General features: G+C 38.3%; 25 protein-coding genes, 2 long non-coding RNA genes and 1 pseudogene across 68 annotated transcripts; 14 read left to right on the plus strand and 14 right to left on the minus strand.

Annotated features, from left to right (window-relative positions):
• Positions 1 to 352: 352 nt before the first annotated feature.
• On the minus strand, positions 353 to 36412 carry LOC117407406 (T-cell surface glycoprotein CD3 zeta chain-like). Its single transcript, XM_059029249.1, has 8 exons — positions 36131 to 36412; positions 11635 to 11735; positions 10598 to 10642; positions 8204 to 8284; positions 4969 to 4998; positions 4143 to 4208; positions 2581 to 2619; positions 353 to 998 (listed from the first exon to the last, which is right to left on the minus strand). Exons 1-8 carry the CDS (start codon positions 36186 to 36188, stop codon positions 933 to 935), a joined length of 486 nt encoding a protein of 161 aa, XP_058885232.1. The 5' UTR covers positions 36189 to 36412; the 3' UTR covers positions 353 to 932.
• Positions 36413 to 44484: 8072 nt separating this feature from the next.
• Positions 44485 to 48684, minus strand: LOC117406692 (protein CREG1-like). The gene is made up of 4 exons (XM_034010961.3): positions 48291 to 48684; positions 46772 to 46891; positions 45691 to 45903; positions 44485 to 45516 (listed from the first exon to the last, which is right to left on the minus strand). Exons 1-3 carry the CDS (start codon positions 48555 to 48557, stop codon positions 45694 to 45696), a joined length of 597 nt encoding a protein of 198 aa, XP_033866852.3. The 5' UTR covers positions 48558 to 48684; the 3' UTR covers positions 44485 to 45516; positions 45691 to 45693.
• Positions 48685 to 48766: 82 nt separating this feature from the next.
• Positions 48767 to 64942, minus strand: LOC117406650 (histone-lysine N-methyltransferase SETDB2-like). Of its 3 annotated transcripts, none has more exons than XM_034922351.2 (15): positions 64743 to 64942; positions 63256 to 63370; positions 62323 to 62392; positions 61756 to 61881; positions 61418 to 61480; positions 60404 to 60506; positions 59557 to 60138; positions 58462 to 58581; positions 58108 to 58277; positions 57537 to 57768; positions 53755 to 53869; positions 53063 to 53195; positions 52624 to 52874; positions 51755 to 51843; positions 48767 to 51503 (listed from the first exon to the last, which is right to left on the minus strand). In XM_034922351.2, exons 1-15 carry the CDS (start codon positions 64793 to 64795, stop codon positions 51386 to 51388), a joined length of 2340 nt encoding a protein of 779 aa, XP_034778242.2. In that variant the 5' UTR covers positions 64796 to 64942; the 3' UTR covers positions 48767 to 51385. The 3 variants fall into 3 exon arrangements, with proteins under 3 accessions (XP_034778242.2, XP_033866735.3, XP_058885233.1); XM_034010844.3 differs by lacking the exon at positions 64743 to 64942 and adding an exon at positions 64459 to 64616; XM_059029250.1 differs by lacking the exon at positions 64743 to 64942 and adding an exon at positions 62859 to 62906.
• Positions 64689 to 80032, plus strand: LOC117406651 (uncharacterized). Of its 10 annotated transcripts, XM_034010850.3 has the most exons (10): positions 64951 to 65318; positions 67161 to 67229; positions 67400 to 67604; positions 68400 to 68519; positions 68968 to 69200; positions 69912 to 70049; positions 72555 to 72748; positions 75589 to 75668; positions 78323 to 78406; positions 78819 to 80032. In XM_034010850.3, the coding sequence occupies exons 3-10, from the start codon at positions 67418 to 67420 to the stop codon at positions 78962 to 78964; spliced, it is 1182 nt and encodes a 393-aa protein (XP_033866741.3). In that variant the 5' UTR covers positions 64951 to 65318; positions 67161 to 67229; positions 67400 to 67417; the 3' UTR covers positions 78965 to 80032. The 10 variants fall into 10 exon arrangements, 9 of the variants coding, with proteins under 9 accessions (XP_033866737.3, XP_033866741.3, XP_033866740.3 ...); XM_034010846.3 differs by lacking the exons at positions 64951 to 65318; positions 67161 to 67229 and adding an exon at positions 64689 to 64757; XR_009329416.1 differs by lacking the exon at positions 67161 to 67229 and having other exon boundaries at positions 76187 to 78406; positions 78819 to 78882.
• A 1262-nt stretch (positions 80033 to 81294) lies between these two features.
• Positions 81295 to 86557, plus strand: LOC117406890 (coagulation factor VII-like). 2 transcript variants are annotated; one of them, XM_059029253.1, is made up of 8 exons: positions 81295 to 81524; positions 82183 to 82343; positions 82803 to 82827; positions 83422 to 83595; positions 83801 to 83941; positions 84597 to 84709; positions 85067 to 85187; positions 85721 to 86557. In XM_059029253.1, exons 1-8 carry the CDS (start codon positions 81440 to 81442, stop codon positions 86260 to 86262), a joined length of 1362 nt encoding a protein of 453 aa, XP_058885236.1. In that variant the 5' UTR covers positions 81295 to 81439; the 3' UTR covers positions 86263 to 86557. The 2 variants fall into 2 exon arrangements, with proteins under 2 accessions (XP_058885236.1, XP_033867167.3); XM_034011276.3 differs by having other exon boundaries at positions 81301 to 81524; positions 83422 to 83535.
• A 2108-nt stretch (positions 86558 to 88665) lies between these two features.
• LOC117407265 (coagulation factor VII-like) lies at positions 88666 to 95165 on the plus strand. The gene is made up of 8 exons (XM_034012062.2): positions 88666 to 88770; positions 89606 to 89766; positions 91010 to 91034; positions 91151 to 91264; positions 91668 to 91805; positions 92515 to 92639; positions 93255 to 93375; positions 94285 to 95165. Exons 1-8 carry the CDS (start codon positions 88713 to 88715, stop codon positions 94851 to 94853), a joined length of 1311 nt encoding a protein of 436 aa, XP_033867953.1. The 5' UTR covers positions 88666 to 88712; the 3' UTR covers positions 94854 to 95165.
• A 4698-nt stretch (positions 95166 to 99863) lies between these two features.
• f10 (coagulation factor X) lies at positions 99864 to 110731 on the plus strand. Its single transcript, XM_034012061.3, has 8 exons — positions 99864 to 100023; positions 103296 to 103456; positions 104007 to 104031; positions 104642 to 104755; positions 105084 to 105212; positions 106574 to 106818; positions 108796 to 108913; positions 109516 to 110731. Exons 1-8 carry the CDS (start codon positions 99960 to 99962, stop codon positions 110058 to 110060), a joined length of 1401 nt encoding a protein of 466 aa, XP_033867952.1. The 5' UTR covers positions 99864 to 99959; the 3' UTR covers positions 110061 to 110731.
• A 4424-nt stretch (positions 110732 to 115155) lies between these two features.
• Positions 115156 to 126074, plus strand: LOC117407291 (coagulation factor IX-like). The gene is made up of 12 exons (XM_034012126.3): positions 115156 to 115353; positions 115717 to 115877; positions 116425 to 116449; positions 117233 to 117361; positions 118985 to 119145; positions 119697 to 119721; positions 120659 to 120787; positions 122308 to 122421; positions 123007 to 123141; positions 123364 to 123410; positions 124237 to 124354; positions 124924 to 126074. The coding sequence occupies exons 1-12, from the start codon at positions 115290 to 115292 to the stop codon at positions 125454 to 125456; spliced, it is 1641 nt and encodes a 546-aa protein (XP_033868017.3). The 5' UTR covers positions 115156 to 115289; the 3' UTR covers positions 125457 to 126074.
• A 1192-nt stretch (positions 126075 to 127266) lies between these two features.
• On the minus strand, positions 127267 to 127914 carry LOC131737797 (uncharacterized). The gene is made up of 2 exons (XR_009329418.1): positions 127688 to 127914; positions 127267 to 127491 (listed from the first exon to the last, which is right to left on the minus strand). It is a non-coding gene; the product is annotated as an uncharacterized LOC131737797 (long non-coding RNA).
• Positions 127915 to 128713: 799 nt separating this feature from the next.
• On the plus strand, positions 128714 to 132522 carry LOC131737887 (coagulation factor X-like; the record flags this gene model as incomplete). Its single annotated transcript, XM_059029668.1, has 5 exons — positions 128714 to 128870; positions 129456 to 129590; positions 129813 to 129859; positions 130686 to 130803; positions 131372 to 132522. Coding segments are annotated over 5 exons (990 nt in total), but the record flags the coding sequence as incomplete, so codon positions are not given.
• Positions 132523 to 133714: 1192 nt separating this feature from the next.
• Positions 133715 to 134365, minus strand: LOC131737796 (uncharacterized). Its single transcript, XR_009329417.1, has 2 exons — positions 134136 to 134365; positions 133715 to 133939 (listed from the first exon to the last, which is right to left on the minus strand). It is a non-coding gene; the product is annotated as an uncharacterized LOC131737796 (long non-coding RNA).
• Positions 134366 to 135163: 798 nt separating this feature from the next.
• Positions 135164 to 138971, plus strand: LOC131737795 (coagulation factor X-like). Its single transcript, XM_059029260.1, has 5 exons — positions 135164 to 135318; positions 135904 to 136038; positions 136261 to 136307; positions 137134 to 137251; positions 137821 to 138971. Exons 4-5 carry the CDS (start codon positions 137224 to 137226, stop codon positions 138351 to 138353), a joined length of 561 nt encoding a protein of 186 aa, XP_058885243.1. The 5' UTR covers positions 135164 to 135318; positions 135904 to 136038; positions 136261 to 136307; positions 137134 to 137223; the 3' UTR covers positions 138354 to 138971.
• Positions 138972 to 140164: 1193 nt separating this feature from the next.
• On the minus strand, positions 140165 to 152361 carry LOC117407293 (PCI domain-containing protein 2). Of its 5 annotated transcripts, none has more exons than XM_059029258.1 (16): positions 152245 to 152361; positions 150787 to 150850; positions 149544 to 149649; positions 149185 to 149274; positions 148813 to 148886; positions 148009 to 148076; positions 147561 to 147600; positions 146841 to 146895; positions 146484 to 146587; positions 145898 to 145973; positions 145627 to 145768; positions 145246 to 145346; positions 143205 to 143278; positions 142713 to 142838; positions 140586 to 140709; positions 140165 to 140389 (listed from the first exon to the last, which is right to left on the minus strand). In XM_059029258.1, exons 3-16 carry the CDS (start codon positions 149577 to 149579, stop codon positions 140300 to 140302), a joined length of 1200 nt encoding a protein of 399 aa, XP_058885241.1. In that variant the 5' UTR covers positions 149580 to 149649; positions 150787 to 150850; positions 152245 to 152361; the 3' UTR covers positions 140165 to 140299. The 5 variants fall into 5 exon arrangements, with proteins under 5 accessions (XP_058885241.1, XP_058885240.1, XP_058885242.1 ...); XM_059029257.1 differs by lacking the exon at positions 152245 to 152361 and adding an exon at positions 151840 to 151948; XM_059029259.1 differs by lacking the exon at positions 152245 to 152361 and adding an exon at positions 151840 to 151938 and having other exon boundaries at positions 150787 to 150860.
• Positions 151878 to 173337, plus strand: LOC117407290 (cullin-4A-like). Its single transcript, XM_034012125.3, has 20 exons — positions 151878 to 152019; positions 157063 to 157178; positions 157814 to 157917; positions 159331 to 159400; positions 160513 to 160586; positions 160717 to 160879; positions 161132 to 161221; positions 162044 to 162126; positions 162808 to 162875; positions 163203 to 163321; positions 163954 to 164146; positions 164633 to 164737; positions 165123 to 165233; positions 165657 to 165742; positions 166616 to 166723; positions 167306 to 167419; positions 168549 to 168654; positions 169988 to 170160; positions 170512 to 170664; positions 171493 to 173337. Exons 1-20 carry the CDS (start codon positions 151878 to 151880, stop codon positions 171586 to 171588), a joined length of 2274 nt encoding a protein of 757 aa, XP_033868016.1. The 3' UTR covers positions 171589 to 173337.
• Positions 173338 to 174880: 1543 nt separating this feature from the next.
• On the plus strand, positions 174881 to 191061 carry LOC117407302 (lysosome-associated membrane glycoprotein 1-like). The gene is made up of 9 exons (XM_034012159.3): positions 174881 to 175403; positions 180318 to 180436; positions 182083 to 182299; positions 183351 to 183512; positions 185367 to 185560; positions 185950 to 186072; positions 186655 to 186700; positions 186801 to 186971; positions 188238 to 191061. Exons 1-9 carry the CDS (start codon positions 175331 to 175333, stop codon positions 188375 to 188377), a joined length of 1245 nt encoding a protein of 414 aa, XP_033868050.2. The 5' UTR covers positions 174881 to 175330; the 3' UTR covers positions 188378 to 191061.
• A 2001-nt stretch (positions 191062 to 193062) lies between these two features.
• On the minus strand, positions 193063 to 219470 carry LOC117406646 (growth hormone-regulated TBC protein 1-like). Of its 6 annotated transcripts, none has more exons than XM_034010841.3 (9): positions 219325 to 219470; positions 218611 to 218711; positions 217073 to 217224; positions 213956 to 214114; positions 208598 to 208722; positions 203453 to 203549; positions 195936 to 196108; positions 194507 to 194692; positions 193063 to 193537 (listed from the first exon to the last, which is right to left on the minus strand). In XM_034010841.3, exons 2-9 carry the CDS (start codon positions 218691 to 218693, stop codon positions 193445 to 193447), a joined length of 1068 nt encoding a protein of 355 aa, XP_033866732.1. In that variant the 5' UTR covers positions 218694 to 218711; positions 219325 to 219470; the 3' UTR covers positions 193063 to 193444. The 6 variants fall into 6 exon arrangements, with proteins under 6 accessions (XP_033866732.1, XP_033866731.1, XP_033866730.1 ...); XM_034010840.3 differs by having other exon boundaries at positions 219286 to 219470; XM_034010839.3 differs by having other exon boundaries at positions 219186 to 219470.
• An 11150-nt stretch (positions 219471 to 230620) lies between these two features.
• adprhl1 (ADP-ribosylhydrolase like 1) lies at positions 230621 to 242248 on the minus strand. Its single transcript, XM_034011538.3, has 7 exons — positions 241861 to 242248; positions 237259 to 237423; positions 236157 to 236282; positions 235276 to 235416; positions 235011 to 235138; positions 234185 to 234317; positions 230621 to 233319 (listed from the first exon to the last, which is right to left on the minus strand). Exons 1-7 carry the CDS (start codon positions 242072 to 242074, stop codon positions 233162 to 233164), a joined length of 1065 nt encoding a protein of 354 aa, XP_033867429.1. The 5' UTR covers positions 242075 to 242248; the 3' UTR covers positions 230621 to 233161.
• A 3342-nt stretch (positions 242249 to 245590) lies between these two features.
• Positions 245591 to 259093, minus strand: LOC117407116 (DCN1-like protein 1). 7 transcript variants are annotated; one of them, XM_034011766.3, is made up of 8 exons: positions 258977 to 259093; positions 258634 to 258708; positions 255592 to 255808; positions 253399 to 253567; positions 252887 to 253017; positions 248501 to 248583; positions 246468 to 246564; positions 245591 to 246306 (listed from the first exon to the last, which is right to left on the minus strand). In XM_034011766.3, the coding sequence occupies exons 1-8, from the start codon at positions 258977 to 258979 to the stop codon at positions 246221 to 246223; spliced, it is 861 nt and encodes a 286-aa protein (XP_033867657.3). In that variant the 5' UTR covers positions 258980 to 259093; the 3' UTR covers positions 245591 to 246220. The 7 variants fall into 7 exon arrangements, with proteins under 7 accessions (XP_033867657.3, XP_058885246.1, XP_034778557.1 ...); XM_059029263.1 differs by having other exon boundaries at positions 258893 to 258990; XM_034922666.2 differs by lacking the exon at positions 258634 to 258708 and having other exon boundaries at positions 258977 to 259092.
• A 438-nt stretch (positions 259094 to 259531) lies between these two features.
• Positions 259532 to 277076, plus strand: tmco3 (transmembrane and coiled-coil domains 3). 2 transcript variants are annotated; one of them, XM_034011763.3, is made up of 13 exons: positions 259537 to 259734; positions 261000 to 261483; positions 262365 to 262544; positions 263913 to 264104; positions 265879 to 266007; positions 267462 to 267554; positions 268360 to 268546; positions 271626 to 271743; positions 272170 to 272365; positions 273153 to 273303; positions 273923 to 274002; positions 275123 to 275272; positions 276871 to 277076. In XM_034011763.3, the coding sequence occupies exons 2-13, from the start codon at positions 261037 to 261039 to the stop codon at positions 276982 to 276984; spliced, it is 2037 nt and encodes a 678-aa protein (XP_033867654.3). In that variant the 5' UTR covers positions 259537 to 259734; positions 261000 to 261036; the 3' UTR covers positions 276985 to 277076. The 2 variants fall into 2 exon arrangements, 1 of the variants encoding a protein (XP_033867654.3); XR_004545029.3 differs by lacking the exons at positions 273923 to 274002; positions 275123 to 275272; positions 276871 to 277076 and adding an exon at positions 272616 to 272748 and having other exon boundaries at positions 259532 to 259734; positions 273153 to 273285.
• A 6217-nt stretch (positions 277077 to 283293) lies between these two features.
• Positions 283294 to 313121, plus strand: LOC117406482 (transcription factor Dp-1-like). 6 transcript variants are annotated; one of them, XM_034010551.3, is made up of 13 exons: positions 283294 to 283546; positions 284437 to 284541; positions 285808 to 285901; positions 295769 to 295835; positions 300035 to 300138; positions 301432 to 301553; positions 304553 to 304718; positions 305489 to 305635; positions 305812 to 305880; positions 308204 to 308355; positions 308486 to 308652; positions 309629 to 309704; positions 312115 to 313121. In XM_034010551.3, exons 3-13 carry the CDS (start codon positions 285890 to 285892, stop codon positions 312254 to 312256), a joined length of 1224 nt encoding a protein of 407 aa, XP_033866442.2. In that variant the 5' UTR covers positions 283294 to 283546; positions 284437 to 284541; positions 285808 to 285889; the 3' UTR covers positions 312257 to 313121. The 6 variants fall into 6 exon arrangements, with proteins under 6 accessions (XP_033866442.2, XP_033866443.2, XP_058885252.1 ...); XM_034010552.3 differs by lacking the exon at positions 284437 to 284541; XM_059029269.1 differs by lacking the exons at positions 284437 to 284541; positions 285808 to 285901 and having other exon boundaries at positions 283296 to 283546.
• Positions 313122 to 315740: 2619 nt separating this feature from the next.
• On the minus strand, positions 315741 to 324362 carry LOC117407214 (potassium-transporting ATPase subunit beta-like). Its single transcript, XM_034011928.3, has 7 exons — positions 324147 to 324362; positions 321393 to 321521; positions 320317 to 320430; positions 319464 to 319666; positions 319089 to 319148; positions 318403 to 318498; positions 315741 to 316957 (listed from the first exon to the last, which is right to left on the minus strand). The coding sequence occupies exons 1-7, from the start codon at positions 324256 to 324258 to the stop codon at positions 316796 to 316798; spliced, it is 876 nt and encodes a 291-aa protein (XP_033867819.1). The 5' UTR covers positions 324259 to 324362; the 3' UTR covers positions 315741 to 316795.
• Positions 324363 to 327707: 3345 nt separating this feature from the next.
• LOC117407213 (rhodopsin kinase GRK1-like) lies at positions 327708 to 337189 on the plus strand. Its single transcript, XM_034011926.3, has 7 exons — positions 327708 to 328746; positions 330530 to 330657; positions 331268 to 331425; positions 332972 to 333055; positions 333778 to 333902; positions 334655 to 334856; positions 335344 to 337189. Exons 1-7 carry the CDS (start codon positions 328045 to 328047, stop codon positions 335637 to 335639), a joined length of 1695 nt encoding a protein of 564 aa, XP_033867817.3. The 5' UTR covers positions 327708 to 328044; the 3' UTR covers positions 335640 to 337189.
• A 4310-nt stretch (positions 337190 to 341499) lies between these two features.
• Positions 341500 to 377204, plus strand: LOC117407021 (transmembrane protein 255B-like). 3 transcript variants are annotated; one of them, XM_034011553.3, is made up of 9 exons: positions 341501 to 341915; positions 349247 to 349389; positions 352085 to 352147; positions 361966 to 362055; positions 367379 to 367459; positions 369827 to 369912; positions 370702 to 370861; positions 374172 to 374312; positions 375308 to 377204. In XM_034011553.3, the coding sequence occupies exons 1-9, from the start codon at positions 341867 to 341869 to the stop codon at positions 375458 to 375460; spliced, it is 966 nt and encodes a 321-aa protein (XP_033867444.1). In that variant the 5' UTR covers positions 341501 to 341866; the 3' UTR covers positions 375461 to 377204. The 3 variants fall into 3 exon arrangements, with proteins under 3 accessions (XP_058885258.1, XP_033867444.1, XP_058885257.1); XM_059029274.1 differs by having other exon boundaries at positions 349252 to 349389; XM_059029275.1 differs by lacking the exon at positions 352085 to 352147 and having other exon boundaries at positions 341500 to 341915.
• On the minus strand, positions 377028 to 397355 carry LOC117406664 (growth arrest-specific protein 6-like). Of its 3 annotated transcripts, none has more exons than XM_059029272.1 (15): positions 396978 to 397355; positions 396628 to 396788; positions 394431 to 394455; positions 394072 to 394134; positions 392286 to 392408; positions 390958 to 391077; positions 389875 to 390000; positions 389320 to 389441; positions 386685 to 386803; positions 385732 to 385921; positions 385170 to 385334; positions 383991 to 384159; positions 383089 to 383240; positions 380939 to 381167; positions 377028 to 378424 (listed from the first exon to the last, which is right to left on the minus strand). In XM_059029272.1, the coding sequence occupies exons 1-15, from the start codon at positions 397042 to 397044 to the stop codon at positions 378267 to 378269; spliced, it is 1989 nt and encodes a 662-aa protein (XP_058885255.1). In that variant the 5' UTR covers positions 397045 to 397355; the 3' UTR covers positions 377028 to 378266. The 3 variants fall into 3 exon arrangements, with proteins under 3 accessions (XP_058885255.1, XP_058885254.1, XP_058885256.1); XM_059029271.1 differs by having other exon boundaries at positions 377028 to 378427; positions 396978 to 397354; XM_059029273.1 differs by lacking the exons at positions 377028 to 378424; positions 380939 to 381167 and adding an exon at positions 381892 to 382096.
• Positions 397356 to 399141: 1786 nt separating this feature from the next.
• Positions 399142 to 425047, minus strand: LOC117406986 (vitamin K-dependent protein S-like; annotated as a pseudogene).
• Positions 425048 to 427955: 2908 nt separating this feature from the next.
• Positions 427956 to 497599, minus strand: LOC117407386 (ras GTPase-activating protein 3). 3 transcript variants are annotated; one of them, XM_034012360.3, is made up of 24 exons: positions 497325 to 497599; positions 477201 to 477318; positions 472183 to 472286; positions 463894 to 463988; positions 460575 to 460651; positions 451839 to 451919; positions 451039 to 451111; positions 446396 to 446472; positions 444596 to 444700; positions 443354 to 443510; positions 442478 to 442626; positions 440907 to 441021; positions 439420 to 439494; positions 438711 to 438834; positions 437549 to 437655; positions 437157 to 437234; positions 436419 to 436496; positions 435926 to 435999; positions 434865 to 434971; positions 434134 to 434216; positions 432071 to 432279; positions 430806 to 430909; positions 429498 to 429681; positions 427956 to 428693 (listed from the first exon to the last, which is right to left on the minus strand). In XM_034012360.3, exons 1-24 carry the CDS (start codon positions 497377 to 497379, stop codon positions 428627 to 428629), a joined length of 2496 nt encoding a protein of 831 aa, XP_033868251.3. In that variant the 5' UTR covers positions 497380 to 497599; the 3' UTR covers positions 427956 to 428626. The 3 variants fall into 3 exon arrangements, with proteins under 3 accessions (XP_033868251.3, XP_058885261.1, XP_058885260.1); XM_059029278.1 differs by lacking the exon at positions 497325 to 497599 and adding an exon at positions 496343 to 496448; XM_059029277.1 differs by lacking the exon at positions 497325 to 497599 and adding an exon at positions 495179 to 495197.
• A 6994-nt stretch (positions 497600 to 504593) lies between these two features.
• On the plus strand, positions 504594 to 532837 carry LOC117407311 (tripeptidyl-peptidase 2-like). 3 transcript variants are annotated; one of them, XM_059029281.1, is made up of 31 exons: positions 504594 to 504657; positions 505003 to 505170; positions 506409 to 506537; positions 507467 to 507562; positions 508930 to 509034; positions 509992 to 510116; positions 511234 to 511397; positions 511845 to 511999; positions 512279 to 512355; positions 512642 to 512769; positions 514049 to 514148; positions 516285 to 516433; positions 516554 to 516669; positions 516994 to 517165; positions 518182 to 518339; positions 518594 to 518670; positions 519390 to 519496; positions 519986 to 520140; positions 520755 to 520871; positions 521593 to 521693; positions 521936 to 522032; positions 522471 to 522608; positions 522786 to 523030; positions 523656 to 523734; positions 524805 to 524843; positions 527402 to 527553; positions 527763 to 527859; positions 528575 to 528705; positions 529405 to 529612; positions 531667 to 531786; positions 532142 to 532837. In XM_059029281.1, exons 2-31 carry the CDS (start codon positions 505006 to 505008, stop codon positions 532229 to 532231), a joined length of 3792 nt encoding a protein of 1263 aa, XP_058885264.1. In that variant the 5' UTR covers positions 504594 to 504657; positions 505003 to 505005; the 3' UTR covers positions 532232 to 532837. The 3 variants fall into 3 exon arrangements, with proteins under 3 accessions (XP_058885264.1, XP_058885262.1, XP_058885263.1); XM_059029279.1 differs by lacking the exon at positions 504594 to 504657 and adding an exon at positions 504727 to 504828; XM_059029280.1 differs by lacking the exons at positions 504594 to 504657; positions 524805 to 524843 and adding an exon at positions 504727 to 504828.
• A 1116-nt stretch (positions 532838 to 533953) lies between these two features.
• Positions 533954 to 537060, minus strand: LOC117406480 (protein-lysine methyltransferase METTL21C-like). The gene is made up of 3 exons (XM_034010548.3): positions 536812 to 537060; positions 535924 to 536041; positions 533954 to 535317 (listed from the first exon to the last, which is right to left on the minus strand). The coding sequence occupies exons 1-3, from the start codon at positions 537016 to 537018 to the stop codon at positions 534920 to 534922; spliced, it is 723 nt and encodes a 240-aa protein (XP_033866439.3). The 5' UTR covers positions 537019 to 537060; the 3' UTR covers positions 533954 to 534919.
• Positions 537061 to 546259: the final 9199 nt, after the last annotated feature.

Here is a 546259-nt window from a genome sequence, read left to right on the forward strand (position 1 = left end):
ATGAGTCTGCTTTGTTTTCATCAGTAACTGAATAAAGCAAAAGCGATCTGAATTGGGATCCTGTCAGCCTGTTAGCATTGTCGGCTGGCAGAAATCAGTTTCTCCAAATCATTGACTGTATGCAAATGACGCATAGCGTCTGGCATTGTCTCTGATGAGCTCAATGTTGAACTTTGACCTTTGTTGTTTCAATCTCATTGACTCGATTGTAGACTGTATATTGGCACAGATTTGTTTTCTAATACATATTGAAATGTAGCAGATACACTTTTTATATACAGTACAGTTTTTCTAATGTCTCATAGCCTTACAGCAATAATTATATACAGCAATAATTTAAAAACAGCCTGAGTATAGACACATGTATTTTTTATTATTATATTGATAAATTGGTGCATTAAACTAAAAGGTAACCCTATATTAACCCTTATTTTACCCAATAATTAGATTGTCAAAGGGAAGGCAAGTTCAAACCTGTGGGGCAGTGCAATATTGTGCAAGTATACGGACTGGATGGAAGGTACAGTATAATTGCCTCCTCCCTTTCCCAATGGCATGTTGTATAAGTGCTGCTCTTATTTTGATTAGGTAAGTGAATGTCTGGGAAGGAAAGAGATGTGTGATTCACTCTTAAGAGTTACTGTAACACCTAGAATATTGTAAAAAGAAATACAAAATGTATTCCTTAAAGTAATTAGTTGTATTCTAAAACAAAAACAAACAAGCAAATAAAATAATATTTTTTAAAATTGTTTAGCAAATAACCAAATTCAGCCATCAATCAACTTTTTAAAACCTTAAAGCATTTCAGTTGCTAAACTGGTTTAAAAAAAAAAAAAAAAAAACTGAAATGCTCAATAATTATTTAAATATTGCACCTTCAAGTCATGGCATGGTGCGGTGTCATTAAAATAGGGTGATGTCTGCATTTCTTAGCGCGGAGGAAGAGGCTGCATCTGGAGAGAATCGTAAGTATCCTTGGTTGCCGCACTGAGTCCCTGAAAATATCAAGATAAAAAACAAGATTAAAAATGTAGTAAAGACAGATATCCGAAGATGTGCCGTTAGATAATCGACCAAGGTTCTTTGAGCTGCTCGGTCATAAATCAGCATTATTGATATGTATTAAAGCAGTGCAATTTCTTACTAGGATTATCAATATTATCATTATGTTTTCTACTGTTGAATAACAGGGATTTCTTTGCTTGCATTTCATACTTCAGTTTGCAATACGCAGATATCAGAAGACAACACTAGATGCAAGAGTTTCTGCTGCTTCCTGGTACCTACTCACTTCCTGTGTCCTCAAAGACTGTTAAATTCAGTTATAATTCACCATTGGCAGAGGTAAGGTTTAATAGCCAGTCAGCACCGTGTTCACTTGTTGCTGGCTCCAACAACTACAGTATGTCACTTTGCTGATCTAGCTGTTTTTGAAAGAAAGTAACTGACAACTGGAGCTGGAGAGCTGCTCTCGAATTCAGGTCAAAGCACACTTGGGGAGGGCAAGTTTTTCTACTTGTGCTCCCTCCCTCTGGAATTGCCTGCCTCCAGTTATCAGAAACTCTGAATTTACACAGGAATTTAAGTCTCTAGTAAAACCCTTTTTTTTTCCTCTCAAAGCTTATTGAAAATAGACATTTTAAATTTTAATTGTTAGTATTTTTATTTGTTGTAATTAATGTTTGATATTAGTTACATTTTTGCTTGTTTTGTAAAGCGCTTTGGGATGGCTTGCCTTGAAAGGCGCTATATAAAAATACATTGATTGATATATGCAATAACATGTCACACAGATAATATTATCAATATTACAGAGTGTTGGGATCCCGAGTGGCGCATCCAGTAAAGGCGCTCCACGTGAGTGCAGAATGCGCTCTATAGTCTGCAAGTCGCGAGTTCGAATCCAGGCTATTCCTTTGCCGATCAAGGACGGGAGCTTCCTAGGGGCGGCGCACAATTGGCCGAGTGTCGCCCGGGGGGAGGGAGGGTTAGGTCGGTCAGGGTGTCCTCGGCTCACCGCGCACCAGCGACCCCTGTAGTCTGGCCGGGCGCCTGCGGGCTTGCCTGTAAGCTGCCCGAGAGCTGCGTTGTCCTCCGACGCTGTAGCTCTTGGATGGCTGCATGGTGAGTCTGCAGTGTGAAAAAAAGCCGTCGGCTTGACGGCACACGCTTTGGAGGACTGTGTGTGTTCATCTTCGCCCTCCCGAGTCAGCGCAGGGGTGGTAGCTGTGAGCCGACCGTAATAAAATAATTGGCCATTCCAAATTGGGAGAAAATAATAAAAAATAATTGGCAACGACTAAATTTATATATATAAAAAAAAAAAATATTACAGAGTGTTTTTGGTTTACTTCAGACTTATTTGCCATACCGGTGTGTAATTCAGGCAATTTCAAATGTGCAGGGCATTTTTGACATTTTTATAAAGTATCACCCCTTTGTGGTGAATACTAATCGATGGGCTATTTCTTTCACAGAATCTGTAGGACACCTGGTAACATGCTTAACCTGCTGCTCAGATATTTATAAATCCTGTATAAATGGAACAGGCCAGTGAAGACATTGCTGTTTTCTTACCTGGTAAACTTGTTCACTTCCTTTTCCTCTGCGTCTCTTCTAGCAAGACAAAATACATCGTGTTAAATGTCACACTCAATTGCAATCGTCCCAGCGCTGAATAGATTACTTTCCATGCTTAAGGACTGAAGTAACCTTCCTGATGGGAACTGCCTTCTCTCGCCAACAGACACAATTGGTGTAAAAGCCAAGTCCAGATATTCAATTAAAGCTTCCCCCAGAGACATTTCAATTCAGTGCTCCTGGCCCCAGGAAACAGTAATATTAAACAGTGACCTGAACACTCATTTACTATGGGGAGGATAATGAGCATGATACGCACAGCCTTAGCAATAATAGAAGTAAATGTTAGAATTTTTAACTGGTAAGGAGGGGGAACCATTCAAGCTGCAGTACCCAACAATCATGTTAAGTGTAATAAAAACAAAAACATGATTCCTGGGAGTCTGTTTTCTCATTGTTCTACAATGTACCCTTCTGTCCAAAGCAGACACGGTTGACTTTCCAGTTTGTTTACACTGCGTAAAGGTAGTCTCTCTCCGAGGTTTGGATGTATTTTAAAATCACATACTTGCTACCACCTACAGTAGCACGGTGTTATTAATAGCATGTCCTTTATTTGTAAATATTGTTTTTGTAATACAGAAACAACTGTGTAGGAAACATATACTGTACAATTTAAAATGTTCCATAAACAGTCAATTAAAACTTTTTTTTTATAATTTTTTTTTTTTTTTTTTTTTTTAGACTGCCCAATTATTTTAACTCAGATTTTCTCCCCAATTTCGAATGCCCAATTATTTTTCCCATCACTGCAATTTCTAACACAGCTCAGGAGAACTGAAGGTTCAGTGGTTGTCCTCCAATCCCACAACCGAGCCAGCTTCCTCTTCATACACCCAGGAACTCAAGAGTAGATGTCAGCGATCTACTGACCTCTGGAGGACAAAGGCCAGCCCTGCAGGTGTCTGAGCTCAGTGTGCCTGGCCAGCAGGGTTCGCTGTAGAGCGATGAGGAGAAGCAGTCCCTGCCGGTTTTGCCTCCCTAACCCGCAGAAGCACTAAAGCCAATGCAACTCCCCCTCCGGGATCCCCAGCGAAGACTGTCGGCTTTGCACAGCCAGGACCCGCACCTGCACTGCGCTGACTGTATGACTCGCCCTGCACACCACGCAGCTGTGCTTTTACAAGGTGAGCAACTCGGGGGGGACCCCATTAAAACTATTTACCTGTATGAGGTGCTACACTTGTACAACAACATGCATACCCCACCACAGCTTCAAATAAAACTTAGAGGTACCATAATTATGAAAAAGTACATTATCATGCCCTACATTCAATGTATGACGTACATGAAGACAGACAGGCACCTCTTTATATCCCCTCATATTATAATACTCTCATTAGCTTGTGCTAAAATATTTCGCACCAAGCTTTCCCAGACAGCAAATTATTATACCCTAACCCTTGGTAAAGTAATCTGGGAAAACAGTATGCATATGTGTTTTTTTTTCCCAGTGAGTAGCAAATTGTAACAGTGCAAAAAGTTCTAAAAGTCTTTACCTCTTGGTTTTGCTTCTGCAGTCCAATTTCACTGTACGCATCAACAGGACGGTCCTTTTTGAGTGACTAAAAGTAAATAAAAATGGTACAATGCAAAAAAAAACCCTGATAATCTGCACAGGAACATGAACACAATTCCCTAGAGCAAATGTGGTCCCGGGGGGCCATGTTGCAACAGGTTTAACATGCATAATGGAATAATCAGATGCCTTTGGGACCTGGAGGCTTAACTGATTGAGGAACATGATCGCCACAAATCCCTGATTCTGAAGAGGCCAAGGCTGACAATCCCTGCTCTGTATCTTTGTGTATCGTTGTATACAGATTTTTTTTTAATTGGTGCTAATAATTGATCTATTTTCATATTATATAGTTTTAGACACCTGTATTATTTACTGTACCTTAATCCACATTCATAAAGTGTGTGTGTGTGTGTATATATATATATATATATATATATATAATGTGTGTGTGTGAACTCTAGGGAGAATGTGTTGTTGGCAGTGGTGTTGGTGCCAGGTGATGAGCAACAGTGAGAACTTGAAGACAATCCATTTGAAGTGAATTCCACAGAAAGGGAAAGGGTTGGGGTTGGGGTTGGGGTTGGGGTTGGGGTTAGGGTTGGAGATGTTGGTGACCCCAGTCAATTTCACTTTAGTGAATTTACAGGTCTAGGTTTTCTCTCCTAACTGCCTAACATTAACACTCCAGCCACACAGGGGCGCCCATGCTGTACACACTTTAACACCTGTTTAACAGGGTGCAGGATTTGTTTCATTAACACAACAAAGGAAAAAAAGAGTCCTTTGTGTTCTACAATACTTACCGTATATAGAGCATCACCCCTTTTGCCTCTCTAAAAACAAAAGGACAGGATATTGCATTAGTTTAGGAAGTAGAATGCCTCACACCAAAACACTACAATATTCAAAATTGGCATTTACAGGGTGGGTTTTTTTCACTTATACTTTAGTCACACAAGTATTATTCCACAGTTACTTACGGAGCCATTAGCTAACATCAAAGGCTCTAGCAGTTGCTCAGTAATGGGCTTTGCTTTGCAGTGCAGGAAGTAAGGTTTTAAAATACATTTCCTTTCCCAATTGTAACGGTTGGCTATCTGAGGTGCCAAGTAAATATTTAAAATGTTCATTTTCACCAAAACTGTCACTAGGACATAGTAGTAAACCCACATAACACAAGTTAGGGAAACAAACATGACAACTGGATACCGGGTCCCTGCTCTTCTTATAGCTGTTGAATAACACAGCACCCAGCCTGAGGATCTGAAACAGTACTGTCCAGTAGAGGTGTGCAGAAACTCGTCACTCATACTCGTTGTTATTGTCTAGGGGTGTGCAGAAACTCGTCACTCATACTCGTTATTGTCTAGGGGTGTGCAGAAACTCGTCACTCATACTCGTTGTTATTGTCTAGGGTGTGCAGAAACTCGTCACTCATACTCGTTGTTATTGTCTAGGGGTGTGCAGAAACTCGTCACTCATACTCGTTGTTATTGTCTAGGGTGTGCAGAAACTCATCACTCATACTCGTTGTTATTGTCTAGGGGTGTGCAGAAACTCGTCACTCATACTCGTTGTTATTGTCTAGGGTGTGCAGAAACTCGTCACTCATACTCGTTGTTATTGTCTAGGGGTGTGCAGAAACTCATCACTCATACTCGTTGTTATTGTCTAGGGTGTGCAGAAACTCGTCACTCATACTCGTTGTTATTGTCTAGGGTGTGCAGAAACTCGTCACTCATACTCGTTGTTATTGTCTAGGGGTGTGCAGAAACTCGTCACTCATACTCGTTGTTATTGTCTAGGGGTGTGCAGAAACTCGTCACTCATACTCGTTGTTATTGTCTAGGGGTGTGCAGAAACTCATCACTCGATACAGACCCCTAACGTGCAGTCCTACCCACACATGATGTCAGTATGCGAGTAAGATAAGCTGAAGAGTTTGTAAGCTACACCCGGCACCTAGCTGTAGAGCACACGTATAACTTCCTGCTCAGTGTGGTTAGGTGGGGGCGGGACCCCAGCTATTACACGATAATCTTTGCACATCACATCTCAGCGATTCATCTCTACACATTTTCCACTCTGACATGGTTTCTGTGTGAAATAATACCTGCCCCCACCAACACCACCACTACCAAACAGCCAACCCAAACACTTAGGTGTGCATGAGAGCAGTTTCACAAGGAAAAGGCTCAGGAAGCAGGTGTGGTTTAAGCGTATTTATACCTGCAGATCTGAACTAGAAGCACAGCGTTTACAAAACAAAGTATGAGAAAGCTTCGGGGGCCTCCTGGGGTGCCAACTCTGTGCTTTCTAGTGCTGTGAAACAGGACCCCGTCGAGGCGCTCCTTAAGTGCAGAATCCAGGGACCCCCTCTCAGAATCCTTTAACACGTGCCAGGAACTAAGAGGGAGATGGGTTTGTGCGCACAGCCCTCTACACCTTGTTCAGCACCAATGTGCTCTATTGAGACTTGATACAACGTGGTATCAAGACCATAGAGTTCTCTACATTACATACTGTACAGTACTGTAGCCTACCTTGAACAGCAGAAGCAGCAGCATTTCAAGTATTGATGAAACAAACATGGGTTTTTCATTAGAATATTCTTTTTAAAATGTACACAAATTTTATATTGTCATTTTGAAGCAGCTATACTGTACATTATTACAGTTAAAAAAAGCTCTCTGGAGTAAAAGAAACCCAGTTAAATGACCTATTTAAGAAAGGAGAACAACACTCTTCTGTGCAGTGGAATATATGTTAGTACATATTTCAAAAGTCTTATTGCACTGGTTTCTTTGCATGATGGTCATTTTTAAATTCCGTTATATGAACAAATATTTTGTGGTCCTTTTGCCACCGACTACATTCCAAGCTGTGTTTGTTTGAATATTGAAATATTAGACCCTGCACTAATTTAAAGTATTACGAATGAACAGCATGCAATATGTGAGTTAGCAATGCAGAGAATAGTAGGACAATGCCAGTTGCCTGTTCCATGATTGCTAAGATTGGGGCAGGGGGGCCAGTGGGTATCTGAAAGGGAGACTAGAAGGATATAATAGAGGGGTTTCCCCCGTATCTGAACAGCACCCTAACCCTAACCTGTTAATTAAGGGGACCCTCTCATGTAGCTATCACAGAATCATTTCCAGGGACTTTGCAATCTAGACCTGCTCCCCTGAGACTTCACACCTAGTTCGTTTGACCATTTGGTGCGAATTGAAGTGCAGTTTGGTTAGTTTAGAGCTATATGTGAAACCTCTGACAGTGACTTAATCACACCAGGATGCAAATCAAACCAAACGAACCAAGATCACTTGAAAAGGTGGTCTTGGTACGTTTGAAAGCGGACTCAGTACGTTTGCCACGTTGCTCCCTCTTAACTTTCTGCAATGTGAAAGCAAACAAATTCTGAGTCACTTGTAAACAAACCGCTTTAAAAAGCGAAGCAAATGGTGGAAGTGATGTTTTTTTTCTGCTGTGTACTGTAGTACTATTGTATGAAAAACGACATATAAATTCAATAAATACATTAACAAATAATATATCCAATTGAGTGAAGCTAACAGAAGTGTTGTAGCTTTAAACATAATAGCAAGACTGTCACAAAGGCAAAGAAGTAAGTAATAACTAAGAATAGTAAGAAAATATAGGTCAATAGTGGTCAATAGCCTTTATAATACAGTTGCCTCTGTTTTAAACATCTTCTTTTAAACACATGTCGCTTTTTCCCCCAAAAAATAAATAAGTAAAAGTTTTAAAGATAGATACAACATTTTTGGTTTCTATGGCAATGAAAGGTCCAGATAAACCAATAGAGCATGGAAAAGAGTGCAGCCTGTAAAATATTACCCATGTTGGTATGAAAAAAAAAATTGAGAGAGAACTTCCACTCTAGTAATCAGCACGAGAGCCGAGTGCGTTTGGAAAAGTGCGATGTGAAAGTGCAATGTGAAACCAATGGAATTCAGCAGCTTCCAAGAGGGAAAGGGGTTTATAAAATGAAACAAAATGAAGTCACACCATTACCTTTCCACCACCACCTGCCTCGGGATCACGTGGCCGGGAATTGGCTTGGTCATATACCTCAACACGGCTCCTATCCAAGTCCTGTTTTAAGGAAATAGAGTTAAGAAGTACTGATACTCTTTGCCCAATGTGCAACCATTTATAATGCATAGGATAAACAATGAACAGTTTCAAGGAATGCCAGTTAAAAAGTAGATCAATGTATATTAAGTCATCAATGACTTCAAAACAAATGACTCCAAAACATCTTTGCAAACAAGTTTGTGAATAGGATCTACTGGTATTGTGTTATAGGCCAAATGAAGCCTGCTTCGGGGTGTTGGGGGACATCTTTCATACCATACAGGTGATAACCACAGTGATGCCGTGCTTTCTGTAAATGTACTTGTGTTGCTGTGAGGGAGGAGAGCGTTTAGGTAATATACCAAAAAAAAAAAAAAAAGGTTATAAAGCCACCAATTGTCCAGTTTGTCAATAAGAAAGACTGTCAGGTCAGAGCTGGAAACAACACAAGCCTCTCTCATAGTCATTTATCACTACAGTGTGTTCTGCAACTCCAGGTTACAGAATTCGCTCATTAAATATAACTTTTAAAAACATGTTATTGTAAGGTTAGAGTGTGTTTTTAAACACAACTATTCCAATATTTACAAAACACACACACCCACGCAACTGACGGGCAATGGCAGCTTCATGCTTTGTAGTTATTTTTGATAGATTTAATAAAAAATTAAAATCAACATTTAGCATTTCAGCACCAGCAAAAACTGTTATGTCATTAAAAAAGTAAAGCACGGTAGGCTATATAAATCAAATACATTTCCTGATATTCTTACAATTTATATTTCTTAACATTTGCTCATAAGTTCATATTTACATCTCAAGTGCTTACAGGATGCCACTACTCATTTCCTTTCTCTACTCTTACTTTTATGCTGTTAGGGAGAAAAGGCAGAAAAATAAATGGATGGTGAACAAACTGATAATTCATGAAGCAGCTGTGGTAACCCAAGAACAAAGCCAATGACCGGGACTCAAAACCACCTCCCGGCAAGTCCTCCACCCCAGCCACCTGGCAACGACAGCTAAAAAGCATCCCTGCTTTGCAAACCCACAGCTGGTGTGCCTTCTTGTGTTGGACCTAATTACCCTGCAGCTGCATTTGGTGAAGAGGCAGCTCTAGTGCACAACCTGTAGGATTGAGAGCCCACTTGGTTTCAACCACTACATCTTTTCAGAATATACACATCTGTTGCGATGGAAAAAACACCCACTGAACATAAATATGAATAGCAATGAAGCTTGGCAGATGGAGGCGCCCAACAATAGAAAACAGGAATTCATTCTCTTAGTGTTACCTCAGACCGTACTGTATGTTTACATTTTCACAGGGATGCGGAGTGCCTTTTGACAGACAGGGGCTTTTAATCTGGTTAGAAAACTGCAGCACAATGTGGTGAATTAAATAACAAAGTATTCTTCTTATAGCAGTGCTCTGAAAAATCTCTGAAAATGCGGTTTACATGAGTGCCATTTTTATTCTGACTGTTGAGGGACATTTATACAAAGCATTTACAGTAGCACTTTACAATAAGGCCCAGTAATAAACACTTCATTAACCCTTTATAGATGATGAATACATAGTATATAAACTATGAACAATATATTTATAAAGAACCCTATTAGTACAATTATTAATGCTTTATAAGGTCTGCTAATAAACACTGTATTAATCATTTATTAATGATTCATATATATATATATATATATATATATATATATATATATATATATATATATATATATAAATCCATTTAAAAATGAGGGTTAATAAAGTGTTTATTAGTAGACCTTATAAAGCGTTAATAATGACATTTATGTGCTTGAATAATCTCATTTTCCTATGCTGATTTGTCCTCAATAACCTCATTTAGAAATTGCTTTATAGATATTTATACCTTGCTCTTTCATATGTATGTAGCATATATTAAGCATTAATAGATGGTTAATAAAGTGTTTATTAGCGGATCTTCTAAAGCATTAATAATGGTGCTAATAAGGTACTTTATATATATTTATAACCTGTTTGTTCATAGTTAATATGCTATGTATATTAATATAGTGTTTATTATTGGATCTTATTATTATAAAGTGATTCCACATTGACCACTGTTTTAACACAATAATGCTGTTACAATACACTTAAAACACACTAGGTTAATTAAGGAGATGTTATATGCACCTTGCTTGTGTTTCATGTTGCTTCATAGTAACTGCAGTGCAGCTGTTTTTTTGTTAGTTTTTTGTCACATGTTGTTACATGAATATTATCAAGCATGTAAAATTCTTGACTGGATTGTGCCAATACTATGTTAAAGCAGCGCTGATACTTACTGCATACAGGCTTTCCTTTTGGGGTTCGTCTTTTGCCTTACTGAACTGCAATACAAAAGGTGAAAAGGTGAGAAACGTTTTATTGTTGGTTATGTTGCATGATACCAGTGCGATTAACTGCCCTATATGGTCAGTTATCATTCTTTTTGTTATCAACTTTGTACAGCCTCAATAGTCGCAATATTGGGATGTTAAACCATAACGTGACTATCCAATTGTCCAGAAGCATTTCATAAATGGCCATTACTTCCTGTTTAAAACTCACACTCGACCACACACTGTTATAAACTAGCAGTCAAACTAAACCACCGTCACCACACCACTCAGGCGATATCAACACCATGGGGTCTGTGTTAATGATCCAAAGAGTGATACATCTAAATATTGTGACTCATAAACTTCCTAGGCCACTCGAACACAGACCATTCCCACTGTATTTTTTATTGAACTCAATCATGCTAACAAGGCAGTAAATAAGCCCTGGGGTAAAACACCAGCAAAAAAATAACGTGTAAAGAACACCCCCGGGGACACCCTTGCCTTCACTCCCCCCCCCCCCCCCCCCTCATTTCCGCCACCCCCGTGTTCTGTTTAGACCTGCAGATCTTACCTTTCTCTGTCTCTTTATTTCATGCAATCTCCTCCAGCACCTTGCAGCAATGAGGAGCTTGGGCGTTGCTTCAGTATCAAGGGGAGAGACCAGTCTCCCAGAGAAAGAGGACTGAAGCCAAAGCGTCTGGGCTAAATTATTTTCCTTTCTATTTCAACTGGTCTGTGTTTAATGTTTAAAAAAAAAACATATAACCAATGTCTTTGTCACTGAGCCACTCTTAATCTAGAGTTAAAGGCATATTTGGTCCACCACTTGTCCGACCACTAAATACAATGTTTGTCTGAAAATAAAAATATAACCAAACCTCCATTTTCAAAAGCATTATCAGTCTTCTGTTTTTGAATCGGATGAATGACACCTTCTGTGTTTACACCGGCATGTATGTGTGTGCTCTGATTTCGAGCAGGGAACTGCAGCTTCTCACCTTGTTTTTGAAGTACAGAGCCGTGATGATTACTCCGTAGAGGAGGAGCACACCATCAAGAATGTAGCACAGTTTGGGGTCCGTCAGCCCAAGAACTGCCTCTGTGGATAACAAAAGCATTGGAACAGCATCAGAAACCATGAAAGTTATTTTAAACAGGAGAAATGGAGAAACATAAATATAACGTATTTGAGAGCCCAGAATCCTACAGAATGCATTTTATTTTGGACTGCATACTGAACAGGGTAGATACTTCTATAGTCTTACTTAGCACATAATGACATGCAAGTCTTAACTGTCCAGACTGCACTTATCTAGTAAACAGTAAAATGTGCATACATATGTACAATAGCAGCTCAAAGCGTCTCAAATAGACAGTATTACATTGCGTTTTGAGGTACTGTGGTATGAAAGGTGCTATATAAATACAATCATTTGAATTGAATTGCATTAAAGTGTGTACATGGTAATGGTAGACTAGGGTAAATGCATGCTGAATCTTAAGACCCTGCCAATTAAATGTCAGCCTAACCTATTGAATGTTCTGTGAACATTCAGATATTGAAAGGCTCAAAGTGAGACAAACCACATCCGGCAAAAGGAATTGCCTATCTGATAGGGGGTTTCAATTATATTACTTTCAGTGTCACAGTGTTAAAGGGGTAGGCTTCCTTTTTTTCATATTTAACTGGATTCTATCATTGTTTTTAAAGGAACATGAACTTACAGTTACAATGTAGTAATTACTTTATTGTGCAGTGGATTTTTTACTAATATTACAATTTCCTTCCAGGTATAATTCTATTAAGATTTATTTATATTTAGTATTTATTTTTAGTCATGGCCTTTACTAAACACTGATACTGACTTTATGTCCTAAGAAACAGACATTAAAAATACAAATATCTAAGCAGTTCCCAGTACCCAGTATGTTTCCAAGGCTATTAAAGTAAACATTTCCAGTTAATCCTTTTTTCAGTTTGAATGAATCGTATCAGTTACTGAAAATGTATTCCATGGAGGGTTGAACTGCGAGGGGAACCCAAACACAGTATTATTATTATTATTATTATTATTTATTTCTTAGCAGACACCCTTATCCAGGGCGACTTACAATTGTTACAAGATATCACATTATTTCACATTATACAGATATCACATTATTTTTACATACAATTACCCATTTATACAGTTGGGTTTTTACTGGAGCAATCTAGGTAAAGTACCTTGCTCAAAGGTACAACAGCAGTGTCCCCCACTGGGGATTGAACCCACAACCCTCCGGTCAAGAGTCCAGAGCCCTAACCACTACTCCACACTGCTGCCCCAACAATAGCTAGCAATTGTATAGAACAGCTCTGTGCATCGTCTCAATTGTATAGAATAGCGCTGTGTATCGTCTCAATTGCTTGCTTAAGAAATGATATCCCATCCACTTACATAACTTTTAATTTCATGTAACATTATGTGAACAGCACGGATTCCATCTATAAATACACACACTACACAATAGTATTGTGCTGTTGCTATTGCTGATAATGTTGTGTTTTTTATGATAATGCACAGTAATAAAACAGTAACCCAGTAACTTTTCTCTAAAGGGTTGCGTGACTGAAAATAAACCTTGAATCCGTCCATATATATGGCAGAGGAAACAGCCCCACCTGGCAGCTAAATCTGATGTCTTTGCAGCACGTTGCTATCTAATATACTGTACGGTGGTGCACGCATCACAACAACAGACAACCAGGTGTAAATATGAAGGAACACACACACACACACACACATACACACATGCACGCACAGAGGCAAAGAGCAAAACACACTGGAAAGCAACGGCTGCTCAAGTGGTCTTTTCAGTTAGGGTAGTTCTTTTGTTATCTGCCATCTTCAGGTTTTTTTTTTTTTTTTTTCCAATCGCATAAAACGTCCAGACTATCATTGGTAAGAACTAGTTTGCTACAAATTGTTTGGTTTAGAACCTTATCTCTGTACAGGTTTGTAGTCTTGAATTCAAAAGACACTGCACAACAACGCACACATGTGTAAGATCTTCACCCACACATCACATTTAAACAACGGAGCAAGATTGCGTATTCTTCAGATTGCTGCATAGTGTTGCGTTATACCTGTTCTGATAACCCTTAAATCAAGCCAAAGGAACAAACAGCTCGGATAAAAAGCCCATTTGATAAACTTCACTCTGTCCTCCCACTTTCTAAACTTCCTCATTGCATGTCATGTTAGACAGCATGCTATTTAAAGTATTTTAGGCGCATAATAACATGTTATCATTGTATCAGTGGTCTGAAGAAAGAAAACACTGCAGCACACTATAGCCTTCATTTTTCAAAGTGTGTGTGGCAGGCTTGCCTACACTGTTCTTCGTAATGTATTGTGTTTATAAGTTAACTACTATACTTATCTACAGCTGACCCTGTCTCCTATGGCATACACAGCTGTAAACATTCTTGCCACAGTATTACTTTATCTACAATGCCTTATCAATATATTTTCCAGCATATTGTAATAAGTATCTACAGTTTTCAGTTCTGTAGCATCACATTATTGTAAGTAGGCTGCACACAGAAATTGCAGTCAAATACAAATGTTTTTTGTTGACCTATAGAAATCTATATTGAGTCATAGAATTTAATGGAGTGTTTACGACTTATAATTGTGAGGTAATGTAAAAAGCTGGCTTCACCTTCACCATCAAAAGAAGAACTACTCATAGCGGGTCAGCTTCTCTCTCTCTCTCTCTCTCTCTCTCTCTCTCTGAGCATTTCACCCTGTGTTAGCATTTTGTTCCACATTTTCCATTCAAAAATGTTCTTTACCTTGAGATAAGCCTGGGAAAATAAGATTAAAATGTGCTAACATTTTAGATCACAAGGATAAGCTGTAACTTCAGCATGGTTTTATCTAGTTTGGTGGCGAGTACCCTTATAAAGGTTTACTGCGGTATTTTGGCACAGTATTTTGACAGTTTTATCATGCTTTTCCCATGGTTATACTATGCATTTAATATAGTTTGCCGTGTTTATTAATACACAGTGATTGGACACCTCTGGTTTAGGTATTCAAATCATAGGCATTCAGTATGTTACATTAAAATGAGGAGCATGCGGTGAACTTAAAATGGAGGGATAAAAAAGGCTGAGCAATACATTTCCTCCGGTATTCATTAAAGATTAACTCCCTTGTACAGTACATTAATCACTTTCAAATTAAAAAGAAAAAAAACTTTTTGAAATGACAGCTGAAATGCATTTTGTATGAGTGTAAACTGAGATTTAAGCTCTCCCAGAGGGATGAGTTTCATACAAATTCAAACAAAACTAAGCTACTGTACACAAACTTACAGTGCATACTCAAAACAGGAAACCACAGGCTTGGAACCACAGAATTATTGCCATACAGGATGCTGTACCTGTTAATAACAGCAAACAAGGGCTGGCTCAGCCTGGTATGCTGTGTGGCCTACAGCTCCTAGTACTAAATTCATGGATTCACTTCAGAATACAGGCATGTTAACTACATGTACATGCAGTAACCCTCATAAGGTCCAAAAGTAAGGGAACAGCGAACATATATTATAAAATTGAGATTACATAGAGCGCAGTTCATTTAACTAAAGAATGATTAAATCAGTTAGAACACATGTAACATATTTAAAAACAACCTCTAATGAGCCTGGTTATTAAGGGAAGTTGTGGGTTGTGTTGGAGATACCGTGGGCATGAACATCCATTTCGATTGCCCAAACAGCAACACAAAGAAAGGGTCATAGCTAGGGGTCTACTTAAATCATGGAGAATTTACATATTTTTCCCAGGTAGGTTATGGAATAAAATTAGGATTTCCCAGACCTGTTTAAACATTAAATAAACCTAAGTAGATAATATTTCAGAGCACTATAAAGTCTAAAAATAGTGGTACTTGCTTCCTTACTAAAACGGAGCGCTATCATTTGTTAAAGAATAGTATGCAACATCCCCCAGCAGTTGCTGCCAACATATTCTCTGTCTTTGTGTTGTGAAAATTCCCCCGTACATTGAAACTGCATGTTCTGCATCCACTGAATTGGTTGGAAGTGTAAGGCAAAGCTTTTCCAAACAGATTAGAAACAGTACCATCGGGCATTCTGCCCTGTCCACACTATGCCTTTAAACCGTATTAGTTGCATTTAAGCCGGTTTAAAAGTGCTAAATACGGTTTGCGTCCACACTACGCAGCATTTAATACCGTACTTGAGAACCGGACTCGAGACCACCAAAGATTGTTTAGTAATTAACAGCTTTTTCTGAGTTTAATTATAAAACAGAATCGTCTCAATTTGTTTAAAGGGACTTCACTGGATTAAAAATAAAACCTGAAAACTTCAAGCCCTACTTGTGTGTGTGTGTTCGGATTTACTTTTTCCACAATACTTGTTATATTTCTTTTTAGCACTATGGACCTCTGTTAATATGGGGCATAACACATTATTTTAAAATAAAATACAGTGCATGGTGGGATACTATCGTATTAATTTCCACGGTTCGTTTGCTGGGAATTGTAACTCAACTATTCTATGGTGTGTGGACGCATTAAGCCTGACTAAAAACGGTACTTCAGTGTGGACGCTTTGAGCTGTAATTAGAGCGGTTTCGAGTACGGTTCTCGAGATCGGTTATGTAGTGTGGACAGGGAAAGGCCATATATGCAGCACCTTCGTTGTTTGTCCCATCCAGGAATTTGTTTTATTAGTACAGTCAAAAGAAAGAAAACGTGCCTAATTCGGGTCTAAAATTCTAACTGCGTTTAAAAAGAAAGCAGCAGGTTGTTTGAAGCGAGGTGGCTGTGCTAGATCGTACCTGTAGTGCTGATTTAACTTGACTACAAACCAACAGGGATACTTTTTGTCTGCGCTGACTTTCAAGTTTGTTTGCTGAAAGCTGTTGCTTGTTCTGTTTAGCAGCCTCTGTAGCCTTTCGTTTAATGTGTGATTCTAAAGCTGAACAGCGATAGGTCGTATTGTGGCGAACCTCGGTTCCAGCAAGCAGGGGCGTCTCACAGGCGGTCGGACGCGAACCCGCGACCTCCCGCTTTGAAGCACAACGCCGATACCTCTGTACAAAAGATCATTGTCATGTAAACCGTGAACAAGAAAGTTAACTGCTTGGGGGTATTTTTTTAAAATGTTATTCGTCTAATTAAGCTTTTTTTTTCTCCCCAAGTGCAATGCATACAGGATTGCAAAGGAATAATACAAAAATATTGCCTATCTACAGAATTAAGATATGTAGTTAGCGTCAATAGCGGTGTGCAGTCGTTAATTTAAATTATGTTTGTTTTATTTTCTTTCTCTCCATATTGGTCAGGCATGCATTGGCTCCTAAAGAGGTGAATTTCACGGTGACACTTCAATTTCCCGATTTTCACGCAATCGCGATTTAGGTAGATCCTTAGTTATAGCAGATCTACACACTGCTGGCAGAAATAGAAATGAAAAGGGCGTTTTATTTTGTAAAATAAATAGGTTTAAATTGACTGAAACTGCAAATAGAATGAGCTCTGCAAGCAAACCGAGGGTCATAACATGAGAGCAAGCAACATTTACCTGTATTTAATTAACCAGATTTTCAATTAAATTAATTTAAAGAAAATGTCAACCCACTATAAATTTCAAACTTAATTTTACCAAGCCTTATTCGTCATGAAAAGAACACTGCAACTGGAGATGCAACACACACACACACACATATATATATATATATATAGATAATCTAAAAGAAGATGTCAGGTCATATCCGCTGTTAGATACTGAGTTTAAGAAACACCTCGGGGCACTCCAGGCCATAGGTTAAACCCACCCAGGGCCATAGATTGTTATCTGTATCCTCAAGTCAAGAAGTGATCTTCAGTTTAGCACCCTGCTACCTACATACATTCTATGTCCGAGCTGTCACCTGAATGCTCCAGCAACACCTTTTTAAGGCTGGTCTAAGAAACAGACCTCTGTTAGTGCTTAAACTGTATAGAAATATGCCATTGAGGTCAATAAATAAGTAAATGACATTACATTGAAGTCTACAGAACATATTGAATCCATGTCTCTTGTGTGAATAGGCTACTGAAATATATCAGTGTAAAGGTGTGTGGTGAAGGGTTGCATCACGACACCCAGAACAGTTTTTACTGTGAATGGACCCTAAAGGGTTTTTCGAGTAGCTAGAGAGGCTAGAAAGGTTAAGAGGTATTATGAAGCTTTCAGGGGTCTCACAACAACTGTGAATAATCAGACTAAAACTCCTGTAGTTTATATAGATGTAAACATTGACGACTGCAATTGCATAAGCCAGCGTAAACTGTGCTTTCTAAACATAAAAAGCAACCCGTTTTTAGATAAGAAAAAGTTGTTCACAACATGATTAGTTTTCCATAACTTCAAACACATCAAATCTTGAGAGATACAAAATAAAAAAAATAAAAAACATTTCAAGAAAACTTTGAGAACACAGAAGTTCCCCCCATATATTCACAGGCATATTTTCAGTCTGTTGGAATATGTCTGGTGAAAACACAGCGATTCTGCAGGCAGACCTGGCAGGTCAAACCGAGAAGTCCTATCAGCTCTCTATTAGCTCATTCTATAACACGCACACACACACATATTTGGTTCAGCTCTCAGTGTGGTTTTTCAGGCTGTTTCAAGCCCTCTCTTTAGCGGTCTACGTCTGAGTTCAATTCGAGCAAGGTTCGAGTTTAGTGGTTTCCTGTGCAGTTTACTTTTCCCTGAGCGCTTATCTACTTGCATCTTAACCGTCTGAACGAAAGAGGCCTTGTGCATAAGGTAAGCTCACCAGCTTTGTCTGTACCTTTCTCATCAAGACTCCATGCCCCACTCTTTTAACTATGTTGCAATTTGTTTAGACTTCCTTCCCCCTCCCCATCTCTCTCAAACCCACAACCTGACGCCATCCTCCCTCATCCAGCCTCAGTGGTATACATGCTCGCAGACAGACCCCCACCTCAGTGGAATCCCTGCCTCCATCCCACCCAAATGTGATGCACACGAAACTCAGAAATTCAATGACTCAAGCAACCTTTAAGGATTCCCTCATCAGAAAATGTGATTATGCTTTGCTTCCTTCAATCATTAAAAACTGAACCCATTTGAACCTCCTGCCTCTTGTGACAGCTATAGCAGCTGCATTTGTACTAGTTTTTTTTTTTTTTTAAACTACAGTATACGTTTGCTATGGTGCTTTTTTGTCAATAGGATTTACTCTGGTTGCAGTCGCGGATCAAATATCTGAACTGCATGCTTGCCTTATAGCAGTCCACATGGTCTGAGTGCTGTGCTGCAGGTACCCAGCTCCCATATCACACTCAAAATGACATTTCAGTGAGATAGAAACCAGGATGGCTCCATTGAAAACCAGTGTGGACGCTTGAACTGTGGCCAAACCAACTCGTCTCATCTAATTGAGTTCCCTTCTCATGAATTCAGCCGATGTTAAGCCCGAAAACCCAAGGTAGCACAACATATAGATAAATATGGTTTGAATCAGACTTTTAAGTAGTAGTCTACAGATGTAGATGTGCAGTAAGCTATAGGGCTATACAGGCAATTAAAGATTTTTTGTTTTCCTGAAAATGTACAATAAATCTTAAATTTTCAACTCTTACTCCTTAAGTCCTGGAATCCTCTCTAACCCTTATGGATTTGCTTAAATAAGCTCTTGTAACTCGTGCACTGTACTGCTCTAAAGATGGTTTAGTGGCATCACGTTTTATTTTAATGTTCTCAGGCGTCCTCTGTCAGTGCTGCGGCCTGGCTGCCAGCAGGAAGTGGTAGTAAAGAAACCCTCTGAAAGCATCTCTTGTGTAAATGCATTCATTCTAATACATAAATACCACTTTTGGAAGGTTGCCTACTTTGCCTGCTGTCCAATGCCATTGGTTTTAGCTTCCAGACGTTTTCTATTCAGGTAAAGAGAAAGGGCAGGATTCTGTAAACGGGAACATTGTGCAGAAAGACAGCAGTGCCACTGTTACTATAAACCTAATTTACAATAACATTATGGACACTGCTGATGCACCAGACAGTAGCAATACACCTGAAACCGAGTACTGTGGAATCTTGGTTAACTTGTGCTTGTCTGAAATATTTTGTTGAATTATGTATACACTGTTGTATACTGAAAAGGTGTGTGTCTGTGGATGTTTCAAAAGTTTGGTAAACCAAAACTGAATTGAGGTTTTACTTTTGCGTATTTTGCAGGTGTGACCTGAATCGTTGCCATTGTCTTTTGTCATTACAAACACTGCTCTAGATCTTTTTGATGTGTCTAACTATGAAATACCATTTACCACTCAGATTGGAACATTTTAGAACGAGTAAGGGGATCTCACCCTCACAACTCACATGCCCTTAAAGCCTTCAAGAGAAACCTGAGTGGCACAGCTCTGTCAGGGACAGTTGTGTTTGAACTTTTATCTGTTTAACAAGCCTAGGCTGGGGTATTTCAGCCTTTCGTAATGCTGGGATCACTAGCAATCCATAACAAAAAAATAATAATAATTTATGAACGGGGAGGGAGGCAACACAAATAAGATATGGTCTAATTCTCCAGATCAAAGACCTTGCAAAATCTAAAAGTACACAAGCCTGTCTCCTTTTCGTTTCATATGCTAATTTTGCGTGCACACACTGTGACACCTTCAAACAGAATCCAGCAGTCGATGCAGTTAAAAGGTTTATTATAACTGCAGCTTTGAAGTTTCACACGTGCCCTGTGAGCCAGCTCTGATTGGCTCAGATGAATCTTACCCTGAACCTGAAAGTAGGCACTAACTAAACGTCAGCCAGACTCAAAGCATGAATAAGGATATTGTCTTGGGGTCCCCAGCCTCTTTAATGCTTACACGTTTCTAGGTTTCCTATTCGGGGGGGGGGGGGTACCATGACTTACTTGTGATATGTGAAGGGAAATAGATAATGTTGATTCTAATATTTCCTTTCATGTTAATGCTTCATGAGTATTCCAATTATGGTTACACATACTTTTTCTTAGTCAAGGTACCTGTACAAATTTAAATAATATGCTATTTTAAAAACCAATAATCCATGTATTGTATCAATAAGAACACATTTCTAGGAGTGGAAGTCCCATCACTTGGAGATGCTGTTTTATTCATTAATTCTGGGATCCAGAGAGATGCATGCTGAGGTCCCTGATCAGATGTGATGTGCCTCTGTCTGTGTATCAGGTTAGCTGATACCACCTGTATAAGTGCCCTTATAAAGGTTTCCCTACAGTAAAAGCATAGCAAAGTGTAATAAAGCACAGTGAATGCATGGGTAAAAGCACAGGTAAGCATTGTAAAACAGAAGTATGGGAAAGCATTTAAAAACATGATAAAATCGAGTAAACTATGGCAAATGCACAGTATAGCCATAGGAAAAGTGTTAATTTGGTGTGTACCACACTCGCCAACCATTTATTTCCAGACCTGGAAGATTTCTGATGAACCCAGTGGCTGAGAGATATGAGGCCCCCTGCAATTCTGTGAATTGATAAGTTTCGACTTATCAACTAAAAAAGGCACTTACCATTTTTCAAAGGGAGGTAGAAGAAAAATGTGAATCAAATACAACTTAAAATTGCTAATATACTGTACTATATATAAAAATGTATGTCTAGTGTATAAGAAGACTCTCATATCATCAGAGAAAGAGACATTATCATTTATAGCAGAACAGTTACTGGAAATGGAACAAGATTAGTCTTATTCCACACAGGTCTGTAAAGAAAAACAGTTTAGAACTTAATATCTATTAACAATACATTTAGTACTGTATCTATCTCAGTGTGGTACAGATTATGATCAGTACTCCGAACAAACTACTGACCTGAACAGGGTCTGGTCTAAACTGGTTCAGATTAGCGTAGAGTCAGGCACAGTCAGTATACATTTTGAACAGTTCTGAACCACAGGCTTCAAAGATGGTTTCCGACAGCCCTTGTAATCAACAATTATTTATTGGGCTTCTTTTATGATGAAGTTCTAAGACAAACAAGATATTTTCAACTTCTTCCAAAGGACTTCAGCATGAAGGTCTTTTTGAACTACTGAATTTCAATCATATATCAGGTCTAACGGCAGTAAAAGCTTTCTGTCGTATATTTGTAACGACTCTGAAACGCCAGTCCATCAATCTCTTATTAGCCCATTCAATGTTAGCATCATCAAGGCCAGTATGAACATCCTAACCTATTTGACTCAAATGGATGGTAGGAGAAGTCAACGCACATACTTTTAGTATCAGAACAAAGTCTTACAATCCCATGATAACTGTAAACACACTGGGCGAGTTAAGTGGGTCTTACTGCTTGGTAAACCTAATCTCTTTGAATAAAATCGAATGCATTAGTCCAGCAAAACCGTAGCCTAAATGTTGTTGGATAAGAACCAGAGTCCTGCAAAAGGACACCATTTTAGTACTGTACGGTTTTACTGGTATTTTAAAGGTACTGGAGTTGTATTTATTTAGGCTCCTTGATTGGGACTGTCATATTATTTATAAATCATGTATGGAGTACCCTGGGGTATATATTTCCTACCTGGGGTTACTTTAAGACTGGATAAAAGTCCAAACAAAATTCAATAAGGTTGCCTTTTACAGTAGTACCTAGGCTAGTACTCTAAGGCAAATATCTGCCGCTGGTATTTTAGTAAACAAGGTACTATCTATTGCCTGATGGGGATGCATAGTCCTGGAAGAACAATGAAGACAGCCCTACTTTACATTCATCGAGATTGTCCAAGTCGTGGATGGGGATGTATGTCACTGATATTTGTCCTGAACATTTTCTGCTAGTGCACCTGTGAGGAATGGTATTACATGGTTTTGCCTGCATGTTTCCCATCAAGTTCTCTTTCTCTGGAAGCAATGGGAAACGCATTATGGGAAATGCAAGCGATCGCCCCACGTTAGTTTATCCTGTGAAATACATGATTCATCATGATTATATCTTCAGCATTGATAAACTGCATGCTGCTGTAAGAGTGTCAGTAATCTCAACATCACTAAACCGCTATCATGCTTCATATATTACAGTAGGAAAAAGCAACCATATGGCACTGTATTTAAGGTGTGTTTTATTGTATTTCAATGAAAGTTCATGTTTACTATAATTAATTTTTAATTTCTCAATTCACTGAAGAAAAAAAAAACATGATGGGTTTTTTTTATAAAAATGACTGTCCTCATATAATGTTCAATTACTAAATGCTCTGCATAATGTTTTCAGCATTATTTACGGATCCACTGATAAGCAAGTTAATAAAGATAATGACATTTAATAACAGGTACAATGTAATAATGATCATACAGTATGACCAGAAGGCTGCATCATTGGTTAGGGTTAAAGTTAAGGATTATTTAGTTTTATTTATTTTTTATTCTTTTTATTACACTATAATTCTTGTTATATTTCTATAGTCTGGTAATGTTATTAATAGTCAAAATAATGTATTACTGCGTATATATCATCCCTTATAGTATATTTAAATATGTATTTTTATTATGTTTAAAATATACTGAAAATAATAGAGTTATGCTTACTGATCAGTCATGACTCAAATTGAACTCATTTAATGTGTTGAGAGTCATTGTCATGCTCTAAAGACGAAAAGTATCCCAACTATATTATCTCTTACTATTATTAAATGCAATGATGTTTGATGAAAGTATTTCTAAAGCAATGTTAATTACAATGTATATTAATGCATATGTACGGAAAATGGGTGTGCTTTTTTTCAACAAAACCATCTACTGTATGAACCATGGGTTTGCTTGATCCTTTACCATTTTTAAAGACACGCTATAAATAAAACACACTACTTACTTACATATACAAAGCTTAAAGCTAACCTTTCATCTGCAGCAACACTTTCAGTCACGCTTAATTTAATAAGCATTTTTGTTTATGAACTGTTTATAACTACATTACTAATAAATTATCAAGAGTCTTTGTTAATAGTTCATTAATATATAGAAATCTTTGTAACCAATTAAAGTACTGTTGTCTTGTTAACATGCTAGTAAGCTGCTTATTAATTGTTAATAAACAAAACACTGACCATTAAAGTAAGTTATTATTACCGACTTTTCAATAGATATACGCAAATGCGCTAAAACGCATTTACTTTGTATTTTATTTTTTATTTTCAAACCATAAAAAGGATATTTAAATATATCCCCTTTGGGCACCATTTTTTAGATTGCGTTTTAGAATTTTCTATTCACTATGGGGTACGAGAAATTTCCCTAGCAAGGCTTTGAAAAACATGTACACTGATTATAAAGTATAGCACACTGTAGCTAGGACATTTAACATGTTACAAACGTATACACAATGACCTAAGGGTCACAGTATGCACATCATGGCTAATTTACAGCAAAAGAACATGCATTTGTGATCAGCAAATTATGTCGGTGCATTCAAACCATCTTTAGTCCATCTGCTTCACTTTATTTAAGTTTTTGTTTTACAATTTGTTTTGCTTCATCAGTGTGACAACTACACCCCCCGAACAGATAGACCCTATTTACACTTTCAAACATCGCCCGCAAATTAATTAAATACACTTAATTATCCATTCCACTATTGGTAGGCAATCCTTTGTATAGCTGTTTTAGGCATCGCTAACTTTAAGGGGTCTAATCAGATAAGGTAACAGGTATCTGTGCCACAAGCGTCACAAGCAGTGAATAGCTTAGCTCATTCTGATAACTTTACATCAAAATCTAACATTGAAGAAAACTAGAAAGAAACATTGCACAACATTTGCAAGTGGCTTCCTCATTCTATATTATACATTTTATACACAGAAAAATACTTTTTAACATTACGAGACATTCTTTTTTTAAATAATCACTTTTCATCTAAAAATAACCTGTCGTCATTTTTTTTTTTTTTTGACGGCTCTTTTATATTGTCTGCGGAAAATTAAATATTCTGTTACCATATGAATACCGCTTTTTTCTTTTTTTTAATAATACAATTTTTTTATTTTATATAGATACCCAGTGTTTAATGTAAAAATAATGCATGATACGGCTACAGTGTATACTTAAGGGAATTAGGCGATCTCACGTCCTCATCTAAAGTATTGCAATGCTTCTGCATAATTAGGTCTACAAACAATCATATTAGTAAAATCAGAAAACACTTTGTACCCATAAATAATCACAAAAGTCTTACTCAGCTACGTAATTAATAACTAGATTTTATTTTTAATACCTATTAATAAGTCACAGGGACCTCAAATGTACTGTCCATATAGAAATAACTAAAGTGGTAAATTAAAATGGTAATCCTGAAATGTAACTTAAAAAGACTACTGCCTTCTTCAGTGAAGATACTGTATTATTAATCTTAATAAAAAGAAATAGGCTGAACCTATTTGTCTACCTGCCTTACTATAGTTCTTGTCGTTTAAGCTGGTGTATATGTCATAGAAGGGCTTTTAAAAAATAACATGTTGGTTGAATTCACTTAGTGTATCAAATCACTGTATCTTAAAACTTGAAATATTCCAAAACAGTAGTGCTTTAAATGAACCAGCCTACACAGTATTTGCTGGCATAATTATTGTTCTCCAAAACATTTCCAGACTCCTACTAATCTGTTTTGTAATAGCCACAAAGAGAAATGAAAATTAAAAGTGATACGTGGCATAAATATACATGACATTAATCTACAGTAATGCAGTGGAAACTAGTAGAAATGTTTGTTTGTGTAACAAACCATCATATCAACTGTTCACTGTTGGGTTTTAGTTGTGAAAATGTCTTAAAACGTCAACACACACACATTAGGGCCTACATACATAAATACGGTACTTGTTTGCACTACCTACACACATAAAGGCATTAGTATGAATATTGCCAATTAAATCATTAACATTTGGTTTCCACACCAAACATGCTATTTCTCATTCAGATGAAAGGATGGAGTTTTATTAAATAAAATACATTTACATAAACCCCTTTCCCAGAGTCAGAAGTATTCGATCATTTGGAATATCTTTGAAATCCAATTTTAAAATTCTCATCTTGTCGCAGCCTAAAACTGCACATTTGGAATTGTTTATAATGTATGTACTGGTTATTTTTTTTTTTTTATAAGTTTGAAAAAACAATAAATGAACTCAAATTCCTCTGTTATGCTTTGCTTATTGTACTAACATTATTATACTAATATTGTAAATTCAATATGCAAAACAATATTCCCCTCCATTTTAAACAGTTATCAATAAAAAGCTGAAAGAAAATCTTTTTTTTTGTAAACGCTGTGGCTTGTTCTAGTCAGGATGACAGTAAGGGAAAAGGCAGCTGGATTACTGTACACTTACAAGACCTGAAATCTCATACACTGGCCTTGTTTATTTGAATGTAGCAAGCAGGACAATATAAAAGTGCTCCATTACACGTACACCTTCGAATACTGTTTATGACAGAAAGAAGAGTGAATGCTTTGTGGTGCCTCTTTATTTGTCACGTAAGTTCTACTTCAACCTATACCTTAAACCTCCCCTGCTGACAAACTCTTTGGCATTGAGTTTTTTCTCATGACATTTATATATCTTTATAGGTGTCACAGGGCTACCTGCACATATTGGAGATGGGGCCATTTGGAAAGGAAGTAAGAGTGACACATTCACATTTCAAATCTACCATCCTGTGTCCTTCCACTACACTGTAACTATCACAACCACATTTCATTTGCAAACTTTTAAAATGATTTTTTTTATTGTACAGATATTAGATCGGCCTCACTGCAATGGTCTTTCTTTATTAGCTTTGTGCTAAAAAAATCATTGATAAAAAAAAATAATCCTCTTAATTCCCCAGCACATATAAGAGGCTGTGTGGTCCAGTGGTTAAAGAAACAGGCTTGTAACCAGAAGGTCCCCGGTTCAAATCCCACCTCAGCCACTGACTCAAGTCACTTAACCTCCTTCTGCTCCGTCTTTCGGGTGAGACGTAATTGTAAGTGACTCTGCAGCTGATGCATAGTTCACACACCCTAGTCTCTGTAAGTCGCCTTGGATAAAGGCGTCTGCTAAATAAACTAATAATAATAATAACATTCTTTGTATTGTACGAAGGATGCTAGCGACAGCACTCTTTATAAGCTAACGATATTATAAGTGTTGTTACATGCAAACAAATACAGTCAAGACTGTCATGTCCGTCCTTCGGAGTATGTGACTCTGGATAAAAGCCTCTGCTAAATGACTAATTTATAATAATAATAATAATAATAATAATAATAATAATAATGTGCATATATGTTAATATACAGTTTGTTCAGGAGGTTTCTTGAGTAAAATACATGAAAATCAGCAAGTATAATCCCCTATACTGTACTAGCTTATTAGCCCCCCTAAACTGGTAGATCAGGACTTTTCAACACCGCTCTCAAACCAGAAGCACACTGCTCACTGTGGGGCATGCAGTTTGTGTTGTGCTGTGCTGTGTTGCTCCTCAGTGTGAATTCCCCTCTACAATATGGTGTTTTGGTCAGTGGGTGAAAATCCAGTTTGTATCTTCAACCATATACTGTATTTTTTATAACACACAATGAAATAAGAATACTGAAATAGTATAGCTTATCCTAATGTGACATGCTTTCCAGCCATCTGATACAAACTGTCAGATTATACTGAAGTGAATGTTTTTAGCAGCACCAATCCTGTTGATTAATTGCATTCACTTGTGCTTATAATGATTCTTGAAATTTGTTTTGCCTTGTGACGTTGTTGCTGCTCTTTTGGAATATATTGTGTATTATTATTACTATTTATGCCAAAATATGTTATCAAGATGACCAAAAACTGACAAATGACAGACATTAGCGTTGTGCAATGCCATTTTTTAAATTCTATTTTAACTATAAATAACAGAATATGGGTACCTTAGGGCTTCTGTTTTTCGGGTTTTATTTTTTAGCTATTTTCGTGTTTTATGTAAATCGGTTTTTTTTTTCGGGGCTTTCGTTTTTTATATACTGTATTAAATTAGTGTTTTTGGTTACTTTCCAAAATGCTTGAGCGTTTTTTTTTGTTTGTTTTTTTCTTTCAAAATATGTATAGTAGTAACTCGACAGTACTTGCACACTTAAGTTGTACCTTCTTTCCTTTGCTGTCTTCCACAACGAAATCCCTATGGTCAAGGGCACATTCTTCTGGGGTTTTTGTGTGTACGCATATTTGTACATTTCGCCACAATTCTGTTTTAAATCCTTTTAATTTTAACTGTAATACAGCTTTATATCCGGCTAACAAGCCTCCACCCTGATTGTAATCTCGTTTTAAATCTTGCAAGCGGAGTCTCCAATAGAAATGTAGTAATGCGCTGTCACTCGGTAGTTGGGTCGGGTTTAAAGTATTCAGAACAAATCAATGATGATAGATGCAACTAGTCAGGAAGGCGGGACGTTGCCGAGCAGTACTGTGAAATGTATTTATTATTATTTTTGTAATAGGTTTTATTTTTTAATGGAAAAAGTGTATTCAACGTGAATTGATTAACCATTTCCACAGTTTTTCCGGTGTTTATTGGCTATCCACCGATTTTTTTGTACCGTGGATGTTTTATCATGGTTTTATCGGTTAAAACCGAAAATCTGAAGCCCTACTTATATCCAACAGTAACGTCACATCGTAGTATTCATATAATCTCATACATTCCAACTTTAATCACTTATGATCTCTCATCTGTAAGCCTGAAAGTAAAGTATACCTCTATGTAGATTTTTGTACTGTAATTTGAAAACAGGCTTCAACTATGTATATTTTCTTATCTGCTAAGTAAATCTGATGTTATTGCCTAATATCACGTGGCTAAATATCATTTACTCAAAGGCTTTTTTTGTCTCAGACATTTAAAGCTAATTGTTGCACTATTTCCGTCCTTTGCTACAGATTTGTTAATGAGGCCCACCACAGTAGCCCACAACAATACAAAACAGAATGCAGAGAAGTGTTTTGGCCTTCCGTCATGTGACTGTACATGAATATGAAGCTGGTGGCTTTTTTAGATGAAGGCTGTTATGACGCAAACTTCAGAGGGACCAGGGAGACTGAATTCATTACAGAGTGTATCAAACTTCCCAGGGTGTGTCGCTGAGGCACCTAATAATTGCTGCTGGTGTAAACCAGACATTTGATTTCTTATAAACACCATATACTTAAACGTGAGAAATAGCAAGTAAATAAGTAAACAGCTTTTTTGAGGTCGACAACTCACACATATTTTCATTGTGACAGATTTTTTTAATGATTATAGAAAAAGCAAATTGTTGCCATTGAAATATTACATTCCAAATTTAACTTGACTGTAAAAATATGTATTGTTAAATAGCTTATTTATATTTCTGTTCCAAAAACAACTGAGATTTTATGAATGAAATGTGTGTTAAATACATGAAATACACATGAGTTTACCTCAGGGAGATGAGTACAGAAACACATAGGCTCTACGATGCAGCACTCCCATAATATACCTAATATAATGATGTTATGAACTTGGAATTGGCTGCACATTTTTATTTTGGTAGCCCCATCCAATCAGCCTATAGGTGACCACATGAACCAGCCCCCTAGAGTAGACGCTAATGTGAAAAGACTTCATTAAAGTCCTTAACTTAACTGCCATTTAAATACATGTCACCATGAAATACAATTGCCCAGTTCAAACGCATTAACAAGCTGATGCAGGGGGAAAAAAGAATGATGCTGAGTTATGGAAACACTCACACTGTGACAAATAACATTGTTTGTACCAGACCATGGCAAGAATGTGTAACTTCTGTGAAAGACAGTGGCTTATTTTTACTTGAGCACAGGCAGAAATTCCATTTATCAGTATAAACACAGCATCATTTCAGCTGAAATCACTGACATCATAACACAAAAAGATAACTAACTGTTATTCAGAGATTTCAGCCTTGGGGATTTGATGATTAGCTATGCAAAGCTGGGTTTCCACTGCATGGGTTTTCTCAGATGCTTAACCTCAATAATTGTTGAGCAGGCGTAAGCAAACAGTTAAAATAAATGGTAGTCAGATAGCTGTTATATGATCGCTACAGAGGCGTGTAGATAGATATTTTTTATATAACTTGCTTTTAGGCGTATTTTTCTCAGAAATAACTTTTCTAAATATAGAAATGTACATATTCTAATAATATACACAAGCACCCTAAACCACTATGGGGCACAGGTTCAGCCTAATACTTGTGGAATGATAGTGTATCTCATAAACACCATGTACAACTACTATAGATTGTGAACATGCCCTAAATAATATGGGTTTGTCCTAATAATTACAAATATTAATTGAACTTACAATATGGTGTCAACCTCCAGGATATTTAATGCAAATTCAGTTTCCAGTATTCACGTTAATGTTAATTGCAATACATTTTTTAAATTATACTTTACTGGTATTATTTTCATGCAAATAATAATACATAAGAGCAAGTCCGGTTGTAGTAAGATATACATTTAAGATATTTCAGAACTACAAACCCTGACGTGCTATTATACAATACCATTTCATTAAAAGTGCTTAGTGCTGTGCGAGCTGTATTGTATTATAATATGGCTTAATAAAGGGAAAATAATAGCAGGTACTAAACACACCAGCATTATCTAATCAGATGACTATACTGTTTCAAGTTAGTTCCTTTAAAAAAATAATTAAAGAAAAGCAAACTAGCAAATATGAACTCAATTAAAATTAATATTCAAGTGTTATTATGAACAAAGGGAGTTGCTATGGGAACCGCCCCAGGTGTTCTTTTAGAGGTTTTCTATAGGAGCCTGAGATGTGACTTGAGGTGGACCTGGGTTTGGTTCCTGCCAACAAAAAAAGCCCAATTCTGCAAACACTCACACATATGTTGTTGCAGACAATGGAAGCATGCTTGGTTTATACAGCAAATAATAAATTATATACAAAACAGTACCAAGGCAGCCGGGATGAAAAATTAAAGGCAGTTTGCATTCTTATCAGACTATGCAATTGGTGATTACTGAAAAAATAAAACATTAATTATAAATAATTGAAGTCTTCCTCTTATCAGAGCGAAATTCTCCTATGTTACCCTACCCTAATCAGCTAATTGTCCATTACAAACTTGCGTCCAGCATTACAAAATATTGCTGAAAACAGCACAGCAGTTTCAGCTGCACCTTAACCTGCCACTTACCAACAACAGCTAGACATTGAAAATAAAGTGCTCTACTTTCTGTTTGGTTTTCAATTGCTAAACATTCAGATATTCCATTTCCCCTGAACACAGAATAACTGCTACCAGGGCCATTACATTACTCAAATAAAGGTCATTTATTGCCTAAATTGAATAAACACAAATTACACTGCCTGTTTTGATATTTTCTAAAGGTACTTTCCATGTTCTTATTTTAAGTAACTGTAATTTCCTTCTTATTTGTTTGATATTTTCTAACTGAAGCCACTAGTTACAAGTATCTCCAAAACTGAAATATAGACATATTCCTTTCATTATTAAAGTTTACAACGGTAGTTTGTAATGGTATTTTTGCAGTTTTAAAAGGCTTTTCCCGTGGTTATACTGTGCATTTACCAGGTCTGCCATGTGTATTAATATGATTTACCATATCTCGCTATTTGTTCTTTACAATGCTTCCCTATGTATTACCATGCTTTCACTGTGCTTTATTACAATTGGCTTTGCTTTTACCACGGAAACTTTTATAAGGGTACTCTCTCCTACTGGATTCTTCTAGCATGAACTAATACAAACATTTAGCCTCTTCACTAACTTCAGGGTCTTCATTAGAATTCACAGTCAAACAAGACACTTAGAATACATTTACATTGGCATGAAGCTATTGGCACGTCATGAAATTTTGCACGATTCGGTCAATTAAAAACAACGTGAACAGGAACATCCTTCACAATTACATGGCAGCAGATACGAATGTCTGTTGAAATCTTTCACTAACCGCTCTATGATTTGTATAAATTCAATATAATTTGTAGAAAAAAAAGTTTGAATTAATATGTAAAGCCATTGCATTGCTGTTCATAGGATTTGAAATATGGGTTGATCAAAGACTTCAGCTTTTCACATTCAATTCTCTTTTTTGTTCGTGCAGTATTAGTGCACCAGCCAGTGCACTGAAAACAGGCCTATGCATTGAAGGACTGTCTTACAGCCCGTGGCCCTGAGTGGATGCAGATTTGAAAGTGAATAGTATTCCAATAGGAGATTGATGTTGTTCATGGTTGGAAGCCTACCCTCACAAAGAAGCATTCAATAAGGCTGGGAATGCTAATTGGTTGCAAGTGGCTATGTTTTAATTAGCGCTCCAATGAACTCGACGACCAGCGAATGGGACTGGAGAGACATTCTTGATGTTCATCTTTAGACCTCTCGATGGTGGCTTTACATAAATGTGAATGCAATTAAGGTTTTGCATGCAGCCGTAGTACAGAGGGGAACATGTGTGAATGTGTCCGTTGAGTTCTCTCAGTGCTTGGATAGATCCCGCAGGCCCATATTCCCTGAGCTGTATTGAGAGATTAGTGACCCTTCTCTTTGAAATGTAGCTTTCATCATTTTTATAATGCTTTAAGGTGGCCCATGATTATTTCAGTACTGCCGTCGCCCTTTTAACTAAAATATCCATAGTGTTAAACAACAAATAGCATATAAAACGTTCCATGGCTGGTTACGTGTTCATTGTAAAAGGCCTGTATATATAATGTATTTAAAAAAAAAAAAAAAATAATAATAATAATAATAATAATAATAATAATAATAATAATAATAATAATAATAATAAATAATATATTCAAATAAAAATATACACAAATCTCAACGCAGAGGTTGCCAAGGGGATCTAGGAATAGTTCTGGAAACTTCTCTTTTGTAAAACACATATCGGTATATTTTATGTACGTTCTGTCTCACTGTTGTGATGAAAGACAGGCCTTGTGATAAAACAGACAATATATCAACAAAATGACTTGCACTGCAGTACAGTTTTTCTCTCCTGTTTGCGTTTTTTTTTTCACTTTTCAGTCGGGGATCCCTGTTCAAAACGTTTTTTAAAAAAGGAGTCCCCCTGAACATAAAAGTTGTTTTATAAGGGTATTAAAAAACAAACAAACAAAAAAAACAAACATTCGGACTGATGGCGACATTCTATTGTCCAAATGTGTTCATACAGGACAGCTACATGACTTTTATCTTTTATCTAAGCATTCCTACAGAAAGACAAGGTGAACTACAGGTAGCTGTGGGTAGTATTAATGCTATCATAATTGTCAGCTCTTCTTTTTCCTTTTTCTGCTGGATAAACCCAAATGTGTACTGTAGTCTGTTTAAAAACATACTTTGTAGCAAACGTGATGTTTTCTGCAAGTATGATTGAGTTCCCTTAGGTACTGCAGTTCTGCTTTAATAAAAGATTCAGTGAGAACTACAAAAAGAATTGTAGCCCTGAAAAAATACCCAAAATCTTGGTGATCTAGCATAAAAGGGGCTAAAATTTAGTCCCTTTTAAAGTCAGTAGTTTTGAAGTCATGTTAGTTAAGATATTGACATCTGTTAAGCTATACTTTTTAAGGTAATTCACACTATTTAACAAGGCCCATAATACTTTAAGGAATCTTTACAGAGGGTGTCACTACATAATTCTAACTTCAAAACTACAAATAAATCACAATTATACAGAATCCCACCATAAAGGTACTTTTAGCATTAATGCTGGTAAAAATGGTAATTCATACTGTACACCCAGCAAGACCTTGCAAGGGATACATAATGTTAAATATGTGTTTGGAAAATACATTACTGATTCCTGTCAGTAACACAACAAGCATTTTATTAAGCCCATGTGTTGCGTACTTAAAATATAAAGACCTATAAAGAATAAAACCTATATGCATTTAAACGTTCCAGAGAAAGAAACCCCTAAAAAACTGAAGATCGCCTGAGCTGACAGACACTACAGTCCTCTTTTCAGTGACATTGTAACTCTGACTTTTCCGAGTATGGTTAAACACAGCCTTGATATGCGATGGGGCAATAGAATGAACAAACCTGGGGCAACTGAAAACCAAGTGCAGAATTTTACTAGGCCAGCCATTTTTACTTGTCAGTAGTCGCATTGGTGCTGTGGTGACTTAATAGGTCCCTCAAGTAAAAAAGGTTAGAGTAATAAGATCTAACAGTACATGGGCCAGATATTTAAAAGCATTTACCGTTTGTGTTCTAAAAAAAAAGGTAATGCTAATAAGCATGGAATAAATAACTTGGTTGATTCGTCAAAGAGCTCCTAACATGCATTTGTTTGGCTAGTTCTGTAATAGTCTGTATTGTCAATAAGTTGCTTTACATTGCATAGGAGATTTCTGTTGGTCTTGCAAGAAAGGCCAGTTTCCCAATAATAACTCGATATCCATGATCAAACAAATTAGTAGTCACCAGTTGCTCAACCTATACGTATATATATATATATATATATATATATATATATATATATATATATATATATATATATATATATATATATAACAAAATACCATTGAAATGCATGGTTTTCATTACACAATGTGAGAAACACTTTTTTGTTTAGATTAGTAGTATTAACTAGTATTACCCAATTCTTTAACAGAAGGATTAGTATTTTCAGATTAACTTTATATTGTAGGTTACGATAAGAGGGGTGCGTTATGGGTTATGAGGGTCATTCAAAAGTAGTAGTAAATGTTTAAGCAGATCGACTCTGCTGCATTCGATGAAACGTTAAACATTACACATGATGGTTTGCAGTCTATCATGTTTTTTTTTTTTTTTAAGGTTTGTTTATCTGACTTGTTTCTGTGCAGGCATATCAGACCAACTTCGGGCAAAATGGAGGCAAAAACAGTTTTAAACAAGATGGTCTTGTATCTGCATACCAGAAAATCACTGATCGCAGGTTAGCTAATTGTTGAGCGTTTGAGGGAGAACCCAATGCAAAAGAACAGTCACGGACAGCGGTGGTGTTGTTTTTTTGTTTTCATGTTCGTCCTCATCAGTCATCAGTCATATTACAGCTTGTTTTTTAGTTCATACTTTTTTTCAGATCAGCTTTTACTTAATGTAAAATAAACTTACAAACTACAGTATTACAATTCTGATATGAATTTCTGGATTTGATAAGCAACAAAAGGCCTGTCCTACGAACATTAGCGTCAGTGGATTTTATAGAGAACTGGAGACCCAATGCAAAAAAGAGAAGAGATTTTTAAAAGCCAATCTAAACTTGTGTGCATAGTGTGCTTAAGGCACAATTCTTGTATTTTATCCATAACTGGGCAGGGTATTTGGTTCACAGCTGACATCTACTTTTCACATTTTTCTGAATGGCTTTTGAAAACTGCCATGTACTGTACATCTCATTTTTCTGGTTTCTTGGTTAATAAGGTTGAATCGGACAACAGGGGGGTATATACCGTTTCAATTGATGTGACAGCTAAATTTTACAGCAAGAAACCTTCAACTGACAGTTGGTGTACGTTTAAAATTTCTGTGGCTGCACGGAGTTGCCTAGAGTAATTTAATGAAACGTGTGTGTTTTAGAGTGTAGTAATTCAACCTATAGAACAAATGTGCACCATTGCTGTCTTTACAAAAGCAGCAACTGTTTAATTTTTCTGAGCAGAAAAGCTGGTTGTGAACAGGATACAAAATGCACAATTCTTTTTTTTTAAAGATGATAATAACTGCAACCCAAACGCGGTCCATGTGGCTTTAGCTTCTAGTCAAGGCCAACACCCTAGTCATAAAAAAACAAAAGTAAGAGCTAGTAATGACTCCTGCAGAATTATTCTTTTTGAATACACAGTACAAATCACTTGCTAAAACACTACAGAAGTACCAAAAATACACTTGGAAATACATTTATATAAACGTTTCAATGAGAAGGGTTAATCCATGTCTTTATTCATCAAACCGTTTTCCAAAATGTGAGTTTATTTCTGATACTTGTACATATGTTCTGCTTTTGTGTTTCATAATGTGTATGCTTTACTTCAGTAAACATGGAAGTAGAGAACTGTTCATTTGTAAGGGTATCACTAGTACATGTACAATATATACAATCCTAGATTAAAATGGCTAACATCAATGTCATGTTAGAAATTATTTCTGCTTCAGGCTGTCAAGTTTGCAACTCTCATTGCTTCCTAGGCATATATTCTTTCACAAAATGAAAAATATCATCATGCTTTATAATTACCTTGGCATTTAGGAAATGTATGTTGAACTAAAAATATCAAATGTTCTTTTGTTCAAATAATCTTAGCAGAAGGTGAAGAAAGTTTTAAAAAACAAACAGCCCCAAGCAAGGCTATCAAGTGTTTGAAAAAGAGTATTCAAAATAGGCTTACCTGTGATGGGAAGCACAGTGGCCAGGTATGCCAGGGTGCAAGTCCGGTGTAAATTCATTTTCTTTAAAATCAATTTTAAAAAGTCTGAAGTCTTTCTTGGTACAGCAACTGCATCAAGTGGATGACACTTTCAGTCCCTTTGTTCTGTGTCGATAGATTCAGGAAGTGGGTTTATCTTAAAGACTGAGCACTCCACCTGCGCCAGTACTACGCTCTTCCCTTACCCCAGCTCATCTGGACACATGTTCCCTCTCGTTATGCAAATGACTGGCCACATTGTCAGCTTTCTGGGAAAAAAAAGATACCATTTGAACATTATTTTGACAAATGTGTGCCAGTCAGCTAAATATGTACAGCACTGTAGATGTTATTGGCAGTTTATATGTTCAAGTTATACATATATTAAATGGTGAGATAAACATTATTTCAATGTTTGTGTTAAGTTTGTAAATGTAAACAGATGTTCTCAAGTGCTGTGTTTAAGTTGGAAGACTTACTGTAAGCATTTTGCATGGCTTTGTTTCACATTTCAGTGATATGTTAAAACCATAATGCAATGATAATTCAGTTCAAAGTAGTTTAGCTATGAATCATGTAAACCCATCACATCTATAAAATATGTTAACATTGTGTAAATACTGTAGAAGCTGAACTTTAACATGATTTTTAAAGTGGATGTAGTAATATAACCCAGTGAGAAACTACAACTCACATGTGAAGGTCAATTAAAGACAATAAATGAGTACATATATTGAAAAAATATATTTACATGAGATAAAAAGATTAATTATTAAAGGCAGTGCAGACTATAAACTAAAATGTTGTTGAAAAATATTGGTCAACTTGTGCTTTAGTTACATTTGGTATAGCACACCATTGCTATAGCCTGGTATTACATTTTGTCCAACATAGTTTTTAACATCCCTTATAACACATGTATAGATACATTACAAACTATTTATAATGCGTGTATAGATACATTAACTATTGTAACGCATGTATATATACACATTAACTGTTTATAACACATGTATAGCTACATTATTAACTATTTATAACACATGTATAGCAGATAACAAATACATTCCTCCCATATGTGGTTATTAAAGTTTAAATAACTGACCTGGAGTTACAAATGACACAAATGTGTCGAAATAATGATTAAATGATTTATTTTTGTAGGAAAATACTTCAGCGTAAAAAGTTAACTTGAGGGAAACCTGTGGGCTTCAAACAGATCTGCAGTTAACATCAGTCTCAGATACATAAATGCTTAAATAAATAATAGAGTTCATTATAAGCAGGGGGGAAAACACTCTGTGTCAGTACATACCCCTTTGCTGCATTGTTTTGAACAAAAGAATGTGTCTCTTTCTTGTTTTGTTTTTTTTAAATAGCGGCTTCTTCTTCTCCTTTTCTACATGCAAGTCAACTGATATATTCACTTGGATAAATACAGAATATTATATAACATTAAAGCATTTTAAAAACACAATAAACCAGTCAGGCAAGCTGCGGCTGAAAACCGATTGAGTTCACAAACAGAGCCTTGTTTGTTTCTTTGAAAGGAGTTTGGTAAGGACAAACCTTACATAACGCAAACTGTTGCATGAAAACCTAGGAGAAAGCCCCCCATTTCAAAAGAGGCGAATATGATTTTAAACTCAGTTAGACCATTAAAAGAACATTAAAAAGAGACACATTAAAATATTGTTGGCTAAAATTTTTGATCAGTTGTCCACCGTACTGTCTGCAGCTCGATAAAAACACAAAAAAGGGGTATGTGCACTTAAGATTCCTTCAATTCAATTCACTTGACGTGTTTGTTTTATAGTATAAAAACAGTGTAGAACTAGACAAAAAGTGTTGACCCTTGGGGCATAGACCAGTGCAGTAACTTATGTTGCACTTTCTAGTGTATCTGGCAAGCGTCTTTGAAAAAATGTTTATCATGGCATCTAAAGTAGAATTGAATAGAATTCTGCTCCAATATCAAAGCTCTGTTTTTTATTTAATGTTCTTAAATGCAGCACACAGGTGCATTAACTACAATAAACACAGTACTGCATTACAATAGCCTACATTACCTTCATTTCCTTTGGCTTGAGTTGGAATCTTTTTAACATTCAGTTTTATTTTATTTTTAGAAAAAAAATAGTGTTCACTTAGCAAGGGGATAAATGCTTTGTTTTAAAATACATTAAAAAAAAAAAAAAAAAAAAAAAAAAAAATATATATATATATATATATATATATATATATATATATATATATATATATATATAAAATGACTCCTGAGCAGCATTTTTCTGTTTGGTCTGAGAGTACTTACAACATTAATGATCCCACGCATAATGTACAGTAGCAGGTCTCTTCTTTCAAACATACTAAAAGGTCATAAATATTAAAGCACTCTTTTTTTCCGTGCCAGATACATGATAGATTTTTTTTTCCTTCAGAAATGGAGAGTCGATAATAATTTAGCCATTGACCTTTAATTGGAAAAAATGAGGCAGCCTTTTTTATTTTTAATATGCAGACACAATAAACATCTGGCTTCCAGTAGTAGTCTACTCCAACAAGAAAAACAACATCTTAAACAATTAGTTCTGTTAATTCTAATGCATAATGGTACCCTGACCCGTTTGCATGATTCTGAGCCAACTAATAAATACACTTCAGAGGCTCAGTTTTAGCCTCTCTCCTTGTGTTCATGATTTAAACAACAATGGTATTTACATCCGGAACCAATCTGATCAATTTAATAGAAACAGAAATGTCTCTTTCTCACTCATTAACATGGAAGATTTGTTTTTTTCTTTGGAGTTTTAAACAGTACATGTTCCTTTTACTACATAAAAGTGATGTGATCTTTGTAAAAATGCATTCTACAATACCAACATTTGAATCAGCGTTATAGATTTGGAAGAAAACATTCTAAGGGTATTATACAGTATGTACTGTATGTTGATATCAAAACAAAAATTCACAATGACACCCAATTGCTTGGTATTAAAATTCAAGTGTTATAGAAGCTGCAGTGTGGGTCACAACTCCTGGTTTTGCTGTATGCAGTATACTGTAAGCAAGGAAAGGATCTGATGAGAACTTTGTGTGAAATCACAAATGAAGACAACTTTATTTTGAAAGTTTATGTAGGGTTTCTAAGAAAAGCCTCTTCAATTCACTCCCCTTCAAGCATCTGAAAAACGGTTTACTTAAATTTGAAAATACAAATCTGTCTTACTACGAAACCGTAAAGAACTTTCTAAAATGTGTGCAATTATTTTGGGGGATTGAAAAAGCAGAACTTAATTTAAAAGAGACCTACGGAAGATGATTCCTGTGGCCCTCAAATGTGTTCCACCTCACAAGGTACAAACCTCCCAACAAGATGAATCGGGACCCCACATGGCCAGCTGACAGAAGTGTTTTTTGTAGGTTGCACACTTTAACCTTTGCGTTTAATAGTATAACTGTGATGAGAGCACTCATCATTTTCACATTGGGAGTGACAGTAAAGTAACGAAACCTCTCCTCACATATATGCTGCTAAACATAACGGCTTGTAAATGTATACCAAAAAAGAAAAAACACGTCCGAAATCATCTTTATGACAATGGAATGTGCTGTATCAGAGTGATAGGTGCTGTGAAGGTTAAACTGTGGCATGTTAGGGATGTGAGCCCCTGGCGATTGAACAGAGCAGTAGAACAGGGCAATAACTTGGGTCTTGAAGAGCTGCTGTATGTTTTGATTGTGCAGCGTTACCGATAACGCTGAACCCCACCGCTGAGACAAGATGAAAAGATACAAACTTGTAAAAAACACACCGGTCCACAGGGGTTGATGCTTTTGTACAGTGATGATGACACTCGCCTGGGCACGGCAAGACAGAAACCAAGTTCTGAGAAGCGTGGCTCCGTGTCTGTAAGACGGGAACTGTGCCTGCAAGGGACAGCCAAAAATGAAATATTTACTATGTCTATTTGCAGAAACAAACTTGTGTATCAAATCTTGTGTGTGCAATTTTGTTACATTTGTGCATGTTTCCTACTTTGTACCCATTTGCAATGAATTGTCAGCACCATCTTTAAATAATGTAATCTCTTGATATTTATCACATCTAATAAAGGGAAACAACATACTGAAGACTGAAGTTGTTTTAAGACAATGGATGCAAAAAATGGACGCAAAAAATCTGCAAAAAAATGCAGAAGTGGTCCTGTGTAGAATTCAGTGCACACTGAAGAAACAAAGACTGGGGCAGCAGATTAGTTAATTTCTGCAAATGTATACTATGGTAGTTCCATTAAAGGAGAAACAAAGCTGTCCCTCTCTTTTGCTTATACGGAAACAATATGTTCTGTGGTTTACAGTCTAGTAAGAGCAGGGATGGCTATGCATGCGGTTCAAATGGCTATACATGCATTTTTTTTTTTTTTTACTGTAGTAAATTATTTGTTAGCAGCAGGTAAGTCTGACAGCACCATAGAAGGACATGTGGATTCTCTGACTGAAAGTATACCAAACCTGAGGGGTCAAATCCCAGTGTAAATCCACATAGCTTATTCAAGTAAGAAAAATCTGCCATATATATGGGTTATGAAAGTCATTATTTGTGACACATATATGTAAAAGACTGGTCTCACCCAGCCATCCACTCATTTTCTTCACCAAACAAGCTGGATGTGAAACTGAAACACAGATGCACCACTCATCTGAAGACAGCACATTAAAGAAAAACAACTTTCAACAATTCTCTAGCTTCTGCTACCTCAAAACAAAACCAGCAAGAGCTGACATTTCCACAGCGGAGTTCCCGTACAGCTCTCAGCTTATGAGGAAAGACCAGTGTATCTGAATTAGTCACTAACCTCAGCTGACTCCTAATGTTCCATACATTTATATTTGACTTTATTTGATCTTTATGAATACAATTTTCTTAATACAGTACCATGCACAACATGGCTGTTTGTTCTTGGTTTCTCTTACCAGTAATATTAAAGTAATTGAGTTACACAGTACTTTGTCAAGCTTGATTTTAACAGGAACTGTTTAGTTTATTAAGTTAACAGCTAGTGAACATGTTAATAAATGTTGTTCATGTTTTGTGAATGGTTAATTAATATACTGCATAGCAACCTATACAAAGGTAACATACAGACGTGCTCAAATTTGTTGGTACCCCTCCACAAAAAACGAAGAATGCACAATTTTCTCTGAAATAACTTGAAACTGACAAAAGTAATTGGCATCCACCATTGTTTATTCCATATTTAATAGAAATCAGACTTTGCTTTTGATTTTTGATTCAACATAATATTGTAAATAATAAAACAAATGAAAATGGCATGGACAAAAATGATGGGACCGCTAACCTAATATTTTGTTGCACAACCTTTAGAGGCAATCACTGCAATCAAACATTTTCTGTAGCTCTCAATGAGACTTCTGCACCTGTTAACAGGTAGTTTGGCCCACTCTTCCTGAGCAAACTGCTCCAGCTGTCTCAGGTTTGATGGGTGCCTTCTCCAGACTGCAAGTTTCAGCTCTTTCCATAGATGTTCGATAGGATTCAGATCAGGACTCATAGAAGGCCACTTCAGAATGGTCGAATGTTTTGTTCTTATCCATTCTTGGGTGCTTTTAGCTGTGTGTTTTGGGTCATTATCCTGTTGGAGGACCCATGAGCTGCGACTGAGACAGAGCTTTCTGACACTGGGCAGTACGTTTCGCTCCAGAATGCCTTGATAGTCTTGAGATTTCATTGTGCCCTGCACAGATTCAAGACACCCTGTGCCAGGCGCAGCAAAGCAGCCCCAAAACATAACCGAGCCTCCTCCATGTTTCACTGTAGGTATGGTGTTCTTTTCTTTGAAAGCTTCATTTTTTCATCTGTGAACATAGAGCTGATGTGACTTGCCGAAAAGCTCCAGTTTTGACTCATCTGTCCAAAGGACATTCTCCCAGAAGGATTGTGGCTTGTCAATATGCATTTTAGCAAATTCCAGTCTGGCTTTTTTATATTTTTCTTTCAAAAGTGGAGTCCTCCTGGGTCTTCTTCCATGGAGCCCACTTTCGCTCAAAAAGTGACAGATGGTGCGATCAGAAACTGACGTACCTTCACCTTGGAGTTCAGCTTGTATCTCTTTGGCAGTTATCCTTGGTTCTTTTTCTACCATTCACACTATCCTTCTGTTCAATCTGGGGTCAATTTTCCTCTTGCGGCCGCGCCCAGGGAGGTTGGCTACAGTTCCATGGACCTTAAACTTCTTAATAATATTTGCAACTGTTGTCACAGGAACATCAAGCTGCTTGGAGATGGTCTTGTAGCCTTTACCTTTACCATGCTTGTCTATTATTTTCTTTCTGATCTCCTCAGACAACTCTCTCCTTTGCTTTCTCTGGTCCATGTTCAGTGTGGTGCACACAATGATACCAAACAGCACAGTGACTACTTTTCTCCATTTAAATAGGCTGAATGACTGATTACAAGATTGGAGACATGTGTGATACTAATTAAAGAAACTAATTAGTTTGAAATCTCACTATAATCCAATTATTTATTATCTTTTCTAAGGGGTACCAACAAATGTGTCCAGGCCATTTTAGAATATCTTTGTAGAATAAGCAATAATTAATCTCTTTTCACAGCTTCTTTGCTTTATTCTATGACATACCAAAGGCATGCAAGTATACATGATAAAATAGCTTTTAATTTCATCACTTTTCAGGAGGAATGAAGCATTATTTCAATGAGCTGTAAGGGTACCAACAAATTTGAGCACGTCTGTACATCTTGCCAACCGTTACAAAAGGACAATCTTTAGAATAACCCTTAAACAAATGTAAACCCATTTAAATGAGACGAATGACCTGGAGTTGATAGTAATCCCTGTGTATGGGGATGGGAGCGACGATAAGTTATAAGCAAAACTACTGTTTAAAAAGACTAAGGGTTTGATCAACTTAACCCCCTAGGATTGCATTAACCACCAGTCTGGTGCTATCCTGTCTCTGGTACTGTAAAATAAAACACAGCTGGGACTTCTTGCCTGTAAATGATTTTTCAGTAGATAGGTGTGGAGTGCCACCTACTGTTTATGTGTATTTTAAAATCAAAGCCCCTCATCAATGGACCCTCTCCAACTTACAAAATAAAGCTTAAAATAAATCTTACTTACACAATAGTGGGTGACTAACTAATAGCAGTCACAACCACTGCAAGTATCAAATCAAAGACTACTGTGTCTGTGTTGTGGTGTTTTGACCAGAGCTCAGGAGCTGCTCTTCATTTTCTAGAGACATATCTAACACAGGCTAGATCTGCCAAAGTGTGTTTATAGAAAAAGAGACAGCGCCATCTAGTAATCAGCTGCTTTGGATCAAGTTCCCTTTTTTCTGGCACTACACTACTTTACACTAGATGGCGATAGTGCTTGGTAATAGAAAGACACTTTGACTGATCAAACCGATGGCAACTTCAACTTCAACTTCAACTCACAGTCAAAGCACCGTCATGAAGATCTCAAATAAAACCCCAGAATTTTGAGCAAATGTCTGTTTGTTACATATTACGTGTGTTGGGACATGTGGTGTTTCTGTTGGCGGTCATGTATTATACACTTTGACATTTCTTTAAATAATCTTTAAATGGGTGAAAAATAACTTGCCGGTCATCAAATTATTTGCAATATGTTTTCCATACAGTTGCCATCAACACTGAAATGAGTCGTATGTGAGACACTACACAGTGACCTATATTTTAATCTTGTCAAGCACTGTACAATCTCTGTATAAAATCGTGGTAAAGGTGTGCTATGGGTTCTGCCCTGGTTATATATTTGAAAATCCCTTTTATGGTAATATATTATGCCTCCTACCTGTTAACTGTTACAGTAATAGCTAGCAGTACAATGTTATAGAAGACCAACACAAGCAGTGATGTAGGCTTTCCTGTGCCTTTTAGTCATGACATAATGTGTAAGAGAGACACAGAAATAAAAAGACCACAGAGGTAAATGCTTATTACTCAGTCTTTCCAATGAATGTTGATCTCCCAGGGCTTATCACATCATATTCATTATTATTATCATTATCATGGGTGGTGAAGACAATCAGTTTCCATAATAAAATGTTTAAAAAAAAAAAAAAAAAAAACACTGAAGGTTTACCGGGGTAATTTTGCACAGTAATCTTTGCAGGGTTTTCCCATGGTTTGCCATGTTTCTCTGTCTCTGTGCTTTACAAATGCTTACCTATGATTTTACTGTTTTATTACACTTTGCTATGCTTTTACTATGGGAAACTTTTATAAGTGTATCTTATAGCTCAACAAAACCTCATGCAAATACAGTCGAAATCAAGCCTTTATTTTATTTTAAGCAAGCAAAGTGTTACCATAGAAATGTAATACAACTATACTTAAAACAGAAAGCATTTGCTGTTTCTTCTTTTTTTTTTTTTTTTTTTTACAAAAATACATTTAGAAAAATCTCAATTGCCTTACTGCTAATAAAACTGACGTTGTGGCACATTAACCTGTTCACTCTTGTGTACCGGGCTCACTACATCCTCAAGGGTGCAATACAAATGCAATTCTGTTTTATTTCTCAAAAACTGACAATGGCCAGAAAACCCCTTTTGGGTCTTTTTACCACACACTTCATAAAAATGAAATAAAGTGCGTGACAAAAAAGTGCATTATGGGAAGATAATGTACCACTCTGGCTCACTGAAAATCTTTGTAAACATGCCAGTGTCTACCTATTTTATATATAGAATGTTGTTCTTTTTATTTTTTATAGAGTTCTCCGCACTCCAATTTGAAAACCACTGGGCTAGATTATGATACAGGGTACCACACTATACTGAAATACTGGAGTTAAAAATGTGGGGATAGGCGCCACTCACTGGTAATCAGATGTAACTGCAACAAACAGTATTTTGAAGCAAATGCAAAAGTAAAAGCAAATGATCAGATTTTCACAAAATAAAGCCAGCAAGAAACTACTCAGAACAACACTTCCACTGCTCATTCTTGGAATTAGAGTATTCTTGCAAGTTTGTACAATCCCTACTGTTTAATTCCTCTCTAAACATGCTTCAGTAGGACCCTGAGCGTGACAGTTCTCAGAACTAGCTACTATTTGTAACGCAGTACAGTATATATACTGAATTTATTTCTTACAAATGACTAAGCTGCTTACAGACTTACTTGCTGACTGGCTGATGGTTAGTTGTGCAAAAGACAACATGCATCATTTTCTACATTAATAAAATATATAAGGTGTATAACTATTACAAGGCACATACACACACACAGAATAATGGATCTTCGTTCTTCTGCCCCTTTAATCATCTTTTCAAAACAATATCTTGAACTAATAAAAGAAGAAAAATTGGATTATTAACAGGATTTTTTTTGTTTACACATAACATAACATGACACACACACAATACAATTTTTAAATTGATACCTCCAGTATTTAATGTATTGTTCCAAAACGAAAAACAAAACAACTTAAGAATGTTTTAAGAGACAAACTTGTACTTACAGTTTATTCAAAGTCTGTTGTTGTGCTAAAAGGCTCAGCACTGAAGTATTGCTCAGGTGTGACAGTTTTGATCCCTCCAAAGTAATCCAGGACCCATACTTGAGTGATATTCATCTTGGCAAAGAACCACCCATGATCTGAGGGCCAGTCTACCATTTCAGGATGCCGACTGAACAGGGATTGCTTTGCAAAACTGGCTTCTGTGTCGTTCACCTGCAACAGGAGTGCAACATCATTGCAACAATTTCTATAAAAACAGATTAAGTATGTTAATGTCAGATTTTTGTCTGTTTATTTAAATTCAGTGACCTATAATATGTTTATAAATGTTCGATGGCTACCTCCAATAAAGTTGAGAGTTTATTTTCTCTTGCACTCTTTGTATGACAGACCCGACACAGCAAAGTGTGTGAGAGAAACACTCTTAACTTGATCAGAGGTAGCCACCGAACACTTACTAACATACATTATATATAATATTTTTTATGATGCCCGATTTACAAGACACCCTGTATAATATTTATGCTAGGAAGACACATTTGAAAAACAGAGAATCTAGAAATGAGGTCTATGTAATACAATATTCTTAATCTAAAAAGAGTTAATGTCTATTAACTGGACCCTGTAGACAGATTGGACCACAGTTCAACATATGACAACAAAAACTACCACAATATCTATGTCGGGGAAAGACAGCTCCAGTCCTGGAGTGCCATTCCATTTCAGGATTATTAGGTGAAATTAAACATTTAGCTGCTTTGGAACCCTTTCCAGTATTTAATTAGTTAAACAAACAAAAAATAAGGATACGATTGAATGACAAATACTTAGACTAGAAATGCTGATCATAGACGCTGAAAAAGACTTCTAGTGGAAACGTTTGTCACTGAATTTAGGTTTCTTTTAGTATTTCCAAATTCAGCACGATTGAGTGTTTAATAGTTGTGGATGAAGGATATGGTTGGAACAAAGATTTCCAAAGATCAGGACTGGAAGTGCGGACGTTGCCTAGCCCTGATCGAGATCATTCCTGTTGGAGTTCGGTCTTGAGCTTCGAGGGTGCATCGTTCTGTTTCTTTACCTTCACTACAGAGCCTGACAAGATGATGTGAACGCAGAGGGGGCTTTGTGGGTCATAGCTGTGCTTCTTGCAGTACTTTGTCTGCGCCAGTGACATCGCAAGAGAGGCTGTGGGGTTCACCTGAAAGGAAACAAGATGCGTTAGGCAGTGTCTGTTGGCTTTGTTTGAGAGATACAGCATGTACAACAATACAAGAGAAGTGGGTTATTTTTCTTGCACACTTGGTACTAAACAAAGCTTTAAATTACATTTCTAAGGTTTTTTTTTGTTTGTTTTGTTTTTTAAACTGTTCCTTCAACATATGATGTTTGTAATCATTCTAAAAGTTTTTGTTTTTTATTTTTTTGAGGAGTACGTGTTAAGGTTCTTTGACTCAGGAAAGGCTCTTCTGTTCTAGCTGGTTAGATCAATCAAGAACCATTTAGTGCACAACAGTGTATTGCCAGGAAAGGGAAACAGGACCCAAAGTGGCAGATCAGTACATTGCACAGAATCTTACTTCTATAAAAGACACCTTGGCTAATCTTACCTATGTTACATATTTGTAATGTAGACAAGTACAACTGAAAGACAATCATAAATACTAAGAATGACTACAAACTGCATAACAGGTGGATGTCAGTTGCCAGCAGCATGGTATGTGGGCTGGAATAGCTCAACCACTTGTACTTCAGGAACGCCTAACGTGGGAATGGGATATATACTGGAAACAAAGATGTTACAAAGTGACCTTAAACAGGCTGTTATGGATATGTTGTTTTTTTCCCCTAGTAAATTTGCTTACTCATCAAAAATCAGTTACCAAAATATAGCTGACTCATTAGCGACATCTGCACAGTTCCCCTATCTGAACTTGTCAGGAGACTTTCGTTTTTGGTGACTGATACATAACAGGTTATACAAGTTTAAGAAAGCAAACGCATATAGCCAGGGGTGGCAATAGACTGTCATTGTTAGCAATTTGAGCCATACATGAACTTAGTTAACCAAATCACACAGTACTGTTGATGGGACATGTCGATGGCTAAAACTGCAATGCTTAGATACTTATTTGCATTCCATTAGCGTATTTTTTGACATTGTAAATGCTTAGGTCAATTAAAGGAAAATATATCAAAATATATCTATATCTCTATCTCTATTTCTATCGAGTAGTGGTTAGGGCTCTGGACTCTTGACCGGAGGGTCGTGGGTTCAATCCCCGATGTGGGACACTCCTGCTGTACCCTTGATACTTTACCTAGATTGCTCCAGTAAAAACCCAACTGTATAAATGGGTAATTGTATGTAAAAAATAATGTGATATCTTGTAACAATTGTAAGTCACCCTGGATAAGGGCGTCTGCTAAGAAATAAATTATATATATATATATATATATATATATATATATATATATATATATATATATATATATATATATATATACACACACTGTTTAATTAAATGTTTTTAATCACATTCACTATCACATAATACCCGCACACTAGTAATGCTTCAATAAAAGTTGTTTTTAATTACCTGTAGATCTTGCACAGAGATCTCCATAGCTGTCAGGTACATGTATGGTACTCCGGTACCTTTCCCCTTCGGACCGTCGCTTACAGAAAACACATTGGCAAAAGGCTGACCTTTCACGGGGTCGTGGGTAGAAATGGTGGACATTGAAGCCCAGTCGCACTTATGTGCTACAAACCTGGCCACCTTGGCTGCTTCGTCGTGAGGAGGGATGCAATAAAAAGCGCACGGCAAAAGAAAGAAAATCACCCCGATTCTACTGAGACCCATTGTGTTTGTTCTCGTAGTGCAAATACAGTGCCTACTAGAACTATACCTCGGACTCTTCTACTGCTCTCGCTGTGCTGCGTACTTGTACTGTGCGAATGTACGACGGTCATGTGACCACTCTCCTCAAAGTCACATGACAGTGAAAAGCCTTGCTGTTAGAGAGGATAGGAGGATGAATGTGTGAACAAAAAAAGAGTAACAATTTAAAACAATGGGGGAAAACTAAAGTTTATTTGTTTTAGAAACATTGTATAAGTTTAAACTGTATTTTTCCAATGCGAATATAAAACAATTTATATATACATTGTCATTTTTTGTTAAATTACTTTTGAGAGAAACAGCGCATTTACACACAGTATAATCCAATTACAGCAGTAAATTGCTGTGGGTTGGACAGAATGGTTTTTAATGCAGTACCCATACATACCGTTAACGGATTATTTTGATCACTACACTTAGTAATGAAAGGGGGTCAGGGAGGTAAAGAAATAAATGCTAAATATGAATTTACTGCATACTGGTTTTTCAAATATGCAAATGGTTATGACCAAGACTTTTGAGTGGTAAACCTGCCCATTTTACCTGCCAGATGCCATTAAATTAGTTACGGTTCAAAGACGACTGTCTTACCATTCAACTAAAGAGCAACCTCTGTAGTCGACAGAGAAGTACAGGTCTTATGCTGATGTCAGTATTATTACCTCATCAGCCGCTAGGAGGAGATCCATTACAAGAACATGAAATTGTGTGTGTTTTATTACAGTGAGAAACACGTTTCCGCCTGGCCTGCTAGCGTTCATTAGAAGCCTTTGAACTTTCAACCACCAACCAGGGAGCTCAATTGCATGGCACTACCTCAGGGTAGATGGCAGTACCTTGGTCTGTCCTTTACTGTCCCCTCACCTATGACTCGGACTCTGACCTTCCCAAGCCCATACTGACAGGTCATGTTAAAGGAACTCTTTGATCCATTTTCTACTAGACAGCAATGTCCTGCAATCAGGGTTTTGTTGCTTAAGTCTCATTTTAGGCCAATATTCCTGAAAAACTTACTTGACTGGAGACACACAAACCACTGAGCCAGAAATCGTAAAACAAACCCCCCCAAAAAAGTTTATATATATAAAAAAGTTAAAAAAAAAAATAAAAAAAAAAAGATAAAACCAAAACACACATAAGAAACAGGTTACAAAATACAGAACAACAAATATAGCAGCTGCTTGTATGTTGATCTGTCCCACCAGATGAAAAGATCCCAGGGTCTCACTGCTTTAATCTATAACAGCCACATGGTCCTTGATAAAGAAAGACAATCCAACATTATACAAGTGAGGATTGTTGGTCACGTGGAACACGGGGCCTTCCCTCGAACTGTTATCAGGTCACAACAACTAAAGAGCTAAATATCCTCTAAAACAAAACATTAACAGCACCTATTATTTACATCCCTTTATAAAACGGACAATAGCACAGTCATTTAATACATGAAATACCCTGCAGATGAGACATTAGTTCAAAAACCAATATAGTGGCACTTGTGGAGTTACAAATACTATACATAGAAACACACTCTCAAATATGCAATATACATTTGTTTTAGCAAATAGGGGCAATTACCCTACAACCATATTCAGTACATATGGCTGCTCAACAGCTATGCTGATCCAAATACTGACAATCTGTGCACTTCACCAACCTCCTGTTCAGAAAAATACATATACAAATATATATATATCTTCTTCCATATTTAAAACCAGTTAAACAATCATGTGCTTGGGTAAGATAAAGGCATACTATATACCCTCTGAATTTTCATTAAATATATATATTTATCTGTTGATCGTTCCATGATATGTGTTCTTAATCATCATCTATTATTTTGTTTCTATCTTCTACCCTGTAAAAAAGTGAGTTAGCCAGAGGGGAAGAAATTACCCCCGACCCACCCCAAGGATCATTTTTTTTTTACAGCCCTCATAACAGAAATTCTATCTTTCTTCTGGCTTGCTCAGAGACAGTCGGCAGTAGAATATGCTGCAGACTTTAATAAACATGCCAAATACCCCTGAGTGCAGAGACTGTAATCAATGACATATTGGGGTAAAGGGACAAAGAAAAGTCTCTGCAGCTATTAATCAAGACTTCTTTAACATCATTTTCTCCCGAGTCTTAACGAGATGCAGGATCCCACATTTATATTAAATGTTATACTCCTGATAAAAAGGATTCCTTAATATATTTTGTTCCATAGTCTCCCCTGTCATGCACTCTACTTACAGTATAAATGTATAAAGCATATCTTTACTATAACGTAGTTTGTAATATTATACTTATTTGCTGCAATTGAGATTTGACAGCATTGTTTCCAAAACTGAAATTGCAACATATACAAAGGGAGTAAAAAAACTTTTGCTGTCCTCAGCAATCAATATTATTTTCTTTAAGCTTATGTCAATTCGTGAAACACCAGGCACTTACTGCCATGGCAGCAACATTTTTAATGTCAATTTATGAAAAACTAATCATATTAATAAGCTTTATAATTGTTTGCCCCCTTGCAATTTAACTGTTGATGGCTTTTAATCAAGATGAAAAAAAGACTTCAATAACTTAAGTACAGTAGTATTGAATCTGGTAAGGCTATACCAAAAGAAAACAAAAAGACAAATACAGTACCTTGACCACACAATAAATAAGGGACACCAAATATTCAATAACTCTTATTGCATTAGGTTCAGGTTCTTCGGTGGGCATCATTTCAGTTATTTTCTTACACTTCAGACAAGTGTACTGTCACTTAATGTCAAAAGTAAATGTTGTGGTTTATATCAAAGCAGTTTGGTCTTGCATGTCTCTTTTTCGCATTGGCATTCAATTTCCTTCTCAGGTGTGCTTCCAGCCTTGTACTTATAATTCCAGGTTAGCTCTGTACCTGACTTTACATGCCTACAAGCACAAAACAAATATGTTAAAAGACACACAATTACCTATTGCAGAGCAGACTGTGCTGCACTTCCTCCTCCAACTATCGGATGGCATATAAGCAGTAATCACTGCCCATGGTGGCCCAGGATCTATTTTACTGTGTAATGAAATGGCTGCCTATTTTCTCTAAACTCACAATTAATCCGCTCTTCTCCAGTAAGGGGCTGGCTATGAAATTCAAGTGAGACAGGACTGACAGTTTATTTTCTCACCTGTTTGTGAAGAACGTCACCAAGGGAAAATTCCTGTTGTGCGAGTCAACAAATACATTCTGCACAAAGAGATTTGGATAACAGCTGTGCTGGAAAAAAAAAAGTTCAAACAGAGTAAAGAGTTAACTCACAGCATACATAAACAATACAACCCCAGAATGAGGTTGCATTTTACACTAGAATATCACTTGCTAGTTTCTGTTTACTGCAATCTTCCGTCATTCTGTTTTGGTAGACCAGTCTGTTTATGTTCCCTAACCAAAGATTGTTTTAGCAATAGGGAGAGAAGCCCCACTCCTTGAAACCTGCTTCTTGTTATGTCACTGTGTTAGAATTAGGATTGCTGCTGCTCTTTTACATATCCCACAGGATCCAGATGTATTTTGAGAGAGGGTTTTTCACTGCCCTGTTTATATAATTACACTGCCAGGACCTGGACATGATATCAGGTTTGACCACCGTTTGCCCTGATCCAAGTCTTGTTCTACATAGCACTCCACAATTGCCTGAAGGTGTTGTAAGGGATTGTAATCCCTTCCATCATATTTCACACAAATATTGGTGCAGAGAGGTAGGCAGGACATTGTGATGACGAACGTGCCATACAAGTCCCAAACATGCTCAATTGGACTGCGGTCTAGGGATTTTGGTGGCCATCGAAGACACCTGAAGTCTCTGCCGTGCTCCTCAAATCGTTCAATTTAAACTCTGGCCATCGCTATCAGTGTAGATCACCCCAGGAGAATATGCCTCACAGGAGGGTGATGCCATATCCAAGTGGCCAGGCACATATAAAGTATATAAGTGCTACACCTAACACCGTGGGTTGTGCTATACCTGATCTCAGACAAGCGGCATTAAATACTTACATTAAGAAAACGGGCTACATTTCCCTCCTCTGTTGCATCCAAGTAATAATGATACTCTGGGTCATGATCTATTGACTTCTGGTGGCTCGCTGCACTTTCTTCTAATTCAGCTTCGCACCTCTCTTCAGCTAGGGATTTTAAATCTTCTTTTCTTGCATGGACAGAGTGGTTTGTTACATTTTGTCTGCTGGCAGCCGATTCCACGACTGGCTGGACTACATCCGGGTCTGCCACGGCCTCTGCTACAAGACCTGGTAAACATCAAGCAACCAAGCATCTCATCAAACAACACTTCACTTGATTGAAACGTATTGCGGAGTGGCAAAACTAGTGTTTGGCAAGCTCCTTTTCACACTTCTCTTAGGAGTCTCTTATTTCCTAGATATGAGGAGTAACCACAGCAATACAAGACAAAATACAAGTAAAAAAAGTTACTAACCCGATCTACTTCTGGTCTTGGGTGAATTTGATTTCAATGGACCATTTTTTTTATGAATTTTGGTTCTGGGAGAGAAATGCACTTTGTCATCTTCTTCATCCTCGGAACTGCTGGGATGGCATTTGATTGCACCCTAGAATTCAGGTATTTCAAAAAGAGATCTCTGAATTTCTTCATAAAGGTGACCTTTAATTAGCTACCTAATTACTGATTCCCAAAAAAGGTTTTCAGACCTAGTAAGAATGGTTGAAGTGTTACAGAACACACTGCAAAGTTTACAAGAAAGGCGTTATGTTACCGTTGCTAGGTCCAGTGTTGTTCATATCCAGCGTTATATTTTAAACATATTACCAACTCTTTTTAACATTTAAATCAACTAGGCAATACATTTCTCAACATTTACTCTGGAGCATTTGCCAGCAGAATAAAAGCTTTCTATATATATATATATAAAACATTCAATATAAATATGTATAGCATACTAAAAGATATATAGTACATACTGTAGAAATGTATTAGTTTTACTCTGTTTCTTCTAGTCTGTCAATTTAATGTATGAAGAATACATAAAGACACTGAAAAAGCCTTCTCACTGTCAAAAAACATTTCTTTTAGTACCCAATTCATGTTGCAGGGCAGTGTATGTGGACATTGCTAAAGCTACTCATGAAACACTATCATCAGCATTTCACCTCCTCCCTCAGCTTTTCCAGCCTGGCCTGGAGCACTGCCGTCCTGCTTTGGGGTCTCTTTATCACAGAGACGCGTGGCGACATATTTCCACAATTTATCCCCGTAGTATCTTTTCTGTGAGAATTAAAAACAACATTTTGAGAGTAGTTTGGCATACTTTTGAAGACTACATTGCATGCTAAAATGATTCTTTTATTTTTTAAATCTGTTTTCAGTGAGCAGGTTTAAAACGAATGAACCACTATTGTCCCCCTTTCTCTTTTATAGAGACTGTAAGGAATCTTGCTGACACATACCTGCTAAACTATAAAAGGAAACTGAGGAAGTGGCAAAAGTATTTTGATTATGGTGCACTCCTTTCTTTTTTAGGTTGTGCCACCATTGTTTATACGTTTATGTTTGAACACTGAAAGATGCCCCCATCAGATGATCTGTACTTTATTACTCTGAGGCTGTCTGTCTTATGTCACACCTACGAACTTGAAAAACAATTTTGAATACTTAGAAGCATAAATAAAAATGAGCAGTTCATTAAAAATAGTTTTAACAAAATTAATAACACTTGGTTAGTTTTGGAGACTGAAGGTGAGACTGGAAACGACTCTGACTTTATAAATGCGCCTGATCCATGTGACGTTTCAGTGACACAGCATGACAGTGCAACTGTATGTGTAGAAGGACTTGAGAAGGTACATACAGATGACAGGCAGGAAGTGAGTGGGGACTGGGCAACTGTTAGAAAAAGTAAGAAGAGGAGGACGACATAGAGAGGAGATTGATCTAGCTAATAGATTCCAAGCACGGAGCACTGATGACTTGACAGTGACGTGTTGTTAGTAGGTGATTCAATTGTCGACAGTGATTTTAGCCATAAAGATCCCTTAAGATCCCTTAAACAGGGTAAGGGATCTTAAGGGTTGTTACCTGCCTCCCTGGAGCAAAAGTAAAGGATATTGAATCAATAGTGCACAGATTATTAAATCACAAAAAAGAATATGTGGTCACTGTACATGCTTGTACAAAAGATATAAGGAACAGAAAATCTGAGGTTCTGAAAGAGGACTTTAAGTCATTAACAAGACAGCTCCCCACCTGGAATTGACCCCTCGACCCTCCGGTCAAGAGTCCAGAGCCCTAACCACTACTCCACACTGCTGCCCTACTACTCCACACTGCTGTTAAGAACGTCATAACCCAAGATCTTACTATTTCTGATCATCTTGCCATTCTTTTTGAGGTAAATCTGCCAGTATCTACAAAGACTGTGGACTGTACATTTAAATATCAGGTAATTAATTATTCAAGTGCTGTTAAGCTTTCTGATGTCTTGAGCTCATTACCACTCCTTATCAGTAGATGAGCTGGTTAATACCTACAACACCACCTTGACTGGCATCTGAGATACTGTAGCGCCAATCAAAACTCAGAGAGTGTCTTTTAAAAAAAGCTTACCGTGGTTTAATGATAAAATATGAAACTAGAACGGAGATGGCGGGAATCTAAACTGCACGTTCATGACATCGCATGGAAGGGTCACCTGGTTAAATATAGGAAGGCTCTGGCATTGGCTAGATCACCATATTATTCTAATTTAATTGAAACAAATAAAAATAATCCCAGATTTCCTTTTTGCTACCCTAGATAAATTAATTAATCCTTCCCCTAATAGTCTTAACCTTGATATCGAAGCCTCTCACAGCTGCAATGACTTCTTACATTTCTTTAAAATTAAAATACTAGACATCAGAAATGAGATTCCACAGACACCTTCTATTAAGACTCCAGCACAATTTTACCAACTACACCTATTAAGGCTACTATGGGGGCTTTTTCTTTGATTACCTTGCAGGAACTGACAGAGCTAGTTCAACATATGAGAGCTACTACATACTCTCTTGATCCTATTCCTACAAAACTACTGAAAGATGTTCTTGGTGTTATTAATACCCACATGTTTTTTTTGGTTTTTTTTTTAGTCGTCGCCAATGGTTTTGTACCTCGGTTTTCTCCCCAATTTGGAATGCCCAATTATTATTTTTTATCCCGGTTCACCACTGCAACCCCCAGGCGACTCAGGAAATGGAGGCTGAAACACACTTCCTCCGAAACGTGTTCCTGCCAATCCTTCATTTTTCGCACTGCGGATCCACAGCGAAGCCACCAGACCTATAGTGCCGGAGGACAACACAGATCTGAATTGCTCCACTGCAGACCAGCAGGCACCCTATCAGCCACAGGGGTCGCTGGTACACGGTGAACACCGTGGATTGCCCTGTCGACCTAAGCCCTCCCTACCCGGGTGGCGCTCGGCCAATTGTGCACCACCCCCTAGGAACCTCCGGTAACGGTCGGCAATGACATAGCCTGGATTCAAACCCGCAATCTCTTTCCTCCGGTATTCGAACCTGCAATCTCCAGGCTATAGGGCGCATCCTGCACTCCACGTGGAGCGCCTTTACTGAATGCGCCACTTGGGAGCCCCCCAATACCCACATTTTAAAAATTATAAATGGTTCTCTTTCCTCTGGTATAGTTCCCTCAGCACTTAAGGTAGCTGTGGTAAAGCCTATGCTTAAGAAGCACAATTTGGACCCTAAAGTCCACACTCTGAGATCACAGGATGTGGGGCTGCTGGTTATTCCGAGGGTCAACAACAGCAACACAGGAGGTAGGGCTTTTTCTTGTAGCACGCCTAAATTATGGAATGCTCTGCCTTCGTTTGTCAGAGAAGCTGGGGCCGTTACTGTTTTCAAGTCAAGACTAAAAATGCACTTTTATAAAATGGCTTTCTTATCTTAGTTACTTTTAATGTAACTTTAAAATTGATGCTTTTGTATTGTCTAAACCGTGGTAGTCATTTTGGCGGTTTTTGGTTTTAAAATGTAATTTTCTCCAGTCGTGTAACACATATGGGGCTGTGCGTTCATGTACCTTTCTGTCCGTATGTATTAAATATTCTCACAAAGCATGAAACGCAGGAGTGCAGAAATAAAGGAGATATATTACATTATACCTAAAAAAAACCCGGAGCAATCACATTGAAGGACTCACAGAAAACAATTGTATTGTGATTATACAGGTATTCTACTTTATTATTTTTATTTACCAGTCCGCAATGTGTTTAGCTGTAATTAGATTATTCTCTACTCTCTGCCTGAGTGAATGACTGACAGTCTATTGTTTTTCAATCAGCCTTTTGAAGGCTGGCACCTGCTTGCCAGCTGTGCTGTTTTGGTGAGTCAATTAGCATCTGACTGTTTCTCCTTTCGTTATACTACTTACAGTGTTTTGAATACAGCTGTCAGAAAGACTGCTGTGGGGCTTCTAGGTATGAGTATATCTCCGGTCCTTCTAGCGTTAAGTATTTAAATGGGCTGAGTGTGGCAGTCATATGTGTGACATGCTATACAAATGTATTGTGGTGTGTTCTTTTTTCTGCTATGTACTGTACAGTGCTTTGCAATACTTTTGTATAAAAAGCACTATATAAATGCAATAGATAAATACATACATTTTCATTTATTTTTCTCTTACATTCTGGTTTCCCCCCGTAGATTTTCATCTATATACCCTGGGTTATGCAGAAGTCTTACTATTGGTGCTGTGAACAAGATATATAAAATAGTCCTGACAGAATATTTAGTACAACTACCACACAAGAAGCAAAATAGCTCTCTGAAACACAGAAAAGGGAAACTGACCTCACGGATTCCCATCCTTTTACTTTCACAAAATCTAACACAATATGCAAAGTACTCCTCAGATGGTGCAGGTAACTCACTCCGAGTCCTTGTTGCTGTCAGTGGATTGCTGGGGAGCTGTGAGATCCTCAAGCACACTGCATTCCCGAGCCTCTTGTGTCTCTTCAATCACCTCGATGTCATCGTCTGAAGATGCTGCTTCTCGTTTTCTCTTTGTTGCCTCTCCTGCTGGATCTGCATCCCCATGGCCAGCCTCCAGCTCTGCACCATTAGTTTTGAATCCATCTTCTGTACCCTCTATTAAAATTTTACCTGTAGAAAAAAAAAGAAAGCACAATAGTGCCATTTTAAATTTCTTAACTAAAATCATAAACCTCATGACATCTTAAAGCCATAAAGAACAGACACCATTTTCCTTTGTTCACCATGTGGTCATTGATTTGTTCATCTGGCCTGGAATATACTGTGACAGTGTGCACCTGGCCTTCAGGTTTTGCACGTTTATGCTTTTGCTCCTTGAACGAACCTCTTGTATAAGATACTTTACATTTTTATATGTTTTGCTAATACATTGGGTCACAAAAACACGCTATTATGCAATTGCTTGTTGAAGTAGCAGAAGACAATGTGAAATCTAGAGAACAGCATTACCTGCATATGTGCATACAAATGTCCCTTCATCAATGTCATCCAGACAGCGAACTCCCCAGCCGGTCTCCTCCGTTTTAAACACCTGGAGTCGGACTCGAAGGCCATGCTGTACCACTCGGTTTTGGCACAATTTTAAGTCGCATTTGCACCACGCGCTGCACTCGTAAATCCTGTCAACACACACTTTGAGGATTGCAGCAACAAGCACATTTTGTTCACAGCAGTGTATAGTTAACCCATATAATATAAACCCAAGTGGTCCTTTTTGTACCACACAGTGGTTTGAGCGAAGTTCTGCAGTTTCTAAATCAGAGACAATACATGCAAGTCAAGCGACCTTATACCCTTACTTACCCAGAAGGCACTGGCTTCAATAGCCTTTTGTATTTATATGATGGTGGGCCACTTCTTTTACTCTTCTTGCGCTTCAAGACACTGGCTTTCGCAGTTAGTTTCAGGCAGGCACATTTTGTCCTATATGTGAAACAGCATCATGTTAATGATTATTTTGTAACAACTGACTTACGGGTATACTGTCTACATGCATAGAAATTATAGAAAGGGTTAATGTTTATGTTCCACATTCTGTGCTAAATACAGGAAAACTGACTTCTGACTTGATGTCATCATATAATTAACTTAAAAGATGGACATTGAAAGATTACACGTCCCCACGTGTTGCTACAACTGTTTAAATAACGTACCTGTAATTTTTCTTTTCATTGCTAACATCCTGACAACTTTTTACACTTTAAAGTCTGTTTCAAAGCTGTTTTCAAAATGTCTGCTCTAGTGCACTGATAGTGTAAGGATTATTACCTGTCAAACAGGTAACACAGCAATAACGATCCATGATGTGGTACAGAACTTAAAAGTCAGCGCACTTGCTGTTCTGTTTTTTCTTTCTTTTTCTTAAATCTCTCTTCCTCCAGTGATTTAGAGGACAGATCTCAAACCCCAGTGCACTAGAGCGGACATTTTGAAAAGAGCTTTGAAACAGAGTTTAAAATTGTAAGTGTAAAAAGTTGTCAGGATGTTACAATGAAAAGAAAAATTACAGGTACGTTATTTAAACAGTTGTAGCAACACGGGGCAAGGTATAACATTATATTTTTCGGAACCCTGCTACTTACTCTTTAACTTAAATATCATCTGAAATTTCACACCTATGACACAAACTTGTAACACATTAGCATATATCTATCTATCTATCTCTATAGATAGATAGATAGATAGATAGATAGATAGATAGATAGATAGATAGATAGATAGACATACACATACACTGTATAACATAAATCTCCCACCCAAGCATGTACTTTAAAATGCAATCTTGGTGCACGACTTTAATATTTTTTCAACATTAGCAGAGCTGGATAAGTCAGAGAGTAGCATTATTAGACACTTGCAATCATTATTATGAATACTGTTCAGTTCCTGATTACTTACTCGTCCACACATCCGTCTGTACAATCGCAACAGTCCGCAAACAAGCTGTCTGAGCCGTTTATAAAACACCCGTGGGGCCACCTGTCCTTCCTGTACCTGAACGTGTCCGGCTTGGTCTCATCCACATCGTTACGGAACTCAACAGCCACCAGCTCCTCACCTCTACTCAGGTCCTGCTCAAAAGCAAGGGGCTGCGTTAAAGCAGGACTCCTGTAGACTTGCACGTACGTGTTGAACGAGAAGTACTCGAGAGGCAGGAAGTCGCACTCCGTTTCGAGCACATACTGACAAAGCTCTTGAAAATCACGTAGGCTCCTGCCGCACGGGGCCTTGTAGAAGACATTCAGAGACATATTCTGGGAGCTCCTCCAGTCGGCCTTGGCGTGTGCTCTCTGAAAGTGGCAGAGGAGGGGGATTTTCAGGGGGTTCTGACCTCTGAACTGCTCTGCCGTCTCCGGCCTGACTGGGAGGCACGTCCGACTGCAAGCATGGGGTTGGAAAGAAATGCCCGACGGAAAGCGTGGAGCTTTAGGATCCTCCGAGGGAGTTGTGACTGTGCCGGGAGGCTCATTTTCCTTAATTCTGTTCAAATACAGGATAGGATTAATATGCTTACAAAACATAGGGCTACATTTTAGTTCACATATAGAGAGTAGATCTTCCTCAATAAATCCCTAGTGTAGTAGTATGATAATTGGCCTAAATTGCTACCTGTTGATCGATCATCGCAGGAAGGTTGTGAAACTAATGTTAAAGTAGCATGTCATGTTTTAAACCGCTGGTCTGACCCTTAACACGTTTAACTTTATGAACCAGCTCTAAATGAGAAAAGGCTTTTAATACTCACCCAACAAGGCCCTCTTCTAACATAGGCTCTTCTGTTGTTTCATTAGGCAATGCATTTTCAGCACCGATCTCTTTGTCAGCCTCCGTTTTTGTAACAGCATTTTCTTGATCAGAAAACAGTAAATAAGACATCAAATTGGAAGCGATAGTGTGGGGGGGAAACATTACTGATGAATTAATACCCGCATAACAAGTAATTCTATATTTATAGGCACAATTTTCAATTTTTTTTTTTTTTTTTTACTCCAAATCGTTATCAGCGTGTTTTCTGTTGTTGTTTTTCTGAAAGCATAAAAACACCAATTACAATTATAAAATGAATAAGAAGCAACTTAAGACCCTAAATTAAACTGTCAGAGCTTTTTATTTTCTGGTTTGGTGTGTTTTTATTTTCTAAAAAACAAAAAACAAAAAAATTGCTTAGCTGGATGATTTGGGGTAACAAGAATCTTGTCTAATCTAGTTTACTTTCATTTATTAGACAATTTTAGGTCATGAATGCAATCATATTCTGATAGTTTCCAATAAACTTTTTCATGACTTTACTTTCAAGATCATCTTTAAACTGAATTGCTTTGTGACAATGAAAGCAGACAAGATTTAGACTTTTAAAGTTGTAATATTAACTAATAGATGTTTTCCAGACTATTTGTTTTTTTTCCCAGAGGCTTCACTTCCTGTGTTCTAGTTATAATAGGATCCTACCCAAGTCCTACATCTGTGTTCTACTGTACCTAATATATCATTGAATCATACAGTGGTATAAAATTGTATAAAAATAGCAAGAAACTACTTTAGTTTACCTGCTCTTCCATGAAACAAAAATGTTTCTTGCTGGTGTTATAAAATTAAAACAGGAAGCTAGTTGAGACAGAAAAATCAATGGGGAAACAGCAGACGTCTTGTGAGATGTTAATCTCACAAGGAAATGTTGCTGGAATGCAACCACTGTATAAACAACAAGGCTTTTATCAAACATTACCATTTCTAATTGTGTTTTGTGTACAGTCCTTACCTTCACTATTTAAACCAGTTATAATGTCAGCTTCAAGCATGAGGTTCATGGCCTTCACATACTCTGCAAAAGAAATAGTTGGGATAGTATGTAAACAAGGCACTACACAACCATTGGTAGGGTTACCTTCCAATTATAACACTGTCCTTATAGGAGCTTTTAATATAATTTCGTATTTTTTAAAAGCCACTATAAGGATAGCAGTGCTGTTACAAAATGTAACCCTAGGCCCAGGGCAAGTATGGCTATGGCAGGGCCATAAGCTTGGTTTTCATTCAGGGTTATAATTTTTTCACAGCAACACACTAACAGTATTGCATGTAATATTGTGTTCTTACCTTGATCTGTTGCAGATCCATCCTTGATGCATTGATTGAGAGCGTTTAAAAAAGCATACAACTTTTTAAATGCAAAGTCCACATTCGCATTATGAATTAGGTTGTTCCAAAATCGCACTGCTTTATCTAAAATGTTGGAAAAATAAATAAGCAGCCAGTTATAGTGCACATAACAGATCATTAATCTAAGGGCACATTTCCCTCTGCCAAAGGGACTGACTGACTGCGATTTGAAATCAGACTTGTTTATTTCCTCACCAGCAGATCGAAATCAAAATTTGTCACTTTTATTTCAAATACTCAGCATTTGTTAATGTGTTTACACATTTCCTTTAACAGATTAACAAAAACACAAAAGCAGTTCATTTTTAAGCATATGTCATGTGTTTGTATTATGTACAAATATCCAGCAGCTGGGAAAACAAAGGAAACCAGCAATTGCTACTTTTTTCATGGCCTTGTATAGTTTGTATTTACCTGGCATGAGGTATTTTTTTAGATGTGCCAGAAAACTGCTCTACAAAATATTTTCTTTGCATTATTAATTACAGATGAGATATGTCTTACCAACTTGAGTTTTCTCTGTGCATTCAAACTCCTGATCTTGTGAAGACACTGTCAAAGAATCGCCCTTTACCTATTTGAGATAGGGAATAGCTAAAATATTACTAATATTAAGGCCACAACTATCTACCATTGTAATGCTGCCCCAAATATCTGTATGCAGTCTTGTGGGTAGTTCTTAATTTTACACGTTTTTTTTTTTATTTTAATCAAAGGTGTATACAACTTATTCTGTCAATCAGTTTCTTCCTGTGCAATTTTCAATACATAAACCGGGGAACCCAAAAATGAGAAAACAAAAAAGTGAACACATTTCCTTTCCTGAAGGAGTCACTGCAAACACGTCAATAATAAACTCCTCATTCATTGCTGTTTTCCTGACTGGTTGGTTCCAAATTGATTGGGGCGAGCAAAACTAAAAACTAAGTAAAACCAATCTGCTTTGCGCTGCAAGGAAACAAGAACGCTAATGTGTATTTTGCATGCTCTACTTTTAGGTACTGTAGTCTGTTACATTTCAACTTCCTAGAACATTTCACCTAAGAATTGTCTTCGGGGTCAATGCATGTCGCTGGCTGCAAAAATACCTGAAAGTAAGGAAATCACACTGAGCTGTCTTGGTTATATAGTCAACAAAACTACGTCATAAATGTTACCTGTTGTGCAATTTAATTGACAATCTAGGTCTCAAATAAATATGTTGTTTTAAAAGAAACACATGCTATAGCAAACTTTCATTTTAAAACATGACATAGGGTAGGACACTAGGTAACGTTTTCAGTTTGTTTGCCTTTGCTTTACTTCCTTGGTCAACACATCTTACTGGCTGAAAATAATTTTATTCATAATGGGACGTTCTTGTGGGTTACTGATAATTTACAGTGTCAAGCTAGGATAAACAAATATTTGATATCAAGCTGCAAACCCCAGGCTTACTGTAAGTTCAGGAGGGGGAGGCAACTGATATTTTGAGTGTAGAATCTCCCCACAGCCTTTCGGTTCCTCCGTTTTTTGGGGTGATGTATGTGTTAAAGACATCTTCATTGATACACTAGGAAAGAAGAACAGATCTAATTATGCACAATTGTCATTGTGTATGCTACAGCATCTCCTAGACCAGGGATGGAAATAAGGCTCCCAGTGCACAGCAGTTTGATCCATTCCTGGTTTTACTATGAGTTTAAGAAGACACACTTGAGCTTGTTATATATATATATATATATATATATATATATATATATATATATATATATATATATATATCTATCTATCTATCTATCTATCTATCTATCTATATATATATATATATATATATATATATATATATATATATATATACTGTGGCTAATGAACTATGAACTTGCAGTAAAACCTGTAATGAGTGAAGCTGCTATGCTATAGGAGTCCTATTTCCATCCCTGTAGACACATTTAAACATACAATCATTGGGTATAGTGTAGTACTTAGTAATATGATTAAACAAAGTGTTTTATAAGTGGCTTCTTATCAAAATGTTTTTCTTTAGGTAATCTGACATACAGTACGGATGTTAAAGTAATTGTGTACAGCACCTCAAATAGATCAAAATTTAGGGTATAGCATTCTGATGTTGGTTGCAATCTGCACTGAAACCCAAAATACTAAGGGCAATCTCTCTAGAATGCTTTACATTTTGGATTTTGAGTTGTTGCAATTGCATGAGCAGGTGCTGGTGGCAACTGGTTTCACGTGAGGAGAAGCCTGTTCTTGGGAAATGGAACCGCAAACACACTGGACAGTCAAGCTAATAATGGTTTTTGCAGCATAAATTGACGAAATGCGTCTGCAGGAACAGGAAGCTTAGTTTTACTAACGTATGTTTTTTTTTTTTTGGTTTGTTTTTTTTTTTTCTGCGAATTAACACCTGTTTGAAAATAATAGTAAAAAAAAAACACAAAACATTGTCGCGCACAGATGACGTATTCATATTTAAAGATTTCCCAAATGATAAAGCATTGCACTGAAGCCGCTTGCAGATGTGTCTCTTATTCAGTACAAATGTGCCTGCTGTTCAAAAGATGCAGTATTTGCAAAGAAATGGCTAGAATGCGAAATTGATTTTCATTTCACGTTAGCATGATTAGGAGAAGGTATACTTACAGTGGACGAAACATCTGTAAAAGTAATGAGTCACCCATCACCGGAGTAAAAAACGGAAATATCTGACTGTTTATGATGACACTAGTACAACAGGAAGCAGAATAAATGTGCACATTGAATAAGGAAGGACAGATTCAGACCAGGCTAATGGACCCAGATGCAATGTTAGGATCACAGCAAAGTCTTGTTCTGTGTGCGAAACGCAGCAGGGTCAATGCAATGCTATATTATCTACGTTACGTCAGCATCACTGTTCGTTGTCTGGCGTTTTAAGAGCGCCTTACCGTGTATATTTGCAGGTTTGTTTTCTTTGCTCTAAGTTCGTAGCTGCCATCATCAAAACAGAACAAGCACGCCTACAAAAGCATATAGTTTGTGATGTACTCGGCAGGGACTGACAATACAGTAATGTTTCACCGCGAGCGTACAAACGTCTAACTGGGTGCAGCACCAACTTATTTTGTCATATTGGTTATTACACACACACACACACACACACACACACGTAAACTACGACTACGACTACTAATACTAATAATAATACTTAAAAAAAAAAAAAAAAACGAAATCTCGCTACACAGGGCATGCAAACAAATCCAGTCCCATACTCGATAGTCCCTAGTAAAGTGTAGTAGTGAGCCGCGGTGCTGGTAGATTAGTCCTTTAATGCTAGTAACTTTGGGTGTATCCAGTCAACCAGTTGTGTGTATACTTCCTGGTTTGTTTTGTAACATCGAAGGTGAAAGTTATATAAGGTGTTTTTTTAATGCAACCCTTGAGAGGTCTGTCTGTGTGTATCCAGTGAACACGGGCAGGTTTGGTGCAATGCATACCAGGAAGGGTTCACTGCTTTAAGTAAGGTAAGAAGATGTTTTGTTACATAGTGGCACGTGCTTATTATTTATTTTTAATTATAACAATAATAAATGTCAACAGCAGTTTGTTTGGAACCAATGATATATACAGTTGTGTGTTTTAATCTTGTCATACACACACATCATAAAGTTTAAATGTAGACAGGGCTTAAATTCAGCCGGAGCTGAGCTCAGGTAACTATTTCTGCATTTTGACTTGCCGGAGGCTGTTCTGTAGTGAAAACAGTACAACATACAACGTTACTATAAGTAATTATGAACATTTTATTTTCACGACAACTAACTGTAGCAATTTATTTTCATGGCAATTATTACAAGTGAAAATATTTAGGTACAGACAGTATACGGAGAACAGTGCCGTGTGCTTGTATCACGTGCAACTGTAGCGTTAACTGCTGTGTAAACGATTCAATGTATTTGCTTTGCCGTGATTGAAAAAACTCATTACTATCAACAGATCTGAAATAAGATAGGTTTGGAACACTGTCAGCAATAGTTTATGAAAACTTTTTTTTCCGTTATCTAAAAATGGGAATGTAAATTACACTAAAACAATATGCCCAACAAAACATCATGCCGTTGTGTTCTGAATATTCTAGTCAAGAAGCAGCTTTATTTTATACCACACTGCATTTATGAGCGTACTTCCAAACATTTAATTTGTCGCAGATACCTATTCATACCGTTGGTGTGGTGGTCCGTCTTACTTTAATACACACAATCTCGATTTCATTATAGATTAATAGTAGCCTACTCACTTAAGGAAAGTCTCCAGTAAAGCTTTAAAAGATGATGCTGCACTGTCCTGCGCCGTGTCTTGGTTTTCTTCGGTGTAGTGTAAAGAGGGACCGGCTATTGATTAGCCTATCGGACAGCTAACACTCAGATGTTGCATTTTTAAAAATACATTTCTTATGATCGGGTACACTCACACGAGGAAATACGTCAACTTTGTCAGTCAGAAAGTGCAATTGTGGTAACGTTACATGCATGGTTTGCAGAAATCAATATTTTGTAGATGATTATTGTGAAGAGTGTGAATCGGATTAATTTGCTTCCGGAAGGAGTTTTTTATTTGGCGGTTTGTCTAGATACGGCAGCAGAGCGCCTTATTGCCGCTTGACTTAAATTACTTCATATTTTTTATTTTTCTTTTACAATGGCCCGACTCGTACTTGCGAGGGGCCGACATAATACTCGCGAAACTGTTTGTTTCGACTCATACCATTTTTGAGGCGTGCGGGGCCCCCTTAGGTGTGGGCCCCCTAGGCGGCCGCCTTGCTCGCCTTGTCTACGGTATTACTGTACTTTTATGTAATTTCCTAGTTGGCTAAGGAAACAGATAAGCAAAACATGTAAGAAATGCTTATAAAACCCGTTGAACAAATTGGTTTTGTATAAAATAAAATATATGTAATTGCTCTAAATTTTCCCATTTTGGGGGGGCGGGTGGATACTCCATGATAATTTAAGCCCTGGCAGTGCTATTTAACTTGTGTCGCTGCATTCCTATTTAATAACCTTTAGTAATACAATGTGCACCGTATGTGTATTTAATTCAGTTATGAAATGGAAATGTAGGCTAGATTTAGTCGCACGGCTAACCACTGTGATAACTGTGGCTCTTTTGCCACTGCCAGTGTGAAACAGGTACTGCTTTAATGAGCAGCGACTTTTGCGCTGACTAAAAGGCAAGTGGTGCTGTTGGTCTACAGTACCACCCCCTGCAGGCTCTCAAAATAGACAGGTATATTTGTTATAAAATCTAAAAGGGGTAGGTTGCCTCATATTTGCTTAAACACATTGCAAATGCAAGTTTTTGTCCAGATTGTCTTGCAGTACCCATGGGAAACACTTTTCAAATAGCAACTGAAGCAAATCAACCACAAATGATAAGTGAGTGTAACATATCTGAAATTACAGCAGACCTTTCTGTAAATGTGTTTATTATTATTATTATTATTATTATTATTATTATTATTATTATTATTATTATTATTATTATTATTTTCCTGGTTTTGCATTACTTCATAATTGTGGACTGTTTATCCTGGTTTTCTTGCAAGGTTACCAAACATTTGAAGATGGTTGAACTGAGGAAGGCTGCAGGAGAGGCCCTCTGGGGTATGTTCATAGCTGATGCCATGTCGATGCCTGTACATTGGTATTACGTGGTAAACAACATTAAGGAAGACTTCAATGGCTGGATAACCGGGTACCAGGCCCCTAAAAGCAGACACCCCTCCAGCATCATGAGCCTTTCCAGTTCAGGTACCACCTCTGTGGTCTCTAGTGTCACATTTGCAGTTGATATAATATACATCTGAGTATTTAAAGGATAAACTTCAAAATCTGGCTGTGATGACAGTTGAGACAACAGGAAGCAGAATAAATGTGCACATTGAATAAGGAAGGCCAGGCTAATGGACCCAGATACAATGTTATGATCTGAGTAGTAACAAAAATTGGGTGCTAGAAGGCACCGGTGGCTAACTCGACAGTCATATCTTTCCTATATGGCTCAATGGAGTTTGGTATCCGCAGGTCAGCCCAACTTTAATCTTTATGTTATGCCGTGGTGCCTGCCTGACTGTAGGCAGTGGAATTGCCCCTTGCTGTCTTTCACAAGCACCCACGTTAAAAATAAATAAATGCAATAATACAGGGGGACACTTGCTGTGGGGAGAGCTTTGATTTCCACCTTCGTAGAATTGAATTCCGAATCGATTCGATCAGAGCTGACGTAAAGTGGTTTATCATTAAACCTGAATCCACGGGGGTTCGAACTACAGAAGCAACCTGGAGAAAATGAATCCTCAGAGCACCACTAGACACAGTGTGCATGCAACCGAAGTGCTGAGGGAAAAAAAATAAAAATTAAAAGCACAGTGCTTCTTTGTTAAAGCGCTTAGCCACATTTCTGAGAAATTTGGTGTGGTCCACCTTGCCATGCAATTAAGGAGACAACAAGGTATTTTGTGAGTGTTTTCATCAGTTAAAATGATTGTTGCAGAAGTGTAATGTTTTTTAGTTAAAGGACTCATTTTTCTCTTATTTGTTGTTAAGCTGGTAGTGGTCGAACAAGCCTGTCCCAAGGTAGCCAGGCACCAGTAGTTGGAAACATCATTCTTCATGACAAATTGAAGTTCTGGAAAAGGTCTGGGGAATGTGTTCATTACCATCAAGGTATGTTTGAGCAGATAACTGGTTTATTGTAGAGCAGTGGCCTTTATCAAATGTTGGGTTCTAGTGTCACTGAAATGGATCATTTGAATGAAGAGTTATACACAGTAGACACAACACACAGCAGCTCTTTTTAATAGAGGTATTGAAATTTGATCTCAATGTAAATTTAATTTTCATTAATTTTGTTTAAAAAAATAAATAAAATCAACCTTATTGACACCTTTAACCCTACACTTTTTGTTGATAAATATAATTATTATTTTGTCTTAAAGCTATAGTAAGTAATCAGGATCAACAATCGCAAATACATTGCCATACATTAGACCTACATTTGGATACTAATAACTTGCTGAACTACAATGCAAGGTTTAAAACCTTGCAGAAGACACACCTATTCCAGCACCAGTACTGATGTCTTTTACAGTGCCAGAATATTCTTTTTTTAAAGGTATGCAGCCTGGAGACAATACTTTGAATGCTCTTTGTGGTTTAAGAGCAGCACGGACTCTCATAGATGGCAAATTCTCGAATGTAAGCGAAGGTGGCGCTAGAGCTACTGTTCTTGCTGAGTATGTCCGCTTTATGACAACACCAGGCACTCATAAGGACACCTATGCTGAATCCTTCCATAGGTCCTTTTTTGCTGATTGGCGTGAAAGTTGCCCAGTCTCAGCTAACATGGTAAAATATTTAATTTGTAAATGTTCGTAATGTCAAGGGAACATGCTTGTGTTGCATCCAAAATAATTTGTGTTTGCATGTGAAATGGAATGTGTGTGCATCTCCATAGCAAGAATACCCCAGGCAAGATGTCTGACTTAATTATTCAAAAAATATGCAGGAAAAACATGCAAAGATGGAACTCGATCGCACAAACGATCACATTGCAGTAAACAGCTAAAAACAGTTCAAACAGTTTTTTTGGTTAATGCAAAAATTATTTAGCATTTAAATAGAACATGCATATGTTGAGATCTTGCATATATATAAATTTGACATTTAGGGCAAGATTGTAATATTTTAGTCTAGCTATTTTTAAGATGAAAGGACCTGTTTCTCATTCTTTTGGGGGCAGGGGAGTACCCCTTAATCTCATTGGTCTCAGTGAACCAAGTACATTTTTTCAGACATGTGACACCATTGGGAGCTAGCCATACCATTGTTTTATATGTAACCAAGCAGTGCCATGTTTGCTAGTGATGTACTGTGGTCAAGGATTATTGATCTGTGCAGGTGATAAGAAATATATACAAATGAGCTTGGCTGTATTGTGCAGAGGTTATTGCCCTTGACTGGGGAGTGTATGGTTGCCAGTTCATGACCAACATCAAGCTGTTGCATTTACATGAATAAAACTTCAGTCCCATTGTCTGCCCTAAAATTTTGTTTCAGATTCTAGAGTTTGCTGAAGAGCGTTACCGACAGAAGATGAATTTGTCGTACGCCGATAGCCAGCTTGATACAATAGGCTGTCTTCCCATGGGAATACCTTTTATTCTCCTGTCTGCTCGATCAAATGAGGGCGAGGCTGTAAGTACTCTTATGACTTTGGGGATGGACATAAGACTCCCAATGCATAGCAGTTTCGTCCATTCCAGGTTTTGATATGTGCTTGATTAGCCCCAGTGTACAGAATAGGAAACAAGCTCAGATATGTGTTATTAAACTCATAGTAAAATCAGGAATGTGTTATTATACTGCTATGCGATGGGTGTCTTATTTCCATCCCTGGACTTTTTGGATAAACAAAGGGGGAACCCACTTAGTTTTACTACTAGGTATTGTAATAGCTTTAATAATAATAATACAAAAATCCAATGTTCTCATAAGTACTGTGTTATTGCTATTGCTATCACATTCTGTGCTGCACACAGGAAACTATTATCTGTTACACAGAAGTGAATGGGCAGATGACACTGTTGTGTAGTAGGCTTCAAATCAATCAAAGTGAAAATAAAGTCTGCAAAACAGAAACTCGCTGCTGAACAATAACAGATGTGCTATATAAAATAAATCAAATCATAAAGTTTTTTTACTAAAATTAGAAGTTTTTTTGAGTAGGCTAAAGCAAAGTCACATGCCAGTAGCTGCAAATCACCTTGTGTTGTGTTATGTCAGGACAATGGTGGACCTCAATCGGAACATTTTCTTTAGTAATGTGTTTATATATATATACACTACCGGTCAAAAGTTTTAGAACACCCCCATTTTTCCAGTTTTTATTGAAATTTAAGCAGTACTAGTCCAGTGAATAACCTGAAATGGTACAAAGGTAAGCGGTAAACTGCCAGAGGTTAAAAATAAAAGTTTAGGTTACCAAAAACTGAAACATAATGTACATTTCAGAGTTATACAAAAAGGCCTTTTTCAGGGAACAAGTAATGGGTTAACAACTTACAGCTGTTCTGCAGCAATGGAAGTAAATTAAGCCTTGAAAGTTGATGCTAAACAGTTCCTACAGGTGTCCCAACTTTTGTTGATTATTTACAAACCCTCTGTCTGTATAAAAGCAGTGTTGGAACAGACTGTGTTACTACACCCTCTTAAGCATTATTTGGACAGTATTGTACTGCAGGAAGTAGTATATTGCTCTCATAATGGCGAGAAAAAGGCAATTAACAAAGGAAGACAGACAGACCATTATAACCCTTAAAAGTGTAGGTCTTTCCTTTAGAGAAATTGCAAAGAAAGCCAAGGTGTCAGTGAGTACAGTTTCCTACACCATCAAAAGGCACTTGGAAACTGGAGGAAACTGAGGAAGAGGTCTGGCAGACCCAAAGCCACAACAGAATCAGAAGACAAGTTTCTGAGAGTCAACAGCTTGCGTGATAGGCGGCTCACAGGACAACAGCTTCAAGCACAGCTTAACACTGGTCGAAGTAAGCAAGTCTCAGTTTCAACTGTGAAGAGAAGACTTCGAGCTGCAGGTTTGACAGGTCGAGTGGCAGTAAGAAAGCCATTGCTAAGATGGCAAAATAAGAAAAAGAGGCTTACCTGGGCCATGAAGCACTGCCAGTTGACTACTGAAGACTGGAAGAAGGTCTTATGGACCGATGAATCAAAATTTGAAATCTTCGGTTCATCACGCAGGATTTTTGTACGCCGTCAAGTAGGCGAAAGGATGGTTCCTCAGTGTGTGACACCAACTGTCAAACATGGAGGAGGAAGCGTGATGGTCTGGGGCTCTTTTGCTGGATCCAGAGTCGGCGACTTGCACAGAGTGAGTGGCACCCTGAACCAAAACTGCTACCACAGCATTTTGCAGCACCATGCAATACCCTCTGGTATACGCCTAGTTGGTCAGGGGTTCGTCCTACAGCAAGATAATGACCCAAAACACACCTCTAGGCTATGTCAGAACTACCTTAGAAGAAAAGAACAAGACGGTAGGCTTCAAATCATGGAATGGCCAGCACAGTCTCCAGACTTAAACCCCATCGAGCTGGTTTGGGATGAACTGGACAGAATTGTGAAAGCAAAGCAACCTACAAGTGCAACACATTTGTGGGAACTTCTGCAACAGTGTTGGGAAGAACTTTCCGAACAATATTTGATTTCCATTGTAGAAAGAATGCCACGAATGTGTTCGGCTGTTATATCTGCAAAAGGTGGCTACTTTGATGAGTCAAAAATTTAGATTAAATTTTGTTAAAAAAACGATTCCATGATTTCTTTTTTATCTCCAATTGTTTATTTGTTCTATGCTTTAATTTCAGAGTACATTGAGAAATTAAACTGCGTAAATTTCAATAAAAACTGGAAAAATGGAGGTGTTCTAAAACTTTTGACCGGTAGTGTGTGTGTGTGTATATATATATATATATATATATATATATATATATATATATATATATATGGTACCTAGTTTATTAATCACCCTGTCTATTTTGTTTGCGATATGGATTTTCATTAGGGGCACTGGAGCAATCCCCTCATCTGGATTTATTCCTGCATGTGCCTGCAGCAGTGAACCTAAAAGCAGACTGAGCGAGATCTAAAATGACTGTTGAATTGTTTCTTCCCATGTTTCTCCAGGTAAAAGCAGCAGTGGAGGTCGTCAGGCTCACACACCCACACCCAAATGTGGATAAGTACGTGGCTCTGTATGCAAGGGCCCTGCACAGTGTGTTGAACGGAGCCTGTCTGAAGCAGCAGTGTGAGGCAGCCCTGAGATCATCGGTGCTTGATGCCTGGGATGTGTGTCGTCCATACATGGAGAAGGCAGCCAGGTGTGTTGTATTTGCGCCTCAGTTACTGTGTGCTGGCTTTTGCAGTAATAATGTGAGCTTTGAACAGGCAGTACCGTTTCTGTGCCTTTCTTTGCCTTTTTAATTGTGTAAGATTGTATATTGGTTTGCTATTCGAGTTAAAAAAAATAAAAATAAATAAATAAGTCCACCAAAGCAAATTGAAAATTTGAACTGACTACATTGCCGGCTTTAAAAATAATAATAATAATAATAATTAATCATCAAATTTAACTTCAATTTCCGATTTTGTATTGGATCACTTTGGGCCAATAAACATGTCTAAATTCTACCAACATCCCACCTGAAAAAATGTCAGTTTGACATCCAGTAGTAACCTGTGGAGAACCTTGTTCTGGTGATATTAGCAAATCCAATATGAGTTTTATAAGGTGTGGGTGAGCGTTTCATTTGTTCAATTCTTATTTACTGTTGTATGTTTTAGGCATAACATAAACCCAGGTTTTTGGTTACGGGCGCAGTGTACAATTTAGTGTTGCTTTCTTTTGTTTGCAAAACATATTGTGACAAAGCACAACTCACTCGGGTTCGTGCCCCTTTAAAAATACGACCCAGAACAATGAAATGGAGTTTTAAGCGCTAGTGCGCTATTTTTAATAAACACAAAAGTAAACAAAAACACACAAAATACAAAAGCAAAATAAACACCTAGCTCCTCTTGGAGCACTAACTCAACTTCCAGGAACACCCTTCCTAACATGGGACAGCTAAGCTGTTTTCCCGTCCTTACAAAAACACACTGGTGTCACACCGCACTTACTTCTTCTCTGGCTACTCGGAGACAGAGCACATCTCCTGCCTCCTTCTACTCAGCAGCCTAGAGCAGACTGACTGCTCTCCTTATAAACCCTGCACCTGGCTCTAATTTACAATCATAGCCAGGTGCAGGTGATAATTAACAATAAAACAATTAACAGAAAACATTCCGCACATGTTTTTACTGCAGAGAGGTTTTAACCCCCTCCCTGCTGTCTCACACATCCCCCCCCCATGTCTTTTCAAGACACCGGCCATGCCACGGCCACCTCCCTCCACCCTTAAAAGACCACCCAGCCTCAAGTCCAGCAATGTCCATTGCCGCCCTCTTCCACGGGCGGGCTTGAGGATGGGTCGGTCCTTCCGGCGCTGCCAGGAAGGGACCGCAAACCGGCGACACGGGACCCCACCTGGCTAACAGGGCCGACCGAAGCGTAGGCCGGGGCACTGGAGGATGCCGCAGTGGACACAGGTCTTCCCCTGGGAACTGGCGCAGTGATGTCCGATCACCCAGGGGGAGCGAAGCAGCTAACAGGGGGAGCATCAGCGACGTCTGGCAGCAGCCCAGCGACGTCTGGGTGCTCGGGGAGAGCGGAGCAGGTAACCAGGGGCAGAGCTGTGGCCAGTGCTGCAGACTCCTGGGCTCCAGGTCCAGCACAGGGAGGTCCAGGAAGACCGGCAGGGTGTCCAGGAGCAAGGGGTGAGGGACTGGACGCAGCGGCGCCGAACTGGACTGTAGGGGTGGTGGTCGGGGCTGTGGTGGAGGTATGCTTTTCACCTCCTCCCCTCTGGGCTCCGGAAGCGGCGGCTCCTCCCCTCTGGGCTCCGGAAGCGGCGGCTCCTCCCCTCTGGGCTCCGGAAGCGGCGGCTCCTCCCCTCTGGGCTCCGGAAGCGGCGGCTCCTCCCCTCTGGGCTCCGGAAGCGGCGGCTCCTCCCCTCTGGGCTCCGGAAGCGGCGGCTCCTCCCCTCTGGGCTCCGGAAGCGGCGGCTCCTCCCCTCTGGGCTCTGGAAGCGGCGGCTCCTCCCCTCTGGGCTCCGGAAGTGGCGGCTCCTCCCCTCTGGGCTCCGGAAGCGGCGGCTCCTCCCCTCTGGGCTCCGGAAGCGGCGGCTCCTCCCCTCTGGGCTCCGGAAGCGGCGGCTCCTCCCCTCTGGGCTCCGGAAGCGGCGGCTCCTCCTCTCTGGGCTCTGGAGCTGGAGTCAGCAGGGTACCTCTTGCTTGCTCCCACTTTTGGAGTAGCAGGTCTAGCTCTGTCGGCTCCGGATCCGGTAGCCCCCACTCCTGTCTCCACTTCTTTGTCTGCTCTTTCTGAGCAGCGGTGTTACGATTGATCATTACGATCAATTCTTTAAAATCCATTTTCTGGGTCGTAGGGGTGCCCACACACTCTGCCCGCATTCTCCACCAAATGTGACAAAGCACAACTCACTCGGGTTCGTGCCCCTTTAAAAATACGACCCAGAACAATGAAATGGAGTTTTAAGCGCTAGTGCGCTATTTTTAATAAACACAAAAGTAAACAAAAACACACAAAATACAAAAGCAAAATAAACACCTAGCTCCTCTTGGAGCACTAACTCAACTTCCAGGAACACCCTTCCTAACATGGGACAGCTAAGCTGTTTTCCCGTCCTTACAAAAACACACTGGTGTCACACCGCACTTACTTCTTCTCTGGCTACTCGGAGACAGAGCACCTCTCCTGCCTCCTTCTACTCAGCAGCCTAGAGCAGACTGACTGCTCTCCTTATAAACCCTGCACCTGGCTCTAATTTACAATCATAGCCAGGTGCAGGTGATAATTAACAATAAAACAATTAACAGAAAACATTCCGCACATGTTTTTACTGCAGAGAGGTTTTAACCCCCTCCCTGCTGTCTCACAATATATAGAGTGTGTTTTGAAGCACCCACAAACTGTGATATAGACCCAGAGTCTTCTGTATCACATTAGTTTTATAACGTAACAGGCTAAGCTGCCTCCCCAGTGGGAATGTTGTTGCCGTGGACGGTACCTGTAGAAATGTTGTTGTTTTTCTTGTTGTAGATATCCTAAGTCATCAGAAGAGAGATTAAAAGTCTATCAGATTGCCACTGCATACCTTGGCCTGGCATGTTATACAAAAGGTAAGACATTGTTTTATAAAAATGAAAAGTCAACATATAAATCATGAGCAAGGTTAACATTAAACACCAGACTGCTGTGCTGACAACCAGCATTCAGCGCACACATGGATAATTTACATATTAAATGTAACATTTAAATTAGCCCTGTTGTTTACATATGTCATATTTAAACAGCTGGGCAGTTACTGCAGTTTATAAAATTATGACAAAGCTTTGTCTTTAATTTAATTTCGTTACTACTTTTAACAGCAGGTTTTCATACAGTACCGTACTTGGCTTAACTCTAGTCCCTCCTCTTTTCCTGTGTGCTTTCGTGCCAGCCAATTGAGATGTTTTTTTTTTTTTCCAATGACCCGATTTAAAGTTTATTGTATCTTGAAGTAGGCTACTATTGGTTCATATGTAACATATGGCCAATCAGAAACCAAAGTGTTACCTTGCGGTCTACTTTGCCTCATTTTTACAAACCGTTACGCACTCTGGTGTGAAAGTTAAGAGTATTTGTTTTCAATTCGAAGAAAAAATATGGATCGTTGGCTCAAGACTGGTAAATTAGCAAAGGGTGGAACACATAGGGATCAGCAGGAGCCCAGTGCAACCACAGTTTCAGCTGATTCAACTACAACTGCTGGCTGTAGCGGTGCGAATGCAGAGGAGGCCTTGCATGATTTACAAGTTCAACCTGGGAAGTGTGCGACAGAGCAGGACAAAGAAAGAGCGTCAAGAAAACGCAAGTATGATGACAGTTACATTGAAGTTGGATTTACATGGACTGGGGACGCTGGATATCCCCAGTGTGTCCTATGCTGTGAAGTTTGATCAAATAACAGTCTTAAACCGTCTCTTCTTCATCGGCATCTAGAGACTAAACACAATCAATTTAAAGACAAATCGGTTCAGGTTTTCAAACACAAATTGAAAGAGCTAAAAATCAGTAAAAAAACAATCGAATTCTTGCATGGGAAATATAAATGCAGTTCGAGTTTCATACCTCGTGAGTTACCGAGTGGCTAAAACAGGGAAACCACACACTGTTGAGAAGATTTAATTATACCTGCTGCGAAAGATGATATAGCTGAAAATGTTCTTTCTCAGCTTGTGAATCGTGTTAGAAACTATTATTCTCTGCAACTAGACTGGTCCCACTCTGTAGGGATTTGCACCGATGGGGCAAAATCAGTGACGGGTAAACACAGTGGAGTCGTGGTACGCATCCAGGCCGTAGCAACAGAAGCCACCTGGGTGCACTGCAGCATCCACAGAGAGGCCCGACGACTTAACATCAGTGTTAAACAATTCAGTAAAAATAGTTAACTTCGTCAAGGCTTGGCCTCTAAATTCAAGGATCTTTGCTACCCTGTGTGATGATATGGGAAGTGACTATTCAACGCTACTACTGCACACTGAGGTTCGCTGGCTGTCACGTGGCAAAGTGCTGACATGACTTTTTGAGCTGCACAGCGAGCTTCAAGTTTTTTTCACTGACCATCCCTTTATGCTGTCTTCTTGCTTGTTAGATGCTACCTGGCTTCATTAGCCTACTTAGCAGACATTTTTTCTTCCCTGAATGAGCTTAATTTAGGCTTACAGGGCTTAAGCGCCACTAATTTTAAAACCCATGACAAAATTGAATCTTTGATCAAGAAACTGCTGTTTTGGGATAGCTGCTTACAGAGAAATATAATTGACTGCTTTCGAACACTGCAGGAATTTCTCACAACAAATGAGATACAGTTACATGAGGGTGTGAAAGCTGACATTGTGGAGCACTAAAAAAAACATGGCCAGCAACGTAGAAAATACTTTCCCAAAATGGATAATACAAACGCCTGGATACGCAATCCATTTTAAATGTCTGAATGTCTCCCAGTTCCTCATGTGTCAGTGCGTGAGGAGGAGAAACTTTTAGATCTCTCTTCTCACGGTGGCCTTAAATTAGAGTTTGCAGACAAACCCTTGGCAGACTTTTGGGCGCAAAGGATGGAAGATTACCTGGACCTGTCAAAACGAGCTGTCAAGTTTCTGATGTCCTTCTCCACAACGTACCTCTGTGAGACTGGATTTTCTGTCCTCACGGCGATCAAGACAAGTACCGTCGGAGATTGAACGCCGAAAATGACTTGAGACTAAAGCTCTCTCCAATTTTCCCTGCCGTCAGTTCTTTGTGTGATAACAAGCAGGGACATCCATCACACTGAAGGCGAGCATTTTATTATTATTTTTAATTAGCATCAGTAGGCCTACTGTACTGTACGTTACTCACCAAGAATTTAAAAATGCCAATAGTGTATTTTCATATTACAAATGTCAGCTGTAGAAATGCATGGATAGTAAACTTTTCTTTGCATCCTTTTCTGTACGTATCTTTTTATTATCAACAAAAATACATGTTTGCCATTTTTAAACTAGGTTGTGTGTGTAGTGATTGAGACCAGCACGGAGGCTTCAATTTAATGTAATAATTGTATCCAGGACAACACACTCCAGAGCTTGTGCGTTTTGTTGTAAAGTGTTATTGTATTGTGTTATATGACCCTATCTCAGATGGGGGTACAGGGTGTACTACATTATTTGGAAAGGGGGACACAGCTTAAAATGTTTGAAAACCCCTGTTCTAGATACACAATCCGTAAGCCTTTTCTCACTTTCTGTAGGGGCCCTTAGCTGCATGTTCTTCCTGGCCCATCAATATGCTGATGATTTTACTGGGGGAGTCCTTGCAAATACAAACTGCGGAGGTAAGTGCGATATTTGATTACAAAACCAAAAAATCTGTTTTTGGAGATCTTTTGGTCATTCATCAGTCATTACCACTTGTGGAAATCTGGAGCAGCCTATTCTCGAGAATGACCCATAGAGAAACACCAGTCATTTGGGCAGACGTGAAAGCAATGCTAACAGAACACCTGCAGGAGATTTGCAGTCCTCCTTCACCTTTTGCGAGGGACAGCCTGTTTACATTCAAGTGGGTGCTGGGTATGACAGGTGTTCATTATTTTGGCTTTTTTAATAGGTAAGCTTACCTATAACACTTTTTTTACAGCATCGATATATTTCCTGTGGAGCACCTTTGTTTTCCTCTGAAATCCAGGTCTTCTTATACCTGGTGGGTGGTGCCTAGCTGATGCATTTCTTGTTCTCGTTGTTCAGGAGAAAACTGCCACCGCGGTGCTGCTCTGGGGGCTCTTCTAGGAGCAGCTGCTCTTCACCAGGGGAGTGCCCTGCCTCTGCACTGGAAGCACGGCCTGGCTACCACTGCCAAAGATCTGCAGCGCATAACCCAGGAAATGCTTTGAATACTACTGCTAGAGAAATCTAATTACATGAAGAAGAGGATGGAGGGTGTTGGAGAAACATGCACTTTAAGAAATTATAGTTTAAAAGATTAACTGTTTAGTTTTAGATTGTTAGTATTTGGGTTTTAGTTAGTTAGTTAGTTAAAAGACAGCTTGGGTTAATTACTGGAGCAGGAAAGCTTTGAAGTGCACCACATGGCAATTTAAAAGGGGACCCTGTGCTTCGTCAGAGATAACACTTTGGAGGCTAAAACCTTCAAAAGCTTAAACAATCTCCTTCCTTCCTTATCTTTTGTAACATCAGGGTTTCCTGAGTGGAACATCAAACAGGCTTTGATGTTACAATCACTTAAGGTAATAAAACAAAAGGGAACCCACGTGGTTAATGATATTCTGATAGGTTAAGAAATAAGGGGTGATGTCTAAGAGAAGCTATATTAAATCCCAACATTGTATTGTCTTGTTGATTATGTTATGACCTGTGCTTAGGGAAAGTGGAATACCCAGCTGTTTGACTGTACTGAATAAAATATCTTTGTTGAAATCTACAACGGAGTTCGGAATCACAATAATTATTTATACTGACGGATGCATAAAGGAAAAAAGAACACTAACTTCTTACTAATCTTTTATTTGAAATCATCAGAGGAGTCCCTGAGTGGCTCACCTGGTAATGGCGTCCTGGCTGTGCGAAGTAGCTGGTCTCTGCTGGGGATTCCGTAGGGAGCGTCGCATTGGCTGAGGTGCTCCTGTGGGTTAGGGAGGCAAAACCAGCAGGGACTGTTTCTCCTCATCATGCTACAGCGAACTCTGCTGGCTAGGCGTCCAGTGAGCTGGCCTTTGTCCTTCAGAGGCCAATAGCTCACTGTCATCCGCTCTCAAGTTCCTGGGTGTAGAAGAGGAAGTTGGCTCGGTCGTGGGATTGGAGGACACCCACTGAACCTTCAGTTCTCCTGAGCTGTGTGGGGAATTACTGCAGTGAGGGGGAAAATGATTGGACATTTCAAATTGGAGTGAAATTCAGGGGTAAAATAATTGGGCACACTTAATAAAAAAAACAAAACAAAACAATAACAGGATGAACAGATAAATTGTAAAGCTGCTTTATAGCATGAACAAACAAGACTCGTGTTAAAAATGTTTAGGAACAAAGGGTGGGACTTTACCAATCTTCCGATCTGAACAATCTTCCTCTGAAAAAGTACAAATGTAAAGCTTGGGCATCTGATTCAAAAGAAATTCATAGTCTTCCATGTCTGAACACACAGGGAACACTACTGTGGTAATAAGTGGCATTGTGTCATATCAGTGGTATCCTCATATTCTGTGGTATTGCTATTCATCAGGGCAAACTATGATACATGCAAAGAATAACCATGGAAAAGCATGGCAGAACTGCAAAAATACTATGGGAAAACTTGTATAAGGGAACAAAAAAAACAAATGTTTGATTTATGCTTTGAATGCATTACAGTTCACATTTTTTTTGCAGTACAATAGTGTGGTTTAAATCAGGTTTTCTGTTTTTTGTTATTTAATATCAGTTATTATTTAAATGGCCTGATGTAATGGCTGTATGATTGAAGAGCATAAGGAATGCCTTCTGTTCTCTCTCTCTCTCTCTCTCTCTCTCTCTCTCTCTCTCTCTCTCTCTCTCTATATGTATATATACTTTTCTACTTTACTCAATAAAATGTATAAAATAAGAACCATACTGCTAGAGTTTTTTTTTCTTGTATTGTTTTATTAGGAATACAGATACTGTAAAGTGTTATGCTTGTATAATAAAGCTTTTTTGGCATCACACTTTACATGGTCTGATTCTTAATATAGTTCAGTAATATAAAAATGTTCACAATCCCTTTGTTCTTTTGCTTTTTTTCCCCCCTTGAAGATTTCATAGATTTAAAACGTTTAGACTTTGGCGTACCAGCAGTTTATCACTTCCTGTGCTGCAGGTTATACTCACTTCCATGGCTTACCAGAGTGAGGCTGAGACGGTGTGAGTGTGGGAGTGATGCCATACCATGGTACTGAGCTTGACCTATAGTACAGGAAATGTACTGTGGTGAAACATGATGAGAGAGCAGTAGTAAACCATAGTAAAGGCAAGCATGGTGAACCCCTATGAACTAAGGTAAAACTAAGGTACTATATGGCAATGCATATAGTAGAATCAGAATGGGAAACTTCAAGATACAAGAACCGTCTGCCTAGCAGATATAAAATTTAGCTTTAATGAAGGAAACAAGACGAGATCTGGAGGTCAGAAGTGAAGGCAGCACCTAATAACAAACCTCTTCACCCACTAACTCATTACCCAGTAAGGGTTATGCTCTTACATTGATTTGCTATTGAACAGCACAAAGCACAAACAGTGACTATCACTGATCTTGCCCTGCCTGTATTTGAGTGCATGTTAAGAACTTTGATCACAGCGATTGGGACAACAAATTCTGCCATTTCGAAATCATCATGTCTCCTAATTGCTGGAAAGCACAGTTCCTAAGCCTTGTCCTGCTGTTTTTTGTCAACAACTCTCTGTGTCGCTTTCTAGATGGTAAGTTTCATTTTTCTGTTTTCCTTTTGTAAAGCAACAGTAAAATTCACATGCATTATTACCATTCAGATATAAAAAGGTGGAAATAATTGACAGACACGTTACACGAAAGACGCAGAAAGAGGCGTTCTTCAAAGACTTGTATCAAATAAACATAAATGAATTGCCTTTATGGAAAAACAAATACAATTATTGTAAACCATAATCTTTTTTAAACTGTACTGCTTATTTTTTATTGTATGGTATTTTAGTACATTGCTAATCCGATCTGACAATAACTTATGTGCGGTGCCAGTAATTAGAGCTGACATTTTCATTATCTTCTGTGTGGTGGGATGGGATGGATATACAGTATGTTGTCAGTGATTGTTTGTTTTTGACAAAAAGCTGGCTGAGTAACACCTATAAGCCTGTGACCACACACTCATGCAACAGAAAGAATATTGTCTTCTCTTGCATAAAAACAACTGTCATGTTGTTTTATGAACAGTGAATACACATCGTTCTAAATGTGTGTGTTCAAATTTTACCAACCAACCGTTGTAGAATATTATTTATGAGATCTGATCTGAAATGGCAAACGCTAAATTCCATCAAAGACACATTTCTTTTGAAATCCATTGCTTTCACATGGATTGCATACACAAATTCTTCCCAGTTTTTTTGCAGAGAAAGGAAGCGAGCAGTATCCTGCAAAGAGTAAAGCGTGAAAACGCTGGTTTAGAAGAACTCAAACTGGGGGATCTGGAACGGGAGTGTCTGGAAGAAAAGTGCTCTTATGAAGAAGCTTCGGAGATATTTAGGGTATCGGATAACTTAGTAAGTGTGGTGAAAAAATAAAAGGACACTGAAATGCCTTAGATAAAGGGAACCATTTTCAATGCTAAGTAAATGCTGTGGCAGCTTGCACCAAAGCTACATGCAGTAAATTCTAAATGAACATTTAGCATTAAAAAAGTTCCCAACATTTACCATGTGGTTTATCAGTGAAGTATAACATAATGTAAAGCATTATACTGGTTTAACAATATACTCTAGATTGTACAGCACTGTGTGTTATAGATGTATATTTAGATCTGGCATAGTTCAACAGCCTCATTCTAATTTGACAATTTCATTGCATACATCTTGAAAGTAAATGTTTTTATTCAGACAAATAATAGTTTCATAGCACTAGCACAGTCAGATCCTAGACTTCTAGTGTGAAGTTAATCTTTTGATGCTATGTAAATCCACAAAGGAAGATGTTTTCTGCTACTGTTGCCCTTTCTTTTTTAGGAATCATTCTGGAGGATTTATAGCGGTACGTTTTCAATCTATATTTTTAGACACATGTTTCCTGATATCAGATTGTTTGTTTATTTAATATGAAGATTGTTCTGAGGTGGAATCACCATTTAAATGGTGGGTCTAGATATCACTGTTGTTCAGATTACTAAAATATGACCCTTTTCCTCTTGCCGTGCCACAGAAAACCATAGCAATGAATAATAAAGCATTGTAAAGAATAGCGAGGTATGTTAATAAACATGACAAACCAGGGAAAACTGCAAAAATACAGTGCAAAAATACCATGGTCAATTGTGCAAGGGTGCTTGGGAGGCCCTGGAGTATTTTTGCCTTTTAAAGTATATTAAACCTAATGGGAGGGCACTAATTTAAATAATGTGTATGTATATTATTTGAATGGAAGTGGTGTGAGATTAATTGCCATTTCAGTTGACTTAATAGATACCTTAAATTTCAATTTCCATATTTCATTTATATTATTTTTTGATGGTGTGCATTGACATTTCTATCTACACTCCGATTTTTAAATTGCTCTGATTGAAGCAGTTGTCTTTTTTTCAGTGTTCAAACAGGATTTGTATCTTCATTTGTCTTCTTGCTCATTCAGATGGGAACCAGTGTGATTCTGGGCCTTGTCAAAATGGGGCTGCATGTGTAGACCAGGTGCAGTCCTATATATGCTACTGTCGAGAAGGGTATGAAGGAAGAAACTGCCAGTCAGGTGAAAGCTCTGTTGTTCTTCTTCTTAATGTCATACAAGACATGTTCTTCATTACAGAAGGTAACATGTTAAGGCCTGTGAGCTACACGTTACATTTTGTTACCTGAAAGCACATACTTTTAAAAACACAAAAAATAAAACTGGGTATGACACAACCAATATGAAGCCACATGAAATGTATATAATACTGTATATATGGTTTTGAACTTGACATGAAATTACCCCGTGGTAATCTTTTAAAATGGCACCCTTTTCTTTCTTCTAGAAACTAAAGACCCTGGAAGCTGTATTATCAACAATGGGGGATGTGAGCATTTCTGTAATGATACGGAGGGTTCTCTTCAGAAATGTGGATGTGTGGAAGGCTATGTCCTAGACAAGGACAACACCTCCTGTATTTCACAAGGTTTGACTCTCTTCTTTTCAGCTGTGGCCCTTTGGTCTGCAATTTTCTTCTATTGTGGTTGTCTGTATAAAATAAACCCTGTCTTCCACCAACATGCACTTTCACAATTATAGTTGACACAGTCTTCCTAAATTATAGTCAGGTTAAGGTTGAGCTATATTTGTTGTTATAGGCGGCTGAGTATCTTTCAGCCAATCAGAACACACATTTTCCTGCTGTGTGACACAATACATCGCAGAGAAACCCTGTTCATGACATCACCAATTCAAAACGGTGACATCACAATCAGTAACCTACCTCTGCCACTTAACGGTATTCTCTTCATCAACCTTTTCCCTTTCTTCAATGAAAATGACAAAGAACTCAATTAAGGCTGGTCATGAATAGAACAACAAATATAGCTGTATTTTCTAACTTGTATATTAATAATAAAGCACTATATATGAGTTATAGGACTCCATATGCATCTGTGTATGGGTTATATCAATACTCAGGGTGTATAAACAGACCTCATCTTTTCAGCCTTGCCCTGATATTCCACCTCATAATAACGTGGAATAATAATAATAATAATAATAATAATAATGTATTATGATGACTGCATTTGGTGTCTTGTGTTATCAACATTAGAAAGCTGCCATTTCTTTTAACACAGTGCCATACCCCTGTGGAAGAATACCCGTTTTGGAAAAGAAAATCCTGGATGTTCTTCCCTACCCGAGGATAGTGCGAGGATCCGTGTGTCTCAAAGGAGAGTGTCCCTGGCAGGTACAGACTGATTCATCTTTCATCTAACCTGGCTGCTGCATGCACCTGTGGGCTCTTTAATTCAAGGACATTTCTTATTACTGTAAGCAGGTTTGACAGTAAATGTATTAACAGGACTGCATATGCAAAATATAGAGTAGAATTCGGAATATTTTAAGATAAAATATGCATCTATCATGTGCAAGCGTAATTCCAAAGTTGATGTACATTTTATTATGATGCTTTTTCTAGAATGTTTTTATTTTAGAGGAATAAAAGTATTGCACAAGGTGACGCACCAAGTGGAATAGTAGATACCCCAAAGCTTCAATCTCTCTCTCTCTCTCTCTCTCTCTCTCTCTCTCTCTCTCTCTCTAGGCTTATCTACAGTATTTGGATACTTTCATATGTGGCGGTATTATTGTAAGCCCCATCTGGGTTTTGACTGCTGCTCATTGTGTGCATAATGCCTCTATCTCAAAGCTACAAGTTGTGTTGGGTAAGTGTTAAATGAGTCCAAACAAGGAAAGACTAGAACTAAAGGACAGAGCAGGTGAATGGTGCTGAGCAATACACTGTAATGTGAGACGTAAAGTTGTAATGAAGGAACGTATCCTTTTCACTGTGAATGCTCTCTGTCCAGCATGCTTGTGATTGCCTGGCCACTGCACTGTTCTCGGGAAAATGGAACAGTGGGTATGGTTATGTTACCCATAAACAGCATACTGACTGTTCACTCAAACGGTACCGTAACCTGGGTAAGGATTCACTGCAAGACAGCTCAATGTGTTCCTCAAGTAGTTTTTTGAGGGTCAAAAGCCATGTATTTTTAGTGGTAATGGTCTAATTTACCTGGTTGACACTTGCTGCAGACTTGAAACAAACTGTTACATTCATAGCAGTTACATTCATACTCAATATGTGCAAATATTAATTAAACAACTACTTTAAAAAGTAGCTAGTCCTTTTCTGGTTAAAAGTACAGTTGAATTAAAATGGCTGTAATTGTATCTCCTTTTTTGTTTCTCAAAGGTGAGCACATAAGAACTGTGATTGAAGGGAATGAGCAGGTGAAGCACGTTGCTGAAAAGATTGTTCATGAGGACTACAGTGTCAACATCATAGACAATGACATAGCACTGCTGAAGCTGAAAACGGCCATTACTTACAACGATTACGTGATGCCCATCTGCCTGCCGGACTGGCACCTGGCGGTCCACAAACTGACGTCCATCAAGTTCTCTACAGTCAGCGGTTGGGGCCAGTATTCAGATAATGGGCCGACAGCCGATTATCTACAGAGACTTGAGGTTCCACGAATCAAAACACAGGACTGCATAGCCAGGTCCAACATGATCATTACTGACAATATGTTCTGTGCGGGTTACACTGAGGGACGGAGGGATTCTTGTAAAGGAGACAGCGGTGGGCCACATGTCACAAAGTACAAGAACACCTGGTTTCTGACTGGGATTGTGAGCTGGGGGAAGGGATGTGCACAGCCAGGCTTCTATGGGATCTACACAAGAGTGTCCAGGTATCTGGATTGGTTAAAGGAACACATGTCTTCATAATGAGTGTCTGTTAAACTGTTCCAGTTTAATTCATTCTGTTAGCAAATATAATTGTAAACAAAATTCACAAATGTTTGACATAGTTGTTGTCAAATCCCCAAATATCTTTCCTATTCTTATATTTGACCCTGTGATGATTGCATTGTTCTTTCACAGAACAAAGTCAGCCACCAGCACTGCTTGTCATTCCCCTGTGTCCACATGGTATCTTCAAGTGTGTCAATTTGTTATTATGGATGTTGTTGGCTTTTTTGTTTTAACGTTGTAATCAAAATAAAGCAAATGGTTAACAAGACTAGAGTTTGTAAAAGCTGTTTATTATTTTTGGAAAAGCAGTTACTGTTTTACATATACTGACTGTACAATACCAACATTGGAAAATATGTAAGGAACCCGAGAACGCTATACTATTGGTATGTAAAGTTTTCAACAATACAAAAAAAGAAACAAGCAAAATCAAGTCAACACAATTCTCAACAAAGTTCCTTGTCATTTTTCTGTAGGACCTATTATACACATTGACTGAAGCCAATTTATCCTGCAGCATCTGAAGAGAACATACATGCATGGTGTGGTGGCAGGATAACATTCCTTCACCAAGTGAAGATAAAGTCTGAAAGAGTATAGCAACATGGCAAGGGACTTGTTAAACTAGTAAGAGATTTAAAAAATAAAGAAAAAAGTTTAAAAGTTGATTGATCAGTTTGTGCTACTCAGTTAAATCATGAAGTTAGTACAAATGAGTCATCAGCTGGTGGGAAAGCAGCAGACTTTGAAACGCAATAAAACTGGAAGATATGTTTCAGGCATTAGTTGAGAAATAGTGCCCCATAGCTGCAGGTCTCATCACAGCTTCCTGCATGTAGCATCTGATTATCCTCGGAGGTCAGTCATTCACATAATTATCAACCTGGCGTACTGTATATTCTGAGAGCTTAAAGGATAGGACTCCAAGGTGGATCATTTTCCCATGTCATGTCAATCTTCTCTATTCTATGATTGTGGCTAATGTATTTTAGTCTGTGTTAAAATACATTTAGATACAACATATCATATGGGGTGCTGTAGAATACAAGCTGATGCTTTACCAGGAGTGGGCTTTCTGGTCGCTTGAAGTGGAGCAGAATATCAGCATTTTACAGCATATCATACTGCTAATAAGTAAATCAGAAGAAATAACGTGTATCGCTAATCTAAGATGTGATTTCCCGTCTAATACAAATACGTGTCTGTATCCGTCTACTATATATTATTCTAGACAGATCCTAGAGTCCCTAGGGCCTAGACTAAAGGGCATTGTCCTGAACTCATTGCAAATAGACCTCTATATATACAGAGCATCAAAAGAAACTTATCACTATTATAACACATTTATTTTTGAAAAAAAATAAGGTATATAAATGATGGACATTGACAAAATGTTTTTGGTTTCTTTTTAATCACGCGATCATTCATCCTTGACCATGACACACTTGAGTGTCTGTGACTGAAGTATGCATTTACACCTAATTAGTGAGACAGTTGATTGGACACTGGATATGGAGTGATTTCAGCTGTAATTGCAAGCTTGAATAAAAGCAATAAAGAAAATCACAGGAAAAAAAAACAATATGCCACGTCTGTCAAGAGAGCAGTGCCTTCGTTCAATCGGCATGTTAGAGGCTGGACTAGGTCAGCGTACTGTGGCTCACTGTCTTAGATGCTCACAGCCAGAAATTTCAAACCTGGCGCGACGGTATAACCAGACACACTCTGTCAATGACAGGCCATGAACTGGGAGACCAAGAGTCACAACATCTGCCCAAGATCGACAGATCATTTTGCAGCATCTTCATGATGTCAATTGTTAATCAGCATAATAAAAAGTCACTGCACCTGCTCTAAAACAGAGTTTGTCATTTTTTGATCACATCTAGTGAATTTTATCCAAATGTAAGTGCTTAGTTTCTTTTGATGCTCAAATATAAGTGATATGTTTCTTTTGATGCTCAGTATACTACAACTGAACAGACACAGGGCAACAGATTAGACCAGGATAAACCAAAATCATTGTCCTGGAGACCCAGGTAGAACCAGACCAATGGACACATCACTGTGGTAACCACTGTAAAGTCTTTCAGTTGTCCCAGCAACAAATGTTTTGTTTTTGTTTTTTTCTTTTTCTTTAGAGCCTGGTGAAACCAGGCTCTCTAATACTTTAACATATAAAGTTCTTACCGTAACCCTGGAACCCCCCGTAAATAGAACTACAAGTTACTACAATTTTAACATCAGACAGTTCTGCAAATATTATTCCAGTCCTGTCTCCACAGTAATTAACCCTTGTCACACACACGCCAGAGATGGTCATTCTAATTGGTTGCAGCAATTGTTGTTTTTAACACCACAGAGGTCTGGCTGGACTTCGGACATGTGGGTAGAGATTGTGATTTACAAAAACAGTGATCACCATGCTGCTGCGACTTCTCCACTTGGTTTTGCTGTCCTCTTACTCTCTTTCGGCAACAGGTAGGGCCCATAAAATATATTTATGTAGACTTCTGCTGATAAACATTTGAATTCAAAAAGTAATGATTAATGTAAAAGCTTCAATTGAAATGATTCAATGGTATAGCTTTATTGCAGCAATGTACCTGGATTCTGGTGTCACAGGCAACCAACATTGTCATATTCCAATAAAAAAATATATGTACTGTATTTAAATAATGAACTGATTTGTTTGTCATTTGGGGCACCCCTGAAAGAACAACTAAAGATGTATTTTTGTGCTTGGTTTATAATGGCATCAAAAGGCTGATACCTGCCAATCGGCTTCCAGTGCAGATAGATACCCATTTGTAAAAAGTACCATTGGGACACTTGATCAGTCAATAAGACCATTTATTCAATTATGTATGTATCTGTTTTGTCATTTCCAAATCCATTTGCTAACAGAGGGATGTTACAGCTGAATATCGCTAATCCAAACCTGCTGGGAACAGACCCTTTTCAGATTAGTGGTTTGCTTGGAGCTTTACTGCACAATGTCTAGTCTTTGTTTCATGTTTTTATATGTGTACTTCAGCAAGAATCCAATAACCCTGTAAATAAAACCCACAGAGACTGTAATATTTACACAGCGTGTATTTCAACATGGTTTGGACAACAGGTCAATCTGGATTACCAGGGTTAGCTTCAGCAATTCTGATGTCTGGAAATAAAGACAATTACATCTTTATTTATTTGAACCCCATTATTTTGTAGATAAAGATGTCATGTTACGGTAAACTGAAACATTTTACAGGTGGCAGTTTTAGTTTTTAAGTATAGATTACAGAGAGATTTGAATATATTGACTCCTCAGTGTTCATGAAGAAGGATGTCGCTAACAGTGTGTTGCAAAGACACAAACGAGCCAACTGGTGGCTTGAAGAGCTGAAGACAGGGTCGCTCGAGCGGGAATGCAAAGAAGAGACATGCTCCTACGAAGAAGCCAGGGAAATATTCCAAGATAACAAGAGAACGGTAAGGGGAAGGGTTGAAATACAGTGATACAGAGAACAAGACACATTACGAAATACTCCCTGCTGGACTTACAGTGCCATGACAGCAGTCCACACACTGTATTGTTTTAGCTCACATGGGGAACTAATTGAGATCCTAATAATTACCATGTTATTCATGTATGTATGTGTATTAGGTAAATGTGTAGGCTATATCAGTATGATGAAAAAGTTGATGAGCATGATGTATATTCATAGTTTGATGAAAACTGTATATTCAAAACCTTGATAGGTAAGAAAATGTGTTTAATATTATTGCAAAGTATATTAAAATGACTGATTTACAGTATTGTGTTCTCAAGATACTAAGTAAGTTTGACATACAAACCCTTCTAAAAGTTTACTGCAGTATTTCTGCACAGTATTTTTGCAGTTTCCCCATGCCTTTCCTCTGATTATAATATGCCATGGTTTGCCATGTTTATTAATAGGCAACTATACCTTGCCTCGCTATTCTTTACAAATCTGCTTTACCATGCTTTTACTGTGCTTTATTACACTTTGCTATGTTTTTACTGTGGGGAAACTTTTATAGGCCTAAGGGGGACGGACAGATATAGTTTCATAACAATTGGATAAGGGGTTTTCCAGATACAAGGTGAGGCCTGGACATTCTTTAACACAATCTATTGAGAGTCAGAGTTCTGGGAGTATGTGAAGGTAGCGGTGTGTATGTTATATTGTATCATGTTGAGATATATGATGGTGGTGGAAAAAGAATATCACCGATATAATAAAAGTGAGGAAATGTATTCAAAACCCATTACTCATAACTTTAAGACCTAAACTTTGAAGAGGATAATCTTTAAAGAGGAATTACCTTTTAACAATGCCTCACTGATCACCAGCTATGTACTACGGGCCCCCAATTCAGGCAAATACTGCGGGTCATCAATAAGATACACTGGGGTCATGGTAAATATTTCTTGCTGTTCGGGAATGTCGTAAACAATTTTACAGCAATACCCAGCCACTGAGATTATGAGGAACTGCTAGGGCAATTAAAACAATCATGAACAATATTTCACCAGCACAGCAGAAGCTGTGGTACTGCTGCCCCAGCACTCTACTCTCTGCAAGGATGGAGATCTGACTGACTGCATGCATGCAAGCGGCTGATTAAGAAAGCATGATAGACAGGGAAGACAACCCTGGTTGTTTATGTTGATGAATTGATGTTAAAAAAACAACATTTATGTCCACAGGAGGATTTTTGGGAGGTTTATAATGGTAAGAAGTTTTTGTTTTTTGTTCTCCATTGTTGATTTTATGGTCATTTCAGTACACCAGTGTACCGTTTCATTAAATCTGTGCTTTTTTTGTGCTCTTGTTTCCTGTCCTGTAAGATGATGATCAGTGCCTTTCCAACCCATGTCACAACAATGGAATGTGTATCGATGGGATCAAGTCCTACAACTGTCAATGTTCAATAGGCTATGAAGGCAGAAACTGTGAATCAGGTAACCCTGTTACTTACTATGTTAAACACCCCCACCAATGATCCTCAGTGGAAATGCATTGGTTCTGCACTCAGGGGCAGTGTAAGCACAAAATATGCTAAAACGGTACCAATATAAAACATAACCCAATATAAACCATTGCATTGTACAATGAATAAAGAACCTGTGATAAGCTTGCATCGCCATAATAAGGAGTAGGGAATGGATGTTAAAGATCACCACTCTTTTAAGAAAAGTGTATCATTTGATTACGAATTGCAGAATCGTGCATTTAGATAAAGTATGGAACTAAAGCCCTTTTGTTTATGAGTTTATTTGGTTTACCACGCTTTCTGAATGCCTTTTATCCCATCTAAAAGTTCTACTATGCATTTCTAAACAATGTTTCCTTTTGTATGCATAGCCTTAGAGGATGCTCAAAAATGCATTTATCTGAATGGAGGGTGTGAGCATTTCTGCAATGATACAGCGTCCCATCTCCAATGCTCCTGTGCAGACGGTCATGAGCTGGCAGAAGATAAGCAAACCTGTGTTTCGAAAGGTGAGAAAGCTTTTCAGAACAGCATGAAAGAGCAATGAATAATCATTGCCATGGCATTTGTACCATTATTATACTATACATGCATTTACCATAGTTTGCCATGGTTCTTAATAACTTGTCTATGCTTTAAAATTTTGTTATTATTATTATTATTATTATTATTATTATTATTATTATTATTATTGTACATGGAGAACGTTAATTTTCCTATAAATATCGGTGTTTTACAGTCTGATTATACACTGTGGTGTTGTGAGACCCGTGTATAATGAGGTTGCCTGTGTATAATAAGATTTCCTGTGTATAATGAGGTTGATGATAAAACTGCTAACCTCAATTTTTAAAAACAAACTTAACCACCACTACGTTAACACAATAAAACATTGTCAACACCAAAACAAACAACAATGGTCTGCATATTTAAAGTAATATGCTCCAAAACTGTACATATAAGGCTGTCATTCTATCGAGGTGTTCTGATTTATATGTCACTAGATACCCTAGATAGAATCACAGCCTTTTGTACAGCTGGGTGTACATCAATCCCTATATTATATTTTATTATTACTGTTGTTGTTATGGTTCATTTCCATTATACTGTCTGTGGCATTGCTTTGAGAGAAGTAGGGAACTAAACCCATTTTGTATTTGTGTTTATTTAGTTGGCCAAGCTTTCTGAATTACTTTATTTTACGCTTCTGTTTAACAGTGAAGTATCCCTGTGGAAAGATACCAGTTTTGGAAAGAAGGCTGTCCGACATGATGGACTATCCTGACTCGCGTTCCCGGATTGTTGGTGGAAATGTGTGTCCTAAAGGAGAATGCCCTTGGCAGGTAAAGCATTCAGTCATTGTGAAGCTACTGTATGGGAAGAAGGAGGAGGATGCAGAGCTGAATGAAATCTGCTTAACCAAGAAGCTACAATACTATGGCAGGCCAGTTCATCATTTAGATTCCTCTTGCTGCGTCGCAGTGAGACACTTATGCATGCGTAATAAAGAATGGAACCATTTCTTATTTGTCAGGTTGTATTGGAATATTTAGGCAATCCGATGCTCCCTGTAGTTTTATCCTAAATTATGTTTGTACCAAGTTTTCTCACAATTGGATAGCGGGTTTCCAGATATTAGGAACAATGTAAAGTGTGACGCATGTAAGTGCAACCTGGGCATACTTACATCAGAGTATGGGAGCATATGAATGCAGCTGTTTGTATGTTAGACTGACATTTTTGTATTGTATCCTGTGGATGGAAGTGACGGGAATCAGCTTTTTCAGATTATTGATGGCTCTAGTTTTGAATATACAAAAATAACTTTTAAACATCATTATCTTGCTATGTGCCCGCTAACGCTAGCTGTTCATGATTTATTTAAAGGTACTCCCGTTTGTACAGTGTAAATATTTCTTGATGTTCAGGATTTACCACTTCTTTTCTTTTTTTTTCAGGTTCTTCTGGAATATTCAGGCCTATTCTTGTGTGGTGGAGTCATACTACATCCAAACTGGGTTGTTACTGCGGCTCATTGTGTGCATAACAAAGATGCCAAGAAACTAAAAGTAGTTGCTGGTATGTACTTTTTTACTCTGAAACTTTAAACTCCCCTTCTGTTGTTTTTGTTTTCAGAATTCCACTAATAAGTTTTATTATGAGATGAGAATGTGTTGGGATATACAGTAACAATTCTAATATTAGACAAGCTTGAGAACTTGCATTTATAAATACAATACATTAAGAACGGTACAGAAACCAGGACCAGAGGACACAGCTGGAAATTACGTGGAAATATACTTAGGAGAAAGAGAAGGAGACACTTCTACACACAAAGAGTAGGTGAGGGTATGGTATGGACTACCTAGTTATGTTGTTGAGACAGAATCACTTGGATCCTTTAAGACCCGACTTTTATTATTATTATTTATTTCTTAGCAGACGCCCTTATCCAGGGCGACTTACAGTCGTAAACAAATACATTTCAAGAATCACAGTGCAAGTAATAATACAATTAAGAGCAAGATAAATACAATGATAAATACAATGACTTTGGTTCAAGCAAGTACAAGTGTGACAAAATACAATTCAATAATACAGCAGATAACAGTGTCAGTGATAGTTCCATCAGGATATGATTAAATACAAAATACTACAGATTAAACACTTGGCACATTACAGTACTCTGAAGTACAGGATTAAATGCAGTAAAATAGGGGGCAGATAAGAGCAAGTAAAGCGCATTTAAGGAAGGGTGATAAGTGTCCCAGGGGAAAAACAGAGGAGTTCTACGGGTGCTTTCTGAAGAGGTGAGTCTTGAGGAGGCACCAGAATGTGGTCAGGGACTGGGCAGTCCTGACATCTATAGGAAGGTCATTCCACCACTGCGGGGTGAGGGTGGAGAAGGAGCGGGCTCTGGAGACATTTCTTTCACTACTTACTGCATTGTAATATCAAATTTTCATTTAATTCAATTTTTGTTTTAAGGTGAACACAAAACCAAAGAACATGAAGGCACTGAGCAATCGATTCCTGTAGCTGAAATGATAATCCACAAGGAATATGTTGAGTTATCGGCTGACAATGACATTGCCTTGCTTAGGCTGGAGAAGCCAATCATAAACAGCGATTATGCCGTCCCAATTTGCCTGCCAGAGAAGTGGCTTGCGGTGCACGAACTGGCAGCCATTCGGTACTCCACTGTGAGTGGGTGGGGAAAGCTGAGTGAAGGAGGCCCGACCTCCTCCATTCTCCGCAGACTGGAGATGCCGCGGCTTAAAACCCAGGACTGCATAGAGAACAGCAAGCTCAATATCACCGACAACATGTTCTGTGCAGGATATTTTGAAGGAAACCAGGATTCTTGTAAAGGAGACAGCGGTGGGCCTCATGCTACAAAGTACAAGAACACCTGGTTTCTGACTGGGATTGTGAGCTGGGGGAAGGGATGTGCGCGGCCAGGCCAATATGGGATCTACACGAGAGTGTCCAGGTATCTGGACTGGTTAAAGGAACACATGTCTGCACAAACAGCTGTTAATGTTACCGTCATCTAAATACCTATAGTATTTGTCTGCAGTACTGCTTAGTTGTGTATAGTGAGGCTGCATCTCTGTGACCACCACAAATGGAGATTTAAATTCTGTTCCAGTGTAAATGTGTGTATTTGTAAACAAGACATTCCCAGTGAAATATGTAAAACAAAAATATATATAGTGTATTAATTGTACCTGTTCTAAAATATAACTGCTTAAACTGTATGTTTATACACTAATTTGTGGCTGGTATTTATCATGTTATAAATTCTTTATTATGCTAATTTCTGGAAACCTCTTTAATAAACACTTAGCATGAGCATGTACGGTAAATGATGAGCCATTCTTTTTTTTCTGCTGACGGTAATTGAAATCATTAGCTTTCATTAGCACTACAGTCCTAGGTTGTTCTGCACACAATCTGCTTTAGGTTAGTGCTAACCTGAGACCACGCCTCCCCCCTTGAGCTCAGTCCAAGGAAATACTCAATGGGACATGAGAAACACTGTTAAGATAATGTACTTCATTAACAAAATAGTCTTCGTCAATTCATGGGGTCTTGGTGGGACAGGTGTTAATGGGTCACTGGGAGGCTGTGTGGTCTGGTGGTTAAAGAAAAGGGCTTGTAACCAGAAGGTCCTCGGTTCAAATCCCGGCTTATTCACTGACTTACTATGTGACCGTCTTTCAGGTGAGATGTTGTTGTAAGTGACTCTGCAGCTGATGCATCGTTCACACACCCTAGTCTCTGTAAGTTGCTTTGGATAAGGGTGTCTGCTAAATAAACAAATAATAAATGTGTACATGAACGGTTGTGGTGGTCCATGTTTTCTGGGTCCAAACTTCAACTCAAATGAAGAAATTATTTTCCTGCCACAACACCATGAGCTTCTGTTTTTTTGTGTTGATTTATTCAATTTTCAGGGTTCTTACATTATATTCCATCCAAAAAGTGTTCTGACGGTTTCTTTCTGCTGTAACCAGAAGTAATATGGATGAACGCATTAAGGATTCAAGGAAATGCATGCACATAGATTAGGGAGTGGTTAACATGTAGAAAACAGAAAGTACTGATTAGCAGAGAAACCTCAAAATGGAGTGAGGTAACCAGTGGTTTACTACAGGGATCAGTATTAGGTCCTCTGCTATTCCTAATCTACATTAATGATTTAGATTCTGGTATAGTAAGCAAACTTGTTAAATTTGCAGACAACGCAGAAATAGGAGGAGTGGCAAAAACTGTTGCAGCAGCAAAGGTCATTCAAAATGATCTAGACAGCATTCAGAACTGGGCAGACACATGGCAAATTACATTTAATAGAGAAAAGTGTAAGGTACTGCACGCAGGCAATAAAAAATGCACATTATAAATATCATATGGAAGATACTGAAATTGAAGAAGGAATCTATGAAAAAGACCTAGGAGTTTATGTTGACTCAGAAATATCTTCATCTAGACAATGTGGGGAAGCTATAAAAAAAGGCCAACAAGATGCTCGGATATATTGTGAAAAGTGTTGAATTTAAATCAAGGGAAGTAATGTTAAAACTTTACAATGCATTAGTAAGACCTCACCTAGAATATTGTGTTCAGTTCTGGTCACCTCGTTACAAAAAGGATATTGCTGCTCTAGAAAGAGTGCAAAGAAGAGCAACCAGAATTATCCCAGGTTTAAAAGGCATGTCGTATGCAGACAGGCTAAAATAATTTAATCTATTCAGTCTTGAACAAAGAAGACTACGCGGTGATCTGATTCAAGCATTTAAAATTCTAAAAGGTATTGACAATGTCGACCCAGGGGACTTTTTTGACCTGAAAAAAGAAACAAGGACCAGGGGTCACAAATGGAGATTAGATCAAGGGCCATTCAGAACAGAAAATAGGAGGCACTTTTTTACACAGAGAATTGTGAGGGTCTGGAACCAACTCCCCAGTAATGTTGTTGAAGCTGACACCCTGGGATCCTTCAAGAAGCTGCTTGATGAGATTCTGGGATCAATAAGCTACTAACAACCAAACGAGCAAGATGGGCCAAATGGCCTCCTCTCGTTTGTAAACTTTCTTATGTTCTTATGTTCTTATGTAATCTTCAAGATTTATGAAGTGTTAAGGCAGGGGTTTTCATCTTTCGACTCGGTATAACTTTCTGTGGCTTTGCACTTTGTTTTTCTTTTGCAAGTAAGAAATATATCAGTTTTTGACTCAATAAACTATACACAGTATACTCTGAATATACTGTATTCTACCAAATACCAAAAACAAATTCAATCATCCATCACTGCTGTTACTAGAATGCAGCCGTGCCTAATAAATAAAACCATATTAACCTGTAAACATATTATTTATGTTTACAGGAGCATTTCTACTTCTAAAAAAAGCAGATACTCGCTGATTAGTATTCGATAAGTTTAAAACTGCAAATGTCATGAGCAGCACAGAGCACTCTGAACAGAACTCTCCATACAAGGCAGAATTGGCAGGCGCCTGCTTCACCTGTAAGCATAATGCTTACAGGTGGATGATCATTTTGTAACTATAGTCAGACTGTAAAATGAAATATTTATGCACATTTGTTTAGAGATAATATAGTTTGTACACACCGCCCTCTGTCAGCATGTGGGGCAACAGTATTTGAGATTCACATAATTTCAAAGCAACTGTGAAGGCTTCTTGTCAGTCATGAAGAGCACATTGTACATCAGTGCAGTACCACACTGAATATCCTGCTCCTGGCTTTGCCTGTCTAACAATAGATTACAGGGCGCTTCGATTTAACTCCTCGATTCAAAACCTTATCTTGGCCTTTCACAACTTTATCTATGCGTCCTGGTTCAAAATTAATCGTTAACATTTCAAATAGCTAGCATATGTGTTTAATTATCCGCTTCTAAATTCAACATCACATGTTTGTTCTTTTTGAAAGCAGAGGTGCCCAGGAGATTGACCCCTCTGAACAAACATGTCTGCGCTGCAGCAGTCCGGATAAACCTTACAAAGGTTACTCCTAGTTAAACATTTGCAGACGCTGCCTACCTGCTGTGCTTTTTTTCCTTCGCGACTGTTTTCATGAATACGGACTGGTGCTTCCCCAGACTCAATCAAACAAATCTTTATTTAATATAGCGCCCTTTGCAACAAGTTGCCACAGAGCGCTTCACACGGACAAAACAATAAAACATACATATCAGTAAGCAATAAAAGCAGACCAACAAATTAGTAAGTATAATAAAATACTTAAGAACGATAAAATATGGTAATAAAAACAATAAAACATACAGTAAAAAGGCAATTGTAGTAGTTATGTATATGATAGACTATAAAAATATGTCTTCAGCTTGGTTTTAAAAGCTGCCATAGTTGGTGCCTCCCTTACAATTTGTTCCACAATTTAGGGGCCCTATAGCTGAAGGCTCTACCACCTGTGCTCTTTTTTAAAATGTTTGGAACGGTGAGATACCCAGCATCCTGAGATCGGATCGGTCAACCTGGAACATATGGGACCAGTAAATCACAGGTAGGATGGCGCTAACCCATTCAAAGCTTTATAGGTTATAAGCAGGACTATTAAATCGATCCTGTATCGTATTGGGAGCCAGTGTGGGGATGCCAATACCGGTGTAATATGATCAGAATTTCTTGTTTTCGTTAGGATCCTGGCAGCAGCGTTTTGCACGAGCTGCAATCTGGACAAAACACAATTTGGAAAACCAGAAAATATGGCATTGCAGTAATCTATTCTAGAAGTTACAAAGACATGCATCTGTCTCTCTGCGTCCTTTGCTGAGAGAAAGCGTCTTAATTTAGCAAAACTTCTTAGATGAAAAAAAAAACAAGTGTTACGTTCCTAATGTGGGATTCAAATGAAAGATCAGGGTCAAAAATGACACCGAGATTTCTGTCTTTGGCTCAATGGGGTAGCTGTCCACTGTACAGGCACATTGATTTACCCTCTCTCGTTGATTTCTTGACCACAAAATCAGTAATTAGGAAGAACCAGGATTAAATAAATGCCTTTCTTGTCATTAGCGTAAATACAGTCTCTCAAGCCCCTGTTGTTTTGTTTTTTAAATTAAATTTTCATTACATTATGTTCACTTTATCTCAACTGAAGCCGTCTTTCTCTTGACCCTACATCATCCCTCCTGAACTGTATACCCGTTTTGCACATGCTGTAAAATGTTCTACAAAAATCTCACTGAGGATTGGTGTCTCCTTGTTTGACAGCAGGGCAGGTGACAGCTCGGTGGCATATTGAAAATAACCCTTTCTCCAGGGAGCATGTATCAAACATTGGAGAATGCTAACATGTGCAAGGCATTCCAGCATTGGAGATCTCTTTATAACCCTGACCCCCCTCTGGCCTCCCAAAACACAAACACACAAAGTTAATTATTATTATATTATTTATTTCTTAGCAGACACCCTTATCCAGGGCGACTTACAATTGTTACAAGATATCACAATTTTTACATACAATTACCCATTTTATACAGTTGGGTTTTTACTGGAGCAATCTAGGTAAAGTACCTTGCTCAAGGGTACAACAGCAGTGTCCCCACCAGGGATTGAACCCACGACCCTCCGGTCAAGAGTCCAGAGCCCTAACCACTACTCCACGCTGCTTAATGACACATTATTAGAGTCTTGCTTCGAATTTTCAGTCTGACAAAGTTTAAACATCCTTGGCTTTTAAGTGGGTCTCTTCTCTGAGAGACCCTATCTCTGTCTCTCCTTTTCATCCTTATATGGATAAATCTGACACTTAACCAATCTCTGGCTAATGCTGGTTGACTTTTTTGTCATTACTTTGCAGTTGACGCTATTAAAGCTCTAAAGGTCTCTGAAACGTAAAAAATGAAAGCTCCTTTACACAACACCTGTTTTTATCAAAATGTATATTTTTTATAATAATAATAATAATGATGATAATAAACAACGGTGGGTATCTGTTTCTTCCCCTATGGGTGGGTGACAGTGTCTCCTCCGTCCAGTACTCACTCTCCTAAATTCTGTGAGGGGCCTGTTTAGGCGTTGCTTTCTTTTCCAAGCTGGTCATTGAACTTTTGTCCATTTCGTTTTATACACAATCTGTCAGCTGGTGGAGGGGACTGCTTACCAGCAAAACCATGAAGGCTCAGCTTTTGTGGATATGTCTTTCCTTCTTTTCTCTAACTTTTATCGAAGCAAACGGTATGTATTATGTGCTTTTTTTCTTTCCAAAGTAGGGTGACCAGATAGCAAGAGTGAACAATCGGGACAGTTTCAGTTGGTAAGGGGAAGAAAGAAACCTCGTGAACTACTGCACAACGCAAGCGACGCAAACTACGTATCTTCTGTAGATAGGCTTTTTTTCAATCCTTCGCCTTCCTGTGTGCATTGCACTTAGGCAAAAACCAAAACTTACAGAAATATAATTAAAAAAAAAAAAAAATACTCCAAAGCGGTTAACTTTCTTGTTTACTGTTCAGATGACAACGATGTTTTAATCAGCCTATCAGTGCGTCTGTACTGGCTTTTCTGTGACCTGCTGTACTGTGCGTAGCATGTGGAACAAAGTCAGTAATGCATTGTTTTGATTTAGGTTGCTAAAATCTAGTTTTCAGCATTAGACGTAAAATACCAAAAATGGACGACAAAGCAAAACAAGCAATGTATGTTTCGGCTGAGGATCGTGTCAAGATTTTTCCCAAATAAACTGTACATGCAGATGGAGGTAATTTGTTTTGCACATCTTGTAATGTGACTTAAAGAAAATGCGATCGATCGCTAGAACTTCAGAATCACACATTAAACAAAAGGCTACTACAAGAGGCTGCTGAACAGAACGTAAAACGAACAAAAGCTTTCAGAAAACAAACTGGAAAGTCAGCGCAGACAAAAAGTATTCCTGTGTTGGTTGTACCCAAGTTAAATCAGCACTACAGGTACAATCAAGCACAGCTACCTCGGTTCAAACAACCTGCTGTTTACTTTTTAAACGCAGTTAGAATTTCAGACCCGAATAGGCACGTTTTCTTTGTTTTGACTCGGTACTAATAAAATAAATTCCTGGATGGGACAGAAATCATAACAGCGAACGTGCTGCATATATGGACTTTATTAAAGAATGCCAGATACCTTTGGGTAACCGAGTTTTGGGACTGTTTCTATGATGTCCACATCTGTGTAACTTGGCTTTGCCTTACACTTCCAACCAATTCAGTGGATGCAGACGTGCAGTCTCAATGTATGGGCAAATCGACACCAGACAGGGAATGCCGGCAGCAACTGTTGGGAGATGTTGCATGCTTGCCTTTTAACACATGACATCACTCTGTTTTAGTAAGGAAGCAAGTACCACTATTTTTAGGCTTTTATAGTGCTCTGAAATATTAGGTGTATTTAATGTTTAAACAAGTCTGCGAAATGTCCGTGAAATCATAATTAGAATCCTAATTCTAATTGGATGACTTGACCATGGGCATATGATTGAATCCATTTTTCCCGCACTGCGTTCGGTACTTGCACTTTTTTGATTTTTATTGACAGCCTCGTCAACAACAGCAGCCATCATGACACTTAGGCAGTAAAACCGGACGCACCAAGAAAAACACATGACGCAATCCTGCTTGATTTTTTTGAGGATGCAACATCTACAATGGATAATTGCAAAGCATACAACATGGTTTATTTAGATTTCCAGAAAGCTTTTGACAAAGTCCTGCATAAAAGTTTAATTCTCAAACTGAACGCAGTAGGGATTCAAGGAAATGCATGCACATGGATTAGGGAGTGGGTAACATGTAGAAAACAGAAAGTACTGATTAGAGGAGAAACCTCAAAATGGAATGAGGTAACCAGTGGTGTACCACAGGGATCAGTATTAGGTCCTCTGCTATTCCTAATCTACATTAATGATTTAGATTCTGGTATAGTAAGCAAACTTGTTAAATTTGCAGAGGACACAAAAATAGGAGGAGTGGCAAACACTGTTGCAGCAGCAAAGGTCATTCAAAATGATCTAGACAGCATTCAGAACTGGGCAGACACATGGCAAATTACACTTAATAGAGAAAAGTGTAAAGCACTGGACGCAGGCAATAAAAATGTGCATTATAAATATTATATGGGAGATACTGAAATTGAAGAAGGAATCTATGAAAAAGACCTAGGAGTTTATGTTGACTCAGAAATGTCTTCATCTAGACAATGTGGGGAAGCTATAAAAAAGGCCAACAAGATGCTCGGATATATTGTGAGAAGTGTTGAATTTAAATCAAGGGAAGTAATGTTAAAACTTTACAATGCATTAGTAAGACCTCACCTAGAATATTGTGTTCAGTTCTGGTCACCTCGTTACAAAAAGGATATTGCTGCTCTAGAAAGAGTGCAAAGAAGAGCAACCAGAATTATCCCAGGTTTAAAAGGCATGTCGTATGCAGACAGGCTAAAATAATTGAATCTATTCAGTCTTGAACAAAGATTACGCGGTGATCTGATTCAAGCATTTAAAATTCTAAAAGGTATTGACAATGTCGACCCAGGGGACTTTTTTGACCTGAAAAAAGAAACAAGGACCAGGGGTCACAAATGGAGATTAGATCAAGGGCCATTCAGAACAGAAAATAGGAGGCACTTTTTGACACAGAGAATTGTGAGGGTCTGGAACCAACTCCCCAGTAATGTTGTTGAAGCTGACACCCTGGGATCCTTCAAGAAGCTGCTTGATGAGATTCTGGGATCAATAAGCTACTAACAACCAAAAGAGCAAGATGGGCTGAATGGCCTCCTCTCGTTTGTAAACTTTCTTATGTTCTTATGTTCTTATATACCACATTATATGACTGCAGGTTTTGGATAGCCGCATAGATGCAATGCAAACAGCTCAGTCAAACAACATGCCCTAAACCAGTAGAGTATGCTGTTGCACCGCAAGAGGGTACAGCAGCCACATATATGAAATTTCCTAACGAGAAAATAAAAAATGCACATTTACGCCTGGGTTTTCAACGTTTACTCTGAAAATCGGGACAAATGGCGTCCCGACAGTACCTTGAACGGGACGCGGGACAAAGCCCCCAATATCGGGACGATCCCGATTTTATCAGGACGTCTGGTCACCCTATTCCAAAGTGCCATTTTAAAAAGATACTTTTATTTTATCCAGGTGAAATCAGTAATGTGGCTTTAAATCTGAGATTAAACCTTCTTTTGCTGAGGGTCATTGTATTTTTGAGGTGTTTAGTAACTGTTTAAAGTGTGTTTGGCGACTACATATCTCTGTAAACTTTAAGAATGTTACTGTGTGATATTGACGTGGGGGTGGGGGGGTTTATTTATAACCACATTACACAAGTTAAAGCGTTTCTGTATATATATATATATATATATATATATATATATATATATATATATATATATATATATAAAAGCAGCCCCCCACCTCCAAACTTGTATACCAGCGTCTTACTGTATGTTTTTAGTGTTTCTGTCACAAGAGAGTGCAAGTCAAGTTTTCAGAAGACATAAGCGTGCCAATAGCTTTTTTGAAGAGCTAAAACAAGGTAACTTGGAAAGAGAATGCAATGAGGAGCAGTGCAGCTATGAAGAAGCGAGGGAAGTGTTTGAGAAGGAAGAACCAACTGTGAGTACTGGCCCTTCTTTCTCACTTTACAAGCATTGCCAGGATCCTGCTGAACAATGTTAGCCTGGTCATTGTTTGTATTACTGTGTGCTAGTATTAACCAGACACAGACTTACTTCAATATGTAAGAGAGTCTACTGAAATAAAATCTGGATCCAAATGAGCTGTAGTTATTTTTCACTGTGTTGTTGTTATTATGATTGATTCCCCTTCAGTGGGTACACTTTGGTATAGGTATAGGGTATAGGTTTGGTCAGAGCTATGAAATAGATCCAGTTCAACACACAGTAAAACCTTTGGGAGGGGGAAGGAATGGTTTAATAGAATGCACTGTCAAACACCCTCCAATAATCACTGGTATATACTGTATATACCACTTTATGAACAGCAAGGGTGGAGAAGATCTACTGGTCACACAGTATGTATTTGATTTTGGTACAATAGTCCAGGTCCACTGATAACCCATATTCTTAATTAAAAAAAAACAAACATGAAATCAAAGTAATCCAGAAACTATTTTGTTTTAACAACTGTCATCTTTTTTTTCTAGAATGAATTCTGGAACAAACATGTAGGTAAGACTCTATTATATACATATACATGTATAGAAGTGTGAAATTATTTATATGATAAACATGTCAATAACTAACCAGAACAGTCATTTACAGCATTTCTTCCACTCTGAATAATAAACCTCCCATACACAATGGAGAGAAATCCTGCTTCCTGATTGGCTGACGGGATATATGTAAATGGTAATCACCAATAGCAATTTGAGCACATCTCTGGAACTACTGTCAGCGGCCTGCTCACCTGCTACAGTAGAACCATATCACTCCACAAACCTAACAAACACTTACTGGCTTTAGATATTGAGGTTACACGCCATGAAAGGAGCAATTACTTTGCTTTCTGAATATAGTCCATACTTGTTATTATCCCTCAACTGCTTACTTCTTAGCAATACCCCACAATCCCACAATCCTTTTTCGCAACCCACAAATCGCATGTAATGTACACCCCAGTGTTCTTTATTGCTTAATTAATGCATTACAACCCATCTATTAAGCACTGTGTTTTTAAACTATTTAAAAATGACATCCTAATATAAAGTGCTACTTCTTTCATTTAAATTCCCTATATGTTTAATACTAAGACTTTACTAATGTGTTTGTGTTTATGCAGACGGAGACCAATGTGAGAAAAAACCTTGTCAAAACAATGCTGGTTGCAAGGATGGTATTGGAGCATACACCTGCCTCTGCAATGAAGGCTTTCAGGGGAAAAACTGTGAAATTGGTAGGTTCAAGAGAGCAATCATTTCACAAGTACAACAGAAGCCTGGAAAACCCTCAGACAAATATTCTAAGTCCATCAGTAGTTGTATTTATTGGAGACGTTTTCCAGTGTATAAGGCTCAGTTCACTGGCGTTTTGCTCCTGGTTAATGTGTCTTTGTTTACAGAGATATACTGTAATACTACTGAAAAGTTACTCTGAAAAGATGCACTGGAATTGTAAGAAATCCATAACTGTGATTGGTTGATTTCTTATACATGTACATGATCTATAATGCATAGCTAGTAACCACCTGTCTGTTTCTTTAATCTTCATTAAACAACCTTCAGAAATTCCAAAGCTGTGTGAAACCAACAATGGGGATTGTGACCACTTCTGCAAGGTGGATAAGGACGTCAAGTGTTCATGTGTTGAGGGGTATAAACTTGGAGAAGACGGAAAATCATGCATATCTGATGGTAAGTAGTTTCTTGGGGGTACTACATTTACAACTTCAAAGTAATCAGTTCTGTGCAAAACTAAAGAAACTGGTAGAAAAGCATTTAAACAGGTGCCTTTTGTAATGTATACCAAGTTTATAGTCATAGAATCTATTGTAAGACTTGTGTTCCTGATTTTAGGTCATATTGGGGTCTATCTGAAAGCACTGAGCATAGTCACATGGTCACATATTTCCGGCTTTAGCACCTGTCAAGTAAGAACCAAAACAACTAAGCAGTTTAAGACAGGGATGCCTGTTACATGACCAGATTCTGTTTAGAGACTGATATCATGTACAGTAGGCCCGGGGGCTCAACCCTTGTTGCCTAGTGATTAACACGCTCGCTTTTTTTTTTTAATTCTTTTGAGATTGCATTGAGTAAATCTTACATGCATTTCAATTACCAGATTCTGCAGAGTCAACGCCTAGGGGGGCCTAAAGCTCTCGTTAAGGCAAAGGTGTGTGTGCTTGGGGGGGGGGGGGGGGGCGTTGACAGGCAGGGGCGAAATTACAGCCAATAAAACATTAGGTAGATCCTTTCCAAACAAAGGATTTTTCTCTCCTGTGGCTGGAACCTAATTATCATCAGTTATTCAATTTAGCTCCAGCCACATTCTCACATGTATTTTGGCAGGGATAGGAAATTAGCCCCATCCCTGCCAACCACTACCAAAACATCACAAAACAATATTATTTACAGACAGGGCCCTGCGCTGCCACAGTAAGAAATTGAGAGTGTCCAGTGTGAAAACACAACACGAAATAACACATTAACTTAGCATCCAAAGTAGCACTATAGCATTGAAATGTTAAATTCCAAAAAAGGCCTGAGTACAAGCTCTTGCAGTGTCTTAAAAAAAAAAAATTAATCCAAACTATGGATTGCAGCTTTTTTCCTTACACTAGAATTGTAGTGATTCAAAATGGGTTCTTTTTGTTAAAGTTCTGATGCCACCTTTGAATGTAAACATCAATCTCTTTCCTACTTTCACCTGAAGAAGAGACCTTGAGGTCTTGAAAGCTTGTGATTAATTACTACTTAGTTAGTCCAATAAAAGGTATCACACCTCCTTCTCGTTGTCTATCATCTCTTGATTAATACAGCTACCATTTCATCTATCAGTGTCACAACAGGAAAGCATAATCAATCAGACTGCAGAGTCTGTGTCATCTGATCTGAAACCGCTGAACTCCTTGTCATCTGGAACCTTCATCTCTTTGCACTGTGAAAATATCTAGACCTTTTATGCATTTCATACTTCTCTTTATTTAAAAGCGATCATTTAATGCATGTTTATCGACTAGATTCGATGTATTCTGCTTTGTCTCTCAATACAGCCCAGTTCCCTTGTGGATTGCTACAGACTTCTAAAACCCGGTCAATATTTGAAGTGGTTGAACCGCTTCCAACTAAAGAATTGGTTTTGCATCAGAATATGAGCCACTCCCTCCAGTCTGCTCCAGAAAGCAATTTGACAGCAGCAGAGGACAGCACTGACCTGGACCCTACATATACACCTGAAAATGAAAACATCAGAGTTGTGGGTGGGAAAGAATGCCCTTTAGGGCATTGTCCATGGCAGGTAGGCAATGGTCACATTGAAGAGCAACTTGGTATGATTATGAAATACATCTTTTCTATTAGGGTTTGGTGTGGCCCTTATCTAGGTGCAGTTATCTTAACCAATGTAATACAGTAACTAATGTAAAACAAATGCTCTATAAGGGCCTGTGACAAGCTGGCTTTAGTGGTGACGTCAGACCAGAAATGAACACACAGCGCTGCAAGTGAAATAGTGAATGAAAACACTGCTGCACAGTTTATTAATTACAGAAAAAATAAAAGGTTTGAACAAACACAAAAACACTTTGTAAAATAAAGTGGCACAGTAGCCAAAACTAACAGACAATAAACAGACAGACAAACGAGTGAAACCAGACACAAACAAGTACCGTGCTGGTTCTCCAGCACGTAGTAGTAATTGTTATTTTAAGTACACTCTCCTTTCTCTCTCACCCGTTCTGCACACATGAACACACAACCCCCGAGTGAATGAAACGTGCATCTATATATACAGTTGTGCTGGGATTCAATTACCAATTAATTATTCACTTGAATCCCAGCACATGAACTAAATCTGTGCAACCCCGTGCTCACATATTAAATACTTTAAATGCACGTGAAGTGAAGTGCAATCCCCGTGCCTAAATACAATTATACATTTTAAATAACTCGTGCTGCACACACCCACTTATATCCCGTGCAGCCATATCTATACACCAGCATTAACACACCACACGCAACATATAACACAGAAATGCAAACGGGCGGGGCACATTGCCACAGGGCCTCACACATGTCTTCTCTTGAAGTTCAGCTGGTTTAGGAAGCCTACGCGATCATGTACCATGGCAGTTCATAGAAAACAACTTATTGTAGCATTTATATTTTTTGTTGTGTGCGGAGATTAGGTATGTTGTGAATCTCGTACCTTTTTTTATCTTAGCTACAACTTATCCCAAACACTATTAGGAAATGAGAGACGGAGACAGTGGGTATTAGGTTGAATCACTCTATTAACAATAGTGAAGCAGGCCATACAACAACAGAGCACAGGAATGGTGATCTGCCTAGTCTTCCTTCTCCTCCTCCTTCTCTTTCATACACACAGTCTCACTCAACAATCATGCAAGGTTAACTATGAACTATTCCAGAGCTTACACTATTATAAAAGACATCACTGCGTTTGTTAGTTAAAAAAGATATTTTTTAAAAAAGTGTGTTATTTACAAGAAGTCTTACAGTATTTAACAAATATATATGTACCAATTAGCTGCCAGCTCTTTTTGGGGAAAAATAGTAATATGTCTACAGAATGCCCTAACATTTTAAAATACAAGGCCCAAAAAACACTCCTTATAAACAGTCCTTATATCTAAACAGTCCTTATATCTAAACACTCCTTATATCTAAACAGGCCTTATATCTAAATTATACACGGCACAAGTATATACAGTTTCAATATTAGCAATTTGTGATCAACTGTATTTATTATGTTCATAAAAAAAGAACTCAAAGGTAAGCATCCCATGCTGTTTGAGAATGAGCGTATCCATCTGTATAGTTCAGGGAAAACATATATTAATAATGTCACGTCCCCTTATGCCACCAAGAGGCTCCCCAGCCCCTGCGCGGTGGCAGAACATCTTTTGAGGATGAGCTAGCCGCCTCAAGGCCTCTTAAACAGTTTGTTAACAGCCACAACCCCTTCCACGTTGCAGATGACTTTTGACAACAGAAACCAAAGCAGTTACATTGGTTTTTATCAATGTCCTTTTCACGGTTCCATAGATAATCAGAGTATAGATATCCAAAACATTTGAATCATAGATGAATACAGAGTGTTTCTGTGATTGTTTTTTTTGTTGTTGTTGCAAGAATAGATACCTGAATATATAATGCTTCTACAGTCAATGGGTGACCATTTTGATCACTTTGATTTAGGAGTAGTTGGCCATTTCAGATTGCCTAAAGCTCAAATTAGATTTTTTTTTTCCAGGCTCTCTTAGTAAACGAGGATGGTATGGGATTCTGTGGAGGAACAATTCTAAATAACAGAATTGTGTTGACTGCTGCACACTGCATGAACCAAACCAAATATTTCACAGTCGTTCTTGGTATGTCCTGTAGCTCCTCTTACTCTAAATTAACATTTCACAAGATGTAGAATACTTTCCTTTCCCAGTGAAAGAATATTCATGTCCCGCTCCCAATTGCTCTTGTTCATGGGTCTCCTGTCCAGGGATTCAGCCAGGCCCTCGTGAAAGTGATTAACCAGATGCTTCATTACAAACCATGTTAGTTCAGAGGATTACAATTTACATTTAATACAATTGGAAGGAAAATGTAGATGTAGCAATAATTATTCATCCATGCCCAGATTTTACTAGACTAGATATGTTTCTGCTTTTGACCATGTAGGTATTGTATTCTAGCATTTAATGTGCTGTATATACATTTGGGATAAACAGTAACTGTATAAATAAGAAACAGTTCAGTATACAATACATACATTTGATAGATTTGGTATGGTTGTCCATCCATTTCAGTAGAAAAATGCAGGGCTCCTGCCTAAAGTTAAGAGAACCCTGTTATCTGTGTTCCACATTATATGAGCCTGCAAGTGCAAGTAGAAAGGCTTTAAGGGTTAATAGGAGCAATGAAAATGTGGGGTAGTTCCCATTTTAATACTGGAATGTTTTTTTGATTTTTTTTTTAGGGGAGTTTGACACCCTGAAGGAAGAAGGCCGAGAAATGACTCACCACGTCGAAAAAGTGCTTATTCATAACAGGTACGTCCAAAAAACCTACAACAACGACATAGCCCTTGTGAAACTGAAGGTTCCAATAAAGTTCAGCCAGTACATCATCCCCGCATGCCTACCCAACCGAGAGTTTGCCGAGAAAGTCCTTATGAATCAGCCATTTGCTCAAATCAGCGGCTTCGGGCGCGTTCATGAGCGAGGAAGACAGTCCACCAAGCTCCAAAAACTGAATGTCCCGTACGTGGACAGGCACATCTGCATCGAGTCCAGTCAGTTCAAGATCACTGCCAATATGTTCTGTGCTGGCTATGAAAATGAGGAAATGGACGCCTGCCAAGGCGATAGTGGAGGCCCCCATGTCACGGATCACAAAGGCACTTGGTTTGTAACAGGAATTGTCAGCTGGGGAGAGGGGTGTGCCAGGAAAGGAAAATATGGCATCTATACCCAAGTCTCCAGGTACCTGGGGTGGATTCAACAGGCTATGAATAATATCTAACCAATACACAGTACACAGTATGCTAACTTTTCAGTCTGTATGTCTTGAATTGTTTTCCGAGCCGTACAAGACAGCTCTTAATGATGGTGAATGAACAGTAATAACAACAATTATTATATAATTATGAGGTAATACATAAGTTATGGAGTTTCTCCTGATCTTGATGGCCTCATCAAGCAGTACTCAATTGTGGCTTTTATACCTTCTTAATTACCTGAAATCCTTGATTATCCAGAGGAATTTCATCTAGCCCTATACTGTTAATACACCACAAATTCAACCTTGATTACAAGAACAGGGTTGCTTTAAGGGTTTAGATACTTTAATTTATCCTGTTCGCTACAGTTTGATACAGCTGTCATTGAAGTGGTGATTTTAAACATCAGAATACTGTACCAACATGCATGACGTGTGCTAAGCTTTCAAACCATTTAATTTGTGTCTTATAAAAGCAATCTACTAAAGGTAAAATTCTATGGAGACTTTCAAGAGCGAATCATCCCTGGACACAACAGAAATGGTGCTTTCTTGAAGTGTCTGTATGGCAGGTTAAAATGTATTCTTTGTTTGATATTACATGGGTCATGTTTAATTCTTGTTAACCAGACACCTAAATACTTTTCTTGTACTGTTTTCGACCCAGTCAGTAATAAATGTATTCTCTTTGTTAATTGTGTTTACTGTATAGGCATATTATTTGGGTTTATGAAAAAGTAAAACTGAACTCCAACTGCAGTCAACAAAACATTTTGCTCCAAATCATATTTTTTTTTTTTTTTCAAAAATGAAGAATGCAGCCAATAAAGTTACCAACTCAGAAATAAAGAGCTTTTATTTTAGCTTCTTGAAAGTAATTTGAAGTTGTTTAGTTATCTGTATTTTTTTTCCTTTCAGAAAAAAGTGTGTTGTAATAATGATTTAATCAGCTAAGGTAGACACTGAAATACATAACTGTACAGTCTAAAATTTTAAAGAAAAATAAGTATGCATTTCATGGGAAAACCAATCTTTTTCTGGATCAAGTTATGAGTTTACTGCATTGTGTCCCAAAACAAACTTTATTTAGAGCACAGACACAAAAAACCCTACAAAACATAAGCATGGACGATCGTTCACAAGATTTTTATTTTTCAAGTAACACATTTAAAGCTAGCCCAGGGAAACTAAGCAGGATTTTAACAGGGATTAATAAAGGTATGTATTTATTCCATTTGGAAACAAGTCATTTATAAGGGGAAGTCATATAAATTGCCTAAGAAAAGCCTGAAAGAAATTGTAAGGTACACTATGAAAAACGATTCAACTCCCTCATAAACACTTTGACTTTGGCTGTGAAGGGAGGACTTGGATCAAATGAACCGAACCCAACATTTGTTACATGCAGGCTATAACAGATCAGATTAATACTGTAGGTTCAGAATTACAGCTACCCACAGCACGGCTCGGAATTGGGTTCAGGGCTAGGTGAATGAACCCAGGCATATTCACACACTGTTTGCTTTTGCATGTTTATGTCCCTGAGAGATAACTTGTGAAAAGGAACATGAGCAAAATGAATCAACAAAACAAGGTGTCCCATTGAACCGCAGCACAGAAATACAGTCAAGCTGATCACAGCATTCCAAAAGCAATACACTGATATAGAGCCCGCTGCTGACATCTTTGTATTGTCTGCTTGTGCTGTTTCCAGTGAAGAAGCACTATCATGGCTGGAATAACAAGACACACATGGCGTACTGTATGCTGTCTATCATGTGCACCTGGAAGCTTCTCAGATACAGGCCAGATTAAAACCTTGTTCTGTAGGTGGTTATCAAATCAATGTTCACTTTTTTCTTTTTCTTCAAAAATAGTCCCACATGCAAGCACATATCTTGCATACAAGCAGACCACCCATATTTAAGTTCATGAACCTTTTGCATGATTTTACATTTTTACAGTTCAAGGTCTCTTAGGCAACTCAAGTTGTTTGCATGTGGGTTAATTAAACCCTCATACCTCAGATCACGTGTTTCTGTTTTTTTTTGTTTTTTCTTTCATAAATCAAACTATGAAATTGAAACTGGATTGTAAGACTTTATCTACACATGTAAAAATGCTTATAAGAGACAAAAGCAAATTAGACAATAAGCAATTTAACATCATTCTCACTGGTCCACCAGGCCAATAAAGTTACAGAAATAGTATTCAAACACCTGAAAGAACACTTGATTGAAACCCTGATAGTAAGTTAGCATCATTAATGATCTTTGAAAGGGCATTCCAAAGGGTTGGTGCAAGATGGCTCAAATAGAGACCAACCAAAGAAGCACACTTGGACACTGCTGAAACCGGAAGTAAAGTATCAGTTGAACAATAGGAGTAAAATAAACATCATTACTGTACATACAGTATGCTAACAAAGCCTAGCACAAGTTGAAAAATGATCTTGACACTGAGCCACATTTTTGGCTCTCATATTACTATGCCTGCTCTATTTACAACACCATTTAGATGTTGCTTCATTCAAGGCCTGATTCAAATTTTAGTGAGGTAAATTATTTACTACATATGACTTTATATTTTGTGATCGTGTTTTTTTTAAAATTGTTATTATTGTACACAATAAATATTGTGTGCACACTGACCTCCACTGGAGAGAAGCGGTAAAGCAACTTTCCAGATGGAAATTTTGAATTTTGGGATGGAGCAGTGTTTCCCAACCTTGTTCCTGGCGGCACACCGTGTCTGCTGGTTTGCATTCCAACGCAGCACTCAATTGCTTAATTGAACCGTTAATCACTTTATTAGTTCAATGAAGGGTTCAATTAAGCAACTGAGCGCTGTGTTGGAAGGAAAACCAGCAGACATGGTGTGCCACCAGGAACAGGGCTGGGAAGCAATGGGATAGAGGATGACCTATGAATTCCGGTATTGTACTCATTATACAAATCTTTGTTTCTTTCAACATAAATGTGAAAGCAGATAGTGATGGTGACATCAATAGGATGTGAAGTTAACCACCACTCTTTGACCCAGCCCTTTCTTAGATAGCTTTCACTCACTGTCTGTTGCTAATTTGCTATTTGCTAATTGCTGAGAGCTTTCATCATAATCATTTCTGGCAGGTACCTGATATTATTTTTGAACAGTTTTCTACAGAATCAGCTTGCTTTATTTCTTTGCAGTCAGTTTAGCTCTTTTTCTTGCTTTTCCCCAAGTTTTCAAAGAAACAATTTTGTAATGAGAAAAAGCCATAATCCTAAAATGAGTCACTTACATCACAAACATGTTAATCACTCATCAGGCTTTTCATGACCTTTTAAAATGAATACATTTGATATAACACATGCTTCTTTGAAAACTGTATATCAGACCTACATACTGTAGCAAAGGGAAATACACAACCCTAATCCTAGCTCTACCCTTACCCCTAACCCCTAACCCCTAACCCCTAACCCTTCATGAGCAAACACAGACATCCGTGCCAGCTGGTCTCTCATCTTAAGCATGTAGGACAGCACACTCACTCACAGCACACTTTTTCTGGTCGCTCGCTTTCCCAAGACTCATTTAGCACCTGAGAGGGCCTCTCATCTGGCATCCATAGAGCAGCTTGAACCCAGTAAGTATTTGGGGCAGCTCTCAGTAGGCAACTAGCAGGTAGGGCAGCCACTTGTCCCAATCTTTTCCTGTTTCATATACAAACTTCTTCAACATGCTTGTCAATGTTTGGGTAGCTGATCGAGTAAGCCATTCCTGTCAACTCGGTTAGAGCAGAATCACTTCCCCTGGGTAGTCTGGTCACTAGACTTTGCTGGCAGATTTATGGCTTCTGCTGCTGGGCCCACAGCTGCTACTTGATCCTCGACTCTTTCAGGTCTTTCCTCTCTGGATTGTGAGCGGCCGGTGGACATGATGTTGCGATGGGAGGAGGAAGAGATGACACAGGAGAATTTTTAAAAACCAAGGTGGCTGGTTTTTATTAGCAAGCTTGCAGGGACAGGCAGGAACAGTGCATGAAAATAAAAGTAACTAAACAAACAACTTTGGTTAAAATTCTCCTGTGTCATCGCTTCCTCCTTGCACCGCAACGTCCTGTGCAGTGGTCACTTACAATTGGTGGCAGCGGTGGGATCCAGTGGCCGTTGAGTCAATTATCAACCAGGAGAAACGCAACTATATCATTGTCAAGGAGATTGCTCAGCAACAACCTGTGCACCGGTCGCTCACAAATCGTTAACATTTCAAATAGCTGACATATTTGTTTAATTATCCGCTTCTAAATTCAACATCACATGTTTGTTCTTTTTTAAAGCAGAGGTGCCCAGGAGATTGACCCCTCTGAACAAACATGTCTGCGCTGCAGCAGTCCGGATAAACCTTACAAAGGTTACTCCTAGTTAAACATTCGCTGACGCTGCCTTCCTGATGTGCTTTTCTCCTTGATGACTGGTGCTTCCCTGAAATCAGTAATTAGGGAAAACCAGGATTTGAAACACACGTTTTTCTTGTCATTAGCATAAACACAGTCTCACAAGTCCCTGTTGTTTTGCTTTTTGAATTTAAATTTCAGGACTTTTTTTTCATTTTAACTCAACTAAAGCCATTCTTCTCTTGCCACTACATTATCCTTCCTGAGCCTTATACCTGTTTTGCACATGTTATAAAATATTATACAAAAATCAAACTAATTGCTGTCTACCTGTTTGACAGCAGAGCAGGTGACACCCCCGTGGGATCACGAGAGGACAGCTCGAGTGGCACTTTCAATAGTAGCCTTTCTCCAGGGAGTGTGTATCAAATATTTGAGAATGCTAATATGTGTACGGCATTCCAGCACAACTTCCTTTACACAACTTTTTATTTTAGTTGTGTTTAATATATTGTGTGTGTATAACATGCCTATGTGTGTGTGTATATATATATATATATATATATATATATATATATATATATATATATATATATATGCATGTTATGATTGTATAATAATAATAATAATAATAATAATAATAATAATAATAATTATAACGGATATCTGGTTCTATCTGTAGAATAAATACAATAGTCGCTTTTCCCCTATGGGTGGGTGACAGTGTCTCCTCCGTCCAGTACTCACTCTCCTAAATTCTGTGAGGGGCCTGGTTAGGCTTTGTTTTCTTTTCCAAGCTGGTCATTGAACTTTTGTCCATTTTGTTTTATACACAATCTGTCAGCTGGTGGAGGGGACTGCTTACCAGCAAAACCATGAAGGCTCAGCTTTTGTGGATATGTCTTTCCTTCTTTTCTCTGACCTTTATCGAAGCAAACGGTATGTATTATGTGCTTTTTTTTCTTTCCAAAGTACCAATTTAAAAAGGTACTTGTATTGTATCCAGGTGAAATCAGTAATGTGGCTTTAAATCTGAGATTAAACCTTCTTTTGCTGAGGGTCATTGTATTTTGAGGTGTTTAGTAACTGTTTAAAGTGTGTTTGGCGACTACATATCTCTGTAAACTTTAAGAATGTTACTGTGTGATATTGACGTGGGGAGAGGATGGTGCTGTATTTTTATAACCACATTACACAAGGCAAAGCATTATTTCTTTTTATAAGAGCAGCCACCCTCCCCCTCCAAACCCGTACAGAGCTGTTACTTGTGTACCAGCATCTTACTGTAGATTTTTATTTTAGTATTTCTGCCTCAAGAGAGTGCAAGTCAAGTTTTCAGAAGACATAAGCGTGCCAATAGCATTTTTGAAGAGCTAAAACAAGGTAACTTGGAAAGAGAATGCAATGAGGAGCAGTGCAGCTATGAAGAAGTGAGGGAAGTGTTTCAGAAGGAAGAACCAACTGTGAGTACTGGCCCTTCTTTCACACTTTACAAGCATTGCCAAGATCCTGCTGAACAATGTTAGCCTGGTCATTGTTTGTATTACTGTGTGCTAGTATTAACCAGACACAGACTTACTTCAATATGTAAGAGAGTCTACTGAAATAAAATCTGGATCCAAATGAGCTGTAGTTATTTTTCACTGTGTTGTTGTTATTATGATTGATTCCCCTTCAGTGGGTACACTTTGGTATAGGTATAGGGAATAGGTTTGGTCAGAGCTATGAAATAGATCCAGTATAACACACAGTAAAACCTTTGGGAGGGGGACGTATAGGAATGGTTTAATAGAATGCACTGTCAAACACACTCCAATAATCACTGGTATATACTGTAAATACCACTTTATGAACAGCAAGGGTGGAGACGGTGTACTGGTCATACAGTATGTATTTGATGTTGGTACAATCATCCACTGATATCCCATATACTTAATAAAAAAAAAATGAAATCAAAGCAATCCAGAAACTATTTTGTTTTAACTATAACTATAATTTTTGTTTTTCTAGAAGGAATTCTGGAACACATATGTAGGTAGGAAACTTCACTATATATTAATATATTAGATATATTATAAATTAATACCACTTTGAAAATAAATTAGATAGCTGTGAACTGATAACATGTAGAAACCTGCCATAATAATGTCAAATGTAAGTGATGTGTGCTGTCTTAAACACTGAAGCTCCTGTCACTGAGTACTATTGCAACCCCCAAACTAAAGTGTGAAACTATTAATATGATAAGCATGTCAATAACCAACCAGAACAGGCATTTACAGCATTTATTCCACTCTGAATAACAAACCTCCCATACACAATGGAGAGAAATCCTGCTTCCTGATTGGCTGACAAGGTATATATAAAAGGTAATCACCAACAGCAATTTGAGCACATCTCTGGAACTACTGTCAGCGGCCTGCTCACCTGCTATAGTAGAACCATATCACTCCACAAACCTAACAAACACTTACTGGCTTTAGGTATTGAGGTTACACTCCATGAAGGGAGCTGTTACTTTGCTTTCTGAATATAGTCCATACTTTGGGGTGCCTTATTGTTATTATCCCTCAATTATCCCTCAACTGTTTACTTCATGAATTGTCCTCTTAGCAGTAACCCACAATCCGACAATCCTTTTCGCAATCCACAAATCATATGTAATGTACACCCCAGTGTTCCTTATTGCTTAATTAATGCATCACAGCCAATCTATTAAGCAGTCTGTGTTAATAAACAATTTGAACATTACATGATTTATAATGCATAGCTGGTAACGACCTGTTTGTTTATTAAATCTTGATTAAACACCCTTTAGAAATTCCAAAGCTGTGCCAAACCAACAATGGGGGTTGTGAGCACTTATGCAAGGTGGAAAGGGTCGTCACGTGTTCATGTGTTGAGGGGTATAAACTTGGACAAGACAGGAAATCATGCATTACTGATGGTAGGTTACCTAAGTTTATCCACAACTTCAAAGTAATCAATTCTAAGAAGAAATGTTTCAATGGGTGACTTTTTCAATGTCTAGCAAGTTGAGAAAATGAATAAATGAAGCCTTAGATTCAGGTTTTATGCTGACAACAAAGTCATTAAAGCTATTGTAAGACTTGTATTTCTGATTTTAGGTCATATTGGGGTCTATCTGAAAGCGTTGAGCATGGTCACATGGTCACATATTTCAGGCTTTAGCACCTGTAAAGTAAGAACCAAAACAGCTAAGCAGTTTAAGACAGGGATGCCTGTATTATGACCAGATTCTGTTTAGAGACTGAAATCATGTACAGTAGGCCCGGGAGCTCAACCCCTGTTGCCTAGCGATTAGCATGCTCACTTGCAGTACCCAAGGTTGAGAATTCACTTCCAGCAGTCCCAAGTTTTTATTTCTTCATTGTTATGTACATATTTTATTAAGACTGGAATTTGACTTGTTTTAGAGATTGTATTGAGTAAATCTTAGTGCTGTTAGCATGCATTTATTAATTTGAACCTGAGATCTTTCTAGGCTTAGAGTAAATAGCGGGATTCCAAAAAATATAGCGTTGCACATCCCCAGGTGTTGCTACAACTGTTTAAATAACATACCTGTAGTTTTTCTTTTCATTGTTAACACCCTGACAACTTTTTAGACTTATAACTTTAAAGTGTGTTTCAAAGCTCTTTTCAAAATGGCTGCTCTAGTGCACTGACAGTGTAAGGATTATTGCCCACATTGTAAAACAGGTAACACAGGAATAACAATCCATGATGTGGTACAGAACAGAAAAACCAGAGCACCTGCTGTTATGTTTTTTCATTTTTTTTTTAAATCGCTCTTCCTGCCTGCAGTGATTTAGAGGAGAGATCTCAAAACCCAGTGCACTAGAGTGGCCAATTTGAAAATAAATTACAGGTACGATATTTAAACAGTTGTAGCAACACCTGGGGACGTGCAACACTAAATGTTTCAGAACCGCGCTACTTAGCTACTCTTTAAGGCCCCCCGTGACATCAGGCGTCCTGACTAAGGACTTAACTCTGTGTTAGGTAGTTATTTCCAAAAATGTTATCCTTTGTTTTTAAATTTCATTAGTCAAATGTTTTTTTCACTGTCAACTACCAGATGGTAATGCCCTCAAAACAGGTTATATAGCTTAATTTAAACATTAAGGCATGAGCACATTCTAAAATATTTGATTAAAGAAATGTTTATATATACTATATATACTATGTTTATATATGTCTTTACTTCTTTTCTCTGACCTTTATCGAAGCAAACGGTATGTATTGTGTGTGTGAAATCAGTAATGTGGCTTTAAATCTGAGATTAAACCTTCTTTTGCTGAGGGTCATTGTATTTTTGAGGTGTTAGTAACTGTTTAAAGTGTGTTTGGCGACTACATATCTCTGTAAACTTTAAGAATGTTACTGTGTGATATTGACGTGGGGAGAGGATGGTGCTGTATTTTTATAACCACATTACACAAGGCAAAGCATTATTTTTTTTTATAAAAGCAGCCACCCTCCCCCTCCAAACCCGTACAGAGCTGTTACTTGTGTACCAGCATCTTACTGTAGATTTTTATTTTAGTATTTCTGTCGCAAGAGAGTGCAAGTCAAGTTTTCAGAAGACATAAGCGTGCCAACAGCTTTTTTGAAGAGCTAAAACAAGGTAACTTGGAAAGAGAATGCAAGGAGGAGCAGTGCAGCTATGAAGAAGCGAGGGAAGTGTTTGAGAAGGAAGAACCAACTGTGAGTACTGGCCCTTCTTTCTCACTTTACAAGCATTGCCAGGATCCTGCTGAACAATGTTAGCCTGGTCATTGTTTGTATTACTGTGTGCTAGTATTAACCAGACACAGACTTACTTCAATATGTAAGAGAGTCTACTGAAATAAAATCTGGATCCAAATGAGCTGTAGTTATTTTTCCTGTGTTGTTGTTATTATGATTGATTCCCCTTCAGTGGGTACACTTTGGTATAGGTATAGGGTATAGGTCTGGTCAGAGCTATGAAATAGATCCAGTATAACACACAGTAAAACCTTTGGGAGGGGGGACGTATAGGAATGGTATAGAATGCACTGTCAAACACACTCCAATAATCACTGGTATATACTGTAAATACCACTTTATGAACAGCAAGGGTGGAGACGGTGTACTGGTCACACAGTATGTATTTGATTTTGGTACAATAGTCCAGGCCCACTGATAACCCATATCCTTAATTTAAAAAAAAAAACATGAAATCAAAGTAATCCAGAAACTATTTTGTTTTAACAACTGTCATCTTTTTTTTCTAGAATGAATTCTGGAACAAACATGTAGGTAGGAAACTCCATTATATATTAATATATTAGATATGTTATAAATGAATACCACTTTGAAAATAAATAACTGTGAACTTATAACATGTAGAAACCTGCCATAATAATGTCAAATGTAAGTGATGTGTGCTGTCTTAAACACTGAGGCTCCTGTCACTGAGTACTATTGCAACCCCCAAACTAAAGTGTGAAACTATTAATATGATAAGCATATCAATAACCAACCAGAACAGGCATTTACAGCATTTCTTCCACTCTGAATAACAAACCTCCCATCTACTTTTGAAAAACTGCTTACTAAATTCAGAACAAAGAAGCAGGCCACAAAACTGCAAATTCAAACATTTTAGATTTTATAATTAATTAAAATTATACCTTAATACGGCTGTGGCCTCATGATTGCCTTACATCTATTATATTTTTAAATCATTTGTTACTACCATTTGTTACTGTTCTACCATGCCTATTCAGTCACAATGCAGATAAATCCTGCTATCTGATTGGCTGACAGGGTATATGTAAATGATAAATCATCAATAGCAATTTTAGCATATCTCCGGAACTACTGTCAGCAGTCTGATCACCTGCTGCAGTAGAACCATATCACTCCACTAACAAACACTTACTGGCTTTAGGTATTGAGGTTACAAAATCCCACAATCCTTTTCGCAACCCACAAATCGCATGTAATGTACACCCCAGTGTTCTTTATTGCTTAATTAATGCATTACAGCCCATCTATTTATTAAGCACTGTGTTTTTGAACTATTTATTTATTTATTACATTTATATAGTGCTTTTCATACAAAGTATCACAAAGCACTGTACAGTACATAAACAAAGTATTTAAATTTACACAACACAATTTGAAAATTACATGATTTATAATGCATAGCTGGTAACGTCTGTTTATTAAATCTTGATTAAACACCCTTTAGAAATTCCAAAGCTGTGCCAAACCAACAATGGGGGTTGTGAGCACTTATGCAAGGTGGAAAGGGTCGTCACGTGTTCATGTGTTGAGGGGTATAAACTTGGACAAGACAGGAAATCATGCATTACTGACGGTAGGTTACTTCTTTTGGTACTAAGTTTATCTAAAATGAATCAATTCTGAGCAAAACTAAAGAAACTGGTGGAAAGCATTAAAGCAAGTGTCTTTTTCAATGTCTACCAAGTTTACAGTTTTTTGAGAAAATTAATAAACGAAACCTTAGATACAAAGCCATCATATAAAGCTATTGCAAGACTTGTATTCCTGATTTTAGGTCGCATATTTACGTAAGATCCAAAAAAGCTAAGCAGTTTAAGACAGGGATGCCTGTTACATGACCACATTCTGTTTAGAGACTGATATCATGTACAGTAGGCCCAGGAGCTCAACTCCTGTTGCCTAGCGATTAACACGCTCGTTTGCAGTCCCCAAGGTTGAGAATTCACTTCCAACAGTCCCAAATTTTAATTCTTCATTTTTATTATTGAGTAAAACTTAGTGTTATTTGCATGCATTTCAATTCATTTGAACCTGAGATCAGCATTCAGGGGGAGTAATCAATCTAAACTGGACCAGATTCTCAAAGCTTTTCATAACATCCTAGGATTTGTACTCTACACTTTTGGCTATAATTGCAAAGGACAAAATAAGTGAGTGCAGATATGGCCCTATTTGTTTCTTTCTAGGCTCAAGGCCCTCTGTGACCCTTAGGCATCCTGACTAAGGACTTAACTCTCTGTTAGGTAGTTATTTCCAAACATTTTATCCTTATTTTTAAATGTAATTAGTGTTTAAATGGTTTTTTCAGTGCCTCAAAACAGGGTTCTACTGTATAGCTTAATTAAATATGAAGGCAGTAGCACATTCTAAAACATTAGATTAAAGAAATGTAAAGTAAGTGTCCCCGTGGCTCACCAGGTAGAAGCGCAGGGTGAGTCATACAGTGCAGGTTCGCGTCCTGGCTGTGCGAAGTAGGCCGGTCTTCGCTGAGGACTCCGAATGAAGCATCGCATTGGCCAGGCGTTCCCGTGAGTTAGGGAGGTAAAACCAGCAGGGACTGTTTCTCTTCACCGCTCTACAGCGAACCCTGCTGGTCAGGCGCCCAGTGAGCTCAGAGCAGACACCTGCGGGACTGGCCTTTGTCCTCCAGAGGTCGGTAGCTCGCTGACATCCGCTCTCGAGTTCCTGGGGGAAAAAGGAAGCTGGCTTGGTCAGGGGACTGGAGGACGCCCACTGAATCTTCAGGTCTCCTGAGCCATGTGGGGAATTGCTACGGTGAGCAGAAAACTATTGGGCATTCCAAATTGGGAGAAAATCAGGGAGGAAAATTTTAATTGGACAAAAAATAAAAAATAAATACAAAACAAAGGATAACATGTTTATATATAACATATTTACTTCCTGTATCAATAATTATCCTGCACCAGCAATCCTCTGCCAATCTGTGTTGTTGCTAGGTAACCTGTACTTGATCACAACCCATCCCAGTCCTTTAGTTCTTGCTACAAATATTTAAATCAAATCTAATGTTCCTTTAACAACCCCATACATGCTTCACTGCAATATGTCATTGTTTTAAGTTTCTCTTCCCAGATGGTGATCAGTGTCGTCAAGCCCCTTGTCAGAATGGGGGTGTCTGCACTGATGGTATTGGAGCTTATGTGTGTGACTGCAAGGACGGCTACCAAGGTCAAAACTGTGAAATTGGTAAGCACACTCTGCATTATACCTGATGAACAATGCAAGTGTTAAATCAAAATGTGATCCCTAACTGGACTGGAGAAAAGGGATTTGGCAGTATAAATCAATGTTAAAACCATCAGCTAATACATGGATGCAGTGAAAAGTTTTGTGTGGTACGAGGTTGCAGTGGTAGAAGGAACAATATAAACATCTGAACCCTTCTATTCCAGCAATAAACCATTCATTCTGCCGTTAAAGGTAGAATAAATAGGGTGTGCAAAATGAAACAATTCTCTCAGCTACTTATCTCATTTGTGTTCTTTGGTTTGCAATTCTTATGTTGTTTCCGTTTTCAGTTATTTCCTTGAAACTTCCTTTTTTTTTTTTACGTTTGGTCTCAGCATGGTTCATAGCAATATTTTCTCTATGTTTTTCCACTACCCATTTCAAGATGCATCTGGTTATCTCCCCATTGCTAATGTGAGACTAAAGGTAAGAGAGTCTCACCTTCAACACCTGTGCAAGCTTCACTGTAATAAAAACACGACTGTCACTTGGGAAGCTTGGAAAGGTTGTGAATCTTCTTTTCATGTCTGTTTTGGTTTCCAGATACAGCCGAGTGTCTTCCCGCTGTGCACTTTGGGTGTGATCAATTTTGCCATCCTGGCTCCGATAACTCTTATGTTTGCTCCTGCACAAAGGGTTACACACTTGGTGCAAATAAAAAGACTTGTATTCCTCAAGGTAGGATTAACGACTACTGTTACTATTTAATTTTTTTTTTTTTAGGTTTTAGTGTGGTTCAGGGGGCGGAGTGAGGGCTGCAGCCTAGTAAATTAAATGAAGGCCCTGAGCATTCAGATATCCCCAAATCCCCAAAACACTCCAGACCCCCGACACAATCACTGCTCCAGTCTAGTGATTTAAAATGTATACAATAGTACTTAATCTTTTCTATATTGACAGTGAAGTTTCCCTGTGGAAAACAGACGACTTTCCAATTCCCTTGGCAGGTAAGCGTCAAACATAACTTCTTATTTTCAGTATGATTTTTTTCCCTAGTAATTTTTTTTATTTATCCTGCCCAATTATTTTCTTCCCAGTCTAAACTGACCTAAATTTTGCACACTCGTTCAGCAGGTTCTCAGACACAAACTTCCGGGCAATCAACCTCTTACCACTTGCTATCATGCCTTTTTCCAAAATTTTGCAATAATAATCACTCTCCACAAAGCCGTCAATAAAGTGTAATTGACCAGGGTCACTAGATGCCATGCACCCCCATACCATAATGCTGCCCCCACTGTGCTTTACAGTACAAATCACACAGGTTTCCTTGTATTCTCCCTTCAGCCGCCACACATAACCTTCCCATCAGAACCACTGAAAACATTCATTTTAGTCTCAGCAGACCTTCACACAGAATTCCAGGAGCCAGAGTCCATATGTAATGGTCAGTAGTTCATGAGTACAAAGGACAGCCAATGGTTATTTGTTCATTTGTCCAGTACAGGAAATACAGCCAACACAGCCTGTCAGTTATCTGACTTGCACATGAAAAATGATGCTATGTTCTTGTGCATGTTCTCTTTAAGGAGGCAGAGTTACTGACGTGGTTTGAGGGGCGTGCAAGGCACACTTAACATTCTCTATAATCTTCTGACCATAAAGAGCGAAAAATGAAGATAAATACTAGAAATAAAGGTGATAATGTAGGTCCTGACCACAATATGATGTCAACCCTGGTGTCATGGGAAAGTTCGTCCCAGCATTGGTTCATTTAATTTGCTATTTTTTAAAAGGATGACATTTAATGTCTTTCTCATTTCTGTAAAAAAGGTTCAGTTAGTAAACGAAGACACCACAGGCTTTTGTAGCGGTGCAATCCTGGGGCAGTATTTGGTGCTAACTGCAGCTAAATGTGTTTCCATGGTCAGCACATTTCAAGTTGTTGTAGGTAAGTTTTAAACACACTAATGTATGCTACATGAGACAAAATGACCTAGTTATATCCAACACAGAGTTTAGATACAATAAAAAATATATTAATTATGTGAATAAATGTATACTCTTCTTTTTACAAATAGTTAGCAATTGGGTAATTTAGAATTAGAATTTTACAATTAATAGGTTAACCCTAAATCATTACTCCCAATGAAATCACGATGGAGGACCACTGACCCACACAAGATGCAGTTGAAAAGAAGCCACTGGTAAGCGCATAGGGGAAAGACTTTCCTCAGAACATTTTGGTAAAGGTGGGATCGTCTTTTTAAAACTGGTCAACCAATAACATTTAATGAAGGGGGCTTTCCTCATCTCTATAATTATGAAAAGCCTCTGTCTGCACTGATCAATTAGACTCAAAAGAACCAGACCCAAGTGCATCTCTGGCTGTACTGCTCTGGAAAGTTTAATGGGTTGAGTCAGCTTGAACAGCACTGTTGAAATAAATCCTGTAACTACATGATGTCAGCCATAGTGGTTTACATACAATTCTTTTTTGTATGTTAATTCTTTTACTAGGAAATCAATCAACGGGTCATGATAATAACATCATGCAAATACTGCACGTCGACAGTCTTCACATACATCCCAGATACAAGAACGGAACAGAGAACGATATAGCTTTAATAACACTAAGGGAACCAATCCAGTTCAATAAAAATGTCATTCCCATCTGCATTCCCGAAAAAGACTTTGCGGAACACATTCTGATGCAGAGGAAGCCAGGTGTGGTGAGCAGATGGGGAAGTGGCTGGAATGAAACCAAGGGTCCCGTGCCTACTGTGGAGCTGCCATACCTGCCTCTGGAGACCTGCCAGGAGAAACACAACTTCACCATCTCAAACAAGATGTTTTGCACAGAGGAACTCAGCCATGCCAGCTGCCAGTTGGCCAGCGGAAGCCCTATCGTCTCATCACATAAAGGCATCTGGTTTTTAACTGGCATTCTGATATCTGGGCCGGCAGAATACGACTGCAACCAAGGATATATTTTTATAAAGATAACTAGATACCTGTCATGGCTCAAGCCTTTCTTATACGATCACAATTAACTGAGACCTGTAAGATATGTAATAGAAAGGTTTTTACTGTATCTAGCCAGCTAAATCATGTGCTGGAAAAAGGCATACCAAATGTATTGTACAACCCTTTTGTTTGTAACTTTTTTCCAAATGTAAAACATTCTAACCATATTCCTTTGCAGGCATGATCTTACCAAGAGCATCTTATCATATGCTTTTAAAATGCCCTTTCTAACATTGGGCTTTTTATTTGCTTAATTATTTTCAGAAATTGCTTTAGCACAGCTTGGTACATTTTCAACATGTGTCTGAAACTGCTTTCAACTACCTCTTCCATTATGTTTTGGGTTGTTAATTGTTCTACAGTTCACACTGTTTAGAAGAATCATATCTGGATGATTTGATTCTTATAAGTGGTTGATTCTTAAAAGTGGACCGATACTGTGGTGCAGAGTCGGTATGTTAGTTTGAGAATGAAAGCTTTGTTCCCTGCAGTGTTATGAGTTACCGCATGTATGCACAGGGACCATACGTTTAGTTAGTGTGCCAACTGAAACCGAGGTTTATTTTGTTTGTTTGTTTTATTAGCGGTTGTTTCCCCACCGCACTGTAAGAAAAATAAAACCAACACCGGTTTTAAACTGTAAATTAAGACACCAGCCTGATCATTTACACTGCCCTCAGCCACTCTGTCACATTACAATGAACAAAAGTGCCTCACCGTGTTAGCAGTTTAAATACAGTATACAAATGTCAATGGTGCTCAATCACTGAGGGCAATACATCAAAACAAATCCTCGTGGGTAAGAAACTTGTTATATGATCACAATTATGGTTACTCAAGGCTGCAGAGTCCTATTTCACTACAGTATACTTGAGAAGTGATTGTGTCTAGGGGGTGCCAAGTTTAACTGCCGTGCGATGTGTTGTAACTTTAGGTTTGGTTAAGTTCGAGTTTACTGAATGACTACAATGACCAAAAGCTTTTGCGTTAAAGGAAAAAGACAGGAAATAAAACAGACAGGAAGAATATAACAATAATGAGAGAAAGAATTCAACGTGTTTTTTTTCTGCACAAACTAAGAGCTCAGTTTCACTCAATTTTTTTTTTGGTTTGAAAATTAACAGTTAAAATAAAACCAAGTTTTCATTAAGAAAATAAACTTTGTAGTCGGTTATTATTTGGACTTTAGCTATGCTATACGGTGTTCTGTGTAATTGCCTTTAAATTAAAATGACATTACAGTACAGTATTTTACTGTCAGGACTACCACTGCATTTAAGCATCTGTGGCTTACTTATTTTTCGTTGCGATACAAATCTCAGTTTTTTCATTAAGCGGAGATGTAAAGCTCTGCAATCCCCCCCTCCCCCTCCTCTTCACTGCGCCGCAATCCCACTCCCTCTACATGCATATCACACGGTAACAGTGCTGTACTCCGTATGTATTCAATGAATGTGTATTCACTTTATTGAAACACATTTTCATTTAGAGAGAACACAAGAAAACATACCTGCATTAATGCAGTGGCAGAGTCGCTGTCTGATTACAAACAATGCAGCGTTTCCTGCATCATTGCATTATCCACTCTGTGTACGTGCCTAATCACGCGAGATGTGACCAAACTCAAATTCAAAAACAGCTTATTGGCTGTACACGTCATTGCACTTGATACAGAACCATATTACATGTAGTCAGTTTGTCCCGAAATGATTCTTACAAGCAGATTATTTTAGCATGGTTAGTACAGGAATGATTTTGTCCCAATGGTTTTGATCACTGTATGCAGTTGATTTTTATATCAGTGATTCTTATAAACAGAGTGCACTGTATTAACAATAACAATAACATATATGTTTATTCACATACAATTAAAAATATCACTCAACAATACAAGGTCATTCTGAAAAACTGTTTTTTCACAACGGTCTTTCACATGACAATAAAAATGCAGTAAAAGTCTGATTTCTTGCACTAGGACACAGTGGACAGTGGGGGGAATGGATTCTGTTTGCTGACAACAAGCTTCTGATGTTGGTGAGAAATGTACCCCTTGATGTGTCCCTGGTAGGAAAAAAAAAAAAACACAGGTTAAGTTAGAGGAGGGGAAAAAATACACACAAACCTCTTATGAACAGACAATTTAAATTTAACAATGTCAATATTTCATAGAATACATGACTGTGGGACACAGGGACTTTAAACAGAAGAAAGAAACATGATGTCCAAATGGCTCAATGGCAGACAACGCTGTACTTACCATGTAGATCAGATTAGCTAAAATGCACTGAACTTCATCAGTGTCCACATCGTCCACCTGCATGAATTTGAGGGCAACGAGAAAAGCATCTAGTGGCAACTGGTGGGTTTTAAGCAACTGATACCTGAAAAAAAAAAAAAAAAATATATGATTACTTATTTCATTATATTTGAAAAGGGCAAACAGTTCAAACAGATATACAGTGCCCTCCATTGGGACAGTGAAGTCACAATTGCTATTTTTGCTGTACACTCAAGCAATTAGTGTTTAAATGGTTTTTTCAGTGCCTCAAAACAGGGTTCTACTGTATAGCTTAATTAAATATGAAGGCAGTAGCACATTCTAAAACATTAGATTAAAGAAATGTAAAGTAAGTGTCCCCGTGGCTCACCAGGTAGAAGCGCAGGGTGAGTCATACAGTGCAGGTTCGCGTCCTGGCTGTGCGAAGTAGGCCGGTCTTCGCTGAGGACTCCGAATGAAGCATCGCATTGGCCAGGCGTTCCCGTGAGTTAGGGAGGTAAAACCAGCAGGGACTGTTTCTCTTCACCGCTCTACAGCGAACCCTGCTGGTCAGGCGCCCAGTGAGCTCAGAGCAGACACCTGCGGGACTGGCCTTTGTCCTCCAGAGGTCGGTAGCTCGCTGACATCCGCTCTCGAGTTCCTGGGGGAAAAAGGAAGCTGGCTTGGTCAGGGGACTGGAGGACGCCCACTGAATCTTCAGGTCTCCTGAGCCATGTGGGGAATTGCTACGGTGAGCAGAAAACTATTGGGCATTCCAAATTGGGAGAAAATCAGGGAGGAAAATTTTAATTGGACAAAAAATAAAAAATAAATACAAAACAAAGGATAACATGTTTATATATAACATATTTACTTCCTGTATCAATAATTATCCTGCACCAGCAATCCTCTGCCAATCTGTGTTGTTGCTAGGTAACCTGTACTTGATCACAACCCATCCCAGTCCTTTAGTTCTTGCTACAAATATTTAAATCAAATCTAATGTTCCTTTAACAACCCCATACATGCTTCACTGCAATATGTCATTGTTTTAAGTTTCTCTTCCCAGATGGTGATCAGTGTCGTCAAGCCCCTTGTCAGAATGGGGGTGTCTGCACTGATGGTATTGGAGCTTATGTGTGTGACTGCAAGGACGGCTACCAAGGTCAAAACTGTGAAATTGGTAAGCACACTCTGCATTATACCTGATGAACAATGCAAGTGTTAAATCAAAATGTGATCCCTAACTGGACTGGAGAAAAGGGATTTGGCAGTATAAATCAATGTTAAAACCATCAGCTAATACATGGATGCAGTGAAAAGTTTTGTGTGGTACGAGGTTGCAGTGGTAGAAGGAACAATATAAACATCTGAACCCTTCTATTCCAGCAATAAACCATTCATTCTGCCGTTAAAGGTAGAATAAATAGGGTGTGCAAAATGAAACAATTCTCTCAGCTACTTATCTCATTTGTGTTCTTTGGTTTGCAATTCTTATGTTGTTTCCGTTTTCAGTTATTTCCTTGAAACTTCCTTTTTTTTTTTTACGTTTGGTCTCAGCATGGTTCATAGCAATATTTTCTCTATGTTTTTCCACTACCCATTTCAAGATGCATCTGGTTATCTCCCCATTGCTAATGTGAGACTAAAGGTAAGAGAGTCTCACCTTCAACACCTGTGCAAGCTTCACTGTAATAAAAACACGACTGTCACTTGGGAAGCTTGGAAAGGTTGTGAATCTTCTTTTCATGTCTGTTTTGGTTTCCAGATACAGCCGAGTGTCTTCCCGCTGTGCACTTTGGGTGTGATCAATTTTGCCATCCTGGCTCCGATAACTCTTATGTTTGCTCCTGCACAAAGGGTTACACACTTGGTGCAAATAAAAAGACTTGTATTCCTCAAGGTAGGATTAACGACTACTGTTACTATTTAATTTTTTTTTTTTTAGGTTTTAGTGTGGTTCAGGGGGCGGAGTGAGGGCTGCAGCCTAGTAAATTAAATGAAGGCCCTGAGCATTCAGATATCCCCAAATCCCCAAAACACTCCAGACCCCCGACACAATCACTGCTCCAGTCTAGTGATTTAAAATGTATACAATAGTACTTAATCTTTTCTATATTGACAGTGAAGTTTCCCTGTGGAAAACAGACGACTTTCCAATTCCCTTGGCAGGTAAGCGTCAAACATAACTTCTTATTTTCAGTATGATTTTTTTCCCTAGTAATTTTTTTTATTTATCCTGCCCAATTATTTTCTTCCCAGTCTAAACTGACCTAAATTTTGCACACTCGTTCAGCAGGTTCTCAGACACAAACTTCCGGGCAATCAACCTCTTACCACTTGCTATCATGCCTTTTTCCAAAATTTTGCAATAATAATCACTCTCCACAAAGCCGTCAATAAAGTGTAATTGACCAGGGTCACTAGATGCCATGCACCCCCATACCATAATGCTGCCCCCACTGTGCTTTACAGTACAAATCACACAGGTTTCCTTGTATTCTCCCTTCAGCCGCCACACATAACCTTCCCATCAGAACCACTGAAAACATTCATTTTAGTCTCAGCAGACCTTCACACAGAATTCCAGGAGCCAGAGTCCATATGTAATGGTCAGTAGTTCATGAGTACAAAGGACAGCCAATGGTTATTTGTTCATTTGTCCAGTACAGGAAATACAGCCAACACAGCCTGTCAGTTATCTGACTTGCACATGAAAAATGATGCTATGTTCTTGTGCATGTTCTCTTTAAGGAGGCAGAGTTACTGACGTGGTTTGAGGGGCGTGCAAGGCACACTTAACATTCTCTATAATCTTCTGACCATAAAGAGCGAAAAATGAAGATAAATACTAGAAATAAAGGTGATAATGTAGGTCCTGACCACAATATGATGTCAACCCTGGTGTCATGGGAAAGTTCGTCCCAGCATTGGTTCATTTAATTTGCTATTTTTTAAAAGGATGACATTTAATGTCTTTCTCATTTCTGTAAAAAAGGTTCAGTTAGTAAACGAAGACACCACAGGCTTTTGTAGCGGTGCAATCCTGGGGCAGTATTTGGTGCTAACTGCAGCTAAATGTGTTTCCATGGTCAGCACATTTCAAGTTGTTGTAGGTAAGTTTTAAACACACTAATGTATGCTACATGAGACAAAATGACCTAGTTATATCCAACACAGAGTTTAGATACAATAAAAAATATATTAATTATGTGAATAAATGTATACTCTTCTTTTTACAAATAGTTAGCAATTGGGTAATTTAGAATTAGAATTTTACAATTAATAGGTTAACCCTAAATCATTACTCCCAATGAAATCACGATGGAGGACCACTGACCCACACAAATGCAGTTGAAAAGAAGCCACTGGTAAGCGCATAGGGGAAAGACTTTCCTCAGAACATTTTGGTAAAGGTGGGATCGTCTTTTTAAAACTGGTCAACCAATAACATTTAATGAAGGGGGCTTTCCTCATCTCTATAATTATGAAAAGCCTCTGTCTGCACTGATCAATTAGACTCAAAAGAACCAGACCCAAGTGCATCTCTGGCTGTACTGCTCTGGAAAGTTTAATGGGTTGAGTCAGCTTGAACAGCACTGTTGAAATAAATCCTGTAACTACATGATGTCAGCCATAGTGGTTTACATACAATTCTTTTTTGTATGTTAATTCTTTTACTAGGAAATCAATCAACGGGTCATGATAATAACATCATGCAAATACTGCACGTCGACAGTCTTCACATACATCCCAGATACAAGAACGGAACAGAGAACGATATAGCTTTAATAACACTAAGGGAACCAATCCAGTTCAATAAAAATGTCATTCCCATCTGCATTCCCGAAAAAGACTTTGCGGAACACATTCTGATGCAGAGGAAGCCAGGTGTGGTGAGCAGATGGGGAAGTGGCTGGAATGAAACCAAGGGTCCCGTGCCTACTGTGGAGCTGCCATACCTGCCTCTGGAGACCTGCCAGGAGAAACACAACTTCACCATCTCAAACAAGATGTTTTGCACAGAGGAACTCAGCCATGCCAGCTGCCAGTTGGCCAGCGGAAGCCCTATCGTCTCATCACATAAAGGCATCTGGTTTTTAACTGGCATTCTGATATCTGGGCCGGCAGAATACGACTGCAACCAAGGATATATTTTTATAAAGATAACTAGATACCTGTCATGGCTCAAGCCTTTCTTATACGATCACAATTAACTGAGACCTGTAAGATATGTAATAGAAAGGTTTTTACTGTATCTAGCCAGCTAAATCATGTGCTGGAAAAAGGCATACCAAATGTATTGTACAACCCTTTTGTTTGTAACTTTTTTCCAAATGTAAAACATTCTAACCATATTCCTTTGCAGGCATGATCTTACCAAGAGCATCTTATCATATGCTTTTAAAATGCCCTTTCTAACATTGGGCTTTTTATTTGCTTAATTATTTTCAGAAATTGCTTTAGCACAGCTTGGTACATTTTCAACATGTGTCTGAAACTGCTTTCAACTACCTCTTCCATTATGTTTTGGGTTGTTAATTGTTCTACAGTTCACACTGTTTAGAAGAATCATATCTGGATGATTTGATTCTTATAAGTGGTTGATTCTTAAAAGTGGACCGATACTGTGGTGCAGAGTCGGTATGTTAGTTTGAGAATGAAAGCTTTGTTCCCTGCAGTGTTATGAGTTACCGCATGTATGCACAGGGACCATACGTTTAGTTAGTGTGCCAACTGAAACCGAGGTTTATTTTGTTTGTTTGTTTTATTAGCGGTTGTTTCCCCACCGCACTGTAAGAAAAATAAAACCAACACCGGTTTTAAACTGTAAATTAAGACACCAGCCTGATCATTTACACTGCCCTCAGCCACTCTGTCACATTACAATGAACAAAAGTGCCTCACCGTGTTAGCAGTTTAAATACAGTATACAAATGTCAATGGTGCTCAATCACTGAGGGCAATACATCAAAACAAATCCTCGTGGGTAAGAAACTTGTTATATGATCACAATTATGGTTACTCAAGGCTGCAGAGTCCTATTTCACTACAGTATACTTGAGAAGTGATCGTGTCTAGGGGGTGCCAAGTTTAACTGCCGTGCGATGTGTTGTAACTTTAGGTTTGGTTAAGTTCGAGTTTACTGAATGACTACAATGACCAAAAGCTTTTGCGTTAAAGGAAAAAGACAGGAAATAAAACAGACAGGAAGAATATAACAATAATGAGAGAAAGAATTCAACGTGTTTTTTTTCTGCACAAACTAAGAGCTCAGTTTCACTCAATTTTTTTTTTGGTTTGAAAATTAACAGTTAAAATAAAACCAAGTTTTCATTAAGAAAATAAACTTTGTAGTCGGTTATTATTTGGACTTTAGCTATGCTATACGGTGTTCTGTGTAATTGCCTTTAAATTAAAATGACATTACAGTACAGTATTTTACTGTCAGGACTACCACTGCATTTAAGCATCTGTGGCTTACTTATTTTTCGTTGCGATACAAATCTCAGTTTTTTCATTAAGCGGAGATGTAAAGCTCTGCAATCCCCCCCTCCCCCTCCTCTTCACTGCGCCGCAATCCCACTCCCTCTACATGCATATCACACGGTAACAGTGCTGTACTCCGTATGTATTCAATGAATGTGTATTCACTTTATTGAAACACATTTTCATTTAGAGAGAACACAAGAAAACATACCTGCATTAATGCAGTGGCAGAGTCGCTGTCTGATTACAAACAATGCAGCGTTTCCTGCATCATTGCATTATCCACTCTGTGTACGTGCCTAATCACGCGAGATGTGACCAAACTCAAATTCAAAAACAGCTTATTGGCTGTACACGTCATTGCACTTGATACAGAACCATATTACATGTAGTCAGTTTGTCCCGAAATGATTCTTACAAGCAGATTATTTTAGCATGGTTAGTACAGGAATGATTTTGTCCCAATGGTTTTGATCACTGTATGCAGTTGATTTTTATATCAGTGATTCTTATAAACAGAGTGCACTGTATTAACAATAACAATAACATATATGTTTATTCACATACAATTAAAAATATCACTCAACAATACAAGGTCATTCTGAAAAACTGTTTTTTCACAACGGTCTTTCACATGACAATAAAAATGCAGTAAAAGTCTGATTTCTTGCACTAGGACACAGTGGACAGTGGGGGGAATGGATTCTGTTTGCTGACAACAAGCTTCTGATGTTGGTGAGAAATGTACCCCTTGATGTGTCCCTGGTAGGAAAAAAAAAAAAACACAGGTTAAGTTAGAGGAGGGGAAAAAATACACACAAACCTCTTATGAACAGACAATTTAAATTTAACAATGTCAATATTTCATAGAATACATGACTGTGGGACACAGGGACTTTAAACAGAAGAAAGAAACATGATGTCCAAATGGCTCAATGGCAGACAACGCTGTACTTACCATGTAGATCAGATTAGCTAAAATGCACTGAACTTCATCAGTGTCCACATCGTCCACCTGCATGAATTTGAGGGCAACGAGAAAAGCATCTAGTGGCAACTGGTGGGTTTTAAGCAACTGATACCTGAAAAAAAAAAAAAATAATATATGATTACTTATTTCATTATATTTGAAAAGGGCAAACAGTTCAAACAGATATACAGTGCCCTCCATTGGGACAGTGAAGTCACAATTGCTATTTTTGCTGTACACTCAAGCAATTAGTGTTTAAATGGTTTTTTCAGTGCCTCAAAACAGGGTTCTACTGTATAGCTTAATTAAATATGAAGGCAGTAGCACATTCTAAAACATTAGATTAAAGAAATGTAAAGTAAGTGTCCCCGTGGCTCACCAGGTAGAAGCGCAGGGTGAGTCATACAGTGCAGGTTCGCGTCCTGGCTGTGCGAAGTAGGCCGGTCTTCGCTGAGGACTCCGAATGAAGCATCGCATTGGCCAGGCGTTCCCGTGAGTTAGGGAGGTAAAACCAGCAGGGACTGTTTCTCTTCACCGCTCTACAGCGAACCCTGCTGGTCAGGCGCCCAGTGAGCTCAGAGCAGACACCTGCGGGACTGGCCTTTGTCCTCCAGAGGTCGGTAGCTCGCTGACATCCGCTCTCGAGTTCCTGGGGGAAAAAGGAAGCTGGCTTGGTCAGGGGACTGGAGGACGCCCACTGAATCTTCAGGTCTCCTGAGCCATGTGGGGAATTGCTACGGTGAGCAGAAAACTATTGGGCATTCCAAATTGGGAGAAAATCAGGGAGGAAAATTTTAATTGGACAAAAAATAAAAAATAAATACAAAACAAAGGATAACATGTTTATATATAACATATTTACTTCCTGTATCAATAATTATCCTGCACCAGCAATCCTCTGCCAATCTGTGTTGTTGCTAGGTAACCTGTACTTGATCACAACCCATCCCAGTCCTTTAGTTCTTGCTACAAATATTTAAATCAAATCTAATGTTCCTTTAACAACCCCATACATGCTTCACTGCAATATGTCATTGTTTTAAGTTTCTCTTCCCAGATGGTGATCAGTGTCGTCAAGCCCCTTGTCAGAATGGGGGTGTCTGCACTGATGGTATTGGAGCTTATGTGTGTGACTGCAAGGACGGCTACCAAGGTCAAAACTGTGAAATTGGTAAGCACACTCTGCATTATACCTGATGAACAATGCAAGTGTTAAATCAAAATGTGATCCCTAACTGGACTGGAGAAAAGGGATTTGGCAGTATAAATCAATGTTAAAACCATCAGCTAATACATGGATGCAGTGAAAAGTTTTGTGTGGTACGAGGTTGCAGTGGTAGAAGGAACAATATAAACATCTGAACCCTTCTATTCCAGCAATAAACCATTCATTCTGCCGTTAAAGGTAGAATAAATAGGGTGTGCAAAATGAAACAATTCTCTCAGCTACTTATCTCATTTGTGTTCTTTGGTTTGCAATTCTTATGTTGTTTCCGTTTTCAGTTATTTCCTTGAAACTTCCTTTTTTTTTTTTACGTTTGGTCTCAGCATGGTTCATAGCAATATTTTCTCTATGTTTTTCCACTACCCATTTCAAGATGCATCTGGTTATCTCCCCATTGCTAATGTGAGACTAAAGGTAAGAGAGTCTCACCTTCAACACCTGTGCAAGCTTCACTGTAATAAAAACACGACTGTCACTTGGGAAGCTTGGAAAGGTTGTGAATCTTCTTTTCATGTCTGTTTTGGTTTCCAGATACAGCCGAGTGTCTTCCCGCTGTGCACTTTGGGTGTGATCAATTTTGCCATCCTGGCTCCGATAACTCTTATGTTTGCTCCTGCACAAAGGGTTACACACTTGGTGCAAATAAAAAGACTTGTATTCCTCAAGGTAGGATTAACGACTACTGTTACTATTTAATTTTTTTTTTTTTAGGTTTTAGTGTGGTTCAGGGGGCGGAGTGAGGGCTGCAGCCTAGTAAATTAAATGAAGGCCCTGAGCATTCAGATATCCCCAAATCCCCAAAACACTCCAGACCCCCGACACAATCACTGCTCCAGTCTAGTGATTTAAAATGTATACAATAGTACTTAATCTTTTCTATATTGACAGTGAAGTTTCCCTGTGGAAAACAGACGACTTTCCAATTCCCTTGGCAGGTAAGCGTCAAACATAACTTCTTATTTTCAGTATGATTTTTTTCCCTAGTAATTTTTTTTATTTATCCTGCCCAATTATTTTCTTCCCAGTCTAAACTGACCTAAATTTTGCACACTCGTTCAGCAGGTTCTCAGACACAAACTTCCGGGCAATCAACCTCTTACCACTTGCTATCATGCCTTTTTCCAAAATTTTGCAATAATAATCACTCTCCACAAAGCCGTCAATAAAGTGTAATTGACCAGGGTCACTAGATGCCATGCACCCCCATACCATAATGCTGCCCCCACTGTGCTTTACAGTACAAATCACACAGGTTTCCTTGTATTCTCCCTTCAGCCGCCACACATAACCTTCCCATCAGAACCACTGAAAACATTCATTTTAGTCTCAGCAGACCTTCACACAGAATTCCAGGAGCCAGAGTCCATATGTAATGGTCAGTAGTTCATGAGTACAAAGGACAGCCAATGGTTATTTGTTCATTTGTCCAGTACAGGAAATACAGCCAACACAGCCTGTCAGTTATCTGACTTGCACATGAAAAATGATGCTATGTTCTTGTGCATGTTCTCTTTAAGGAGGCAGAGTTACTGACGTGGTTTGAGGGGCGTGCAAGGCACACTTAACATTCTCTATAATCTTCTGACCATAAAGAGCGAAAAATGAAGATAAATACTAGAAATAAAGGTGATAATGTAGGTCCTGACCACAATATGATGTCAACCCTGGTGTCATGGGAAAGTTCGTCCCAGCATTGGTTCATTTAATTTGCTATTTTTTAAAAGGATGACATTTAATGTCTTTCTCATTTCTGTAAAAAAGGTTCAGTTAGTAAACGAAGACACCACAGGCTTTTGTAGCGGTGCAATCCTGGGGCAGTATTTGGTGCTAACTGCAGCTAAATGTGTTTCCATGGTCAGCACATTTCAAGTTGTTGTAGGTAAGTTTTAAACACACTAATGTATGCTACATGAGACAAAATGACCTAGTTATATCCAACACAGAGTTTAGATACAATAAAAAATATATTAATTATGTGAATAAATGTATACTCTTCTTTTTACAAATAGTTAGCAATTGGGTAATTTAGAATTAGAATTTTACAATTAATAGGTTAACCCTAAATCATTACTCCCAATGAAATCACGATGGAGGACCACTGACCCACACAAGATGCAGTTGAAAAGAAGCCACTGGTAAGCGCATAGGGGAAAGACTTTCCTCAGAACATTTTGGTAAAGGTGGGATCGTCTTTTTAAAACTGGTCAACCAATAACATTTAATGAAGGGGGCTTTCCTCATCTCTATAATTATGAAAAGCCTCTGTCTGCACTGATCAATTAGACTCAAAAGAACCAGACCCAAGTGCATCTCTGGCTGTACTGCTCTGGAAAGTTTAATGGGTTGAGTCAGCTTGAACAGCACTGTTGAAATAAATCCTGTAACTACATGATGTCAGCCATAGTGGTTTACATACAATTCTTTTTTGTATGTTAATTCTTTTACTAGGAAATCAATCAACGGGTCATGATAATAACATCATGCAAATACTGCACGTCGACAGTCTTCACATACATCCCAGATACAAGAACGGAACAGAGAACGATATAGCTTTAATAACACTAAGGGAACCAATCCAGTTCAATAAAAATGTCATTCCCATCTGCATTCCCGAAAAAGACTTTGCGGAACACATTCTGATGCAGAGGAAGCCAGGTGTGGTGAGCAGATGGGGAAGTGGCTGGAATGAAACCAAGGGTCCCGTGCCTACTGTGGAGCTGCCATACCTGCCTCTGGAGACCTGCCAGGAGAAACACAACTTCACCATCTCAAACAAGATGTTTTGCACAGAGGAACTCAGCCATGCCAGCTGCCAGTTGGCCAGCGGAAGCCCTATCGTCTCATCACATAAAGGCATCTGGTTTTTAACTGGCATTCTGATATCTGGGCCGGCAGAATACGACTGCAACCAAGGATATATTTTTATAAAGATAACTAGATACCTGTCATGGCTCAAGCCTTTCTTATACGATCACAATTAACTGAGACCTGTAAGATATGTAATAGAAAGGTTTTTACTGTATCTAGCCAGCTAAATCATGTGCTGGAAAAAGGCATACCAAATGTATTGTACAACCCTTTTGTTTGTAACTTTTTTCCAAATGTAAAACATTCTAACCATATTCCTTTGCAGGCATGATCTTACCAAGAGCATCTTATCATATGCTTTTAAAATGCCCTTTCTAACATTGGGCTTTTTATTTGCTTAATTATTTTCAGAAATTGCTTTAGCACAGCTTGGTACATTTTCAACATGTGTCTGAAACTGCTTTCAACTACCTCTTCCATTATGTTTTGGGTTGTTAATTGTTCTACAGTTCACACTGTTTAGAAGAATCATATCTGGATGATTTGATTCTTATAAGTGGTTGATTCTTAAAAGTGGACCGATACTGTGGTGCAGAGTCGGTATGTTAGTTTGAGAATGAAAGCTTTGTTCCCTGCAGTGTTATGAGTTACCGCATGTATGCACAGGGACCATACGTTTAGTTAGTGTGCCAACTGAAACCGAGGTTTATTTTGTTTGTTTGTTTTATTAGCGGTTGTTTCCCCACCGCACTGTAAGAAAAATAAAACCAACACCGGTTTTAAACTGTAAATTAAGACACCAGCCTGATCATTTACACTGCCCTCAGCCACTCTGTCACATTACAATGAACAAAAGTGCCTCACCGTGTTAGCAGTTTAAATACAGTATACAAATGTCAATGGTGCTCAATCACTGAGGGCAATACATCAAAACAAATCCTCGTGGGTAAGAAACTTGTTATATGATCACAATTATGGTTACTCAAGGCTGCAGAGTCCTATTTCACTACAGTATACTTGAGAAGTGATCGTGTCTAGGGGGTGCCAAGTTTAACTGCCGTGCGATGTGTTGTAACTTTAGGTTTGGTTAAGTTCGAGTTTACTGAATGACTACAATGACCAAAAGCTTTTGCGTTAAAGGAAAAAGACAGGAAATAAAACAGACAGGAAGAATATAACAATAATGAGAGAAAGAATTCAACGTGTTTTTTTTCTGCACAAACTAAGAGCTCAGTTTCACTCAATTTTTTTTTTGGTTTGAAAATTAACAGTTAAAATAAAACCAAGTTTTCATTAAGAAAATAAACTTTGTAGTCGGTTATTATTTGGACTTTAGCTATGCTATACGGTGTTATGTGTAATTGCCTTTAAATTAAAATGACATTACAGTACAGTATTTTACTGTCAGGACTACCACTGCATTTAAGCATCTGTGGCTTACTTATTTTTCGTTGCGATACAAATCTCAGTTTTTTCATTAAGCGGAGATGTAAAGCTCTGCAATCCCCCCCTCCCCCTCCTCTTCACTGCGCCGCAATCCCACTCCCTCTACATGCATATCACACGGTAACAGTGCTGTACTCCGTATGTATTCAATGAATGTGTATTCACTTTATTGAAACACATTTTCATTTAGAGAGAACACAAGAAAACATACCTGCATTAATGCAGTGGCAGAGTCGCTGTCTGATTACAAACAATGCAGCGTTTCCTGCATCATTGCATTATCCACTCTGTGTACGTGCCTAATCACGCGAGATGTGACCAAACTCAAATTCAAAAACAGCTTATTGGCTGTACACGTCATTGCACTTGATACAGAACCATATTACATGTAGTCAGTTTGTCCCGAAAATGATTCTTACAAGCAGATTATTTTAGCATGGTTAGTACAGGAATGATTTTGTCTCAATGGTTTTGATCACTGTATGCAGTTGATTTTTATATCAGTGATTCTTATAAACAGAGTGCACTGTATTAACAATAACAATAACATATATGTTTATTCACATACAATTAAAAATATCACTCAACAATACAAGGTCATTCTGAAAAACTGTTTTTTCACAACGGTCTTTCACATGACAATAAAAATGCAGTAAAAGTCTGATTTCTTGCACTAGGACACAGTGGACAGTGGGGGGAATGGATTCTGTTTGCTGACAACAAGCTTCTGATGTTGGTGAGAAATGTACCCCTTGATGTGTCCCTGGTAGGAAAAAAAAAAAAACACAGGTTAAGTTAGAGGAGGGGAAAAAATACACACAAACCTCTTATGAACAGACAATTTAAATTTAACAATGTCAATATTTCATAGAATACATGACTGTGGGACACAGGGACTTTAAACAGAAGAAAGAAACATGATGTCCAAATGGCTCAATGGCAGACAACGCTGTACTTACCATGTAGATCAGATTAGCTAAAATGCACTGAACTTCATCAGTGTCCACATCGTCCACCTGCATGAATTTGAGGGCAACGAGAAAAGCATCTAGTGGCAACTGGTGGGTTTTAAGCAACTGATACCTGAAAAAAAAAAATAATAATATATGATTACTTATTTCATTATATTTGAAAAGGGCAAACAGTTCAAACAGATATACAGTGCCCTCCATTGGGACAGTGAAGTCACAATTGCTATTTTTGCTGTACACTCAAGCAATATGAAAATATGATTAAAAGATGAATGAAGCAAAAGTACAGAATGTCACCATTTATTTCTGGCTGTTTCAACACATATATGTTTTACCAACTAAGAATTGCAGCACTTTCAGAGTTCCCCCCCCCCCCCCCAATTTTATGTGAGCATAAGTATTGGGACATTTGGCTCACAGGTGTTTCTAATTGATCAGGTGTTTCCTGTTGCATTGATTGTTCACACATAAGAGCTGTGAATGTGTAGTCTCAGTTCTATTCTTTGCTTTTGCCTTTGGAATCTGTGTTTGGTGTCAGTAGGCATAATCCAACATGAAGACTAGGGAGCTGTCTATAAAAGAAAAGCAAGCGATTTTCGATGCTAAAAGAAAAGAGGAACTCAATTAGAACCATAGCACAAAAGTTGGGCATAGCCAAATCAACAGTTTAGAATGTCCTGAAAAAGAAAGAAACCACTGGTGTCTTTAGCAATCAGCAACGACCAGGTCGGCAAAGGAAAACAACAGCAGTTGATGACAGAAAAATGACCAGAGCTGTGAAAAACAACCCTAAAATAAGTTTCAGTGGAATCACCAACAACCTCCAGAATGCTGGGGTGAAAGTGTCACAATCTACTGTTCGCAGAAGACTTTGGCAGCAGAATTACAAAGGCTACACTGCAAGATGCAAACCTCTGATCAGCACCAAAAACAGAAAGGCCAGATTAGAATCTGCTAAAAAGTACAGAGATGAGCCAGTAGAGTTTTGGAACAGAGTTTTATGGACAGATGAGACGAAGATTAACCTTTATCAAAGTGATGGGAAGGCAAAAGTGTGGAGAGAAAAAGGAACTGCAGATGATCCAAAGCATACCACCTCATCTGTGAAGCATGGTGGAGGTAGTGTCATGGCATGGGCATGCATGGCTGCCTCCGGAACGGGCTCACTCATCTTTATTGATGATGTAACGAATGATGGCAGCAGCAGAATGACTTCAGAAGTGCACAGAAGCATCTTGGCTACCAATGTACAAGAAAATGCCACCAGGCTCATTGCGCGGCGCTTCACAATGCAACAGGACAATGACCCAAAACACACTGCCAACGCAACCAAGGAGTTCATCAGGGGAAAAAAGTGGTAAGTTTTACAATGGCCAAGTCAATTTCCTGATTTAAATCCGATTGAACATGCATTTCACTTGCTGAAGAGGAGACTGAAGTCAGAAACTCCCCAAAACAAGCAACAGCTGAAAATGGCTGCAGTAAAGGCTTGGCAAAGCATCTCAAAGGACGATACCAAGAGTTTGGTGATGTCAATGGGTCGCAGACTCACTGCTGTTATTGCATGCAAGGGATTTGCGACTAAATACTAACTTTTATACTTCTTATATTTGCTTTAAGTTGAATTGTCCCAATACTTATGCTCACATAAAATGGGGGGATGGAACTCTTTAAGTGCTGTTATTCTTAGTTGGTAAAACATGTATGTCCTGAATCCACCAGAAATAAAAGGTGACATTCTGTACTTTTGCCTCATATTAATCTTTTACACGTATTTTCATATTGCTTGAGTGTACAGCAAAAATAGCAATTTTGACTTCATTGACCCAATACTTATGGAGGGCACTGTAGATCTGTATTCATTTAACATATCAGGTGTTGCACACATCCAAACCCACCGACATCAAAATGTAAATAAATCCACTCAATGTGCTGAATAGACCTGTGTAACGCTCCATTTAAATATAGTTCTATTCTGCTTGACACAACAACATGAGCTGTGCTAGGGAAATACCATAAACATTTATGGGGTAGTCACTACAGTATATGTAGACAGAAGCTCAAAGACAACCCAAATTTGATAGTTTGAGCAACCAAACCATTTTTTTTACTCACACTTTCTTAAAGAAGTTCCTGTAGGTGATGATTTTTAGCTTCTCGAGAATGAGAAAGATGCCACAGCGAATGAAGAAGGCCTCATGTTTTGCCAGGGCATCATTCAGGAGCATTAGATTTCCTTCACTATTGATAAAGCACAAGCATGTAGGAGAAATCACATTTACTGGTAATACTAGCTCAAACCCAGAACCCAATGCACTTAAATGATTTTATTCAGAAACATTTTCTGTTGCATGTGATGATCCCTGATAAAGTACACATAGCTAACACAATGACCCTAGTAAACAGTATCTAATGTGTATTTCCACCACGTTGTAGATACCATATTATGTAAAACATGTATTTGATTTTTAATGGCATTTATAACAATAAAATCTACAAATATACTGTATCTTGCACTCTTCAGTGCTGTACTTTCTATTGAAAAAAAAAATAGGTGTTTCTTAAATAGCAGGACACCAACAGATTCAAAAGCTTAAATACAAATACCTAACAGCTTTAGTGACATCTGAAAACTGTAGAAGGTCATATTTTCTCAAAAGCTGGTTTGTTGGCATATGGCCCTGTTAAATAGAAACAACACAAATCAAGACAAACAAAACCAAATACATAAAATTCTTCATGTTGATTAAATTCACTTTCCTAAACGCAGAGATATTTAGTAGTGGCACACATACTGTATTATACATTTCAATTACTATCAGTTTCACAGACAAAGCTGCCCTTTCACATCAGTCATATCAGGATACACATTTCACACAACAATTAGCACAGTAACACAATGATTAAACATGTTATTATCCCCCCAGAGACAGAGGAGAACTACTTATCCACTTTAGATAAAACTTGGTTAGGACGTTCCGTACCACAAGTGATTGAATATATGCAACCTAACTGGTTTCTCTATGTAGGTAGTGGATGTAGGACATGGTAATCTTTTTCAAGGTACTGATAGGTCTGATTTTGTGTTTACAGCATGGCAGGCATGTAATTGAAATTTAAATTCTGCTATTTGGCTTTTTGTAGACTTCGAAACATTTGTTTTCTTTTGAATATTCATATATTGATTTACGTTTTCTCCCCATTCCTCATTGTGGAACGGTGGTGGGCAATTCACTGACACACACGGGAGACAGAAGGTTAAATTTAAATTATTTTATATATTTTCTTTTAGCTCGCAGAGGGCGCTGTTGTCCCTGGCCTGAATACCAACAACGGTAAACAGGACAACAGAAAAATCAATACTGGTAAAGTTAAATGCTGGTGCACTCACAGGTGCTCTGAAATAATAAATAACAAAAGCCAAAAGAAAAGGGAAAATAAAACACAGTAATAAAACTACAAAATAAAGGTGCTGCTTACGCAGTGCCTCCACTGCCGCTAAGCCGGTCAACTCGGGTCGCCGTCCTACGCTGTTATGCACTGTACACTGGGGTGGCCAAGGTTCCCCTTCTACTCATACACGTTCCCTCAGATACGTAACAATTTATTTTATATATTATTTTCTTTCTCTAGGCTGGCTGTCTTCCTCAGCCGTGCTTGCCTATTTTGTTTTCTCACTCCAACCACTGCCGTTCCTGCCTGGTCTGTGTTTACACTGGCCTTTTCAGCCAGCGTCTCTGTGTATTCCCAACTATGGCTACCCGAATGCATAACCAAGCGCAGTACTTACGGGCCGTGCAATCCCCCAAGGCCCGCCTCTCAGCCACTCAAGAGAGAGGGAAAGCCAACACACCCTCTTCCCCATCTCTCATCGCCATGACTGACAGGCGGATCTTACGAGGTTGCTGTCCTCTTCCTGCAGAACCACGCATGCGCCAGACAGTCAGCACAGATCTCCCGTTACATTCATCCAGTCAAAGTATTATATTTTCATGTACGTATTTCAATTTAGTTTTTGATCAAGCTAGATACTACGCCCAGCAGTTGCCACAATAATCAGACTGATTGGCCAACAGAATCAGTTGATAGTGTGCTTGTGAACAGAGAACCAATGTGCGACGTTTGCACACCATTTCATCCTCCGACGTCGAAACGTACTTACTATATACTAGGATGCAATGCAAGGCTGATTGTTGCAATGTCCGAGTCAAAATAAAACAGCATTTTAATAAAAATATTGTGCATTTCCTAGAAAATAGTACCGGGAAAATATTGAATAGTAGACAAAAAAGGGTATAAATCAGTAAAAACCCAGAGGTTCAGTTAAAAAAAAAAAAAAAACACCCTGCAATTTCAGTCAAATCTGGTATAAGCCGGAAATGCAGAATACTAAATATATTCTATCAAACTCCCAGCTACGGGCCATATACAGTTCAGTAAATGAAACCAAAAAGTATTTCTGCCAGTTTAACATTGCAAAGAAACAAAATAATTACATAGTAACTTCTACAGTACATGTCTCTGTACATTACAAAACCTTATTGAAACCCTCAGGTTTCAATAAGACTCAATAAACAGATTTTTATGGCAGAGAACCAAAATGTAAAACCTGTGACAGACCTTGAATGGTTTTGTCTTTTCTACTCACCAGAAGCATTTTCACGGGCAAAAGGTAAATGAGAATCATCCGTTTGTTCTTTTGACTGGATCTGTGACAGTGTTGAAAGGAAAAGGACAGGTACTCCTCCGCTGTAGTGTAAGGGCACCAATTAAAGACTCAGCAAACACAGTGAGAAGGGAAACGAAACAAAACTGGGCAGAGTAATGGGGATTTAAAAGCCTTATATTCTCTAGACAAGACTTAAAATAGAGAAATGCCCAGCATTCCAAACTTTTTTTTTTTTTTTTTTTTAATCTAAAAATGTATAATTCAATATTTTTGCTGTACAGAGGATGACGTTAATATATATATATATATATATATATATATATATATATATCATAATTGTTTTTTAACTTGTTGAGTCACCTTGTTTGAAATCGCTGTCAAACATTGCTTTCCTGCCCACATAGTATTTGTAGGTCACCCTCTGTGCCATACTGTATTCATCCTTCAGGTTCGAGCTGTCAATAGCCCTGATGAGAGGTTTGCATAAGTGCAGCTTGTTAATCTGTAACCAAATAAAAAAAAAAAAACCCAGTAAAAGCCAGATCTGTACAGACACAACTTGTAGGATTACATGTGCTATTAACAGAGGGTATGAGTAACATAATATAAAATATTAACAAAGCATTCTTACCTTGAAGTAAATTTTGAAGAGCTGGTTGATGAGAAACAACATCCCCCACTTTTTAGAGTCATCAATGCCGGCACGGCTGTAATAAAACAAGATCACTTTTTTATTATTATTATTTTTTTTAACCAACTTCACTAATATTTAACATCAACTGGGCACCACTACGCTCTCCTCTACCCCCCTCCCACTGTTCAGAGTTACAGTGCAAACTTACATTTAGTTTCTTAAGAACATTTATTCATATTCAAACAGTTTGTGGTGAAGAAATAGAAAGCAACAAGAAGGAAAAAAGGTTTAAGTGAACACAAGCTAAATGAAAAGGGTTGTGCACTTGTGATTTTTTGGTAGATTTAGTATAAATGTACAAAGTAATAGTGTTAATGTATGGCCCAAAGACCCAGCATATAAAGTGTACACTGTGTGGTCAACTTCAGAAGTGATGTTGCTATAGAAAACAATTCACACTGAGAAGTTAGTAATTCAAGGACTCAATATGCACTGTATTTCTGTGCTTTACTGAGAAATGGTAAACAGTAACTCCTGCTGGAGAAAAAAGAGTAACTGTATTTAAGATCTAAGGCATTCTCACTTGTCACTGGCACAGATTCTGAAGCAGCTCATCAACTGTTCAGCTGCCTTTTCAAGCATGTCTCCCACTTTGCCTTTTCCTTTTTTGGATAGCTGCTGGTCTGCCTGTCACAAAACAAAACATCTTGTTTAAATGAAAAACAATCTATCATTAAAGTTCTGTCACTGCATGACTCATTCCCATTGGTGGGGATTTAAAACGATTACATGCAGAACCGGGGTCTAGAGAAATGGCAACATCTGAAAGTCATGCCTCTGCCTCTGCCTCTCTCTCTCCAAGAAAAGGAATCCTGTCTCAGCATGGCAGATAAACTATAAACAAAGATTCAAGATTCTTATGGTTTAGTTGAACACTTACATTATTGGCAAAAATCCGAAGATCTAGGGCTACAGAATACATCATTGGCAATGCCCTAGAAAAATAAAATGCACAAAATACAGTGGAACTGTTTAAGAACCGAACAAACGCTTGGTAAGTGTGACATTAATAATGTTATAATTAATGAATCTATATTTAGGAATATATATATTCTCTCTCTCTCTCTAAAAAGCTTACAATCATAAAATAGCACCACATTATAAAAGCCATTGTAATTTACATGTTTATCTGTTTAATAGACAGTACAAGTAGTTTTGAGTTAAGGTACATGTCATGTATTACAATTAGTTTACTGTATTATGATTGATAAAATAAAAAAATAAATAAAAAGTATTTACAGATCCAGACACTACATCAAACGCAAATCAAAAGGAGAAATAAGCATTCAAAAAGTGACAGAAAAACTCCTCCTAAAATGAAGACGGACCTTATTGATACTTTGTTACCCGAGATGAACTGGGGAATTTGTAGCACTTAGTAGGGATGTGTTACAAAAAAACCTTGCAAATGTAAAAGCCATGTAAAAACAAAGTGATCAGCCAACAAACATTTTATAACACGGCCCCTTTTGTAGAAATCACATCTTTATATGGACGATTCTTACTTGGCTGTTTCTGCATGTTAAAAGTTTTTGGTAAGACATGTAATAACAATACAACACATTACTTCTGTCAGTTTTATGCTTTTCTTCACACTTACCAATTCTCTTCTTTGTGAGCTTGGAAAGCCTTTAAAAATGATGTAAAATGTTAAGGGCAATAAGAACTCATTTACATGAACACACAAAACAGCTACACAGCATCCAGTATGCAATTGACATTGAAAGGAGACAGAGGCAACTGTGATTGTAGTTTCTTTAATAGGTTGATTAAGTATAGAAACCTGACTAAAATTGACAAGAGCAATGTTCTCATTTTCCTGGGAATGGGACACCTTTAGCCATTAAGCCCCCACTCAGATTCCTTGTGATTTATAAAAAAGCAATGAAGATAAAGTATAGTAAAGTTCTGTATGACTTCCTTTAGAAATCCAAGAATGGATCAGCTTGGTCTTTTTCAAAACATTACAAGATTACCATGCTCAATTTAAAATGGCTTGTTGACTCATCTGAAAACACACAGCCTTCATTGACTGCTACTCAAAGGATATTGAACCACAACAGTTTGGCACTTGTATGCTTCTGCAAAGTCATGATTTGACACTGCGTATGTACACCTGCAAAGATAAAAAAAAGAATAAGTTTACAGGTTTACAGTAAAACAAAGTGGAGGTGTGTGGAAGGGTAGCTTGGTGGTTGAGGTAGGCAAACAGAGGGAATAGCAGAAGCATTTCTTAGGTTGAGGAGATGCCGAGAAGCACTTTTATTTTAAAAAATAAAACAAATGACAAAACAAGCAGGGTCGGGAGTTTGCAATACCCACAGCACAGGCACTTTCCCTGAGTGCTAAGCTGAACTGAGAAGCTGTTTTCCTGGTCCTCTTTTTGTAGCCATGTTAAATTTGAAATCAATTATCCAGTTTAGCCAGACCACATTCTCATTTGTTATTGATCCAGGGATAGGGAGTTTGGTCACAACATAAACATTCACATTTCCAGGTTGTCTTCCCTGTCAAAATGTACTAGATTGGTCATGTCCTGAAACTGCTTGTTAGTGTGTTACAAATACAATTATTAATGGGAACTGCAGTTGATGGAACAAATATTGAGGCAATACCTTCACAATATGTTGCCACAGAAATAAGAGTGACACAAAACACAGGCTTGGGACTTCTTTGCATTTCTATGCACACAAAAAATACAACAGCAGAGATATGGAAATGTAAAATACCAATCAAATTCCACTCTGAATACAAAATAAATACTCATTTACTTTGAAGCCTTGCACCAGTTTTAACATGAAGGCAATCAAAATTAAGAGTTACCCGAATCAGGTCCAAACTAAATGCTTTACCTTAAATGAGCAGCAACCATTTCATCATAAGGAGGCTCTAGTACTTGCTGGCACTTTTCTTCTGGGTTTGCTAGCTGTTTATAAAAAAAATAAATTATATATATATATATATATATATAAACAACATTTTGAGGTCACTGCAGAAAACAAACCAAATGTCAAGTAGCATTTGTTTTTACCTCAATTACCTTTCCTATAAAAAACACACACACATTTGTTTTGAGTTTACATAAGCCAAATACAAATAATTAAAGGATTAATTTATTTTATTTTTTAAAACAATGTTACATAAAAACCTAATAAAATACTTCTATTTTTTTATTTTGTATTATGTGGACACTGCGTATTAATGTGTGGAGGTGTGCAGATTACCTGTAACCTTGGGTTTGCTACGTGAGGGTGCTTGAATGACAGCAACTCTGCACAGAAAGTGCCATCTCTTGTATCAATGGCCTCAAGTACCTAAAATAATTCAAACAAATCATAATGTTTTACAACTGACGAAAGAAAACACAACCATCCTAAGGAGTCACAACCAAGGCTTTAAAAAAATTAATTTATATTAAATATGGACTATGGTATTTTATAGTGAAATTAATACATTTTTCATTTCCATTTGTCACAAGCTCAATAATAATAATAATAAAGAACACACAACAAATTATTATTCTTTCAGACCAAAACAAAGTGAATTAATACGACAATCGATAGTGAACTGTGTAGAGTCTTACCTGTTGCAGGTACTGGTTTATTGTGATATGCGCCATTTTATGAATGGAACCGTACTGGTGTTTGGAATACAATGCAGTGGTTCTCTCTGCTTTTCATCAACTATCCCTGTAAAAAGTTAATAATATGATAGATTAGGCTTAATAGTGAATACAGAAAAAACCTAAAGCTCTTTTTAATATAATTTTTTCACAATTCAGCAAATTTATTTGACTAACTGATGAGCAACACATTGGGTTGTCTAAAATTTAAACATATACGATGTTGTGGGTGAACTACAGTACGTCTTGTTCCTAGTGATTTGTGCAGTCACCAATCACAGCACTTCTGATTCAATGTGCCCTTAATTAGAGCCTTGTATGGCTGGAGATCTCATTTTAAAATTTGCTAATATAACTTTTTAAATTACTATCATAAAGGATTTGTATTTTAAGTGCAATTGGCTTTAAAGGTATGGTGCTATACATGTCTTGGATGGTATCAACAAAGGTGTTCATAGTTTTATTGTTTATTTATTTGACTTACAACTATACTGAAAAATAACTGCATTTTACAAATGCAATGTGCTCCGAGTGTACTGAACCAAACACTGTTTAAATCATTCTACAGTGTACTCAACAGTACACTGTAGTTGTGCAAACGTTTTAATATTTTGTTTATTTTATTTTCTGACCTTACACGGGTCACGTTTTGGTACGCGTACCACATTCTGACGATGTACTGTCGTGCTGAATTAAATGTATATTTAATTTGTAATACCGAAAGTTCACGGTAAACCACCGAGATGAATACATTAATAGCAAATGTAGTCACGTACAAACGTCAACGAAACACTCACGCATGCGTATATCTCAAAGTAGTGCAAAATTCGGCACGACAGTACCACTTCTGTCCCCAGCAACTAGTAATACGACTTGTGCCTATGTTATTTGCCCGAACTAACGTTTTTTGTTTGCCTGGTATTATTTGTTATAATCATAATACAATTTCACAATAAAACAGATTGTAATTGCCGATTTAGCGCATTCCGTTCAATGTTATATGAGTATATTTGCTAACGTATGATCTAAACTGCATCTTGCAGTCAATTCTACCTCAGCTACATATATAACCCCTGAAATGCGTCCATAGAATTGACAGTTTTGACCACCCACAGCTAGCAGTAGTAGGAACTTTTACAAAACGAATACCAGACTAACAGTTGTTTTAAAATCATTGATTCAGAGTCATAATGCACACACTTACCTCTTTGTTTTTAGTTGGAGAACAGGAAGTCGCTGTGTAAAGGTCACGGAGCAGGTTGTACTTCCTGTTGAAAACTAAATTATCATTGTTGTTGCTAGCAGTATGTTCACAACAAATAGGGCAACTTTTTACAGAAGAAAATTAATATATTCAGTGTATGCAATATAAATCAATTACGACGTAAGCCTCAAACAAAACAATGTGCAGAGACATTTATGTATTATATAAATTAGTCAAATTCAGTTTTTTTTTTTTTTTTTTTTTACTTTATCAACGCATTGCATTGTCTTACTCGAGTATTACAGGTACATAAGTATGTTTATACGGCTTCCTCCAAAAAATGTTATTTTTATTTTGACTTACAGGAATAACGTTCCCATGGGATTTCTGTCGGTTGACTAATGTCATTCACAAAAAAATGGCTTAAATAAAAGATCCGAAGCCACAGAAATGTAATACATATTTGTCATGCTTGATACAAATCACTCTAACTGCACTTATAACACCGCCAAACTCAAGTGCACTTTTGGAAAAAAAAAATATCCTCTCCCAAGATGCATCGGCTGGAGGTGGAGAAAGGGGCCATTTTGTTGGGTTTTGTTCCTTGTATGAAGCGGTTCACTGTTTTATTGGACTTTATGTAGTTATTATTATTATTATTATTATATATATATAAATAACTAGTAGGACATTGTATATGGAAGGGTTTTCGTTGACATAAAAACGGGCTGTCATGGATTATTATCCCCAAACACACTGTAGTTAGTTTTCATGCTTCGCTCAAGTACGAATACTTTTCTTCAGGGACAAAACTAGTTCATTACCCGAGTTGCTTTCAAGAAACTGATGTCGCTGGTGGAATACAGAACAAACAGTTTTGGAGGCATTGAATTAATTCATAAGAAAAGGGTCGGGTTACTGGTAGATTGGTAAGGACCGTTGGGTTTACAATAAGCCAGGGTATATATCAGCAGTTACTGATCAGTCAACAGAAAATCATTAAGCAACAGCCTTAACCATATCGAGAAGAATCTGAGGAAGGACAGCACCTACCTGTCGTGTATGTCATACAACAAGCCGTGCCACCAGCAATGATGTCGGAAGAGACTGGGCAGAAAAACAATAAAGCTAACTGCACTGCTTTAGCAGAGCACACGAACGGGCTTACAAAACCATCTGCACTAGTCACCAAACCTGGGGCATCTAAGAAATTAGTTATAAAAAATTTTAAAGGTAAGTTGGCTCTGAAATTAATTCCTCCACTGTGCCTAATTATATTAATGTTATGTCATGTTCCTCTGTCAGAACACAAACAGTGTAATATGTTAGGATCTATTTCTGAAAACATACTGCAGATTGTTTTTAACTTTATACTTCACAAAGCTAAATGAGGGATGTGGTCTAATCAATATTAACTTCTTTGCAACCCATAGATTTGGATACTGTAACGTTACTTACTGTAGGAAGAATTTGTTTAAAAAAAGTTTCTATTCCCACAGTACGTAGGCTATGTCGACGTTATCTGTTTTGGACACTTGTGTAAGGAAGACACGCGTTCACCGCACCACGGCATCCTGCTCATAATAAATCACACCACATTATGTTTCTAGAAGAACGGGGAGGACCAGTAAATACCTCTTTTGAGTGATGTCATTTGCAACCAATCATAGTTAACCGCAGCTGTACACGACTTTTACCCTTTACATACAGATACATTACTTGTTTGTTTAAAAGTGTTTATACATACAAACATGACAACATTTAATTAACTGTGCTTATGTAACCAACTTGGATATGTTGAATTTAGAACATTAATTCAGTTTGAGTAACATTAATGGGACATGGCAAAACATTATGGATAAAATGTGTACTCTTTCACTGTATTTTAACAGTTTGATGTCCTCCACTTTTTTTCTCAGTAGGCAATGGAAGGCCTATATCACCAAATTACCACTCCATTACAATTTACGACACACATTTGAATTAGAGGGCCTGAAACTGAACAGCAAGTGGAGCTCTGTGGGAAATTTCACATGGAGCAAAACAAATTTTAAAACTCCCATTGTGTTTCAGTTTGTGCCATTACAGGCATTCCCATGAGCCTTGATGGTGGGAGACGTAACCGTGTGATTTACAGTCTTCAGCGCACAATACTTACGGGCCTCAGGGCTTAGTGCAGCAGTAATATACTTCCCCATAATCAGCCACAAGGAGTCTTTTTAGAAATAGGTACCAAGCCTTAGATTGGATTTAAGAATTAAGAATTCAAGAACAGACATGACAAAACTTTAGGCCCCTACAGTATAGTATGTACTCATACATGAGCTGTATGCGCATTGGTTATCCTGTAGTGTTGCTAGATTTAGAACCTGTGTCATTCCAGCTCAAGATGATCCCATTATGGGGAGGTGGTGGCTGGACTCCCTGAGAACGTTCTGTGAAAAGTAATTCAGATTGCAGAGGTGTGTAGCCCTGATGGTTCCTCGAAATACTGCTTTCACAATTACTGTGGGCCTGTGAGCTTAAAATGACTTTGACATTTTTAAATGTCAAATTCCCTAATGATACACGAAGCACATGCGATTGAGAAAAGGGTGGACAGTGTGCATGCAGAAGATCATGACCCACATTGTGACAATATGTTATGGAAATTGCAAAAATGCCATTTTTGATAACCACCTTTTCTCCATGGGGGGTGGGTGGGGGAGGGGGGGGGTGTTAGTATAATTTCCATTAAGCTCGATTCAGCCTATAATCTCCATGCTGATAGAACGTTGTCTCTAATAAAAAACTGACACCACTTTTGACCACCACAACAGACATATTATGAAAGCTAAGATATTCAGCTTTAATTTGAGGTATGATATGCCTTTGTATATCAAAGTCATTAACTCAGTCATGGACCTCTTGTTGCTGCATGCCTAATATATGTAATCACAGGCGGACTGACAATATATTGGTAAAAGTAGCGAGCGGCTGGAGAGTTTTAATTTTTTTGTGCATTGCATACAGCATACAGCAAGAAGTGATATTGTAAAAAAGGTGATTTGTAAAATGTTATCAGTGCTGGGTTTACTGCCATCCTTTTTTTCCGAAGCACGCTGCTGAAAAACACAATGGGGGTGCGCGCTCCCTTTGTGCATCAAAACCACTTCCCAACGGAATCGAAATGGAAGCACATGTGACCAGAAAGAGGCCCTGTATCTTTCAAGAGATCACACTTTGTTTAGGTTGCACATTGTGACAATCTTCATTTTTAAAATGGATGAGATCTCTCTTCAAAGGCACATAAGGAGTTGACAGTAAAGTGAGGAGACTTCTCACCCAGGGGGTGCTGAAAAGGTTAAAGGTTTGAATATTACACGTACGAATGGGATCTGGACGTGGAGTTTGTTGATCAAACCCCAATTGCTGCTAGCAGCTTTCAAAAATACTTTAACAGGACCTTGCTTCAGAGATACTCATAAATGTAAGACTAAGGTTTTCGGTATCAGTTTCAGGAACAGAGATTTTATTCACTATAATGAAAGAAAAAAAGCTGATTTCAGGATTCTTCCTTTGACTTGCCATTGTCATATTGTGGCTGTCTGTTATTACTAAATTCATTTTATTTAGGCTACATTTACCTCTAATGCTGTTTTTCATGAATCTTTTTTTTAAATTATTGTGATTTTAAATTACCACACAGTACCAACTGGTGGCCAGTCATTGTATGGTAAATATCTGTGTCAACTGTGTCAAGGTCTTTATGACATCTTTGGAGGAAAGATCGTGGTACATTTGCCAGGCCTAAATTGTCTTACTTTAAAGGGAAAGTCAAATCAGAACTTTGAGTATCCAATAGTGCTGCTTTTGGATTGTTTAGTCCAGAATTCTAATAGTCCTGCCCCATTAACATAATATTGGGTTGTAGGGGATATGGCTGAACCCTTTATTCTAAATGGGCTGCTTTGTGAAAAGTTCAGATGGTACTGACATGTGTTTGGCATAGCTTATAGATGGCTCTGCAGTGTCATTTGGCAGGTACGATTGAGCATGGGCACTTACTGTCAGATTTCCTTTTACAGTTTGGTGCTTTAATGATTATGAAAGGTGACAGGTACATTCTCTGCAGTCTGGTCTGGAGCCAGCAGACATCATGAGAGCTCCCCCTCACAACTCTGTGTCACCTCTGCCATTCAGTCCTGGGCCTGTTGTCTAGCATAGACCAGGGATGGAAATAAGATGCCTATTGCATAGCAGTTTCACCCATTTCAGGTTTTACTATGTGCATGATTAGCCCCAGTGTATAGGTAACAAGCTCAGATGTGTCTTATTAAACTCCTACTAAAACCAGGAATGGATCAAACTGCTGTGCAATAGGAGTCTATTTCCATCCCTGCAGACTGCCAGTTATGTTGAATTGGGTATTATTTTGTTGTGAACTTATGCTGACTGGGGGGCCTAGCTCAGAACCCCCTAAGCAATTTTGTATTTCAATACCAGAGTATGTACATTTCCTTTCTATCCTCTCTGTCTAATCTGAGCACACTAAAACTTCTCAATGATAAGTGTACCCATCGATTCTCACTATTTGGGAGTATTTTTTTTCTGCATTTGTCATAGAGAGACAATAGGCTTGCTGTGTGGATCAAAGTAGCCCGGTGAATGGAAAGGCAGGCAGTGTGCTGAACCCTTTGTTCCTGCATTAATCTGGGTTTGAAAGCAATGTAAACAGCTTACCGGGTTTTATACATCCATTGTTACTTTGTTTATGTCAAATCAACTGGTGCAAAGTTGGCTAGAAAACAAAGTCACTTGTTGCCCAGGACCAGCAGCTTTCATTTCATGCCACTGGTTCCTGCAATTACGAGAAAAAGGACAGTTTTATTATATGTGCACAAATCAAAGGTAAATGGCTAATTAAAAGCAGTTTGTCTTTTCTGTTCAGTGTTTTCACTATACCTAAAATTGACCCACAAATACACATTTTACACTATAATGTATTATTGTCTGTTTAGCTTCATTGACTATACCCGGAGGCAGGCAGCCATAGCTTGTGGTGTAGGCATTCAAGATAGGTCTGTTACACTTGCATGTTTAGGGTAAATCTAACTATTACAGTAAAATCCAATTGTGGTGAAGCTTGGTACTGTATGGACATTCATTGGTGTCAGAATGTAGCTGATGACTTGCTTAGTATTTCTTTTTATGGTTTGTTACTCTAATAAACTGCTTGAGTTTGATTGAACTCTACATGGTTGTATTGTTACAAGTTATTGTATGAGCGTGCTGTCCATGTAGAATAGTGCTTCTCCGCCTATTTCAAGGCAGTGACCATCTTGGTATCTGGGATTCTCCCAAGGACCTCTACCAGGTTGGGGACCAAGAACTGGAATGTATTTAACTACAGTTATGCAGAGTGTCATACAGCTATGGTACAAAAGTTTTGTATTACCTAGAATTTTAGGATTGATTAATAATAATAATAATAATAATAATAATAATAATAATAATAATAATAATAATAATAATAAAAACTATATTAACATAATTTCTGTATTTTATTTAACATCATGTAATCAGAGAAACTACAAAATGATATCGCAAACGTCTATCGGAAGCCGTACTAGTAGTACAATATTTCATGTTAGATTCCGAAATGTCAAATGTATATGGAAAATTAAAAAGCGGTATGCAATTCAATATGTTAACGTAACATTATTCAGCAGGTTTCATTCGACTTTAAAGTGAAATTAGTTAATTCTAAAACCTTTGGCCATAGCTGTATATTCTGTTTAAACTACAAAATGGGACTACAAATGTAGTGAGATGTTGAACAGTATGCTGAGACTGATGCACTTCACTAAACACATGCAAACAAATATGTTCTCAGTTATTTGTAAAGGGTCTTTCAAATGTATCATCCTTGTGGTAGTCTTTCAAATGTATCATCCTTGTGGTAGATTTCAGCATCGGTATGCTCTTGCAGTGGTCTGTAAGTGACCCAGTCTTCAAAGCTGACACTACTCCAGGAATGTTAAGACGTATTCTTTCTTCAAACAGGTTTCAGTAGAAAAAGAAATTGGGTTAAACTCTTTTGAATTCATAGAGTATTCCAGTGTCTCTGTTTGTTTTATGACCTATGGAGATGCATTTGTTTATTATAATAAGTACTTTATGTTTGTGTACTGGTGATATTTGTATCAGCAGTACACATATTAAACAATATGGATATTAGTACATTCATTTTACTGTTTGCACCATTTATTCATAATTCCCGTTTTAATTTCACAGATAGACCAAAGCTGTCAGATAATTACACTCAGGATACATGGAAAAAACTCCAGGAAGCAGTCGGAGCCATACAGAATAGCACCTCAATTAAATACAACCTGGAAGAGCTGTATCAGGTAAGCCAGGGGGTTATGAATCTGCTAATTCGCTTACATACAGTACACAAAACAAATGATTAAAAACCAAAGTAGCGCAAATTAGCTAAATAAATCCATACTATACTACTTAGTCATACATTGTCATTAAAATAGATCTATCAGAATTTTAAAAGAATATTATTATTTTACCAAAATCCATGCCTGTCCAGACACTTTTTTTAAGGTCTTCATTGAAAATGTGGCCCCTTATTCAATGATTTTGTATGTTTGTCACACCTGCAGTGGTGAACATGACACCTGCCTTCAGTTTTCACAAATCTTCTCCAAACTTGTATCATAGGCTCCTCTAGACCTTTCGGATTACATTTGAGTACAATCTACAAATATGTGATACCAACATTCAATTTATAGCTGCATGATTATGCTGATTCCATACGTGTGTGTGTGTGTGTGTGTGTGTGCACTGGTTTATGATGCAGTGAATGAGGAGTCTTCGAAAAGGCAGCCATGAATATTCAGTCCTCTTGCGGACCTGTTAATTCTGATTTCTGTGCTTATCGTTTGGTGGGCACTTGCTTCATCTTAAACAGGTAAAAAGAGACGTACACTTGTTACAGTCCAGGCTTCTTCAATGTTTTCTCTTTCTCTCCTAGGCAGTGGAAAACCTTTGTTCCTATAAGGTATCTGCTACACTGTACAAACAGCTCCGACAGGTCTGTGAAGAGCATGTCAAAGCGCAGATGCATCAGTTCAGAGAATATCCTTTTGAGATAAGACTAAGGGTTTTGAAGCAATCTGAAGCTAATTTTGGATGACGGTAACAGTATAAAACTACTGTAGTAAGAAAGAACGTCCTGGAAGGTGCAGTTAAATTATTGTTGTGAGTAGTTTCTGTTGTACCATTACAATTATAAAGGTATTTGCCGAAATGTCTGCTATATTAAAAAATCCCTTCACTGTTGATGAAGTTTACAGTCATTCATGTTGCCATTACCCAGACATCGTTCTTTGGAGTTCCGGAGCTGCTGTTCTGTTCTAGATTTCAAGCCAAGGGCATATTACAGAGGCTGGACTTTATAAAAATGAAAGCCAGTGTCGCACAACATTTCTTTACATTTTTCCAGCAGTACACAGCTGTGCACTATATGGCGCTGGCTCTTACTTCAGTTGAAACACTCTGGCTGATCTAGCCTGGGGTTTATGTCTGGGTCAGGCAGCTAGAACTCAACTTGAAGCACTTACAATTAAAAGGAGAATAATGCAATATGAACCACCCAGAACAATTGCAGAAACCTAAAAAAAAGACAAGGGATAGTTATGCTATGCTGTTTCAGCTACTGTTCATCAAGGTTGTCCCTAGCAAGCCAGTATTCCATCCTAGAAGGATAACCCACCTTGAAATATTGGTCTGGTAGAGAGAATCATGCAGTCCCTGCTGACAGTCCCTGTTTAACCTTTTAGCTTTCCAAGCATTGGCCTGGCTCCTTTCAGAACTGGAGGAAAGCTAGGGGCCAGCTCTCCAGGTCAGCCAGCTGTTAGCCAGGATAACATTGCTGATTGTGTGATTGGGGGAGAGAAGGGTGGAGCTGGGGTTAAAAGTTCAAAGAAGATATGAAAACGTATAAACAAACATCGTGAGACTTGTCTTGCTGAACTGTAGGTGGCAGTGTTAGTTTAAAGCAGCCCCCAGCTTCCACTAGCACAGTGAGCTTTAAATGAGTCTTGTTTTCCTCGGTTCCTGTTTTGTGAGCGACTCATACCAGGCTTAAAGCTGCAGTGTCCCAGGAACTGAAATTGTATTCCTGGGCAATCTTGTTTATTAGCTTATTCTGTAGTTTGGCACTTGCCACTATATGCAGGGGGTTATAAATGAGCACAAGCTGGGCTGTAGATCACAGGAACAAAACAAACATGTGAAGGAAATTGGTGTTTTTGTTATCCTCATAACATTTATAGAAATTACATTTTTAACATTTTTGCAATAAAGTAAGGGAACAACTTTCTTAATGTGTCACAATGTCATTTTATTTTTCTTAATTTTACTGATGGCTCTAATTTGAATTTAGAGTTGTGGCGAGGCACTGTCGCTGACATGCATGTTTTGTATTATTATTATTATTATTATTATTATTATTATTATTATTATTATTTTTCCTTTACAATGGTTCACAGATTCTTTGGACAATGTTTTATTTCTTAAAAAGATGAATAAATGTTGGCAGGATCACTGTAGACAAATGGTAAGCATGTAAACCCTCTTGATTACTCAAGTAGTGATTACAATGTTGTTAAAGTTAACAGAGGGAAAAAATGGCATAACTGTGTTAAAGCTAGGTTCAAGGTTGGGGTCAATTCCTGTTTTTCAATTCCAATTCCTTTATTAAAATGAGTTCCAAATTCTAATTCCAGTTCCCATTCCCTTTTAATCAATTCCAACACATAATTGATGAAAATTGCAATTAGCAGTCTTCTGTTAAAATGAGCTTCTCACAATGGCAACACATTACTTAAATCAATGAAGTCACTGTTATTTAATTAAATTGGCTTCAAATCAAAGCAGTCGAACAGTCACAATAATTATGTCTCTAAAATAAAAACAATTGCAATTTCAATTTCTTCAAAGGAATGGGAATTGCATTTGGAATTGGGAATTGATTTTAAAAAGGAATTTGAAATTGAATTGACTGGGTGTAGAGTAGCATCTAATGATTATTTTCTAATTTCATTTTACAAGCCAGCCGTGGGCCAAAAAGAGCCTTACTGACATTCCCCCTTTCCTAGGTATATCTTCAAATGTGAAGTGTAAGGGCAACTTGGACCCTCTATTTCAAGTCAATGCAGAGGCTGTCTGGCAGCCGCAGTGTTACATTTTTATTGTCAATTTTTTTTTTTTATTATTATTTATTTCTTAGCTGACGCCCTTATCCAGGGCGACTTACAATTATTACAAGTTATCACATTATTTTTACATACAATTACCCATTTATACAGTTGGGTTTTTACTGGAGCAATCTAGGTAAAGTACCTTGCTCAAGGGTACAGCAGCAGTGTCCCCACCTGGGATTGAACCCACGACCCTCAGGTCAAGAGTCCAGAGCCCTAACCACTACTCCACACTGCTGCCCAAATCTTAAGTAAACCAAGAACATTTAGAAATGCCATTACTTCTTACTTAGGAAATATGTATACCTCGTATAACAATGAGAATTTCAGAATAATAAGAACAGGTTGCTGCATTGTTCATGCAGCCACATTCTCTTGTGTGTTACTACAGCAGGTATCGAGACTGCAGTTCATTTGCAGTCATGTTGTGCTTTATCATGTTTTCTATATTCCGATTTTTCTTTGTTAGATAATGATCAGAAGCATTTTCTTATTTTTGGATCGAACATACGTCCTGCAGAATTCAATGCTGCCCTCTATTTGGTAAGTGTTTTTTTTTTTTTTTAACCCAATGTCCCATATTACTTTCTGATATACAGAGCTGCTTGTTTGTCAGATCTCCATTGTTTAGCATGCATTGTCTCATGGGTGCACCCCGGTGTCATTTTAACAGGGACACAGGTCTGGAGTTGTTCAGAAGCCATATAATCAGTGATAAGATGGTCCAGAGTAAAACAGTTGACGGCATTCTTCAGCTGATTGAAAGAGAACGGAACGGGGAGGCTGTAGACAGAAGCTTATTACGCAGCTTGCTAAATATGCTTTCAGACCTGCAGGTAAGTATTTAGAGTCTCCTGTACAGCACAGTACACTTTCTCTCACCCCCTCTAAATTTTTTACCTGAACACATTTTTATGCAACTGGTAGCTTTTGACGTTGGATTAGCCTTCCACGATAAACAGTAAAACTGATGTCCTGCATAGCTTACCGTACAATGCACAATTAACAGCCATTTAAGTTTAAGGGGTATATGTGTCTGGGTGTTTTGACATGTCAAATATTTTTAATTATTCCTTCCCCTTGATTAGGTGTATAAGGATTCCTTTGAACAGAAATTTTTGAAAGAGACTCATCGTTTATATGCAGCTGAGGGTCAAAGCCTGATGCAAGAGAGAGAGGTAAATGTAACTTAGTCTAATTCTGATTCATTTGCTCTCGATCTGTGGACACTTAGTCCCACATTCCTAATTTCTGCAGCAAATCGATGGCATCCTCAAGCTCATCCATCAGGTCTATATGATGATTATGTTAAATTCCTAGGTTTGGTCAATGGTTCAACACAGCAATGTTAGGGTTAAACCTAAAAAAAAGAAATTCTCTACTCTTGCTCTTGTGGTTTATCTTGTCTGCAGAACCTGTCTATGAAATGTAAGCCTTATTATATGCAGTTTGGTGAACATTATACTCTAAATAAATTGCTAGAAAACACAATTCTCACTCATTCTAACCAATAACACCTTAAAGGGGACAATATTGCTAGTGAACCACTTGATACATAAATTAAACTGAAACTGCAGTGTTCTGTAAATACCAAAAGACAGGGCTGAATAGCACTTTATCTATGAGCTGTGTGATGCGCATAAGCACCTTATCATTTTGCTAAAATGTATTTTGTGTTTGCTAGAGAAAGCCAGTTAATCCTGCCACCACACTATAAATGCACTTCCTGTGACTATTTATTATTTTAGGAGGTTTTAGGCTTTAATGCTCATTTGTGGATTCGGCTCAGGTTATGTTGAATACACTCAATGTTAAATAAACAAGCATACAATCCAGCTATCATTACCCAGATATACAGTAGTACTGACTCGAGGTATAGTACAGTATAGCAATGTCATTCGACTAAAACCCTAATGCATACTGCATGGTGTCTGGAATACTTGCATTGCGTGTGTGAAAAAAACAACATCTCAATATTGGTTTGTGTCTTGCGTGTTCAGGTACCAGAATATCTTCACCATGTCAACAAACGACTGGAGGAGGAGACGGATAGAGTAATAACATACTTGGATCAGAGCACACAGTAAGTACAGCAGAAGCCTTTGTTCTGTGTAGAATTGCTTTAGCCAGCTCTCGTGTGACGTTTCTGCCTGGCATGCCAAGCATGACTTCAATCTGGAGGGTTTTGGGACGGGTTTCGTTTTAGTTCTGAAACGAATGCCAGCCAATGCTTTTAAAATCCATCGTTTTACCTTCTTAGCTGTATTAACATTATCACTGTTCGTCCTTTTATTGTGCTGAGATTATTTTAGTTATTAATCATCAGTATGTCTTTTATTGAGAGGAATGCCATTCCCCAGCACTCTTGATGGTTGGGAAACCTTGGAGTCAAAGCAAGGGGTTGGAGCAGGCTGATTCAGTAGCCTTTCATACCTTTCAGCTGCACCACAATAATGTTACTGGTGATCTCATGTGTCTCGGCAGCTCAAAGACTTAAAACTACTGGTAGAAGGAAGTATGGCTTTGCAACAGTAGATGAAGTGCTATATTCTCGCAGGATCTGGTCATCTTACTGCCACATTCAGATGTCAGTTACAGTAGTCAGTCCAGTATGTATTTAACCAGGAAACTGTGCTGATAAATGTAATGCAATGTACACTGTAACTTTCAGAACCTGTTTGTATTAGCATATTTAAATCTGTTGTGTTTGCCTTTTTCCCTAAATTCTTAATCCTTTGTTTTTTCTTGGTGTGTGTTTTAAAAGGAAACAGCTAATACTCACTGTGGAGAAGCAGTTACTCGGAGAACACCTAACAGCCATCCTTCAAAAAGGTAACTTTGTGTTTGTCACGCAGGTGTGGTTTCCATTTCAATTGAATTATTGAATTTGAAATGTTTAATATCACAGTACTAAATTCAGTACTGTTTAAAGTTGATTTTGTTGTGTTGCTGCCTCCCTACCTGATCTGTCAAAGTTCCCAATATTAACTTCAACCATTTTTTTGGCGCCTCCACCTGCCAAGTTTCATTGCTTTGATATGATTTTCTTTCCCCCACAGCAGCTCAAAAGGGGCTGCGTGACTTTCTCATTTTTGTGTGTGCGTGGGTGTATGCCACATACTGTTTGTATACCAGTATGTTTTTTGTGGTTCCTTGCAGGGCTTCATCACCTGCTGGATGGAAACAGGATAACTGAGCTCACCCTCCTGTACCAGCTCTTCAGCAGGCTCAAAGGAGGACTGCAGGTGCTTTTGCAACACTGGAGCGAATACATTAAGGTACAGCTCAGGGACATGCCACATTTCAAAGTCTTCATGTTTCAGTTTACTTCACCTTATTCCTTTACTTAACTTAGAAACATCAACTACAAAATTAACGTTGTACGTTTTAATTGAATGGCTTAATTCTTACTTGGAAAAGTACATTTTAATACGGCTACAGGATAGTATATTAACCTATACGCTGTCAAATGTTGCTTTCAGGCACCATTCTATTTTGTAACACTTTGCATTATGTAACGTGCCCCTTCAGTTGATATCTGACTCCTCTGGTAAAGTGGATTGCCTGAAAAGCGCTGCATACTAAATACAGTGTCTTTGCAACACAGTTTAGTCACAAAAAAATTGTTGCATGTTCCCATTCATTACTTAGTCTGAGTGACTTTCTTCGTGATAAAGACTCACCCTTGAGACTTCATTCTTTGTAATACTCTTTGATATAATGTGTTGCAGTCATTTTCAGAACCCAACGTGCTTTGTGTGTCTTGTGTTGTATTAAGAAGCACCTCCTGTGTACTACCCTAGCAGTACTACAGAATACTATAACCGCGGGTACACAGCGCTAATCTCAAAACTCCAACGTACTATTGGTTTGTGATCTGGTGTCATATCTTGCCTCCTTTTGTTGCCAGACCTTTGGAAGTGCACTAGTGATGATGCCTGAGAAAGATAAAGACATGGTTCAGGAGCTATTAGACTTCAAGGATAAAACAGACCAGATCACTGAGGCATGCTTCCAGAAAAATGAAAAGTTTGTCAATTCTATGAAGGAATCCTTTGAGACGTATATAAACAAGAGGCCCAACAAGCCTGCAGAACTAATAGGTACTTATTTGATTTGAAATACATTGTGCTACAAATGTTACAGCAGCGTCTGGTTTCGCAGACCCCAATGGTAACTCATCTTGGATATTGTTGTCCATAATTAGTACCAGTGTGAAACCAGCAGTAGGGCATTTTACATGCAGTTTATCATACAATATACTAATATACATGATTCAAGTAGCACTTTCTAGAGAATATAAATGTAATAAATAACCTGTATTTTAATTGCTTGATCATTGAAAGTGTGTTTTAAAAATTGAAGGAAAGTGTTTGCAATAACTGATTTCTAAGGATATCAGGGATGAAAATAAGACTATTGCATAGCAGTTTCACCCATCTCAGGTTTTACTATGAGCTTGATCAGCCAGTGTATAGGTAACAAGCTCAAGTTTGTCATGTAAAACCAGAAATGGATCAGACAGCTATGCAATGGGAGTCTTATTTCCATCCCTGGATGAATACATTTGTTTTTGTTGACCTCTTTAGCAAAGTATGTTGATTCAAAACTACGTGCTGGAAATAAAGAAGCAACAGATGAAGAGCTGGAGAGAATACTGGATAAGATAATGATCATCTTCAGGTTCATCCACGGCAAGTGCACATTCTAGATAATATTAAATGAACCATGTAAATTAGTTCCTGAGCACCCAATTCACAGACCTGCCATTCTGTCTCTATTTCTTAAGGTTGCACGCATTTGAAAAGTGTACAAAGCAAGCAAAGAACCTATCGAGCTTTAGAACAACATAGGGGTGAAGGGGAAAGCATTACATTCTACTCCTTTAAATCCACTGATTACTAACCTCTGAAACAGGAGACACTTCAGCTGGGATTCTCATTGGATTTATTATTTTAAAAAACGAATCAGTGAATGAATTACCGGTAACACACCTGCCAGGGCTTTAACTGTGGCATATCTCTTTGATTCATATTGCTTGCTTGTTTAGATTTCTATGCTAAAATTTTTTTTTTACAGGTAAAGATGTGTTTGAGGCATTTTACAAGAAAGATCTTGCCAAGAGGCTGCTGGTTGGGAAGAGTGCTTCAGTAGATGCTGAGAAATCAATGCTGTCCAAACTGAAACATGGTAAGTAGCAACACACTGGAGACATTCCCCTATGAGAGATGGATGTTTGGCCAAAAAAAAAACCCACTTCTAATTGTGACTTGGTGCGGGCATTCCTTAGAACAATTCTTTTGGGTTTTAGAATCTTGTGCTACCTTCGCAGGGATTCTGACATTATTGAGCTAAAGGAGGTTTTGTTTTTAGAACAGAGTTTAATGGAACTTAGACATGAAGATTTGTCTTCATTGTTGATAAACTTGATTCCCTGTCCAGTTCCATTATCATCTCGGCGATATTGAAGGATCCATTGCGCTGACGTTCATTCACAAAGTGAGTTTGTGTAAACACTGTAGGTCGCCTTTGGTTTTTGTCACAGGAACACTAGTTTGTGGCAGAAGCCGAGTCATGTGAGAGGTTCTATGATGATTCTTCTTTATTCTTTAGAATGCGGAGCTGCATTTACCAGCAAACTAGAGGGGATGTTTAAAGACATGGAGCTGTCGAAAGACGTCATGATTCAATTCAAACAGGTATTTATTATTTAATGGCATTGTTTTCTGTTGCATGCCTTTTTATTGTAGGACCTGTTGTAGTGTAATACAAATAATAAGAGCTATTGAGAACAAGGACAGTGTAGTCTTGGTTCTTTACATAGTTTAGTTACAGAAGTTTATTTTTATTTTCTAACGAAGGTTTTTGGTTAATGCCTTTGTGTTCTAAAACCTTGGGCTTGTGTATAACTAAGTCCTTCATTGCTTGAAGATAAAGGAAGGCTGAATTATTTTAATAAACAATGGGTTACTGGGAAGACAGAACCTGAAGGGAATGGTAAATATGAATGCTTGTTTTGTATACAGTTCAGTATTCCATTAAAAGTACTTGCATTCAAATACAGATTGTGTACTGCATACTATTGGGTAATGTGAGTTCAATCATGTAAACACAGATAAATATAGGAAATGTGGTATACTTTTATTGGTAGTTTTTTTCTGAAAATGTGATCAAAATAATTGCTTCAGCATTTTTTTTTACTATTAATAAAAGGATACCCTGTTCTGAAATACTGTTCACAAAAACAGAGATTATACTCAACTATTATTATAAACATTTTACTGTACTAAATATTGAAATCCCGCATCCGACCAGATTTACAAAGCTTTTTTTCCAATGCTCCAGTATTGAAATTTAGGTTTATGTTCTAAAAAGAGTGAGACCCAAATTAGATGCACACTGAAACCTTTGTTGCTTGAAGATAATGGAAGGCTGAATAATTTTATTAAAACTAAGGGGATCTTTTGTGGAAACATATATATATATATACTGTCTACAGCACCGGCCTGACCTATTATGTTTAAAGTTTTAAATGTGGTTGTTTTTTTTAATTGAAATTATTTATTTTTCAGTTTATGCAGAATCAAAGTGACCCAGGCAACATAGAACTCACAGTTAATATCCTCACGATGGGATACTGGCCTACGTATATACCTATGGAGGTGCACCTTCCTCCTGAGGTATGGGAGCTCTGAAACCACCCACAAAACAACTACTTGTTCCATTTCTTCCTTAACGTGTGTGTGGAAATGCTGGACTGAACTAGTGTCGTTACTGTAGATAAAACCATTACAGATTACACAATACAGGTGGATACAAGGTTACTGGTGCAGTTTGATGGTCTTCCAAGAATGTCCACCTCCCTAATTACCTCATTATAGGAGGGCTGACTAGAGGATGTTTGGAAACAAGGGTACATGCTCAAAAGATCATCCTGCATTAAATCTTCAAATTAAGGAATTTGAAATGCATGCTTTTATTCTTGCAGTCACATAATTGCTGTGTGAAGATGCATTTTGGATAACCCTGTGCATGGAACACACACATTGGTGTCGGTCTACTTACCTAAGTTTAAAGTTGCAGTGTCTTGTACAGTTTTATATGAAGGCGGCGGTTCCCTTAAAAGCCCATTTTGAAAATATCAATTCAGTAGGTGTTTCTCATGAAGTATACTGTAGTATAGCGAAATACCATAGAAGAAGATACATGCATCAGCTGTTCATTCATGTGCCAATTAGCTGACACTGTTTTTACACTAACAGATGGTGAAACTTCAAGAAGTATTCAAGATGTTTTACCTTGGCAAGCACAGTGGCAGAAAGCTGCAGTGGCAACCCACACTTGGACATGCTGTTCTCAAATCCGAGTTTAAGGAGGTAGGGGTATATACTTACTGTATGTTTCTTTGACCTTGTTTTTCTTATTGTATTCCACATGCTTTAGATGCAATTCATTATAACCTGATTTTACATAGTACTGACATGCTTATAATCCAGCATTCTTTTATTAATCACATGAGTGATGCTTATCCCATACATTCATTCATATTTGATCCAGAGGAACGGTCCTCGATGTGATGACCATGGCTTCCAGATTCAATTGAACATTCTTTCAAGCTCACACCTATATATTTTGTTACTGCGTGTACTGTTGTCGATTTATTACCCTGGTGATATTCGAGATATGATCTGTCTTTCTAGAACTCTGTCAGCAGCAAAAGTAGCGTAGCTTGACGGACACGGAAATATTTATAGATGCAGCATATTAAATGACTTAGTCTTTCACAAAAAGTAAATTATTCCATTAGGAACTGAAGATGCTCTGTGACAGTCTGCAATTGGTTGGAGGCGCACTACTTGATTCTCCTGTGTGTCTGATATAATCAGCTAATGATCTTTCCTGTGGTGTGTTCTGGTCATTAACTTAAAGAGCAATTGGCTTGTGAAAGAATTCTCAACAAATGTATTCACGTTGTTTAGATTCACTTTGTATAATTTTCTGTTTCAGCCGTCACATCCTTGTGACCTTTTTAAAACTTTTAAAACATACCTTTCTGGTCAGAATCATGACTAAGCTCTGATTTAAATCTGATACACCCACACTCTACGCCTGTTGGATGAAACCAATACATTCAGATGAAATACTATGATGTGGAACACCAGTAATGGTGGGGGTGTTGCAAGGGGACAGGTTAATGGTAACGCTGGTGTACCAGATGCATTCACATGTTTGACATGATTCTGAGAGTCCACACGGCTGATTTAAACCTATGGTTTTAAAAAGTCCCCAGGATGTTATGCCTGAATTAGAAATGATACATAGTGAAGAAGAACAAAGCATTTGATAAGATATCTGATATTTCAATACCAATGTTATACCCTGTTGATCATAAATGTAACCATATTAAATTAATTCTTCAAATTCTTCAGTATATTCTTTATGTTGTAACTTGTAATTCTGTTGGTCAGAGTCACTGATTCCTGGGTTTGGGGATTTTGTTTGCAGGGTAAGAAGGAGCTTCAGGTGTCCCTCTTCCAGACACTTGTCCTTCTCATGTTCAACGAAGGAGAGGAGTTCACCTTCGATGAGATTAAAACAGCTACTGGAATAGGTATGGAGGAAAGCGATTCACATCATTGAAATACAGTACATTCTTGCCAATGTAGACTTGGCGCCAGCACTACACACACACACACACACACACAACGATGCAGTGCTACAGATGGGAGGATTTATTTCTTGGTATGAGCAGCAGAAGGGTGCTGAGTCTATTTTTAACTAATTCTTCTTAGTAAACGCTAATTTGATTTACATTATCGGTTTCTGTATTTTATCATGCATTCTAGTCACACGCAATGACACCTCATTTACAGTGCCTTGCAAAAGTATTCAGACCCCTGACCAATTCTCTCATAATACTGAATTACAAATGGTACATTGAAATTTCGTTCTGTTTGATATTTTATTTTAAAACACTGAAACTCAAAATCCATTATTTTAAGGTGACGTTGGTTTTATGTTGGGAAATATTTTTAAGAAAAATAAAAAAACTGAAGTATCTTGCTTGCATAAGTATTCAACCCCGGTGCTGTGGAAGCTCCCAGTTTACACCGATGAAAGAAATTGCCCTAATGAGGACACAATTATCTTACCATTGGCCTCCACCTGTGAACCATTAAAGTTGCTGTCACATTTTCTGGATAAAAACCCCACTGTTGAAGGATCATTTCACACATCCGTGGACCTACATTTCCCCAAGTGCGAATAAATGGAGTTCCACTGTACCATCAACTTAAATACAGTAATTTTTAACATTGCTAAATGGCAGTTTTACTTGAATATTTATATAAGATAAAGTAACACTGTACAAAGTGGCATTTTTAATTATAGCAACATGTCAACTTGAAACTGCTGGCAACTTTCTTAAAACAGCTTGTCGTAGGGGATGTTTTAAGGAATTTTCCAGAACTACAGTACCTAAAATCAAGAATGTTTCGAAACTGTCCTCTACAGTTACAGGCATGGCCAACTGTACACCCACGCAGGCCTGCTGCAGTACAGCTACGCAATGCTGCAACCGTGTACTTTCTGAGCAGCTTCCAATTCAGCTGCACATCACTGGCAAATAAAAATAGAAAAAAGAACACAGCCAGTCACATTAAATTAGATTTATTTATAGCTTCTCCACGGTCATGTTGCAAAGTGAATTTAGTTGCAAGTTTGTATTCTACCCATCTTTTTAATATTGCCTGTACTGTACAATAATTGCTTCGAAAGTCGAGTTCAAGTTGACTTGATTTTTAAATTATTTAAATGCCAAATTTGGCACAAAATTGCCAGCACTAGCCTAGTATGGGATCATTCCTGTAAGAAAGGCATCGTACGTGGCATGGTACCTGTTATCCTAACTGTCCAATTGCCTGACCATTTTGTTTTTCTCTCAGAGGACGGTGAGCTGAGAAGAACTCTACAATCTCTTGCCTGTGGAAAAGCTCGAGTTCTCATTAAAAACCCCAAGGGAAAAGATGTGGAAGATGGTGATAAATTCATATTTCATGCTGACTTCAGGCACAAGTTATTCAGGATAAAGATAAACCAGATACAGATGAAAGAAACGGTATTTGTTTTATTTTTTGTCAGTATTTGTACCATGGCAAAATAATTACATTTTCAACACTCACGTTTAAGGAAATAAATGAATCTACATGCGTTAGACAAAGAGACAATACAAGGGCTTTGGGTTAAAAGAAGCTGCAGAATACATTTGCATGCTGTCCGGTTCATAGGCACGCTATGCTTTTACTGAAACAGTAACTGACCCGCAAAGTACCTGTTTAGGTTTAATGACACTAATTACTAATGGAAAGCTGCATGCTGTTGAATATTGTAAATAACCTTACTGCTTTTATTTTATTTTTAAAACCGTAGATAGTCATTTATTCTCTGTCCCTTCCCTCTTGTCTGTTAGATCGAGGAGCAAGTGAACACCACGGAGAGAGTGTTTCAAGACAGACAGTACCAGATAGACGCTGCCATTGTCCGCATCATGAAGATGAGGAAGACTCTGAGCCACAACCTTCTTGTGTCTGAGCTCTACAATCAACTCAAATTCCCAGTCAAGGTCTGTACAGCTTAGTGCTGTTTAATGCACAGTTATATTTTGCCCCTAAGGCTACACAGGTACATTTATGCTGCGTCAACCCTTGCACCCACCACCCCACCACCCTAAGCCATAATGCTGGAATTCTAGATAGAGAAAACTAAAATTAGTCCAATGTTGTAATGCTGTCAACAAGGCCTCTGGCCACCATGGGCAGACGTCCCTGGTTCCACATGACCGCTTTGTGCTTATTTCTCAGCACTGCAGGTCAAGGAGTGATAACTGCACTCAAAACCAGTAAACTAAACATGTATATAGATAACTTGGGAAAATGTGACCTCAACTTGTACAGGTTCTGCTTCATTATACATGGCAAAATTTGCCAGAGACATTAAACATAATCAGAAACCAAAACTACATTTTTTATTTTATGTTTCCACACAAATAAAAAATTGTTCACAAAAAAAAGAAACCAGAATTGCTAAGCTTCATATTCCACATGCAAAGTGTGTATACTTGTATAAGTGTGTACAATAAACTCCAAAAAATTCCCAGGAAAAATGTGTATACATAAAAACTAAAAATGTGCATGAGTCAATTTGACAGATAAAATAAAATTAATAAAAATTTGACTACTGTTAAAGAAACAGCTTTAGTCAAGGCATTACAAAAGATAAGGCAAGTCTGATAAAATGGTGAATACCAGTATTTTTCCATATCATAGAATAAATGGATGAGCTGTCCTGTATGAAAAAAGAAAAACCTTTTATATGCTTTAATTGTCTTGCATTTTTATTAGGAAATGATTGTTTTAACAACATTTTTTTTTTTGTATTCCAAATTCTGCAGCCTGGAGACTTGAAGAAGAGAATTGAATCCCTCATTGACAGAGACTACATGGAGAGAGATAAGGACAACCCCAACCAGTACCATTATGTGGCATAAATCTCCCTCCGGTGGCAATTCTCACCTCGCCTGCAGAGCATTGGCAAAACAAAAAGGACTGAGCTGCTTCCAGCTTTGCTGCCAGCACATGTCAAAGCGCGGGATAACTCAAGCAGTGGCATGCACTGCGGGGAAGACAACACACCGGTTTAGCTCACCGTCACTGTTTTGAGTTTTTATATAATTTCTTTTTCTGAAATACTTTTTTCAGTTTTGCTTTTAGTTTCTTTTGTTACTGAGATGCCCCCCATTTGGCTCCCCCTGTTGTTAACATAGTCCAACAGATGCAGGGGAAGCAGAAAATAATGCTTGTGTTTGCATATAGAATCCGTACCCTTCACGCTCTTCCAGGCCCTGCCACGATTACTGGGTTGTTTGTCAACAAATAATCGAGGCACCAAATTGCGAGGCACAGATGTTATTTTTGTAGAGCTTGCCATTGTTAAACATAATTGGGTCTGTGCACAAAATGCATCATCTTTATTCTCTTAGCGGTTGATCTCCTGCTCTGTGAAGAAAGGAGTCTTATTACAAAGTGCCAAGCAGAGCAGGCTTCAAGTTCTACCGATTTTTTTTCTCAGTTTTGTTATCTAGCACAATCGGAAGTGTGTCTATTTCGAGTAAAGTATAGCACTTGTTTAGCCAAAGCGTTTCTTGTTTAGCCTGATTAACACTTCATTTCATTTTACTCACCTGAGTAGATTGTTTTGATGCATTGCAGTTTGCCTGGGGGTGGGGGATAAAAATGTACAGGGAGAAATGTAAAGTGCAATTTACTGTTTCAATTAATAATTGCCAGAATTTGGGCTTTGTAAAGGAAACTGTTAATGTTAATGAAACAGGGAAGGTCTGTTTTGTGGAAACGACACCTTGGTTCACATTGTAAATATGTTGTTCGGTATGTGAAACAGAAAAGAGAAAAAAAGATTTGAGAATTGTATGGGTTATGTAACGGCGATGTGGCGTGAGTTGTACACTTGTAGATGGATTATGTTAATAAAAACTGCTGTATTTGCTAAGTACTGTAAAATAGCTTGTCTGATTTTATTGTATTACTGGGTTATATAATGTGCATTCTTTGTAATCGTAGTGGTCCTACCTGTTTAAAATCAATTCAGCTTCAGTATTATTGTCACTGCTCCCCTTGTCTTTCTCTTTGTTAACATTTCATGTTTGATACCATGTTGAAAATGTTCCGATTCATATCTGATTCAGGATCTTATCACCTGTTGATTGAGTTCAGTATATTTCAGTATATTTATCTAGTTTTTTTCAGGAGGCTCTTGACAATCTTGTGTTACATTCTTGAGACCCAACCAAAAACACACCATTTACATTATCTGACAAATTGGTTTTAGCTGTCAGGCATTGGGTCTAGAGGACCCTGAATGACTTGAATGCATTATAAAAGTACTAAACATGCTGATAGCTGAATGAACTAACAGTATACTGTAAATCTTCACTATTTAGGTCTCCTGTTAATCCAAACATGTATTTTCATTTTTAACAAATGATGGGCGTGTCTACTCCTTTGTAGTATATTCCGTTTGGAATATAACTAGAGAAGTGTTCATTCAATTGTAATGGAACTTGGGATAGCGCAGGTTATTGACAGTGTCAGGCATCTTCATGCATGTAGTGCACATGCAACCCTGTGGAGTTAATGTGTAATTTGTTTTGAACAAAAAAAAAATGTGCAGATCAATTTATTCTGTTGTCAAAAAGTAGTAAAACTGTTTTGAAATCTCATGTTACTCCAGATTTATATGTTATATATTTTGTATGTGAAATGTTTTACTTCACAAGTAGCATTTAAACAAGTGCTAACCAAAACATAGTTTTACTTGCATCTTATTAGCTTTATAAACATTATTGCTGGTCCCCTTATTGTGCCAAGAATATTTGAGTTCTTCACTTTTTTAAAGTTGTTAATTCATGAAATGCAAATATTTCAGATACACGGTGCTGTAGGTCACATGGCAGCAAGGCTATTGGAGTAAGTTTGTACTATTATTATTATTATTATTTATTTCTTAGCTGGCACCTTTATCCACGGCAACTTACAATTGTTACAAGATATCACATTATACATTATTTCACATCATACAGATAACACTTTTGTTTGTTTTTTTTTAAACATACAATTACCCATTTATACAGTTGGGTTTTTACTGGAGCAATCTAGGTAAAGTACCTTGCTCAAGGGTACAGCAGCAGTGTCCACCACCTGGGATTGAACCCACGACCCTCCGGTCGAGTCCAGAGACCTAACCACTACTCCACACTGCTGCCCTGGTACCTAATCATGAAGTGATTAGGTACCAGGAAGCAGCATCCACTGTCTAAATGATGTGCATATTGCAATATGGAGTGAAAATATAACAAACTAGATAAGTCCAAACGATATACTGCAGATGGTATGCAGTAAATTTTGAAATCCATAGTTAAATGTACAGAATTGAACCATACTCTATACAACTATGGATAATAAACATCTCAATTTACTTGAAGTCACGAAGGGAGATTGTGTGCCTTTAGACAATGTAAACAAACTGGTAAGCAAACTTTATGGTTTCTGAAGAAGTATATTGCACAGAAGTGTAAACTATAAAACAACGTTCTAGTCACTTGGGAATCTTATTTTGGTAACACTGAACAGTATTGGGGGCCATGCAAATTACAAAAATGCATTTTTAAATTAGCGCGCACACCAGTTTTATTTAGGTATTTTGTTTATTTGTTATTGTTGTATACATGGATTACACATTATATTCTAAAATCACTTGTTAGACGTTTCGGTTAGGCTTTTGTGTAATTGTTTTTGGCTACATTTTGGGGTTTTTTTCTACTACCTATGTCTACTGTCTGAGTATACTAATATTCCGATTTTTTTTTTCTTTCAGCTACCATATGGCTCCAGATTAACCGGACGCTTTGAGACAGACCGGGATTTCAAAATTCCCCCTAAATTGAAAGTAATGCACGTATAAATGAGCTCCACCTTTGCTGAGATTAATCCTGCTGTGGTGGAATTGCTTGGGCGCAGCAAACAATTCACACTGATCAACTGCTTCTGATCAGATCTTAATGAACGAATAGCTAATTTATCGATAGAGCAACGAGATGATGATGCGATTGTATTTGCAGAATAATATGGGCGATTGAATTTTAACAAACAGAAAAAAATAGCGACTGGCTGCAATTCATTCTTAGTATAATGCGGGTATTTAAGCACCATTCTTAATTGTAGCTAAGGATGGTTCATTTACACCTTCATTTATTTCAATTTAGGGGCAAATTTGAAATCCCGTTGTGTCTCACAGCGTCCGGTTAATCTGGAGCCACATGGTAACCTACAGTAATTTAAATTTATTAACAATGCACGTTTTATGAGCACTGGCAGTCTCGCGAGGGCAGTCAGCTTTGTTGTTTTAACTCACGTGATTAGAAGGAGGTGTAAGGCTCACATGACTGAAAATTTCCTGAAAAAAATAGCGACACTCACAGACTTACATCAGTGGAGAGGAAAAAGGCTGGGTAAATCGCTTAACAAAACCCGTACTGCTACTAGCGACACGAACTTAATTCAGATATAAGGGATAAAATAACGTTTGCTACGTTGCTTGTAACCGACGATCTTTGAAGAAAAATATATCCTGCACGACCCCAGAGTGACAGTGTGCCTGTCTTTTTCAGCCAGTCCTTCTGTTGAGTGTGTGGGTTAGGTAGCTCTCCTGGAAACATGTCTCTGAGTCTGATGCACTCAAATAAACAACTTCTGTTTGCCGGGGTCGCTCTTCTTATTTCAATTCTAGGTAAGAAGTTTGATATTTTTTGGTTCGCTAGTAGTCGTTGATGCGATGTGATGCTTCTGGTTATGAAATATTATATTTCCGTAAAAAAAAAAAAAAAAAGAGTAATGAGCGGCCTACAGTTGGTGCAAACAAACAACAAACATTTCAGTTACTATAAAGATAAAAACAGCGATTTGTTGAAGAATATTTTAACATATGTTTTGTTGAATATTTTTAAAGGCTTGCTGTCATTGTTAGACTTTCTTCCTGTTAGGAATTTTTAGTTTTGTTGTCGGCAATTAGTGTCTGAAATATTTGTGTAACACATTATTTCTAACTAAACGGTGTTTGTGTTTACAATCGCCGTGTTCAGTTCAGTTGTCTTGAAGAGCTTTTAAAATGTCGGCACTTTAGTGTGTGTGTTTTTCTGTTTAAGTTATTAATGAACGCTACAAACACGATTTTCTTTTACAGTAACCAACAATAAGTTAGGCTATATTTAGGTTATTCTGTGTCCCTTTCCTGTCATTTTGTTTGTGCTTGCAAATTAAGCAAAATCACGCATACCACTGTTCTGGACGTTAATCGAGCACAGTACGTGGGCCTTGGTGCCAGTTGATATGTGGTACAAATTGTGAACAATTCTCAAAACTGCACTGCTATACGAATTTCACTCTGTATTGTCTCCGTTCCTCACGTGATAGTGCTTCGTGAGCTAATGTTGGCCTTCTGTTTGCAAGTTCGTGTATTTGCCTTCTCAAAACGATGTATCATTTCACTGAAGCAGTTAAATTTTGCTTGATATTCCCCAAGGATTAGCTAGGCCTTTCAGAAAATGCTGTTTCCTAAAATGTTCTGCAAACGGCTTCTGTACAAACGCTGAAAATTATTATTATTATTATTTTGTTTTGAATTTATTTTAAAGTAATAACACTATAAAATACTCAAGCATTTTGATCTATGCAGTTGCATGTGCTGTAAGCGGTACAAGCAGATTACAGATCATTGAGCCAGAGGCTGAATGTTTTGCTAACTGTCTTTCTGAACTTCATGAGTCATCAAGATCTTAATGTGAATCTACCAAGGAAAAGGACTGAGGATTTAGTGACAAATGCTGGGTTATGCAGGCCTCATTTTTAAAACCTCAACTAGTATCAGAGAGTGCATTTAAAAAGAACAAAACAATTGCTGAATCATTAAAGTAGGTTATTATCTTGATGTTATATTATGTCTTCAACTTTAACATTTCTGTATACTCTTGCAATCTGTTCTAGAAGAGTCTGTAACTTAGAAATAGGTCTAGGTGATATTTGACGTTTAGTTTAACAAATAAGTTGTTATAGACTTCATATTGGCCACCCTGTGAGTTGACTGTATTTCAAGAAATAGGAGAACCCTTTTTTCCATAATGGAGGGAGTCTAAGGATTTAGCCTAAAGACACAGATGTCGTCGCCCCCCCCATAAAGAATGTCCTTTAAGATTATTGATTGCATTGAAATGTTTGATATCTGTTGTCACAACAATAATGTAAAATGTAACCTTGTTCTTTGAAAGGGTGAATGGTAAAATATAATATGCAAGCTAAGACTGTTGTCTTAAGTGGCTTGATTTGAAAACACAGGGAAGCTTATTACTGTTATGGTTCTGTGTTCTCTGATAACCAAATAATAATAATAATACTAACCAAAATGTTTAGTAAGAAATGATTCTTCGGTGATGGTGCCTATACTAGCGCCTGGTGGTACAGTAGATTCGGCTAAGATGATTGAATGTGGCATGCTGGCAGTTTATGCTCAGTTATGTATTCTCTGGAAATAAGTGAAGAGAGCCATATGTAATTTGCATGTGCGCCTTTATGTAATTCACTGGTTTAATTTACTGGTTTGTGGTCTTGTTTCAAGATGTCAAAAAGCTTAAACTCCTACACAATGGTAGTTCCGAAATAATCGGAATATGTGTTTACAGTACAATTTGTATATAGGCAATTGCTGTGGCCAATTGAGCGCCACCCCCTGGGAGCTCCCGTCCACTGTCGGCTGTGGAATAGCCTGGACTCGACCTCGCGATGTCCAGGCTATAGAGCGCATCCTGCACTCTAGCGAGTGCTTTTTTACTGGATGTGCCACTCGGGAGCCCTGGATAAGCATTATCAAACCGTTGCATAACAAATAATAACTACAGGGCACATCATGTTTATAAGGAGAAGTCTTTCAAGTGGATAAGTATCTCTTCACTTTGAGTCTGAGTTCAACCGAATCAGTCGGTTGACTCGGCGCCGCCTGCTCTTGCTACAGTGTGCTGTTCAGTGGACTCTCTACAGGTATGACCTCGGTTTATGCAAACTGCACCACATCAACAGGATTGGGAATCCCAAATGTTATGAGGCTTTTAAAAAAAAAAAATCTAAAAATGTATGGTGAAGTGATGTATGCTGGTTATTGGCATTAAACCCCATTGAACTTGTGACTTGGCGATTAAAGAGCTACATGACTGATTCGTCACACTGAAAACGTATTTATGTTGAGGTTACAGCAGTCAAGTAATTGGAAAGCCCAGCTGGGTAAGTAGTGTACATCTTCTTAATCATGAGAAGTATGCTAGGGAAAGCAAACTACTTGCCTTTTTTTCTTTCGTCTACAGTACTTAACATATGGCTACTAGGAATATATCACCAACCCATTGGTTGGGTTAGAGTTGAAAGATTTAATAGGAATGAATACATACCTAGGAACTTTACAGTTGAGTACGGTAAAGCAGTGTATTGTGTAATTAAACTAATGTTAAAGTTTCCTCTTAAAGAATCAGAACTGAAAGAAATAGTTAAACTGTAGGAAAATGGCAGTATCAAGTTACAGTAGTTTGGCCTCCTTTTACTGGAAGCATTCCTTTGTTCACATGTAGTGGTTGTTCTGGTTGTTCTTAAACACAAGACTGTAAAGCAGATGACGACTGAAGTTGTTGACAGTAATAATAATAATAGTGCCCTCGCCCTTAGTGTAGTGGAATAGCTTGCCCTGACTCATTATGAATATTTTAGCAAAGCTAGAAAAGTACACATGATACCACAGCGCATTAGTTTTTTTTTGTGAAAGTAAAATAAAACTGTTAATGTTATAACTAGTCACAGATTAATTTAGTAATTTAGTAAGCTCTTCCTTTTAGAGAAAAGGTTCAGTTTCACTTGACATAGACATGTCATGTCTTTTAATGTAGCATCACCATGCTTGGCCGTATTTTTGTTATTTATTTTTTTAAACCGGTGACTTGTATATCGCGTCTTGTTGAACTTGATTCTGATTGCTTGTGTTACACATGTTGAAGTGCTGGCTGCTGTGCAGAAGGTCATGGTATCAAGTTCTGGCTGCTGCAGAGACCAGTGTAGCACACTCTTTGAAAAGTCTGTCAATGAAGCTCCCTTTTTGAGCATTTGAGAAATCCTACAACCAGAACCATAAGGGAACCATAACCCTTTGCTGGTGGAACAGGATTGTCCTGGAGTTTTCTATGCTTCAAAACAAACACGGTTCACAGAATTATCACAAGGGTTCAGGGTCCCCCAGCTCCAAGATTGTGACATCACAGTATTGGGGAAATGCTTAGCCCCAAGACAGGAACAAGAGTTTATTGAAGAGTGAGGACCAGGTGCAGATAAATAAAACAGACCATTTTCACTGGACTGTAATCAACAATCCAACTGTAAAACCACTAGTCTCATAACCCCTTCCTATCGCAGTATGACTGGCTGTGGTTACTGTAAAGTGACCTTCAGTATTGTCTTGGCAGCGCATAACCATTACATTGTCTCACTTTACTACCAAAACAGTACAACCTGGGTTGGGGTAAATTCCTTTTTTTCAATTCCTTTAACATCAATTTCCAATTCCTTCAAAGGTGAAGGACTTGGAATGGGAATTGGGATTGATTTCAAAACAGAAATTGGAAATGAAATTGGAATTGAGAAATAAATGGAGCACAACTGGGTATTTTAACTGCATAAAGTATCAGAAAATGGGGAAAGGCTCCATATGGAGTTTACAGAACCAAATGAGATTTGCTAAGGATGTTCTGTGGCAAACATTGTTAGTATCTGAATGAGGGGTTACAGTATATAGAGACACATGTCAAACTTCCATTTGTACATATGTATACAGTGGATGTTGGTCCTGGTCATTGATGGCAGGGGGTGTATGTCCTGACTTCTTGGTTCTGTTTTCTAGCACATTATTTCAACTCTGATTTCCACTATGTCTAATAAATTAACTGAGGTTAAAGGTGAACACATTGCAGGTCTCTTCCAAAAATCAAAAAAGCCCTTTACTGTAATTGTTTCATGTTTTTATTTTTCATTTTCTGTCAGTTCGGAGTGTGTGTATATGTGTGTGTGTATATATATATATATATAATATATATATATATATATATATATATATATATATATATATATATATATATATATATATATATATATATATATAGATATATATATATATATATAGATATAGATAGATATATATAGAGATAGATAGATATATATAGGGATAGATAGATATATAGAGATAGAGATAGAGATAGATATATATATAGATAGAGATATAGATATAGATATATATATAGATATATAGATATATATATATATATATATATATATATATATATATATATCTATATATATATATATCTATATCTATATCTCTCATTATATAATGTGTGTGTTTTTATACAGTAATTCGGCATCAAAACCTTCCCAAGTGCCTTATTGTTTTGCAGCTGATCTTTTGTTTGCTTACCCAACGCATTTTCGCTCTTAAGTTTTTCATTCAGCATAACAATAAGGAACTTGTTGAATCGGCTTATGAGAGAGAACCAAGAAAAACTAGGAGAAATGCTTTTTGTTTAACATGTTTAAAAATGGCTGCCTTTTTCTTGTCTTCCAGGTTGCCTTACCCCTGTGTTTGCCGTGGCATTTGAAGTGAAGAATGGAAACAATACCTGTATAATGGCTGAGCTATCGGCCAACATCTCTGTCAAGTACGCAGTGGCCAACAAGCAAATGGTACAATCTGTTTATACTCTGTTGTATGGGCGCATAACTGGTGCTATACTTTTACAAGCAATAAAAATGCATACTGCTTTGTAGTAAATAGCTATTTTGAGTAAACCCAAGCAAAATGCCATTGACATGTTAGCCAATGGGGATTTTAGCCTACACTGTAAAACAAGTGAAGGACCTAAATAATGTCATCCAAAATTATAGTAAGCTTGATTTTAATATAGTTAAGTGGCATGTACAGTTGTCATTTAGGTACTTGAAACATTAACTTGTTAATGCCATTTCACATTTTTCACATTACAAGTACAGGATGTTCAGATACAGTGGGGTTTGTGAGCATCAGCAGATTTGCAGCGCTGCTGTGGAAAAAGCATTTGCTACAGTGAAACAATGAAACTTGAGACAGAGGCATTTAATAATGGGCAACAAGAATCTTGGTCATAAAGGAACCTGCATGTGTTGTAACTACATGATCACTATGGGGACTTGAGTCTTGAGGAGTGGCTTCTGTCATCAAGATGACACAGTGTTGAAATATATTATTATTTTTCTTAGCAGACGCCCTTATCCAGGGCGACTTATAATTGTTACAAGATATCACATTATTTTGACATACAATTACATTATTTTTTTACACATTATTTTTTACATATAATTACCCATTTATACAGTTGGGTTTTTACTGGAGCAATCTAGGTAAAGTACCTTGCTCAAGGGTACAGCAGCAGTGTCCCCCACCTGGGAGTGAACCCATGACCCTCCGGTCAAGGGTTCAGAGCCCTAACCACTACTCCACACTGCTGCCCCTGAAATATATGGTGTACAGCCCCTTGGGACACATCAGAGCATTCTTTAAAGCATTTTTATTTGATCTTTTTAAGCAGCAGTAGTCCAAAGTGGCAAACTGGCTTTATTTCAAGGTATTTTTGAGCAAAAACTCAAGTGCAAATTCATGGTTATTCACCATTACCGATTTTTTTTTTTTTTTTTTTTCTTTCCCTTGTGCAAGTCTGCCATATAATGGGCATTTGTTGTTACTGCAATGGTTCTGTCTCATTTTTATTATATGCCTCATTTGTAATATTGTTGAAAATAACACTTCAAACAGACGTCTTTATAAAGAACTTTTTTGGTTGACACTCCATTGATCGTTCCCTTTTAATAAAAGATTCTGTTAGAACTATGGAAAGAGGATGTCATGCCCAGTACGACCTCCGAGAGAGGCAAGGAGCTGTTTGGAGAGAGTATTTAAACATTCATTTTAAGTTCCAAAATGATTGCATTGGCAGACTTTTTAAATGTTTTTTGGAATTAAATTGAATTAAAGTATGGGTTCAAACTCAAGACAAACTGCATCTCGATAGTGTGGCAGCACTGTTAGTTTCCCCTCATTTCCCATGACATTGTGGAGGCACTTGGTTATATACTTTTGGTTAAACATTTTTAGATAAAAATGTTTTGCCTAAATTTGATAACTTTAATTGAACATGCTGGCCATGCAGATCACACCTTGTGTGTTCATTTTTAATGTTTGTTTAAAAAAAAAAAAAAAAAAGTTTTATCTTGATTTACAGATCCTATGTGGGGAATAGCCTGTTACTTAACACCCATTTTGCTTGAAAATATCATGTTGTTTGGTTTCTCCCCAGAACACAGTCTTGGTTGCCCTTCCTGACAGTGCCACAGTAGATAACAGCAGTACATGTGGCAATGACACAGTAGCCCCCTTGCTGGTGGTCCGCTTTGGAGATGGCCACTCCCTCAGCCTGAACTTCTCGAAAAACGCCTCCGATTACCAGGTGGACACCCTCTCGGTCACACTGAACCTGAGTGACAGTGCAGTCTTTGTCAATTCAAGTACTAAAGGTAAGTGTAAACTTGAAAGGCCCCAATGTATGATTAAACATTACTGTTGGAATATGATCAAGGAAAAATAGGGTACAACCAAACCTTTTTAATATCACTTGAAAAGGACGGAACAAAAATAATGAATTAAGCAGATGTTCCTTTCCATACTCGCACATTCTAGCGATGTCTTGGAACAGTTAATTCGGTTGTAATTAAACTTGTAAAATGTAATGTAATGATGACCATGGTACTGGTGTCCTACTTGGATTAGCAACAAAAAAAATCACCAATAACTGAATGCTAGCAATGAGAATTACAGTTTGTCAGAACAACGATTACGTCAGTGTGTACGCATGTCAAATGAAGCAGTTATTTACTCCATTTTAAATGATTAGGTGCATAGTAAAGTAATGGAGACTGCAATGCATTTGGTACTTTGTGAGGATGGATTTCTGTAATGAGGGAGGGCTGGAATTGTTTCATGTTGACTTTCAAGGTAAATGACCAGATTAAAAAAAATAATAATTTTATAGCTTCCGCAAAACAAACTTTGTTTCCAGCCCAGAAAAAAAAATAGAGATGGGACTTGATTGAAGGCTATAAAAATCGTAAACAGTCTAGAGTTAAAGTTAACCCAAGACGCTAATTCAGATTTAGCACAGAGAGTAGAACAAAAGGGCATGAATGGACACTGTCCTATTGTTTGATTTTAGTTTTTGGTAAAACTAGAACTGAAATTGCTTATCCGATGAGGGGGCTGTTCTTTTTATTATTGACTCGCGGGTACAGCCAAAGTGATGCACTGAATCGGACAGCTTGGTATCTACCTCCCGAGGGATGATCATAACGAATAGATTGCAAATAGTGTTAACATTTTAATGAAATTGATGTTAGACATCAGTTCATGTATTATGTAAAGTATTTTTATTTTTTTAAACTTTGCCAGAGTTTGGTTTAATACTGCTTGATTAGAAACATTCTGTTAAATTTATACAGGAAACAAAGCTTCCCGTTTTGGTGGTAAGTTTTTACAGATGTGTATATTAACAAGTGCTTTTGTTTCCTACAGCACCAATGACCGTGTCCTCGTCTTCTACTGGAATCAAAGCTTCATTGAACACCACCTACAGATGTATGAGCGCGACCCATGTGACCCTGACCGATGTTAATGTCACATTCAGTAATATGAGGGTGGAGGCTTACCTGCCAGCTGCTAACTTCAGCAAAGAAGGTATACATACATGGATTTTTTTTTTTTTTTTTTTTTTTGTGCATAGATAAAGTTTAACGAGGGGTAAAACAGTCAGCCGCCTCTTATGGGGTGTATTTAATCTAAAATGTATGTATGACGTTCAGATCCTTCTCTCCTGCGCTAATAGTGGAAGCACATGTATAATCACTCAGAATAAAACATATAAAGCAAATCTAAATATTTATACAGCTTTGTCATTAAGGGAATTTTGTGTTAAGGTTTTAGAGAACGGCCTATCCAAGTGTAATGAAACTTGCTAAGGATATTCTTTAGCAGAAGTTATTGATTCAACAATGTACTGATTTTTCAACAAATGATACAAAACATTGATACGTATTCAAACAGCAAAGATATCACAATAATTTCAGGTTGTATTGGGGCTTATAATACCTGTGTACATCACATACAGCAAGGCCTTGTGAATACAGTATTATAGATTGCATCCAAACAGGTGACAATCAGGAATACAAGTGCAACTCTACATTTTTATGTCATCATGCTATGGCCGACAGGAAAGGACTCCAGGTTTTAGTGAAACCATTACTTTTATTGGATAGTCTAGCTAGCATCTGTTCATAAGAGGCAGTTTCAATCCCGGAATCTATCCAGTCTATATTTTGGAGAAGTGGCGCTATTCCAATTACAGAGGACCAACCTGGCTGCAGAGATAATGCCCACCACGATCAAAGTGAATTGGCTATTTGTCACTCCTGGAATCTCTGCTCTGTCTCCTAGGAGGCAGAGTCTAGGTGAAGCTGGCAGAGACTCCCCCAGCCGGGCCCCCAAGCAATTTAGATCTTTGCCAGAATGGCAAGACCACTGGGCATTCCCATGTAGCATGGAAGAAGGTGCCAACCACCCCCTGCATCTCCAGTACAAATTACTACTCTATATACCTGCTCTGTGGAACCTTTGTAGGGGTCCAGTAATATATATGTAGTATTTTTGGGGTGCTTGATCAATAACAAAATGTCATCAGCGTATAGGAGCAACGTGTGCTCCTTGCCACCACCCTGAATGCCTTTTGATTCTTGGATTTGCTCTAATTGTGACACCCAGAGGTTCTAAAACACTGGTGAAAAGCAATGGTGAAAGGGACAACCCTGTCTAGTGCCCCTTGATCGTTTAAAGAAAGGAGAAATTAACCCATTCGTGAGGACAGCAGCGCTTGGACCTGAATAAAGTACATTCAGTGAAACCGGGGCCAAAACCAAACCTAGACAGGGTAGACGAGAAATTTCCACTGAACCCTGTCAAAGGCCATTTCTGCATTTAAGGACAATGGGGGCGGACAGATCTGGACTGATGATTCCACAGAAGATGTAGCAGTCTTCACAAATTGTCAGCAGACACTATTTTTAACAAAGCCAACCTGATCAGCATGTATAATACTTGGAAGGACCATTTCCAACCTCATAGCAGTAGCCAAAGTCAAAGTTATAGATTCTTAATTATCTGATTTATTATGTACATGCTGTAGACCTTGAGTCATGAAGATTCTTTTTCATGATATTGATGGATCTGTTTCTGTTTTTACATCCAGGGACAGTTAAGTTACTGAAATAATTGTTTAAATTTGCAATTTTAGTGAACCTTTTAAAGTTTAAAAGAATGTGCATAATATTGCATTTTTTATCCATTCATTATCACATTATGTGTGTTCATTGTTTACCCTGAAACTGTTTGAATAATTTGCTATAGATTTTACAAAAAGGTAGCTTCTCTACAATGAAAACCATTGGAAGTAACCTTTACTCTTCTATCCCTTGCTTATTTGATCTTCAGCATTAATGGCTTAAAACTAAAGTTTGTTTTTCCCTCTCTTGCTGTTAGCCACTGTTTGCAATGCGGATATCAGCACTAGCACCCCAGCTCCAAAAACCACTCCGGTAACCACGGCAACCACCGCCCCCCCAGCACCAACCACGGCCCCGACAAACCCCACTGCAGGAATATACAATGTAACCAAATCCAACGAGACATGCCTGCTTGCTAAAATGGCTCTGCAGCTTAACATCACCTACCAGGTAGAGAAAAAAGGAACTTTAATATAATCTGCTATTAAATAAAGTATCACTTTTGGAGGGTGCAAAAATACTGCCACCCTAAAAATGGTAAATCTCCATTTACCTTGCACTGGATTTTATTGTCGTTTTATTAGGGAGGGTCAGTAAAACCCCTCTGGTTAAAAAATGCCGGCAGGATTAATAGTTAAAGTAAGGCAGTAGTTGGGATCAGTGTTTCCCAAATTCCCAACCTACAACCACACTAGACAATTTCCCAGGACCCACCCTCACTGAGGCAGTGGGGAATATGTCATGTACTTTAGTTCTACTTCTGTCAGTATTGTGAAATGTTAATACAAGCATATTGTTTGACATTTTTTGTTAATCATGTCATTGGCTTCTGTTTGCAGAACAAAACTACTGTCTTCAACATAAATCCTTTAACGACTGTAGCCGGTGGGGCCTGTGATACTAATTCTTCAACACTGATTCTGAGGGATGGCAGCACCAATTTGACTTTCATGTTCATGCTTGTAAGTATTCCAATGAATCATACTGTTGAATGTGCTTCATTATATAGTGCTGTACGAGACAAAATCCACCACTTGACTGTCTTTGACCTTGAGGGGAGTGATAATGAGCTTTTTTATTACTGTATCCTGTTCTGTTTTAATTTATTATATTTAGTTAAACAAGAATAATAAAACTGCATAGCTTATATTTGTGACATCATTTCCATCTGATATCACACGTTTTACATCAATATCAGGGCCTTTTATGTATTCTAAAAAAGTATTGTGGTTCGGGTATTTAAATACAGCATATATGAAGATTTAGAATCTTCATACTTTTCAGAATTAAAAACTTGTCTGTTCTTGTACATGTAGAGCAATAGAAGGCATCGTTTGTGTTACTTTTCACACGAGTGTGGATCTGCATAAAATTTTATATCTAACCCAAGTGGTTTCAGTCACTCTAAACTTGCTTTGTTTACTGCTTAGCTACCATTAAAATGTCATCATGTATTTTAAAGATTCTTTCTGAATCGTAAAAGAGTATCCTTTAGGTGGCAGGATTTGGTCAAATCTGACGTTTTGAAACTCTTTTCTCTCTAGAATGACACTAAGAAATTCTACTTGAGTGGAATTGCTGTTGCCACGTGTAAGTCTTGTTGTTTTCTTAATATTGTCTATTAAAGTTGCCAAGCATAATGTTCTTCTATTAATGAGAGATTTATTTATTTATTTTTCCTGATGTTCAGCTGGTGGATTCATAGCTGACAATAAAAATCTGACCTACCTAAGAGGCACTCTTGGCAGATCCTACATGTGCAGCGCTGAACAAACCCTGACTGTCACCTCTGTGTTTTCTATCAATGCATTTCACCTGCAAGTTCAGCCTTTTGGTGTCAGCAGTGGCAAGTTTGGAACAGGTAAGACACACATAACTTCCAGGTTGGAAACCGTGTAACTGCAGTTCTTTCTTGTATACCCGAGGTTGGTTTGGTGAGTGCAGTAACCTGTGTGTGAGCCTGCCTGCCTTGTTGTTGTTTCCACTTTTTAAACTATGTCCTAAGTGTTGCTGGGCTGACAGCCATTTGACCATGCTGGGTGTCTGCTGCATAGCCAGCAAAAAGGGAAAGCAGATGTATTGGCATTGAAGCAAAGTAAAAAGGGTGACATTGGAGTCTGTGTAGTCTTAGGTTTCTTTTTGTGGGTGTTTTGAGCATTGGAATGTTTTTCTGTCATATACATAACTGAGCCATTTGATGTAATAGTGTACTGAGTCTTATTGTGTGTGTGTGAGAGAGAGAGCAGCGATACAGAATGTATTGATATGGCCCTTGAAGACAGTGTGATTACCAACACTTTTACAATAAAACACAAACCTTGTTTTAATGTGCATGACTGAACAACCTTGTATAGTGCCCTATCAAAAACACCATAGTACAGAATATTATAATGCACAACTTGTGTGTAACACACAAATATTCTACGTGTAAAAAGGTATATTCAGAGAATTATGTTATGAACCTCAAGCTCTTCATACATCAGATCCTTGATCTGTTATTTGGAAATATAATGAACACCAACCATTGCCCCAACCCTACAGTGTCTGTTGTAACTTGTAGTTCTGTGTATTTTGGTGAATCCTAGTTAACATTAAAATGAAATAATCAGCTGGCTACTATGAATGGGCCCAGCAGGATCCATTGAGGCCTTATACAATAATACCTGCCATATATGATTCTTAAATGATCTGTATAATCTAAAAAAAAAAATAATGAAAACCTTAATGTGTTTCCTGAGCTTTGGTAGGACAGTCATTCCTAGACGGCATTAAAAAGAGTTTTCCAAACCACAAACTTAACTAGGTAATGCAAGTTCTGGGCTGAGGCAAGGTAGAACTATGTTCTAGATGCAGCTGATGGTGCATAAACAGTATTGATGCAACAGCTCCACCTGTAAAGTAAAACACAAACCTCCTGTTGCTTCTGGAAGTGTGTGAAGACTGGCTGAACTCACTACATTGCAGCATTGTCTGATCCACTAAACCTGGAAGAAGCCTTTCACCTGGCCCTGCTTTGCTGTTTCTTCACTGAATTTTGGCTCGCCCAGTTACTATCTACAATTTTAAAATAGAAATGTGTTGCTAAATAGTTTTGTTCAGTGTAATAATTCCTTGTGTGTCTTTTCAGCGGAGGACTGTCAACTGGATGAGGACAACATGCTGATTCCTATAATAGTGGGTGCAGCCCTGGCTGGACTGGTCCTGATAGTTCTGATTGCTTATCTCATTGGCAGAAAGAGAAGTCATGCTGGATATCAAACCATCTAATTCAGCACAAAGATAAAGTGATGTTGCCTCGTGTTTATCTACCACTGTTACGAACAAATCTTTCGCAAGAAGTGGGTACAAGATCCCAAATCATAAGTGAGCTTATAATTGGTTTACTGATAATAATCTGCTTCTTGACAAGTGCTTTCTGCTGTTGCGTATTTTAAATCTGCAGTATTGTCCTTTACTAAATTAGATTGTCCTGAAATTCTTTTTTTTAAATGTAACTTTTGGACATTTTTTTTTTTTTTTGTAAGATCATTCCAACTTGGCATTTTAAGGTAACTTTTTTTTTTGTTGTTGATGTAGGGATTTTTTTCTCCCCACTTTAGGCACAAGTCTTACTTCCTATCTGTGGTTTTATAAATGACAATACTGCATGTGCTTACGAATTAGTAACCATTCAAAGTGAATTCTGACAATGTTAATATTAACTAACTGACAATGTTAATATTAATTACAAAAATGTAATCCATTGCGATCCTGCTAAAAAAAAAAAAAATTGAAAAAAGATAAACGCACTTACTTTTAATTTGTATATTGAACAGAGGATATAAAATTGGCAAAAGCATTAATAGTAGGGTAACAATGCAATATTTATATTCATGCCTTGAACTGCTTGTTACATAAAATATGATGCTTATTTGGGGGGAGGGGTCTTTTTGATGCCCTTGTTAGATGCTGGCACTGCCTGTGTTAACTTAATTAGAGAGTACTAATAATAATAATAGAGAGTTTTTGTTCTAAAAGTAGAAAGTTCTTTTTTCCTGGTTAAGTTATATGGGGAATTCTTTGTTTTGGTGGATGTGGTGTACAGTATCATTTCTCTGATATCTGCTGATCATCTTGCTGTGGTAAAGATGTTTGGGGGGGGGGGGGGGGGGGGGGGGATTTGGCTCTTCTGGTGCATGCATTGCCTATAACAATGCTAATAAAGGAGATTGCTTTTTTTTTTCTTGTATTCAAAAAAAAAAAAAAAAATTTGTTTACAAGGAGCCGGGATGCTCTGGGAGAAAAAAGGGAACCTTTTCTCAATCTGATAAAAATGATTTAAAAAAAAAAAAAAAAAAAAAAACACATTTAATTGATTTATTCCTGTCTACCTGTATTTGTGGTAGCTAAGTACATAAGGAATACATTGTAAATGCTGACAAATTCCATTTCTATCCATGCTTTGAGTTTTTACATATGTTTTAAGCCACACAACGATTTGATTATTATAAACTAGGCCTTTAAGTGCTGTTCTACTACTACAGTGTAAAGCATGTAAATAAAAAACAGAATTCTGGGGTCTGTAAGAAAGAATGATGACATATCTCTACCCTTATTAACCCATACAAGTTATACAACTTGTGTTATCTGACGAAGTTCAGTACTTTAGATACAATGTTGGCACACAAAGAAAATTGATAAATGATTTGCATCCTAATGAAGTATTTGATATACAGTGTGCTATTGTATTGTCTCCTACGTGCAGTAGTTTGGTTTGCTGATGCAGTTTCTCAATTACTTATTTTTATTTTTTTCCCCTTAATTGTAAAAGGCTGCTTTATAATTCTGCCCTCTTCCTGCACTAACCCATGCTTGGATGTGTTCCTGTAGTGCAGATTTTTATTATTGGGGAAACATTTAAACAGCTGCCTCATGTGGTGAATACACAACTACAATATGGAAAAATTAATCTTATTTAAGAAATGTCTGGGATTTTATAAATTAAAATGTTTCCCATTTGTGCTTTTTATGGTTCTGTTTCCGAAAGGGTTCATATATCCGCCTGCTTTTGCTTTCTATAGTTGGGCTTTTCTTATTTTGCTTTAAGATCTTGACTACTGTCTGAGGGTTGCACAGTGCTAGGCACCTGGTCTTGTTTGCTTTACACGTATCAATTGGAAGTGTTGCTTAATAAAGTAAATAGTTCTGTCATTACTGTTGTGAACTGCAGTTGGCACCATAAATAAAACCGGTACTCTGCTCTAAAGTTTTGTTCAGAGAGCTGCTTGTACCCTAGAATAATTGTGCACTTTGCAGGCCCTGCTAGCAATTTTTTTTATTAGGATTGCGCTTCAGAAATGGTGCCTCCAAGTAGTCCTTTCAGTACACAAACTATTTACTAGATCTAACAACAAAAAATAAGTTGCTATTGGTTACGGCGGCACACCTTGTCCTGGAATTTGGTCCCCGCCTACAGAACAATCTGTGTTTTTGCGTCGTTTTTTCTTTTGAACCATATCCAAACATATCAATGTGCCTATTACTTGGCCTCCTTGGAAAATCTTTGGACACGAGATGATTTTGTACCACATTAATTTTCATAAACTGTAGTGAAGCAATGTGGAGAACAGGTATAGAGCCTGAGTTCCTTAAACCATGCAAAATGCTCAAGGGAAAGATATTCCTGCAAGACCAAGTTCATGTTGAAGCTTGGTGGATCTAGCCTGTTGCTTAATTCTTGTAGTAAATATTTCATCTTTCTAGTGTTTGTTTTTCTATTAAAGCTAAGCTTGAAATGAGTTGTATTTTTCTTAATTAACCCTTGATTTGCTGTATGCCTAGGATGCAATGATCCCAGAGCTGTTCTCCTTGCTTGTGTTTATACACTAACTTTTGTTGTTTTAAAAAGAGAAACTGTGTGAAACTTGGCACAAGTAAATAAATATTACATCCTTTTACAGGTGGTAACCACATGATGTGTCTGTGTTTTATTTAATTGTTAATCCATCAAGTGGATAGTAATCTCCTTTTTGTATTATTTGGCTGCCTTTTTAAATAGTATGCTCAACTATAGTCTAGTAGTTTAAATATTTGTCATGATCAAGACGTCTCTAAACGGCATCTTTATTTGTAGCACCCTATCGTGGTAGAACCAGACGAGCATTGATGGGCCAAATGGCCTCCTCGTTCGTAAATGTTTCTAGGACACAGATCAAATTAATAAAACAAACAAAAAAAAAAATCACATTGTTTAACCATAACACATACATGCATATACAGGTGTAACCGTAAGATATATATATATATATCCCTGCCCACACCCCAGCAGAAAATAGAGCTATCAGCATCATGGAAAGATCAATGTGACCTACTCATCTAGTACTGTATGTGTAAAATGTGTGTCCTAGATTCTGATACTTACATTGGTGTAAAGAATATTAATAACCCAAGTAGCTAATATAATGAAGGACAAAATAAAGATGAATCTATTAAGTCTGTGTTCAGTAACCCTCTGAAAAAGTGCCCAAATGACTGCAATGTATTAAGGAGCATAAATGCACTAATTAAGCAATAGAACTGAGGGCTTTACTGTCTGGTAAGGCTTGCCTTGTGCTGTTTAAATGGCAGATCCAAACATAACGAGAACGGCGGTAAAGCCCTCTTATGAGGGCTCTATTGCTATTAGAAAATGGCTGCATTCAAAAAAAAAAAAAAATTCTGTTTGTGGTTTTTATGCAGCACTCGTAGTTGCTAATGAATACAAACATTTCTCAATATTCTAGGAGTAATGTGTTTTGCTCAATTTCATGTGTGGTCTGGTAGCTTTCAGGCTTCTTTATACCAGTATGAAATGGTAAATTCCTATACAATATTAAAATGGAGTTATTCTATATTTGTCGACATTGTGTGTGCTGTAGCTTTAAATTGGCAGTGGTGGATGATGTCACATCGTGGGTAGCTCCAATAGCCTAAATACCTTAATAATAAACTTCAGGCTACACAAAAGCAAATCTGTGTTTATCTACCTCAACTGTAAAACATGAAAGTACAGATTCAATAACAAACCTTTTATTTGTTAATTAGAATGAGTGCAGGTTTGCGTAAGCTTCAGTTTTTAAGTTACTATTAGGTCGTAAAATGAATTTGGGAAAGTAAAAAAAAAAAACTAACGTTTTAGTTATTTAAAAATATCTAGTAGCCTACATAAGTGTCTGCTAAATAATTAAATAATAAAAATAATGTGTTAATGCTGATCGTACTGTTTGTTCAGTAACTTGTTCACAGTGTGTTCAGCCTCTTGTTAGAGAAGAGAGCACAGTGCCTGTGTTATGATGTGCTGAAATATGTCAGTCTGCATCCAGTTGTTTAATTTCTGCAACTTATTATTCAAACTGGAGATGAGTTGTTATTGCTGTTGTGGTTACGGTATTTAAATAGATTGAACGTATATCAGGAAACAGACTTTAGTCTACATTGAAAAACAACATTGAGGGCGTGTACTACACCAGGGATTTTCTTTGAGCAAAAACTAAAAAAAGGTAAGTGTCTCAAACAAATACTGTATTTACTTATTTTCCAGCAGATTGATTTGGCACAGTGATTAAACAGTTAAAGATATCCGAGGTAATTTACCAGAGATTAGGGAGCTTGCCTCAGATTCGTTTTCTAATAACAATAGTCCATTAAAATATGAAGATGAATTGTACTTTTAAATATGGCAAATATTGTAAACATATACATGTCAGTGCTATTTGGTATTAATGGAATTGTTGCAGCACTACCCTAAATCTAGGTTATAACTGACGTGTATGCGTGGGTGCCTTAAATGTTCCAAAATCAATGGTCAAATAAATGTTTCCTATGCTTGCAAAAACCTGTACACATTACTACTCTTAAAAAAAACACATCTGAAAGTAAGAAAATACTCCTTTTTAGTTCAGATTTAGAAAAAACAAAGTCAAGTGAAAGAAAGGTTTTAGTGCAACTGGCAATTTAATTTTATACCACATTGCAATGCCTTCAAAAAACCATAAAGTTACATTCTATTATCGCAAGAAAAAGCTAATTATATTAAAGACTTGTTTACTCTTCATAGAAATATTCATCGCTGTGGCTTAAGACTAATTCAGATCAGTATAAATTTGTTCACATACACACATTAAATTTACAGTCACGTGATAAAACTTGAACTCTACTCATATATATATATATACACAACACAATCCCCACAAAAGGCCGTAAACTGGTCAGTTCTCTAACAGTCATGGAAGCTGGTGAATCTTTACACAGTGCAAATCATTACCTAGGAATGTAAGAATATTGCTGCAGAAGTCTAATTTCCTAAACTAGAAACACTCAGAGTCCCTGAGCAATTACGTTTGCCTGGCACGTCTCCCGAAGTTTGGTAATGGTCACCATGGACAGACTGCCGGGTACTGTGAAGATTTTCTGAAAATAAAAAGGGTTTCTTTATTTAAAAAAAAAAAAATCTTAAATACCAGCATAGATATTGATGAAGAAAAACACAGTAAAATGTATGCTTATTTTTTGTTCTGTTTTACAGCTGTATTGTGATTTCTTTATTTTATGTCATGGTGAATGTCTGGCTTTCTCTGACATAACTAGCCATGCAGATGTCATCTTGAAGTATACCAGAAGGTGCTGCTAGTGAGCTATTGCATTACTTAACTGTGCCTTTACTAAAAGGCAGAAAACTACTGAGACAGGCAATTTCCTTGTAGGCTTACAATCCTTTACTTGTATTTCCCCAACAACACCAGCAGAAGCTGGTCAAAGGTCTTCTATTTGAAGAAAGTTCTGCCAAATAATATTAATGAACCCTTTCAGGCCTGAATTGTCAAAATTAAGTTATACAATTTAAAAAGGAACTATATAAACTTACAGGACAAAAACAATATTTTTTTTATGTATTTACAATAGCTCAGACCGGGACCTAAGAGTCCTGTGAGGTTCCAACAGCATATGATAACATACACCACTAGTCCACCTGGACTGAACAGGTTAATATCAAACTGGAATCAGCTTCTCAGTCCAGTGTGTGTTGTAGAAAGACAAGTGTGCATTTATTTTCTACATTATAGAAAAGGCGCCTCTCCAACATGACACACAAATTAGCATCAGCAGCATTTCTATTGTAGTTCATCAACATTGACTGCATATTTTAGACACCACAGGACCTATGTTATCAAGTTTGTTAGCACCAAAATGTAATCTGAACAAATTTGAGAAAATGCAACTGTAAAATGATACAAAAACAAAACAATGCAATGCAATGCAGGTTAATTTGGTGACTCAGAAGTGTGCCTGAGCTTGTAACCTCATATGACCATGGAAAACACATGCCCTTACGTCTGCTTAATTAGTGTGGTTATTTAACTGAAACACAAATGCGCTCACCTGCATAAATGTGTGACAGTCGTCCACAAGCTCCCCTCTGATAATCTCCTTGAACTTGTCACAGATGTCAGGGAAGTTGGTGGCCTGCTGTATGTGAGCCTGATTGTGCTTGATTAAAGTCAAGGCCACACGGAAGATAATTTTTGATCCCTCGTAGAATAAGCAGTCCCAAATACGGAGAACAGTCTGTCAAACAAATAACACAATTGTTCGTGAGATACACCCCATGGCTGTGAAGTTCTACAAAATGAATGCCATCGGCATCATGAAAAAGATGGTCACTGTGACTTGCATCACCCCTCTCTCTCTCTCTCTATAATCTGCAGCCAAAGTGTCTTTTTATTAGTAAGCAGCCAAACTATCTAGTGCATAGCACTGATCTAGACTAAATTACAAGCAACTACACTTAGAGCAACTCCTGAACTCAGATGAAAGCCTCTTCACACATATAAAAAAAAAAAAACCACAGTATTCGAGTAATTACAATATGAACCACTCCGAATGGGTGCAAAGAAATGCTTTGTTAGTAGAACTGGAATGGACCATTAACGGGGTAAACCGCTTAGCCTTTCCCACCTCAATCAAATGTATGGGGCTGAGAATTAGGTATCATATACCCTGAAATGTTCTATGACTTCAAAGGTTACAAATGAATATGATAAAGCATTATCTCTGCTCACAAAGACAGAATGTACCAGAACACAAGATCCATCTGATCAAAAACATTTAACAAATGGACAAAATAGAATAAACAGATCAGCCATATAAAGAGAAAGGATTTGATATCGTTTCTGAGATGATCAACTGTTACATATATTTTTATGTAGTATAACAATCTAAAAGCTCTTCAAATCAAGTATCACGTTTACCTTGAATAACATTAAAAAAAAATCCTTGAATAACATTAAAAGAAAATCTGTTTGCACCAAACAAAAGGTGTGGTATCAACAAAATTGGCCAAGTTATAAAACAATGAGCATGGTGGAATTTGAAAAATACTTTTAAAACATGGAAAGAAAAAAGAAGGAGATGGAATATGAAAGTTCTGCTTCTATATAGGATTCAAACTTGATATTGCCAAGTTTCATGAAGATTATTGTTCATTTACTGTATGTTTTGCATCTTCAGAACAACTTGTTTTTCCTAATCCAAGAACAGAGTGTAAAATGTTGTTTTGCATATTGTGTCACGTAAAATGTTGTTTTGCATATTGTGTCACAGTGTCTAGATCTGTACTGGAATATCCTGTAAATAGTGTGGCACTCTAACAAGCAGAACGGATCCCCTTGTTATCCCATGAAGCAGTCCTGTATAGACTGCTGCTCGTCCATTTTGTAGCTTTTGCTCTTCAGACCTGGTCTGGGTATTGAGAGTCACTGTAGTTGTGGGATAAGACATTAAAACAGCAATGGATCATCATCATCATCACCTCTACAGGAAGAATGTCAATGAAGAGGCAGATAAACCATCGCGACACCACCAGTGTCCACATGACGTTGTGCGTCTCCATTAGCTCTGCCACAGCGGGGACCTTGAGTTTTACCAGCTCCCCCAGCACCTCCTGGTCAGTCTTCAGTCCCAGCATGGCCGGGCTGTAGTAATCTTCACAAACAAAAAGGGCAAATACTGTAGTAATTGTTCAAATTCAAATTACACTACTGAAGCCATAGCTAGAAAACTTGGTTGCCAGTTTCACAGGTCCAGGGGGCTGGAAATAAGACCCATTGCAGAGCAGTTTGAGCTACTCCTGGTTTGGCTATGAATTTAATATGACACATCCGAGCTTGCTACCTATACCATGCGGCTAATCAAAGCTTGTGTTAAAACCTGGAATGGGTGAAACTGCTATCCAATAGGAGTCTTATTTCCATTCCATGAAGATATGGAAAATGCATAAACAATCACACTATTAGGCTTCAGTAAAGTCAAATCGCGTTTGAATGTTATAATAAATCAACCATGTTTGAATGTTATAATAAAATACTTCTTAAGCATTGGTTGACCAATTTAAAATGTATTATATTTTATTTATTTTCCCCCAGCAAGTTCCCACACATAACACTTGCGCCATCCAAGCTGTGTGACTCATTTAACTAGATGAGCCACTCGGGGACCTAAAAGGCATAACTTTTAAAAGGGTTAATTTAGTTTGAGAAATGTATATATATTAGGGCTGTCAAGCAATTAAAAAAAAAAAATGTATCGCAATTAATCTTGCCTAAATAAAACAAAACATTTCACTGACTAACAGTTATATCCTCTATAATTGTAAATAATATCGTTTAAAAATAAATGTGGTTACTGAAATAAAACAAAGCCACAATGTTAACAGGTCTGCAGTCGGTAGCTATCCAACAGCACGTTACAGTTTCGTACTTCGCTTGATTCATGGGTTTCTAAGAGTACTCTGTCGAAACTGACAAGTTTCATTACGTTGTATTGTTGTCTGGTAGAAGAACTACTAGAAAGTGTATTTTGAGAAGTGAAAGCATGTTTAGAACGCAGGTGGTACAGACTAGATGCACTTCTGTGATACTGGAACGCACTTTGACAGTAGATATAAGTAACCCTCCTTCTATCCAATGAACCATCAGAAAGTTACAAAAAATAAACTTCACAAGTCCTTCAGCTTGAGTGCTTTGCTACATAATGCGGTTCTGTGACAAATTTTCTATTCAAAACGATGACTGCACTCATTCAGTCCTGGCATGCATTAAAATGGTGGCGCAGGAAATGAATTACGGTATGTTAAGAGGGACTAGACAGGAGTGCAAATAACGTGAGTTAAAATCTCCCAAAAAAAGTATGCTGTAATTGCAAAAGTTAACTGTGATGAATTGACAGCCCTGATTATTTATGTTATTATATATATATATATATATATATATATATATATATATATATATATATATATTATATGCCTTTTGTGTTTCCAAATTCATCTTAGCTTTGCAGGAAAAAAACAAAATCAAACAAACATGCTGGTAAAAAGCTAGACTCATACAAATTGAAGATTCGATGTTCCGAGTGTTCGCATGTGTGACTGCAACAAAGCAGTCTGGCAGCATGTATGGAAGGATTCAATTTCAGCAGCTTTGTGACCTACCCCAGTAAAAAAAAAAAAAAAAAAAAAAGGAAAGAAAAAACACAAGGGAAAAAATTAATCCTATTATAAGATACATGAATAACATCTACTAACTGCTTAGTTTTTTTCCTGAGAAAAGACAGGAGAAGATTGCACAGACCTAATGAGATCTTCAGGAGATAAGGATGAAGAATAGGGATTGTAGGACCATGTGACCGTGTTCCAAGTTAAAGATAGCCTCAGAGTGAGGTGCCATAAATAAAACAGCTCCGCTGCCACTATCAGCTGCTGTGTTTATGCAGAGCTGCATCCCATTGGACACCTTTAAGAATGCCTTTACACAACCAAGTAACTATTGTGAAAGTTTAAAACAGGAGGGAGCTGGCCTATCATAGCAAATCCTGCCAACGTGCACTCACAGAATATCTTACTAACCAGTGCTGGGCTTCTCCAGGGTTTTGGGGTGACATTTTTTTATAACAAATTCCAATTGTGCATGTTCCGTTTCACATTACGAAGGTGTGTAAGTGTCTTAAGATTTCACAGAAACAAAACATCCAAACAAACCCCCGTTTACATAGCAGTAAACATACAAACAGTACGTGCACTGCAAGCTCACACACATAAGAAACCCAGCAATAGTGTTACATAAATAATGGCATTAGCACCAATGCACTCTGAGAAATACAACCAAGGTACATCTCTAGAGCTGAAGTGCCCTGGTGTAATAGAGAAGCATCTCTTTCAATGTCTTTTTTGGAACACACACGATGTCAGTAAAATGCAACTCCTAAGAGGTCAGGGAATATGCTACACAATGTTACCTTACTGGGGTCATTATCATAAAAAGTAGGTTATCATGATTTATATCATATCTATAGCATGTGGAATGATCAACGCTACTTTTTTCTGCTTAAATAAATATGTTTAATCCTGAAATATCTTGAAATACCTATTTTTAGGTCATGAAATAAGCTATTCTTTTACTTTGAAAAATACAGCCCTATCCATAACTATTCAACACTGCTAAATATAGAAACACTAAAAGAAAATGAACTAATTAACTTAATCAACGAGAGACATTTCAACGAGACGTGTTTTTCAATGTCTTCGATGTTGAAATGAGATTTGATTGACACTCTCATATCTCTGGACAATGCAGACTCCACCCCCAACAATGATGATCATACCAGGGGGAATGTGCTGATTTAAAAAGTATTCTTCAAGTGAGCCCCCTGCCTTGCAGAGGTGTGAAGTGCACGGGTTACAGAAGGGCATGTAGGCAAAACAATATATACAAGTAAAACGTGGACAATTAAGATAAAATAACGTATTATCACCATTTCATGTCTGTCGATTTAAGCCGTGTTTGTTTTTCTGTACTACTTCAAAAACAAAAACAAAAACACCACAACAGGAAAGTGCTGCCATAATTGCTACTTAATCCTATCCAATGCTGGACAAAATAAATAAATAAATATGGCCAGTAATGAATTCTGACTGAACACCACAGGAATAACACCTGAATATCTTCTGCACTTCCTTTCAGAGTTTTGAAGTCATTCATTTTGAATTCAGCCCGGTTAATTCATGTGGATTGAATTACATGTATTCCTTCCATGTGCCTTTGTAACAAATGATGTTTATAACGAAGGCATGGAAACCAGGGGATTGTGAGAAGTGCTAATTCACGCATGATTTATTATTATTATTTGTTTATTTAGCAGACGTCTTTATCCAAGGCAACTTACAGAGACTAGGGTGTGTGAACTATGCATCAGCTGCACAGTCACTTACAAAAATGTCTCACCCGAAACACGGAGCACAAGAAGGTTAAGTGACTTGCTCAGGGTGACACAGTGAGTCAATGAATGAGCCGGGATTTGAACCGGGGACCTCCTGGTTACAAGCCCTTTTCTTGAACCACCGGACCACACAACCTCCTAATTTATGCAAATAATCTAAAATTATCTTAATCCTTTAACTGTATCAACACTAACTGTGGACATTTCTTTTGCTTTGAAGAAACGTACGCAAAATTCAAGCAGTGTACTACCACTGTCTTAAAAGGCATTTCCTAAATCAAACAAGGCATCTGTGCCTTCATTAAGCACAGGCATCCAGGGGATATATTGCAGAGATTGTTCTGCAAGAGTATTATTGAAACCTAAGGAGCTCAACAGACTGCTGAGAAAGTGTTCTCGGGGCTGGCACAGTGCAGTACCTGAGCAACAGGAAATATTATATTCATCACATGGTACAGGACTATAGATAGCAACTGGGGGCCTGTGAATATTACCACAGTATATACTGTACTAAGCAAAAGCCAAATGGTATACGGTTACTTAGAAGTTGTATTTCAATGAAGCCTGTCCAGAGGGGTTTCTCCTACATTTAATTACTGGCTTTGCCCCATATTATATATTATTTATTTTATTTTACATAGGTGCTCCGAGTTAAACGGCATGTCCCATGTGTAGGAAGTAAAATAAGTCATGAAGCTAATAAAACAGTAACATCCAATATTTTAAAACTACGCCTTTAGGGATTTACAAATTCAATTAGTAGTACGACTTGAAGGACTCTAAGAAAGCAACATGTTCTCAAATGAGAAGGTTAACAGGATATGGTTTAGTGTAAATCGTTTGCAGGGTTTCAAACTATGCATAACAAGATTACAGCTTATCGCTTCACTAGACAACTCAGAGTCATCAAGCAAGACCAGGTTAGGGATCTGAAGGCACAACCAAGATACATCTTCTGAACAGAAACGCTACCGAGCTTCCCGGAAGTTCATGTCAGGTAAATAAAACTAACCTGCTTCCTGATCCACTTGCGTAACCAAGGATTAACCTAATAAGCACAATAAGACGTCAAGCACGTTGGGCCGGATTTATCAAGGTCTGTGTTGCTAAGTGCAGGTTGCATATTGGAAAATAAAATGAAACTGTTAATGATACAAATCAAATAACATGCAACACACATACAGGAGTTCATTTTTGTAACAGTTTCAATTTCAGTGAAAAAACAAGAGTGAAAATTGTACCCTTATGGTTGACAACTCTGCCTGGCACAATAATAGTCAATTTCACCAAAGTCAGTTCATCAAAAAATAAATAATAATAATTGTTATTAAAAACATTATTTATTTATTATTATTATTTTATTAAAGTTGTCTAGTATAATGAATTGGCATCTCAGCCCATTTAACTGAATGGAACGGCAAGGACTGGACGCGAACCATACGCCTTACCATTCAACTAAAGAGCAAGCTCTGGAATTGACAGGCAAGTATGGGTCTCATGCAGATGTCAGTATTATGAACTCATCAGCCCCTAGGAGGAGATTCAGTACACTAGCCCTGTTTAACAAAACAAGTGAAAATACAAGGAAAGTCTTGCGTGCAGCCCTGTCATATATTTCACTGAAATACCAGACCTGTATACAGGAGCAGTAAATTAGAGCTTCAAAACATGGGGATTATCAAAGAAACAAAAGACATCCACAAAAAAGAACAGCAGCTAAGCAGCATTCCACCTCAACACTGGTTACATTTACCATAACACTCCATAAATCACACCGGTGTGCAAGCTGAACCCCCTGTTTGACTATATGCATTTGTTTAAATATATATTATATATATATATATATATATAATTATTCAGTAATAAAGTACATACAGGCAGCAATTCCAAGCATGGAAAACACTGGCGTCATTTAACTGAATCTTACTGCCCTTAAAGCTGTTACTGCACCATGTTTTGAACTAGAACTCAAACCGACATACTATGCACCACTACATAACCCGCTTCCTTCCTTTACAGAAATCTCAAAAACTGTTCAGAAAGAACATGCTACAGTCTACAGCAAATGGGGTATCAAAAAGTTATCCCCAGCCTGTTTACTTTCAGTAGCAACAGCCTTCAAAACTCTTTCCTGTTGGAGAGACACAGACTCGTTGTCATGTATTGACAAGTTAATAGGAGCAGACAAGCTGGATGAACCCCCGGGCATATCTGACCTGAACAGCAGTCACATGTGCATTGTGTGCATCATCCCTTCTGATGCCAGGGGCTGACAGCTTATCGAACTGGTCTTGTAAAATACTGAGCCTTTCAAGAGGCCATACTGTTTAGCTATTGAATCTGTTCTGAATGCCTCCTCTCTGCTCAGCAGCCTCAGTGGTATAGTACCAAAATAAAAAAACACACCTTTAGAAATGTCAATAATAATAATACTAATACTAATACTACTACTACTAATAATAATAATAATAATAATAATAATAAACAACTCTCACGTGGTGTCCTTTTTTTACGATACATATGATCAAAGCCAGTATGTCAAAGCATTAGGTCTTTATCAATCAAAAAGGCACATGACCCCAACAGGGCAACCACCTTAGGCCACAGGTCAAAGTGAAGAGTGTCATTTGAATTTGCTGTGGAGGTTTCATCACACTGTAGATGTCAGCATCTGAAATATCTGCTGTAGAGGTAGCAGGGTTACAAAAACACAGAACTTCCCTCTTGAGGATGCTGGATACAAATCCTACAGTCAAACTCGTACATTTCCCATGGTCAACAACTAGACCTTCTCATCTACAGTATGAAGACCACTTTCATCAAGCACACATATGAAAAATAATTACTTTAGCAATTAGCCAATATTATATAACGATGCCTAAACATGAAATATAAACAAAATGGGGAATGTGGCACTTAAGTCAGTTGAGCCTACAGTGACTACATTCAGCTTTCTGTTCCACTTCACAGTGTGGCAACCAGCTAGCTCAGTCAATTAACTACTGGACAAGGTACACATTATAACAAAGCCAAGTGCAGTAAACTGAACAAACTGAACCGTGTAAAACAGGAACATCAGCTGCTTATGTTTTCCTGTAAAGAAAATTATTTTTAGGAATACAATCATGTACTTGTTAGGACGGGACACATTTCTGTCATCATGCCAGAAATGCAATATGTGAAAACACACTGGCTGAAGTAAATGACTAACTGGGAAATCCCAAGCTCCAGTTTGTTTTTGTGTGGGACCTTTGCGTGTATATTAAAAGAATACACCTTGACAGATTCATTTCATTCATGACCTTCTGGGTTGTTGATATAAAGTATACTGCACTAGCAGAAAAGTATCTGTATTTGGTAAAAGTGTTCTGGAATCGTACACCACATGCCACTGGACCGAACTGAAATTTAAACTTCTTTAAACGTGCTGGTGGACAGCTATCGACTGCAGACCCGTTAACACTGTAGCTTTGTCTTATTTAGGCAATTTCAAGTCATTAATAAAAGAGAATTTAAAATGTATTATTATTATTATTGTTATTATCTGTTTATGCATAAAGGAAACTGTAAAGGAAACTGATAATTGTAAATGCAGTAAGGTGAGTAATAAACTGACTCCATTGTGATTGAGCAGTGGGTTCAAACAATTTAACAACAATGCTGGATTGGAAATAAACATAAAACTGTAAAGAGAATCCAGAAATAGGAAAACAGCATTTAATGCTGGGTTGTTTTTTTGTATAGTGATAATAACAAGAACAATAATGATAATAAAATCAGTAATAAAACAAACAAATGAGATTGATGCAGTAATTGTACCAATTAAATATGCGATTAAAACCAAGATTCATTGAGATTATTTTTTTAAATCCCAAGATTAATCGCGATTAATTATTTATTTTTTTAATTGCTTGACAGCCCTAATATATATTAAAAAGACATAATTTAAAGGAACTGTGAGACAAGATATTTTTAAAAGACGTGTTACATGTGCAGTTTGATAAACTGTTCTTAAATTACACAGGGGGAGACAGACTGTAATTACGATAAACCTACCAGGTAATATTCTCCCCAGCAGAGCATCTAACAACCAGAAAGACTTCTCTTCATCCTTCGTGATGAGGATCAGATATCCTACAATAAAATTCATGCCCTAAAATGTGAAAGAAAAGCCTTGAATTAGTACGAGCCTGAAGGAAGATGGCCCTCTCAGAGCGACGAAAAACAAAGGGCTCCTGGAACTGCAACCTATTGGCTTCCAAAGCACAATCTTCAGAGAGATCAAGATTAAAAATAAAATTGGGCAAGGGCGTTCATCACATGAAGATATTTCAGTTCTCAGCTGATCACAAGTGGGTCTTGTGCTACAGAAATACTGTACTACATCTTTTATTCAGAAAGTCCTTACAATGTTTATAGGTGTATTGCATATTTTCTTGAATAAGTTTATTATAGAAGACAACATTTATTTTCTGTATCCATTTTTTGGTCGGTTTTATCCCCATATTCTACCCAATTTCAAATGCCCTATTGGGGGGGGGTGGGGGGGCTCAAATAGTAGGATTTAATGTTGACCACATACATCATTTTGACTGTGAGCTACCTTACATTAAAAAAAAGTCACAGGAATTCAAAAAGTACAATTAGGGGTTTCTACCTATCAACATCAGCAGATGTTGGCAATAAGAAGCTTCTTGTTTTGTTTTTCACTCCTGAATAAATACAGTATTTTTTATAAATATACAGTATTTTTATTCTGTATCCTAACAATAATCTGCTATGAAACTTTTTTTTTTTTTTTTTTTTTTTACAATGATAGGGGCTCTTTCAACAATCCTGAAGGTTAACAGCATTTTGAGGTCATGTGGAAATTTCCAGCTGTAAAAATGGCTGCTCCTCCTTTGTAAAGTGCTACTGATCTCCTTAACATAAGAACACGAGACAGCAGCACTGTGCCAAGGGTAGAATGGTGGCGGCACACTCATAAAAGAGCTAGAATAACTAACTTACAGGCTATAGTATAGTTGTGTTGATCTAAAGTACTTTATTGCTGAAACACAAGGGTCTCTGAATACCGACATATTAAAACATATTAAAACATATTGAGCTTTCTGGTGCATTTCATATTCTTACAGACACCTGCTCTAGTTAATATAAGGGCACTGCTTGATCTTCACATACAGCAGGGCCCTTATATTAACTAGAGCAGGTGTGAAAATAAGACTCCTATTGCATGGTAGTTTCACCCATTCCAGGTTTTACTACATGCTTGATTAGACACAGAGTATAGGTAACAAGCTCAGGTGTGTCTTATTAAGCCCACAGTAAAACCACGAATGGATCCATCTGCTATGCAATGGGAGTCTTATTTCCATTCCTGTAGAGTGGTGGTATTAAGACCCAATGGTTATTAGGCCAGAATTGTATGCCAAGACAGTCCTGCAGTGTTGTTTATAAATCAAAATAAAAGGCTGCTCCATCCTGGTTTCTCAGAGAAGAGAAAATCTCATGGAAAAGGAAGGAATGCAATCCCAGGACCCTTTTCACTATTTATTGCCCTAACCTATTAAAAGCACTCCACATGCTCTCATTATGTTTTCCTTACTCCCCAAACCAGCTATAGTCTATGAAGTTCACAGCAGGACAGCTCCCTGCACTCATAACCACTAGGGTCCAAAACCCTGTCTCACACATTTCTAGCTACTTTAGTTTAAATTGTGACACTCTCTCCCTCGGGACATCCAACTCCAATGTGAGCTACTCAAGGTATAAACTCAAGCAAGGGGCTGGTTTCACAGACAGGGCAAAAGTAATTCCCAAGTAGTCCTTGTCCCAGAATTCATACAAAATGGCAATACTGAATCATTTATTTTGCAGGCAGCTAAGACAGCAAAGGAAATGTTCTCCATTCGTCATGTACAGTATGTAAGTATCTTACAATACATAACCTACATCCACAGTATGTACATTTAAACATGTAAGTTTAACATACATTACTGTACATACAGAGCTACACATGGCTGAGCAGGCACAAATATCCACAGTAAGATAGCCACCTTTAAAAACAATGTAAAAACATTGTTTGTTGTTTTTTTTTTTTTACAACTAATAAAACTGTTTAAAAAAATCCAGGTCTGCATCATTTCAAGCAAAGTTGAATTAAGAGTTGGTGTTTCAAGTGACAATTCATAGCCCATGTTAAATACAACTACACACACACACATATACATACACAACACACACACACACATATATATATTTTAAAAAAGCAAGCTTATTTTTTGTAACTAAAGCTGCTTTTTTTTTCCTAGCAAAACTAGAAAAGGGGAATAATCAGGGTGGATTAAAAGTTAAATGGAAAAGTGAAAAAGATGTGCCTGACCACAGGTTGAAATAATGTGGCAGTTTAATTATTAATATCTACTGGACACCACCTGTAATGGAAGATTAATGAGCATAAATCAGAATACCAACCAAGACATTATGAAGGAAATATCTTTAAATATCTTTATCATCAACAGGAAGTCACAATATGGTCTCCGTCTTAGGTCACAGGTCAAAAAAAAGGGTGTCATTATAATCTGGCTGAGTTTCCACAACAGTGGACATTTGAAGTTGAGAGTTTAAATAGTTTATGAGATAGTAGCAGTAGGTGTGGCGGAGGCAACTGACTTGTATAAAGTTATCTGTTCATTCCCAGAATGACAGATGCTCAGCATCAAGCTGCAGTGTGGAAGTGTTGATGACAGTAAAGGCAGCAGCTGGTACAGTATCTGCTTAACACAGAGCTGTATTCAAATCAGTCATGTGCTTTTCCTAATGCTCTGTACTACCACGGAAGCACTTGTGCATATACTTTCCCTTAAGTGTCCTCATTTTTGTACCAGCTCATTTGTTTATAACTAGCAGAGTGTATTTTGTACTTACTGTTCAGTTTACTGCAGGCAATTTAGACTTTTACAAAAAAGTCTCAATAAGGTGTGCTAAATAACGCTGACATGCAAACTGTACAAACTGAATGACCAGTATAGAAAAAAAAACACTAAGGACCTTTGCTATTCTCAAGACAGTTTGTTCCACAAACAGGAAACAATTTAGTCTGAACAAATGCTTCTGAGCAGTCCAGCCCCGTCAAGGGATTTCAATAATCAGCACTATTTGAGGGTAAACTGCTCAGTTAAACAGCAAATCATTAAGTAACCTAACGAAACGATTCCAATCTAGACCAATGGGCTTCTCACCTTGCAAGTTATGTGGACCATGTAACTGTGTAAACACAATGCAACGACTTTGAAGATAACTGCACCCGAGAAGAAACCCCTGGTAATCTTGTTGGTATTTGCATGCTTTACTACAAGTCTTCCATGGTTTAATGCAAGAAGCTTTTATAAAAGAGAGCTGCTTACACTAACTGGGGAAATTCTGCAGACCATTTACTCAAAGTACAAAGTATCCCCGGGGGTACAGTGTACGGAGAAAGACACCTCCGATAAGTAAACAAGAAGTAAACTGTAGTGGTTGTAAAATGGAAGTACAAATGGCCTTTTTGTTGTTTGCGGATAACATTTTATAGGAAACACTTACTACACAGCCTGTGTTTTCAATATGGCCTTTTAAGGGATCTTTAAAAATACTTAAAAAGCAGAGTTTACAACCATATTAGGCCAAGTTCAAAGTAGGTTCACAGCCTGGTGCAGTGGAAGCACGAGGCTGCCCTGTGGATTTAAAAGAGATCAGAGCTGTGCTGGACTGAAACTCCTGCGGACCCTTGGGGTGCTCTCTGATCATGGCTATGGTTATCTCCACAGGCACAGCACAGTGATGGATCTGTCCAGTGCATTTCACATGAATTATTAACAAGCAGAGATGGTCTTGTATTTCCAACCTGATTGACCACTTCAGTTCTTTCAGCAGTTTGCAATACTACTTCAGCACAGCGGATTATATCGTGATTGTTAACGGAAACAGTAGGATACATTTTACAATTAAAAAAGTAATAGTTTGGGTTGTTAAAGCCCACAAAACAACATTTCCTTGGAAAAACACAACAACATTATCTTTTTGGAATGGAAATCCCATTCATTTGCATTGCAAAAGAGTTCATGTGAAGCGCAGTTCCTGGTATTTATTAAAATAAAAAAAAAATAAAAAAAAGTGTAAAAGCTATGGTCTTAAAACCAATGTTCCTACATGTACCCTTTATATATATATATATATATATATATATATATATATATATATATATATATATATATATATAAATAAAATGTGCTATTTTAAAAAAACGACTAGACCCCGTCTTCAAGAAATAGGTTACTTCAGTAAAATAATAAAATACTTGTGTAAATTTCAGTAGTGTGTACAAACAGCTGATGTTTAAAAGGCATCAGTTTTGAACACAAGGATATTAAGACTAAACAGATACCACGAATGGCTGTATGATCAGCAAACAAAGAATGATTTGTCTCTGAAGGGCCCAGTTTCCCCAGGATCTCCATGACCTAGTTTCAAATTCCATAGATAAGATTCCACTACAATTACACCAACACACTAGCATTAAATAAAATCCTCATTAAACTTACTGCGCACAGGCAAAGATACTGTAACTTGTTAATGTAATGTTTAGGTGAAAGCAATCAGGCAAAAAGGCAGGACATCAGGAAGCTGTTGAAATAGTGATGCTATTGAGGACTTTTATTGAACAAAAATAACACAAAAGATTTAACAAATAATAACGATATACAGGCAGCCCACTTGAGTTCCTTCCAAAGCACCAGCCTCTACTGAACAGGCAGCCTAGCAGCAGACTAACACACACACCTGCATTGTTCAAAACAAATTCAATAACTGATTATTGGACCACCAATTAAGGCCCATACTTCTCAATTTCAGCCACATTCTCACATGGAAATTAAAGGTTAAATCGAGGCTCAACATTAACACTTTCCTGAGAACATTTATTGTGTAAAGTAATACATTTACATTAAAATATGAAAATAAAGATACTGTTACTTTGCATTTATACTGCAGAATATGGAAGTGAAAAGTAGTACCAGTACAAAATACATTATTAACACAAATCACAAATATAAATACTATTTACAAGTGAGGGGTTTTCACCCTGTCACAGTTCAAATAAAATAAACTACTTTTTATTAAAAGATAATTATATAGTACTTGGTAATGTTGCTTCACACTTACCTGGCAATATCCCACATTTCTATTGTGATGCCCATACGCTAGCAGCACATTGAACAGGGTCTGCTGTAAACAGGGATCAGCATTTTTCCGAAAGTGTACATTGTCAGGAAATGTTCTGTGCATGTCTGAAAAAAAAACAAACAAAAAAAAAAACATGAAAATGACAAATCATTATTCTTTTAATTAGCCAAGCTTGTTCAAAAGAATGGACTCCCACGGTATATGCGCACAATTAAAAAGCAGAGGATTGTGAGTTTGATTCAGTTAGTTAAGAATATGATACAAACAAAACTGTACTAAAGACCATTATCAAAATAAAAAAAGTGGGGTTGGACAACAAAACACTGTCCCTTATATGTGAGCCACTGAGGATAGCCAACATGGCAATGATTCACAGGAGTGACCATTCTTCACTAATCTCCTCCAATTCTGTTTGTTAAAAAAAAAAAAAAAAAGTCTCCAAGTCTGTTCTCTAGTGACCCCCAGGGTGATCATTTTTAAGACTGTTCTTCGTGAAGCAGCTGTAAATTGGCCAGTCTTGAAAACAAAAGCACCTGCCAACTGACAACCAGCTATCTATCCCATTGTGACTGAAATGTACTTAAAATAAGGAGATGCAGCCTTTAGATTTTCCATAACATGGCAGTGAAAGCATTTGCGTAACAAGGCAGCCAGTCATAAGAGAGACAGCCCACATATAGAAAGTGTACTCTGCAAAGTGCAGGTTTATTTTTAATCCAAATCCTCATCTTGAAATAAAACACTAACACTGTACTACTAGGTAAAGATATTTCAATAATGGGTGCATTTTGACCTTTTCGGTTGCTTGGTTACCAAGTTTTGCACAATAGAGTATCATACGAAGCACATGGTTTAGAAATGTGATCAAATAAAGTACGCAAGAATGTTTTAAAATTAGGCACAACATTTAAAAAAAAAATAATAATAAGTGGTGTTAAAAACCTGTTCTTCCTGAAAGTCCCCTGACTGTAATAAAGTAGCTCTAGTTTCATCCAGTTGCATATAAACTAGCCAACGCCTAAAAAATGTGGGTTATTCATTACCAACACCTCCCTTTTCAATGGCTTACGAGTCTTTGTAACAACTCTCAAGCCACTATGTCAAAACGTGTGGTCTGTAGGATTAGTATGACCTGAGGTTAAAACAATGTGGTAGTGTGACAGGGTCTTCCTCGTGTCACGCGTGTGGGTAGCCGCTGTTCAAGCATACAGAGAGACAGAGGTGGTGGTGTTGAAAACGCCGGCACAGGCGCGCAGGTTTTATTCACAAACAAACAGAAAACGAAAGTAAAATAAAGATGGTCATGTGACGTTACCAGCGATGGTAACGCACAGAGGACTATACAAGACTGTACAAACACTCAAATAAAAACACAATACCCCAAACTATAAATCAAAGGTGCCGTGAAAACGGCAGGCCTTGCAGCAGCCCTGAACCATCTCCCGCGGATGTTTTTAACCTGACGGACACTCGATCAAGAGCCGCCCACCTGCTGATTGAGGTCCAGCCCAGCCAATCACCTGCTGCCCTTCCCCTCAACCAAGCCTAGCAGGCAGCAAGTCTCAATCGAGCGTCCGTCTGTAAACAATGATTCAATTAAACAAATCAGCTCCCAAAATGACACAAAATAAACCCATTCCACATACAAATTATATAACCAACACTAAATACACACGTGCAGGGCACTCGCCCTGCTACAGGTAGTAAAAAGGTTATTGTTTTTCCTGGACAACACAGGTAATGGAACACATCTAAACCGAACTAAGTCAAAGAATACAGCTGTGTCCTGGCAATAAGACCATTACTCAAAATGTACGGTCTCTATTCAGCTGAAACTATAAAATATGGCAGACATATTTGGTCAGCATTGAATGTCATTTTGCATGCATAATTTATATAACCACGCAAATATGACAGCATTTCAAATTGTTTCTGAGCTGTGAAGCATTGACAAGGTGGCAGCTTTTTAAATTAACTGGCACAAAAGGGTTATTTATTCGTGTATGATACCCACGATCAAACTTGACCAACAGAATCTTAAGACTACAGTTGTGTATTAAAGTCAGTATTTCTAAGCCTTAGGTCTCTATCATCCAGAAACCACAAATTCACATGACCCCAGCATGGAGTGCAGGATGCGCCCTCTGGCACAGAGATCGCTGGTTCGAGTCCAGGCTATGCCATCGCCGATCGCGTAGTTCCCAGGGGGAGGTGCACAATTGGTTCACCGCGCACCAGCGACTCCTGTGGCCGATAGGGCGCCTGCGGGTCTGCTGTAGAAGCCACTCAGATCTGTGTTGTCCTCTGGCACTATGGGTCTGGTGGATTCATTGTAGACCTGCAGCGCGAAAAAAGACGGCTTGGCAGGACACGTTCAGCGTGGGAGTTGCAGCGGCGAACCGGGACAAAAATAATAATTGGGCATTCCAAATTGGGGAGAAAACCGGGATAAAAACCATTGGCAACGACTAGACATTTTATTAACAAAAAAAACAACAAATACATGACCCCAACATGGCAGTCATCTAAGGTCAAAGAGAAGTTTGTTTGATTTTGCATAGGCAGCCACAAATGGCGGATTTGCAAATTCATAAAAAGTCACATTGATTACGTGCGTGTAATATGCTTGTGTGTATTTCTGTTGAGTATTTTAGCAATAGCCATAATTGTACCAAAACCCTATGGTATTTCACTGTTCCTGCCAACAAATTATGTATCAATAAGGAATCTTTCAGCAAGATGTGCAGTTCAGACACACTGGGTCAGATATAGCAAAAGTCTTCCTATTCAAAAGCAACTGGTAGTTTAAGAATGTTAAAGAGGTTAGTTTAAGAACTCCAAGTTGTTTATTGCTAGTTCCATAACATTACCAGTTCTAGCAATGTTTTCAGTGTTTTCATTACAGCTTGACATGTTTACGCATTAATCCCTGTCTCAAGAGATGAACAATTGCAGCCAGGATGAGCTTGAGGGGAAGCAGCATGTCTATTGTTGGAAATTGTTCAGACTGTAGAGCCTTATGTCTGGAGTCTGGACCCTGTGGCCTGTTATTGAGCACACACCAGTCACCCAGTCTGTCACCAGCTGACCTGCAGGCAAGGGAATGTTTTTTCACCACAGCTTTTGTCTCTACAGCTCAATGCACTGGGGTTCAGTCTTTTTTGAGAGATTGAGTGAACTTGACTTGTTTAAACAATTCTTCATCGACATACATTACATCTGGGGGGGTTTCTGCCCTGTAGAAAGGACGATTGTTGTAGCGTTCTTGGAAAAATGTCAGCCAACACCACATTGCCAAAGAGCATAAGAAAATGTACAAATGAGGAGGCCGCCATTCGGCCCATCCAGTTCCTCGTAGATGATTGATCGCCAAACTTTGTCAAGTTGGGTCTTACAGGATCCAAGTGATTCTGCCTCAATAAACATGACTAGTTAATCCATTCCATACCCTCATCACTGTGTGAAGAAGTGTCTCTTTCTCTTTGTCTTAAGTTTATCCCCACTTAGTTTCCACCTGTGTCCTCTGGCCCTGGTTTCTGTGCTGTGCTTAAACATTGGTTTGGTTAAACGCTGTCAACTCCTTTTAAGACTTTAATCACGACCCCCCCTAATTCTTCAGAAACAAACAATGTCGTTTTTTCTTGATTTCCACCACTTTTCTTAAGCTAAATGTGTAATGTTCCTCTGCCAAAAATCTCTGAACATTACAAAAGCAAGCCAATGCACATCTAATTGTTCACAAGACATGCTATGATTATCTAAATAATTGATATTGTCAGCAGACATAAAATTTGACAGACAAATTTGATACAATTTTTTTTTCCACTATGTGGAATGAGACATTTCCAGAATTATTAAGAAAACCACTAGGATGTAGATAGAATCACTCTAAAAATAGCCCTGGCCTGGTTCATTTGTAGTTTCGAAATATTATGTACTTAACTTTGCAATGGAGCCTTGTGTTGCATGGTGTTTAGAAAAAACTTATATATCCTGCCATATTTTTTCGACATAATCAAGAATGTTTTTTTTCTATTTTTATTCACATGTTCTGGGTAAACTGGGGCATGCTGTCAAACACATTCTGATCAAATTATATCCAGGAGGTCTGAGCAGAGCTTTGCAGCTGAAAGTCCCGTTCTTGGTTCCTATCTAAATGAAAAATCACCTGTTTGCTGGTTTAATGTTTTCGTACCTGTTATAGGAGCTGCCCAACCTTCTTTATTGTGCTGAATATCTGCTTGTTTATTATGCTTTCATTCAGGTCATGCGGATGCTTCCAATGCAACACCATTTATTAAAATCTATTAAAAGTTGCTGCAATGAAGCCTCTTGGCATCAAATCGCTTCCTCTGCTGTAGCATCGGATTGTATCCAATGATCTAGCTCTAATCAGACCATGTGACATCACAGGAAGTGATTTGGTACCAGGAAACGGCAGTAATAAATTGATTTTAAAGCCTTGGTTATAGCTTTTAAGAATATAAGAACATAAGAAAGTTTACAAACGAGAGGAGGACATTCGGCCCATCTTGCTTGTTTGGTTGTTAGTGGCTCTAATCGGTGCATTGACAAATTACGTTAGGAAGCAGTCATTTCTACCATTTCAATTCTGCCTGTCGTGCTCCCCATCGGTTTTTCCCATTTTATATGGGGGAACTTGAAATCCCACATTAGTATAGCTTCTCCTTTGCTACACGCATTTCTAATGTCATTGTATAACAGATTATTTTGCTCGGCGTCTGAATTTGGCGGTCTACAGCATGCCCCTATTATAATGCCCATTCAATTTTTGTCCATTATTCCGAAGCGTGTGCCGTCAGCTGACCGCTTTTTTTCACACTGCGGACTCACCATGCAGCCACCCAAGAGCTACAGCGTTGGAGGACAACGCAGCTCTCGGGCAGCTTACAGGCAAGCCCGCAGGCGCCCCGCCAGACTAGAGGGGTCGCTGGTGCGCAGTGAGCCGAGGACACCCTGGCCGATCTAACCCTCCCTCCCCCGGGCGACACTCGGCCAATTGCGCGCCACCCCCTGGAAGCTCCCATTCACGGTCGGCTGTGGAATAGCCTGGACTCGAACTCGCGACATCCAGGCTATAGAGCGCATCCTGCACTCCACACGGAGCGCCTTTACCGGATGCGCCACTTGGGAGCCCCCCTTTTGTCCATTATTCTGACCCATATTTATTCTGCGTTGTGTATTTTTTTCCACTGCTAAAAAGCTCAGTAAATCGTGGTGTCCAAATGAAAATAATAAAAACATGTGTGGTAAAAAAAAAAGTAAATAAAAATAAACATCAATCCATTCCCTTTGTGATTAATCGGAAGGCTTTACCTGTCTTGATCGTGTCCTCGAGTCTCGGGTCCCGTTCTCCCTCCAGCAGCTTGCGATAGTACCCCGGGTTCTGCTCCAGCTGAGCTTGCGCCCCGCTCGCTGCCATCCAGATCAGGGAGCGGTGCTCGTTTGGAATGCCTTTCCTTACATACCTCTTCACTGCACAAGAGAACACACAGTCACTAACCCATCTGCAACGTGCTTTCAATACAGCCAAATCTGCTCAACGGTGGGTCAAAAGAACTATGTGTAGTCTTTATAGACAGGTTATTTAACATGGGGTTTACACTGGGGTTGGATAAATAAAACTGAAAACACCAATGCAACATCCACATGTAAAAAGGGTTTCCCTAATATGCTATCTCCCTATTGTAAGTCAGTTTTATTCAGTGTTCAAGAAAAACAGACTTCACCCAGGGCTGTAACAAATCTGAACCTAAAAGGGCTGCTGGGATGTTTTAAGAAAGGTTCCGCAATCGTGCATTTCCAAATCTTACTACTGCCCTTGCGCATTAAAGTAAAAAAACTGATTGGACACACAACTGGTAGTGTTTGCTCATAATGCTCATAAGAAACTGTGGTTCATTCAGCAACTGGAATTGAAAAACTACAAGTCAGTGTTTTGGAGAAGACGAGCTCTGGACGTGATGCTTTACAGTTCCTCATAGGTGTTACACATCTCAACAGAAACCGTGTCTACCGAGTCATCTCACTAGTTAACACTTACTGCAATATCTCGAACACAGACAATTAAGCCTGGTCTATTTTTAATGGTCTTTTTGAATTGCATAATAGGCAGTTTTCAATACATTGTGTAAGTTACCATTTTATCACACAAAGTCTCTTATAACAAAGTTGTTCACTATATTGAATATACTGGAAAAGATGTATTTTAAGTGTTCCATGTATTTATTAAAACACATGTTGTTAGTTCCATTTAATAAACTAATTCAAGCTGGAACATGAAACAGTTGTAAAGCTAGGTTCAACCGACTGGTATTTATATTTTACAATTTGTTTATTTTATTTTTGTTATTTTCATATTTGTTTTAAAGGTTTAATAACCTTTAGTTTCATGAGCAACCCAGCTTGCCCAAATACACCTTCCAGTTTACTAATCAACTGGTAAATAAGAACGACCATTTCTTGTGTATTTTAGCACTATCATTATATTTATTCTATGTCTATGTTCATACATATCAGCTTTTGAAATCCTGTTTAAAAAGGAGAAACAATGTGATTACTATAACCAACTTTACAAGAATACATAGCTTGAATGTATCCCATGTAATATCAGAATTATACTGTATTGCTTAATTGACACCAATGTATATCGTAAATATCTGCAAATAAATGCACACTCAGCAGACGTGCAGAAAAGCCTGTTATGCAAAGTGCTTGCTACTACCCTAGATTTGAATGAAATTGCAATCGCTAGTACTTCAGTGTCAGCTGGAAACAAGCTGCCTCAGACTACCTTTCTTAGTATAAAATTACCTCTGCAAGCTATTCTCTGTATAATAAAACATGCTCTGCTACAGTTTCAGCCTCTTGACGAATGAGACCTGTGAATCTAGACCCCCGGGGGACATGAAGTCACTGAGCCGTCACTTATGCAGGACACTCACAAGCACTACGCTTTCAGGAAGCAAGAGCCCTGCAGTATTTCAACTTGGCTTGTGGAAATTGAATACAATATCTGTACAAACACATTCAACAACCCTAACCCTAACAATAGTGCGAGTAATAATGTGGAAGCAATGTGCCCGTGAAGACAGCAAAGGAAAGAAGGTATAACTTAAGTGTGCAAGTACTGTCAAGTTACTATACATATTGTGACAGAACAAAACGCCCAAGCATTTTGGAAAGTAATCAAAAACAATTATTTCATATAGTATATAAAAAGTGGATGGTTTACATCACTCAAACAACCAAGTGCCTATTATTGCGTTTATGAAAGAGCCGTAAGATGGCAATAAAACCGAAGCCATCGTGAGATCAAAATAATACCATTGCCGTATGTTTTGTTATAAATTGTAAGGGTTAATAAGCACTGTTATGTTCCATTTTGTATATATGAGACCTAGAACTTGTTATAGTTATTATTATGTAATCTGTTATTGCATTGAAAGCTCTATATTAATATACTATTATGTTTGTATATTGGGGGTTTCCATAGATTGCTGTAGTGGCTCAGGCATTGAAGATCACGTCTGTTTCAATAAATTAATAATATATTAATAATTGTTCTTCCTGTGACTCACAGGTCTTACACAATACAAAATATTTAACACAGAGTGAAGAGAGATCTATCTACAGACAGTAATGGTATGTTTGTGGTTTAATGTGGGGGTGCATCATTTTAAAAATGTATGTGCTTGTTTTTTTAACTTAAAAAACAGTTAACTGAAAGTTATGTATTGCATTTGTGTTGATTTGCTCTAGAACATATTATATATGTATATTTATCCCTCTCATCAGCACACCCTTGTATTGTAATACAGGGATGTACTACATGTATCCCTCTCATTATCACACCCTTGCATTTCAACAGAGACAATTTAGCAACATCTTTGGCAGCATTTAGAAATATTACTGACCTTCAATTTCTGACAGTCGCTCACTTTTTTAGATTTTATGGTTACTCTTAATTTGTAAGAGGTCGGTCAAGGATCTGCTCAGAAATAGTGGGCACCCCTAATTAGTTATGCTCAATAGAATTCTACAGAGATTTTCTCAACCTCCATAACTTAAGAGACTCCAGAATTTTCTATAGAATCAATAGAGATTTCCTCAACCTCCATAGAACTCTATAGCATTCTATATAGAGATTTTGTCAACCTCCATAGAACTCTATACAGCTTTCACAATTTTCTATGGAATTCTATAGAGATTTCGCTAACCCTCCATATAACTATATTTAACAATTCTCTATAGAATTTTATATATATATATATATATATATATATATATATATATATATATATATATATAGAGAGAGAGAGAGAGAGAGAGAGAGAGAGAGAGAGAGAGAGAGAGAGAGAGAGAATCTCTATAGAATGCCATATAATTTGTTTTTGTAACCCTGAATAAGCTTTACTGCATTATAAAACATACCTTTTATATTTTTTACCACTTTATTGTTCCCCTTTAAAAGTTTGGACCACTTGATCGACCTTCTAGTGAGGATGGCAAGATAGACGGACATAAATTCTTCATGAGAGTCATAATCAAAGTCTTCTGATCTTTCAAACCCATAAGGATCAATCCTGTTAAAACAAAGTGCAACACTGTAAACAGGGTGTGAAATGACATAAGGACACCTCAGCTCTAGCCCCAAACAACAGGAACCATCCTGGACCAAAGAAAAAAAACCTGAAATTCTTGAAAAACTGAAATTCTATTAAAACTCCATCAAAAAAGCACACCCATGACTGATGCAAGATGATTTACTAAGCAGTTGAGCTCTGAGATCTCACTTGCATGTAAAGGTTTTACAATTACTTTTTCTTAAAGCAATATTTAATTTTGTGGATTTAGTAAAAGAGTTAAAGTCATGCAGAGCGTTAGGTCAGATTTATGAAGGTCTTTAAAACAAAAAATCAATTTACAGCATTTTCTTGCGAAATGGTTCATGTCACATATATACTAACAAACAAAGTAAGCATCTTTGAGTCCTTAAATGTGTGTTCATTGTCTCAAGTTTCATAGTTTTATTTGACTTAAATGAAGCAAACTTAGTCTATTTTTTTTGTTTGTTTGTAGTACTTTGTTTAAACAAAAACAAATAGCACAGGGTTGCTGTGACCGAAGAAACAACATTCCGGCTCAGATGTAACAAGGATCATTTGCCATAACACGTGTAACCTTGTTTAAGAGCAGAACTACAAAGAATGGGCTTTTCTCAGAAGGCTGTTTTCAACCCAGCTTATATCATAAATCACAAGTACAACCTTGTAAATGCGTAAGGTGTGCATTAACTGAGCACGTAGAGTAAGTAGTAATAAGAGACTACCACAAGTAGTCAAATTAATACAACTTACATTAAACACACACACATCTGTATGCACACTGGCTTTGCTACTGACTGTATGCACTTGTATTCACTGTATTTAGTAAATAAACGCTTTAGAATAAAGCGACATTAATCAATCTAAACCATAAGGTTACTAACTAATATTGCCCTGCTGGTCGACACTGTAATGTTAAATTATAATGAAGCATTAACATTGGGAGAACTAACAAAAAAAAAATGTAACTAGGACAAGGTGTATTGCCATAAATATACCACAGCACTTGCTTCCAGAAATTTTAAAGTTTTTTTTTTTTTTTTTTAAATACCGATATTAATATCAGTTTGCTAAAGTTCAAAGTGCAGCGAGAATATTATAGTATATATTATAGTATATATATATATATATATATATATATATATATATATATATATATATATATGAGAAAGTCACAGTGACTGCATCACACTGCTACGTCACCTGACCCGAGGTGCAGCAGGTAAGCAAAAAAGTATATAAATAAATACGTGTTTTAAACTGGTTACCGCACAATATTATTTCATAACCATATTCTATACCTACATTTTACAGTTTCAAATGAGAAAGACCAATAATACAAAAATGTAATAGAAGCAGGTTTACCTGTCTATCCGCTCCTTTGCAGTGCTTCTGTCAAACTCGCTTTGCTTGTTTTCTGTTTGCCGTGTCCCGTTCTGTTTATCCATTGAAAATAAATTGCTCGGCTTAAAAGAAAAGAAAAAAAAAACTAAGATTTCGACGAAACAAACAAACAAAAAATGCTTTAAGTTTATATTTCGCAGGTTGGTTAACCGTGGCAGGTGCCGCCCCTTTAAAGTTGAAATTAAATCAGACACCATAGACAATGTAACACAACCACATCCCGAAGAGGAGTAGCCATGGCACGGTGGAAACTCCAAAGTTCATCACCGATAGTAAAACCTCAAAGAAACAGTGTTCGCCAAGCACTTACTGGACAGCAGAAACCGCTTTTGGTACGACTGAGATATTATTATTATTATTGTTATCCACGGTTCATTCCGACTGTTTTCAAAATCAAATGCTCATGACAACTTTGTAACATTTAAACGGTGCACTCCGATGCCTGTTCTCTCCCAACCTTGTAATATTATTTTCCAGTCTTCCCGTGTAATACGACACACGCTGTTTATTTTTTTCACCTGCCTATATTGTTTCACCTTTGCAAATGTGCAACACGCAGACTCGCACTTATTTAAAGCAGGCAATAGCTGAACAGAGTTGTAGACAGTTGTTTGAGAATTGCCCCTTTTTCTCTACCTATCCTCTCCCTCGCCTTCACTTGTTTCAGACACATACATAAGCAGCAACGCGCACTGAGCCAGTCGGAGGATTGTGGACACCACCAACTGTCGATCAGGAGAACGGGGTGGAGCTTAGTGGCCCAACCACAGTTGCCGGTAAATCCCAGCTGCCACTCACAGCACATCGATTTACCCACAACTACTGGTATCAGCCGTGGGCGGGTTTTTAGTTAAAGTTAAGCGTTGCACAATTTCCAATCAATTAACGCAGTGAGGGTGTAGTTTTAGTGCTGACTGTTTAACGCAGGAATACATCAGCGAGATGTCAACTCTCAAGATAAATCAAACATGAACACCTGAGACTGTTGTCTGTTGGGCATATATATTTTTTAGAGAGAGAGACAGTCATTTCAGCGAATGCATGTGCCATACTTTTAGTGTTGTTTAGATTTGTTTCTGTACGAATCCACTATCTGAACTTCAGTTTGTGTGGAAGAAAGATCGGTTAATCTGAAATGGGAATTGCTAGATACAGAACTTTGAAAAACGCATGCCTAAATCAGGAAGGGATTTAGAACCTCGCTGGCAGTAATATAGTCCTGAATGCCTGTGTACATTTGTGCCGCTTCAAGTTGGTCCAAACATGTAGGAAATCATAAAGGAAACCTGCTGGGATAACTGCTTCAAAGTGACAAAACCCACAGTGCACCATGGATAGATTGCATCTGTGTTGTTGTATATCTTTATTTGTGTCAATCATTATGTACATTTGGATATCCATTGCATTATGTAAGCTAGTTGAAGAGAGGAGTTTTCGTTCTGCTCTTGGTCTGACGAAAACAATTGTCTTTCAGCTTTTCTGTGTTAGATGTAAATATTCCAAGGCCGGATTGCCTTGTTGCATTTTGTATGAGTTGATTAATCTGTTTTTTCTACATTCCTCTCTCTTTCTCTATCTCTGACAATAGTACAATCTGCAAGCTGTAGAGTTAGTCTACTATCATCTTTACTTTTTACCCTAAAATATAATTTCTGCAGGAGTTGCCTCTGTCACTGAAGCCTTCTGCACTCAATCACTGATACAAAGTAAACAGATATACATATCCCCATGGCTACCTGCAACATCGGGAGGTTATAGTGCCGACAGTAGCTCAGGGAAACAAAACAAAAATGTAGTTTTTGTTATGCAGTACTGCTAACAGCCAAGCTGATGTTTGTTTGTTTTTTAAATAATTTTTTATATTTTTACTTTCAACACAACGTATGATATTTCTGGGATGAATGTATTAGTTTTTGACGTTATTAATATGAACAGAACTTTAATGGGACATTGATTCATCCATGTCGAGGCCAAACTAACCTGAAGTTAACTCAAAATGGATGTTTTAATTGTTTTTGTGTAAAGCAGCTAATAACGCTGACAGTGAAAGGGCTATTGCTGTTTCAGTATTTGTGCAGCTATACAAACAAACTGAACTTTAAAACGAGTTCCACCTACCACTACTCTACTTCTAGATTTTTGTACCACAACCTGGCAAATACATTTATGTAGAATTATTTGAGAAATATTTAGACTATAAGTCTTTATCAATGTCTTCAGTGATGGAGTGTCCTTACATGGGTTCACAATAACAATGGCAAAGCATGTATTTTAAAACTTTAACTACCCAAACACTAACAGTTAGACAGCAGCAACTAGATGTTGGCAGGAGCTGTCCTTAACACAGGAATAAATAACAATAAACACAAAAGGGGAAGCTGGAACACTATTGGCTGGTTTCACAGACCCAGATTAGCACAAATCTTGGTCTACTTTACCTAAATTAACATTGGGTAGTCCAGGACTAGTGCTAATCAGGGTCTGTGAAACCAGCCATAAAGGCTCAGATTAGGGATTAACAATGTTCATTGGCCCCTTTATGGACTGGGGCCCCAAGAAGGAGCATCATTTTGTATTAGCAGTTCTAGTGGTATGAAGGGTTAAATCTTGCACTTTGTGTACGTGGTTTAGTGACTTAAACAGTATATACCACTATAAGGAACTATGTAGGGATACTTGCGTTCAGTGTAGAGTGATATTGCAGGGAAATAATGAAGCATGCATGCATTTCAATCGTATTCATATATGGCGTGTCCAAGATATACCGTGAAATACTCTAAAGAGCAGATCAATATTATGCAGTTGAAAAATAATATGTGTTCTTTGTAATTGTTTTGTTTAGCTTGCCTTGTCATGGTTGTAATCTGTTTGTTAGGGCAGGGGTTATGGATCACAGAAAGAACTGCACCTGATCTTAGTACTTTCATTGGATTTTTAAAGTGATATGTTCAGTTGGTAAAAACAATTACATTATACACTGAGAATACATACAGTAAGTATTCTCCCAACACGCACACAGCGTTTTACAGCAGACGGTGGAGACCACATACATACATGGATCAACTGTTGCTATATTCCATGAACAGACACGAACTAACCCTTTGTTCTGTTTTCAATGCAGTACCCTTTCAAATATAATATACCACATTTATAGTTAGACCTGCTTTATCTTAAAAAGATGGTTATATTGAATAGGAAAGCACTATCTTTGTTATGTAACCACTCCACTGAGCACGATGGTGTACAGATAATGGCAGATGCTTGTAAGTGACATTCATGCATTTCTGTGAAGTGCTACTTTTGTAAATCTATATGTGACCTACTGTTCTGCTATTGTGCTTGGTAGCCTTTTAAAAGTGCCATCTGTTCCTGTCATCTCGCAGTGGTTCGAAGCCATGGTATTAATGTTTTTTGCTTTGTCTTGATATGACTTCAATTCTGATCATAGCGTTCTTTTTTTGTATCCTTTATCTCTTCGTAAAAGTGAAAGATAATGCTTAGCCATCTACTTCATATTCTCATACCGGTAATTGCAGGAGGCTGCTCCTATATTTGGAAAAAATGATATTCGCTGTAAGAAGAATACCAATATATTGTTCATTTCATTGCACTGTTGAGTGAAATCATTTTTTTTCTGCATGAGAACCTGATTAGTGATCAGCAGCATTCCTTATAAAATAAACAGATGGAAAACGGAACTGTGGCCGTGGCTAGATCACAGAAGGTAATGACATTGTTCCACTCTGGAAAACTACACAGAAGGAATGGCATCTGTTGAAATGATGATCTGTTTGTTGAATTCCGAAAGATCATTAAATATTCTCATTCTGGCGCATTGTTCCTAAGCCAACAGTGTAAACAGTGTGCAATTCTATGGGATTAAAACTGGGATGAAATTTCAATTGATGCGAGTGTTACAGGGCGGAGGCTGGCTGCCACCCGGCACACAGCAAAGCAAGCGCCTTCTTAACCACTATGCAAAAGAACTGGGCTCATCGGCATTGTTGCGGTTATAGAGCTTTTAACCTCATTTCATCTCACCGAGAATCATTAAGTCAAGGTATCACACAACGCTGCCCTTTACACGCGAAATAGAGAATTTACATTAAGATTTGTAGTGTGTATATAATAAAAGGTAAGCATTGTACATCCACATTTAATCTTATTGCAGACCTCTATACAATGATTAGAAAGATACTCAGAGTAGCAGACCAGTGAAGTAATCTAATATACTAGTATGTACAGACGTGCTCATATTTGTTGGTACCTCTCCACAAAAAACGAAGAATGCACAATTTTCTCTGAAATAACTTGAAACTGACAAAAGTAATTGGCATCCACCATTGTTTATTCCATATTTAATAGAAATCAGACTTTGCTTTTGATTTTTTATTCAACATAATATTGTAAATAAGAAAACAAATGAAAATGGCATGGACAAAAATGATGGGACCGCTAACCTAATATTTTGTTGCACAACCTTTAGAGGCAATCACTGCAATCAAACGTTTTATGTAGCTCTCAATGAGACTTCTGCACCTGTTAACAGGTAGTTTGGCCCACTCTTCCTGAGCAAACTGCTCCACCTGTCTCAGGTTTGATGGGTGCCTTCTCCAGACTGCAAGTTTCAGCTCTTTCCATAGATGTTCGATAGGATTCAGATCAGGACTCATAGAAGGTCACTTCAGAATAGTCCAATGTTTTGTTCTTATCCATTCTTGGGTGCTTTTAGCTGTGTGTTTTGGGTCATTATCCTGTTGGAGGACCCATGACCTGCGACTGAGACACAGCTTTCTGACACTGGGCAGTATGTTTCACTCCAGAATGCCTTGATAGTCTTGAGATTTCATTGTGCCCTACACAGATTCAAGGCACCCTGTGCCAGGCGCAGCAAAGCAGCCCCAAAACATAACCGAGCCTCCTCCATGTTTCACTATAGATATGGTGTTCTTTTCTTTGAAAGCTTCATTTTTTCGTCTGTGAACATAGAGCTGATGTGACTTGCCAAAAAGCTCCAGTTTTGACTCATCTGTCCAAAGGACATTCTCCCAGAAGGATTGTGGCTTGTCAATATGCATTTTAGCAAATTCCAGTCTGGCTTTTTTATGTTTTTCTGTCAAAAGTGGAGTCCTCCTGGGTCTTCTTCCATGGAGCCCACTTTCGCTCAAAAAGCGACCGATGGTGCGATCAGAAACTGACGTACCTTCACCTTGGAGTTCAGCTTGTATCTCTTTGGCAGTTATCCTTGGTTCTTTTTCTATCATTCGCACTATCCTTCTGTTCACTCTGGGGTCGATTTTCCTCTTGCGGCCGCGCCCAGGGAGGTTGGCTACAGTTCCATGGACCTTAAACTTCTTAATAATATTTGCAACTGTTGTCACAGGAACATCAAGCTGCTTGGAGCCTTTACCTTTACCATGCTTGTCTATTATTTTCTTTCTGAGCTCCTCAGACAACTCTCTCCTTTGCTTTCTCTGGTCCATGTTCAGTGTGGTGCACACAATGATACCAAACAGCACAGTGACTACTTTTCTCCATTTAAATAGGCTGAATGACTGATTACAAGATTGGAGACATGTGTGATACTAATTAAAGAAACTAATTAGTTTGAAATATCACTATAATCCAATTATTTATTATCTTTTCTAAGGGGTACCAACAAATGTGTCCAGGCCATTTTAGAATATCTTTGTAGAATAAGCAATAATTCATCTCTTTTCACAGCTTCTTTGCTTTATTCTATGACATACCAAAGGCATGCAAGTATACATGATAAAATAGCTTTTAATTTCATCACTTTTCAGGAGGAATGAAGCATTATTTTAATGAGCTGTAAGGGTACCAACAAATTTGAGCACGTCTGTATGTCTATGCCCCTATTTATTTGTTTAGAAGAATTATTTAATTAGTTACAACACTGTCCAGCTATGAGCTCAATTCCTGGATATGAGTATACATTTGCTGCTTTAGATAATTTAGTGTCAAATTATTTTATCCTTGTTTTCCTCCTAGTTTTGAATGTCAGCCCCTCACAGCAGCAATTCCCCGCAACAGCTCAGGAGAACTGACATTAATGATTTATTGGTTAGTCAATCTGACCTGATTTTCCAACCTTTTGTCTTTTAAACAAAAACAGAAATGAAACCACCTTTGCTTCATTGTACAACCCAATTAAACATCCCTGTAGAGCAAGCTTATATGTAGGGGCAGCAGGGTGATTTTTGGAAGGCCACATGTGATCCACAGACCTCATACCTAGGTTATTATTTGTGTAATGTTACTTGGTTAAAGGGGGTAATAACCATTTTTGGTTTGCTTTTTCTATGTGCACTTTCATTACACAGCGATGATGTTTCTCCTCACTGTAAAGAATGTGTTGGAGGACTTCATTATAACCAGCCATCATACTAATGAGCCACTAGAGGGAGGTATTTACAATAGACAAAAGAACATGTACATGCAGAAATGCTAACAGTGGTGTATGAGAAGTATACCATTCCACTTTAAACCACCTAAAATCAACAAAGAAGCCTTTTGAAGTTGAATGTTTTTAAGCGAATGCTTCTGTTACCTTTAAAGCATCTCTTTATCGATTCTCTTTGTTTAGAAGTTGATAATGTTACATTTTTTGTTTTCGTCACTGACTGATGTCGACTTATCTGCACATATATTTCAAAAGATTTGTAGTATTGGTTATCGTGACAGGGTCAGGGAGGACCCTGTCGCTTGTTCTGGTGAGGGTGTGTGGAGCGGGGACGCGTTGCTAGGCAACCAATTGAGCAGGTAGGCTCGCCCGGCTGTGAGCTGATCGGGAGGTCCAGATTCGCTGGGGGGGGGGTCCGGGGAGGCTGCGCCACAGCTCGAGGCGTCTGTACCGCCATGCTACACATTACGGCGTTTTATTTACATCGAGGAGGAGAGCATGTGAAGGCACTGCCCAGCCAGGACTGTCGTAAAGACACGGAGTTGCCGGTATGCCGGGACTTCTGGATCAACAGCAGTCGGTTAGTTTAGGGGATGTGATCCCAAACATTGTAGAGAGGGTAACGTAGTGCAGTAGGTTCCTGGAGCGGGACGTCTCTTTTAATGACGCTAACGGTCGCCTGGTGTGGTAACTTTTTTTTTATTTTTAGCTTTGTTTTGTTTTCTTTATTAAATTTGACACTAGGGCTACCATTGCTGGTGCGCAGCATCTGTGTATTTATTGAGTCTGCGCACCTGTGCGGCGTGTTAACACTCAGTGCTCTGTGTGTGACTCATTGTTGTTCAGTGGCGACCCACGCAGGTGACATCCCCCTGTTGCAGTTATATAATTGTGTTAAGCATAGTTCTGACTCACTGTGATTTAATGCAGTTTTTTTTTTCCATAGCAATGTGGAGGAAAAAACAGTTTGGAAGCCGAGAAGGGCCTTAGCAGACTATAAAGCCCTCTTATGAGGGTTCAATGCTCTTAGAAAATGGATGTGTTAAACTTTTTTTTAAAGTTTTTTTTTATTATTATTAGTTTATGCAATACTATTTTTTTTTTTTTTTTTTTTTTTTTTGCTAATGAATACTAACGTTTTTCACAATATTCCATGAGGAATGCAGTTTGCTCAGATTACCATCTGTGGTCTGGTAGACCACCACAGCTGAATAAAACATTTGATAGAACAGTACAATTTTCTTATAGCATGAATATAGTCCAGTTTAATATATATATATATATATATATATATATATATATATATATATATATATATATATATATACAGTTGCATTTAAAAGGTAACTAAAAGTACCTGTTATTTTTTCACCATACAATATAATGTGTTCTCACATTTAGTTACCTGTCTGAAAAAGGAACCATTACAGCTGCAAGTAACTGAAAAATGTAGAGTTACACTGTATATAGATTTAAAAAAAAACACAGACATATAAGATGCTGCAGTGCTTTTTTTCTAGTTCAAGTATGCTGTTTTCCTGAAAATACATCCGTATTGTTCTGTGATTTCTATAAATTATGCAACAATGGCACCAAACATTATTCAGAAAGTACTTTTTAGTATCCATAGCTCTGCAATTTACAGTTTGGGTCAATTGTATTATAAAGTTTCCAGTAAAGAACCTGCCTTTAATTCCTAAATGGAAAGTTTAACCAAAAAAGATAAATAACCACATCTGGTAGCTTGAAGAAACTCATTTATCTTAACTAAAAATGATTCTGACCATTTTAGATAGCATACCTAAGGCGTACTGTGGGATACGTTGTTCTAATTAAGGTAATTAATGTCAAATGAATGCTCTGTAAAGCTATTGTAGAGTAGCATGAAGTGGTTGGCAATGGGGTGGAGCTATGCAGCAAGCATTGGTACAAGGCTAACCCCTGTGGTGTAAAGGAGGCAGAACATGTACACTCAACTTTGTAACCAGTCTGGCCCTTTCCCAGCCTCTCCTGGATTTCATGCCTTGACGCTCCCCCCGTCTACACTTGTAGCACCCACATTGCCAGATCGCTTCACAATGTAGCCAGCTAGAAGGCAGCCAAAATAGAAAAACATATATTACAGGGATGGAAATAAGACTCCTATTGCATAACAGTTTGTCCTATTCCAGGTTTTACTAAGAGCTTGTAGTAAAACCAGGAATTGATCAAACTGCTATGCAACAGGACTCTTATTTCCACACCTGTATTAGAGCAACAACATATTTAAATTGCATTTGTAGATATATGTTCTTTAATGCAAGACAGATGCTGTATATGATTGATGGTGAGCTGACACGTGCTAGGTATTGAAAAGCTTTTGCAGGATTACTATGAGCACACTAGTCTGAAACACAACTCCTTCTTTTTGGGATAACTGTGACATTAGACTTCCTCACATTTCAGATCCATCATATCACAGCCCATTTTAAGCGAGTGAAACAGCAGCCTCTAAGTACAGTCGGCTTTCTCATACTTATGGAGCAGGTTTGCCTAAACACCAAATCTGCTAGATATAGCTTTTTTCACTTTGACCCTTGTCAAGTCCATTTATACAAACACAATAGTGCTGATCCACAGGTGGTGTGCAGCAGGTATCAAGGCTCCACTTGAAGTTTTATGGGCAGCAATAGTGAGTGTGAAGCTCTAGTAGGGTCTCACAAGATGCTCAGGAAGTCAGCTTATAGTGCGGTGGCGGGATACCATTACCATTCTGGAAAACTAAACGATCTACAGAAAAATGACACGAGACTTGTGAGAAAGTTATTGAAAGTTTTTTTTAACTTAGGGGAATTGTTACTACACCTTTAACAAACACTTTCTACTCAAAACATTCTGTACTGTACAGCCCATACAATTTTAAAAAATAGTTCTTACATACAAAGGGTGTTACACTCAAGTTGACAGTATCAGACTGTAAGTACATTGTAAAATATTATCAGTATAAACTACAATTGAACTTTTGGACAGTGTCTGTATTTGGTATCACGATTCCTGTTTATTTTATAGTGTTATAAAGTGACAGGCTTCAAGGAGGAAGGCACCAAACAAAAAGGACAGTTCACAGTTCACAACATCTAGTTCTTGGTGCAGTAGTGTGCACAGAATGGGGAAATGATAGAATAATGGAATTAGCACTATACCGGCACGTTATTTTAGTATAAGCCTGAATGTCACTATGGAGCACTTCAGTTTTAAAATGAAAAGGTGTCAGCCAAACGTATGGTTTTGGACTTGAAGGAACTGTTGAAAGACGCCGTGGCATCAGCGTAACTTTCTGCCTTGTATTTGGATGTCTTTCTGTAGGCATGCCTGTCCTGAGTCCTTTCTGTTTTTGACTCTTCATTATATCTACCTAATCCATCACTCCTATCATTTAATACTGAGCCATCACCCTCACCAGCCTGTTTATCATGAATATTTATAGCCAGCACTGGTCGGCTGAGATAAGGGCCGTCATCTTCACGCCTAACTGATTCCTGCATTAATTCTTTGTCTTGCAGCTTTTTGTCTTGATCTTTGGTTGCCTTATTTAAGAAACCAGGAATGGTAGCTTTATTGTTACTCATTGTGTGCAAGGTAACAGACGACTGGTGTTCATTTATAAATGTTTGGGCTTTTTTGGTCTGGGGTAAATTTCTGTGTCCGACTTCACTGGAAAATGTTTTTAAACTGGATGCTGGTACCAGAGGCTTCAGTGTTTTGGGTATTGGTTTTGTAAAATGAGTGGGCCTTTCCTCCTTCATTGCAGGTTCCAAAATGACAGCTACTTGCGTTACCTTTGGACAAAGAGTCTGAATGTTCTCAATTAAAGAAGGTTTCGGAAAGTACTTTTGAGCCGCCCAAGAGAGTTGTGTTGTGGTCATTACAGACCCCACGCCTGGCTTCTGCTTAAGGATTGGCAGCAAACCTCCATTTTGTAAACCAACAGACAGTATACTATCACATGCTTTGGGAGCTTGTTGTGTCTCTGAATGGGGTCCCTGCGGTGCAACTGTGTGGATATTATTGGCGTTTACATTATCACTCTGAGGTCCTTTCTCCAGCACCTTTGGCCTGGAACCAGCTTCAGGGAGCACGCACTGGGGAGATAAAGCAGGAACGGCATCCAAGATGATTTTACATTCAACTCCATCTGAAGAGCTGCTACTAAGATTAGGAAGAAATTCAGCCTTTTGTTTTGTACGATCTATTTTGTGCCAGACATTGTCAGACCGGATAGTCATGACCTTGGGCATTCTGTTCTCTGTGACTTCTGGGCTATTCCTGTCTTTTCTCTCCGAAGATGTATTTTGGAGCTCTGTGATAACACCAGGCTTAGTGACACCTGCAGCGCTGGATCTCGCTGCTTCCATCACTTCGAGATAAGCAGCATGCAATTGAGTTACATTAACCCTGCACCAGACAGCCGGGTGAACAACAATGAAGGTCAACCTCAAGACAGGCATTATGTCCACGGTACCAAGTATATGTTGACATACAGGCTGATTGCACATTTCTTCCACACTGTGTAACTCCAGCCTAATAACTCCCTGTTTGTGAGCCCGTTTTAGCCCGGTGTTTCTCAGGATCTTTTCCTGATCTGTTACAATCAGAGGATGGGTTGGGTTACAGATTTTATTAACTATACCCATTTGTTCATATTTATCTATCAGTTTAGTCAGCGCTGTAGGTTTTCCTTGCCTATTCATTTTAGGGGCACCTTTGGACAAATTCTTCCCATGAATCCTCTCCCTTTCCTCTGCAGCAGTAAACTTCATTAGAATGTTATGAACCACAGCTTTGCCGGTGGTGGTTCTTCTCTTTTTCAGGTTCGGGGTGTCAATATGAATTTTCCCTCTGCCTGTTTCTTTGGTTTCCATGTTGTCCCGTGTACCTCCCTTGCTTATGTCTTTCGAGGGGACTCCAGCCCCCTGAGTCCAGTGTCCTTTCAGGAGCAGAGACCCTACCTCCCGGTTCCTCTTTCTCGTAGGTTCTCGGTTTTCCCTCATAAACCTTGACTGGAGAAGCTGGAAGGTGGTTGGGTGTTTGACGTGCTCTTCCTTTTGTCTGCTTGTCCCCCTTCTGTTCTCCTTCTTGTCCTCCAGCACAGCCCCCTGACTAGGGTCCCCTCGTGAGGTGCAGCTCAGGACTTCTGTCAGATAGAGCAGCAGACTGCTGAGGACCTCCGTGGCTCCATAGTTGGCTGACCTGTTGCTAGTTGTCCGTTTTAGCACGGCGGGATCCACAGTCAATTTACTCGGCTGACAAGTTTCAGACTGGGTTCTGCATGAAATAAATATCTATTTTTTTTAAAGTCATAATTGCCAGCGTTTTCAAATCTATATAAAATGTTTTTAAAAATACACATCAACTGTTCCTAACACGTTCTAGTTTCAAGGTTCTGCACACGCTTGGTATTATATATCTCATGTACTTACAACAGATTATGGAGCTTAAAATTATTTGCACAAACAGTTGATGGGTTAAAAAAATCCAATAGCACCCCCCTGTTTAAAGATACGTTTACATTTCCTTGAATGCCCTCTGTATCGCAAGCCTTTATGGCACCACACTTTTAACGTAACAAAAAAACAGATTCATATCCAGCTTTAAAAGCCATTAAGAAAAGCAGGGTTGGTTAGACAGGCACCATTTTTAAAACTAGGGATGGATCATATCAAGACCAGGCAAACCTTTTGGAATGGATTACTCTGAGTAATAGTCTTAGGGTGTGGTAGTATAAACTTTTATTCTAAAATTCAAAATACAAGTTACATTTAAAATGCTTTTATAGCTATAACTTTAAAACTGCTAACATGAGAAGACAATGTCCCAAAGTCAAGGGACGCAAGGCGTAGTTGAAGAAACTGGTGTTTGGTGGCATTGTCAAGTAATCTAACTGTGTGCAAAGCCCATACTGTACAACATGTAAACACTTGATTTGAGCTACTTGGTACAGTTAATACTAATACACAACGCAGACATGTCATGTCATGGCTTGTATTAGTAGCTAGGCTGTTTCTTGTTTGTTATAGAATAGTATTTAATATTTGAGAAACCAGCCAATACAGTGCATAGTGTTCTTAGATACAAATCAGATACACCTACAACACTTATGGCATACATGATTTAGATGTAACTCAGGTAGAGCTCAATTGGGAAAACAATATTTCAAATACATTAAGCCTGGTTTCTAACACTTTCTTCCCACAGTGTTCTGACCATCTTAGTAATAACATATCAAATTAACTCAAGTGCATTGAGCCATGTGTCATTTTTCAAAGCCTCCTATCTTTCTGGGCTTGCCAGAGTTCCATTTCCAATATGTGTCACTATGGAAACACACTTAGATATTAATACATCGCTGCTTTCTTAAGAATATGCCTCTAATAAAGCCATATTTGCAGGAAGATGAGAATATCCTGAACTGCCAGTAATATGTGGTCCTGGATTCATGTGCAATTTATTAATTATTTCTGATTATTTATTTATTTATTTCAGTCCTAGACATTGACATGTTTGCTCTATTAACAGTATTTTATCCCTTTGTCCCATAGACTGTTATTCTACATTAGCTGCCTTTGTAGTTTGAACTGTGGAGGGTTGTTTACAGATCATCTCCCCTTTACAGACATTCTCAACCCATAATACTTTAAAACAATACAGTTTGTAAATCCACGTGAACTAAACTGTCCCCTGTGCTTTACAGTATGTAAACCACAAAACATTTTTCAAGTGAAAAAGAGTCACCTTGAATACGAAGCCACACATTTTCAGTCCCTTTGGTTCACTTTATTATTTTAGAGACAATTTCAATCATTCTCTACTTTACTCAAGCACCAAAACAGCACACAACAACTGGACTGTAATATTATAATACATACAGTCCAGCTACCTTTGCATTTTCTACTGTATATCCTTCTGGGGCTGGCTTTGTTAAAACTCTTCTCTAGTTTTAAAAGGTCCATACCATAAAGCTGTGATGGGAGGAATGCAAGGAGTGGCCTGTTGCTAAAAAAAACTGCTAAATGTAGCGTGAAAGCTTTGGTAGGCGGCCAGTGGAAGCCAAGTTTCCAGTTTGACTAGTATATGGACGGTTACATTCTTATTTAAGGCACCATTGGGTGTGTAATGACCAATCTCTGGTTAATTCAGCACAGTAAAATGAATACATCCTTTGCCTTTGTGCATTTTAAAATTATTTCTACCTGTGTTAGGGCTGTCTAAAGCTCTTGGTTCATTAACATCCATTATATAATGTGGTATTATTGTTAGCAATCGTGAAAATTAGCATACATATGCAAATTAAAAGTATATATGCGTGTCCCTAAGGCATATTTTAATTTCAATGTTCATGAGCTATAATTGAGCATAAAAGTCAAAGCAAGGACACTTGAGGTTGACTTTTGAAATAATAAAGTATTGCTCAAAATTGATTCACCCACACTACATATACTGTATATATCTTTATGGAAAACTTAAAGATGGTTTCAAAGCACCCATCTAGTTCAGAAATCAAGCCAAATGAATCCTGATTATCATATTATTTACAAATAATGGATGACCCAGTAAATCTACTTCATTGATATATCGGGTTAATTCAGATTAAATCTAATGATGTAAGTGATTTATCAATAACGGATGACCCAGTAAATCTACTTCTTTGATATATCGGGTTAACTCAGATTAAATCTAATGATGTAAGTGACTTATCAATAACGGATGACCCAGTAAATCTACTTCTTTGATATATCGGGTTAAGTCAGATTAAATCTAATGATGTAAGTGACTTATCAATAACGGATGACCCAGTAAATCTACTTTGATATATCGGGTTAATTCAGATTAAATCTAATGATGTAAGTGATTTATCAATAACGGATGACCCAGTAAATCTACTTCTTTGATATATTGGGTTAACAGATTAAATGATTTATCGACTACAGTACTTGGTTGGATGATTAGTGTTCTGCTGAAATACCGTATATAACGGTCACTTTCCTATCCTACAACTGCAGGTGTATTCCCATTGTGACTTTAACAGTCAGTAATTACAGAGCTATATCATTACTTCTCACAACTGGCATGTCTAAAGAGCTTCTCTCCAAGTGACTCCAGTTGTACCCGGTTTTCCAGATTCTCATACAACCCTTTTGACACATTTTTCAGTCCATGAAGCAGTCCGTAAAGACACCCAGCTATCGATCCTGTGGCCCCGCTTTCACCTTGTCACATAAAAAACAACAATAACAAACAAGCAGTTGTTATTATTATTATTATTATTATTATTATTATTATTATTATTATTATTATAAATATTAAATCAATGGAAATAAGACTCCCATTTTATTTTGATCAGTTTGATCTATTCCAGTTTTTACTCTGAGCTGAACTAACCGCTGTGTATGGGGAAAAAATATTATGGGGTCTATTCAATTGATCTAAACAGCGGCTGATCTAAATACTGTCGTCATTTAAATCATTAAAATATGAACCTTCAGAACTTTTTAAAAATAGTTTATGCTGACAGAAATAAAGTACAAAGACTATTTTTGCACTGTTGGATGTTTGGTTGTTATAACTGTAGCAAGCAGTATTGTGCGGTGCACTGCCGTTACGGCTTCTGTCCAGTCGGTGAGATGAGATCAGGTTAAAAGCTCTATAACCACGAATACAGACGAGTCCGGCTGTATTGCATTTAAATTGTACCACAATTTAAAAACCAGCGCAGCTGTCCCATTGATTGAGTGCAGCTGTCCTGCCCTTGTGGCAGTGTTATGAAAGGTGGTGGTGTTTTTCACATTTTTCACCCAACCCCTCTATTTATAACATTTGTTTTGTGGTTCAGAAAAAAAGTTAGAAAAATTCAATTAATTTTAAATAGACCGTAGGTTAATGAGTGTTTAGAAAACTAAACACGAATCTAAGAATTTATAATTCCAGAATTATAGACCCCACAAAATACAACTAACATAAAAAAGTACAATGGGTTTTTGCAAGACTGCAAACAATTTACTAGACTAAGAGAATTTATAATAAATAATTCCTATATATACTTTTTATGCAAGTTTCATTAAGTTGCCGCTGTACCTCCGTGGAACATGGCCCGATTGCACAGCTGTTTCCAGTCAGAGCCGGCGCTGAGAAGGGCGTCGTAGGCAATCATCGGGGCATCATGACCCCTCCTCCCGCCTCGACCCTCGGAACTCCATCTCTTGTAAATCTGCCAGGGGGGAACAAACTGTTACTGTAAGAGTGAATTCAGTTTACCTACACAAAACGTTACTGTACATCCCATTTAAGGTTTCGAATGGAACTGAAAGAAATCTGTAGTCTTCGATAGAAGCAAGTGCAGTCAAAATGAGCAGCTGTTTAGTAAACTAGACCTTTTCCCTATATTCTCTATAAGAACTCCATAGTAATCGCTCTTTAAGACAGAATGCTTGGGGGATGGACTGCATATTTTGTTGCATATTGATGGATGGTGCACTTGACCTTAAGAGAGCTGTGAGTTGTGAAAAAGTCGTGGTGTTGTATTATAATATTGTGTTATTTAATCAAAACATAGTTTTCCATGATGTGTGTTTCTTTCACATAATTTGAGCCCCACTAGGTGGGTTGTAAATAATTACTTAATTAGCTTCTTTTTTTTTAGCTTTTTTCCATTTGGGCCAACAGGACATTACTTAAAAAAAAAAAAAACTTCACGTATCATTTTTCTTTTATATAGAATTTTATGTTGTTTTGCTCATTTAAGTTATTTAAGGAGATACCTGCAAAATGTGATTAGCTTTTTCAGTTCCGTAGATAAACTCAACAAAACTTACTTCGCTTTAAAAATAACCTCTTAGTCTACAAGTGTCCACAAATGGATAGAAACCCTTGCAAGCTCAACAACTCAACATGACCTGCTTACCCTGTCCATTTCTTCAGCATCATATTTATCTGAAAGGACGGCCTTATTTTGTCCATCCTGGTCGATTTCTCTTTCCTCCAGGTAAAACTGCCACTTCGCTTCAAAATAAAACCAATATTCCTGATATTCTAAAAAAAAATAAATAATAAAGAAACGAATGAAACAAACCTATTGGGTTATTATTATACATTACAATTTAAAAGAGAAGAGATACTTTCAAGCAGAACACAATGACTTATCATTGCTTTGCTCAGGACAGTCCTACCTGCCATGTGCCGAATTGTCTTTCTGCAGTACTCTTCAGCCATTGGGAGGACCTTTAACATATCCCTTCCCCATTGGACGAGAGGCCTACCCTGCACTGCATAGGAGGCAAACAGAGCTGTGCATAGGGAGCCTAGGAAACCTGCCGGCAAACAGAATAGGAGAAAATAGCATAGAGAGATGCAAAACACTGAAAAAAACACTTCCTGATTAAATCAGGTACATGAGTTGTCAAGTGAACAGGGTTTGGAAGGAGAAAAAAAAAAGACAAGAAGAATTCTTAAGAGTCCTTAAATGATGTTGCTTAGTTGTTTGGTTCTAGTTTTGTAAATGTAAGGGGCAGTGTTCTGTGATGATGAGGTTAAACTCTCTATAACCACGAATGCAGATAAGCCTTGCTCTTTCTGCATAGTGGTTAAGACGCTCGTTTGTGGTGTGCAGGGGTCGCCGGTTCATGTCCTGTCACATAAACACTTTGAAAATATATCCCATGATTAGAAACACATTCTTTTCTACTAAAAGGGCGTATGGCCACAATGGGCAGCCACGGCAGTACTGATTCAAAGTGACAACTCTGTAGGGTGTGTTAACCAATCTGGAGGGATACATCATTCCTGATGTTTCATAAGGAACTGTCTCAGAAATGTTGACATTTTGGGTTCTTCTGAAGAACAGACATCTCTGCAGATTTCCAGCCCCAACTTCCCTGAATTGGTAATCATTGAAAAATGGTGTACATTACGTATCCCTCCAGAACAACTTAGTCACCTTGCAGATACGTCACGTGGAATCAGTGCCCAGGGACACCCAAACCCCTTGGAAAGGATTATCACAGCTGCTCTAAACATGCCAGGTGCAGTACACAGTGTTGCAGTCTTGTACCTGTAGGGTGGTTGTGAGTCATTCGCCCAGCCTCGATGCTCACTTTCACCAAGGTATCCAATCTCTCTGTCTGCCAATATCGCATCCCGATACACATGGCTTTTGTGGCAGCACCAAATCCAGACCCTAGAAAGAGAACAAACAGAATTCAGTGCCGCCACCCCGCATGAGCACAGAAATAAAATTAAAACGTCATATCCACAACTATCCTAGGAGTGAAATATGTACTTGCAGTAATAAACGGTGTATGGAATTGACTTTCATAACACTATGAAGAGCTTTTTTTTTAACCAGCTATATTCAGTATTCTAATGGCTTGCTGATTAGCTGACAGTCATTATCACATGTCTTTGCACCTCTATGTTTAACTAATTCACAGCTCTTTCTCTACTGTAAGCATCTGTGATAGAGTATTCCCTTTGAAGAAGTCTGTAGACAGTCTTCTACAGTAAATAAAGATACTCATATCCTAGACTTGACAACAAGTATCACATTATAAGGGATTAGCAGGGATTGGCCTTTCCTTTTAAAGGTTTACTACAGTATATAGCGTTGTCAACAGTTTCCTTGCATCAGTTCCTTGTCATTCACGAGCGACGTACACAAGTAAAAGGTTATACTGTTTTGAAAGGTAGTGCACCTTCGTTTGCAGACTTGGAATTCGGTTTTAATTAAATCAGCCCTGCATCTTATTAAGTGCTTTCTGAGTGCTTCAAAGGGAATGGTTCGAAAGTTAGTGATAAGAGTTCATTACATCACATATTCTGCATTGTATTATCTGACTTCTAAACCTTTATACACATGACATTTAAAATAATAAACTGCCTTAAAATAGGCAATTGCAAAATTTAAAAAATGTGAAATAAATGGCACCCCTTATTGATTTGGTAAGAGACAGGGCCATGCTTATTGAATATATCACTTATAATACAGGACTGTTGGTAAAACTATAGCAGGGGTGGATTGTAAAGCACAGTCAGATACACATACTGATAAATACAACCACGGGGAAAGAAAAACACGGAAAAACAACATTGCTCATTTTCAATGGTAAACTTGTGTGAGGTTGACATTACTTTGTGTTGATTTTCCATTCTCATACCTTTCTCATTGAAAGGGGTGTGCCAGGCCAGCAGGTAGTTGTCTGGTTTTAACTGAGAGCAGCCCTCCACGGTGGCAGGGTCCGGTTGACGCAACTGAATTTTTACAACAGCTTCCACATAAAGCCGCACCAGCTCCCGGTACAGGTCTTCAAGAGACCAGTTATCTGAAACCAGGAGGAAACAGTAATTTACCTGAACTGAGCACTTACCTGCGCTGATCAAACCTAGAGAAGGGGAATTACTATGGCATCTAGAATAAGCAGTCACAAATGTTATTGTTTTGTTTTTTTTTAACTGTATTTATGAAATACTAATTTGAAATTGGCTGAGTGTAAAAATAACTAGCTGTTCACCTCAAGACTCTGGTTTCTATGTAAGTGGATTGAGCTTGATGGTTTGGTGGAGGTTGGCACACAATTCTGTGTAAATGGGACACTGGGCATCTTTAAAGGATTGAATGGCCGTGCAGGTCGTCATGTGACAGGAGTCACGTGAGTGTGCCTCAAAACTCAGGGCTACATTACCACTGTTTCTGCAATCCCAGCTATCTGGACGTTTTGTCCCCAGTGTTTGCAATCCAACATCTTCTTGTTTAATCCAAAGACATACTAAACCTTTACAATATGAACAAGCAACAATAATAACAAGCAGAAACATCATTATTTAATGTTATGTCTTGTGCCATTATTGGTGAAGAATGTATCTTACAAACGAACCATACCAAGTGGACGTGGAGTTTATGGTCAAACAGATACGCTTCTGTGGGTAAAGGTTCAATCAGATTTAGCATACAATTTGTGGTTGCGTTTTATTTTAAGTGACACTTCTTTCGTTTTTGAATTAACAACTAGCTTACTAACATGTTAGCAAATGCTGTTCGTTTTGTGTTAATGATTAGTTAATATATAGTAACCTATTTTAAAAAATAATTTAAAAAAAAGCCCTAAAACTGTTCAGCAAACATCAGATTGAAACAGGCTTAAATTTGTTTTAAGTAATTTGTAAAATATCTTACTAGAGTAATGTTTTGCTAATCAGACCAGGTTTTAGATTATTATGGCTTTTTAATAGTTAATTAATTGGTTACTTTACATTAAGACACCAAATGAGCAGCATTTATTAATGTGTTAGTAAACGTGTTGTTACAGTTAATGAACTAGAAAGTGCCTGGAGTTTTCCAATTAGAAACGCCATGCTGCCAACCCTGGGTGCATTTTAATATTAATGGGAAAATGCTGACAGGGTGGTAATAAGAAGGATAAAATGTGTCTTCTTGGCTCCCTACCAAATCTCAAAGGAATTGGGTGAACAGAAGTTAAGAATGTGTTAAAAATAAACATACAGCATAGTGTCCTGGCTAAAGGTTGTAGTCACACACGTTACTTAGAGAAACGTTGTTTAAGAAAATTACAGGTCAGATGCCATTGTCAACATATTTGCCTTAAAAGAGGCCCAGAAAATTCCATAAAATAACCTTGCGCTCTATTTTTCACATCTGTTAAATGTGTGTAAAAAAACTCTTAAATGACGCTTTCTTCATCACTTAGTTTTTTTTCTACTGTCCCTGGCAATTCAAATGATGCTTTCTTCATCACTTTATTTACTGTCCCTCGCAATAATTCTGATCCCTTCTTCTTGCATTCTGTTTTTTTATTTAATCAAAAATCTTTTCTCCTTTCGTTCTTTTTATATAGTTGCATCATTTATATTTTAAAATACTTCAGATAAATATATTAGATGTGTGTGTGTGTGTCTATGCAAATAGAAAGGATAGTGACTTGAATCTGAAGCAGTGGCAAGTTGTGGCACTCTGCTGCTGTAGCTGCGTTTGCCAAGTTACTGGTACAACAACATGAATAACATGATTCAGTGCTATAGGGGGCTATTTGATTGGAGTTCATTGGAGAAGCACAAAGATATAAAAGAGATCAAAGATGTAATTATGTTTGCAAAGATGACCTCTGGCAGAACACAGGGAACTTTTTTTTTTTTAGTAATAATAAGTATGATAATAATGCTGAAGTTTACTGACAGGTGACCTTTGCTGATTTTGTAAAATAGTGCATTGTTTTTTTTGTGTGTTTTTTTTAAACCATTGAACTACCATTGATATATCAGTCGAAATGACCCACTGTTTTTCCTCGTCAGGCCAGGCTTGGCTGGTCTTATCTGTGGAATGCTGGAAGATATTCTGAGTGGCCAGCAGCTAATAATCAGTTAACAGGATACTTAACATTCTGATCAAATGAATACCGACATGCTTGGCTAAATTTAGAAATGGCTGGCAGGAGATAAATAGGAGCAGAGCCTTGCAGGGAGCTTTCCTTGGCACTAGAGGAACCCTGGAAACCTGCAATAGTCCACACTTTACAAGACAGATTCTAATGAGGCTTACTGGTGAACTTTATCAACACTTACTTTTGTGTATTTAACACCATATGAACAAGAAAGGAGTCAACAAGACTGAAAGTTGCAAACTTAACGTAACTCTTTATAAATCCCCCCACTGAAGGTACATTTTATTAACTCTGCTCTGCGTGGGAAATAACACAGCAACAAATGACAAACATGCATTTTATACAGTTTTATACACAACCAGATTTTGCACAGTGTGCATCTGCATTAGACAATCATGTTTGGAAAACGTATTACAATAATTGCATTAAAACACAACACCTACAAATACCATACCTGATATTGCGATATTGTGAAAAATAGCCATCTATATACTGTATAATTAGGAATTAATCAGTAGTCTTTCTGTGAGCACAGTTTACTCCAATTAAAAAAAATGAAGTAGGCTACAAAAACATTGGGACACCACATGTTACAGGTAACATTTTCAATAATAACTATGTATGAACATACTGGGCTAAATGTAAATACACATCAAACAAAGCCAACCATTTTAAATGTGGTGCATGTGTTTTGTGTATTATTATTATTATTTGTTTATTTAGCAGGCGCCTTTATCCAAGGCGACTTACAGAGACTAGGGTGTGTGAACTATGCATCAGCTGCAGAGTCACTTACAATTACGTCTCACCCGAAAGACGGAGCACAAGGAGGTTAAGTGACTTGCTCAGGGTCACACAGTGAGTCAGTGGCTGAGGTGGGATTTGAATTGGGGACCTTCTGGTTACAAGTCCTTTTCTTTAACCACTGGACCACACAGCCTCAAATTGAAAATGGATAAAAGTCAATGCTTCTGGTCCTGAAGCCTGATTTGCGACGACATCACAAAAGACCATGTTGTATGAACAAAATGACGATTTATAGAAGGCCACATTAATAAAAACATCCATGGACTCCTTGTCATGAAGATTGCTTTGGTACTTCATAAACAAACACATGTAAGTTCAGATCGCCAGGACAAGGTTTAACTGCAGTATAAGATCATTTAATATGGTGGGTGTGCGACTCTTATAGAGTATATAGTTAGAGCACAACAAAATGTGAAATAGGTTTGCCTTGAATGACACCATGTTTATGTGGGGAGTGAGTTTTTAAATGGGGGGAATTAATGCTAAATGTCTCTTATTACTAGCTGTGTGAAAATCTGCCTCATGTTTCTTGAATGTTCGGCAACCATAATCAAATCAACAGTGTTTCAGTGAACAAAAGCAAGACTACAAAGTGGTTGCTGCCCAGTTACCATACATGTTAATAGAACAGGCTGTGTCATTTGGTGGTTTTGAGTCAGAGGGTCTTAATGATCCGGCCTGAGTATAAACAGAATGATGACACCAACAGGATTTATCTCTCATAGCAACTCTTCATATTCCAAGTATCATTGCTAAATGTGCAGCCAATTAGTTAAAGTGGTTGTAGCTAACAAGAAAAAATCCATAGATATTGCCTGTCGTGCAGTTCAATACATTACATATCTCTCAAAGTGGCTGTTTTAAAGAAATGATTATCTTGTGCTAGGATGGAAGAAATCTCTGTTTACGAGCTTTGCTTTCAGGTAGACTTCCTTGGTCATTTCATCTTGTTTCCTGTCCAACCAACTCCTTCCCCAATTGACTGACATGCTTTGAAGCCAGTAACATGCCTTGACCGCAAATACACTGCTGAGATGAAATGACCTTCAGTTGAAAGTGAAACATTAAGAGACTTCCTGAGAGTAAGGTATGGAAACTGAGAACTGTTACCAGATATCAAATTGAAAATTCAATTTCCCAAGTATGATGAACTCGTGCAAATGACTGTATTTCAGTTACTGTTCCGTCATTCATAACTATAAAAAAACACTCAAAGATAGAACAAATGTTTTGACGGTCTTTCTCAATGTCTTATATACAATATATTGAGAAGGACTTCTAGTTGAAAAGTTTGGGGTGGACACCACTTTGCCGAAGTATAAAAGAAGGTGAAGCAAAACTCATTTTCAGCATTGAAGACATTTTGAGAATGACTTTGAAACATTTGTCATTGAATTCACTTGAAGTTTCTTTCAACTGAACCGGTTGTCAAATAATTTAATGGTTTCCTTTGTATTACAACATAATGTCATACGTAACGCAGTTGCATACTTAGGTTAAAGGTCAATCATCCTATAACACAACTCCCCCCCCCCCCCCCCCCCCCGTTTACAGTACCTGTTAGGAGTGCCTCTGCTGTGGCCATGTGCATGAGGGTACCGTCACTGACTGGCCAGCTGTCTGCATCGAGAACCAAGCTGTCTAGGCCACCCAGACTCTTCAGCTCCTCTTGGATCTGCGCACCTGAAGTGCAGTTCTCCCAGCTGGCCTTTCTGTAACCCAGGGCATCCCCTACCCCTCCCAGCAGCATGGCAGCCTGGAATTTCTCCATCTCTGCACAGCTTGACTGGGAAAGCTTCTCGTTTACTGCAGTGTTTCAAGCTGAATTTCTTCACCCCTCCTCAAATTGAGTCCCCCATTCTCGGCTTCTTTGCTGCTCTCTCACCACTGGCTGATGAAGTTGTGCCGTTCTGTACAGCCTTCAGCCGGGCTTTATCATGGCCATTGTGTATGTGCCTGTATCTGGTGTCTCCTAAAAAGGCAATCCCCAGTCCTTTGTAGCTTTGAAACTGTCAGATGGTAATGTTATCTGCCTCCTGGGGATAACAATGGACCACAGCATACCCATACTGGGACAATTAAAATGACTCAGGCTTAACACATGTACCTTTTGTTTCTTGGTTTCAAATCGGGACAAGCTCTGATAACAGCATCTCTGTATTGCTTGGTAAATAAATTTACCTGATTTATTGGATGTTTTACTTTAGATACTTCCTCTCTGTGAAAAGCCTTTACTTGACTATCCAGTTGGTTTTGGGGTGCAGTTCCTCATTGGCTTGTGCACTTTGTTAAGAGCTCTGCTCAGACTATCACTGATGGGTCTGTCAGTGGAGTTGGGATTTGGCTGAAACACTTGCATTTCTTAATTTACATTTAAAACAGCTTGTGGAGCGACATGTCAACATTTTGGTGTTTTTTTAAAAATATTTCTATTACAAAAAACAGTCGGGGATATAAGCAGAATTTACTGAAGTGAAAGGAAATGAATAGAAATAAATACATTTAGATAACTGTAAAAGCACACCAAAAGGTAGGAAGCAATTAATCAAGAGTGGAAATATCACAATATCTGAAACAGTAAAAAAATAAATAAATAAATAAATAAAGAAACAATTATTAGTGGAGCAGCAAGACTAACTTTTGTGACTGCAAAAATAAAAAAAAAGAAAGTAACATCAACATTAAGAGTTGTCCATCTCCGCAGGTGACTGGTTCTCTGGAGGGGAAGGTCAGATACTCTATACTAATTATCTGAACCATGCTGTTACTACAAGATCCCAGGACAATTAATCCCAACATTAAGCCTACCATATACAAGGCAGCGTTGATGGAAATGGATAAGATTTTTACAAGCAACATTGGGGTAGGATAGGAAAAGAAGACATAAACTGCAAGTGTACACAATTTCTTGAAATTACACAACACACAGATTATTATTATTATTATTGTCAAGGGGGAGACATTCTGTTGTTGTCATCCTTTTTTTGGCATGCAATAACTAAGAACAAGCTGATGTGCTTTAAATACCTGTCAGTCTTGGGACAACAGCTCCATGGGAAAGATGAGGGTGGGGTTGTACGTTTCAGGACGTTATATATTAATACGGCACTACAGCAAGCAGTGCAAAATCTATTTCAATTGTTGAAACTACAAGATATTAGCGGCATCGTGCTAGGTATAAGGGTTTCACATGCGCAACGAGTAGCTACTGTATGTATGTTTGTCATGCATCCCGATATAACAACCTAGATCACAATATGTCCTTTAAAAGATACAGTAACATTCATATTACTTTTAACTTTTTACAGACGCTGGCTTGCAGATAGCCTCCCTAAGTTACTGTAAATATCAAGGCACTGTAGAATTTGCAGGATTCAGAATGCAGGCAAAAGGCGTGTCGATTAATATTCTGGATCGAAATAAAAGGAAAGAAGTGAACCTTACTTGTGTTTGCTTTTCTTTTTCTTACCTCCCTTGTACAAAATTTCTGAGATTAACTGCCCCTTAAACTTGAAAGCTGTTTCTATTCAGGGTAAAAAAAACAGGGAAACCTCGACCAAGTCTGCATGGAAAAATCTCATTACAGTTATGGCTTTGCCTTTTAAATAGATATCCATAACTTTAAACATTAGTATTAGCACCGTCACAGGAGGCTGGAAGGGGCATTACACATTTTAAAAGACAAACGTTTTGGCAACCTGTGGCTTTAAATACAATTCCTTAAATCATTACTAATATACTTCAAAAATGAAAAATAACAAAACAATGAAAAAGTTGTTAAAAACATGCTTTATTAAACAGGGTTTTTTAAAAAAAAAAAAAAACAGATAAAATGATAAATAACTTTTTTTTTTTTTTTTTTTTAACACCAGCAACATAATCTTTAGTTATATTTATAAAACAGATAATACTGCTTTCAAGATGCTCTTCATTCACTTGGCGCATGCTGAGGCAGTAATTTAATACAGGGCACTTCAGGGGCTGGTTTCATGTGCTACCTTACCCAATTTAACATTAGGTAGTCCAAGATTAGTGCTAATCAGGGTGTGAAACCAACCAATTATGTATTATGCAGTAGTCCAGGTCTTTACACAACATACAGTTACACCACAACCACCTAGATTGGCAACTTGGGAACAACACATCATGTGAAACTTCAAATCCAGACATCAAAATGGTATGTTGTTTTGAAAAGGACCTCAAACAAAATACATTTTAAAAAATTCAAACATTACACGCTCTTAACTTATGTCATAAAACCAATACCTAATTCATCAACACAATGCATCCATTGCAACATCCATCATACAGCAATAAATATATTAGTACCAATATTTATTAATCCAAGTCAGCTACTGATTTTTCAATTCAGAAATATGCATGAAGTTCCATAAAGCAAAGTCCATACCCAACACAATCGAATGATAACATGCTTTTTTTTATTGTTCTACCTGAATTGTGCTTTAAATGCTACAAATCGATCAACCAAAAGAAAGCTGTAAAGTGCATTTTATAAATGGAACCACCCTTTTTGCGCAGTCTAAATTCATGTTGCTACAATGACACCTAGTGTTTATAGGGTTGTATATTATTCAGTTAACATTATGAACTGCAATACAAACTCTAACTGATCAGCTTACATAGAGTGGTTCAGTTTTGTTACCTATCTATACTAATGTATATTAGTCAATTCATCACCCTTTAAAAAAAATATATATACACATATACATATTAGACACACACACACACACAGGGTGATTAGAAAGTAAGTTTACCACATCAATGATATGGTGCGTTGATGTGGTACACTTACTTTCTAATCACCCTGTATATATTATTCCTTTTGGCCAAACAGTGGCAAGTGTTACAGTCTATACTCCAATATCCATCACTCACTGTTCCAAGTGCATTGAGAGTGACTGATATACGAATACATTAACTTTGTCTATTCTTTGCCATTATGTTGTATATGACAGGTTAATTGACATGGTTATATCAGTGTAGATTGTATGGTTACAGTAAGTAATGTTAGTGTCCTTTGCTTTTCAAGGAAGCTGAACAAATGATAACGGCACACTTCCACATGCATTGCTCAGTGGGGCCACTCTACACTGAGTGTAACTACACATGACAATGACGAAACAGCAAAACAAAGACCTTTCAAATGCTCTGGCTCGAAGAAGCCAAGTAGTGTGCGTATAGCTGCTGACTTAAAACATACTGAAGACGTAGTTTGGAACGGAACAAGGGATGATGCGCCCGAACCCTTGTTGAAATAAGGACATCCTTTGGTTTTTACGAGTATCTTTTTATTACTCATTTTTGTAAATTTAACCACAACAAATTCTGTAGGCTGGCATTTAAAAGAAATGATATGGAGCATACTACATACAGATTTCATTGATTATTTAATTTACACCACAAATACTTTTCTTCTTTATATATAAGTACAATATATTACAAATGTAAATGTGTGACTGCTGGTGTTCACCTGGTCATGAACTGAATGGCATGCTGTGTGCTTTCTGAACCTCAAGCCTTTTTTTTCCCCGTCCTCTCATTCGTTAGTAAAATGTCTGTAGTTTACGAAGTTCCAAAATATAAAAACATGCAGAATCTATATCCTACATCATACAACCACGACAATACTTGAAGCCAGTTTTTTTCCCCTACGTACAGCCAGAGCTATCTTCTGAATTTTTCTTGCAGAGTCTGTGAGCTAGCCGTCATTCTGTTATCCCGTGGAAGCTGCAGGAAGTTGTTTAAGGTCCTGCCACAACTGCACAGCCCAACAACGGTGTGCACGTGGGCGTTTGCCCCACAACAGCTTCATTCCTTGATGATGTTTTGATTTTCTTCACTCCTTGCAGTGCACTTCTGCAGGATTCAAGTCTCTAGTCTTTAAAATAAAAAGAGCCTACAATGATACAGTTTTGCGCTTGCCTCCCATGACTATTGGCCGTGCAAATTCCACAAAGTCGTCTATAAGAACGGGCCAGGCTCCTGAAAGAGAAGACGACAAATAAGAACTTAAGAAAACGCATGCCAATAAATGCCACTGTTGTAAATACAAAATCAGACCATAACTCATAATTTATCCAGATTGTTTTTTATGATTATTAGGTTGTTTTTTTTTGTTTTTTTTTTTGTTTCAAATCACTTGCCTTCTTCATCGTAGTTTGACATGTCGTCTGCAATAATATTTCCAAAGTCTAAAAGTAGATTCCACGTGTCTTTGGGAATTGATCTTTTGTGATGCTCCTACAAGAAAGAAATGTGTTTTGATTGTCCGGCGTTAACAATCACAAACTAAAAAGTCATCTTCTTGTAATCTACAGTATAACACCATAATCTCTGGGTATTCCTGATATTGTAGGGATTGTATGTCAATAAAGATATTAAATGTGTTTGTTTGTTTTTTTGCCTGGTGTCCGGGCGGTTGCCAGGGATTATGTATCTTTTTTTTTTTTTTTTAACCAAATCAGATTGCAAGTGTTCCATCTTCAATATTCCATCATCTCTGAATCCTGTCAAGTGTAATAATAAAATAATGAGATTGATCTCAGACACAAATAGGACTTATTCCACAAACAAAGAAACCACCCACATGTGTTAATGAAAGGTGCTACTCAGCTACTCAAATTATCACCTCTGGCGTAGGACAGAAAAAAAGCTGCTGATTTTACAAAACTAAAACCAAATAACTGAAATACTACTATTTGTGGCCCTTGAAACACTCTGAAGCTTTTTGCTTCTCAAGTTTGTTGCAGTTACATGACATTTTCTTCTTTCAGAAAATAGGAGTTAATTAAAGACTGGAGTACAAATGGTTTGAAAATATGGCCCTGAAATCTTAACAAGCTTTTTTGGCCTTTTTTTACCAGAGCAATGGATTATTCCACCAGGGGGCAGTAATAATCCAAGAACAGTGCTACTGTATCTTTCAAAGACAGCACTAAATAGGGAACAGAGGAGCTAATTAAAATCACACGGTGAAGACGTACTAAAGAGTGGTAAAAACACAAGAATAAACAATGGCTAATTCTTATATTCTAAAAACGTACTCTCTCTCTATATTCAAAAGGCAGGTGTAACGATAAAGGGGAGTTATTCCCATTAGATGGGATACAAGTTTGGATAAAAAGGCAATTTGGATAAAAGGGTTCTACTGTGATGTAAATGTACTGTAAATGGGAAACAAGAAAAAATAAGGGCAGAAGCATGAGAGTTTCTGTTATCAGATATGCTCAAGGCTGTTGAACAAATCCTTTTTTTTGTATTTATTAGCACACAAAAAGCTCCTCTGATGGCGCTCCAATGTTACCCTCATGTCCTTGATCGGTCTATAAAAGAGTAATGTCAAACTCGGCACAATGCACTGGCTTTATACTTCAACACAAAGATAAATCCCACTGAACACAAATTGACCACACATGTTCCAGATTTCTTTTTCAATGGACAGCAAAATAGTTTTATAAATATGCATTGGTTTGCCCTTATAAGAGTTTACTGCAAAGTGTATGGCTTGAGTTTTGTTTTTTTTTAATTTGTATTTGAAAAGCAGGTCAAATTAGTTGCAGATGAATTTCAATTGCCACCACTGATATCTTTGTATCCTGCTTGTGTTGTTTACGGTGATGTAAGCACCGGTTTGTACATCCAATAGGTGCACCATGTCTGTACCCGTAAGCTTCTAGAACTGTGATTGGGTGTGACTCATAATGTACCCAATCAGAGGACTGCATGTAACTCTCAAGTTCTTACCTTGGTTCAGTTACTAAACCTCAACGGACACCTCAGACCTATAGGAGTAGGGAAATGTACTGTGCACACTTAGCAGAGGTCTGGTACTGTCTGGTACAGTGGCAATAAAAGGTGGGTATGTTAAACTCATGATGCCATACCTGGGAATTTATCCGTGGTATCTTTGTAACAATTATTTTTAAACAGTAAAGAATGAAAAATGTTTAAAATGTGTATAAATAAGGTGCAGTATTGTTGTGCCATGGTGTAGAACCCTGAACACCTGCACTAACATAGTAACTGTGAAGAACAACTTTAAAATGTCTATGCAGCAACAAGAGTGGAGCTCTTGAGAACTGTGGGTCAATGTCTTTGTACATCGTTCAATGTTTACTGAAGCGATTTACACTTGAACAGCAAGGGAGATCTTGCTCACACACACAACAGGACTTACCAATAAAAACTTGTTCCAGAGATCTAGAAATTTAAACTTTCCCGTCAAAACTAAATTCCAGTAGGCAATGGCCATTTCTAAATCTGTAAATGAACAAAACAAAAAAACTCATTAAGAACAAAGTTTTACTCATACAATACAGGTATGTGAGTTGTTTCCACTTATAGCATTACTATTCTTGCAAAATGCTGGGTCTGCTTGTAAAAACTGAATTTCTGAAGGGAGGCGGTTTGAACACTGATCAATAGGATTTTCCTATTTACTAAAACACAGTTGCAGAGGGGCCAGGATTCACAATTGAGCCTCTCTAGTGGCAATTTATGCCTTTAGAAATTCAGCCCTGTAGTGGAAAAGGGGCATTGGTAAGCCTTGTAAGTAGAGACACCAATGTGGAATTATACAAAACACACAATATATGATATTAAACAAGTAAGGAGTTAAATATTGCAGAACTGCTGTCAGTACAAAAAGTCTTTTAAAAGAAATAAAGCTCTTCCTTGGAAGATTCAATATGAGCAGACACTCCACCCAGTTTTATTTATAGGTGCTGTACATTCTCTGCTCAGAATTTACAGAACCTCACCCCGGACGGTTTGCAGAAGCCTCATTTGAAGCTGGTCGGGGCCATTAATAATTAAGCAACATTTGCATTGACTTTCTTTCATTCCTTTACAAGATGCACACCAAGACCAAGTGGGTTGGACCTAACAAAGGACTTAAATCATGTTATTTAGTATGTGGGGGACAGGAGGCTATGAGCTGTATGTGATCACCAGGCCACCACTGTGGAATGTAAAGGAATGGAGGAATAGCCTCTTTGAAAACCCTGATGTATGGCATCAGCTATAAAGCAGGGGGCAATCCTCCTCAATACTGAACCTAACACTGAGATGATATGCCTCCCATCAGAGGATAACAGTATGTGTTAAATAATGTTCTCACCAAGTTTCATTACTACTGGATACACCGTTCTTATGATATGTATGTAACAATGCAAGCGTGATATAATACTGTACTCTGTATCTATGTACAGACCCCCAGGTTCTGACACTAGAACTTCCTTACCAAGTTTCATCACAATAGAAGAGATTTTTCTAGAACGTCTTTCATGCAAACACACTGTTCCAAGGCGCATTATGAATGAAACTCCAACTGCTGCAGAACAAAGGACTTATCCTTTAAACATTTAAACATCTGGTGTCATCTCCTGTAAAAAGGGAGGACCTACCACTTGCTGGTTATTGTCTAAATCCCCACTGGCAGGATACAGAAATCATGAGATGCAGATCAATGTGGCAATGTTTCTTCAGTGTTAACCTGCACAGTGTACCATATCCCAAACTTTAAGATGTTCCAAAAACAAGCATAGGTTTGTTGACTTTGTCGTTGTGCATCTGAACAGTAGTCTTGGAGCCCTCTACAGTTACAGCTTCAGATCTGTGAATCGTCAGCAAATCTTTGCTTTCTACGTAGGCACCAAAAGCTCAACATCGAATCCAGTCACTTGAATTTATTTTGCTAATCTCCTTTATACATTTCACCCATAGTTCATAACCCGCAATGGGAAACTGTGACCGCATCTGCCAACATTTTCAAGTTAATAAGAAAAACTGTTAATGTAATACAAGCCTCCATTCACAAGGAAGAGGATTTCATGGTTAATATCTGCTTGATACATTCCCCAGTGGACCACAGAACTTACTTACATGAACACCTCCTCTTGCTATGCTGCAATAACCTGAATAATTACTTCTTAATTCTAAAAAGAAAATCTAGAACACAGGCTTGCACAGCAGATGTGTAGATGATTTACACATGTCAGCATTCATTAGAATACCTAATCTACCAGTGCTGGCTTCAGATTTATTCTAGACCTCTTTTTCAAGTGATGCCCAAACTTTTTAACCCACATCATCTCTGCTTGATGTTAGACACCCATTCTCTCATACCCAAGAGTACAGTATCCTATTCCAGTCTGTACATACTATAATAAAAACTATTATACAACAGTCACTTGTATTAATAATGCTGCCTTTTCCACAGTGGGGTGTGAATACCTCTATAAATATAGTACTACCATCAAGCAATACTAAAATATATAATGTATACAAACCACAACATGGGAAATGATGTTATATTAACCCACTCTTCTTCGTAAACCTTGGTTCTCTTGTCCCTATGCAGCAGTGTTCTTGTCAGACTCTCACTAGATATGTGCAGCATGTTTCTTCTGGTTAGATTAAAAGGGAGAAAGCAGAAAGTACTTTCTCTGCAAAGTGTCCTGGTACTCAATTCCAGTCTTCTGACTTAGTGTATTTTTCAGTTATGTTCAATTTAGAGTCTAAATCTAGTTTTCATTCCTATTAAGACTGAAGTGTCTGGCTGTCTCTTCTAGTTCTCAATGTGTCTGTGGATGTGTGTGTGTATGTGTGTGTGTTTTAACAGCATTACCCTGGCCAGCATGCACTATAGTGGATTACTTGCAGTTTAAATGGTCACTTCAAGACAAAAATCCATGCCTCACCCCCTGGTGCCTGCTGGGTAATAGCTTAGATTAAGCAGTTTTAAATTACGTCTGTAATGGTCTTGCCATAAATATAAATATTCCTATGATGAAGAAAGCTATAACTCATCTGGCAGATAGTCTACACTTATATACAGTCCCTTCTCTCTGTACTCTCTGCTGTGTTGGTAGTCTTGGAGACATTTTTTCAAAGGGTTTACTCTAGTCCAGTGCTTCCCAACCCTGGTCCTGTGTTATAAATTATTTGATAAACAGCCATTAATGTATAATTATAGCACAAGCACGATGTATGATCCTATATGTTCCATAAAGACATGTCAGTCTGCATATTGTAGTTGCTTTTTTTTTGGCTTTAAATAATAAGCATTAGTATAAATATATACATAATTTATGGAGTTTCATCGATCGTCACATTAAGTAAGGTGTAATCAATGATACATGCTATGTTCTTATTTTATGTTTTACTTTAATGGGAAGTGGTTGTGTCCAAGGCGACCGTGCATACTTCCTTCAGGCAATACCCACGGTATAATTTTCAGCACTTGACCATACCAACGAGCGTGTGGAATTCCCCTAACTCCTCTACTCTGTAGTATTCTGTGTACCCACACTCGTCTTCTCTGTCTCCTATGCCTTCTGTTGATCTAATACAACAGGAGTATTTCTTAATGTTCCTCATCACTGTCCCTCATCTTGCTGGAAATAAAAGTGGGCGTGTACTAAAAAGTTGATTGGCATTTGCTGTACAATATCGTTCCAGGTGTGACCGGGGCTTTAATATTTACTTTCTTGAGTAAATACATTTCCGTATATCATTTTCTTAAGTTAAAAAAAATGTAAATAAAAAAAAAAATTTAGGTTAATTCTGAGTTCTGTACTAATGCTGGGGATCAGCTAGTCCTCAGCTTTGTTCATTGCAATTGGTACCAAGTTATTTCTTAGCAGACAGGGCAGCAGTGTGGAGTTGTGGTTAGGGCTCTGGACTCTTGACCGGAGGGTTGTGGGTTCAATCCCCAGTGGGGGACACTGCTGTTGTACCCTTGAGCAAGGTACTTTACCTAGATTGCGCCAGTAAAAACCCAACTGTATAAATGGGTAATTGTATGTAAAAATAATGTGATATCTGTATAATGTGAAATAATGTATAATGTGATATCTTGTAACAATTGTATGTCGCCCTGGATAAGGGCGTCTGCTAAGAAATAAATAAATAAGTTAGTATGCAGCTGGGCATGATCCTGAGATAGTACCGTATTAGCTAGTCTGCAACTTCGTACACAGCTCCATTCTAAATCTACAAGTTTGTTGCAATTGCCCCATGGGGTCCCCAGGGGTGGGAAGCCCTGCTAGTCTAGTCTTTAATTAACTCCCCTCGTGTTTTGTTCTTTTTTTAACATGATTTTTTTTTTTCTCCTTTCAAAAAACTATGGAGGAAACCCTTTGAAAATAAGGTCCTTGTCTTCAAACAGCAAATGTAATATTGTAGTTAAAAGGGGCAGATTCTAAAGACTTGTGTATTAGGCAACAAAACTTTCATCACTACTGAACTTTCAATTCGACAGAATTTGCAGTCACTCACATGGTGACCATCAGTACCCTCTGTAACATTTCACAAGCACTAAATGAACACACACACACACACACACACATTATATTAAACTCCAGGCACTGGAGCTCCGAGAGGTATGTTATACGTTTTGATTTCCAAAGCGCCTCTCTGTATGTCTCACTCTGCATTTAATTAAACTTCATTTTAACAGAGACTGCTGTTCAGTTGTCGAGAAAAAAGGCTTACAAAAAAGGACTTTCTTTGTGTTTAGTTTTCATATCAAACTCCTCTAGAAATTGCTCTTTTTGCTTACCTAGGCCCTTTTGTCCAGGGTTTTTAGCAAAGTTAAATGTAAACTGATAGAAGTCTTTGAACTTTCCTGGGTCCTTTAATTCTTGCTCTAATCTTGGTAGTTGGGATTTAAGTTTATCTGGGCTGTCGCAGCTGTGGAAAATAAGATGATAGCATATTACCTATAAAACATTCTAGAGGAGTGGGATGTACGTACATGAATAACAGACTAGTTTAAATGACGGCAGCACCTTTTTTTTAACCTGCCAAACACAGAACCAGAGAGCATTAAAACTGGCCGAAGAAATCACTTGCGCACCGTAGAAAAGCAGAGAGAGTGTTCTATGGGGTCACTACATTTTTTAGAAATACTGTATAAAATTAAGTTTCTGGTATTGGGGTGTCTTCCTATGTCTGGAAATTTGATAGCAGCATATTACAGTCAAGTGCCCTGAAATTCTGTAATGCTGGGCCACCCCCCATCCCCATCCACTTATTTTGAATTCTACAGCCTTGGTGCTGGAAAGTACTTACCCAAGTTCTGACATTCCATCTACAAACTCCCTCTTACTGAATTCGCACTGAGTAGCAGCTCTGAACTTCCACGCAACAACCAATACACTGACGCTGGCCGGATCCAGGTTAAGATCGTCACAAAACTGCTGGATCCCATCTATACCAATCTTATTCTCATCCTGAGGATCTGAATCAAACAGACACCAAACACCATGTCACCACACTGGAGAACACAAACCATGAATACAGCAGCTGTTTTTCTCTTTCACATATTTGTAAAGAGTATCAGTAATTTGAAGTTACCTAGAGTTCAAGCAGTGTGGAGCTTATTGAAGTTACCTATAGTTCAAGGAGTATAGAGTTTATTAAAAAAATTAATTAATTAATAAATTAATCTAAATAAAAACACATGCTGCATTAGATTTTATAAGGTGAACATTAACGTGATAGTCGATGACAAGATGAAGAATATGTTTAGTATGTTGCATAACATTCTCAATTCCAAACCTTTTTTTTTTTGGTTGCTGTTTCAGGGAGGAGTGGACTAATCTTATGGCTAAAAGGTATTAGTTGTGAGGAACTTAACAGAGGACAAGCATTGATGGACTGCCTCTCATTCCTAACTATTCATATGTAGCACAAAAGGTGAATTTATCGTGTGGTCCAAATGAAAATAAAAGTCTGGAAAAATAAATGCACAGACCATTGACAAAAAAACAGAATGGACTTATAACAGCAATAATACCCTTGTATTAACATAGGTTACGGACTTGTTTGTAAAACGAGATTCATTTTCAAAACACTACATCATTATAATTTATATAACTTGACAGCAGTATGGTAATAATTGATCACTAAAGCATGCCTTTTTTCCACATTAACTATAGTCCATTTTGTATGGTGCACCCAATTCTGCTAAGCTGCACACTTGCAGTAAACAGATTAAAACAATGGGTAAACAGTTCTAGTTAATTGCTGCCTGATTAGTTTTCCTTGTTAAGAAAAGACAAGATGGCCACTGTTTGAAAAGCCACGTGATCGGATTGTTATATTGAATGATTCATTGTTTGATTGAGAGTGGACGGACAAGTGTGGAATGTGGCCAGGTGGTGATGGGATGATTGAATCAATCAAGCCCCTGTATAAAAGGAAGATAAATATTTGTTTAAGTGTGTACGAGTGTGGAGAGGAGAGAAAAGAAAAGAAAGGAAAGGAAACACAGGGATAGCCGTAGCTTGGTTGTTTTGGGGGTTGTTTATTTTGAAGAGTTTTGTAGTGTTTTGTTTAAAACTTTATTTTGTCCAGAGCTTATTTGTGAAATATTAAAAGTGCTTTAAACTGCAGTTTGAGTCTGGGGCTCATCTTTCAAAGGGCGCAGACCTGCCTTACCCGGGACGCTACGCCTTGCCATTGCCTCATTATGCAAGATACGAGTATTAGTGATAGGTAATATGGGTAGCACTAACAAGTCGACCTCTGAAAATGGTAGTTGACTAATCACACATTTCAATGGGTGAAACTGCTATGCAATAGGAGTCTTATTTGCATACCTGCATAGTAATGTATTTGTGTTTTTAAAGTATATATTACTAGCAAACAAGCAAAGTCAGTATTTTAAAAAAAAAAAAGATTTGTGATGTGTGCAGTTTCAGATGGATGGAATTGTGTTGCAAAACATATAAATGACATTCTAGAACAGTGGTACTCGACTCTGGCCCTCGAGATCGATTCCAGTCCTGGTCTTTATTCCAACCAGGTACTAAATTAGGTAATTGCCTCTTAGCAGCTTCAATTGGACTGGATTGGATCTCGAGGGCCGAGTTGAGTACCACTGTTCTAGAACATCAATACATAGTTTAAAAAAATTCAAAGAAGTTTTAAAATAAAGTGCTCAAACACCAAAGTTCATGTACAAAACTGCAACACAATTGGATTTTTGCCACTCTGTGATTATTACATTTATCAAGATGGAATGTTTCTTACAGCTGACTGGGTATTGTACAACAAAACCAGTTAAACAGTAGTAAACCTCCATTGAGTAAACTGGATACATTTTAACTGGGGGGAAAAACCACTCCTAGTTAACTGCTTCAAACTTCCACATTAAGTGTTTGAAATGAAACATGTCTCACAGTACATGAAACAGGTACCGTTTCAACCAATACAATAAAATAAAAAAAAACAACAACCACCAAACAAAAACAGCCTTGCCTTTGTATCGGTTATAGAGCTGTTCCAGTTTCTTGCGATCGACTGCGTTTTTCATGGATTCTTTGTTGTAGAGCTCTGGGTTTTGGAAGTAGTTGTCCGTGGCCGTCTCTAGTTTCCAGTCATTCTGGGTCAGGCAGTATACAGCAGTTCTCTCCCCAGCCTGAGTAAATACCATGAACTGCCGAACCTTATCCTTCTGAGATGACTTAAGCTTATGCTACGGAAAAAAGGAACACAAGCACGATCTGTAAAACAAAGGTACAATTGTTTTCCACATTATCATGATCATTTTAAAAAGCTTTTTTCCCCCCCTGTTGAGTCCAGTAAAGTCTAAATTCCGATTAAAAACTGAATCGGTTTTATAAATGTGTTCTCCCTCGCCCTTTTAGCTGTAGCTTTTCGTTTCTCCTTTGTGGGACTGCCCACCATATTTTTAACCAAGTAAACTGAAGGCATAACAACTGAACATAAATTCTTCTTTGTGCAGAGTAGGGGTGCCATGTGCATTTATGAGCAAAGTTTGGTGTTTTTTTTTTTTTGAGAATGTGCTGCTAACGTGTTCAACATACCCATCTGATTCTGTGGCCTGCCTTGTGGCTAACACAGTCAGGTACACAGCAATTAAGAAGGTATGTTGGCCTGAACAGATTGGATTCATTTTCACCTGCTATCTACTAGAGGCCTACATGGTTTGGAAGCCATCCTGCTGGGTAGTTTACTTAGTGGGCAGACAAACAAGAACAAATTTGAAAGCCAAAAACCACATAGTGCAGGGGTTCACACAATGGAATAAACTTTTACATTCAGTCCTACTTCTTAGTTTTTATTTGCAGCCTTACTATCTCATGTTCCGATCTCATCAGTGTGGTTGGGTTTGGTGCTTGGATGGGAGATCTAAAGTGCAAGGAATTATCTAGCCCTTGCACCTTGGGTCTCCCATCCAAGTACCTGTAGGAAGTGGGGTTAGTGGCTTAGAGTCACTAAAATAACTTCACCATGGTTTTACGGATCGACGCTATGACACAGGCTGTAAAAGGAGATCGTTCCACTCCATTATCAAATCAGAGTTGCTGCCTGTTCTGCCACTCCAATTTGCAACCAAAGATGTAGAAATAATTATGCCAGATACAGTATCAACGTGTGGCCAGGTTGCTTATTTCTGGGGTTTGCTGCTTAACTCTGGTAATGGTTAGCTTGCTTTTTCAACATCTTGTTTTGATAGTTTTTTCAGTATCCAGTTCAAGGTTTGACACCCTCCTTCATATGTATCATTGGGATACAGTCACTCAAGGAGTTATGTCCTCTACAATGTGATTTGGAGTCTGATCCCTACCAGGCAACAGTCCTAACTGGCACTGTTCACAGAAACAAGCAGCTGCATCTTAGTGGGTGTACTGTATTTACACCACAGTTTTAACAGCAGGACATTTATATATTTACCAGGAAGGAAGTCATGGCAAAAAAAGAAGCCTTTTCATTTAATAACAGATTGTTCATGATGCAGGAACTGGTTGGAGGTGAAAATAAATGTAGTAATCTGAGGTGATGAAAGAACATATGTTGCCAGGGTCCTTTATGTATTTCATCCACTTATGACGTGGCCATATCATGCTGGGTTTCTTTAAAAGCCTTTTGCAAACCAAGTTTGGATTTACAGTAAACTAACCTTCCTCCAGCCTTTAAGAAAAATGTGCTATTCCAAAAAAACAACAAACTGCTCTGGACACTCAGGATTGTACATGAGTACAGAGATCTCTGACACGGAGCACACAGAATACAGCAGCTGCTTTCAAAGGACTCTATGGCTGGGGTTAGCTTTTAATACAAAGTAATACTACCCACCTCTGCAATGTATATATGTAACTTCATGACTCACCAATGTACACAGCAGCTGAGTGTGAAAGAAGGTTCTCTTAAATCACTGCTTTGCGTAAATGTAATTATTTTTTGTTGGTTAAGCCCTTGAAAATGAAAAAAGATAAGGGCTACTATTTGTAACAGTTCGTCTCTAGTGTCATAGGTTAATTTGGTTTCTTTATGGTAGGCAAAATTATTTTAAATACTTATATAAATATACTGTGTTCACTCATCCCAGTAACTTTATGGCATATCTTACCACCCCAGCAGGAAATCTGGTCTTGAACTTCAAACCTTTAACAGTTGATTGTTACTGTTCTAGCCATACTAAAGCTTGCTTTATAAACCAAAGTGGATTCTAACAAAAAAAAAACAAATGCGCTAGTCAACATTAAGACAGCCACGCTTGAAGTGTCATTAAAGTAGCCCTGAATCTCCCTTACAGTGATGCAATATACTGTCATTCCTGAGTAGTAAAGTCAGCATTCCTTTCAGCAAACTTTACATTGCAGCTCTGGGTCCTATCAGTACCACCACAGACTTCTCACTTTGTCTTGTGACATGTAAACAAAAAAGGTCCTAGGGTTCCCTTTATAAAGAGGACAGCTTAATGCAACGACCATATTATTATCAATATCTGTAGCAGGCCAAAATAAAGCTCCACAGTATCTCTACACTTGACTCCATAAAACACAGACATGACATGTAATGTGCAATAATAGAACAACATTGTTTTTCTCATTGAACACGAAACATAAGTTCCGTACTTTCACTAACTCTAGTCTGTAACTGTGTGACTATGTAACTGTTAATAGTACTCACTTGCAGGCTGTACACTCAGTAATTGCCACTAAAAAGCGCAGCACATTTGTGCCAGGCACGTTGCTATTGAAAAAAATACATAAATAACATAACATAAGGTGTTCGTTAAAACATTCACGGTCAATTGATTATTTAGAATTATTCTCTGATCATTCGATGAACGTATTTCAACCAGCTTAAATGTTAATTTAAAAATAAAATAAAATAAAATAAAAAACAAAGATATTGTTTTAGAAAGAAAAAAACACTGGGATTTTATCAAACACAAAACAAATGTGCTGTATCACAACAATATATCTGGTAGTTGTCCTAGTAGCCCGGTCACTTTCAGCTCATTTAATTGCTTTTTTTTCCATTACTTACTCCCCGAATTCCACAGTGCAGTTGACCGAGCTCCTGGGACCGTGTGCTGCTGGTCGGCTCTAGTATCCTAACTTGCTGAGAGACCAAAAAGGGAAAGATACGTGGTCAATTGCTGCTGTCAGTTCTCAAAATACCAACAACACTCTCTGACTGACCTTCCTTCTTAGCACTGATAAACTATGCGCTATAATACGCTGTCAAACCATCAGTGCATAACAAGACACCCCGTCGCAACATCCCCTTGGCTGTCTTTACTTACGTACGTCCGCCCCGCTGTCCACCGCTTCACCCCAAACCCCTCGGTTTATTTGTTGTTTGTGTTTATTATTTTGATCTTACCTACCATTTTATCACCAGCTATTTGACCAACTTGAACGCCAATCGCTCGTTCTACGCTTGCGCATCTTCCTCCAGGGACTGCGCTGGATAGTTGGCGAGCGTGCGCGGTTGAGAAGATTGTTCTCGGGAATTGTAGTTTGTTCCCATTCTAAATCTTCGAAGCGTGAAAACACATAGCTGCACATGTACTACAACGCAGTATGTATTGTGTAACCACGGTCTGTGCTGGCATGCAAATAATGTACAAACCATGTTCAGCCATCCTCTTTCAAAAAGCGTTAATGGCAGTTCACTAATATTGGTAAAACCAAAATTACAGCGTCACAAGAACTACATCTCCCAACTGTCTGGACCTAGGAATTGTTTCAGAAGCGAAATAAAAATAGCGTTAATAAACTGATGTGACAGTATCTACACTATTTAGTTGTTTTGTCTTCAACATACCGTTTTTCAAATATAACACTTATTTGTAATCCAACAAAATATACACATATTAAATAGTATACTACAAAAAAAATACAATACTAGTTTTATTTTGAATGACATTAACAGCTTGATTTTTTTAAAGCTTTAAGTTCGTTTTGTTTGCTTTTTTGTGAGAACTATTTTTCGAACGATTTACGCTATTATTGATCAGGATTTGAACTGGTCAGCAAAGTATGGGTCCTCCAGCATTTCGAACGAAAGTTGTGTGTTGTCAGAAGAACCGCTGCTGTGTTTTGAATCGAGACCTGGTTACAGTAGTCGCTTATACAGTAGGGGGTGAGTTAGAAACATAATTACTTATTTAGGGGAGGGTCTTTTAACCAAAGCAAGGATGTTGCATTTATTTATAATAATAAAATAGTATCTTCTGTGTGATTACGGGTAGTACAGGCGCACCTTAACTAGGACCAGCAGATCCTGTTCTTTATGTGGTATAAGGATGTATTCGGGCGTTGCTTCTTAATTAGTTTTATTAAAAGCGAATGTCCAAATTACACGTATTTGTTTACGTGTTGCCCCATTTCAGAATTAACCGTGTCGCAGTGATTCTAGAATTGTGCACAGATAAAGCATATTTCTCGGAAACTAAACAAACACCAAGTATATTGTATCGCTAAGAAATGACGCAATGACTATAATTTTTTAATATTGTAATAACTGCACAGCTGAATGCTCTTACACTGTGTGGCGGTGGTTATGCCAACAGTTCGTTCCCCTTTCAGGCATTCAACAAAACAATCATTGCATTGATTAAGTCAGACAGCTTGGGAGTGCGCACAAGTCCTCATAAGAGGCACCTTTTATTACAAAACAGGATCGCGTGAAGATCATGACTCCGCTGAGAACTGTTTTGCAGGGTAGCAGCGTTCAGGACAGAAAAATTGAAGTGGGATGTGAAACTACCCTGTTGAGTAATGGTGATGCAGGGATGTTGTGGCGGTGTGCTGTATGTACCTTAACAGGGATAGAAATAAGACTTCAATTTGCATAGCAGTTTCACTCATTCCAGGTTTTACCACGAGCTTGATTAGCCACAGTGTATAGGTAACATGTTCAGGTTGGGTTGTATTAAATCTATAGTAAAACCAGGAATGGATCAAACTGCTGTGCAGTGGGGGGCTTATTTCCATCCCTGCTTAACTACAGTATGTCACACTTACGTTTTTTGGTCAGATCTTGATAACTGTAAAACTCCATAGCACAGTTATTTTTTGAAGAGATGAGAATCTTGGTCCAGATGATCTGTTTTGGCATGAGTTCAGACTTATAATTGGTCGGGCTAGTGAAGTTTACAGTATGTTTTCTTTGTAAGCCCTTTACTGTAATTGAGCAGTAACCATTTTTTTAAATGAACACAAAAAGCTTTTAGACACAAGATCTGCATTGCTGGGAACAGTACTGGGAGACACAAAAAACAATGACTAAATTAATTTACAGAGAAATGAATTCACTGAATAAACAATGTGCATTGTATTGTGTGTGTGAAAGGGATTATATAATATGGGCTACACTTGTATAGTAAAAATGCTTCTTTTCATCAGGTCTCCCATGAAAAAGAAAGATGAGGCATAACTAAGAATGCAGGGTCCCAGCCTTGTCTTTCTGTGGGTCTTCGTGGCCCTTTTGAAGTGCCAGCTGCTGGTTGCCACGGAGCACGTGGGTGTGGCGAAGCATGCCATTAAGCTTCATCGTGGCAAGGGGGCGACTGTGACGCAGGGGAGGCAGTGGGTGATCGAGAACTGCCGGAAGATGTCCGGTCTGCTCCGCCAGAAGGCCGTGGTCCTGAACAAGCTGAAGGGAGCCATTAGGGCGGTGGAGAAGAACCCCGGGCTGTCGGACGCCGAGAAGCTCTTCCAGGTGCACACCTTTGAGATCTTCCAGAAGGAGCTGAACGAGAGCGAGAATTCGGTCTTCCAGGCCATTCACGGCCTACAGAGGGTGCTGCAGGGAGACTACAAGGATGTGGTGAACATGAAGGAGAGCAGCAGGCAGCGGCTAGAGGCCCTGCGGGAGGCTGCCATAAAGGTAAGTAGCTAGGAAAGGGAGAAAGGTTACGGGTGACTGTACGAGGGAAGTCGGTCAGGGTCCAACGGCAGGTTAAATACAGTGTAAATTCCAAAAAAAGTCATCTCCCACATGGAGAAAAATGAGATCATAGTTCATCACATGAGTACCATCACACACGTTCTCACCATGTGGTGCATTGCGATTGCACATCTCTTGTTTTGCACACACACACAGCTACTCTGGATCTCTCATCTCTATCAAACACAAATGGAGGAAACACAGTTGGAATGACCCAATACCGTCAGATTCGAATAACTTCTCAATCTTAGATTCAATCTGTACAGTTTATAATACATAAACACAAAACAGAAAATCGTTATCTTCATACCAGTAAATGTTTAACTTGTACTATGTTTAGCAGAAAAAAAAGAAAATCTAAACAAACTTTAGAAACTGGGTTACAGTGACCAGTTTAGGTCATCATACTGTTCTGTTCTGCCAGTGGTTTTTTTTTTTTCCAGTAAACTAGGATTTGATGCTAGGTTTTTCATCTTTATCTGTAGCAGTGTACCACTCTAAATGCATAGTGGCTTGCCACATATGTTTTGTGACATGTGGTCTTGAGTTAAACCTGGCTTCTCGCTAATCCTTTCTGGGAGCTTTGTTATTGGACTAAAAAAAAAAATAGCTGACCACGCACTTTTGTGACTCTGTCACAGTTAAACTAAAAGGCATTTCAACTTGTGCCCAGGAAGAATTAAGAATGATAATCTTTCACATTTTCTTGCTTCTCTTAATTAAACAGCCAGTAGCTTTCCCGGAAGAGATGGCAAAAAAAGTTTGCAGTGGGAATGTGGTAATTCACTTCAATTCTTTCTATTTCTGACAAATAATGATAGGAGGAACAAGAGTTTGTAGAGCTCATGGCAGCTGAGAAACATCAGGCAGCGGCCCTCAAAAGCATGCAGCAACAGAACAAGAGCCTGTCTATCCTGGATGAGATCTTGGAAGATGTCCGGAAAGCAGCCGATCGATTGGAGGAGGAGATTGAGGAACACGCTTTTGACGATAACAAGCTAGTATGTGAAGACTTTTTTCATTTCCTTATATCTCCATATCTTAAATGGGTTGTGCCTGGTCTGTTAATTGGACAACAGCAGCTACCCTAGGAAGTAGTTACCACTTCTCTGGGTAAGAAGTCAAAGCTGTGCCTCCTGGTACCTTTGCTGTAAGTCTGTGACAGGTTGGCTTGTGTGGTGACTGAACAACCAAAACGGCACGTTGGCCAAAACAAATAGACAGACAAACAAACAAACAGTGGACAAACACTAAACAAACACTAAGTACAACAAGTATTGCGCTGGTACTAAGCCAGCATCTGTAGCAATTGTTATTGTTTTGTTTTTCTCTCCTCTCTCTCTCCCGTACCTCCTCGCTGTACACCTCAATCCCGTGTGTGTGAAACACTCACTCTCTTTTGCAGCTGTACCGACACGCGATTGCTAATTAATCATTCAATTGAATCTTGGCACAGTCTGCACGTGAACTAATTGTGCACTCTCCGTTCACCCATACAAATACCCACTTTAATCTGCATGTGAAGTGATTGTGCAATCCCCGTCCCTAAATACAAATAATTTACATCACCTGTTCTACATAACCCACACTCCCTGCACCACTACAATAATACATATAACAGACAACATAAAACACAAAAATACCACAGGGGCGGGGCACCCTGCCACAAGGTCACATGACTGCATCTATTCTAGAGCATTGGGGAGGGCTTCAGCTACATAAAGTGGGTTCCGTAAAAAACACATTTTTTTGACAGCTACCTAATACACTGATGGAATGCATATTGCTATGTAGATAAAGCTGTCCGTATGTAGACACCTATTTCAGCTAATGAGCTGTTAATAAAAACTGTTAAACTGTATATTGCTCTATACCTTGTTTACTGATGTCTAAAGTTTATATGTAATGCACAGATATCTTAATTTTTTTCAAGAGCGTGCCTGACCATGAAGGATGTGTGATATTCGGGTGCTTTATTAGTGAGAAGAGCAATAGGGAGGCCTATGAGCTAACCAGACATCCATAAACAACTGTGTGGCATTGCAGTGGAAGGACAAGGGTAGTGCGGCGGGGGTCAGTTGCTGCCAGACTGTCATAACCATCCTGTGAAAATCACAGGTAGAAGAAGGAGTGTACTAAAGCAGACTGTCAAGTCAAACAGGCACAATGTGTGAAAAAGTGTAGACCAACTCTGCTCTAGACATTCCTCTGTCTTGTTGAGGAACTAACTTTCACGCTAAAACATATCCGTTAAAGGTGGCTCCATAAAATACTATGACACTTTTTCCAGGAAAATGAAATGAACCCAGCATGAAGTGTGCGGGTGCAACCTAAAGGCACTACTGCTCTCTCTCTCTGCCTCTCGGCAGGTCAAAGGTGTGAATGTGGAAGCAGTTCTCCGGGTGGAGGATGACGATCAGGACTCTCGGAGGAACTATTCCAAGCGAGAGGTAGAATATGACCTGGGGCTGAGCATGCTGATTGACTCCCAGAACAACCAGTACATCCTCACCAAGCCCCGAGACTCCACCATGCCGCGGGCCGATCACCACTTCATCAAGGTACACTGGTTTTGTGATGACAGGGATGGAAATATGCCAGGTAACAAGCTCAGGTGTGTCTTATTAAACTCATAGATAAACCAGGAATATATCAAACTGCTATGCAATGGGAGTCTTAATTCCATCTCTGGATAACATTCAACTTCAGATGTGAGTTATGGTGACCTACTTTTGCAAGGTATAGGTAAAAAAAACACAGGTAAAAATATTTTTTATTGGGGGCTCCCGAGTGGCGCATCCGGTAAATGCACTCCAGGTGGAGCGCAGGATGCACCCTAGTCTGGAGGTCGCCGGTTCAAGTCCAGGCTATTCCACACCTGACCATGGATGAGAACTCCCAAGGGACGGCGCACAATTGGCCGAGCGTCGCCCGGGTTGGGAGGGCTTAGGTCGGCCAGGGTGTCCTCAGCTCACCACGCACCAGCGACCCCTGAAGACTGCTGTGGTCTTGCCTGTAAGCTGCCAGAGCTGCGTTGTCCTCCGACACTGTAGCTCTGTGGTAGCTGCATGGGGGCCTGCAGAGTGAAAAAAAAGGTCGGCTGACGGCACACGTTTCGGAGGACAGCATGTGTTCGTCTTCGCTGCTCCCTAGTCAGCGAGGGGTGAGGGGTGGTAGCGGTGAGCTGAGCTAAAATAATGCAATTGGCCATTTCAAATTGTGAGAAAAATGGCGTACAAGTCAATTGTCGACTACTAAATATATATATATATATATATATATATATATATATATATATATATGTTTTATTTACAGTAGGTCTCATCTGTTTACTAGTGCAGTATATACAGTATAAGCCAGCACCACTTATACTTATACTGACATATTTGCAGATACTATAAAATGTAAGACTGAAAACATATGTTTCAGAACACTTGATTAAACACAATTAAAGAATTATGCTGTAATTTTTTTTCCTATTATGTAAACTCCAGGTAAGACAGGTTCCGGTTTGTAGAGAGGTACACTGATTATTTTAATAATGATTGAAAAAGATTGCCAATTGGTGAAGAACAAGTGGCCGAGTGAGTAGTTCTGTACCTATATCAGTCCTGCATTTTTTAAAGAGGTTACATGAAGACACATAGACAAGATTCACAGGGTAACCAGTTAAACAGGAATATCAAATACATGTTTAACACGCTGTAACGTATGCGTCTTTTATTTATTTATTTTGAAAATTTGGAATCGCCAATTGTTTTTTTACCCCATTTTTTCCCCAATTTGAAATGCCCAATTTTAAGCCTGGCTCACCGCTGCAAACCCTGCGCTGACTCGGGAGAGATGAAGATGAGCACACGCATCCTCCGAAACGTGTGTCATCAGCTGTCCACTTCTTTTCACTCTGCAGGCCCGCCTTGCAGCTACCTCAGAGCTACACTGTCGGAGGACTGTGCATCTCTGGGCAAGCCCGCAGACGCCCAGCCAGTCTACAGGGGTCGCTGGTGTGCTGTGAGTCGAGGACACCCTGGCCAACCTAAGCCCTACCCACCCCAGGCAGCGCTCGGCCAATTGTGCGCCGCCCCTTGGGAAATCACGTCCACGGCCGTCAGTGGAATAGCCTGGACTCGAACCGGTGACCTCCAGGCTATAGGGGGCATCCTGCACTCCACGCGGAGTGCCTTTACTGGATGCGCCACTCAGGAGCCCTCAACGTATGCGTCTTTTACCGGTACTGTATATAGGGAAATGTGGAACTTACCAAGAGGTAGTAATAGATGTTATTTTAACAGCTGTATATCTTTAAAGCTGTTAAATACATGTTTTTGTTTACAGGATATTGTGACTGTCGTGATGTTATCCCTGCCCTGTGGTTGGCTGTGTACAATGATTGGTCTTCCCACAATGTTTGGCTATATTATATGTGGAGTTCTCTTGGGACCGTCTGGACTCAATAGTATTAAGGTAAAGCTCTATTCGCTCTCCAAAACAATTGACTGTAGAGTCATGGCAGTCACTCCAGTCGGTTTGAACAGGTATCTCAGTAACATACATCCCCGCCACGATGACCGTGACGCACATCAACAGTATGTACAGAATGGTACAGAATACGAATTGGCAGTTCAATGTTTAATCAAACTCAGAAGGCTTCAGCTTGTTCAGAACGCAGCTGCCAGGCTGCTTTCACATACTCGTCGTTCTCAACACATTACTCCAGTGCTTAGGTCCTTACATTGGTTACCAATGAGCTACCGAATTGATTTTAAAGTTGCTGTAATAACTTAAGATCAGAAAATGCAGAACTTTTAATGAATTGTTCCATAAAGTTGTCTTAAAACAGCTGGAGCCAGAGCGTTTTGCTGTTGTGCTCCTCTGATTACCATTAGGCAGACTGAAACACTGGATTCTTTTAAATCTAAAGGGCGCTATATAAAAATACATTTGTATTGTATTGTATCACAATTTGATAAGCAATTCTTCAGATATATGCAAGTTTGTCATAATATCTCCAGAATCTGATATTCTCAGTAACTTAAATGAAATAATGCTAATACCAAGTTTCATGACAATTGGTTAAGCTGTTCTACAGATATATGGAAGAATACAAGTATGACATGCATGGGTGTGACCACCTCCACTCATCCCCTTTGCTAGGGATTTCATCCGCAGTGGGGATAAGAAGGGTGCAGGAAAATAACTCTGACTAAATACACACCCAAACCTTATGGCAAATCTAGGGTATTGCCACAGCTGGTCCAATTGTATTATCTGGTACAGATTAGGAAAAGTAAGTCAAAAAGTGGGGTGATGTTGGTGAAGCAAAACTTAGAGTACTTTTCAATATATTCTGCATAGTTGTAGAGATTGATGTGAACTGGGGAATGCAGTTGGTTGGAACTCAGTTGTACTTGCATGTGGCGTAAAGAATAACTTTTTAACCAAAGCATTGAATGGCTTCAGCGTGTAATTAGCGACTGAATCCAACACTGGCCTAGTGGTCTTGTTGCTGTCTCCCTTGGAGGAGTTGGTTTGGATCCCACTTCCAGCAGAGATTGTTAAATTAGTTATGAATTAATTATTAAACATTTTAAAACAGAGTAGTGATATCTGACATTTTACATCTACAAAAATAAAAAAAACAACTGGCTGTCAGAGACTTTATTGAGATTAACCAATATTACAGCCTACACCCAGCCATAAGAATGCATTCGTACACAAGATAGGTTTAATTTACTACCAAATATCTCTCTATATATCTATCTCCCTGGCAACAGGGTTCATATAAAGTATGCAACCATTCCATTTTTCACCTGGGCTTATTCCTCAATACCCATCTTACAAAATGTACTTTATAAATGTATTTTATGTGAAGTTTGACTATATTTGATATATTATTAAATGTAGCTTTTATCTCCCAGTCAGTTGTGCAGGTTGAAACGCTGGGAGAATTTGGTGTCTTCTTTACATTGTTTGTTGTGGGTCTGGAGTTTTCCCCTGAAAAGCTGAGAAAGGTGCAGTATCTAAGCAATATGTCTTGTGTTCATTGCTTATGTTAAGATGATTATATTGTGCAGTTTGTTCTTGATATTTATATTCACTTGTGTGTCTATTATCTTTGCACTTTCATTTTTAATAAAGCTGTGTTTGCTGGATATGCATGTGTTAGGGTTCTCTAATTTTGTAATAATTTGTGGCTAATTTCTGCTTGAATTAAAAAGTCAGGGTCAAGTGGAGATGTTTTTTTTTTAATTGTATGAACACTTCAAAGTGTTGAGTGGTTGGAACTGATGAATTATGGACATGTCATCCATTACAATACGAAAGCACTGACCCTTCTAAACTGAAGAGTGGAGAACCTTAACAGCAGGGCATGCTAACACTTACCATGAGGGAAATGACTCTGATACTGAAAGATTTGAATACTGCCTGCTGCATATCAACACGCCACCCGTGGCACAGCCCTAGGACTACCTTCCTGTATCACTGCAACACAATTTGATATGAGTCACATTTCACCCACTTTCACACAAATGTGGTAATGAGAAGGACCTACAAACAAGTCAATTAATTTACTTGGCTTCTGCTTTGAGAGTTTTGAATCCTATCATTTCTGTTTCATTATTTATAAAGAAATATCCATGCTATTATCTCAACATATCATGATCAAAGGCCCATAACAAGACACCTTAACATGCCTTGTATTTAAAAAAAAAAAAAAGAAAAAAAAAGGTTTTACAGAATATAATTTGCAATTTAGGTTAACTGATTTATAAACTGTTTTAGAAACTGTTTTGCTATTTTTGTTTTCTGTTCTAGGTCTGGAAAATCTCAGTGCAAGGACCTTGCTGCATGACATTCCTGATGGTGGCTTTTGGCTTGTTATGGGGACAGCTGTTAAGAATCAGACCCGCGCAGACCGTCTTTATTTCGACCTGTCTGTCGCTGTCCAGCACACCACTTGTGTCCAGGTTTCTTTCTGGGAGTACCAGGGGAGAAAAGGAAGGTAATGAATAATGCTACTCTGCTCGTTTGCTAATTAAATATTTCAGTGTCCCAGAGTAGTATATAGATAAAAGTTCCATCTTTAAGTAAAAAATAATTAAATGAGAAAACTGTCTTGGAAGTGCAGTGGTACCTCTAATTGTTTTCTAGGAATGCAGAAGGACAAGGGGAGGGGTATTTATTGCCCATCTTACCCCAACTCAACACCGTGCTCACTAAATATCTTGGTATCCCTGCATAGATAATGGTCCTGCCTTCAAATACTGGAGAAGGATTTTATTAAGGAATCTGTCCTGCAAGTGTAGTGGTTTCCCAAATGTTAATCATTTTCTACCAATGAAGAACAATGTATTTGTTCATCATTTTACCCTCCAAAAATGTGTATCTGCAATGATAATTACCAAAGCTTTCAGTTTTGGAAGAGACTGTATAAATCAGCATTGCCCACTAAAATATTGTGGAGGGCCACATAAGTAACTCTGTGATCAATGGCGGGCCACATAGACATATCATAACCTCCTTATCCCCAAACATTAAAAATGGAATACGTTTTTAACTTACCTTTACTCTTTAGAACTTCTGAAAAGAATGAACTTGCTTGTAGTATTCTGATAACGTGGTTCGTAGGAGAGGGTTGCAGCGCGCAAACAATGCTGCAGGCGGTCGTGCCTCAGTCTGTTACAGTGCTTGTTCTTTATTGAGTTCATTGCCAAAACATGGACAGTCCCTTAAAAGCACAGGATACCAATGTGGGGTATTTTTCTTGAGGTACTTTAAACCAGAATTCAGGCTCGAATGTATCGCTTGCATGTCAAAGTCAGCTTGAAGTTCCAAAAGTTCAGAGTCTGAAGTGGCAGTTGCTGCCCCCATTTGTGCCAGTTCAGTAGAGGTGGCTCTCACTGGTACAACAAAAGGATTTTACAAAAAATGAAACAAAGCCTTCCTATTGCAAAAGTCACCAAATTGTGCATCAGACCTCTCCCTCAGTTGAGTCATGTACGTCACAAATACGTCAGGTCTGTAGTGATCCTTCAGCTCGGGTCGTTCAGTGGTGATGCACGCAAGTTTGGGGAAATGGTGTGTGAACTCTGCGCTTTGCAATTCGCTGATCAAAAGCCCCACTTTGCTTTGGAAGGAAAGCACACACTGCAGCATGTCACTCACCATTTTACATTTTCCTTGCAGGGAGAGATTCAGGGTGTTTAAATGCCCAGTCATACCTGTGAGAAAAGCTAGTTTTAATATCCAGTTAGGGTCGGAAAACTTTGCTTCGTTTTTGCCTTGCTCGGCTAAAAAATCCCGAACTACTGGAAGCAAAAACAAAAAACGCTCAAGTACACGTCCACGAGACAACCAACAAATCTCACTGTGCAGAATGATGTCGTTATACACTACTAATCGTAGTGACTGAGAAACTCGCGGAAGAGGCAGTGGTTTAAGGCTTGTGCACGCAGGTAGTTTACTGTTTTCACAACAAGATCCATGACTTGAGAGAGTTCCCCTTCTTTTATCTTTGCAACCAGAGCCTCTTGGTGAATTATGCAATGGTATGAAATAAACTTTCCAATACCTTTGGCTCGTCTGAGCAGCGAGACTGCACCATTTTCACATCCAGTCATTGAAGGTGCTCCGTCTGTACAAACTGAAACTAGCTTATCACACTGTACATTATGATCATCAAAGAAATCTGTCAGCTTCTCACATACATCTCGCCCCCGAGTGTGGCCTTCAAGAGACAGTAAACAGAGCATCTCCTCCCAAAACACACCATCTGACTGTTTTGGAAAACGTACCCATACAAGTAGCTGTGCAATATTTCAGACATCGGTTGTTTCATCCAGTGCTATACTGAAGCAAGGCGCCTCGTTCAAGTCAGTTATCAGCTGTTCAAATACATCAGAACCAAGAACTTCGCATCGCCTTGTAGCTGTACTGTCCGATAGCTGCAAGAGACTGATCTCTTTCAGCATTTTTTCTTTGTTTGGAAAGTTAGCGTAAAGAATTTTAGCAGATTCAAAGAAGCACTCCTTTATGATTTCTGCATCACTCAAAGCTTGTTTGAGTAAAATCCATATAATTCAAAGACGCTTCAGTAACTACCGATTCCTGCCCAGTTGCCTGAGGTAACAACTGCTTTACTTGCTCTTTTTTAATTATAGATCCCATCGGAAAGTGGACTGAATAATCGCTGTGCACTGTTTTAAAATGCCAGATTGCTCCGTTTCATGACTGACACAGATTTCTGACAAATCAGACAGATGGGTTTATTTTCTAACTCGATAAAGAAAAACTCGTCTTCCCAGACAGAGTTATATTTTCTGTATTTAAGAGAATCATTTTTATTAGGCCTACTTTTCACACGTGTGCCTTACTGTGAGGACTTGAATGTGAGAACTTGCTACGTGGCATGAAACGTCTTCAGAATCAGAGAGTGCTGGGGACTCCCTTGTTGTACTTTGACTGGGAGCAGTATTGGGGCTTCAGTAGAAAGCTCTTCATTTTCATATCTTGTTCGTTTTTTGCAAATTAAAAAACACTCAATTTTTTACGACTGCTTTCTATCCCTTTTCAAATTATAAACCTCAGTAGCTATCACCACTGCATTGATGCTGGCGAGAACTGACATGTGGTCACGCGATTCTTGAGCAACAACCAATAAGAAGAGTAGGATTTATGATTTAGATTTTGTGATTGGCTGAATAACAAAAAAAGTAGGCGGGTTAAAGCGGCAGTGGAGCTGGTGAAAAGGGAATGAAAAACACACAAGTACGTACTAAAAAAAAAAGTACTGTAATATAATAAAGATGTACAAAACGCAACGGGATTATACAGAGGCAGCTGGCGGGCCAATCTTTGGCACCCCGAGGGCCACTTTTGGCCCACGGGACATATAATGAGGAACGCTGGTATAAATACTTCTGTACATGTTTAGCATCTTTCAGTAACAAAAGCATGGTGGGTTATTGTTTTGTGTAACTTAAACTTCCATTCATTTTACTCAAACCCTTTAGACTGCTTGTCAGTTTAAAGTCCAAAAAATGTTCAGTGACAGTTAATTGTGTTTTTATTTCACTGGGCAGGTGAGATTGACTACAGCAGTGTGCTGCTTGGAATGCTGGTCATGCAGGATGTGCAGCTTAGCTTGTTCATTGCTGTGATGCCATCCCTCATCCAAGCAGGAGGAAGCAATTATAACAGGTAACTAGAGATCCACTGATTGACAGGGCTGAGGAAATAAATATTTATAGAAAGGGAAAGGGGTAGCTGTATTAATAATTCTTAATTGCAAATAAAACATTTAGAAAAATTGCTTCAGGGATTGACAGAGACTGAATTCTTGAGAGGGGAACTAGATTAAGTTGGTTTGGACACAGCTCAAGCATCCGCCCGCGAGAGCTCAAGGGCTCAGGATGCCAGGTACTGTACCAGCAGTCAGAACAAGCAAAATAGTTGGAACAAGCACAGGTAAATAAGCAGAGATTTCATATAGTTTATTTGTAATTGTAATCAGACGTCTGTGTTGCTTCCATTACAATATATCTTAAAAAGTTCAAATCAGACCCCCTTGGCCTATTGGATATGTATAGCTATGGTCACATTATGCTTTTTTGGTTTTCCCCCTAGTGTCTTTATGGAAATTCTCAGTATATTTATCCTTGTTGGCCAAATCCTCTTCTCCCTGGCAGCAGTTCTTCTCATCTGTGTTGTTATCAAGGCGTACCTGATTGGGCCTTATTACAGAAAACTGCATGCAGAGTGCAAGGGGAATAAGGAGATACTTGTCTTGGGAGTGTCAGCCTTCATCTTTGCTATGTTGATGGTATGGTATTTAATAATTACATGGCTTATTTTACACAGCAGATGAATATTTGTATTGGCGCGTGACTCTGTCCATATGATTGTTTAAATAAATCAAAGTGATTGTGTATAGTGAGACCCAGAGTGTTGCAAAGGAAAACTGCAAGTAGATTTTCTATTAATATGCTGTATAGAAGTATAGAAGTGCCGAGCTTCAGTTAAAAGGTGCCAACCCAAACTGTCCTGTGCATGATTTGTCTGGTTTGTTGCAGTCAAACTTCTCTGGTAAAGAAGACTCTGATTTAAACGTTTTCCATGCCTAACTGCTGATCGCCATTACTGGTCCTAAAAAATGAAGTCAAATCTTTGCCATGCAGATGGATGATACCATTATTTAGCCTCCATGTGAGTGGGGTTCATATGTTTGAATAATGAAAAATAATAATTATCAGCCACTAGCGCAATATTTCATTTTTAAAGAAATAAGGAACAAGACTGTTGAATATACCCCAGAGAGCTGTGTTTTTTGGTTTTTTTTTATTCACAGGTTGTTTACCCAGATACCATTAATTGCAATACAAACTGTCACTGTGGAAGCAATCGGTGAATAAAACAACACAGTCCAATCATGCTAGCAAAGATGACGAAGAGGATATCCCAAATTATATTTATTGCCCTTGGATATCATTTGATAAGGGAGGGCCTTATTATTCATTTTATAGAAGGAAATAAAATGTGAAAATCTTAAATATCTTCTGGAATTCTAAGTATTAAAAAAGGTTTCAACGAGTCTGATTTCCCTGCTGCAGATAACAGAGATGCTGGATGTCTCAATGGAATTGGGCTGTTTTTTGGCCGGAGCTCTTATGTCATCACAAGGTCACCTGATCACTGAAGAGGTCATGTCCTGCATTGAACCAATAAGAGATTTCCTTGCCATTATATTCTTTGCATCTATTGGTAGGTACAGTATTTTCAGAATTGTATATAATAAGTGTTGGTTTAAAAAAAAAATGTTATACCCAGCTTTAATTTTAATGACTTTAAAAGTATTTAAGTTTCAATTAACCTCCTTGTGCTCCGTCTTTCGGGTGAGACGTTGTTGTAAGTGACTCTACAGCTGATGCATAGTTCACACACCTTAGTCTTGTATCTTGTAAAGAGCTTTGTGATGGTGGTCCACTATGAAAGGCGCTATATAAAAATAAAAATTATTATTATTATTATTATTATTATTATATTATTAAGTACTCCAAGCAATCTTAAAAGCACCTTTGTGACAAAGAGCCAGTGTAAGATGCAATGTATAGAAGCAGAAGGGATAAACTGGAAAATGTACTAAACGCACGTATAGAGAGATCTAAGTGAAGTGAATATGAGGGGTGATCTTGATGTGAACACTTTTTTTTTTATGTATTACCATACCTATCTGTGCTTTACAATGCTCTTACCTATGCTTTACCATGCTTTCACTGTGCTTTATCATACTTTGCTATGCTTTGTACAGTTTTAAAGGGTTGTTATATGATATCCTCCCCCGATAATTGATCCTCATGAATCTGTGTTCTGATCCTGGCAGGTTTTCACGTCTTCCCCACGTTTGTTCTCTATGAACTCACTGTCTTACTGGTCCTCACCTTCTCCTTGGTGATAATGAAGGTAAAGGTCTTTTTTTCTTTATTCATGATCTAAAACCAAACTTTGTGTTTCATCTAATATAAATTGGGTGGCACGTAAAATGATTATAGATTTGTTTGCAAGACTTGAATACTAAGTATCAGAACTGAGGAAAACGTAAATGCAACCGAATCATTTGAAGTTCATTTTCCTTAATCTTCTTGCATCAAAGAGTATACTAGACAGAATTCTACTATATGATACAAAAAAAGTATAACTGAAGCATATCTAGGGCACTTTAAAAACGGTAGTGTATGAAATGCTTTCTGGACCACATGATTAAATTAAATATCCAGTGTGTTAGATGCAATGGAATATGTGGTTCAGATCTTGCATGTCCCTTTCAGGCTGGCTGCCGTTGTCACCTTTAATACAGCACTACACTGTCTGAACCATCTGCATTAACCAATAAGCCATTGTCTTATTTTATTTGTTTTGTTTTGTTTTGTTTTTTTTAATGTTAAACTGACCTCTAGTATGAACTGTAGAATCTCTCCAAGAAAGGCATTTGAGTGCATAACATAAATAAATTGGTTATTGGTGGTTGTTTTTTAAGTGCTGTAATATTTACCCATTACTTCACAATTCTGGAACATTTCAAAACAGAATGAGATGTTACCAAGTCCTTCCCTGGTTACATAAGCCCATTCGTGTACTACTGTGGTACATTTCCGTGACATTGCGTGCTTAATTTGCAATTTGTGATTGTAATCTGAAATGGTGATGCCTCGGTTAGTCATTTTCCACAATAATTAAATGCAGTTGAAACTCATTGTATGCTTGCCTAATGACTGGAGGCAAAATAATTCCACTGCTGTATCTTTGACAGTATATGAGAAAATACAGATTTGAAGAGCTGGGTGGCTCATATTGCAGTACAAGTCCAATGGATTTTATTGTTCTGTGGCGGATTAGGCTTAGTTCCCAGCGGACAGAAAAAAACACTGTCATGACAACTGGCAATAAATCAGCTGTGAGTAACAATGGGGATAAAGAAATCTGTGATCAAATGGTTAAATCAGTAGTAAAATATGTGACGAAATGCAGTACTGTCTTTGCATAACAAATGCGTTCCTCAGTGTGAAACTTGTTGTTTTGTCAGTTTTTTATAGCAGGACTGGTTCTTTCCCTGATCCTGCCGAAGAGCAGCCAGGGCATCAAGTGGATCGTGTCTGCAGGGCTGGCCCAGGTCAGCGAGTTCTCTTTCGTCCTGGGCAGCCGAGCTCGGCGAGCGGGCATCATCTCTCGAGAGGTAGGGCTGAGCTTCACGGGTGTGATTGTGGGCCATCGATTACAGTGGTATATATGGATTTGCTGCTTCACCCCCTATCGTGGAGAATGTTGTGTTTTGTGTGGATGCTTTGGATCCTGGAAGGTCTGCTCCTGCCAAAAGATTTACCCCCAAAATATAAAAATTTAGGAGAGCAAGCGAATTTGGTTATATTTCAGTATTTTCTAAACATTACAAGCCCATTTTGTAATGGTTTTTTTGGAAATGGAATTATTATATTTTTTTTTTATTATTATTTTTCTCCCCAATTTGAAATGCCCAATTATTTTTAGGCTCAGCTCACCGCTACCGAAGATGAACACACGCTGTCCTCCGAAGCGTGTGCCGTCAGCCGCCCGCTTCTTTACACACTGCAGACTCACCGTGCAGCCGCCTCAGAGCTACAGCGTCGGAGGACAACGCAGCTCTGGGCAGCTTACAGGCAAGCCCGCAGGCGCCCAGCCAGACTACAGGGGTCGCTGGTGCGCGGTGAGCCGAGGACACCCTGGCCGACCTAACCCTCCCTCCCCCCGGACGATGCTCGGCCAATTGAGCGTCGCCCCCTCGGAGCTCCCGTCCACGGTCGGCTGTGGAATAGCCTGGACTCGAACCGGCGACGTCCAGGCTATAGAGCGCATCCTGCACTAGCGAGTGCTTTTACTGGACGCGCCACTCGGGAGCCCCTGGAAATGGAATTTAAGAGTACTATAAAATAAATGAAACTTTATATACATATTTTGAATGTTTTTAGTGCTGTGAATCATTAACATTTCTTAAATTACCAGGAAGAAAACTGAAATATGTATTTACCAGGATCTAAACCTGGGGGGCATCGTATACCTTGTGAAAAGGTATAAGGAACTAATTAACATGAGTGGAGGTTTTATTGGTTAAATTAACAATTAAGAACATACATTAGTTTAGATATATTGTTTGATTTTTATTTGGTGGTCAAACTGTTTAGAAACAGGAAATAGTAAAAAAAAAAAAAAAACCTTAAAAAAACAAATCAAGCTTTAATTAGTCCTATATTTACCTATATGATTTTCTGGTTGCTAGAACCTGGGGAGAAGTCACATAAACCACATGATTCCTATGAGACAGTGACAGGAAGACAGATCAGAGGCTGCTGGGAGATGAGTTATTGGCAACTCTGCAAGGAATGTTAACTCAATGATTTAGCCTTCAATTCATTATTCACTTTGCCTTTTTAAAATGTGTTTGGTGTTCAACTGTTATATAGATTTGTATGTGATTATGATACTTGTTACAGAGCAATTGAGTCACAATTGTCTTACTTAGATGGTATATGTTCCCAGAATTAATCAGCCAGCTGTTCAGTTTTGAATACTGGGCACAAAAAAAGGTCTCTCTTGCTCAGGCAAGTTACTGTTATTACAGGTGTCGATCTGACCAACAGAAAGCAGAATCTTCAGCAAAAACATGTCTAACATGCTACATTTTATCCAACTGTTCAAAGTCTTTGCTATTATCTTGTGGGGAAATTAGGCAAAGAAGAGTTGGTCCCATTTGCTTTTCATTTTGTTGTTGTTAATGGCTTTTTTTCACTTGTTTTTTAGGTCTACCTGCTGATTCTGAGTGTAACCACGCTTAGTCTTTTGTTGGCCCCTGCTCTATGGAAGGCTGCTACCATGAAATGTGTACCTCGCCCTGACAGACGATCAATTACTTGACAGTAATTTCAAATCACTGCTTTGTGACAAGGAATTATTGGTGATTTGATCTGTCACCTGATATATATATATATATATATATATATATATATATATATATATATATATATATATTACTGAGCATCAAAAGAAACTTATTTATATTTGGATAAAATTCACTAGATGTGATCAAAAATGACAAACTCTGTTTTAGAGCAGGTGCAGTGGCTTTCTATTGTGCTGATTAACAATTGACATCACGAAGATGCTGCAAAATGATCTGTCGATCTTGGGCAGGTGTTGTGACTCTTGGTCTCCCAGTTCGTGGCCTGTCATTGACAGAGTGTGTCTGGTTATACCGCCTCGCCAGGTTTGAAATTGCTGGCTGTGAGCACCCAAGACGACGAGCCACAGTACGCTGCCCTAGTCCAGCCTCCAACATGCTGATTGCATGAAGGCGCTGCTCTCTTGACAGACGTGGCATATTGTTTTTTTTTCTGTGATTTTCTTTATTGCTTTTATTCAAGCTTGCAATTCAGCAGCTGAAATCACTCCATACCCAGTGTCCAGTCAACTGTCTCACTAATTTGTTGATTAAGTGCATATGCTTCAGTCATAGTCACTCAAGCATGTCATGGTCAAGGATGAATGATCGAGTGATTAAAAAGAAACCAAAAACATTTTGTCAATGTCTATCATTTAGATACCTTTTCGGAAATAAATGTGTTATAATAGTGATAAGTTTCTTTTGATGCTCGGTATATATACAGCTATGGCCAACATTTTTGCATCACCACATAGAATTAACAGATTTTGCTTCATAAACTTGAGTGAAACCTGCTGAATAATGTTGCATTAACATATTGAATTATACTTATCCGCTTTTTGTAGTTTTCCATATACTGACAAAAATTGAAAGATGGGACATTTCGAAATCTAACATGATTTAAATTATGTTCATATATATCATGTTATATATATATATATATATATATATATATATATATATATATATATATATATATATATATATATATTTCTTTTTTTATTATTCTGTCTCAATCGTAAAATTCTAGGTGATACAAGACTTTTGGCCATAGCTGTATATCGGTTACAAAAATAGAATGCTGGAAACAGATATAAATCAGCAGGCAGGCACTACTATACATCAGATATTTTTAAATCTTGTACTTTTAAAGTACATTTATTTTAGTCAAACCCTGCTGTTAATGGCGTGAAGTAAACTAATGGCACAAATGCAGGTTTTAAAAGAAATACAGAAGCATTATATCACCAGAAAATGGCACCCTAGCAGCATATGTGAGATGAGTGACCGGCAAGATTAGCACTTCTCTATTTAACCTGAAGTGTCGACAGCATCTGTCTCATCATCGTCTGACACCACTGTGTCAATGCAGTAGCTTCCAGACATATCTCGTGCAATTTATCACATCAAATTATTTTAAAAAGCTAAAAATGAATAAACGGCAGCACTTCAGCTCTTGTGCACTAAAATCGAGATCTCACTATAAAATAAACCAACAGCATAGAGAAACAGCTGAAAAAGAATACAAATGGATTCTCAATGAGATGGGAATGTGACACATTTTGCGCTAATCACAAAATGCGTAATGTGAAATGGTGGGAGTGATGCTGCTGACTTCTGTGTCAGTCATAATGCAAATCTGTGGGTTTGTTTGCTTTAGGCTGCAAACAACAACAACAAAAAAGTAAAACTACAGAGCCTTAGGACCTAATTATAAAGCGGAGAATAATGCTACTGGTACTGTTCTATTGGGGGTAGCTGCACTGGGAGGTAAAGGGTGTGCTTGTCTGTACTGTCAAAACTAACAATGAACACAATTTCTGTTAGTTTATATTCAAATATTAGCAAAACCAAATATAAACATGTTATTGTTAGTAAGCTGTTACTGAACCCAGTGCAGGTGCTTCCTCTGTGATGACTTGGATAAGAAAATCAGGGTAATGTGTTATATATATATATATATATATATATATATATATATATATATATATATATAGATATTCCACTTCATTTTTCATTTATTATTTTTGGTGTTTTTAGGTGTCGTTCTTTTAATGTGTAATTGTATTAATCAGAAATGAGTGTTAACAAGGACAAAAGGAAAATATATATTTTAATATTTATTATGTCATTCCTCCTTTTCTTTTTTATTTCAAAAGAATGTGCCTTTTTAAAAGTCCCTGTCTTGTTTTTTTTATTCCCACAAACACGTTCAGATCTGTTCTCCTTGATATGAATCGGGAAGGAGAGAAGGCTTTCAAATAAAGTACTGTAGGTTATCGGCTTGTGACAGAAACGGGGCCTCACGTTAAAAGCATGACATATTTTCTGAAAGCGTGACAAAAATCGTTCTAATAGTACATGCAAATTAGACAAAATGGAGGATGCAGCTGGTAATAAGCTTTACAATGATTTTATAAGGAATAAACACTTTCCGTCCTTAGTTACAGAATAGCTCGCTAAAGTCTGAAAGTGCCTTTACCTTCACCCCCCATGTCCTCTGCATTACCTGGACAGTGAGGGTCTATTTTCATGATCCAGATGGTGGTGGAACAGAATACCACTGCCTATTAACACTACATTTATTCTGCTAGTGTTTTCCCTTGGGTGTCATTTATTGACCTCCATTAGAAACATCACAAAATAGGATTAAAAACACAGATGAAAGAGGCCTGTGATGGAGCAGCTTCAAGAGTTTTTAAAATAAAATGGCTCGTTAATACAGTAGAGGATTTTCTTGTTAGAGTTTTCTTCTTTAATAATATAGGTTTGAATTTGACAGAAGACAAAGCCAGAACAACATTTGTATAAACCCTGTTTTGTCACTTCATGAAAAACACCTAACCATGTTTGAAGGAAATGTCCTTGCTGATCACACCGAATGTTAAAATCTGCTCCAGTATAAGGCAGGGGAACTCCTCCTTGCTGTAAGTAGAAAACCTATGCTTAAGTTTAAACATAAATAACGGTAATGTTGTTGGGTTTACATTGCTTATGTTTTATAATAGAAACGAACAATGCTGCTAGTACAATACTATAATGAAGGTTTAAATATGTGCTGTATTGTAGTTCTGCTGCATGAGGCAATCATAACTTTATGGATTATTGCTTTGATTTTTCAAATACTGTTTTCTTTTACAAATTAGGGCTTTCAAAATGTGTGCTGCTTATCCCACGTGGAAAGAAGATAAGAAACGTCTTCTGTGGGACAAATGAATGCATACTGTTTCATCGTTAGATTGATCACATGCACAAATGTTCATTGAGTGCATGTTCATTGAATGCATCATTTGCAATTAATGAAATACTGTAGTACTATTGGATAGTGACCTAATACTGGATGCAACTTGATTTGATCACCCTGTACCCCACCTGGATAAGCCACAGCTAGATTGTATTGAAGCATTTCCCACCACTGGGGAATCACCATGAACTGCAACCACCTGTCCTTGGTTATCCTGGGATTATCCTTAAAAGCAGGTGGTTGATGAAATCCAGAGGGATTTGCGAGCGCTGTAAAATGCTCTAATGAAATCCAGTGGTATATTATCCTGATTTAACTTGTGCATTTATTTTAGCTTTATTGCACAAAGTACTGTGTTTAACAGGTTACACTGCATATTTAATGAGATAACATGGCGAAACTACTTAGTAGAGGCTACATGGAATTACAGCAGCTTTTTGAAAAGAGCTTTGAAACAGTCTTTAAAGCTATAAATGTAAAAAGTTGTCAGGATGTTAACAATCAAAAGAAAAATTACCAGTACATTATTTAAACAGTTGTAGCAGCACGTGGGGGACGTGTAACGCTATATTTTTCGGAACCCCGCTACTTACTCTTAAGATGTTTTGTAGAGGGCAGTTACTATTGTTAATGACTATATGATCTGGGTGAGTAAGGGAAAGAGCCCTAACTTTCGCTGTTAAGGATGGTTTTCAAAGCCTGTTTTATGAATTATGTACTCTAGGTTGTCTATTCATGAAACATCTGAACTGTTTTGTGTTTTTTGTTCTTCTTTAAAATAACTTAAACTCTATAACATTAGAAAAAGTTTACTGACACATAACTTTAAAAATAGTCTAATAAAGTGTGGTTTACGTATTTGGGAAAAGTGAATATTAAATGTAGGTATTTATTTTAAATAATGTAAATGCATTTTAATTTAACTCATTTTTTGTGTTTCTTTACATTCCAAGCAATATAGTAGTGTGAATACCTTTGTAGTACATTATAATTATGTAAGAAAGCAGAAACCACAATGGTCTTTGTTATTATAATTTGTTTTTGTTATTTCTTTTCTTTGTGTCAATGTATTTGACAACTGCAAAAAATGTATATTGTAAAAACGAAATATGTGTTTTTTATATATATAAATATCAGTTGTTTTATAGTATGAAATGAAGAATGTATGAACAGAAATTATGCTGGGAGAAATTATAAATAACTATGATTATGAAATAAAATGTGCTATATTTGAACAAAACTAACAAACTCGTTTCTGTATGGTGTGTCACATGAATCCTGAGAAGACTTATTAAACAGGAATGAAACTTGGTTATGACAAGTTATTGAGATTTGCGGAGATCTCGCATGTGCAGTTTTTTAAAATGTGTATTTTATTTTTTATTATTTTTAAAGTGAGCAGAACAGAACCTCCTTGCATGCATCTATATCAAACTGTAGAGTTTTACTAGAGACATTCTTTTGTACATATTTAGTACAGTATAGGAGTATCTGTCTGTCTGTACTGTAGTTTCCAGGGAAATACTTATCCAATTGTGATGAAACTCGCTAAAGACATTCTTTAGCATATTGAGTATATCAGCATCTGTGGGTATATGGAGACTGTCTACATCAATATTTTTACATGCGCATGTAGGCCATGGAAATCTTGATGGCTCTAGTTTTGTATTTACAGCAGTGACAGGGAAAGTAATACTTGGTATTTGGACAGGAATAAGTCTCAGTTTGCTGTGTGGTCCAGTGGTTAAAGAAAAGGGCTTGTAACCAGGAGGTCCCCGGTTCAAATCCCACCTCAGCCACTGACTCACTGTGTGACCCTGAGCAAGTCACTTAACCTCCTTGTGCTCCATCTTTCAGGTGAGACGTAATTGTAAGTGACTGTGCAGCTGATGCATAGTTCACACACCCTAGTCTCTGTAAGTCGCCTTGGATAAAGGCGTCTGCTAAATAAACAAATAATAATAATAGTTTCTTGCTGAAAAACATTTTGCTGACGACCAAAGCAAGTCAGTCACAGTAAGTGAAGCAACTGGTTTGATAAAGGACAAAAAGGTGTTGAAGGGGGTTGAAAGCATTTCACTGTCCTACCAGCTGCTTTTTCTAATGACCAGCATGCTTTCCATCCAGTAATTGGGGGCCCGGCCCTCTCATGACTACAAGTATACAGATTTGACCCGGAAGATATTGCTGAGCTGATTTCTTTCTACCTCTCGCACGCATTTTCTTTTTGTCTGTGCAATTTTTGGCATTCCCTCTACTGCTACTCTCCCACAAAAGTGGAGTACAGGCAGAGAGAGAACCCAACCCATCTTGGTAGCAGTGCTGCCAATCCTTTTTAGCTTTGTCTAATTCATGTTGAGGCCTTTTTTTAGCCTAATTATGCAAAGAGAATCTGAGTTTCTTTAAAAAAATAAATTAAAGCTGTTCTTCTGTTAGGTGTCTATATTGTATGCTGTTGCTTATAATCTGTAAATATTAATATTGACAACCCCAAAGTTGGTGTAAAGAATGGGTGTCAATAAGGGCTAGATGTTGGCCCTGAATTACCGATAAAAAATAAGATCACATTGAATAATCCCACAACATGAACCATACTTAAAAGGTGGACGTTGGTGCTACACACAGCCTTCTCACAACATTTTACAGTGTTTTTTAAGGCATGACTTTACTGGTTGTGCATCTGAGAGCTGGTGCTTAAGACATGAAAACCAATACTGTAAATTAAAAAAAATGCATAAAGTACAGCTGGAAATGTTGTATTGTATAGATACGGTATTACTATTGAACAGTTTAATGACGGTATCAAAATATAACAATCTAGAGTAATACATTATATAGATGTAAAGACAAGTGCAGCTCATCCACTGATTAAAAAAAAAAAAAAAACCGTAACCTGCAAAACCGGAAGACATTGGAAAGGTTTCGGTTTTACTTCACCGACATCACAAGCGACCAATGGGAACCTTGTGCAGAGGAAGCTCCTGCGCGCCATTCAATCACAGAGAGCCGAGGGAGTGGTCTGTGAGGTTTGGCGCGTTGACGTCAGAATCTGCGTGTCCAATGAGAGGTGTCGTTGGTTGTACACCGCCAAGCTCAGTTTGTCGGGTAGAGAAAATCACACAGAGCTGCTGCTGGAGAGGAAGGCTGGTGGCAAAAAGAGCCAACACAGGGAAGACGTTTCAACCGGCATCTGTTGTAACACTGACCGGTTGAATACACGTAAACTTTCGTGATAATTCAATCTCCGTACATTTCAACACATTGTAAGGATATGCAGCCAGTGATTTGATCAAGTAAGTTTTCAGCTGTGCACAAAAACTAAGAAGGTTTCAGTTTTACTACTGCTAGTGGGGGAAGACGACTGCTTTGAATTTGACACAGATAAATGCGACTTGATGCAAACTAAGCTAGCTCAGTGGGCTGGAGAGCACAGTTATTACTTCTCAAGCTTGCATGCATGATTTAGTAGTTTTAAGCACCACGAACATAATAAGATATGTTGGTTTAAAATGTAATTCATTGGATGTCGACTTTTGAAAGGCTGTGGGTTTTAAAAGGAGTTTGTTTAGTCTAGATTTTTAGTTACAGATGACAACTATGTAAGAGGTCAAATAGCTTTGTTTTTATTTGTGTTTTGTTTTTACGATAAAATGGCTGACTACTACAGAGTTGGAAGCTGAGTTAGTATTGTCAATAATGATGTACACCCAGGTTCGACAACAGTTTTTGAAAACAATTCTCACAAAACAGTGTTGAGAGAGGCCAGGCCTTACTGTGTTAAACTTCACTTAAAGAAAATATGCGTCAAAATGACCGTACATGCACTGTAAACACCTGAACACAAAGGTCATGGTGCAGGGATGGCTTTCGCGTAATGGTGGGTGCCACAGAAAAAGTACATAAGATTACTACAGGAAATGTGACTTTTCTATTATTTATAAATTTAGAGCAAATTGTTTGTGCTACGTATTCGAACTAATACTGGTGATACATGTCAGAAATAAATACAGCAAAATGGCAAGGGAAAGCATCCATTTTGTCCAGTTGATTTCCCAGTAGTCTTTTGGCTTTTAAGTAAAATGTTTCTGCGAACACAAATGCCCCCTTTCGTCACCCTTTAAACTAATTCGAGTATTTTATACAGTGGTCTCTTTAGAAATATTATATTTTGTTTTCTGTTTAGTTTTTGGTTTCCTGATTGGTGTACGGATTTAGACCTCCTCTTCCTCCTCGCTGCCAACAAACACAAAACAGGAGCTGAAGAGCAGCTGAATGACGGGCTGCAGTTGTAAGTTTATTGCAATATACGTAAATGAAATGTGTTGGTCTTTTAAAAAAAGCTTTCGATTAACTTTTTGACGTACAAAGTCCACTTGTAAGCAAGTTTGTTTTATTCCTCGTTTTGAAGTTTAAGTTGCGTGTATATATACTCTCGTTCCAGTGATCTCTCCTGTATTTTATTAATTTACTACGATTTATTTATGCATTGAAGCATGTTATAATTGTTTAAGTATAATAGCCAGTTTTATATATTAATATCGTTGCCAAGCAGCTTGCAGAGTGCTCGTGTGTGTCTGTTTAAGTTATTAAACGTAGGCCCGGTTCTTTGTAAGTTGTTGCAAACAGGAAAACATAAAGTTGTCTGATTTGTCAATCGGTGTTGCGATTCTAAAAACAATGCCAAGAAGTATTTTTATTTTTTATTTTCAAAAGCAAATGAGTGACGGTGATTGTGGTGATGTTTGGGGAGAGCTGGCGACAGTCCGATGGGCCTTGCGTCGTGAACAAATTACATGTGCATTTTTATGCAAATATATAACGTCTTTCACGTTAAACGATGTACAATTTATCCATAAGTAAGCTACAGTATGACGCTTGATGGCTTTAGCTTTGTGTTTAAATATTATTTAAAACTCGTTAACTGTAAATCCTGAGGCCTAGTAGTAGCCTCTGCAAATACAATTCAAACTGTCACATTGCCACACTGTCACACACGCACACACACACACACAGACAGACACACACACAGCTAGCATGTCAATGAATGGGGTCCAAAATTGCATTTCTACCAAGTAAAAAAAAAAAAAAAAAAAAAACAGCAGTTTTATTTTATTGTTTCAAAAACCAGTCCAAAAACAAACTTGCTAAAGAACAAACTGTATCGCTGTGCTAAAAGGGAGTGTTTTGATTGTGTGCATTTATTTTAGCTGAAAATGTTAAGTTGGTTAGCTGGTTTTGTTTAGACTGCAAAGGTAGGCCTTACCTCTGAGGAGGGGGACGGGTGGGGTCTCGTGTAATTTGCTTTGGAAGATAACCTTTCTGCTTTGCTTGCAAGTTTTATACCATGGTCACCTTGCAGTTTTGGTAGATCAGTACACAATTGTGCTGTGGAAGAGGCTAAATCTTCTCTGGGGGTCACTGCTGAGCTTTGGGGCTTGTGAAAGTCGTTTAATAGATCTAGTTGATATCCAGGTGATATACAGTGTAACTATGTATGCTATGTAACCTGGGATCTGACATTTCATGGTTGTTTCTTTCTCCTCTTTTGTTCCAGGGCACACTTTCCAGAACACCCTGCACCATTCTTCTTCCTCCATAAGACACCATTTACATTTTTTCAATCAGGATTTGGTAACATGGCAAAAGATGTGAGTAACAGTAGTCAGATGAGTGGTATATGTTGGTGAATAGGTTGTTGACCCAAATCCTTGGTAGAATTATAATTTGACATCTTTAGATTTCTTTTCTAGCCATACCAAAGAAGTCAATTATATAGACTGCATACTTTGAGATGGTGTACATTTGGTACACAGCTGTCTTGTTTTATTTTCTGTAACCCCTTCATTGATTATTCATGCCATCCAATACAAAGTAACTATTTTGTATCCATTTGTGTATCTCATCCCATCATAGTTTAGAAACTGAATGATTCCCACTTCATACCACCACTTGCATACATTTTACTTTATGTTTATGAACCATTCTGTTGGTGATTCTTTTCCCGATACACTTTTGACCCATTCATGTAACAGCATAGTTAGTCAGGTGCTAATATTGTGCATCCCTTTTAAAGTGCATATGACTTTAAAAGGTGTAATCCTGAACAATTAAGTAATTTTGAGAGAAAGATTTGTTGGAATGACTGGCCATCCAATTTTAAAGGACTTCAGTTTGTCGGGTGTGTGTTCAGATTGCTGTAAGTTCCTAGTATTGCTAAAAACTAGAAATATTATTAGTACATTCTACACAACTGTGAACTTGGACCTGCTAAGAATGCAATAAGCTCTCAAGCATGTGCTGTGGAAGAAAGCAGTTTCTTCAATCAAGCTTCCCCTGGGTTATCGGGTTCCTTCCACTAAAACAAAAGGTATAATGTTGCCAAACTGTCTGTTTCTGATCCCAAGCTGACAGTCTGTTTAAAAACAAGTACAAACAATGATGAAATGTAATTCAATTCTCGCATGTGTCCAATTGATATTTATCTACTCATTCTGAATTGCATTTTGGTGTGTGTGTTTAGTGCACTCGTTTCACTGACCGCAATACAGTAGTACTGGAAGTTTCTCAAATTCTCATATTGAGAAAGACATTGCAAAATGTCTGTAAGCTCTCTCATGGCGTGGGTCCATATCTACTGCATGGCAGCAGTGCTGCTCTTCATCCAGCCATATTGCATTGTTCTAGCCTCTGCTATAATTTTCGTATTGTAATATCACATAATGTGGGATGCTAATAGGTGTAGCATCTATTCTTCCCCTCCATGATGAGTCAGAAGCTGAGCTTGGATCTACTGACAGGTCTGTTTTTTTCATACTAAATGGCTGCCATTTTTTCATGTGGTTTTGGTTTCTTTGTAGACACAATGCATGTAGTTATTGTTCTCATAATTGGCACGCAGCTAATAATAATGCGAGTCTCAGTAAAGTTACATTACAGATGGTGTAATTTTAAAAGTTAAGAATCAGGGTCATTGCTTAAACCTCAAACCAGATCTCCGTCGCATCCATTTAACATGTTTACAAACCATTTAGTCAAAAGATGTGTAATAGTCTTGCTATAAAGAAAAGCTGTGTTGTGTGATATACTTATTATTTTATCTTCAAGCAGCAGAGTGTTGTCCTAGTTCTAATGCTAGATGATGAGGTGACAGGATGTTTCTTAACTTAAAATTTAAGGTAGATTCCTTTAGCGTGTTTAGCAGCACATTTATTTATTGACTAACCTATTGATGTTTTGCCCTGTTTCTGTAATCTCTGCCTAATGTAGCTCAATGGCTTGATTTATTGGACTGACCCACTTATTTGTTACTGCACACAATCCAGTTATCCGCTATGGATGTGTTGCTGCCCTGAAGGGTGCTATTGTATGATAACATTCTATTGTAGAATATAGAGACATGAATAAATATGCAGACTTTAAAGTCTCGGATTTCATAATAAATTAGTTTAATTTCGAGGTGCAACAATTATTTAGTTGAACCAGTCTAATTTCTGGTAATTCCTGATGCACAGGCTATATTGTGATTGTTTAGAGTTAAAATGAAGAGAATGTATTTGTTTAAATTACTGTTTTATGCATTAGCTTTTAAGTCTTCAACTGTTGATGCAGTTAGAGGCAGGTTATAAAGGATACAGACTTTAGCAATCGACTTGCAAATTTTCCGCCCATTGACAAATATAATAATTAGAGAGGCACAGTACTATATTTGGGATCCTTGGGATTGTAATCCAGTTCTGAACAGTTTTTCAAAAACATCTCTATGATGGTTCAAGTGATACAGGCTTCTTACAGAAAAGTGCTAGGTGTCTTTTTCTGCTGGTGCAGTCGTGTTTCGTATGCAAAACTGTTCAATACTGGTGTAATTTATTCACGTGTGACAAGATAGTGGTTGTCTAAAAATGTGTACTTGTACTTGCATCTCCACAAATTATACTTCTACTTTCTGTACACCATTGTTGGCGCATGTAAAGCACTCTGAAATAAAAAACTAGCTTAGCTTTTTACTAGAATTTAACAGTGCTCGTAATATACGAAATCTTGCAGCTGTTAACTAGGGACGCACCCTGACATATCTAGTGCCTAAAGAGAGAATTTAATTTAGGCAATGCAGCAGAGATTCAGAAAATATAAAACGCATAGCTAATATTATGTACTTTTCAAAAGTTTTGCTTGTCTCACCATCATCCGTGTTGGAAGACGGGACAGGGTTAACACTAGAACCGCCATGCAGGTCAATTGGACCCATTTTGGATTTTAAAATGTTAATTTCTCTTCCGTTGTAAATCGTATGTGTACGTCCATCTTTGACTTTTCCTAAATATATGAATTAAATATCATGATGGCTTTTGATAGCCAGAATCACAAAAATGATAGTTATAAACAGTTCTACCTAGAACCGCCACGTGGGTCAATTTGACCCATGCATTACAATACATGTCGGGTTTTTTTTTCTTTTTTTAATATAACGCAAGATATTCTAGATTTTTTGTAAATGAAGCAAACAAGACACACCCCCTCTTCCTCTAGCACACATGTTTTTTTATTTTTTATTTCAAGCCTTTCTGTGTAGTAGACTGACTACGAGACAGAGTTATTATTATTATTATTATTATTATTATTTATTTATTAGCAGACGCCCTTATCCAGGACTACTTACAATTGTTACAAGATATCACATTATTTTTACATACAATTACCCATTTATACAGTTGGGTTTTTACTGGAGCAATCTAGGTAAAGTACCTTGCTCAAGGGTACAGCAGCAGTGTCCCCCCACCTAGGATTGAACCCACGACCCTCCGGTCAAGAGTCCAGAGCCCTAACCACTACTCAACACTGCTGCCCTTGATTGCTATGATTGTGGATTTGTAGAATTGCACCAAGATGCCAACTCAGTGAAAACCTAGTTGCTATATTTCACAATGTACCTGGGAGACATCAATCCTTTGTTTTGTTCCAGAAATGCAACTGGGAATATTTCAGAAGGAAATATTTAATCTTGAAAGTAGCATTTTGATTGAAATACAGCAAGCTGCAATCAGATGCACACAGCAAACTGAAATGACAGGTAGGATAACAACTTATGTGCCTAATATGAAACGTATGATAGATATATTACATTTAGAATTATTTTTTTCGGTTTTACAGATTTGTGTATACCAGTTTACACGTGTTTACACAATAGTGTTCAATGGAACTGCGTCTGTTTACAACACAGCTCCTGGATGCAGGCACGGAGCCAGCAGGCAGACAGGTACGCTCCATAGAGTACAATGCAGCCGTCGTACCGGAAGTAGTGTTATATTTTCTTTTTATGTAGTATTAGAAACATGATTTCAGTTTTACAGTTTTGTATGTACATACCCGTTTCTTTTGAAATGTGTATTTTATATTTTCACTGTTTGTAGTCGTGCTGTATATCTGCTCATTTTGAAAATAAAGCCTTTTATGTTTAATTTTCCATTTAAATACGGTGTTTCTGAGATGCAAATGTTAGATATGATGTTCATGAATAAAACTTTTGAGTTGTATCCGATAGTATGTCTCTCCATTTTCATAACAAAGTAGTTTAAAAATGTATTTGTCAAAATGACCCATGTGGCGGTTCTAGCTAGTTCAAAAATCAGACGGTTCTAGTGTTAAAAACCCAACCTTTAGACAAACTCCAAACGCAGTCTAAACCAATAAGAATGCACCATGGGAAATTCAGGTATTTGAAATTCTATGGCTTGCAGCCTATGATCAAACATTGCTCAGTTTTCCACCAAGAAACCTTTCTACGAGATAGCTGCAGCCCTGACGATCCCTGTGCACCATATCTGGGCTCTGCCCTGCTCCTTGAAAGCTAATTAAGTATAATAATTTCTTACTTCCATTTGGGATTAGCTAGACCAGGGGTCTCAAACATATGGCCCGTGGGCTGGATCCGGCCAACGGAATATTGTGGAAATACAATTTTTTTATTCAATAGGATACAGGTAAAAATAATTGCAATAAAATTGCAAAATATAAATAGCTACTGATCTGTTTTTTATTTAACACTCACCAAAAGATAAAGACAAAGAATATTAGTGACTGCTGCTGCCTGATACTTGGGACCTTTGCTTGAACCAACACATAAACATCTGGAGGAAATGACTGGGCTGAGGATATCTGGAGTATCGAGTTAAGGTGTGTGTCAGTTAGTTGAGAATGGAATTTAGTTTGGATGATATTTATGACAGAGAAAGCTTGCTGCTTCTCAGGACACACTTTCAGCAGCTTTTAGCAACATTTCTTCAAAAATTAATCAGAAAACGGTTATGAAGAAACTGCTATTTTGTGGGCAATCACACAGCTTGCCTTAACAGCAGCATGATTTATGCTACAAGCATGAGTAAACCTTGATTGTTGCTTTTTCAATGACTGTGCCAATTCAGAGTATTTATCTTCATGAAACTTTCCTATATATTTATCATATTTCTTGCCATGGTTTGCTTCATAGTGTATTTTAATGTTGACAGCCACATGCTGCTTACAAATTAAGCATGTTGGCTAAGCTTTCCATTCATGTCCACAAAGATACAAAATTCCCCATTTGTCTTGAAACACACGGCACTCTTGGTCCACCTTTTCTCTTTACGGATAAAGACATGAGGACACTTATCACTACTTACAAATTAGAACTAAAACCCTTTTTCTGGTGTCTTAACTCGAACCCGTTGACGCACTGCCGTATCACCCACATGGTCGGCGATTGACAGCAGCATGACAATTTTACATGCGTGTTCCAAGAGGTGACGGTGAGTGAAATAATTGAAATACGTGCTATTTAGGTGAATGTAAATATGCTATGTATTCAATCATTTTTGTTAAATAAGATAATTTTTAGGCTTTGGGTTCGTCTTTGTGTTTTTATAACTGTCACTCGGCCCGCACCAAGGTATCGGATCAGGCTCGCCATACTCATTTGTAGGTCCGCTGTGTTACACTCATATGCTGGTAATTGTCTGTATTCATTGGTAAATAGTTTTCTAATGCTTTGCTTTAGTGAATATTGACTGTGCAATTGATTATGTTGTACTGCATTATTGCTTTTGTTATTTCTCTGAATGTACTATTAGACTGAATGCATGTTTTAATAAATTCCTGCATTTTAAAATGGATTCCTGGTAAATCATTTGCCCGTGTAACAACCTCGATTTTATGAACTTTAAATGTGGTCTATTTTCAGTTTGTTGTAACGTGTAGATCTGCTATTGTTTTCAGAGAGCGATATTGAGAATGGGTTTATACATTTATATTAAAACGTGGTTGTTTTTAAAAATAATACCTTACTATATCACCCACAGTTGTCAGTTCTAATACAATGAAGTATTACAAACATGTAGCCTTATTCACAAACGGTCATGAGCTACATTTCAGTTCCATTTTGTTTGAGTAGCACTTGAAACAACAAACAATGACCGGAAGCTTGAAGTCTGATTCTGACTGGTGGGTGTTGTCGTGGAACGCACATTCCCTATTATCATTGGCTCCTCAATTTGAGTTGCTTTTGAAACAGCCATTGATAACAGGGCAATTGAAGTCAGTCAGGAAACTGCCTTGGTAGTAATTCGGTTAATAATAGAGATTGTGATCAGGGTTGTTTTTCAATTTCGTTAATAGGGAAAATTTAAGGTGGCCTACTGGTGGTGCAGTTTTGGTGGCTACGGGTCTCTTAATTTGACCCCTGCTCATCTGAAACCATCTGAGGTAGTGACTTCATATTAGGATATAAAAAGGCAGCATCCCAAATACTGGTGTCCTTGACATTGACCTCTCGGTGATACAAACCAGCCACTACTCTCTGTACAGCTGGGTTCTATGATTTCTGTCTTTCCAGTGACAATGTTTCACCACTGCATTGTTTTTATTAACCTGTTTTGTGCCAGAGTTTTTAAAAAGCTCAATGTGTAAGGTATGACTTTATATTTGCAGGGTTAAACACTGCATGCTGATTGTCTGAGTGACTGATAAAAAGCATTACAATTATTCATCATATTACAGTTAGAGCCCCACCCCACACAAAGGTTGTTATCAGGAACAGCAGATTGCGAGGTGTGTTTTTATTTATTTATTTTTTCTGAGTGTTGCCTGACAATCCAGTACTTGTAACTTTTGTAACCTCCAGAGTTTTGACAATTATTTGGTATCAAAATTGTTTAAATGGGGTTATAGATGAAATCAGTCCTGTTATGTGGAAAATGTTTAGCACTTACAAGCCATTTTTAACTGACTTCAACAAAGGTTTTATAGAAGAATTTAAAAAGCTCAGAACATGCGAGTTAGTGAATTTTATTTTATTTTTTTATGTTTGCAGGGTTTTGCATGCTTCATATATCTCTGACATGGATATTAACATATGGGTAGCTTTTAGTTCTCTGTATGTTAGATAGTACGCTTATTCTGTGATTCTCTTTCTAAGTTCTGGTACAGGTACTTATCAGTTAAAAATGAAAATGTTTCCCTGCCACATTATTAAACGTTTAAACTTTTAAAAATATATAGTTTAAAATTTAAAATAAAATAGCATTTTGAGGGTGCTATTACTTGATTTTAAACAAATAGCTTTTTATAAATTGCTGCATATATGTCTATAAATAGGTCTTATGATTTTTGTTTTACCCTGACTTTTCTACTCTCCTTTTAAAAGCCCTCTATATAAATACATGTAGAAAAACAGTGAAGCAATATGAAAAAATAGCATCGTGGGTACGATAATGGTCTGTAATTTTACTGATAGCAATAGTTTGTACTTGTCTGATTGTAGGAAAAACACCAAAAAATAAACCTAAAATGTGAGCAATCTTCTCTGTTTTAAAAACATATTATTAAACATCTCCAGTCTCGGTCCTAGAATAGCAGTTGCAAACTGAACCGGCATCTCTCTCGGTAGGGTGCAAACTAAATAATAAATAAATAAATAAATCGACACTGCATTCCGTAATCTGGATCAGCAACATTGACTTGTTGAATCTGGTATTCTCCAATTGAAATCGGTTGCATGTCATTTGCGATCATCTCAATAGTCAGTCATGTTATGTTTTCAGCCCGTTTTATTGCATTTTCTGCACTACTAGCATACATTTGCATTGTTGATTGTCTCTGCCCCTCCTCCTCCGCACTAAGATCCAGTGCTAGTAGTAGAAGTAGACATCATATGTACAGGATACTTTATTTTCATGTGCTTTAACATTGTTCCCGTACTGCTGCTGTAACTCAGCTCTGCATAGCACAGTCTACATTTTACTTTTAGGTCTTCCTTTTTATCGAAATATGCCCAGAAAGGGCTTCGCTTATTTCGAGCTCCCGAAGATGATATTGCTAGTCACGTGAGCAAAAGCATGCTGGGCATTGGGAGGTGACTATCCAGTCACAATGATGCCACGTGACTACTTCCGAGTAGCCATTATTTGCAGACAGCCTCTTGTTCTTAATATTTGACCTGCACATTATTGACAAAGTTTAAACAGTTAAGCAAAATTAAAAATGTTTGACACTTTACTAACGTTTAAACTAAACAATTAACACCCCTACTTTTTGAGGTACAATGTCAAGGAGCCAGATGAATGGGATAGGATTGTAACGATACAAGGTTTTTCACAGTTAAGCTTATAGCTGGATAATTGACCACCCTGAAAGTGACATTTCAAGACCACAAAATACTGAGAGTGGCTGGCTTTGTCTGCTTTTAAATGCACATCTCTGCAAGTTAAAGAACCTTTCTAGCCTGAAAACAAATGATAGTCTACCCCATGTTTTTAAATATAAATATTTTACTGGGTCCAGTTAGTGGCATTGTTGATTGACAAGTTCTCATTTGGAAGTTGCATCCTATGATTCTGTCATCTTTTGATTATCGCTATCGTCCAGTAAAAAATATATCATTTTGTCGTCACATTTGTCTTAAACTCCAGTAACCTGTTAACAATACATACTTGTACTACGGTACCGCAAATTCTTTCATTTAGTTGGCCACTGCAGCTAAAGTAACTGAATGTTTTTTTTTTTTTTTGTCACACTGGAAAAACTTAAGCCATATTAAAGAAAGCCATGCACAGTACAATAAACTTATTGACTATAACTGTGCCTAACAACCCTCTCCCCCTAAACACTACACTCACCACAGCTTTCCCAAAATACAAGTATAGGTGAGTTAGTCAAAGTAGAGTCTGATCGTGTTCTTAATTGGGTTTTGCTATAATTATTCAGTAAGTTCACCTGGAATATCTTCTGTTAATGACTTGTTCTTGACAGTGGTCAAGTCTTTTTCAGTAGTCCAGTGTTGAAAAGTAGTCTCAAAATTAGTGGTGTAACGATTCATTGAATATCAATGCAGCACGATCTTTTACAAAACAATCCAATACACAATCCATGGCTTCTGTATCGCAATACAGCAAGAAACATGTTTATTTGTAATCCGCCACGTGTACTGATCACCAAATCAAAAGAAAATAATTAGTTCCATTATCCAATGGTTGTACATACATTGTAAGTGGGTGTATCCCATTATGCAGTGTGTAGCACAGCGGCTTCCAGAGTTTGAGAGCAATGGCGGGGAGCGCCTCAAAGCTCGGTGAAAGTGAAACTCAGGAACCTGTAACTGCGAGCCCCTCGGTGCATTCTAGATCACCAGTGTGGACATATTTCAGGTTTCCTGTCACTAAAGAAAACAGTGTGTGCCAGATCCTACCCTTTACTTCCACATATAAACAGTATATTTAAAGTGCACTACAACTGATTCCCATTTAATCAATGCCTAACTCAGTCCCATGTGAAATGTGATTGCTGATTTCAGATTTCCTAAATTCTGAATAGGTTTGCAGAGATTCATGTGCTACATAATCCTTTACATTATTTTGACAGTGAAGCGGTTTTCATTCCACTGCAGAACGGTAAAGCGAAATTGTGCCAGTAGACGGTGCTATTAGTGTATGTTAATATAAATGCCTCCTTGACCAACCACAGCTCTAGTTACACAAGCTTGTACTAATGAGATTAATAATATTAGTAGAGTTGTACAGTCCCTACTGTGTTTGGTTAAAAACATGTGTGTTGTTTTTTTTTCCACTGTTTTTTCACCTGGAACTACTGTCGGTAATAAAGCCCTGATTCCGACATTTCAAACTCAGTAAACCATAGTGAGATGAGCCCTTCTTTTTGTCTTGGAAGAGTGAGAAAGCAGTACGTTTAGACTGCCACATGGCTGTGACTGCCAGAGCAAGACGTGCATTGTGTTTGAATAACATTTTCAGTTATTTACTCCACCTATGGCAGCCTGACACTTGTGAATCCATGATTTTGAATGATTTCACTATTTTGGTATTTCATTATTTAAACCTGTTGCTGAACAGGAAAAGTGTGACCTGTTGTCGTCCAATCAGTACTAATACATGACGATAAACTGGAACGTTCTGAATGCAAGAGGAGGAGCAATCTAGAAAAGTTGTTGCTGTTTATCAAATTGCGTTTTTTTCCCTTCTCTTTTGTTATAGGCAGGCTTAATTGAAGCAAATGGAGAGCTCAAGCTTTTTATAGACCAAAATCTTAGTCCTGGTAAAGGTAAGTTGTTGGCTTTATGTATTTGTTCAACATATTGGCTTATCTGCCTACTACGATTGCCATTCAATACTTTAGTGAGGCTATATATTTGTGCTAATTCAGGGGAGGCCAGTGCTGGAACAATGAAAACATAACTGAATTGCGAGTTCCTGTAATGTGTGGATTTGTGTCTTACTAACCACTCAAATATATCTATTCAACTCAAGCAGCGAAGATTGCATCTCACAAATTCAGTGAAAAAACTGGAAACACAAGCTCACATCAATGCACTGTGCCATCCTATTCATTTCACATTTGTTCACACATGAATCCTATATATAAACCTGTACAGGATGGGAAGTGGGTTTATTTTGTGGTACAAGTAATTTGCCTCCTACAACACGGCTACATTTTGGTCCTGACCAGTATTTAGTTGTGCCTGAAACTTTGGCAGCAAGTTGTTTTTCTTAAAGTAACTGGGCTTTCTCAAAGTTAATTTGTAATTTTTAGACATTAAATGTGACTGTCCATGCCAGACTAAAAGCGTTATTTAATGCAGTCCTGTGGATTAAATGAGTCACTTTTTAAAATGGAAGAACCTTGACTATTGACATCCATGCTTGTAGGAAACCATTTTGATTCCCTGCTAGGGATGCATTTTCAATTGTGGTGACACTCCTGTCTGGACAAACTTCATCACAAAATAACAAGAGTAGTAGAGTCTGGGGTAAAGGAAGGTGTTTGCATAGTGGATATAGGTCATATTTATTAAATTAGAGCTATCAGAAAAATAATGCATTATGTGTACAGACATGCTTGGTTTTTATGGAAGTTTTTCCAAATGGATTACCAGTGTTTCCGTGGACATGATATTTTCAGTGACAGCCCAGGGTAGAGTATATCTTGCTTAATGAGAATTCCGCTTAACCCAGATCAGCCTGTTCTTTGAGGTTTAGCTATTAGTTCAAGTCCCAGACTTCAAGTTATTTAGCATGCATGCATGCGAACCTGGTGACCTGTAAATTTGGGGGTCTCTCTGCCTTCATTGAAAGATACTGTAGCAGTTAACTTGTATTAGGGAGTACTTGCATTGTTAGTGAGCATTTAAAACATTGCTCACTTTTTTTTTTATTTAATACGTACATGTTACATCTGCCAATTTGTATTTTACTTTTTGACCCATCATTTAGAAGTGGTATTTAAAGTATCACTGCATTCATGTTTAAAAGTCAATTTCTTTAAACCCATCAATGGAAGCCCATCAATAATGCATTCCAGGTTTCATATCAACCAGCTGTCTTCCCAGAGGGGGAAGAGTTTTGTTTTCCAAGTCATCCATCAGCAATCCTTTATTTTGTCCTTACTTGGCCAGATGTGGCAATGGAATTGTTTGAGGAGCTGTTTCCAACTGTCTGCCGTGTTCAATGGGAGAATAGTTAAGTTGTTTTTTTTGACATGCACTCGCTGTCCCCGAAGATTGTTGCAAGTCCATTTAGATTCTGACTGGCTGCCCTGACTGACAGGTTGCGTTTTCAGGAACATGCAACCATCTTCAGTTATCTTGGCCAGCACATCCTCTGGATGTTAGTCCATTTGAGCATGCATGGGATGGAACTCAAACGCAATATCATTGTTTGCAACTTGCAAGACACCTTGAAGCATGTGGTTAACAGGCTGACTCCTGCCTATCATTACAACAAAGGACAAGATAATGTGTGTGGCCAGTGATTTGTATTCTTACCTTCTGAGGATATATACTATGAAAATGAGAGAACGAGAGAGAGAATTAAAAAACAAACAGCTCTATATTCAAGGATACTCATCAATAACTAGAAATACTTAAGAAAAGTAATTGATAAACTGAAAACTCAATATTTTAATTGGCTACAATGTTTCAGCTTCCGCCTTCAGATAGCATGGAAGAACTAGCTAGATAGACTGATGTTGTACTGCCTTACAGATGAATGTAGAACACTCTGACAGTTCTGAGGTGGAGTTCCTATCCTGAAAGGATGCATCAACTTCCAGGTTCAGTCCATGGGGAAATAGTCTTAAGTCTGTGAATCCAGGAGTTTCCCTTTTATGTAACATGTTAGGATTGTACCCTCCTTCTAGTGGAAGAATCTTCATATCAGCAAGGCAATGGTTTTGAGAGTTTGAAGTGCTTTACAACAGGCTGGTCCAGCTTTTTGGTAATTAAGAACATAAGAAAGTTTACAAACGACAGGAGGCCATTCAGCCCATCTTGCTCGTTTGGTTGTTAGTAGCTTATTGATCCCAGAATCTCATCAAGCAGCTTCTTGAAGGATCCCAGGGTGTCAGCTTCAACAACATTACTGGGGAGTTGGTTCCAGACCCTCACAATTCTCTGTGTAAAAAAGTGCCTCCTATTCTGTTCTGAATGCCCCTTTATCTAATCTCCATTTGTGACCCCTGGTCCTTGTTTCTTCTTTCAGGTCAAAGAAGTCCCCTGGGTTGACATTGTCTATACCTTTTAGGATTTTGAATGTTTGAATCAGATCGCTGCGTAGTCTTCTTTGTTCAAGACTGAATAGATTCAATTCTTTTAACCTGTCTGCATGCGACATGCCTTTTAAACCCGGGATAATTCTGGTTGCTTCTTTGCACTCCTTCTAGAGCAGCAATATCCTTTTTGTAACGAGGTGACCAGAACTGAACACAATATTCTAGGTGAGGTCTTACTAATGCATTGTAGAGTTTTAACATTACTTCCCTTGATTTAAATTCAACACTTCTCACAATATATCCGAGCATCTTGTTGGCCTTTTTTTATAGCTTCCCCACATTGTCTAGATGAAGACATTTCTGAGTCAACATTAACTCCTAGGTCTTTTTCATAGTTCCCTTCTTCAATTTCAGTATCTCACATATGATATTTATAATGCACATTTTTATTGCCTGCATGCAATACTTCACACTTTTCTCTATTAAATTTAATTTGCCATGTGACTGCCCAATTCTGAATGCTGTCTAGATCATTTTGACCTTTGCTGCTGCAACAGTGTTTGCCACTCCTCCTATTTTTGTGTCGTCTGCAAATTTAACGAGTTTGCTTACTATACCAGAATCTAAATCATTAATGTAGATTAGGAATAGCAGAGGACCTAATACTGATCCCTGTGGTACACCACTGGTTACCTCACTCCATTTTGAGGTTTCTCCTCTAATCAGTACTTTCTGTTTTGTACCTGTTAACCACTCCCTAATCCATGTGCATGCATTTCCTTGAATCCCTACTGCGTTCAGTTTGAGAATTAATCTTTTATGCGGGACTTTGTCAAAAGCTTTCTGGAAATCTAAATAAACCATGTCGTATGCTTGGCAGTTATCCATTTTCAATGTTGCATCCTCAAAAATTATGGCAGATGTATGATTTCTGAAAGGAGTCTACTGGTCGTTGGTGGTCTTACCCAAGTACTGTTTCTTGCAGTCAGGATGTTTGCACAGTTTGAGTTTTCTGACCACCTGAGCTGTCTTCAGGTCATGATCGAGTGGGGTGGAGGTACTAGTATCTGAATTCAATTATAGGAAAGGGCCAGGTACAATTGACAGCTGTTTGATTTTCTGTTGTCTTAGAAATCCCTGGCCCAGCCACAGAAACAAAGAATAAATTGAAACTGATTGCATGAAATAGCAATGCCTCTGCATCTCCTTACACAATTAACAGGTTTAATGATGTTTTAATAAAAACTCGTCAGCTCAAATGATTGTGATTTTAGTGGGTTTTTTTGAGAAAAAAACACTAAAAAATAAGTGTTGTGGAGCAAACATTGCTATTAATATGGTTTGTTCTACCTTGTGAAGCTGTTTCAATGTTGCATGATGTACAAATTCAAAATACAAATAAAATAAAATTGCTACCAATTTATTAACAATTTGTTACCTGATTTTGATGACTTAACACTAGGTGGCAGTGTTTCTTTGCATAGAAGCATGTGCAATACATGTGTGCTGGGCACCATGTAAAAACGAGTTCATTAAAGCTACTATAGCAGATCTAACATTTTCTTTATAGCGAATAAAATACTGCTTGGTTAATTAGCCATCTTTGAACTGTGATTTAATCAAATTTAGATTTCTGGAATATTTGAAAGAGCAAGGCTTTTTTTGTGTGTGTTGAGCTTTGTTCCAGTTGTCTTGTATAGACGCAGGGCAAAGCTGCTGTATACTGTAATGTATCTCTTTATTTATTCCTCCAGGTGTGTTATCATTAGTGGCTGTTCATCCGACAACTCTAACAATGGGAAAACAGCTCCTGCCAAAAACACTTGGACCCTCCAACGTTAACATTACACCGCACATGGTAAGGATACCTGTTCTTAAAAAGCGGGTGTTTTGTGACTCATGAAGTTTAGGCATCCGGCATTGGGAAGAGGATGGTCAAGTTAAGGTAAAAATGGCTAATCTGGAATAAAACAAAAAAAATCATTCGGTGGAATTGCCAAGTCTAGAAAGATCTATCTAGCCTCAACAGCCTGTGTTAAAATGACAGGGATGAGTGTTGTGTGCTTGTATGCTTGCTGTAGTATCAGGTGGATAAACAACCAATGTGACCTGCACTGCAGTTGTAAGGTGCCTGTAGATTTATACCCAGAATGTTCTGTTTTATGAAATGCAGCAAGGTGTGGCATTCTAGAATATGGAACATTAAGGAGAAGGTGAGAACAAATACCAAATGTGGCAAACCATTGTCACACATCTGGAAAATCAAATACACACTCCAAAAGAAACTTTTAAATGTAACCGGTTTTACTGTTGAGGACTGAAAGGCTTTGTGGATAAGATGGACACTCGGTCACAGCCTGTAGTCATTTTACAGAGCCTTGAGGTTCCTCATTGTCTTTGACTAGTAGTTTAGCAAGATGGAGGAGGAATACTAGCCTTTGAGTTGCACTCTGACTGCCTCTGGATTAATCCAAGGACTTCTAGCATCTCTATATAAAGATCATTAATGCCTTCCACTGACATTGGCTGAGGTTACCTGGTGCTTAATGCTGATGAAAGAAATCCTCTTGTCAGCAAATAGGGTCAGGGTAAGCAGTACCATCATCCAATTAATGTAGTTTATTGTGCAGGAGTGAAATAACGGCACACTACACACACCTTAGCTTAGTGCTGTGGTTCTGAAATGTAAAGTCATTTTTAAGGAGTTCATTTTTAAAGTTTTGAGTATTGCTAATGATATTTAACAGGTTTGAAATCAGTTTCCTGCTAAATATTGAACCGGATTAAGTAAAGATTGAAACGGAGGTGACCTGTTGTAGTGGCGTGGAAAATATAGGCAACTTGTATTACATATTTAATGAAATATAACTACTTGTGCATGTGAAAAGAAAAATGGTTTTGCTGGCATGTGAGTCTACAGCTAGACAAGACCCCTTGTCACATGACCTCTTAATATTTACACAAATCCGTAGGCCAGAAAAAAGTATCTAGCCTGCAAGCATTTGGTTATTCCTGCCTGAGGCCCTGCTGATTTTCAAAATGAAAGGTCATATCTCTAGCCATTTTAAAGGGATCTTGAATAAGGTTTGAGACTTAAATTATTATGCCACAAATATTAACTGTTTCAAAGTTAACCATTGGTGTTTTACAGGTCATCAGCACCCCGCAGAGATCCGCAGGGACGAATGCAGTCTTGCTTGGCAGTCCTCACACACCAAATACACAATTCATCACACAGAGCCAGGTGGCAGACTCATCCCCCTGGTCCACAGGGTAAGTGAAGTGGTCCTGGGTTCGGCTTTTGAGCAGTCGTGTGATTTGACATGGGGATTATTGTCACTTAACGTTCAAAACAGCCCAGGGAAATAAAATCAGCAAAATTTAAAAAAAGAAAATAGATTTGCATAGTCACATTAAATAATATATGGTACAAACAAATATTCAGCTCCAAAGTTACTGTAACTGTGGCTTGAAATGCTTTGACAACTGTTGGCCTTTTGAGAGTCTGAAGGTTGTACAGGTGTATTTACATCCTAAAGTTATTACCATAAAAATGTCATTTGTTTCATAGGGCATTAAGTCTTATTAAAAATCACATTGGTTCATTAAGGAACATCTTTTAAAAGAAAAAAAGGAGCATGCTAATTTCCCAACTAAAAATCCAGCTCCTTGGTATGGCCAGTGTTCCAAGCAGTGACCATTTTGGTCGCCGTGGCAACCTGTGTTCCCATTGGGCAATTGAATATTAATTTAGGTGACTTCAGGCGACCACCTTTGTGCTGGAAAATTTATTATAGATGTTTAACAGCTACAGTTTTGTTCAATATAATTTGGAGCATTATTCCTTCTGCATCCGTGTAACGCGTGGTGAATGTGGATCTGTAGTCATGCAAGGGGGCTATAGCACATGCCTGGTTTATTAATTTTATAAAGATTTTTGATCTGTGTGGTTTGAGGGACCTCTGATTGGCTTGCGACATTCTCTCGAGGTAGTTTTGTCATCTACATGCTCCATAAACTTAAAATCACTTCTTCTGAGTCTTAACATCACTTCTGAGTCTGTTCTGGTTTTTTTTTTCTGAAATGTTTACAAATACATTCTCAGTGTATAGGAACACCTCCTAAGAGAACACTTCACCTAAGAGAACACCCTTGTGGTGAAATTGATTTTTTCCCATTGCAAATGCTCCGCCTAAAGGAACAGGAACTTCACTTAAAAGGACACCTTTTTGGCGCCGCTAATGATTTGTTCACAACTGATACAGTACTGTTTTGTAACCCGATAGTTCATCATCAAACTTATTCAGATGGCTTATTCAGTTGGAAATTGAGCTCCTGAGAAACTGAATCAGACGCAAGTCATTTAGCAATTTGGTATTTTCCATTCTGGCGAGTTGCTTCACCATTCTGTTAAATAAATAATTGTGCATGTCTTGAATATTGCTCCTGTACATGTATTCATAATTAATCTAGAGCTGCTGTTGAATTAACATGTGTAGGGGTGCTGTCAATTTAGTTTGACAGTTATTTTATTAACATGAGTTTGTCTAGTTACTTTATTATTATAGTTGTATTAACATACTTGCCTATTGCTTTTCTATTACTTATTCTATTCAATTCATACGTTGATGCACATGCGTCATGACAAGTAATACATATTTATTTATTGATTCATGGCTTTGGCTAAGAGAACACTTTGCTTGCTTCCTGAGAGGTGTTCTTTTAGCTGGAGACTACTGTAAAATAATTATGGAAATTGACATCGGCTATCGGTCACGCTGAACTGAACTCAGCGGTGCAGGGGGTAGGTGTGCCTATTGTCGACTGGAAATTTGTGTATTGCGCAAAATACAAATATTTCTACATAAGCTTGTATTCAGCAGAAAATATGAGGGGAATGGTACTTGGTTCAAAATGATCAATCCTTCCTGATAGATTAGATTAGCAGATTGAATTGCTTTGCAATAGTAGTACAAATCGATCTTTCTACACCTGCTGTAGTGGGACAAAGTTGCTTGTATATTTACTTGACAGATAGTACCATACACAAGCTACAGCAAGTTTCGTTCGACTCTGCTTCCAGTTTTGGTACAACAATGTCAACAATTTTAATCCTGAATTTTATATTGGTCCTGTGTAATGTGAGGATTGAAAGTAAAATTATAAAACTTCCATTCACTAGCAGCCTGAGGTTTTCTATCGCAGCGCTAACAACGAAAAGTAAATAACTACTTTCTCAACGGCATTGCTGTGCATTTACATAGTATTTAAATTATTTTTGCTTCAAGATGTTTTATAAACGCATTAAGACAAATCCAAGGTAGGTGATTTAACATGAGAGAATCACACACCTTTGAATAAGTATGTGTTATTTAAGTGCAGTGCAATAAGGCAACCATTTTATTTTTTAGGTGACCATGTAGTAAAATAAATGGGAGCCTGTAGGCTCCAAATATAAATGGCCTACTTGGAGCACTGACTAAAGCCCACATTATCCTATTTATTGTTAAATGCTGCTTGCATTCAGTATGCCCCTCGTTGCAGCTTGTGTGAATCAAGTGTACACTAAACCCTTGAAGATCAAGTGAAGGACAGTATGCCATTGGGTGTTAAAGCAAGCCCAAGTTTTCCACTTTGTAAATCAGTCATTGCTATCTTCAGATAAGACTTCTGAAACCTATGTGTTTTCTTTCCAAGTCACAAGGTTGAACAGCCCGACTGAAGTGGTTATAAAGGCAATGATGCATCGTGGTAGAAAGTGCATAACATCCATACAGCCATCCAGCTATAGCCAAAATGTTTGCATCACCTAGAATTTTAGGATTGAGGCATCATTTTTTATTGTTTATTTTTTAAAACTGCATGAACAGTTTAATCATGTTAGATTTCGAAATGTCACATTTTAATTCAGTTTTTCATCAATTATGTGGAAAATTGCAAAGCGGTATGATATTCAGTATGTTACGTAAATTAACTAATTTTGAATATCATACTGCTTTGTGGAAAACTTGGGCTTCCTTTAACATCCATGGCATACTGTCCTTCACTTGATCTTCAAGGGTTTATTTGACTATGAATTAAAATAAACTAGTTAATTGTATAGGGTAATGCAAAACTTTTGATCATAGCTGTATGTAAGTAAATAAATCCAGGTACTGTTTTTTTTTTGTTTTTTTTTACATTTTAATAATGTAGTAAGAATCCTACCAATGTATTCGAGTGAGTAGTGTTGAAAATGAAGGCTCATAATCCCAAATGTTGTCCTGTTTTAGTAAGCGGAATAAGAAAGGGGAAAAGAATGGCAAAGGGCTGAGGCATTTCTCCATGAAGGTGTGCGAGAAGGTTCAAAGGAAAGGAACGACCTCTTATAACGAGGTCGCCGATGAACTGGTGGCAGAGTTCAGTACCCCAGATAACCACATTTCACCCAACGATTCAGTAAGTACTGTTGAGCAGTGAAGGCTTCATCTTGTGAAGAAACATGCAAGTTTAGCCCTTCGCTGCAGACACTGCTTGTCTATAGCTTGTTAAAGTAGTGCACGTTACTTAAAGGTTGAAGTGTGGCACTTCTGTTTTTAAGTTTCATCCTATGGGTATTGTTATAGAGCTTACAAAGCAACCTGGGATGGGTGTGACATCGGTTTACCTGAAGTGTCACAGAACCCCTGCAGTGCAGTGTTTACAAGAAACACGTTGCCATGCTGTACTTGCTGTTGCCCTTATCCCAGCACTTCCTTTTTATGCATTCCTGATAGTTTTGGTGTTTTATTTATTCACCCATCATAGAATAGGTAAATAAACTAGCGAATTGTATTTTATTTTTATTTTTTTTAACTTGGGAATGTTCGCAAGGAGAAAGATTTTATTTTAAATTTTGCAGTGTAGCAGGAGGGAGTGTGATCTGGATACACTGCAATCTTTAGTGGGTTATTTTTTCTCCTGGTGAATGCTCTTGGATAAATGTTGAGAAATGTATTGCCCAGTTGACTTGACCAGTGTGTGATTTAAAAAATAAATAAAAGAAAGGCAGCAATATGTTTAAACATTATTCACGATAGTGAATATAAACTGCAGTTTTATATTGAAAAAGATAACTCTAATATTCCATACAAAGTTGCTACTGTAAGATATAGATATGTAATGACTTAATGAGTGAATGAAGTTGACTGATGCCATGTAGGAATCTAACCAGTTTATTTCTCTTGCAGCATGTTTACGATCAGAAAAACATCAGACGTCGAGTCTATGATGCCTTAAATGTGCTTATGGCAATGAACATTATCTCTAAGGAGAAGAAGGAAATCAAATGGATAGGACTCCCTACCAACTCAGCTCAGGAATGTCAGAATTTAGAGGTATGAATAAAACAGACGATCTAGGTGACCAAACCTGACATTCAGATACTCAATGTAAGTACGTACATTACTTTGCTGGTTATGTAGCATTGTAGATAGTGGTGGTAACGTTCTCGCAAGTTGGATGTCATAAGGAAAGGTTTGTGCTGTTAGTAAAGGTTTCATTGTCTTTTAAGGTGGAGAGGCAAAGAAAACTTGAGAGAATAAAGCAAAAGCAATCCCAGCTACAGGAACTCATTCTACAGGTAAAAATAACAATCAACATGTTTCTTGTCTTGTACTAGGACTCTTGTAACAGCTGCATTGGTGTGTGTGTGTGTGTATATGTGTATATGTGTTACGGCCAAAGTCCGAAGTCGGCCAGTGACATCAGTGACCGGGCACTGTTGTCGGAGCCCAAAAGCATTGGCCGGTCATTGACAGCACTGTCCAATTTTGTCGGTCAATGTCGTCATAAAGATCTAAATAACAAGATTGGCCAGGCAAGGACGACATTGCACAGTACTAGGTGGTCAATGTTGAAACAAGCGTAATTACAACTAAAATATACTTGAGGTAAAGAAAATAAGCAACCCCTGTATATTTTTTCGAATACTTAATTGCTTTATTCAACAAAATATATTCAATATTTAAGAGCCAACTATACAGATTTAAATTAATAATGCATACGCCATTTTAGAAACTATTGACCATCAATTTATAACAAACCACTCTATCAAATACATTCTCAACTAGAATATAGAATATACACCTCACTGAAAATAGAACTGCTTAATAGTAAATTTGAAACTGGAAAATATATCAAACTCAAAAGATTTATTTACACAATATTTGCAAATGCTCAGAATGAAAAGAACGAGAAAAGTAACAAACATGTATGTGCTTTTGAAACACAAAACCAGTAAAACGATAACACCGTGTAACAAATGCAAAAAGAAAAAGCTCGGTCTCACCGGTAATCCAAATCGAGAAGGATGATTCTTCAGAGATAATATTCTTGCTGATCACGGCTTGGGAATGAAGATCTGACAGCAGGGCAAGGCGTACACAGTAATAACACAGCCGCATTGTAGTTTTTTGGCTGTTATTTATAGCTTTTTTGTATATTTCCATAAGCTATACTGACAGAACTACAATGGATTACAAACTTTAGAAGCAACTCCATTTAAAAAAGTCTGCGCATGACCCAGGACGTCTTTTTTAAAGGGATACCTCCTAATAGAAAAAACAAACAATGGGCTAAAGTGTTGCCTGGCCAGGCTTACTGCTGCTAAAAATAAGAGACAGCAGGTGGAACGCTTATTGTCCCACGTTATGAGGCATTTGCTACAGATTGGCATAGTTACACACATTGCCCAAGACTCACTGGGAATTGTTGACAATAGCCTGTTAATGTTCGAAGTACTCTACATTTATGTTAAAAAAAACATCGCCCAAAATGAGCGGCTATTGACGTCAATGACCGGGCACTGTTATCAGAGCCCAAGAGCAACAGCCAATACAGCATTGTCCGATTTTTTCGGTCGTTGGCCGTAACAAATATAAGAACAAGTAATCTACGCACTAATCCGTTCAGTTTTTTACAATGGTCATGAAAGGGCTGGTTGTTTTGTGGTTTGTGCAAAGCACCCTTGATTGTCAACCCTAATCTTCAAGTGATGTGATGGCTGAGTGGTGTGCTTTTTTTTTTTCTCATGATCAGGTGTGTTTTTTTTTTTTTACCCATTTAAAAAAAAAAAAAAAAAAAAAAAATTAAAAAAATCAACCTACTTTGATATGCCCCATTAGAATGTGGCCTTAGCAAACTAGAAGTCTGAAGACAAACAGGCCACCTCTGTTCCTGCTGTCAAGCCAATCCTCTCTTTCGCCTGAACCTAAATAACAGGTGTTATGAAGCTAATGAAACCTGGAGACAAGTGCCCGGCCTGGGAAGTGACCCCTTTACATTATCCTCGTGATTAAAAACACCCCAACCTAAAAGCACTGGCTGAAATTTGTAAACTTTTGCCTGGCAAAATGCACTAAAACAGTAATGGCTTTGTAATAATTTCCATCCTCCATTGCCATGAAAATCCACAACTTTTTTTTCCAAGCTTTCAGCTAGTCTTGTAGAAAATCCTTACTACTTGCTTTATGAAAAATAATCATTTTTGAAGTAAGCAAAATTAAGAAGCTTTACATTCATGATTGAAGAGCTGAACAAGCAGCTTGATGGATTGTTTACTGTGTTGGCAGCTCTCGTAAGAGGCACAGACCACTTGATAAGCTCACTGCCAACAGCTGCAGTCCTGTGGAGCCGAGCCTCTAATGAACTGGAGTGACACATTGCATACTGTAAACACTACAGTGCACATAAAGCTATACACCTCATTTCATTTATTTCTGATGCTACAATTCAACTGTTTCAAGGGTTTCCCTGTTCACTTGCTTATTCCAGTATGGCCTGGGAGAGGTCACATAAGTGCAACATTGTTGCTTGCAAATGGTCTTTTGGAGGGTGTGCCATACTCAAGCGGAATACTGTATTTCCGTCTTTTTTTTTTAACCTTTTTTGTTTTCTTGTTGCAGCAAATTGCCTTTAAAAATCTTGTTCAGAGAAACCGTCATCAAGAGCAGCAAACTAGTCGACCCCCGCCTTCCAGCTCTGTGATCCACTTACCCTTTATAATAGTGAACACCAGCAAGAAGACAGTCATTGACTGCAGCATCTCAAACGACAAGTAGGTCCCGACCTCCATAGGCATTCTAGCTTTCACGGGGGGGGGGGGGGGGGGTCATTTAGGACTATTTTGCAAAGTTTTGTGTGTATGGTAGGGGCTTTCATAATGAGTCTTCTTTCTCCTCCATCAGGTTTGAATATTTATTTAACTTTGATAACACTTTTGAAATTCACGATGACATCGAGGTGTTGAAGCGAATGGGAATGGCCTGTGGTTTGGAGTCTGGGAAGTGCTCACCGGAGGACCTGAAGATTGCAAGGAGCTTGATACCCAAAGCACTGGAACCATACCTAACAGGTCCGGTTTCTGAACTTTGGGAATGGGAGGATTTTAACATGTGGTCATTTGATTTTAGTAGAGTGGTGACACTGTATCAGAATAGCTTTTAAAAAAATAATAATAATAAGGAACAATTTATTTTGTTCTGCATTTGTACCTAAAATGTATTGCAGTACTTGTTTTTTTGTTTTGGGGAAGGGTTAATACCAGAAAAGTGTGTTTTTTGTACCCTTTGTTTAAATATAAAATATGATATCCTAGTAACACTTATTTCCTTAAGTTGTAATATGATCACTTTTGTATATATTTATTTACAATCCAGCATTTGCTGTTGAATTGTTTACACTAACTGCTAAATCACAATGGAGTCAGTTTATTACTCCTTGCTGTGTTTAAAATGATTTCCTTTGCACTTTACTCAAACTATGTTTTTCATTGCTGTTTTAATAATTTTAAATTCTTATTAACTTGAAATTGCCTAAATAAAATAAAACCTTCACTGTCTAATGGTTATATCCTCCATAATTGTAAATATTGTTTAAAAATAAATGTGATTATAGAAATAAAGCAAAGCTATGTTAACGGGCCTGCAGTCAGTAGCATCCACTTTGCAACAGCAGTGGTTACAGTATCGTACTTAGCTTGATTCATGGTTTTGCAGCGATCCTGAATTTTTAAAAGAGCTCTCGGTCAAAACTGACGGGTTTCATTTGTTGTCTGTAGTAGAAGAACTACTAGAAAGTGTATTTTGAGCAGTGAAAGTATGTTTAGCATGCAGGTCGTACAGCAGACTAGGTGCACTTGTGGGATACTGGAACTCACTTTGACAGTAGATACAAGTAACTTTCTTTATATCCAATGAACTGTCAAAGTAGAAAAAAAAAAAAAAAAATCCCATTCTCAAGTCCTTCAGTTTGAGTGCTTTACTACATAATGCGGCTCTGTTAAAATGAATCTCCGAAAATAACTTTTTTTTTTTTTTTTTCCCCCCCAGAAATGGCTCATGGATCAATCAACAATGTTTATGTCCCAGGAGAGACTTCCAATGGGGGTCGTTGTCATACTGGGAGGTGGGTCGTGATGGAAGTTTAAGCCTTTGTGGTCCTATGTCGGACCTGATCCGACATTGCAATTTTCCCTTTCCGGTCCAATATCAGACCCTGTCTGATATCATCAAAAAGACGTAAAAAACAGGTCTCTAGTAGTTTTTTCTCCAGAAAAAGGCGAGAAAACGATTCAATGGCCGAGCGAGACCGATAGGAGCCTTGAAGCTGAAAAAAAAAGGGGCATATATCATGAATACAGATAGCCCCGACACCACATAGATAACACGGACATAAACAAACAAGACAGCTGCTCCTGCATCCAGCGCTCAAAGAATATCACATACATTTGCAGAGCTTTTTGTAGATGTTGTAGTAATAAAATAGTGACTTGGATCGCATTATTGAGTTTGGTGATAAAACGAGTGATCAGGAGATGATTTATCAGTATGCACTACTATGTAGAGGTATGTAAAAAATACAGTGAACAAGGGGTGGGGTGGGGCTGGAGATGCAGTACTGAGTGTCCTGTTGATATGCAGTGCCTTTTAAACCTGTTTTACTGTGAAAAAAAATACTTTTAAACAGCGTGTCTAAAATAAACTGCGCGTGTGAAAATAAATTGGACCTGACACTCCTGAGACACGCTGAATAAATGGACCGCTAAGGGTTAATAAGTAGTTTCAATGTATTTTCTAGAAGCAACAATAATTGTTTAAAGTTTGATTGCAGTTACTGTACTGACTTTTTTTAAAAGGCCTTGCAGTTTTGGTGGTTACCTGGTAATGTCCTTTTTTAAAATGAAATTTCAAATGGTGAAAAACTATTTGGAAATATTTCCCTCATCCATGTTGCTAGATTAATGTGCAAGTAGTGAATGAATTGTGAATAATCATGTAAATCGGCCAATACTGTAGCCAGATTTGACTGGATATCCCAATGTTTAGCCAAGCAAAGTTTTTGATTAAAAATGCAGATTCAGGGAGGCATCGTGAGGAATCAATATTGCAGTTAAAGTGGATGAATGCTTGACCTTCAGGTCAGAGAATTCGCTAACGGTGAGACATTTGAAAGTGAATTCTAGTCCATAACCATTACCTCTCTTCGGGTTAATATGGAGATATGAATTAAGGGTTTAATTATCCCAAATGGGGATGCATGTCTTTGGCAATGGGATATACTGCATGAGTTGCCTGTCAATATGTGCCTGTGTCAGGCATGTATTTATAGAACAGCTTTTTCCAAGCCTGATGAAACGTGCCAACACATGTTTTAGCACAAGCTATTCAGAGTATCACAATCTGAGTGTAGGAGTTGCCTGTGTGTTTTTGCGTGAATGTGTACTTGTATCAGTTTCATATTTTTATGTTGGTTATGGCTATGATGCAGAGACTTTTGACCAGTACTTTCCTTTGTGCTGGTTCAGCATGACAGTTTTTTATAATTGTATGTCATCACTGTACAAATAAGACCAAGTAAATAATACCAATATAAAAATTGATATCACAACAGTGAAATTATAATGTTTAATTTAAGTGAAGTATTCCGATTATATTTATCTAGCGTGGATTATATAATAGTGTTTAAAATATTGCTTACATTGTACCGGGACAGAGCACGGGAATTGCATGGTGTGTTGCTTGCCTGCGAGGTATTGGGGACGCCATCGTGGGGTAGCTTGTAGAACGCTATTATTATGCAGTGGGGCACACAAGTCTATGGGGAAGTAAACTCCATAATGGTATAACCAGATGGTATGGATTTTAATATTAGTATTACGGGTAATGGAATCAGAATGTTAATGGAATTAACTTGTGTGATTTATTTTTTTAGTGACACAGAGTCCAAATAACCATGTTTGTAACAGAAGATTTATTTATGTTTTTTAGACTGGACTAGGGGGGCCTGCTAGCAAGCAGATATATAAGCTCCCTGTGAATCAGTTTGAGGGATCTCTCCCCTGAGGTGCCTGTAAAAGTGCAGGTTAAGGGACTGCAGTGAAAAAGGGGGGGGGGGGGTACTAGCTTATGTATTTTTGGAGAAGTTATTGCAAATACCATTTCTCTGTTTGTTTTGTTAGTGTCAGTATCATAATTGTCCAGTTTTGTTCCTGTCAATCATTGGCTGCTCCTGGAAAGTGTTCTACTGTTGCACTTTGGAAGTGGTGGTAATAAATACTTTGTTTAATTTGCAGCATCTTGTCTGTTGACTTCTTCCTGTCTGTTCGCTCCCACATCAACTTCTGACTACACTACCACATCCCTCTTACAATGACATTGTTCACATATAAGGATGAACCTATTGTTCAGTGTCTGTATCACACGTCTGTTTCCATGTTTGTACGCTGGATGTAGGGTATGGTGGTCTATTTATTTCTGATGGTTCCAATTCCAATTGTGTTGGTTGTTAATTCTGTTTCCTCCCCTCCTGGTTACAGTGACAACGGTGCAGAAGGAACAGTGGCCTCCAGTTCTAATGGCTCCCATTACAGTGGCTCCAGAGTGGAGACCCCTGTGTCCTACATGGAGGATGATGATGAAGACGAGGACGACTATGACGAGAATGATGACGAAGACTAACCCTCCCTGATCTTTTGTAACTTCAGTTCAGCCAGCTTCAGGAGTAACCTTTTTGGTCTGAATCCTTTCTCTCTTTTTAGATTGCTTCCTGTTTGTTTGCAGGCTAGGCAAGTTGGGCCAAGAGTATGCTACTAATACAAAGGTAGAGAAGGACATTGTAATTAGGGTTCGTTGTATGTGTGAATGTGTGTGGGGGGTGTTTATAAGCGTGTAATTGTAAAATCCTTGGCTTTTCAAAATTTTTTTTTCTTCCTCCCAGTGTAGACCTATAAAGGGATTCATTAAAAAAAAAAAAAAAAAATCAAATTTATCAAGGAACATGTGTTGCAGTCTTGGTATAAAATAAAGGAGATCTTTTTGGAAGTGTGAAATGATTGTAGGTTCACAACCTCTCTTGACTGACCAAGGAAGAATCTGAAAGGTGAAACCTTAACTTGAGTATATTCTTAAATGAAATAAAGGCGCTACATTATCGTTGTTGATTTTGTTAGATTGAAGTTCATAAAGGGTGGTGTCCCTCCTTTTTGTTTAATTGAAAAGGGCAACTCCAATGATGTGTGTGTGGATTGATTTTTTTCTCTCCCTTTTTATTTTTGTACAATGCTTCGAAAACTGCAGGGTTTTGTGTCGATGGTTTATTTTTTGTTTTGTTTACTGCCATTGTCTAGGCAGCTATATTTGAAAATTTGATTTATTAGATTTATAGAAGGTGCCTGATTTCTTACAGGCAGACATTGGAAACTTATTTTATTTTATTGTTGTGTTTACATGCCTACAAAGCTCCTTAACTCCAAATGTACTGAAACATAAGTACCTTTTTCTGTAATCTAATATAAATTTGAAATTAAATAGAGTGTTAACAGTTTTGTAACTCAGATTTGTCAATCATTTTTAAATATTTTAAAATGAATTTTTATAGCAGTTCCAGGACAGGTAGTTACCCTTTTTTATAAATATAATAAATAGTAATGACTTCGCAGCAACAATGATATGCGCAAGTACTGTTGGCCACTACCTGTTTGAAGACGCAAGTCTTTGTTTTTTATGAGAACACGGGAACATTTCTGTAATCCATTGGATAGAGACTTCATTGTCTGATCTGTTTTAACTTGGCACTGTTTAGTTTTTATTAATAAACAGCGCATGACATTTAAAAAAAAAAAAAAAAAAAAACTGTTGTTGTCTTAATAATATTTTAACTGATATCTCTCATGTTTCAACATTAGTTGCCCTTGTAGATTAACCCATTTTTGCTTTGCATATAGTTAGTCCCCTCTTGAACCAGGATGCCGACAGATTGGATGACTTATGCCTTGAGGAAAGTGATGTGGTCTGAGTTAGACTCACCCCTTTTTTTGCTTTCATGGGGGAGCTCATAAAATGTAAGAAGACTGCACAAATCACTTAACCCACTAGTTCCAGGCTTCTGGTGAAGGGGAGGTCTGGGGTATGTTTTTCTGTTGTACCATTGGAACTTGATTACACTGGAAGGCTGAACAAATGCCATAGTTCACTTAGGCATTGTTGCGGATCATGTCTGTCCAGAAATTTACCCTGCCTGCGATCACTGCTTTCAGTGCGATAATGTACCCATCTACAGTGCCAGAATTGTGCATGAATGGTTAGAGGGGGCATGAGTGAGACTTCAGGCATCTTTTCATGGCCATCTAATTTGAGCATGTAGGGATGAACGTGAAAGACAAATTGGTCATCTCTGTCTGCACCTGCAGTGAATATTAACTACTAAAAAGATGAATATCCATCAAGACACATCACAAAACCACTGTACAATTCAGTAGCCTCAACTAGGGTTAAGTTACAGGGTGTGTTCAGCATTTAGGGTAAAGAGTTGTTTGGGAAATGTTCATGGCACCATGTTAAATAATAAATCCGACTCTTAATTGCAACAGGGAGGGAGATGAGGCCCATGTAATTTCTTTTTTGTGTGTGTTGCACGCTTTCCCTTTTAACAAAACAACTTTTACAACACTGTTCTCCATTTGGCCTAAATTTGTAGCATTAAATGTAAATTAAATGGTTGATGGAACTAGTTTTTAATAGGATAAATAAATTGGAAAATATTGCATTTTTATGTGTAGGTCAGAGATGTATTTCAATCAATGTCCTGTTGGTGTGTTTTTTGTCGCTAGGGCTGCTTCTTTTGAGTGCACATTTTTGAAGAGTGTCTGGAATACTGTATCCAATCCCTTGCCACCATTACACATGCTTGCAAAAGGTGGCAGAGACTTTGTTACTTAAGTGCTGTAACTTTTAAGTTTAACGTTGACCTGATGAATCAGAACACATTGAGCGACTGATTAGGCAAAGGAACCAATTCCTAGAGCAAGCATGTTGGATGTCAATCGTATGTTGAGACCCATGTCATTGGCACAATGATTTGGTTACCCCTAATCGGGGGGGAGGGGGGAAACCCGTATCTCGTAACGGGACTGAAATAATTCCTACATCGTTTTGACATGCAAATGACTTGCTGCAAAGGCACAATGGTGATTGTCAAAACGTAGTCCATAAATTCATGATTTCAACAGCGTAAGCATTGTAGTACAATTGTCTCTTTTTTGCAACCTTTGAAAATCTTCAACCCTATGGCTCAAGAAGTAATAGCCTTTTTTTCCCCAAATGTAGGCAGAGATCATTCTCAATTCCCATGGCATGATACTTTTTGAAGTTTGATGTGAACCCATGTCATGGACAGGTTTAAAGTATTTTACAGGAATAGCACTACTATTTTCATTGTGAAAATCCAGTAAGTAGAATGTTTACGTTATTTTACTTGTAGCCTGATTGTATATGCAAGTGAGGCTTTATCCTGACCACTGTCCACTTCAAATTTCACTGATGGAGCCTTTTTAAAAAAAAAAAAATGGAAAACAGGCTTGCAGCCCAACACAGAGCTGGGGGTTAGCCATTGACAGATTGCCTTTGTGAGTTGTTAAAATGTATGGCAACATATTTCTGTTTCCAGAATGGAATTAGTGGTCTTTTGCAGCTTCTGCCAGCACCCCATTTTGTCCCTTTTTTTTAAATTTAATTAAATTTCTCTTGCTCTAGAAATGCCTCTCTCACTCAAGCTACACATGACTGCTGTTTTTGATTTGCCAGTACCTCACTGTACATTGTCCCTTCATTTTCATGTTTGAAATTGCCATACTTTGGTTTACTGCATAGTCGTGCAACTAGTTGCAAGGGCTTAAGCTTTTGGTTTAACATACAAACCTGAGTCTGAGTATCCTAATTGTTGAACATAAGTGGTAATGCAAGATATACTATCCAAGAACATGGTGAGATGATGGTTACATTTTATAAAATACTATTTATGTAGATATTCTAATAGATTTTTACTTTCTCTCTTGCTTCGTCAAGCACGTGCCCTCATCTCACACACACCCCTACATGTCGCTCATGCACCTGTTGGAGCTAATATATGGTAATGCATTTGTTATTTTAACGTGCAACAATCAGGTACAGACACGATTTTCATATTTATTTTAGAATACTCAAACCATATGATAAGTAAGTCTTTATTAATGGGGTAAAATACCTGAAAGTCTACACTAACAAAGCTTGCTAAACACCTGCTTTCAGCATATAAATACATGTTGAGTTGCTTCAAAACTTAATTGCTCACAAAAAAAAAGCACACTTTAAAGAATTTTCCAAAACATGTCATCTGCTTGAAGTTACATTAAACAATAATTGGGTTTTCATCCACATCAGAATATGCAGTTACACAAATAAATGGGATGCAACTATGATTGCTGCTGCTGCTGCTTACGTCTGGTAAATAGGCAGTATTCTTGAACACAGAACACTTGCAATCGGGTTTGCATATCGTGGTGGTCAGTTATTTATATAAAATTGCTTATTCGTTATACTGTTAAAGCTGAAGTTTCCTTTTAATTTGGAAACAATAAAACTAAACCTCAAATAGTCTAAGAACTTGTGAAGGTGTGGTCTGTGCCAATCTACGTTTTGGGGAAAGTTAACAGTCCATTTACAGACTTCCAGCATATTCCATTAACACAAGAGAACCTCATCATTTAAAAAAAAAAAAAAAGAAATGGAGGGTCTTGGAAAGTCTAAAGTCTCTATAACTCTATAGAGTTGTATTATTTTCAATGATCGGGGTGTTTGGGGGGGGGGGGTGGGGGGAAGTACTGTAACAAGGAGCCATGCTTCTGACTTCAAGGGGTGTGTTCATTTGGTCAGTTTGCAGGTGTGCGGTTTGTAACTTGGAGGTTTTACTGTACCATGTAAAATCCTGTGGCCTTTACAGGAACTATGGTACTGCATAGCCAAACAAAATGAAATCTAGCTAGCCATGGTCACCTCTTGCAGAATTTTCATGTAGTATATGTGGTAAAAGCATAGTATAGTTGCATGGTAAACTTCTACAGACATACATCTGCAAAGGCACTATTTTAGGGCAGTCTGGTTCTGATTATATTTGAGGCAGTTTTCTACTTAATGGTTAGAAGCTCCTTGGAGGGGAAATGACTACGCCTGGCTGTGCTGCTGCTACGATTCAATCTTGAGCTGGAACACAACCTTGCCTTCATAGGGGTCGTGGAAGTTGTCTGTGCAGATATGGTCTGCCACCACCTTACACTCAATCTTAATCTCTTTGCTCTTCTTGATGCTGTTGAACTTGACTGCCACCAGTGGGTTGGTGTAGTTGGGCTGTTGAGAGGAAACACATGAGAATGCTGCTGGTATTACTTTGATTCCCTTCAGATTAATGCACTATACTGGTATTCAAGGAGTATTTTTCAAACCTTAAGTTGGGTATGACCTATCTCTTATTTAGTAATGATCCCAGCTCTACATGTATACACAAATAACAGCAAAGGTAATAACAAATAGAATAACATCATGATTACTGCTTTATGCTGAGATTCTTTTGGTTATTCACATTTTAAATGTAATTTATTAATTCAGGATATACTGTAACTCGCATGGTATTACTCCCATCTTTACCATTAAAATGAATTTAGAGAGCAGAATATGAAGTGATTAGGTCACATAACCCACAGAGCGACGTTTCGTACACATCTGCTATGTTGCAAATTTTTGCGTATTTCATAATGAAGTGTAAAGTACAAAGAAAAAAAAAAAGATCTTCAACAGGAAGACCAGGTAACGTACCTACAGCATATGTTCTCTTCTGGCCTATAGACCCCTATGTTGGCATATTATTATTATTATTTATTAGCAGACGCCTTTATCCAATTGTATTTTTACATGTAGGTAAAGTACCTTGCTCAAGGGTACAGCAGCAGTGTCCCCCCCACCAGGGATTGAACCCACGACCCTCCGGTCAAGAGTCCAGAGCCCTAACCACTACTCCAGACTGCATATGCCAATGGGTTGGTGGGTATGGTTATCAATCCAGAACAAATGCAGCTAACACTATACAATCAGCGTTGTAGTGCTGTCTTCCCATTGATGTACAAGAAGATAGTTCATGTAGAGACAGTGGTTTAGCAGGAAAGTGCAAGAACCCAAGATTGTGTAATGGCAAATGCTGGAAGCAAACCAGCAACCTCGTACACTGCCAACGAGCATCTTAACCACTATGCAAGAGAGCCAGGCTCATCTGCATTTGTGGTTTTAGAGCTTTTAACCTCACCTTACCTCACCTCATCTCACCAACAGGAGATAGACTCTTTAAAGAGTAAGTAGCAGGGTTCTGAAAAATATAGCATTATGCATCTCCACGTGTTGCTACAACAGACGTGACATTTTTCTTTTCATTGTTAACACACTGATAACTTTTTACACTTGTATAACTTTACAATCTTACAAAGCTCTTTTCGAAATGCACACTGTAGTGCACTGGGGTTTGAAATCTGTCCTCTAACTCAGGGCTTTCCAACCCTGCTACTTAACTAAACCCGTAATTGAACTAATACTTTGTTTTAATTAGACCTTTTTACTTATTGTCAGCTCTTAAACAGTTGCAGATTTCAAGTTCGCTTTATAGAAGTAACTTAAAATCAACGTTTTAGGGCGCTGAAGACAATTAAAAAGGTCTAATTAAGCAACGTGTAACGCTGTTTTTTTCAGAACCCGGCTAATTCATCTTTAACGGCAGTGCATCACACATCACTCTCCGTGACACTTACCTGGGCCAGGCTGCCATAGTAAGGGAAGTAAGAAATGTCAAAGGTGCCATTCACTGGGTAATACTCCACATGGTCTAGATTTGAGGGACTGCCTTCCTGTTTTAAGATACAAGCTGAATGAGAGATCTGACAGGAGCTGTATTTTTTAACAACATTAGACCACGCTGTAAAGACAGGTTTGGTCCTGTCCTGTAGTGGAAAAGCTGTATTGTTAGGGTTACCAGACGTCCCTTTTAAGTTTGTCATGTTTGTGTCTTGATTAACAACCATTTATTTTTATAACTGATTATATGTATGTGTGTATGTATGTCAAGTTTAGATGTTAATTTGATCTCTTTTTTTTTTTTTCTAATCTGGCTTTTTGTACATTTTAACATGTTTTGTAGATGACAATGGAAGGAGTTGTTATGCAATAAATACACCCGATGCTTAATTTTAAAATTGATTGTTAATATATACTGTTATTTTAACAGCTTCAGAGTTGCTGCGCCATCACTGAATTGAAAAAGAAAAAAAAAAAATCAGATTTTTATCATTTGAGAAATATTGGTAGGCTTCCACAAATGTCATCTACTGAAGCTGAGATTCTGACTAAAGCTTTGGCTATGCCACTAGCACGTCTTCTGAACATGCAGTGTCCTTGGTAACTATTGTTTGAATAAACTGTCTGTTAGTACTGTACTTACCAACATAGTACACTTGACATACGGAGGCGATCCATCCTTCCCAGGGAGAAAATTAATGATCTGTCGCAACAAAAAAAGTGAAACCTTAAATTTTAGTTTTTCTTCTAAGGGGCAACAACAGAGGTGCTTTTGATTGTGGATAAGGCCTACAAAGCAACCAGTTTACTGCTCTATGTAATTAGAGTGGGAAAGAGCCACAGTTAATTATAATTCCTTTTTAATTAACTTGAAATCTGTTTAATGCTCGTTAACGCTTCTCACCTGAAAATAATAACTTTTTTTTTTCTTTTTAGTAAACTTCGGTAACAGCCTTACGTAACCACATTACAGCTAACGTCCCATTTACAGCTGAAAAGAGAAACCCCTTGAACTTACTCTGTTCATTTTGATTAAGAAACATGGCTTCCCTTCCGGGTATCCGTAAGTGGGGTCCTCCAGGCCAGAGCAGTTCCCCAGCATCTCTCGAGTGAAGATACAGGCATACTTCGTGTGGTGTGGACCCCTGAAATCTTTCTGAATGTAGTACGAGCCGCTGGGGCAATGCCGATTGCTTTCATTTTGATGAGTCTCATTGTAGTCTGTAAATAAATGTAACAGGATTATAATGCAAAACCTTTTTGGAAGGAATATTCAGACAGCGATTAAGATGCTATTTTTAGAGTGGAAGAAACCTAGCCTAAATTTGCCACCTTCTGCCTGCAGCAGTTGCTGAAATCCTTGTGGTGCTGTATGACTTTAATTGGAAAAACAAAGGTTCTGCAACGCCGATTACTTGTCTGAACCATTAGTGGGAAGGCTCCACAGTGGAAGCATATTCTGACATGTTGGCATGGCACAGTATAACCAGTGACACCTAATCAATGAAGTAGAAAGGAATGGATTTTGATATGTACAGCAGGCAGTACTGGTCTTGTTCCCAAAATAAGAAACATGAACAAACCATAGTCGTCCATATGGAGTATGCCAGACCACACAGTAATAGTATAGAAAATGACTACCTGCTTGTTTTTAGTTTTGTACAACAATGAAGCATAAAAAACTGATTCCCAAACAAATCAGTAAGTGACAATAACACAATATTAAATAGTTTCACACATTTCAACATCTAGAAGGTGGTGTTTTCATTCAAACGAATGCAGGAGGTACATTGCCTTTTTGTAGTACATTGCCTGAGTAATGTCCTCGTTTGCTAAAGAAGATGTTTGCCCTAGATGCAGCTTTTACATACGCAAAAGGTATTTGTCAAGAATGTTGGTCATTCCCATCCAGCTCTTCTTATCTGAGACATTGTAGGTGATCTCCAGTCCTTCCTCCCCCCATATATCTGGCCGTAATATTACTCCTGAAGAGAGAAAAAAACAACAGAAACAATGTTGTTTGTGGTGTCATGTACCTAACATTTTTAAAGCAAGTCATGTGGTTTGAAGATCAGTAGAGATATTGGGCTGTATTTTCAAAGCATGTACTCCAGTCTTTAATGAACTCTTGTTAATGTTACAAAATGAGAAAGAGCTTAAGGGAACTTAAACTTAGTTGTTTGGTTCCAGTTTTGTAAAACAATAACAGCCATGTTACCTCTTTCAAGAAATAGGAGTTAATTAAAGACTCGAGGAAAAGCTTTGATAATATGGCCCACTATGGTCTATCCGGTTGATCTAAATGGTGGTAGACTCTAAAGGCATACAGACGCACTCTAGAGACCCACATGCTTTGTTCCGTGTTTGGTTTTCAAAACCTTTGCCTTATGTGAACGATCTATACAGTGCCGGTACTTGGAGGCTCCATGGATGCGATCAATTCATTGGATGCGATCAATTCATTGGAGCCCATGCTTAAGTTTTTTTTTTATTACCTCTCATTACTATTACATTTGAGCAACACATTTTTTGTACTATGGCCAAAGGTTTTGCATCACCTACAATTTTAGGATTGAGTCATAATTAAAAAATAAAAACGACATAAATGAACATAATTTAGATATTTTATTTAACATTGTGTAATCAAAGAAACTACAAAATGACACAATAGTACAGTAGTACAGTATTTCATGTTAGATTTTGAAGTGTCACATTTTTCATTAAGTATATGAAAAACTACAAAGACGTATGTTATTCAATATGTTAAGGTAACATTAGTCAGCAGGTTTCATTTGACCTTTTCAAGCAAAACTAATTAATTCTATAAGATAATGCAAAACTTTTGGCCAAAGCTGCAGAGCTAAGTACAAAACATGGCAGGTTGAACTGAATTAGCTCGGTAACACTTCCTATGGACACTTGAACCTGGTTTGGGCGGTCTCCGTACCTGGCGATGTTAACCGGTCCTGGTATGTGGGAGTGTATGGATTTAGTGTTAACAGCATGACGTACAAGGCGAGGATGAACAGCCCCGACATCACGATGTAGAAGGCAACATAATACAGACTGATGTACACTGCAATGAAAGAGAAGCAGGCGTTGAGCACATACAAATAGAAAGACAGTACACAGTCAGACACAAACATTTTCATACACTGAAGCACTGCTTAACATTAATTAGGAATTAATTAGGCCACACCTTGTCAATTAAACACATTCTCTGGTGATCATTTAGAATCAGACCCTGATCTTCAGGATATGGATCATTGTTATTATGTACCATGAAACACTTTTTCACACACAGTAATGTTTTGAAAGAATCTTTGACCTACAATAAGCTTGTGGGTCACACATTATATTAACCCCAGCAAAAAATTGACAGGAATTGTGGAATAATTTGTAAGATACCTATAATGTAAGTTTCTGAGTAATACCTGTTAATAATAATTTGAAATAACTTGAAATCCTGGTTACTGTTGTAGCCCCAGTATACGTCAAGCATAACCGGCTTGTGGTTAACAGATGGGCAGATTAAAATGAAAACAGAAAGAAAAAAAATAAAACGTTTCTGAAAAAATAAGCAAATTGTTAAAACCCACAGCAGTTTAAAAATAATCAGACCTCTACTTCTATTAATTCTAGTGTGGCACACTTGAGCAACAAAAATAGACTAGTTTATCATTCCCTGGATGAGAAGTACACTAAAAATATCCCTATTAGCAGCCTCCAGTCTTTAATGAACTCCTGCTGTATTTTTTTTTTTAAAGATAAGAATAGTATAAATATTACACAGTGAGAAACAACCCCCTTGAGAGAGCTGCAGAGACCCTGGAATTGTATATATTTTTTGTTTTGATTCTAGTCTTGTAAAATGAACAGGTCTTTTACCTCTTTCAAAAAACATTCATTAAAGAATGGAATAAATGCTCTGAATATATGGCCCAAAGTTTTAAAATTCCTTACTTGGTGATTAGCGTACCTGAACAGAGAATAGCTTAAAACAAGGTCACAAACATGTTCCTTATCTGTTCATAAGGTCATGTGATTTATACTCAACTCAACTCAACTCAACTCAACTCAACCCGGGGGGGGGGGGGGTAATAGCAAGGTCATTACGAGGTCACACTAACAGGCAATAGTTTGATTAAACCTGGTCACATTTACTGTTGAGTCTTATCTTGCCCGACACACACATTCAAAGTTAAAGGGTACATAAGAACCTTTATTTTATTTTATTGTGTTACATGTTCCCATGTGTTACTACAACTGTTTACATAGGTGTGTGTATTTTAATAATTTTTTACATTTTGACCGCTTTTTTAAACTTAAATTGCATTCCCTGCCTCAAGATGGCTTCCCATGTACCTGCACGGACCTCTCAGAACTACATTTCCCATCATCCTCCTGCTCACATGTAACTGAGATGGATTTACCAGTGAGCAGGAGGATGATGGGAAATGTAGTTCTGAGAGGTCCATGCGGGTATGAAAGATTTCTTGTCTGTTTACTGCATTCTGTTAGGATCGTATTTACATCCTCGAGGTAGTTTTAGCTGTACAGTGTTTCTTGCAAGCCACTTTGTCATGATAGAAGGTGAACCGTATCAACCCTGGAAATATTACTGCGTCACAAGGCAGTCTCGTCAGTCAGCTCTATACTAGCTCAGCAAATCAACACATAAACTTTCTACCATGTAATAAATAAAATACAAAGTTACTGGAAGTACATACAGCGCTCATATTCACCATTATTAAAAGAAAACCTGTTATAGTAAATAATATTAATAACTGTATTGGAAACTACAGCTTTTTTAATTGTATTGATAAAAGGAGCTTTGGTAACTATGATAAATAATCATCTGTTTTTCAATTAAGTGTCTTTTTAATATGAAAACCTCATAGTAAAAGTGTACTAGATGACACCCTATACACAGTGTATTAACACACACACACATATATATATATATATATATATATATATATATATATATATATATATATATATATAATATATATATACTTATATAATTTATGTGGTTCTCTGAGGAAGTTCTGGTATAATACAGAGATCTTGTCACTTCATGTGGTTACTTTTTTTTTTGTTCCATAGCTATTGACTGTTTATTAACATGTATCTAGTCTCTGTAAGTTGCCTTGGCTAAATAAACTAATAATAATGTATTTGAACTTGAAGGGTAATTGCATATCAATGTTATACTGTACTCATTGAAATCCCTCACTTTACTCATGGGCAGTGGCAGTGTAACTGCCCTGCATCCAGTATGCACAATTTAAAGTACATTGAGTTTATGATGCTACAATTAACATTGGTATTATTGTTAGTAGTTTACCTAAACCTGATCTTCCATTTAGTATCACAGTTTTAGTGCTAGCAGTACTGCCTAACTCTTATTCATTGGTGCATAACACCACTGACAGGAAAGACCAGCTGAAATTTACAGATTCCTTGATAAACGGCACAGCCTCTTACAGAAACTAACAAGAAGAAGAAATCGGTAAGCTGACTGTATAATAATGATAATGCAATTGTCCTTCAAATAATTTCTTGAGCCAACATAGCCAACTCTCAAACCAGCTTAAAACCAGTGGTGTAAGGAGAATAATTTCCAATTTGTATTGGGATGACAACCATGTCTAATAATCAGCAAATCCATCTTTATAAAGCGCACAAATTGACATACCCCATCTTTCTAAAGTTCTCCCCATGAACTGTTTGGTGTCTGAGTTCCACACGAAGTGCCCAAAGTCTTCACATCGTTGACCACAGGTACGTTTTTCTTTCAAAGTTGCCATTTTTACTGTTGGCAAAGGGTTTGCGCTCCCAGAAGAAGAAAGGCAATGCAAGAATAGGAGATTGTGTACAGGAACAGGAGAGGTAACCGAGGGGATTGATTCAATTAGAAAACTGCGCTTTTATAAGTAGAGTAAATGGCATGGCGCAAGCAGATAAACATCAGCTGGCCAATCATATCCACGAAAACAAATTCCTTCACCTCAAAATAACCTTTTGCCTTCAACACAGGCACAATACACATGCACCCAAATACAAAATCGCTCCTTTGAGGGGAGAGTCCTTTAGGTCTACTTCACTTGTCATTTAAACCCTTTAGAAGACCTTGGTGTGTTGAAACACTTAACTTCTAAACAATACCTGCTTGTGATAAGGATTGGAACCTGCCAACTTTCACACATACATATTTCAAAAGCAGATTACATTAAAAATCTCTTCTTTGAATTGAGTCAGGAACCCCTTATCAGTTAAAGCAGATCAGTGCATGCATTGAATTGCATCACATCAATGTTTGCTCGTTAACACGTTTTGAGGTTAAGTGACCTGTTACGCAGGGTGATAAGCAATGAATGTTTGGGATTAGAAAAGTGCCAGTCGATTGTAAATAACGGTTGGTAAAGGACTGTTCATATGAACTGGATGGTGTTCATCATGACTTCATCGTAGGAAACAACATTTGATTCAGTCTTGAAATTCATGAAAATTATGAAAATGTTGCTTAATGTTGTGTTGTGACTAAGTGCAGAAATGTAAATCATCCACAACAGCTCCAAAGGGGGTTTGTTTGTTTGCATGATGCTGTTGTTATTGTCATAACGACATTAGTAAACTTCAGGGCCTGTTATATCTCAAACCACAGACTGGCAGTAGATGCAGCATGCTTATTGTTCAGCCAGCTGGATTTGCTGGGGTCCCTCCTTACCTCATCACCTGCCATAGCATCCTCTGCAGGTTTGTCAACGATAAGGAGTTCATGGTTGCTATTCCCAATTTTTTTTTCGAATTATTACTTCAGGTGACAAAACGTGTTTGCTTTACATTTGAATCGTGTTAAGCTGAGAATATGGTTCTCCTAGGGTTCCTTGTTGTCTGCATGCAATCTGGTACAAACCTGCTGCTACTTTACATTCAGAAGGGTAAATGTGAGTCATATACGGAAACTTTACATTTAGAAAGAAATGAATATCTCAGACATGTTGGGTGTGTGCATATATGTGCTGCTTTATTTTGACTGCTTCAAATGCCATTTCAAAAAAACATAATAAAAGTTATCATGCTTTAAGAAGACAACTCCAGATAGCATGTGGTACATTCATTCACTAATAGTGGAGTTTTCATCCTGCTTCCCTTCTGGTGCTGCCACTGTTTTCCCTTCCAGAAGTTTACCACGGTATTTTTGTTGTGTTTTTTTTTTATACTGTGCATTTACCATAGTTTACCCTGCTTTGCCATATGTTTTTTTTTGTTTTGTTTATTTTTTTTTATAATTGCTTTACCATGTGTTTAACAGTGCCTATCTGATTTACCATGCTTCCACTGTGCTTTATTACACTTTGCTGTGCTTTTACTAGGGGACAATCTTTTTATAAGGGTTCGCCCACTTACTTTATTGCAGTTGCCATGACAACACAGTATACGATTGCTCTAGTGTTGTGGCTGTGCCTCTTGTCACTCTGTCCTGGGCTACTCCCAACACTCTCTTCAAAACAAGATGTAACACCTCTATAGTGGCCTTTCGGGTCAAAAACCCATTTAAATATATTAAGAACGTGCTCTAAATTGCTCAAACAGGAAATTAAAGCAAAACTAACAGAGAAGATGCAGACTTCTAATTCAGTGCACCAGCGCAGTGCTATAGCAAAAAACTAAGACCTCTAATTCAGTGCACCAGCGCAGTGCTATAGCAAAAAACTAAGACCTCTAATTCAGTGCACCAGCGCAGTGCTATAGCAAAAAACTAAGACCTCTAATTTAGTGCACCAGCGCAGTGCTATAGCAAAAAACTAAGACCTCTAATTCAGTGCACCAGCGCAGTGCTATAGCAAAAAACTAAGACCTCTAATTCAGTGCACCAGCGCAGTGCTATAGCAAAAACTAAGACCTCTAATTCAGTGCACCAGCGCAGTGCTATAGCAAAAAACTAAGACCTCTAATTCAGTGCACCAGCGCAGTGCTATAGCAAAAAACTAAGACCTCTAATTCAGTGCACCAGCGCAGTGCTATAGCAAAAAACTAAGAGCCTTTCTCAGTCAGAAAGTAAATTATAATAATAATAATGTAGGTTATGCATGCAGGTTTTATTTTATTTTGGTACTTGCCATACACAATAGGCTTGCTTCCATAACCGTAATGTGTTAAATGAATAAGTTCTGTAGTTGATAGTTTTGCAAGAACATTTTGATTGGTTAAAGTTTGCTGCAAATGTCAAAAGAAAGCAGCCCGATAGCAGTGGAAACAAATGTCCAATAAAAGCTTGTATTTTACTGTTGCTGAGATCGATAAATAAACACAAATCAGTAGTTCTATATAAAGTGCAGTTTTAATGTTTTTTTTTTTTTTTTGGAAAACAGTTTGATTTAGCCAAAGAACTCGACTGTGGCAATTACACTCACTTTACCAATGCCCTACAAAGAAAACCCCTGACTAATTTACACATATTTACAATATGTACTTATTCGAATTACAACACATACTAATATTAGTATGTGTAGTAATTCAAACTGGAACATGTACTAAATATTTCAATCGTGTACTACACACCCTAACCATTTTTAACCTAAATTGTCTTTTATAACCTCAACAATGAAGAAACGGCCTACTCCTTACCAGCAGTATTGTTAGGATTTTAAAAGCAATCAATACAAATAAAAGTAGTAGTAATAATGTTTACACATTCTTTTTTATTTTTTTGTGGGGTTCAAATGTAACTGTGGGTTTATACTGGACCCCATGCTTCTACACTTAAACAACATTTAGAACAGTTTATTACCCATGTCATTTGAGCTAGCAAATTAGGCACTAGCGCCTTATCATTTCATATTTTAGCTTATAGTACAAGGTGGAATTGAAAGTTTTAAAAGGCAGGCTATGGGGATGGATAGTTGTTGGTAAACCATAATTAATATTGTAAACCCCCATTTCTATTTTTTGCAGTGTGTTATTACCTTGAGTCCTTTCTTTAAAAAATATATTTAATAACAGGGGGCCTCATTTTGAATTAAACTTTTTTAACTGAAAATTGCCAGTCGGAACCTAATAAATGAATCTCCCGTCTGCTATCATGCTCAGCATGCTTATAATGTTCCAAGCGCAGCTGAGGGGAACACAGGAGCAGGGGAAGACATGTGCTAGGAGAGAAATAATTAGCACATATTATACAGTAAGTGGATAAAGACTTTAGAAAAGTGTTGACTCAAGCATATTTTCCCTCGCTGCCATTCGTCCACCTCTCTAGCTAAACCACTCTATAATATCTCTGGGGATCTGGATTAGCACTTTTGAGTTGGCAAACTATCTAGCGTGGTCAAGCAGGTTTCCAGCAAATGAATTTCGCAATCTGAAGATTTCTACTTTACCTGGGTCATATTTACGTCTCCTTCTGCACCAGCCACCTGTCTCGGATAAAGGACCTTTAACCTTTCTCAGGAGTTGCTTGAAGGACTTGAAGCTGCTGCGAGGGCAGTCATCTTCAACTCCTGTAAGATCTGATGACTACCCGCTGTTAGGCCACTTTCGGGTCTGATGTCTTCATCTTAGATAGGCGTGAACAGCAGCAGCCAGCTCCGAGGATGGATATAGGGGGTTTGGAGAACGTGGTAGCCAACTCTGCTTACATCTGTGCCAGAGGCAGCTTCGACAACAGCTCCAATACCGCACCCACCTGGGACAAGAAGTACCATGCCAAACTCAAGCTGCCCCATATCACCCAGTCTGAAGGCCTGAGGGACATGATTGACCTGGAATTCGACAACATCTGCACCAAACAGCCTATCGGGAAGCAACTCTTCCAGCAGTACCTGGAGACGGTTCCAGAATACAAACCAGCGTCCAAGATCTGGAAGGACATCGAGGAATATGACACAGCAGAGGACAATGACCGGGTGCAGAAGGCCTCCAAGATCATATCAAAGTACATGCAGACGGGGGCCAGGAACTTCTTCTCCCAACTAGACGAGAAGATTGTTTCCCAGGTGAAAGAGGCACACCAGACCACTAAGGATGACTTGTTCGTGGAGACTCTGGAGAGCACCATGGCTTTCCTGAAGGATGCCCCCTTCACCAACTTCAAGGAGACCATGTACTTCAATAGGTTCCTCCAGTGGAAATGGTTAGAAGCTCAGCCCATCGGGGAAGACTGGTTTCTGGACTTCAGAGTCTTGGGCAAGGGTGGCTTTGGGGAGGTTTTCGCCACGCAAATGAAGGGCACTGGGAAACTTTATGCCAACAAGAAACTCAACAAGAAAAGGCTTAAGAAGAGGAGCGGCTATGAGGTAAGGGATTTTATTTATTCATCTTTTTTATTATTTTTGTGGTTGGTTGCTTGGTTGGTTTTCAACTGACTTACTGCATAAGTAAACACAATTTTTGGAGAAAAAAAAATGGCGGTTGGGTATACCTTAGTATTATAACTCCTGTGGCTGTTCTGAATTTGTGTATATATGTTTAAATTATCACTTAACCATGTTTATTTGTAGACTGTTCAGATTAGGTTTATGGAACTTGTCCTTGTGGTTTTAATTCTTCTAAAGTATGACGATACTGCCGAGCCCCGAGGTTTCATACTATGAGTTCTTCTCAGTTCATACACAGGACTAGGAATTGGACCACAGTCAATGAACCCTTGGATATGAACATATCTATTCTTGCACAAAGTACTTACTTTTGTTTTGTTCTTGATTTTACATTCCTGTAAATAAAATGTTTGTTTGCATACCATATCCTTCTAATCCCCAAAATAATCCCATCTGTTCAATTCCAAATCTACAAATCTCATGAGGGGAGTTCCCACCCAGCAGGGATTCATGCATGCTATTACTGGATCGCAAACTCTAAGAACCCGCTGAAGTGGGCGATTAGGAGACATTTGTATAACCTTCACTGGAACATGACCTCAGACAAGATTAGCAAGGCTGTATTTTACACAAGTGTTTAGGAGCCTTCTTAATTACTGTTATTGATGGGGAACAATAAATAACCTGTGTGGGGTGTGTGCGGGTCTGAGGCATGTTCTCAACCTGCTGAAGATATCATATTTCAAAACTAAACAATTAGGTTTTATTCATTTGTTTAAATTGTTTTCGTTGTTGAATATTTTCTAAATGTAGGGTTCAGAAACATGTTATATCGATGGAATACTGTGTGTGATTTTTACTGATCAGCTCCCCCCTAGTGCTGAGTTCACTCCCGATATATACTGCCATTTAGTGAGACCTAAGGAAAGTACATTAGCATATTTGTACAAAACAGATATACATTTTATTTTACACTTTAGTTTTTATTTTCATAGTAATGACTTTCAGTGCAAAGTGCCATTGTCTGTTTAACATACTGTACTGATACAGATTATCTTTACCACCTTTAGACTCAAACAATGAGTATCAACACTGAACAGAAGCAAGAGAACTTCTTTTCTATCTGTCCCTCAATATTATCCTCATATTTGCCTGGGAAAACATGGAAAATAAATAATGATTGGGCTTTGTTACTTCATATGGTTTATTTATTGATACAAACAATATACACAAACAGGCAATTGTTTTTTTTTATCCCAGTATAAAGAGACACCATGGTGTTGGACTAGGTACAGCCCAGAGCAGGGAGGCTGTGTGGTCCAGTGGTTAAAGAAACGGGCTTGTAACCAGCAGGTCCCAGGTTCAAATCCCACCTCAGCCACTGACTCACTGTGTGACCCTGAGCAAATCACTTCACCTCCTTGTGCTCCGTCTTTCGGGTGAGACGTAGTTGTAAGTGACTCTGCAGCTGATGCATAGTTCACACACCCTAGTCTCTGTAAGTCGCCTTGGATAAAGGCGTCTGCTAAATAAACTAATAATAATAAGAGCAGGTGCTCAAATTCCAGCTCCCAGTCATTGACTTACTGGATGGACTTCATTGATCAAGTCTTAATTGACCTCCTTTGTCAAGAGATGTTTCCTTTCTGTTGGGGGAAAAACCAACAAAAAAATGGGTATAATTGTAAGCACTGATGGTCAGTTTAGTAATGCTGTGTTCAAGTGTGTCCTCGTTCTAACTCTGTGCCTTGTCGTCTTGCAGGGCGCGATGGTCGAGAAAAGAATCCTTGCCAGGGTCCATAGCCGTTTCATTGTCTCATTGGCGTATGCATTTCAGACCAGAACTGACCTTTGCCTGGTGATGACGATAATGAATGGTGGAGACCTGAGGTAAAAAGAAAAGTATTCAGATGCCGTTCAGGTGGTATAAACAAAACAAATCTTTTTGTAATAGTCAGATATTGTAATAGTCAATTCCCATCAACTTCTGGATAGCTGGGGACCAACAAGCGTTGGGAATAGGAGCACATCAGTTCTTAAAGGATTCCAGGACGGTCTTTACAGCAATTACAGTAAATGAAGTAAGGCGTGTGTCTTTTTTCTTGAACTAGCTTGGTGTGGGGCGGTAGACCTTGGGTGATGACTTTTTACTTCTTGCTCTCCTTAACACTGCCTCTAGTGGATACTTTAAAAATGTCAGAAGTACTACTCACAGAGGTCTGGTATGTTCTGTGCTTACCGTTTATTTGAAACTGACTTTGGGATGAATGTCCAACAGGGAGATCATTACATGCTAGGTGACCACGCTGACAGTTGTGCGCAGCGATAGTGGCAACATATTAAAAACGTATACAAAAATAAATTTGCCAAAATACTTGATTTAGTTTCTTTCAAGTTTATCTCAGAATTTAGTTCAGTTTAGTTTTTTAGTTTTTTTTTTTTAAAGAAAGTTTTGCAATCATTTCTAATATATCTCCTTTGACTATGATTGCAACGACAGGTACCACATCTATAATGTTGATGAGAATAACCCAGGCTTTGAAGAGCCCAGAGCCTGCTTCTACACAGCACAGATCATCTGTGGGATGGAGCATCTTCACCAAAACAGAATCATTTACAGAGACCTCAAGCCAGAGAATGTACTCCTGGACAATAATGGTAAGCTTTTAAAGTGTGAAGCGTAGCTAACAAAGCAGTTCCATGCATTTTCTCTGCCGTACACATTCATTCATTGTATATGTGCAGGGTTGAAAGAAACATATATTTCCGGATTGAAACATTGTATCTGGTACTCTCTAGGTTAAAGAAATCTGAGTTTGCAAGCCATGCTTTTAGACTGTCTGTCTTGCACTTCCTGGGTCATTTCACTTAGAGAGTAAAATCATCCCCACCCTTTCTATGGCTTCTTTCCTGTCAATAAGCAATCAGCTGCTTCCTCTATGGACTGCTTCCAGCCAATAACAAGCTTTCTACTCAGAAGACACTGTTGAGGTTAAGTGACCCAGGAAGCACAAGTGCAAAAAGATAACCTCTCAATAAGGCATAGGAACCGTGAGCTTGCTTTAACCTAAAGTAATACCAGATATTTTGGAAATGAAAATACATTTAACACAAATTATCATAGCCACTATATGCATTAAGGGGATATTATATTTTGTGTAACTCCTCCTACATTGTAGAAAGAAGACAAGCGTTGAATTGACAACAGAACTGGCAGAAGGCACAGGTGTCGTTGTCCATCAAATCAACAATACACAGGTCACTCTTGAAATCAGGATGTGTTGCAGTAAGAATACCTCTGTTAAGAAAGGGAAACAAGACTAAAAGACTAAAATATGCACAAGAACACATCAATGGAACAATGGTCAAAGGTGCTTTGGACCGTTGATGGATAGGCAACGACACCTGGGCCTTCTGCCAGTTCTGTTGTCAATTCAACGCTTGTCTTCTTTCTATTCCTTAAGGATATTATCTTCAAGTATTGCTCATCCTTGTTGGACAGCTTTTTGGGTCTTCCAGTCCTGGGTTTGTCAATTACAGATGATGTTTCTCTGTACTTGTTGATTATGCTTCAGATACCACACCTTGAAAATCAAGTAATGCAAACTATTTCACTCAATGTTTTTCCTTTTTTATGCAAGTCAAGGTTGTTATAATAGTAGAAAACAATAGTGGAGGCTTTGAGTAAATTGTTGATGCTCATAATGCATCAGAGTAGAAAAAAGCAACATGTCTAAGACTTTTGCACTGCAGTGTATATTTATTATTTATTTCTTAGCCGATGCCCTTATCCAGGGTGACTTACAATTGTTACAAGATATCACCTTATTTTTACATACAATTACCCATTTATACAGTTGGGTTTTTACTGGAGCAATCTAGGCAAAGTACCTTGCTCAAGGGTACAGCAGCAGTGTCCCCCACCTGGGATTGAACCCACGATCCTCTGGTCAAGAGTCCAGAGCCCTGACCACTACCTCACACTGCTGCCCACTACTCCATAATGGTTTAATAAGCAGAATGAATAAGTACAGTGCTTTGGAAGACAAGTAACCATCTTACTAAAGACTGAAAAATAGCGAAATGGCTTTTACGAGGCTGTGTTGGTCCCAGTATTTCTCCCCACTGATACTTGCAGGCAGTTAATATTAGATTCAGTGTTTTAGGTTGACGTACGCTCCAGTAACTGGCGTCTGTTCTGTAGGAAATGTGCGTATTTCAGACCTTGGACTTGCAGTGGAGCTGAAGGACGGTGAAACAAAAACAAAAGGTTATGCAGGAACCCCAGGTAAGTGCACCTTATCATATTCCTTACACAGTGTACAGTGTGATACCAAGCGCGAGCAAAGTGTAGTTAAACATTGTACAAGCATAGTGGCTCTGAGGTAAATGGTAGGTTACTAAAGTCACATTTTTACAAGAATACAACAAGCCAGAAACAACTAAGTTGTAAGAAGGAGCAGTTCAATTAGAGTTTCTTGTTACAATTAATATGACTTTATTCCTCTCTGAAAACCTGGCTTTGCTTTGCAGTTGCTTCCCTACAAAGTTTACTGTCTGTGGAGCAGCCATTCACAAACGTGGGCCTTGTTTTTCACTGTGGGGAAATTAGAAACCACTTTAAAAGTCCTTTATTAGTTTTCTGTTGATCACATCGTTTTTTAGACTTTGTTTTCACTTTCTCTAGCCACTCGGTATACATTCACTTAGTATAAGGAACCAACCTATGTATAAACCATTTAAAAATAAACCACAGTACTGTCTAAAAACAATATTGTTTCCTATATTACTGCAGTACATACTATAGTATATTATAGGAAACTATAGTTTGAACAGCATTAACTGGTAGGAGCTACTGCACAGCTGGAAGTGAATCTATAATAACAGGATACATGATACATTATGGACAGCTGTTTTTTCCTCTTAACATTTTTTTTTTAATTTTGTTATTTTTTAATGGATAACCAGTGCAAATGTACAGCAATTGAAGTGTGTTGTTTGAAATCTTAGGTTTCATGGCTCCTGAGCTCCTGAGAAGCGAGGAGTATGACTACTCCGTGGACTACTTCACCCTGGGAGTGACACTGTACGAAATGATTGCAGCCAAGGGCCCCTTCAGATCCAGAGGAGAAAAGGTATTGTAATGAATCTCCTCCTCGCGCCTGATGAGTTCATAATATCACATCAGCATACGACACACACTTACCTCTCTATTACAGAGCTTGCTCTTCAGTTGAATATAAGGCATTCGTCTTTGAACCGTATAGTTTGCAGGTTCAAATCCAGCCCTTGCCTTTCCATTCAATTCAATTGGCTTATTTCTGAATATTTTCTCCCCTTTACAAAAATATAAAATCCCTACAGGAAAAAAAAGGTATTCAGGAAGACCTGCCACCTTGTGGACATTGAGAGTAATTTCATGTGCAATGCTTGTGCTTGTGCCATTTCGGTGAAAATAAATACAGGAGGTAAGAAAAGCTAGATTACTCACAAGCAGTGAAACATTCATTTAAGGACTCAATTAGTCTGCCAAAGATGTTTGTAAGTAGTTTTGTAACATTGTGTAACATGTATTTTTCATTTCAATGTGGATGTGCCTGTAAAGCCTGTATAAGGCATAGGGTAAGAGTTGTGCTAGGGTATGTGTCACAGTTACGAGTGAAACCAGTATCACCAACAGAAATGTATATATGAATTCAATAGGAAACATGCTAGCTCATATATACAGTATGTATATTTGAATTACTGCCACATTATAAAGTGTAAGCAAATACCGCACTGTACTGTAAGAAGCAGAAGTCCACATGTAGCTGAACTGTCTCTATGGATCCAGGGATGAAGAGAATGCGATGGTCGTGCCTCTTGACACCTGCTCTTCCCTTTTCAGGTTGAAAACAAGGAAGTTAAAAAGCGTATTCTCAATGATCCAGTGAGCTACACAGAGAAGTTCAGTGAAGAGGCCAAATCCTTTTGTGAAGGGCTGCTGGAAAAGGACGTGACTAAGCGACTTGGGTTCAAGAATAACAGCTGTGATGAGCTCCGGGTTCACCCATTCTTCAGCAGCATTAACTGGAGAAAGCTGGACGCAGGTACAAGGACCTTTTTGTAAAAGCCCATTATTGTATTAGTGAATTCAGATCTAATTATTACATTATGATATTATGGTTAGTACCTTGGTTTTTCAGCAGGGTACCTTATTTAAATGTTTCAGTAACCTATGTTGAACATTTACAGTATTTTGAGAGTTGTTTATGAAAAGCAGTGTTGCCTTAGTAGTTAATATACTAATAACCACTTCATATTAATACATTGTTGAAGCATTTGTCAAAATGTCTCAATTTCAAAATAGAAAGACCATTCCAGGAATGAATAAAAGACTGCCAACTTGTCACGGCCGGGATTGAAACCACATGTTCCCGACTCACCCTGCACAACATGCAGCACTGCGGTATATATAGCAAAGAGTCACGCACCCTCTAGTATAAATTTAACATGACTATGGGACACTGCAGATTCAAATAATTTATAGTCAGTATTTACCAAGTGTTTCATCATTCCCTTTCCTTTGCGTTCTAGGTATACTCCCGCCTCCATTTGTTCCAGACTCTAAAACCGTTTATGCGAAAGACATCCAGGATGTAGGTGCCTTTTCCACTGTAAAAGGTGTTAACCTTGATGATCCTGATAAAGAATTCTTTGATGAGTTTGCAACTGGCAACATCGCGATACCCTGGCAGGAGGAAATGATAGAGACTGGTGTTTTTGGAGAGCTCAACATGTGGGGCACTGACGGAAAATTACCAAACGATCTGAAGAGGGAATCCATTACAGAACTGCCAGCAAACAAATCCGGGGTGTGCTCTATTTCTTAGGAAGGTTGCGTCCTTTTCAAGAAGAATACGCATGATATCTGGATGAATGAAGAAACTGAAGAGCTATGGTTATAGAGTGCAGGATTCTGTTTTTCATCTGGTTTGGTGCAAGATATCTTCCCATTGAGCATTGTCAAGGAGGCTAGGGTTTCCACCTCAGAGGAGCAAACTGCTGTTAATGCTTGTGCAGTCCCATGCCACGATGCAGAAGACTAAAAAACACAGGGTAGTTTTGTGTCCATGGGAAAAGATACTGAAATCCTGGGACACTGTCCTCAAAACCAGGAAGATAAATGTGATGACCCTAAGCGAAAGTTCACAAAACACGAAGAAAGAGTTTCGGGTCTTTTTGAATAAACCTGTATGCAACTCTGTTTCATTCTGATGTGTCCTGCAATGAATCTGGCTGCAGGATAATGATGGCACAAGTACCTTGAGTTACGTGCCAAGTTCATGTTCGGAGCTCAGCCAATGGAATGACATCCTGCCCCCAAGCCAGCTGGAAACAGAATACTGAACACTGTACTCCTTTTAGAGTAAACCAGTAAATAGAAGCTCTGGTGTGTATGTAGTGTGCAAAAAATACAACCAGATTCAAGATATAGCCAAGTTTTAGTTAATATGAATACAAACAAAATTGTATGAAATAAAAATAGAAAGTCCAATATATTATAAATATGGAAAATATTTAGTTATGTTGGAGGAATTTTAACGTTCGAGTTGAACATGCTGATGTTATGAACTGGGTACCCAGGATCATAATTTACTTGGTAAAAACACAAGCTGGTTGACTAACATTGTCATTCTCTATAGATTACATGACAAATTTGAGTTTTCATTCCAGTAACTAGGTTTTCAGTACTGTACTCGCTGTTACTAATGCAATTTGACTGCAGTGGTCTATTGCATGTGTAACAAATACTGTGCAATTCATTCATTATTGTATAGACTGAACAGTAGGGCAGATCAGGCACTGCATACTGTACATTACATACTGTACATTACAGCTCCAATGTACGATTAAAATCTATGCTTTGAGTTACAAAGCAGGTTCACAATTCCTCATGAAGACATTATGGGCTCCTGTGAAGCAAGTGCAAACACAATGGCATTGTAAGTCGCCCTGGATAAGGGCGTCTGCTAAGAAATAAATAATAATAATAATAATAATAATAATAATAATAATAATGGCAACATTTCTCAAGAGACGAACACTGCAAATGTCATGATTTAAAACTAACAGAAAAAAAAACGTGTTCTTGATTTGTTCTTGTACTAGTTTTATAGTCAATTTATTTTACTCCTCTATGAAAATTTCCCTTTGCACTTGCTTCAAATCAGGGCTTGGTATGTTGTCTGAACCATAAGGTGAGATCATTAGCCTAAGTAATAAATTTGTATTTTTCTAATGTGTGTGAAAACTAGTTTCATGGAGACGGCCGATTTGTGGGTCTAGTTCTTGTTTTGCATAATGAACAAAAGCTTACCCTTTTGAATCTTCACAGCTAAATAATACGCTTAAAAATAAAAGCATACATTTATAACTCTGATCAAGCTTGCATTGTTTTTGCTTACTCCCACAACTGACTCTAATAAATTAGATCAGTGAAGTCTATATTTCAAACAGTCCCATTCAGGGTTGTTTAGAAGTCATGCATGACAATGAACTATCGAGCGATTACATGCCTATATTATGAAGTGGGATATGAATTGGAATTGATGTCTTGTACTAACAGCAGGGCCTTTGGATAACCCTGTATAAAACAATCATTTTAAATGTGTATGCGATCCTTAAATCCCTTTTAAACTAAGCTTGAGTCTTCACTCATATTTACAATTGCGTTATTGATAAAGAACCAATTTTTTTGAAATACCTGAAATATTTAAAAACTCATATTTATTGATATTAACCAAGGCTTTAAAAATGTCATCCTTGTGTAAAAATATATCGTTTATTTGCTTGTTTATTTTTTTACTGGTAATATGCAGTAGGTCAGTGTTGTCTAGCAATTAGTGACCTACAGCTCTGGAAGTAACTAGGCATCTGGAAGCAACAGTTTATTTTTATACCTAGATTTGTACTTGAAATTCTGCACTATCACAAATAAATGATTTGCAATGAAATGGGTTTTAAGGATATGGTCATCACTCCTTTGAAGATTCTTAGGGCTAGACTTGTTTATATAAGTACAATGCATGTGTTATTTCCCTGTGCAACGGCTACATTTAATCATACTTCCAGTATGAATGTGTATTAAATTAATGGCTAATAGAAAGTTAACACACGTTTTAGACACTTGTAATATTAATGCAGTAATGTGTTCTGGTGGTGTGCTCGTATGCCTTGAAGTCTGCTTCAATAACACCATAAAGCAAGACAACAAAGTGGTCAGAAAACTGTGATGAAGTACAGAATCTTTGCATTGGTTGTAAGCTTAAACGTATGCAGAACAATATGGGCAAACAGGTATTGAGGGGCTTGTGTGTATCAAATGATCCTTTCTGACTTGAAAACCACAGTGCTCCGACAATGGGACTCAATCCTGACCTGCAGATGAAAAACTAGTGCGTAGAAAAGACTACAACTCCTGCGAGATGAAAATGTCAGTAGAATAGAAAACAATATGAAAAACTAGGATATATGTATGATGCTATCATGTAAAATATCTACAATAGAATTATGAATGATGTATTTAAATAAATATTTTGCAACAAAGAAAGCTTGAACTGTTATAGTAATGGTGGTGATGTATGCGCTAAGTGGAGAAATAGTGCAACCTGCCATGATTCCAACTGTGAGAAACTGCCAAGTAGTGAGAAAATGTGCAGTTGAAAAGCAGAACTGCAAGCTCTCGAAGTAGGCTTTTACTAACCCTGTTCTAGTACTGGGTATGCAACTCAAATGCAGCTTATGTAATACTTACCCATATGCCTGGGATACCAGCTTTCTGAATGGAGGGGTCAATCATGAGGTTCTTCAATAGATAAGTTGACAACCTTTGTGCCACAATGCTGAAGAATATCTTACCCTCCACATGGTAGATTATTTTTTGGGCGGGATAAAGACCTCTCCTGTCCAGCCCCATGCCCTTGGGACAACCTGTTTTCCCATGCTACCTTCATCGACCTCCACAAGATTCTTCAAACCCTAGGTGCACTCTTGTAAGCCCGGTATAAAACCCTTGCTTTCTGCATTGCTTGCTCCATTTCGTTCCACTCAGAAGCAAAGTCCTCCACTTGGTATTCTGGAGGATTAAGAGGTGGAATATCAGAGGCAATCAACAGAGGCTCCCCTCTTCTTGAATCAGCGTATCTTCTATAAAGACACTTATCTAGCCTATAGTACAATACATTAGTCTATGGGAGGCATCTAGAACTGAAGAGTAGATCCTGATAAAACAAGTCTACCCCAATTCACATTTCTTTTTCAGTTTGAAAGTTATCCAGTTCAATTACTCTCACATGGCTGTCCTGTTCAGCCGTTCTTCTGTTCCATTACATCATTCTGCCCTCCTCTAATGAATCTGTGCGCTTAGCCATTCACCCCTATAAATCATAAATCACTTCTCTTTGAAAGCAGGAGTCTTTGTTCTGCTGTTGTCCTGCCTTGAGTGCTGTTTATTAATCACTTCAACAAGATGCATCTTGTGTCTAAATTTAATTCAGTTACTGCAGTACAGTTTACGTAGTTGTGCCCACAATGCACCTTTCTCTATATTGTATTTTGAAAATCTTGGATGCTACAAGCAAATGTATTGTTCCAGAAACTAGATTCTTCAATAAAAATGTAGAAACACCTGATTATTATTTTTTTGTGTGTGTGAATGTCTGGCAGGGTAAAGTGGCATTGAACAAATTCGCTCCAATGGCCCAGGATAATCAGCTGCAGACCAGTAACCCCTACTGGTCAAGATGGGCTCAGTACTTTAGGTTTGATGGGTGAAAGAGAGCCGATTGGTTGGTACACTGGAGGTCAGTCGTTGATCTTTAATCCACAAGACTGATATGAGGGCCCGAAGATTCAGATAGAAAAACTGGGAAAATAACTGATGAAAAAAAAGCTTCCAGTTTAATTATTTATTAATTTACCCAAAACATTCTATAAGCCTACATATACAATGCATGTTTACATACTCCATGAATATCAACATGCAGGATGATCTCAAGGTTACTGATATGGAATGTATTACTGTCAACAGGTTTTTCTAAAGTGATTTAATTTCCCCCTATCCTGTAAGAGGCGTTTTGTTCGACAACATACAGTAAGATATTCCATTCTTTAAGTGATGGAACATTTGAGAATTTACAGTAATGCAGGTGTAATTATTTGACAGCCAGCAAGGCACAGCTGACAATAGTGATAATATCATAGGCCTATGAGAGTAGATATTCATGAAAACTATATGAAGTTTCATAGGCAACGGAGATATGATATAAAACCAATTGTAAATAAAGACACCCAGAAAGAATCTTCAGCTGTTTTGAGATGCATGTACAGAACCCATTACTCCATTATGGGGTGTAAATAAAGACACCCAGAAAGAATCTTCAGATGGGATGCTGTTTCTCCATTGCTGATGTCCCCACAATCTGCAATCTAAGCAAATATTTTAACAATATGCTTTGTATCTGCTAGCATGCAGTACCACAGCACCACCTACTGACATAAATCTATTGTGCTGCTCAGTTGTTAATAACCCTAATTAATTGTTTAAGTGTACAGTCCTGCCATTGCTTTCCCCTGAGCTATCAGTCCAAAATGTGACAGGCATCTAGAGCATGAAACGCTTTCTCCAGAGGAAAAGGAGCATTATATTAATTACTGCACTTTACAAAATGAAGATCCTCTTGCAAATTTAGCAGTGTGGAGTAGTGGTTAGGGCTCTGGACTCTTGACCAGAGGGTCGTGGGTTCAATCCCCAGTGGGGGACACTGCTGTTGTACCCTTGAGCAAGGTACTTTACCTAGATTGCTCTAGTAAAAAAAACCCAACTGTATAAATGGGTAATTGTATGTAAAAATAATGTGATATCTTGTAACAATTGTAAGTCACCCTGGATAAGGGCGTCTGCTAAGAAATAAATAATAATCATATGTAGAATCAGTTGTAGCCATCAAAGATTCTCCTGACAGACAGAAGACAGGTAAATTGCTTCTGTAGAAATCTGACATGAGAGAATGACGATGCCGTCTTATATGATTGTGAAAATCTGAAGTGTAGATGAGCCCTTCACAGAAATGCCAGGGGCTGCAGGAGGATGTTATTGTGCTTATAAAATGTCTATGAAATGAAGATGGGTAATTAGTTCCAACAACCTGTGTGCTGTGAGAGTTTTAGTGAAGAACAGATACAATCTGGACAAGCAGGTGTAAGGATTAATTATTATTATTAATAATAATAATAATAATAATAATAATAATAATTATTATATATATATATATATATATATATATATATATATATATATATATATATATATATATATATATATATAATTTGCAACTTATATACAGTTTTATCAGAAATCATGGTTTAACCCATCGCTGTATTTTATATTTGTTAAATGTTAAACTTATGACAAGGACTTTTTTTTCACATAACATTTACTAGTCTCTAAAACTGCACATTAATTACGGTAAATGTATTGATAGTGTAGACAGTACTATAAGTACCACTGAACTACACTCAATGTAGTTTTGTGTTAAAAAGGTGACAGATATATAAAGTTGTATGGTAGTTATAAAGACGAACAACACCGTGACCAGTGTGTAATGTGTACTAAACGGTGTTGTTGTTTTTCCACGTAGTTGATGAATTTCCTTGGTGGTTTAGCAGGATCCATCGTCATTTCCACAGCTCGGCTTCTGCTGGGTCACATTACACCCATGCAAAACAGCAGGGCGATGTGGTGGTGGGGTGAATTATCAGCCGCAGCACCTCTTATGGGTTCTGAATCCGGACCTCATCCGATCTCCAGATGACAACCTCTTCATTTGGATTTTTTTTTTAAAACGTTCTCCTAATCCAATTTGAACCTATTTGGTGAGTTCTGAAGCTGCATGATGTCCGTGAGGAATTAACCACACAGAAAGGGTTTTTCAAAGGTATATCGATTGGAGGCGCAGGTCCCATTATATTACTTTGTCACAGTTGCCTGCTCGAGTCCAGGGATCTCTAGCTCTCCAGTGCTTGTGTGTTTCATCAAAGAAATATTGCTGACGACAAAATGCAACAGTCGTCAACTCCAAGCACCGTTCATGCATTAGATGCAGCAGGTAAATGTATATCTTTTTAAAAAATGTTTTGGGGAAAAATATGCAGACTTAATTTATTTATTTCTTAGCTTAATGTACATGTATATCATAAAAAAAGGGTCGGGAGTGGACGAGATATAAAATACACAGTGTACTGTAAAGAAAACGGTGACAGGCGTTTATTTTAGTTAATTCGGCTTTGCCTAATGCACAAGTAATGCTTAATTAACGGTATTAGTTTTGGGGTATCGCAAAACAATAATGTTGCAGCCGAATAAAAAAAAAAAGAAAAGTAGCCAATTAATATTTATTATTTTACAATGTGTTTAAAATACTGTACAGTCTTGTATATGGTGCATTTTCTGGTATGATAAATGTTATAAACCCAAAGTTTAAACCGTCATGTGGTCAAATGTATTACTGTATGTAGATTTTTTTTTTAATATATAAGAGGTTAACACAGTATTAACGTGTTATTTGTTCTGTACAGCATTGTGTTTGTACTTTGTATATTATCAATCAAAACAAAAAAATAATAAAGCTGTGCTGTAGGCTAGCGGTGGTGAAACCACGTTTTACATCAACTGCAGTGATGCTCCCAAACATTCAGCAGCCCAATTAGGATAATGTTTACATTCCATTGAATTATGATGCATGTGCATTAGCTGTTCAACACTTAATACAAGGCAACCTTTGTAGTCTTATAATGACAACTCCATATCGATAACAGGATGCAATACACTCCATGCAGAAAACACTTTTTAAAAGAAGCAGTAAATACGGTTTTAGAACGCATTCTTCTGCCCCTTGCTGGCTTCAGTAGCGTTTTCATTGCTCTCCTCATCATTGCCCTGTTGAAGCTGTAGTTGAATGTGCAGCCTTTCTCTGTGTTTGTCTGTCAAGGGTTCCAGGGTGCTTCATTTGCTAGACAGAGAGAATCTCAGAATCATAATTATATGAAATGTCATCATTGCAAATGTATAGAGACACTACAGTAAAGTGGTACCTCATGAGATTTAGGTATTAAGGTTTATTTAGATACTAGAGGGTCATATCCTGGAGAAAACAATCCATTTTAGTAAAGCTGTTGCCCGTATCTTACCCTTCATGATGTCGGCAATCATTCTGAGTGACTCGGTTGCTCCAAAATTGAGAATTATTCAATATTCAATACAGCTGTCTAAAATTGATTTTGAGTGAAAATTAATATATGAAAAAAAAGACATGTATTATCTGTTTTTTTTTATTTCTGAAAGGAAAGGTTAACAAAAAACATTACAGATTTCGTCAAACTAAAATATACAGTTTATGCTTGTAAAGGTGTGATTGGATCATTATACTGTACACACCTGAAAAGGGTTCCTGGGCATAAAGAACCTTAACATTCCTTCCCTCTATTTTAGAGCTTTTATGAACCCTTATATCCTTGGTGAACCTGGCCAGGGGATTCTTCAGCGCGTTTCAGAATGTGGGATTGCATGGAGACATGTGTCCAGCTGTCAGGATTCAGAATGTACTTATTTACATGTGAATACATGGTGTGTAGGTCATGGAGATTTACCTACTATGGATCACTATTTTATATATATATATATATATATATATATATATATATATATATATATATATATATATATACTACCGGTCAAAAGTTTTAGAACACCTCAATTTTTCCAGTTTTTATTGAAATTTACGCAGTTTAATGTCTCAATGTACTCTGAAATTAAAGCATAGAACAAATAAACAATTGGAGATAAAAAAATAAATCATGGAATCGTTTTGTTTAACAAAATTTAATCTAAATTTTTGACTCATCAAAGTAGCCACCTTTTGCAGATATAACAGCCGAACACACTCATGGCATTCTTTCTTCAATGGAAATCAAATATTGTTCGGAAAGTTCTTCCCAACACTGTTGCAGAAGTTCCCACAAATGTGTTGCACTTGTAGGTTGCTTTGCTTTCACCCTTCTGTCCAGTTCATCCCAAACCAGCTCGGTGGGGTTTAAGTCTGGAGACTGTGCTGGCCATTCCATGATTTGAAGCCTACCGTCTTGTTCTTTTCTTCTAAGGTAGTTCTGACATAGCCTGGAGGTATGTTTTGGGTCATTATCTTGCTGTAGGATGAACCCCTGACCAACTAGGCGTATACCAGAGGGTATTGCATGGCGCTGCAAAATGTTTTGGTTCAGGGTGCCACTCACTCTGTGCAAGTCGCCGACTCTGGATCCAGCAAAAGAGCCCCAGACCATCACGCTTCCTCCTCCATGTTTGACAGTTGGTGTCACACACCATCCTTTCGCCTACTCGACGGCGTACAAAAACCCTGCGTGATGAACCGAAGATTTCAAATTTTGATTCATCGGTCCATAAGACCTTCTTCCAGTCTTCAGTAGTCCACTGGCTGTGCTTCATGGCCCACGCAAGCCTCTTTTTCTTATTTTGCCATCTTAGCAATGGCTTTCTTACTGCCACTCGACCTGTCAAACCTGCAGCTCGAAGTCTTCTCTTCACAGTTGAAACTGAGACTTGCTTACTTCGACCAGTGTTAAGCTGTGCTTGAAGCTGTTGTCCTGTGAGCCGCCTATCATGCAAGCTGTTGACTCTCAGAAACTTGTCTTCTGATTCTGTTGTGGCTTTGGGTCTGATGTAACTTAAAACGTGAGTATCGATGTTTCTTAAGAAACTGCACAGACGCCATTTCTTAATCAGTGTTAAGTTTATTTCATACATGCAGGGAAACCAGTCCAAGTATAGAATCGATTACCAGTTGTTACATCTTTTACATGACATTCAATACCCTTCTGCATAGGTGTCTCTCTCCTCCTCTTTCTCTGACACTTAACCAATAGAAAAGGTACAACACATTATTCTGTTTTAATATTTAATTTTGTGTGTGTGTGTGTGTGTCTGTGTGTGTAATCTAGTGTGACGACCTCTGAACTCAGTGCATTCTTCAGACCCCTGGTGGTGCCCCAAAAAGGTCCATACATCTGGTTTTTGTCATCTTCCTTGTTCCTATCTCTCAGTTTTGCCTGAGACCCTTTGAGTCCAGTGGCATTATCTCTTATTCTCCCTGTGAACCTTTGGGTCCAACGGCAGTCCCTGGGAGCCTTTTAGCTCCTTTATGCTTTGTATTCCCAAAAGTCTTAGAGCCTGGCCCCTTCTGGTCCACAGCATTGTTATCTTGTTAGCTTGCAGGCAATGTTGGACAAGAAGCTTGTAGACGCAAGGTCTCTTATCAATTGTTAGCAGTACATGCAATTTGAACCAAACAGTCTGCTATCTGCAATATTAGTCTCTTTTCAGAAAAGAACACCAGTATAGCTCTGCCAGTCCACATGCGTAGCAAACTGCTAATCAATTCTCGATCCATGTTTTCCAACAGGGTCTGCCAGACCTCTTCCTGTCAGAGTTTCCTCCAGTTTCCAAGTGCCTTTTGATGGTGTAGGAAACTGTACTCACTGACACCTTGGCTTTCTTTGCAATTTCTCTAAAGGAAAGAACTACACTTTTAAGGGTTATAATGGTCTGTCTGTCTTCCTTTCTTAATTGCCTTTTTCTCGCCATTATGAGAGCAATATACTACTTCCTGCAGTGCAATACTGTCCAAATAATGCTTAAGAGGGTGTAGTAACACAGTCTGTTCCAACACTGCTTTTATACAGACAGAGGGTTTGTAAGTAATCAACAAAAGTTGGGACACCTGTAGGAATTGTTAGCATCAACTTTCAAGTCTTAATTTACTTCCATTGCTGCAGAACAGCTGTAATTTGTTAACCCATTACTTGTTCCCTGAAAAAGGCCTTTTTGTATAACTCTGAAATGTACATTATTTTTCAGTTTTTGGTAACCTAAACTTTTTTTTTTAACCTCTGGCAGTTTACCGCTTACCTTTGTACCATTTCAGGTTATTCACTGGACTTGAACTGCATAAATTTCAATAAAAACTGGAAAAATGGGGGTGTTCTAAAACTTTTGACCGGTAGTGTATATATATAAAAGCACTAGTGTAAATGAGTATTTGATTTTAGAATGGTATTGATGCTTTGCCCATATATTTATGCTTTTACAATGTGTTTCAGTTCTGCCCTTGTGCTGTGTCTCTGCATTCTAAGGTCTCAGAAACATAGACTGCAAGTGTGTGAGTCATTGGAAAAGTTACTTCTTGGAGTTTTACAAGAACACATCGGCGTTTCTTCTTGGTAACCTGTCACTGCTTTTCCAACAAGTCACATGTGTTGGGCCTCTCTGCATTCCTTCCTGTTAACTCTTCAAGTAGTATTCGGAAGTGTGCAAGTGCAGTAATTAAGTATTTGGAAGGAGTGCCTGGTTAAGCTAGTTCATTAGCAGCTCTCAGATAAATACCACTAAGAAATCAAATGCATGTTTGCCAACGTATGCATATTTTATGTAGGAAGATTTTTTGAATATTTTTTCTATTTGCTTTGTGTACTTTAAAAACAAATAATGGAGAATAACCTTGCCTAGCAATATTTTAGCCACTGAAGTTAATTATTGAGCAGCACAAAAAAACAAACAAAAAATATCTGACAAAGGAAAAACCGATTGGAAAAGTGCATGCCTATGCCAATTGCATTAGACTACCACATAATCATATTTTTGTTAACATATACATGAACTTTAGGAGGCTAATCTAGACAGTACAGATTGGTTTTACTACGAGCTTGATTAGCCACAGTGCACAGGTAACAAGCTCAGGTGTTTCATATTAAACTCAGTAAAAACCAGGAACGGATCAAACTGCTATCCAATGGTAGTCTTATTTCCATCCCTGGACAGTAATCAAATGTGGCAAGTTAACACAATGGGGACCATCTTACGAAATGAAAGGAATTGTTTGATAATTAAATTCTTCCTCGCTAAAACAGCAGTACTCCACGTGAGTTCATAACATACTGCATTAAAATTGCCTGTTCAAGTTACTGTACAAGCAATCAAAAACATACCTCACTTAAAGAGTTTAGTGGCTGATATGTGTCTGAGTTTAGTTTAACGTTTATCCCAATCTGTGGATTAATCTGTGCATATAAGGTTGCCACCTCTCTCAGATTCAAAATTGCCTAGAGATGTCTACACTTATCCCTATTTAAACCAATGTGGTAAATGCATTTCAAATGTATTTTATTTGCAACCAGTGTGGCAAATTTAGTTTATTAGTAGCAAAATTGCCAAGAGACTTGCACAACTGGTTTCACAGACCCCAATTAGCACTAATCGTGGACTACTTCCAGGACTGTGAAACCAGCCCACAATATCCCTCATTACACCAGGCATGGCGTGAATAAGCAGACACTCAAAACAGTTAATTGATACTCAGTATTAATGTGATCCTTTTATCTCTCAAGTTTCTCCTGCACACTGCAAACAGAAAACACTCCACATGCTTCACTGAATTTAATATAAAAGTCATTATGGTTCGTTTTTACTCAGTGAATTGTCCAAAATGTGGATGCGCTCATACATCTTCTAGGACTCATTCATTACACAGTGATTTTCAGGAAAAAAAAAGGTAAGTTATGTTGAGCAGCATTTAGTCAATTGCAGAAGAGACAAGGCTGGACTATGGAATCCTGGATTAGAAGATCATGATGTAATTATGTGTCTCCCTGGGCAATAGAATTGTCTCTGTTCAGAACCCAGAGCGTGACAGCTCCATTACAGGACAGAGGATTCTGACAAAGAATCTGAGTTTATGTGAAGATAAAAAGAGCACTGTAACTGCAGCAGAGACTATAGCATGTTAATGTGCTGTAATTTATATCATTATATCATCAGTGCCACTTTTGGGTTGTTTTTTTAACTATGCAGTGGTCTGATAATTATCCTAACCTGTGCTGTTTACCTAGAAACCAAGGGTGTTTTACTATAGATTGTCTGTTGAGCAAATATCTTTGTTTCAAATAGGAAAGTATATATAAAAGGCCAGCATCACACAAACTGGCCATTACTGGCCATCTCTTATTATCTTCCCAAGGTCCAGTAAAATACAACAGCAAATTATCTGACCCAGTGTGCAGCTCATTATTTCAGCTTTCCTAACTCATTTGTAATTCTCCAAGGTGGAGAGTGCAGAGAATAAGTCATGTAACACAGGGATGTAAATAAGACTCCCATTGCATAGCAGTTTGATCCATTCCTGGTTTTACTAGGTTTTAATAAGACTGAGCTTCTTACCTATACACCGTAGCTAATCAAGCTCCTAGTAAAACCTGGAATTGGAAAACTGCTATGCAATAGGAGCCGTATTTCCACCCCTGTAACAAAATGGAAAACATGAAGTGTCAACATGAAGAAATGCACTGTATTAGTGAGGTTGAAATCTATCGTTTGAAATTGGCCATGTAGAAATGAAAACAAAAAAACTCAAAATGCAGGACTTCTCTGGATCAATTGACCATGGTTTGAGGGATAGTCACATACCCTCAATCCCTCCAGAATAAGTGAAACATGTTGCAGACTTGTCTTGTTCAGCGGTGGCCCTACACCCACATTGACAGTGTTATGGTAGGAGTTTCTTATTGGTTGTCCAACTCCTGTACACTTTCTGGGAGACTGAATTTTTGGTCCGCTTGAGATGGATTTGAAATAAAATCTGAAAAGCAGCGAAACAATAAGGGACTGTTGTTATTATAATATACCTTAAAGGTAGAATAAATGGAGGGTGTAATAATTGTTACCCATGTATCATTCATGTTATTTGGTTTCCAGTTCTTATAGTGCTTCTTTTTTACTTGTTTTTGTGTGAGCGCAGCATGGTCCATGTTTTCTGCTAAAGATCATTAGAACGTGCTTCTTGATAGTTCCTCACAAGGGCGTTCCTGCTTCATCACTGGGAGATTAAAGGTGAGTGAGACTCATCTGAATATTACCTTCTACACCTGTGCGGCTTCCCTGCTGACAACTGTGTTGTTATTGAATCTAATGTTAGTGTTTCATCACAGCTGTTCAAGGTGAGACTAACCACATTGATCACTCTCGTACCTTTAGTCTCAAATTGCTGAACAAAAGGCGAACTAGAAGCATCTTGTAATGGTATTTATTAGAGAAAATATTGTTCTGAAACATGCTGAGCTCAAGTTTCAATAATGTGATGAAAAACGGAAAACAATACAAGAATTGGAAACCAAAACAACATGAATGAAAGGTAGGTGAGAGAACTGTTTTGTACATATTATCATACAATGAATTTCCTGTTTGCTTCTTTCTGTACATGCTGAGCATATTGTGGAAACACCTGACCCCTAGCAATGTCATTGGCAGTTGTATTAGGAGAGTGGGAATGGGAATGGGAAATAACTCGGTAATAGATCATTATTCTCTCTCCTTCAGGACAGTTTGCAAAAAGAAGGAGGACAGCGCTTTGGTTCACAGTCGCTCTTCTAGTGCTATCTCTTATCATTCTGGTGTTGGGCCTAGCAGCAGGCACGCGCACGGGCAACGTGGATGTGGCTGGTTATTACCCAGGGATCATTGTGAGTACCACACATTCTATTTTAAATGTAAAAATCTATATTAATTACCATTTCATGACTAATTAAATGCATAACATATATTTCAAGAGTACACAAAGCCATAAAACATTTTGCTTCAATTTCTGAAGCTGTCAAAAATTGCTGTTGTTCATTCAGCTGTAAAATACACTGAGACCAAATCTAAGCGAGTGCTACCTTCCAGTCTCTGTGCTTGTTTAGACAGGGTGTAAGCCACCATTCAATTCAATACCGTATTTTTTAAAAAAAGAATGAATTAACTGTGAAAAAGATGGGCACGCACGACAGAGGCTGCCAAACACATGCATCTAGAAGCATTTTGTATTTTGATTGGTCACCAACATATGTTTGAACTTCTGTTAGGTTGAATGATCTTATTTATTTATTTATTATATACATTTGTAATAATCTGTTTTACCATTAACTCTACATAGGGATGGGAGGAAGGAACCATTGTATTAAATAAGGGTTACTGAATGAATACTGCAGGGATGGAAATAAGACTCCCGTACCATAGCAGTTTTATTACTATGTTACTATGAGTTTAATATGACACCTGTGCGTGTTACCTATACACTGGGGCTAATCAAGCATATATTAAAACCTGGAATATATACCGTATTTATTTATTTTTTGGTTTTGTACAATTATTTTTATTCATTTTTCAAATTTCAAAAACTCCCAATTTTTGGAATGTCCAATTATTATTCAACCTGGCTCACCTCTACAACCCCCGAACTAACTCGGGAGTGTCGTCAGCCGTCCGCTTTTTTTCACTCTGCAAGCCCGCTGTTCAGCCATATCCAGAACCTAACCCCTACCCTGCCTGGCCAGCGCTTGGCCAATTGTGCGCCACCCCCTTGGAACTCCCGTTCCACGGTCGGCAGTGGCATAGCTTGGATTCGAACTGGCAATCTCCAAGCTATAGGGCACATCCTGCACTCCGGGCGGAGTGCCTTTATCGGATGCGCCATTTGGGAGCCCCTGAGCCATGGTGCATTTAATATATCTTTGAAATTGAGCCATAAAAAGACTTCTGTTTAAATTCACTTGCAGTTGCTCGTTACTGTACGTTTGTGAACCATCTGCAAACTTTCTGATATCCATGCCCGATGCAGTACTTCTGCACTGGGCGCAATGTTTTTTTTGTTTTTCCTGTTTGCCTGTTTTTTTGTGTTTTTTTTGTGCATTTCAGAATAACATTTTTTATTTTATTTTATTTATCTCAAATTATCATCAAACAGATACCCCATGCGCTGCCCTGCGCCACGCTTCTAGAGGTGTGATTATCCTTGCCCACCTCCATTACAGGGGTAGCCCTCCCAGTGTGCATGTGGGTGACAATGAAAAGTGAAACCTGCAGCAGCAGGAAAACAAATACAAATCTATACAAGGAACAGGGGCTTTATCTTTTCATACAGATTTGCTCATATTGACGGCAGTGTAAAATCACCTTCGATATTAAGTATAAAAACCAGATCTTCAATCCCAAACACATCAAGCCTCTGCTAAATGACCTCTCTAATAACACCAACATGCTGAAAACTACCAAAAAAAAACAAAAAACAAGATTCAAACGTTGCATCTTCACAAAAACAAACAAACAAAAAAAACAGAAATAAATGATATCTGGAATGGCTATATAAAGTGTTTACTAGTTAAGCTAAACTAAAAACCTTTTAAAATAATTTATGATATTACACTAATTCCTTAAAATAAATCCTATGTGCTTTCAGTAGTAAGGCCTCCCCCCTCTTCCAAGGCCACATTCTGTTGGGCTCTGAAAGATATGCTAATGAGTTTGTAATAGAAGTGCACTTCACACAGTTATATTGTGGTTTTTCGTATGCGTCTTCTAAAGCCTGCACCTGTTCACAGGTTTTTTTTCATTTTGAAGTCCGAAGCTGCCAGTGTTCATGGTCCCCGGGGGCCCCTGACTAGAGAATCAATTTGCAGGTCTGTCTGCTTGGTGCTCCTGAGGCACAGGCGTTGTAAGAGACTGCATGCAGATTAACTCAACACAAACCCCAAGAAGCATTTCAACTCAGGGATGATCACAGGGGCTTCGCTTTGGCAGATATTTCACATTAAAACAAGTTGATCTTGGATACTACAGAAGATATCTCTGTATAAAAGGGAAGGCAATATTCCTCCTATTGCATAGCAGTTTCCCTCATTCCAGGTTTAAAATTAGCCTGATTAGTCGTGTATAGGTAACAAGCTCAGGCATGTCTTATTAAACTCATAGTAAAACCAGGAATGGCTCAAACTGCAATGGGTCTTATTACCATCCTTGATATAACCAAGATGCTTACAGAAACTTACAGAACTGAATATGCTCTTTGCATTTGAATTCCGTTATTGTTTTATCTGTAGACAATTTTAATGCTAATAACATTGTTCTGTTGGTGCGTGCTTGGCAGCTTCAGCGTGATCTGAATTAAGGTCCGTTCAAAAAAAAAAGGAACTTTGGCAAACAGACTTGCAGTTGCAGGCGGTGGCTTTTAGTTCGACATCAGTTGCCTCGTATTTGATGAATGAAACCTAGGAAGTGTTTGATTCCTTAATTAAACACATTCAACATATTATCAATTGAAATGTAAATTGTGAAATGCAGTGCAATACTGAATCCCCTCTCTGCAGGAGATGAGTCCGTTAATTTCCGTTATTGTTACAGCTCAGCTTTGGGTCTTTTCTGGCCCTCGTTGGGATCAATCTGGTGGAGAACAGAAGACCAATGGTAAGTCGCCAAAACAATCCTGCTCTGTCGTTCTGTCAAGTCCGGCACAGGAAACATTCAGACCAGTAGTCCATCAGCACCCTGCTTCGGAAGTGTGGAGGAGCTGAGATTAGTGTCTCGGATGTTCAGGGTAGAAAACGTGAGGCTCATTTCCTCTGCATCCTTGTATAAATCGCTGGTGGGAAGCTAACAATTTAAATATTGAGATGTGATAATTTACTTGTCATTTGGTACCTTGGATATTGTATACTTAGAATGCAATGAGAATGGGTGTTATTATCCTGTCTGCTGAATAAAGATACGCTTAGTTTCTCCAGATGGGGTACAGCAGGGAACATCTGACATTTGGTACATAAAGGCAAATTACTTTTTTTCTGTGTTTTTCCCATGTTCCTTTATTTGGGTGATGAATGCTGGTATTAATGTGCTGAAATGACAGCAGTGGTACAAGTCCTGTCGGTGGTTGTTTTTTTGGCTCTAGACTGAGGGTTATGTGACAGGCACAGGATGGACGCACACAAGAGCCAGAGTTGTTTGTGCAGATAGTCGTAAAGCATTTATTCTCATTCTCAATCTGTATCATCACACAACACTACCTGTTTGAACTCTGTTTGAACTCAAACATGTGACCTATTCACGCTACATTCTCCCAGGTCTCCATAGGAAAAAGGCCAGTACACTAACCCACTGCACCATCTACAGTGGGTTCCATGGAAAATATCCCTGGTACCACAGTAAGCGTCCGGCAATTAACGGTATACCACGGTTATTGTGCGGTATACCACAGTTATTCTTAGCAGAGTGCACCAGTTAATGTTTCCATCAGTCATTGGCATAACCAAAGCACTTGAAATCTCAGAGCTCAATGATAAAAGAGACACGGTAATGATTAGATTATACTGCTTCACAACAACCATTTTTCATTTATTTATGGGAAATGCTGCAGACAAAGAGGCCACTAAGTAGCTAAAAGCAAAAAAAAAAAAAAATCTAAAATAAATGCTGTAATATTATATAAATGGCCACCATTGTGCAAATGTGTTTGCTCCATAAAACAAAAAAACAAATTGTATTCATATTGAAAACAACAGCAAATTACCCAGCTATGTGAAACATAACCCTACTGCATTGTAAGAGCAGTAGTGTATCATTGTTTCATTGGGATTAGAACAAACAGTGTAGTATAGTGAACCAAATGACATTGCACAGGAGAAAGAGAAACACAAACTCATTGCATCAGTTGTTGTTACTGGAATCTAAATGCCATGGTGTTGCCCATACATACCCATGGCATACTACACTTCATGGGTTTGTCATTGTCGGTTACTGTGTATCTAAGTCATTACAGATCAATTGGACCAAACTCTGGGAAGGTTTCCTACATTTGTGGTTCTTCCTCAACTAGTAAACACTCAATAGTGCTGGACTTAGAAACACAAAAAGAAAGTTAATTCCTTGAATTTATGAAGCTTCTCCACTTGTGGTCATTCATTCATTTGTGATTGTGCTTGAAAAAAAGGTTCCAAGGTACGCAGGTGTTGTGTGCATGCAAAAGGGGAGCCATGTAACTCCTGCCTGATTCTGAAGACATTTTGTGAAGAGTCTTCGCACAGTTTTGTGAGGTGTGATAACATAAAATGTGTCTATTCTTCAAATGATGGAACAGTTTCCAGTATTTTAGGACACATTTTTGTCACCTCTAGAGAGGCATAGAGTAACTGGCTTGAGAATAAAGTACCTGTAAGCCTAAAAGTAAATATTCAGGATGAAAAGTGTATGACGTTACATAAATAATGGAGCTATGATCTGAAATTGATTTGTAAAGAGGTTTGATTATGGAATAACTTTTCTGCATGGTTGGTTGCAGTAGGTAAGCTCTGACCAGACAGTCAGCCTCACTGTTCTAATTTAGTAATCTCAAGGACCTCCCATTGCTCTGTCCTCCTTTATGATTCATTATTATTGGCTATTTTTGAGCACTTCCAAAACTGTGCAAAACCTACAAAATAGTACAATGAAATAAACAATAACTTTAAATATCAATGTTAGTAATTAGCAATGCAGCACCTGCTTGATGCTCTGGTCTATTATTATGACATGTGTAACGCGCTCTGAAGATGTTTAGATGGCACTGTGTCATTGTAATAACCAAAACAGTTTAATAATTACCACAGGTCCAGAAACTAGCTACTATACTATTAAACAGCACCATTTAGTAGTGAGGAGCCACCTGTCATATAACAGTTAATGAAGGCAACACAATAAAACTATACTTCTTTTATTATTTCATTTGAATATATTTTTTTGATATACTGGAATTGTTCTCAGCTTTGATCTATTGATTGGGATATTTCCTATATAACAACCATATAGTGACAAATTTATTAGGCTTTTATTCCAGTCCCCCTGCGAGTGACTTAATCATTGTACAAAAGGGTCTGATTCCAGAGATAGAAATAAGGCTTCCATTGCATAGCGGTTTGATCCACTCCTGGTTTTACTATGAGTTTAATAAGACACACCTGAGGTTGTTACCTATACACTGTGGCTAATCAAGCATTCCCTTTCATCTGCTTGTAGGTTATCTTTCTGCATGAAACACCCATGAACTGCAGACGACAACGAGCTTGCTGCAGTGCAACATCTTTGGTTTCTTTATTTGAATGTAAAACAGGCTTTTACACATTCTTTTGTATTTACTTTTCTTGAACTTAAATTCATAATGTCCACCTTCGAGCACAGCCATAGCACCCTTCTTATCTAACCAAGCTGAACACACACAGACAGCTCACACGGGAGACTGAGAGCAAGGCTGGGTAACTCAGAGGCTCATGTGACGCTTCTTAAAGTGACAGTGCTCAATTTCTAACAACTGAGATGATACAGAAAGTAAATAAATAGAATAGAAATAACAAGTACATCTCTGTACTCCACAGATATGTTTACTATGTTAATAATGTCCTGCTTTATTTTTGCTATTATCAGTCCTGTTAAGACCCTGAAAGGCTACTCGTGCAAGCAGTATGTGAGGAAACTAATCAAGATGAAGCTTTTAAAAAAATTAAATATGTGATTGTGAGCTCAGCTGGAACGTGAATGCATCTTCTCAGATTCTTAATTGACCACAGCTCTTTACTAATTTACAGCGATATCCCTCATTTCTTAAGTACCCACAGCCTTGTAACCCTATCTGGTTTTGAAACTGGCAGGTAGTTATTTATTGAAGCACAAATGGAATTTGAGATGAGCTTGGTTCATTAACTTCTTCTCTCGGCTGTATTACTGGATTTGTGTTCTTTGTGGTTTTAGTTTAATTTAGCTTCCATTCTGAAGATTTTAACAGGGTAGAAAGACAAGAAAATGATACAAGCTAATTCCCACTATATTAAAGAGATGCTGGTTATCTCAGAGTTATGTTTCCTGGTGTATTCTTCTCGTTGTTTAGAGTCACTTTGTATGTTATTTTCTGTTTCAGTCAACTTGGTGACATTTTAAAAAGTAGGAAGTTCAAAGCTTCAATGTGGCCTCAGTAGCCCTCTCAGAACATGGCTAGTCTCAGAGTACATGTGGTACACCAGGGTGTAACCATAAACCTGTCCCCCTGCAACACTGTGGATATTGGCTCAATGCTGTATTTCTTACATGCTCTAGGGGCAAGGCGTTGCAGATACATTTGGAGATTAGGCATTTTGAGGCCACGAGTTTTAAAAAGTCACCAAGATATGAGATGACTGAAACAGAGCATGAAAAAGTGGAATTCAAACAAAAAGAAGACTACGTTAGTGAAGATAACACATAAATGTTCCTTATAAAAGTTTACCATGGTATTTTTTGCTGTTGTGTCATTCTTTCCCCACAGTTGTACTATGCATTTACCATACTTTACCCTGGTTTGCCATGATTATTAATATGCTTTACCGTACCTCACTATTCTTTACAATGCTCACCAATGCTTTACCTTACTTTCAGTATGCTTTATTAGACCTTTCTATGCTTTTACTATGGTAAACTTGTATAAGGGTTTATAACCATACCAAGTTGTTTTTCAAGGCAAACTAAAACAGAAATTCCTAACTCAAGAAAGACTCATATTCAGAATTAAGTTCAGAATTAAGTTAAGCTGTGTTGTTTGCATCGGTGTCAGCTGCTGACTGTACAATTTTAATTCTGTTATCTCCAGTAAATTATTATTATTAGAACAATTTCAAGGAATTAAAAAGCGCACATCATTTCATTGGAGCGCTGGAGAAAATGCATTGCTTTCTGTTAAAAACAGCCATGCCAAGCCATGCAGAAAAATGTCTCATCCTCAAAAGCATAATATACAAAAAGTGTGAGAGGTGGGTGTGCACATAACAGGGTCCCACTTGACTGATGCATAGTCTTTTCCTTTGGACAGCACAGAACTCGATGAAGGATGAAATCCTATTAAAACTGGAAGTGAATTCTATAGTGTTGTGAAAATAGCACCACCTGAATCAAAGTGCTCCTGCAGTTTTAAGGATGGCTTATAATCAACACCCCATGCCCACCCAAATTAAACCCCAAACCTGCATAAATTTCCTAAACCCTTGAAAACTTGTACCCGTTGTTTACCAATAACTGAGACAAATTCTTCAACAAAACAATGCGGTGTGTAATTGTTTAACAGCCACACCATTTCCGATATATTATATTATATTATATTTATATTTATATTATATTTTATTACACAAGAAGTTCAGTCAATGCAGTGAATCTGTTGACGTCACAACAAATAAATGACTATAGACGTGTTCTCAGACAGGTTGCTGTGGTAAATAGTGGAAATAAATACATTTACTGGCTTTAAAGGACTGTGATTCATGGCAGTTTCTACGAGTTATTGTTTTTGGCATTCAAGCACTCGGCACTCAGTCTTTTTTTTTTTTTTTAAATGGGATTCAACTGAACCACAGCTGCTTTATTTGAAACCAAACATTGGTAGTTATTACACAGACACCAAGGAAGCATACAGACATATATGTTTTCAATCAATTGACTTTCTTTCAGTATGTCTAGGCCAGTGGTTAGCTGATGGTTTGTTAAGCAATAACCATAAGTACTAATGGTCCTTGTAGTGCTCAGTGGAATGGGAAGCTCTCCTTCTCACAAGGCAGGCTGTGTACTGCATTGTGGGCAACCGCTTTTCCACTGTAAATGGAGACTGCTCCTTTCAGAATGTTTAAAAAAAGATATCCTACAGATACTTTATAATGCCAGTGTTTACCAAACAAAACTGCCTGTTCAAGTTACAGAACGAGAAATGCAAATCATTTCTAGTTCATTTATTTAAGATTTTTATAATATAGTTTATAGGTGAAATTTACACATTGGAATAGTGTGCAATGTAATAAATGTATTTGGAACAAATGTTAAGCAGTGATGCTGATGTGCTAGCACACTGGTACTGATGAGGAATCACAGTGTTGCAGTGGATTACCTGTGTGTATTGCATCACAGCATTGTAAGACCATTGGTGTCTGTAAGAACATGTGTCATTAGTTTCTGTGTGTGGTTGGGCAGAAGCCCTGCCCATGTAAAGTGTTGTGGGAATGTAAGGTTGGCAGGGATGGGGTTAAATCTGGTATTGCTATTCCCCAGTTAAAGGTTCACACTAACTCTTTTGCATTGAGACCACACAGAGAACCCACTAATACTGTAGTTCTAGCTGGTCTACTTGGGGGTAGAAAATTATCCATTTTACATGACCTACAAGTAAACATAAGTCAAAGTTAACAAGCTCACTGCAACTGTAAGAAGAAAACACTTTAGTTTGATAACATGGTTCGTTTTACAATTGGCCTCAGATTATATTAGTGAGAAATGTATACTGAGTAGAGACAAACATGGCTGCTATAGCAGTGTCTCAATTATTGAACACCCCATTACGTACACAACTGACCTTCAGAGAAGATGAACTAACTGGTACCACCGCAGGAACAATGTAATGTTTTAATTCTGTTAGCTCCACAGGCTGTTAATCAAGTACTCTTGAATGGTTCCCATGGCAACAGATGCAGATCCTGTCTACTGTGCCCCCTGATAGTGGAGGGCCTTCGGTTCTGTTTAGTGATTAAGAACCATTCTCTTCCTTTATTCTTTAGTTGTCTTTAAATTGTACAGTATTCCAAGCCTAAAGGCTTATTACTGGAATCATACTTATAAAAATCAGAAAGATTAACTGAAGCTAAAGCCATTAAAGCCTGCTGCTGTACCTTAAATAAAACAAGTAACAAAAAAAAAAATCATGGGCACCGCCCACTGATGGTTAGCTTCTTATCATGTGTGTACAGAGCTGTGAAAACATTAAGACAAAGATGCTTTTTCACAGTGACACTTGTTTGAGTTTTCTTCATCCTCTCCACCAAGATTTGTTCTATTTTATTCCTGGTATATTCATCACAATTAGGCTGTGTTCACACTGGGTTCGTTTGGGTTTGGTCCACACTCGGTACGGTTCGGTCTGGCCATTCTCACCAGCAAAGCCAGCAGGTTGCACATTCCCTCCCCAAGCCAGACCCACACTGCACAAAACAAAGCCAAGATGGCAAACATTTGAAGTGCAGTTTACACACGGAGCAAGGTCCACAGATGAAACCTGTTTGTTAACCATTTTAAATCCTTGTGAACATACATGTACCATAATTAACTCTGTATAACATGCACACTATTTTAAGAGAATTTCCAAAGTCAAATATGGGTACCATGTTATATACATGATGCACTGTATTTTTTGGTTATTATTGTATGGTGTTGTATACAAGAGCAGCATGTTATGCAGCTTAAGGCTGTTCAGTGTTGTGTGTGCATAAGGTATTGAATAAGCACTTAATGGCAAATGTAGCTCCCATTACATGCAGTATACAGTAAGCACATTGCTAGAAAACTGGTCAAGTACATTTCCAGGTTCTATTCCCTTTCCTAACTTAACATCTTGTTTTGGATTGACGGGTGAGAAAGCTTGCTGCTGGATCAATGTGTCTAAATTTAAAACAGGAACAGGATTTTGTTTCTTTCTTTCCTTCTTTCATTTAAACCAGTTCTGTATCCTCAAAACTTTACAGGATGAAAGAAGAAATATTTGGCTGTACAATGGATGTCTATGCCATGATATGCTATTGTACAATATAATTACATTTCATTTCAGAAAATGCAACACTAGTTCTTCTGGGTCTGTTGTCATGGGCTCCACAAAGAACTGGTCAAAGACCACCAGGACACATCACTGCGTTTTGCCTCAGACCAGCTTTGTTTTCATACAGAACTCAACCGGAAGTACACCTGGGCTAGTTTAAGTAAATAGTGTCAAAACATCTGGACATTTTTTTTTTAAATAATTTAGTCGTTGCCAATTAGTTTTTATTATTTTCTCCCCAATTTGAAATGCCCAATTATTTTTTAGGCTCAGCTCACCGCTACCACCCCTGCGCTGACTCGGGAGGGGCGAAGATAAACACACGCTGTCCTCCGAAGCGTGTGCAGTCAGCCGCCCGCTTCTTTACACACTGCGAACTCACCGTGCAGCCGCCTCAGAGCTACAGCGTTGGAGGACAACGCAGCTCTGGGCAGCTTACAGGCAAGCCCGCAGGCGCCTAGCCAGACTACAGGGGTCGCTGGTGCGCGGTGAGCTGAGGACACCCTGGCCGACCTAACCCTCTCTCCCCCGGGCGACGCTCGGCCAATTGAGTGCCGCCCCCTGGGAGTTCCCGTCCACGGTCGGCTGTGGAATAGCCTGGACTCGAACCGGCGACGTCCAGGCTATAGAGTGCATCCTGCACTGTAGCGAGTGCTTTTACTGGATGCGCCACTCGGGAGCCACAAAACATCTGCACATTTAACTCCCAGATAAAGAAAACATTTGCCATCAGGATGCATTTTACACAGGCCCAAACAGCAACCAGATCAAGGTGATTCTGGATCTCAGCTGACCTCGTCTCTAATTCAGCTGGTGACCTGGAAGTAAAAGGCTGTGCCAGAAAGGTTTTTTCCCCGTCTAGAGTTAAATTACTCTATTAATAAAATAAAATAACATTTTTTCAAAGGCAGTTGTGGCAAAATAAATAAATACTATCCATAAATCGAATCATTGTCGTTGTATTTGGCAATTCTCCGATTCTATGAAAAGACCTCTTCCTTCTTTCCTTATTAAAGGTTGTTGTGTTTTGGTTCCTTTGCAAGCAGTGTTCGAATTACACTGTGCGTCATTAGATACCACAGTACTGTCAATTATGTCTTAAATATTTTTTGTATTCTTTGTAATGGAATGCTGTTACAATTCATCTCCAAAGACTTTTGAAAACGCATGAATTAATAATTGAAGCTCTGCGTTAGAACGTGAACTCAGATACTGTAATTGGAATGAATGTTTGTCATTACTTCAGTAATGCTTTCGGGAATGAACTCGCTCTTCAGTTCAGGACATCAATAAGTTAGCCAGGTGTGAAATCCAAACAGCAGATAGAGGTCACTTTTTATAATAACAGCTGTCCAGTCATCTGTAAGTAATGTTGTACTGGAAAATGACAAACTTGGATGACTTGTAATTTTAAACACTCATAAGATACTGAGGAGTTTTAAAAACGTATTTAATTAAACAAAGGTCTCTCAACAAGAACTGTTTATAATAATAAAAACAATGAAGGGAATAATGTGGCTTCAACTATATAATGTCAATTTTATATCAAATGATCAGTTTATTAAGATGTAATCCTCTGAGTTTGGTAACATGCTCGGAAATTGTATTATTTAAGAGCTACACAGTACCAATTTCCATTAAGCTTTGGTTTCATTCAAGTGGCTGACTATAGCTCAAATGTCTTCTTGGCAGATCAGAGGCACATGATACACTGATTGTCCTCAGCGATTTCTCCCTCCTACAAGACTTGTATCTTCTTCACTACTTGCACTGGGATTCTCAATGTAAAACCTGTTCACTGCCTTCATTGCATAATTTGCCTTTGTATGGAGAGAGAGAGAGAGAGAGAGAGAGAGAGAGAGAGAGAGAGAGAGAGAGAGAGCCAATGAAATGAAACGATTTGTGTTCAAATGATATTCTTAAAGCCTGCCATGCAATTGAACCCATTGTACTTCAGTTAATGATACCTTTCTTTCAGAATGCTCCTGTCAGAAGTGGATAGAGATTTAGAATGGGAAGGGACGGTGGCTCTGGGGTTGAGCTGATGAGCTTCTGCTTTGCCAGGATGAGCCACAGCTCAATTTTTTAGAGCATTTTACAGCGCTGCTCGGGGAACCTCTCTAGATTGCTTCTGTTAGTTATTTTTAGGGTTAATCCTGGGACAGGTGGTTGATGCAATCCATGGTGATTTCCCTGGTGCTGGAAGATGCTCTTTAAAAAATCCAGCTGGGATTTCTGCTGGTGCTGTGTATGTTCATCAGATACAATCCCTGTGTCTTGCTTTAGAGATCTGTCAGTGAGATTTGGTTGCCATTAATAAACAGGCCTACATCACAGTGAAAGCATCCTAAGTGGCAGCTATGTAAACTCATGCAAAAATGAGCATTTTCTGGCCAATCAGTCTAAATATCTGAACCCTTATAAAAAGTTATCCTAGTAAAAGCATAGCAAAGTGTAATAAAGCATAGTGAAAGCACGGTAAAGCCCAGAGAGGTATGGCAAACTATATTTAAACTCTGGTAAATACATACTGAATGGCAAATACATTCAGTGTGTTCAGAATGCATATTCACATTGACTTAGCATTTTAATAATACTATAAATTCCTGGTGGGATCGAGTGTCCAGGGAGAGTGAGTGACAATGTCATTATCTCGTTGCAGCTGGTGGCCTCAATAATTTTCATCAGCATAGGAGTGATCGCGGCGTTCTTCTGTGCTATTGTGGACGGGGTCATTGCGGCAGAATTTATTGTGAGTATCCCTGAGGGGAGGAGCCTGTGCCTCCTGTCATTCTTTATTGTGAGTATCCCTGAGAGGAGGAGCCTGTGCCTCCTGTCATTCTTTATTGTGAGTATCCCTGAGAGGAGGAGCCTGTGCCTCCTGTCATTCTTTATTGTGAGTATCCCTGAGAGGAGGAGCCTGTGCCTCCTGTCATTCTTTATTGTGAGTATCCCTGAGAGGAGGAGCCTGTGCCTCCTGTCATTCTTTATTGTGAGTATCCCTGAGAGGAGGAGCCTGTGCCTCCTGTCATTCTTTATTGTGAGTATCCCTGAGAGGAGGAGCCTGTGCCTCCTGTCATTCTTTATTGTGAGTATCCCTGAGGGGAGGAGCCTGTGCCTCCTGTCATTCTTTGTTGTACTCTTTTCATAATTAATGAAGAGTTTACACAATTCTTCTTCTTCTCCTTCATTGTATATAGTCATTTAACTAATGTCTATGGTTTTAGAAACAGTTTTTTTTTTTTTTACATATTTAAGGTTTTACATAATAAGCCCTCATATCCGTTCTGTATTACAATTTTTTCCTCCTAAGCACTAGTGACCATGTTATGTGTAACCTTCTAAATTAGTATTAGGGGGTTCTTCTTATTAGGCTCACAATTTAGATTCTCAAATTGTCTTTTTCACAATTTTGTCTGAAAGGAAAAACGCCAACACTCCTAAAATAATATATATAATAACCAACTTAAGACTCCTTACAAGCCTTTATGTATGTTTATTTCTCTTTTATGAGGGGCATTTTTCTTGTGCTAATGACGATATGGAATAAAGAGCTTTGAGAATCTAGTCAAAAGTGACTTAGTGGCAAGCTGGTTTCAAAGGGGAGGAAGCGTCTGCTCCTCCAACTAAAAGTACTGTTCCATTGGGCAATGTAAACAAGTGAAATTAAGAATGGGAACGTGTTAGTGATATTTAGCCAACAGCTTGAGTTGAACTGGACGTTCAGCCTTACAAGTTCATCAGTAGCTGCAAGGGTGAATTTAAGAATTCCCAAAACACAACCTTGCTATGATAGAAAGAGCATCCATTCACTTACATTAGTATGTAGTAATTATTCATTGACCCGAACGAAAAGAAAATAGTGAATCAGAGTATTTGTTGTGCACTAGCTCAGTCTCAGTACCAACTGGAAGAAAAAACCCTCTGTTTTCAGATTACTATGATCCCATCTTTGGGGTTGTATGGCTGTTGTTTACGAGGCGAGCAACTTCGAAGCTTCTAAAACAACAAAGATCCTTGTCTCGTTAAAAAGTAACCGGCACACATCAGCAAAAATCTTTTGTTGTCTCTTTTAACTTTGTAATCCACCATCCTTGTTTTGATTTTCTCATCTTCCACATTTGTGGTGTGCTAATGCAGTAGAACCTAATCACAGAGAAGTGGATATTTGTTTGAGTAGTGCTCTTAACCAGTGAGTAAATGACCGGTAATGCTGCATCCTCATTGGCTGATGCAATTTTCCATTTGGTTTATAATGTAAAATAATAATGACCTCACTATATTAAAAGATAACCCACTTAGACCAAGGCTACTTCCCCAGCAGACAGTAAACAGGAAGTGTGTAGGCCTAAATAAACTATAATATAATGTACAAACAATTACAGCAAAAATCCATCTTCCTTATTAGATCAAGTTTAGCTTTGACAGCATCATTAAGGATCTTATTTCACAAACAGTGGTGCCAGTAAACAAAATAACCTTTAACATATGTTGTCTTTAGCTCATGTTTTCAAGGTAAAACTTAACTCGACATCCTATTGTTTCCATTCTCATATTCTGCATGCAACTCTTCAGATATGTTTTTTTTTTTAAATACGTGCTTTGTCTTAATTCAAACTACTCCCTAGACCATGGTTACACATTGCTTCTTTTCTCTCTCAACCCAAACAAAGGGATCATGCATTTTTCACTTTTTACACAGACATATAATAGAAAGAGGCCCCAAGACACCCCTGCAAGATGGTGTATGGCAGGTTCTTAAAGGGCAGCAATGCCAGTAAGACACAGCTCTACTATAAGGTGAATTGTGCGTGGTCACAGCACTGACTGGGATAAAGCAATAGATCTGTGGCACAGGACCTGCAATGCACTGCCTCCAGCATCATACTCCATTTATATTAATACAATATATTATACTCTTCAACTGTATCTGAACCGTGTTCAGTTCCAGTAGAATTAAGATGTAAATATTTCTCATGTGAGAAGTTTCATGAATCATTCAAGAAGAGTTAAGAGTTCTCTCCTTCTCCCATTCCAACAGGAGTCCTGTTTAACCCAAAGTTCAGGGATCACCCTTTATCCACAAAAATGCACAAATAAATATGGTATCTGATAAGACATAATGCTATTCATAAAGCCTGTCAATACTTTCTGAAAAGAGGTCTATAATCAAAGCTGTTTGTTAACCTAGGGTAGTGCATCCTGAAACAACTCGTTGTAGTTGTGTAGAAACTGGACTGGCCTCCTGGAACTTTAACATACTGGTACTGATGTGACATCATGGCACTGCAATGGGTTCTCACCAGTGTTTATTGGTTTATGTTGCGATTAATTGAAAACGTTACTACTATGGCACCCTTCTACCAATGCATCATACAATACCCTTGTGCTACCATTGCCCCCCTGTACAGAACCATTGTCTGCACTCATACCACCTTGCTGCAGGGGTCCTGTCTGCTCTGTGGATGTTAAAGATCCCATTGAAATCTTTTGAAGAGCAGCAGGAATGGTGTCATGGATATAACTCAATATAACCCAATCAAGGTCAATATCATTCTGGCATGGATAAATTCCTCTGGTAGCTAATTCGCAAACAATGCTTCAATTCCTCACTCCCTATAAACAGGGGCATCTAAGTGGGCCCATCCTTCTTAAATAAATGAAAAAGAATAGCCCCTTCATTGAAGATCATTCAGCAAATCTGGTCCTCAATGTGTGGAGTCCTCCAGGTTTCAGAGGCATCATTAAATAATTAGACCTGAAAGGCAGTTAAATTGGTTCAATTAATTAATATAGCATACAGATGGAGAAAATTGTGCAGCTCTGGTACAGTATAGACCTTTGGCTGAAGGAGGGAAAATAAATGTTTTTCTCTAGAAACCCCTGATGTCAATGGAATGCCCCATTTACATTAGACTCAATGTGTACCGCAGTGATGAAGAGAGCCTGGGATCACTCTCCCTGTTAGGTGAATGGGGCTACAGCAGGGTGAAAGAGTCTCGTAAAGGTTACTGATTCCTGAGGTATGTCTCAGATGGGTCTAAAAGCTGTTTTGACATTTAGGTCTTAATTTATAGCTGTAAAATGTTTGAGCTTAGGTGGGAGGACATGTAATTGGGAGCTTTGTTCTGGAGGCATCTGAAAAAAAAGGATAACCATTATCAGAAAAATGCTTTTAGGAGAAACCTAATTGAACCGCTTTAGTGGTTTTTTTTTCATTTCATCAAAAGAATGGAAGAAACTGTCTGGAGTATTGTAAACTAACAGTCACTGTATCTTTAAGCTTTTATAACTTGCTGTCAGACAGTCAAATGTAACTTTGAAATGCTGGTGTTTCTAGCCAGACACACACATATGGATTTTTGTTAATTTCATTTTTAACAACCCATGTGGCAAACAAGTTGCCGTTGTCTGATATGGGATCACAGTAAAAAGGACGAGTGGAGGGATACATTAAGTGAGAGTGCTGGACAGTAAGGCTGTCTGCTAATGAAATGGCTGGACCCCCATCAAGCCTCTGCTTCTTTAACCTTTCCAAGAAAATCAGTTCTGTGACAGACTACTGTACCTTTTATTTTTCCTAAGAAGTTGAGTTAACTACCTTGAGTAGCCATCGTTATCCTTGATAAATTCGATCAAGCGGGTGCATTAGCACCATATAAACTACACTCCTCGGGTTTCACCCCATAGCTGGCAAGGGGTTTGCTCTTTGTTTAACCTCTATCTGAAGGACAGTTTCAAATGAAAGTGTTTAAGCCTTTATATTCTCTTTCCCATGCCTGTGTAGTATTTAATTGGTATAAAGGGCATTGCCATCCTGCCATGCTGTGTTTCCCAGTAAGTACCAGGCTTAGTGACCTTATCTAATAAAGAAAAGCTCTTGGCAGGAACTGGGGAATTACTATTGAAGATTTTTCTGTCTGAAATGTGTTTCAAGAGTGCAATAAAAAGTCTATGAATCTGTGAGGGAATAGACTGTATACGGTATTTATATATTTTTATTGATGCAGTTTTATTGTATTATATTCCACGGAAACTGTGGCAGTATTATCAAGTTTTATTGTGTTTAATTAACATTGATGTGAACACAGAAGGCAGTACGTGTTCCTTTGTTTAACTGTTGCATCAGTATAACAGAATCTCAGTCCTGGATAAGCTTCATCACACCGCGCCAGGGTCCCACCACAATGAACGTGCGGGTAAAAGGAAGGTCAGAACTAGCAGAGTGATGGACGAGGCACATTCATTTAACTGTCTTTGTGCTCCTGCATTTTCCCTGATTGCCTTGTTGGGCTGAGCAGATTTATGGTGTGTACTTCTGACTCATAGCGTATTATTGGATAAACCAGAAATAGCAGGGGAAATAAAAAAAAAAAGAAAAACAGCAAAAATGTAAATGATCCAGTTTTTTTTTTCCTTAAAGAGTACGTAGTTGGGTTCCGAGAAATAGTGTTACACATCCCCAGGTGTTGCTACAACTGTTTAAATAACGTACCTGTAATTTTTCTTTTCATTGTTAACATCCTGACAACTTTTTACACATAACTTTAAAGGTATAAGTGTAAAAAGTTGTCAGGATGTTAACAATAAAAAGAAAAATTATCGATACATTATTTAAATAGTTGTAGCAACACGTGTTGATGTATAACTAGGGGTCTACCTAAATCGCGATTTTGCTGAATTTGCGGAAATCGGGAAATTGAGGGGTCACCGCGAAATTTACCTCTTTTAGGGGCCAATGCATACCGGACAAGTAAGGAGAAAAAAAAACAGCAATCCATGCAAACCCAAGCAGCTGCTTCTTCACTTGTTTCCCTTGGATTGGTAAATTAGCCCAGTCAGTTAGTAAATTAGCCCTTCATCTGTGGAGAGCTTGATCCGAATAATCAGTTTGTGCAGCACTAGTTGACAGGTGGCTGCACCTCAATTGAGAACGGGTCCTGCTGGAGCAGGCGAGATCCTGTGCCAAACAGTCTAATCACCCCACACTGCATTTCACACTACATCTAGCAATGCTGTGCCTCACTCTTTCAATTACTATCTCTTACAGTTGTATTTTTTCTTCTTTTTTCTAGGATAGAAGACCTCTGTCTGAAGGCAGATGCCAGTTTTATTCCAGTGGTTCAGGTTATGCCTATGACAACTATCACACAGAGGTAATTACTGCAGTGGTCTTAATGGGGGATCCATGGTCTTTATATTAAGCTGGTCAGAAAAAAAGCTTAGAGAGTGAGTACTGAGTGATGTTAAGGTCACTACAGGGCATATCCAGTATACAGGTATATTAGTCTTCTGTATGAAATCCAAGGTGAAGTTGAAGGAGGCTGTTGTCTCCAGAACACTTGATGTAAACTCTAGTTATAGTTTTTAATTGATAAGTACATTGGTCTTTCTTTGTTTTATGGTCCTGCTTTTTGGCCACTGGCTGCTGTTGGTATGCTGTCAATCTCTGGTGTTTGTTTATCCAAACTGTTCCATATCGGTTTATTGTAGGATAACAGTATTTGGAATCCCAGTGAAACGAATACACTGTTAAAAAGAAAAGTAATCTAAAATATATTTATCATCAGTGTAAAAGTACTGTAGATATTTCAGGAATGAGAGTGTCTTTGTGTCAACACCTTGGTAAAGTAAAACTGTTGCTTTTTATTTGGCCTTGTTCCCTGCAGTTATAAATCTCACCCTCGCAAAAAAAAAAAAAAAACGTTCTGAGATGTACAACACCATCGCGGCAGTTTTGTTTGTATTGGAATCTCCTCAGCAAAAAGGAGACTTTGAGGTCCAGTGGTTAAAGAAAGGGGCTTGTTCCCAGTTCAATCCCAGCTCAGCCACTGACTCACTGTGTATGACCCTGAACAAGTCCTTAACCTCCTTGTGCTCTGTCTTTCATGTAAGACTTATAACCAAGGTCCTAATGTAAGTGACTCAGCAGCAGCACTTGTGGTGCATAGTTCAATCCCTAGTAAGTCGCTTTGGATAAAAGCGTCTGCTAAATGACTAATAATTAATTTATAAAAAAGCCATTGCATCCGTTGTTTTTTAAATCTGCAGGTCGACTGAATCATTTGTTTGAATCGCTTTATAAAGATGCTTTATTGATCTGAAGCCTTTCTGCTGCGTGCACACACTTCCCAGAGACTGCACACCTGCTGGCTCCCTGGAGTTTAATAGAAATGCATTTTATGATTGCTTCATTACAGGAGGCGTTTGTGGAAACGTCTTCCCCTGGCAGAACAGCAAACTTCACCAGGAATTACAGCTCTTTCTGTTTTTCATTCTGGCTTGGTGTGAAATTGCATTCCAGGCCTCTGATGGAATCTCTCGGCTCAGATAACAAATCTTTACCATCAGAGCTCATTAGTCTCTGTTTTGTGGGAGGCACTGGCTTATAGTTTAACTGGTGGTTTTGCCAGGAATGCACTGAAAAGAGCAAATTGAAGGCTGAAAGATAAGGGAGGACAGGGAAAAATGTAAAATGAAAAACATTTCATTGTGTTGACACTGACCTCCAGTATCCAGACAATACTATTCCAGCAGACATATACTGTAATGTGGAAACAGAAGCAAATCTATCTGAAGAACTAGGAAGGTGGACCAGTCATGTTACCGGGGGGGGGGGGGGGGGGGGTTAAACATCTTTACAGCATAATCCTTCAAATAAAATGATATGTGGTGTTTCAGAATATGGCTGTTAAAAGTAGTGTAGACCCCAGTTTTCTTTATAGGTTTCCCTTATCTGTAGTGGCTGGAACAGTTCTGAATTGAGGGCATGCTGTGCTCTTCACACCACACGGTGCTCTGGGAATCTGCTGTTATTTTTCACAATCACATGGCACAAATGCTGTAAACCTGCTTCTCTTGTTAAAATAAAATATTCATTGCTTTCAGTTTGTTGCCAAATGAAGGAATTAAAATCCTTCGTAATAAGGGGCTCCCGAGTGACGCATTCAGTAAAGGCACTGGCTTTATAGCCTGGAGATCGCCAGTTCGGGTACAGGCTATTCCACTGCTGGCTGCAGATGGGAGTTGCCGCCCGGGGTGGGCTTGGCTCACCGCGCACCAGCGACCCCTGTGGACTGGCCGGGCGCCTGCAGGCCTGCCTATATAAACTGCCCTCTACATCAGTGAGATTACTGTGTGTCAGAAATCCCCACAAGGTGCTCTCATGGGAGCTAGTTGGCCTCAGGCCTATGAGCAGTGCTTGGCAGCCAAGTTCAAATTTAGCACAGCAGATGACTCCATCCTTTCATAAAGGGAACTGGGGTCAGTTATCAGTAACCTGGGAATGTTTTGTGAGATTAAAGACTGCCAGAAAGGCACAGCTTCTGTAATAACTTTGCACAGACAGCAGGCCGGGTGATTTTTTTTTTTTCATTTCAAAAAGCATTAAATAGAATGTGCATGCACTGTAAATATTTAACTAAATTTGTTTAGCAGTGTAATAAAGCTGGCATCGATCACTGTGTAAAATAAAATGGTTCATTCCCTTCTGATGTATGTATGTTTTTTTTTTTGCATAACAGGTTTTATGTTACACCTTCAGCAGTAAGTGCAAGCTGAGGGTTAAGAGTAACACTTGTTACTGCTGCGACTTGTACAACTGTGAAAGGTAAGATTACCTCTATTAAAAAGGGCACTGAAGAATTCACTTTGTTCTCTTGAAAGGCCAAAGCATTTTAAATGCCTTTTTTCCCCAAATTGATTTTAGCCTTTTTTTTTTTTGCATTCCCTTTAATAGCGTCCCTCTTTAAACCGGTTAATAATTATATTGCTACCACTAATACTACAATTACTACTCATCCTCTATTAAAGGGTGCTAAATATCATATTTTTTCTAGCTGCCCTTGACAGCTGGTGTTGTCAGTAATACAGATATTTAAATAGAACTACTACGACTATGACTACTATTACTAATATTACTACACCTAATAATAATATTAATAATAACCGACTGATCAGTCACCAAGATGTGAATTATTAGTCCACATGCAAAGAAAATATTAACACATTAACATTTATACATCCAACATAAGTAATTTAAACTAGCATGCAAATTATGTTGACAAAAGCTGAATAGGAAATGAAATGCTTGAGTACATAAGTGTGGTACTGACTGAGCAGGAACAAAGTGAAAGACCAAATTAAGCCGTAAACAGCATTTTTAGATCACCGTAGCCTAAGTGAAACAAGTACTCTACTTACCTACAAATACATACTTATGAAACACAAAACTTTGTACTGTCCCAAGGTTTGTAACTGCTTGTCCATGCAAATCTGGCTGTTTTGTACAGTGGTTAAGATTTGGGTTGTAATGGGCTTATGTGTGGTCAGAGACAACTTTGTTGAACTGCTACTAAGCTGTTTACTAAAGCTATTATACTGTGTAATCTCTTTCCAGCCCTGAGCGCTACTCAAAGTACTACGAATACACGGGAGTGAGCAGCTGCATGGATGCCAGCCACCTCTATCGCCTGCTGTGGGCCTCCGTCGTGCTCAATGTGCTGGGGCTGTTCCTTGGAATTGTCACAGCCGCGATACTCGGAGCGTTCAAAGACATTGTAAGACAATAGTTTTTATTTTTTAACACAGTGCAACTCTGCCTAGTGTTTTACAGGGAGTCTACGATTTAACTTTATTTAGCTCCAGGTGTATGAATTTAGCATCCTGTATGTATTGTACGAATGAACGAATGTGAATTGTAACCTGCCTGTGGTCTTCTGGGACACCTTTGAAACAAGATGTTCCATCTCAAGAGTCTACAGCTATGGCCAAAAATTTTGCAGCGCCCTATAGAATTAACTAATTTTGCTTCATAAAGTCGAATGAAACCTGCTGAATAATGTTACGTTAACATATTGAATTACATACAGCTGTAGTTTTCCACATACTTTTTTTTTTTTTTTTTTTAATTTAGTAGTCGCCAATTATTTTTTATTATTTTCTCCCAATTTAGAATATCCAATTATTATTTAAGCTCGGCTCACTGCTACCACCCCTGCACTGACTCGTGAGCGGTGTAGACGAACAAAGACGCGCTGTCCTACGAAGCGTGTGCCGTCAGCCGACCGCTTCTTTTCACACTGCAGACTCACCATGCAGCCACCTCGAGCTACAGTGTCAGAGGACAACGCAGCTCCGGTCAGCTTACAGGCAAGACCACAGGCGCCAGGCCAGACTACAGGGGTTGCTGGTGTGTGTTGAGCTGTGGACACCCTGGCTGATCTAATCCCTCACTCCCCCGGGTAGCGCTCAGCCAATTGTTCCCCCCCTCCTGGGAACTCCCGTCCACGGTCAGCAATAGAATAGCCTGGACTCGAACCGGTGACGTCCAGGCTGTAGAGCGCATCCTGCACTCCACGCGGAGCGCCTTTACCGGATGCGATCGGGAGCCCCTGTTTTCCATATACTTAACGAAAGACTGACACAAATTAAAAATGCTGACATTTCGCAATCTTAACATGAAGTACTTCTGGTAGACTTTTGTGATATCATTTTGTAGTTTCTTTGATTAAGTCATGTAGTTTAAATTATGTTCATATAGTTTTTTTTTAAATATGTCTCAATCCTGAAATTCTAGGTGATGCAAAGCCTTTGGTCATAGCTTTATGTGTTTAAATATATGACTTAACAAACAGTGTTTATTCTGTTTAATATATATGAGTTATTTTTTAATATAATGTATGGTAGTATATATTATTAAATGACATACTATGAAAAATATATTCCAAATAAATTAAAAAATACTAAATGTACATATATAAGATTGTAATAAATGAACCAGTGATTGAAACATTATCATTAGCAGTTAAACATTAGAATATCTTTTCATAGCGCCCCATGTACACATGTACCACGGAACCAACTCAATTAACCAATTAACCTCTCTGTCAAGCAGGAACTTCATTTGACATTTCCTTCAAATGTTACAGCCCCCAGGACTCTGAGTGCTTTCTTTATACAACCCTGAATTATACATTGTATTATTAATATTTAAATATTGTGTTCCTATACTGTATATTATAATCCTATAGATCTTCCATGTGGATAAGCACTTACGGTAATGGATTTTCTACTTTCCATTTTGAAGTTTCCAAATTGCCAATTAGGTGGGGTGGGGCTGGAAGTTCTGTTTTATATCTGTGCCTATTTACCCTGCTGCTTGTACTAAAATAAATACCTGGAGAAACCAGTTACAATTGCAGTACAAACTAATATTTAGACACAGGGATGGATTACCCATGCCATTTAACAGCGTATAAGCATGTATAACCTAGCACTACAGTACGCTCTGTTCAGCTGTGTTATTTTATTAAATTTTAAAGTATACATACATTCACCCTAATACTCGCAATGGAGAATGAATGAGAATGGAAATACATTTAGTTTTTAAAAGCACACCTGGTCTCTCTTGCCTTGAATGTGTAAAAGGTACCTGCCAGTCTTTGTACTGGGCTGCTGAATTCTCAGTGCGGGAATCTGAAGCTCTGACACCATCGTCTCTGGGCCTTGCTTTCAGCTGTTATAGTTTAGGTTCACTGTTGACATTTTGAGGCAAGCCAGACCTTAATAATCCACCCTGTTGATACAGTTCACCTCACGCGCTGGCAGTTTAGCAATTCTGAGCTATTCAGGGAACGCCATGTCTGCTCCACATTAAGCCAAAGCCACACAAACCAATGTTGTGCCGTGGAAAAAGAATCAGTAAGAGATGAAAGTGAGATCACCAACAACTTGATTTTATAAGCAAATGTGTACAGCAACTCAAGTGCCTACAGCCTAGTTGTAATGTGTACAGTAACTCAAGTGCCTACAGCCTAGCTGTAATGTGTACAGTAACTCAAGTGCCTACAGCCTAGTTGTAATGTGTACAGTAACTCAAGTGCCTATAGCCTAGTTGTAATGTGTACAGTAACTCAAGTGCCTATAGCCTAGTTGTAATGCGTACAGTAACTCAAGTGCCTACAGCCTAGCTGTAATGGCGAGCTCATTTATAGCAATCCATGTATGGCTCCATTTTATTTTTACAAACGAGTATAGATTCATAACGAGAGAACTGTTTGTAAATAATTGCATTTTTGGTATTGCTTATGGAAAAGCAATTGTGTTGCTGGGAAATGTCTTCCTGCTTGGTGCACCGTCAGGCAAGAGGCATTGCTGAGTGCTCTGTTCCCCGAAGCCATTTTATAATGTGACTCACAATTTATCAACAAGCCAAAAATAATAAATAACAGAGTGGTACAGGATCAAGTTAAATCGCTTGCTACATAGGAAACTCAGAATAGAACATACATTTTCCTACAGCAAAAACCCTTAAAGCTAGACACCAGCTTTGCTCTGAGAGTAAGACATGTGAAATAGTGTAAACATGGTACACATCCACTAGAGGCAGAATGTTTCAGGGGGACAGGTTAATGGTTACACTCTGCTGTGCCAGATGTACTGCAGACATGATTCTATTAAGGCCACAGGGCTGCTTTAAACCTCTTTAGTTCCAGGATGTGTTGACGGGAATACCGGGTGAATTTCATGACACGTTGCTGTTAACCCTTTCAGTTCTTGAGGTCTCGCCTTATCTTAGTGCCATATCTTAACATGGAACTTCACATGACTCCTAGGTCCTGGTCTGAGGTAGTGTGTAAATATAGCCACATTGCTAGTTGGAATACATTTTATCACACTGAAAAAATCTTTAAGATCTGTGGAACAGTCTTTTCTAATAGTTCTACTGCATTGCCATTTGTCAATCTAACACCAATGGCGCTAATGCATACCATTGTTAATCTACACAACATGCTGATTGATGACTGGTAAGTATTTAAGTTGTTCTTGAAGGTTTTTAAATGGGTGTCTGTGACTTTTTGTTTGCAGAAGCCAGTGTCCCAGATCAACTGCAGCTCTGCTCCTCCTCACATTCTCTACAACCCTGCTCAACAAGTCTTGACCTACGCTGGTTTCTGCCCCTCTAACCAAGCACTTCCAGCCTACCCCAATTACCCACTGCCAGTCCAGGTAAGGCACCGCATTGCACAGCGCTCAGAGGTACCAGCTGCTAAAAAGTCAAGGGATGTTTTATTCAAACATTTCCTTAACGCAGCCAGCTTGAATGACACTCCTGAGAAATACTGCCTTGTCACACTGAAGTCAGTGAACTTTCATCATCTTCATGCTATCATGCAAAGGACACCTAGAACACAGCATCTCTGAACTGTAATGGTTAGATGAAAAACCAGCGTGGCTTCCGAGAATAAATCACTGCTGTGAATTAAAATTCAGAGCCGACAGTAACATGTTAAAGTAGGTCACCCCTACCTGTACTCCGTATGCATGTGTAAAAGCAAGTTTCATCACAATTTTACAAGGGGTTCAATATATACATGAAATGTAAGTGTGGGACAGACAAACAGACAGGGTGCCTCCATATACCCCCAGATTATGAGATCTTCCATAAACAAGTGGACAAGTGGTTCTCAAGATATACAGTATGTTAAAATATAAATGTGACACGCAGGCAGACAGTCTGATGGACAGAGACAGACGGCCTCCACGTTTCCCAAGGTTATGATAAATTAGATTACTTACTCACAATCGGACCGGTATTATTCATCCCCAGCAGGTATAAGAAGACTGTGTGAATTGTAAGACCTGCATTCATGTTCTTAGATGTACTAAATATTCACTGTCCCGCTTGTGCTGAGACTTGTTGACTTGATGTGACCCATTAGGAAAGAAATGAACCACTCTTAGAACATCAGTAGTCTGGATATCTCAGGAGTTCTTCCAGCATCTTGTGTGCTTTCCTCCAAAGTGTGTCCAAGCTACTATAGCAATAGTAGGCGTCCAAACTAATGAAGACCCAACGGTAGCCCATTTATTGTCAGGAAGTACCCTTGGATCTTCATTGGACACCATTGGATTGTCAGTTACCTAAAGTAACAATGAATGCTGAACTGTGTGTCATTTGCCTTTCTATATTATACAACTATTGCCTGTTTTTACTGTTGTAGCATCACAGTGGTTTCCAAGCACCGTCTTCAGCTGACACCTCTCTTCCTGATGACAGTCAGGCCTCCTCCAGCTACGTGCTTTCTCCCAACGCTCCGTCTCTGTACACGCCCCCCTATAACCCTGGGGATAAACCACCACCGTATGCTTCCTGAGCACATGCTTCAGTGTCTCTCTGAAGCCCAGTAGAAGACCACGTGCTACTAAAAACACACAGCGACTGCGTGTGCAGTGATCATTACATTTCTCATGCACTGTGAGCAGACAAGACCATTCCATCCTTCTGTTTTTAATGTGGATTTTAAGGCAAACAAGTTTCTTTACTTTAAATTACTGTGAAGACTGCATGGCACCGATCACATGTTCATTTTAATCCCTCATTTTTAACCACGTAGGGGGTTTTCTCAAGAGATTTGATAACAGCCACTGTTTAGATTACAGAATCAGGCCCTTTTAAATATATATTTTTATCACAGTGATGTTTGTATTGAATGCTTTCTTTTTTTTTTTTTTTAAATGACACAGAGGTCCAGATTATTAACAGTGATGGCATTTGGGTACACCACTGTTTAGTCCCGTTGAATAGACCTTACAGTATCAAAATGTATTGTCCTTAACAAGCAAACAACATACACAAGGAGGAAATATTAATATATTCATATATGTTGTTTATTTATATCTATACCATATCCAACATGCATACAGTTTATTTGTACACAATGTGGACATATATCATTGTCACATCTGTTTTACAGTTTGCTTTGTGAAAACTGTTGTAATAATAAAATTAATAGGCAATTAGAACTGAAGACCAGTTCATGAACCCAGATGTATGTTTCCCTGTTGGGGGGCGGGGGCTAGAGAATTCGAGTTAGAAACATGATATACAGAAGCCCCGATAGTCATGCTGACCCTTTTTTGGAGATTGCGGTGTAGGAATTGTAAAAGGTGAATGAAGCCCTCTGCTGGAGACAAGAGATACTGCAGGTAAGCTTTATAACTGCTGTTGATTTGCTTTGGGATTCATTTCACTTACTGTGATGTTGGCTAGGTATTGGTATGTGGGAAGTCAAGGCAATACTATGACTTCGGAAGAATGGTATCATGCATGTAGGTCCAAGGTATAGAATAGGCACAAAAATATTGTCATTAGTATTTATTTCTGTTTTGTCCCTTAAATAATATTCGCGTATTTCAGCGACAAACCACGGCATTCAAACCGCAGGCTTTGAGAGTTGTGTAAAGTTAAAAGTAAAATAATTGCAAGGACCATGCAGCATATCCCATGATCTCAATTTTAAACAGCCCGGCAACTGGCAACCTTGCTTTGCAGCAGATCTGCACCCCCAAATAATATCGCCTTACACTTCCACTGCTTTGGTAATTATCCAAATACAAACCTTTTCTCCTCTGAGGCACCTGGTGATGAGTGATGGATCAACAGACTTACGATGCTTTCGTGGGTTTCTTTATACTGTACATCTTTGATTTGGATGACAGTGTTGATGGGCTAGACTCAACAAGTTTGTTGTAAACCCTCCTAAAAAAGCAGGACAAACCGCAGATGTTACCCTAAGACAAAGGTATACAACAGTGTAGCAGTCTATTTATTTATATATATTTATTATGTGACAGTTAACTGCTCTATAAATCTTGCAATTCCTAAGAGAAATTCCCAAATCAATTAAAATAAGCACCGGCACAGGTAAGAAAAAAAAAAAACAAAAGAAATTATTTTTGATAAAAATTATGTTCAATACCTTGTACACTGGTTAAAACATACAATACATTTCCCAATAACCAAAAAAACACTTTGGGAATATTACAGAAAGAAAACACAAAATAGATAAGAAAAAATACACATGATTAAAAAAAAAAAAAATGAAACAAAAAAAAAAAGCAACATTTTGAAGCTAAAAAAAAAAAAAATAATAATAATAATAATGAAACAAAAAAAAGCATAATTTTGAAGCTAAAAAGGTACTGTATACAGTTGGCTTACTCAAAAACAGCACAAGAGAACATTACTGAACACAGGCAAAATGTTGATTCTAACTCATCTAAATAACTATCGTGGTTCATCAGTATTACTGAACATTTTTGGGCATTAGTCTGCTAGTTAAGTCCTAATTCAGATCTGATCTTCGTGTGTCAGTGGTTTTCTAAAGCTCCTCCACCAGTCAAGGATGTTGTGTCTACCCGCACACAGGTACCAGATGTAAACTGGTCAGTGCCTTACAGCACATACACGGTGCAGAGCTACACATTCCATTTGAACCCCTCCTTTTCTCACCCCTTTCTGATGTTTGCCATCACCACATGCAGAATCAGAGCTTCAGTACCAGTATCAATAACAAATAGATCATTGAGAAGTACATCCACAATATGTAAAAATGTAGAATATCATCACAATTGGATAGGCGGTTCTCTAGATAAAAAAATTACTGTCACATACATACAGTATTTATACCTTATGGTATATTCCCGATTCAACATCATTAGATGAACAGTTTTCTAGATACAGATGTCAATGTGGCATATGCATACAGACACAAAGGGAATAGGTTCAAACAAAAACTTAAGGACTGTTTGTGGTACTGGAGGACTGGGGAAGAGAACCACTGATCAGAACTCTGCTGAGGGATTGTCCTTGGTTTGAACTTGTACTGCTAACCTTGAATCACCTGTAATAGTGCTCTCAGTACCCTATATTCACCTGCATGATTCTAAAACAATTACAGTCAAGCATTCAGATTTATTTACACCTATATTACACATGCTCTGCACAGAGAATCAAACAAACAAACAAAAAACTTTTGCAAATGGCATGTTTAAAATATCAGTAGCTCCTACGACACTGCATTGCACCAGTGAAGACGTACATGATGTGACGTAAGCAAAATATTACCCGGTAACTATAAAGAAATAAAAGCACGCTCAGAAGAGGAAAGGACTTTGGTTCTATAGGATTTGACCACTCTCAGCTGGAGGGCAGGAATGTGATCGGATGTCGCTGTGCTTCAGGAGAGCTTCATCCAGGTCCACTTCTTCTCCATTGATGTGCACGTCCATGCAGCCTCTGTAGAATGCAGAGACTACGACAGAAGAAACTGGGACATCTGCTAATAGACATGAGAAGAGAATCCTTAATATGTATGCACTCATTGGTTCAATATCAATTTATATATATATATATATATTGTTTATTTTTATTTGGACTATTGTTTTTGTTTTCCCCTAAATTGTGACATGTGCATGGCCCTGTCTCTACCATTGAATCCTCGCTGGGACTGTGGTAGCATCAACGGGGATATCTGGGAATATGTATGAGAAGGGAAGCCTCAATACGTACACACTCGTTGGTTCACAAAAATATAACATTTGTTTCACATGTGCTCCACATTGCATTAACTGGAATAAAAAGTGTAATAGTGAATCATGTATCAACTACAACTTTTGTGTAAGGAAGTCGAAAATATTGTAAATAAGTGTGTGCAATCTACGACTGATAGTAAGTATGATACTCTCTGCTTTATGTTGAAACTCCAAAACTACAGTATGCTCAGTTCTCTGTCCAACAGAACAGGCACGATCCGCATCAGTATTGTTCAATTTTTACTTGGCATTCTCTACAGTTTTTGCATTCCCTTGTGGTTATACAAAGAATTCACGAGGGGAACTGGCCTTGAAATCACTGGCTGAAACATCAGACGGCAAAATCATAAGACAATAGTTTCTAGACTAAATAACTGTATTTTTGTTCTTCTGAACTTCTTGTTGCAGTTTTGTACATATTCACTAACACACAGGGGGCCTGCTGTACTGATCGAAATATCATTGTGTTTTTATTTAGTGAAGCTAATAAGATGGGTTCCTAATCACCCAGGAGGGTAAACAGCACAGTGAGTTAAGGGCAGTGTCATAATGATCTGCTGTTGTTTAAACCACATTACCCACGTGTGGTTCAGGAATGATTAAAGTGATTTTGTAAAACATTTTATAAAAAACATGGTTATGTAATCTGTTTCTCCCCACACGTGTTTCTTGAGTTTAAGGATGTTGCAGAAACCAACATAACACCCAAGTCAATTTATATTTAAAATGTACTACTTAAGCAGGGTCTCTATGAAATCCGTTTTATTATTTTGAACTTTCCGATTTATTTTTTCCTGATATCGGATTTTTCGGTTTTAAAAATCTGTAATTTGTTAGTTTTTTTTTTTTTTTTTTTTTTTATAACCACAAGTGTTTGATACATTGACAGCAATGAGGAATCAAAGGGTACAAATTGGCACAATGTAATAGAAACAAACTAGGAATATTGTAAATTAAAAAATCAAAATGTAGGTTTTTTTTTGTAGTTTTTCTTTGACATCAGCTGAACTACAACATTTCAAAAAACATTTAATGTTTTCATTAATAATTAATGACAATGTAAATAAAAGCATAAATATTTTGACTTATTCTAATTTAATAAAAAGGCACTTAGTAATATCTCCCTGAGAATTTTTGGAGAAGAAATGCAGCAACTAGACCCTACATTCTGCAGTAGTTATTACAGTGCTATCTGCTCAGAATAACTTATAGGCAGTCGCCTCCCTTCTTAGGCCTACTTCAATAGGCCTGCTATATTATATTAAACCAAAACAATAAAAATAATAACAATCTGGTTCTCTCTTGCCTTTTTCAATGAATATAATTTAATTAATAGAGAATAAAAACATACTAAGATAACAACTACCTAGCCTAAGTTTAATGAATCGTTTTTGTAATCTACCAGCAGCTTACAGATTCCAGATAATCGGGCAGACCGTGAGTCAAACCAATGTTCGTGTTGGGGTGCGTATTTTTTTTAAATCAATGTAGTCCTTCTGGAGTCCTCTGAATGCCTTTTAATTTGTTTGATTTTTAAACCATTTAAATGCAAAACCATAACAAAACATGTATACAGGCTTTATATTTTCTTTTTAATGATTTGTCCTGCGGTTGCCTTTAATTCATTTTTCTGCACGCACTACTACTTTGTATATGATGTAGAATATGTGATTGTAAATATGTAACACAAGTACGTACAATACTCTTTCAAATAAGCATGTTATGATTTTGAATGTGTGCTTCTTAAGGTCAGTATTATTGTCATTGCTTGCACCCCGGGACCTTTCTTTACAAATTAAGCACTGCCCAAGCGATAACGGCAGCTAGCAGTTATAATCCCGGTCGTGTACGGTGGCTGAGAGGTGCAAAAATAGTTTCTTCATGCGTTCCCATGACGTGTGTTTCTTGAAGCCTGTCATACAAACACCGTGCTATTTCAATGTAATTTTTAAAATATATATATATATATGTTTGTTTGTTTAAACTGATTTTGTGGTCATGTCCTCGGGTGTGTCTAATTCCGTTTTTTTCTGTGAATTGCGCGATTCCGCCTGTGTTCACCGCAGCGCAGATTTCATAGGGCCCTACTTAAGGATACAGATTTATTCTCAAGATTATACATCAAAAGGCAAAGACCTTGATAATCTGGCCCGAGGTATTTTATACATCCGGCCAAAGGCGGAACCTTTGGGCGAAATTCAATAAATAAAACAGTTGCTAAACACATCCAAATAATGATAATATTGTTTCCTGATTACCTGGAATACCTCCCAAATAAGTGCTGACAGGTCCTTGTAGATCTGTGCCCAGGTTTGTGATGTGCTGCTCCAGCTCAGGCAAGCTGAATTCGCTCTGTCCTGCCATCCCATCCACCTCCAGGGATATCAGGTCCTTCCCGACTGTGAAGCTGACTAAGTGGGTGTCAGCGTCGCACACTGCCACCCCAACGCTGGACACAATTACATCACCCACTGCCAGCACCACATGCTGAACAAAGGAGAAGAAAAGGGGTTGAAGAACTCGCCTCGAAGCCAAATGATCTTCTCTTCACCACAATTACTCACAATGGAGATGGATGCAGATATCAAGTGCCCCGTTAATCAGTGTAATATAGCCAAAGCCCTAAAGATCTCAGGAATTGCTGTCCTCATCTTGTCTGACCCTCAATACATCATGTCTGAAAATGCACAGCCAAATGCTAGATTCTCCTGATTATATAATTTCATTAAACTATGACACAACCCTTTAAAGCTACAGCTAAGATTAGTGAAACTAAGGGTAGGACAATTAAATATTATATACAGTGCTCACCCGTTAGAACGCGCCCCGTTACACTGCGGAATCGGTTATAATGTGGTAAGCTCGTGGCTCCCATTTCGCCCCATAATGCAATTTCACTCACAAACGTCTGGTAAACGTTCCAACTAAACTGTAAGAAACATGGCAGACCGCAAAAAACGAAAGTCGTTCTCTGTTAAAATGAAACTCGATGTGGTGGACAGAGTGAGAAAAGGTGAAACAGCAGTTTCTAAAGATATAAATGTTTCAGAATCTACATTGCGTGGATGGCTAAAAGAAGAAGAAAAACTACAAGTTTTTCTTGATCAAACTGACTCCAAAAGAGGGAAACTCAAGGAAAAAAATGTGCTGCGCTAAAGACAATGAATTAGACAATGCTTTATTCACTTGGTTCATGCAGGAACGTCAACAGGGAGTCCCGATCTCTGGCACAATATTGCGAGTACAGGCAGAGAAATTTAACAGGGAGTTAGGAGGTCCACCCGATTTTAAAGCAAGCATTGGGTGGTTGCAACGCTTTCAGAAGAGGCATGCCGTCAGTCAGGCTTCAGAAGAGGCATGCCGTCAGTCAGGCTTCAGAAGAGGCATGCTGTCAGTCAGGCTTCAGAAGAGGCATGCTGTCAGACCGGTTTCCATAGGTGGGGAAATACAATCTGATCACAAAGCTGCAACTAAGTTACTTTACAAAAAATAAAATATAAATGAAAAACAGTTCATAATAGTTATAGGATGTTCTAGGCAGTTATTTTGCTGCTCTTTATGCGTTTAGTATAAATGCATAATAACTAGTTATTATTAGTGTGTTTAGATTTCAAAATGACTTGTGTTGGCTAGAAACACAAGACTGGAATACCGACTGGTACTGTTATCCTGGAGGTGTTGTTATGAAGTATGCTACCATAAGTTGTTTACAAAACAAACAAAAAACAAAACAATTAACAGCACAAAAAAAAAAAAAACTTAGAGAAAGAAACTCTCTACAACACTGATTTTTGTTTTGCTGCAAACGCATTTAAAACGCTGTAGCCTACTTTTTTTCCCCTGAAAAGTGAAAACTGTCTGTTAATGTTACAAAACAAGTATGTAACAATACAATTGTTTATACATGTCCTTGGATTCTGTGTTATTTTTCAGATTATTAGTATTATTATTATTATTTTTTATTTTATTTTACAGGAAATATACAATTGAAATAAGAGTGGTATAAACTTTAAATTGGTAGAATAGCAGCTGGCTCTTTGAGCTAAAATTATATATATATATGTTACTTTGGCTTGTGATTGTAAATCATTTTGGGAACAAAAATGGCAATATTCGTTACAAGGCGAAACACAAACAACGTGGTCTCTTAATTATGGATCCCAACAGCCGCGTTATAACGGGTGAGCACTGTGTGTATATATGTATTAATTAAGCGACGGGACTTAAATCTTCCTAATCAAAAATGAGGTTAAAAAAGGTTGTTGAACTGTGAATGTTTTGCAGATTTTATACTTTGTAGAATACATGTCAGTAATTCCCATTTACATAACACAAAAGCGTGTGTGATGTAATGCATGGTGAACAAGCACTATAGTATTTGATGGCGAGGGCGAGGAGGTCTGGTTACCTGTGCTCTGACTTTCTTTGCAGGATGGTAGTCGGTGAGCGCGAGGGACAGCGGGACGCCTTCCTCGCTGACCAGAGCAAACAGCACACCTGGACTTGCTGATGGACGGATATTCATGAACACATTCACAGCCCAGTCTCCTTTAGGATCACCTGAGACAAGCAAAATCACAAGAGATATTTAAACTAATTCAATAAAGCTGTACTTGCTTATTGCTTCGTACATGTTGTTGCAAACAGAAACTATTACACTTCTTCACACAGCCAGAGTTCCAGTTCCAAACATAGATACAGCACTTAAACATTAAGGCTCAAATACCCCGATATACTGAAAAACGGTATACCATGTGTGAAAATCATTGTAAAACTTCAAATACATACTAAAGTAAAAACAAATGACTAAATAGCAAAACAAATCTACTTTTGCGTTGAAAATATATAAGGTAAACTACACAAAACGTTTAAAGGTTTAATCTATTTACCTGAAATATACAGTCTTACTATACATGTGCCATGGTCAATTTACAAGCAGGAATGACTACTGCGAAAGAAATGAATGCCATCATCAACTCAGTTTGAATGGCTCTTCTGTCCTGTGTGGTATCTGCCCTTTTCAAATGAGGGGTTTTAGACTCTTTCAAAAATTGTCAATGTTTAAACATGTATCAACAAAAGTGCTGTATGAATTTCTGAATCATTGCAACATTATATGATTAATACTGCATGTGTACAACATTTGTGTGCATATGAAAAATGTTTTGAATAAATATTGAATATGAAGTAAATCCTTACACACCATCTAAGGCCAGCGTTTCTTGATATATTTTTGAACAACACTTGGATAGTGTTTAAACTGTAAACTAACTTGTTCTCCCTTTTAAACACGCTTCTTGAGACACTTACTATAACTAACATTCAACAGTGCAAATCCATTCCCAGGGTAGAATGAGCCGCTTCCTGTGACAGAGAAGCACTGCATCTTCTCATTAAACTTAATGGTTTCCTGGATGGAAGTGTCTTCCCCATTCAGCCACGTCCAGTCCCTAATGCAGCCGTCCAGCCGAGGATTTAACTACAAAAAACAAAACGAAAACTTTACTAGTGAACCGTTGTAAAACATCCTCTGTAACCTTCCACAGGATAGCATTTAAGGTATTATGGCTTAACTTTCTAGTCATGAACTAAATTAAATCACACAGAAACACTGGGCTACATTCTCAAAGCTTTTTACTCCAAATCGTCATTAGCCTTTTGTAACCTAAAACAAAACAAAAAATGTAATTTAGGGTCTTGCAAGTAGTTTTAAGTTGTTTCTTTATTAGTTATATATATCAAACTGCTGGTGCAAAAATGTTTTAGATTGTGGCCCATTGTGTCTGCTTGTCTGATCTGGTCAGTGCCTTCCACACCTCTACAAAACACTGGTATGACTAACACTTCTTGGCTCATAGTGCTGACTTTGGATTACTGTAAAGTTCATTATAAGCAGCAATACATTCACTTTCTTTACATTTGCTGTTGTAAAAGCAGATAAGGTCAAAATAAAGAAATAAAAACAGCTGCATGCTAACAAAGTGAAAGCTGCTTTTTCAATCAGGCGATTAAAAGATTCTTTGAGGATTAAAACAGTATTGGAATCCAATGGCTCATTCTGGGAATCCATTTCCTATCAGCTTCTCCACACACTATCAGCAGGAATGCATTGAATCGTTCATTCTCCCATCAGCAGTAACAACATTTTGTTTTAATGAAACACCAAGTTAGTCAACAATTTGTGATTTTCAGAAATGTATATGTCAATATAAATGGTTTTGGTTGATTACTGCATATTTCAGATGATTTACTAAAATATAGTTGCATAGCAGTGTCACCCACCAGGTTTTAATACAAACTAGATTATCCAAAGTGCATAGGTACGTTCAGGTAGGTCTGATGACACTCATAGTACAACCAGGAATGGATCAAACCGCTATGCAATCGGAGTCTTGTTTTCTTCCCTGTAGACGCATGATGACTTGACAAATTCAAGCGATTGGTATCACTGGGGGAATTCAGAACACCAAGAGGCACAGAATCACTTACTGGGTTAACAAGTTCTTCCCCTTTGAAAGGCACTCCTCCCACAGTAAGATTGAGCTCATGTAACCCTTTTTTGAGTGTGAAGAGGTCTCCGTTTACAGCAATCTTCATAACTGCTTCTCTGTTAATTTTAATAATCAAACTCCTGCCCTGTTCTTCAACAGATATCTAATGAGATAAAAAAAAAAAAAAGTGTCCATCAATCACACGTTGGAAAACTCAATAACAATACTGTAGGTTGCCAAATACAAAAGTTTAACTTGTGCTTGTACAAACTTGCATTGAAATTCACAACAAACAAAAAAACAGCAAACCACCTCTCATTTGCAGTGTAACAAATGTAATTTAGCAGAATATAGAGATATTACTTGTGATTCATTTTGGGATAATCACATATCCAATCCATTTTATAAGCCCAATAGCACACTCCAGGGTGTCCCTATATGGTCCCATATCCACAGGCCTGGGCTGTTTAACTGCACTTCTGCTGAAGAGCAACATATCTGAACACCATGGCGCCGCGTGTTACTGCTTTCTTATAGCACTGAACAGAGTGGATAATTACCCTGTGCCACAGCCCGTTGTTCACAAGCGGCCCGCTGCTGGTCACTCTCCTGACCTCTCCGTATTTCAGCTGCAGCTCCAGCTTGCCTTGGTTGATTGCCAGCACGATCCAAGAGCTGTTCAGATGGCCGCCAGTGAAGAAGATGACGCCCTCCGGATCAAACGTCCTGAAGTCAAATTCTGCTGTGAAACTAAATGAAACGAAATACCGGGGTCAGGTTTTTATTTATGGAAAAGGAACTGGCTCCACAGGCGTAGCACCATGTTTATAATGTAAAGAGAGACAGTGGAATAGTGGAAAACCATAAACCCTTCCACTTGCCGTAGGAACCACATAAAGCCTGTCTATTCCAACTGTACTGGGACAACATTTGGCCTTTTTTTTTCATTTGCTGTGCTACTCATGAAGGTATGGTTAAAAAAGTCCTTAGAGTGCTAAGTCAAAGATAACAATGTGTGCAAACTCAGGTCCCTCCTAGAGGTGATGTTAATGGGTCTTGTGTTCCTAATTCTTGGTCCTAAAAGTGTTCATATTACCTACTTACCTTTGTTTTCTTTATAGTTCCACATATGCCCCCGTTCACATTGAAAAAAAAAAAAATCTAACAACTTTACACTTCTATACACACATCAAGTAGATGCTGGCATTCAGTTAAAGTACTGTGTGACGATTGAGGGAATCCTTTTAACTTTATCAAAGATGAGAAGTGTATTGTGCGTGTATGTGGTGCTGAAGAGATACACACACACACACACACACACACACACACACACACACACACACACACACACACACACAAGCTTGTCTGAATAATAAATGTTGCATTTCAAACATGCATAGTTAGGATTAAATAGACTCAATCATTGATATTGTCAAAGTTTAGATCGCTGCATTGTTAGTTTCACAATCCATTTCAGCAAAACAAACATACTATTGTCTTCTCAGTTTCTCACCCAATGTGCTGCTTTCTTCTAAAACGTAACCGTATCACAGGAGCACCACTGAACATCCTCCCCAGGTAGAGGGATTTAACACTTCTCCGTGTGTTTAGAGAGACACAAGGCTCAATGCGCTATGAAAAGAAAGAAAGAAAGCACTGACTGCACTGGGTTCAGTTGTATCATAATAGTTATACTGTACCCCCCTTTTACCATGGTTATACTATGCATTTACCATTACCATATTGTGCTTTACATTGCTTCCCTATGCTTAATTACACTTTGTCAAACTGCTTACTTCATCCTCATTATACTGTGATTAAAAGGCCACAAATTCAGTTAATTGTTAACAAGACAGTATAATACTAAAGACCGCTGTAGTACTTTAATAAAATTGGAAGCCACAGCTCAGAGATTTCTTTTGTAACCGTCCTCTTTTTTTTTTTTTTACACATGTATTTGTGGTACTAAAGCCTATAATTTTAAAATTATATACAGACGTGCTCAAATTTGTTGGTACCCCTCCACAAAAAACAAAGAATGCACAATTTTCTCAGAAATAACTTGAAACTGACAAAAGTAATTGGCATCCACCATTGTTTATTCCATATTTAATAGAAATCAGACTTTGCTTTTGAGTTTTTATTCAACATAATATTGTAAATAATAAAACAAATGAAAATGGCATGGACAAAAATGATGGGACCCCTAACCTAATATTCTGTTGCACAACCTTTAGAGGCAATCACTGCAATCAGACGTTTTCTGTAGCTCTCAATGAGACTTCTGCACCTGTTAACAGGTAATTTGGCCCACTCTTCCTGAGCAAACTGCTCCAGCTGTCTCAGGTTTGATGGGTGCCTTCTCCAGACTGCAAGTTTCAGCTCTTTCCATAGATGTTCGATAGGATTCAGATCAGGACTCATAGAAGGCCACTTCAGAATAGTCCAATGTTTTGTTCTTATCCATTCTTGGGTGCTTTTAGCTGTGTGTTTTGGGTCATTATCCTGTTGGAGGACCCATGACCTGCGACTGAGACAGAGCTTTCTGACACTGGGCAGTACGTTTCACTCCAGAATGCCTTGATAGTCTTGAGATTTCATTGTGCCCTGCACAGATTCAAGGCACCCTGTGCCAGGCGCAGCAAAGCAGCCCCAAAACATAACCGAGCCTCCTCCATGTTTCACTGTAGGTATGGTGTTCTTTTCTTTGAAAGCTTCATTTTTTCGTCTGTGAAAATAGAGCTGATGTGACTTGCCAAAAAGCTCCAGTTTTGACTCATCTGTCCAAAGGACAATTCTCCCAGAAGGATTGTGGCTTGTCAATATGCATTTTAGCAAATTCCAGTCTGGCTTTTTTATGTTTTTCTGTCAAAAGTGGAGTCCTCCTGGGTCTTCTTCCATGGAGCCCACTTTCGCTCAAAAAGCGACGGATGGTGCGATCAGAAACTGACGTACCTTCACCTTGGAGTTCAGCTTGTATCTCTTTGGCAGTTATCCTTGGTTCTTTTTCTACTATTTGCACTATCCTTCTGTTCAATCTGGGGTCGATTTTCCTCTTGCGGCCGCGCCCAGGGAGGTTGGCTACAGTTCCATGGACCTTAAACTTCTTAATAATATTTGCAACTGTTGTCACAGGAACATCAAGCTGCTTGGAGATGGTCTTGTAGCCTTTACCTTTACCATGCTTGTCTATTATTTTCTTTCTGATCTCCTCAGACAACTCTCTCCTTTGCTTTCTCTGGTCCATGTTCAGATACAGATATCACACAATGATACCAAACAGCACAGTGACTACTTTTCTCCATTTAAATAGGCTGAATGACTGATTACAAGATTGGAGACATGTGTGATACTAATTAAAGAAACTAATTAGTTTGAAATATCACTATAATCCAATTATTTATTATCTTTTCTAAGGGGTACCAACAAATGTGTCCAGGCCATTTTAGAATATCTTTGTAGAATAAGCAATAATTCATCTCTTTTCACAGCTTCTTTGCTTTATTCTATGACATACCAAAGGCATGCAAGTGTACATGATAAAATAGCTTTTAATTTCATCACTTTTCAGGAGGAATGAAGCATTATTTCAATGAGCTGTAAGGGTACCAACAAATTTGAGCACGTCTGTATATATTATATATATATATATATATTGGACTATGGACTCATGGTTTGGTAAATAATACTTGAGCTATGAGCAGTAAAAGCTTCCTTTAACACATGCTTCCTAGAAAGGAAACGGGAGTTTGGCAGCCTGGACTCCAAACAGTCAAAAGCAGCTTATCACAAAACCGCAGCACATATTTGCGCAAAAGACTTCAACACCCAGTGAAACCAATCTGTCCACCCACACAAGCACTGCATTTTATTAAGACGACCTAGAAGTTTAGAAGCTTCTTTTCTGTAGCATACTGGGACGCACAGCTTTAACTCAAGAGTTGTTAAAGTTCTGACTAATTAAATTAAGTTTGAGACCCATTACCTTTTCTGTTGCTGGCTTCTATAAGTTTCATGCAAACCAAACATTTTTAATTTATGAAAAAGTAATTTAGATCTAGTTTTGTGAACAGGACTAACTACATACAGATAACTTTTTTTTTGCAGAAATATAGATGCCCTTTATAAGACAAGAAGGATTAAATTACCTCACAGCTGGTCAAATCTGCAGCTAGTTTCACTCCGTTCCTCCCATTGCAGTAGCACTGATAACTTCCTAGCGTATTCACACAGGACCCTGCACATGACTTTGATTCACATTCGTCAACATCTACAACCAGAAAACACACGTGCCATTAAGAAAATGCACAGCAGACTTGTACAAGTTTCCAATTTCTTTTTTTTTGTTACAATTTTCATACCTAAAAAAAAAAAAAAAAAAAAAAAAATCAGGAATAATCTTGTTAAGAAACAAGAAAGTATTGGTTTTACACTTCAAGCTGCACTGCACGATCAGCACAGTACGCTGAGACGTTCCTCGGCTGCAGCAATGCTACATCTTGCCCATGCTAGAGCTTCATTCTTAGATTGTTTCTTCTATTTTTTGTCAAAGGAATGCAAAGCAGCTTTAGGGATACTTGTACAACAAGTACAATCATTCTCCAGGACCTTTGTTAGAAGGATGGTGAAAACTTATCAGTCAGCAGTATTTGTAGGAGTATGCTGGCTTAACACATTTTTCTTTTTAATAAGAAAATACTTACCAAGGCAAGACTTTGTAATGTTATCGTAGAAGTACCCTCCATCACAAAGACATTCAAAAGATCCAATTGAATTTAGGCATCGGGCAGTTCCACAGACATCTGGAGTGACTGTGCATTCGTCAACATCTGAATAAAGGAATTTACCGTTAGGGTTCAATGTATAGATGTCTAGAGGATTCATTTGTTGTCTCCTTTCGTGTTAATTTGATCTACAGATCACATACCATACAACACCCTTGTTTCTGAATAAAACATTAAAAGAAAGTTATAATTCTGGTAGACAAACGACACAAACACTTGTCTAATGACCTGTTTTCACCTGGCATACTATATTACCAATATAAAAAACCTTCAGATGACCTATCTTCTAATAGGTTTCTGCAACCATTACTGTAAATGATTCAAACAAGGCATAATACTCATTACATCAGCATTGTAGGCATATTGGACAGTACAGAGCAGTACTTGACTGGGCATGTTCACATTTGTATTCCAACATACATAGCACGAGTCTGAAAATAAGACACTGGGAATCACATGCAACAGACTTGTTCTTGCTTGTTAAAATATGTTTCAGAAAAAAAAAATACAAAGAAACATTTGGTTTTGTTAGAAATGAGAATGACATTGATTGTAAAGTTGTGATCACTAATCAAAAAATGAACAGTAAATGGTGAAGGCATAAGACAAAAAGTTGACTTTTCAGATGTTGTTTTCATACATTTTTATTTTTGGGATGGCACTGAATAACCTGAATAAAACAACATGCAGTTTTGCAAGTCTTATGCTGTATAGTACCATGAACAACTCAAACACCCACCATATATTCATGCATGGTTGGATGGCTGGACAGATTCTTCCATAGATTGCCAGATCCTGACCCTCAACAATGTGTATTAAAGAATGTCTGTACCAAGTTTCATCACAATTGTATAATCGGTTTTCCAGGCAGCTGGGGTTAATCAGCTCTTAAGTTTTCAAAATTAAATTAAGCTTTTTGTCAGGTCAGAATAAGTCAAATCTTTTCATTGTATGCAAGTGTGTTGAAACTGCATTTGTCACAAATGAACATGCTGTACTCACCAGTACAAGTGTGCTTATCAGCAAGGGAATATCCAGAACGGCATGAGCATGCATAACCTCCCTGCTTGTTTGAACAAATGTGATTGCAGCCTCCATTTGTCTTATCGCATTCATTTACATCTATTAAGAGAGACAGTCAAAAGGAATGACAAAATAAATTAATGGATTTTTTCTGAATTGCATCAAAATCTACATAGAGGAATGATTCTGTTAAGAGATTTCTGGATATTTCTAGCAGCATTTTAAACAGTATGAGTTTGTATAAAATACACCGGTCAGAATTAAGAGTTATTACTTTTCTGTAGAACGACCTAAACATTTTTTTTTTGTATTGGCTTAGTAGTAGGAAAACTGGGCTCTTTTGGATTTGCTGATGAGTTGATTAACGTTGCACTGACAAAGTTGCTGAAAACATCTGAAGAGAAGTCCAAGTTTTGGGCTCTGAAACCCCTGCTGGAATTAAAGCTTGCGTGTCCCCTTTCCTTTCCAAACCGAAATGCTTTAGACATAACGACTAGCTTAGATAGCTTATACTTCGTTTTCTCGTAAACGGTTTTAAGCAGTTATTTAATGTAACTTGCTGTTGGCTCAGTGGTTAGAGGCCTGACCTGTAATGTTAATAGATAACTTGCGTAAAATCTGTCAACTTTTAAAGCAATTGGGCCTCACTTCATGAACTAAGACCACAGAAACATCTATTTTTGCTGAAAGGAAACAAACATAAATTACAATTCTAAATCCGATAGTCTAAACAGTTAACTTGAGTGTTCTTTTTCTTCTTGTTTAAAATCACTTTGTGTGTTGTTTTCTGTTTCATCACATCCTAGCGACTTTTTAAAACTCTGAAGTTTAAAGCACTCCTGCAGCCTCAGGGAAACTCTTAAACATGTCTTCTCTCCAAGTACAGCTGGTACCCAAGTGTGTAACCATTAAATTTGTCCCCGAAACACTCTGCCCCAAGTGGATGTAATAAGAAATACCAAATACAGCAGAACAAATTTGGCATTTGTTGCATGAACCCGGACAGTGTTGCAGGGGGACAGGTTAATGGTTACACTCTTGCATACCAACTGTACTTAGCAAGATACTTTTGAGAGCTCTGAGGCCACATGAGTGCTTGTTTACTTAAAAACGTCACCAGGATATTGTGACTGAAACAGAAAACAATATACAATGTGATTCTAAACAAGAAGAAGCCCTTAGTTTAGGTAACAGATACTTCATACTTGTACCAAGTTGCTTTCAAACGCTACTTACTCATGCAGTGTTTCCTTTACATCAAACAGGGTTTATTAGACACATACTTTCAAAGCTGGCCATGACTATACCTTTATGACATTGATCCCCTGTCCAACCTGGGAAGCAATGACAAGTAAAGGCTCCCTGTTTGTCTTCACATCTTACAGTCCCATCCGGATTGCATGGTGAAGGAGAACACTGATCAGGAATATCTGGAGATTTAAACAAAACAGAAGAGCGTATTGGAGCTGTGGTTTCCCCCATACGTCTGATAACAAGCAATATCGAATAGAAAAAAGTGCAAATGATGTTGATCCATTAGTTAAAACTGGATATTAGAGCATTCTACGTGAAAAATAAAGGATATCTTAGTGTAATGTGAGTGCCATAACAAAACAACATGGTTACATGCAAGAATGTAATTTTTTCTTTGTTTTGGTAACATTTCATGAAGTGAATTCGCCATTAAGTCAATTAGTCTATTGAGTCAATGAGGCATGCAGCCTTGAAACTTCTTGGATATAACTTCGCTTCATTCCTGGCGCAAACTCTGACCCAAATACTTTCATATACAATTCAAACAGTTTGTATTTTACACAGAACATTGCGTTTTCTTGGTTTTATTATGTCTGTTATGTAAACTTATGGTTGCGACCACCTAACATGCAAAACATAACTGCCTAAACATCCGTTTCATGATTATATAATCATTTCCACTGTTTCTTGGAATTCATTCAAGATACAAATCATTTTCTTGACCAAACAATAAATAACATTTTTTTTAAAAATCACATCAACCAGTCAGGAAACAAGATAATCAATTACTGTTGGCAGGAATGCAAAACACAAGCCCAGTACAATAAACATGACAAACATTCCTGAATCGAAACGGATTCTTACTGCAATTCAAGTGCCAAATACTGTAGTGAATCTTATAAAGCCAACTAGCACACATACTTCAGAAACTAGCCCCTACTTGTGCACCGTTATGCAGTAATACAGAGTTGTTTTTGCAAACTTCATATTTTTGATGTACTGAAACATATGACAGTTTTTGGCTCTAATGGAAAACACAGGCAACAGAATGAGTTTGACAGCTGCTGGTGCTGTGCTACTATTGGATTATTAACAGCTGAGGAAGGTGATTCTGGGTTTCATAAGCGAATGCAAGAAAGCGAACACAACAGGATGAGATACCTGAATAATAAAGATAGATACTGAATATCTGAAACAGTGATTCACAAGCCACATAAATCAATAGTGCATACACATTACTGTGCTAGTGTGAACAGGATTTGTTACCCTTGTAATCGGTTGTAATCTGAATGATTAATTATTTAAAAAGTGATATGTATGGTTGCGGTTTGTTTACTCACTAGGGATGCAACTTTGGCAATATAAGGTTTAAACATTTTCAAGCCACTACGTTTTTGCACTAGCCAATTGCATTTTTTATGTGACTGGTTTCTTTAAATTAATTTGCTAGCATGCAGTAGATTCACTTTTCTGTAAGTGTAGAAGCATTCCAACAACGTGGAAGCTGGAACAAAAGGAAACCTGTCGCCATAAGTTAGACTGGCTTCAGCACAATCAAACAAGCAGTTCTTTAGATAAAACTAAGAATGCAAGTGTTACCTAGTGGATCTCCATTGTACCCATTGCTGGGGACATGCAAAAGTACTTTCAATGTTTACTGAACATTAATGAACCTTAATATTAAAACAACACACACTTACTGTACTACACACCAGACAATACTTGAATTATTCTTATATTTGTACCAGCAGGATTGTTGCTGGGTAAAGGTACAGAGTAACTGTCAGCTATCAGGATCACCTGCAGATGCAGGTTGATTATAAAATCAGAGCTACTTACTGTGTACACAAGTTACGAGATCAGGATTCCTGTTTTGCGGTTGTCCAAATTTCTGAATGCAAGCTTCACCGGGATAAAAATGTAAAAAAAAAAAAAAAAAAAAAGAAATGAAATAGAAATAAAAATAGTACCATGTGCAAGTACATTGTCAGGCATATAGGGAATCGTAATGAAACACAATTTCACTATTCCCCCAAAATGTCCTCTTGCACAAATCTGGAGGGTATTACACTATATCCCTATATGCAAACACAGATTAAATGTGTTCTATTGCTAGTCATTATAATAATTTATGAAAACAAGCTGCTTTTACGGTTTGCAGTTTGTCTATTGCACTGATAAATTAATACAAAACTTACCTAAATACTTTGGGTAAAAATAATCCTGCAGAAAAAAAACAAGAAAAGACTATTAGTTTGTTGGCTGTAACCGTTTATCCATTATCCATTGTCCTGCTGGAAAAACCAATCCTCAGAGTTGGGGAACATTGCCAGAGCAGAAGGAAGCAAGTTTTCTTCCAGGACAACCTTGTACTTGGCTTGATTCATGCGTCCTTCACAAAGACAAATCTGCCCGATTCCAGCCTTGCTGAAGCACCCCCAGGTGAGTCCAATTTTCAGCTTTGCCCAACACCTGATCGTCTAATGGTTAGACGGAGACCTGGAGAGGCCTACAAGCCACAGTGTCTCACACCCACTGTGAAATGTGGTGGAGGATCGGTGATGATCTGGGGGTGCTTCAGCAAGGCTGGAATCGGGCAGCTTTGGCATGAATCAAGCCAAGTACAAGGTTGTCCTGGAAGAAAACTTGCTTCCTTCTGCTCTGACAATGTTCCCCAACTCTGAGGATTGGTTTTTCCAGCAGGACAATACTCCATGCCACACAGCCAGGTCAATCAAGGTGTGGATGGAGGACCACCAGATCAAGACCCTGTCATGGCCAGCCCAATCTCCAGACCTGAACCCCATTGAAAACCTCTGGAATGTGATCAAGAGGAAGATGGATGGTCACAAGCCATCAAACAAAGCCCAGCTGCTTGAATTTTTGCGCCAGGAGTGGCATAAAGTCACCCAACATCAATGTGAAAGACTGGTGGAGAGCATGCCAAGACGCATGAAAGCTGTGCTTGAAAATCAGGGTTATTCCACCAAATATTGATTTCTGAACTCTTCCTAAGTTAAAACATTAGTATTGTGTTGTTTAAAAATGAATATGAACTTATTTTCTTTGCATTATTCAAGGTCTGACAACACTGCATCTTTTTTGTTATTTTGACCAGTTGTCATTTTCTGCAAATAAATGCTCTAAATAACAATATTTGTATTTGGAATTTGGGAGAAATGTTGTCAGTAGTTTATAGAATAAAACAAAAATGTTCATTTTACCCAAACACATACCTATAAATAGTAAAACCAGAGAAACTGATAATTTTGCAGTGGTCTCTTAATTTTTTCCAGAGCTGTATATATATATATATTATATATATATATATATATATATATATATATATATATATATATATATATATATATATATATAAATTATTTACAGGTAATTCCTAAAATTGGAACATGGAGAAATCTAATTAAAAAGCACTGTACTATGGTGTTACTCACTAAATGTAAAATGTTTGCTGGGTGTTACTGTATGTGAGGGTCAAAACCTGGTTGGAAAATGTAACCAGTATACAAACATATTACACCTAATTTAGAGTTCTGAAATGTCTCTGTGGGTATGTGTCTTTCTTTATGTCCCAGTTTAAGTAGACAGACACAGACACGCACACCTGCACTAGCTAGTCTGCTACCATGCAGTGCGGATATGGAAAACATCATCTGTCTGACCACAAAATAAACCAAAATACCCATGGCAGTAAACTTTAACATCCATGTGGCCAACCCTAAATGTATGATGTCACCTTGGATCGCTCAGATTTAAAACAAAAAAGAGAGGTTTGTGTATACATCCAGCAGCCGTCTGAAGTAAGCGGTCACCTGCACCTAACCTCCAGTAACAAAACCAGACGAGTTAATTTCTTCAATACAAGGGAATGACGCAGATATCATAAGCAAACACAGAGGTTAATTCAGATTACACTACAATAATTATTTTATATATATATATATTATTTCATTACAGTGTAATACAGTATATACGCTGGTATACTAAAATAAATAAAAAAAAACAAATGTTTCAATATTTCAAGCTCGACACCAATCAAAAACTCGCAAAAAAATTAATTAATTAATTTAAAAAAAAAAAAAATCACTGACAGGAATTGCCTGGTAGCTGAATGTCAGTGGACTGATATTAACCAATGCTTTCGTAGAAATAATTTAACTCTTAATTGGAGTTTCGTTTTGGTTAGGACTCGGAATAAAACTAAATGCAGATGATGGTGCAAAACTAATGACCATTCTGTATACATTAATTAATAACCTTTGTAAATGTAATTCCTCCTTTATTAAGCGATGGCGTTGGCCTGTCAAATGACAGACACAAGCCAAAAACACTTTATTTACAATGACAGAGAAAAATAAAAGAAGCCATCCTTACCGTCTCTGGGTTATTCTCGAACACTTCCCTGGCCTCTTCCAGGCTGCACTTCTCTTCCACACATTCTCTCTCCAAATGGCCCTGTTTCGTCTCCTCGAAAACCTGATATGCCCGTCTCTGTCTCCGCAGAAACTGGGAAGCTTCTTTCGGAGACAATGCAACTACAAAAAAATAAATAAATAACATAAAAAATAAAATAGTATAAGAAATTAATGCGTGTTGAAAAACGTCGTTACGACGTAGCTTCCAAGTTAAAAAAAAAAAGGAAATAATGCATTTAAGTTTGCTAAACGGTGTGTCGAAACCATCACGAAAAAGGTAAAATACACATGCGCATTTTGTTTACTTACACTGTGAAGAACACGAGAAAAGAAGAAACGGTAGGAAAGCCACCAGAAGCTTGGCTAGGGTCGGCATGTTTGGTGTGTGTGTGGAGTGACACAGAGATCGGGAAAGTTTCTCTTTGCTTGACTGAGGTTAGAGATACAGAAACAGTGAAATAGAGCATTCGCTGCGCAGGAGGGAGTTCAGCTACATCCACAGTCCATTCCTAAATCAACATACCACAACAAACACAGTTCCTGTAACTCATTATCGATTCTTTCTGTTTTAATCACATCGGATTGATGCAACAAACCAAAATACGGGAATAAAATCAATTACAGGAAACTAAGCTGGCAAATCAGACTCGACTAAACTGTATAAAGTTTCTACTATATTATAATTCATTTGCAGCCAGGTTGAAATAAAACGCATTTTAATTGGCTACATAATGTACGTAGAGGTGCAGCCTTGGTTTATTGTAATTGGGTATTCTAATTTCAAGGGATGGCAAAACTTTACAGCTGCTGTTGTGAGGCTGCTTGGGTAAAGGTACATCGCAATAGATACCGATTCAGTCGTTGACTGTTTGTCGCCTTTGGGGATTGATAAATGCTCCATCCTGAGGGCATATCAACACTACAGCAGCAACCCCCTTTAAGTGCTCTTCTAAACTGGTTGGAAAGTGCGCCCCCCACCCCAAAAGATCTGAAACAAATACCGAAGGTCGCAAAATCATGCCATGTATAATTTAACAAGTCATTTTGAACCATAAGGCCATTTCAGATAAGTCTTCAATATAATATGATAGACCTATCACTACACAAATCCTGGGCTTGCTATTTTTTCAGATGAAGGTCTAGAAAAACAGTAATACATGAAAACAACAAAGAATATGTTAGGAAGTTGTTATATTAAGGAGAGGCGAGTTACTTTTAAAGGCCTGCTTATTTCACATTAAATGAGCTTGGAATGCTTGCAAACTTATGGACAGGCCAGCTGCATCAATTAAGGTATTATAATACAACCTATGACTGTACAACCCTTAAAATGTTGCAAGCATAGTGAAAGCATAGCAAAGCGTAATGAAGCATTGTGAAAGCAATAAAGCATAGGTAAGCATTGTAAAGAATAGCGAGGTATGGTAAAGCATGTTAATAAGCATGGCAAACCAGGGTAGGCTATGGTAAATGCATAGTGTAACCATGGGAAAAATAATGGAAAACTGCAAAAATACCATAAAAAACACTGTGATAAAATGTCATAAGGGGAGGCATATTCAAGTAATCCAGAGGAAAGTGTTGCATTGTTTAAATTCACAGGCATGTTTTGAAAGAAATTCATGTTTAAAGGATGAGGAATTTAGTCTGTGGTCAGTCATGACTCATATGGTGGCATGGTAGATTCATTACTGTAACTGATGGGGTTTGGCAATTGCCATCACCTACAAAGCTAGTGGGTTGCCCATTTCTCCTTAACCCGTGATTCAGTGTGTTGGGTGCTCAGTGTGTACAGTGCAGGTGTCTCTTTACAGTTGCTTAAATGAATAATAGACAAGTATTCTGACTAGTTTTTTTTTTCAGGTTTCACTTTTGTTCGTAATAGACTAAGTAGTTTCTTTAGTTTTACTAACATTGTTGACCAGATTTTCCTTTGCTTGAGTGCACAATGTAAACAAAAAAAAAACAAAAAAAAAATTAAAATTTCTAAGACTAGTTTTGAAACAGCATTTAATTCTGCTTTGAAAAAAGTGGAGCAAACTTTGCATGGGGCAAAGCTTAGTGAATCTGGTCTTTCGTGTTTGAGTGTTTAAAGTAGCCAAGTGAAGTATAGGTTTGATACTGTAAAGCTTCTGTGACTTTGTCACATTGGTGCTTGACAGCTTTTCTTTTTGTGTCACTTTATTTCTGTGAAAAGCTTCACATCACTGCAGGTACTGTCACCCTGTTTACTATCACCACATTGAAACGTCCTCAACACAGTATGGTGGGAGTCTTATTTACACCCTATTTACTATCACTTCTGGAATAAAAGCATAAGAATAGTAAGTTTACATGTAAATTACAGTACTACATTGAAGGGTTCTGACATAAAATAGCTCAATCTAGCATACTGAACTCTAATGTGTACAGGCATGTTTAATTATTACAATGTGACATACATAAGAAAGGTTGTTAGTAGCTTATTGATCCCAGAATCTCATCAAGTAGCTTCTTTTATTATTTATTTCTTAGCAGACGCCCTTATCCAGGGCGACTTACAATTGTTACAAGATATCACATTATTCTTTACATACAATTACATTATTTTTTACACATTATTTTTACATACAATTGCCCATTTATACAGTTGTGTTTTTACTGGAGCAATCTATTATTATTATTATTATTAGTTTATTTAGCAGACGCCGTTATCCAAGGCGGCTTACAGAGACTAGGGTGTGTGAACTATGCATCAGTTGCAGAGTCACTTACAATTACATCTCACCCGAAAGACGGAGCACAAGGAGGTTAAGTGACTTGCTCAGGGTCACACAATGAGTCAGTGGCTGAGGTGGGATTTGAACCAGGGACCTCCTGGTTACAAGCCCTTTTCTTTAACCACTGGACTACACAGCCTCCCAATCTAGGTAAAGTACCTTGCTCAAGGGTACAGCATCAGTGTCCCCCACCTGGGATTAAACCCACGACCCTCCGGTCAAGAGTCCAGAGCCCTAACCACTATTCCACACTGCTGTACCAGAAACGATTTATTTAAAAAAAAATACAGACCATGATGCAAAAACACTTCTTTCCTGTATCCTTATTATTTATGTATTAAGTTTTGAAACAGCTCCCAACACACTTGACAATTCCAATTTGCCAGGAAGTTGTACATATAACCAAGTTGTCTATGTTTGTATGTTCATGCTCATTTAAAACTCACTGCCCTTCTCTACCCTGGAAGCTACTCCACAGTCTTAATTTTAGTCTATACAGTTAATAAAACGCTGACCAATGCATAAGGTATTATACAGAAAACATATCAAATAGTTATTTTTTTTAATGTACGTATATGTACGAGTAATGTCCTAGTGTTTGAACAGTGATTTTAGACACACTTTCACCAAGCTTCTCTCAATAAAAAACAAAACAAAACAAAACTAAATAAGCATGACTATTTAAAAGAAGTTACTTTGACATCCTATCATTGTGGTACCTTGTATTAGGTATTATACAGTAGAAACCAGTACATTTCATTGGGAACCAATGTATACACTTTTTAATCAAGAGTAACATGGTAAGCTGAACCACAGTCAAGTGACAAAACAAAAAAAAAGTCTGGGCCCCAAACCAATGTCCTTACAATGGTGGGCAGGAATGGGATTTGATGTCATTGTGTTTGAGGACAGCTTCATCGAAATCCAGCCCTTTACCATTGACCTCTATCTCAATGCAGCCATTATAAAATGCAGACACCGGTGTGGCACTAACAGGAACATCTGCAAGAAACAGACAGCAAAGGCATACAATAAAAATAAAGCCATGGCTATTAAAGCAACATGCAGCACCTCAGCTGAAAACCCCCAATTGCAAACGCAATGACTTGTGCTTGCCTGTAGGGGCGTAACAATACACTAATGACACAATGCCACACGTATCGCAATATGCAGGTCACAATACGGTATATATCACGATACATGTGAACGTCCCGATTGGATACTTGCATGATACATAATAAGATCAAATGGTCATGGTCACTATACAAACGATACATGCCTCTATTAAGATAGGACACATAATGTCATTGATACACGATGAACCGTTACATCCTTACTTGTGCTGCTTCCAGTTCTTATTACAAAAAGTAGCTTCAAATGTAATACATCATTTTTTAAAACATTTCCTTTACTCTTATGACGCTTACAATCATCATCTCAATGTAAAGTGATATTTACTCATTTCCATACAAGTTGAATGTTCCTACTGTATAAAGTTCACAAAAGTAAACAAACAAATAGGTTACTTATCTTAAAACTTTATCCAGGACCCTTTTTACACCATCCAAAAGCCAAGCAAATGGCCTCATGCACCCTACTACATAGTCTGTAACCAATTATATGGCTGATGAATGGCAGTTTCATTAAAAAAAATAAAATAGGGTGACAACATAAAAGAGAGTCTATTTTAGTTAGTACCGCGAGTATTTGCAACTGAAAGATGAATGCATGTGTGTTCATTAGAACAAAGAAGATGCGCTTTACCTGGAATCCCACCCACATAGGTGTCCACCTGTCCTTCCATAGCTGCGTCCAGAATGGAGAGCTGCTTCTCCATTTTTGGGGGCTGTATGTAGTGCACCGCCCTGAAGGAGTTTGCTTTAATCTGGACCTCGCTGCTTGACATCTCAAGCTCCACTTCCAGGTGTCCTGGGTAACAAAGTCTAACAGACTTCAGCCGAGTCACTTTCACATTCTCAATAAACACAGCTATTTCCTGGTGGAACAGAGAACGATTACATAAGTTAACAGTAGAGTTCACAGTATGATGGAAAAGATCACCATGACCTACACGCTTTGTATGTCATTATGTAATTGCCACATGTAACGGGCAGTGTTGTGTGATGTACTGCGTTACAGATGCTGGCCCTTGTTGGCGACATGAGACTAAATGCTTGTTTTCAGTGTGCGTGGTTGCTGGTTCACACCCAGCCTGCTCTCTGTTCCACATACATACGGATGGACAGATGGACAATCTGATTCCTCCCCAGATTCGGATTCTCTAGATCCTAGATTTAAATTATGGAGCAGCTATCCTTATATCAGCTTAAAAAGTACCAAATAACAAAGAAACAAAAACTGTGATGAAGATAACTGGTGGCGTTTGCCATTTTACGTTAGTGTTTCAATGATTGCACAAAGTTCCCATAGTTTTTGTTATGCAGTACTATTTAAAAGCTACTACACAGCTACTGTATATTCCTCCTGTTCTCCCGATATAAATCCACACAATTCAGCAGTATCTACACGACAAAAGAAAGCCAAGAGTTATTTGTTCGGTATTCAAATTCATCAAGAATTTCTATTTTTTTGGAAAACTACCAGAAGGGTAAAGATGAGGTAAAACTCAACAGGCCTGAAAATACAAATCAGATGTAAAAAAAAGTAGGATTACCTGCTCGTTTGGAGAATCAGAGTCCACTACAGCAACAGAAAGTGGCACCGTCTCACCACTGGCTAAGGCAAAGATGACACCCGTGCTTGTTGACGGACGAATATTCAGTTTCAAACTCAGTGTCCAGTTCTTCCCATCTATGCTCTCTGTTCAAAAGAATACAAGAAAAAAGTTTTAAAAATTACATTTAATAATAATAAAATCAGCTATAAAATCTCCAATACTGATAATAATGCAACAAACATGTCACTTGCACATCTTCTAGACTACTTTAAATACTTGAAATGCAAAACATACAAAAGGTCTTCCGCTGCTGTTGACACCTAGCCTTCTATTAAAGTCATCTGTTAAATTACGACCTTTCTTCTTGCTGTGACACATTAAGAACAGCTAACCACACTAATTAGTTCACACCCAGTAGAACAATCAAGCTGTGCTTTGTATCGAGTTATTATTTTGTTTATTTAGCAGACGCCTTTATCCAAGGCGACTTACAGAGACTAGGGTGTGTGAACTATGCATCAGCTGCAGAGTCACTTACAAATACTCTCACCCGAAAGACAGAGCACAAGGAGGCTAAGTGACTTGCTCAGGGTCACACAATGAGTCAGTGGCTGAGGTGGGATTTGAACCGGGGACCTCCTGGTTACAAGCCCTTTTCTTTAACCACTGAACCACACAGCTGTTACCTAGCCCACAGCTACCACCTTTCGAGTCATCTAACAACAAAGTGATCTACTGAAATGAAATTAGGAAAATGAAAAATTGTGTACCTAAAATGAAACTTTCATGCATGTAAGGTACCATTGACATAGGGATTTTAACCTCCCCGTTTACGAACATAAAAAACCCTCCAGTTCCGTTTACGATAGCAATCAGGGCTTCTGTATTTATCTTCCGTGTGAGACTTCTAGGCTGACTATGCCCCAGTGCTTCTGGTACATGTTTGATATTATACTGGGTTACCAACTTTGAAAACCTTGTATCACCCCTACATAAGGTATAAAGGCTGCCACACACTGGACACGATGAAACAAAAAGAACAGAGCCGATATAACAATTATTGATATGTGTGGAGTGTTAAATGTTTGTACCAACAGTTACGCTTGTGTTTATAATTATGACATTTACAATTTTTGTACAAGGTGTTTAGTGCATTTCCACAAACACGAAGAGTTGTAATCTACACATTTGGCTTTAATATAGAGGAAACATGGCAATGGCTATACATATTTTGACATTTCATTAGTGTCACCTTTTACAGTAAAAGTATTGAGTCGCCCCACAAGAGAATCGCATTGCATTTGCCAGTTCAAATTGGGTTGAAATCGGAACAAAAATTATAAAAAAAAAAATATATAAAAATGAATCTATACCAAACGTTATGCTGTGAATGCAGTAGGCTTTGCACATTGCTGATGTATAGTCCTGGACATTCAATAAAACTGTGTCAACATAAGGGCCATTTATAAAGGGATAAGTATTTCAACTTACTGTAGTCTATCCTGAATTGGGCCATCCCAGAACCAGGGAAGTAGGAGCCCCTCTCCACTTCCACTAAACAGTGCTTGTTCTCCTTTTCTTGAATGACTTCCTTCACTCCAGAAGCCCCCTGATTCATCAGGTTCCAGGCACGAATACAGCCATCCAGACGCGGGTTAATCTGCACAAGGCAACCACAATTGAATGGTTAGTGCCATCAGGCTTACTCACTCTTAGATACGTCTTGTTTAACTAAGCTTGAAGCCTGACATATTTTAGTGGATGTCTCTTCCATTATCTCACCACCGCCACTCATCATTTTCAAACTTGCTTTGTCAGAACTGATAACATGAATAGAATAAAATAAGAAACAAGGAACCGGGGTCACAAATGGAGATTAGATAAAGGGGCATTCAGAAAAGAAAATAGGGGGCACTTTTTTTACACAGAGAATTGTGAGGGTCTGGAACCAACTCCCCAGTAATGTTGTTGAAGCTGACACCCTGGGATCCTTCAAGAAGCTGCCTGATGAGATTCTGGGATCAATAAGCTACTAACAACCAAACGAGCAAGATGGGCCGAATGGCCTCCTCTCGTTTGTAAACGTTCTTATGTTCTTAATAAATCCTTGAATATCAAGACAAACTAGTCATAGCTAGAAGGGGCTCTACCAAAGCAATGGTTATATTATCAGATGCAAGCTGCAATGTTCATTAGGCTTTTTTTTTTTTTTTTTTTTTTTTTTTTTTAAACCCCAGACAGAATTTTCTGTAGACATTCCACACAATCAGTGATAAACATCAGCAGTATGAAGGTTGATTTTCTCTCATCTTTGTTGAGCCAAGCCTGCTGTGATCTACTGTACAGCACCTCACTCGAACCAAGCCTGCTGTGATCTACTGTACAGCACCTCACTCACACCAAGCCTGCTGTGATCTACTGTACAGCACCTCACACCAAGCCTGCTGTGATTTACTGTACAGCACCTCACTCACACCAAGCCTGCTGTGATCTACTGTACAGCACCTCACTCGCACCAAGCCTGCTGTGATCTACTGTACAGCACCTCACTCGAACCAAGCCTGCTGTGATCTACTGTACAGCACCTCACTCACACCAAGCCTGCTGTGATCTACTGTACAGCACCTCACACCAAGCCTGCTGTGATTTACTGTACAGCACCTCACTCACACCAAGCCTGCTGTGATCTACTGTACAGCACCTCACTCGCACCAAGCCTGCTGTGATCTACTGTACAGCACCTCACTCGCACCAAGCCTGCTGTGATCTACTGTACAGCACCTCACTCACACCAAGCCTGCTGTGATCTACTGTACAGCACCTCACTCGCACCAAGCCTGCTGTGTGGATGTGTGAAGATGACATGTTCTTATGCAAACAGACCCACCAACCCGTTGTGAAATGTACATGTCTATGAGTTGCACCTCTTGCATGCAACTATCAAAAACACTATACTGTACAGAATACTGACTGCTCACATCAAATATATAACGTGCAACCTACAGGTAGTGGACAAAAAATGGAAACACCTGGGTAAATGAGGGACACCAAGTATATTGAAAGCAAGGGCTTCCACACAGGTGTGGCTCATGCGTTAATTATGCAAATAACATCCCAGTATGCTTAGGGTCATGTATAAAACTGCTGGACAGGCCTGGTTGCCTATAATTATGGCTAGCATGGCTGCAAGAGGAGACCTCAGTGACTTTGAAAGAGGGGTGATTGTTGGGGCGCGTTTGGCAGGAGCTTCAGTGACCAAGACAGCTCAACTTGCTGATGTTTCACGAGCAACGGTGTCTAAGGCGATGTCGACATGGAACCCTGAGGGAAAGACATCATCAGCAAAGGGCAACAGTGGGCGGAAGCGCATACTCCAGGATCATGGTATCCGTGCATTAATTCGAAGTGCAAGGCAAAACAGGCGAGCAACTGCAGATCAATTGACTGCAAATTTCAACTAGGGGCGTGAGCAGCCAGTTTCATCAAAAACAGTCCGCCAAGAACTCCACAGAGCGGGATACCATAGTGGTCCAACACCCTATTAAGTGACTTTACATTGGTGTTTCCATTTTTTTGTCCACTACCCGTATATATATATAACACACAAAAATGATCCCACTATCTGTAAAAGAGTGCACGTAATATATGAAGTTTAGTGATCAACAAAAAAGCTGAATCTGGTTTAATTTGAACTGAATGTTTAATCAGCATCAAGACTATGAATCAGGATGAAAAAAGACTGAAATGTTACATATATATGTTAACCCTTTAAGGTACAAGGGACATGTGTCCCTCTCCAATGTATTTAAGAAGAAACCGTTTGAACAACTGCTCAATTCCTTGTGTACCTTAAGGGGCTAATGTAAAGAAATGAAGGCAATTGAAATATTCTGTATTTTGCTGTTTCAGTCGAGTTTAGAGATTGCAAGGCCCTACAACCTCTGTTTCTCTCCATTAAAAAAAGTAGGGAAACAGGTTCTCTACTGGAAAAAAAAAAAAAAAAAAAGGATTTATCTAACCTTCAGATCGGCAGCCACTCTGCAAGAATGACTCACCTGCCAATTATCCTGAATTTACTGAGCAGATTGAAGCCCTTCAAAAGGTGCAAGCACCAAAAGGATTTAAGAAAAACAATGTCATTTTTATAAAAGATAAAGTAGGTGGGGCTGGCTGATTTCAAAGTTCACTGTGTCATATGGTTGTAATGAAATTAAAAAGGCAATTCAGTCCAAGCTCAATGTGAAAAAGCAATTCAAATGTCATTTGAAACTACATGCTCCGAAAATGTATTAGCTTGGTGTCAGAAACCATCAAAAACAAGGGCATTTATTTTCTTGAAAGGAAATCTAGTTCCTAGTAAAATTTACTTGAGAATAGAAAAAAAAATGAACAACTAAGATGTGCGAGTCAACTGCAATAACACATTCTTGATACACAAATCACAAAACTTTGAGCTGATCCAGTCCTGAATCAGTCTATACAGTAGGTGTACTAGGCTGTATCCTCAATGTACTTACAGATTTAACAAGGCTGTCCACTGGGCGCGGTAACCCTGCAATGTAAAGCTTGGTCTCCAGGACTCCGTCAATGGGATGGAACAGACTCTCAGGGCTGCTAATGCTCATCACAGCTTCTTTGGCTATTTTAACACTGATGCTTTTCTCCAGCTCGTCCACGGAGATCTGTGGCAGACCAGAATTCAAGGAAGTGATGCACGAGTATATAATTTACAGCACACAGACACAGTCAAACTCCCACAACCAAATGACTGCAGAGTCAAATCAACCACATGAAATCCACAAGAGGACAGTACTGTATCTCTTCAAAGTAAAAACAGGACTTCGGTCTGGTTTCCAATCCCATTGCAATGTCGCCTTCTTATCAACAGTGAATGATTGTCCCTTCTGGTATCGAGACATATCACGGATAAGGTTGTTCACTTTATTACTGTATTCAGTTTACTGTTCTATGTTTATTTAAATCATCAATTTTCTGTGTTTCCTGATTTTTTCAAAAAGTACCCTACAGTACAACTAATTAAAACATAAAACGCATTCAGATATCGTTTCCTTCATTTTTGGTTACTACAGATGTTAGTACAGTTTATTTTTTATTTTTTTTTAATATTTAGGGACTTCACAGTTGAGTGCAGACCATTCTTCAGACAGTACCCGACAACTGCATGTTTTCTGAAACACAAGAGGCTCAGTTCAAATCTAATGCTGTGTATTTTGTCCAGGCCCCCAAGTTTACCACAATAAAAGCAAAGCAAATTGTCCTAAAGCACAGTGAAAGCCATCTAAAGCATAGGTAAGCACTGTAAAATAGGAAGGTACAGTAAGCATATTAATAAACATGGCAAACCAGGGTAGACTACTGTAAATCGATAGTGTAACCATCAGAAAAGCACGGGCAAACTGCAAAAATACTGTGCTGAAATGACACGGTAAACTTTTAGATGGTTTTGTGATGTGGGTGCCAGGGGGAAGATAACCCATCTTATTTTACCACTGCCAGATATGAAGACAGATACAATGTATGCAGTCTTAATTAATTTAGGCACATTTTTCTTTATATATATGCTCAACTTACACAATGCCATTGGCCATTATTAATGGCTTTCCCGCCACTGGTGATCTTCACTGAATGCTCATTCTTATACTGGATCTCAATCTTCCCATGCCTGAGCCCCACCATGAACCAGGAGGAGTTCTGGGGAGACTCGGCATACAGTATGACACCCTCTGGGTCGAACGTCCGGAGATCAAATTCTGCTGCAAATCTGTAAATCAGAAGAGTGAGGAATACAAGCTCTTATACCTAACAATGGTCTTCCACTAAAGGCATGCAGTCAGTAGCGTGCCAGACTGTGTGTTTTAGGTAGTAGAGGAGCCAAAACAGTCCACATAACTGGGGAGCTCTGGAAAGGAAGTCAGGCGGCACTTAACCTCAGCAACACAATCTGAAATGTAAGCTGATCTCGACTGGCAAGCATGTGAATCCAGTCATTGTTCAAAGTAAGCTTTCCAGGAATTCCTGCCAAAGAAGAAGTAGTCGTTCTGTATATCTTCATGAGGAGGAGTCTGCCAAAGGTAGAGTTTTGTGGAGATGCTTATAAAATCAACAGTTACCCTAAACCAGTCACAGTTTCTTATTTTATACGACTGTGTTTACTTAGTGCTAATCCTCTCACATTTAATCTAAGTAAAAACATAAGGTTCTACTGCATACTGCACCAAAAAATTCCTAACAAGGGATGACAAATGTTTGATTGAAGAAAACACAGTAATTCCTGTTTATTTTTGGTATTTATCATAAATTGTCAGATTAGACCCAGGGCAACACACGGTAAAATACATAAATAAAATTTAATAAAATGACTAGTACTTACTTAGTTATTTCAGGCAACCTGAAGCGCAGATAAACCACAGGCAAGGCCACAAACTGCTCTCCCAGGTACAGCACCTCAGAGTTCCTTGCTGTTTTCAGAGGAATGCATACAGGAATAGGCTGTTAAAACAAAGATTTTGAAATGAATATTAATAGATTTGCACAGCAACATCTTAACCAGCTACTGTACACACATTTGAGTGGGTCAATTTTCAAAAATCTGTACAAAGTTGTTAGAGATGTTGTTATATATAAAAACTAGCCTATAGTTTCTGCAAAGTCAAATAACTTTTCTGTAAAAATAAAAACAAAATAAAAGGTACTATACTGTACTGTACCTCATAGGACTTGATGTCTTTTGCCAGCTTCATGCATCTCGTCCCATTGTAATAGCAGGAATAGCTTCCACGGCTGTTGACACAGCTCTGCTCACAGATATTCTCCTCACATTCATTAATGTCTGTTCAGAAACATTTAGACAGGTCTGATAATGTTGTGCAATGACAGATGCACGAGACTGGAAATATATACACAGTATATATACACAGTATATATACACAGTATATATATATATATATGAGAGAGAGAGAGAGAGAGAGAGAGAGAGAGAGAGAGAGAGAGAGAGAGAGAGAGAGAGAGAGAGAGAGAGAGAGAGAGAGAGAGAGAGAGAGACTGAGACTGAAGACTGATTAGGGGGACTAAAATTGAAACTTGAGATACGAGTTACATAGAATACATTTTTGGGGAATTTCAGCCACCAGTATTATATTTATTACAAAGGTAATCCAAGTTCTGGTAACTTGCTACGTTCGATAATTCAATTTGCTTTGCTGTGAGATGCAGGTGTTGACTGCGTCCCATGTAAGGAAAAGCTGCGTTTTAAAACTTCACACAATCCAAATATCTTGAACACAGAAAATAAGTTAACAGAAAGAGAACAGATTTTCAAAGTCATCAAAACAGAAATTAGGAAGCTCTTTATTCTCTCTTGAGCGTGTGGAATAGAGAGCGTTGTACAAGAGACGGTCCCTCTCTGGAAATACTATAGTAAACATTATCCAATTCTTTCCCAACATTTCTTATGCTTTTAATTCAAGGGGCACAAACTACAGCCTGGCACCGCAGTGTCTCCAAACAGCGATAGACATTTGCTAACCTGCTGATAAAAAAAAACCTAGTCTTTAGTCAACTTCAGCAGTACTATTCATTTTTACACTTCTGGAAGAAAGAAGGAACTTAAGACTGCCTGGCATGAGAGCTATTTAAGAATCTACTGTGACAAGACTGCCCTCTGCCGGATACTTGTACAGCATATAAAAATGATTAGTACACAATATAGTACTGTGTTCAAACAGCAAGTAACTGCTGAAAATGAGGCTTACTACATATGCATACATTTCATTTGTATATCATTTTCTGTTTCAGAAGTATAAAGTCCCCCGTGGCCTCAAAGGGGTTCTTTGTGGTAGTTCTTATTGATGTATTTCTTACTAAGACGACAAATACTTTAGTTAAGCTATTTCAAGTTGTTCTTTAAAATCTGCATACATATTTAGAAGTATTGAAGCACATGCAGAAATATTCCTTTGAAAGGCCCAGTGGAAGAACAGCTTACCCTCGCAGGTCTGTGATGTGAAGTTGTACCTGTATCCTTCCCCGGCACAAGCACACTTACTTTCCAGGTGTGTTGACACAGCTTGCAGAGCCACAGATGGAGGGGTACATCACACATTCAATGAAATCTATTGAAGGCAAGAGAAACAGTTTGGGGCTTCTCAGACATTCAGTAAGGGTATTACAACCGATTGGTTTGTAGCATGATGGAACACAACTTGCAAACAGGCAGATTTGTGTGGATTTTAGTGATAAGGTATTGCATGGAAGATTCTTTAATATAACCAAATATCCGGAATTGTCAGTTCTTAGGTTCGTCTTAGCCCCTTCTGGATATTGTGGCAATATGTTACCAACTCATTCTTAGATCCCAGGACGTGGGGCTGCTGGTTATTCCTAGGGTGAATACAAATAACATGGGAGGAATTCTCTGCCTTCTCTCAGGGAAGCTGGGAATGTTTAAGTCAAGATTGAAAATGTATTTTTACAAAATAGCTTTTCTATCATAGTGTTCCTATTTTACAATCAAAACTGCATTTTCTTTTTGTCCTTTTTTTAATTCTAATGTTATTACATTTTTGTTTTAGACTTGTACTTGTTTTATTTCTACAAACTAGCTTTTTTACAATTAAACCCCCATTTTTCCTGTCTTTTTAAATTTCTGTATTAGACTTTTTAATGTAATGGTTCACCTGTTGATTTTGTTGTGTGTGTGTGTGTGAAGCGCTTTGGGATCCTTGTGATGAAAGGTGCTATAGAAATGTGAATTGTTGTTCATGTTGTTAAATGGGATCAGTGACTTTTAAAGGGACAGGAATAACAACATCCAATATAGAAGAGTAAATTATGTCTGAAACGGGTCACAGCTGGATAATGAGGTGCAACATATTTAGCAATGCAATAGGCCTAATTAGTTCTGCCGCTAATCTGAAATAGAATTGTTTTTTTTTGTTGTATAATTCTGAATCAAAGGCTGTAATCTTTGACCTAAATCCTACTCACAAGGGACACTGCCTACAGTCCATTCACAGTAAAAATGTCTGTGAAATAGGAAAGTAACATATGAATAAATGTACTATTAAGAACAGTTCAATTCTATGCTTAATACCTCTATATATATTATATATATATATATATATATATATATATATATATATATATATATATATATATATATACACACACACACACATATATATATATATATATATATATATATATATATATATATATATATATATATATTCACTGCTGATAAAACAGATTAATAAAACAAAAAAGGTAAATTACTGTACATTCAGGGCCCAATTGTGATATAACATGGTAAAACGCAAGCGTAAAGGGCAAAGTGCTTTACGCATGCACAGGATTGCGCGGTTCCCTGGTGGAAATTCATTAGCATGACCAATGAAGAAAAAGTGGGGTGACAAAAGTGTAAAGAGTCATACAGTACGAGTTCCCTCAGTCATTACCTCTCATTTAGAGGAACAGTTCTACCTCAGACAACTCTGAAAGGAAGTCTAGAAAACCTTCATCCTAAACAAAACAAAAAAAAAACGTTTGGTAAGCCTGAACCCCTGCTGTGGCTCCCGGCTTGAAATAGATTTTGTTTACACCTCACACTCTGAAAGTGCTTGCAGGAAGATTAAAAAAAAAAAAAAAAAAAAAGAAAAATTACCGTAAATTCTGAACATCTACCGATATGTGCGCCATAGCAAAACTGTCCAAATGGTGTAGTTTACTAAAATGATCATGAGCGTTGCTCGAAGGTTTGTTAGCTCTTATAAAATCAATATTCTTGTGAACTTGTAAACATTGAAAATGTAGTATATTAAAAGCCTTACTTAAATCACTGAAAAGTAAGACCTTCAAATTTAACACACACTTTTAAAACCATACAATATAGTGATGTGTGTATTAAAATCGCCAACAAAAGACATGACTACCCGAGTACACAAGCAGCAATATGACTTACTGCCAAGAAAAGACAAACAAAAATGTTACTGCCCGATCTCGAATCACCCAGGACATACAGGCAGCCATTTTCAAAGAAGTGTCATTAGCTTCCTGAGAAATTCCAAGAGAAGCTTTTACAATTTCAGCACTTCTAACCAACAGTACCAGCTTGGACAGATCAGAAATGCTGATCAGACCCCTGTATTTTTCAACATGCCACCACAATTCACAAATTGGGAGAAAAACAGGTGTGAGTAATCACGAATGGAAATGAAAAGCAGCACATAACTGCAATGCTCTGTGTGATGGCAGACGGACGCAAACTGTCTCCATATGCGTCATTGAGGTCATTTCCCTTTATTTATTTGATGGTTTATTTTTTCCTTAAATTGAGGGTGGGAAATTTGGGCTGAGTCTTAATTTTGAAGGAATACAGTCATTTTTCATTGAGAAAATGGTTTAAATTAAATTAATTAAAATGTTAAATAATTTGGTACTGCATTGTGTGAAATCACATGAGGAGAATAGAACTGTAATTATTAAGTAAAAATGTATAACTCAGGAAAAGTTATTTCGCAGAAGTGTATTTATTTATTTATTTATTTTTTTTAAATTTAGTCGTCGCCAATTATTTTACCCCGGTTTTCACCCCAGTTTAGCATGCCCAATTATTATCTGTATCCCCGGCTCACCGCTCGCAACCCCCCCGCCGACTCAGGAAACGGAGGCTGGAACACGCGTCCTCCGAAACGTGCTCCTTCCAAGCCGTCATTTTTCGCACTGCAGATCCACAGCAATGCCACCAGACCTATAGTGCCGGAGGACAACACAGATCTGGCGGCTCCGCTGCAGAGCCACAGGCGCCCTATCGGCCACAGGGGTCGCTGATGCGCGGTGAGCCGTGGATTCCCCTGCCGACCTAAGCCCTCCCTACCCGGGCAGCGCTCAGCCAATTGTGCGCCGCCCCCTAGGAACTCTCGGTCACGGTCAGCTGTGACATAGCCTGGACTCGAACCTGCGATCTCCAGGCTATAGGGCACATCCTGCGAGGAGCGCCTTTACTGGATGCGCCACTCGGGAGCCCAGCGCAGAAGTGTATTTTAATTGATTGCATGTTAAAACGTTGTACAACTGTCTGAAAGAATAGAGGAGGTGATATGTATCTAAGGGCTGATGTAATCCTGCTTGCTTTCAAAAGGGCCAATCACTGAACTAATGATGGGAAATATGCTAATGAGACCTATTCTGTGATTGGATAAATTGATCATGTCCCGCCCAGTTCCAAAGTTCACATATTCTTGTGCAAAGCATAATGAAGTGTGTGTGCAATTCAACAACACTTAGGCCTGAAAATCGCTGCCAGGACTCATCACTACTCTCGTAACAATCCGACTTCACGGCCCGAAAACAAACACCGCTGCTGGAGACGACAAGAAATGGACTTCTGGGAGAAAAGATTTTACTCCAAATGATGGACAAATCCCTAAGCTATGAAACTTTATTTGAAACTGCTTAAACGTTTGCCTTTAAAAATAGGCTTTTAATAATGAAGTGAGATCCGAGGTAATTGCAAGTGGTATTTGTGTACGATCTCACTAATCAAAAATTTGATTAAAACTGAACTGAACTTTCCAAAGAGACATTAAATGAACAAATCACCTCTTTAATGAACAAAAAGACTTTTCATAACTGATGGTGTTTCCATAACTGATGGTGTTTCCTGGAAATCAGATTAAGATAAATGTTTTAAACTAAAGTTCTTTAGAAATATGCTTGAGTTAACCTGAAACTGCTACTGTTCTGACTTGCATTTCTTAAACCACATTGTAACACACACATGGAGGATGCCATCACAGGTGTGATTTTGTTGCATTGTGGGACATTGTAACATGTGGAGAAGAAGCCACTTTTTTGTCTCAGTCACAATGCCCATTAGCAAGTACAGACTACTCATATATGGCTATTTCGAACACTATTACATGCCATTTTCCGTGCTAATTTATTGCTAGGAAATGAATGTTTCTCCAACTACTTAATCTGAAACGCAGAATAGCACATAACTTATTTTAGTTCTGATTTCTGGGAAGCAACCTAATTTACTAGAAGTGGAGAGGAGATTAGCAGCTGTGGCAGCGTTCTGCTGTTTGTATTTCTACTATGAACAAATGAGCCACAGAGGTTAAAAAAACAAAGCGAATGCAATCTCGTTGTCAGGGCTTGACCCATATATCAAAGTACACTCTAAAGCATGATTCGCACGGGACTAAAAAGCAGGCGTCCTCAGAGTTGGTCAAAAACAGAGGACGTCTAGTAAACTCCTAGACGTGGATTCATTTTCATCAACGAAAGTCGGTCAATTCAAAATGAAATGCGAATGTTGTGGCCAGAGAAGGCGCTTTTGTGCATGATTTCTAAACAGTGAACCGGCTGTAAATAACTCATTTCGTTGTACCTTCCTTTTCCAAAGACAACAATTTCGTCCCATGAGTGCACCATTAATCAAAGCATACACTTTTTAAGAGAGTCTGCAATTATATTTTGTATTTTCGGCCGTCCCCAATTTGGGCTGCACAATCATAGCGTTGTACTGAACCGGAGAACCTCAGGACAGACTGTACCAATTGTAATAGTATATTATGGTTTATTGTGAAGGCCTGAGGCGTATACCCCGGAAACGCTATATCACTCATAACATAACACTGACACGGTCGATTTGCATGGGAGTAAAAAGACACAGGGACACCAGAGTTTGACATTTTACAGAAGGTGCCGATGTCCTGTAAAAAAGAAAAAAAAAAAATAATCTAAAACGGACCTCTAAGAAAATGATCTGGAATAGACTGACTGTTTGCACGGGACAAAATTTCACGGATGTCAGTAAAAATTCCCAAACCACCTGTTTATGTGGTGACTTTTAGTCCTGTGCGAACAGAAGATGGAATAATACTGATACTAATAAGTGTACTGGAGTTGTCTGCACTGTTAATGCGTGTTCCTTTTTACAGCTGTCTGGACCCTAACAACGCTGTGAAAGCAAGGCACGCTGCACCATAGAAACAGGCTCTCCTTCTGCATAGTAGTAAACTAAACTAAGGTTCTACAAAAACTATCCTATACATGCTTTCTACTGAATACAGAAACTGGGAAAATGTGCCTTTACAGCAAAGCTTTGAAACATCTTCAGCTTAAAAATTATCTGTGGAGGAGTCACATTCCCCAGCACTCCCAATAACTCTTCCTTTTCCTACCTTAAGAGAAAGCTCTGCAGTGAATCATATGTCTAGGAAGAAGATGCATCCCACAACATATGTTAATAAATCTAATAAAATGGAAGAAGGTCATAAGCTGTTTTTTGCAGTACTGGAAGTAGGAGGTACACTAGGGTTTCTCACCACAATATACAAGAAGTCACGTCCCCCTTGGAACCTATTAGCAGCATCTACACTTATAATTTCACTGAGTGTAGCTCTCACACTCGGAATGCCAATGACAAAGCATTTTTAACGTCTGCTAAGAAATAAATAATAATAATAATTAACGTTTAAACCACTACAGGTTCTATAAAAACAGTGCATTAAATATCAGTCTGTTTTTTATTTAGAGGACCAAAACCAAGCAAGTGAAAAATGCTGCGATACATGCTTTTGTTAACTGATTTTATTCTCTAATATAATGTTGTTTTTTTTAAAATGGCAAGAGTTGTCCTGAACGAAGTACGAAATACTGAAATAAAAGCTCTTCTTACGACCACTCCTGAGGATGTAATAACGGTTAAAACGAAACCAGCAGGCGGGAGCTTTTATTTGAAAACGGAACAGGGAAATGACGTTCAAGTCAAGACTCAGTTTTTCGAGACGAGTTTCTACAAGGTTTTTCAGTAGTATCTGTATGGCAGTGTAAACATGAGACTGAAAGAGAGAAAAACATAACTATGCACCTGTATGTGAAAGAGAAGAATCAACAACAATACATGCACTGTACATACAAGAAAAATACATGATGGAAGACTGGATAGGAGCACTGGTGGATCTGCCTGGGGGCGCGGAGTGGTTTGAATGTATTACTCTCTGTATACCTTCTGTCTCGTACAGCAAGCGTCTTACCTGTGCAGGTCTGCTTGTCAGTTGCCAGGTAGTAGCCATCCTCACAGAGGCAGCGGAAGCCCCCAGGATAGTTATAACTTTTCTGGTTACATGCTGCGCTTCTGGGTCCTCGCATTCATTTATATCTGAACAAAAACGAAAAAAGTTTTTTTCAGTGGACTTGGTTCACATTAAAGAAAGCTCTATCAACACTGGGAATTACCTATAAAAATGAATCAGAAGCAACGGAATAGCATCCCCATTTGCAGTGCTGCTATGGTTACTCCGATGTTAATTCCAGCCATCTAGGGGTAATAAAGGATAAACTAACGTGTATAATATGTAATACGTTCCTAGTTTTTATTTTTGGTAACTTTAATACATAACATAACGTTATATATATATATATATATATATATATATATATACACACACACACTCTATAACAAACCCTTCTTATAACAAACCCCCTTTTTTAATGAGCAAGAACGTTTTTTTTTCAATGGAAATTAGACCTGTTAGAATGATCAATTTTACAAAATCTATCCCGATAAAACGATCTCAGTAGTGACTGACATTGAACTTTCTCCAGTGTGAATGTGTTATTCTCTCAGTGAAAACAAAGACCTTGCTAGGCTAATTCGAAGATAAAGCTGGTTCACAGATAACCTATTGTAGTTTGAATCATGTGTGACGTATGCAACCGTTGCCATCTTCACACAAACTGCAACCATGGCAACATGCGTGAGGAGATAACAAGATTGAAACAGCATGCGTGGAGAAAAGCACAAAAAATATGAAGCAATCTATGTTCTTCAAGCTATACAGCTGTACAAAGCTAGTATAGGATTGTGAAGATTTGTTTTACGTATTGAAGAATTTCACATTTAAAGTTATTCACAAAACTTTGTGATTCTATTAGGTCAAACAGTTGAACAAAACATTCCATAAAACAGTTCTTAAGTTTTATGAGATACGGCCACCATTACCACAAGCAAAACCTACAAGGCTGTGGGGAGTTCTACTGGGTCACCCAAAAAAACCTACAGTGTGAAACACAGTCACAGAGATATACACGGAGCACCTACGTCAGCAGACCTGTGCACCCCCGCAGGGAGTCATACAGAGAACACAAGGGGCTAGAAGACAAACCTTCTTCACATCTTTCTCCACGCCATCCAGGTTTGGAGATGCACTCATACCTGCCTTTCCCATCCACGCATTTCTCATAACCGTCTCTGTAGCAGGGGAGGGGAGAACACTGGTTACTGATCTCTATGCAAAAATAATTATTAAAAAAAGTATAACATGAAACATGTTTCAATTCTTCAGTTTCAGAGCGACCCAGTTAAAAATGCTGGGAGTTGTCAATACAATACTGACATTAAGCTGGTTAGTTGGATATCTGTGGCCGCTTAAGTCAAGTGGCTGTTTACTCAAAGCGCCTCATTCATTCACTTGCGAAAATAAAATCCATTGTGTTTTTTGTAAAATATCATGATATAGAGGTGACCTGCTAGACAGGAAAATTTTGAAATGAGACATTGTGGCACATGTATTGAATTATACAGACTATTTCAAGAAGTACATGACAGCAGCTGTGTGGCATCATACTACATAACCTCTGTATCAGGATACATTACATGAACTCATGAAACAATACATTCAGAAATTCACCCCTACTACTGTACGTGATGTCACATATTTGTCAGTCTTGGCCAGGGCTTCTCAAACTCGGTCCTGGGGACCCCCTGTGTCTGCTAGTTTTCATTCCAACTGAGCTCTCAATTACTTAACTAGACCCTTAATTGAACTGATGATTTGCTTAATTAGACATTTTTACTTGTTTTCAGCTCTTAAACAGTTGCAGATTTCAAGTTAGCTATAACATTTAATAAGTAATTTGAACTCTGCAACTGTTTAATATCTGAAAACAAGTAAACAAAAAATATATATTATATATATTATATAAGTTAAATTAAGGGTCTAGTTAAGTAATTGAGAGCTCGGTTGGAATGAAAACCAGCAGACACAGGGGGTCCCCAGGACCTAGTTTGAGAAGCCCTGGTCTTGGCTTTACAGGGTAACCAGTCTAATATGAAATGCCTCACTGGTGCCGTAAACAGCATTTTGATCCATTCCTTGAATAAGACACACCTGAGCTTATTATCTATACACTGTGGCTAATCAACCTGGAATGGGTGAACCCGCTATGCAATAGGAGTCTTATTTACATTCCTGAAGTGCATCAGATGCTTTCATGTAAAGATGAAATGCACTCACCCTTAACACAGGATCACAGGGTAGCCGGAGCCTCTGAACTCGGCACCAGGGGGCTGTTTAATATTCCCACGCGGTGTGAGCCAAGACAAGCTGCACAACAGACATAATCCAAACTAGTTAGTTCATCAACCAGGTTTAGGCACTCGATTACAGCCATCTTCTTTTTATTTGAAAGGTGCGTCATCCGAGCTGGAATCTAAGGAGCACTGCCTCCCTGAAATGTCTCCAAGACACAGCAGAAGCTGTCTGACTCACAGGCCTTGAAGAAGACCGCAGTAACAATGGCTGCCTTCAGCTGAACATCCATTAACAGTTTCAAAGTCTTGTATGACTAACTGAATGGCATAGTGTCTAGCATGGGAGTGGCAGCCATTAGTGCAGACAAGATTGACTCAGGGAGAGTTAGACAGGCAGGTAGGTAGGCAGGCTGCCCATTCTCACTGCTGTAAGTAACTCACCATGGCAACCAGCGTTTGAGTAGGCCCTACTGAACTGACTATGTAACAATTACACAGAGTGTGTAAAATACGTGCATGTGGCAATATCTTAAAATGCAGGAAGCTAATAAAAAGCCTGACATGTACAGCTTCTAGTTCCACCTTGGTGATTTTAAATGTTAATATATTTGAATATTGTAACTTTGGTTTGACATTGACCTCAATCAAGCTACACCTATAAAATGTCATCAGTCTGTAAGCTTCATCCAGCTACAGCACGTTTAACTTGTTTCCCTGACACTGCAGTTTTTAAAGAAATACATGTTACTGAAACATCTTTTACTACACTAGGTTAAAGAAAGTTACCAGTTTGCTAGCTGTGTCTTTCACTGCTTTTCTTCCTTGGTTATTTCACCACAGCAGTGTCTTCTGGGTCAAAGCATGTTATTGGCGGTCAGTCAACAGGGGAAACAGCTGATTGGTTACTGACAGGATAGAAGCTATTGAAATGGGTGGGGACAACATCACCCTCCAGGTGAAATGACCCAGGTAGTGCAAGACAGTCTAAAAGCATGATGAGTAGAAGTACCAGGATATAATGTTTTTAAATGAAAATACATGTTTGCTAAAACAGGCGTTTCTTTCAGAACTGCACATTTAAGACCTATATAATGAATGGATGTGCATGGCAGATAAAATGTACGTTAGCTGGAGAGGTATGAGAGGCCAGAGGCAGCTGCAGAAGTGAAGGGGTTTAAAAAGAACCATGCCATTTCCAACAGAACACAGTAATAAAATTAGAACAGGGTCACAGAAGGTGAAACACTGTGTGCCACACAAATGAATGGGAGAGCGGACTCAGCAGCACAGACCAGCCTTGTTTTAAAGCCTGCTGAGAATTCTGTATGAATTGGCCTGCTGACAATTCTGTAAATATATTTCTTCACATGTGGTTGTAGATGCCCATAGTACTGTATTATAATTATCCAATCAATACATTAAATAAATACATCATCAGTCAATTAATCAATCAATAAATAAATACAATATTGGCCCAACTTCCAATTAATCTAAAAGCCAAAAACGTTGTGCTTAACTGAACTGTAAACCAACTATAAAAGATAATAAAGAATTCACTTTAATATTGAGTCCCTTAATGCAATCCTAATAATATTAAACGGCGTAGTTGCTGCTCCCTCTATAAGAACAGCAAACATGCTATAACATGTGACCTCCCTGTTTGCCCCTGCAGTACTAGCCCTTACTAGGTATGAGATGACAGATATAAATACACATTGTGCAATTCACTTATAATATGTCCATATTGGTACATGTGTCTGCATTACATTATGGCATAACAAATTATCAAGTCCCTACCCAACTCATTACCGGTGCAGCATATGCTGCAGCATGTCTAATTGCAAGAATAGGATGACATGCGGGTTGTTATTTTGGCTGCAGTTCACAGGAAATTTGCTTTTTTTTTTACATTACACTCCATGATGAATCGACAGCAAATGCTGGATAAACAAAGTTATTGGTATAAGTGATTACTATAAATAACCGGATTAGTAAGTACTGAACTACAGCAGCCCGATGTAAAAATGTCCCAGATTAATGAAGTGTTTACTTTACTTGAACCCTTGTTTTTCACTTGAGATACAGTAAATACTTAAAGGTTGTACAAAGTGGATGCGTCACACTTACCAACATACTTGGGATAGAAGTACTCCTGGGCAAATAGAAAGAAAATTATCAGAATTAGCTTGCAGAAAACATATTATATAAATGACATTGCATTATTCAGCACATAACATACTTGTACAATATGCAACTATCTACAGTAAGCTGTACACTTTAATAAAAACTCTCCAATCATTTTTCTCCGAATATAGTTTAGTCTTCTAGCTGTTAAGTCTATAACTAACGACTACAGTTTGATTACAGTACACTAAGTAACATTTAGGCCTATTAAATGGATTTAAATCCTTGATTAGATCACACACACACACTATATATATATATATATATATGTATGTACAGTGCCTTGCGAAAGTATTCGGCCCCCTTGAACTTTGCGACCTTTTGCCACATTTCAGGCTTCAAACATAAAGATATGAAACTGTAATTTTTTGTGAAGAATCAACAACAAGTGGGACACAATCATGAAGTAGAACGAAATTTATTGGATATTTCAAACTTTTTTAACAAATAAAAAACTGAAAAATTGGGCGTGCAAAATTATTCAGCCCCTTTACTTTCAGTGCAGCAAACTCTCTCCAGAAGTTCAGTGAGGATCTCTGAATGATCCAATGTTGACCTAAATGACTAATGATGATAAATGGAATCCACCTGTGTGTAATCAAGTCTCTGTATAAATGCACCTGCACTGTGATAGTCTCAGAGGTCCGTTTAAAGCGCAGAGAGCATCATGAAGAACAAGGAACACACCAGGCAGGTCCGAGATACTGTTGTGGAGAAGTTTAAAGCCGGATTTGGATACAAAAAGATTTCCCAAGCTTTAAACATCCCAAGGAGCACTGTGCAAGCGATAATATTGAAATGGAAGGAGTATCAGACCACTGCAAATCTACCAAGACCTGGCCGTCCCTCTAAACTTTCAGCTCATACAAGGAGAAGACTGATCAGAGATGCAGCCAAGAGGCCCATGATCACTCTGGATGAACTGCAGAGATCTACAGCTAAGGTGGGAGACTCTGTCCATAGGACAACAATCAGTCGTATACTGCACAAATCTGGCCTTTATGGAAGAGTGGCAAGAAGAAAGCCATTTCTTAAAGATATCCATAAAAAGTGTTGTTTACAGTTTGCCACAAGCCACCTGGGAGACACACCAAACATGTGGAAGAAGGTGCTCTGGTCAGATGAAACCAAAATCGAACTTTTTGGCAACAATGCAAAACGTTATGTTTGGCGTAAAAGCAACACAGCTCATCACCCTGAACACACCATCCCCACTGTCAAACATGGTGGTGGCAGCATCATGGTTTGGGCCTGCTTTTCTTCAGCAGGGACAGGGAAGATGGTTAAAATTGATGGGAAGATGGATGGAGCCAAATACAGGACCATTCTGGAAGAAAACCTAATGGAGTCTGCAAAAGACCTGAGACTGGGAGATTTGTCTTCCAACAAGACAATGATCCAAAACATAAAGCAAAATCTACAATGGAATGGTTTACAAATAAACATATCCAGGTGTTAGAATGGCCAAGTCAAAGTCCAGACCTGAATCCAATCGAGAATCTGTGGAAAGAACTGAAAACTGCTGTTCACAAATGCTCTCCATCCAACCTCACTGAGCTCGAGCTGTTTTGCAAGGAGGAATGGGCAAAAATTTCAGTCTCTCGATGTGCAAAACTGATAGAGACATACCCCAAGCGACTTACAGCTGTAATCGCAGCAAAAGGTGGCGCTACAAAGTATTAACTTAAGGGGGCTGAATAATTTTGCACGCCCAATTTTTCAGTTTTTTATTTGTTAAAAAAGTTTGAAATATCCAATAAATTTCGTTCCACTTCATGATTGTGTCCCACTTGTTGTTGATTCTTCACAAAAAATTACAGTTTCATATCTTTATGTTTGAAGCCTGAAATGTGGCAAAAGGTCGCAAAGTTCAAGGGGGCCGAATACTTTCGCAAGGCACTGTATATATATATATATATATAACAAATAGGCTAATAGGCTAACACTAGTTTATATACACTCCAGAAATACAATTCACTCCATACAGTGCTCCCTCATTACAAGGCTCTTATACTGTGGAACAGGTTATAAGGCTGTAGCATGGCTCCCAATTGTCCCTTAATGCCATTACACTAGCACTTGCATTCTCAATGCGGAACACACATTGCAAAGCCTCTTCTCTATGGCTCCTGGCTACACTGTATTTAATTTATTTACCACCGCTATTTATTATATAAATTAGACATGCGGGTCCTCAATTCCTGTGCTTTAGGTCAGATTCACTCCAGTGGTATAGCAGCAATCAGTCCATGTGCATAGCAGTGTGATCCAGAGTTTAGTATAGGTGTGTCTAATTAACCCCAACCTGGAACGGCTCAAAGTGCCTATGCAATGGAGATCTTATTTCCAACTTTGTTTTGCTGTTCATTACTAAAGGACATCGCTTTGGTGTTGGTCAAAATAAAAATAAAAAGATATCAGATCCTTAACGCTAAATCAGTTTGGCTGTTTGAAGCATTCACTTGAAGCCTTATGGGAAGCTTACTGTCTCAGAGTCGTTCTCAAAGACTTCCCTGGCTTCTTCCTTGTTGCACAGCTCCTCGATGCACTCTCTCCAGATTCCCTTTCTTACTTTCTTCAAATAAAGAGTTGGCTCTTCGACTTCTGGTCAGGAACTGAGACGCACGTCTCTGTGACAAGACTTGCGTACAAAAAAAGGAAAAAGAAATGCATTATCATCATACATTATTCAATAAGCTTTTCAAAAACACACAGCTGGACTGTATTAGATCATTTTACAGCATAGATATATCCTGTTGGATTGCATCAATCAGCTGCCTAATTGTAGGGGGTAATCACAGCATCACCCCTAAAAAGTGTTTGATGCAATCCACGGTTTTCCCCCCCAATGCTATAAAATGGTGTAATATAATCCAGCTGTGGTTTAGGGGTCATAGATTTATCAAACTGACCCTTCATCAAGCAGACAAACGTTTTAGCTAGTATCAGTATAATTGATGAGGTCAGCTTCACAAAATGTCCTATAAATTACACCCTACAATTGCAATGAAAGTCAAGGAAGTACGAACCAATTGCATTAATAGTTTCAGCCCAAACTTTTCACTGCACAGCAAAAACTAGAATAGCACTTAACATCCAGACACTAAAAGCTGTACATAACAATGTTAATCTGACTGTTTTAGAATAAATGTTGCATTCTAACCTTTTTTATGAATACGTTTACAGCTTATTCAGAAATAATGTCCAAAAGGAGTTACTAAAACCGTTACTGTCTGTTATTTCACCAGCCTCACAGTGTAAACTACAAAAACATTATTGACACAGCTGTTATACGGAACCAGCAACTACTGTATTCTTTCTAAAGTTATTAAAGTATTTTAAACTGAAACTCTTTGACAGAAGCTATGCAAACATAACGTGGTTATGCTCGACACAAATTATTTGTCAAATCACTCAAAACTTGATGAATTTAATTTTAACTTTGTCGATTTCTTACTTACATTGGTGCGTTTCGCAAAAAGCAAGCGACAAAATGAAGAGGCACCCCACAGAAACAGAGAACAGCGTTTTTTTTCTTCACATTATAGCAACTGTTGCAGGTAATGTAGGCCTCGGGTTTAGTTTCCTAGACTCGGTTAATTGTTTCACTGTCGGTATTTTGTCTCAAAGAGAATACTTTTCTCGTGTTAGGAGGTTGGAAAACATACAGGAACTGGCCTCGCAATTGGAAGTCTGCGGGGGTTGGGGGAAGAGCACCAGACCAGCAAGCTGTCAGCACGGCACGCGCACTGTCCTGGACTTAAACCACAGCTAGCCAATGCGTTCCTGAAAATGGTATAGCTGGAGATAAAATCTGGGTATCACCACCTTGTTAAAAGCAATCGATGGGCAACACCGTTTACTGAAACCACAACACCACCCATTGATGTAAATCAAGTACTATATATAATCTTGAAGCGTGAAAGTGTAAAATGACAAATATGCAAATCCACAGGCCAGATTTGGTCATTTCATTGTCCTTCTGTTTAAATATGGTACGTTCCCCCTTTCTTTGTACTTTGACGACCGATTTCATAGACCCAGATAAACTGGCACTAGTTTTAGACTTCCTAACCTAAAGTAACATTTAGGTAGTCCAAGCCTAGTGTTAATTGGGGTCTCTGAAACCAGCCGTGACAAGTTTGGTAAAGAGATGTGCAGTACTAAGCTTATTGTGCAGCAACTTTAAATTCAATTGAAGTATTTCTACATGTAGTTTAGTATTATTAACACTGGTGCAAAAGTGATGCCTAATTGTTAAGGTGACCATATGGCTCCGTGTTCAGCGGGACAGTTTGGGATAGTTCAGGCTTTTCAACTCACAACCCAATGCATTCTGGTAAGCAAAGTCCTGCTTCTCCAACGCCTTAGGTTGCCAGTTGAAAAGCCTGAACTGTCGCACTGAACAGGGAGCCATATGGTCACCTTATTAATTGTATTAATATGGTTTATATAAAAAATACTTCACCAGGGAGTGACACTCCTGAAAGGATTGTGTAGTTTTCAATACTTGACAACAGAGGCACCATTACTTCTCTTAAACACACACAAATGTGATGCGACTTGACCGGTTCATTCAGTTTTCATTGTTTTATTAAAAATATCACCTCCTTGGGTAAAATGTTGTAAAGTCAAACATAGTGCTGCACTAACCTTAGTTGAGCTTAGCAGAGCTACAGGCACTAAGGGCACCATAGGGCTGGCAAGCTTAATGTCTGATGGCTAAAGCTACCCATTGCCTGTGTGGATTGCTTGACTTGGTACCACACAGTCTTACCTCACATTATACAGATACCGTTAAGATGAGACATATCTGATATCACACAAAGGTTTATTTTGAACTCTTGCTGCCCTCATTTGGTTCCATTTACATGGGTGTGGGGGTTATTTTAGAAACTTCAAATGACTATTACCTGTGTTGCTGTCTGGTCTGGGTTTGTTCAGGGCTCGGCAGGACATGTGAAATGGAATGCAAACGTTCGTTTCAATATTTTCTAACTGTCACGGCCGTTTGTCTCTTTACCATCAGTTTACCATCACATTTCCATCTCCTTTTTCCTAGCTCAAAAGTAAAGACAATGGGGTTTATTTAACTGATCTAAATGCACTTTAGATAATGAATAAAAAATTAAAAGGATATTTCGTGTTTCAAGGTTATGAAGATCAAAACGTCCTCAGTGAATTTCAGTCTGTAAAAATATGTAAAACACCCAAGGGGGGGTCCTGTTTTAACAATTTATGCAACAGCAGGATTTACATTCAAAGTCCTTTCAAATTTAAAATGTATTTATTTAACCAGGATAGATCCTTTGAGATATAAATCTCATTTACATGGGGTCCTGAGTGATTTAAAAAAGGTATTGTGAAAAGACTATTTTTATGTTTGAAGGCAATGTGTTCCAAAGATGAGATGCCTGATATACAAAGGCATGTCGGCCCATATTAGATCAATTCAGAAAATGTAAAATTAGTTTACAGCAATTAGACAACAACAAGGTTTTTGAAAATTGTAGTGACACAGTGTCTGTAATGCGCTTTTCTTTAGTTTCCAGATTTTAAAACATTTAAAAACAGGATTTGCATTTTGATTGTAACTTGCCCACTTTTAAAACAATATATAGTTTGGTAAAAAAAAACCAAACAAACAAACAAACAAACAAAAAAAAAAACATTGTACTTTTTATTATAATATAAAAAGCATTGTGACCCTTTTCTGGCATTCATGTAGACGTATGTATATGAAGGTAAAATAAGTGTTCATAACTATAATGTATTTTTGTTTATGACTGCAAGTCGCCCTGGACAAGGGCGTCTGCTAAGAAATAAATAATAATAATAATAATAATAATAATAATAATAATAATACAGTATGTGAGTGGTTTTCTGAGATGCAAAAATGTCTGCATAAACTGATCAGATTTCGGGGTAAAACATTGACAGTGAGACATCAGTGAGAAATGACAAATGTCTTTTAATTGGCAAATAAAAATACATTGGAGACGATTAGTATTCACACACACACACACACACCCCATCATCATTTTACAAATGAACCCTAAAAACACCTTATAATGACAGAAGCACTGTGACTCTCTGGAATAGATGCAGTCCTCAGCATCTGACCTTTCCCTTCTGGTATCGAATGGAACAGCATTCTGGTAAGATGCACTAGTTGGCTACTTTTATATGTACACACATATACCATTAACATAATTGCCTTCATTTAACAAAGTAAATAACATACTTCTTATTTTCACAATCTTCATATTTTTTTTTTTTTAATACTTAAAAAGAAAATGTTAAGATTTATTTTTACAGCTTTAAACCTGTCAATGATACTTTTTCTGATGCAGCTACACTTTTTCAAGCTAAAAACAGAATTTGTGTTTATTATTACTGAACTTTACGGGGATTTGGACCAAACAGAAATCACTTATAAAAATATATATGTTATTACTGCCTCCTTGGCACACTTTAAAGCAAAATGCTTAATTGAACTGTATTAATAATATTAGACCAATGACAGATTTTTTAAAAACTGAATGTAAAATGCCAGATATAGTCTTTAAAATCCTCAAAAAGAAAAAAAAAAAGAATTGTGTTTGGAAATTTCCTCCTACAGTTTTGGAATTCTGTACAAACTGTTATTCATAGAGACCTCATACTGTTCTGTCATGTGTGTGATACAGAGAACATGACACCAATTTCAAGCAAAAACAGCACAGCAGCAGTACGTCAACCAAATCAAGATTAACAATAATCCCTCTTGACACAACTTTCAAGAATTTACGTAAATAAATAATTTACTTTCTCCCCCACCCCACCTCACCCCCCCACCCCCACCCGCCCCACCCCCCCTCACCCCTCACCCCCCCATCCCCCCTCACCCCCATCCACCCACTCCACCCCCCCCACACCCACCCGCCCCACCTCATCCACCCACTTCACCCCCCCACCCCACCCCACCTTAATTTCTGAGCTGGTTCAACAGCGTAACAGTGCTGATGCTAGTGCAATTCAGTACTGTAGTCTGAACACTTTATGTAACAGTCAATACCTGATGAACACAAACACAGAGCTCAGTTGGTAGTATTTTCAAACATATTTACTCTATGGTGCTTTAGTTTTTGTGAAAAGAAAACAAACCAATGCTAAAACTTTTAAGAGCGCATTTGAATTGTCTTTCAGTATTTTTTCCTCCTTTCACAAAAAAAGTCTCCTAAAGTAAAAAATCCCTTATGTTCTTGTTGTACAAAACGCCATCCTCCGATGATCTCAGCATATTTCTGTATGGCACTGATGTTAATGCACACACCACTGTACACGCCTCAAGAATCCAACAGTTAACACACAGAATATCTCTTTCTGTACCTTAAAAACAAATAAAATACCAGTTTGTGTTGGCAAAGAAATGCAACCTGTTAAAAACCCTGGTTCACATAATCGTTGAGGGGATTAATATTTAGATTTTTGAGGTATAAAAAAAAAAAAAAAAAAAGAAAAGAAAAAGCAATCTTGAAGTGGCAAAGAAAAACAAAACAAAAAACAAAAACTGGTGTTTGGCCCACTAACGCTGTATAAAGCTGTGTCTCTCCTGCAACAAGTTGGCTTGGTCCCAAGAATTTGAAATACAATGGAGTTTACACATTTATTTTACTAAAACATCAGTTTTCAGCGATCATTTAACTGATCGTTCAAACTGAAGCAGGTATAAAAGAATTTAAAAAACAAATAAAAAAAACAACACCACCAAAAAGGCAAAGAGTTACATCATCTGTGAAAGGAAGATGACTAAAGTGCATAGCAACTACTGGAACAGTTTGTGAAAAATATAACATTTAGTAAGTCACACGAACAGAGAAAGCGTTTTCTTCTTCGTTTTTTTTTTTTTTTTAAAGACCTGTACATTATGCTACACTGATTCCCTTTTCAGGTAGATACTGTTTTGATCTAAGAATCAAGAATCAAACTTTTGCTCTTCTCCCATTCAGATAGATTACGTTGAACTCTCTGACTGCTGTCTGGTGTAACATTGGAAACTCTTGTCTCCTATGGGATGCTCCCTGAAAAGAGAAAAAAATTAATTAAATAAACAACATCCTATAAACCTAAAAGGATTTGGACAAAAAAAAGTCTGACATATCTATGACCCACTGTCGTTTCTAAATTGATAAACCTGTGATGCAAATAGAATTATTATTATTATTTATTTCTTAGCAGACGCCCTTCTCCAGGGCGACTTACAATTGTTACAAGGTATCACATTATTTTTTACATACAATTACCCATTTATACAGTGGGGTTTTTACTGGAGCAATCTAGGTAAAGTACCTTGCTCAAGGGTACAACAGCAGTGTCCCCACCTGGAACTGAACCCACGACCTTCTGGATAAGAGTCCAGAGCCCTAACCACTACTCCACACTGCTGCCCTATTATTATGAGCATATATATGAGCCCTACATTCGTAGACATTTTCAGTATTTATGGATTGTAGACGGCTCACTTATTTATACCACCCTGATCCTGCTCTTTAGCAATACCAATACCAGACATTATCAACATTTTTCAGACATGACAAGGACACTGTGGTGGTCTTGTGAAAACCATTTAGTGTGGACTCTGGAAGCTACTCTGGGTCAGTACAAAAACCCCAGGATGCAGCAGCTAAGAGCCAGGGACTTCTGGGTCAACCATGTCACTGGCTTCATGTCCACCGACATTAAGGGACAGAGAATTTCACATTGCTCAGGTGAAATGGTGCAAGAAGTTCTAGCTTACCAGACCTGAAATAAGATGGCCAATTGAAGTTAAAAAAAAAGAAACTAAAAATGGATAATCAACTGTGGTGATAATGATGACCACTTACTGGCTCCCATACTTGGTCTTCATGAACTTGTCCTTCTTGTACTGGGCATGCTCCTGCTCTAGTGTGTGGACGTTGGCTGCCAGCAGCTTCAGTGTTTTGTATGTCTCCTGTGGGTCATCAATCACAAAGCCGGAATACTCTTCCTGTTCCGGCCCGTCATACACAGACTTACTACCACAGGCCTCTGAAAAAACAAACAGGAACATGAGCCCATCTGTGTTCTGAAGCCTTGGTCAGGATTCATAAAGCAGCCTGGCTGACAGAACAGTCTGCAGATGCATCCTTTTCCAGGCCTGAACAATACAACCACTGGGTGGAATGTGCAAGTCTACTTTCACTGCAAGATTCTCAAGGCAAAATATGAATTGACAAGGTGTGTTTACTTCTATAGCAAACTGGTATCCAACAGGCAGTCTTGTGTGATGCACTGCAATTACAGATTCAGACTCCTGATAATGAGATGAGGTTACAAGCTCTATAGCTGCTCCCGCAAACAAGCCTGACTATTTTACCATCATTCTGAGTATTATTGTTTTGAAATCTGTGTCAGTGCTTTTACCCAAGTTCCAGGGCTCGCCTTCAGTTGTAATCAGCCAAAGTGTCTTTATAGAGGTAACAGACAGTGCCTGATCAGCTATTTTGGATGCAGTTTCCTACTGTATTGCTGGCAATACACAGTTGAGCACTAGATGGTGCGGGTGCTTACTAACAGAAATGAAAGTTTATAGCTTTAGTTTGAGAGGAAGGACTGCCCCCACACTCATTACGTAATCTACTAAACAATCAGGAGATTATAAATAAACCAGACACATCCGTCCTTATGAGCAACTGAGTCATATCCCCCACCTCCCCCAATCACTGCCCTCTTTTGTTTTTTCAATTTCCTCTTGGTTAAATCACGGGGGGGGGGGGGGGGGGGGGGGGGGGTCGAGATTGGTCTATCACCTCATCCAGCCAGCGGCCCTCAAACCAAGTGGGTTAGACGCCAAATTGCTCATCTCTATCGTACTCCATAATCATTAATAAGATATATCACTGTTCTCAAATTCAGTGTCTGGGGTTTGTCCTGAACTTCTGTAAGACACTTCATTTCATCATAGTCTACTTGTGTATATGGCAGTCAATTAGAACTGAATAGAAGCTCCAGAATTCAATAAAAGAACAGAAAAGATTGAGAAAATGTATCTACTAAATGTTTAAACTATGTTATTCTTGTGGAGGCAGTACGCATCTCTCTATTTCAAGAGCACAGAAGAATCCTAAATGGAGAATCCTAAATAAACTAGAAAAAAAAGCCTTGACTTTTACCTTGCATTTTGTCCAGCTTGCTCATGTACGTGCTGAAGAGAGAGTAAATGCGCTCAGTCTCTCTGTCTCCATCCACGTTGAGCTGGATGTTTGCTGGTAACCCCCTTGAATAATACATGCATCATTTAGCTTCAATCAAGGGACACAGAGGTAAATATTTAACTTTACTGTGCCAAAAAAAATCTCGGCTCATTTCAACCATGTCGAGTGTGTTTACAGAAAAACAGGAAATTGTTGTCTGATTAATTCCGTTGTGGAAAAAAGAAGCTGTAGGACACACAAACTATGCAGCTATTGTATCCGTGCCCAGTTATTGTGCACACAAGCATACTGGGAAAGAAGGACAACTAGAGATCTGAGGGGTTGCATGTTGTCACATGGCAACAATTCTAGGTCAGAGGTCAGAGGTCAGAGGTCAAGGTCACCAGCAGATTTCTCTCAAGGCAGTTACATGACTGTGAAGTTTGTATATCAAATGGTTGCCGAGTTATGGGGAGCATAAAATGCAGTGGCAGTAGATAGAGGCACCACAACGGGTGCCTTAATATACATATTAGAACACCTAGCAGCAAAAAAATGATAGCAAAGACTAATGAAAACTTACAAACCACTTACAATGACAAAGTACCAAATTACCAGTTTCTGTTAAAGCGAGTTCATTAAAAGCACAAAAAAAGGAACATTACAAGTGAATATACGGGAACATTATCTTTGTGGAGTGCTCTGTAGAACTTTTATACTGAATCTACAAAAAATAGCGCAGAATGTTCAAAACACGCTTATTATTTACCTTTGCGGTCTCCTTTGCTGCGAATATAACGGCAATATGTTTTTTCATAAACAAGTTTGTTTTGATATTTGGCATTAAACAACGTTCAGCCCAAACCATGTCAGGCTAGGAGTGTTCCATGCGTGCATTGTAAACAGGTTTGCATGTTAAATATACATGGTGGCTGTGAAACGGAAATTAAAATGAAAAGGCTTGAGTAGTTTGTGAGCATTCGCCCCACCGCTGTGTTGATAAAGTAAAGTATTGTGACTAATTGGATTTAAACGATTAAAACTCTGCTGGCCTCACCCCGTGTACAGCAATAGTATAAAGGAGTGGTAACCAGCAGAACTGTTTCCTTGAAATAAGGAAGTACTTGAAAGACACACCGCAATAAATACCATGACCATTTTTGAAAATATACATTGCAAGAATACAGACAGCACAGCCTACAGCACTGTGTAGGTTTCCACTGAGTCTGCAGTGGGGTTCTTACCCTGTACAAGGCGAGCACCCAGCAGCGCTGTCTGAAGAGGCTTTGCAGCACAGCCAGTGGCCGTTGAGGTATGCGGAGGGATGGTACGTCGAGAGCCGCTTATTGTTGCACTGGCTGACCTTCGTGAGGATGTCGATCCAGTCCTTGGCTTCGACACAGTTATTAGCTTGTATGTACAGTGCTCTTTCTGGCTGAATCACCTGGAACATCTAACATGACCAAAACAAACAAACCAAATACAAAACACACACACATAAGTATCTCTAACAAGACAAAACATGCCGTAGCATGAAAGGATAGCCGCGCATGGTAAATCCCAGGGAAGTAGTTGTTTATCCTCAGTGCATGTTTGTGGTTAAGATGGTCAACTTCTGATTTCCTTTACGAATAACAAAGCCAGAGTAAAGTGCAATCTTACTTCCTACCATTTGTAAATTTAGTAGCCATGGTTTTCCAGACTAATCCCAGGTTAAAATGTATGAGCGATGGTACATGTTTAAGGAACTGAACCTATTTAACCTAGAATAAAGAAATGTAAGGGTAGCCCAGAAATCGACCCTTTTGCACAGTATCTGCATTTTTCCCATGCTTTTCCCATGGTTACACTATGTATTTACCATAGTTTACCATGTTTATTAATATGATTTACCATACCTCAGTATTCTTTACAGTGCTTCCCTATGCTTTCACTGTGCTATGCTTTCACTGTGGGGCATTTCTATAAGAGCAGTGCATACCCTGCACAGAGACCAGGAGACGCATATACTCCACAGCAGACCAGTAAACTGACTTAAAATACCTATCTATGCCCACGTACAGTATTTTTCACAAACTATCTATCAATGGGTAGTCTCTCTCAAAAGTGCTGAAAGAGTAACACAATATAATACATGCCTTGTAAAGTTTAATATTCCTTGCCAGACCCCTGGAGCTCTAGCTAAGCTGTGAATGGTGCCAGCAGGACGAGGTCCCTGGGCCTTACTGTCCATTATTAATTGTATAATGCTTGATTTACATCTTAATGAAAACAAGATGATCCCAATCTCACTGAGGTTTTCCAGCAAATGATTATCTCTAAATGAGCTCAAACAAACAAACAACGTAGTGGATCAAACATTGGCAATCTTAAAAAGGAACAGGGTTACTGAGGTCATCAACCCACTGTGTTGGTTTAGATAGAATTGAGGCGGTTCGCACATGTCTTGCATTGCACCATAGGAGCCAGCATTAAAAAAAACTCTGATGCACAAGCCAAGGCACGGAAACAGTAAGAGGTCAAACACTGTTAACTGTTAACATGACAAACGCATTACTTGAAAATACAAGTATACCCACTGCTTCCAAGAGCAAGAGGGGTCTGTTAGCTTAAATATGCATGCAGTGCTAACTTGTCAAACAGCTGCAATATTATTACCATATGAAACATGTTACTTATATGCTTATTTGTAATGTTTTGTTTCAACATAATCGCTTATGAAACTGTTACCAGGGTGATGTATTACCGGAATGCATCAATCGAGTTTATTGTGATCTAACTGAGCCTTAACATTGAAAACTTAACATGCGCTTGCAGAAACTTGTATTGCATAATAACTTTTTAACCCTCACGTGTGAAGTTAGCTCAGCATTTCAATGTTTTCAGATCAATGTCAAGAGGGAGATTGTATAAATAAGGGTAGTTAATAACAATCAATGCAAATTCAAAGGGCTAGGTGATGAAGATGACTTGTGCATTCTAGGCATTTCACCTTTGATGGCCTGTGTTTGAATTTAGCTTAGAGTATGTCAAAAGTTACATTAAGTTGGTGGTCTTCTCAGCACAAGACCTGGAGAAAAATAAATGTCGAATGCACTACTTTACCCACCAAGATGGCATTTTGTGTGGGGGACACTGCAAGCGCTATCAACGCTTTGTACAGTAGATAGTATCTAGAAATTTTCATGAACACCAAAATGTGTAACTAAATACAATTTAAAAAACAATCCAAAATACAGTAGAAATGAACATTTTTGCAAGGTGTCAGGGCAAGAGTTTGAATCTGAAGTCAACGCGTAGTCCTTACGTTTTTCATTTTGAAAGACTCTTCTTCAAGCTTCTCCACTGCGAGGATGTTCTCGATTGGGATATTACACAGCGGATGATCCACTGCAATGCATAGAAAAGAAGTCGATTGTGATTGGGAATGACTTCCCGGATTGTGAATTTTTTATTGGAAACAAAAAAATAAATTACAATCAAAATCTGCACAAAAACTAAGCGAACTTGGCCAGCTGATTGTTCCAAGTGAGGTAATGGAAAGCTCATGTGGGGTGAGAATACAAAGCCCAGGCTTTTCCCTAATCGCTCACAAGTGCACACAACGGGACTTCCACTGTAGTGGCCCAGTATTAAAATCCCAGGAATGCTGTTGCAAGCTCATTATATCAAATGGACATGGTGTAGTAAAAGCAGAATAGTGTTATTAGCTGTCTAGTGTTCTGCACATTCCTAATTTACAATGTCATCCAGAGCTTTGAAACACCCAATAGTGAAGAATTAAGAAATACTAAAATAAATTACAAATCAATGACAAACCTTTTGACCTTTTCAATGTCTGCAAAGGCTTCTAGCCAAAACTTTGGTTTCTTTTAGTATTTGTTAATATTATTAAAAAGTCCCAATATCTGCAAAAACAAACGCATATAGAAAACTACAAAGCCTTCTCATGTTTAAAGGAGTCGTGCCCTATAGCAACAGTGGCTAAGTGCGGGTGGGTAAAAATGTTTAAAATCCAAACTTTTTATTCTGCGTCACCTTTGTTTTTATGATACGTGAACTCGTGGTTGGTGAGGCGAAACCATCTCTTCTTAAAGTTTTTCCTGCCAAAGCGTTTCCTTCCTTGGGCTCTTTTAATCATGAATCTGTGTCAAAAAAAAAAAAAAAAAGATCATGTAAGTGATGAGAACAGTGGACTACTTCAACAAAGACTAAACCCTCAAACAAGTGATGACTTACACTGCAGCTATGCACTGTCCCTCAAAATACTGTCATTCCTTTCGAATGCCCTGGGTATAAACAAATAAACAGAACTATAGTCCTGTAGAGGCCTGCAAGGCAAAACAAGGGCTCCTATGCTACTACCCAGTACATGCTTAACTTGGGACTGCTAACATGCCGGGAGACACAACACCAACTGTCCTACATCTTACCTGCATGTACTATTTATATCAACTTTCTTTACAGTTAGTTTAACAGTCCTTAACACAGGCACATAGGAAGAAAGCAAAGGTTGAAAGAATTAGGAGAAAGAAAGGGGACGCAATCTGTTTTAAAACCAGTTCAAAATGAAAATTACTTGCTACTTGCCAGGTTTCATTGCTCATGGCTCCTATTTTATTTCCTGGCATATCTGCACTGTCTGCTTTGCAACCAACAAATGCAGAACCTGATAACAGGGGCTATATAGTTCTGTAGGCAACGGAGCTGTGTGTGTGTGAGCTTGTATCTTATTTCAAACACTTTCAAAAGATAGACATTACTGCTTTTGTTTGTACAGTATTAACATGTGTGCTGAGGAAATGCTATCTTATATCTTAAAAGTACAACAGACACATATCCCTAAAGATATCAGAGCAAAACAAAGTTAGATAGCAAAGCAAAACAAACAGGCTGATTCATTTAATAACCACTTGGTTTCCATTACAGTACTTCTTTAATATAGTCTCAAAATGAGAACAATGCTGTTTTGAGGCAGTCCAAACATTCTGAATAATGGACCTAAAACTAGGTTAATTCACTGACTTCACTGCATACAAACAGCCACAGCAGTAGAAGGCCCAGCCCTCTAGAATGAGAATGCAGAATAGATGACTCACCCTTCCTTCAGCATGATGGGTGTTTCTATGCGTTTGTGGTCTCTTCGTCCAGAGGATGAAATCAAGTCCAAGAACTTGCAGGAAAAACAGATTTGAGAAAATGTTAGTAACTAACATCCGTCTCCACAGCGGTAAATACAAAATGTGTCATTAAAACCTGCATTCACTGTATGCAACAAATTAAGTGTAACATACATACTGAACGTCAGACAGATTAAGTACGTCTGTCTCTTAAGTGTGATGCACAGACAAGCTCCCCCATACAGTCCCTGATATGGATGGTCTTGTGCTAAAGAATGTTCTGAATAAAAATGTCCTCAAGACTGGATAAGCAGTTCTCAAAATGATTGTCGTTCCCTGTATATGGGTGTCTCCACTAATTAAGTAAGGGCATCCAGATTTCAGATTTTAAAAAGATGAATTCATTTAAGAGAGCTTATAATGCTGGAAAGTCTAAGTCCAGAATACTGTGTATATATAAACAATTACTTACATTTTTTACAGCATCTGCATATTTGTGCTCGTTGAAAAAGTCATAGAACGAAGCCATATAGGATTCCTTAAAACTAGCCTGCAGAACAATGTACAAATCCAACAAGATTATTTCTTTCATGTTTTTATAAATATATTATATTTTTTGAGTTTTCAATTAATAGCGCAGGGATTTCCCAAACAGTAAACTCAATTTCGGCTAATCAGTGTTTTGTAGTTTGAGATGACATGTACAATGTAACTGTACAGTTCTTGCAATGGTTCTATAAATGCTATGGTATTTTATACCATTATTATGTATGTCTATTGATAGTCACCAATAAACCCGGCTACTCCTTCATAGAAAAGTAGAATGTACAATGCTACAGAAAAGAGAGCTGTGCTATTACAAAATGATTATCTATGAAGGGCATTCTGTTAACTGCTGTTCAAGCCAGCCACAGGCCATATTGACATTCATGCTTTATTTAAAGACAGTGTTTTTAGGTCATTAAATACAATCCCTGCAATGACCAGCACTGGCTAGCCTATAACTGTCTACCATAGTAAAAGCATAGCAAAGTGTAAAATACTGTGGTACACTTTTATAAGGGTAATCCTAGTCACAGCAGGTATCGGTAACTGTGCTGGTTTTAAGATTAGTCAAAGAAAGAAAAATAGAAAGTCAAACAGTTGAAACAGCTTTTCTTTTCTTTTTTCAGCAGGATAAAACACAAGCATTTCAAATGTAAAAACGTACAGATTTGGATTTGGCTAAGCTTCCAAGTGTCTGGATAGTTTTGGAGATGAGGGTCAAGGTCCGGGATGTTTGTGGGTCCTAGAAACAGAGAAAGTTAAGCAACACATTACAGGCAGTGCTTGAAAACACAGGTTTGTAAAGTAACCTTTTCCTCAAAACAAAAAAACAACTATTTTTAAACCACATACATGCACGTCATCTTTTCAAAAAGCCCCATTGCTATGCTACAAGGTGTGTAGGAGCAGATTTATTGTTTACTTCTTCAGTTGCATTCCAGTCAAAAATAAAACACACCACATGCTGTTGGGTAAGCTGTCAGCCCCCATGCAGCGCAGGCAGAATGTCATGTTTGCTGCACAGGAAGTGGCAGCGAGGGGTGGCGGTGCACTTACCGGGTGATGAGGGCGCAGATGGAACAGGTTAGGGGAGAGGATAGCTGGAGCAAAGAACCTCAGAAAGATGAAGCTGCTCACAGCTGTGTACCTCACATCATGATCGACTAAAAAAGAAACAAAACACAGGCATCACACATTGCATTTCTATCTGTATTTCCTTCTAGAATAGCACCTCCGTTCCCTGGGGCTAGCAACTGCATCCAAATACCAAAACACACACTCACAGTAATATTATGTGTGTATTGGGATGTGTTTTACACATTCGCACGTCTTGTTATACATTGTAACAGTGGAACCACATAAGAATGCTACTAATAACAATACTATTTAGAGTAAACCCAAGCTGATAAAACAGTGACACAGCAGCCAACTTTGAATGTCAGAAGTCTGCGAGTGTACGTCTCTGGATTTTACAAACAAAGAGCAACAAGACTGCAGGAGCACAATCAAGAGTAATGTTCTTGTATACATGGCTCTTCCTGCAGTGACTTAGAGGACGGGTCTCAAACCCCAGAGCTATAGAGCGGACACTTTAATTAGAAGTGTACAACGTTGCCAGGATGTTAACAATGAAAAGAAAAATTACAGGTACAGGTTTCTTAAACAGTTGTAGCAACACGTGGGGACGTATAACGCTATATTTTTCTGAACACATTTTTTATATATATATATATATATATAGTAAACCAATGCAAACCAAATGGTAGGACACCAAAGACATCAGACATTGCAAAAGATTAGAGTGATTCCTGTAGTAATAGAAAACTGTTGATTTGTTTTTTTAAGTTTATATACATATATCTTTTATTCCGTAATAAAAGATATATGTATATATTGCATGTGACAAACAGAATATATATATATCTATATATATATATATATATATATATATATATATATATATATATATATATATTTTTTTTTTTTTTTTAAAGAGCTAATTTCTCACGGGGGGAGCCTACAACTGATTTGGCTCCTAACCCTTTGCCAGTTACTGTATCAGACTTTCTACACAAATGAAAAATCTGCAGTTTGCACAGTTTGCTTCAACCGGATTGTAATGCAGGATAACGGCCAGCAGATGGCAGTGTATTACTATTGGATACTGCTGCCCTGCTTGTCAATGTGCTCCTCCTGCATGTTTCCAGGTGGGAGTTACCTTGGAAGCGTTTGGCAGCAGATTCTCTCAGAGAGAAGAAGATGTCACACATGACTGTCGGGCAGCTGACTCCAGAGTTGGTGATCACAGTGAAAATCCGGTCGACATAGTGCCTTAGATTTTCCTAAAGTTAAAAAAATATATAATAATAATAATAATAATAATAATAATAATAATAATAATAATAACAACAATAATAATACATAAAAAACAGAACAGAAGAGATACATTAAGTATATTCTATATCTATCTACTGCAGAACATCAAAATCACTTCAGCTTATGCCAAAATGTTTGTCTACTTATAATTTTTCCATATGCCAGTGGATCTCAAATATATGAATAGTAAAGAAAGAGTTTACGTTCTATAAGAGCCGCTGCAATGCACTGTAGCCATTTCCTATACTGCATGTTTGCTTGTCAACCCCCCCATTTAATTTACTACAAAACATGTAAAAAATTAATTAACACATAAATAAATAAATAAATAAATAAATAAATAAATAAATAGTATATTGAAATAATTTCAGGTATCCCTTTTAACTAATGAGCAAAACTGTACACATTGCTAGAGGAAATAAACAACACTGTTTCTGTGAGAACTCTGCAAATCATTATAGGTTTGAGGCTCAACAACTGAAACACAGTGGAAATGTCTCTCGACCCACTGTGTGAGTGAATGTGTGGGGAAACTGTTTGAAAGTCCATACCCTGTTGTTGTCCAGGTTTTCAGCATCTTTTAACTTCACTGGGTCAATTTCACAGGGTTTGTGGTCTCCGCAAATCTAAAAAAAGAAAACAAAGCTTCCTCAAGAATGAACCTGAAATCAGTGGCAGTTTCTAGAACGGCTGCTTTTTCATCTGGATTCCAAAGATTCGAATTGCTTTGGAGCTCGTAAAGGGATTTTTTATTGCCTCCTTTCCAACAAATATCTAACATCCCACCTCCTCTACAGAGTTCCCTGGTCTATACTTGACTGCTGTGGCCCGAGCATTTTAGTCTCACAAAGCGCTCAAGTCAGTGCTAATTTGCTTGGAAAGGAACCGTGTGGTCTGTGTAATTGTTTAATAGCTACTTTGCGGAAAGCAACAATGAGATGTTTGTCTAAATGTATAACTTTATTTTTGGCACTGCTATATATACTGCGAGTGTTTATAGTTATGGACAGCAATGTGGGAAGCATCATTGTACAGTGCATCCCCATGCTGTTGGAAGTGAATAAGGACATGTTTTGAGCTCAACATTTTTGCTGTACTGTACTAATACATTTTGTTGCTTGCTACTGAATTATCAATTACCTCTATAATGAAGTTAAATAAAGGGTTTCATGATTTTCCAGTGAGTGCGTTCCTTTTCTCTTTGTTAGGTCAGCTTTGAAGCAGTACAAACACTTGTACAGAGGAAAAACTATATCGCAATAGTTTATATAGAGCCGTGTCTAAGGAAACTACAGTACACAGAGTGGCAACCAGCTACCGTAGTGCACCCCGATCAACCAGCTACCGTAGTGCACCCCAATCAACCAGCTACCGTAGTGCACCCCAGATCAACCAGCTACCGTAGTGCACCCCGATCAACCAGCTACCGTAGTGCACCCCGATCAACCAGCTACCGTAGTGCACCCCGATCAACCAGCTACCGTAGTGCACCCCGATCAACCAGCTACCGTAGTGCACCCCGATCAACCAGCTACCGTAGTGCACCCCAGATCAACCAGCTACCGTAGTGCACCCCGATCAACCAGCTACCGTAGTGCACCCCGATCAACCAGCTACCGTAGTGCACCCCGATCAACCAGCTACCGTAGTGCACCCCGATCAACCAGCTACCGTAGTGCACCCCGATCAACCAGCTACCGTAGTGCACCCCGATCAACCAGCTACCGTAGTGCACCCCAGATCAACCAGCTACCGTAGTGCACCCCAATCAACCAGCTACCGTAGTGCACCCCAGATCAACCAGCTACCGTAGTGCACCCCGATCAACCAGCTACCGTAGTGCACCCCGATCAACCAGCTACCGTAGTGCACCCCGATCAACCAGCTACCGTAGTGCACCCCAGATCAACCAGCTACCGTAGTGCACCCCGATCAACCAGCTACCGTAGTGCACCCCGATCAACCAGCTACCGTAGTGCACCCCAGATCAACCAGCTACCGTAGTGCACCCCAGATCAATGCAGAGTGCAGCACTCACCTCGTCTATGATTGGCTTCAATGTAACTTGTAAATAATGCATCCCTGCCAGTTTCATGGTCTCGTCAATGCACTTGGATGTTAATGAATTCCCTCTAAAAATGGTGTTTGGATCTCTGGAAGGAAAAAAGCTAACATTCAATACCATAGCCTCAGTCCACTGAATAGAGTCATGAAGCTGCTAGGCAAAGAGCTGCAGGAATGGAAATAAGACTCCTATTGCACAGCAGCTTCACCTAGTCCAGGTTTTACTATGAGATTGAATGCCCCCTCATCAGAAACAATGGACATATTTGAAAACCTCAGTCTTTAATGTAATTCCGTTATTGACAACAACAATATTGTATTATATACGAAACCTATCACTCAAAAATGAACCCGTACCACCACACACATAAATATTGTTACATACAGAGCATTCATATGCAAGCCAGTGGCAACCTGCCAACCCGTCTGAGCCAGTGGAAAGTGGTCTTCAGGTAGCTCTGTGCCAGTGTGTAAACAAGACTGTGACCTTTGTGATTTGGACAAGTTCCACCCAACACAATCAAGTGGGCTAAAGGCTGTATATGTGTCAAAATAATTAAATGTTAGCTGCAAATACAAAATCAGAGCTATCCATACCATAGCGCAAGGTTAATGGGCAATACAAACCCACCGCTAGTTGTTCTCAATTCCAGAAAACAGGTAACATTTTGGGGAATGACTATACTTGGCTTTCTCATTTAACATAGGAGGCTGTGTGGTCCAGTGGTTAAAGAAAAGGGCTTGTAACCAGGAGGTCCCCGGTTCAAATCCCACTTCAGCCACTGACTCATTGTGTGACCCTGAGCAAGTCACTTAACCTCCTTGTGCTCCATCTTTCAGGTGAGATGTAATTGTAAGTGACTCTGCAGCTGATGCATAGTTCACACACCCTAGTCTCTGTAAGTCGCCTTGGATAAAGGCGTCTGCTAAATAAACAAATAATAATAATAATAACATATATAGCATATTTACAAAGAAGACGACTGTAGTGTATATTCTGGGAGACCAAGATATTGAGTAAGGAAGGGGTGTGAGTGATGAAAAAATACACTAAATAAACCCCTCTCCCAGCCATTCTGTTTCATAGCTGCTGTCCCAATACCTTTGGCAGGGCTGGGCAGTGTATGTATATGCAAGCACGCACACAGACTCTCACACACACACACACACACACACACATGTTTGCATTCCTATATTTATGGGGACTTCTTATTGCCTCACTATATTTATATTTACTATTTCTAACTCCAGTCAGACAAAACTCCACACAGGGTGAAAGCCGACAACAAACAAAATATTTTGGCTTTTTTTTATTGTTTTTTTTAATTTGTTCTTAAAAAGGTGTTTTACAAAGTGGGGACGTCCCCACGACGTTGTTTTTTCAGGAGTTACTATCTTTGTGGGGATATTTTCTCAAATTTTGCCCACACATTGATAGTAATACCTGCTCACACACACACATACACACACACGGGCCTCCACTATAAACGCAGTGTTATGTAACCTTGTTGTAAAAGACTTGTTTGACATAAACAATATACTCACAGAGTTCTGTTAACTTCTGCATTTGCAATTGCACTGAGAAAAGGCACAATCTTCCCATAGTGCAAAAAGAGCCTAACCAATGGAATGGCTGCTTCCTGTTTTTCTCGACAGACCTCGCCCAACACGTGAGCGGCAGAGGCAGATACTGGCTGCGGGGGGGAACAAAAAAGCAAAAAACGCAGGGTTAAACTTGCACTGCTCCCATCTTGTGTGCTTTACACGGAGACTCCAGTTATTCCCATCGACCAACACAGAGGGTTTCTGTTGTTTTAACAGTGGTACAAAAGGGCTAGGTCCCGGTCATGTATTCTGTAACATACAAAAACTGCACCTGCCAAAAAAATGCCACGAGTCCTTAGTCGTGTTCATCCCACAGGGTCACATCTGGATGCGTGAAGTCCAAATCAGACTTGATAGTCACACACGTGTACCCTTGGCCCATCCAAACAAACCTCAGTTAAGGACCGGTGGAACACTGTTCATTCACTGCTTATGCACACAGTATGTTCACAGTATGGTGTAATTTTAACTCTGATGGAGGTTTCAAAGGAACAGCAGGCCAAAACTATTGTAACATAATTTTACCAAAACAAATGACTAATTAAATGGAGATATTTACATTAATTTGCACTCATTTTCAAGCTTCTGTTATTTAAAAAAGGGGGAGTGAGATTATCTTAAATGTGGGGGATTTAAATCTAAAGAGTGCAAACTGAAATATAAATTCATAGTGCGGATGCAAGTTATTTTCTGCAGCTTTTCACACCGAAACACACCCAAACTGAGGCTAACCCCTCACTTTTAAACAGGATGTTTATTTAGATATCAGAGCTAGTTCAGAATGCTCAAAATCAACAGGTAAACAGGAAGCCCCACCTCAACATCTGCTGACTTCAGTAACAAATCTCTGAGAGGACAATAATATTCTGCCGGGAATACATGGTCCTCTGTGTAAACTATGTTCAACCTGAGGGAGCCCAGGTCATCGGGCTTGATGGACTTGCTTCCGTTGTCCCTTGGCTGCAGAAAGTACCTAAAAAAACAGCATACCAAAAAAACATCAAACCAGGCCCTTGAGTTTAAACACTTCAGAATAGTACCTGACGTCAATGTTTAAAATGAAAATAAATGTTTGTTGAAACTTTCAAATCTGCACATGAAAGACCCTACGCATGGTCAATGAAGTGTTAATACAATCAGAATACAGCAGAGAATCCGGGAGAGAGCGGGTTTCTCAGTTTGAGTGGCAGTAACACAATCTGTCACTGTTTAAATCAGAGAGCAGGTGGTTTTCATTTCATTCACTGAACTTGAATATTTCAAACTGGAGAAACAGTCCCGCCATCATCTCGATCGTGTCCTTCCACATGCAGCACTTACAAACTGCAAGGCACCTCGCAGTGCACACCAGTACAGATTTCCATTGTGGCAAACTGCCCAGGTTAAAATAAATGGGCATTTGTCAACAGTGAAAAAAACAAACAAAAACAGGACACATCAATCAACATCTCCCCTACAAAAATATCTATGCTTAAAAATAGATATTCGGTATTTTACAATATGAATACTTCAAAACAAACCTGGGTTAAAACTGGTAGCTCACAGCAAAAACAAACACAGTGGCACAGTGCGTTCTGTTTCCATGCCCAAAGAGAGTAACTGTACGAACTGACACAATTCAACAAGCATACCGTACATATTGAGGATCTTTGAAGTGTAAACATGATGACGTGCAGGGATGAGTCATGTCATCATAAGACTGCACTCGAGTGGCGCAGCACTAAACATCTTAAGAGGAATCGTGTCACTTTTGTTTGTGCTCAACAGCAAATACAAACTGTAAAAAGAACAGTATCCCCCCCCAAAAAAAAACTCTTAGAAAGTAATATCCAAATCAGAGTTATTCAGCTCTAAAATTATTGTAACTACTGACATGGTACCGCAAGGTGAAACACGAATATTTATTTTGTCTAAATAACCACAAACATTTTGCTGTGTGTCACAATAGATACAAAGCAGTCTGTGTTACACACTGTGTTGGTGTCTTTAGCCAAGGCCCTTCCCTCTAAGCCTCTGCTCATTCATGTTTCAAGGCAGAAGTTATTAAACTCTTGTTACCATGCTTCGTGGACACTGGACTGTCCAAGCACCGTCAATGGAATTTTAATTTCCCCGAGGAATTCATCCCCAAACTTCAAGTTACTGGCATTCCATAAGTCAATTCTAAAAAAAGAAAAAAACAACAAGTTAAAACATTTTTTTTTTTTGTTACTTAAAACATAATATTGAGGAATGCACATTTTTAACTCAAAGAATATGAGTAAATATGGTTAAAATGTAATTTGAAGACACTTATTCTTCAATTAAAAAAAAGGTTAAAAATATAAAACTAGAACTAAAATAACTTATGTAAGTAATAAGTTCCCTCCCTTAAGCACTCGCTTGCTAGACTGGAGTAAATGTGTCATGCTCACGTCTGTTCAGTTCATCACCAAGAAATTTGGCAAAAAAAAAAAAAAAAATCCTTGTGAAAAGATTCAGTTTTTTAAAAAATAAGCTTCAGTTTTTAAAAAATGAGCTTCCGTTTTTACACTAGCATGTGTGCCAACATAAATCTCTGGTGATCAGTTCGTCAGACCACGATGTGAGAATCAGAGGGAAGAACCAGAGACAAACAGATCTGTGAGAGGAACACTTTGCTGGGTTTGAAAGGACAGAAGGGCTGAAGTATTAAAACAGGTCTTAGATCTGTCAGACCAGGACCAAGTCATTTACAGCAGTCAGTGCGGGAGCATAACTTTGATTTAAAGACGCATGAAACAGCATGCTAACCCCTAAAACCATGCTGCACCATGCATAAAGCCACGAATCAGACTCTATGCAGGTGTTCCTTTAAAGCCTGGTTTAGCTTCTGGGGCCCGACAAGCTTGGGATGCAAGGTGTGTCAAGCCTACTGTAGAGCGGAGAAGGATTGGTGCATTTTTAATAGAGCTGCATGAACCGATTATGTGATTATTCAGATTGCGCTCTCTACACAAATCAGCTGCTGGCGATCGGGTGAGGGTCACTGCTGTTGATCGAGCTAATTTACCATTCAGAATGAAAGAAGAGTACAAAACAGCTGCTTGATTTGTGTGGATCGCTGTTCACCACAGTCTAAGAAAAGCAGCAATCATCCCAAATCCAAGCAGCTGTTTATTCACTTGTGTCACTTTGTCAAATGAGCCCGTTCAACACCAATGACCTTCCCCTGATTGTCAGCACCTGATTGAGCTGTGACAGTGTGCCCCGCCCCTGTGCGTATTTTATGTGTTATCTGTTGTAATTAATTAATTAATTAATTATTTCTTAGCAGACGCCCTTATCCAGGGCGACTTACAATTGTTACAAGATATCACATTATTTTTACATAATAAAGTACCTTGCTCAAGGGTACAACAGCAGTGTCCCCCACTGGGGATTGAACCCACAACCTTCTGGTCAAGAGTCCAGAGCCCTAACCACTACTCCAAACTGCTGCCCCCGTAGTGTGTTATTGTTGGTTTATGTATAAGTGCACGGGATATAAATGGGTCTTTGTAGCACAAGTGATATAAATACAACTATATGTTTTAAGATTCACTCACTACTTCGTGCTGGAGGACCAGCACGGTACTTGTTTGTGTTTTTCGTCCACTGTTTTGTCTGTTTGTTCGTTTGGCCATTGTGCCGCTTATTTTGAGTGTTTTGTTTTGTTTAAACCTTTTATTTTTATTGGTTTTAATAGAACACTGAGCGCAGCAGAATCACCAGCAGTTGCTGTGTGTCTTGCATTCATTTCCTGGCCTGACGTCACCCCTACAGCCAGTCTGTTCACACATCCCAATATTTATATAATCAGTTCCTGTAGCACTAGTTTTTAAGCATTTCTTTCCCAACCTAACTGCCATCTTGTCCACATCTTCTTCTTCAATATCGAAGTGGGATCGTCTGGTGTAGCTTAAAGGCCTGGTCACCTGTAGTGGTAAACAAAAGAAGCTTTAGAATTTAAATTCTCTAGAATTCCTTGACTCACTCACACACACAAACAAACGGTCTTCCACACGTATAATCGCGCTTGCCACTTCCTCCTTTTTAGCAAACCAAACTAACAATACTGGTTTTATGAGTCAAAACAAACAACGTGTGCATAAAATGTGCACAGATTTGTCCAAAAAAAAAAAAAACCCAAAACACACAACATAAAATAGGTACATACAGTACCGTGCAAAAGTTTTAGGCAGGTGTGAAAAAATGCTGTAAAGTAAGAATGCTTTCAAAAATGTTAAAATAGTTTATATTTATCAATTAACAAAATGCAAAGTGAGTGAACAGAAGAAAAATCTACATCAAATCAATATTTGGTGTGACCACCCTTTGCCTTCAAAACAGCATCAATTCTTCTAGGTACACTTGCACACAGTTTTTGAAGGAACTCGGCAGGTAGGTTGGCCCAAACATCTTGGAGAACTAACCACAGTTTTTCTGTGGATTTAGGCAGCCTCAGTTGCTTCTCTCTCTTCATGTAATCCCAGACAGACTCGATGATGTTGAGATCAGGGCTCTGTGGGGGTCATACCATCACTTCCAGAACTCCTTGTTCTTCTTTACGCTGAAGATAGTTCTTAATGACTTTCGCTGTATGTTTGGGGTCGTTGTCATGCTGCAGAATAAATTTGGGGCCAATCAGATGCCCCCTTGATGGTATTGCATGATGGATAAGTATCTGCCTGTACTTCTCAGCATTGAGGAGACCATTAATTGTGACCAAATCTCCAACTCCATTTGCAGAAATGCAGCCCCAAACTTGCAAGGAACCTCCACCATGCTTCACTGTTGCCTGCAGACACTCATTCGTGTACCGCTCTCCAGCCCTTCGGCGAACAAACTGCCTTCTGCTACAGCCAAATATTTCAAATTTTGACTCATCAGTCCAGAGCACCTGCTGCCATTTTTCTGCACCCCATTTCCTGTGTTTTCGTGCATAGTTGAGTCGCTTGGCCTTGTTTCCACATCGGAGATATGGCTTTTTGGCCGCAAGTCTTCCATGAAGGCCACTTCTGACCAGACTTCTCCGGACAGTAGATGGGTGTACCAGGGTCCCACTGTTTTCTGCCAATTCTGAGCTGATGGCACTGCTGGGCAACTTCCAATTGCGAAGGGAAGTAAGCATGATGTGTCTTTCATCTGCTACAGTAAGTTTCCTTGGCCGACCACTGCGTCTACGGTCCTCAGCGTTGCCCGTTTCTTTGTGCTTCTTCAAAAGAGCTTGGACAGCACATCTGGAAACCCCTGTCTGCCTTGAAATTTCTGCCTGGGAGAGACCTTGCTGATGCAGTAGAACTACCTTGTGTCTTGTTGCTGTGCTCAGTCTTGCCATGGTGTATGACTTTTGACAGTAAACTGTCTTCAGCAACCTCACCTTGTTAGCTGAGTTTGGCTGTTCCTCACCCAGTTTTATTCCTCCTATACAGCTGTTTCTGTTTCAGTTAATGATTGTGTTTCAACCTACATATTGAATTGATGATCATTAGCACCTGTTTGGTATAATTGTTTAATCATACACCTGACTATATGCCTACAAAATCCCTGACTTTGTGCAAGTGTACCTAGAAGAATTGATGCTGTTTTGAAGGCAAAGGGTGGTCACACCAAATATGGATTTGATGTAGATTTTTCTTCTGTTCACTCACTTTGCATTTAGTTAATTGATAAATATAATCTATTTTTGAAAGCATTCTTACTTTACAGCATTTTTTCACACCTGCCTAAAACTTTTGCACAGTACTGTATGTTTATATTAAAGTCACACACACACAGATGTGATAAAAAGTGGCTTGAAGGTGATTCAGTTCTCCACTGAACTTATCTGCCCTGACTAAGCATGGCTTTATCTTGCTCCTTTTTCCATTTTAAAAAGCAGGTCATTTTTATGACTTAAGCCAATTTAACACAGACTTGTTTCTTGCTGCATAGACACCATTTCTGGAGCCTGGTGTGTCGTTATAGATGGAGTGTCACAAACACAAAGAGCAGGCACTAGATTACTGAATGCCTGCTGCCCGGGAATTTTAAAGTGTGACCAATTTAACTGCCTGTATGGCTATAACAAGACACTTTCCTAATACCGTGACAAGGAGATTTGCAATGTTGACTAGTGGCAGTTAACTGAGAGACAGATAAACGTCTCTTATAAACGTTTACCACAGTAAAAGCATAGTAAAGTGTAATAAAGCATAGTGAAACCATAGTAAAGCATAGGCAAGCATTGTAAAGAATGGCCAGGTAAGGCAAAGCATATTAATACACATGGCAAACCAGGGTAACTTATGGTAAATTCATAGTATAACAATGGGAAAATCATGGTAAAACTGCACAAATGCAGTGGTAAACTTTTACAAGGGCTGTGTCTCCTAATTTTGCAGTATCAAGATTAACACCCCCACTGAAGTGTTTCAGTGAGGATGCAGATCAGAACAATACTGATGCTAATTCGCTTCACAAGAACCCTGAGAAATGTACTCCACCCAGCCAAAACCAATCCCAATACTGTGTGATTAAAACAGCACGCAAGAAATGCATACAGAAGAAATGCATACAGAAGAAATACATACAGAAGAAAGTGGCCTTGTTTCATTGTTTATACAAGCAGCTGTAAAGTGTATGTATCTGAAATCTACACATCTGGTAAGACAGAGAATATACTAAGGGAGTGTATTTATTCCAGGTTTGTTGAAAACAAGCATTTGAATTCAGAATGTATGGACTGAAGCTGCTCATCTGTTTGTTATCCCACAAGTAAATGCAGGCATGGTATGCTAGTGGATTTAGACCTTTTGGTTCAGCAGGAGTAGCCCTAAAGTGAACATGAAGAGGCCATCTGGACAGCTGGATCTCAAGCCAGCCTCCCAACCCCATTCCTTACAAGCTAGGTGGGGATTCAGACACACACAGCGTTTCCAGGAATGACGAAAAAGAAAGAGATCATTACTGAATTCAGATATAACTAGATGGAATCCTAAGACAGACAATAGGAACAAATAAGCAGTGTAGTTTACAGTTTACATTGTCATGTACCGTATTGTACCTGCAATCAAACCGTTAATTGGGTTTACAAATGTGTTGTTTTTTTCTTGATAATTTTAAATTAACTGCTCTAAATGTTTTTTTATAAAATAATATCCCCTTTTTAATTGCTGCCTAAGCTACATGTGAGCCCAATAACCTCCTACTGCTGTAGGTGCTAGTAGGAGCATACCCAGTGGCTTGTTGAGGGACACTGTGGGAAGGAGGCTTCTAAGAGACCACAACAAAGGCTCTAAAAATCTTCTCTTGCAATATGATTCACTGGTCCCCCTTATTAGTATTGGATGGTCTAGCTGTATGCAGACCACATGATCTATAGCACAGAACATGTTTAGCTGTTTAACATTTGAAAGCACTGTATAAAATCAGGATTAAAAGAAAAGAAAAAGAAAAAAGCAGATTTTCCTCACAGGCGAAAAGGATGCAGTCAAACCATTCCAACACCTGTGACTTGTAAAACTTAAAACTCACAAGGAAGGGATGAGACTCAACAGTTTACCATTTTGTTGTTTTAAATGGAAACACATAACCCCTGCATGAGCTGTGCCAGATAAGTGGGAAACTACCCCCTCCCCTTATCTGGCGAAGAAACAAAAAGACATAACTGGAATAACTGAACTGCTTCGGCAATTAAAGAGCACAGGTGAAAATCCTCATGTGTCAAGCATCCTGGGTGCTACAGATCAACCAAGGGGATGATACAAGGTTGCAGGGAAATGCCTAACACACGCTCCTAATGACACTGCCTTGACTGCCTGGCTGACCCCACCCACCACAGCGGCGAACCACAAAAAAAAAAAAATAATAATGATAAAACCCACACAGCGAACCAAGACAACAAACCCAATTTTCAAACACCAAGGAAGGACGCAAGATGGAAAGTGGGTGGAATGCAATGTCAGTTCGGTGTGCAATACATACTTTAACTTTAGTCAACCTACCAGTTTACTATCGTTCCTGCTTCTGCACTGAAAGCTGTGACAAGATCTAAGATCCAACAAATTCAGTCTGAGTTGATTACGGTCATATTACACTCGTAAATTTGAAAAAAGAAGGAAGCTGGTTGTATTCTCAGTTAAAAGAAAACGCTACATTGTCAGCATTTGTAAAATATAAACTGGGTTCCTTGTCTTATTTCCCCCCATACATATTCGATCCTGCAGCTGCAATGCAGAAGGAGGTTCCGGTTTGAGGAAGTGGGTACTTGAGAAGGACACAGCCTAGCTGGCTGCCCTTTTGAAAGGCATGGAAACATTATGTTGATTCGGTGTCGTGTCTCTGTACGACATTCAAGAGAGACAGGAATCACAAGTACTTTTTAAAACAGCGTGCATGGACTGAGGTATTAACAACAACAACAACAACAACAACAACAACAACAACAACAACAACATATTCTGATTGAAAAAAGAAGGAAAGAAACCTGCAAGCCAGTAAAATAGATGAAATGCCCGAACCTCAAAATAGAACACTTCATCAAATTGGGGATTGTTGGTTTTTCTTTTCACTTTCGTCTTCTTTGCCTCAGACCTACCATCAAGGGAAAAACAAAGTGTCAAAATAAAACCCAAGATTGCACAGTGACGTCAAGCCCAAGCACCAACCACGTCTGGGGAATTGGGTTAAAAGCTGCAAGTACTGTAGAAGTGTTAGAGGGGACCTGTCCATACACAAGAAAATTGACAAGAAAACTAAATTAGAGATTTATTTTTATTTATTTATTTATGTATTTATGTATTTATTTATTTATTTATTTATGTATGTAGGAATTTATAAAGTATGCATCCAAGACCTCTATATAATTTTCCATAATACATTCTGCATAGTCCTCCATGTAGCACAACCAGGTGTCATCTGAGCCAAGATATTTGTTCTGACCATACTGTAAAATGACTTAATAAGGATGACCAGAAAAACATGGAATGGCCCGCTTCCTTGAGGACAGAAGCTGTGCACCTTGTATGCCTATGGGGTAGCAAGTTTGAGTCCAATAGTGTTCTGGTATGGTAGCATCTTAATGCTGCCTTAGAGGGTATAGGACCCAAATCCTCGGTTTACCATGGCAGAAATCCAAAGCTGAGAGAAACTGAGATACTAGAAGTCAAAACGCTAGTTAATTCCAACAAAAACAAATCCTACTCAGTCGATACCAACTCTTACTGTGCAAACTGAACTTGAATGGTAATGAAACTGAACTTAAAACAGAACATAGCCCACTGTGAATTGAATTGTGAATTCTAGCAAGACTCTGCATTACCTGGAGGGCCCCAATAAGGTGACAGTGGCATAGGGATCACATTGTCCATTCACTATTGGCAAGCCTTGGCACTCTATCACTCTGGGGAAGAAATTTGAAAAACAATGCATTAAAAACACAAAAGTATGCCATTATTCTTTTTGTTAAATAAAAAAACAGAGTAGACTTGAGGACTGTATTATCTGAGAGCAAGCGACAGATAAATAACACCATTCCTTTCCTTTTTTTAAAAATGTTCTCCACAGTCTTGGTCAAGGAAGTATAAACACATTAAAAATGCCTCTGGGAGTTTCATTTCACATGTGTGTATGTGTGTACAGGACATCCTCCTTAATTCCTGTACTAATATCCTACCCAAAACGAATGTCTTTGATACAGAACGGAAATCACAACATGTAACATCTTGTCTATCAGCAGTTTTGGGCTTTTAAGAGACATACAGAATGACTCCACTTCATACCAGCTCCAGTATAGATCTCTAATATACTCTATAGATCTCGAATAGCAGAACTCCCCCAGGATTCTAAGGCAATGGCACTTTCTTCAGGCTAAAGCTTTTGTCTTTTTCTTTGTGGTATTTTCCCTCATCTTGAAAACCACACGCCCATCCGCTCAGCAGGCTGGCATCAAAGTGTCAGCTCTGTAACTGTTTTTGTTTTTTTACCCCCTCGCCTGTGGCCTCAGAGCGGGTATGTACTATCTGCACACGCTGTGTTTAGCAAACATCTCTGAACTGACACAACCTATTAAGCTATGGCTGGAAATGACCTTAGCTTTGCATAACAATGTGTAACGTTAATACGGAGACACTCTTGAGGACATATTCAGACCCTTTTACAAAAGACAGATTACTACACAAGACCGTTCCAACAACAGACAGTAAAATCATCTGTGTCTTTAAAACTGCTCCTTCTTGCTTTTGATAGTTAAAATTATTTTACCAATTGCACACTGTTCAATATAATTGTTTCATGTTTTAAGAACACCCCCCATCCCCCCGTCTCAATGTCACTGTACCACCTCACGCTTTCAATGAAAGAAGACCAAGGAGCTTTATGGTTCTTACTCAATTAAAGTAAGGAAACCATTGGAGGCAAATGAGCAGGGCTGCATCCTCCCCAGTGTATTCAGCGTTCTGTTTCTCACTAGCAATCAGTTTAGCATGGAAAGAAATGTAATATTTAAGACTCTCATTTAGATAGCCTTAGAGCTTTGCTATTCGTGGTATCAATGCTTAACACTCATCATCCCTCTGCATTCAATGTAAAGCTAATGGTCAGCAAGCTGTGGTTAATAATAAAGCCATGCCAGGAACAAATCCCCTTGGAGCTTCCTGTTGGTTTAGCCTATTTATATAACCAGCATTTCATTTACAAGTTGGCAGCATCCCTTTTCAAGTTCATTTAATATTCACTGTTATGTTTTTGTTTTAACATTGCATACATGAGCAAAGCATTATTGGTAGAATTTCTATTGGCTTTATTCAGTAGACAAAGACACAGGCTAGTCTATTCAGGGCCTCAAGAAAATGCCCACTGGAAAGGGGTTCTCTCTCCACCACTCAGACTCACTGTGTAATAATATTTGTGCATATTTGTCTAGTCATTGAATTCCTTTGGTTAAATCGCTATGAAAACACTGTGGTTACGCTACCTAACAATGACAGTAATTTAGAAACCACATGAGATGAACTAAGAAGCACTTGGAATCCCATTTAAATCGGAGATGATTCAACACTCAAGGGAGTGGCTTTTCACAGTGCACTGAGCTTAAGCACTTTATATGAACTCTCTCAATACACTCTATCACAGAAGTGCTAAAAAATAAATGAAACATCAAAACGACTCTAAAAACATTTCTACAGAAACAAAGAAGTCATATTGACATACAGAAGTCCCTTGCTAAACAGGACATGTTGGGAGAAATAACAAGGTGCCAGGGTTTTATATATATATATTATATATATATATATATATATATATATACAGTGCCTTGCGAAAGTATTCGGCCCCCTTGAACTTTGCGACCTTTTGCCACATTTCAGGCTTTAAACATAAAGATATGAAACTGTAATTTTTTGTGAAGAATCAACAACAAGTGGGACACAATCATGAAGTGGAACGAAATTTATTTGATATTTCAAACTTTTTTAACAAATAAAAAACTGAAAAATTGGGCGTGCAAAATTATTCAGCCCCTTTTCTTTCAGTGCAGCAAACTCTCTCCAGAAGTTCAGTGAGGATCTCTGAATGATCCAATGTTGACCTAAATGACTAATGATGATAAATAGAATCCACCTGTGTGTAATCAAGTCTCCGTATAAATGCACCTGCACTGTGATAGTCTCAGAGGTCCGTTTAAAGCGCAGAGAGCATCATGAAGAACAAGGAACACACCAGGCAGGTCCAAGATACTGTTGTGGAGAAGTTTAAAGCCGGATTTGGATACAAAAAGATTTCCCAAGCTTTAAACATCCCAAGGAGCACTGTGCAAGCGATAATATTGAAATGGAAGGAGTATCAGACCACTGCAAATCTACCAAGACCTGGCCGTCCCTCTAAACTTTCAGCTCATACAAGGAGAAGACTGATCAGAGATGCAGCCAAGAGGCCCATGATCACTCTGGATGAACTGCAGAGATCTACAGCTGAGGTGGGAGACTCTGTCCATAGGACAACAATCAGTCATATACTGCACAAATCTGGCCTTTATGGAAGAGTGGCAAGAAGAAAGCCATTTCTTAAAGATATCCATAAAAAGTGTCGTTTACAGTTTGCCACAAGCCACCTGGGAGACACACCAAACATGTGGAAGAAGGTGCTCTGGTCAGATGAAACCAAAATCGAACTTTTTGGCAACAATGCAAAACGTTATGTTTGGCGTAAAAGCAACACAGCTCATCACCCTGAACACACCATCCCCACTGTCAAACATGGTGGTGGCAGCATCATGGTTTGGGCCTGCTTTTCTTCAGCAGGGACAGGGAAGATGGTTAAAATTGATGGGAAGATGGATGGAGCCAAATACAGGACCATTCTGGAAGAAAACCTGATGGAGTCTGCAAAAGACCTGAGACTGGGACGGAGATTTGTCTTCCAACAAGACAATGATCCAAAACATAAAGCAAAATCTACAATGGAATGGTTCACAAATAAACATATCCAGGTGTTAGAATGGCCAAGTCAAAGTCCAGACCTGAATCCAATCGAGAATCTGTGGAAAGAACTGAAAACTGCTGTTCACAAATGCTCTCCATCCAACCTCACTGAGCTCGAGCTGTTTTGCAAGGAGGAATGGGCAAAAATTTCAGTCTCTCGATGTGCAAAACTGATAGAGACATACCCCAAGCGACTTACAGCTGTAATCGCAGCAAAAGGTGGCGCTACAAAGTATTAACTTAAGGGGGCTGAATAATTTTGCACGCCCAATTTTTCAGTTTTTTATTTGTTAAAAAAGTTTGAAATATCCAATAAATTTAGTTCCACTTCATGATTGTGTCCCACTTGTTGTTGATTCTTCACAAAAAATTACAGTTTCATATCTTTATGTTTGAAGCCTGAAATGTGGCAAAAGGTCGCAAAGTTCAAGGGGGCCGAATACTTTCGCAAGGCACTGTATATAGTGCTCAATTTATTTTAAATGTATAAATCCTTGTGCTGAAATAACACATTACATTATGTAAAAATATAAATCTGCATAGTAACACGGCTACCGGTAACACAAAATAAATCATGCTGCTGCAGTGTACACATTACTGTACAATGCAGAAATAAAATATTACTTTAAATTGTAATTTAATTACTGTAGCACATTTTCTTTTTTACCGTAGCCTACACAATTAACAGATAATAGATCATGGTGTCGCATGGACACGTTATGAAACTATACAATACCTTAAATATACTGCACATATTATACTTGTATAGAAAATGTTACTGTAAGCAGGACTTCAAGTAAAACACATAGCCTGCCTGCTACTTTTGTTTTCTGTTGATATGAGTCAGACTTTCTTTGCAAAAGCAATTAAAGACTTTAAATTCAGAACTTTAATTACTGTAGTCCACATCTTGTGTTTCGAACCACTGGTTCAGTATTTCTGAAAGCTTCTCGCCCTTTTCCAACAAATCGATCACAGTTAGTTTAAACTCTGTAGAGTGAGTTTATATGCCCTCTTTTAAAACTTCATTTTAGTGATTTAGTAGGCTATCTGTTTCTGCTCTTCCATTTATTTTCATTCTGTCTGTGGTGTCAGTATAACACACTTTTTTTTCAGTGTCTTTCTTTGGATCATGCAATTCACAGTGATCTAGCATTAATCTTAATTGGGTATTATTGGGGTGCATACGCTGTATCCGGCATATCCGAATGTATGGCACAGCGGTCTCTGTATTAGCGAGGGACTACTGTATCGCAAAAGTACAAACTCTTAGGGCAGTTTCTAAAATAGTTTACAGTATACAACCCTTATTGAGTTGACCTTGTAACAACATAACGAGCCTCAGAAAGCACCAAGACAGGAACAATGATCTCACGGGCGGAATGCTGTGGTGTGCACCCCCTGCTGAGTAAGACAGCTTGACAAGTCCCTTGACACAGCTGAGCTGTCGCCATAGTTGACTTTAATGTATGTGCTGTTTCATTACTGTCATGTTTGCTGTGCTTGAAGGACAAAACGAATTACTGGTTTACTCTAGGCCAAAAAAAAATGTAAAACTTTCTTCACAATTGTCAATTATATACTGCAAAAGCCTCAACTCACTGCCGTAGGTGCGGACTGAATTAGGCATTCGGAACGGGTACCTGTATGTGTTCTGCTATAATGAGCTTGGTCAAAAGACTGCCCTTCAACTAATTAACTGATTAACAGGGCTTGCTGTTGTTGGGGTCAGGCACCCGTCAGCAGCCACCTATTTATTTAGTCCACGTTTGGGAGAAGCCTCACAAACTCCTTGTCGTCTTTGACCTCAACACTCTTTTTTTTTTTTGCACAAGCATGTCTTTTTTTATTTCTCTTTCAGCCTGTCAAAAGGACAAAACCCTTAACCGAGCTGCATATTAATCCAATCCCCTTGTCTACGTACACAGGGCCCTGCTGATTCACCAGCACTCCAGGCATTAAGCTTATTACAACACCCGCTGTCTACCTCCAGTGACCTAGATGATCCAGCTAGTGGCCCTTGTCACTACCCCAGCCAGGCGTTGTAATCCAGTGTGTCAGTACCATGAAAAGCAAGGAAGCCGGAATAACCTCTGGCGGCATTCAACAGAATATGCCTCCTGACAGGATGCTTTCTTAGCTAGTTTAGAAAGTGATTTGGACTGGTTTACATAGGATAAATTACAGCCCTGCAGGAAGCTGGTAAAGCCTGGCAATCAAAGAATGACTCATCTTCTCCTCCCCATGCGCCCTCACTCTTTTTCTCTTTCTCTCTGTCTATCTCTTATCTTGCTCTAATTTTCATTTTTTCTTTTATTATTATTATTATGGAAAAGCTGAGGCTAAATTTATATAAATAATCCACCAGGATATTTTTGGGGGCCTGTTCAGTTCACCCATTTAAAAAAAGCGCAGCCCTTAGTGTAATTCCATTAGTTCCCCGTTGTGAATTTAGTGATTATGGAAGTTGGCGGACGAGTAGCACTGGTTACATCCAGCTGTGGTCCAAGCAATGAACTGGAGGCCTTAAAAGCTTGGTGGATAGTTTTTGGGTTGGGTCCACAGCAGTGACTCTGTACACCGTGAAACTCCCCTGCCCACCACCCTCCCCAAAATAAATAAATAAATAAATAAATAAATACATACATACATTATAATTAGCTATACTTAAAATGGTTGGCTTTGCTATTTACACAACATGCAGTACATGAAAATCAATACAGCTCACGTACAAGTACACACACTTGCAGCGCACACAGAAAGTGTATAAAACAGGCTTTCGAATATACAATACAGGTCATGATGTCGGCTAGGAAGGCACCAGAGCTCTCATTCCCATTCTTGTGGCTTGTGGGTGAGAGGAAATTGAATTGTACTGTAAATGAATCACTTATATTATATTCAGCCATGTTCTGCAGTTAATTCTATTTTAAAACCTCAAGTAGCCTCCTGGGAAACACCCACACTCACATTAAAACACACAATCTATTAACTATTCGATTTTTGTCAATCAGTTACATGACACTAATCGGGGAACCCGAGGGCTTTGGTTATGAATTAATGAGGCCCTTTTTGGTGTGCAAAAAACACAAACAAAGAACAGTGGAGAGAAACTGATTACTGCTGTAGGAAGATTCAACATTGCGGGGATAATGATAACATTGAGAAAGCAACACAACGCCTTAATAGTCAGTCATTTACATATAGCTTCATCAGACAACTCTTCTGTACAATTTACTGCAGTGTTCCTGTAACATTAGGAGGCTGAGGGGATAGCATATTTGATACTGCTCGAGGGGGATAGAATGTTTATTACAGGTGTGTAACGATTTGGGACGACCTTTACAGTATGCAAAATTAAGTTTGGGCGCCAGGTAAAAGGTAAATTAATATTACCAAAAGTTTTAAACGCTTGTATTGGAAAATATTCACTGATTTAGACAGTGTCCAGAAATTATTAATCCCACTGTGCATGGTGATTATAAAGGTAGTTTGACACTTTGCGTGGATTCTGTGGAGGGAGGGAGAGAAAAACACAAAACATTCTGATTTGAACAAAGCAATCCAAGGGGTGTTGTCTGTCCCCATGGAAATGTGGCCGTTTTAAATGTCACTTTTTGATGGATCCTTTCCTCAAGATGAATTTGTAGCATTAAACATAGATCATTGAGTGGTGGTAGTCATGGTGGTGGGCCTAGAATCTTGCCAGCACCTGCCATTTGTATTGCTATGCAGTGTTTTTTATTTCCAAAACAGCAGCTTAAAGTGGCCAACTGACTTTCAATCCTTATTTTTTAAGATATTGGTAATGAACACCAAATGAAGTAATTTTTGTATTATTATTATTTTTGCTTCAGCATGTTTCTGTTGGAGACAGAATGAACTTCGTGTGAACTTGGTAAAGCAAGCGTGAATGGATTTGTTTTGTATTACGTGACACTATGACTCACAGTGGTAATGCATTCAATAACAACACGGTCTAGGATGGTTTGTTTTTTCTGTTGGAAAGTAGCTTTCCTAAGTGGAGGTTTAACTGATGTGAAAAGCCAGGACAGGCAAAAAAATAAAACCCAACAATACACCATTGTTCCTGTCAGCGTGCAGAATGAGTAAGAGCAACACACTTCTATCTCGCATAACATGAAGAAAAAAAAGATTTTCAGGAAAGAGGTGTGAGATGAGATAGAAATGAACAGTATGATAACCCTGTTGTGGTTTACTTAATTAACAGATTGTAACTGTCTAAAGCAAACAGCATTTGAAGGGACTGTGGACTGCTTCTTCCCCTGTGGTTTCACACTAGGGGTGTAACAATACACTTATGTCATGATACAACACGTACTGCGATATTAAACCGAAGGCTATTTAAATGCTTTTCTAAACCATTTCTACACACAAAGACAATGGTGAATTAGCTCCATGCACAGGGACAGATAACAGGTAATAATTAATAGAGAACTACAAAAGACTAAGAGGTACATAGCCGTTATGGGCAGAACAAGCAAAAACTGACCAAACGATAAGTACATGCAGGTGAACTGAATGCATGATAATTGCTCCAGATATCCTACAAAATGTCCTTGACCGATAATGTAACTGGTCAGTTTAAAATAACAGAGCATATTGTGAACAGGTATAGATCTCCAATGGTGTGTAACTTCTAAATCCCTTTCTCTACGTGATGGGAGAGTTACATATCTGTCTGGTCACTGGTGTGGCTTTTCTTGCAGATAAGGTTGGACAGGTTGCATAATAAAGATCAACTGGTCATTTAACATTGGACTATGTTGTTAAAGACAAAAATTAAATGAGGCAGGGAGAGGATGTATTTATAGCAACTATGAAACACATATTCTTCATTCAAGAACCATTTGTTGAACTACAAATGACCTCTGTTGTGCTTTTGGACTTGTATCATGAAACAAATGATGCATACCTCTATTACGATACAACATATCATGCAGTTTCTCACTTCTGCAGATAAACTGTCACTCTGTTGCGCTGAAACCATTTTCTCATACATAATAATATACAAATATAAATGATTCTGAAACTAAGAAAGTGATATTAAAGTAGTTTCCGTTCAAGTTGGTTCCTCTTCCGATGACTAATGATGCACATCTATAGTTTCCTGAAAACCACCTCCTTTCTGAATTTGATATTGTAATATTGTTTTCGGTTTCCGAGAGTAAGAAATGTAAGGAAGATTAAACATTGTACTGCACTATAAATCAACATCTGTTTTACCTGGTTTCACAGAGTCAAATCAAAAGTACCGTAGTGACAATTTACTGTACGTGCAAAACTTTGATGGCACATTTCAGAAAGTGAAACTGCTTTAGCTAATGGTTGGAAAATGTATACAAGCTACAGCAGCACACGGGTATCACGGCTCAAGTGGGCGTTCTCGGTTTATTTCAGACAGCTCGAGGTATGCCCATGCACCTTTAAAAAATCCTGATTAAAAACTCACTTTATTGGTCAACTAAGTGTAGCACTGCACCCCTGTGAGACTGCAGCCTGGATATGCCCAGTTCTGGAACCGGCTCATTAATCTAGTCTTCAGGGCCTTCACTCACCTGGCTGCCAGCTTATGGCATACGACACCACTGTCTGTAATGACTTCACTGAGTCGAAGTTCCAGGTGGACCTTGCCCTGAAAAACAGATGACAAGTGTCTCATTTAAAGTATGAAATGTCACTGTAGTACACTGTTAATACACTACAACACAAATCACCAGTCTTTAGTGGTGCTGTTAAGGAATATGATATATGATATATGCAAACCTGAATGAAGCAAAAAGAAGGGCAGTGGGTGAACATCAGAAATACACTGCAGCAATAACTTCTTGACTGGACACTGTAAGCAATGTCTGGGTACCTTTTAACATGCACAGTGTTGCAACATCTGAAAGGCTTCAATCAGTACTGAGCACTGAATGCAATCTAGGTTTATACAGACTATACAATAGTATGCGTGTGCCATACCATAATAATTTTCATTCAGCTACAAGTGTCCTCGTTGCGATTATCTCTCTATTTCAGATTTCAAACCCAGATTTTTGTTTAGGCACATCCCCAAGACCCAAATACAGCAGAATGCTTCACTGCTTCCAGAGAGGATACATTACACTGGTGCAGATGACTTCCCGCTGCAGGGCTCCGTGAGCAGACCTAGAAGTCACTACATCAGTGCTGTGCAATTAGCAGGGCCCACCTGAATTAATTTACCCCAGAGCGCTACAATGAATGCGCCTCACTAGACAGCAATACTGTATAACCTTTGTTAGGCTTTGTTTTCCTACACATTTGTAATCGTACATTAACCCGATTTGTCTAACAGTGACCTGGTGTACTGTAGCCCAGCTATTTGACTACAAAATGGCTGCTCAGTTATGACATGAATAAATTAACCTGAGTTCAAGGCTGATTGAAATATACATGAACCATGTTTTATAGGCATACACTCAAGCCTGAACTCATTTGCAATCCTTCTCCAGAAACTGTGTACAGTAGATTTTAAATACACAGCATTTCTTTCATTTATCAGCTTCCTTCTCCATCCAGCATTCGTTGTTTTGTATTTTTGGTGTAGCAATGAAAAACGTGATTGAATGTTATTCAAGGTGGTAGATGGTTTGCTGCCCTATACTGACCTATGACAAGGTAATACAGTTACACACAATGTTAGCCAGCAAGTAGTGATCCAGCCCTCAACTCACTCACAAGCAGTTGGCGTTGGTGTTTGTTCACAAAAGCTTCCTAGTTTGTGACTGTCGTTTATCTTTGTATTTAATTAAGTGTGAGGCCTACCCTGTTACATGTCATTGTCTTTTTCACCACATTAAAGTAATCTGCTGTGTATAAACAACCACAGAGAGGTATTTACTGTAACATTCATAGGTAAAGGCTGCTGTCCCACCCAAAGCACTTCCTATGTGGTGAAGAGACCCAATATGAGCTTCCTCTGCACCTTCTATACAGTTAAACCGAAAGACTTGTAGAATGCTTTTCTAAACACATACAATTTCTACATACATAGAGACATTGGTGAATTAGCTCTATGCACAGGAACAGATTACACATTAAGACACCGATTCATGAACCTTGTTAAGGAGACCAAGTCTGACAGACAGGCAGACAGACAGACAGCTGTGAGAAATCGTTCCCTTTTTGGTTTCAGTTGAAAAATGCGGCTCATACTGTACTTCCTCAAAAGGGACTAGGTGGATTGATGTTAATTGTGCTTGGCTGCATGAACAGTTAGCAGCTGAACATCTGCTGGCTTTGTTAACAAAACCCCTGTGTGTCTCCTGCACAGGGCTCTTTGGTTTTTGTACATTCCCGGGTCCAGACATCATCCTGGCAAGTCTCGATCTGTAAGGGGGTTGTGCATGCCTGCTTCCACTGTAATAGCTCGCTCCCTTCCCAACAGAAACCTCCTGTTCCCGCTATCTCTGTCCACACTTCCTGCCTTAGGAGAAACCAGTCAGAACAGATTCAGCTGCCCCTTTTAAAGCTGCAATGTCTCACAATCATGTTCACTTTGACACTACGCTGCTACCAACAGGTTAACTGCTGTTCATTTAACACATGCTATCTTGTTTTAGTACATTATATCAATCACAAATCTCAGTCAAGTTTGAGTGCATCACCCTAATGCAGATTTAGCAGCAAGCTTTCCCCCCTGCCTAGGTAGTAGTTTACCACCATTAAGCCTACCAAACAATATGCAGTACAAAATAAACTGCGCATCACCAACCCAGGGATGGAAATAAGACTCCTATTGCATAACAGTTGCACCCATTCCAGGTTTTACTACAAGCCTGATTAAGCACACTGTATAGGTAACAACCTCAGGTGTGTCTTACTAAACTCATAATAAAAACAATCAGATCAAACTGCTGTGCAATAGAAGTCTTATTTCTATCCCTGCCAACCACCGAAATTCTACATTAGAACAGGACACCTCATGGCCACACGCTAGTAATGCAATTGCATAACTGAGTATTAAAAAAAAAACAAAAAACATTTATCATTGAACGTGTCAAGTCTATTAGTAGTTTTAAATGAATTAAATGAAGGTGTTCTTGAAACTTGTAGAGTGTTGGCAAAGAAGCTTTACAAATATTGAGTTAATGTTTTATGAACAGGGACCAATTCAGACTGCTCCAGAGACATGGAAAGAAATTTGCATTAATATGATTTGAGATTAAGGGAGGGGAATTCCCAGCAAAATTGATAGAAACTGGTCAAAGAAATGTTGCAGGATACTCCAATACAGTTACAATAAGAGGACAGTGGCTTTTTGAGAATGGGATCTAATTAAGTGTGTTCCCAGGTTTCATTTGACCAGTACTGAAAATGTACTTGACAATTCATTTAGTTTCATTTAGCTCTGAATTCCAAGTCTCAAATGCTATTTAAAGCACTCTAACTGTACCCTGTGATCACACTTAACCTGACAGACCCTACAGACTGCTTCCAGGTCATGCCTCGAGGTTTATACTAGTGACGCAAGTAGCAGGGCATGTTTCAGGATGAACACTGTGCCCTTTACACAGTACCACAAGCTCTGCTCATTCCTCAAGAGACAGAACTCCTATTAACACAGCCAGAAACCAAACAAGTTTCATCAAATACTGCATCGAGAAATAGGAATATGCTCCAGCAACAGCCTGCAGAAAATTCATTACACTCTGGCCCAATTCATTTTGACGGGGAATAGGAATATTAGGAAAAATATCCATAATTCAATAAACAAAACAAACAATGACAATGTTTTACTATGATCAGATTAACACATCATCAAAATAAAAATGCATCCATGTGCAACCTCTGTTTATTGCATACAGATCAAAGTTAATAGAAAAGAACGGTTTAAACACATTGCTTTACCTGCACTTCTGAATCAGCGTCCACGTGCTGGAACTGAAACCAGGTGTCCCGCCCATGGTACTTCTGCAGGTCTTCCTTCTTTACAGCCACCTTACCTGGAGAAGCAAAGGGGGTAGTTTAGCTTTTAATACTGGACTGAAGTGAAAGTGGTTTACCAGCTCAAGGCATCCTCTCCTCTTTCATCACAAGGTGAATAGCCAGGTTTACAATGATTTGTATATACCAGCTGTTGGCCTAGGAGGGTCCCCAGGTGATTGACAGTTACCAGGGTTATATATTCCACAGTCATCATTGGAGCCACCTTTACACGCCTTGCATGGATGAATATCTGTACTCCTGATTGCAAGAGGTCACTCCAGGGCAGGGTGGAAGGAAGCACATGGGCTGACTCTGGAGTTTCCCTGATGTTTCCCTTGTCTGTGGATAAAATACTTTATTCATCTATTCATCAAAAAAATGGATGGATTCCCCGATGCTGTGAAACCAAGACGGATTTGAACCCAGGGCTCCAGAGCTGGAATCTTCATTTCAAATACATTTATGAATTAGCAATAACTTTCTTATGTATTGAACAGCACTATTGTACACATGAAGCTTGGCTCACTTGGTGACACCAATTAAGAAAGATTTTCCAATTGCTGTTCCTGTCTCTACACGGAATGATGCTAATTGAATTAGTTATATGACGTCACAAATCAGCCCACTCCGTCCCATCACTAGCCGCTCTCTTGGGTTTCCTGAGGAGGTGTGGATGGTACACTGGTGGGTGGGGATTTGTTTGCAGTAAGCCTGCGGTGAAAAAGCTGGGAATCTGTTAAGAGAACATGAATGAATTCATTGAGGTTCCGGAGGGTTAATGAGGAAGAGCACTCAGGCCGTCAGCTTCACGAGCTTTAGTGAGGAAAACTGATTAGACAACAGCTGTGGCTGCTGTGAGCGAAAAGCTGAGCATTCCCACAGAGCAGGAAGTTCATTCACTTGAAATGGATCTGCCCGGAGAACCACTGCATTAATTCAGAGAAATAAAAAGCTATCCTCACCCCGACCCACCTTGAACTAGACTAGTTGGTATCAAAGGAATCAACTTCCGACACACCAACCTAACTTGTTGAAGGATTTTATTGGTACGAAAGCACTATAGTATAGAATCTCAGTTGGACTAGTAAACATAAATCAACCAGCACATTCAAACCAAGCAGATTCTGATACTCTCAATAACTTGTGCTAGCCAGGTTACATCACAATTGGGGGAGTGGTTATTAAGAAGTAAAACCGCTAGGTGTGGCATACATTATGTTCAGTAAGCCTATTATACTGCTGTAACTGGGGATATGCAACCCTTGCAGGTGATATTGATTTCTTACTGTACCTCAGTAGTACAGGGCTGATTGGGGTATATCCACACGTTGAGGCTTATCTAGCGTGGCAATCTAGAGTGCTGATCTTAATAAACCACAGCGTGTGTTGATATCCCCCAAGGTAAGCAACTTTATAGCAGCCCGGCACTTAAGTTATTAGTAGGCAGAAATCACCAAAATCACAAATTAGGTTAATTTCTGTAGATGAAAAAAACAACAACAAAAAACAACTTTAAAAAAAAATATATTTAAATGCTACGTAGAAATCAGGCCTGTTCTTTATTATTATTATTATTATTTATTTCTTAGCAGACGCCCTTATCCAGGGCGACTTACAATTGTTACAAGATATCACATTATACATTATTTCACATTATACAGATATCACATTATCTTACATACAATTACCCATTTATACAGTTGGGTTTTTACTGGAGCAATCTAGGTAAAGTACCTTGTTCAAGGGTACAGCAGCAGTGTCCTCCACCTGGGATTGAACCCACAACCCTCCGGTCAAGAGTCCAGAGCCCTAACCACTACTCCACACTGCTGTCCAGTGTGGAGTTTTAAAGCAAGGTTACTGTAAAACAAAGAACTATATAAAACCAATGGTTTATCAGCATCTTCATTCATTCATTCATTCATTAATTGAGTTGTTTATATCTAACCTTGGGTCTGGTATGGGGATTCAAACCCACAAACGCCAGACAGGGGTGGGGGGCATCAGATAGTGTACTGCATCTGAACTCAACTGAACAGGCAGGGTTCATACAAGGTATAAACCTCCCAAATTTAACAATACAAGTTCAGAGTAGTAATAAAAAACAAATGTAACATGCCAAGCTTCCTGTTTTTCTTGTGCTTTTTCCACATCTTGAGCCATCTGAACATATCTAAAATGATCCCAGGAAGAGGGCAACTCAAACAACACTCCTCTCCTGGGTTGAAGTCATCACAGTGGTGTTGATGTTTCGCTGGCTGACCTGCAGTAAAGTAGCAGCACCAGTTTGGCCTCGTTCATATTTGAACGAGCCGTACTTCCAGTTTCGTGTTTCGTATTTGTAGGCTGAGGCAGCATGCCAAGGTTACCTATTAAATACTTCTGTTATTGTCAGCGTTGTCGTTACATTATAACATTTAATTCACTTTTCCTTTACTGGATCTTACTACTGAATGATTGGAGTCATTAGGACCTCTGCTAATTAACCAAGAATAAAAAGTCAATCTAGCTGAATGAAGCTGACCAAATGGAATGCATTTAGGTGCCAGGGCTGGGACAAACAGTACAGCAAGTCCCTCTATGTGGTAAATGGATTTAGGAGGGAGAGGGTAAACATCACATTCAGTAACACGCACAAATGATCCTCAGACCCTGTTATCAATCCAAACAGACAAGCCCACGAAATCCTGTTGTGAGCTAGCAAAAATGTCACCGGCTCATATTACCACAGCAACTTATCAAAGAAGCTCAGCTAGCCAAGGTTTTCTTTATATCTGAATTCAGCTGGTTACCCTATTTATATGCAATGTAGCATTGACATTCTCAGACAATGTATACCTGAGGGGATGAAAAGTGGATTTTCAGTAAATGTACTCACGTAACTTTCCTTTTGTTTTTTTATTAGAAAAAAAAGCTGTTTCTACCATACAGACACAAGAAGCTTCTGTTTTAGATTTTAGAATCATGCAAAAAAAAAAAACACAGGACACAAAATCTAAAATGTTAAGAATCTACATTACACAGAACAAGACTCTTATCTGCACCAAAAAAAAAAAAAAAAGATTGCCAGTCCATCATTAGATTTCAGCAACGTGCTCAAGTGCAACATTTGCCAAGGTGGGGATCGCGACCCAAATTTGGGTCCCGGCAAAGTTTCTGACGGGTCGCCAAACAATCTAAAAAATATGACGTTAAGATTTATTTTCACTATACAACTTATTATGCATATATTCAAAATAAATACAATTTGCATACAAATCATTAGCAGTAATTATGTAAACAGTGTATTGTTTTATCACCAGTCTTCTGCTTTAAATATGAACCAAAAAAATGAAGTATAGGGTGACATTTTATGTGCGGTTACTTCGGGTTTTGAAAATAGTTGTTAAAATGGATGCAAAACGAAAAAATGTCTATCCTACTTGTAGCTCAAAAAAAACCTCGCAATTACCATCTTATATCAACTTCAGTTTTTCTTACATTGTTGACGAGGATGATCTGTGTCCTCATGTGCCATTTGTTGTGAAGTACTGGCTCACGAAAGCCTTAAGCCTTCGGCATCTTGAGAGACGCCATCCTGATTGCGTTGGGAAACTAGTTTTTCAATTAGCTAAACAGCAAGACGTTCTTAAAAAAAAAAAAAAAAACAGTCACTGTCTCAGAGAAGGAGATAAATGTATCCTACCTGGTTACAATGCATATTGCAAAAAAAAAAACAAAAAAAAACTGCACAACTGACTGTTGTCGGTATGTTTGCAATGCTTGATGTTGAATTGAAAATTAAAACTGGTATTCAGTATGTAGGCAACACAATTTTAAATTGATATTGTAACGTTGAGGTAAAGGAAGCAATCCAGGCAAGTATTCTGGTTTATTTTACAAGAATGAGCAATAAAATAAATGCAACAGTGGCAGCTGATCAGCCGAGGCAAGTGGGGCATGGCCGCACCAATAATTCCCAAAGGCTAAAAAAACATTTTGCATATTCATATTATTTAATTGAGAAATATAAATATATTTAAGCATATTAAATACATTCAAGTCCACAGAAGTGCTAGTGACATTATTTAAAAGTCTCAACTCACTTTCTCCAGTACCGAAACCGCAACGCAGAAAGCTGGAATATGTAGTACTGCCGCCTGACGCACAAACATTGAGTGCCTCACAAAGCTGCTTGTCACCATGGAAACTCACCACTGCTGGGGAGTCACTGAAAGCGTTGCTATGGTAACCACAATACACTTGATGAGGCACCTACTGGATTTGGAGCAGTTCGAATTTGTGCGATTTTTGTGTGTTCAATAATGGCTTTAGTTGAATCTGATATTATATGAGACCTGAGGAAAACAGGTTTTACAGTAAGATCCCAAGAAGGGAGACGTTCAATTGTTAAGGACGGCAGAATAACACTAGCACTGGAGAGTATGAAGAAAGACGGTAAACGAACGCGGCAAGGAGGCCATATTTGGAAGGCAGCGCTGTGAACAAAGTATTGTTGGCCATGTTTGCTTCTTTCAACTAAATAAGACAAAGTTACATCTCTTTTAATGGACTAAAACTGTCAATGTCTTGCCACGACATGACAAGGCGCCTTGTTTGTTTTGAATTAATGATTTTGTGATATTGTATTTGTGTCTTTATAGCGAATGATCCACGCTGGTGTCATACAATGACGTAGAACTAAATACTACGTGGTTTTAATGTTCTGTGATTTGCCAGTTGATTATAAAAAAATATATACGCAATTCTATAAATTGTGTGTTGTTTGCAGTGCTAATGTTTTTAATTTATGGGAGTATATTTTACACAGCGACTGCAGTCTATTATTTGAAGCATTAAAATGCTCTCAGCGGAGGCATATATGCAGTCAGTTGAACAAAGTAAGTGTACTTTTAGTACGTTAGCCATTGATTCGTGATTTGTGCCCCACCTGTCAAAAAAGTCACGAGACGCCACAGAATAACGAACACAGGATAAATAAAAGGGTTTAATAAACAGTCAGATAACACACACAAAGCTAACAGTCTCTGCGTGTCTGACTCGGTAATTAAAAAAAAAACAGCAGGTTCTCTCCCACAGCCCCAAAACTCACACGTCACCCAGCCCCTCCCTCTTCCATTTCGCTCCGTCGTGCGCGCTCCCCCAAACACAGGCACGCATTCCTGTCCCACCACCCCGTTATCTCAATGCACCCACATAGTCCATTAATCTCCATGGGGGCTCTCCTGCAACATCATGTTTGCGATCGGCTGCAGTCCCGTTGTCCGCGCGAAGGGGAATCTTAACTCCAAATCCTGAGCTGGCTGTCGTGTGAGAGAATGTTTCTAGAAGTGGCACCCTCCCCCCACCCCAGGTTCGTCTGCCTCGTCGTTACAATATGTTAGTTTAATACCTTTTTTTTTTTTTTTTTAATATAATAAGTAATTTGATAAAAGCAAACAGTGTAGTATAGTTTCAAATAAATTAAACGTCACTTTTTGATTGGTTAAGAAGTATTTCAGTTAAAATACCAAATAGTGAATCATTTTGGGTCGTGGGTTCATTATTCCTGTGTTCATTTGGGTCGCCAACCAAAAAGTTTGGGAAACACTGCTCTAGTACCATTGAAACGGTTTTGCAACTAAACCCATTCAGCTGTAATGATGCAATCGTTACACAGATCATTCATTGCTAATGTGCCGGCATCAAGAACAGCATCTTGTGCCAAAAACCCTTGGCAAAACATTCCCACTGCTCCGTTTTGATGTTGTCAAGCAGATTATCTCCGGTTCCCCACACTAAATGGAATTCTTGGGTCTGCAGCTGTGAATATTTTGCCGATGACACCTTCTCGCCTGTTTCGCTTGTGCAACATCACAGCAGGGACCTCTCTGCTCTTCAGACTTCTTCATGATTAAAAACCTTTCACGTGCAGAACGGCTCGAGAGCAGCCCTCAGAAATGGGAATTGGTGTTTGGGTTTGAGTAATGGGTTGTTGAAGGACTTTAAATCCCATGCCTTGTTTCAGTAAATCTCAATGATTTGGATATACTGTACAGTAGGAACCAACCACACTTCATTGGACAGTTAGCTTGTGGCTTGGATTCCTGGGTGCTTAGAATCATGGGGAAATGAAATGATCCACACAATCCTCAATATACAGTACTGCATTCCTTAGAATTTAAGACATACTTTTTAAACCAATTTTTACTTCTCAAAAAATGGCCTGTGTCTTAGATTCCAGTCTAGTGATTTGTGTATTTAAAAAAAAGCAACAAAAGAAGAAGCGACTGCATGAGTACACAAACAGGAACATGACTGACTGCCCGAGAAAACACGAACAAAAACGTAACTGCCATTTTCAAAGAGGGAGTCATTGTAATAAAGAGGACTCTTCCAACTCAGAGGATCATGACTAGGAGGGATTTGTCGTTGTAACAGGCATGTTATTTTACCAGTATACAACATGCTTTACCACTATGCCTAATAGATGTGTTTGTAGCATTTCATTGGTATAAATGGTTCTTGTGTGCGTAATATCATTGTAAATTCATCTTTATCTGATGTTTTATTTTTTCCTCAAATTGAGGGCGGGAAATGTGGGTGCCATTTAAAATTCGTAGGATACGGTATATCCTGAATGTAAAGCAGTTTTTATTATATTGTTTTATAGGATGTGTTCTACATTTCCATATGTGCAAGTTCACAACACTACACAGATGTTCACAAATGTCACAAGGCAAACTACGAATTTATCAAGCATGTCGGGAGACATTCATGCCCGCAGTGCTGTAAATATCCAAATTACAGCCCTCAGCAAGAAGAAACCATGTCCCATATCCACTGTATGCACATTAATGCAAGATTGACAAAGAAAGATGCACGCACTGTATGCCTTTATATATCCGCAGATATTACAGTTATAACAGCCTACTTTGATACTACTCCTTACAAAAACTCTAAAACCACACACAACAAATAAGTTGGACAGACAGACAAACAGTCTCCCTAGAACCTGAGATTATGATACATTATATAACTTGTGTTAAAATGGTGATGTCACTGGACTAGCTGGACTAGCGGTTCTCTAGTCTAGTTTAATGCAATACTCGTGTGTGAATTACAGAGATTTACTGAAGTAATAATCTACACAGACAGTTCACAGTTCCCCTGCATGTTTAAAGGGCAGCAGTGTGGAGTAGTGCTTAGGGCTTTGGACTCTTGACCAGAGGGTTGTGGGTTCAATCCCAGGTGGAGGACACTACTGCTGTACCCTTGAGCAAGGTACTTTACCTAGATTGCTCCAGTAAAAACCCAACTGTATAAATGGGTAATTGTATGTAAAAATAATGTGATATCTTGTAACAATTGTAAGTCGCCCTGGATAAGGGCGTCTGCTAAGAAATAAATAATAATAATAATAATAATAAAGGACCATCGTTTAAGCATCTACAATGCTACTGAAAAAAGAACTTTCCTGTTAGTATGATCATTGTAATGGAGCGGATTCTTTACTCTGTACCCAGTTAAAAAAAAAAAAAAAAAAAAAAGCAGCTCTCCGTTTCAGGTTTTTTGAGACTATGCTGCAGGTGCATAGGAAATGCATGTGGATTACAGCTAGCACACAAAACAGTTAGATACTTAAACCCCACCAAAAGCTGTCTGTACTTCATACAACAACGAGTGTTCAGAGTTCTAGTGTTGAATACCTGTTTTGTATTTTTACCGCAACTCATTTTGGAAGCTATCTGTCATTCATTGCAATCCAACGACAGAATGACTGGGCGAATTTGCACTATTGCTAAGCAGATTCAGAACTTGATCTAAGGAAAGTGATTTTTTGAATTCAGAAGTTTATTTATTTATGTTTAAACATATGTTCATTGCTATACTTTAAATCATGGAGAGCTGTGCTTATTTTACTCATGTAGTTGGTCATAAACAACCCTAGTGGTTCTTATTGGCTATTCAGCAATCCTCATTCATGGGATACAGTGCCCCCATTTGCCTGATAATGCCATTAGACTAGCACTAGTATTCTCATTATTAGGCGGAAAACAAATAGCACAGTCTTATAATCTACAACTCCCGACTGCAGCGTTAGAAAGGAGGAGCACTGTAACTATAGTACTCTATAAACGTTCATAGAGTGCCCTTTAAGGGTAAGACCCACTGACTCAACAAACCAGTGCGCTGGTAACTCCTTCTGTAATAAAAGACAAGAATACTCACCGATGATGGAGTCCCTTCTAAAGACATCCCTATCGAAGATGTAAAAGGACAGGTGGCGAAAACTCCTGGGGATTTCACAGTAAAAGTCTTCCCCATAAAACGGGCTGCAAGAAAAACAAAAGAAAGAAACATAAGCTGGTCATGTTTTACCTGATAACACTGTATCTGCATGCAGAGCTTTCAAACAGGGGACTGCCCACCATAACTGCATGCAGAGCTTTCAAACAGGGGACTGCCCACCATAACTGCATGCAGAGCTTTCAAACAGGGGACTGCCCACCATAACTGCATGCAGAGCTTTCAAACAGGACTGTTTGTGTTGTGTATCGTAACAGCGTCACTTCTGTCAACTCTCTCAGGGCAGATGCTTTGAACCGACATGAAATATTAACAACAATGATTTCCGTGTTTTGATACATCATGAATTTCTCAATAGTATAATGGCAGAAAAACATTTCGGTTTGAATTTCAGAACACAGCGAGTTGCAACATTGTTCACATGTTGCGTTAGTCAGTTCAGGCTTAGGGGTTCAGTTCTAAAAGCAGGCAATGAGAAATGAAGGGGAGCTCTTTTTTTTTGCATCACTTGCTCTTTTGTTTTTGGTAAAGGAGAACCTTCTTTTTCACGTGCATTGTTGTGGAAAACTTCAATGTGTGTCCCTATTGTTAACAAAGGCTTCCCTTACTTCCCCTCATCTCATTTAAAAATAAACTAAACAAACAGCCTTCTATTATAGTGCCAATATAGCAATGAATGGGAGCTTGGTATTATAGTGATACAGATCTGTGCCAAGCTGTGGTGTAGTGGAATGAAGCACTGCCAGTACACAGCTAATTGATTAAGAACAATACAAGTTCCACTCCAAAGAAAAGGTTTAGACTTCACCTGTTTCACATGTACATTAGGTGAAATAACCCTTATATTATTATTATTATTATTATTATTATTATGTGTTTATTTAGCAGACGCCTTTATCCAAGGCGACTTACAGAGACTAGGGTGTGTGAACTATGCATCGGCTGCAGAGTCACTTACAATTACATCTCACTCGAAAGACAGAGCACAAGGAGGTTAAGTGACTTGCTCAGGGTCAGACAATGAGTCAGTGGCAGAGGTGGGATTTGAACCGGGGACCTCCTGGTTACAAGCCCTTTTCTTTAACCACTGGACCACACAGCCTCCTATATCCTCCTTATACCGGCACTAGCCAATTACTAGAACAAAGGCAACCTTACATTTCCCTCTACATACTGTACACATGTGTCTGTTAGGTGGTCAAAGCGCCCCACCCCCACATTTTATTACAGTAGTGCCAAAACAAAAATCCATTCATACACACATACCTTTGTAAGGTTTATCATTACAGTTGTACATCAATATGTGTTGACAGTTACAAAAGCATGATTCATTTACCTGTATAATGAAATGAATTATGTTTTTTTGAACTTCAATAATAAATGAAATCAAATCAGCTGATCCAATTCAAAATTAATATTTTTTTCATGTGCAGTAAGATTGACAATCGGGTGACATCACCTCAAGTAAGCAGCCAGTACCCTGCATTCTCTGCAAAGATCAGTTAATGGCTTCGCTGCAGGTAGGTGAATAATGCAAGTTAAATACAGAACCCTGAAACTGTTTAGACACAAGCTTGTGACGTAGATGAAATAATTGGAGTCAGCAAATGCAAATCAGGAACTGCTACCTACTGTGAAGCGGCGTTTCCTTGTGGCATTTGTAGCAGTACACTGACCTTTTATTGTAGAAAAACATTTGTACAATCATTATGCAGACAGACAGATAGAGAGGGAGACATACGCACAACTTGCAGATTGGAGTACAGATAAATGCCTGGAAACAGTAATCTGTAATACTAGCACACTGAAAGGATACAAGGAGGAAAAACAAAACATGTGTAACCCAAACATAAACAATATGCAAAAAGGAAAATCTCCATTTCAAATACAATAACGAAGTTGGCTGCTACACTTTTCTGTCGGTAATCCTAAAATGTCTGTACTATTCTGTCTGCTGAACTTCCACACCTCTGTAATTTGCCTATATCCCCCCATCCATATACATATTATTATTATTATTATTATTATTATTATTATTATTATTTGTTTATTTAGCAGACGTCTTTATCCAAGGTGACTTACAGAGACTAGGGTGTGTGAACTATGCATCAGCTGCAGAGTCACTTACAATTACGTCTCACCCGAAAGACGGAGCACAAGGAGGTTAAGTGACTTGCTCAGGGTCACACAATGAGTCAGTGGCTGAGGAGGGATTTAAACCAGGGACCTCCTCGTTACAAGCCCTTTTCTTTAACCACTGGACCACACAGCCTCCTGGGCAGGTAAGTACAACTGGACTTGCTGCAGTGTGGCACTTTAGCTATAAACAGGAAACCCTTTAACAAGTTTCAATCTGTCCAATCTTTCAAAACAGGGTATGAAAATCAAATACCTAACATTGCATGCAAGTCTCAGTCAATACAGTAGATCAATAGAGGTGCTAACTGTGTCCTTTTCAGGTTACTGCAGGACGGCAAGTCAGTGTTTTTAATTGTGATGTTTATTTGCGGTCAGAAGCTGTCTGCTGCTGCATATGGCACTGCTCTCAGGATAACAAACACCATGTCACCGCTCACAACCAGCAGACACAACTACAGTCACGATGAAACGCATCAGCAATCAGAAAGCTGCGCATTGGGAATGGGTGCCAAAACGGGTAAAAGCTTAACGTGATAAATCATGAGTCACTCAAATTCCTGTGCTGTCTATACTCAGACTGGAAGGTTACAGAGCACAGCTGCACTGATTCAGAACTTTAACCCGCTGGGCAGAGGTCATTGGGTTCTAACTGCTGCCATTTAAAATTTCTCGTAGATATGTGTAGAAGGTAAACCCCCAATTGTTGGCAGATGAAGGGACTTACTGAGGTGGTATATAGAACACAAGGTTTAACATCCAACAAAAGGAGATTTCAAAAAAATATATAGTGTAAACTGACTTAACAGAGCACTGTACAAACTAATCATGTATATTCAAGGAGCCTCTCCTATTTACTTGTATTTGTCTGGGGTTTACTGGCCAACATTTACACCAAATACACTCATTTGTAACTGGATGGTCTCCAGTCGAAATCAAAAGAAAATAAATTCTAAAAATAGTGCAAACAGCAGACTTTGATGTCAGTGCTATGACAGTGATAATAAACACTGATTACTCTGAAATGACCAGCTTTAAAAAGCCTTGTGGGCATCGCTTTACTCAGTCATGTGAAGAACTCGCATCCTCAGCTGCTCTTTGTTGGAACAGAGGACTAAAACACTGCTGTGGCTAATGAGGCTTCATTTTCCTCTGATATGTAGAGCATACTTTTCTTACCTGAACGATCTTGTTACGGCTCTTGCATTTTCAGATGGTGTAAATTTATGCACTGTACAACTCCCTAATGAGACCTAAAAATGGCAGGGTTGTTTCTCCTTCCCAGAATCCTACTGGAAATTGACATTGTAGTTCGCACACCTTCCAAATATCTACATGGATAACAAAATACTGATCCCTGACTGGGACTGACCACTCAACGAATTTATGAGAGGGATGTTAAACTAGACGAAAGTTGGTTTTCTGACAACTGACAGGGCTGCATAGGTCCAGAGGAGGATTCAAAATCAGAGGCAGAGCCACAATAAATGTCATGTTTAAATTTAAAGAAAATTGTAAAATTGCTGAGATACTTGTGTTGGAATATTGTTTCAAAATTGTACAATGCAACAAAAATATATGAAAAGGGTTAATGCGTGGCCGAAGGCTTCTCACTGGTAATTTACCCTTTCTCAGTCAAAACGGCACGTTTCTCAGTATCTAAAAAGCTTAGAGGGAACGCTGGTCCCCTCATGCCACAATACTGACCTGAACACCACCTTGCTATTGAGTCAATGAATGGTTTGATAAAAAAAAAACATTATGCAAACATCTCTTAACAGCCCTTGTGAGCGTATTACATTTCAGTATTACATTAATGGTGGTAGTACTGTATATTGATCTGTCACCTTTTGGGTCAACTGATTTAAACCCACGTTTTCTGTATAATGAACAGAACTGTCACTTGGTTCTTGACAGACACGCCAAACAGACAGAGATTAAGGACTTCACAAACAATCATTACCATGACAGAGAAGTGAAAAGCCCCCTTGAAAGGACTATTTGGCATCTACCGTTTTCCTCCATAGTTATTAAGCCAAAAGGGGCTTTGCTAAAAACAAGCACCAACACTAGAACAAGTTGAGCTCAGTTTTCCAAACCCTTTACAAAAACGATACTATTTCCCCGGGCTATCTCCTGTATTCATCCCTTAATGTAACATGCAACTCCCGTAGCTATTCTTGAAAGCCAAGGACTTCCTGGATGAATAGGAAGGAAACCCACTAATGAAAACCCTTTTGTGTGCTACACTATTTAGCCAAGTCTGTTCACACTGGCAGAGCCTATTACCATGGTGGAGGGAGGCATCTTTTCATTGGTCCACTTCCAGAAAGGCACCCCTATGACTGCCACTTCTATGGCGTACACAACAAATCGCAGCCCCCTGCAATGTTTTTTTTATTTATTTATTTATTTATTTTTAAATGCCAGCATGGGAATGAGAACTGGGAGGCGAGGGGAGCGAGCAGAAGACACGGTTGTATTCAACAATGAAAACATCACCAAATTTTAAATGAATCTTTACACATGTGGAAAACTGACATTATGAGGAAATAATACGAGGTGGTTGACATAGGGAATAGGGGTCCAGAACACAGGGTGTGTTAAAGTAACAGAGGCGCTGAGAGAAAGAATTCCCTGAACGACATGTTCCGTTCCGCTCCTGCTGAGCAGCTACAGAGCAGATGTCATCAGTTATCCGAGTGAGTGGAAAAATTCTCACTCTGAGCCACTTAACGCACCCAATAATAATAATAATAATAATAATAATAATAATAATAATAATAATAATAACAACAATATACCATAATGACTTTTCTATTATTTTGGTCCTGAACACCTCTTCTTGGTCCAGGTTCACTGTGCAGTAGCAGTCCCTCATCTTGTTGGGCCCTGGGTATGGAGGTAGGTTCTTCGCTTCTCCTAAAAAGAATGGAGGAAAAAAGAAGGGAACTTGAATAACTCCTTCAACCAATTCAGAATCATTTTCAATATGTCAATACGTATTGCTGCAAAGTGAATAAAAAGGGAGGAGACGACATGACAACTAAAAAGCATCTGTGTCTTGTATGCTGGTAAACTAAAATACAGTTAAAACTCACAGGTTTGCACTACAGGCCATCGCTTGGAGCCCCAGGCCTTTTATATGTATATCCTGATTAAATATTTGTGAATAATAAATCTAAATCCGGTCTTTACATTGAACTGTACAGAACTGAAGTGCAGCACTGCACTGCACTGCACTGTACTACACTGCACTGCACTGTACTACAGTTCATCCCCAGTAATGGCTGCGAATGTGCCGGGGAACACAGCACTGATAAGAAACAATGACAGCCTATTTGAGGGTCTGAGAGAAGAGAGACAGAGAGAGATGAATGGGAGCTGGTGACAGGAACAAGTGCACCCTTTCATATCTGACATCCACGGTTCAGTGCAGGACAGGCTCGGCAGACAAATGCTTCATTCAAACATTGATTAGCCAGTGACTTTCGAACTGACAAAGTCACTTTGCCTCCAAAGGGAAAATAAACTTTCTCTATTTAATCCCAGTTGAAAAGAATCTGAATGGCCAATACTAAAGACATTCACTTTTTAGAACGAGGAGTCCATTATGAGGAAGCCGACTTGGACAGGATATAATGTTAAACGCCAGGGCTCTTCATGTCATACATCTTTAATATAAAAGAACACGGTCCCACGTTTTAAATGCACAGATGGTGAAATAATGTTGAACATGGCCTTCACAATAATTTGTCATGAACCAGTATGTCTTTAGGTTGTATTGTTTTAATAAGAATTCCATACAGGTAGGAAACTGTGTCTTAGTTCATACAAAATAGCTGAATTACAGTATAGATAGCCATACAGGCTGCATGACGCTAGTCAGTTCTACTGTACTGTACATAAAACTGCTTAGCATACCTAGTATAGCATACTAGCCACGGTTTATGCAGCAGAATTAAGATAACACCCTAGCTTTGAAGAAATATGTACAGTATGGCAGCATATAGTACGCAAAATACATACAGTGAACCAAAAGTTACACGCCCTAGGAGATAATATTATTATTATTATTATTTTGTTTATTTAGCAGATGCCTTTATCCAAGGCGACTTACAGAGACTAGGGTATAGGAGGCAGTGTGGTCCAGTGGTTAAAGAAACAGCCTTGTAACCAGGAGGTCTCCGGTTCAAATCCCACCTCAGCCACTGACTCATTGCGTGACCCTGAGCAAGTCACTTAACCTCCTCGTGCTCCGTCTTTCGGGTGAGACGTTGTTGTAAGTGACTCTGTAGCTGATGCATAGTTCACACACCCTAGTCTCTGTAAGTCGCCTTGGATAAAGGCGTCTGCTAAATAAACAAATAATAATAATAATAATAATAATAATAATATGAACTATGCATCAGCTGCAGAGTCACTTACAACTACTGTGGAGCACAAGGAGATTAAGTGACTTGCTCAGCGTCACACAATGAGTCAGTGGCTAAGGCGGGATTTGAACCGGGGACCTCCTGGTTACAAGCCCTTTGCTTTAACCACTGGACCACACAGCCTCCTAATATTCACTACTAGTCCACTTTCTTCAACATGAAATGCTCTAATGTAGTCAACATGGGCCACACACTGTATACAGGATGTCTTAATTGTAGTGTAGCCCTTATGCTAAAGCTTCCTTGGGCTCTGTACAAAAGGTGTAAGATCCCGTGGCAATTGAATGGGACCTATCCAATGGCCAGGATGTTTTTGTTATCCAAGTGCTCAATGATTCCTCTAGCAGTGCTTGACTCGATTCTTCTTGTGGTGCGCCACACACACACACACACACACACACACACACACACACACAGGTATATAATATACTGTTTGGATAACAGGCAGTTAAAGAAAGAAACACTACATATAAAAATAGCACCACACCAAAATAAAAGTATTGTCCTGGTAACAAAGACGACGAGGCAATGCTCTGCCACCTAATAACAAATGCAAGGCTTCACACTGCACAAGTGCAGAGCATCCTTTGGATTATAGTACTGGTAGCAATGCCTTCTTGAGGCACGATGTTCAACTCCTCAATGGACTTCAGTCTGTGCAGTAGCCTTTCAGAGGTCCATATCTACAGACTACTGTAGATGTTTTCCAATAGATTAATGTTGAGCGATTGGCTTGTCAACACGCTTATAAGAGTGTACCACAGTAAATCTGCACCGCAGTTTTCCCATGCCTTTCGCATTAATATACTATAGTAGTTTACCCTAGTTTGCTATGTTTCTGTAGACTAGTTGAAAGGGGGGTTATTCCCATTACTTATGGAGCATGTGTTCAGCCCATCACCATCTACAGTTCAACACAGCTCACCAGTGCTCAAAAAGGTTTAGGCCTGCATCAGTATTATAGCTGCTATACCATGTCTTGAGGCGCTTTACACATCTGGCTACAAGGCGCTGGAGCTGAAGTTAAATTAAAAGTCAAGCCCCTTTTAAAATAATGAAGCTGCCGCAGTACAATGACAGAGAGTGGCCTCTTGAGCAGTTTTATTAAAATGATACAACACTCAAGCATTGTAAATATGGTAAAGAGCGTAAAGGACTGAAGTGCGCAGTCAATATGACAATGGTGGGAACCACCAGCACTAAACAAAACCAACAGTGTATACTTCACTTTCAAAAAAAGAAATTGTAATTTCAGAATTAACATTTTAAAATCATGTTTAATATTCAGCCCTCTTTGCCTTGCAGTTTTAAGCGTCCAGCCTCTCTTGAAAACCACACGAGCCAAGTTTGATGCCAATTCTCGGCCTGTAGTGCTAGTAAAACCTGTCTTCTCTATTAAGTGTGCATCACCTGCGTTGTCTCAGCAGTCTTTGGATCTCAAGGTGAACAGGATTAGACAGGTGTTTCAAACAACAACATATACAAACACACACTTCTGTTTCTGTAAACAACAACCCTTTGTTTATGTAAATATTTCCTTTCAACAGAAGACAACAGAAACCTCTTGCTGTTTATGCCCCTTGCAACAGCTATCACGGACACAGCAGAAAACCACAGAAAACAAATACGGTAATGAAACACCAGTAAAAAAATTATCCTTTTGGCTCCGTGAAGCACAATATTTATAATTTCAAAATAAATATTTCAAATAAAAAATAAATAAGAAAAAGCTTACTGTAGTTTGCCAATTTAACCCTTTAAAATCATAACTGTGGTCATTTAGTACTACAAGTTATTGAATGAGCTTAGCCTTTGCTTGTATAAAAACTATTTAACTATTTACCTTTTTGACCTCCTTCACTGTTCAGCTTTTTGTTTCAATTTTGACTCCGGTGTAGCCATTTCTATGTTACAGGTAGGACCCCACATAGCTTTTCTATGTTTTCATTCTGTATTCCTGTTTTAATGTTTTTTGTTTTCTGTTATCTGTTTTTGCCCTGTTTCTTTTTTACTATTGATTTTCTAATGTTATTTCTTGCCGCCTTTACTTACCAGGATCCCCTTGTAAAACGAGATATATATCTCAAGGCTTCTATCCTGGTTAAATAAATACACTTGAAATCTTGCTAAATAATGCTTACAAAACACTTTTTCAGTATTGTGTGGGAAAATACAAACGCATACTAACATTTTTGTTCTCCTTGTTCATTATTGTTTTAGTTTGTGAAATTGTTTCGGAACAGCCTGACTCATTGATTCTCCTGTGTAGCAGAGGTGCCAACTATTCTCTGTCAGTTTTCCAGAGGAATTACAATAGAAAGAACACAGAGCTGGACACTGCGAGCCAGTGTGACTGCAGCCAGACAGCCATTGGGAATCACTGCACAAACCCAGGCCACTGAAACAGAGCGCCCATGTGAAATGTGCAATGCAGAGCAATGAAACTAGACTGACACATCTACAGGAGGCACTCAATCACTTAGAACAGTTTAAAAGCACAGCAAAGTGTAATAAAAGCCAAGTGAAAGCATGATACGGTAAGCATAGTAAAGGAAAGCGAGGTATGGTAAAGAATATTAATAAACCTGACAAAACAGGATAAACTATAGTAAATGCATAGCATAACTATGGGAAATGCACAACACTGCAGTGCGAAATACAGTGGTAACTCCTATAAAGGATAAGACTAATTTGTTTACACTTGAATTATTGCAATGTCATTACCCACAATGGTGCCAATCCACAGAAAAAAACCCAATTGGATTACAGCAGTTAATAAACCATCCCTCAAGTTCCAGACATTTTACAAATAGCAGAACAAACTGGCTTCAGTATCACACCCATTCATCACAGGTACAGTACAACAATGGAACACATAGGGAAGAAGCCAACACTAGCCCACTGTTGAGAAATCGAAGCGGAACAAATGGCAGATACTGAGGATCTTCACACAAAGCAGTTCTTGGATATGTGTCATTTGTATTTAAGCAGTGTTTCATGCTTCCTCCAGTCTGAATTGAAGAAACAAACCAAGAGCCAAACCCTAGTTACTCAATCAACTCGAGCTGAAAGGAAACCATTTCTGTAAAAAAAGAAAAAAAGACAGCACAAACTAGAAAATGCTCTACCCTGAAACAGCACCGAATTCTGTTTTGTGGAATGCTTTTATTTCACATACCTTTCTATCAGCTATAAGCTGTTTCTGTCATCCAGGAAGATATTCACTTTACTTCAGGTCCCAAAGCAATCAAAAATGTCACACCATCCAACAAAAACATGTGGGTCATGAATATCGGTACATCATAGCTACTGCCAAGGCAAGACCCAAACTCAAAAGCTGTATTTTGTTTTTGTAGATTGACAGCCAACGCAAAGACAGACTGAAGTAAGAGATTTTGTGCAGTGATGCACTGTGAGCGAGCAGGCAGCAGGTCACAATCTAGAGAATTTGGGCAAGCTGGTTTGCCTATCATTTGAACCAGGAGAAAACCATTATTAAAAAAAGTACTTGTACACAGCATTCTTTGATATTTGGGATGGAAATAAAACTCCCATTGCATAGCAGTTTGATCCATTCCTGGTTTTACTATGAGCTTGTTACCTGTACACTGTGGCAAATCAAGCTCTTAGTAAAACCTGGAATGAGTGAAACTGCTATGCAACTGGAGTCTTATTTCCATCCCTGTGGTATGGTAGCACAAAGTAATTTTTTTCCAGCAACTGTGGCAGATTCAATGTAAGTGGATGGCGTAAGCCACATGTCAGATGCTTCGGTTGTGTTTAAAACTAGAACTAGCTGCCAATCCAAGTGCTTTACTGACCTACTTAAGTGTTTTAATAGGGTTCTTGATATTGTTACAGTATATTTTATTTTGTGGCAAGTTTTAGATTAGTTTGTCATTGCTGTGACATCATCGGTGGAAACAAACAAAGGCCGGACTTAAGCTAAAGAGGTGACTATATTGGTGAGTGATTGTATAAAATAAATAAATAAATAAATAAATAAATAAACAAATAAATTCTACAGTATGTTTGTCATGTTCCGTTGGTCATTTGTACTAAGCTAGGAATTGACTATGGTGTTAAACATAACCTTCACCAGGCATACAACATCTCATGACAGCTTCATTATATAAAAAAAATGTCTTGGGAATACATCTTACCCAAACCAGTTTAACATTGGCCTGTTCAAACTTTTGAAACACTTCACAGGAGGTAAAGATTTTGCAATACACACACACGCATGCACGCACACACACACACACAATCTACCAAGTGTTTATCATGACAACTAATTACACAGCTCTGTATCAACAAAGCAGTCGATAACAAAAGAATAAAACACACTCTACGTGGTTATAATAAACCGAGAAACAATAGACGAAAAAATATTTCCGTAGATATGTTGGCTACAGGGCCTTATGAAAACATTAGCATTGTATTTATTTTAGCATTGAATTTTAAGTGGGGGACTAATGGGAGTCTCTGACAGCTTAGAGAACATTGCCAAATACACCAAGAAACGCTTACAAGCAAGGAAAAGATGCTTCAGTGGCCAAAGTTACTTTTCTTCCTATGAATTTTCATTTGAATCTGTTTGGAGATGAATGTGTAATGCTCAGTCATACTGTACTTCTGTGTTATTCTTAAAGTATGCTGCACAGACAGAATTTGAACTGCCAACACGTTTTTCAGTGTGGAATACAGACTTGTTCTAAAAAACGTCACTTCATGTCAAATCAAACAGTTTTGCTAATCGATGCAAACTGTAAACTGTGCAGTACAGTCGTTTCCGTGTATAGGAACACCTCTAAAAAGAACACTTCGGCTTCGGGAACACCCTTGCGGTGAAACAGGATTTTCCCATTGGAAATGCACTGGCTAAAGGAACAGGAACTTTGCTAAAAAGAACACCTTTTTGGCACTGATAGCGATTTGTTTCTGTTTTGTAACCTGATATCTCATCACCATGAAACTCAGATTCAACTGGTTTATTGTAATCTTTTCAAAACTGACTTTAAAGCGAGAGTAATCTAAGCTGCTGCTCCATTTTTTAACGTGTGTAGGGGGGCTGTGTTAATAACCATTGCAATAAAATGAATTCTCATAATTACTGTTATAGCCACTGCTGCATTTTTACTGTATGTGGGGGTGCTTTGTTAATAAAGTACGTCTCAATCCTAAAATTCTAAGAGCTGCCATAGCTATATGTATGAAGCGTTCTTATAAAAAGTGATTAACAGTAACAAAACAGAATTGCAAGCGGGGTGGGGGGGGGGGGTATGAGGTCTAGGTTGGCCAGGGTGTCCTCGGCTCACCGCGCACCAGCGACCCCTGTAGTCTGGCCGGGCGCCTGCGGGCTTGCCTGTAAGATGCCCAGAGCTGCGTTGTCCTCCGACGCTGTAGCTCTGAGGCGGCTGCACGGTGAGTCTGCAGAGTATAAAGAAGCGGGCGGCTGACGGCACACGCGTCGGAGGACAGCGTGTGTTCATCTTCGCCCCTCCTGAGTCAGCGCAAAGGTGGTAGCGGTGAGCTGAGCCTAAAAAATAATTGGGCATTTCAAATTTTTAAAAATTAAAAAATAAAAAATAAAATATATATATATATATATAAATAATTTATTTGTGCCAGGGATCCTGATCATGTGGTGCAAGATGTAGCTATTCACTGTGGCTTCAAAGCCATTCAATGTGGCGACCATGGCAACCTAACCCTATAAGCAGACTTGTGACATGCAACTGATCCACAAACACTGTCAACATGAAAAACAAATATATATTTATCGTAAAATAGGTCCTTGTGCCTTCGACGTCGCCATTTCTGTTCTTTTGTAAAGATTTTGTATGAAAATGTTTGTTTACTGCATCTAGGTAGGTCTGTTATACAGTGCAGCAGTAATTGCAAAACACTGGCATTCACGGCCGTCTACTGACAGGGTCCAATGCTGGAAATACACGAATAGGACCTTGTTGGAAAGCCCCAAGTCTCCTGTTTCGAACTGTGCCCCGCAAGCAGGGCTGTCTCTTACAGTGGCTGTGTAAAAAGATTTAAAAGGGCCAAGTCACCAGCAGAATTTAACATGGGTCGGACCAAATATGCAGAAAACAGTAACCAATGATGTTAAAAGCAATTATCATGCGATAATAAACACATATTTTGCAAATTCAGGCATTGAGTACTGTGTGGTCCTCTATTTCAAGACACAACAGCATTGCACATACTGTGCATGTATGAGATGCTAAAGGAATCTCTTGAGTTATTTGTATAAAGCCCTTGAACCTATGCAGAAGCAGGTCACCATGACCTAGATTCTGATACCCAACCAAACTTGTTCTAAGGAATGCTCAGACCAAGTTTCAGTCTAATTGTATGCTGTTCTCTAGATTGAGTAAAAACGTACTGTGGGTGCAAAGGGCCATATTTTCAAACGGTTTCTCCATTCTTTAATTATCACCCATTTTTGGAAAAGGAGAAAAATCACCTACTGTAATGAGATACAAAATACCTTGAAAGTGCGTAAGAGAACTCAGATTATTTGACTTAGTTGTTTGCTTCTGGTTTTGTAAAATTAACAGGCATTTTTTTTTACCTCTTCAAAAAAATAGTAATCAATTAAAGACGGGAATACACTTTGCAACTATGGCCCAAGGTGTGTACTTCTATATCCTAGTGATCTGGGATAGGCATACTAGAGAGGATAATTAAACCCCACAGAGAAAAAAGTAGATCTTATTACTCTGTTTACCTGCAGCACTGGAGCCCAAATTTTCCATTCACAGCTTATTTGCATCAACCTACAGGCTATTCTTCAATCAAACAGCTTTTCTTGTTTTATTAGTCATATCTCTTCCCAGCGCATTATCACTTCAGTTATTGGTCACACTTCATGAATGGCTATCACTGTAATGCATCCGGCTTCTAAAAATAGAAGACATCAGACCCGCTCAACCTGAATTTCTATCAGTTTCGACACCAAAGAGAGTATTAATAAAAATCTTCTGTTCCGCCTTCTGAAGTGCAAAGGAAGAGTTCGGTCAAGGACACACACCCAAGCCATCACGAAATATCTAAAGCTAGACTGAAAGCAGTTCTTCTGTGCCAGGGAGTCAGGCAGCTGAGAATAGAAGCTGAGGCAGGGTAATCTACCCACACAGAGAAACTGCTTTATTTTTATACTTCTGTTTTGTTTTTTTGTAGTTGTTACACAAAATCATGATTTCTCATACATTCCTCCTTCTCTTTTTGCCACTGCCATTATATTACAAAACACCACACAATTCGGTGCAATTGTCAGTCTGCTTCAGCGAGACCCAGCGATGAACGGGACGTTATAGCTTCAGAGCTATAAGGGACAGTTCTTTTGGAACCTGTCAGCACTGTGCTTGACTGTAGCCAGTATCACTGTTCCTTGCTGTTCATGAGTGAGGCTGGGATTTGGTCACAATGGTCACAGGTGTCACAGATTCCGTGATGTGTGTTGGAGTCCGTGATTTTAATAAAGAGCATTTAACTTTACCAACTTGAAATTCAGCTTTTTTCATGGTTGTGCGATTTGTTAGCTTGGCTGCCTTACTTTGTAATATAGCTGTTGACACCTTGACTCAATACTTAGCCACATTGCAGGCATATTTAAAACAAAATAGCAAAACAGCAAAAATACGGTCTGCAAAATACCCTAAAAATGTACATGACAGCGGAGATTTATTGTTTTGTTCAACATGCAACGTGCAACATACCGGTAAATTTCAGTTGTAAAGCAAGCTGTGATAAACAAACAAACAAAGAAATAAACAAACAAACAAACAAGTAAACTGCAAAGTATACCACAGCAGGAACACACAAAGTCTTTTTGAACTTTATACTTTATTTTCTAAAGGTATGTAAAAGCTAAATTTGTGCTTGCTGCCTTTTAAGAAAATATTTCTTGAATACTCAGTTAATCGCCTATCCTCAGTTAATACTCGGTTAATATCTGGCCTGTCCATTGCATTTTGCACAAATAAACACTTGATTCCATTCAAGTTTCTGACACTGAAAAGCTCAAGAATAGCGTGTCTACAACAGTCAGCTCCTTCTCTGAAGTCTGCAGTCCGATTTGCTTGTAACTACTTGTAATGCAAAGCCTGTTCCTAAAACACTAAAAACAAAGACTCTTTCGCTGTACGGAAAAGACTGCTTCATCGAACAAGTATGTGCTCTGAGTCCGAAGCCTAGAACCACTAGCATTCCCTGTCAGGGGCAGTACATTAAACACTGCATGGCTACTCCACTAAACACAGCAAATGACTACAATTAGAAAGATTAACTCCCACATAAAGATAGAGTTAGTGTATGCACTGCCTGAAAGAGAACCGCTGGGAGTAATCCCATTACAATAATCCTGTGGTGTACAACTGTGGCCAAATGTTTTGCATCACCTAGAATTTTAGGATTGAGACAGAATAAAACATTTTTTAAAAACGACATGAACATAATTTAGATATTTTATTTAACATCATGTATTCAAAGAAACTACAATACAATATAGCAGAAGTCTACCGGAATCCATAGTAGAACAGTATTTTATGTTAGATTTCAAAATGTCAAATGTTTAACTTTTTGTCAGTTTCTCGTTAAGTGGATGCAAATCAATATGTTAACGTAACATTATTCAGCAGGTTTCATTCAACTTTATGAAGCAAAATTAGCTAATTCTATAGGGTGATGCAAAACTGTTGGCCACAGCTGTACAGTACTGAAATAAATTCAAAGGTACAACTGCACAGCCCTGCCACAGGATACACATTCATACATGTTTCAGGAATCATTTTATTGAGACATGATTCCTGAATGCAAGAGTTGTTGTGTTAGGGGAATAAAGTCATTCTTAAATGCTGTTGAGGAAGTAGAAATGCAGTTGTAGACACAATATGCCATCCAAGCGCTCATCTCTTTGAAAACCAAGCCCTGCAGTCCTGCTACCTCCTTTAGGGCATCTTAAGGGATGTTTTCTATCAGATACCATCAATGAGATTCAATCACAGCACCTAGTGTTTCTAGGACTCAAAGTTTCAAACCCAAAGTTCTGAAAATCAGAGCTTCGGCCTAGTATAGCAAAACAGGAAGTGTGACCTTTGATCGCAGACATCTGTTTCCATCCCACGCGAGTTTGATCTGAAAAGTAGTTGTGAGAAAGAGAGGGAGACAGCGAGAAGGGGGGGGTTCTGAGCCCTGAATGGAACTCTATGAACCCTTGTATTGTATAGGTTGTTGTTGCGTGGTTCGGACATGTCACATACAGCGGAGGACTAAAGGGTTATATATAAAATAAAATAAACATCCCAACTGAACTCATCATCCATCTGTCATGTTTTTCTCCCTTTTAATGCCCCTTTTTACTCTTTGTATGGTTTGTATAATCCCAGGGGCTGAGAAAACTTCACAATCAAAGCAGCTTTTATTTTTTAAATGTTAAAAAAACAACAACAAAAAAAAACACGTTATTAATGAAATGTGAGGGTGTTTTGGAGACCTGTGCTTGCCACTTTGGCATCACTTTGTCAATCACAATCAACACATATTGAAAACAGGTCTGTGAATGGCATGAATGAGAATCATTATTTAGGTAGCATGGATTGTATTATGGAAATATGGCATTCTATGTTTGTTTTTTTAAACCAAAGGTGTCACACCTGAGCTTGATTTATCATCCATAGCTATTAACCACTCAACAGTGCTAACTTGAGAAATACTAAAAGAAATGGAATAAACCTTTCAATGGGAAGTCCTTTCACAATGTCATCAATGAGGAAATGGGGTTAGATTCACATACTTCAGCACTGAAGACATTGAGAGAAAACTGGGTCCCAGATCACTCAAATCCACCTGAAAACAGCATCTGTCAATACAGGGTTCAAAAAGGCAAATTGTGCAAATAGGCACCTCTATCTTTCCAGGCTGACAGCGCACTAGGGCCCACTTCTCCTTGTTTCAGGCTGTGTTCTCCTGGCTTCGAAACAATAGTAACATTTATGTCAAACATGTTTACACTGGCACTCTGTCAGTTTTACAAAAAAAGGATTTTGGCTTGTTATTTTAAACATGCCATGGCCGCCAGCAACGATCTCCACGATGTCTAGAATTATCTTTCGTTTCTGCCATGTTTCAATTGCCATCAGAGACTCGGAAGCTCTCCCAGGGGCCAGCCGAGTCACTCACACCACCACTTAGATACTGTAGCACTGTGGTACAGTGGACAATACGCAAACACTATATTTCACATAGGATACAGACTGTCATATAGTTGTAAAAAGGACATATTTCATACATTTTGGTACCTTTTGAATTCATCCACACAGCATCCACACACCTGCTCCACCTCAATTAACAGCATCCACACACCTGCTCCACTGCTCTACCTCACTTAACAGCATCCACACACCTGCTCCACTGCTCTACCTCACTTAACAGCATCCACACACCTGCTCCACCTCAATTAACAGCATCCACACACCTGTTCCACTGCTCTACCTCAATTAACAGCATCCACACACCTGCTCCACTGCTCTACCTCAATTAACAGCATTCAGGCCGACAGCATGGGCCGCCGACAATCACTAACTGCCTGGGCACGTCCTCAAGGGACTTCATTTGCAAAGCATCCCATGCAATTAGCTTTTTACAAGCTTAGGCTAATCATGTCAAGTTTCCAGCAATGCAAAAGGTGTCCATCTGCAGCCCCTTTTATTACCAAGCAGGAAACCTGTTGGCAGGTAACCTACAGTAAACATGTGACCGTTCACTACGTTTGTCCAATATTTAGCACATGCAACCCAGTACAGGACACAAGTGAATGGCAATCGCATGGTCTGCTTCCCATTCAAGCATATGTGCAGCAGTAGATTACAATAAAACACAAAATTAAAAAGCAGTGTTATGTTTTTTTTTTTTTATCCTATACTGTTAAAGAATAAATAATAAAGTGCTCAACAAAGAAGATTAATAATACGAACGGAGGCTTGATGCCAAAACAAGACTGAGTCCCGGGGGTAGGCTTTTAAAAGATGCAGTCTCACAGTTCAAGAAGCTGTGCTGGCTGAAACGGGGACACACCCAGAGACAAACGCAATGATTCACTATACAAAGTTAAAATAGAACTAGCCTGCTGGAATCTGATTAACCTTTCATGTGGGATCGATCTAATTTCATTATGTAATTCAGCAGGAGGTCAGCAAAACATCCACTTGCGTCAACGCTCTCCAGGGACTTTAACAGGACAAGAGTGGGGACTTTGACAAAAGGGTGTCCGTGATCTCAATCAGCATCTACCTATGCCTGTTGTTTTGCTTAATGTGCTGCTTTACTACTTGTAACCATCAGTTAAGTTTGTTAAAGGTTTGTGTTGTGTATTACCTGTCATCTTACCAGCATACTGTATACAAAACACTAAAAAGGGGATCTGCCTTGCCTTGTAAATAATCAGTTTCATGCACAACCTATGACAACAGTAACTGTAATATCAAAAAGGTGTTTTATTATGAAAAGCATTTACTAGAAAACAGAGCATTGATACCGATTAAGACATCTAATCATTCTGCCAATAGCATGTCAAGTCACAGGTCAAAGTGAATAGCAGGAGTTTCCAAAACCTTGGAAGTATGAAATCTGTATCTCAAACAGTTTAGAAGCAGATTTGCCAAGCACCTAAATGTCACATCTTACCCCTGCTTACGCACAGCATTAGAAACCTCAGTTCCAATGGAGGGAACATCTGGTACTGTATTATAGGAACATGCTATCTAACCAAGAGGTTTGTCAACAGATGTAGAGAATACAACTTGTATTGTATTATCTAATTTTATCCTGACAAAAGTCAAGGATCCAAAGTGAGAAAAAAATGAATTAAAGAAACAAAAGAAAGCATTATTTTAAGGAGCCAGTCTTTTCCTTTTCTCCAACACACAGACACACTTCAGCGTGGCCAACAGCCAGGGTCTCCAAGGAACAGGTGCCTAAACCACAACAAAAGTGCTCCATTAACGAGCACAGCAACAGCCGCATGGGAATTATCCAGCAAGCGGGACTTTAAACAAGACCCCAATTAAAATCAATAACTGGTTTCCCAGAGCGTGGAAAAACAGCCTGCTTTAACAGAGATCCCGCATGAGAAACCTTGGCCCTGCTACACATACTGTAGGAACAGGAAACGAGGAACAGAAAAGGAATTTTAGTAGCATCCCAGACGTAACATATAAACCAGTTAGGTGTGGAGTAACAGAAGGACACAAGAAAGTGTAACAGAACCGCAATGCCAAGGGGTGGGTCTGCAGATGAAGGGAAATAGAAGCACTTGGATAGGTTTCTTTTCTTTGTAGCCACACTTTGCCGTTCGATCTATGTAATATTTCAAAGCAGGCTGAGTGCTGCATATAGCCTATAGTTTCAATTAGAAGATCACATGGCTATCTGCATAGCTCTGTTTTTAGGCAATAACAAACAAGAGGTTGGGAGTTTGCGGTCTAGTAAGCCACCACAAGGGTATGCTGGGGAAGGAGGTGAATCCAGGCGCCTGAAATCGACACTGGCAAGTGTTACCAGACCACAAATAAAGCATTCACTGCTATTACACAAGAACAATGTATATCTGCGGTCTCATTTTTTAACAATATTTGGTCTTGGCCAAAAAAACTTGGCCAAATTAAACTAAATAAAATGGGAAATACAGAAAAAAAGCTGTATTTTTAAAGAAATACCTAAAAGACAAAAGGACAAAAAGAGGTTGTAGTAAATGTAATACAAGCGTCTGAAGTTCCTCAGGTTTTGGATGTTGATCCAATTTTCTTTTCTTGTTGCAAGTTTAGCTAATGTCAGTATTGTAGAAAATGTTGTTATTTGGGCATTATTTCCAGTGCAGCTGGACTGCAAAAAAGTGCCTAGCTTTTACAACATACTGGTAAAAGGCATCTTAATTCAATTTTTAACTTAGGTTTCCCTGTCGCTTATGACATTAAAGTGTTTTTAACCTGTGCGTTACTACTATAGCTGTAGTAGAAACTTCAATGCTTTATATATTACAAGCACTAGCCACAGAGGGTAGTACTCGTGCCCGAGTGCTTTGGCTTTATGCTGTTTTTGGGTGCAAGCTTTTTCTTCCTCCCTGAGGAAACTAAAAATACTGCAAGTTCAACAATGGGAAACTGAAACCATATGGTGCAACGTGGAACATTGCTTCAGTTACAATTCATATGCAAGCTGATAAATATCAGTCCGTCTGTACTAGAAAGCCTTCACCATTTATGGAGCTTTTGACTTTTCTTTCAGTTTGGTTCCAGTTCTTCTTACCCATGCTCATCTCGAGTTAACAGAAACAACCGAAGTGGTTGCAGGGTCTGCATCTTAAGCAGGAGGCCCCCCAGTTGCAGCAACATACTGAACACAGGAAACTGCATTGAAACACCACATTCCCACAACACCTGCAAAGTGGCGACACCACTGCGCACAAGCCCACTGCCTATGAATACGTGCTTCAACAGGAAAGTGAAATCTTGTGTGCCTTGTGTGCTGCTGCTCATTAGGCCCACAGAACAGTGACATCATTTAACGGAATATTCCCTCTGTGAGCAGTGATCCTGGTTTAAATATGACTTTGTAATTTTAGTTTTAATCTTGTGAAAGCACATTCTCATATATCTCTGTGTGACTGCGTTCTTCCTTGTCCTGCCAAAAGGAAAACACATGCACACACACATACACACACTATCCTGCCAAATGCTGTATTACTTAAAGATTCAAATAAAAATACTACACAGAGCCCAGAAAACGAAGTAAATGCTCTAGACCCCTGAGGCATTTTAAATTCCTTACGGTGTATTCCCCACACACTTACAGTACCTGGAGCATTTCCCAGACGCATTAGCTCCAGATTAAGGATAACAATGATCTCTTGGCAGGTAGTGCGCTTCTGTCACTAACCCAGCCAACTTTGCATGCGTTCTTTCTTAGTTCTACAAGCTTACTTTACAAGTCCTCTGTATGTCTGTCTTCAGTACACAGAGCATTCATTCCTTAATAACTGTAGCCTCTGGGTAAATCCAGATCAAGCGGGCCAAGATCCACAGAATTGGGTGCTGGCATGTCATGTATTTTCATTAAAAAATGAATGAGAAGGGTATCCATTAGAAATGGAAAAACGTTAAGTTTCAGCTATTTGTGTTTGTTTGTAAGGTATTGTCCAGTTCATTAGATGCTAAACACTCACCCGCATTCATTTAATTTATATTAGTAACGTTTACATATCCATATTCAATCAACCTAAGAAAGAAACATGTAATTGGTGGCTATCCTTCTACCATTGTTTACTGAAAACATTCTTGAGGTCACATTTTGGTTTTGAATTTCAATCCAGGCATTTGATACTCCTTTTGAAATTCTGATAAAAGCAATTTGCTGGTCATATTTTACTATTCTTTCTTATAAGTTGGCAAAAGTTAACCTCGCGAACATCTCACGCAGCAGCAGCTTTGATGCTTTTTCCATGTGTATTTTTGGGTAGCAAATTAGAAACCAGGCCTGTATCAAATTCGTCCACAATTACAGTTTAACAGCACCACTCTAGATTGTAAACATGAACATTTTGTTCAAGAGATTCTACTTCTTTCATTACGTTGCTTATATTTTCCCAAGTCTGGCTGATCAAATTTCCTATTGCGTAACCTACTGTATATCTACAGCCCTCTGTTCCTCTTGTGCGGTTTGCCCCACTAGCCCCACACACCGGGTGTCACGCATGTTATGTGCTCTGCCCCACTAGCTCTACCGTCTTCTTAGGAATTCAGAAGGGCCTACAGAATGTGTGACGTCACTGTCCAGGCCTGGGTGGGTGGGGTCAAGGAACATGTGAGAAAGGGGATGTTGCTAAGCTGAAGCACAGGTTTATTCAGACACACACACACTATGACTTTACCTTCTCTGCCCAAATCAGCAAAGGGAAGTTGAAGGCTAAACGACTGAATGAGTAATTCACTTTTGAGAGGCACATCGATCAACACAAATTAAATAAATGTATTCACAGCACAAAGTGTGTTAGCTATATCTGTAATTAAAAAATAATAATTAAGCATACAATATTTTTGGGAGACATTTCTAGCTTCTGTTCAGATAATGATATCGACATACAAATCAGAACAGTGGTTCTTGCACACAATAATTCCACTCAATTCTTCATAAATACATTAACCAAATAAACCCATACAATAATTTACTTAGGGGTTGATTCAATCAACCTAAACCGGACTGGCAGAAGCCATTCAACAGCACCGGCGGGGGGAGGAATCATCCTGGAGTGCATTAACCACCTATCTGTGGTTATCCAGTGATTGAGTCAAGTGGTTGAGTCAATCCCACTGTAAAATGCTCCAAAAAAATCCAGGTGTGTCTGTCTGTCCCCATTGGCAAAAGACACTGTATGATTCACATTTACTGCATAGTAAATGTGAGGAACTGTCAGATAAGGCCTTATATAGAATGCATTTGTGGGTGTGCATGTGTGGATATAGTCGGTCTGTTTACATTTTAAAAAAAGAACACAAGGATTTGCAGACACTGCCAGCCAGCACACATTCTATTCATAGAATTGCATTACACAATGAAAGCAATTAAATAGACTGTGCTCTTCTTAATGGTCTGATGGTGCAGTGGAATAACAACAGCCAGCTCTGATGGGAGGGCTTTGTATTTCTGTTTGTTTTGTTCATCTTTACCACACTTGGACTCACGAGAAGTCAGCAGTCAAAGGTATAATAATTATTTAAAGTGGACTGCCAAACATTATGGTTATGCAGTAGAATAGCCAAAATATATTTTTCAGCCTAAAAATGATTGGAGCTAATCCAGGCGAGGTTCAATGCTCCCTCAAAATTGTCATAGCTCTGGCTCCTGAGTGGCGCAGCCAGTAAAAGCACTCGTGTAAAGTGCAGGATGCGCCCTATAGTCTGGACGTCGCCGGTTTGAGTCTAGGATATTCCTTTGCTGACCGAGGACGGGAGCTCCCAGGGGGCGGCGCACAATTGGCCAAGTGCCGCCCGGGGGAGGGAGGGTGTCCTCGGCTCACCACGCACCAGCGACCCCTGTGGTCTGGCTGGGCGCCTGCGGGCTTGCCTGTAAGCTACCCAGGGCTGCGTTGTCCTCCGACGCTGTAGCTCTGGGTGGCTGCATGGTGAGCCTGCAGTGTGTAAAAAAGCGGATAAATTGGGGAGAAAAAAAAAAAAAAATGAATTGGCGACTACTAAATAAAAAAAAAAAAAAAAAAAAAAAAAGCTCCAACTTTATTCACTGTTAAATGTGCAAAGCTCACACTGCCCCTGGCTCACCAGTATAAAAGAGCAAGCTGTGGTTCCTGTCCCCTTGGAGCATCGAACACATTAGCCTACAAAAAAAAAGAACTTAAATCAGGTAAACAATGCATGAGCGAGATTTTCTCTCCCATGTTTATTAATTCCAACCTGAACAAAACACAGTAGGCTCTCCCTGTTCAAGTTCAGTCTGCAGCAACCCCTTGAAACAGTATACTACCTATAGTTATGTTGCTATAATAGGCACAATCTGGTGTTGCCAGAAAATCATGTTTTGACTGGTTAGTGACGCTACAGGTTGAGACAGATAAGGCATACATTTAACAGCATAACCCACCTGGGTTCTATTGTGTATGTATCACCAACAACGGTGTGTGGTCTTCAAGAAGTTAAAAAAAAAAAAAAAAATCAGTTTAAGAGATATTGCTTTACACAGTGTTAAACACAACCACTACACAAAGACAACATGTTGTGGCGGTATATTAAGTTACAAAAACAAAACACATAGTTCACATCAGTCTCATATCCCTAGTGCTGCCGGCGAAACAGGTACCTAGCTAATGTTCCAACTTTGCGTACTGCGCATGCTCAGACTATTTTCATTTTGCACAGCGCATACCCAGATTATTTTTCCCTTGCAGAACGAGAACGTCCATCAAAAACAAATACCCGGCTTTGGATATGAAATACGTGTTTTGTAAACTAACATGTGATTCCATGTGTAATTGATTTGTTTTATATTGAATACTGACAGCTGCTGTTAACGAACGTAATTGTACTACAGAGGGAGTTATTTATTTTATTTTTTAAAAAAGCAAAATAAAAAATGCATCTATACGATGATTGCATTTGTTTTTTACATCGACCGTAGCGTTTTACTACTTAGCTGCTGGAAAAGCAGAAAGACGTTTTTTGAAAACGTTGTACCACATTTCTCACAGTAAATCTGATTCTATTGGTGCTGTTTTCTTACACCATCTTATTAGGCATTCTAAAAACCTGCATTTTACAGTTTAAGGGCAATCAGTGAATCCCTTTAAAAAAAAGTGCAGTATTTTTAAAAACTTATTGAATGCAGTACAATGCAGTATTATCGAGATTTTACATGCACGCAAGTAGTTTCTGAAATACCGTGTATTGTTTATAGAAGGCTCATCCACATAGACATTTATAGATACTTACACGGGCATTCAGTGACATTTTTCATCAGATTACAGATCTGTACAGACAGTCATGTCACTCAACCGAGCACGTTCACAGAAAGAGGCGGGGCTCAAAAACGTCTGCCACCACGAGTAAAAAAAAAAAAAAGAAAACTAACAATAAAAACGAGAACACGCCTACAGCTACAACACATTCAGGTCAAAAAATTGAACTGCATCGGGTTACTACAAACAGCAGTTCTAACTGTGAATAACATTTGAAACGTCCAGATACCAGGGATCAGAGAGAGAGAGAGAGAGAGAGAGAGAGAGAGAGAGAGAGAGAGAGAGAGAGAGAGAGAGAGAGAGAGAGAGAGAGAGAGAGAGAGAGAGAGAGAGAGAGTGCAGCCATTCAAAGGACGAGCCATGAGTTTTTAAAATGTTTGATTCGATACATATAGCCATAAGTATTACACATAAATATATTGTTAACATCTAGGAAAATGCAGAAAGCGTTCTCGTATGACAGCTGTTACCAACTGGAGTTTAATCCGACAGCATTCCCATCAGAGCACTGTCAGAGCAGTACTTGTTAATTTCATGAACAGCAGCAAGCCGACAAGCCTTATTGAAATTAGCACGCAATCTAAAGTGACCATCTCTAAAACCCCGTTGACTCTGCACTACATCGATATAGTTTCTGTTTTTGCTGCAAGCTAACCGCATTTATTAAAATTCTACAGATTGTCATCGCTATATGATGTCACCGATATGTGTGTTTCAAACACCGTGCTTAATAAGAGACCCTTTTAGCAAATCAATACTTTTCATATATATATATTTTTTTTTATTAAAAAAAAATAAAACAAACAACTTCTTCTAAATTTCCATGTGGACTACAGCAGTTCGTGTTAAACAGAGAGTTAAAAAAAATGTATCTGGAATCAACACAGCAACAGAGATGCTTATTGTTTTAGTTAAAACGGTTACAGCAGCCTGAGATTAAACGTCCGATTTCTTACCTATTTTGATTTTGACGCTTTGGAAAACCCGCAGCCCCTCTTCCTCCACTGCCATTCTGACGGCCCCGATGTTCCCTTTTTGGTGCCGAGCAGGAGGGTGCCTCTACAGTGTCAGTACAAGTGGTTTGCCAATGCAATGCAATTCTATCGGGGCGGATGGTTGTCTCATGCAGTCCGCACACACACAGCCAGGCTGAATGTTCAAACCCTCTGAACATTTCGACAGAGGGAGTGACCTGAACCGCCCTCCAGATATCCGATTGGATTAGCAACAGAAACCCTAGCACAGGGGCGTGAAAATAGATTCCTGGGCACGATGAGCTGTGTGCCTGTTAACTGAAACGTTGGGAAGTTGTCTGTTGAGCAAAAACTAAGTGAGTACTGTATATCTAACGTCAGATCCATTTTATGCTTCGAATATGTCTTTGCTTCCATTCCAATCCAGTGGTGTGCTGCTGAAATTCAGGACGGAGCTGCGCTTCGGTAGTTCATACAACACTGCCACCGATGTGTTTTATACAAGTTGATTTACAACTTGAGAAGGAGTTTAGTCAATAATGGCAGTTACCGAGCTCTCTTAGGAGGACGTTAAATAAACTACTCTCCCCTATCGACGCTCATGGTTAAGTGGGACATCCTCCTGCGGCGAATAAAAATCGGGATCAGGTCTCAAGTGAACAGAGTTTGATGGTCACGATTTAGCCCCTGGTGAACAGTGATGCACATACAAAACAACCCACCACACAATTTTACGTCATTGGCAGTCTGCTTAAAGAGCATCTTAAATGGGTTTCAAATATCATTTATCAAATACTAATGTTTTCTTCTTGTTTACATTAATGAGCAACAGTTTCTCTGCCAGTGCCAAAACCGGTTTAATTACCATCTAATGCAAGTCTGTGAGGTAATATATGCAAATCTTTCACAGCAGTCTTTCAGCAGCAGATTCTCTCAAGTTCAAACTGGGCAGCAGCAGTCGTGTATGCAAAGTACAGTCAGAGGCTGGTGGAAGTGCGTTCTAAAAATAAACCGCTCTGATTAGGAACTTTTATGGGTGGGAGCTGAATCATTTCTAGAGGAATTATGAGTAAAGGCTGAAGTTAAACTATTGACAACAAATTGTAACCTTGAGTGCAGCTTTCAGAGGATCAATATAAACATTTGAGTTATTCTGCTTAAAGCCAAGCTGCTGCTAAGATGTTAGTGTGTGAGCTTCTTACCACAGGGTTCTGACTCACACGTTAGTACTACGCCTAGGACTGGCATCTGAAAGGACCCGGCTACTTAAATAAAAAAAATATGTGAAAATGTGTGAAGTAAAACAACGTTATAAACAAATAGCGACCTGGCTGGCTCTCATTTTTATGTACCTGTGGTAAAAACACTATAGGTGGATGAAACGACACCAGTAAATGCAACATAATGAGACACAGGATGTTGTAACAAGCCACTTTTAAAGACGGGGAAACTAATAAGAACTGACTATGAAGGGCCGCACCATATCCATTATCTACAGATTCCTGTTTACTCCTTGCTTCCCACATGCTTTGTTATGTGTTTTATGGCCCCTTTTTATTAAGCACTTGGCAGCACTTGGGACAATAATAGGGGAAAAAAATCTTTTATTACTTAATGGCTATAGAGTTCTGTTATGAAACCGTCTTTGTAGTTTTTTTTCTTCTTATAGACCAATGATAAGCTGTGTGTGTTCATTTATTTTTGAGATATTGCATTAGGATTTTTCAGATCTGCAGTCGTATACAAATACTGTACGATTTACGCCATTGCTTTTTTGGAGAATCATTTATCAATTGTTTACGTTTGCTATTTTTTTATGTTTACCAAACCTTCAGAAAATGTTGGGCTGTATTAGTGGCTGTGCTCTCACCTGGTTCATAATCATACATTTTTTAGACTAGCTTTAAGATTAAATTAATAAAAAACAAGAAACCTTTGTCTACCCCTTCTATTGAGCTTCTATTGTCTGTCAAGTTATCCAGTCCAGGTTTTTATTTCAGCCAGGTCTTACTGGTAGTACAACAGCGTCACATACCAGCTGTGCCACTGTGTTTTTAATAGTGTTAATAAAATGTGTAACTTTATAAATTATCCCTAACCTTTCCCCAGGGAGCGATCACCCATTTAGACTCATAAGCATGATAGACAGCCTTGGCTCTTCCATACAATTTAATTGCAGGACTTTGTTCCCTCCAGATCTTTAATTATTTAATTGAAGATCAGTTCATATGGATATACTGGTAGAGCCAAGGCTGCCTCGAGCAGGGGTGCACAAATCTGGTCCTTAAGTTTTATAGGTATCATTAAATAATTAACCTGAAAGGAGGTTAAATTGGTTCAATTCAGTAAAATTATGGTACAGGCGGAAATAATACGAAGAGGCCTCCTGACCTTGAGGGTGGGTTTGTGCACCCCTGCTTGAGGGTGGGTTTGTGCACCCCTGCTTGAGGGTGGGTTTGTGCACCCCTGCTTGAGGGTGGGTGTGTGGGACAACCATGACATCTTCCATATTGGTAGGACTGCTACATCAGCATGCAAGCTACAAAAGAAATAGCGGGGGTCTATTTTAATGATCTAAACCTCAGCAGATCTTTACACCACCACCCTAAAACACTGCCATTTCAAAGCTACCTTTCCTTAGTAATCAACCAACTGACCCCAAAGACACTGTTGAACTGAAATGGCCAAGTAAGTGTAACAGATTTCCTGGAAGGCAAGGAAAGCAAACTGAAAACATTCTTTTACTTAGCGTAGTGCCAGAAAATACATATTTGCTGTAACATGTTTGAATGACAGGTTAAATTTATGGAACAAAAAAAAGATATCAATTATAGTAATCATTTTGGGACACTCAACATGATCTTTAAAAATATTTAAAAAAAGCAAAAATACAGATATTTTAAACCGTAGTAGATTGGGTTATATTAAGCAGATAAATAATCCCATATGTTTGGTGCATGTGTAAGGAGCAACATTCTAAATAAATAGAACTGTTAAAAATTTTAATAACTTGACCAGAAATGTACAGTTTGAAGTTGTTACAATATGTACCATTCTTTTTTACTTTCAGTAGCTGCCTGTGAAGGTGGAGGGTAAACCTGCTGATTATCAAACAGAGACTTGTAAAACCATGCAGGGAAACCACACGTGGAATAGCAAGAGCACAAAGCCTGGAGAGCAACCCTTCAACACTGACTGACACAACAGAAGCTAGTCTGTAGTCTAGTGCTGCCATCTAGTGTTAGCGTATAAAAATTCATGATGGGTGGGTTCGAAACCCTGGCTTCAATGGTGTTAGGCAGAATTCCAGAACTGCTTGTGTATTTGAAACCAATAGAAAACACAAGACAAAAAAGAGGCATTTTCACTCCATTTTATATCTTCAGATATTATTTTCTCCAGATTTTCACCAAGGGGTCCTTCCGTTTTTTATATTTTTGTCTTGGTAACTTGATCTGTTTAATGTAACTCACAACAGATCAACCTAAAGTAACCAGACCAACCTAAAGTAACCAGACCAATGGAAGGTGTACACAGTCTGGTTAACTGATTTTCTGGATAGTTGACTAATAGCAAGACAGGAAAATACTGCAAACGATTAACTTGCAGTTGTTCATGAAGCCAAATAAATGTCTAAAACATGTTTAAAAAATAGTAGTGGTCTGGTCATTTGACAAGTTGTGTGACAAATTATAGGATTTGCTCTTATATACAAAAATTCCTCACCTCTGTCTTTCATTTCCATTGCTCAGATCCTTCCTCTGATCTGCTGCTGTTTAGGTCAACAAAAAGGTGAGCACACACACACATAGCGAAACATGATAACTGGCTTGAATTTTCATAGATCTTCTCTACTTTTATCACAGCTACTTAATTACCTTTTGGATTACATTTGGGTATAATCAAATAATACTGTTATTATGGCCAACATTTGTAGGTTACTGCAGATTGACATCACAAGGACCCTCTCTGTGCATTTGCACTGCTATGATTTGTTAGTGTAACCTGCAATAATCTGCAATACAATTTGCAACACAAAGCAAACACTGTTTTATTCATGTATACCACATGTGCTTTATGGTAATTCTTGCCATTGCACTGTTTTGTAATGACATAACTGAGACATGCTCAACTACAGTAGCTACCAGTGGGGGACACTACTGTTGTACCCTTGAGCAAGGTACTTTACCTAGATTGCTCCGGTAAAAACCCAACTGTATAAATGGGTAATTGTATGTAAAAATAATGTGATATCTGTATAATGTGAAATAATGTATAATGTGATATCTTGTAACAATTGTAAGTCGCCCTGGATAAGGGCGTCTGCTAAGAAATAAATAATAAAATAAAGAAATAATGGGCCGGCAATGCCAAAAGGCCATGATTCACAGTTCATGGAAAGTATGCCATGCAGCCAGTAAATGTATAATGACATCATGCACTGCTATTTGCTGTTGCACATTGTCCCATTACTCAAGGTACTGGCAAAAAAGGGCAGTTTTCTCTTTCTTTGGTCTTTATGAAATGCTGGTGAAAAGGTAAACGATTTTGATTAAATCTGTTAGCAAATTAGCAAACAGCGCATCATCAAATATTCCTGGAGGTTTCTAGGAGAATTGGCTACCACCCAAATCCAATTTGAAAGTGATTCATTCACACGTTCTGTGTATTCAGGAGTGAGAAGTAATGCCTCAGTCTTTGTATGGCAGAAGGGGCTGGGTATGGGCAGTGTTTTCTCCACAATGTCCGTGTGCGTCATCAGTTCAGCACACCTGTTACTTACCCTCTGAAAGATCAGCTGACCTGCTGCTGTGGCTGAAACTGTAAACAGGGAGATGCACCTCTTATATAATACAAAGTACCTTGCGTTTTAAACACACACAAATCACTGACACCTATATACTATATATATTGTAGTCGTTCAGTATGTTGCCACGTATGTTGTATATAGTATTTATTAACTGTAACGTTTTCGGGTTGCGCCCTTATGGAATCAGACGGATGCAGTATTTGTAGAAACGGGGGTAACAGGCCGTGTTTATTTAGACTAATAAGAGGGGAAACAGCACAGGATAGGCAGAAGGATTGGGGGGGCTCTCTTCTTACTTTCCGTCGCTCACTCAGCCCAAAGTAGCTGTTCGTCTTTTCCCTTTCTTCCTCACTTCCCTCAGTAAGGTCCCAGGGCGAGAATCGCACCACGATGGTAAAGTGCCGGTGTCGCGGCTGGTAGTATTAATTATGTATGTTGATTAGTCCTAGCTCTGTATCAATCGTTCATTCGCCTGTCACCTCTTTCTCACCCTCGTATCCAGCCCGCAGCCCTATACTGCCCCACCCCCTCGCTCCTGAGAATCCGTTTGGAGGAGACTTCTCGGTAGCCTCTGCCTCCCGTCCAATGAGCGCTGTCATCTGTCCATCACACAGGTCCTCCAAGGATCTTAAAGGGGACCCCAGCTCTCTTAAGGTCGTTACACTATGATAAAATAGACTAGCTCCAATTTTTACTTTAATTTATATTTTTATTAATCATTTTATATAATTTTATATTCAAATGCACAGAGGAATTAAATAGAAAAAGACAGGACCAGTTACTCAAAATATTTGAAATCAATTATTATTAGTGCCATATTTTACTTCCTCTATCACAGATAACCATGAGCTCAATGATTCTTTATAAAAAAAAAAACTCATCATTTTTAAATCTCATTTACAACTTGGTATGACACAGAAGCCCAAACTGTAAACTGCACTGTTCCTGTTGAAAAGAATATGAAGAAACTTATTTCATTACATTTTTTTTAAAGTATAAAACCAGTATTTTATAAGATGTGTTATAAGTTTATCTTCTTAAAAACACACACACACACACACACACACACACACACACACACACACACACACATATATAATTCTTTTTTAGCCAGGACACCTGATCACTGAGATTGGGATTCCCTGATCCCAGTGATCTGGTTCCTGAGCTAAACAATATATTACATTTAGAAATGTTCTTAAACAACGAAAACAGTTAGTGTGCATTGTGCAATTAGCAGACATGTAACTTTACAGGAGTACAGATTACAGTACAGAGTTTATTATTAATGGAACCCTAGACAATGTGCTGTAGGGAAAATGTTCTGGGTGTGTAAGCCTTTAGACAGTTAAGAACAAGAGGGACGCTTCTTAACTAGTAGGTAAATAGAAGGGTGTTGTTTGCCGTTGTCCTTTTAACATTCTAACTGTTGAAACTCTTCCCCTTGGCCATAACACAGCATTGTGTTTGTTTAAATCCCCTTTTCACCAGTAATTTTATATGCAGAGTTCCCAATAGTGGGCCAGTTCAGAACGGTTTTGTTATTCGATACAGTGCAACATCATGTGGAAGCCATGCAAATAGATATGTTTTAAATATGACCACTTCACCTTGATTAAATTCTCATATCTGGCCATCCTAGGGGTATCCCTTTCTAGGACCATGTCTGTGACATTGATTCTCTGCCACGACTGTGCATACAAACTCAGAGATCCCTCACATGTACAAGCACATCACCATGACCTGCATCCACGGTATGCACATGTACAAATGCAACTTTGCCTCCCATGAATCTCTCAGATTCTTGTAAGTATACCTGCCTTCACTGTGTACCCAGTGGGGGACAATATGAGAGTTGAGTGCAAATATTTTCTATTTGATATAAAATATAACTAGGAGCAAGGTGGTGCAGTGGACTAATTAACCATTCATAACTTGTGATTGAATTTAGTGGTGGTAGTCTAGTGGACATTGGTCCACGCAACACAATTTGGCACAACTGCCAGTCTCTGCTTGAATGGCAGTTACAACTCAGGTTTGCTCACAGAACTATGAGGGGAAGTTTGCATGGTAGTTGACTGGCTGCACTGTATTCACGTGAAAATAATGCAAGATGGAAAAATCTATGTGTGATTTTACAAAATTCTAAAATAAGGTCAGTACGCAGCAATACCATCAGATACATGTTTTTAAGAGCACAAGTCTTTCTCTAGGAAATGCTAGAGGCTCTGAGTCTGCAGCTATACCCTCTCCAAACTCATGCACACATTACTAAATGTGTATTGCAGATAATTATGTTTGCAACTAAAAGACACACTATTTAGTAGGCTTATATAAATACAATACTGTACCATTAAAAGTAAAGAAAAATGGGGGGTTGTTGTGTAGTAGTTTAATTATTATAGCTAAGTATCTCGTTATATCCCCATACATTCAGTTATCACATAATTGTACATTAAAGGGACAAGGGCCGTTCAAAAGCGTCATCCGGGACATCCACTATAGGTAAGATGAACTGATACTGCGTTAAAGCATGCTTAATATGTCTATAATATAAACGGTTTGGCATTGGATATATGAACTATGATGTTTGTTGTTTCATAATTTAAATGAAATTGTTTGGATGTCATGTTTTTTGTACCTCGGAGGTGGCTGGCAAACCTAAACCGAGTCGAGGTGAGACCAGACCCACAATTGTGGGTAGATACTTTACTGAGCATTGCATTGCAAACTGTGCACTGTCTCTTTAAATGTGTGAGTCAGTGCACTGTTCAGTGTGTGCTTTTCCGCAGCCTCTCATCATTTCTGCTGCTTGGTTTTTTTTATTGTTTCTCATCGTCATTCTGTCAGATCATGGCCGCTCATCCAGCTGACGAATCCTTCCCTTTCCATGGGCTGCTTCCTAAAAAAGAGACCGGGGCCGCGTCTTTCCTCATCCGTAACCCAGAGTATGATGGCAGAGGAGTCCTCATCGCCATCCTCGATACCGGCGTGGACCCAGGAGCCCCGGGGATGCAGGTAACTCCAACAGGGGTATTACGGAGAGCACAGGCCTCATTCAGACAGCCTCGAGGGTAACGTACGATCGTAACCCGGCGGTACATGGCCATGGGGAGGGTGTTAAAGATTTGAGACAGGAGCGACTCTGAAGAGGCCTTAGTTAATTTAGTCACCAACTAAAAACACTCGATGTTTTTTTTTTTTTAAAGATCCTGCTTTCCTTCGATATCGTGTTTTTGTTACAAGAAAATAAGTAACATTTAAACAGCTATGGTATTGTCGGTATCGCAGTACTACTGCTAGTGGTTGACAAAAGCATTTATGTAAACTGTGAATACTATTTGTTTCCTCCCATTTCTGTAATTTCATTTATTCGCAAGGTATGTACCGGATGACAAGGTGTCAGACTGTGTGTTTGTTGCATATATTATTTGTTGGGTTTATTCTGGATTTAGATAACAAAGAGTGGTTAAAAAGATTGCAATATAATACATACAAAAACAGAGGTACATAAATCATTTAATGTTAATCCCATTTATTTTGCTTTGTTACAGAAACAACCGTTGTTGTTGCAAACTTAAGACTGATAGAAACAAAAACATTTATAGAACATTAGATCATAAGCCAAACAGCCTCGGTTTTTATAGATTTTTTTATTATTTCAAGAAAGAGATTTTTAACCAAGTCAAAATAAACATGTTTAATTTCATGCCATGTACAGTAAGCGAGACTGAAGAACCGCATAATCTGCCATTGTAGTTGCCAAATAATTATTTGATTCTTAAGGGAATGTCGATCTTAATAGGAGCGAAATGTCATTCATATGAGCAATATAATATCATAGTATTGTATATTAATAATTCGAATGTTTTGAACTAGAATCTTTATGGTCATTTCTGTATTTTTCTTTTTAGTGTTTCCTTAATACGAATGTGGTTTTAATTTACTCATTGTTACACATTCACTTATGATGCACAAGTTTGTCAGTTTTCTTGCTCATGTCCAGCTCTGCTACTAGTTTGTTAACCCTGAGGGGACATTCTCCCTCTCACAGCGCTTGAAGACAGACTGGAGCAGCCACATGCTTAACCATTTCTGTAATAAATAAGATGCATGTTTAGTAACAATTTTTAGCTGCTCTTTTACTAGCTGATATAATGTCACCATTCATGTTTATGCGTAAACATGAAAAGCATGATTAATCATGAAAATGTGTTCAAAAGAAATACTGAAAATTGCATTTTTCATTTTTCTAGATAACAAGTGATGGAAAACCCAAGATTGTAGACATTATTGACAGTACAGGCAGTGGCGATGTGGACACATCTACAGTAGTGGAGCCAAAGGATGGAACCATTCCTGGACTATCTGGGAGAACACTTAAGGTCATATTTTTGAATTATGAATCTTATTACAGACACTAACTCACCTGCTGGACCAGCTAAAGCACAGTTGTTTAATGCCAGCAATACAAAAGCAAACCGCATCCAAAGTAGCTGATTAGTAGATGACACCGATTAAACAGATTAGACACAGATCTGTCTATCGTGTTTATGGCAGACAACTAGAATAAAAAATTCAATGTATTATATGGACAAAATGAGATGAGACAAAGTAACTTGAACATGGTAGTTTTTAATCTTAATTGAACAAACTTAAATCTGTCATGAAGGATATGTTACTTTTATTTAAAAGACATGTGTAATAGTTCTTGAAAATAATGGCAAACTAACAAGTGCTATAGCTTTAGATATGCATAATTAAAGCTAGTTTGTGAGCAATGATGCGTCAGAACAGTGAGACTCACTCGTAGCACTTTCAGTCCATTCTTAACCAGGTCCTTCTGTACACCTATGTTCAATTGAACAGTTAAAGATGTTTTTTGGAGTAAGGTCCTGGTCTTTAATGGATTAAAAGCTCCACATGTGTGAACCCCTGAATTATCTTCCACCCACCAATTCTAATTTTAATTTGAGTGGGAGCGCAGCACCGAGGAGTTAAGTGCAGCACTCCACCCTGCATTGCTTAAGACGTCTCAATTGTCATCAAAATTGTTGTTTTACCTAAATCTGTTTTTGGGGCAAATTCAGTTTACTTTTTCCAAGGGAAATATTAAATCAGATAATAGCAAGCAAATACTGTTAAAAATCCAGGGTCCTTCTGAGTACAGTTGTTATATTTGTAAATACACAAGTATGTATGCTTTAAAACCGTGGTTACCACCTCGATGCTAAATGCATTGTAAAATATCTGCATGTTTTTGTTTTATTCATGTACACTGTGAGTTAAACAGCAATTACTCATGTCTTTGCAGATTCCTGTGACTTGGAAAAATCCTTCCGGAAAATATCACATTGGTGTCAAGAACGGCTTTGAATTTTTCCCAAAGGCTCTGAAAGAACGACTACAGGTAATGTCTGTGTGTTATGTATGTGTATTGAGACCGTGTCAAAGCAATATGTAATAAAGCTGAACAACTGAATGAGTTACTGTACCTGATTATGTTGTGCATATCCGTGCAGGTACAATTATCGCATGTTAGAGTTTTACTTCCTGGATAGTCACTTTAATTGTAATGAGTCTTATCCAATTGTAGTTGAGCCAGTCTTTTCTACAAGTTATTGAGAGTGTAAATCAGGGAGCGAATAGGGGAACCTGTCTCTGATCGGACAGTCATTCTTTAGGTTGCTTTACCTGCACATGTGCGTCCATTTCAATAGTGTCGTTGGCAAAATATAAAATAACTTCTTTTCACTTTGGCAGAACAGTGAAATCTAATGTTGGTATGTTTACAGAAGTCAAAATATATATGAAGCAGGTCCCTTCTGCTAGCCAACAACTTTTATGAATCCTTCATTTTCAAATTGAAACAAAAACCAGGTGTCCCTCCTGGTTTTTGTTCCAACTGTACCCTTATTGCCTTAATTAGCACAATAATTGGTAATAATTAGTCCAATTAAGTAATTTAGGACACAGTTGGGACAATAACCAGGAGGGCCACCGGCCCTCCAGGACCAGGATTGGACACCCCTGTACTACACTGTCATGGACAAACACATGCTATGAAATGACCCAAGTATACTTTCCTTGCCAATAATCTTTGCAAATTGGCAGGAGGTGGTGCAGCATTGCGTACACAATTTATATGCTACAAATAAGTGAATATTCAAAATGAAAGTGGGTGGAGGAATACAGGGACGAGAAAAGAGACAGAAGGACAATGTATATTGCCAGTATATATTTGGCAGTTTTGTCTGTGCTTTTCCATAATTAAATGTGGAGACTGCTATAGCAGATTAGTAGCTGACTAAATATAAAAGTAGGATTTTATTTATAGGGAGCCCTGTAAACCAAGATCTGTGACCTTTTCAAGTGCCAGTTATACAAAAGGTCATGGCATAATGTCAGCATGGGATTTGTTTTCTAAACCAATCGAGTATTAGATGACCGAGAATGCTTATTGAAAACCTTTTGTTGTTGTTAGTCTTTTATAGTGACATTTTGCTTGTGTCCTCAATAGAGGACACAAGCAAATGTCACCAAAAGCTCTTGATTCATTTGTCTGGACACGTCTGCCATATTGCTGGGTTCATTTCCCAGTTCCACCCTTGAAGTCGCAGCTGTGATATCCGTACATCCTAGAACTGCACTTCACGTAACCATTTCAGCATCTTTTAGTGCTTTATTAAAAATGTACAGTATAGAGCATATTTTACATATGTAGGAAACCTTACCTTTGTCCTTCTGCTTCCCTACAAATGTTTTTGTACTCTGCAGAAAGAGCGACGAGAGAAGCTATGGGACCCAGCCCATAGAGCTGCACTGGCTGAAGCCTGCCGAAAACAAGAGGAATTTGACAGCACCCACACTAATCTCTCCCAGGTAAACTTGACTGGCACACTACTGGTTCGTAATAATTAAATAGTGCACATACTTGATTTTCAGAGACAGAGAGTGGTTATTTTACATGATTGATGGAATGCAATACACCATCTGCATTGTAATTCTATGGGATGTGACCAGGACAGCTGTTCAGATATTTAACCCTTTGCGGTCCATTTATTAATCGCGCGTCAGGCATGCCAGGTCTAATTAATTTTCACACGCGCAGTTAATTTTATACGCGCTGTTTAAAAGTATTTTTTTTCACAGTCAAACAGGTTTAAATGGCCCTGCATATCAACAAAGCACACACTAGGCATCTCCAGCCCCGCCCCACCCTTTCGTTTGCTATAGCGTTCAGCTATGTAAGAAATAAATAATAATAATAATAATAGTCGTACATACCGATCGATCATCTCCGGATCACTCGTTTTATCACCAAACTCCTCAATAATGCGATCCAAGTCATTATTTTATTACTATAACATCTGAAAAAAGCTCTGCAAATGTCCATGATAGTCTCAGTGCGCTGACGCACTCAGCCAGCTTGTTTACTATGAACGCCCCATTATCTGATACCTGATACCATGTATGACTATTCATGAAATACGTCTTTTTTTTTTTTTTTTTTTTTTTCCCCGACTTGTCTTGGCTCCTGTCGCTCCCACTCGGCAATTGAATGGTTTTCTCGGCTTTTTCCGGAGACAAAAACGACTAAACACCCGTTTATTGCGTTGCTATAATGATGTCGGACCCAGTCCGACAAAGGACCTATGAGGAATAATTGCAATGTCGGACCCAGTCCGACAATGGACCGCAAAGGGTTAATGTTTTTTTATAAGAATTGTTAGTAGGTTCTGTATAAATGTACAAAAATAATGGAACCAGAAATATTGAACGTCTGTGTAACCAGGGAATGATCTTAAGTGGGCTTCACTGTTTTGTTTTCACTTGAAGGCAGAGAAGCTGCTAAAAGAAGAACTGCAGTGTCACACAGAGCTGCTTAATTCTCTAGAGAAGAAGTACAGTGACCCTGGGCCAGTTTATGACTGCCTGGTCTGGCATGACGGAGAGACCTGGAGGTAAATATTTCTAAAATACTTTTATAGTGATGAAATGGTACCAACAAGAGTCTGGCTGTGAGATTTGAGCTCACGACACAAGCAGCTGAACCATTACGGGAAATAACGTGGATGTGTGATTTGAGTGCTTTTTCTTGTGTAAACGGGTTTTAAGCAGTGGGTCATCTGAAAATTGCTAATTTCCCTGTGCGTGGTGTGTGTGTTTTCAGTAAGGGATAAACAACGATAAGTGTTGAATCTGTAAAAAAAGAATTAACTGTTTGAATGCCGTTTGGCACAAGTTGTTTATGCCACCTAAAACATTTGATACTTGATCGATTGCTTGTTAATTTGGTAATTTGATTTTTCTTTTTTTTTTCTACGTTTCAAGCAGTTCAAATGTTTGTCTCTCGCTTTGTGGCAATATTGTTATGAGTTCCTCTGAGTTTGAAATCCCACTTGCACAGACAAAATTGTCTAGATGTAGAAAATGAAAGTGGCATTAGAAAAATGTAAATACAAAAAAAAAAGGAATGTGAAGTTATTCATCATTTTAGCAAACCTTAAACAGACTCAGGCAAAATGTAAGTGTGGTGTATGCTTATCTGAACAGTGGTTAGGCCTAAGCGAAGTAAATGAAAAAGCTGAGTTTACATCTAACGTCTGTGTAATTGATGGAGATTTACTAAGTGATGGTGAAATTGCTGCAGTTCCTGAACCTATCCAGAAGAAATGTGAAATGCAAATTAGAAGGGGGATGTTTATGTGGAAGTGAATTTGTAATTATGAAAACTTTTTTTACATTGTTGATGTGTAATTGTATTACTTTTCTTTAACAATATGACATGCTAAACTGAAATGGCAAACCCTTTTCTAGGTGTTATGTTTGGTAAATAATTGTTGAAATGATTGTTGCGTAATAAAATGTGATTTGCTTTCCTGTTCACTTGTTCTGACTGTGATTTTGTTGGAAGAATCAATGGTTTTCTGTGGATTTGCAGCACAAGCTGTCGATTTGTTAATCAACACTGTATCTGCCCTGCACTCCCCTACTCTTGAAAGCCACACAGCCATTCGTAGAATGAATCACTTAAAAGTTCAAAGTGTGACGTCACAGCAATCTTTTCATTTCTTTTAGAGCCTGTTTAGATACATCAGAGTGCGGGGACCTTGGCTGCTGTACTGTGCTCCGAAATTACAAGGAAGCCCAAGAGCATGCATCTCTGGGTAATTCAGAAATGCTGAATTACTCTGTTAATATTTACGAAGAAGGCAGCATTCTTTGCATCGTGACCAGTGGAGGTGAGACCATTAACATTGTTTTTTTACAAGGTATTTTAAGAACTTTGAAACGGGTAAAAGACTAGAGATGAGCAAACTTTCAGACAAGTTGACATAATCAAGCAAATTTGAATGTGCAAAATTTTGAAGCAGGTATGGTTCATACTGTAGTTGAAATCATTTTGTGAATTTTAGAAATATCCTCTCCATTGGAACATTTTCCCCAAAAAATTCAAGCCTGTGCAAACTACTGCAAGTCAGAAAACGATTATTGTCTGAAAACCCAAAACTATTAACAACATGTTCTTCTAAGACACGCCCCCCCACCTTTCTCTCTCTCTCCTCCCCGTCATTTAACATTCTAGAATTACCTATTTTTGTATGATTTTATATTTTTGAAAGATAAAAACAAACACAAGTATAAAGTTTGTTTCAGTGAAATCTCCTGTGCTTCATCTTTCCATTAAGGCGCACATGGAACCCACGTAGCCAGTATTGCCGCAGGTTACTTCCCAGAGGAGCCTGAACGAAATGGGGTTGCACCTGGGGCTCAGATCCTTGCAATCAAGATAGGAGATACAAGACTAAGCACCATGGAGACTGGGACAGGCCTGATCAGAGCTGTGAGTATTGCATTGCCCCATTCCCAGCTTCGTGACAGCTTAAATCAGAACTAGTGTTTTGTGTGCTATACAGTCACAGATTAGTATTTAAGGACTTGGTTGGAGGTTATGATATTTAATCACATAGCTGGAACAAAGACGAGGTGGGCCAAAAGTCCCAAGGTTGTCTATCGCTCCCTGTACATTTTCAAATAAGGTCCTGGAACCTGTGATCGAGATATGGACCAAGTTCCAACAGAGCAATGTTGTAATATGTGTTGTTTGTTTTTTTCTTGGCAGATGATAGAAGTTATAAAGTATAAATGTGATCTTGTTAACTATAGCTATGGAGAGGCAACACATTGGCCAAACTCTGGGTAGGTGAACAATTATTTTCATGTTTTATCCTAGGTACTTGTCTTCCAAAGGGAATTTATTTTACAGAATCAGTGAGCAAATTACACCATGGCAGTTAATGTGTTTTCCATATCATCTCCCACTTATAAAATTGCAGTTATTAAAAAAGCGAAAACACAACTTCTCTTTCAGATTTTGTAACAAACATTTATTAAAGGTTAAACGTCTTATCTGTTGTGCAAGTCTTTTAAAGAATGCGGTAAATTAATCTATTTGATCACTCATGTTTTTGTTTTGTTTTTTTAGAAGAATATGTGAAGTGATCAATGAAGCTGTGTGGAAGCACAATGTGATCTATGTTTCAAGTGCCGGCAATAATGGTCCGTGCCTTTCCACTGTGGGATGTCCAGGAGGGACTACATCCAGTGTAATAGGTACACAAAAGAAATAAAAAGGATAACTTTGGATTGCCTCAGCTTTTGCTTTACTATTCAGTTAGTTGTGTTACATCTACAGTTATGGCCAAACATTTTGCATCACCTAGAATTTTAAGATTGAGGCATAATAATAATAATAATAATAATAAAAAATGTTTAAAACTATATGAACATAAGGGCACCTGAGTGGCGCATCCAGTAAAAAACGCTCAGCGTGATGTGCAGGATGTGTCCTATAGCCTGGACGTCGCCAGTTCGAGTCCAGGCTATTCCCCTGCCGACCGTGGAGGGGAGCTCCCAGGATGTGGCGCACAATTGGCCGAGCGTTGCTCGGGGGGGGGGGGGGGTGGGGGGTTAGGTCGGCCAGAGTGTCCTCGGCTCACCGCGCACCAGCGACCCCCGTAGTCTGGCCGGGCGCCTGCGGGCTTGCCTGTAAGCTGCCCAGGAGCTGCATTGTCCTCAGACGCTGCAGCTCTTGGATGGCTGCATGGTGAGTCCGCAGTATGAAAAAAAAGTGGTTGGCTGACAACACGCTTCGGAGGACAGCATGTGTTTGTCTTCGCCCTAACGAGTCCGCGCAGGGGTGGTAGCTGTGAGCTCAGCCGAAAATAATTGGACATATCAAATTGGGAGAAAATAATACAAATAATTGGCAACGACTAAATTTATATAAAAAAAAAAAAAAATGATATGAACATAGTTTTTATCTTTTATTTAACATCATGTAATCAAAGAAACAACAAAATGATATTGCAAAAGTCTACCGAAACCATAATAGCCATAAAATTTCATGTTAGATTTCTAAATGTCACATTTTTCAATTTGTCAGTTTTTCGTTAAGTACTGGAAAACTGACAAAGTGGTATGTCATTTATTATGTTAACGTAGCATTATTCAGCAGGTTTCATTCAACTTTTTGAAGCAAAAATTGTTAATTCTATAGGTTGATGCTAAAGCTTTGACCATAGCTGTGCTGACTTTTACATTTAATTTTAGATTATATTGGATATATGAATATGGTCAAATCTTTGTGGCTCTATATCTACAACAATAACACTATTTAAATTTATAATTTTCCTTACGTGCTAGAACTACATTACTGTAACATTGAAAACTTTTTGAAGAGTAGCGTTTTTAAGTATTTGTCATATTGTAAGTCTTTTAACTTCACAGACAACAGTGTGCTAATATGTTATCTTAATTTCAAAATGTGAAAGCAAGCCTAAAGAATAAATAACCTATTTTCCCTGTAAATTGGTCTCTTGTGTTATTGTAGGAGTTGGTGCCTATGTTACTCCTGACATGATGACTGCTGAATATTCCCTTCGAGAGAAGCTTCCAGCTAACCAGTACACTTGGTCATCCAGGGGACCTACGTAAGAGTTTGCTTACATTCACTAATGCGGGGTAAAATTACTCTGGGAAGTGGATTAGTTAGTCCAGTAGTGAAGTGCCAGTGTGAAAACAGTATTGGAATATAATAAAAGTGTGGAGATTATGCTACAAGACAGACAAGAATTCAGTTTGTTTTGTATCTTGTTGGGGGTAGGGGAACAGATGCCTACCTTTTTTGAGAAATATTACAAGTAAATGGTCGGTTATATACAGTTGTAGTCAAAAGTTTACATACCCCAATGGTAATTTTATAATTTCTAGAAATTTTTCAAACAAAGAATTTTAGGGAAAAACTTCTGTAGGAAAAGTTTTTTGCTTTTGTGGATGAGGAAAAAAAAAGTTACAAGAAATAGATGTATGCATTTATTTCAGCAATTTTTTTGAAAAACTCCAAAAATGCTAATTCAAAAGTATTCGTACCCTTTGCTGCTATGATAGTATTGTCTACAAGGTGCTAGAAATTTCAGTATGATAATGCTGCAGAACCTGATTCTAGAAAAGTGTAGAAAATGCTGGACTGTAGGTGAACATTCTTAGAGAGTATAAAAGGGTTAGGCATTGGATAATTGCTGGCATTACCAATAAGTCAATATGGGGGGGAAAAAGTAGAGAAGACCTTAGGCAGAACATGATTTATTGCCATAAGCTGGAGAAGTATACAAGAAGATTTCCAAGCATTTGAGTATCCCAATTTCAACTATTGTTTCTATATCAAGAAGTACAAGACTCATGGTACTGTCACAACGCTCCCTCGGTCTGGAAGAAAGAAGGTTCTTCACCAAGAACAAGTAGAAGCATTGTGAGGAAGGTTAATCACAATCCGACATTGACTGCCAAAGATAATTCCAGTGGAGCCAAAGTGAATTGGCTGCAAATGGGACTGGGGTTTCCATTTCAACCATAGGTTGAGTATTGCATGGTGAAGGTATCAATGGTCGCAGGCCAAGGAATCGCTTAAAGTTTGCAAAAACGGCATTTGAATGATGGATATGAGTTCTGGTCAAAGGTTTTATGGAGCAATGAAACGTCACAGCAATCTTTTCAAAGATATTCGTTACGTTTGGAGAAAATCTGGTGAGGCCTACAGTCAAGTATACCTCTTCTGTGGGGCTGTTTTTCCTCTAATGGCACAGGAAATTTAAAGATGGATTCCATAGCATACCAAAAGATATTGGTCGGTCATCTGAAACCATCCGCTACAAAACTTGGTTTAAAGCGCATCACAACAACGATCCAAATTACACATCAAAATCTACTTCAGAATGGTTAAAGAAGAATAAAATCAAGGTTCTGGAATGGCCTAGTCAAAGATCTAAATCCAATTGAGAATCTTTGGTATGAGTTGAAGAAGGTTGTGCACAAGAGAAGTCCTTGGAATTTGAATGAACTGGAACAATTTTGCGTTGAAGAATGGTCAAAAATCACTAAAGAATCATGCCAAAAGCTCATTGACAAATGTCCTAATCATTTAAAAGAGGTTATTATTGTTAAAGGTGCCTCAACTAGATATTAATTTTATTTTCCATGTAATTTTGAATTGGTGTTTAAAAAAAAAAAAAAAAAAGTTGAAATAAATAATTGTAGACAACAGTTTCTTGAAACTTTTTTTCCCTCATCCACAAAAGCTAAACTTTTGCTACAGAAGAGTTTTCCTGTAATTTGTTTTCAAGAAATGTCTAAAAATTATAAATTTCAATTGAGGTATGTAAACTTTTGACTACAGCTGGATGTCGTTTTGGGATGCTTAGTGGCCTTTTTTAAATATTAGGCTGTAAAACTTTAAGAAAAATGAATGCCACAGCATAAACTTGAACATATTGAAATAAAGTTGTATTATGATATGGGGATTTAAGCAAAAAAACTGTTTTGTGTGGTTTATATTCTTAAACATAATTGAATTGTGAAAGGGCATTCTTTTATCATTAAGGCTTCATACATTTACACTCTTACGATTGTATGTACGTTTATTGTGATAATACATGTTAATGTAGTTCCAAAAAGAAACCTGCATCTTTGAAATCCTGATTCAGCCATACTTGATAGGGGTTTATTAGTTTCTGAGTGTATTTTATAATACAGAGTGGTACCATAGTAACCCCTTATGCTTGTGACTGCAGCACTGATGGAGCCCTTGGCGTCAGTATCAGTGCTCCTGGGGGTGCGATCGCTTCTGTTCCAAACTGGACGCTCCGTGGCACACAGCTAATGAACGGGACATCGATGTCCTCCCCAAATGCCTGTGGTGGCATTGCTCTGGTGCTCTCAGGTAAATGGTGCATAATGTAAAGGTATTTGTACATATTTCGTGTATATCTTACAAATAATTTGGTTATCTAAATGGGGGGAAAAAAACCTGACTAAACAATGTACAAATTTGTTTTTTTAGGGTTGAAATCTAATGGAATCCAACCCACTGCTTTTGCTGTAAGAAGGGCATTAGAAAATACAGCTGTGAAGATGGATGACATTGAAGTATTTGCACAAGGTCATGGGACTATTCAGGTATTAATACTTTCTTTTGTTTGACTACACTGCAGTGCTGCTGAGAATGCAGACCTGACAGCCAAGAAAGCAAAATAGTTAGATCCCCTTAGTTGTGGAAGAAAAACCAAACAAGTTCAAAGGTGTCCTAGCTGTTTCAGCATTATTGTGTGTGGTTAAATTGCAACAATCGTGGTTTTGCAGTGTTCTGTAATATAAACATCCAGAAATATCCCGATGAAAACCCAAACCTTACCATTATGTCCATCCCATACTGCCCCAAAATGATCACTTACAGTACAGTAAATGCAGTTTTCACATTGTTTGTTCTATCTTGTCTGCCAGGTTGATAAGGCGTATGACTACCTCACTCAGCATGCATCATTGCCAACCAGTAATCTGGGTTTTACAGTTACTGTTGGTAACCATCGTGGCGTCTACCTCAGGAACCCTGTCGAAATTTCTTCACCTTCAGACCATGCAGTCGGGATTGAACCAGTTTTCCCGGAAAACACCGGTACTTTTTGACTTGCCTTATTGTGACTGTGTCGTGAATTGATTCATATTTTCTCATTTTATTTCAGGCATTGGTGTTCTGTTATATAAGGATTTTTTTTTTATCATGAGGGTGTCAATACATATGAGCACCACTGTATGTCATTCCATTGATTACCTGCAAGTGAAGGGAAATAAATATTTTTTAGTTGCAGTCCATTTATTAGGTGCGTGTCAGGCGCGTCAGGTCCAATTTATTTTCACACGTGCAGTTAATTTTAGACTCGCTGTTTAAAAGTTTTTTTTTTTTTCCCCACAGTCAAACGGGTTTAAAAGGCCCTGCATATCAACAAAACACTCACTAGGCATCTTTAAGTGTCACCCCACCCTTTCGTTTGCTATAGCTTTTACATATGCTAAGAAATAAATAATAATAATAGTCGTACATACCGATCAGTCATCTCCTGATCACTTGTTTTATCACCAAACGCCTCAATCATGCGATCCAAGTCATTATTTTATTACTATAACATCTGAAAAAAGCTCTGCAAACGTCTGTGATATTCTCTGAGCCTTGATGCAGTATCAGCCACCTTGTTTCCTTATGGCCGCCGTTATCTGATGCCAGGGGCAAGTATGACTAGTCATGAGATACGCCCCTTTTGTTTTTGTGGGTTTTTTTTGGCTTGTCTCGGTTCCTGTCGCTCCCACTCGGCCATTGAATGGTTTTCTCGGCTTTTTCCGGAGAAAAAACGACTAGAAACCCGTTTTGCGTTTTATTTGGTGATGTCGGACAGGGTCAGACATTGGACCGGATAGGAATAATTGCAATGTCGGACCAGGGCCGACATAGGGCCGCAAAGGGTTAATGATGGTAACAAATGTCCTTTTACCAGTTCAGTTAGGTTTGTGAATATAAACCACATTAAATAGGCTTTTTGCTTAAACATTTATCTTTTAATGTCTAATACACTTGCCATCAAATGATATTCCAGTAGATCCTCTCATTTCTTTAATCCCCCTTGGTTTGCATTGCAGATAATTCTGAAAGGATATCCCTCCAACTCCATCTAGCGCTAACATGCAGTGCATCATGGGTTCAGTGTCCCTCACACTTGGAGCTCATGAATCAGTGTCGGCATGTGAATATGCGGGTGGATCCCCAGGGGCTCAGAGAAGGACTGCATTATACAGAGGTACAGTGTGACTCCATTGCTTGGTTAATAAATAATGAAGTTATTAGAATTCTGTGTCGGTGCAGTATTGGAACCCAGCTTTGAAGCACGTCATGCTTTTATTAAAGAAAGTATAAAACCAAAAGTTTGGGTAATTGTTTATGATTCCTATGTCTAATTGGGGGACATTCACCATTCTTTGTGGATCTGGCACATTTCTCATGGGTGAACTTGTATTCTGCTTAAAAAAATGGAGCTATCGTCTTTTCCTGCAGGTGTGCGGCTATGATGTTTCAACCCCAAATGTTGGTCCTTTGTTCAGAGTACCAATAACTGTTATTATACCAACAAAGTAAGTCAGTATGATATTTCATGTGTGGGTTAACAAAGTAATTCAAGTGTGATTGTCTAATTTGTTTACATATTTGCCATTGGACAGAGCTAAAAAATACCTGCAGAACTAATGAATATTATTATTATTATTATTATTATTATTATTATTATTTTTTTTTTTTTTTTTTAACGTAGTCTCTGATCATGTCTGTAAAGAGGACAAAACATTAATACATGATCTCTGCTAAATACATAATAATAATAAATAATAATAATAATTACAAGAAGGGATGCAGTGAAGTTTGTCCTAAAGCTAGAGTTTAAAAATTCATTCATTCATTTCCCCAAGTACGTAACAGATCTTACAGAAATCTTTTGGCTTTGTTTTGCCATTAAGCTCTCTGACATTACTTTATTTCTGAATTTACTTCAAACGCTGTAGCATTATAACTACCATCTCCTTAGTTATTTTATACATATACTGGTTATTTTATACATTGACCCGCCGAGCTGGTAAATCTACACATTTACCGGTTAATCTATAGATTTACCAATTTTACACATGAACCGTAACATACATGTAATTGCCTACAAAATAGTGAACAAAAATGTCAATATATTTACGTTTAATGTATTCTCTTTAGATACAATACAAGATGGGGAAATCTTGATTTTATGTATGCAGTTGTTTAAAAGTTTTAATGTGTTTATAGTTTCCGTATCCTATTGTGTTTACAGGGTAAATGAATCCACTGCATATGAGGTACATTTCAACAATGTGTATTTCAAACCTGGGCAGATCAGGCGACACTTTCTTCAAGTTCCTCAGGGAGCCAGGTGGGCAGGTAAGACATTTGAACAAAGAGACTCTTGGGTTGGTTCTACATTACCCCAAGAATAAATGGATCTAATGTATAGCCTGTTCATGTACAACACATTTGGTTCCTGATTTAAAGACTTGCCTATATTGCCTTTGCTGCAAGCATGTTTTTACCATAATTTGTAAAATATTGATGTGACTCTTAGGTACTAAGTTTAAATCTCAGCCTGGTTTACAGTAATTGGATAAAAGTAATCATTATGGTTGGAACAAAGACCTGAACCACTGGTCTAGTCTAGTTTGAAGGCGTGTGTAATACAGATTTAAGTGTCTCCTGAAAATAGGAAATCAGCAAATGGCGTGTTTCACCTCAGTTGGTTCACGCTTGATTGACGCGTACAAATTTTAGTATGGTGTGTTTGATTAAAATGAAGAACGTATTCTGCTTAATAACATGTCTCCTCTTCTAGTGGCAGACTAGTTTTTAACTGTAAAGCGGACACTGTCTTTTCAGAGCTTACCATAACTTCACACTCGCATGACGTGTCTTCAAAGTTTGTGCTCCATGCAATTCATCTTGTAAAGCAGAAAGCATATCGTGCCAATGAGTTTTACAAATTTTCATCCCTTCTGGAGAAGGGGTCACTGACTGAGGCTTTTCCTGTGTTGGTAAGTGGAGCCGAATTCAAGAACACATTTCATGAAATGCTGTCTCGCAGGTATTTTCACCAACTCTACTTTATTACAGCTACAGTACTTTCCTGTTCCTCACCAAAACATAACATGTTAATTATAATCTTTCAAGCCAAAGAGAACTCTGTCGTCTTCAGTGTTTAGAAATCTAACATACACCAGTAGAAACAAAATATAACCTTCAATATTTAATAAACCCATAGTGCTTGTGTGTTGAATGCAATTTAAAATCCCTCCTGTGGGTTTATTTATTAATCTCCATTAACTAGCTCTGTTGGTGTTTTTTTATGTATCTAAATGCATTACATATATGCCTCGTCTGCTGGCACAGTAATAGTCTTGCATGTTTGTGCACTGAAGACAATATGTCAAGGCTATGCGAAGACTCTTAATTTACTGGAAATCTAGGTGTCCAGAAACCTGCACTAGTATTGCTTAATAAATACCAAAAACATTATAAAATACATAGATTTGTTTTGAGGGGTTTGTTCTTAATTGTTCTTGCATTTTGTGTTTTATTCAGCTTAAACCCATGTATTCATCTGGAACATTATCAGTATCTAATTGTGGGCTTCATTTTAATTTTACAGGAAGGGAGGACAGTTGAATTTTGCATCGCTCGATGGTGGGCAAGCTTGGGTGATGTTACTATTGATTATTCCATTTCTTTCCATGGTGTGACCTGTTCTACATCACAGTTGCATATCGTAAGTGTTTCATTCTTTGTACCAAAAAGTCTTCTTGGAATGACTTTTTAAACTTTTGTTATTTCTAACTAATCATGATAGCTTCTAATTAAAATAATAAGATGGGACTTCAGTAGAGAATATTTTATTGTTAAATCTGTAATTTATTTATTTTTTAATTTTTTTATTTATTTAGTTGTTGCCAATGGTTTTTAACCCAGGTTTTCTCCCCAATTTGAAATACCCAATTATTATTTGTATCCCGGTTCTCCACTGCAACCCCCGGCGACTTGGGAAACGGAGGCTGGAACATGTGTCCCCCGAAACATGTTCCTGCCAATCCGTCATTTTTCGCACTGCTGATCCACAGCGAGACCACCAGACCTATAGTGCCGGAGGACAACACAGATCTGATGGCTCCCCTGCAGAACCGCAGGCGCCCTATCGACCACAGGGGTCGGTGGTGCGCAGTGAACCATGGATTCCCCTGCTGACCTAAGCCCTCCCTACCCAGGTGGTGCTCGGCCAGTTGTGCGCTGCCCCCTAGGAACCCCCGGTCATAGTCGGCAGTGACATAGCCTGGATTCGAGCCTGCGATCTCCAGGCTGTAGGGCACATCCTGCAGTCCACGCGGAACACCTTTATTGGATGCGCCACTAGGGAGCCCCTAAATCTGTAATTTATTCTATTAAAATCTCTTTTCATTGTTGGTTGCATAAAACTGTTTTCCTTTTGTTTGCAGCATGCTTCAGAAGGTATCTCTAGTTTCGAAGTGTTATCTGCGTTAAAATATGAAGAAATCTCACCTAGCATAAACCTTAAAAACTGGGTGCAACCCTTAAGGTAAATCTTGTTTTGATTATTTTATCTTTCTACCCCTCATCCTGAATTTACCTTTCCCATATTGCAAGTCAGTCATTGCATCATTCTGGTTGTGTTGCCTTGTATTCATCAGGTTTTCAATGGATTTGTGTATCTGTTTCTATACTTGATGCCCAGTTCAGTTTGTGTCCAGTCTTTGAGGATGCAACAGAAACAAGTTGTTGGAATGTATGCTTACCTGTAACCCCTTTACTGATTTGCAGACCTGTGAGTGCAAAGACAAGGTCTCTTGCATCAAGGGATATTCTGCCAAATAATCGCCAACTGTATGAGATAGTTCTGACCTACAACTTTACCCAAGTAAGTATGGCCTATGGGAACATTTGATTCAAAATGCTTTTTGGGGAAGAGCATGGGAGTTGACCTATTTCTCAATGCACAGCTTTACTTCGTAAATACCAAGGTTTAAGGGGGGCAGTAGGGAATGAATCTTTGTGCTACATGTCAACACACAAATCGGGCTCCCACGTCAGCATTTTGCCAGTTGCATCGGAGATCTGCTCATTAGGTATGAAAGTCCCCTTGGCTTGCGGTTCAGTGATTGGCACTTGGAGGTGATGGACACCCAGCATTCCGCACTTTGTTTCAATAATGACTACTTGCCTGGATCATGAGTTTAAGTTTAGCCAACATAAGGTTTAACTGGCACATTCTCCTCTAACCAAGGTTTCAGCTTTATATATTTTAGATATATTTCTCAAGCCTTAACTGTTCATGGTATTTACTCTCTCATTGCAGACTAAAAGTGGAGAGGTGACACCCAGTTGCCCCTTGCTTTGTGAATTATTGTATGAATCTGAATTTGACAGCCAACTATGGATGTTGTTTGACCAGAATAAAAGACTCATTGGGTCAGGAGATGCGTACCCACATCAGGTAGGGTTGAAATACTTCATACTTATTTTAGACTAACACTGCACTGTGCTTTGATAGCTTGTTTTAAATGAGGTAGCAAAATCCACATTATTACTAGCAGTTGCTTTCTTACCACAATTGACCTAAATACATGTATAATATTTGTCTGAAATTGTGACTTTCGATGATCTTTTGCAGTATTCTTTGAAGCTGGAAAAAGGAGACTACACTATACGGCTTCAAGTCCGTCATGAACAGATTTGTGAATTGGAACGTCTAAAGGACCTTCCTTTTATTGTTTCGCATAGACTGTCTAACACACTGAGCCTTGACATCTATGAAACTCACAAAAATGCACTTCTAAGCAAGAAGAAGGCAAACACGATAACTTTGCCACCCAACTGTTCGCAGTCTTTCTTTGTTACATCTTTACCAGATGACAAGTAAGACTTGTATTATTTATTTTATTAAATCACTTATTTAGTACAACTGCTTGCTCCAGTTTAACCTTGTAATTGATATCCTGATGTTGTAAGTAAGTGGTTATTTCATTGCTGGGAATTCCCAACTGCGTTTGAGCACACATTGCTGGCTGAGAGCAAGAACACAAACAACAGAAAACAAAGAACCATCAGATAGCTGATTTGTATGTTTTATAAACCATTAAATGCTCTTGGCTCAGAACTGTATTTTGTTGGTTCCAAAGTTCTTGCTCCCAGCCAGCAACATTCGAATCCTTGCAATAAGTAAATGTAAAGAAAAGAACAGGTTAAAATAGCTGTTAATTGCACTGGCTTGTTTAATATGACGGTTACCCACTACTGGAGATAAATATCCCTGTTGTGATGCAACTTGGAATGGATGAACCTTTCTTAGTATTGGAGAAGTTGACCACCTTCTACATGGCAGCTTGATAAAACTTAGTTCTTAGAAGATATTCCAAGTGTATGTGTTCCATGCATTTTGCCCAGTTAACATGGCCATGAAACAAAATATTTTCTTCTAGCAAGTGCTGTCTACTGTCTCTTCCGTGCTGCTGTTTGCTTTTATTTTATTCTTTGTGTCTAGGATTCCTAAAGGAGCAGGGCCTGGCTGTTACCTGACCGGATTGCTGACAGTGCCAAAGAGTGAATATGGGAAGAAAGCAGTGAGTATTTCTTTAGGAGCGCATGTCTGTGCACATTCTCTTGGCCTGTTTCTCCATTCTAAAATGTTTATTTTAAATTCTGGGTTTCATTTATTCTGTGGATCATAGCTTTGCTTTTCCCTCACCAAATTGGTGCTTTGCTTTCTTCTAATGTTTATGCATGCAGCTAAGCTTGCTGAAGCAGAATCCAAATTATAGTTGGCACACAAATAGAGAAAATGTCTGGCTTTTGTAGTATATTTAGGCATTTCCATTTTTTTTTTTTTTTTTTTTTTTTAATATGTAGTCACATGGGGTAAATAACAGGTTTATTTTAATGCACAGCTCAGAATGGTAGCATTTTAAATTACAGTAAATCTTATTTTGGGGTATAGCAGATTAAATGTACTGGGCAATATATTACTTTATTAATTAAATCCAGGTATTACACATTTTCATCTAGACATGAACCTATTTTTAACGCAGTTTCCAGTTTCTCCTTCAAGAGTATAATTTGCATCAGTACCTATTAGGTCTTGCTATATGTGCTTTAAAAAGATAGCTGGAGGGTCAGTTCTTGTATGGATAAACTTCCAAGAAGCTCACCTGGTACTGTTGTATGAGTTGGTGACAGATTGAAACATAGCACACTTCCTTAATGGTCAGATGAGACATTAAACTACTTGCTTCGTGGACATCAACGCTCCTGTTTCACTGTTTAACGAGGATCACTGGCTTTAACCCTGAATTATTAGCAGACCAAGCCACAGAATATTTACCTGGCTACGTTTGGGTTCTTTTTTAATTTACTCCAAAAAAAAAAAAAATGCATTGCTTGGGCTTAATTGATTTATAGTATATATAACTTACTGTAACAGTTCTGATAAATAGTACTTTATTGTAAAACTTATATATATATATAATTTTTTTTTTTGTAGGTTAGATTGCTGCTTGATAAAAGCTGTCATTCTGATTTGTGCCTGTCAGTAGATATTATTAAGGGGTGAATGATTGATTATGTAAGGGTGGGTGATATCCACATTTGTGCAGTGTTTGCATGTTTTCTTACAGTATGTTATTCTGACTCCCAGGGGCAGGCTGCATCAAAACGTCAGAGAAAATTTAAAAAGGTACTGAATCTGTCCGTAAAAGATCTAAAAATATATAAAATGCAGTGTATCCAGAACGTCATGCTAGAAAACTTAAGAAGTGGACACTGCACCAAGTACTCGCTGTTGTAAAAAAGTATATTTAGGGGTCATGTCCCCGAATGGCTCACCTGGTAGAAGCGCAGTCGCGTGGTGTGAAGGGTGAGTCGTACAGCGCAGGTTCACGTCCTGGCTGAAGTAGGCTGGTCTTCGCTGGAGATGCCACAGGGAGTGTCGCATTGGCTCTGGCGCGCCCATGGGTTAGGGTGGCAAAACCAGCACAAACTGTTTCTTCTCATCGCATTACAGCGAACCCTGCTGGCCAGGCGCCCAGTGAGCTCAAAGAGGTTGGTAGCTTGCTGACGTCTGCTTTCGAGTTCCTGGGTGAAAAAGGAAGCTGGCTTGGTTGTGGGATAGGAAGATGCCCACTGAGTCTTTGGGTGTCCTGAGCCTTGTGAGGAATTGCTGTGGAGGGGAAAATCGATTGGGCATTCCAAATTGGGAGAAAATGGGGGGAGTTAAGTAATAAATGAGCACACTAATAAATGTGAAGTTGTTGTTTTGTCACATTAGTTTTCAGCTGTAAACACTGCTTTTGTCAATTCCAATTCCATCACTACTGATCAATTTCTTCACACATCTCTCTCTCTTTCGGCCTAAGGTCTATGTGTTGTTTCATATTGCATTGTTCTGCACAGTTTATTAATGGGAAACTTCACTAATTGAATAAGGCAACCCATTTCCCATCTGTTTGCCTTTCTCTGCTGCAAAACTCCTACTAGCCAGTGTAGAGGAGGAGGGAGTGGCGATGAAGGCACCACCTCTCTAGCCAGTGTAGAGGAGGAGGGAGTGGCTTACAGCACCACCTCTCTAGCCAGTGTAGAGGAGGAGGGAGTGGCTGACAGCACCACCTCTCTAGCCAGTGTAGAGGAGGAGGGAGTGGTGATGAAGGTACCACCTCTCTAGCCAGTGTAGAGGAGGAGGGAGTGGCTTACAGCACCACCTCTCTAGCCAGTGTAGAGGAGGAGGGAGTGGCTGACAGCACCACCTCTCTAGCCAGTGTAGAGGAGGAGGGAGTGGTGATGAAGGTACCACCTCTCTAGCCAGTGTAGAGGTGGGAGTGGCGATGAAGGCACCACCTCTCTAGCCAGTGTAGAGGAGGTGGGAGTGGTGATGAGGGTACCACCTCTCTAGCCAGTGTAGAGGAGGTGGGAGTGGTGATGAAGGCACCACCTCTCTAGCCAGTGTAGAGGAGGTGGGAGTGGTGATGAAGGTACCACCTCTCTAGCCAGTGTAGAGGAGGAGGGAGTGGTGATGAAGGTACCACCTCTCTAGCCAGTGTAGAGGAGGTGGGAGTGGCGATGAAGGCACCACCTCTCTAGCCAGTGTAGAGGAGGAGGGAGTGGTGATGAAGGTACCAGCTCTCTAGCCAGTGTAGAGGAGGTGGGAGTGGTGATGAAGGTACCACCTCTCTAGCCAGTGTAGAGGAGGAGGGAGTGGCTTACAGCACCACCTCTCTAGCCAGTGTAGAGGAGGAGGGAGTGGCTGACAGCACCACCTCTCTAGCCAGTGTAGAGGAGGAGGGAGTGGCTGACAGCACCACCTCTCTAGCCAGTGTAGAGGAGGTGGGAGTGGCGATGAAGGCACCACCTCTCTAGCCAGTGTAGAGGAGGTGGGAGTGGTGATGAAGGCACCACCTCTCTAGCCAGTGTAGAGGAGGTGGGAGTGGTGATGAAGGCACCACCTCTCTAGCCAGTGTAGAGGAGGTGGGAGTGGTGATGAAGGTACCACCTCTCTAGCCAGTGTAGAGGAGGAGGGAGTGGCTTACAGCACCACCTCTCTAGCCAGTGTAGAGGAGGAGGGAGTGGCTGACAGCACCACCTCTCTAGCCAGTGTAGAGGAGGAGGGAGTGGTGATGAAGGTACCAGCTCTCTAGCCAGTGTAGAGGAGGTGGGAGTGGCGATGAAGGCACCACCTCTCTAGCCAGTGTAGAGGAGGAGGAGGAGGGAGTGGCTGACAGCACCACCTCTCTAGCCAGTGTAGATGAGGAGGGAGTGATGATGAATGCACCACCTCTCTAGCCAGTGTAGAGGAGGAGGGAGTGGTTGACCACTAAGAAGCCATTCCTTATTGATAAGAAGGGATGGGTGGGGGGGATTTCATTAAGTACCTTTCACTATGTCTGTCATCTGTCTTTTTTTTATTTTAAAGCAATACTATAACATTTATTGTGTATATAACAATACTGGCAACATGTTTAATGACTGAAAACATTTTTGTATTTTTAATGTTGTGTATGAAAACAGCAGTGTGTTCACCCTGTGTTATTGGGAAGCAGTCTATTATGCAGCTAGCTCTTTTACCGGGAGGGACAGCTGCCAGCTGTGTCAAGTCAATATGTTCCTGAACTTGTCCTTAGTCTGCAGTTGTATTAAAATAATAACATTGACTTTATTCTTAAATTCAAAACAAAGGCCTACAATGACTCTAATGACTAACTGATGGTAATCAGAAACTTTATTGTAATGATCTGTTTCCAGGATGTGTTACCTGTCTATTACCATCTAATACCACCCCCAAATAAAACCAAGAATGGAGGCAAAGAGAAGGAAAAGGACACAGATAAAGAGAAAGATGTGAAGGAGGAGTTTGCAGAAGCAATGAGGGACCTGAAGATACAATGGATGACTAAGTATGACTTTATTTTATTTCATGCTGCTTGAACAGAGGCTTAGTAAAGCGTGAAAACAGACATACACCACTTACAGTATTCTGTTTAGAAGGCCTGGTTTAATTTAGGTGGACTAAGCACTGTTGTGCTTTTGCAACAGTTGTGTCTGCCGCCTTCAGCTTTTTGTTGTCTTTCTGCTCCCAACACTTCTGCTTTTATTTCTCCTGCAGGCTGGATACAAGTGGTCTGTATGATGAATTAAAAGAAACCTTTTCTAACCACCTGCCTTTGCATGTCACAAGACTACAGCAGCTGGACTCTGAAAAGGTGATCATGTTTTCAGTAAATAAACTTTTATGTATGTTTGTGTTTGTTTTATTTTATTTAGAAAGTACAGTGTTAAATGCATTGCTTGCTTTATTTAACTCTAAGTGGGTGTACTAGCTGCGTGTCAGTTGGCATGATATTAAATGTCTGCATCCATGCTACCTTAGGTTCTCCTCTTGTCAGCAGTCCAAATCTAAGCAGTTTTATGTCAAGTCTGTACAGGGATAGAATGGTGGTGTTGATGTGTCAGTAGGGGGAACTAGCTGACTTGTAGAGCCAAAACATGTGCACTGTCATACAGTTTATTTCTGTATAAGAAACTGTGATTGTAGAATTGACAGCTTTGATCAATGTTCTTGTGTTGTGGTTATCTGAACCACAGTATTTCAAATTTTTTAAGCTGAAGGAACACAAAACCACTTTTTCAGGAGCAGTGGCTTGAAACCTGGTTCCAGTAGACCAGAAGACCTAGTGTGGGGCAACTTTGCTGTATCAAAACCCAAGTCTCCCCTGGTGTGCCATGCAGTGGCTTGAAACCTAGTCTCTAAAACCCAGTTCCAAGCCACAAAGTGTTCCCTCAGCTTTATTTACTTAAAAGCCATGGCCAAGTATGCAGTGGGTTGTCTTGTGTTGTTTAAAAGTGAGATCTGGTATTGTGATTTATTTATTTGTGTCTTTGGTGATATTAATATAATCTATCTCTTGTCCTGTCCAGGAGCGGATGAAACGACTGAATGAGATCGTTGTGGCTGCAGACGTTGTCTTGTCCAGTATTGATCAGACGGCCCTGGCAGTTCATCTCACTATGAAGACTGACCCCAGGCCCGATGCTGCTACTATCAAAAGGTACATCTTACCAGAACGCTATAGACTATCTGCCTCCATCACATGTTTTCTTTTACCTAATTAGGAGAGTGCAGGCATAGTTTTATTTTTTGGGCTGCAGTATTTTTGTCATAATATACAGTCACATCTAATTTGAGTACATTTTAAGGTAGTTTGTAATGTGTGTTTAGCAGAATTCATTGTAGATAAATTAACTTGACCAGCTGAGATGTCTATTCCAGAAGCACCATCACATTGTTCTACCAGGTTAAATTTAGGTCTTCCAATTGTAACACATCTAATTAATTAATTTTTTTATTAATTTTTTTATTAAATGGGAATTAATATTGCATTTCCCTTATATTCATCATACAATTAAACTGTTAGAAAATGATTAAGGGGACTGAAAATCTTATTAAAATATTTAACAGAATTGAATGAGATGCATTGAAATATAATATATTCAATTTATTATCATAAGACACATGCATTTCATTGTCTTGTGACCGAGGGTTATTTCTAATTATTAGTTAAATTCGTATTAGACATTTAACAGTTTTAACCATCAAACTCGAAGTGAAAAAAAAGTTATTTTCCTTACATCATACTTTTATTTAATTTTTTTTTTAGCTTAAAAAATCGAGTTGAGTTGTATCCATTTTCTGCAGGCTTTAGTTCTGTGTGACTCCAGCTAAATGCTTTGTTGTATTCCTGTCTTAGTGACATGGAGAAACAGAAGTCCTCCCTGATTGACACGCTGTGCAGAAAGGGCTGTGCCCTGGCAGACAAACTCCTTCGGCTGCACTCGCAGGACGGGGCGGCTTCTGAGGAGGTGAGCAGCACAGAGGAAGACCCCGAGGGCTGCTTGAAGGATCTCACAGACACCTTCTGGGAGATCCAGAAATGGGTAGACCTCACTGACTCAAAGGTGGGTAACAAGCGGGTCTTTAACTTCCACTAAGTGTCATCTCTAATGATACTGGGGAAGTAGATCCACAGAGAAGATGTATAACTAGGCCATTCAGTGGAAAATTGTATTTTTTGTTGCTGATAGTCATCGATGTGAGACTAATTGAGAGTCCAAGATTTTTGTAATCCTGGGAATCCATAATATACAAGTATGGTTATCAAAATGTCAGGCTTGCCAGCAGTCTGATGTTGATGACATCAGACTGCTCCAATTAAGAAAATAATTGGTTCAATTAATTGAGAACTCGGGTGGAATGAAGACCCTGCGGCTCTCCAGGACCAGGATTGGCCACCCCTGACATATACAATGTAACCTTTTTATTTTCATGGAATGGCCCTATTGGCTAACATACATTTCTAGAAGGATTAGCTGCATACATAAATGTTAAATGCCTTTAATGGCTTCCATGAGGACACACACAAAAACATTTTGCCCCATGCAAGTCCAGATTACACTGCTGCTATATAAATTACAGCCTTATGGCTATCAAGATACACTTGCAGGATTTGGACATGTTAGACAAATCATAAATGCTGCAGATGCTGCACCTGCTGCCATGACCTGAGCTTTACTGTGGATAACCAGTGACATGAGGCATGTCTCATGGTGTATGGTTGGCTTCATAGATTAACCCTTTGCGGTCCATTGTCGGACTGGGTCCGACATTGCAATTATTCCTCACAGGTCCTTTGTCGGACTGGGTCCGACATCATTATAGCAACGCAATAAACGGGTGTTTAGTCGTTTTTTCTCCGGAAAAAGCCGAGAAAACCATTCAATTGCCGAGTGGGAGCGACAGGAGCCGAGACAAGTCGAAAAAAAAAAAAGGCGTATCTCATGAATAGTCATACATGGTATCAGGTATCAGATAACGGGGCGTTCATAGTAAACAAGCTGCGTCAGCGCACAGAGACTATCATGGACATTTGCAGAGCTTTTTTCAGATGTTATAGTAATAAAATAATGACTTGGATCGCATTATTGAGGAGTTTGGTGATAAAACGAGTGATCCGGAGATGATCGATCGGTATGTACGACTATTATTATTATTATTATTATTATTATTATTTATTTCTTACATAGGTGAACGCTATAGCAAACGAAAGGGTGGGGCGGGGCTGGAGATGCCTAGTGAGTGCTTTGTTGATATGCAGGGCCATTTAAACCCGTTTGACTGTGAAAAAAAATACTTTTAAACAGCGCGTATAAAATTAACTGCGCGTGTGAAAATTAATTAGACCTGGCGTGCCTGACGCGCAGTTAATAAATGGACTGCAAAGGGTTAAAGCATCTGAGTGAGTACATGATTTACAAGCATGTTTATTTGAAGCAACATGCCTTGTTTATCAGATTGCCTGCTATTTGGCAATAGCTTTGACTGTATGTAAACAGCTTCAGACTACTTTTTCTTTGACCTTTGGTGGATGCCCTGTTAATACATCTACTATAATAAGGAGTCTAGGAGTAGTTTTGAATGCTGGTCTTAGTTTTAAAGCTCATGTTTCTTCCGTGGTTAAATCCGCTTATTACCACCTGTGAAACCATTGCTAGAGTTTGTACATGCCTTTCTTTACATGATGCTGGGGTTCTGGTAGATGTATTTGTCTCCACACATTGATTATTGTGGTGCTCTATTAGCTAGGTTACCTGTTTGACTAGTGTATAGTGCAGCTTCAGGAATTCTGACTGGTACTAAAAGGAGTGAACATATAGCACCGATTTTTAGGACATCTGCATTGGCTTCCTATTAGTTTCCGTATCGCTGTTAAACAGTTCTGTTGTTGACCTTTAAAGCACTTGGGTGTCTTGGACCTACATATCTATCAGAACTGCTCCAGCCACATCACCCTGGCAGCCAGTTGCGATCGACAAACTCAGGGCTGTTTTGCCAGTGTCTAGGTATGTCACGCTCGGAGGTGGTCACAGTTGTTCCCACCACGATGTTCCATCTGTCTGGAAAGCTTTGCCAAACCCAGAATGATTACTTTGCTTTTTTTTCTTTTCTTTTCAAGGTTTTAACATTTGCATATAAACATGCCTTGGTGAATAAAATGTATGGAAGAGCCCTAAAATATGCAACAAAGATAGTAGAAGAGAAGCCCAGTAAAGAGAACTGTACAAATTGTATCCAGGTAAGATGCAAAACATTTGTCCAATTGCTACTTTTTATTGAACATCTGAATTTTCTTACAAGTAATTCGTTAGATTCACTACAAAATGTATTAAACTCCCATTCTCTTTTGATAAACTTCTGTAGAACTCTGCAAACCCACTATTAGACTGATAATGATTGAGCCAGTGTCATCAGAATAAAACTGCACCTGTTAATTGATCCTTAAAAAAAAAAAAATAGTAACTGATATTGCAGAAACGATTTTCAAAATGTTTGCAGTGATCAAATTAATGATTGTAAAACAAATGTTTACCCCAGATCTCTGTCAGTATGTATGGATTCTAAGCAAAATGTCTTTTTAATATTTTTCTTAGCTAATGAAGTCACTTGGATGGACCCACTCTGCAGCTTTTGCTGACAACTGGCTTCCCGTAATGTATCCCACAGACTATACCCCCTTCTAATTTTTTTTATTTTTTATACATACATTAGTCCTGTATACCGTATTTAGGGCAATGTTTTAATGATTTGAACTTCCTTTTTGTAAAGCATGGTTTCATTGCTCAGCACAATGCCTTTTCTTAAATAATATATGAAACTAACACAAATTGTGCAGTAAACTCAAAGTATACAACCTACTGTAGGTTATTTTGCATGACCTCTATTTCACAATTTCAAATGGATGGGTTTTTTTTCCCTATACAAACTGTTTTTAACTAAGTTGACATTTCAGGGTTTTACAGTATATATTCTAGAAAATATATTTTTTTTTGATGGCCTTAATATATATTTAAATGTGTAAACACCAGACCACAATTACATCTGTTTAAGGCCTAAATCTCAAAACGTTTTAGATCATGTATTTATGGACTCATTTTATTTAAGTCACAGTACATTGAATCAATACTTTTTAGACGCTGCTTTTAACTTACCCTTCAGCAGGTATTATTTTATAAACATTCTGTATCTCATTTTTTGTTATATCAATGTAAAGTAAATGTATGAAAATATGTCGTATTATATGTTAAATGACATGAATCCTGAATAAAATAACCAATTGGAAGTCATAATGTGTGTGTTTTGTTTGTGTTGTCTTTCAATATAACAGACCATCGGAATATAGTTTTATTGAGTCCTCTTGAGTTAAAACAGGACCCAGGAATGAAAGGTGATTTTTACTGCATAAGTTATTTTAGACAAGTGTTGAATTGACAACAGAACTGGCAGAAGGCACAGGTGGTGTTGTCCATCCATCAACAGTCCAAAGCACCTTTGACCATTGTTCCATAGTCCAATTTATGTGTTCTTGTGCATATTTTAGCCTTTTAGTCTTGGTCCTTTAACAGAGGTATTCTTTCTGCAACACATCCTTAAAGTCCTGATTTCAATTGACCTTCATACTGTTGATTTGATGGACAACGACACCTGTGCCTTCTGCCAGTTCTTTTGTCAATTCAATGCTTGACTTTTTTTCTATTCCTTAAGGATATTATCTTCAAGTATTGCTCATCCTTGTTAGACAGCTTTTTGGGTCTTCCAGTCCTGGGTTTGTCAATTACAAATGATGTTTCTCTGTACTTGTTGATTATGCTTCGGAAACCACACCTTGAAAATGCGAGCTATTTCACTCAATGTTTTTTCATTTTTATGCAAGTCAAGGTTGTTATAATAGTAGAAAACACTAGTGGAGGCTTTGAGTAAATTGTTGATGCTCATAATGTATCAGAGTAGAAAAATGCCACATGTCTAAGACTTTTGCACAGCAGTGTATATATGTATGTCTACTGGCACCAGAATTGAATGTTGCTGGTGCTATATGAGGTACCGTGGCTCAAGAATCTAGTGCCATAGTGCCAAATTTGCACCCAAGTAAATGTTGATATTGGACTTGTCTCCAAGCAGGCCATTACGGGAACTAAAGCTATGCTAACAACTCAAGCATCAACACCAGTGTCCAGTCGATCACAGCGCTTAGAGTTTCAATTTCTTTTTTGGATGTGAACCATTGAGAGTCCAAAGCTTGAGTTATAGTGGAGGGACAATGAGTGAACAGTTTATTTTCATTAGAGTAGTTTGAATGAGGGTACTTTTCAATAAAATAAAGTTCTCTCAATACTGATAAATGCTTTTGCATGTCTGTTATTATCCTTCCACAGTCACAGTATACAAGTCTAGTGTTCATTTATTTTTATTTTTTTTAAAGATGAGAGAATCTGATTGGGGGGCTGTGTACAAGTAACAGTGCCCAACAGAGAGGAGACAGCAAAACTTGGACACCAATTTAATAACCAATATTTAAAAAAACAAAACTTTAATGTACATAAACAAATGGCTGGCAACAGCCTTCAATCTGTGGACTATCCTTACACAAACAATTGTTTCTGTTTCTCCACACTCCTACAATATAAAAAAGTTTGTTCTTATTTATTTTAGGTTATTGGAGTGGCAATGTTACGGAAAGAATGTAATGCAAAGGCGCTGAACAGCATGAGGTACTGCATGTCTGACTGCAGTATGCACAGTTAGCTGTTTGTTGGGTAGTAGCAAAACATTTTGATAGGGGAAGAAAAAGTGGATGCTAGATAAGTCAGAGCAACTGGAAAATCACCTCCGATAGTTACTAATCATTGCGCACTCCGGAGCAACTGGTGACTGATTGGGAAACTGATCCCTGAAAGGCATCAGTCAATATGCACAATAACCCAAATGCTGATTGCTGTGATTAAGCAAGCAGTATCGAGGGCACAGACAATACACGCTCTTGTAATTGACTTTATCTTGTCTACACTCGTATTAAACTGTATACTGTATTATCACGTAACAGCTGTACAAGTTCAACTCAGCCTCTTTTGTGGCGCTTGCTCTATACTTGTATGACAAGTTGTCCAGGAACCTGGCAAAGACTGATTAGATTTTTTTATTTCACTAACCCATACCAAAAAAAAGTTGGTTTCCAACTCCTACCATGTGCACCAAAGCTTCTGTTACAATTACCAGAAGTCCATGGAGCCAGCTATAAACAGTAACAACATTTACAAGCCATAGAAGCTTTATTTTTTAATCTAAATGTAACAGGCAAGCCAGATATAGGTATAAGAACCCCCAGCTGTCAAGGCAACTAACTGTTAAACTGCCATTGGTATTTTTAGTTTTTATTGCTTGTCTTTTATCGTCGCCATATAGATCTTCACCTCTGTATCTGGGAACTCTGCAAGAAGAGTGGTGTGAAAAGTGTTATGAAACATCTCAGCAAATTTGTGGTCTGTCGTAAACCGGTATTTGTTTGACCACAGAAGCACTGTGCCTGGCTGGCAGAAATGCTCCATTGTGATGAGCAGCTCATCCAGGCAGTTGTGATGGTATACAACATCGGCTGCAAGAACAACTTCGTATCGGTAAACAGATTTGGGGTAGGCTTCTTCCAGATTACTCCCCCATTCTAACTCAGCCACTTGGGGAAGATATCTACACTTTCCTCTGGTGTTCCTATTCAAATTCATTCTTAGATTTCCAAGTACACCAGGCAGATCAGTAGCTGTGACCCAGGCACCTGAGGATAGACAATAACATCAACATCAGCAAACACAGATAGATCAAAAAATCATACATAGGAGTATGTCATTTCAATCCTGCTGCTATTGATGATATTAATCTTATTTGTGTTTCCCCCGAGGGGTGATTTATATCACAAAATATACAATACAAACAAATAAATACCTTTTTAACAGATCTGTACTGGAGCAAGTTTACACATTTAGGGGGCAGCAGTGTGGAGTAGTGGTTAGGGCTCTGGACTCTTGACCAGAGGGTCGTGGGTTCAATCCCCAGTGGGGGACACTGCTGCTGTACCCTTGAGCAAGGTACTTTACCTAGATTGCTCCAGTAAAAACCCAACTGTATAAATGGGTAATTGTATGTAAAAATAATGTGATATCTTGTAACAATTGTAAGTCGCCCTGGATAAGGGCGTCTGCTAAGAAATAAATAATAATAATAATAATAATTTAAAGGAGGTGGTATTAGGGAGCTCCACAGTCCAGATCTTAGACAACCAAATGTTACTTTATGTGAGACAGTCCAAGATTAGTGATAATCTGGGTCCTGCACTCCAGCTGGAAGTCCTAAGGGTTCAGAAATGTACAAAATACTGATTTACCAAGCAAGCAAGCCACTATGGAGAGCAATCCTGTTCCAGCTCCTATTTCCAGGACCGCTTTGTCTCGGAGATTAAACTGGTGCTGGTTGTTTTCCAGAAACTGACACAAAGCCAGTGCCTGAAAAAATAAACAGCGGTAAATGAATAGATCACGCTCTCTAATACACATTGGTTCGCATGATACAAATACTGTACTCGAAACAATGTGCCATTTTTCCTAAAAGGTTTTACTTTCCCCCAGCAAAGGGCATACAATGGAAGTATTCAATTTACAGTATGATTTGAATGTAACAGTTCTAACTAATATCAATTAGAATTTAAAAATTGCACACAGGAAACGGCATAACCCCTTCACCTTTCTGTGTTAAGATATATTTTTCTAAATGTATATACTGTACATGTATTATATACAGGTACTCGTATACTTGAAGCACCCTACAAATATTGATCTCTTACATAAACACACTTTAATATATAGCCTGAAAACTGATTTATCATAGTAACATATTAATTGCATATATACTGGTATTATAGTTTTCTAGTTATTTATTTATTTATTTATTTATTTATTTGTCAGACACCTTTACCCAAGGTGACTTGCAGGTGTTATAAGGGCAGTGCGGGGTTACAATACAGAATCAATATTTAAATACAGTATAGTTTACAATAAGTGTAATTTATATACTACTAAAATACAATACAAACTGTGGTTACTAGCTCATCGTCACAAATTAGTTCATTGTAATATACTTCTTTTAAGGAACTGCTTTGCCCCAGTGGAAGAACACAAAATCTAAGTTGGATCAAAAATAAAAAATGTGCATACAAAAACGAAAGTGTTTTATAAATATAAATACATGTATAGCAACTAGTTATAGCAGTACCTACCCCAGGCCACACAACGCCACCGTAGGAGTCAGGTGTCTCTATGATTGTGATCTCATGACTGGCAAACACGTGCAATTCTTTACTGTAAATGGAGTAAAGACTTGTTTCCCATGGTTGTTTGGGGGCTGGTGCTGTCTCTGGTTCATGTGGTAGTTCTAACAAGAGCAAAGAAAAGCTAAAAGCATGAGCTGAAATACAGTAATTCATTATTATTATTTATTTCTTAGCAGACGCCCTTATCCAGGGCGACTTACAATTGTTACAAGATATCACATTATTTTTACATACACTTACCCATTTATACAGTTGGGTTTTTATTGGAAAAATCTAGGTAAAGTACCTTGCTCAAGGGTACAGCAGCAATGTCCCCCACCTGGGATTGAACCCATAACCCTCTGGTCAAGAGTCCAGAGCCCTAACCACTACTCCACACTGCTGCCCTGATTTAAATACTCTTTAAATGATACTGAGGGTTTTCTGGATGTTCTCATTTAATTTATTAATGAGAGCACATGTGAATTAGACATATTCAATGTGTAATTGCAAATGGCAGCAGGTGGTTCAATGTTAACAATGACCAATGTGAATTCAGATTGCTAGATGAAGAGTCACTGCAGCAGAATGCTTTTGGCAAGCTCAGATTTTGCACATTCATGTGCTGTTATTGTGTTCGGGGTTATTTCTGGAACCAACTGATATTTCTTCAATAACAATATACAGAATTTTACAACCCTAGCATGCCTGATTCATTGTAAAAGTGAGCCATCTGCTGGGCAGTTAGTGTGCTGAACAGGACATTAAATAAAGCTTCATCATCCTTTAGTGGCTGACTTCCCAAGAGGATTATGTTGTGTACTGACAAATTAGCACCGAAATAGAATCACTTAGAATCACTTACATTAGTAGTAGTAGCAGCAGAAATCACCTAAGCACTGCTAAAATGAGACAAAAACCGATGAGACGATATTTGATCTGGAAAATTCCAAGAAACATTAGTATAAAAACTAGAAACATAGACCTGCCTTTATTGTTTTCACAGGCCTCTGAATCTTCTTCATTCTCAGGGTCGCGCTCCATGTCGTTTTCCCCCTCGTGCTGGATTTCTGAAGAGAGCGTATCCATGGTACCAATGCTTGGGGTGTAAACAACATCATTTGGAATTACTTTGCAGTTCAGTCACAATACAATGTACAATTCTTCTGAAGCTGAACAGCTTTTCATTTAGAAGTCATCACATAAAACAATGCTCATGCAGTATTGTGGGAAAGGAAGTTAACACATGTAGCCATACAAGATGTTTAATCTCAGAGCGCCTAACAAGCTTACAAGAAAACTGGCACGTTCCCAAGATTATCTTGTAAGGGAATTCCATAGTTAAGTTGCTCAGAGGATTTGAAAGACAATCCTTAAAGAAATTGGAAGCCAGAGGTGTTTGAGTAAAATAGCAGCTGAGGGAAGACCGCTCATGTTCATGAGTGGACACGAATTTGTGGGAAAATAAATATCAAATACGTTCTGTACAAAATGTAATTCTGAAATCAGTATGGGGCCCACAACAGCTAATTAATTTGTATGTTTCCAGTGAGCAGGAAAATAATAACATAAAATATACACTTGAACATACACCTTAAAGATACAAGCATTATAATTATTCATTGCAAATTGAAACTGAGTGTTTAAAATAAAAACCTGGACTGGGATGTTGGTGGTAGATGTAGCCACCCCTGGTATTATCAGCAGTGTTAACCAGAATCACCAGTGTCATGTATATTCTCGCTGTGACTTTAAATATGGTCCATTTCTGCAATACCCACTTGTTTTTTTCCCCCTGCTGCTAGGTGCAAGACAATAACGACCGCACAGCAATTCATTTCCTGTGAACACATCATCATTTTCATAAGCTATGACATTATTATGTGTGGTTCTATCCCTTCTGCTATACTGGTTCAAACACATATGTAGAAATGCTCCTGATTCCATAACCATTAAAATGAGCCATATAAAGGTACTGACAAACGCCATACATGGAAAACAGCACCTCCCAGCAGCCAGCTCAATGTCATTGTCAGTGCGGTAACAGTCATCCTGCTGAAGCAATGGATAATTTGTTACAAAAGCTTAAAAGCAGCAGCAAAACAAAAGAAAGAAAGAAAGAAAGAAAGAAAGAAAGAAAATGTGTTAGTTTAAATCTACTATTTAAAGCTGTTCCTTATAAATCTTGCAGGAGTAAGATGGAATAACCAAAAGACTGTCATTCTCTATACATCTAAGATAAATGGCCTTCAATTTGCAATTATGAATCATCTGTTTAGACACACAATGATGTGAAAAGGTCTGCTACATAATCCATCATTTTGGCAATAACTGTCTACCAGCAGATTACTGTTCACTAAAATTGACAATATACTGTAAGGGTGGAAATAAGACTCCTATTGTATAGTGTTTTCATCCATTCCTGTTTTTATTACGAGCTTGATTAGCCCCAGTGTATACCTGTAGGTAACAAACACAGGTGTGCTTTATTAAACAGATAGTACAGCTATGCATAACATTGATAACACTTCTGCCTATTTTTAACTGCAAGCAATTACTAGAAAGTATTTCAAGGAAAATGCTTTCCGTATTTATTTATTTTTGCTTCCCAAAAAGATATCAGAAATACTTTTGACATATTTCACTGCGCTGTAGTAGTTTTGGCAGCGGTTGCATTGAAGACGGTTCTTAAAAATACCCTTCTGCTCTCAGCACCTGCATTACTACGTACATTGTAATTCAAGAGTAAGGGGCTGCTGGCAGGTCGGAAACGCAGTTATAAAACACCTCAATGCATAGATCTAAAATTATGATCATCTACACTATAGACCATGCATCACCCAAACATTTGTGTGAAATTAAACTGAAGTCAATTAAATTAAAAAAGTGTCATGCACGTACATTTTTTTCCTCTGGTTAACACCAGCCAATTATCTGAAAGCAGATTTAAATGAAAGAAGCCTTTAGCACCCTGAATATAAAATATGACAAGCGTCAGTCAGTGATAATGTGCTGCTCTCATATACATAGGATCTTATTCCAGTCATCAGCAGGCAAGATCTCAGTGTATTTAAGATGCAAACAGCAAAGCCTACTTTTCAACTACAAAACGATCAAGACAGCAAACTACCTGTAAAAACAACTAGATTTCATAGTGCAAAGCAAAATCGTACAGTTCAAGTACATTTACCTTTTTCTTTTTTTTCTTCAAAGTGCGGATCCAAAAATAGTGAAGGAAATTGCAAGAGATTTCTGCTGTCGAGTTTATAGAAAAAGAGCAGCATGAAAGACCCTCCCTCTCGGTCAGTGACACCCAATAAAGAAACATTACAAAATCAAAGAGGAACTTCTCCAAGCAGCCTCTTAAAACCTTTCTAGAGAGAACTAATGAAGCCAGACAGAGTGGACACACAGTGGCACAGGATGGCTACACAGTGATGTCATACAATATAAGCAGTGTGGAGAGAAAAACATTTACAAACAGGGTCCCTCGCCAGGGTCGTGGGTGCTATTATTTTCAACAGCATTACCCTGAAATATAATAACTTGCCATCTGTTTATGATATGACTTCAGAGTTCAACCTGAGGTAGTTTCAACATAGGATCTTGGTGCAAGCCTTAAAAGCTTATCCTGGTTATTTTTGCACCATGCATTTACCATGGTTATATTATTATTGTTATTTAGTCATTTAGCAGACGCTTTTATCCAGAGCGACTTACAGAGACTAGGGGGTGAACTATGAATCACAACTGCTGCTGCAGTTACTTACAATAGGACCTGAGTTTTATGTTTCATCCGAAGGACGGAGCACAAGGAGGTTAACTGACTTGCTCAGGGTCACACAATGAGGTGGGATTGGACCGGGAACCTCCTGGTAACAAGCCCCTTTCTTTAACTGCTGGATCACCAAGCCTCCCTACTGTGCATATGCCAAAGTTTGCCCTGGTTTGCCGTGTGTATTAATATGTTTTACCATACCTCTACTATGGTAAACTTTTATAAGGGATGTTTGCCAATGTTAGCCCAATAGACATGCTCTTGAAGCTATTGGAGGTTATAACATTTTAGCTCTGAAACCAGCTATGCACTATTGTTATTGTTGTTAGGCTGATAACATGTACACATTTGACAGTAATATTTAGTTTACAAATGTAAAATAAATAAACTTATGGGACACTATACCCTAAATGTATGGTCAACCTTGCTTATAATGACTGGTCAGTGGTTGAGGCAGGGGTTCTCAAATATTTTAATCTGAGGCTTCTTAGGAAGAAATGACATGTTAAAAACGTTTTTTAAACCTGTAACACTGTAAAGAAACCTAATCTAAATTGGTATTTTCTCATTTGAATATTATTTTTTCTTCATTAGTATTTTATTGTTGCTTTTCATTACTATCAAGGAGATTAGAAAGTAAATTTGCTACATCAATGATATGGTGCGTTGATGTGGTAAACGTACTTTCTAATCACCCAGTATATAAAAAAATAAAAAAAAATACATAGAATGACATTGTTCCAGCAGCCCACACAGTTTGGGAATCCCTGGGTCAAGGGACCATTTAAGGTTGAAGCTAGGGTTATGGTTAGGGTGAGGATTAGGGTTGCAGCTAGGGTTAATGTTATGGTTACGGTTGGAGCTAGGGTTAAGGTTGTAGATATGGTTACAATTGGAGCTAGGGGTAGGGTTGCAGTTAGGGTTAGGGTTATGACAAGGGTCACAGTTGGAGCTATATGGTTAGGGTGAGGATTAGGGTTGGGGATAGGGTTAGGGTGATGGTTGGAGCTAGGGTTAGCTTTAGGGATGGAGTTAGGTTAGGGTTGGAGGTACAGTCAGTGTTAGGGCTAGGGTAAGGGTTGGAGGTCAGTGGTGGAGGAATAGTCGGTGCAGCTGAGGCAACAGCACAGGGGCCCACCTACTCAGAGGGCCCTGGAGGGGTCCGAAAGTGTGGAGAAAAAAAAAACTTAACAGTGATAATATCCTTCACATTTATATTTGCAGGTATTACCTTCATATTCATGTCATTGTAGCTACCAGTGCCAGTAATTCAGTATGTATTCTCCCTGGTTTCATCAGGTACTGCTATTCTCTTAATTATGTTTAAGAAAAATGGTTGAATTGAAATTAGCTTCCTAACTTTTTTTTTCTTCCCTCGTAACTGTCTTTGCATGGAGGCTGGTATGAGGCACTGTTATGTTTCGTTGGCGTCTCTCTCTTGAACTCAGCAACCACTTGTTCTTTAGCCTAGTGGTCTCTCAATATTGCAAAACAGTTTCATACTGTCTTCATGGAAGATTTGGGGGTATTGTTCAGCAGTATTTTGCAGTTATATTCTGTGTGCACAATTCATCCTGTAGTTTAGGCGGTAGCTGTTAAGGGTGCTGCTGGGTAAACTTGTTAGCTTGTGATTAACAAGAGTGTAGTATTGGAAGTAAAGATGCACGTAACATGCAATAAGATGGTGATCTGCTTTAGAGTGGAAACCTGCTTTAGAGTGGTGCATTCTACACAAAAAAACACATTGACTATACAAAGAATATCAGCTAACATAGTCTTGTTTTGGTATTTCAGCTTTAAGAAGACGTTTCGGGCATTATATGGCACAGTTCCAAAAGTGCTTCTAAGTTACTGTTGATTCATTGTGAGTAGTTGTGAGATACTATAACCAATATGAATTTCACCGAAGCAAGCATGATCCTCTAAATAACTAATGCTGCCATAAGCCTAACTGGAAATGTATTTCACAGCTGCCCAGTAAAATATAATGTATATTTTTACAGTATAAAAATATACTCAGATGTATTTGAAGGAGAACACACTTCATAATGCTCACAGGGAATTAGAAACCTGCTTTAGAAATGCATTCTACACAAAAAAAAAACACTGAGATGTAATCAGACTGGGTCATAATCCCCCACAAAGAATATCAGCTAACATAGTCTTGTTTTGGTCTTTCAGCCATTTTGGAAGTCATTCAAGGGCATTCTTTGGCTCAGTTCAAACATGCTTCTATGTTACTGCAGTAAATCAGTGATACTATAACCAATATGGATTTCACTGAAGCAAGCATGATCTAAATAACCAATGCTGCCATAAGCCTAATTGGAAACGTATGTCACAGGTACCCAGAAAACAATACACTGTAGACAGCTACAGCCAAAAGTTTAGCATCACCTAGAATTTTAGGACTGAGAAAAAAACAAACAAAAAAAAACTGTATTTAGATATTTAGATACATCATGTAATCAAAGAAACTTCAAAATGATATAGAAAGTGTCTACCGGAAGCCATAACAGTAGTTCAATCTTAGATTTCGAAATGGCATTTTTTCTTTTTTTCCTTTGTTTTATATATAGATAGATAGATAGATATGGAAAACTACAAAGAGCATGTATTTCAATATGTTAACGTAACATTATTCAGCAGGTTTCATTCAACTTTATGAAACAAAACTAGTTAATTCTACAGTGTGATGCAAAACATTTGTCCATAGCTGTATATAGCATTTGTTCACCATGCTTTGCCACAATGATAATTATGATTTCCATTACACGAGAGTAGATGTTAAAACTTCATGCTGACTTGAACTCGGCTCTCGCCAAGATAAGCACCAACAAAGACGTAGCTTTACAGTAAACTAATGTGATCCATATGTGTCTCCATCCATTTGTGTTTCCTTCCATATGATGATGTAGATATCCTTCTGTCTGGTGTTGATGGCTGAAGTGTAATGCTGGCTCCAGGGATCAGCTTATTGCCTCCCTGGCGCATCAGCACACACAACGGCTGCGATGCTGGCTCCGGGGATCAGTGTGGTCTCCCCAGCGCATCAGCATGGCAACCGTCTGGATTGAGCTAAGTAGGGTACATAAATTATAATAAATAAAAATACATAGGACCCATTGAAAGATAAGTGAATGGGATCCATGGTTATAGGTAACAGATAACAAAGTACTTGAATTAGCATCGGCCAGTCAAGTGCAATCAGTACAAGAGCCTGTTTGAGAAACAGAGAAAGAAAGTCAGTCCGAAAGTGCATTTCAACAACACAACGCCGGCTATCTGTGTAACTCTCACCTCTAGTAATATGTGAATGAAGGACTGTGTTGTCACCTGTCACAGGTTCATTTTTCATTTTTAATAGATGCAAGGAAAGTTATTTTGAACCAGTCTCGCTGCAGGCTTCTCAGTCCATACCCAATGATCTTCTGTGGCAGTAGTGAGAACAGAGACAGGGAGTGTCACTCTGCATTTCCCCTGCACCAATATGACAGCCTTTCTGGCTTGCGCTTCCTCCCTCCAGAGAGAGTTCTAGTCTCTAGGCTTTAAAATGGATTAGAGGCAATGGCTGGCCCCGCTTGGGTTTAGATGGCAAGTGTTGTAATAGCATTCCAATGTAAATGTTCTCGTGGTTTCAATCACTTGATCTTTTGGTTACTGGACATTCAACAGCAGTGTTTTGCATACCAACAAAGAAACTTGGCAGAAGATGGCAAAGAGATGACTTCCCAAGTGCATTATATATTACATGTAAAGAAAGCTGATTAAACACTGGGCAGTCAACTGTATTCTTCCAGTAGAGTGAAAGAAAGTGCCGAAAAAAAGTAGCTGATAATAAAAAAACACCAGACCGTGAAAACTGCTAAAGTGACTCTTCTTAATTGAACTGATAACACATGACATGACAAACATGATTATATGCCCCCATAAAAAATTACAAGTAACAAGTAGACAAAAAAGTAGTAAACAACATAAAATGGGATACTTCATACCATTCATTTTCAAATATTGAATGTATTATAAGTTTTGTATCATATTAAATTGTATTTTCTATTGCTGTTTCTGCTCGGGCTTACAAAATAAGGTGAGATGGTTTTAGAAATGACCACATCAACTGCAATTTCAGTCCCCTCTGCAACTGTAAATTAGTAAATGGAAAATCTCGATACAAAGTCAGTGACAGAAGGGACAGAAATTACACCCTGACAGGGGTCACTTTTCAAACCCCTTGTGGCTGGGCATATGCCCTGCATGTATAAATGTGTAAATATTGTCTGTGGTTTTGGCAGGGATGGCCAGTGTACATTTTTGTGTACTTCCCAGCCAGTTGGGAGAACATGGCCAAACATGTGAGAATGTGTGTGTGTGTTTGAATAGGAGGCCTGACCTAATCAAAGGAGAATGAGAAACATGTGAGAATGTGGTCAAGCAGCGGGTGCTCATGCTCTTAGGTGTGTCCAGCGTGATAGCCATCGCTTGGGTGAATATCGTTTGTTTGTTTTTAGAAGTCGCTTGCCTGTGTTTGATTGCAACGCCACCCTCCCATACCATCCCTTCACTTGTAAACATTGCCAGTGGTAAATCCTGTGATTAGTTTATTTCAGATGCAGAAAGGAGAGAGGCATTGTTTCCCCTGGTCTTTCTTGGGCCAACAAAAATGTTTGTTCATTTGTTCCACTGAAAGCTCAAAGGATTACCATGGGCTTGAAGTTCCTTCAGGATTCCATGAGGACTGAAGTAAAAAATTTAACAGGGAAAATGAAAAGGAGAGCATGCTGGAAGCCCATAGAGCAGGGGTATCCAACCCTGGTCCTGTAGAGCCCCTATCCAGCAGGTTTATAGGTGTCTTACATCATCAGTGGCTAAAGATCTGGAACACCTGTTAATCTTGACTAATTAAGCCAATAATTGGTTCAATTCAGTAACAGAGATTGGTTGTAACGAAAACCAGCAGCCACAGTAGCTCTCCAGGACCAGGGTTGGAGACCCCTGCCCTAGAGTCAACAATATTGAAACCCTTGTGAAAAACCAACGTAGCAACCATAGCAACCTGTCAAGATTCAAACATAAATCATTTACACACTTCTGTGACATGGCAGGAGCCCTACCCTTGTAAATAATGTGTTAGTATAAATAAAGATGATATAGTTTGAATTTAAGATTGGCAGGGATGGGGTTAAAATCTCGTCCCTGCCAAATCAATGTGCAGAATCTAGCCGGGTCTTAATTGATTCATTGAGGATCAATTAAGCCCAGCCACATACTTTCAAAGAAGCAGCAGCTCCCCTGGTTCAGGGGAGGTCAGTTGTGCGTAAAGACTGGGAGCAGCTGGTTATACTCCCTGTCTATGCGGCTTTGCTTGGGAGCTGGTTTTGATTTGTTGGCAACATTTTGCATCACCCTAGAATTTAAGAGATGAGACTTAATTAAAAAAACAAACCATATGAACATACTTTAGATACTACAAAATTATATTGCAAAAGTCTACCAGAAGCCATAATAGTAGTGCCGTATTTCATGACAGATTTCGAAACCCTAGCTCCAACCTTAACGTAACCCTAGCCACAGCACTTACCATACCTCCAACCCTAAACGTAACTCCATCCCTAAGACTTACACTAGCTCCAACCATAA

This window comes from Acipenser ruthenus, chromosome 8 (assembly GCF_902713425.1).
Source record: "Acipenser ruthenus chromosome 8, fAciRut3.2 maternal haplotype, whole genome shotgun sequence".
Taxonomy (NCBI): domain Eukaryota; kingdom Metazoa; phylum Chordata; class Actinopteri; order Acipenseriformes; family Acipenseridae; genus Acipenser; species Acipenser ruthenus.

Excerpts from the sequence above, each read along its gene's own strand:
- LOC117407406 (XM_059029249.1), bottom strand. The coding sequence starts at position 36,188 with ATGAATTTACACCGGACTTGCACCCTGGCATACCTGGCCACTGTGCTT. Across the intron at positions 11,736-36,130 it reads CACTGTGCTTCCCATCACAG|AGGCAGTTCTTGGGCTGACG; the intron begins GTAAGCCTATTT and ends TGTTATCCACAG. Across the intron at positions 4,999-8,203 it reads AGGCAGGTGGTGGTGGAAAG|AGAGGCAAAAGGGGTGATGC; the intron begins GTAATGGTGTGA and ends TTTTGTTTTTAG.
- LOC117406692 (XM_034010961.3), bottom strand. The coding sequence starts at position 48,557 with ATGGGTCTCAGTAGAATCGGGGTGATTTTCTTTCTTTTGCCGTGCGCT. Across the intron at positions 46,892-48,290 it reads TCTCTGTGCAAGATCTACAG|GTGAACCCCACAGCCTCTCT; the intron begins GTAATTAAAAAC and ends GTTTCCTTTCAG. Across the intron at positions 45,904-46,771 it reads TGTCAGGCTCTGTAGTGAAG|GTGAACGACACAGAAGCCAG; the intron begins GTAAAGAAACAG and ends CTCCTGTTGCAG.
- LOC117406650 (XM_034922351.2), bottom strand. The coding sequence starts at position 64,795 with ATGATGGCAGCTACGAACTTAGAGCAAAGAAAACAAACCTGCAAATAT. Across the intron at positions 63,371-64,742 it reads CAAACCTGCAAATATACACG|TGTATCAATGAAGATGTCTT; the intron begins GTAAGGCGCTCT and ends CTTCTTTCCTAG. Across the intron at positions 60,139-60,403 it reads TTAGAAGAGGGCCTTGTTGG|AATTAAGGAAAATGAGCCTC; the intron begins GTGAGTATTAAA and ends GTATTTGAACAG.
- LOC117406651 (XM_034010846.3), top strand. The coding sequence starts at position 67,418 with ATGGTTGAACTGAGGAAGGCTGCAGGAGAGGCCCTCTGGGGTATGTTC. Across the intron at positions 67,605-68,399 it reads CATGAGCCTTTCCAGTTCAG|CTGGTAGTGGTCGAACAAGC; the intron begins GTACCACCTCTG and ends TTTGTTGTTAAG. Across the intron at positions 78,407-78,818 it reads TGCAAATACAAACTGCGGAG|GAGAAAACTGCCACCGCGGT; the intron begins GTAAGTGCGATA and ends CTCGTTGTTCAG.
- LOC117406890 (XM_059029253.1), top strand. The coding sequence starts at position 81,440 with ATGTCTCCTAATTGCTGGAAAGCACAGTTCCTAAGCCTTGTCCTGCTG. Across the intron at positions 83,596-83,800 it reads CATGTTCTTCATTACAGAAG|AAACTAAAGACCCTGGAAGC; the intron begins GTAACATGTTAA and ends TCTTTCTTCTAG. Across the intron at positions 84,710-85,066 it reads AAGGAGAGTGTCCCTGGCAG|GCTTATCTACAGTATTTGGA; the intron begins GTACAGACTGAT and ends CTCTCTCTCTAG.
- LOC117407265 (XM_034012062.2), top strand. The coding sequence starts at position 88,713 with ATGCTGCTGCGACTTCTCCACTTGGTTTTGCTGTCCTCTTACTCTCTT. Across the intron at positions 91,035-91,150 it reads TTTTTGGGAGGTTTATAATG|ATGATGATCAGTGCCTTTCC; the intron begins GTAAGAAGTTTT and ends CTGTCCTGTAAG. Across the intron at positions 92,640-93,254 it reads AAGGAGAATGCCCTTGGCAG|GTTCTTCTGGAATATTCAGG; the intron begins GTAAAGCATTCA and ends TTTTTTTTTCAG.
- f10 (XM_034012061.3), top strand. The coding sequence starts at position 99,960 with ATGAAGGCTCAGCTTTTGTGGATATGTCTTTCCTTCTTTTCTCTAACT. Across the intron at positions 104,756-105,083 it reads GGGGAAAAACTGTGAAATTG|AAATTCCAAAGCTGTGTGAA; the intron begins GTAGGTTCAAGA and ends AACAACCTTCAG. Across the intron at positions 108,914-109,515 it reads ATATTTCACAGTCGTTCTTG|GGGAGTTTGACACCCTGAAG; the intron begins GTATGTCCTGTA and ends TTTTTTTTTTAG.
- LOC117407291 (XM_034012126.3), top strand. The coding sequence starts at position 115,290 with ATGAAGGCTCAGCTTTTGTGGATATGTCTTTCCTTCTTTTCTCTGACC. Across the intron at positions 116,450-117,232 it reads ATTCTGGAACACATATGTAG|AAATTCCAAAGCTGTGCCAA; the intron begins GTAGGAAACTTC and ends AACACCCTTTAG. Across the intron at positions 124,355-124,923 it reads CACATTTCAAGTTGTTGTAG|GAAATCAATCAACGGGTCAT; the intron begins GTAAGTTTTAAA and ends TTCTTTTACTAG.
- LOC131737795 (XM_059029260.1), top strand. The coding sequence starts at position 137,224 with ATGGTCAGCACATTTCAAGTTGTTGTAG. Across the intron at positions 137,252-137,820 it reads CACATTTCAAGTTGTTGTAG|GAAATCAATCAACGGGTCAT; the intron begins GTAAGTTTTAAA and ends TTCTTTTACTAG.
- LOC117407293 (XM_059029258.1), bottom strand. The coding sequence starts at position 149,579 with ATGGCGCATATCACAATAAACCAGTACCTGCAACAG. Across the intron at positions 148,077-148,812 it reads ATGGTTGCTGCTCATTTAAG|GTGTACATACGCAGTGTCAA; the intron begins GTAAAGCATTTA and ends TTATCTTTGCAG. Across the intron at positions 147,601-148,008 it reads CCAAACTGTTGTGGTTCAAT|CATTTTTAAAGGCTTTCCAA; the intron begins ATCCTTTGAGTA and ends AACATTTTACAT.
- LOC117407290 (XM_034012125.3), top strand. The coding sequence starts at position 151,878 with ATGATGTCGGAAGAGACTGGGCAGAAAAACAATAAAGCTAACTGCACT. Across the intron at positions 162,876-163,202 it reads AACAGCCATCCTTCAAAAAG|GGCTTCATCACCTGCTGGAT; the intron begins GTAACTTTGTGT and ends GGTTCCTTGCAG. Across the intron at positions 165,743-166,615 it reads TCATGATTCAATTCAAACAG|TTTATGCAGAATCAAAGTGA; the intron begins GTATTTATTATT and ends TTTATTTTTCAG.
- LOC117407302 (XM_034012159.3), top strand. The coding sequence starts at position 175,331 with ATGTCTCTGAGTCTGATGCACTCAAATAAACAACTTCTGTTTGCCGGG. Across the intron at positions 180,437-182,082 it reads CAGTGGCCAACAAGCAAATG|AACACAGTCTTGGTTGCCCT; the intron begins GTACAATCTGTT and ends GTTTCTCCCCAG. Across the intron at positions 183,513-185,366 it reads TGCTAACTTCAGCAAAGAAG|CCACTGTTTGCAATGCGGAT; the intron begins GTATACATACAT and ends TCTTGCTGTTAG.
- LOC117406646 (XM_059029261.1), bottom strand. The coding sequence starts at position 218,846 with ATGGTGTCTGATTTAATTTCAACTTTAAAGGGGCGGCACCTGCCACGG. Across the intron at positions 203,550-208,597 it reads GAAATGTGGGATATTGCCAG|GGCATGAATTTTATTGTAGG; the intron begins GTAAGTGTGAAG and ends TTCACATTTTAG. Across the intron at positions 196,109-203,452 it reads GCTGGGGAGAATATTACCTG|ATTACTACAGCCCGGCCATG; the intron begins GTAGGTTTATCG and ends TTGTTTGTGAAG.
- adprhl1 (XM_034011538.3), bottom strand. The coding sequence starts at position 242,074 with ATGGAGAAATTCCAGGCTGCCATGCTGCTGGGAGGGGTAGGGGATGCC. Across the intron at positions 237,424-241,860 it reads AGCAGAGGCACTCCTAACAG|ATAACTGGTCTCTTGAAGAC; the intron begins GTACTGTAAACG and ends TCCTGGTTTCAG. Across the intron at positions 234,318-235,010 it reads ATGCTGAAGAAATGGACAGG|ATTTACAAGAGATGGAGTTC; the intron begins GTAAGCAGGTCA and ends CCCCCCTGGCAG.
- LOC117407116 (XM_034011766.3), bottom strand. Across the intron at positions 253,018-253,398 it reads GATGGAATGTCAGAACTTGG|CTGCGACAGCCCAGATAAAC; the intron begins GTAAGTACTTTC and ends TATTTTCCACAG. Across the intron at positions 246,307-246,467 it reads GTCAAACTACGATGAAGAAG|GAGCCTGGCCCGTTCTTATA; the intron begins GCAAGTGATTTG and ends CTTCTCTTTCAG.
- tmco3 (XM_034011763.3), top strand. The coding sequence starts at position 261,037 with ATGCAGGGTCCCAGCCTTGTCTTTCTGTGGGTCTTCGTGGCCCTTTTG. Across the intron at positions 261,484-262,364 it reads TGCGGGAGGCTGCCATAAAG|GAGGAACAAGAGTTTGTAGA; the intron begins GTAAGTAGCTAG and ends AAATAATGATAG. Across the intron at positions 272,366-273,152 it reads TCATCTTTGCTATGTTGATG|ATAACAGAGATGCTGGATGT; the intron begins GTATGGTATTTA and ends TCCCTGCTGCAG.
- LOC117406482 (XM_034010550.3), top strand. The coding sequence starts at position 286,546 with ATGTGCTGTGGAAGAAAGCAGTTTCTTCAATCAAGCTTCCCCTGGGTT. Across the intron at positions 286,621-295,768 it reads TCCTTCCACTAAAACAAAAG|GCAGGCTTAATTGAAGCAAA; the intron begins GTATAATGTTGC and ends CTTTTGTTATAG. Across the intron at positions 309,705-312,114 it reads GGTCGTTGTCATACTGGGAG|TGACAACGGTGCAGAAGGAA; the intron begins GTGGGTCGTGAT and ends TCCTGGTTACAG.
- LOC117407214 (XM_034011928.3), bottom strand. The coding sequence starts at position 324,258 with ATGGCAACTTTGAAAGAAAAACGTACCTGTGGTCAACGATGTGAAGAC. Across the intron at positions 319,667-320,316 it reads TCTTGACAAATACCTTTTGC|ACTACAATGAGACTCATCAA; the intron begins GTATGTAAAAGC and ends ATTTATTTACAG. Across the intron at positions 318,499-319,088 it reads ATGTCAAGTGTACTATGTTG|GAAGGCAGTCCCTCAAATCT; the intron begins GTAAGTACAGTA and ends ATCTTAAAACAG.
- LOC117407213 (XM_034011926.3), top strand. The coding sequence starts at position 328,045 with ATGGATATAGGGGGTTTGGAGAACGTGGTAGCCAACTCTGCTTACATC. Across the intron at positions 328,747-330,529 it reads AGAAGAGGAGCGGCTATGAG|GGCGCGATGGTCGAGAAAAG; the intron begins GTAAGGGATTTT and ends GTCGTCTTGCAG. Across the intron at positions 333,056-333,777 it reads AGGTTATGCAGGAACCCCAG|GTTTCATGGCTCCTGAGCTC; the intron begins GTAAGTGCACCT and ends TTGAAATCTTAG.
- LOC117407021 (XM_034011553.3), top strand. The coding sequence starts at position 341,867 with ATGCAACAGTCGTCAACTCCAAGCACCGTTCATGCATTAGATGCAGCA. Across the intron at positions 349,390-352,084 it reads GTTATTACCCAGGGATCATT|CTCAGCTTTGGGTCTTTTCT; the intron begins GTGAGTACCACA and ends TTATTGTTACAG. Across the intron at positions 367,460-369,826 it reads ATGACAACTATCACACAGAG|GTTTTATGTTACACCTTCAG; the intron begins GTAATTACTGCA and ends TTTGCATAACAG.
- LOC117406664 (XM_059029271.1), bottom strand. The coding sequence starts at position 397,044 with ATGCCGACCCTAGCCAAGCTTCTGGTGGCTTTCCTACCGTTTCTTCTT. Across the intron at positions 394,456-396,627 it reads TCGAGAATAACCCAGAGACG|GATTATTTTTACCCAAAGTA; the intron begins GTAAGGATGGCT and ends TTTTTTCTGCAG. Across the intron at positions 385,335-385,731 it reads ACAACGGGCTGTGGCACAGG|ATATCTGTTGAAGAACAGGG; the intron begins GTAATTATCCAC and ends TTATCTCATTAG.
- LOC117407386 (XM_034012360.3), bottom strand. The coding sequence starts at position 497,379 with ATGGCAGTGGAGGAAGAGGGGCTGCGGGTTTTCCAAAGCGTCAAAATC. Across the intron at positions 434,217-434,864 it reads CACGTATCATAAAAACAAAG|TGGATCATCCGCTGTGTAAT; the intron begins GTGACGCAGAAT and ends TATGCATTGCAG. Across the intron at positions 432,280-434,133 it reads AGTCTTTCAAAATGAAAAAC|ATGTTCCAGGTGATTCAGCC; the intron begins GTAAGGACTACG and ends TGGTCATGTTAG.
- LOC117407311 (XM_059029279.1), top strand. The coding sequence starts at position 504,781 with ATGTTTTTTGTACCTCGGAGGTGGCTGGCAAACCTAAACCGAGTCGAG. Across the intron at positions 516,434-516,553 it reads CATTGCTCTGGTGCTCTCAG|GGTTGAAATCTAATGGAATC; the intron begins GTAAATGGTGCA and ends TTGTTTTTTTAG. Across the intron at positions 516,670-516,993 it reads AAGGTCATGGGACTATTCAG|GTTGATAAGGCGTATGACTA; the intron begins GTATTAATACTT and ends CTTGTCTGCCAG.
- LOC117406480 (XM_034010548.3), bottom strand. The coding sequence starts at position 537,018 with ATGAATTACTGTATTTCAGCTCATGCTTTTAGCTTTTCTTTGCTCTTG. Across the intron at positions 536,042-536,811 it reads GTGGCGTTGTGTGGCCTGGG|GCACTGGCTTTGTGTCAGTT; the intron begins GTAGGTACTGCT and ends TTATTTTTTCAG. Across the intron at positions 535,318-535,923 it reads CATAGTGGCTTGCTTGCTTG|GTGCCTGGGTCACAGCTACT; the intron begins GTAAATCAGTAT and ends GTCTATCCTCAG.